Raw genomic sequence first — 509,905 nt, forward strand, 5'->3', positions numbered from 1 at the left:
CATTGAATTCCTGATTTTTTCTTCTCTTTCCCTTATTTTTTTATTATTGCTTTTCTTTCGAATATTTGAATTTTTTCCCCTTTCCTCATTTCTTGTACAAAAGATACAATTCAATTTTTTTTCTCTCTCTCTGCAGTAATATGTTTAAATATACATACCCAAACAGCTTTAGACTGTGGGAACCTGCCATTTATTGATAAAATGTTATGGGACTATGATTAATGTTTGTGTCTGATTCCAGGAAATGGGATAAAAACAAGGAGCACAGACTTTACCTGAATAGTGCCAAAAGAGCACACAGGAAATACTAATGTGGACTCGAGGTTGTGACGCTTGACATACGTTAAGTCGTAGGACTTCCTTGTATCTACACTCTTTATGAAGTACTCATACAAGTACAAAAATTTGACTATCATGCTGGCTCCCTACATCCTTGAGAATGAAAAAAGTCAGACCAGGGAATGACTCTTCCCTATCAAAATAAAATTCTAGTTCCTTTCCTTCTTATGACAACTTCCTGTAGTCTTGGCTGCAAATGGGTGAGTGAAATATTACTGCATTCTGTCCTACAGACTTGTGGGATAGAAATTCCTGTAAATTGGACCTTTACAAGGGCCCATTATGAAGTTATTCTGGTTTACTCAACATTTTATACATAGATTTTGGTATTTTGATTCTGATTTTGAATTTTTTTTTCTTCCCTTTCTCCCAAAAGTTTAACTTCCTTCCATATTTTTTCCCTTTTTGTTTTTTGTTTGTTTTGTTTTTATTGTTTTTGAATTCTTTTAATAACTGACTCATATACCCCCATAACTCAACAATGCATCCTGAGCTGAACTGGATTTTTTTAACACCCACTTCAGGGGGGATTGTATTTTAATAAAACTCCAAGATTTTGAAAAGTTTTTTTTTGTTTGTTTGAGAGACATCTTCAAGGAAGAAGCTTGCTAACTCCTAAATCCAGAGAATGAACTGTTGCAGAAAGATGCCAGAAAACCTACATTACATCAAGATCAAGAATGAACCTTGGGGTGTGGTTGCTTGAACTGAAGGTTGATTGAATTTATTTTGAATGTACACTCTTCTGCCAAAGGGAGCTGCCCCCTAATTGGCTTTTGTCAATGTGCTCAGCAAAACATTGGTTTTGCTGTCTTTCTCTATCTCTCCTATTTTTCCTTTATCTCTAACTATTGTAATTTCATAGCTAGTATGTTTACAAGACCCATTGGAGAGGTTAGCCTTCCTTGGGCCTCAGGGGGGACTGTGAATTTCAAAACTACTCAACCCTGTTCAAACCATTCTTTAGAGAATGGGATTTGGCTATTTCCTGATCAATAACAATAGAGATACTTGGAATGACAGAATAAGGTCTTGGAAACTACAATCTCCACCCTACTCAAGGTAACAGGATTTAGAAAGGGCTGCAGCAAAGCTCAAGATTTAATTATTTGAGAATATGACCTTCAACAGACATGTGCAAAGGGGACAGACCTCTGGGCGGTCCTGGGTGAAGCTAGAGCCACCATTGGCACAGGGGAGACACAGGAAGTGAGGTAGAGGACACCTGAGGAGTTTGGGGACTTCCTGTGTGGAGGAAAGGTTGTTGGTTGGAGCCTGGGTGCTTGGAGTGGAGGCCCTGAGACTGTTTCTCCATTTTGGTCACGTGAGTGATAGGGACTGATCTTTTTTTCTTTGCCTTGGCCATCCAAGGCCTTGGGCCTTTGGCCCAGCTTAAGCAGAGGGGGTATTAAGCCCTATTCCCTTCTCTCCCCTTTCTCTCTCTCCCCCCCCTCCTCTCTCTAATACCTTTCTTCCTCCTGTTAGTAATTAAAAACTCCATAAACGGTTGACTGCTGACTTGAGTTTTCATTTAGGAATTACATAGCTGAATTCCTTGGCGACTTTAAATTAATATATATAAGTCTTTTAATGTGATTTCCATCTCACAGATGGAAAGTAAAAAAATACAAAAAGAAAGAAAGATATGGAGAATTTAATGGTCAGAAAGCTCAATGTCAGCAGTTTAGTGTGATATGGCAGCTAAGAAAATTAATGAAATCTTAAGATGCATTATGAGGTGTACAGCATCTAGAAGGAGGGAAGTGTGGTACCACTGGACCTTATCCTGCTCAAATATATTCACAAAGTTCTGGGCACCATGATTTAGGAAGGGCATTGATAAGCTGAAATTTCCAAAGAAAGGCAACCAGGCTGGAGAAGGGTTTCATGCCACAGAAAGACCATTTGATGTAAGTGGAATATGAGGGCTCTTTTCAAGTATTTATTTGAAGGGCTGCCTCATGGAAGGATTATACTTCTTTAGTTTGGCCCTGAAAGCAGAACTGGGAACAATGGAAAAAAAGGCAAATTTAATCTTTAAACCAAGAAAAGGCTTCCAAACAAATTGAGTCATCCAAAAGGATAATGGCTAACTTAGGAGATAAACTAGACTGAAGGTCTTCAAGCAAAGGCTGAGTGATCACTTGTCAAACATGTTGTAAAGGAGATTATTGTGTGTGCATGGGCTGGACTAGATTGTGTTTGTCATCCCTTCCACCTGAGAAGCTAAGAGGCATAGTCTAAAGGCTGAGAACACACAGTCTGGATTTAGAATCTTGTTTTTTGACTACCTGTAGAACTTTGAACAAACCAACTTCCCTCTTTGGGGCTCAGTTTCTTCATGTATAAAAGGAGAGGGTTGGATTAGAGGACTTCTAATTTTCTTTCCTTCCAGAGCAGCTAGATGACACAGTGGAGATAGAGTGCCAGACTTAAAATCAGAAAGATTGAAGTTCAAATAGGGTCTTAGATATTTAAAAGTTGTGTGACCCTGGGAAAGTCACTCTACCTGTTTGCCTCATTTTCCTCATCTATAAAATGAGCTGAAGAAGGAAATGGTAAACCACTCTAATAGTTTTGCTGAGAAAATGCCAAATAGGGTCACAAAGAGTAAGACATAATATCAGTACTAAATATACATGCCCCAAATGGTAACTCCTTCGTATTTTTAAAGGAGACATTAACTGAGCTTGAGGAGGAAATAGACAGTAAAACTATACTAGTGGGGGACCTCAACTTCCTCCTTTCAGATCTAGATAAATTTATCTTCAGACTTGAAATATACTTCAGTAAAGATGAGATTGCAACACAAAAGAGATTTGCAAGAAAAAGCAAGAGAGTTGGAATTTTGGTGAACTGTCAATCAACCAGATGGAGACAAGGTTCCAATAGAATTTTGAAGAGGGCATTTGGGAAGCCCAGCAGCTTGAACTAACTTCCTTTTCTGTCTGTGGAAAGGAGTGTTGGAAAAACAAACTCTCTTTGGGCATTGCCTATTCAGGAGACTGAGTGCTGTGGAGATCCTTGGTTTCAATTCAGGAGAAATCTTGTCAGTCTCTTGCAATCAACATCTCTCTTTAGGGAAACTGACTGAGATTCTTAAATTCAAATTTATATCTCAATCTTCTAATCAACAGGGATAATTTATAAGATTAGGGAAATCTATTTTCCTCTCACCCCCTCCCATCTCCCTACTTCCTCTACTTTAAAGAATAAAATCATTTTAGTTAAAAGATCTAAATTGTGGGATTAGTTATTGGGGAAACCCTTCAAGCTTACCATTTCTGAGTGGTGTGGGAGGAGGAGTGCAAGATCCAACCTTTCCTTTAGCTGGCTTCCTGGTGTCTCTGTCCTATTACAATAAATCTCCTAATATTGGCATCTATTACACTTCTTTCACACAAGGTAATTGTTGCATGACAGAGATTTAAAAGGGCCTTAACAGAACAACTCAATAATAATAGAAATAGTGTGATTTGAAAGGGACACACCAGAATTTAGTAGAAAGAATGCTGGACCAAGGAATTAGGAGACCTGAATCCTATCAATAATTGAGCACGGTACATGGCCAAGTTACCAAAGCATCCCTTTCCTTCTCTATAAACACTGGGATAAATATTTACATGACCTGCCTTATAGGGGTGGATGCTGTGAGAAAATTGGTTTGTAAATGTTGAAATTATTATGTAAATGTAAGCTTTTGTAAATACCACCACCCAATGGCACCCTTACATCTTCCTTTCCAGTTTTTCATTTGACAGCCTTCAGATGTGGTTGTCCAATCATCCAAAGATCCATCTATCTAATTGCGCTTCAAATGTGGTCCACTGATGGAAAACAAGCTCCTTTAGTAGCTTAGAGGCTTTGCTGCAAAGTAGATTTCCAATGGGTAGGGAAGCCTTGCCATTAAAATAGGTCCGAATTATGATCAGTCCCGATTTGACCAGCACAAAGTAAAGAGGCCATCATAGAATAGGAGGAGAAACACTTGCTGGATCTGACTTGATTTCAAATCCTGGCTCTGGCACATGGTATCTCTATGACCTTCAGCAAAGTATTCCACTGCTCTGCTTCATCATCTAGAAAACAGGGAAAAGGAGAAAGTTATTAAATTCTTTATATCCAGCATTCACATAAATCCCATATTTCTATAGTGCTATAACATTTATAAAGCACTTTCTTCACCACATTGTGAAACAGATTATATATATATATATATATATATATATATATCATCACCTCCATTCAACATGTTTTTTATCAGAGTAGAATATAAACTCCTTGAGAGGCTATCTTCATTTCTGTCTTTGTAACCCCAGTACATGCTTAAGTGACTAGCACATAGTAGGAGACTTATAAAAGGTTGTTAAAACTGAATGAGAACAGAATTTTAGCCTCCAGAGGGAAAACAGTAATAGCTAGCATTCATCCTGTGCTTTATGGTCTGAAAAGTGATTTACATACATTATCTCATTTGAGAATGAAAGGTTGTAATTGAGTTCAAGAAATCTTAAACAAGAGAAGCTAGAAATAAGCCATCCTATGCAATGATCAGGCCACTTAATGAAGCTAAAGATCAGTGGCATGAGAGAAAGGGATAGGAGACAAAGGGGAAAACTGACTGAAGTCAGAGGGGTAGGATTCCTAAAATCATATTAGGGCCTTGAGGGAGAGAGAAATTATAAGGCATGCAAAAGGACAGAAGCAGTGGCTGAGTGATGACCTGATTGTCAATCTAATGAAGATTCTGATTTGGAATGTTACCGGGAAAGATATTTTGGAGCCAAACCAACTGTTGGCTGATTTTTCTGGTCTTGGCAGATGGTAGTTGCCTTTGAATCAGGGTCCTGACTGATTTCCTGATTGCCTTTGAATCAGGAAAAGAAGAAGCTGGGTTTATCTCTGGGATTTGGAATAATCAAGCTGGAGGTGGCCCGGTGACTTTGAAGGCAGAAGGAGGACAATAATTCATATATCTCTCTGACTTGCTCTGATGGTGATAGTGACTGAAATACTAGACCTATCAACCATTTTTCTCAATATACTCCAATCTAAGGCTAATTATAGAATTAGGGAAACCCCCAACCTTCTTACCTCCATCCTCCGTCTTTCTGTCTTCCCCAAATAAACCCTTACTTGAGATAAAGAGAAGTTATTTTCATTTGAGACATCATTAACTCACCCTGACTGATTTAGAAACCTGGAAGAAGAACAGGGGAAGGGGAAGCTGAAAGGAAGAAGAAGGGAGGAAGGAGGCTGAAGAAGAGGGAGGAAAAGGGAGGAAGGGAGGTATAGAGGGAGGAGGTTGGGCAAAACAACTCCCTGATTTATTAGTTATCATTTACCCATTAAATATACCCCCTCAATATTACCTATTACAGTGTGACTATAATCATGTAACTGCAAAGATCAGTCAAAGGAAATTGAGCTAAGTTACAGAAAAACCAAAGGTCGTCAAGAAGTTACAAATAATAAACCATAATTTCTTCCTCAGTGAGAGGTGGAAGATGACTAGGACAGAATACTGTATATTTTGTCAGATGCATCACGCAGCAGGATGCTTTGGCTTAATCATTTTTGTCACAAAGGAATATTCAGGTGTAGGAGGGATACTGGAATGACAGTGATATACAGACAAAAGGCATCCACACAAAGTATTTAAAGTTTTATTAAAGAAATAACACACATACACCATGAGGTCAGCCCATTATGTAGTATATTTCTATACAAGACCCAACTAGAATCTAGGCTCAGTTTCCCACAGTCAGTAGAGATGGGATGGACATTTCTTGGGAGTTTTTCATACATGAACTAAGAACTCTGGTGAATTGGAGAAGCAGGAAACGTGTTTGGCAGTCCTGCCATAAGCTGCCCTGAGCTTTGACCTGTTAAGATTAAAAATGGGGAGTCTGGCCATAGATTTTTAATGGTTGATTAACAGAAAAGAAAGGGTGAATGAGGAGAAAGGAAAGAGACCATTCTTTAAGAAAGACTACCCTGATCTAGCATCTCCATTTAGCAAAGTGGACCCCTTTATAGTTCCAAAACACAGAAATCCAAAGAGCTTTCCTTCCAGTGTTCCCCTTTTAAGTTCAACTCATTCCTTCCTCCCTCCATCACAACATTGCACATTGTTTAGGCTAATACCAGGGGACATGAGGGATGCTAGGCTGTTGTGGGTGTCATGGGGGAGAGGGGGATGTGGAGTTTTTTTCTCACGCAGACCACAAGAACAACATCTAAAGTAGCCATGCTTGTCTGATCAGCCTAAGACAAAGCTGGGAAAGGTCCATTTATGGAATGGCCTTTTCTCCCAAATGAGAAAAGTCAGGATGTCACTTTCCACAGTCCAAAGATCAAGTCACAGCACAGCAGGAGACAGTCCTCTGGCAAAGAAGGTCACACTTTTGTCTTGTATTTTGTATTGATAAATGAGGCTCCGAGTTTGCTCACTCTTGGGCTGAAGCAGTCCCCTCCGAAGGATTTTCAACTGTAGAAACAAGGAAGAGAATGAATGGAGTCACCAGGCTGGAGTGCCTGTTCTTCTGTCCTCCTTTCTACATTCCTCTAATAACCTTTCCCTTACCACTTCAACCAAAGGTAACTCATTCTCTAAACAAGCATAAGTTTGATCCACTACTAGGTGTGTTTTTCTCAGGACTCTATTACTCTAACAATGCCAACATAAAAGAAGCAGTGTGATATAGTACAAAGAGTAATGGGTTTGAATCCTGGCTCTCCAATGTAGTGCCAGAGTGGCCCTTCACAAGTCACCTAAGTTCTCCAGGCCTCCTTTTCCTCATCTGAACTAGACAATCTCCAAGATTCCTTCCTGCTCTGTCTCTGAGCCACACAATCATATCAGTCTCACTACTTTATAGTCACACCATGGAATTACCAGCTTGATCATGTAGTACTTTATTCAACAGACTTGACTGCAAATGACTTTTGGCCATTTCTAAAAGTGAAATCTATATCCTCATCTACCACTGAGGTTCTTCAGAAGAATATTCTAAAGGAAATTCCAATAACTGAATTTCTGAAATTCAGAAAAATAATTGAAATTCTGACAACACATTCTGAATTATAACAAATTATAGTTTCTTAAGGGGACTACTTTGAAAGTCAACACTCATATCATTAGTTGAGTGTCCTGACATGGCAATTCTACCTTTAGAGAATGATATTTGGTATATGTACCACCACACAAACACCCTGTAAAAGGAAACTTTATCAAAAGCCCTTAATGCCTACCATTACCCAGAGAATGCCCACATTACCTGCCCGTGAACATCCTTGCAGAATCCAGTGACCAATCCCTCAGCCCGGAGGATCAAGCTGCTTTGGTGACCAAGAGCATTCATGAGCATTGCATTCTCCTCATCCTCTGTCTGGTCACTGTCATGCACTAAAGCCACCACATTTCCCTAGATCAGAGGGACCCAAGTACTTTTTAGCCATTCAAAGGAAAACAGTTCTTAGTTATGAGAAAAGACTGGATTAGACTTAGGAGAATACAGAGGCTGGGAACAGCTTTTGTAAAGCTTTAAATACTAAACAGAGAGGTTAATCTTTTACCCTGAAGGTAAGAGGAAACCTCTGGACCTGGTAAAGTAGGGAAGTCATACAATCAGATCTGTACTGAAGGAAAATTGCTTTGGCAGCTATGTGTGAGATGGATCAGAGTGGTGAGAGATTTGAGACAGGAAGCCCATTTAGGAGGCTGTGGCTGCCACAGCTACTTTATCACTAAGCCTTCAAAATGTCTTTTTTATTCACCTTCTTTTCCATTGTTACTGCTATTACCCTATTTATGACCCTCATTAGCAGAAGCAACAACTGTTTCTGTACTTGATTACTATGCACTTTCCCAACCTCTGATATTTTCCCTCTAGAATTTATTCTGTTTCCAACCATCAGATTAATCTTCCTAAAACACTACTCTGACTATTTCTTTTTCCTGACCAAATCCCATCTCATAAACCCGAATCTTAGCCCAAGCTCAGAATCTCCCAAAGTCTGTTCTCAATCTCTTTTCCGGTCTTGTCTTCCATGACTTACCTCCTCCTCAAATATTCAAATCCATAATAACCTGCTTTACTCACTGTTCACTAAAAGAACTTTGTACTTTCTTGCTTCTAGGGTTTTGCCCCATGTAATTACCTCCATCCATACTGCCCTTTTTGTTGGGTTTTTTATTCTCTTAAAATTCCATCCTCTAAAACCCAACTCAAATTATACCTCTTAAAGTCTTCTCTAACAGCTGTAGCCTAAAGTGATCTCTCTCTCTCTTCAACTCCCAGAGCACTTATTGCCTTTATCAATTAATTATTTATTGGCTTGTGATAGCTCTTCTATTTTTAGCTTCAAGAATTACCAAAATATTATATTAGTTATTATATTTCACATTTATGTCTTATCTTTCCAACTTTAGAAAGCTCCTAAAAGGAAGAGGCTACCTATTTATACTTCTTTGTTATTTCCAAAAGTGCCTTGAACTTCATATGAAGGAGAACTAGGTGGTACAGTGGATAGAGTACCAGGCCTGGAGTCAGGAGGACCAAGGTCAAATCAAGACATATATGTGTGACTCCAGGCAAGTCTTCTTAATCCTGTTTGCCTCAATTTCCCCATCTATAAAATGAGCAGGAGAAGGAAATGGCAGATCATTCCAGTACCTTTGCTAAGAAAACTCCAAATGGGGTCATGAAGAGTTAGGCACAACTGAAATGACTGAGTAACAACAAAACAACACAATGTATGAAGAGACTCAATAAATTTTTATTTTTATTGATTTGACTTAAGTTTTCCTCAAAAAAAAAAACAAAAAAATATGAGACAGATCTTTAAGTTTCTTATGCTTTTTCCTGACCCTGATTTCAATGCTATGGAATTCTAGACTCTTACTATTGGAAGTACTCTTTGAGGGTATCTATTCTAAATTTGGCTTGAAGAGAGGAATCCTCTTTTCAATATCTTTAAGAAGAATCACCATCTCTTCTTGAAAATCCCCAGGGGAAAGGGGCTGTATTAGTAGTTGCTGAGAGCTGCCTGTCATCATGTTATCCTAAACTCTCCATACCCAACATGGCAAGGCATAAAAATATAAAACTCTCTGTGGCTCTGAATATTAACTTACACTTACAGAGAAGAGAAATTTCATTCCATGTGATATAGAAGAGATTGTAGTTAACCTCTCCCTCTTGAACAGACAAGTAAAGGAGTTGGCATAGTGGGTTTTATCATAGATTTAGCCTTAACAGTCTGATATTGCAAGCCTCATGATAAGAATATGCAAAAAGACTGTGCTGAAAATCACTAGCTATAAATAACTATAAGCTAACATGTAGTAGCATCTGCTTCAAAGAATAAGGAGATAAAGAAATCCCAAGAACTCAGGAAAAGCCTCCAAATTAAATCAACATCTTCTTCAATACTCTGTAACTTTAATGTAAAAATAGATTATAATGAATAAACAAGAGAGAAAGAGAATTATGGGATATAAAATGGATAATTTTGATTACATTAAATTTAAAAGGTTTTGTGCAAATATGATCAATGTAGCCAAGATTAGAAGGAAAGCAGAAAGTTAGGGAAACATTTTATAGTCAAGTTTCTCAGATTAAGGTCTCATATCTTAAATATATAGTTATTTATTTGACTGAGTCAAACTTATACGAATATGAATCATTCCCCAACTGATAAATGATCAAAGGAATTTTTGGAAGAAGAAATCAAAGTTATCTATAGTCATATGAAAAAATGTTCTAAATCAATAATATACTGCTGGTGGAATTGTGAACTAATCCAACTATTTTGGAGAGCAATTTGGAATTATGCTTTATATACCTTTTGACCCAGCAATACCACTATTAGATTTATTTCTCAAAGTGATCAGGAAAAAAGAAAAAAAACAATATGTCCTAAAATATTTATAACTGCTCTCTTTATGGTAGCAAAAAAAAACCTAGAAAGTGAGGGGATTCCCACCAACTGGGAGTTGGCTAAATAACTTGTGCTATGTAATTATGATAGAATACTATTGTGCTGTAAGAAAGGACAGGCAGGTTAGTTTTGGAAAAACAAAGAAAGACTTGTATGAAATAAAGCAGAATGAAACCAGTAGAACTAAAAGCACATTGTATACAGTAACAGCAATACTGTTAGAAAAGTAACTGTGAATGACTAAGGTATTCTGAGTAATCGTATCATTCAGATCAACTGTGAAGAATTCATGAAGGAAAATGCTATCCTTTTCCAGAGAAAAAAATTGCTATATGGAAGTATGTATTATATAGCTATATCATACATTGGCTTTCTTTAAAGTGGGCAAAAAGTCTCTGTAAAGGCATGGAGAAAGGCTATGGGATGCCAAATTTAGGGAACAAAAACTGTCCAATTTGGTTAGAATATGAAATATGTGAAGGGGAATACTGTGAAACAAGGCAGGAAAGTCCCAGACAACAAATAATTAAAAATACCTCTCCTATCATAGCAGAAGGAGGGGCCTACAGACGCTCAGATATCAATTCTGTATAAGATCTCTTTTTTAATTGTTTTTCTTTTCACAAGGTTGGACTTAATGGGTGAAGAAGAACTGAAAGAATTATGCTATAGAAACATTTAAAAGTGTCAATAAAATTTTCTCAGAAAGAAAAGAACTAAGGCATTTTTGAAAAGTAAGATGTTGCCAGACTATAGAGGTCTTTTTTTTTTTAACTCTTAATTTCTGTCCTAATAACAACTCTAAGACAGAAAGGCAAGGGCTAGGTAAATAGGGTGAAGTGACTTGCACAGGGTCACACAACAGCTAGAAAGTATCTGAGGTCAGATTTGAACCCAAGTCCTTCTGACTCCAGACCTGGCCCTCTATTCACAAAGCCACCTAGCTGCCCCCTTGTAAAGGACTTTCAATGCCAGATTGAGGAGTTTTCATATTATCCTAGATACACTGGGAGCCAAGGAATATTAGGGCAGAAGAGGGACTGTTCTGCCTGGGGAAGATGGCTTTGAGTCAAGACAGACTTGAAGCAAGGAGCTCAGTTCCCTGTAAGGCTACTGCAAGATTTCGGGTGAGAAGTGATAAGGACCTGAACTCTGAGTGGTGTCTCTAAGAATGAGGAAAAGAGAACAGAAGTTATAAAGAAGATGTGTCAGAGGCAAAATGGATAAGATCTGGCAACTGACAGGATGTAAGGGATGAGTGGGAGGGAAGAGTAAAAGGTGCCTCTTTGGTTGTGAACTTGGGTAATTACATGAAGAAACACCTCAACAGAAATTGGGAAATTTGGAGAAGGGGCAGGTTTTGAGCAAAGATGAGTTCCTAAAGGGTCTTTGGTCCTATCAAAACAGGTCAAAGGCTAAAAAAAATGACAAGCCACTGACCCAAAGAGGGGCCAGCTTCATCCCCTACTCTCAAGTCTTAAAGATCACAGATATGAATAAGGTAATTCAGTAAATAAAAGTAAAGGGGACCGAATGGTACCTTCAGCTGGCAGCAGACAGTGGCTCGACAATACTGGATGAAGTCCAGAACAGCCACTGCTTCAACACCCAAACTGAGCAGGACACTCAGGTCATCCACCAAAAGCACTGGGAACTTCCATGAAGTAGCACTGCCATCACCTGAGGGAGTAAGAGCTTTCTGAACAAACTCATATAACGACTTCAGGTCTGAGCTGGACTCCCTAGAAATGAGGAACAACAACAAAAAAGACAAAACCCTATAAATTAGTTAATTTATCTTTTCAACCAGGGTCCTTGAACACCTATTTTTGGCTAGACATACTAGGAGATTTAGAACTTCTTTCCTCAGAAGCCTGCAGTTATATTAGGTAGAAAATATATTGAAAAACAAAACAATAACACAAGAATTAACAACAGATGGTATCAAAGAGGTGCCCTGGGGCATAATACGGTTAAGTGCTAAGGGAGCATAAGGTCTGGGTTCCCTGGGAGTTGGAATAGTTGGGTGAGGTTTCCACTGGTGTTGGGCTGTAAATGTCAAATTATTATCCCCAAGCCTAATTTAAACACAATAAAAAATCATCCAAAAGCTATCCTAGAGGTCTGTATCATTCAACAGGGATAGACAAAGATCTGAAAAAGCACATGAGAGCTCAGGAACTTCAAATCCCAACTCACTGAGTGACTTTAGGCAAAAATCTGTGAGGAGCATGGGATTCAGAACCAAAGACACCACAGAGACTACCTCATTCAGCCATTTTCAAATTGAGGCAAAAGAGATCTAGAAAGGGGCTAGAGACTTGCCCAAAGCTACCCTCAGGTAGATAAAGAGTAGTCAGTACTGAAGTCCAAGTCCTACTCTAAAATCACTGCTCTTTCTACAGTACTGTTGTACCCAGGATATTTTCCTCAAATTACAAATGAGGAAACTGGGGCCCAGAGAGGTAAAAGGACTTACCCCAGGTCACACCGACTAAATTGGTGGAAGTAAGGTTCGATCCAATGCCAACTGACCCAAAATTCCGTGTTGCTTCAGTTACACACCAATGTTAGTGGGCACAAGAGACAAACACTTTCCCCCCTGCTACTTGGTTTTATTTAGTAAAATGAGAATGCTATCTTTGAAAGCCATGAAAGAAAAATCAAACTTTTAGAGGAGTTTGCAAAATTAAAAATGCCAGAGAATTAGCTAGCAGAAACTTTCATTTATTCAACAAAGGTTTCTAAAGAAAAAGCAAAATAACAATTGGTCCCCTTTTCATTGAGACACAAACATTTTGCAGGCAGCCTTAGAAAAGAATATAATTAACGAATTCAGAGACAAAAGAAACAAATCTCCCAATTCTCCCAGTGACTCTGATATTTAAGATAATAATCTTTAGGCCCAGTGGGTTCAATAGACAGATATAAAATGGAACCACTGGCTCAAAGAACAGTATTATTATCAGCATATTCTAGGTTTCAGAACATCTAGTGACTTCCCATGCCCTGAAACATCCCAGGAGGTTTTGGGGTGGAGCAGAAGAAACTACCCAAAGATAATAAAATGCAAATGACTGGTTAGGGGGTGCCTTGCCCAGTTTCTCCAGGATATGAGGGACAATGTGGTGCTGTTGTCTAGAAGGATCTATTCTTGTTCACATCCTTATCAAACTGAACCACTTATCATTTCTCAAACTAGTCTAGGACTCTTCCAGTCTTCCCTATCAGAAACTCTGGATACAGTGGTTTGACTACTTCACTATCCTGCTTACAGACTTCCAATGGATTCTCATTATCCACTTAAGAGAACAGAACTCCCACAGTCAGGTCCCTAACCTTGCCAACTTTTGTGGCACTCTTTTCTGCTTCACCTGCTATCCCTCTTTCATATATTTAAATTCCCTTGTATGTACCTATCGATGACCTCATCCACCAAAGTGTAGGTGCCTTGAGGACAGATGCTACACATCTTTAATTTTTAAAATTTTATTTGTGTTCTGAAATTAACAAACACCAAATAAAGCAAGCATTTTTGTATTCATTCATGAGAGTCAACAAGAGTTTAACTATAGATCTCTATGTACAGATTACTATTCTATTTGAATAAATAAATTCAATCTGAAATTTTCAAAGCTGCCCTCCCTCTCTTTGCTTCTTTCTGGCCTTCCTTCTGTTCACTCCTCTTTCAATTTTCTATGTATCTATCACCTTTAATAGCAAAGTAGCCCAGAGGAGCACTTAATAAAAACTTGACTAATACATTGTTGATTTAAGCACTCTATGATTCAGCCAAAATGAATGACTAGGGGGTAGGGGTAGAAGTTTTCCTAAAGGAAGTGACATTTCTAAGGAGTGGAAGGATGGGTCAAATCACAGCCATGTACACTTGTCACTCCCATCACAATTCCCATCAGGACAGGTTTATCAGGTTTCAGTGAACATTGAGTTGTTGATGTCACTTGAGCGGGGGAAGAAGGCAGCAGAGTAGTGACTGCAATAGCATTCAGATGGCAGGCAGTCCACACCCCAGGCAAAGAAGGTTCAGCAACAATCCACACCCAGATGATATGAATTTACATGTTAGGGTTAGGTGGAAGTTACTAACCTGATAAACTTGAGAGTGTTTGGCTGTTCCTTTGACCCAAAGAGGACTTCAACAGTGGACTTCAGGCCTTCAAAGAATACCAGCTGCCCGCGATCTCGGGCAGCAATTAGATTGACTCCCTATAATGAGAAAGAATAGGAAAAGAAATAGAATACTTAAAAAACAGGATGAGACAAGCCTTGGTCCCTGCACCTCAAGAAGGCTCCTCAAAGCCTCTCTCCATATCTGTAACCCTATAACACTGATGATTCTGATCTACATTCTTTGTATATTTTACCTTTATAACACTGATGAAGATGAAATGATTTCCCATCATTACAGCACCACAGGACAGGAATACTGATCATCCATACAAATGGTTCTGAAACTAATGATTTCTTCATTATTGATGATTTCATAATGATTTCTACCAGTCCACTAAAGCATTTGGGAAATAGAATTTTAGGAGAGCATCTAGCATGGGAAGAATGGGAAAGCTTATCCTGTAGCATAGCTGGACCCATATGCATATCTTATGTATTATTTTCTTGCTGATTTAAATATGTAAATGGAGGAACAGAAGTCAGTTTGGAAATGGGTATAGAAAGAAAAAGTACAAGAGAAGGTTGAAGCTGAATTGTTAAATATGCCAATAGGCAAATCATTCTGTGAGTCTATGTTGGGATTTTATACCAAACTTCATATAGAAACTGAATTTTTTCATCCTACACTCCCATTTCATAGTCATTTAGCATCGCTTCTCAGCCTTTTGGCTAAGATCAAATGCACAGTCATTTAGCATACTATCTGGCTCTCTATAATCATTAAGTCAATGTTCATGGATTGAGAATTAGAAAAGAATTGAGAGGTCATCTGAGTCCAGTTCCCTCCCATTTCCCAGAAGGGGAAACTGAGAGCCAGAGAGGGAAGTATCTAGTCCAAATTCCTACAAATTGGAAGAGATAGCTTGTCTCTCAGGGCTGTTTTATAAGTGCTCCTTATTCCTGTAGTGCCTTCCCTTCTGACTCCTACCCCAAGGCCTGGCTCATGGCCTCATCCTCCAAGAGATCTTTCCTGACTCTTCCATCTGACCAGCTCACATCTTTGTGTATGTCTCTGTCTCTTCCCCCCCTCCCCCCAAATTTATTTTTCTGTGAAGATATGCATCTCCCTAGGCAAATGTAAACTCCTAAAGGGCAGAGACTGGCTCACTCTGGAATTTGTATTCCCACACTCAGCCCTGGGCCTGGCACAGAGTAGGAACTTAGCAGAAGCTTGTGGAATGAAATTGCCAAGTCTATTTCTCAACCAGTAAGGCAAGCCCTGGCTCTTCATGCTATTCAACACTAAAAAAGCATTATCTATCATATTACAAAGGCCTTTCCACACCTACTGATTCACTACTTCTCTCCTCTCACCCTTTCTCTTCCTCACTGATCCTTATATGGGACACAGGGAGGGGGGGTAGCAATATCAAATGTTTAATTAGTTTTATTAGTTTAAATGGATTCCATATATTACTAGGCCTACTACATTACTTAAATAAAATTATGTAAAAGCCCTTGGAGTTTTTCTAGGGAAAGAACTAATGACCTTTTAGTGGCTCCCTACTACTTACTTAAAGTACAAATTCTCTAGCCCAGCATTCAGGCCATCCAATATTTTGAGCTTTCCTCAACTTTCTCTCCCATTGCTCCCTTACATGAACAAATTCATCACACACATGCCCATTTCTGGCCCTTTGCTCATGCCAGTTACTCAAAACAGAACATCCCACCCTTTCCTTAACATTATCTCAAACTAAACTTTTTCTCAAAGCTTAGCTTGAATCCACACCTCCTCTGGGAAGCCTCTTCCAACTGCCTCAACTACCAGTGCTCTTTCTCTCATAGCCTGACCCTTATGATGCTTCTAGGCTATTATACCATTTATGTAGTCTTTAATACAGGCTGTCATGCATATGTCCATTCTTTCTCATGAATAAATTACTCTATGAAGACCATGGAAAAAAACTGTATGGGATGAGTGTTTGAACTCTGTACCATCCATCAGAGGGAATATCCATATTCATGCAATTCCATGGCCACTGTAGCACATGCACACACACACACACACACACACACACACACACACACTTTCTCTCTCTCTCTCTCTCTCTCTCAAAGAAACTTACCAGTTTTTGACCTACGATGTTATAATGACTGAAGGACTGCAGAAGGGCCACAAAGCAAACTTTGCAATTAGCTGGAAAATAAGAAAAGTTAATTGTTAATGAGATTATAGCTCACATATGGCATTACACATTTTATTTGTATATTTGTAACACTGGAAATTACTTAAAATGACACAAGTGAATTAAGAGCATTCACTACCTACACTACCCTTTGACAGGAAATGTTATTTAGAAGTAATTGCTAATAAGGAGACCTATATTTTATTCTGAATTCCACCACAGACTCTATCGGCCACTAACTCATGTTCATTCCTCTGTCCTGCCATACTAATTTCACTTGCTGAACAGGAAAAAATATCTGGACTTGGGGTTGGGAAGATCAGGGTTCAAATCCCATCTTGTGTAATTATCAGCTATGTTAGCTTGGGTTTGTCATTTAACTTCCATGTGCCTCAGTTTCCTCTATTTTTCTAAAATGAAAGGTTTGGCCTTGATGGCCTCTAAAGCCCCCTTTAGCTCAAAATTTATGACTCACAGCTGGAAGTGACCTGATAATTAATCTTGTTCAGTGTTTTGTAGATGAAGAAACTGAAGCTCTGAGAAATGAAATGACTTATTCAGCATTCTGTAGGCAGTTCTTTCTCTTTCTCAATGAGTGTGAAGACCCTCTTCAACCTTGTGGACTCAAGGCTGCTCACACTAGGGGTCATTTCCCAGGCCTGAACTTTGTGCTTCAGGACTGTTTTAGGGAGGCGGTTTTGGAGATGGGATAGGATGAACTATATTAGGCCAGTATCAAGTTGTTAACTGTAGGTAGAAAGGCCAACAGAAACTCAAACCAGGGCAGAGCTTGGTCTGAGATCAACACACAGACCACTCAGTAATTGGGAAAGTATTTTAATTAAAGAAGGAAAGGTTGAAATGGAGATAGGATAACCCTGATACTAAGCTTCTCTAACTAAAGTCCCCAGGATCTAAATATCTCCTCAAGGAGACAGTTGGTCTACACTACTCCTCATCTCAATTACCTAAAATTCCCAGTCCCTGTTCTAGATAATTTTTCACTAAAAACCCCTCCCCCCTTGGTTAGTATTAAGGTACGTCTGTGGTAAGCTTGGCAGGCCCAGGGAAAGATCCCAAGTCCGGATGGACTTAAATCTCCCACTCACTGACAGTAGATAGTAGACATGATATTGAGTTAGGCTAGCTTCAGTTCAAGGATCTTCTCAGGAATCACAGGTCTTAACAGCAATGGTAAAGGTAATCCACCAGGTAGCTTGGCAGCAAAGCATCCTAGATTCTTGCAGTCAGCAAACCCCCAGAGAGACTCTAACTTCTTCTCATTTTTTCAGCTCAACCATCTTTTCAGCATTCCAGAATTCTTTCACCGTTTGTCTCCTGCCTCCATCCTCTGCATCCTGTAGACCCCTGTAGACCACCTCTCATGCTATAACCCTCTCTTACTTATAATAGGACCAAACTCATTCTGGAATGTGATGGCAGTGCCACTGCCTAGAGGATTTTGTCTTTTGCCTCTGAGCCTGTTTCCTTCTGGGTATAGTCAGAATAATAATAATAATGCCTGTACTACCTGCCAAGTCAGATTACAATTAGAAGTACTTTCCCAGGCACTCCAGAACTGTGTGCTGTTATTATGGAAAGTCAAATCCCAAACATGTCCTCACAGGGATATGAGGATAAATGAGAGTACATGTGAAGATTATTCTCTCTGTTAGAAAAATATTAGGTTAACTCAAGTTGGTCATTAAGACCTCATTAAACCAACATATCTTTCTAGGGCAAGAACTGACAATGGTTCTATTTGAAATCTTATTTTCCAAAGAAGGCATAGATACTGTCGAGATCTTAGCTCTCTCAGTATCTGCTGTGATAGAAATAGAGGGGGACCGGGGGCAGCTGGGTAGCTCAGTGGATTGAGAGCTAGGCCTAGAGAAGGGAGGTCCTAGGTTCAAATCTGGCCTCAGACATTTCCCAGCTGTGTGACCCTGGGCAAGTCACTTGACCCCCATTGCCTAGCCCTTACCACTCTTCTGCCTTGGAGCCAATACACAGTATTGACTCCAAGATGGAAGGTAAGGGTTTAAAAAAAAAAAAAGAAATAGAGGGGGATGTTTTGTTGCCATTGCTTTCTATTTGTCAAGGAAAATTAGTCCCTACTCTCTCAGTAATTCCTTTGGCCATTAGATTCAGATCCTTGAACTGAATCTTGGTCTGATCTCTAATAACTTTCTTTTGCCTCACCTATCTTGCCTATGTGTATGTCTGACCTTTATCATATCATCAGCTATGAATTCTAGCAGTGGAATAGCCCTTTGCTATTACCACGTGGCTTTGTGATACTAGTGGCCAAAAACCCTGGGAGTCAGGGAAAGAAAAGGCATTACCACTCCCATTTTACAGTTGAGTACTGGCAGCATAAAGGTTCAATGGCCAGTCAGAAGGTCAAATGCACAGTCAGGGACAGAGCAAGGCCTGAAGGCAGGATTTCTGACTCTTTAAGTCCCATGCTCTTTCTCCAGGTTCTCTTCCCTACCACCCAAGAACAATATTTACTACAGAAAAAAATGGTTGCCTACATAAATGGTCTCCAACTTTACAAACAAACAAACAAAAAAAGGCACTACAATATCCTTGTTTATCTGGACACTTCCCAAAAAGCTTTATTTCCCAAACAAGAACATCTAAGCCACAAAGAGTTCTTTGGGTTTGTGGGTCTCCATACCCAGTCTGTATGCTACCATACCTTTTAGGTAAAAAGAAAGAAAGTGGTGTACCAGGAAGCCTCCATCTGTCTTGGCATCACAGAGTAGAGTGAATTTCCCCTAAAAATACAAAAAAAAATTAACAAATCCGTGGGGGAGATAGAAAGGCAACAGATGGTGAAATTTATAGGGTCAATGAATAATTTCATTTTCTTTCTATAGCTAATGCTTATTTTAAAATATGTACATGATCCTCCAAATTATAAAGATACAGAAAATCAAAATGGACAGTATAATCAACCTTTCTACAAATCTCACAAACTGGACTACTCACTACCACTTTCTTTTCCATGTTTTTATTTATGGTCTTTTCTAATCCTACAATGCGCCTCCCTCCTCTCCCTTCTTCACTTAATAAATTGCTATTCTTTCTTAACCTAACCTAACTTCACCTAAGGGTACCTCTTTTGTGGGTGAGAGAAGAGAGGAAATTTCAAAGACATTCTCTCAACAAGGGGTACCTCTCTCCTTTTACCTCACCAGCAGCCATATTCCCTCTGTCCCTTCAACTCCTCCATTCTCTTTTACAAACCCTTACTTATCCCCCATATCTTCATCAATCCTCTTTAATACCTTCGTTATTACAACTTGTAAAGCACTCAGCATAATGCCTGGCATATCATATGCTCTATATAAATAAATGTTAGCTATTATTATTATATAAACATATATGAAATAAATATAGAGAATAAATACAAAGGAAGGAGGGAGGACACTAGTAGTTAGGGGATCAGGAAAGGCTTCATGCAGAAGGTGGTATTTGAACTGTTTTATAGGAAGAAAATGAGTCCCAGAAAAAGAGGTAAGGAGATTCTGGTCATGAGTAACAGCCAGTACAAAGACGGGGTGATAGAGACCAAGGACTATATATGAAGAAAAGAAACAGCTGGTTTGACTTTGTTGGAGGGTAAGGGAAGTAGAATACTACAAACAAGGTTCATAGAAACTTTCTTCCCTCAAGACATCTTTTCAAACATCACCTTCTACATGACACTAGAAAAGAGAAGACAGCAGGCAACATGCTAGGACTCATGGGGAGCTCTGCTGGTGAGTAATCAGGGTAGGCCGAGATCTGTCATTTCAGTGAGATGATGAGAGGTTAAGGGGGTACTTTTTGCTAGAAGCCAAAATAGGGTAGAACAAGTCTCTCTTGGGTTAAATCTACAGGGCCCAGGAAGCCTTCTCTGATCCCCTAGATGGTGACCACCTTTCCCTCTGAGTTCAGACAGGTACCACTTTAGCATTTTGTTCCTAACTCTCTAAGGCATTTGTCATCAATAATTCTATATTATAGTTAGATGGATGTGTCATTCACCTCTACCTGACTATAAATTCTGTGAGAGAAGTCAGTATCATAGCTAAACTTTGTATCTTTAAATGCCTAATTCAGTAAATAGCACAAAGAAGATACTTTATATTTCTTGACTGACAGTTATGAGAATCCTGAAAATGTGAGTTGGGACCATGTTGTAGCAGGTTTTTAATGCAAAGAGTTTCTTTTATTTGGTAAGGAATATGGAACTATGAAAGGTTTTTGAGCAGGATAGTTATATAGCTGGACCTGTTTGTTATTTAGGAAATCTTTCTGGTGGGTGTGGGAAAGAAAAAAAGGGAAGATTGTAGAAATAGAGATGCAGAATTTATTGAAACTGTCCAAGGGAGTGGGATTATGAACTACTATGAGGAAGTAGAACTAGTACAACTACTACTAGCTTTTATATATCACTTTAAGGTTTAAAGGACTTATTATATGCCAGCTCATTTGACTCTCATAACAACCTTGTCAGATTAGTGTTACCATTTTCCCCATTTTACATCTGAGGAAACAGGTCAGAAAAGGTTAATTGACTTGCCCAGAGGGACACTTAGTTTCAGAGACTAGATGGTACTAGTATCCATTTGTAGGATCAAGATTCAAAACTTAAAAAATCCGGTATGCTTTTCGCCATAAGAGAAATATCAAACAAGGTTTAGTCATTACTGCTTTTTCACCCTTCTAAGAGATGTCCTATAACTGTAGGAGTAATGAATAACTAACATATATTGTCCAGATTTTTACAGTTCATATTATATTAATAATGCATGCAGATATGTAACACTGAAATATGTTAATACATACTGCATATATTATGGCATATATTATATATGAAATTAATAATCACTCACATTTACATAAAGCACAACAGTATTGTGGGGCAGGTAGTACAATAATTATTCAAATCATTTTTTGCTAACATTAAATTCATATCTGTGCAGCTAGTGGCGAAGTAGAGTCAGGAAGACATCTTCCTGAGTTCAAATTTGCCCACTAGCAGTATGACCCTGGCTAAGTCACTTAATTCCATTTGCCTCTATTTCTTCATCTGTAAAATGAACTAGAGAAGGAAAAGGCAAACCTCTCCAGTATGTTTGCCAAGAAAACCCCAAATGGGGTTATTTGGAGTTGGACATGACTGAAAAACGACTGTATGAGTGCCTATCTACTTTGTGTGAGTCACTAGACTACGACAGTTGGGGTGAGCTTGGGGTCGGGAAGACAAAAACAAAACAGCACCGTGTCTTCAAGGAGCTTACATTCTACTAGAAACAATCAAACGATTCAAACCCACATCTCCTGACTCTTATGTCCACTAGTTTGAGGGTTTAAAAACACACGCACACAACAAAAAACTTTGCTATCTTATTAAACTAAGCTACATGGTTCTCATTCCCTCAATATAAGCTCTGTTCTGAAGAGAAAAATGCCGTCTCCCCCAAAACACACAAGAAACCTGCTTTCATTTTAATCAAAGTACCCAAGGTCCCCACGCAACCTCCCTGGAAACCAGAAGTCCCAGAGTGCCGTGCCAAACGCCTCTTTCCCTTCCGGCACTGGGCGCAAAGCTCCCTGGGAGATGGTGCTGGCGGCTCGGGGTGACTGCCCTGTCTTCCTTACCTGCTCTGGCTTGTCAGGGCTGACATTCAACAAGTTATTAAGCTCGGGGAACATCCCGAGCCTTGGCGACCGCAGACGGTGGGCTGCGAGTGTGTAAAGTAGAGGTATGAGAAGCAGAAGAGACTTCAAGAGACGCCCTGAAACGAGGCCTTAACACACACCCTCATTTCCCTTATTACTACGTGAGGAGACTGCGCATGCGTACGCACTTGCCTTCCCCGGAAATGCATGCCCTACTGACCCCTTGTAAAAATTGAGAAAAGATCTTTCTACCAGCCCTGTTTTTGAGACCGTGTAGCATTCAAATATTCAAGCCAGGAAAGGATAAATCAAAGACATCTGTAGAGACCAATCTTTAGTGGATGTTGATTCAAAAATTTTTAATTCTGGCAAAATATAGCTAGCCCCGATACCGCTCTGTAAAGCTGCATAGATTATCTTCCTTGATCCTCACGGCAACCATGTGAGGCAGATGCTATTATTATCCCCATTTTACAGATGAGAAAACAGGCTGTGGAGAAAGATGTGATTTCTCTAAGGTTCGCTGGAGTCTGAGACAGGATTCGTTCAATGCGAACCCTCTGCGCCACCTAGTGGCCTCAAGAAGACTAGCAATTTGTTCAAAATATAATCCACTACTGGTCAAATTGTATTTAAACCAGGAATAAAATAATTCAAATTAGAAGATAATAAAAAGTAGTTAATAAAATTACAATAATAATGCATTTTGATTACCCCCTACATTCACCTATTCACCTGTGTTGAATAAAGCTAAAAGAAAAACACCTTGAAATCACGATGATTAGGTCCAATACAAATTTGTATTACATAATTTCCCTTGGACCCTTACTGCATCAAGGCAATTTTTTTTTTAAGCAAGGCAATCTTTTACAACTTCCCACAATTGATTCATTGTCCCAGCCACCACATTGACTCTTGGAAACACTTTCAAATTTTCTCAAGTCTATTATGACACCCATCGTCCAACCTGAGGGCCTTCACTGAAAAAAGTAAAGCTGTTCACTGAGGGATCACCATTCTCCCCTCTTCCTCATATCACATTCCATAACATCTTCCCCAACTGTTTCCTCTTTTATCTATCTTTGTCTTACATGAAGAGGAGACTCTTTTCTCTGTAGAGGCAAAATCCTTCACCAGCACCCTTGATCCCATTCTGAACTGACTTCTCTAACACATTACCTCTCCACTATTATCCCTACTCTCTCAATAATCTTGAGGGGTTTTTTTAATCTATTGGTCCTTCTCTACTGCATAAAAGTATATTCATGATTCTTCTCATATTTAAAGAAACTTCATTTTATATAAACATTTGATAAACATCTTTGAAAGACTTTAAAACTCTGATGAATATAATGGCAAACCACAAGTCCAGAGAGCTCAAGATGAAACACACCACCTCCCTCCTGCCAGAGAAGTAAGTGATGGACTTAAAATGCAGAACAAGACATACATTTTTTGATGTGGTAAATGTGAATTTGTTTTGCTGGACTATGGATATGTGTGAGAAGGACTTGATTTTTTCGTTGTTCAGTAGGGGGAGGGAGAAGTAGGAGAGAGAAGTAATAAATGTTTATAAAACTAAATAAATTTAAAAGAATACAATATGCCCATCATTACCAGAAACAATCCTCCATAGTCAATAAAACTTTATTAAATGCCCATGTGTGAGACACTCTACTAAATGATGGGGATACAAACACAAATACAAAGTACAGACATTTCTTGCCTTTAAGGAACTTATGTTCTAGTGGAGGACACAGCATACAAAGGAGAATGGTGGTTAGGAAGGTGCACTTCAAGTGAGTTAAAGTGATGGGGCTATAGTGGAGTATACTGACACTACCCTACCTTTCCAGTCTTATATTAGTTCTCTCTCCACACTCTATACTTCAACAAGACTAGACTACTCTCTGTCCCTCCATTATCCCCTGTCCTGTCTCATTTCCACACCATTGTTCTTGCTATTCCCTATGCCTGGGATATTCTTTCTTTTTCTCTTTCCCTGCTGAATTACTATATTTTAAAACCCAAATCAAATTCAGCCTCCATGAAGTTTTCCTTGATCATTCCCATTAATAATAACTTTATCATTCATCTTTCATAAAACTTTGTTTTGCTTCTCTCTAATTTATTACATATTATTTTATATATTATCATATGTGTACATATATAAGATATATGTATATATTGGTGAGAAGAGGGGTAATGCCTTTCCTTGAGAGACCATTATATCAACTTCAATCTGTGCTAGCATGAGACAACTTCCACCTTTTGCTGGCAACCTGATCTCCCAAACAGGATGTGGAAAACCCCCAGTGCGAAGTGAAACAACTTCCCTTTAGGACTAAAGTCTTCCATATCCTTCTGGGCTTGTCCCTTGTGGAAGTGAGAAATTGAGAATGATTTTGTAGCAGGAATTCGGAGCAGCTGAGACTGATGACCTGTCATTCAAATGAGAGTATTCTATTTGGAATCTGACCAGGAGAAGCAGTTGGAGGCAGATCAACTGCTGTCTGAACCCCTTTCTGGCTTGAAAGAGGGAAGAAGGCTGTTTTCTCTAGATTTGGAGACTGAAGCCTGGAGAGGTCTTTGGCTTTGAAAGACAGAAGAAAGAAGGACAAAGTCCAGCTCTCTCTCTGATTTGCTCTGTTGTGATAGTGACTGAACTTCCAGACGTATCAGCCATTTCTCCCAATTGAAATATTCCATCATCCTCCAACCTGAGACTCATTGTAGTATTAGGGAAATCCCCAACCCTCTTACCTCCATCTTATCCTTCCCTATTTTCCCCAATAAATCCTTTACATAAGATAAAGAAAAGTATTTCATTTGAGACATCATAAAACTCACCCTGAGTTGATTTAGAGAAACCAGAAGAAGAATCAACAAGAAAAAGAAGGGAAGCTGAAGGGAGGGGGGAGGCTGAAAGGAGGGAAGAAGGGAGAAAGGGAGGAAGAAAGTAGATAACAGCCTGATCTATTAGTTATCAATTACCATTCAAAATAGTCCCTTATTATTCCCTTGATGGAAGAAATGGAAAGTATGTGGGAAATGGGACTTTCATCCTAGTTGTACAGTTTCCTGCCTTCTTTCTCTTCCACTTCTCTCCAACCTAATCTCAGCCTCTTCTAGGAAAAGAAGTGGCCCCTTTCATTCACTGATGAATATCCTCATACATGGTCATGACTTATACTCCTTTGGGTCATTATCCAAACTACATTCCCCTCACTCTACCACCCAGTTCCTTATTCCTATCCTTAGCAATGCTCCCATCCTAAAGTTCCAACCAAAACTCACTCATCCCTTCCACTTTGCCTTCTGGAATGCTTGTTCCATAGACAAAATACTTCCCTTCATCTTAAATCTTTTCCTCTTTCAGATAATACTGAAATCTGACTCCCTTCTCCTCACCCCAATGATGACACAGCCTTCCCTGGCTATCCTTTCCAATACTAGCTATACTCATTTCCTCCAGCTCACTGGTCAAGGCAGAGGAATTGGAATACTCCTTGCTCCTTATTGCCACTTCAAGGTTCTCTCCCTACCTCTTTTGTTGCAATTCATATCTACCTCACAATCAAAATCTTGAAAACTATTGTCTACAGAAATAGAGGTCACTAATGCATTTATTATATATTGTGAGTCTGGTACCCAACTCATAATTTTTCTCTTCTCCCAATCTTTTGCCCTCTTAATCCTCAATAATGATCATCCTATATTTCTTCTGTGCTTTGTATATAAATGTCTCCAAAAATGTCATCTAAAAATAGACTTCAACATACATATTGACTCTCCCTCATACATCCTAATCATTCTATTCCTCATCCTACTCACTTGCCATGAGCTCCTTCACCCCACCTCAGCCACACACAAAATGGTCATGCCATTGATCTTGTCATCACCAGCAAATGCACCACCTCCATGTTTAAGAATTCCATAATCTCCTTATCTAACCATAATCTATTAGCTTTTTGCCTCTTCCATCTTCTCTTACCAAACTCCACTCTTTATCCATACCCTGATCTTTAATCCCTCTAATCCTTAGTTCTCTCCTAAGCCATCACCCCAGCATTAGCCACTCTCTCCTCCCCCCACCATCATTTTTGCCCCTCAGTGAACCAGTTCAGCTCTACATTGTCTTCTTTCTTGAGTCCCTAGTCCCCTTTTCATAGCCTCAGAATGGTATCACTCCCACCACCTACCACCTTTGCTCCTATACATGTTGCCGAAAAAAAGGGAAGAAAATCACACAACTATTCTGATTCAGCCCACTGCAGATTTATGTTATAAAACCTCAACTGGGCCCTTACTGCTGCTAGACAAACCTATCATAGCTGCCTTATCAATTCACTATCCTACTCTCCACAGCAGGTCTTTCAAATTTTTTCAATCCTCTTAAACCTTACCATCGCTCTCTCTTCCCCCACTATCTCAGCTGAGAATCTTGCTTTATATTTTACAGAAAAAATTGAGGCCATTTGCTATAAGCTCCCTCTTCTTTGCTCTTCATCTCTCATCACTCAGATGCCTTCTATCATTATCTCTTTCACCCTTTCTCACATAAAGAGTTGGCCTTACTCCTTACAAAGGCTAGCCCCTCAATTTGTTCCAATGATCTATTCCATTCTGTCTCCTCCAAAAGATTGCTCTTTCTATCATATTCACTCATCACTTATTTTCAATCTCTCACTATCAATTGGCTCCTTCCCTATTGACTACAACCATAGTCATGTCTCTATCATCCTCAAAAAACCTTTACTTCACCCTTCCATCCCCAATAATGATCATCCTATATCTCTTCTGTGCTTTGTATATAAATGTCTCCAAAATGTCATCTAAAATTGGTACATCTAATTTCTGTCCTTTCACAGTTTAATTAACCCTTTATAATATGGCTACTGACTGTAGCATTCTGCTGAAACTGTTCTCTCCCAAATTATCAGTGATCTCAGTTGTCAAATCCAATGGTCTTTTCGCAATCCTCATTCTCCTCAGCCTCTCTGTAACCTTTGACACTGTTGATCACCTTCTTTTCTGTGTTACTCTCTTCTCTCTTAAGTTTTCAGGACACCACTCTTTCCTGGTCCTCCTATTGATCAGAATTTTCTTTCTCATTCTTCTTTACTGGACCCTCATCTAGATCATATAGGTGTCCCACAGGATCCCCAGAGGTTCTGGGTCCTCTTCTCTTCTCCCTCCATACTAATTCTCTTAGTATCAGCTTTCATGAACTTAATTACCATCTCTATATTAATGATTCTCAAATCTACATATCCTGCCCTAATCTCTGACCTCCATGTTTGCATCTCCACCTACTTTTCAGACATCTCAAATTGGATTCCAATGGACACCTTAAACTCAATATGTCTAAAACAGTACTCATTATCTTTCCCCCTAAATTCTCCCTATTTCTACTTTATTGCTGGTTTAAAAAAATATATCTTTATCTTCTGTCTTAAAGTCTATACTAAGTATTGGTCCCAAGGCAGAAGAGCAGAAAAGGCTAGGCCATAGGGGTTAAGTGACTTGCTCAGAGTCACATAGCTAGGATGTGTCTGAGGACAGATTTGAACCCAGGATCTCCTGTTTCTCCTGTTCCATTGAGCCAATTAGTTGTCCCCTTTCCTATTACTGTTAAGGGCATCACCCCCATCCAGTGGTCACTCAGACTTCCAACTGAGGTGTCATCCTAGACTCCTTACTGTCTCTCATCCCCCTTATCCAAGCTGTTGCCAAGACCTATTAATTTCACCATTGCAACATTTCTCAAATACACTCCATCTCTCTTCTGACACTACCACCAGGCTTGTGCAGGACCTCGTCATCTCATCTTGGACTACTGCAACAGCTTTCTGATGGGTTGGGTAGCCTTAAGTCTTTCCCTACTTCAATCCATCTAGAAGAGAAGATAAAAGACTAGTAGAATGTCTCTCCGGATCTAAAGAGCACAAGTAGAATTTTTCATGCCTGCTCCTCACAAACAACCACAATATTAATGACAGCTGACTATTTTATGGTGTTCAACATCTGGCTAGTGCTTTTTGCATGTCATCTCATTTGAACCTCACAGCTACTAGCAAAGGATAAAAAAGAAAAAAGAAAATTTGGAAAGACTGATTCGAAAGTTGGAGTCTTAGAAGAGAATTTAAATGGCCGGATCATGGGAGCAGCTGTGTAGCTCAGTGGATTGAGAGCTAGGCTTAGAGACAAGAGGTCCTGGGTTCAAATGTGGCCTCAGACACTTCCTAGCTGAGTGACCCTGGGCAAGTCACTTAACGCCCATTGCCTAACCACTCTTCTGCGAAGGCAGAAGGTAAGAGTTTAAAAAAGCAAACAAATCAATCAATAAATAGCTAGATGTGTTGAACCTAATGAGTTCTGGTCAGGATGGATTTGCCTAGAGTCTTGCAAATCTAGCCAAGAGGACTTTTAACTGAAAAGGGAAGGGTTGGAAGAAAATTGGCCATGATAGTAGTATGTCAGACAAGCTGGTGTGAAAATGGGTATGCTTTATGGTGGTCCTGATGGGATTAGAGACAGGAATGTATTATCTGCACAAACCACCAAGTAGTGCTCCAAGCTTGGACCAAGCTGACTTACTTCCACTGGGCAGTTGCCAAACACCCTTAGATTCCTGGTCCAGATTCTTATCAATTCTAAGAGTATAAATTAATTCCCTCAAAAATTGTAATTTATCAAGTGGCTCCAATTTGCCTCTCCCAACATCATTCCCACAGTATCTTACAAGATTTCCCACATCAGTGAGACCCCAAAAGGCTTACTTACCTGCAGTAATTCAATTAAATCTTGATTTCAGTGAAAACAATGGTAAAAGGAAGTACAGCTTTAAATGTGAGGCTGCAGCCACTTCTGATAGGATCTGAATTCTCCACTCTGTGCTCATTCCTTTGCTCTTCTGTGCCTGGTTTTCAAAGACATTCTAAAAGGCTATTTTTAGGGAAGTGCTTTCATGTCCTTGTTTCAAGGTCATGTGGTGGGGAGTGTAGGTTGGTGGGAAGTAAGGAGGAGGAAAATGTATCACTAAGTTATAGCTCTTTCTCTTGCAGCCAGGAGAAATTATCCTCCTAGCCACCAAGCTAGACAAACTATCTCCTCCTCCTGATCATCAATATAGAGGACTGGATGCCATCAGTGGCATTTCTGTTCATCATGTCTCTGAGAGGGCCAGGCAGGTCAAACCAACTCCATCATTCTTTCTCAGACCCTGATATAAATAACCTAAGAGCCCCAGGAATAGCATGTAACCCAGGCCACTGGCCCTGATGCTAGCCCAGTCCCCATTTCCACCAAACAGGGAAGCAAACCCTGTAGAAACACAATCTGGCAACTTTGCAGGTCCTGCAACCCTTTCTGCTTCAGTGGCCAAAAGTACTGAATGTCTGGACTAGATCTTTCTTGCCACCAAAGTCCTATTAAGTGATTGAGTGCCAGTGGAAATGACATTAAAGGAAATGAATTACTATCTGCTTTTGCCACTGCATCCTAAGGACCATGGGGTATCTTCATCTGGCTTGCATCTGATACCTCTTATATTTTATCTTCTTTTATTAGTCTGCGAACTTCTTTTTTTTTTTAATATATTTTATTTGATCATTTCCAAGCATTATTCGTTAAAGACATAGATCATTTTCTTTTCCTCCCCCAACCCCCCATAGTCGACGCATAAATCCACTGGGCATTACATGTTTTCTTGATTTGAAACCATTGCTTTGTTGTAGTCTGCGAACTTCTGGAGAGCAGGGACTAACTTGCTTCTCTGTATCTTAACACAATGCTTTATATATAGTAAGTCTTTAATAATTGCTATTTATTTCATTCATCAATCCCTGTAGGTAACTCTATTATGTTAAATAGAAGCTATGCAAGCCTTGGATTTCATGTTCTTTTTGGCACCTAAAATATCCAAGAAAGGGGGAAAAACTCGTGATGCTTACATCAAAGACTAGGCTAGATAGCACAGGTAGTTGTTAAAATATACAAAAAAGGATAGCGATATATACTCATAAGGCTACAGAAGGCAAAACCCAAGAAATGATAAAAACCCTAGTCTCAAATATCTATGCCAAAATTCATGAAGGATGGCAAAAAAACAAGATTAACTAGAGATCTTCAAGAACTAGTCAGAGAGAAAATTTGACTCTGTGGCTTTGTAGGCTGATAGATCTATATCTGGAATATGTCTCCAAAAGATATACTTTATTCAAAAGAAATAAAATAAGTAAAGTTGGTATGGCATCATATATTTATTAAGAAGATAAACTAAGATACTCTTTTTTTTTTAATAACCCTTACCTTCTACCTTAGAATCAATAATATGTATTGGTTCCAAGGCTAGAGTGGTAAGGGCTAGGCAATGGGGATTAAGTGACTTGCCCAGGGTCACACAGCTAGGAAGTGTCTGAGGCCAAATTTGAACCTAGGACCTCCCATCTCTAGGCCTGGTTCTCAATCCACTGAGCTACCCAGCTACCCCTACTAACAAAGATTTTTAAGAGAGAACTGTTGAAGCCAATTACAGTCATGCTTCTCCTGTACTTTGTCTTCTGCATGGGCAGACTGCAATCTTCTGTGCCGCTTCCTGCAGGGTAGTGATGGAAGGTGAGGAAGAGGACTATCCAGATTTCAGACACAATACTAAAGAACATAATTTCTAAAAAAAAAAAACATTTCTGCTGATAGAGAAGAAAGGATCTGAAAAGAACCCAAGAAGAAGCTAGCAAAGTTGTCAGCTATAATCCTAGCCCAGAGAAGTTGAACTTAAGCCAAAATGTATTGGGGAAAAAAAGGTAGCAAAAAAAGGATAAATTTGAGGCTTAAAAAGACTGGAAAAAGGAGAGAGAAAAGGAAAACAAGCAGAAGTGGCTAACCAGAAGAGAACAATATTATTCACTAAAGAAAGCATAACACAGATCACAATTTAGAGTCACACTCATCAATTTTAAGTGTCAAAATTTTAATTACCTATATTCTCTATCTATCTTGTTTTTTGGTAGAATTGTTCCCTAAATAAGCCACTCCCTGCTGTTGGATTTTCCTCCCAAAAGACATGAAGAGAAGCAAGGCTAGGTAAGAAGATAAATACAAAATCTTAGCATGGTTCTCTAAGAAAAGTGTCAGAGAGTGCTAAAGCTCAGAATGAGCTGTGGCTCCTGAGAAAAAGTTGCAGACAAACAGGTTGAGGTGCTTGAAGGGGAAAGAGAAGGAGAAGAGAAGGGGCAGGATCACCTCAAGGATGTGATGATAACTGACAAGAGGTAAAAGGCAGAGCTCCTCAGTTGTAAATTTTGTTCCTGTTTTCCTCATTAAGGAGAAAAAACTTTGGACTTGCAGACAGAACAAATAGGGAGTTGATACTCAAGACAAATAAGAAGATGATTAGACACTAACTGCCCTTGACAAGTTCAAGTCGCCTGGTTCAGATGAGCTAGAGTTTCGGGCACTGAAAGAATTGGTGAATGTGAGTAATTTCTCTTTACCAGGCAGCCTCCTGGAGAGTATCCTACTTGGGGAGTGGTAGGAAACCTTAGGTAGGATTGTTGCTCATCCTTTGTTTTCTGAAAAGGACCAAAGACATCATGGGGTGATGTCTGGAGTTACACGAAACCATAAACCTCACTCTGCTTCCAGAATCATTGAAGTCCAGTGGCAAGGCAAAAGTCAGGATGACTGACCGCTGGAACAAATTGCTTTCATCTGCCCATTCTAAAGGGGAAAGGTTCACATGCTTCGGGGAGACATTCCTGCTAACCCACCAATGAGTTTGAACCCATTCGTTACCCTCAACCTGGTTTGGCTCATCTACTGAGATGGTTTTACTAAGGTGTGACCAATTCAAATGCTTCAGCTTCCTGGAGTGGACCACAAAGGTGGATAAAGAGCCCTGAAAAGGGCCTGGCAAGCCCTCGCCACAGAAGTGCTAGTCTTCTCTGAACCCTCCACATAGTAATATCTTTGGAAGGACTGTATAAGAAAATGGGAAATGGGGGTGGGTTTCTTGGTTCTGGCAGTGCTGAGTGCTTTCCATCGTTAGGGAGCCTTAATTCCAGGGCGATGTAATTTGGGAAGAACCATGTAAGTGTCTTGCAGAGAGGAGGCCCTCTAGATAGGAAAGGAGAATAGTTTTAACTATTAATGACCTCCGGTGTGACCTTTGCATTTTTATGTTGGGTAAAAAACAAAGCTCTTCTGTCTCGGAGGGTCTGAGAGCCTGAACGCTTGCTTGGGGTCTGGAGGTCTTTTTCCTTTTCTTGTAAAAATGAACCAAATGACGATTGTTCCCTGAGGGAACTGTGACCCCATGGCAAAGAATCATTTGTGAAATGCCTCCAAGATAGAGCCAAGGCTATGAGTTAAACCCAAGGAGCCTATACTTCCTGCCCTTTTCCCAGCCGAGATGGAAGAAGATCTAGCTGAAAACCATGCCAAGGAGAGCGTGAGGGTAGGATGCAAGCAGCCATCATGAAATGCTAAACTTTGGAGGTGAGAAGGGATCAGGGGAACAAGTCAAGGCAGGCCAATGTAAACTTCAGATCCATATTGACCTCCCTGTCTGCTCCTGCCCCTCCAGCCCCCTAAGAACAAACCAAACAACAAACAAAAAATTCTGGTGCCTACTCTTTTGACTGAGCCTGATTTGGATCTTGCCCTTCTCCTCAGAAAGGGGAATACCTTTTTATTATTTTATTTTATTATTTTATTATATATATATACATATATGAATATATATGATATAATTATTAACATTTTCTCCATCACTTTCTTCAATCCAAACAAGCAACAAAACAATCAGTCAAGCCCTGTTTTGTAGCATTTGCCTCAGAGGTCATTTAGTCTGGTATTCTCAATGTTTTTTGAAATATAAACTCCTTTCAACCAAACACACGTATTGGGAATTTTCAAGTTAATTTCATATACTACTCATAACATTCTTTCAGCTTTGTTCATTAGGTGGGCCAAGGCCCAGGCTCAGTGCAACCACTTCTTGGCAGGGCAAGAAGATTGGTCTACCCAAGGATTCATAGCCTTCCTGGTTGTGTCCTTCCTCTGACAGGCTTTGCTTGCTTGCTTCTGCTCCCAGATACCTCATGCTAGGATTAAGCCTTTCTTGTGTATGTTAAAATGTACCAAAATAAAGGCTTATTGAATTAAACATTGCTACTGACCTGACTTTTTATGAACGTTTCCCTTATGTAAAAATGGAGATTTGAGCCCCGGACTTCAATTCCCAGGATGCCACTTCCCAAAATGTCTTGTAACCTCACCTGGGCCGGGAGCGAGATGGGGTATTTAAACTGACTATATCCGCCTCCTCTGCTTCAGCTTCCAAGCACACGCTTCTCTCAAGATGTAGTGTAAGTGAAACTGAATGGGCCTTTCGGCCCTCCTAGGCACATGCCTTCTTGTTTCGTATTTTCTTTTATTTCTTAATCTTTAATAAACCTCACAAAAATATAATACTTTTAGCAGAGAAACTAATTTTAACTGTTACACTTAAGAGCTTCAACCATGAGAATTGACTTGGGGACCACTGTTAGCTCCTCAAGAGCAGAGATTGGGATATTCTTGATCTCTGTAGTCTCCACATCTAGTACATTACTCTAACGATTTTAAGCTTATAAATGTTTGTTGAATTTAATGAAGGTCAGTAATAGATGCAATATTTATTCAATTGAGCAGATTGCCACAATATTTTTAAATTTTAAATTCTAAACTTAACAGTAAATACAAGCATCACCAATTATACAGTAGAAAAGAAAGAGAGGATTGCATATGAAACTGACTTTTATGTTTAGCTAGCTTTTCCTTTTATAACAAATTCAACATTTAACTTTCAAAGCTGTCTTGTTTCTCTGTTTCTTACTGGGCTTCCTTCTGTTCTTTCCTGTGTACTGTTTTTAAAATGCTTCAATGACCTTCTTTACTTTCTTTTCTTTTTTATGATAACCTTATTGCTAACCCCTCTCTTTTTACAAGAATCCTTGTAATACATATGCAGGCAAGGAAAATAACTTCCCAAATTGGTAGTGTCTAAAAATATCTAATTCTGATCCTTGAATTTATTACTTCTCTCTCAAGAGATAGGGAGCATGCTTCATCAATAGTCCTCTAGAATTATGGCTGGTCATTATTTTGGTCAGAATTCTTAAATGCTTCCAAGTTGTTTTCCTGTATAACGTTTTTCGTCATTGTATAAATTGTTCCCTGAGAAGATAGGTATCATAGTGGATAGAGTACCCAGTCTGAAGTCAGGAAGATCTATGTTCAAATCTGGCCTCAGACACTTACTAACTATGGGGCCCTGAGCAAGTCACTTTACCCTGTTTGCCTCAGTTTCTTCATATGTAAAATGAGCTGGAGAAGGAAATGGGAAACCATTCCACTGTCTTTGCTAAGAAAACCCCAAACAAGGACATGAAGAGTTAGAACAACTAAAAAACCACTGAACAACAATAAAAACAAATTATTCTTTTGGTCCTAATCACTTTACACTAATTCATACAATTCACCCCCAAGTTTCTCTGAAACTATGCCCTTCATCATTTCTTATAGTGTAATGGGGTTACAGATTCCATTTGTTTCCTAAGATAGTAGTATCCGTATGGAAGACACTCATAGCAATGATAATATTCCATTAATTCATATACCACAATTTGATCATCCTTCTAAAAAATTGCACTGTTATTAATAATCCCAAGCTTCTTCCTTATCAGTATTTACTCTTCTTTTAATATCATTGTCGTTCTGATGAGTTGCAAATCCTAGAATGCCATAGTTTTAAAGAATCAAGATCACTCAAAGGTCAATGGAATGATACATGGTAGGTGGGCATAAGAAGGCTTCAACATATAATCAATAAAAAAAATGTTGCAGAAGAAGCCACATAAAAGAGGCCATCAGAAATGTAGAACCAGAAATGAGGGTGCAATGATTATGGAACAGGAACAAAGAATAACTGTTGGACAGTCATTCCCATGTTCATTGATATCTACCCAATATCAAAGAGATCTGCCAGAAGGATCATAATATGTTGAACATGCTTATCATGAAAGGATGGGATTTTCAACAATAAGAATTCTATTATTTATTTATTTGTTTGATTTTATTTTAAACCCTCACCTTCCATCTTGGAATCAATACTGTGTATTGGCTCCCAGGCAGAAGAGTGGAATGGGCCAGGCAACGGGAGTTAAGTGACTTGTCCAGGGTTATACAGCTGAGAAGTGTCTGAAGTCATATTTGAACCTAGGACCTCCTGTCTCTAGGCCTGACTCTCAACCTACTGAGCCACCCAGCTGCCCCCAAGAATTCTATTACTATTATTATTATTCTCTTAGGGGCAGCTGGGTAGCAGAGCAGATAGAAGGCCAAGTCCAAAGTCAGGAGAACCTGGATTCAAATGTGACCTCAGAGATTTCCTAGCTATGGGACCCTGGGCAAGTCTCTTAACCCCCATTGCCTAGCCCTTACCACTCTTCTGCCTCAGAACCAATACGTAGTATTGATTCTAAGATGGAAGGTAAGAATTTAAAAAAAAAAGAATTCTGGGGGCAGCTGGGTAGCTCAGTGGATTGAGAACCAGGCCTAGAGACGGGAGGTCCTAGGTTCAAATCTGGCCTCAGCCACTTCCTAGCTGTGTGACCCTGGGCAAGTCACTTGACCCCCATTGCCTAGCCCTTACCACTCTTCTGCCTTGGAGCCAATACACAGTATTGACTCCAAGACGGAAGGTAAGGGTTTAAAAAAAAATTTAAAAAAAAAAAGAATTCTATTCCTGAGGTATTAGTAAAAAATGGAATAGTACCATTTGGCAGAACCATGGGGAATTTTGACCTGCTTCTATTATCAGTAGCATCTTTGAATGCAAAAATATCAAATTAAGTTTCCTGAATTCTCACTCCAAATAGCAACTCTTCCTGACTTCCTAATATTTATTAATAGCACCATACTTCTTCAAGAACCCATGCACCCCACCCTTTAATCCAGTAATACCATTACTAGGTCTATAACCCAAAGAAGTGAAAAAAAAGGGGGAAAGACCTACTTATTAAAAAAAATTATAGCAACTCTTTTTGTGGTGGCAAAGAATTGGAAATTAAGGGTATGTCCATTGATTGGAGAATGGCTGAACAAATTATGGTTTATGATGGTGATGGAATATTATCATTCTATAAGAAATGTCAAACAAGATTTCAGAAAGAAATGGAAAGACCCTACATGAACTGATGCAGAGTGAAATAAGCAGAACCAGGAAAACATTATACACAGCAACAGCAATATCATGGAATGATCAACTGTGAAAGACTTATCTACTCAGCAATGAAATAATCCAGGACAATTCTGAGGGATTTGTGACAAAGAATGCTATCCACCTCCAGAAAAAGAATTATTGGAGTTAGAATGCAGATCAAAGCATACTTATTATTCACTTTAGATTATTTGGGTTTTTATTTGGTGGGTTTGGTTTTATATGATTATTCTTTTACAAAAAATAAACAATATGGAATTACGATTTGCATGATAATATATGTATAACCCAGATCAAATTGCTTACCATCTCCAGGAAGGTGAAAGGAAGGAAGAGAGAGAGGGCGACAATTTGTAGCATATAACTTCAGAAAACTTATGTGGAAAATTGTTATTGCACATAATTGGTAAAACAAAACATCTTAAAAAAAAAAAAAGAATCCATGCACCCAAACCAAAGGAGGATCTGAGGATTTCTGGCCACAAAACCACACATACTTATTACACAAATAAAGAAATCATCTTCAAGTCATTACTTTATGGTTTATTCCCTCTCTTATGTACCCAGCAGAGGGGGCCACAAGCACAGGCACTAGAATAGATCTGACCCTTTAAAAAAAACACACACACACAAAAAATCTATTTAACTTAAGAACAACACTACTGTTGTGATCAAATAGTTTTTATTAAACATGTAGTATAATGAGCAAAGACAACAAAGTATTAAAAGTCAAGAGACCTAGGTTCTTCTCTTGGCTTGCCAGTTGTGTGACCGTGACAATTTGCCAAATTTCTCTGGCCACCTGAGATAGGCCAGATGGACTCAACATCCCTTCCAGCTTCCACATTCTATGATTACCTCTGATTAGTGTGGATATATAGTAATATATGTGTATGAGGATGTATAAACATGTCATATGAAACATGAAGAAATGATTCAACCATATGGAGCAGACTTATTAATTCAGGGAGGCAGGAGTAAGCTAAGAATGGATAGCTGAGAACTGGGATTTCAACCTTGGAAGTGAAGACTCACAATTGATCTAAAAATTATCCCCTTAAAGAGTTGCCTGAAGGTGAAAGAGTAACCTGAGAGTTTAAGCGCCTTGAACTCAGATGCTCCTGACTTCCTGGCTGCCCCTCTGGTAACCATGCTATCTCTGTACACTATTCATAATCAAATTTCAAAGTAATTATTCAAAATATTACTGTCAACTTTCTTCTTTGAAGTCATAGAAACCTTCCTAGAGGTTATGTGACTCAAAGGAGATGGTGAATAAGCAGAGGGTTGTCTAGCCTGGAGAGAAGCATATTTCATACATAGAGAAATTAAGGAGAAAAAAACAAATCATCTTGGAAAGAGTGATGGGAGTCAGGATTGAGTAAAAAGAACAATGAAGCTATGAGAAAGAATGACTTTGCTTCTGTCACTGGTGAAAATTCTCTGCAATCTTTGGGCTCTTGGTGGCATTGCTCTCTCTTGTTTCTCCATCAGCAGGGCCATGCCATCCTGTTTTCTGAGTGCCAGCCTCTGCCCATGACCTCACTGTGCATTAGGGGCTCTTGAGCAAGAAGACTTAACTTACATTCCCAAATTTGTCTTTGCCTTTTAAAGACATTCCCTTTCCATCAGCAGCGGTGCTGAAAACAGTTTTACAATCTTCAGCTCTTTCGCTGGGACTTCATCATGACTAGCCAAGCTTTCAGGTTCTTCTGGATAGTATCATTTATCCCTTTGTGAATCACCAGAAATAAGCAGGGATCATCAAGTTTGAGAAGCCTCAGAAAACTCTGCCTTGGCCTCCCTAGTCACATTAAGAAGACACATGAACTCCTCAGCAAACTCACTGGGAGCTGCCAACTACCACCACTTTTCTCTTCTACCAAAAACCAATACCGAATATTTTCTTTCCTACATCTTTCATTTAGGTGACATTCAGTCACCTAAGAAATTGCTTCTTTCTCAAAGGGTCAACCTCTACTCTCTGGAAATAAAACCTACTGAAGACTTTGCGAGTCAGAACTGTGGATTAGGAAGATTAACACATATAGCTAAGGGAAGGATGGATTGGATAGAGGAGAAACTATAGTCCAAAGGATTGGTTAGGAAGCCATTACCATGGTCTAGGTGAAAGAGGATGAGGACCTGAAATTGGGTGGGTGTCAGGAGGAGGAAAGATAAGAAGATGGGTTCAAAGAATCGTGTGCAGATAGCGAGAATGAAGCCTAATAATCAAGCAGATAAAGAGGGAAGGAAGAGGGAAGAGTCAAAGATGTTTCTGAAGTTTCAAGTCTGGTGGATTGGGAGAATGGTGGTGCCATCACCAGAAAAAAGGAATTTTACCAATTCACATTTACATAACGTTTATCATTTGCAAACAGTGATTTTCACAAGAGCATCTTTGTTGTAGATGCTCTTATTGGCATCTTTTTATAGAATAGGAAAGTAGGCTTTCAGAGATTGTGATGTGTCTCTCCTAAGGTCCCATAGCCAGTAAGTGTCTGAGAAAGGATTTGAAATCAAGGCTTTCTGACTTTTAAGACCAGGACTCTATCCATTATACCAAGCTACTTCTCGTTAAAAGAAAAGATTGGCTTTAGAGGGAAGAGGATTAATTTAGTTGGGCTGTACGCAGAGCCACTGTGGCCTATAACAGAGGGAGTCCCATGGTAGGAATTCGGGGTGGGGGGCAATTCGGTGGCAAAGTAGATAGAATTCTGGGCTTGGAGTTAGAAAGACTAGGGTTCAAATCTGGCTTTAGATACTAACTAGGTGACCCTGGGCAAGTCACTTAACCCCATTTGCCTCAGTTTTTTAATCTGTAAAATGAGATGGAGAAGGAAATGGCAAACCACTCCAGTATCTTTGCCAAGAAAACCCCAAAATGGGGTCAGAAAAAGTCAGACATGATTGAAAAAAAAAATGAATGAACACCATAGTTTGAACAATGGAGATGAGCTGTTGTGAGGATAGCAATTCATTAGCTTCTATACAGTCAAGAATTACAACTGCCAAGTGAACAAATTAAGATCAAAATCTAGGCAGACAAGAAAACTCCTTTCCTTTTTGAGCTCTACTCCTGACTTTTGGGACTTCTTTCTCCATTTTTCAGGAGCCTTCTCACCCTGGGACATCTCTCCACCTCTGTAGCCCCTTCCTCTGACTGGTAGTTCCTCCTATAATTTTGAAGAAGGGCTCAGACCAGTCATGTTCTTTTTTTTAAAAAAAACCTTTACCTTCTATCTTAGAATCAATACTGTGTATTGGTTCTAAGGCAGAAGAGCAGTAAGGATTAGGAAATGAAAATTAAGTGACTTGCCCAGGATCACACAGCTAGGAACTGTCTGAGGTCACATTTGAACCCAGAACCTCTTATTTCTAGGCCTGGATTTCAATTCACTGAGCCACATAGCTGCACCCAGTGCTGTTCCATCATTCTTCTCTGGCCCCTATACCTGAAACTCCACTTCTTTCTCCATTGTGAGCCTTTGCCCAGGAATGAGATGAAACTGGCTCTTGAGAGGTTGTTATTTCAATTTTCAGTGTATTTACACCTGGGAAATCAGCAAATGCTACAAATTAGGGCTTCATTTATTCTTTTGCTGATTATCTAGACTTAAGAATATAGTGGAGAAAATGGCAATAATACAGATTAAACTTAAAAGTCTGTTGTGTATACATTATTTTTCCTCTGGAGAGCTTTTGGTTAAGTATTCACCATCACACGTCTGCTTTCCCTGTCCCTGCCCTCCCTCCCACCCCTTTACTTTTCAGCATTTTTCTGTGTTGTCTTTTCCCAGTGGAATGTGAGATACTTGAGGTCAGGGCTTATCTTTATTTTTGCTTCTATTTGAATTTCTAGTGCTTAGCCCAATGCCTGTCACATAGAAAGCAATTAATAAGTCCTTTTTGACTTGATTAGGCTTGACGCCGCCACAGAATTGAAATGGCAACTAATTGGTTAGGGGGGTAAGAAGACTCAAGTATAACTCCAGAATGGAAAGCTGACTGGAAAAAATGGATTGAAGATTTAGACTTAGATGAAGGAAGAGTGAGGCAAAGGGAGAGATGATTGGAAAGAGAGAAACTTATTATCAGAGAAGGAAAATTTCAGATTCAGGTTCATGGAGACAGCATTATTGCATGTGATGGTTATATCTAATGCATGATTACCCCCATGGATGCCTGCAGGGGAATAAAGAAGTAGGTCACTGAGGAAACTGATGAATTGGGAAGCAGGGTGTTCCAAAGGACAATATTATCCATAAATATAAAGCCAGGTAAAGGGGCAGCTAGGTGGTGGCATAATGGATAAAAATCTGGGACTGAAGTCCCAAAGACTCATCTTTATACATTCAAATCAAGCCTCAGACACTTCCTACCCTTATGACTCGGGGCAAGTCATTTAATCCTGTTTGCCTCAGTTTCCTGCTTTGTAAAATAAAGTGGAGAAGGAAATGGCAAATTACTTCATTACCTTTGCCAAGAAAACCCCAAATGGGGTCACAAAGAATCAGATACAGCTGAAACAAATGAACAACAACATAGGAAAAGAGAGGAAGACTATGAGTCAGGTACTGAAATTCTTTAGACAGGAGTAGAGTGTCCTGAAGGCTGATAGATCATAGTGACAAATGTCTAGATGATGTAGTTGGGAATTTTTAAAATTTTCCTCTTTTATAACCCTAATTTCTACTGAATTAAAGCCATTATTCTCAGAGATCTCTCTACCTGAAGTCTACTAATCTCCACCACAACTAACATTAACTTTTTTTTTTTGCTTATATGGTCATCAAATTTTTTAGTTTTACTTCTGTCTTGAAAGTATGGTCTTTTTTTTTTTAACCTTTACCTTTTGCTTTAGAATCAATACTAAGTATTGGTTCCAAGGCAGAAGAGCAGTAAGGGCTAGACAATTGGAGTTAAGTGACTTGCCCAGGGTCACACAACTAGGAAGTGTCCAAGATCACATCTGAATCCAGAACCTCCTATCTCTAGGCCTGGCTCTCTAACCACTGAGCAACCTAGCTTCCTGGAAAGCATGGTCTTTAAAGATCAACAACTCATTCCATTCTGTCTCTAATTGCCTCATGCAAAAAGGCAATTTATTGTCACTTTCCCTCCTTGTATTGGCAACCCAGACTTTCCAGCACAGTAATAAGAACCAGGGGATATCTTTAATATCACATCCTTCTAAAATACAATATGCCAATCTCATGTGGTTAATAGGTACTTTTCTATATTCCATAAAAAGGGCTACCTTTCTTCCACAATACTCCTTCCCCACTTAAAAAGAATCAATTTAACCACGAGGCCATTGCAAAACAAAACAAAAAAAATCTCTTCCAACTTATGCCAAATATTATTGGCTACACTTAAATTAATTGGCCCCTTCCATAACTAGCTTTCCTAACTAACATATGGGAACTGAGTTTTTTGTTGTTGTTTGTTTGTTTTTTAAAATCCTTAACTTCCATCTTGGAATCAATACTATGTGTTGGTTCCAAGGCAGAAGAGTGGTAAGGGCTAAGCAATAGGGGTTAAGTGACTTGCCCAGGGTCACCCTGAGGCCAGATTTGAACCTAGGACCTCCCATCTCTAGGCCTGACTCTCAATGCACTGAGCCACCCAGCTGCCCCTGGGAACTGAGTTTTTGTTTGGCCTTCCTGAAGACAGATACCATCCTTATAACAAGCCATAGCCTCCATGATTCAGTTTCTGCATCTCACAGGGAACTGATCCTCCCTAAGTGAGGCACTTGGGAAACACAAAGCGTTGTGCAAAAGGAGAAGAGATAATCATAAGCCCCATCAGAAAACGGTCACAGCCTTTGAAGTTCAGTTCAGCAAAGCTTCAGAACACTGTATGAGAATTTGCTGCAGTTGGCAGCTGTCTCCAGACTGTCTTGCCCTGTGGCAGTCCCGGACTTCCTGCTTCCCCCCCTGGAGACAGAGTTCAATGGAAAGAACAGGGGTCTCTTGTCAAGGGGCTGAGAGCTCCACCCTGGCATCATGACCAAACATCCTAACAAAAGGCCATATCAAATTCAACGGAAGGGAGAGGTGGCCAACCAGCAGGATCTGCCCGAAATACTGCCTTAGTAGCTCCTATTCTGCATTCCATCTTTAGTCCAAAAATGGAATTTGAAGGATTTAGATGTTTATATTTTTATTTCCAAAAGTATATCTATCCAAAGTAGAGAAATAACACGAAGGATGATGGCACAGCAGCCTGCCCCATCCTGATGTTGGAGTTCGGGGGCAGTTTAGAGAGCAGGGTGGAAGGCAAATCTGGGCAATACCAGGAACCAAACACACAAAGCTCCAGATTAGAAGGAATAAATGCGATTATTTTAAGAACCAATTATTTCTTTTATGCTAATCCGACTGTCAGAAGGGGAAGAATGGTGTACACAGTTGCTTTTGTATGAAGGGGACCCAAGGACTTTAGCAGTATTAATCCTTCAGAGACCTTCATAAAAATTTAACATATTTTATCTTCTTGTGGCTCATAAGTAAAAGCAGGATGCTTACGTTGGGCCACGTGGCTCAGGTTTCACAAATACGTGTGTATTTAGACACATACATACATATACACATGTCTATGTGTGCATGTTTGTGCACACGTATATACACAATGTGTAAACCACACACAACATTGGTGACAGCTAGAGGAAAGAGCAGTGAATCTGGAATAAGGAGATCTACATCAATTCTGCCACTCACTGGGTATGTGACTAGGTGCCTCTGGGCCAACCACCTTACCTAGGAGATCCTTTGTTTCCTAAGATTCTAGGAAACAAGAGTCAGACTTGTATTTACTTGTCTCTCAGGGATGTGGTGAGTTTGTTGCTCTGTAAACTATAAAGAATTATATAGATGTCAGTGATTATGACAAGGCTAGAATGATCCAATCTTGGGAGATAGAAGGGATCTTCTAGATTGTCAGGGCTAACTTCCTCATTTTATAGGAGAGGAAACTGAGGTCAAGAGAAATTAAATGACTTGAGGTAGAAAGAGCACTGCTTTTAGAATCAGGGATCCGGGGTTCATATCCTGCCCCTTCCACTTCTTACCTGTGTGAAGTCACTTCAGCTCTTTGGGCTTCAGTTTGTTCATCTATAAAATGAGGGAACTGAATTAGATGGCTTCTATCCCTACATCTATGATCCTATGACTTGTCCTTCAGGCTACCGAGTTAAATAGTTAGCAGAGGCAGAAGCAGAAATCAAGTACTCCGCTTAGATTCTGTTCATTTCAATGAAAATTGCTCTTGATTGAGAGAGGAAATGTGGTATAATGGCTAGAGCTGAAATCAGGAAGTCAACGGTTCAAGTCCTGCCTCTGATACCTACTGGACAAAGTCACTTAAACTCTCAGGGCTCTCTAAGCAGCTCTATAAGACTTTAAATTATAGAGAGGGTGCAGAGCTGCTTTAGAGGAAAGTGTTTATCTACTTGGGAGTTAGTTCCCTGTACAGCTCTCTGTGACTTCGATGGTTCCTCTCCTCTTCCAAACCCTCAGAATAGCTATCTGGTTTTGAGATAACTCCTTTTTTTAAATATAAATTCCTTAGGGCATGACCAAGTCTCTCATAAGATGGCTTTGATTGATTCAAAACATACAAGCCCTATTCATATTTGGTTCAGATTGATTAATTCAATCAACAAATCTTATCTAATAAAGGTAATTAAATAGGTAAGACAATCAAGGGAGCCCTACCATTTTACTCATTTTCCCAGGTTCCTTTTAAACTCTTCTTTTTGCCGTGTTTAACAGTGAAATGATATTCTGTTCCATTCATACACCACAATTTGTCCAGCCATTCCTTAGTTGATGGATTCTCATTTTGTCTCTAGTTCTTTGCTACAACAAAAGGAGCTGCTATAAATGTGGATCAAGGTCTGAACAGTGAGAACCCCATTTTCAGGAACATATATAGTATGCTTGGCTGATGCAGTCCCCATGAGGACTTCAGAGAATACACAAGTGTCTTATGACCAATTCTGCTCCACTAACTGCATGATGAAGAAATGGACTTTTAATTGATTATTGTGTCAGAATTAAGGATATATTCAAAAGGCACTAACCAGACAAAGTGAGTCCATTTGTCTCTGTAAATAACAATAATGATAATATTTATATAGTACTTTAAGATTTGCAAAACACATTATATGTATCAACTCATTTTATTCTCAAAACAACCCCCGGCGGTAGATGTTATTATTATTCCAATCTTATAAATGCGAAAGCTGAGGGAAATAGAAGTTAAGTGACTTGCCCAGGATCATACAGCTATGTATGATCTGACCAAGGTCAGATTTAAATTCAGGTCTTCCTGATCCTAGATCCAGCACTCTATTCACTGTGCTCCCTAGCCTTCTGGGAATCTGTCCTTCTCTCTTTGTGAATCTATCTGTAAGTTTATCTCTTTTCTACCCAGCTATATTTGAGTGAGAAAGCAAAGACTGCCATCAGTCTCTGAAAGAGGAGGGAGAGCTAGTACCAGTCCACTTTCCACATTCCTCCCCCACCATCATGAAGCCATGAGCACATGGTCCTGCTGTTCTTTCTGTCCCTGTCATGTACCTATTCTTTCTTGCCTTAGCTGTAGGAGTCCTAGAGACAGAATAAATTAGATTGAGACCTTGGGAGCTTCAAAAGCACAGAAGAGAACCAGGATTCCAAGAGGGTTTGTGGGCAGCTGAGTTCCTTGTGGCCATGCTCTCTGAAATCAAAGCAAAGGAGTGTATCTGACACAGTTTTCCCAGGATATTTTAAACTCACATTTTCAGTAAAACCAGTCATCAGGAGGGAAGATAGAACTTCTGAAGTAACTTGGGGGTAGGGTAGGACTGGTTGCACTCAAAACTTAGCACAACCTGGAATGAATGAGGATTTGTTCTTTCCTCCATTCTTATCTGCTCATCTTTGGCTGGTGCATTTGACTATTTTGGACTGCAGCTCAGTCATCAATTGAGTAGTAGACTCAAGCCAAGTAAGTAGCTGCACCACCACTGCTGGCTCTCAACTTGACTCCCAAGGTGGCACCTCTCTGCTAAAGTTCATTTCTTCATGTCCTGTCAACACCCCTTAGCCAAGACTCCAAAGGAGCCCACAGAATGAGAGAGGCGCCCTGTCTTTAAGGGATACAAGGGACTTTTTGCTGTGGTGTCAGGAATGGACAACAGTGGTCAACACTACCTTTCCTTCCCATTCTAAATTACTTATTCCAATGCTTATCAAACTTTCAAAGGAATTTGCACAGCTTGGGATCTAGCTTCTAGGAATATAATGGAAGTTGAACAGATAAATAAATGGAAAGTGGTGTGTCTGTACCCAAATTGAGGAAAATTGTGTGGGAAGGTGGGAGTGGTGGTGAGGTGGGCTGGGCCTGGGCCCACAGACTATTCTCTTGGAAGAAGTGAGAGGAATTTATCCATTTTTAAGTAAAGGCTACTAAGCTTTCTGGGGGTTGAATGGGGAGGGGAAGACAAATAAGCAAGCTATCACTGCTACTATCAAGCAGGTAATAAAATTGCTAAAGATATGGTGACTTGGCCCTAGACATGTTGGCCTGGGTCAACCTTTCAAAAGAGCAATAATAACACTCCCAGAAGAAGACCCACAGCAGTAGGTAATAGTTTCAGCAGACTGAGGTAGTAGCAGTTCAACAGAGAAGCAGCAAATACAAAAAATAGCAGCAGAGGACGAAGATTTGGTGAGGGGAGAGCAGGAGGGATGCAACATTGCAAGGTGTGTTGGAGTAGAGAGCCTCTGAAATCCATTCCAACTCTGAGATTCTGAGTCAGGATGATACGAGTTTTTCTAAACCTGTTGGCAAATTAGGAGGACAAGGAGGAGGAATGGATTTAAAAAAAAGGAAAAAAAAGATAAATCTTGCTTAGGACGTGTTGTCTGAGAATTTGGTGAGACATCCAAATCTAATGTTCAGTTTACTGACTGTCAGAAACATTAGTCTGGCTTTCTAGTAGATGATTGTATGGAAGTAGACTGCCTGGTTCCCATATACTTGCTATAGCAAAAACCTGCAATTCACACCAGACCTAATAATAATTAATCAAATGAGAAGCTATAAGAAGTGATTTCTTCTATCCCAGAATTACACACACAAAAATTCATCCAGAAACTCATGAGCAATAGGAGAGGTCAACAGCAAAGTAGCTCCAGTGCAGATAGAAAAGTAACAGCCTTTCAATACCTCTAGAGATGAGTAAGAGAAATGGGTAGAATGCAAGACTGTGTCCAGAGGCAGCAAGAATGGAGGGCGTCTTCCAAGAAAGCTGCAGGGAGGTCAAGAAACCCCAGGGTGGTTAGATAATGATAGTGTAGAACTTAGATGTTTCCAGATGAAGAGTGAGATGCATCAGTGCTCAAAGCAGGAGGGCCCAGATGCCCAGGTCTCACTTGTGGTCCTAAAATGCCAGACAGAGCTCAGAAGATTCAGTGCTCTGACTCTCCAAGATTCAAGGAGGCCTAACCTCAGAAGGTAGAAATCAGCATAATAACTCAGGGGAATCAGGGCAAAACCAAGAAGGGTTAGCCACCCCACCAAAAAAGCTGAACTAGGGATAAAGCCTAGACCTGGCACACAATCCTAATTTAGGAATAAAAGCTGGAGATATGAGTCAAGCAAAGAAGACCCCAACCAGTATAAAAATTTCTTTTTAGTTCTAGAGGTCCTTCAAAGGAAAGAGTGACTCCATTACTACTACAAACAGAAAACTCAAAGGAAAAAATAGATTTCCACAAGGATGACATAAATACCTAAAAGAAATGAAGGATGAAGTTAAAAAATAAAATAAAAACTCAAGGAAATATTTGAAAAGAGTTTAAATAGTTTAGAAGAAATAGTATGGACTCTGAAAACTGGAAGTGGTCAACCAAAGGTTTCTTAAGACATGAAGAAATATTCAAACAAAACCAAATGATTGAAAAATAGAAGAATATTTAGGATATCCAATGTTTTTTAATTGACCTGAGAAAACTTGGCTAAAGAAAGATAATTTAAGAATCACTGTACTCTCCGAAAATCATTATTTTAAAAGCTTCAACACTATATTTCAAAAATAATCAATGAAAACTCTATTAGAACCAGAGAGCAAAGTGAAGATAGAAACATTTACCAGTAACTTCCTGAAAGGAAACCCAAAAGGAGAAATCCCAAGAATGTTATAGCCAAAATCCAGAGTTGCCACATCAAAGGTAAAAAACAACACTACAAGTATTTAGAAAGAAATAATCCAAGTACCACAGAGCTCCACAATCAGGATTATACAAAATTTGGAAGTTTCTGCTATAAATGAGAGGAGATCCTGAAATAATGTATTCCAAAAGGCAAAACATAAAGGCTTACAACCAAGAATTTATCCTGCAAAGCAGAGTAGAGAAAATGAACCTTTAATTAAATAAAGGATTTTCATATATTTCTGATAAGAAGAGCAAAGATAAATAAGAACTTTGAAATACATATACAGTGAGAAAAAGAAATTCCACTTAAAATAATTATAAAATACACATAGACCTTTGTAGTCTAATTACCAAGATAGACAGGAATTATATGAATGTAACTGTAAAAGCAATATTCATAAAAACATTTTTAAAAAGTAACATTGTATAAACAACAACAAACTCCTTTTATAAATAGCCATGTAATTGGAAAAAATTCATTGTCCAGGGATAGACTTAGCTAGAATTATAAAACTGACAATATCACCTAAACTTATTTACTTATTCAGGGCCATATCACTCAGTCTATCTAAAGATTACTTTTTTTTTTAAATATATTTTATTTGATCATTTCCAAGCATTATTCGTTAAAGACATAGATCATTTTCTTTTCCTCCCCCCCCACCCCCCATAGCCGACGTGTAAATCCACTGGGCATTACATGTTTTCTTGATTTGAACCCATTGCTTTGTTGATAATATTTGCATTAGAGTGTTCATTTAGAGTCTCTCCTCTGACATGTCCCCTCAACCGCTGTATTCTGGCAGTTGCTTTTCCTCGGTGCTTCCACTCCCATAGTTTATCCTTTGCTTATGAATAGTGTTTTTTTCTCCTGGATCCCTGCAAATTGTTCAGGGACATTACACCGCCACTAATGGAGAAGTCCATTACGTTCGATTATACCACAGTGTATCTGTCTCTGTGTACAATGTTCTCCTAGTTCTGCTCCTCTCGCTCTGCATCACTTCCTGGAGGTCGTTCCAGTCTCTATGGAATTCCTCCACTTTATTATTTCTTTTTGCACAATAGTATTCCATCACCAACATATACCACAATTTGCTCAGCCATTCCCCAATTGATGGGCATCCCCTCGTTTTCCAGTTTTTGGCCACCACAAAGAGCGCAGCTATGAATATTTTTGTACAAGTCTTTTTGTCCATTATCTCTTTGGGGTACAGACCCAGCAGTGCTATGGCTGGATCAAAGGGTAGATATTCTTTTGTTGCCCTTTGGGCATAGTTCCAAATTGCCCTCCAGAATGGTTGGATCAGTTCACAACTTCACCAGCAATGAATTAATGTCCCTACTTTGCCATATCCCCTCCAGCATTCATTACTTTCCTTTGCTGTTATGTTAGCCAATCTGCTAGGTGTGAGGTGATACCTCAGAGTTGTTTTAATTTGCATCTCTCTGATTATAAGAGATTTAGAACACTTCTTCATGTGCTTGTTAATAGTTTTGATTTCTTTATCTGAGAACTGCCTATCCATGTCCCTTGCCCATTTATCAATTGGAGAATGGCTTGATTTTTTGTACAATTGATTTAGCTCTTTATAAATATGAGTAATTAAACCTTTGTCAGAGGTTTCTATGAAGATTTTTTCCCAGTTTGTTGTTTCCCTTCTGATTTTAGTTACATTGGTTTTGTTTGTACAAAAGCTTTTTAGTTTGATGTAGTCAAAATTATTTATTTTACATTTTGTGATTCTTTCTATGTCTTGTTTGGTTTTAAAGCCTTTCCCCTCCCAAAGGTCTGACATGTATACTATTCTGTGTTTACCCAATTTACTTATGGTTTCCTTCTTTATGTTTAAGTCACTCACCCATTTTGAATTTATCTTGGTGTAGGGTGTGAGGTGTTGATCTATTCCTAGACTCTCCCACACTGTCTTCCAATTTTCCCAGTAGTTTTTATCGAATAGTGGATTTTTGTCCCAAAAGCTGGGATCTTTGGGTTTATCGTGTGCTGTCTTGCTGAGGTCGCTTTCCCCCAGTCTATTCCACTGATCTTCCTTTCTGTCTCTTAGCCAGTACCAAATTGTTTTGATGACTGCTGCTTTGTAATATAGTTTAAGGTCAGGGACTGCAAGGCCCCCATCATATGTGTTTTTTTTTTTTCATTATTTCCCTGGATATCCTTGATCTTTTGTTCTTCCAAATGAACTTTGTTATGGTTTTTTCTAAATCAGTGAAGAAGTCTAAAGATTACTTTTTAAAGCTAGAAAAAAAAAAGGAATACATTTGGAAGAATTTAAGGTAAATAAGCTTACTTCAAATCATGAAAAAAAAGTGGGAAGGAGCCATAACAGTAACATATTTAATTAAAACTGTTGATCATTTGTTTCTTAGAAAAATAAATTTAAATTTATGAAAGAAATGCAAACACCAAAATCAAGAGAAGCCCAGAAAGGTAAAATTACTTGAGCAGCTAGAAGCAGCCATATGATAATGTAATGCTAACATTGCCTGGAATTTTCTCCCTCCTCATTTCCACTTCATGGCTTTTCTAGTTTCCTTCCAATCCCAGTTAAATTCTCACCTTCTGCAAAAAACCTTTTCTGATTACTCTCAATGCTAATGCTTTCCTTTTGTCAATAATCTCCATTTTATTCTGTATATATCTTGTTTGTACAGAATTATTGTGAACTTTAGATTATTCCACCCTACTTAGTCTAACAAAATCAGGAATGTCTACACCCATATTTAAGGATTAAGTATCTAGGAGAATGGCCTATGATAGATATGTGCTAGCAAATGACAAATCAGAAACAGCTGACAGACCCCTGGGCTGTCCTAAGTCAAGCTTAAGCTACCATTGGTACAGGTGAGATGCAGAAAAGTGATGTAAAACCATCTATATATTTTGCCTCACTTCCTCTTTCCGGCCTCTTTGGGGACATGGCAGAGATATTGTCTGGGTTAGCAGTGAGTTTTCCTTGATACCATACTGGAAGAAGCCTAGTAACCTAGTTCAGATGAGGCGTCTTCTCTGAGCTCTCTCAGAGTTAAGGCGGATTCTTTCCTCCTTTACCTTCCAAACACCATTCTCTTAGAAAAAGCCTCTAATCTTCAAAGACCTCATGGTGGAGGAACTTCCTCCTGGCACAGGCCAGGTGGGAGAAATCCTATACCTCTCCCTCTCTCTTCTCCTTAATTCTTTCCCTCTATATTAATTAAACCACCATAAATTTCCAAGCTGACTTGGGTATTTTATTTGGGATATTCCCTAGCGACCAAAAATTAATTTAGATTAGGTCACAACCCTAAAATTATCCTTACGTTACATATATGTTTTCATATTGATTTCCCTTCTGAACTATGAGGTCCTTGAGAGCAAGGACTGTTTAAATTGGGGGAGGGGGTTGCCTTTCTTTTCTTAGAACACTGTCTGGCATACAGTCTAATCTTAATAAATGCTTGTTGGCTGATAATCTAATAAATAGAAAGAAAGAAGTGTCTTTTTTCTGAATCATAATGCTTTCAAAGAGTATTGAGGGAGATTAAAAGAAAAACAGATCTTGGTTTTATTCTAAGGTTTGAAAGAAAAGAAACAGAAGGGAAGAAATGTATTTGTGTAGAAAGAAGGAAAAAGAAGTAGAACTTGTAATGTCTCATAACTGGGTTGTATGAGAAAAAGAATATATACATTCAGAGTGGGAGTCAGATGAAGGTCATTCTTGTCTGAAAGGTTAAACATCTATACCAAGGATTCAGAATAGAAATACACCAAACACAGAAGGAAAACAAAGAGGGAAAGAGAGGGAAATGGTAAGGAGGGATGATAATATTGACAATACTGGGGAGGGAATAGATGGAAGCAAAACAAATTTTCTAATTCTGAAGGAGGGAGTAAAAGGAAGGCGACAGAGAAGAAAAGAGAAAAGTATGAACCTTGATCAATGGATTTAAGGCTGCAAAAGATATATTTGTTGGTTTTTTTCTAACATGGCCACTATGTCTGGATTTGTCTTCCTTGACTTGCAAATCATTTGATCTCAACAGGGATTTATTAAGTACCTACTGTATGTCAGACACCATTCAGCACTAGATACAAAAACAAAAATGAGGCAGTCCCTGCCCTCATAGAATGTACCTTCTCTACTTCTCTGCTCAGAGCTAATGATGACTACAAAATGTGACTAGGATAAACCACAAACTTTTCGGCCTAACATTTACAAACCTCTATTATTGCTCCTCCCCACACCACCCGTGATAGTGTAGAAATAAGAAAATAGAAAAGCCTACAACAGATGCAATAGCTGAAACTGCTGAGCTGTCACTCAAAAGGAGAACATTCTAATTGGAATGATGTCCAGAAAAGACGGTTGATAAAGGATCAGAACAAACTGAAACTGGCTCTCTTTGCCTGGGAGACCAAAGGAGGCCTTTGGCTTTGAAGACAGACAGAAGTCTGTTGTCTTTTTTTTTTGTCTTTAGCCTTGAAGACAGAAAGGGTCTCTTGGTTTTGGAGACAGAAGAAAGAAGGACAAAAGTCTAGTTCTCTCTGACTTGCTCTGTTTGTGATACAGTGATTGAACTTTCAGACCTGTCAACCCATTTTCCAGCAATTTTCCCGAATTGAACAATATTCCACCATCCTCCAACCTAAGTCGTATTCTAGTATTAGGGAAACCCCAAACCCTCTTTCCTTCCATTTCTTATCTTTCCTTTCTTCCCAATAAACCCCTTACTTAATTTAGAGAAGAGGAGTATTTTGAGACATCATAAAACTCACCCTGAGTTGATTTAAAGAAACCATTAGAAGAATCATCAAGAAGGGGGAGGGAAGCCTTAAGGACAGGTGAAGGGAGGAAGGGGAAGGAAGAAGGGAGGAAAGAAGATTAACAGCCTTGATCTTTAGTTATTTACCATTCAAATAATCCCTTATTACACCTCTCTGTATCTTTCTAGACAATTTAATATTAGTCCCCTTTACACAGTGTATGTTAAACCTGGACTCCTAAATTTTTCCTAGATTTATGCTTCATCTCCAACATCTGTGCTTTGCACTGACTGTGCCTTCTGCCTGGAAGCATTCTTTTCTCTCTCTTGCCACTTAGAATCCATAGATTCCAATCAAATGCTCTTGCCTCCAAATTGGCTTTCTTTTTTATTTATTTCTTTTTAAATTTATTTAGTCAATTTAGAACATTATTCCTTGGTTACAAGAATCATATTCTATCCCTCCCTCCCCTTCCCATAGCCGGTGCGCATTTCCACTGGGTATTACATGTGTCCTTGATCAGAACCTATTTCCATGTTGATGTTAGGGTCTATATCCCCAGCCATATTCCCCTCGGCCCATGTAGTCAAGCAGTTGTTTTTCTTCTGTGTTTCTGCTCCCACAGTTTTTCCTCTGAAAGTGGATAATATTCTTTCTCATAGATCCCTTGAGGTTGTTCAGGATCACTGCATTGACACTAATGGAGAAGTCCATTACGTTAGATTGTACCACAGTGTATCAGTCTCTGTGTATAGTATTCTTCTGGTTCTGCTCCTTTCACACTGCATCAATTCCTGGAGGTCATTCCAGTTCACATGGAATTCCTCCACTTTATTATTCCTTTGAGCACAATAGTATTCCATCACCAACATATGCCACAATTTGTTCAGCCATTCCCCAATCGAAGGGCATCCCCTCATTTTCCACTTTTTTGACACCACAAAGAGCGCAGCTGTTGTACAAGTATTTTTCCTTATTATCTCTTTGGTGTACAAGCCCAGCAGTGCTGTGGCTAGATCAAAGGGCAGACAGTCTTTTATCGCTCTTTGGGCATAGTTCCAAATTGCCCTCCAGAATGGTTGGATCAATTCACAACTCCACCAGCAATGCATTAATGTCCCTACTTTGCCACATCCCCTCCAGCATTCATTACTTTCCTTTGCTGTCATGTTAGCCAATCTGCTAGGTGTGAGGTGATACCTCAGAGTTGTTTTGATTTGCATCTCTCTGATTATAAGAGATGTAAAACACTTTTTCATGTGCTTATTAATAGTTTTTATTTCTTTAATTGAAAATTGCCTATCCATGTCCCCTGCCCATTTATCAATTGGAGAATGGCTTGACTTTTTGTACAATTGGTTTAGCTCTTTATAAATTTGAGTAATTAGACCTTTGTCAGAGGTTTTTGTTATGAAGATTGTTTCCTACAAATTGGCTTTCTTAATTGCCAATAGTTAAACATCCTCTCCTTCTTCAAAAATTACCTTAGTTTTTAGTTATCTGCATACTTACTATATCCCTACCAGTTAAATGTAAGCTCTTTGGTTTTTATTTTTTTACCAATTACTTATAATAACAAATTTCCACATAAGTTTGCCAATGTTCTATGATCCAAATTGTCTCCCTCCCTCCTTCCTTACCCTCTCCTAGAGCTGGCAAGCAATTCAATCTGGGTTATATATATATTATCACGCAAAACATATTTCCATATTATTATTCATTTTTGTAAGTGAAAATAATCTTCTAAAACCAAAACCTCAAATCATATACCCCCCCCAAAACAAGTGAAAAATCATGCGTTTTCATCTGCATTCCACTCCAGTGATTCTTTCTCTGGAGGTGGATAGCATTCTTTGTCATAAGTCCCTCAGAATTATCCAGGATCCAATAGTAGCTAAGTGTAAATGTAAGCTCTTTGAAGGCAGGAATTGTCCCATTTTTGTCTTTGTTCTTGTATTTCTAGAGTGTGGCATAGTATTTTATCCACAGCAGGTGCTGGGTATATATTTGTGGAATCAAATGCAACTATGACCTGAAGGCTGGGCCAGCACAGAGCCATTTCAAAACTGATATCAGGAGGAGGAGGACAACGAAAAAGAAAAGAGGAGTGATGAGGTAATGAAGTCCTCATTAAAATCATCCACACATGCCTATTCAAGATGCCAGGCCTGGCCCTTCCACTCAGAAAGGCTCCTTGTCCCAGGGACTTGGCTGTTTCCCACTGTGACTCTTTCATGTGAGCTGAGCTGGCCCCAGTGCTCTGCTGTGGCTGTTAGAATAGTGCTTTGCATTTCTATAGCCTTTCAGCCTAACACAAATGTGAACCCAGGAGGCCTTCCAGCATGCTGGGTGAGGCAGGTGAAGGCACTCCCATTGTTGCTGGCTGAATCTTCCAAGGGGACAGAAGAACCCCTCAATGTAGATTCTTGAAGAAGAGGGTCTTCCTAGAGCTTTTGATAAGCAGAATGAATCTCTAAACTGGCCCTATAGTGGCCATCTCCTTTTGGTTCTTGGAGTACAGAAAGCAAACAGGTCCAAAACAGGACCCTGGTGGCATGGAAGGCACCCTGGATTTTTAGAGAGAATCTGGATCTGCTACTTGCTACTTGTGGGGCCTTGGGACAGTCGAGGTACCTCTCTGAGGCTTCAGTTTCCTCATCTGTTAAATGGGGGGGGGGATATGGACTAGATGACATTTCAGTTTCTTTCTAGCTCTACATTCTAGGATGCTTAAATAAATGGAACTTGGATTTGAAGTTAGTGGCAAATTGTGGTGATGTCCTGAGTCAGGGAAAGGCGACAGGTTAAAGGCTGAGCAGTGTCTGAGCTGTCAGACTGGAGAGGAGGCTTTTCTAAGGCAAAACAAAAAAACAAAAAAATGAGTTTTCTGTGTGGGAGAAAACCCCATAAACGTCCACCCTCACAGAGGCAGCGTTCCCTCGTGTCTTGGGGTGTCCTTCCCCTTTAAGGTTGCCCTTGATACTGGCCTGCTTTTATCTGGATACCGAAGTTGATGGGAAAAGTCATACAGGATGCTCTGTCTTTGGCTCACCCTATAGGGCCTCTCCTGCTCACCAGCTTGAGTTCGGGTTACTTAGGGGACTCTGATTTTGACTAAGGGGTGACCTTAAAGAATTCTCCATCCTTTTCCCTGCAGCCCCTTGGGGTCCTCTGGAGGAGTCCGGGGAGATGGATGAGAAACCACCTTCTCAGAGTAGGAAATGTGTGACTGAATGAATTCTAAGATAAAGGAAAGAAGAGAAAAAGGACTGAAAAGAAAGCGAGAACCGCCCCTTCTCCCAAGAGGCTGCAGTTTTTCCTTGCACTTTTGGGCTCCGGAATGCTCGGTGACGGCCGCATCCAGCGTAGGGGCCGGAACTTGGGTGCTAGGAGCCGCTCTGTGCCTGGAGCTGAGGAGCCCGGAGGGAAGCACAGTGTGACCCCCAAAGTGCGGCGAGGGGAGGGGGGAGCTGGCAGCCTCAGCCTCGCCTTTTGTGCCCCCTCTCTCTGGGGCTTTGCTCGTGAATGAGAAGGCAGCCAGAGAAGAAAGGCCTCTTGTCCTGAAGCTCGAGGCCCTAATCCTCTTACGTGTCCGCAGCGGAAAAGCAGAAGCAGGATCGAGAAGGGCAACCCTGATTTGTATTCCGGCTCCCATTTTTCATTCCCGCACGCCAGCTCCAGCTTCTACCTCAGTACAAAGGACAGACTTCCCTGCCCCCACCCGCCACGTACACACCCTTCTCCACCCCCCTCCCCAAAGCCAAGCCGAATCTCCGCATTGAATGGCTATCCGGGTCATCTGGGTTTGAAAGCGATTCAACATCGAAGGGTGTAGACAGGCGGTCAAACGGCCCAGGAAAGTCTCTGCGATTGTAGTCTGCCGGAGGGTATCGTGCCTACTCACATCGTGAAACTACCCCGCCCGGCCCGACCCTCGGACAGCCCCAGATGCCTGGGGGGTTAGTTATTTACTTCTGAACTCAGTTTAGCCTCCTTCCCTCCTCCGGGAGAGGATGGTGACCTCCTTTGCTGCTGTAGACGATCAGAAGCGACGCTGCAGAATCTCAAACTTGTGCTTAGAAAAAGCTTGGCACACAAATCCCACATTGTTTCAGTTCTTCTAGCCCTAGAACCCTAAGCTCAGATCTGAATATACACCTGCAGGCAAAGAAACACAGCCTCGGGCAGCTCGTTACTGTACCGGGAGACACGCTGGCTGTCAGGGAAGAAGTCGGCTTTAGAAGCCTCCCCAAGAATTTTTCTGCTCTTAAAGACGAATACTGTGGCTCTGTGTTCTTTCTCCGCTATTCTCTTCTCCCACCTCCCCCTCAGGCACTGCCAAGTTTGGCAGACTGTCTAGTCCTTTCTCCATTTTAGATGAAGAAACTGAGGCCAAGAGAAAGGAAAGGATTTCTCCCGGGGCCAAAGACTCATGTGCAGAGCTGGGGGTAGAATTCAGGCCCCCCTTTCCCAGGTTACCAGTGAGACTTCTACACTGTAACTAACTCCCATAAAGCAATAAGCTTCGTATCTCTGCCTGGAGAGATGGATACAGTTGTATATAAAGGAAGGAGCTATGTATCTCTAGCTATTTGTCCTCCCATAAATATAGCTAAATATATAGATACACAGAGTATGGTGCCATGATATCTATAGGCTATATTTTAAGCAATAGAGTATATTTATACATATACGGGTAAATATTGCATAAATGCAACTTCATTTCCTTTCCTTCCCCATTCCCCCACCCCTCAGAGTCGTTTGGAAAGAAAGGTACTCCAGAAGAAGCATGGACCCCGCAGGGCAGCCTCTCTGTCTAACTGGAATGACAGGGTTGGAGTTTGCAGTGTAGACTGCTTGAATAGGGTCATCCTTCCCAAATGTTAAGCTATATATGTACATATGCACATGTGTGTATAACTCCTTGTTATATATGCGGTACAATTGATTTTGTTTTTTGTAGTTTTGTTTTAGTCCTTCCCCATCCTTTCGGTGACCAACAGACATTGAGAAGTGGTAAGATTTGCCTAACATCACAACAGAGAGGTTTAAACTAGGTTCTCCGACTCCAAATGCAATGCTCTTTCCACTGTGCTATTCCTTGCCCTCTATTTCTATTATATGATATATATATATCACAAGGTTTGGCCAGCCTGTCGAAGCCGTTGCCCGGGGTGTGGCTGCTGCCACATGCTAGCAGCTACTGGGAGCCACAAGTGAGAGCTGAGTGTCAGGTGGGGGTCAGAGGCTGGAGAGCTGCCCTAAGAGGGCACGACAAGCCCTCCATACCAGAGATATTGCCCCTCCCTGAGCACCCCATACAGGACCATGAAAGATGGAAAGGAGTGCTCGGCAAACACGGCGTGGGCAAAATGAACAACAACGGCCTACTGCTACTCAGCAAATGCTCAGAGTTCGAACTCACCATCACGAGCACTGTGTTCAGAATGGCAAACAAATATAAAACAACGTGGATGCACCCAAGATCAAAACAGTGGCATCTCATTGACTACATCATTGTATGCCGGCGAGACATCCAGGATGTAAAGATCACCAGAGCCATGAGAGGAACTGAATGCTGGACAGACCACTGATTGGTTAGAGCGACTCTTCAAAGCGCATTGCGCCTCGCCATCCAAAACGCGCCCAGACAGTTCGCGCATTTTACAAAGTGAGTCATCTTAGAGATCCATCTTATTTGCAAACATTCCAGTCCTGCCTGGACAACAAGCTGTCTGCCAAGGGACCACTCACTGGAAGCTCAACCGAGAAATGGAACCAGTTCAGAGATGCAGTGAAGGAAACATCAAAGGCAGTCCTAGGCCCAAAACAACTCAACCACCAGGACTGTTTCGACGAGAACAACACTGCTATTGAAGACCTATTGAGCAAGAAGAACAAAGCCTTTATGGAGTGGCAAAATAACCCAAAATCTGCTCCTAAAAGGACAGATTCAAGTCTTTCCAAGCCACGGCGCAGCGTGAGATCAGGAAGATGCAAGACCGATGGTGGGGAAAAAAGGCATAAGAAATCCAGCCGTTTGCTGATATGAAAAACTACAAACAATTTTTCAGTGCCCTCAAGACTATCTATGGGCCATTAAAACCTACCACCACTCCCTTGCTATCCTCTAACTGTGACACTCTCATAAAAGATAAAAAAGGCATCAGCAACAGGTGGAAAGAACACTTCAGTCAGCTTCTCAACCGACCCTCTTCCATTGACCAAAGCACCCTTGACCAGATCCCCCAAACCGCTCCATTGAACAACTTGACATCCCTCCTTCAATAGAGGAAGTCAAAAAATCCATTAAACAAATGAGTGCAGGCAAGGCACCCGGTAAAGACGGGATCCCAACTGAGGTGTACAAGGCCTTAAATGGAAAGGCTCTCCAGGCATTCCACATAGTGCTGACCAGCATATGGGAAGAGGAAGACATGCCCCCAGAATTCAGAGATGCCTCCATCGTAGCCGTATACAAGAACAAAGGCTCACGAGCAGCCTGTGACAACTACAGAGGCATCTCACTACTCTCCACTGCTGGAAAGATCCTCGCCCGTGTTATACTCAACAGACTCCTGTCATCTGTTTCAGCGCAGAACCTGCTTGAATCACAATGTGGCTTCCGACCAGATCGCAGCACCATTGACATGGTCTTCACAGTGAGGCAAATGCAAGAAAAATGTCTTGAGCAGAACCTGAGTCTCTACATTGTCTTCATAGACCTGACAAAGGCATTCGACACAGGGAACAGGGACTCATTGTGGGTGATCCTTAGCAAGCTCGGTTGCCTAGCAAAATTCGTCAAACTGATCCAGCTCTTTCATGTCAACATGACAGGGGAAGTCCTATCTGATGGAGAGACTTCCGATCACTTCAACATCTCCAATGGTGTGAAACAAGGCTGTGTCCTCGCTCCGGTACTATTCAACCTATTTTTCACCCACATATTACGACATGCTGTGATGGATCTAGACCTGGGCGTCTACATCAAATACTGACTGGATGGCTCACTATTTGACCTTCGCCGCCTGACTGCAAAAACAAAGACAACAGAGAGACTCATCCTGGAAGCTCTCTTTGCAGATGACTGTGCTCTCATGGCCCACCAAGAAAATCATCTCCAAACCATTGTGGACAGGTTCTCCACCACAACAAAACTGTTTGTCCTGACTATCAGCCTCAGCAAAACAGAGGTGCTGTTCCAACCTGCACCAGGGAGGCCAACGAACCAGCCGTGCATTACAATTGATGGCACGCAGCTTTCTAACGTCAACACTTTCAAGTACCTGGGCAGCACCATCGCCAACGACAGGTCCCTAGACCACAAGATTAATGCCAGGATCCAAAAGGCCAGCCAGACACTTGGGCGGCTGCGCTGCAAAGTCCTCCAACACAGCGGTGTAAGCACTGCGACGAAGCTCAAAGTGTATAACGCAGTGGTTCTCAGCTTGCTCCTGTACGGTTGTGAGACATGGACACTGTACCGGAAGCACATGAGACAGCTGGAGCAATTCCACCAACGCTCCCTCCGGTCAATCATGAGGATCCAATGGCAGGACCGAATCACCAATCAGGAAGTCCTCGACAGAGCCAACTCCACCAGCATCGAAGTCATGGTCCTCAAAACCCAGCTACGATGGTCTGGACATGTCTTCCGCATGGACCCACAGCGAATACCAAGACAGGTATTCTATGGTGAACTGTCAGCTGGACTCAGGAAACAAGGCCGACCAAAGAAAAGATTCAAGGATCAGCTAAAGTCCAACTTGAAGTGGGCTGGCATTACACCAAAGCAACTAGAACTCGCTGCCTCTGACAGAAGCAGCTGGCGAACCCACATTAACCATGCCGCCGCCACCTTTGAAGATGAACGATGTCGATGTCTTGCCGCTGCGCGTGAACGCCAACACCAGGTCACAACCGCACCTCCCGTAACAACTGGAGTCCCAGGCCCCATGTGCCACAAACTTTGCGCCTCAGCCTTTGGACTCCAAAGCCACATGAGGGTTCACTGTAGATGATACTGCACAAAGACAGCCGTCACTCTCGATCACCAAGAGACTACCAGAATATATATATAATTCTGCCCTACTCAGACACACACACACACACACACACAAGAGCTGCTATTACTATTTAGGCACATTATAGATTCTTTTTCCTTGGTCTCTGGAGTATCTAGGGGTTTTTCTTACACATACACACAGACACAGACACCCAGACATGAGCACGCACTTTCCTGCTCATTCCAATGAAACAGTCCATCTCCTGACTCCAGGCATTTTCTCTGGCTGTTTCTCATGCCTGGAAGGCTCTCCCTCCTCTCTGCCTCCTGACTTCCTTCAAATCCCAGCTAACATTTCACCTACAGGAAGCCTTTCCCATCCCTCTTCATTCTAGTGCTTTTCCTTGATTGATTACTTCCCATTTATCCCTCTTTAGATTGTGAGTTCCCAGAGGGCAAAGTTTGTAGCCTTTCTTTGTAAATTTGACACTTAGTACAGTTCCCAGAACATAACAGGTGCTTAATAAGTGGTTTTTGACTGACTGACGGACCTGAGAGTCCATTGGGTCTCAACTATGCCACTTCATAGCCATGTAACGACTATAAGCGAGTTGTAATTTCTTTGAAACTTAGTCAACTCTAAACGTAGACTAAGACATGTTTTTCAATACATGGATGGAGATCTATACCTCTTGAGGAGGGTTCTCACACTAACAAATTCACAGATCCTCAATGTATCTACATGCAGACATGCATGAATGCATCCATGTAATCATATGTATGTACATGATTATGGTACAGAAACAGGTTGTTTCATAGACATAGTTGTCTGCATCCACTTTGTAATTCCGTACCTAGATTTATCATGTTGGACAAATAACTTTCGTTTCCCTAGTCTCAGTTTCAACATGCAAAATAGGGGTTCTTAACCTAGGGGTGTGTAAAGCCCCAAGTGAGTCTATGCATAGATTTCAGGTGTTTTATTTACTTAGATGGGGAAAAAATTATATATATATATATATATATATATATATATATATATATATATATACATACACATGCAAATATGTCTTTAAAAAAAACAAACCTTATCTTCTACCTTAAAATCAGTACTGTATATTGGTTCCAAGAAAAGAGCAGTAAGGGCTAGGCAATGGGGGTTAAGTGACTTGCCCAGGGTCACACAGTTAGGAAGTATCTGACTCTAGATTTGAACCCAGGACCTCCCATCTCCATACTTACTCTCAATCCATTGAGTCACCTACTTAGCCCCCAAATATATCTTTATACACATATACTCACATATTTATGTATTTAGATAACTTAAACAAACACACATATCCTTAAGCACATATATTTTTTTATTCTTCTCTAACTAAAATTTAATATTTTCTTCATATTAAAAAATGTTATCCTGGAACAGCCAAGGAGCACAGTACATAGAGTGCCAGGCCTGGGGTCAGAAGGACCTGGATTCAAATTTGATCTCAGACATTTCCTAGCTCTGTGGCCCTGGGCAAGTTATTTAACCCCAATTGTCTAAAGCTTACCTTTCTTTGGCCTTAGAATTGATAATAAAACAGAAAATAAGGGTTAAATAAATTATTCTGAGAAGGGGATCCACAGGTTTCACCAAAAAACCAAAGGGGTCCATAACACCACAAAATCCATAAGAACCTTTGAACTATTAGATGGGAGGGTTAATATAATTTTATAGTATTGATGTCTAACAACCAAACTGAGGTTACTTACTATATGTAAACTGGAGAAATTAATTGTCAAATTCATTAATCTGATTCATGACTTGTTCAAATTGAGTTTTCTAAAATTATTATAGTTATTTCTACCTCTCATTCAAAAAGAGCACCTAGAAATTGGTAAGGATGTGTGGATTACAGTGGGTAGGGGGAAAGAGCTTTCTACATTATTATATTATTAACCTCAGGGAAGTTGAAGGGCCTAACTTCACTAATAAATTGTTCTACACAATAGAACTGAAGATTTGAAATGAAGGAATATTTAAATAAGGTCATAGCATTTAGAACTAGAAAGGACTTTAGTGATCCTATAGTTCAAATTCTTCATTTTACACAGTAGAAAACTGAAGTCATAAGGATTTTGCTAAGATTACATAAATAGTAATAAGTCCAGGATTCCAACTCAGGCTCACTGACTCAAATTCACTGTTTGTTCCAGTAAGAGATATGGTATGTCAGAGTAGTGGAAAGAATGTTGAACTTGGAGTCTTAGAGATTTGGATTGAAATCTTTCTGAGCTTCAGTTTCTTTATATGAAAAATGGAGTTAATAAATTAATCACCAAATATTTGTTAAAGACCTACTATTTTTCAAGCATTATGCGAGGTGCTTGGGATACAAGTACAAAAAATGAAATAATTCTTACTTGTAAAGAGTTTAAATTCTAATGGAGAACATCATTTTTAAAAATGACCAGTATTCCCTATTCAACCAATGAAGTTGGTTGCTTCGGGAAATCACATGATTAGATCTGAGTTTTGTGATATTGAAATCACTTTAAAAAGACTGATATATATTAATTTAAGGTCGCCAAGGAATTCACTTATGTAATTCCTACATGAAACACTCAATTCAGCTGTCAAATTTTTTTTATGGTGTTTTAATTACAAACAGGAGGAAGAAAGTGAGGAGAAAGCAGTCCTCGGGGCTCCTCCAACTCCAAGCACCAGCCTCCAACTCCCTCTTCCCTCCTCACAGGAAGTCCTGAGAACTCCAGAGGCTGTTCTCTACCTCACTTCCTGCATCTCACATGTGCCAATGGTGGCTCTAGCTTGACCTAGGACCGTCCAGAGGTCTGTCCTTTTTTTGTACATGTCTGTTGAAGGCCATATTCTCAAACAATTAAATCTTGAGTTTGCTGCAGCCCTTCCTAATCTTGTTACACTGAGTAGGGTGGAGATTGTAGTTTCCAAGACCTGATTCTGTTATTCCAAGTATCTCTATTGTTATTGATCAATAGATAACCAAGGATGATGATTGTCTTTGTGCATTTTCATCTATGGTAGGATAGATGAGTGTGCACAAAGACACTTGTGCATGAAAGAGATTTAAGTGGAAAAGTCAATGCACAGAGACAGTCCCACTCTCTCAGCGTTGGAAGCCTGGGTCCAATGGCACGAAAAGTCGTTACACCTGGAGACTTCCTCAACTGCATTGGATAGCCGTGTTGTCTTTCGTACTCCAACACGCCCTAAGCACTCCACAGTGCTTTGCTGCGTCGCCATCTCAGCCATTGAACCTTCTTGTTGGTTTCTTCCTTCTATTCGGCCGAAGCAGTCTTCACATGCTGGGTGAGCAAAGCCCTGGTTCACCAGGGGTCAGCGACGACCCGATGGCTACTCTCACAAGGTTTAGCCAGCCTGTCAAAGCCGTTGCCCAGGGTGTGGCCACTGCCGCATGCTAGCAGCTACTAGGAGCCACAAGTGAGAGCTATTATTGATCAGAGCTGTTACTGATCAGGAAATAGCTAAATCCCATCTTCTAAAGAATGGTCTGAATAAGGTGGAGTAGTTTTGAAATTCACAGTTTAAAGAAAATTACTTTGTTGGTGTAGTAGTGTTTAGAACAGACTGGAGTGGGGAGAAAATTGAAGCAAGGAGGTCAATTAATTAGGTGACTATTTCAGTGATCTAGGCAAAAGGTGATAGGGACCTAAACTAAGATGGTAGCCTAAGAGTGGAGAGAAGGGGTTGGAGGTAAGATATATTGTGATAGAAAGATTTGGCATCTGATTGGATATGTGGGATAAGGAAGAGTGATGAGTCCAGAAAAATGCTGAAGTTATGAAACTAAGAGATTGGAAGAAAGTTGATGTCTTTGATAGAAAGAGACCTTTGGAAGAAGAGAAGGTTTGCAGAGAGGAGGGAAGAATAAGTCCAATTTGGGATATATTGAGTTTGGGATGGTTCATAGCCATCCAGTTTAACATGTCCAATTAGCAATTGGTGATGTGGGATTGAAGCTTAGGGCAGAGGTTAGAGTTGGATAGATATTGATATTGATCTACATCTGTATCTATATCTCCCTATCTCTTAAAAACAAGAGAACTAATGAGGTTTCTTTCTTTTTTTTTAACCTTTGCCTTCCATATTAGAGTCAATACTATGTATTAGTTCTAAGTCAGAAGAGTGATAAGGGCTAGGCAATGGGTATCAAATGACTTGCCCAGGGTCTGTGACATTTAAAAGAGTGGATGCCATAAACTGTAAGAGTTAAAATGGTTGAGGTTGTAAACTGTAGTGAGTAAAATAGTGGAAGATATGAATTGTAGTAGATATAAGAGTGGATAAGTAAGTTGTGACCTCAGGAAATATGTTTTCACTACAATGTTTTGTTTTTAAATCAAATATAAGGTGGTTGCCAGGGAAATATTCCCAATTATTCAAATATACCCAAGTCAGCTGGGTTTTATAGAGATTTTAATGAACACAAATGAGGAATTAAAGAAAAGGAGAGAAAGAGAGAAAAAGGGGAATAATGAGAAAAGGATAGGCTAGCCCAGGGCAGCTCTGCTCAAACCAGGCCTAAGCCCTTAAGAGAAAGATCAGTCAGTCCTTAATCACTCACTACAAGATTTGCCCAAGCAAGGATTCTAGTGACACCAGGCCAGCATCATCTCAGCTGCCTCCACCAGCTCAATCCTCAATCTGAATGCCCCCGAGAGAATCTCGAGAGAGACCTTTTCAAGGCAGCCTTTCCCAGCTTACTGTTCTAGAGAGAGTTTTTCATCTCCTTTTAAAGGGCATTTTCTCCTTTGTCACCTCCCCTAAATTCTTACATCTACCAATCACAGTAGACATTTTTCAAAGGACAGACCATTCTTAGTTCACACCTAAGAAGGTGTGAACTTTTGAGTAATTCACACCAGGAAAGCTCTGAGTAAGTTTCTCAGCTCTTTGTTCCTTGTAAATTAACAAGTTGCTTGACCTTTATAGGTACTTAGCACCCCTTTGTGTTAGTTCTAAAAATAGGCATGGCTTAAGTATGGGTTTAAGTACTTTTCATTGTTCAGCAAGGAGTTTTCTCCCCTAAAGCAGGCTTAAGTACAGGTGGAGTAGAGGTCTCACATTTCTGATCTAAGTAGAGTTCACTGCCCAAATGGGGAATGGTCTTAATCCAATCTTATGAAGTAGGGTCGAGGAATTTTTAAGGTTCACAGGTCACACAGCTAGGAAGTGTCTGAGGTCAGATTTGAAGCCAGGACCTCCCATCTCTGGACATGGTTCTCAATCCACTGAGCCATCCAGCTGCCCCCAACTGATGAGGTTTTCAAGAGAGAGTATATGCTGAGAGAATAGAAGGCACAAAACTGAACCTTGAAGGTAATCTACAGTTAGGAAGTATACTATAGGTGTTGAACCAGAAAGGTCTGGGAAGAAGCAGTCCAACAGGTAAGAGGAGAACCAGGAGGAAATAGTGTCACCCAAATCCAGAGAGGAGAGAGAAGTCAGCAATACAGAATAGTCAACAGTATCAAATGCACAGAGAAATAACGAAGATGGAGAAAAGCCATTAGATTGGTGATCAAGAGAACTTTGGGGATGGCAGTTTGAAGTGGGTAATGAGGTTGGGAAGAAGTGAGTGAGAAGAGAAAAGTGACTATGAACAACCTTTACAAGGAGTTTGACTAAGAAATGGAGGGGAGAGAGAGAGAGAGAGGTTGATAGCTTGAGTGATGATGGAGTCTAGTAAATGTTTTTGCTTAATGACAAGGGAGACTCAGGCACATTGGAAAGCAATAGGGTAGGAAACAATGGACGGGAAAGGTTGAAGATCATAGTTTACAAAGTTAGATCTCCTTACCAAAGCCAACCCATCTATATATGGACCTGCTTCCTTCTCCTTTCAACTCTCCAGTAGGTTGCATCTTCCGCCATCCCCATTCTTGAATCTTCAATGTGTCCTTTCCCTCTAGCTCTTTCCCTACTGCCTTCAATCATGAAGAAGGTTCCCCTACAGGGTTGGATGATCAAATGAGATAATATATGTCAGGCTACTGAAAACCTTCAAGCCCCGCATAAATGTCAGCTCTTATTATTATTCTCACTACAACACACTGCCTAAAAGTAGGCCAAGTTTAAAAATGTGACATATGTTCAGGAATTGTATTAAATAGTCAGCATAAGTGCTCCTTTTTACCCTGGTGTATTTATGGAAGCTGTGCAGTAAAGTGGGAGAAAGAGTATTTTCTTTCACTTAGCAACAATGCTCTTAATGAGAGTTGTGTTACTAAGAACTTGGCACTGAGTTAATCAGAGTGACCAACAATAAGTCCTAAAAGCAAATGTACAATTATATGATTCTATTTAAAGTAGCAAAAGTCTTCTAAAACTCTATTAAATGCTCACAAAAGTACATATTTATGGCACAGGAGACCCAAAAGCACTTTACACTATACCCACAGCAGATTTTTAAAAATGCAACTTGATTGCATCATAAATTTAAACTAAAAATAAATTATTAGTTACTTCTTAATGCATATTCCCCTTTGATGCCTCATTTGATATTTATAGAAAAGTTATCTCTGTTGTTACATCTGGGCTTTTTTTTAACCCTTCCTTACCTTCTGTTTTAGAATGAATACTAAATATTAGTTTCAAGGCAGAAGAGCCATAAGGGCTAGGCAATGGGGGTTAAGTGTCTTGCCCAGGGTCACACAGTTAAGAAGTATATAAGGTCAAATTTGAACCCAGGATTTCCATCTCCAGTCTATCCACTGAACCACCTAGCTGTCCCCTCTGTTCTTATGTCTTTTATTATGAGCCTGACAAAGACATAGGTGACATCTTGGAGAAGAACTTTTAAGGTGACATTTTCTTTGCAGATTCAAATACTGTATGACCCTGGATAAATCTCTTGGCCTTTCTCAGCCTTAGTTTCTTCATCTATAAATGTAAACATTTATAAATATAATAATATATCATATTATAAAATATATAATATAATATAAATAATACATAAATAAAATCTAATATAGAAACATATTTAACATTTAAACAATTAAAGTTATAAAGTAAAAATGATAATTAAAACTATATACAAATTAAATAAATATAAACATCTATAAAATGGGGATAACAAGCCTGCCAGGGTCACTGTGAGTATCAAGTGATATATAATGAATATAAAGTATTTTACACACCTTTAAAGTGCTATATAAATGTTAGCTATTAGTTAATTAACTCTAAACACGATTGATTGTATTTTCTGCTCCTTTATGTCAATCCTGGCCCTCAAAGTGTGAAAATTTAACACTAGGCTATTAAGACAATTTTGGATTTTAAAGCAAAGGATTTTCCTTCTGAAGCCTTTGAACTGTATCTCTCTGAAATGATGGAAGAGTCCTCCCAACTGTCCTGGTGCTGGGCAGCTGTCCTAAGGACCATGTGGTGACTCCTGGCCTCTAGACCAGCCTCTGACCCAGACTGAATCACCAAATCAGAGGGGCTCAGAAAAGCAACATCACAAAGCTTAAATTTGATCTGGGAAAAGGAATTAGGTCTCTTTTGCCTTGGAACCACACAAAGAGAAGGTGGCTAGGATAGTGCTGTGTGCCCATGGTGGAGCCACATAGCTGGCTTAGGGGGGAAGAGCTGGTTAGAAGGGCTCCAGCCTGGGTAAGACCTGGTGCCCACACATTGTTGGGCTTGGGGCTGCCCTGGCATGCCCAGGAAGCCAGCTGGGGGACGAGGCTTGTAAAGGAAAAAGCTGGCCACATAGGGCGAGTGCTTTTGCTTTTTCTGGTCCACTTTTTATTATTTAATAAATCATTATAAAATGAGATACAGTTTCTAGATAATTCTAATCTTAACAAAAGATACAGTTCTCTATAGAGTACTGCTTACTTAAAAAGCTTGACCAATCCTTTCTTACAACTTCTTTAAGAACACACTGGGTAGAGGGCAGCAGCTAGGTACACAGTCGATAGAGCACCAGACCTGTCTGGAGTCAGGAGGTCCTAGTTTTAAATCCAGCCTCAGACACTTCCAGCTGTGTGATCTTGGGCAAGTCACTTAACCACTATTGCCTAGCCCTTGCCAATTGATACTAACACAGAAGGTAAAAGTTAAAAAAATATATATATGCTCAGCATGGGGACACTAATGCACTTTTGGTGGAATTGTGAACTGATCTAAACATTTTGGAGAGTAAATTATGCCCAGAGAGTTAAAAAACTATGCAAATCCTTTGATCTAGCAATACCAGTATTAGGTCTGTTTCCCAAAGTAATCAGGAAAAAAGGAAAAGAACTTAATATGTTCTGCTATAGCAGCCCTTTGTGGTGGCAAAAAAAAAATGGAAACTGAGAGGATGCCCATCACTAGGGGAACAGCTAAATAAGTTGTGGCATATGATTGTGATGTAATACTACTGCCCTATAAAAATTGACAAGCAGGCGAATTAAAAAACAAACAAACAAACATGAAGGGGGTAATTAGGTGGCTCAGTGGATACAGTATCAGAATTAGAGTTAGGAGGTCCTGGGTTTAAATTTGAACTCAGCCACTTCCTAGCCATGTGGCCATGGGCAAATCACTTAACTCTAATTGCCTAGCCCTTGCCACATTTCTATCTTTGAAATGATACTCGTATTGATTCTGAGGCAGAAGGTAAGAATTTTTAAAAAGGTGGAAAGACCAACATGAAATAATGAAGAGTGAAACAAGCAGAATTAAGAGAACTAAGAAGACATATAGCAACAAAAATATTCTCTGAAGAATATCTTTCGAAAGTTCTCCTCCAGAGAAAGAACTGATAAATAGAAACATGCAAGATATAGTTTTATACATATGTACATGTATATGTACACTCACCTATGCCAGATGATGTCTTCTCTAGTATGGGGAGGGGAGAGAGGAAGGTGCCTGGGAATTTTAATGTAATAAACAAATGAATTAATTTTTTAAAAGAATATGCTCAGTACGTGCATAGATAGACCATTCTCATAAAGGTTTTATAGAGATGGGAAAGTCGGGATTGGAATCAGTAATTTTTGGTTACTTATTTGCCCTTTATTTTAGAATAGTAAAAATGTCTATGATTTTCTTCCAAGTATTTTGGTATCTTCTTTTTCAGATAACTTGAGAATCAGGCCCTTAGTGATCTCAAAAAAAAAAAAAAAGTCTTATCTTCTCTGTGTAAATGTATTCAAATTCAGCTGTTTTCACCATCTTCCTTTTCCTTAGTGACATGTACTTTCTAAAGCAACCTAATGGAAGACTATAATGTAGACTACAGATGTGTTAGCTTCTTTTTTTTAATTAATTAATTTATTTATTTATTATTTTTTAGCTTTAAACTTGTTCTTTATTTAATTAAGTAATTTAGAATATTTTTCCATAGTTACGTGATTCATGTTCTTTCCCTCCCTTCCTCCTTCCCCCCTCCTGGAGCCAATGTAGCTCCTTTCTTATTGATGAAAAAAATAGTTTGCGTTATAATAATCTTGAAAGACCTTTCTCATTTTTTCATTTCTTTGTGGTTCTTTTTCCAGTGTCATACTTTCCAGTATCAAATGCTCTCGGGATAATCTAGCTTAATTCAGTCTTTTACCAAGCTTTCTATAAACTCCTCTTTCTCTGTTTCTTGATACTTAATGTGATTCTACTGCATAGAACCTTCCCTCTGTAAGCTTTTAGAAATGAGTTTATATTCTAAACTTGTGTTTGAACGCAAATAGGAAGAAAAAGGAATGGAATGTGTAAATGTAGTACCTCTTATATAGAACCTTCATCCCTACAAAGACTTATGACATCAATGGGGGAAATCCCAGGAGCCTGGGTATGCTCTATTTCATGTCTTGCCATGATCTTAGCTCTTCATCTTTGCCACTGTTTTTGAAAAGCCACTTGGTATTCACCATTGCTCTCTTTTCTATAGCCAGTTAGTTCTTAGGCACTTTTGGCCTCTGCTTCCTGTTTCCACTGGCTCATAGCTTCTCTTATTCCCTTCCTTGTAGTCTTCCTCTTAGCCAATCCCCATTTTGTGTCTCTGGGTCTCATACAATTGTGAAAAAGCATATCCTTTCCTGTTAGCACTTGCAGAATAAGCTCAGTCACTCAATACTGGTTCTAGCACATATACGCTCTACAAACATCTGAGATTTAATTGATGTGTTTATTATCACCAAAGAGTGAGATCACAGCTGCTCCGTACCTTAGTAGACTTTATGGGTTGCTGTGACCAAAGAGCATTCATTATTTGAATAGCAGCATATAACTGACCTTTGTTCAAAATCTTTCCAGCTTGGAAAAATCTTTCCAAAGTTGAAAGAACATTTAGGAGTCTAGGATCTCCTCAACCTCATAATGAAGACTTGGACTTTAAAGAAGAGTAAGGAGGTAGTTATGATATGCATTAAAACATTTAACTATAAACCCAAGAATTTATTTTAAGAAATGTCTAAGCCCTCTGATCCTTTAATATAGAAGATGCTAAATCTTATGTGATACTCACTGTGACTTCATGCTATTTGAATTATTTCTTTCTGTCTGCTTGCAATATTTTCTCCTTGACCAGGAGCTCTAGAATTTGGTTATAATATTCCTGGGAGTTTACATTTTGGAATCTCTTTTAGGAGATGAGTAGTGGATTCTTTCAATTTCTGTCTTACCATCTGGATCTAGGATATCAGAGAAGTTTTTCTTTCTTCTTCTTTTTTTAAATAAAAACGCTTACCTTCCATCTTGGAATCAATACTGTGTATTTGTTCCAAGGCAGAGGAGTGGTAAGGGCTAGGCAATGGGGGTTAAGTGACTTGCCCAGGGTCACACAGCTAGGAAGTATCTGAGGCCTGGTTTGAACCTAGAACCTCCCATCTCTAGGCCTAGCTCTCAATCCACTGAGCTACTCAGCTGTCCCCTCAGGGAAGTTTTTCTTAATAATTTCTTGAAACATACCTTCTAGGGTTTTTTTCCTATCATGACTTTCAGTTAGTCCAATAATTCTTAAATTATCTCCCTTGACCTATTCTCAGGTCAGTTATTTTTCCAATGAGTCATTTCATATTTTTTCTATTTTTTTTCATTCTTTTGATTTTGTTTTATTGTTTCTTGGTATCTCATGGAGTCATTAGGTTCTGCTTGCCCAATTCTATTGTGTAAGGAATTATTTTTCTTCTGTGAATATTTGTCTCTCTTTTTGCATTTGACCAATTCTACTACTTAAATCATTCTTCTTTCTGGTGGATTTTTGTGCCTCTTTGAACATTTGGCTTATTCTGTTTTTTAAGGTACTATTTTCTTTAAAAATTTTAGTGTCTCTTTTACCAATTTGTTGACACTTTTTAAATGATTTTCTAACATTACTTTCATTTGTTTCCCCAGTTTTTCCTTTACCTCTCTTATTTGACTTTTTAAATCCTTTTTTTTTTTAGCTTTTTAAGGAGTTCCTTTGGGGCTTGATTCTTTGAGGCTTTACCCTAGTAGCTACTTTGACATCATTGTCTTGTTCTGGGTTTATTTCTTGATCTTCTCTCTCACCACAGTAATTTTCTCTGGTCAGCTTCTTTTGTTGTTGTTTACTCATTTCCTCAGCCTGTTTCTTTACTATTAACTTTATGTTTAAGTTGGGCTCTGCTCCTGGGATATGGGTGGCACTATTCTAAGCTTTAGGATTTTCTTGTTACTATTTTCAGAGATGGCTCTGGGGATTTATAGGTTTTCAATGCTTCCAACATGGTATGATCTAGGTAAAGGTGTGTTCACTTCTCTTCCAGCCTTTGCTCTGGTCTTTATCTAGGAAGATACCTTGTTCTCCTATAGCCACCAGCACTAGCACTCTCCCTGGGCCTCCCATGAGTGATCATAAGTATTCCTTTCTACCTTGGAATTACTGCCAGGGCCCCTGCTCCACTGTCACTACAAGAGCTATTTTGATTCTTTTGGTCCTGGGACTGTGACCTGGAATTATGTATGAGCAATGCAATAGGGTCCTGAACCCAATGCTAGAAAAGGACCTGCAGTCTTCTTCCAATCATCTGTTTGATTCGTATCCCCAATATCCATGGGCTGAAAGGCCCAGAAGCTACTGACATCACCAATGCAGCTATCTCCAAAGCCTGCTGCTGGCTTGTTGAGATTTGGAGGGGATTCTTAACCTATGCTGTTTTCCCTGTGACTACCATGCCAGTGAGATAGACCTTTCTTGCTGATCTAAGTTTTCTTGGCCTAGAAAATAGCTTCATCCAAACTTTGGTTGGTTCTGTTGTTTCCAAATCTTATTTGAGGCATTGTTTTAGAGTTGTTTGGAAGGAAATTTGGGAGAGAATAATGTTGAATGGAATTTTAGAAGAGTTATATATGATTAATTTCTGGCAATTACTGAATGGGAATAAAAAGGAATATACATATTTCTTCACTTTGCATGGCACCTTTACAATAAAATGACCATGTTAGAGAATAAAAACCTGATAAACAAATATATAAAACAGAAATATAAAACACATCACTTATTAGAATGCTATTAAAATGACAATCAATTAGTGCCATTTCAAGAAAGGATTCAACTTAAAAGAAGACTAAATAATTTGATCACAAAGAATTGGTGGGTCAAAGAATATCATAGAAATCAGGTATAATTTCATCAAAGATAATATACCAAAAGTTTTGAATGCAGCCAGAATAGTAATTAGGAAGAAATTTTTTTATCTCTACAGATGATCATTAGCAAGAAGGAAAGAACAGATCAATGAATTGAGATTATAACTAATATCTTTAGAAAAGCAGCAATCAAAGTCTCAAGTAAATACAAAACCACTTCCTAGCTGTGTGACCCTGGGCAAGTCACTTGACCCCCATTGCCTAGCCCTTACCACTCTTCTGCCTTGGAGCCAATACACAGTATTGACTCCAAGACAGAAGGTAAGGGTTTAAAAAAAAAAAGTCCTGGAACTGACTTTCTTGGGAAAAAAAGGTATAAAAGAGGCAATTATAAGTTAATTTCATTGTAAGAAAAAGAGAAAGATTAAATTACCATGCCAAAAATTGAAAAGAAGAATTCACAATAGGTAAAAAAATAAAGGAAAATATTAGAAATGGTTTTACTTAATTACATTCCAGCAAGATTGATCACTTAAATCAGTGATGGTGAACCTTTTAGAGACTGAGTACCCAAACTGCAACCCTCACACCACATGTGATCCCCTTGCCTTATTCCAGATAGGGGAGGGAAGAAACGCTACCAATGGACTGCTAGGCAGATGGGCAGATGATGCGAGAAATGTCCTTGGGTGCACATGGAGAGGGGGAAGGGAGCATCCCCCTCTGGCATACTCTGGCACACATGTCATAGGTTCATCAACATGGATTTAATGAAATTTGTAAATATTTGTAAAAATAGAAAATATCTAGCTTAACAAAATAAAAAATTGAAAATGTAAATAATGTAATCTTAGGGAAAGAAATCCTTTAACCATAAAGGAATCCCCAAATGAAAACGTAAATAGCAACAGATGGATTTGCAAAGGAATTCTACAAAATATTTAAAGAAAAATTAACTCTCCCATGGCATAAATTGTTTGTGAAAACAGAGAAAGGAAACATCTTAGCAAACTCTTTTTATGAGTCAAATATGGTACAGATACTCAAATCAGGAAGGGATTAAGCAGAGAAAGAAAACAATATTTTAATGAATATCAATGCAAAAATATTTAATAAAAATTAGCAAAAAACCTAAATTAGTACATTATAAAAATCATATGCAACCACCAAGTTGAATATATATGAATAATATGAAATTGGTCCAATATTGGGAAAATTATAAACATATAGAGCATATTGATAACAGGAAAAAAACCCACCGAGTTTTATCAATAGATGTAGAAAAACAAGTTAACAAAATATAGCACTGATTTCTATTTAAAATATTAGAAAGCATAGGAATAAATGAATTTTTAAGAATGTCATAAATATTATTTATCAAAAACCAAGAGCTAGCATTATTTGTAATGGAGAAATTCTAGCACTTTTTCTATTAAGATTGAAGTAAAGTAAGATTGTTTGTTGTCACCATTACTATTTGATCTAGTTCTAGCTATTGTAATAAGACAAGAAAAAGAAATCAATTGAAAAAGAATGGACAAAGAAAAAATAAAATTATTGCTTTTTTCAAATTATACAATGTTCTACTTATAGAACCCTACATCATCAACAAACATTGAATTAAAACAACAAATAAATTCAATAAAGTATAAGACTATAAAATAAACCCACAAAAATCATTACCATTCTGAACAGTACCATCAAAGCTCAGAAATTAGAGCTGGAAAAGGAAATTTCATTCAAAATAACTGAATATAAAAACTCTGTAGGAATCTACCTACCAAGGCATTCAGGAAATATATGAATACTAATACAAAAACCTTGTTGCAAAAATAAAGGAAGATTTATGCAAGTAGAGAGATATCAATTATTCATGACTGGAGCAATCTAATTAGACATCATTAGACAATCTAATATGACAAAAATTAAAATGTTACCTAAACATTTTAATTTTTGTTATATTAGACTGCTATAAATCAAGATGCCAAACTTTATTTTAGAGAGCTAGAAAAAATAAAAATGAAATTCATATGGAGGAATAAAAGGTCAAGAATACCAAGGAAAGTAATTGGGGGGTGGGAGGGAGGTAGGAAGAAATGGAATCCAGTAGTTCCAATTTGGTACTGATTAAAAAACAGAAAAGTTGATTAATAGAACAGAAAAGATACTAATCAAGATAAAGTGTTCAGCAAATCAAAGTTCATCAACTACTGGGTTAAAGATTCATCATTCAACAAAACCTGCTACATGTATAACCCAGTGGAATTGCTTGTCAACTCCAGAAGGGGGGAGGGAAGAGTAGAGGAGGACATGATGAAATATAACCAAGGAAAAAAAATTAAAATAAATAATTTTTTAAAACACCTGCTGGGAAAACTGCAAAGTAGTCTGTCAGAGGTTAGGTTTAGATCAATATCTAACACAATATACTATAATAAGCTCCAATTAGACATATGAACAAAATATTAAAAGTCACATAATAAACATATGTGAATTTCAAAACTACTCAACCCTATTCAAACCATTCTTTAGAAGATGGGATTTAGCTATTTCCTGATTAATAACAATAGAGATACTTGGAATAACAGAATCAGGTCTTGGAAACTACAATCTCCACCCTACTCAGGGTAACAAGAATTAGGAAGGGCTGCAGCAAAACTCAAGATTTAATTGTTTGAGAATATGGCCTTCAACAGACATGTGCAAAAAGGACAGACCTCTGGACGGTCCTAGGTTAAGCTAGAGCCACCATTGGCACAGGTGAGACACAGGAAGTGAGGTAGAGGACAGCTCAGGAGTTCTGGGGACTTCCTGTATGGAGGGAGAGAGGTTGTTGGAGCCTGGTGCTTGGAGTGGAGGAGCCCACAGATTGTTTCTCCATTTTGGTCCTGTGAGTGATAGGGACTGATCTCTTTTCTTTGCCTCTGCTATCCAGGGCCTTGGGCCTTTGGCTCAGCCTAAGCAGAGTGGGTATTTAAGCCCTATTTCCTTCTCTCCCCTTTCCCTCTCTCTCTCTCTCCCTCTAATACTTTTCCTCCTCCTGTTTGTAATTAAAACACCATAAAAAGGTTGACTGCTGACTTGAGTTTTCATTTAGGAATTACATAGCTGAATTCCTTGGTGACCTTAAATTAATATATATCAGCCTTTTAAAGTGATTTCCATATCACACATATTAGAAGTGAACAGAAGGGGACACATTTTATAGCATGGGTAGAAAAAGGTTCTTGGCCAAAGAAGGGATGGAAATTACCATAAAAGATAAAAGATAACTTTAATAACATAAAATCAGAAGTTTTGCACAAATCAATTAGAATTAAAAGGGGGGAAAGCTAACAGGGAAAAGTCTATAGCAAATTTCTCTAATAAAGGTCTAGTAGTTACATAAAGATATAATAAGCCATTTCACAATAAATATAAGGGTTAAAGATACAAAAAAAAGGCAATTTTCAAAAGAAGCAATGCAAACTATTAGCAACTATATTAAAGATGCTTTAGATCAATAATATAAAAATGGACTGAGATTCTATCATGCATCTATAAGATTGGCAAAGATGACAAAAGAGAAAATTACAATTTGAAGATGGAGGTGGTTATGAATGGACAGATACACTATCACACTGTTGGAGATCTGCAAATTGGTCCAGCCATTCGAGTAAGCAATTAATTAACTATATTCCAAATGTAACCAAACTGTGCATGTCTTTGACCCTGAGATACTACTTACTAAACACACAACCCAAACAGGTAAAAAACAGAGGGTAAAGATCAAATGCTTAACAAAAGGTTATGTTGAAACAAAGAACTGGATACTAGATACATTCGATGATTGAGTGATGGTTGAACAAATTATAAATTCTAAACATAATGGAATATTGTGCTGTAAGAAATGACAAAAGGAACTGTCAGAGAAAACTGAGAGTTCTTATCAGAGCTGATCCAGAATGAATTGAGGAGAATTAGGAGAACAATTCTTTAATTACAACCATGTAAAAGAAGATGACTTTGAAAGACTTAAGAACTATGATCAAAGTAATGACCAATCAGGACTTTAGAAGACTGAATATAAAGTAAAAGTAAAGTAAAGAGGTGACGAATGACAGGTGCAGAATGAGATATAACTTTTCAAATGTGGGCAATGTGTGAAATATTTTTTGCCCAACTACATCTACTTGTTATAGTAAAGACTTCATTTCACGAAAGGGGAAAGTATTTGTAAGGATAGGAGGGAAACAAGAGAGAAGGAAGAAGAAGAAGAAGAAGAAGAAGAAGAAGAAGAAGAAGAAGAAGAAGAAGAAGAAGAAGAAGAAGAAGAAGAAGAAGAAGAAGAAGAAGAGAAGAAGAAGAAGAAGAAGAAGAAGAAGAAGAAGAAGAAGAAGAAGAAGAAGAAGAAGAAGAAGAAGAAGAGAAGAAGAAGAAGAAGAAGAAGAAGAAGAAGAAGAAGAAGAAGAAGAAGAAGAAGAAGAAAGAAGAAGAAGAAGAAGAAGAAGAAGAAGAAGAAGAAGAAGAAGAAGAAGAAGAAGAAGAAGAAGAAGAAGAAGAAGAGAAGAAGAAGAAGAAGAAGAGGAGGAGGAGGAGGAGGAGGAGGAGGTGGAGGAGGAGGAGGAGAGGAGGAGGAGGAGGAGGAGGAGGAAGAGGAGAAGGAGGAGGAGAAGAAATGAGAAGTTTGATGATTTTCTAGCCCATGGTAAATAGAAAGAACACCTGAGAAAGAAAGTCATTGATGTGTTTCTCACTACATGAGTGAATGCACACAATCTACCTAAGTGATTCCCAACTTTTTTCAAGAGTAATTTTCAAGAAAATTACCCTCTGAGAGACAGAAAACCTCTGGAACCATTTGAAGTAATTATTCATCAGTGGTATCAGGACAATCTCACATTTTGTCTGTCCTAATCCATAGTTATGATATGAAAAGAAACAGATTCATAAGGATGATCAAAATTTGAACAAGAGATTGTAAGGGATAGATCTGTACCCCCATGCCACAAATTTCCAGTATGTCTTTGATTATATAATAGGCAACAAATTGTTTCCAGATTGGACTTGTGCAATGGATGATCACATTTCCAGAATAAGGAAAAAAGGGCGGTAGAAGTCCACCAATTTGGGCATATTCCCCAATGAATTCTGAAGGATATGGAGCACTTTTCAATGACTTGTGTAAAAGGTGATTAGTGATATAAACTATCTAGATGTATTTGTGTATCTAAATGACTTCACTGTATTTAGAAAGATGTTGGAAGACCATGAAGAAAGGCTAACAAAAATAACCAATTGTCTAGAAGATGCAGACCCAATCCTGTAAACTGACAAGTGTCAGTTCTGTAGAATCAGTCACATGAAATTCTCTACAAAGAATGAGTACTGATCCCAAAAATATAAACTCTACATATCACCTAACCATCAATCAATCACTCCTACTCACCTGCTGCTCAAAGAGCTAGAGGAAATCACACAACTATGTTGACTGGGTACACTGTATAATCACATTATCCAACCATAATCCCAGGCCTTCACTGCAACAAGGCAATCCTTTGATTCCTTTCTGACTGATTCTCTATTTCATTTCTCTGGGAGGAACTAGTCCAATACTTCTTTTATTTCTTCAAATCTCCTATACCTCCTCCTCCTTTTTCTTCTTCAGCTGAGGACCTTAAGATCTTTTTTTTTTTAACCCTTACCTTATCAATTGTAAGATAAAAGAGTGACAAGGGCTAGGCAATGGGGGCTAAGTGACTTGTGTAAATGAAAATATTGGGCAAAGAAAAATGGATCTGCAAAAAGCAAAGGAGTTCAGAACTTTTGGAACATTTGGAACAGCCGGGGAGGAGAGGTTGTTCCAATGGAACCTTGAAGTTAGCAGTTAGGAAGCTCCAGCTGCCTGAGACTTCATATCCTGCTTGGCGGTTTCTGCCTGAAGGTGGAAGACAGAACCCTTCATCTCTCTGGCCATTGCTTTCTACCTATACTGTGAGCTGAAGAGAGATTTGGGTTTTGCCCAGAAGAGACTTGTCAGCAGTGCTGTTAATATCTACCCTTAGGGGAAGATAATGTTGTTTTCTGAATTGACTATATTTCAAAATCTTCAGTCAACAAGATAACTTAGAAATTAGGGAGACCCTTAATTTCCCTCTTTCCCTCACCCTCTTCTTATCCCCTCTCCCCAAAGAATAAAAGATCTTTTAGTTAAAGGACTAGTTGTGGGATTTGGTTATTAGTGGGAAAATCTTCAACTTACCATCTGTGAGAAGATTGTTCATCCAAGCAGTTAGGGAAAGAAACAAGAAGTAGTGTAGGGGAGGGGCTCAAGATTCAGTCTCTTCCTTGACTTACTTCCTGGTGCAACTTCTCTAAAATTCCCCACCACCATAATTCACCAAGTTTCATTATCTACTACACTTGCCCAGGATCTAGGAAGTGTCTGGGGCCAGATTTGGATCCAGGTCCAACCAACTCTAGGCCTGGCACTCTATCCTCTATGCTACCTAACTGTCCCTGAGAACCTTATCTCTTGCCCTACAGAGAAAAATGTGGCCATTTCCAATGAGTTCCCTCTTCTCCCTGTAATCTTATTATACTAATTAGCTCATTTTAGTCATGGGGGATCCATAATGGACCCTCAAGTCCATGTGCTGCCCTTCTCTGCGACCTTAGAGAATTCATTTTGGCTGAAAAGCTATGAGTTCAATCACAAATGCCCCAAGCTCCTAGTTAGAAAAACTCCTAGCATCTAGGCAGAGAGGTTGGGTTCTCTGTATTAATTTCTATTAATATCTCTAGTTAGCCCCTGGCTTTTTGAATAGCAAGGCAAAAGTCAGGTTACCGAATATATTTGGGTAAAGAAAGTACGGATTATATTAGTGTTTGTGGATAGACAGACACTGAGAATAGGGAAATTGGAGAAAGAGCAAGATTTTTCTTAGAAATTCCCTCAGGCCTTGAGTAAGTGGCATTTACTCATGGAGTCTTTTGTTCTGACAGAGCTGATAGTCTTCATATTTCCTTCTATGCCCAGTTATTGTGGGAGAGAGAATGCTGGTTCTTACCCAAAGAATTGCAATCCAGACCCCTTCATCTGCAGGTATGAAAGTGTTTAAGGATTGTCACAAATAGTGTGACTAGAGCAATGGAAATAGTCCATGGAGGTAGAATGGCATTGCAGGGACGGAATTGCAGCCCCTCCCCCCCATTCAACTTGCTAGATTTATTGAGGGTCTGGGCATTCCCTGGGCACATCCTTGGGAATTCCTCACCTTCCCTTGATTATTCCTTCCCAGGTATTCCAGGGGGCATTCCAGGAGAAGGGGCACGGAAGGGATTAAAAGATCCCCAGTGGGCCTGTGTGATGTTCCCTCCCATGTCCTCATTATCATCATCTGTCTGGCCCTTCAAAGTTGTTTGGCTCTTTGGGTGTCCTTTCTCAGCCTTGCAAGCTCTTATCAAAGGGGAAAAAAATCATAACATAGCTCAGGTGCCCCCACCGCATTGGGCTTGGAATGTCAGGCAAACTCAGCTGGGCAAAGGAAACAAGGTTGAAGTCTCCATTTTATTTGGCAATATCTGCTAACTAGTAAAAAGCATAAAATCCAAAAGTACCATGAAAGAAAAAGGATTTCAAAGCATTTCTAAGATTTTAAAACACCATTTCTCATCCATCCTCTGCACAACCCCATCACAATTCCAGTCCTACCTTCTCTTCTTCTTTCATTTTGTGCCTGGAGGCTGTTGGACCCCTCTCTTTCCTCTTCATTTCCAGCCCTTTTCCACGTGTTCACTATGTGATCTTGAATCCAGGACACATTTTTCTCCTCGTCTCTGTTGTATTTATTCTTCCTTGACATTAGGCAAATAAATATAAAAAGGTTGTGAATTTGAAAAATCAGAAGGTCTATTAGACGCCCATTGAAGGAAGTTTGCAGTAGAGCCTTCCATAGGTTCAACAACAGAGCGATAAGCAAGTTCAGCCTGAGGAGAACCTTCCTGAGCCAGTTCAGCATTGGATTGACCTGGCAGTGAGGATGCCAGGCAAGGGGATGGCTTTCTCTTTGGCTGTGCTGCACCCATTCATTGGGGGTGCTTCAACTTGGTGGGAGGAATGCTTTGTAGTTTGTGTCCACTCTCCTAGGGACAAAAACAGTAAAAGAGAACATGTCAAGAGGAATGTTTTGTAGCAACCACATTAAGTTCAAATACACTTTCTGTAGGGATCAAGGTTTAGAGGGGGAGAATTTGCTCTTATTCGGGAATGAGTATGTTTATGAACTTTAGTTCTTACTGTATCTTCTCCATAAATATCCCTTTATAATATTATTGATATTAATTGTTTTTTATATTGAGGACACTAATAGAGGCAACTGTTGGCATAGTGGATTGGGTGCTGAGCCTGGAATCAGTGAGTCCTGAATCCAAATCTGATCTCAGACACTAGCTGTATGATCCTGGGCAAATCACTTAATCTTTGTTTGCCTCGGTTTCCTCAACATTAAAATAATAGCACCTACCCCCCCCCAGGGTTGTGAGGATCAAATGAGATAATATTTGTGAAAAGTACTTAGCATAGCACCTGGCACAGAGTAGACAGTTTATAAATTTTGAGGATTTTGAGGAGATGTGGTAAAATTGATTAATTAATAATGGGGTGATATTCTGAGTGATGGAATTATAAAGATACCTTATTTTTCAGTGTGCCCTAGAACCTTGAAGGGAAATGTAACCAGTCTTGTTCTAGAGACCCAACCTAGGCGGGGTATGGAGTGGGAGAATACTCCCAGAGAATAAGTATTTCATATTATTGATAGTGGCTCAACAATCATTTATTCCAGGTCTTTTAGTGCCTGAGGAAGTAGTTCATTGGAGTCAGTTGACCTGAATTCTTTACAGGTGTCTAGGTGCCCTCTTATGCCATCATTAATTATCTTGGTTATCAACTTCTTGACAATTACTATTGTTCTACCATTTTGAAAAGATTGGTGCAGTGCTGGCTAGTGGAGAACCTCTGTTTTCTTGGTGTTGTTTATCTCTCTCTCAGTTACATCTTAGCCTCAAGTCTTCAATCATTTGTGAACAAAAAGTCGAGTACAAATTCTCCCTCCACTTTAATATTGGTTTGTAGCCTTTTCAAGTTAAATAATTTACCATCAGTACAGTAGCTGATCCTCAAGCTGTTTTCATTCTTTCTGAAGGTGTCTGGCAACATCAAGGAAAACATCATACTAAAAAGCATAAGAGCAAGCACACAGCCCTGCTTTACTCCACTGGTGACTGGGGAAGTATGAAAACATCCTCCTCCATTTGGAATCCATGCAAACATGCTCTCATGAAACTGGCATACAACACTGACAAACTTCTCCGGCAACCAAATTTTGCTATGATCTTCCACAAATCTGCACTACTGACAGTACAAAGGCTTTGGTCAGGTCAACAAACACTGTTTCCAGGCCTCTTTTCTGATCCTGGAATTTCTCCTGGAGTTACTGGTCAGCAAACACATTGTTGCTCATTCCCCAGTCTTTTCTGAATCCACACTGGCTCTTGGGTAGATGAACATCTTCCAGATGAAAGATCAGCCAATTAAGGAGGACTCTAGCAGGACAACTTTATTCCCTTTTCTTTATACAGATGGACAGTAAAGGCATCCTTGATCTTCTGCAGGATAAGCTAGAAGATTTCAATAGGTAACCTCCATACCTTAGAAGATCTCTGTAGGTATGGAATCAGCACTAGGCATTTTGCCATGCAAGAGGAGCCTAATTGCATTCATCTTTTTCAGTTAGGCAAGTTGACTTCAACCTGAGTTCTGCAGTCAATGATTTTAGCATTGGTTGTTGATGGTCTGTTGTAAACACTATGGAGGGAGAAGTTAGGCTTGGCTCAGAGGATTGAGGGCCACAACTAGAGATAAGAGGTCCTAGGATCAAACCCAGACTCAGATACTTTCTAGCTGGGTGACCCTGGACAAGTCACTTAACCCCCATTGCCTAGCCTTTACTGCTCATTTGCCTTGAAATCAATACACAGTACTGATTCTAAGACAGAAGGTAAGGATTTTTAAAAAATCACTATGCAAGTGTTTAGCCCATCTCTCCAGGACCATGTGCTTCACACTGATCCATGCGACTCCATTGGCATCAGAGGTCTTTGGCCCATCAATAGTCTTCAGGTCATTGTAGAAGTTCTGGAGATCATTGCTATAGACATAAAACTAAATATCATCTACCTTTTTACTGAGCCAAGAATCATTATCTCTAAGCTTGCACTTTACTTTTGATAGTTAAATGCTGCCTTCTTAGAGGTGGGCAAATTATCCTGCTGATAAACTCTACCATACATGGAACCCTTGACTATAGTAAATGGAGAAATTCTGAATGCTGTGGAAAAGTTCACTTACCTTTGCAATGTACCTTCCAAGGTATGGCCACATAGAAGATGGAGTTGATACTACATTGTACATTGTACATTACCTGAGCTAGCTCAGTGTTCGGGAAGCTCTGAAAGAGTGTGGGAGAGAAGTATTAGGCTGCCTATAAAACCAATGGTCTATAGAGCAGTTGTGCTGACTTCATTGTTGTATGCTCGTGAAACTTGGAAAATCCCATGCCAGTTGAACCACTTCCATTTAATTTGTTTTAGGAAGATTCTGAAGATTATCCAGCAAGATAAGGTAGCAGACATTGAGGTCCTCTCTCAAACTGAACTAACAAACATTCAGACTAATGCAGAGAATGAAACTCTGACAGAGTGGTCAAAAGCACATTTACCTCAAAATATATTTTATGGAGAACTTACATAAAGCAAGTGCTCACCTGGAGGTTAGAAGAAGCTGTACAAGGACTCTCCAGGTCTCTCTGAAGAAATTTAGTAACAATTGTGAGACATGGGAGATGCTGACACAGGACCACTAAGCATGGTGTGCCTACATCAAAGAAGGTACTCTGCTCCATGAGCAAAGCCAAATTGCAGTAGCACAAAGGAAATAAGAGATGTCCAAATCTAGAGACATTTCCATTCCAAATGTTTAAAAAGACTATTTGTTCCTGACCTGTGGTAGAGTCTTCCAAGATTATATTGGACTGATCAGCCATAGCTAAACACAGTGTACTCTGGTCCCAACATCATGATGTCATTGATTCTCTTCAAGTATGAAGGACAAATAACAAAAGCACTATTTCCAAGGCAAAGGCTATTCTTTCCAGAGAAAATAGAAGCAAAACAAGAATTGGACAGCTCTATCTCTTTTCTTTTTTAATAAATTATCATCATATCATCTACTTCAAAGACCAGATACTTTCCTTGGTCTTCTCTTTTCTCTCAAAAGAGTGAAAATATTTTACCTTCTCAGAAACTCAAGTCCAAAAGTCCTGCCTCTACTTTCTCCATCTGTTCTCTACCTTTACCAACAAAATAAGACCAAGGAAGATTGACTTCTGAATGCCAGTGCCTTCATTCCTCTCTGGGTTCTACTCCTGGCTCTCATTTTCTCTATCTTCCTCACTCCTTAGATATCTTCTTCCTACCCCTTTCAATTTCATTCTAAGATGTTATCTTCCACCATTAGAACATAAGCTCTTTGAGGACAGACACTGTCTGTCTGCTTGTGTTTGTATTCCCAGTACATTGTACAATTCCTGAAACAGAATAGTAAGTGCTTAATAAATGTTTATTGTCTTTTTAAAGGTTTTAAGGAGGAGCTTCAAACATAAACTACTTAAAGTTATCTTGGCTATGATAATGTTAAGTGCTATGGGTTCTTGGTTTTTTTTTTAATTTTCAAGAATTAATTTTTTTCATTTCTATTGCTCACACACACTGGGAAATAAAGAAGGAAATGAGGGAAGGAAAGGAAAGACCCACCTCTGAATACAGCAAGTGGAAAACCTGAAATTTGGTATGGTTATCCTTCACCCTGGGAGTTATAGATTTTAAAACTACTCCACCCTTCTCAGATCATACTTTAGAAGATCTGATTTAGCTATTTTCTGATTAGTAACAATGGAGATACTTGGTTTAACAGAATCAGGTCTTGAGAACTCTACATTACTCCACCCTACTTAGTTTAACAAGGTCAGGAATGTCTGCACCATACTCAAGGATTAAGTATCTGAGGAAATAGCGGACAGACCCCTGGGCTGTCCTAAGTCAAGCTAAGCTATCATTGGTACAGATGAGATGCAGGAAAGTGACGTAAAACCATCTATATAAGGCACGCCACTTCCTCTCTTCTCTTTTTTCCCAGAGAGGCATCTCTGACTGGCAGCGTGCTAAGCGTTCCGACATCTTGGCATGGTGGCAGCTATTTGTCTGGGTTTTGGTGGTGAGTTTTCCCTTGAGATAATTCATGTTCAGGCATCTTGGCTGAGCCCTCTTGGAGTTCAGGCTGATTCCTTACTCTTTCACACTCCAAACCCTTACTTTCTAGATCCCCTAATCTTCCCACCTAGTACAAGCCAGGTGGGAGAAAATCCAACACCATTTCCTTCTCCCTTCTTCTTAATTTCTTTCCACTATATTAATTAAATCACCATAAAAGTTCAGACTGACTTAGGTATTTTTATTTTATTATTTGGGATATCCATGGCAACCAATAATTAATATAATTTAGGTCACCATGCTAAAACTATCCTTTACAGAGTAGAACCCAACTTTAACATGAAGATAAAAGTCAATAAATATACTGAGAAAATGAGCAAATAACAAAAATAGAAACTGAGCATAGAAGGTACTATGGTAAGAGGGAAAATAAAAACACAATTTCAGAAAAAGACAGTAAAGTTTAAAAAAACTACATCCAAAGCCTCAAAGAAATATAAAAATTTCATACAAGCTCAACAGAAATTCCTGGAAGAGCTCAAAAAGGATTTTAAAAATCAAATAAAAGATGTAAAGAAAAAATTAGGAAAAGAAATGAGAGTGATGCAAGAAAATAATGAAAAAAGAGTTAAAAGCTTGGTAAAGAAGGCACAAAAATACTGAAGAAAATAACATCTTGAAAAATAGAAATGATCAAATGGCAAAAGAGGTACAAAAATCTACTGAAGAGAAGAATGTTTTAAAAAGTAGAATTGGTCAAATGAAAAAATACAAAAATTCACTAAAAAGAAGACCTTCTTAAAAATTAGAATTGGATGAGTAGAAGCTAAAGTCTCCATGAGACATCAAGAAGCAATAAAAGAAGGGCAGAGTGGATAGAGCACCAGGATTGGAGTTGGAAGGAGCTGGCCTCAGACATTTCTTAGCTATGTGACCCTGGACAAGTCATTTAACCCTGACTGCCTACCTTTTGTTACTCTTCTGTCTTAGAATTGCTGCTGAGACAGAAGATAAGGGTTTAAAGAAATAAAGAATAAAAATAAAATAAAAAAGAATAAAACATTAGAAAATATGAAATGTCTTATTGGAAAAACAACTGATCTGGAAAATAGATCAGGGCAAGCTGATTTAAGAATTATTGGACCACCTAAAAGCAATAATAATAATAATAATAAAGAACCCTGAAATCACATTCCAAGAAAATACAAAGGAAAACTGCCCTGGATCTTGAATCCAGAGAGTAAAATAGAAATGGAAAGATTCCATGGATCACCTTCTAAAAGAGATTCAAGAATTAAAATTCCCAGGAATATTATAGCCAAATTATAGAACTCTGAGGTCTAGGGGGAAATATTGCAAGGAACCATAAAGAAACAATTCAAATATTATCATGGAGCCACAGTTATGATTACATAAGATTTAGCAGCTTCTACATTAAAAGGCCAGAAGGATTAGAATATGATATCCTGGAAGGCAAAGGAGTTAAAATTACAATCAAGAATAACCTATGCAAAATTGAGTATAAACCTTCAGGGAAAAATGAATACTTAATGAAATAGAAGAGTTTCAAACATGCCTGATGAAAAGACCAGAGTTGAATAGAAAATTTGACTTCCAAACACAAGATTCAAGAAAACCATAAATAGGTAAATAGGAAAGAAAAATCACAAGGGTTTCAATAAGGTTAAACTGCTTACATTCTTACATGGGAAAAATGATAACTGTAACTAAGAACTTTATCATTATTAGGGCAGTTAGAAGGAATACATATAGACAAAGGACATGGATGTATATAGACTATGATGGGATGATATCCAAAAGTAAAATTAAGGTGTGCAAAAAAGGGATGCAATGGAAGAAAGGGGAAGAGGTAAAATGAGATAAATTATCTTGCATAAAAGAGGCTTAAAAGAGCTTTTACAGTGGAGAGGAAGATGGAGGTGTGACAGACAATTCTTAGGGACTAACCTACACACTCAATTGGTATAGAAATCTATCTTGCCTTACAGAGAATTAAGAGGGGAAGGGATAAGAGAATGGGACAGGGGGTGCTAATAGAAAAGAAGCCAGGTTTGGAGAGGTGGTGGGGTCAGAAGTAAAATACTTTTGAGGAGGGAGAGGGTGAAAGGAGAGAAAGAGAGAAGAATAAACAGAGGGAAATACAAGGTAATCATAAATGTGAAAAAATATATTGCAAGTTTCTCTAATAAAAGGCATAATATCTCAAATGTTTAGAGAACTAAGTCAAATTTATAAGAATACAAGTCATTTCCCAATTGATAAATGCTCAAAGGATATGAAGAGACAGTTTTTACATTGTCTAGTTTGAGTTTTAAATCAAGTCTCTAGCTCTTGCTGCTGAGTTTTGGTGGAAATATATAGGAATGCTGATTTTTTATGTGGATTTATTTTATATCTTGGAACTTTGCTAAAGTTATTAATTTTTTCAATTAGTTTTTTAGTTGATTTTCTAGGATTCTCTGAGTATACCATCATATCATCTGCAAAGAGTGATAGTTTAGTTTCCTCACTGCCTACTTTAATTCCTTTAATTTCTTTTTCTTCTCTAATTGCTAAAGCTAGCATTTCTAGTACAATACCAAACACTAGTGGTGATAATGGGCATCTTTGCTTCTCTCCTGACCTTATTGGAAAGTTTTTAACTTATCTGCATTGCAGATGATACTTGCTGATGGTTTTAAATAAATAGTACTTGTTTTAAGAAAAAGCCCTTTCACTCTTTTGCTTTTTGTGTCTTCAAAAGGAATTGTCAAAGTCTTTTTCTGCATCTATTGATATAATCATATGATTTTTGTTAGTTTGATTATTTATATGGTCAATTATATTGATGGTTTTCCTAATATTAAACCAGTCTTGCATTCCTGTTATAAATCCTCCCTGGTCATAGTGAATAATCCTTGGGATATGTTGCTGTAGTCTCTTTGTGAGTATTTTATTTAAGACTTTTTACATCTATGATCATTAAGGAGATTGTTCAGTAATTTTCTTTCTCTGTTTTTGGTCTTCCTAGCATAGGTTTCAGCAATATATTTGTGTCATAAAAAGAACTTGGTAGGACTCCTTTGCTTATTTTACCAAATAGTTTGTATAGTGTTGGGATTAATTGTTCTTTAAATATCTGATAGAATTCACCTGTGGATCCATTTGGTCCTGGGGATTTTTTTCTTGGGGAATTCATTGATGACTTGTTCAATTTCTTTATCTGAGATAGGATTAGTTAAGTATTCTATTTCCTCTTTTGTTAACCTAGGCAATTTATGTTTTTGTAAATATTCATCCATTTCACCTAGATTATGAGATTTATTGTCATATAATTGGGAAAAATAACTTCTAATAATTGTTTTAATTTCTTCTTCATTAAAGGTGAAACCAACCTTTTGATTTTGGATAGTGGTAATTTGATTCTCTTTTTGGAATCAAATTAACTAATACTCTATTTTATTTGGTTTTGGTTTTGTTTTTCATAGAACCAGTTCCTAGTATTTATTAATTCAATAGTTCTTTTATTTTCAATTTCATTAATTTCTCCTTTGATTTTTAGTATTTCCAAGTTAGTCTTTAACTGAGGATTTTTAACTTGTTCTTTTTCTAGTTTTTTTTATTTGCATACCCAGTTCATTGATATGTTATTTTCTCTATTTTATTGATATAAACACTTAGGGACATAAAATTTCCCCTGAGCACAGCTTTGGCTGTATCCCATAAATTTTGATATCTTGTCTCCTCACTGTCATTCCCTTCAATGTTATCAGTGATTGTTACTATGATTTGTTCTTTTACCCATCAGTTTTGAAGAATTCGATTATTTAGTTTCCAACTAATTTTTAATTTGACTCTCCATGAATCCTTATTGATCATAATTTTTATTGCATTATGATTTGAAAAAGTTGCATTTATTTTTTTCTGCATTTGATTATAATGTTTTTATGCCCTCGTGCATGGTCAGTCTTTGTATATGTACCTTGTGCTGCTGAAATGAAGACATCCTCCTTTTTGTCCCTATTCACTTTTCTCCAGATATCTGTTAACTCTAATTTTTCTAAACTTTCATTTATTTCCCTTACTTCTTTCTTCTTCATTTTTGGTTAGATTTATCTAGTTATGATATAGTGGAAGGTTGAGGTGCTTCACTACTTTTTTTACTGTCTATTTCTTCCCTAAGCTTCTTTAATTCCTCCTTTAAAAATCTGGATGTTAGCAGACTTCCGGTCAAAATGGCGGCATAGAGGCAGCAAAAGTTCAGACCTCTGAAAACCCTTCCTTACCGATCACAAACTGAATGCTCCCAGGGGATTTAAATTCAAACTTAACAACAGGACAGAGCTGGGGAACCCTCCTTCTGGACTCAGATCAAAAGGTACGCCCACCAAAAGCCAGAATCCTAGATCACACAGGTCTAAGGGGAAGGCAGAAGGAAGGACCCAGGACCCCTCCCCCCAACCCAGAGTGCTGAGCCCACAGCAGCAGCGGGAACCTCAAGGCCAGCTGTTCTGAAGGGTGCACCTTGAAAGCAACCTGAGCCAGTCTCGGGGGTGTCCAACACAGATGGCAGGAAAACAGAGAAAGACGGGGGGCTCCATCTGAGTCTCACCAGAGGTTTTTGCTTTGGGGCACATCCAGTTCAACCCAGCTGAACCTAATACCATCAGGAGCCCTCAGAGCTCAGGGAGGCCAAGACTCCTCCCCCCTTAGAGTGCAGGGTCTTCTGAAAGGACAGAAACCTCAGGGCCAGCAAAGGCACTGAGGTACCTTGCGGACAGTGCTGTGCCAGGCTCAGAGCTTGGAAGTAAGGCAGCGGAGAAGCTACTGGAGGGAACTGAGAGCAGTAACACCTGAAACACCAGCAGGCAGGGGAGGGCAGACCCTGGGCTTCCCCGGGAAGATAGCACAGCTGTGGAGAAGAGACAATTTGCCTGGGGCTAAAGCCTCGGACCATCAGACAGATACACTAAGAGCCAGTTCTCCTCACTCAGATAGAGATGGCAAACAGTACAGAAGTGCAAAAGCCTCCAAACACCAAGAAAAGCAAGAAGAAGGGGGCGACTTTGGACACATTTTATGGAGCAAAAATACAAAATACAGAGGAGATAGAAGAGGAAACACAAGCAAATGCTCCAAAACCTTCCAAAGGAAATGGAAATTCTCCACAAACTCTTGAAGAATTTAAATCTGAAATTATCAAAAAGATGGAAGCCTTCTGGCAGGAAAAATGGGAAACAGTGCAAAAGGAACTCAGCAATATGAGAGACCAAAATATGCAAATGCAAAAACAGCTCAAAGCCTCAAAAAAGAGGTCAGACCAAACTGAAAAGGAATACCAGTCTTGAAAGGTCAGAATCAGGCAACTGGAAGACAATAATCTTGCAAACGAGCAAGAATTAATAAAGCAAAGTCAAAAGACTAAAGAATTAGAAGACAACATAAAATATCTCACTGACAAGGTGACAGACCTGGAAAACAGAGGAAGGAGAGACAATCAGAAAAGCCAGAAATAAACAGTAATCTTGATATCATAATACATGATATCAAAGAAAAGTGCCCAGAGATTCTAGAAAAAGGGGACAAAATATGCATTGAAAGAGTTCCCAGAACACCCTCTACACTAAATCCCCAAAAGACAACTCCCAGGAATGTAATTGCCAAATTCCAAAGCTTCCAAGCAAAAGAAAAAATCTTACAAGAAGCCAGAAAAAGACAATTTAAATATAAAGGAACACCAATCAGGGTCACACAGGATCTAGCAATTTCCACTCTGAACAACCATAAGGCATGGAACATAATATTCAGAAAAGCAAGAGAGCTAGGTCTTCAACCAAGAATCAGCTATCCATCAAAATTGACTATATACTTCCAGGGGAAAGTATGGCCATTCAATAAAATACAAGATTTCCAAGCATTTGTAAAGAAAATACCAGAGCTCTGTGGAAAGTTTGATATCCAAACACAAAGAGCAAGAGAAACATGAAAAGGGAAATATGAAGGAAAGGGAAAAGGAGAAAAATGTTATCTTTTTCTTTTATTCAAACTCCCTTCTATAAGGACTACATTTATATCAATTTATATATATTAATATGTGGGGAAAATGTAATGTGTAACTCTCAAAAATTGTATGCATCATTAGAGTAGTAAGAAGAATCACGCATAAGGAAAGTTTGGGGCATCAAGATGATATGGAGAAAGGGGAGATAGAAAGAAAGAGGGGGTAATCGTTGATGGTACTAAGATATACTACAAGAAATAGGAAAAAAAACTAAATAGAATAATCTTTCTCACACAAAGATACACATGGGAAGGGGAGGGGAAGAATTCTCCTATAAGAAGGAGAGGAAGAGAGTTTTTACTTAAACCTTACTCTCAGTGAAATCAACTCTGAGAGGGAAGAGCATCCAGATCCATTGGGATCTTGAATTTTATCTTATCCAATGGGGTAAGGGAGAAGGGAAAACCAAGGGGGAGTAGGAGGAGAGGGAACACAAAAAGGGAGGGAAGGAGAGGGGGGAGGAGGAGGGAAGAAAAGGGAGGGGCTAGTAAGGGAAACATATCAAAGGAGGGGACTATGGGGACTGATTTAAAGTAAATCACTGGCTTAAAAGGTTATAGCTAAAGAAGAAAGGTCAGAATTAGGGGAGGATATCAAAATGCCAGGGAGACCACAAATGACAATCATAACTTTGAACATGAATGGGATGAACTCACCCATAAAACATAGATGAATAGCAGAATGGATTAGAATCCAAAACTCTACCATATGTTATCTTCAAGAAACCTTCTGGGCCTCAACTGATAGAAAGAAGGCGGGAGTTGCAATCATGATATTTGACAAAGCCAAAGCAAAAATAGACCTGATTAAAAGGGATAGGGAAGGTAAATATATTTTGTTAAAAGGGACTTTAGATAATGAGGAAATATCACTAATCAACATGTATGCACCAAATAATATAGCACCCAAATTTCTAATGAAGAAACTAAGAGAATTGAAGGTGGAAATAGACAGTAAAACCATATTAGTGGGAGATTTGAACCAACCACTATCAAATTTAGATAAATCAAATCAAAAAATAAATAAGAAAGAGGTAAAAGAAGTGAATGAAATCTTAGAAAAATTAGAGTTAATAGACATGTGGAGAAAAATAAATAGGGACAAAAAGGTATATACCTTTTTCTCAGCACCACGTGGCACATTCACAAAGACTGACCATACACTAGGTCACAGAAACATGGCATACAAATGAAGAAAAGCAGAAATAATAAATGCAGCCTTTTCAGATCATAAGGCAATAAAAATAATGATCAGTAAGAGTACATGGAGAACCAAATCAAAAATTAATTGGAAATTAAATAATATGATACTCCAAAATCGGTTAGTTAGAGAACAAATCATAGAAGCAATTAATAATTCCATTGAGGAAAATGACAATGGTGAGACATCCTTTCAAACAATATGGGATGCAGTCAAAGCAGTAATCAGAGGAAAATTCATATCCCCGAGTGCATATATTAACAAACGAGGGAGGGAAGAGATCAATGAATTGGAAATGCAAATAAAAAAACTTGAAAGTGAACAAATTAAAACCCCCCAGAAGAAAACCAAACTAGAGATCCTAAAAATTAAGGGAGAAATTAATAACATCGAAAGTGATAAAAGTATTAAACTAATAAATAAGACTAGAAGCTGGTACTTTGAAAAAACAAACAAAATAGACAAAGTACTGGTCAATCTAATTAAAAAAAGGAAAGAAGAAAAGCAAATTAACAGCTTCAAAGATGAAAAGGGGGACATCACCTCCAATGAAAAGGAAATTAAGGCAATCACTAAAAACTTCTTTGTCCAATTATATGGCAATAAATATGCCAATCTAGGCAATATGGATGAATATTTACAAAAATATAAACTGCCTAGACTAACAGAAAAAGAAATAGAATTCTTAAATAATCCCAAATCAGAAAATGAAATCCAACAGGCCATCAAAGGACTCCCTAAGAAAAAATCCCCAGTGCCTGATGGATTCACAAGTGAATTCTATCAAACATTCAAAGAACAACTAATCCCAATACTATACAAACTATTTGACATACTAAGCAAAGAGGGAGTTCTACCAAATTCCTTTTATGACAAAACATGGTACTGATTCCAAAACCAGGCAGGTCAAAAACAGAGAAAGAAAACTATAGACCAATCTTCCTAATGAATATAGATGCAAAAATCTTAAATAGGATACTAGCAAAAAGACTCCAGCAAGTCATCACAAGGGTCATTCACCATGATCAAGTAGGATTTATATCAGGGATGCAGGGCTGGTTCAATATTAGGAAAACCATCCACATAATTGACCATATCAACAAGCAAACCAACAAGAACCACATGATTATTTCAATAGACACAGAAAAAGCCTTTGATAAAATACAACACTCATTCCTATTAAAAACACTAGAAAATATAGGAATAGAAGGGTCATTCCTAAAAATAATAAACAGTATATATCTAAAACCATCAGCTAATATCATCTGCAATGGGGATAAACTAGATGCATTCCCAATAAGATCAGGAGTGAAACAAGGATGCCCATTATCACCTCTATTATTTGACATTGTACTAGAAACACTAGCAGTACCAATTAGAGAAGAAAAAGAAATTGAAGGCATTAAAACAAGCAAGGAGGAGACCAAATTATCGCTCTTTGTGGATGACATGATGGTCTACTTAAAGAATCCTAGAGATTCAACCAAAAAGCTAATTGAAATAATCAACAACTTTAGCAAAGTTGCAGGATACAAAATAAACCCGCATAAGTCATCAGCATTTCTATATATTTCCAACACAGGTCAGCAGCAAGAACTAGAAAGAGAAATCCCATTCAAAATCACCTTAGACAAAATAAAATACCTAGGAATCCATCTCCCGAGACAAACACAGGAACTATATGAACACAACTATAAAACACTCTCCACACAACTAAAACTAGACTTGAGCAATTGGAAAAACATTAACTGCTCATGGGTAGGTTGAGCCAATATAATAAAAATGAACATCCTACCCAAATTTATTTATCTATTTACTGCCATACCCATTGAACTTCAAAAAATTTCTTTACTGATTTAGAAAAAACCATAACAAAGTTCATTTGGAAAAACAAAGGATCCAGGGAAATAATGAAAAAAAATACAAATGAAGGGGGCCTTGCAGTCCCAGATCTCAAAATATATTACAAAGCAGCGGTCATCAAAACAATTTGGTACTGGCTAAGAGACAGAGGGGAGGATCAGTGGAATAGACTTGGGGCAAGTGACCTCAGCAAGACAGTCTATGACAAACCCCAAGATCCCAGCTTTTGGGACAAAAATCCAGTATTCCATAAAAACTGCTGGGAAAATTGGAAGACAGTGTGGGAGAGATTAGGTTTGGATCAACACCTCACACCCTACACCAAGATAAATTCAAAATGGGTGAATGCCTTGAACATAAAGAAGGAAACTATAAGTAAATTAGACAAACACAGTATATGTCAGACCTTTGGGAAGGGAAAGTCTTTAAAACCAAGCAAGACTTAGAAAGAGTCACAAAATGTAAAAGAAATAATTTTGACTACATCAAATTAAAAGGCTTTTGTACAAACAAACAAAACCAATGTAACTAAAATCAGAAGGGAAGCAACAAATTGGGAAACAATCTTCATAAAAACCTCTGACAAAGGTTTAATTACTCAAATTTACAAAGAGCTAAACCAATTGTACAAAAAATCAAGCCATTCTCCAATTGATAAATGGGCAAGGGACATGAATAGGCAGTTTTCAGATAAAGAAATCAAAACTATTAATAAACACATGAAAAAGTATTCTAAAGCTCTTATAATCAGAGAGATGCAAATCAAAACAACTCTGAGATATCACCTCACACCTAGCAGATTGGCTAACATAACAGCTATGGAAAATAATGAATGCTGGAGGGGATGTGGCAAAATAGGGACATTAATTCATTGCTGGTGGGGTTGTGAATTGATCCAACCATTCTGGAGAGCAGTTTGGAACTATGCCAAAGGGCGCTAAAAGACTTTCTGCCCTTTGATCCAGCCATAGCACTGCTGGGTTTGTACCCCAAAGAGATAATAAGGAAAAAGACTTGTACAAGAATATTCATAGCTGCGCTCTTTGGGGTGGCCAAAAATTGGGAAAATGAGGGGATTCCCTTCAGTTGTGGAATGGCTGAACAAATTATGGTATATGTTGGTGATGGAATACTATTGTGCTAAAAGGAATAATAAAGTAGAGGAATTCCATGGAGACTGGAACAACCTCCAGGAAGTGATGCAGAGCGAAAGGAACAGAACCAGGAAAACATTGTACACAGAGACACTGTGGTACAATCGAACATAATGTAATTCTCCATTAGTGTCAATGCAATGTCCCTGAACAATATGCAGGGATCTAGGAGAAAAAACACTATTCACAAGCAGAGGACAAACTGGGAGTAAAAACACCGAGGAAAAGCAACTGCTTGACTACAGGGTTTGAGGGAACATGTCTGAGGAGAGACTAAATGAGCACTCTAATGCAAATACCAACAACATGGAAATGGGTTCAAATCAAGAACACATGTGATACCCAATGGAATCACTCATTGGCTAGGGGAGAGGTGGGGGGGGGGAAATAAAATGATCTTTGTCTCCAATGAATAATACTTGACCAAATAAAATAATGTTTAAAAAAATCTGGATGCTATACCATTTGGTGCATACATGTTAAATACTAATATTTCTTCATTGTCTATTCTTCCTTTTATCAAGATGTAATTACCTTCTTTGTCTATTTTAATCAGATCTATTTTTGCTTTAGCTTTGTCTGAGATCATGATTGCTATTCCTGCCTTCTTTGTCTCAGTTGCAGCCCAATAGATTCTGCTCCAGCCTCTTACCTTTCCTTTGTGTGTGCTTACCTGCCTCAAATGTGTTTCTTGTAAACAACATATGGTAGGATTCTGGTTTTTAATCCACTCTGCTATCCACTACTGTTTTATGGGTGAGTTCATATCATTTACATTCACATTTGTGATTACCATCTGAGTATTCCCCTCCATCTTGATTTCCTCTTTTAATCTTAGCCCTTTCTCCTTTTACTCTTTCCCTCAACAGTAGTATTTTGCTTTTAATCATTTCCCCTCCTTCCCCTCCCTTATATTACTCCCCTTCCCACCACACCCTTTATCATTCCTCTTATACTTCCTCATAGGGTAATATAGGATTTATTCCCAATGAATCTGGCTGTTCTTCCTTTTCTGAGTCACTTCCAATGAGAGTAAGGCTTAAGTATTACCTGTCACAACCTTCATCCTCCCTTCCATTATAATAGTATTCCCCCTCACACACTTCTTTATGTGATAGAATTAACTCCATTTTTACTTCTCTCTTCCCATTTCTCTTAATACAATCCTCTTTTTTACTCCTAGTTTTTTTTACATATCTTCCTAAGCAGCTTACTACCACATCCTCTTTCTATGTATACTTCTAACTACTATGATAATGATAACAATTTTTTAAAGTTATAGGTATTATCTTTCCATATAGGAATATAAACAATTTGACCTTATTGAAGCTCTTGAATTTTTTCTCTTTCTTATTTTCCTTTTTATGCTTCTCTTGAATTTTGCATTTGAACATCAAATTTTCTGTTTAAGTTTGATATATTTCTTAAGAAATGCTTAGAAATCTTCTATTTTATTAAACAACCATAATTTGTCCTGGAAGAATATCATAAGTTTTGATGAGTAAGTGATTCTTGGTTGTAAACCCAGTTCTCTTGCCTTCCAGAATATCATATTCCAAACCTTCTGGTGCTTCAATGTGGACACTGCCAGATCCTATTTAATTTTGCCTAGGGCTCTATGATATTTAAATTGTTTCTTCCCAGCTGCTTGCAGTATTTCCTCCTTGACCTGGGAGCTCTTGAATTTGGCTGTAATATTCCTGGGATTTGCCATTTGGGGATTTATGGATCAGAAGGTGAAGTATGGATTCTTTCCATTTCTATTTTACCCTCTCATTCAAGAATATCAGTGCAGTTTTCTTAGAAATTTTCCTGTAATATGATTTCTAGGATTTTTTTTTTTTTGGTCTGACTTTCAGTTAGTCCAACAATTCTTAAATTGTCTCTCCTGGATCTATTTTCCAGGTCAGTTGTTTTTTTGAATGAGATATTTTATATTTTCTTTGATTTTTTCATTCTTTTGATTTTGTTTTATTGTTTCTAGATGTCCTGTAACATCATTAGCTTCTATTTTCCCAATTCTAATTTTTATTCCAGAGCTTGAGACAAAATCCCATTTTTAAAAGTTTTACATGTACTTGCTTAGAACTCACTATCCCCTGTTGGTTATGTTCTTTGCTCTTTGTCCCTGTATACATTTTTGAGTGTTAAGTGTTTCTTCTGCTTTTTGCTAATTTTTCCAGTGATGTATTTTTTCCCACTGTGGACTGGGAATTCTGAAAACTGCTGGCTGATTCTGTCTCCTCTGCTGGCTTGCAAGGTTAGACACTGTGAACTATTTTTGCCCTGGACCTAGGTCTTCACCTCAGCCACAGATGCTTGAAAGGACCCAGCTCTCTCACTGAGGGCTGGTGCAAGGACCTGGGACTTCCAGGGGTGAGTTTGAGGTGCTCTTTTGTTGGTGTACTGGGTCCCAAGATCCTGAAATTGTCCTATGCCCAGGTTTGGAATCTGGAACAGTGGAAGGTCTGAGATGGGATGGTGGCAGCACTCCTCTGTATGCAGTTTTGCTTCTGTTTTCCACTTATTCTATAAAAATCAATTTTCTCTACCTACCTTTCAAGTTGTGTTCAGCAGGAGAGCCCCCTCTCTCCATCTTGCCCTTGGATTTTGATCCCTGTCATTTTGAAGCACTGCTTAAAGATTGGTTTGGAAGGATAGTCAGAATGGTTTTGGCTTTTGTTGCCACTAAGCCACCATCCTGGTTCTGTCCCACCACCCTCTTGAATGAACAGGCAGTTTTAAAAAGAAGAAATCTGAGCTGTCTATAGTCATATGAAAAATAACTTCTAAATCAATTTATTTTTTAAAAATGTAAATCAAAACAACTGAGTTACCCTCTCATATCTATCAGATCGGGTAATATGACAGAAAAGGAAAATGTCAAATATTGGAGGGAATATAGGAAAACTGGGACACAAAGCACTGTTGGTGGAGTTGCGAACTGATCCAACTATTCTGGAGAGCAATTTGGAACTATGCCTAATGAGCTATAAAACTGTTGTATACCCTTTGATGCTGCAATACCACTAGTAGGTCTGTGTCCCAAAATGATTTTTAAAAAGATAGGGGAAGACCTATTTGTACAAAAATATATATAACGACTCTTTTTGTAAATTGAAATTGAAATTGAGGGGATGTCCATAAATTGAGGAATAGCTGACTGAGAATAGCTGACCATGTTGTAGTATATGATTGTGATTGAGTACTTTAAGTAATGACAGGCAGAATGCTTTCAGAAAATCTTGGAAAGACTTATCTGAAGTGATGCAAATGAAGTGAACAGAACCAGGAGAATGATTTACACAGTAATAGCAGTACTGTACAATGATCAACTGTTAATGACTTGGTAATTTTCAGTAATACAGTGAACCAAAACAATTCTGAAGGACTTATGATGAAAGATGTTATCTATCTACCTCTAGAGAAAGAACTGATGGAGTCTGAATGCAGATTGAAATATACTTTTTAAATTTTCTTTTCCTGGGTTTTTTTGGGTCTGTTTTCTTTCACAACATGACTAATATAGAAATATGTTTTGCATGACTGCATATGTATAACCTATATGAAATTGCTTGCCTTCTCAATAAGGGGGAAGGGATGAACGAAAGGAGAAAATTTGGAACTCAAATTTTTAAAAAAGAATGTTAAAAAGTTGTTTTTACATGTAACTGCAAAAAAATAAAATATTCAAAAGTCAGAATTGGGAGCAGAACCAAAACGGAAGATTTTTTAAGACAAGCCTGACTAGTATATGTATGAGGACAGAAAAGAAAATCCCAGTAGAAAGGAAGAGCTTGAAGATACCAGAGATAGGGTGAATAATTGAAAAAGAAACGTCCTAGAGAGACAGAGAAGGGATGGAATAGGTAAGGCGGTTAGTCCTAGAAATGGAGAGGGGACAGCTGGGTGACTCAGTGGATTGAGAGCCAGATCTAGAGATGGAAGGCTCTAGGATCAAATCTGGCCTCTGACACTTTCTAGCTGGGTGACCCTGGACAAGTCACTTAACCCCCATTGCCTAGCCCTTACCAGTCTTCTGCCTTGAAACCAATAACACAGTATTGATTCTAAGATGGAAGGTGAAGGCTTAAAAAAATAAAAGAAATGGAGAGGGGCATTCTTCTCTGAGGCAGGAGAAAAGAGAAAGAACAGGTGAAGCCCAATATGATGAAATAGAATGAAAAGAAGATGAAGATATTGGCCCCGGGGGATCTTGATTTTATCAGTGAAAGAAGAGGCCAGTACATTTCCTGAAAGTAAAGGGCAAGGAAAGATTAGAGGCTTGAAAAGGTTAGAGAAAATTTGAGATTGTCTTTGGGGGAACTAGATGCTGTGCCAAATGAATCATATGGATAATAAGGGATATAGGAATAACAATTGCTGAAACATTAAAATGTGAATCTTTTTTTCCTCCCTCAGGAAATACTGCCTAAGCAACATAATTGCATCTTTTTTTGATGACAAAATCTCAAGATCATAATAAACATCTAAAAATTATCATTTAGGAGGCCAAGTTGAACGATTAGTGACCCCAGAACATATCTTGAAAGTATTATTCATAATCAATCAAAAGAAATCCTCATATTTGCCATATCCTAAAAATGTATGTCTCATTCTTCACCTTAGGTCCGCTATCCCTCTCTCAGTAGTAGGTGGGTAGCATGTTTCTCTATTAGTACTCCAGGGTCACAATCAGGCATTATGGTGATCCAAGTTCTTTCCAAGTGTTTTTTTTTTTAATTTATAATGTTGCTACTGTATAAATTGATTTGCTAGTTTTTCTTATGTCACTCTAGAAATAAAATAAATAAGTGCCTAAAAGAATTTATTCCAAATAAATCCTTGATACCTACTTATTTTCTTGTCTTCAACATTTTCCTTCCAAAAACTGCTTGTAGAAAACTTCTGGTTATTTGAGGAGACTAGTTGGGTTTCAGTTAGCTGAAGTTTTTCTGTCTTTTGTATATAAGAATGTCACTATGGATTCCCAGCCTCCCAACTGTGAGGATGGATTTGTAATGATCCAACCATATTCCATTCCTCAATTGTCCTTTATAGGGTTTGCTACTTGTTCAGATGCAAGACAGCTGGATTAGGGGCACCATCTGTGGCTGTAAAACAAAGCCAGGCTACCTGGCACCCAAAAGGATCATACTAGGCAACTCTGACAATTACCAGCATGATTAGCACTGATAACCAGCACAGAGCTAAAACATAATATGTTACAGAACGGTAGACTTGCAGAATTCGAAGGAACCTCCGAGATCACCCAGCCCCATCTTCTCATTTGATAGACAATGAGGAAATTGAGTCCTGAGGGAATTAAGTGACTTTAGTTTGTGGCAGATTAGACTTTGGATCCAGTTAGATAATAATTATAGCTGACATTTATATAGCACTTTACGAGATGGAAGTCAAATATAGTACTTCCTAACTCCCTCACAGCTGAAGGTCTAAAACCCTTCTGAATCGGGGCTAATTCAAAAGCATCTACAGCATCGCCACGGCTTAGGCAGTACTTGAGTTTTTCAGAGAGGAAAATTGAGGCATAGAGAAGGGAAGGAAGTCCCCCTAGTTGGATTGTGATTGGGCAGAACAAGAAACAGCCCCCAATAACCCCAATTGCCGTTCTCCGTGGCAACTACCCCACTAAACTCACTTTCTATTATTAATGAACAATGTTTAAATCTATTATTTTGTAGTTTGGGCCAGGGGAAAACAGGAAAACGTGTCTCTTCCCCATTTTTTATGTACTTCAAAGGCATGAGTGATGGGTCTGCTTGTTGGCAGATCCCAAGTGGCTACAGAAACTAAGGTTAATTCTTTTTTTTTTTTCCTGTGGGAACTCGCTCCAGACGCCAAGGGGGTAAGGAGGGGGAGCTGTCATTTCCCTTAGCATTTGGGTACAATACCATATTCACTCCTTACAACACTGCTTGGCCTCATGATGGCTTCGGGCAAGTCACCAGCTGGCCTCGGGACCTCAGTTTCTCCCTCTGTAAAGTGGAGGCTGAACTTCTGCCTTCGCTGGCCAAAGAACAGGGCAGTGCTGGGAAGGAAGGCGGCCTTTTTTGGAGGAGAGTGGAGCAGCAGCCAGAGTAAAGAGAAGCAAATGATGGAGCCTGCTGCCCCCAGCCTCCCCTGCGAAGGTCAATTAGAGCGGCAAACAGTTCCCACCAGAAGCTCTGGCCATCCCTCAAAGCTGCGGCCCCGGAGGGTGCGCGGCAGCGGCATGCAGCATGATTAATGAAAGTAGATCCGGGCTGCCCACTGGGCCTAAACTTGAGGGGCCCAAAATAAATAAATAAAAAGCCAAGAGAGAAGAAAGGCTGCTTCCTTTTCTTCCAGGAGTTGGAAGGCAAGGGGGACTAATGGAGCCAACAGCAAAGGCCCCCGGCGATCCGGGGGAGTGCAGCAAAGCCCAGGACTGCCCTTTGGCTGCTGAGACGTTGTACATCCAGTTGCTCTCCCTTCCCTCTGGCCCTCTGAGCGGCCTCTCCTTCCTTCAGGTTGGTCCTCTGACTTAGCTTGCAGGAATCTCTATGCTCACGATGACTTTATCTGTTTCATGTGGCAGCTCTCCCTTGCCTTATTTCACTGCTATCTGGGTGACTGAGCAGACCAGACAGGATGCTGGCAGGCAGTCCATTCCCCCCCTCTCCACTCCCTCCCTCCCCCAGAGGCTGAGGGGCCAGAGAGAAGGACTGAGTTACAGTATTATCTAAGAAGGACCAGCATCCACTTTCACCTTGTCTTGGGTTACAGCACTCTGCATTAAAAAAAAAAAAATCACATTTAGCTGCCGCCTTTTTTCATCCAAGGGACTTACTCTGGCCCTGAGACCCCCAAAGATAACTGCCCCAGCTCCTCACCGGCTTTTCTCTGCCCTCTCCTGACTTCCCAGAACCCCTGGCTCCAATAATAATCCCGGTTTTTTTTCTCTACAATTTCATAAGTCAGTCAGGCTGAGGGAAGAGACCACATCTCTGCACAGTTGTGTCATCCTGCAAAAGGAGTAGAAGCAGCACACATCTTGTTTGGGGTCTGGGAAAAGGCTGTCTTTGCCCTAGCCTTGCTTAGGGGTTCTTAGTCTTTTTTGTGTCATGGACCTCTCTGGCAGTCTGGTGAAGGCTGTTCTGTTTTTAAATGCATAATATCAAATACTCAGAATTGCAAAGGAAATCAAAAGGTTAGTGAAAATAGAGATGTAATGATTTTCCCATCTATATTCCCAGACACACACACACACAAAAAAAAACCCTTACCTACCGTTTCAGAATCAATACTGTGTATTGGTTCTAAGGCAGAAGAGTGGTAAGGGCTAGGCAGTGGGGGTCGGTTGCACAGCTGGGAAGTGTCTGAGGTCAGATTTGAACCCAGGACCTCTGGTCTCCAGGCCTGGCTCTCAATCCACTGAGCTACCTAGCTGCCCCTGCCAGACACTCTTTAAAAAATTATTTTATATTTTTTTTACCAGAGGTGAATCTCAAGTTTAGGACCCCTGACCTAATTGGTCACAGTTTCTCCCTTGTTGTCAACACTTCTTCATTTTTCTCTGGTCTGTTATAAACAAAGCTTTAATAAAGAACTCTCTTCCTAACTAGTTATCAGGATACATTTTGTTAAATGTCCAACAGATCACTGGGTTATTGTGAATCACTCATTAAGATAACCATAAAGAGAAAGAGCAGGAGGCCAAAGGAGAGAGAGATATAGACACAGAGAACAGAGACACATGTAGAGAGACAGAGAAATAGAAGAAGTGCAGAAGGGGTACAAGAGATATTTTTGGGAGGGAGTTTTTGGCTTCGTGCAAACAAAATTCTAAAATAAATGACATACACTGAAAGTAAAATATTTAACAATGATCACAAGCATATAGAGGAATGCATTCAGAAAATAAGATGGAATTAAGTTTTGAATTAGTAGTTAACTGAGATCTTCGCTGACATTTCATACAAAGTTATTTGAACTTATAACCATGAACATAGAAAAGAGAGGCGAGAGAAGAAAAAATAGAGAAATGGAGATATAGCCAGTCAAATAGCCTGGCAGAAAGAATAAGATATGAAATGATGGTCTGGACAGGGGGAAGGTCAGATGTCCTGGGCTAGGCAAGAGGCCAGAGAAAAAGGAGCAGAGGTGCTGGAACCAGGGAGAAAAAGCCCTGTGTATCTCCAATCTACATCTTTCTCACTGTTTGTCTTTCTGGAGAATCTATTGCCTGCTCCCCATCTTCTCTTGAGAGTTGAAGGCAAAAAGCATACCTTTTCTGTTCCAAACTCTTTGATACCAGATTGAGGATTCCTGGGCATGCTGTCCCCTAAATCCTTTGCTAGAAGCTGACAACCATTAATGAGGCATATGTGATTTGAGGCATGCTGAAAGATAAACTTGGGTTAAATGGTAGTTAACAGTAAGATTAGCCTTTTAAGACAAAGCCATTCTGGCACAAACCAAAGTCAGGAGATGAGACAAATACAGAGGACCAATGTCAGGCTCTAAGAGTCACATTGGCAGGTTCCTTTTCACCTCTATGGTCTACATCCTGGGTCTCGCACATCTGGCAGCTCTATTATGACTGCCCCCTCCCCACTTTCTCTGTTGTCACCCCCTTCCTGATAAGACTTTTCCCTTTCCAGGCTCCTGGGAGAGTTCATCAGACTCAGATGTCATACAGTACTTTAATAAATCCCTAATATGGTGAATAAAATGGCCACAAAGCAGTGCAAGATACTGAAAATTAGAGTTCTCATGAATCATACTGGAGGGAAACTATTTGTGTTAATATTGGTCCCAAATTTGACTAGGTAGGGGATGGGGAGCACAAGCTTTCAGGTGTTTTAGTCCTCTAAACCACATACCTGGCTCCTCTTGTCATCCTAGGCTGTGGGAGAGGGGAGGCTGCATTCTAGGATGCTGCTGCCAGTCAGTATACTCTCTAGGTGCCCACTCCCCACCTCAGAGTGAGAATGCAGAATTTCAACCATTCGGAAACAGGTGAAACTAGAAGGTTGGGTGGGATGGGAGAGGAGTGGACAATGCTGACTGATCAACAGTAGTGATGTCTTCCCTTTTCACCAAGAAGAACAGATGGGCAGGGAAGAAAGACAACAGCCCCCAGAAAGCTGGGCAACTTTTAAAAAATGTTTTATTTCAAGAACTTTCTTTTTTTTGCTTTTACTTGTATTTCAAAAAAAGGTGGATCAAAGTACAAAAAAAGTCAGTTGAATAACAGCAAAGGTTTAGAAATCACAGCAGCAGAACTAACCCAAGCAATATACAGACAGCACAGATCAAACACCCCAATGCACGCAAGTCAGCTTAGGCTCTTCACATATTTTGTGGGTTTCCCCCCCCTCTGTACAAAATACATCAAAGCATGCCATGAAATCAGAAAAAGGAAAATTTTAACAAATGGTTACAAGAAATGGAGCTGTACAATAGATCAATTTTCTTTCCTTCCTCTTCTCCTCCTCCTCCTCCTATTCCTTTGCTTCATGTTAAATTATTCTGGAGACAGTTCACTTCCGAGTCATCTTGGTCACCTTTGTTACTCTCATTTTTGGGTGACATGGAATTCTGAATGTTAAATGACTCCTCCTCTTTTAGGCAGGACTTCAGAACATCCTGCATTTTATGGGATATGTTGGAGTCATCCTGGAAGAGGAAAAATTTGGGGAGGGGGAGAGGAGAAAGAATGAGAGAAAAAATCAGATAGAATAAGTTTCCAACATCAGATCTGTGATAGCAGACCTGAGAAAGGAAAAAAAAAGAGAGAACACTAAGATTGGCAGAAATTCTTGATGAGTTACCATTAGGAAACCAAAAGGTTTGATGGGATAAGATCCAAGTTAGATGGAAAAGGAATGGTAAGTTATACAAGTGTTCTTCTAGGACAGGGAACCACAAATTTTAGGTTTGCTCATGCTGCAATCTTCTAGCTAAGTGGTTTCCAAATGGCTTGAATTTAGTGGTAACTCTCAGATGTTTCATCATCACCATCATGGGAAGCAGTGTCATGAAGAGCCTTGGATACTCAAAAGCCTTCCCATTAGTCTTCAAGTAAGCTAAAGATCTTCCATATTAAGAGGTTTACTCAGGTCTGCCTACTTCCTGCTGACTTTACTGCTACCAGGGCTTTCTTACATACTGTTCTGTCCCTGGGAGGACACTTCTGTGGGCACAAGGGATATTTTCTACTTGCTAATCCTAATTAGATAGAGGGTAACTTTGGGAGCAACTAATCTGTACAGCAATGATTCCTTTTTTTTTTTAACAAAAGAATAAAAATATAAACTCTTTTTTAACCTATTAGTCTTTATCAGACCTGGACCGATTAAGAGATTGTAACTAAAATGACTTCCTTATGAAGGCAGTTCACAAGAATGATTTCTGTTGTCTGGATGGTCTCGAATTATCTGTGCTCGAGTCAAGTCCGCATTCCCCCCCTCACTCTAGGTAGGCACCACATTCCCCCCACAGATGTCCTCCAAAATAGGGCAATTGTCTTTTTGGTTATATCTTTGAAGGGACCCTATACTTGTACTAGATAACCTCTTATACATGTCTTTTAATACAACTGGTGTGCTTTCAAGAGACTTTTATTCACATCTTACATTCTACATCACTGAAACTCCAGGTGTTATTTCCTTCCTTGTTTCTTTTCTTCCTCTTCTTTCACAATCCTCTCACCTGCCTTTACCCACTTCTGAACCAATTTTGAAGTCAATGACCAACAAACTCACAAAATTGTGATTATTCTTCTAAATGGCCAGCAAGACTCTCAAAATCACTACAAACTATTCCTAAGAGTTCATTGAATCACCTGGGCATATGGCGACAAGTAACAACTAGCTGAAGTTATCCCCTCTTTCGAGCTGCCATTTCTTTTATAAGCATTTTAACTTTCAGTGCTCCCTTGACCCAAGCATATGCACCAGTTCCCATTGCTAAGGACACAAGTATTCATGCCATGCAATAAGTTTGGGAGTTTTGCTGTACTCTCTCTGCTGCCCATCCCCTTCTGTAGCACATCAGTGTGACTGAGTGAAGTTTGGGAAGTCTTCAGTTGAGGAGGAGGCTGAGAACATTCACGTTATGGGTTTCTCTCATATCACATTTCAGGTGTTGACCCAGTGTGTTTCCCTATCATCTCTATAAAGCAAGAAGCCACTGGGTTTAATGCCTTTAAGTTGTTGGGTTCCGTACAGACAGGAGTCAGGTTAAACTCAGCATCACTTTTCTGGTTATCTTAGCATATCACCTACTATAAAATTATTTGTTGACATCCAGCCAAGATGTGTTTGTAACATTTTATTTGGGCCCATTCATTCAAGTTTCATCTTGACTGACTCACTCCTTTACCCTGTGACCTAGTTTGACTTTTCATGCCTTAAGCCCTCACTGCTAGAGGGATACTGAAGACAAACCTTCCAAAACTGCCATGCCGTGCCAGATACTGAGATGTCTGAATAAGAGAAAAGCATATAAGAATAACCTGCGCCTGACATTTAACATGAGCCAGACCCTTACCAAAGGGCCAAAATCTAGCCCAGGGCCCTTCAGTTTGAGAGATACTGTAAACTTATAGAAAGTTCCAGGAAGGACAATGAAAAAGAGTCAGAAGGTTAAAAAAAAGGGACTAAGAAGAAATTTCAAATGAACGAGGGTTATTTAGTCTGGGACCAAAAATAGTTAAGCAGAAGTGAATAGATTTAACAGAGCTCTTCACACATGGGAGGAGTGTTCCTTTGTATCCACTTTAGTGATAATGAAGAAGAAGAAATGGACTTCGGATATTAATAAGCAAGACAGCTGACTGAGGCACGAAATAGCTGTGACATTTTCATTCGCTTTTTCATGGAGAATTTTGGAAACTTTCTTTTTCAGGGTTGTTGGGGGAAATACACCCAGGAGACTGACCTGCATTCTCCTCATTTTAAGCCTTTAGCAAAACTGGTTTCCAACCACAGCAAAAGTCCTTTGGTCTTTGGGGGCCTCCCAGCAAGGTACTATCTTTTCTACATTCCAGGGGTTTCCTTTGATACCTCTTCCCATTCTTTGGGATATACCAAAGCCACAGGTACATTGTTCTAATACAAAGAAATTTGGATTGATGAAGCCATGGTGTGGGAATCAAACTAAACTTAGCCCCTTTGAACCTTGCAGGAATAGAGATCAGAAAAAAAGTCCTAAATTTTGGGCTAAGTGGAATGGGAAACACATCCTGAGAAACGAACAATTGCTAAGCTGCCACTCAACATTTCTGCCTAAATAGCAGCAGTAGAAGCCATTTTATATTAGTACTACCCTAAAGAATGTGCTAAGCTCCCTTTTGAGAAGGAATTATTTCATTCTTCACCCGTATACCCTCAGTGCCTAGTAAAGTGCAGGGCATATAGGAGGTGCTTAATAAATAATTGGTGATTAATTGAAGGGCTTGGCAACCTATGTCTACATATAGAACATTCTACCTAAACCTTTCCCCAGGAGGTGATCCTAGGAGACTAGTTAGTTGAATAGTCAAATAACGGGAATCTTTAGAGCTCTATTCCCATGGTCTGCTCAGTTTTACAGCAAGAATGAAGACCCTTCATTTGGGAAAACAACAGACCAAATGATTCTCCCTGACTATGGGTACCCCAAGACTTATTTCGAGCATATCAGCACCCCATAGCTTAGAGATTATTGGGACCAAACTGGAGCTTGGGATCTTTTCTGATCCAGACTCACAACTCTAAGAATTATAGCATTCATTAATTTGCTTCTAGAATCCTGCATTTTGTTAGGCACGTGGGGGGAAAAAAGAGATGTCTGGCAAGCTAAAAATTTTAAAGAAGTCAAAGTGGAGGTAGCCAAGGGACAGATTTTGAAAAGACCTATCAACAAACAAAAGGTTGTAAGTATAAGGAATCGGGCAGCTGAGCGTCCGGTAAAAATCCCCTCCCTTCTGAGGGTCCTGAGTTCCATCTACAACTTTCTCCTTTATACCTCCCATGCCAGGAGGACCCACCGCAGCCAGAAGGGCAGGTGGCCTTCGCTTGTGTCCCATACACAGGAGAACTGCTGTTGCCCAGCCATTTTTCCAAATACTCACCATTCCACTTGGATAACCCACAAACCTCAGCAGGTAGGGGGAGGAAGGTTGCTGCTGAACAATGGACCCTTCCCTCTTCTCCTGATCCTCCCTTCCAGGTTTGCTGCTTAGCTACACAAGAGACTTACACACAGACTTCCATACGATGGCCCCCCAGCTACAGTTACCTCGCATCGGTCCAACAGGGCCAATGTGAGTGTCAGCACAAGGTGAGGTGAGCAACAGAGGACGGGGAGGGGAAGTGTTATTTGCACATAGGCGAGCAATATGTCCTTCCCACCTCCCCCCCGCTTTAGTCTTCAAAGCAGCAGGTTTTGTTGGGCAGAAGCTGTTTCAGAGTGTGCCTTTGAAAGGACAAGTACCTGGAGAGGAAACTGACCCATTACGTAATGCGGCAGACCCCAGAGTTCATTAGCGCGCTGACACCAAGCGCCTAACACCACCGCGTGCTCATAGCAGGTGCTGAATAAGCGTCTGTTGGTTGTAACTGAATTGGAAAGAATGATGGACTAGAAGACCTGAGTTTTAATCTCAGATGCACAATCGACTTGTAGGATGTCAAACAAATCGCCTCACGTCACCGTAAAATGAAGGGCTTGGGCTAAACGGTCCCCTCTTTGGTCCCTTTCAGTTCTTGAGAATTTAAAGAGGAACATGTCTGAGGATCATATGCTGTTTGGGGGGGGATGATTTTATAAGGATTTTTTTATGCCTAGATTATTAATCTGGACACAGAGATGAGTCAAGAACAAAATAAAACGTTTGAGAGTGTCAGAAATTATTACTAATTTGGAAAAAAAACCCAGCAAAACTTAATTTTCAATTAAGGACGGGTTTCCTGCCACCCAGGAGAAATTCAGGATTTCCATGGGGTACTGATGATGATGAGAGCAAGTGAGAAGAGGAGTGAAAATTAACTCGCCCCCTGCAGCAAAGATTTGGGGGTTCAGTGTTGGAAGCTCTTTCATCTCAAGGGTTTTTCTCTGCAAAGCTGAGTGTGTTGTGGATTTAGTATAAAATATCTTGCTTTTTATGGATCCCTTTTCACAAAGCAGGATCACATACTATCAAAGGGAAACATACAATCTTTGCCCCACGATGATCAGACTATGAAACTTTCAACAAGTGGGAGGTTACCTTTTCTTTCTCCAACAAGCAAGTGGTGATCTCACTTCGTGTTTAAATACTTAACTGGAAGTGCAAAAGATCCCTGGTATGCCTTTTTTGTCAGCATACAAATGAGTAATTGTGAAAAGTTCATCTTTGGATCCCAAGAACTGTCATTTTGCTCAAGGATCTTAGTCCAGCTGGGCCAGGACTAGCTGTTTGACAGTAACATGCCCCAAAGGATAGTTTGGAGAAGCCTTTAGGAAACTCAAACTTTGCCTTTGTGGCTCTCTGGAGTCAAATTCAAACTGAAATGACTGAATGGTAGGGCAATTAGGTGGCACAGTTGATAAAGTGCCAGGCCTGGAGTCAAGAAGATCTGAGTTCAAATCCAGCCTCAGACACTTACTAGCTGTGTGACCTTAGGCAAGTCACTTAACCCTTTTTACCTCAGTTTTCTCATCTGTAAAATAAGCTGGAGAAGGAAATGGCAAATTACTCCAATATCTTTGCTAAGAGAGCTCCAAAAGGGGTCACAAGAGTCAGACATGACTGAAACGACTGAACAAAACAGAGCAAACTCAAAGTTTAGTGATGTCCCCAAATATCCTTAGTTTTCCTTAATAATCTACTATAGGGCTATCATTTATGAATTTATCTAAACCCTTTCTTAACCCATGGACATTTTTAGCCATGTTTCTGATGGTTAGTGTCTGAACTATAACTAAATATTTCTTTTTATTTGTAGACAACCACTTTATCCCAAATCTGATAAGGATGTGGAGATTGGAGTGGATAAAAACTCAATATGAGATAGCAGTGTAACACAGCTAATATAATCTTAGGTTGCATTAAGAGAGGGAGAATTTAGAGGAATGAAGAAGCAATAGTCCCACCACAGTCTACCCTTGTCAGATCTCATCTGGAGTACTGTGTTCCTTTTGGAGAATCATGAGAGTCTAGTGAGGATATAGAAAAGAGCAATTAGTATGGCAAAGGGCCTTGGGTTCGTGTCATAGAAGGATTGGTTGAAGGACTACAGGTGTTTTGTTTGGAAAAGAGAAGACTCAGAGGAGACATGATACCTGTCTTAAAATATTTGAAGAGTTGTCATGTGAAGGAGGAATCAGACTCATTCTGTTTGGTCCTAGAGGATAGAAGCAAGAGTTGAATAGAAGATGCAAAAATGCAAATGTGGGCTTAATCTCAGGGAAAAAAAATTTGTAACGAACAGAGCTGGTATTACAAGACGTAACATGAATAATTTTGACTATATTAAATTTAAAAGTTTTGTACAAACAAAACCAATGTAACCAAGATTAAAAGAGAAACTGGAAAAATTATTTTACAAATTTCTCTCATAAAGGTTACATTCCTCAAATATATAAATAAGTAAATCAAATTTATAAGAATACAAGTCATTCACCAATTGACAAATGGTCAAAGGATATGAATAGGCAGTTTTCAAATAAAGGTGTCAAAGATATCAATAATCCTATGAAAAAATGTTCTAAATCCTTCTTGACTAGAGAAATGCAAATTAAAAGAACTCTGAGGAGGTATCCCCTCACACCCATCAGATGTGACAGTAAAGGAAAATGATAAATGTTGGAGGGGATGTGGCAAAATTGGGATACTAATGCATTGCTGGTGGAGCTGTGAACTGATCCAACCATTCTAAAAGGTAATTTGGAATTATGCCCAAAGGGCTATAAAAATGCAAACCTAATAACACCACTACTAGGTTTGTATGCCAAAGAAATAAAAAAATAAGGAGAAAGGACCCAATTGTACAAAAATATTTATAGCTGCTCTTTTTGTAGTGGCAAAGGATTGGAAATTAAAGGAATGCCCATCAGTTGGGGAATGACTGAACAAATTGTGGTATATGATGGTGATGGAATACTATTGTGCTGTAAGGAATGATTAATAGGATGATTTCAGAAAGAGCTAGGAAGACTTTCATGTACAGATGCAGAGTAAAATAAGCAGATCCAGGAAAACATTGTACACAGCAACAGTAAAATTGTGGAATATTATGATAGACTTAGCTACACTCAGCAATATAATTATCCAGTTCAGTTGTGAGGGACTTATGGCAAAGAATGCTATCCATCTCCACAGAAAGAACTATTGGAGTCAGAATGCAGATAAAAACATATGATTTATCAGTTGTTTATTTGGGTTTATATTTTGGGGTTTTGATTTTATAAGATTACTCACAAAAATTAACAATATGGAAATGTTTTGCTTAGTAATACATGTATAACCCAGATCAAACCACCTGCTAACACAGAAAGGGGAAGGGAAGGGAGGGAGGTAAGTTAGATTATCTAAGTTGGGAAAACGTATATGGAAATTTTTTATTACATGTGATTGGTAAAAAAATAAAAAAGGATGAAAATAGAATGGGTTGTTTAAAGAGGTTATGAGCGCTCTCCTTTTGAGAAGCTGAATGGGTTTGTTGAGTATATCATAGGGAGGATTCCTTTTAAGTATGGATGCTAACTAAATGAATGCTCAAGTTCCTTGAAACACAAAAATCCTGTGACTAGAATTTATCTTTTTGAGGTTCAAAGGTGATAAGTCAGTGCCGGTCTTACTTCCTTAGGGAAGCCCATTTACCTGAATTTCCTTCTCTGTAAAATGAGGGAATTGGACTAGATAACCTCGAAGGAAGGCCCTTTCTGAATCCAATATCTTGTAATTTGGTTTAGGTTTTGCATCATTTTAGAGACTTTGATCATATCTCCTCTCAGCTACTATCTTTTTAATCTGAAAATTTCTATTTTAGTTGGTATTCATATGGAAAAGAGCTAGGATACTATTTCCTCTCTCTCTTTCTTTTCCTTCCTTCCTTTTTCTTTCTTTCTTTCTTCCTTCCTTCCTTCCTTTGTCTTTCTTTCTTTCTTTCTTTCTTTCATTCTTTCTTTCTTTCTTTCTTTCTTTCTTTCTTTCTTTCTTTCTTTCTTTCTTTCTTTCTTTCTTTCTTTCTTTCTTTCTTTCTTTCTTTCCTCCTTCCTTTCCCTTCCCTTCTTTCCTGTTTTCTTTTTCTTTTTTCCTCTCTTTTTCAAGATGAGACCCATAAATTTCTTGGCTTCTATTGAATACCCACCTAGTCTTGACCTCTCTTACACTGAAGACTCCATGGAATTTGGGACCATGTTTTATGTAAATTTTTATCTCCACTCCTGACAATATTTAGCACAGTGCTTTGTACTATTAAGCAGATGCTTAATAGAAATTTATTAGACTAAACCAAGTTTCTAAAACAATCTATAAAAGTTCCTAAATCCTTTCCCCTGGGTTTCAACTGATAATGTACAAAACCATCAGCCTAAAATAGAATTTGGATGGATATTTCCTAAATTCATCACACCATAAGCCTGATTCCAGACTAGTGGCTGCTCAGGTATTTTTCAATGACATCAGACCCTAAACAGCTTTGTTTAAAACAAGCATGTCAATAAGCATGCCAGCAGGCCTGATTCTCTTCAATCTCTGCCTGAAAGTTGGATGCTCTATTTTTCACATTCCTGGGAGTGTAAGCTAGACTATCTACTACTTCACTGATCAGACTCCTCCATAGCAAGGGAAAAAAAAAAAGCTCTGGTGACATGAAAAGCAAAAAGGAAAAAAAACCTGTGTTTTCTACAAGCCCCAGATGAAGCTGTAAATCAGGCAAGATTGAATCCTCATGACTAAGAGCCCTTTCTCCAACTCTCCAAATCCCAGCAACATTGTGTCTCTGAATCTGGTACTCTAGGACCAGATGCCTTTTAGTTCTTGGGAGCATCAGTATCTTTGTGCTCCTGCCCTCAATTTCAGGAAGCCTAGCTGCCCCGCCCAAGCTGCTCTCCTTGGTGCTGAAGGATGCCTCTCAATGACACTCTGAAGTAGCCCAGGGGCACAGGTGAGGGGCTGGTGCATGCAGAAGAGGAAATGAGAAGAAGACAAGTTACCTGACAGATAACGTTATCATAGTAAGCCAAGGCACGGGCATGGGGGGAGGAGGTACGGGGAGTGTTGCAAAGTTTCCTTACATTTGGGTGAGATCCCTCGGCAATGGTGGAGAGGGAGAAGTTATCGTTGTGGAGTTCAGATGGTGTCCGGAATCTGCTGACCAGGACAGAAGGAAAGAGAAAGAACATCAGTGAAAGTCGCAAGTGCAAAAGATCTGTCGGAAGGGGGCATCCCTTCAGCCTCAAGGGCTAGTTCTAAGTCTCCTCAAGAATATATCTCTAAGGCCATTGCCCATAGAGAGAGTTTGCAGAGCTGGAGGAAAGACCTGGTTAAAAAGAAGGTGATGTGGAGGAGACATCAGCAAAGCTAGAGAATGGAGAGAATCCATTATGGATGTGCTGAACACTGCTGGAGAAAGCACCCAGAGCAAAGACAGAAGTAAGACACTTTCTTGGCTTCCGTCCCCTCACTCCTTTCTCCATTCTCCCTTCTGTTGGTCAATGGCTCTGAAAAGGAACCTGTTCTAAGAGTTTCTTTTCATTTTATCAGGTGCCCTTTTTATCCTACTTCTGTTGTTTCCAAATGGTCAGTGAGGACATCCCTTAGAATTCTCTCCTCCCTCCTCCTCCTAAGCAGCAGCTTGGGAATAGGGCACCACTACTCTCCCATCCCCTGTGTGTGTGTGTATTTGTCGTGGGGGAGGGGAGTGGTTGACTGAGCAGCCAGGGAAACAGTTCTGTGTCTTTCCAGGGAGATCACAAATACCGAGAAGGGCCTTGCCTCAATGCACAGGCATAATAAAGGGGCCCCTCTAACCCTCCTTTGGTCAGCTTCAGAACTACACAGAGCTGCCAGCAGCTGCACTTTGCAAAAGATGACCTAGCAGATGGCGTTTTGTCCTTTCCCTAGGGTGGGCCGAGGGAAAGTCCTCCAGTCACATTTCTTGGGGACCCTAGGTCAAGTGAGTGCACAGGTTGGGATTTCAGGGCAAATGAAATGGAGAGGCAGGCAGTATCAAGAGAAATTTCCACCTAAGACAGGTAGGAACTCAGTTAAATGAAAGCTAACTCTAGTTTCTTCTCAAATTTTAATATTTTTGCAGTGAGAATCTGCAAGCAGTCAAAAGAGTGTGTGTGTGTGGTAGGTCTATACGCAAAGGGAAACATGCATGTAAGAGTGTAGACAAGTATGTATTGGTAGGCACATTAGATGCCCATATTGTTGGCAGGCCTTTAAAAGGGATGTGTTGAGGTTTTGAGCTCTTTCTTTTTTGGCATCCTGAGAATCACCGCTGCCGGGAAGGTGGTTTTGAACTCTGGCTCCATTGTGCTGCCGTACATTCAGGAAGCATGTGCAGCTGACAGCAGCTCTTACTGTCCAGAGGAATGAATGGGGATGGCCATAGCAACTGGTCCAATCTCTGGCACCCATACCAGGGATTGGAGTTGCCTCAGCTGCCTCACTTCAAGCTAGGAAAGGGGTGTTGCTGACAAGGAGCAGCATCATTCCCACTAGGGGATATAGCACTGCTGCAGTACCTGGACAGTCCATATGCAGACAAACAGGCACTGCAGGCAATGTAGGACATAAATACACCCTGCCCTCCCAAGAGGCAGATACCTACAGAATATAGAGCAAAAACAGAGTGTGGTAGAGATAGAGGCTGTAGAATAAAGTGTCGTAATGTAACGAGGCTTGAGAATACATGCACCCCTAGAACCCAGCCTTCAAAGATATCCTCCAGTTTGAGCTGTCATACAAAATTCTAGACAGTTAGCTTTCTGTTCAAAACCATCTATAGAAATGAACTTGCCTGGAGAACAAGTCATCTCATCCCCTGCTGGTTTACAAAAACTCTCCTCAGAAAAATGGGTACTGCAACTATTATCTCCATTTTAAAGCTTTGGAAACTGAGGCTCACAGAGATGGGATGACTTGCCTTTGGGAGTGGGCCACCAATAAATACATGAGGCAGGTCTCCTGGATCCAAGTCCAGAACAATTTCCACTACATGACATTTATTTGGCATAGCTTCAGGACATCTGCTGAGGGACTGAGTGAACACCACTATGGAAGGAGACATAGAAGAAGGACTCACTTGGTCTTGCGCAGTTTGCTGTTCTCTGTCTTAAGCAAGTAGAGTTTCTTGGCGAAGAAAACTGTCATCATGAAAAGTAGGAGCAGCACAAGGGCAGCTGATCCTACAGCCACACACATCACCTGGAAATCAGTGATGATTGACTCACATCGCATACCCTTGTGCCAGATGTAGTCCTGTGTGTTACACCTGTGGGAAGTAGCAGGTGGGAAAAGGACAAGGAATGAGACACAGGTCCTGGCTCCTTTGGACTTCTAACATAAACCAATCCCCTTAAATTCCAAAGGCTTTTTCAAGATTGATAGAGTCCTATAACTGCCTGAGCAGAGGGACATCAAATATATTTCAGAGGATCTGGGAAGTTGGAGCAGAAAAAAAATATGCCTTTCTTTTCTCTAACCTCTACTTGGAACTTAACATGTCACTCAGTTCAAAAAAGTAACCTGAGAAGGGTTCATAGGCTTCATCAGACTGCCAAAGGGGTCCATAATACAAAAAAAATGGTTAAAATCCATAGCCTAAAGGGTTAATAATATAAAACCTTATGCGTCTATATAGCTCTTTCTAATCTACAGAGTATATTCACCTAAATTGTGATGTCTGAAAACCATAACTGCAAAGAATATCAAGTATATGATATTATTTTCATTTTCCAAAGAAGAAAGACAAGACTATGAGTGACAAGTTGAGTGACTTTTCCATATTCACATGCCTATTAAGTTGGAGAACCCAGGGCTTCTGGTTCCCAGTCCAGTGTTTCTCCCACTACGTCCACTTGCCTCTTGAGGAAGGCAGTCACAGGAATTTTCCTGGACATGATCTCTGATACCAAGAACCCCAGATGAAAAGGGGCTAAAAAAAGAGGCAAATATGATGAATGGCTTTAAAGGAATGACACAGATTTTTGTGTTTGACTTGTGGAACCAGTCTCTTTACTTTAGAGCTATATACCCTGTAACACATAGCTAGCTAGAAGCCAATATACATGAGGAAGCAAAAAAGACATAAGGATAAAAGCACAGACAGTCCCGCCCCATTTCCATGCCCCCCCCCCAGAATGTGACCCTTCAAGTTCTCTTCCTATTGCTATTTAAACTATTATACAAAATCCTTTAGACTTTCCTCTCTAAGCACCGTCCTAGCCTCTCTGTCGGGTGACTTTCTCCTGCCCTTGAGGACATTTCCAGGCTCCAGTTCTTCCAATGACACTGCTGTTTCCATGGGAACCAGACTGCTTCAAAGGGGAAAGATGTAGAGGGAGATGGGAAAAGGGGATGGAAGGAGGACATGAACCCCACTGAATGACAAGGGAATGGGGCCCTAGAAAGGGAATTTTGCAAGAAGAAATTTGCTACTGCAGTCTCAGGGGTACTGCTTGGAACCCAAGGGATTTCTTTCCAAATTGAACTATCAAAGACATCAGAGGACTTTTACTGTTTTAGACCCTAGAGAACTCAGATCGCTCTTACCAGAGAGTCCTTATCCTGTTGTTACAGAGAAATTAACCCCCCATTGCTTTATCTTCCAGAAAAAAGAAGGCAGTGGAGACAGAAACTGCTGCAGACAGCAACTGGGGGTTCAGTCATATGTGCCTGGAATGCACAAGAGCTTTCTAGCCATTGCTTATGGATGTACTGCCCGGGTTGGAGTCTTTAATTAGGGAAACATAGGAGTACAACTTGGATGAAAAATGGGAAAAGGGCAACTGGGATGAAATTGAGAGAGGCTTCTTCTGAGATCAGCACATGAACTGCTAGAGCTGTGTGAGTTGATCCAAAGCTCAACAGTTCAGCATGAAGGGCAATTTTACATTCCCATTTGGGGATGGTTTATGATTGTAAAAAGGTTTTAAGAGCCTTTACAGCCTTCAAGAAATTACTGAGGATCTTAATTTCAAATTTTTATTTTTGCTACATTCTCAAAGGGTAGAAAACTCAGTTTACTAGACTGGATGCCAAGGATATTATGATAAAGACTGTCATGTTGCACAGACTAGTATTTCCTCTATGGTTTCTTCACCTCACACTAAGGTTCTAGAAGCAGAACCTTAGGACACTAATCAGGTGATGGCACTGAAAGTAGCCATAATTTCCTGTTAGAAAATTACCAAATGAGACTCTTTGTTTTCCCTTGTGATAGTAATTGAATGGTCCCTTGTGGAGCTATCAGATGATCATGATAGACAACCTATAATGGAGACTCTACAGCTGACTCCAAGCAGTTCCAGATGATTTAAAACATTTGCAGAAAAGAACACAAGCTTTAGTCTCAGATCAAATAAACTCAGAATCTCTACACTAATTCCTATAGATTATCTTTCTATTTAGGATTTAAGTGGTTTGACTTCATTTCCTCCCCAAGAATTAAGTGAAAAGAACCTCAGGAATAAAATCTGTGGTTGAGTTACTGAAGATGAAGGAATTGTGCATTCAAGAAAAATGGTAGACATTCTTAAATTATATATCCCCTTGAGGTCCTATGAAACCATAGACAAGCTTTTCTAGTTTTGATCATTCTTATTTGAAAGTGAAGTTCCCCATTTTCAGTTTAAACATCAGATAAAAAGACCAGTGTCAAGACAGGTAGTGAATGGATGATCTCTAAGTTTTGATACAGGATTGGCTAACAGCCTGTCTATTCTAGATGTTCTATAGTAATGTTTCCAAAGCCATCAAACTACTCAGTTCCTTTATACTATGGACTGGGTTTCAAGGTAGTTAGGATGGAGGGCAGAAGAAAAAAGTAGAATCTTGAACATTAATCTAACAGGCTGGTTTACATTTCTGGCAATGGTGGGCATGGCAGGGGACTAGGAGACTCCAAAAAAGAAACTCATGACTCAGCTTGCTAATTTTGCCCATTTGAAGGGCTGATCTTTGAGTCCATTACCAAGGAAATCTCTTCTGAGTTTTCTCCATAGAAGATTAGCCTCTTCTGTCTATTGACATGCTTTATATATTACCAATGAGAAAGACAGCTCCATTTCCCACATCATAACAAGCCTAGTGCTTATCACATTGCCCATAGTGGTCAGAAGGAGAGGAAATGGTAGGTTTGGCAAAGGTACCAGTGGTAATAAGCTATTAAACCAATAGTGGTTTACAGATGTACTAGATAATTGTCTAGCCAAGAATGATCCCTGGAAAATACAGAGGGCCAAAGAGGAGTAAGAAAGGAAGGGGGTTGGTGATACTGAGCTCTGAGAACTTTTGAACATGGAATTTGGAGGTGGGATCTTTCAATTCAATTCAAAATCTATCCTCTTAAAAGAGGATGGATCCATCTCTTATCATCCCAGTGCTTCCCTTTAAGATTAGTTTTGCTCCTTTTGTATTAAGAATAAGAATTAAAAGAGGGTCCATTATTCTGTTCTACTCCAAAGTGCTTTGTCTCCTTTATTGCTATCTTGAGAGCCAATCCTCTTTTAGCTCTTGAAGCTGGAATTTTCCTTCATGGGTTTCTCAGCCCTTCAAGGATCTCATCCAAAATCTTCTCTTTATTCTTAAAGGAAATCTATCATTTCCATCTGCAGTGTGCAGATCTGACCAGGAAGACTGCTTCCAAAAAATCTGGGTAGCAAGACCCATTTTCTAAGATGTAAAAGTGGGAAAATGTATAGATCAGGATAAATTCTAGGGCAGAAACTCAAAATGGAAATCTTCCAATAGACACTATTGTGGATTGATTAGGTTCTATAATTCTAACCCTTGGGAATCTAGGGTGTTTAAGAAAGTTATCTTTTGTTTCCTGAAGACTCCACCATTCCTAGAAAGAGGTTACAATATTCCCAAGAATTGGGGGCTTGTTTGTTTTTTTGGACTTTGTTCATCCCGCTGTCCCACCCTTACCTGCAAAAGGCCCCTAAATTCTCCACCAGGTAGCACTGGCCCCCATTGTGGCAATAGCTGGGGAAGAGATCACACACTGACCGACAAGAGCCATTGTGTCTAACGAAGCCACTTCGGCACACAGTGCCATTCTCACTTGGTGCCAGCTCTTTGCCTGCTTCTCCTGGACGAGGCCTGAAGGTGATGCTGTTGTCCGGGATCACCCCCAGAGTCTGCTGGGGAGGAACTGCATGCCAATGACTGGTGGGCTGGGAAATTCCTGGACCCATGCTGGGTGTCAGGCCAGGTAGTCCTTGGTCATTTTCATCTTCCAGATCCTGAACAGCTGCTTCGTCCTCTTCCTCCTCCTCTTCTTCCAACTCATAAAAAGAAGTGGTGGGGTAGAAGTCAGACTCATCAAAAGGAGTGAAGTCATCATATATATCAGTCAGGCTCCAGGATGGTGCATCTTCACCCGGGTGAATGTGTTGGTGCGAAGAGTCAGGTGATCCTGGGAAGCTCCCCAAATCAGCACCACGGCTCTCTGAGTCTAAGCCATCATAGTAGTCAATGTCGATGATCTCTGAGGAAGGCTGAGGTTCTGGAGTACCCAGAGGCGGGGAGGCAGTAGCTGGCACATGAGGGTCGGGCAGGCTACTGCCCAGGCTAAGCCACAACTCCAAGGGGTTTTCCTTGTGGGACACATCAGGAAGCTTGGGCGCAGAGCCTGGCAGGGTAAGGCTAACGTGACCCCCTAGGGTAGGAGAAGGGGGCCCCTTGGCCCCTACGGGCTCTGAAGCTGGACCCCAACTTTCCTCAGAGGGTGGCACTTCTGTCTGCCTGGGTGCCTCTTCAAGGCCAGGGAGCGTGGCTCCGCCGGTCTGGGGATCTCCACTGCCAACCTCCTCTCGGTTCTCAGGAGCTAGCTCCATTGTCATGGCCTCGGGCCAGGCTGCCCCGGTCACTGCTGCGGAAGCCTCCAGGAGGGCTTCTTCAGACAGGGCTCCCACTCGGATAGTGGTCCCCGGGGGGCAGTCCCAACATGGGCTAGTTTCATCTCCACCCAGACCTGCAGGTCCCTCAGATATGGCCGCTGCCTCGTCCTCCCCTGCGCCTTCCTCCTGGCGCGTGTTGTTGGCCCGAAGCGTCCGCTCCCGAGTCTCAGGCCCTCCCCGCTCCCCGACGGCAGGCCGGACATCACCCGCGATGCTGAGCTCTGAGGCTGCGGTGGGACAGCAAGGAAGAGAAGGAAAAGAACGAGGGCGTTAGGGCGGCGCCCGGCCTGGAGAGAGCCCCGCTGTCTGGCGGGCAGCCTGCAGCCCCCTCCCCAGGTCCTCAGCCCGAGTGCCCTGGCCACCTGCAGCTGGCTGTGCTCCAGTCCCCCCTCCAACCCCCACACCCTACCCCAAGCTTAGCGGTCTCTCCCTGCTGTGGCTCCGCCCCGTCTCACCTCGAGTCCCTTCCCAGCCTGGGGTTAGGGGCGAAAATGTCACTGACAGGCAGTGGGGTGGGGTGGGGTGGGGTGGGGGGTTAGTAGTATAGCTCGGACGCAGCCAATTTGAGGAGCAGCTAGAAAGATTGGGGGGCGGGGAACACAATCTTTGTGAACCCCTTTCTCTTACCGGAGCCTCCCCTCACCCCGTCTCCAAAAGAGTGGGGGATTTTGACATGTGAGAGATTTTCGGAGCTTCACCCCCGCCCCGCATCACCCCCCCCCAACCCACTGATCTGGTTTTGGGGAGGGAGACACTCCCCTTCCCTCTGTTTCAGTCTCATCGGTCTGGGGGTGTCTGTCTGAGGGGTGCTCAGCACGACCGGGGTCCAAGGCCCGTGCCTCCCCACCTCCATCCCTTCACTACCTGCCTCCCCCCACTCCCACCCCCGCCTGGGCTGTGTAGGGAGGAGGGTCTCGTTCTGCACCTACCCGGCGCGGCCCCGACGAGGCGGGCGGCTGGGACCAGCACGACCCCCAGAAGCAGCAGCAACCACCGCCGGCGGACCGGCCCCTCGCCCCCCGCATGCCCCGTTCGGCCCATCCCGCTGCTGCCCGTTCAGCTCCGGCTTGACCAGGCTCAGCTCCTCTCTTGCCGCTGTCTTCCTCCTCCTCCTCTTCCTCCGGCTGCTGCTTCCCGCCGGTGCCGCCGGCGCCTCCCCAAGACTGCCGCTCGCGCTTCAGCCCGCAAAGGGCAGCAAGAGCCGCATGCCGCCCTGGTCCTTTCCCCGGCCCGGCGCCGGTGGCTCCGTCCTCTTCCTGGAGCCTCCGCCAGGCTCCCGCTCCCGCTCTCCCTCTGCTTCCCTTCTCAGGCACCCGCACCTCCCTCCCTCTCTCCGGGGTCTCCCTCCCAACCGCAGCTGCCGGCGCTCAGCACCGCCCCTCCAGCGCCCCGGCGGGCTGCATAGCCCCGGCTCCGGTGCCGCCTCCCTCCCAACTGCACCAGCCGCGGCTCCTCCGCACGTAATGCTGACGCCTGGCTCTGGGGGCCTCCTCCTTTCCTCCCCCTCCCCCCAACTATCTCCGCCCGCAGAGGAGGGGGACTAAAGGGGTGCCTCGGCCCTTCAGCCGCACCCCTTCCTGACCGACTGACCTACAGCTCTGTCCGGGAGAGAGGAGATAGACTGAACAGCCAGCGGGAGAATACACCCTCTCCGTCTCCCCTATGCCCTAGAGAAAGGGACAGAATAACTGACATTGCCCAGGACAGGGGAGACCCGGCAATGACCCACAGCCTCCGCCCCTGCAGGGGCCAGACTGGCAAGCATTGATTGTTTCCCCTCACATCTCCCCCGCCTCCCATTCAAGCGACTGGCCAACCGACTGCAGGGACGGAATGGTGGTGTCTGGGGAGATGTCTTCCCGCCTTCTCTCCCCGGAGCCTTAACGGGGCCTCGAGGGGCTGCTAAGACCACCTCCCTCACCCTGAACATGCACAGGCTGAGGGGATGTAATGACAGCTCTTTCCAGAAGGAGAGAATGTCAGAACCCACATCCCCAGGGGATGCAGTACCCCCACCTCCTCACAGCCGCGAAAGGACTGAGGATTCGGACACACGGAGAAAGGCTATGCAAAAACAGCTCCATGAGGACCGAGGGCAGCTGGGCACACACCAGCCTTGGACAACGGCCCTTTGCACATAGATTTGTGTGGGGTGTATTTGGGGGGTGAGGGAGAGGAAGCAAGCCCAAAGGGACGGGCCCGACTTCACTTTGTGCACAAAAAGGTTCAGGAATTGGGAGTGGTAGAGAGAACGTTTGAGATATCCACAAGCTGTAAGAGAGACTTTGACCTTAGACCATGTGGGGACACAGGAATTCAGACACTGGGCTGCAGGCACACATGCTCACACAGACAGACACCACGCAGACTCACCATAGCATAGACAATAATCTGTGCATTCCTACGGAGACTATTTGCGTACTGGGAAGACTTTCCCAGAATCTCAGAATCTAAGTTGAAAGGAACCTCATCGGCCAACTGAACAGTGAGGAGAGCACATCCTTGCTTCCCTAGAAGGCCTTCCAAAGTCCCCAAAACAGAAGACTTCTCTTCCTAGAGATGTTGTGCCATTTCCCCATCCCCCCCCTTCAAATTCCACGAGTTCCCCTCTTCCTCCCCTCTTCCAATTCCCAAGGTGCAGAGGAGAGGAGCTTCTGGAGGGGTGGAGGAGGAGCCTGAAAAGGCATGTTTATCTCTTGGGAGATCACAGGTCGCCCTACTCCACCCTCCCAAATGGGGCCCTGGCTCAGCCAGGAAAAGGGTTGGCAGCTGCCAAGCCAGAAGCAAATAGGTCTGGGCTTTAATCGGATCAAATCTAATCTAATCTGAGTGGTTAAACCTACCAGTCTAAACCAACCACAGCCTAGAAGGCTGTGAGGTGGACAAATAACTCTACTTTGGTTCATTTCATCAGGGTTGGTGGTCCAAGAAGCTATGGAGTCCCTTCATCTATTTGGGGCTGGAAGAGAACTGTAAGGAAGAAAACGTCTGGATTGGGACCACCACCCCTGATTGACAGTCTTCTAAGAGTGACTCCAATAGGGCAAACCTATAAGTAGCACTGTTCCATTTAACAGGGGGAGAGACAACCCAGGAAAAGGATTTCCTTGACATAAACACATGACTAAGTGGGGGGTGGGGGGTGGGGGAATTACCTCATTAGACCCTAGCTGCCAGCCTTGTATGTAGCCTGGTGATTTCTGGAGTATTCATCTCTGAAAAGATGACTATAGTCCTACTCCCTGGATCTTGTCTCCTGTACTAGTCTGAGAACTCTTCAAGGGCAAGGAATGTTATATGCGCCACTTCATAATGGGAAAAGTATAGGGAGGAAGAATAAGGAGAATTGTCTAATGATGTAAAGAACCCTGAAATTAGAATTAAGGATGCTTTGGGGTCAGGTTCCATCTCTGTCACTTGGAAGCTGTATGGCCTTGAGCAAATCACTGTCTCTCTGAGCCTCAGTTTCCACAAATGTAAAACGACGAAGCTGGATGAGATATGCAGCTTTACAGTCTTGTTCAACTGTTCTTTGCATGAACTCTGTCTTGTGTTGGTCTGCAAGTTGAACTGCCCACCTTTCTCTTTGGCACTTGTGCCTTAAAGGTCCCTTTCACTTCTCAATTAATCAGCCATTAAATAGCTTTGTGCCCTAAGGCAAAACATCAATCTAAGCACATCCTACAGGATTAATTTTCCTAAGTAGCTCTTTTTTACTCAGAAACCTTTAATGGTTCTCCATTAGCTACAAGGTGGAGGGGGAAGTCCTAAGCTTGTTAGCCTGGTATTCAAAGCCTTCCATAATTGGTCTTACCTTTATAGTTTTATTTCTCAGTCACTCTGTGCTCCAAACAAATTGGAGTGCCTACTGCCCATCTTTTTTCTCACCCAAATCCTTCAATTACTCCAGGTGGAAGAATGGTCTCTCCTAAATTCCATCAAACACTTCATATAACCTTAGAGAACTTATCTCATTCAGTACTACTTATTAATTATTGTGTCTTATCTTCCCTACTAGACCCCATGCTTCTTCAGGATTGGGACTTAATCATTTCTATAATCCTCATAGACCTAGTATGTAGTAATAGTGTTTTGCACTTAGAAAACATTTTATTCATTCACTCACAGATTTTCAGTAAATATTTTACTCAGAGATTCTGGTCTAGGAATGAGGGCAACAAAGATCAGGGGCAGTAAGTAAGCCTGGGTGACCAGAGGAGCACTAGAGATAGCAAATCCCTGTCCACTCTAATATTTCTGGCCGAGAAGCAGCAATGCTTATGGAGCATTTGGGGTTAAAGAGAGATATTCAGAAAGGTGAATGTAGAATAGGAAGAAATCACAGAATCTCAGCCTTGAAAGAAATGTCAGGCGAAATCAATCCACAACTGAAAAACAAAACAAAACAAAACAAATCAAATCAGCCGGCCTAGGATCAAAACCCTTAAGAATTCACTGTTTCACAAAGCAGCCCAAAGCTTTTGGACAGATCTGGTTGTTAGAAAGTTTTCCCTTTAAATACATACTTGAAGTCAGTCTCTTATCTGTCTTCCTAGCTGCCTCCCCTGGCATCTCTTCATCTCCAGAGTTCCTTAAAGTAATCCTCCTATGTATTCATCATCCTAGTTGTCTTCTGTACTTGGTTTATGAACAGCTTCCTAAACTATAAAGCATAGAACTAAACACATCAATCTAGGCATTAGCAGATCTGGGCAAATTTCAAGAGGAGTATCACTTCCTTACTCCCAGATGCTATTTCTCTTTTAATGCAGCCTAATGATAATAACAGCTCACATGTTTATGGTGCTTACACTGTACTAAGTGCTTTACAACGATTAGTTCTGCAACACTGCCCTTCAGCCCAGTTTGTTGACCCTAAATTTACTCATCTGTAACAACTTGCATTCTATCTACCTCACAGATTGATTGTATTTAGCACAGTGCCTGGCACACAGCAGGTGCTAATTCTCTCCTTCCACTGTTGTGCCTCTGTGAGGTAGTATATGTATGAAGTGCCACGGAACATCAAATTATTATCAGTTCCCAAAGAGGTGTCCTCATGGGAATCCCCCACTTCTCTCAAACCAGTAACCAGATGCAGGTACTGAAACACCCCTAGGTGCCTGCATTTGGTATGCACAGCTATATACCATCTGACTAGAAGTCCTGGATCAGATTTACATGCCAGGTTGTTAATCTCATCTGGGTCTTGAATTGGGATGGGGGAGGAAGGATGTATTGTTTTGGAGAATATTGAGAGGCCAACTAGCCTACTGTCATCGGAGCAACTGTGGGGAACCCGTGTGCTGCCCAGAGGCTTTGGGTGAGTGGATTGGGATAGGTGAGGGTGGGAGTTAGAGGAAGTTACAGAAGGTGCTGCAATAATATATCTGTGAAGAACAAAACTATCATACAAATGTACAGCATGATCCTTTATCTGCAAAAATGACAACTGACCCACAAACCAAAATCAGTACATCATGCTTCCCACCCCGCTTTTGACATAGTAAAAATAAGTCTGGGTCACGTTCCCATCTTAAAAAATCTACACATTCTTATGAAATCAGAAAACTTTAGTGTGGGGTTCATCTAAGGGAGGCCTTCCATTTTTAGAGAAATAGCCTGAGAGAGAAAATGCCTTACTCAAGAGTCACATCACCTAGTCAATGGTTAATTAATTTTCCCATTAAATCATCCTGCCTTAAGGCAAATTGGGCTGTGAGGTTTTTGGGGTGCAAGCTATAGTCAGGCATTTCCTCAAACAATGAAAGACAAGTCCTGGGTCCTTGGCCTACCACCTATTTGGGTGACTTGACTACCAAGATTAAATTCCATTACCTATGATTTTGATTTGCTCACCTTCCTGTGCTGGCATCTCTCCTAACTGGGAGGACCTAACCAGGATACTGGATGTCCTATTCTATTTTTTATTCCACAGTCGCTTCCATTTTTCTCCACAAATATTTCCTAAGCCCACTTTTTACTCTTATTGCATTATGCCATATAGTCCAGGAAAATTGGATTTTTGTTATGAGCAAGCTGGGTTCTAGTCCTGACTTGGCCATGTATTACTTGTGATCTTTAAACAAGCTCTACCCTCGCCTATAAAATTGGGGAGTTTGACTAGACCCGAGGGTCCTTTTCCAGTTCTCATTGTAGAACTTCCCTATATCAATACCTTCATTTCTAGTTCTATGTATGACATAGAAGACTATGGATTATAAGCTTTCACACATACAAACAGGCCCTATAAACGGTACAGAACTGTTTTTCTTAAATTGACCACTCCTATCTTATCCTAGTGCATTCTGTGCAAAACAGTCATTAAGGGTAAGAGAAAATCAGGAGAAATTATTTCTCTTTGAATGGAGAATACTAGCAATGGTTGCAGACTAAGTACCCTCCAAGACAGAATTAATGCATATGTGCATCTTTTGCTCCCTCCATCTTGTCTATATGCATGGCACATGCTCAAGGCTTCTTTCCCGTCTGTGTGCAGATCTTTCTTTGGTTCCCTCCTCTTTAGGGAATATCGGTCTGTTTTCCTGTCTTCCTCCCTGTCACCCCTTTCAGTTGCTGGGGTGGGACACTGCAGGGAGGGAAGAGAATAATAAGCCTGTCTCTCCCTCCTTTCAGGAGGGCGTATATTTTGTGTCACTTGTTTCTTCTGTTTTTGTTTGTAGACACAATGTCTAGCTCAGTGTGGGTGGTATTTGTAAGGCCATAGCCATAGTCTGGCTGATACCAGAAAGCAGGTCACACTGCTTATCCTTCTAGAATCCCGAGCAATAGCCACTTCACTTATCCATATTCCACCCATAAAAAGGCCATTGGACCAAGGGAAGGCCTGGCACCAACCTGGCACTTGAGATGCTGTTAATTTGGAGAGGACTGCTAGAGCAGCAAAGCTTGGGCTAGCACAGAGGAAGCCAAGCATCTTTTAGGGCCCCATGGCAAAGATAAGCAAGTACATAGAAGAGGTCAGAGTTGTCTTCAAGTTCCGATGCATGTTTTGTACCCTATCCAGGATACAAGAGCACAGGGAAAAACACGGGGATCTGATCTGTTGTAGAGGCAATAAATTTTTATTGATAATTTCCTCCTCTCCAAATCATCTAAAGAATTCAGTAAAATGGTCCAATACAATGAAGTGACATATGCAATGTTCTATACGTGTGTGTGTGTGTGTGTGTGTGTGTATACACCCACCTTTACAAAAGACAAGTGTCTCATTTCTTAGGTACTGCAATGAATAGAAAACTGCACCTGGAGTTAGTCAAATGTGGCCCAAAACAGCAATTGTGGGACTCTGGGTAAGTTATTTAATGTCGGCGGCAGTTTCCTCATCTGCAAAATCAGAATCGGAATAGCTACTACCTTATGGTTTTAATAGAGAGCAAATGATAAATTTGTAAAATGCTATAAAAATTCCATTTATTATCTTTGAGGTCAAGTATACATACTCTATACTTTCACAACCATTTGTTTTGTGGCAATTGTTTTTTCCCCATTTCCTACCTGTTCATTTCCAAGGTTCCAGTCATGGTGAATATTATTTTCAATGCTCTGCTTGATTTTTCATCATTTTGTAATGATTCAATTATTTTTACCATTGAAATAATTTAGTCTTTCCCTGAATGGAATCGATTGTCTCATTTTTTGCAACCACAAAAAGTGCTACTATAAGTGTTTTGGTATATATAGAGAGAGAGAGCCTTTATTTTTGCCAATGTTCTGGTGAGGGTATAAACCTAGCAGTGGCTTCTCTTGACAAAAAATTATGGATATTTGTTATTTGCATATTTCCAAACTGCTCTCTAGAACAAATGTACCAAAATTATCTTGTATATTTCCCTAACATTGATTGTTCCTGTTTTCTATCAACCTCACCAATTTAGTGATTGTGAACTGAAACTGGAGGTTTTGATTTGCATTAATTATTGGAGCATTTTTTTCTTACATGATAGTTTGCAACTCTTGTATAAACTGTTTCATATTCTTTGACCAGTGCTCTTTGGAGAGTACCTTTGGATCACATTATTTGTCAGTTTACTTATTCTTGACTATCAAACCTTTTGAGATATGACTCAGTTGACCACTTCTCATCTTGTCATATACATACATATATATATATAGTGCAAAAGCTCTTTAATTTCAGATTTTCAAAATAATCTACCTTATCCTTTGTAATTCATTCTCTTTAGTTAAAATCCATCCCCAATAGCAGTGAAAGGTGTATGGTAGGCTATTTTTTAAAAAATGGTGTCATGTACATATTTTGAATTTATTGTAAATAGATGTTTAAGATCAGATGTAGATATCTTTATCACTTTTCTCCAATTCACCTGGTCATTAAAAAAAAATTAATTTTATCAATATAGGAAAGGGAACTTTTGGCATGGACTACAAGCTCAGTAATGTTTTACAGAGGTAAAAAACTCAATACATGCTTTTTTTTTTTTTAAACCCTTACCTTCCCCATCTTGTAATCAATACTGTGTATTGGCTCCAAGGCAGAAGAGTGATTAGGGCTAGGCAATGGGGGTTAAGTGACTTGCCCAGGGTCACACAGCTGGTTAGTGTCTGAGGCCAGATTTGAACCCAAGACCTCCCATCTCTAGGCCTGGCTCTCAACCCACTGAGCTACCCAGCTGCCCTTCCTTCCATGCCTTTAAATATCTGTAGTACTCTCCCTCAGATAACCTTATTTGTTTCAAAGCACAATTAATGTAGCACCTCCTACCTATCAGCTCCTTCCTGACCCTCAGTTGTTAAGGGCTCTCTTACCTCTTAAAATTGTTACTATAAACGTATTACATGTATGTCTCATTCCACTAAACTACCCAGCTGGTTCCCCATACATGTTCTTAATCTCCATTAAGACATAGTATCAAGACAAGAGCTAACAATTTTATGTTTAGAATATATCTGGCTAAGGGTGTTCAATTTCCAGTGACACAACAGCCAGTAAGTGTGGGAGGCCACATTTGAACCCAGGACCTCCTTTCTCCAAGCCTGGTTCTGTATCCATTAGAGCTGCCCCTCCAGTGACATTTTATAAAGGGCATCAATAGGCTAAAAACTAGGATGATCTAGAAAAAGACTAAGATAAAAGAATAAAAAACCGTATCGTGTGAGGTCCCATATCAGCTTAAGTGGGGATAATTAACCTGCATAAGATTAGAAAATGTATATGTGAGGAAAGAGGGGGAACAAAAAATAGCTATCTTTTGAATATTTCATAATTTCATACATAAGTATTAGCCTAATTCTGTTTAGTTCCTTCCAGAGGAGAACTAAATACAATGGATGGAATTTGCAAAGGCAGATTTTTGGCCTGATGTAAGGAAAAATTATTTAAAATTCAAGCTGTCCAAAAGTGGAAAGTTGCCTCATAATAAGTCCCCAACTTCTGGAGATTTTGAAATAGAAGCTAGGATATAGAAGACAAGTTAAGATTAGATGGCTCAGGCAGCAGCTAAATGGCTTAATGGATTGAGAGCCAGGCTTTGAGACGGAGGTCCTGGGTTCAAACCTGACCTCAGGTACTTCCTAGCTGTGTGACCCTGGATAGGTCACTTAATCCCTACTTACCTAGCTCTTATCAAAACATAGTATTGAATCTAAGAAGGGTTTTTATTAAAAAAAAAAAATTATACAGCCCCCCCTATAATTTAGGTTTAAAAGTCGGCAAACTCTTTCTTGCCTGTACTATGAATAGATTTTGCTGTATTTAGTGGAGTTCTGTAAGGATGGAGGGGAAAAGGGACCTAAAAACTAAGAGGTTATTGTCCTGGTTCTTGTCTTCTCTCAGTATAAAAGAGCCTCATCTTACTATGCCTATGCTATTCTGTCCTGAATCCCTTGTTGAAGGCTCCTCCTTTGGCCATCCCTGGTCCTTCTACTAGGATTCTATATTTGATCCTGGATCAGATTCAATTTCAAAAAGGAATTCAAGTCCAGATGTTATCCTCAATGCAACGGCCAGAACTTATTCACATGGAAGCTGCTGAGACTTACCATGACAGCAGTACCTTTTAAGAAGTTGCTTCCAATCAAACTCTAGGAAAAGGTATGATGGCAAAGTGAAGACCATCTGCTTTCTTAGCATGACTGTTCTCAAAAAGCAAAATCTTTTTGGTAATCCTCCAGTGACTATACACAGTGTCATGCACACAAAAGACACTAAAAAAACTGCTTTAAATCCTGGTCTGTTACCTTGAACAAATTATTTTGGGCCTGTTTTCATATAGTTAAATGAAGGAGCTGGTTATAAAACTTTTAAAGTAATCTATATTTGACCCTGCTAGAGATTCATTTCAAAAAAGGAACCAAACCCCAGACTTCTAAGATTCCTTCAAGCTCCAGATCTACGATTTTAACATGTCTTAACTTGGAACTATTGGAATATTATGGGGAAAAGGTCTCAGAGTCCCACAGGCAATAAATTAGCACAGAGATAACTATCATGTGCCAAACATACATGCTATCTCACATTTTAGCCTCACAACCCTGAGAGGTAGGTATTATTATTCATTCTACTTTACAGGTGAGGAAACAAGCAAAAGGTTACAGCTACTCAGGTGGATAAAGAGCCATGCTGAGGGAGAAGAGGTCTTAGGTTCAAATCTGGATTTAGACAGTTCCTGGCTATGTGACCTTGGGCAAGTCACTTAACCCCAATTGCCTAGCCCTTACCATTCTTCTGCCTTGGTACTCACATTTAATATCAATTCTAAGAGAGAAGGTATGGGTTAAAAAAAGGTGTATCATCCATATCTTGACCAATTGAACTGATCCCACATAATTTCCAAAGGAGGGTCAGTACAGAGAAGCCATACATAGTAAACAGTGCTAAGGTACCCTATTCTCTGGCACCTTGACACTTACCTTCTTTCATTTTTACATGAAGACTTGGAGAATGGTTCACGGTGATAGGGAGTAAAGGGCTTCAGCTCACACCTTCTATTGGATCTTTTGTTTTCAGGAGAAAAGTCCCAGATACACATGAATTCACTGCATTTTTGCACATGATAGGGCAAAGTATCCTTGTACTATATAGCATAAGTGGAAATACAGGGTCCTATTTTAACACAGAGACAGGAGCAAGCAGCTTTCCTTCATCCTGACCCCAGTCCCATTCTTTATTTTTAGAAATAATCACACACAAAGACACAGACTTGTAAAAAACCGTATTTTGTTTTTCTCACAAAATTGGGTGGCTGTATTGCAGGAATAAAACTGGATCATATACACAGGATCAGATGAAAAAAAGTCACCACATGGTTATTTATACAGAAACACAGCAGTGTTAAGAATTCAGGTACTTGGTAGGACCATCACCAGTACAGTAAAAAATAAATCTACCTGGATCTTTGAAATTTGAAAGTATTCACCTGAACAACCTGAGGTTTACATGGGACTATAATTTGAAACAAAATTCCACATTCCTTCAAAAGTCCTGGATGAAAATGTAACATCTGGAATGAATTTTCCTTTAGTAGGGCAGGAGGATGGACATATGAGGAAAAAACCCTAGATGTTTTCACAAGGCACTGGAGGCTCTCTGTGGAGTTAACTGCATTAAAACTAAACTGCAGGAGAGGAAAGCTCAAATCCAGTGCTTTAAGAAATGGCCTTGAGATACTGAGAGCACATGTTTAGCTGAAGTCCACACCTGAAGCCTTGAAAAGGCAAATCTGGATGGTTTTTTGTTTGTCTTCCAGAGAATAAGGAAAAAAGAAAGAAAATATTCCATTATGTTCAGAATTTGTCTTGCTCTTTATATGTAAAGCTTTATAGATGAGACAAGAAAACAAAAGCAAAAATTTCCAACCCTATATTTGAACTTGATGGAAATGCAACATGAAAATTAAGGTAAGGAGGTCACAAGCTTTGAAAACAAAGTTTTATCAGAAAAAAAAAAAAACCCTCAAAAAACCTCTCTTTCCTAGGGAATTGGAATAAAGGAAAAATGAATGTTGAATGGTCACTAAGATCTATCAAGTAGCTAACCATTAGTATTAGGAACAGAGTGTGGTGGTCCAAATTGGGCTCATATTAAGGCATTTTCTGTCTTCCTATAGAGTGGACCCCATTCCTGTACCCCTACCCCTGAAAAACAACAACAAAAAACCTCCCCAAATAACAACCCATTTTCAAAAATAAAGATAAAACAGTAACCCATCTCCTAAAAAAAGAAAAGAGCTTATTGCTCTAGATGCTGAGCCCTTTCCCTGGCATCCCCTCAGAATTTCTTACCAGGTGTTTCCTATCAAAATCCTGATGAAGGATGGAATGTAAGAGATCAGAAAATAAAGTGGAAAGGTGTAAGAGTGGGTATAGCACTACTTCACCTCTCTAATAATCCTGTTTTAAATTCAAAGTACCGTTTCCACTGAATTCTGCTCACTCTGGCTGTCTGCAAGAGGTAGTTTGGGGCCTCACACCCCTAGCCATCCCAACCAAGTTCTATTAACTAGAACTTCAGAACTATTCTCCCCTCTCCTTTTTTTTCCCTTAAGCTTTTCATAAAGGGGAGGGCAAAGAGAAGAAAAATGCATCCAACAGTGACTATTAGGCTTGATTCCTCAGCTGGCTAGTGCCTTGGATTCCTGAAACTTTTCTGGGTGTCCTGGGGACCTGAGAATATGTTCCCCAGTTCCAAACCCATCCCTTACTCCCACCCCCACCCCCTAAGTTTCCCTATATCTCAAACCATCCCAACAATAACTATCTGCATAGAAAGCCAGAACCAGTGAACCTGGGGAAGAGAGTAATTTTATTCTAATTGTTGCACTCTCTGCCACCATGGATCAATGAAAAGAGTATGTTTTGTCAACAAGGCATGAGAGATGAGTCAGGTATTGAATGATGTATACCTTGGACTAATAAAGAGGCACATATATTCCTTATAGGGGGGTAGTATTAATGGCAGGGATGCTTCCCTTCACTGTTTTCCCTTATCTTTGAGCTTGTATGTGTGTGCCAAGCCTTTGTGTATCTTCTAAATATTTGCCCTCCACCCCATCCCATCATGAAGATAAAATGAATGTCCATCTCTCTGCTTGCGTCTTTTGGTTCCTATTAACTTAGGATTCTTTTCCTTAAAAAATACTAACAAAAAAACACCCATGGAAGCACCAAGACAAAGAAAGATTGCAAGAGTAAAGCTTGAGATGGGCTTACCCGTTATATTCCCTATTTGCCCCTTATTTAGCACAGGGAAGACACAAAGTGTCCTGTCTAATGTACACTGTTACCACCAGTCCCCCATGAGCCCTGGCAAAGGAGCACCACTAAAAGGAATACACCAGAGTAAGGAGGCACTCAGATGTAAAAGAGGAAAAATCCTGAAAGAAACAGAAGGAAACTGAGGAAAAGGAGTCTTGTCACCACTACGTGGGCTCATGGAATTGGATCTGGAAGTCCCTTGAATTGTTGCTTGTTAGGGAGCTGAGGAGGCTGGTGCTGCTGCAGGAGGAGGAGTGACGCCATCGGTGGGTGGAGGCGGTGGGGGCTGCTGCTGCGGAGGAGGGGGATCTGAAAATATATCCAAAAGCTAAACATCAATAACGGAAGCACAAGCAACTGGGAGCTAGATTAGAGGAAAGCACAAGGAGTTTAGTTCCTGAAAAGACTTTCCATCCAATACAAACCCTCTGCATCACGATCTTATTGCTCAACTTCTGGTGCTATGACTTGTTTGGAATACTCTGATTCGCTACATCAATTGTAAAGGTTAAATTTAGGGTTGAGACTGAATGTAAAAATTATTGGTCACCAAGGATTTAGTTTCTTAAATCCTAAATGAAACACTCAAGTCAGAATGGAATTTCATGGTGATTTAATTACAATAGGAGGAAGAAATTAAGAAAAGGAGAGAGAGGGGGCAGCTGGGTAGCTCAGTGGATTGAGAGCCAGGCCTAGAGATGGGAGGTCCTAGGTTCAAATCTGTCCTCAGACACTTCCCAGCTATGTGACCCTGGGCAAGTCACTTAACCCCCATTGCCTAGCCCTTACCACTCTTCTGCCTTGGAGCCAATACACAGTATTGACTCCAAGACAGAAGGTATGGGTTTAAGAAAAAAAAAAGAAAGAAAGAAAAGGAGAGAGGGAAAAGAGTTAATTTAAACTACTCCAGCTCAGACTGAGCCAGGCAGGAGTTCAAGGCTTTGGCCAAGGGGGCCTCCCCTAAGAGTCAAGGAAAAGGGAAGTCAGTCTTATAACTCACCACGTGACTGTCTCAAGGAAGCTGTCTGAGGAGCTCCTCCAGGCCTGAGTTCCAGGATCGAACTGCTACCCAGCCCTCCCCACAGGAAGTCACGAGAACTCCAAAGGCAGTTCTCTACATCACTTTCTGCACCTCACATGTGCCAATGGCGGCTCAAGCTTGGCTTAGGACAGCCCAGGGGACAGTCAGTTGTTTCTGATTTGTCATTTGCTAGCACATGCCAGTGTAGTGTGGGTGTATACATTCCTGGGTGCTAGACTAAGAAAGATGGGGAAAATCTAAAAATCACACTATTTACATCTTACTCATTCTTCAGAGTCCAGTTTAACTTCCATCATGACCAGGAAAGCTTTTGATAAGCCCTATAATCTCACATCTTTGTATCCCAAGGACCTCGAAGAGAGTCCTGGAACATAGTCAATGCTCAACAAATGCTTGTTGACTGTCAGCAGAGAAAAGGTGAAAATAAAGAGATCCCTGACCACCACCCCACCCCTAGATAAAGGTGCTCTTCTTCCTGGCTTTCATCAGAGTGTAATATCAACTTCCCAGAAGACAATAAATTTCTTAAGGGCAAGAATTGTGAAAATTTTAATTTTTGTATCCTTGGTGCCTAATAAACGGTACCTTAGAAAACTATCATTTAAATAGTCCCTGCTTGATGTTGATTAGAATGTATTTGGTGAATGTCATAATTATTTAAGAGAAAAATAAGCATCATGAAAGTTGAAATGGGTGAAATCAGTTGTGATTGGAGAGTTCATGAAAAGGTTTCGTGAAAGATTTAAAGAGAGGGAAGGTTGGGGGTATTCTAGGAATTGAAATGGCACTGAAGTCCTTAGTGGGCCTGCTCCAATTTTATTGTGAACCTCTAAAGATTGGTTTTACAGCTCCCAATTCTGCATAACCATTTTCCCTCAAAGCATTTGCATTTATACAGGGTGAGCTAGAGTCAAAATAGTATTAAAAACTGACGATTTTATTTCTGATGAGAGAGAAAGCAGATTAGTTAGTTGTAGGAGAGACTAGTATGTTTTTTTTTTTTATGCTTGTCTGGAGGGCAAATAGCAAACTGGTTCTCAAGAAATGGATACAGTGATCAAGGGGGCCTTTTCTCTATCACTGTGATTTTACCCATTCAGCTATTGCTCTATGAGTGTTCTTGGAACTCAACTCACCAATTGTCTTATATGGCCTAATTAGTAGTGAAGGGTCACTCAGGTAGCTTGCTGATACCTAGCAAATCATATATGAATCCATGGATGTATACATGTATAACACACACACACACACACACACACACATGTCTCCATATATTACATACCCATGCACATATTATACACACTTGACATCATACGAATGGATTCAGCCACTTGGGAGTTGGTTTTCTAAACTAATTACTTCATCTTACAGATAAGAACACAGAGGTCCAAAGAAATGAAATAGTTCAGACAGTACTATAAGTTGTTAATGTTGGGGATGAGACTAGAACTTGGTTGTCATGATTCATAAGTCCAGGGTCTTTTCCAATATAATACAATTATATGTCTTTCTGGGCCCTCCACCCCTTCAGTTTTTCTTGTATGTATTTAATTACATTAATTAGAGAAAATTCATAAAGGCAGAGATTGTATACTCTACAGTGTTGTCTGTAGTGCTTGGTACACAAAAGATGCTCAGTAGAAGATGCTAGTAAAAACTTATGTAATAGGACAAACTTCCAAAAACTTTTCTAGAAATCTGCCCCCAAAGCAAGTAATAGATACACCAATGATTCCCTAATGGTGAAAACAGTCCTGATATTGAAGCAAAAAAGGCAAGGTCACAGTTCTTCTAGGCCAAGTTCCTATAGAAAGCTGGTCCATGTTTCCTAATATGGTAAGTGACATAAGGGAGAAATATTCCTTCTTCCTTCATAAGACACTAAAAACTCAAAGAACAGATTGCTTACAAGGACTGTTATTTGGTCCTTTAAACATTTGATTGCTCTACAGTCTAAAAACTCCTAGATGTAAGCTTTACATTCATATCCATGAAGGACTGCTATACAAACAAGATATTCTACAGCTCCACCAAGGACTTAACTGGAAGACAGTAAAGAGGAAGAAGTTAGGTGAACAGCATCCTCTATTTCCTAAGCACTCAACTCATCAGAAGTGTAAATTTATTGAAGCCATGCTGGTTAATGAGTTTGAACAGAGAGAATTTTTATGTTAAATATTGGGATGAATCATTATGCTATCATAAATAAAATGCTCATCCAAAGCTGAATTGTTGATACACGTTTACCTTTTCCTCAGTTCTAGGTAATTCAAATGTGTCTGGACTTAGACCTTGGAAAAACCAAAGTACTTAACATCTATTCTCCCCTTTCCCTAGACCCAGGAGGCCAGGAGGGTAGTAGGCCAGCCCCAGAATTCTACTTACACATGCCATTGGGTGCTGCAAGGGGTACACGTGGTCCAATGATGTTCCCAGGCATTGGAGGCATGACAGGTTGGGGAGGACCACCCCCAGAAGGATGGATATTGGCTGCAACAGCTGGAATCATACGGCCTGGCATGGGCTGTCCAGGCATCATGGAACCAGGACCTGGCATCTGACCTGCAGAAGGGTATTTAAGGGTAATGTCATAAGTGTACTATGAATAGGTTGGCAAGGAAGGCTATAATGCAATACCAAGAATTCAAATTTAAAGCAACATATTCCCTGGAGAATGACTTTAGATACTTGCAAAAGACTGAGATGAAAGATATCCATTCCCAGTAGAAATTAATACACTGGGATTATTTCAGGAGGGGATTTGTGAACTAATGATTGCTCCAAAACTTCAATAGACAAGCAAAAGTGAGAAGTTATTAGCTCACTTTTGGTTAGAGGAGTTAGGGTAAAAAAGGAGGGATTGTCAGCTGTCTTCCTGAGGATATATGATACCAAGTATACAGAGAAGAAAGAAGAACACCAACTGTGGATTCAGTCTGTGGACTAATAGTTTAACTGGGACAAGGCCAGAGCTGCATTCATAAAATGGGGATGGAGGGAAAGGGAGAGTTTCAGGATATACAGGTAGCATTATTCTTCATCTTTACAGAGTGAATCCTGATCTAAATCTTCAAAACCTGTTGAAATAGTGCAAAGGGATAATCCAATCCAAATAGGATTATATGTTGTCTCTTAAGTGTTTGAAATTATAGAAAACTCTAGGAAAAGGAAGAATAACCAGAGGTTTTCTACTGCTTTACAAATGGCTTTAGTATATGATGGCTGATCTGATTAGCTAAGATTTTTGTTTTGGGAGCTATTGTTTCTTTTAAGTGGCTGCACCATGAAATGTATACATTTGGCAATTCTATTATACCTCCTGTATCAATTCACTAGCCCATTCCCAAACAGCAGTACTTTCAAACTTTTTCATGTCTCATCAAAGCTTTCAGAGCTTTTCCTCTCCCCACTCTCTCAACTGAGAACCTTGCCTCATATTTTACAGAAAAAATTGAGGTCATTCACCAGAAACTTTCTTTTCTCCTCTCTTCCTCATCTCCTATCACTTGGGTGCTTTTTGCTACTATTTCCTCCTTCACCGAGTCTCATATGATGATATGACCTTACTTCTTATTTAAACCTCTACTGTGTTCAAGTGATCTCCTTCCATCCTGCTTCCTCCAACAAAATTGTCTCCTCTGTTATACTCACTCTTTCATTTATTTTCAATCTTTCTTTCTATACCGGCTCATTTCCTACTGTCTACCCATGTCTCTCTTAATTCTAGTGCCCACTTCCTATTTATCCTATATATATATATATGGAGAGAGAGAGAGACAGAGAGAGAGAGAGAGATATCCTATATATATAAAGAGAATATATATATTCTCTTTCAATATATTTGTTTGCATATTATCTCCCTCATTGAACTGCACAATGGCTGGCACATATCAGATGCTTAAAAATGCCTTATTAACTTATTCCTCATCACCAATTATAGGGAGAGCAAAAGGATGGGAAAATACAAGTTTGGAATATACTTAAACAACTGGTGAAGGAGGCAGCACTGGTTAGCGGGCAGTAAAAGATAAAGGTGAGGATGAAATAAGAATGGCTGGCAAGTTTTTCTATTTGGGAAACTGTAGATATGGTGATGTTATTCACTGTGGTATTTAGATGTGAGAAATAAAAAACAATAATTATTGACATTTACAGAGAAAAAAGGTATATATATATATATATATATATATATATATATATGTTATCTCATTTAAACTTCATAACAATACAAAGTAGCTATTAAAGTCATTATCCACACTTAAAAGATGGAGAAACAAAGGCTTTGAGAAACGAAGTGATTTGTCCATGGCTAGTCAGTGTACATGGTAGGATTTGAAACCAGGTCTTTCTGATTCTAAGTTCAGCATTCTGTCATGTAAGCATAGGAAAAGCTCTGAAATGTTTGAGACCAATGTTATTACTGATCAAATGAAACAGAGACTACATTAACTACAAGTATATGATAAAATGCCAGGAAATAGTGGTATGTACAAAACTGGCTTCTTCAAAAACCTGACTTGATCATTAATAAGCAATTCCATTAAATTAAACTCTTCAATCATCAGTGAAGTCTCCTCTCCTGTCCTCAGAGGGGAGTGAGAGAGTAACAGATACAGAAAAGTAATCACAAAGTAATTCTGAGAGGGAACAGTAAGACTTGGGGCAATTAGGGAAGGCTTCCTGAGCTGAACCATAAAGAGAAAGGAGAGAGCCGAGTAGGGCATGCATCTGAATTGCAAGATATCACATGAACCTGTGTGATATGACTTCAGAATCATGGAACTGGAAGGGATTGCACAGGTCAACATTTATCATCCTTATGAAAATGAATGGCATATCTGTATCAAATCATACCATTGCTCTTCTTGTCCCCCATGAATTTTAAAGATATAGAAATAGGCGAACTCAAGAAGGAATCTGAAAAGTAATTATTAAGTGATACAAGAATAAAGTAATTTCACCCCCTAATTATTCACAATCACAGCTGGAATGTTTTCAGGTCATTGAGTCAAGAATTCAAGTGTCTTTGGCTGGCTACATAATCTCCTACATTGATGGCAGCAAGCCTTGCTGCTAGAAGTCTGCTTGCCTTGGCTAATCTGGCTTGTTCTCACAAAGTCAGAACAGAAATGTCAGTGGGCCAAGGTCAGACTTGCTCTCCACACCCTTAAGCTAAGGAAACATTTCCTATCTGCTACCAAAATCAGTCAATGAGCCATTTATTAAGTTCCTACTATGTTACATACTGTGTATAAGTGCTCAAGATGTAATGAAAGGCAAGAATCCAATTTAGAACTGAAGTTCCTTTATTCTACTGCTATAAAAAGAACCATGAATTTTAAGAATTAAATTAAAAAACAAAACAAAAAAACATGATAGGGTTCCCTGGGTGTTAGAAGAGCCAAAGATAGTAACAAAGCTCTTCACATTAGTGTTCTAGTTTGCTTCTCTTGTCAAAGGAAAAAGACAATGTCAACACTCAAGGAACTTGCCTACCTACAATTTATTGATCTTAAAATAAAGGCCACATTGAGGACATGTATGCATAACACCAAATGCCATCATTCATGAGTCTCAGCTTGTCCTGATCCTGGGGTATAACCATTACAGACATCAAACCAGTAACTAGCCAGATCTATTCAGTACTACAGATTAGTCATAAATGTTTTGTTCTCTGCCTCTTGTCCCACACCCCATTTCACTGGAAGAAGGAACTACCAGAGAGGAAACTCTCTTTACCAATGAATATCAGCATCTACTCTGCAACTTACAGTCTTAAAGAGTTACCTGAGTATAAAGAAATCAAGTTACATGCCCAAGATTACAAAATTAATGGGGGTCAGAGCCAGTCCTCTCTCTGCTATATTATGTTGCAACTCTGAGCTACTCAAGTATGCTTTACAAACACACTAATTAAGAAAATCTCAAGAACCCATGAATTCACCCATCAGAAGTAAATGAGATATGAATGTACTGCTGAATTCTATGAATGTATAGTTGAATTAGTATTATTTTCTTTGATTATATCTTGCTTATGCTAGTAATTTTAATTATTTCTAACAATATACTTGTCCCAATCAATCAAACCATTTCCTGAAGCATGGACAGGACAGGGATGACCAAAGCACATCACTCTACTTGTAGGATGTTGCCATCTATAAATACTTCTCAGGGAAACCGCAGACTTCCATTAAAAGAAATTGCATTGCCCTCTAGAGGCTAGAGCTGTCAGGTTATAGATGGATATGATAGCTTCATAAATGTCACCTCATGAAATTGATAGTATATACCCAAACATTTTGATAGTAGAACCTTACCTAGGAAAGGATAAGGACTTTAAATGAAGATATTATTTTCATATCACTAGGAGAGAAAACTGGTTCTATATTATGTAAGGGAAAAAGTCTTTTTAATCTTACAAATTTTGAAGTCACCTTATGTCTGTCAATGCTTGTGGGCTTCACCATCTTAAGAAAATCCTTACCTTCTGTCTTAGAATTGATACCAAATACCGGTTCCAAGGTAAGGGTTGAGTAATTAAAGAGTTAAATGAGTTGCCCAGAGCTACACAGCTATGAAGGCCACAGGTGAATCTAGGACCTCCTGCCTCTAAGGCCGGGTGCTCTATCCACTAAGCCATATAGAAACCCCATCTGACCCTCTTTTAAATAGAAGAGTAAAGGTATCTTCACAAATTATTAGTCTGCCTGCCTAGCATATAACAAACGGGATGAAGCACACACAAATATTAAATCATGATGAATAAACCATATCATCAAAATGAAATTGTTCTTGCATCTTCTTCTATCCTCAGGGGGGAAAATCAGATATCACTTTTAAGACAGGGGAAGAAGAACAAGGTCTTAGAATAGCAACACGAAGGCACAAAACATTGGCAATAATAGTTAACAGTAAACATGTATTATAAGAAATAGAAAGTTATGCTTAAAATTAGATTCAGGCTACTGAAAGACTGCTAATATACTCTCAAGTTTATTACTTCTTTTATTAAAGTGTTACTCTCATCACTCCATGGAAACAGAGATGAATGCCAACCAAGGATTCTTTCTTTGCTTTATGAGAGCAGAAAGAGCTAGAGTGAGGCTGAAAAGGACTTTCAGAATCGCAAATGCTTGGTGCAATTCATTATTTCATTTCTAAATCATTCACATGTAAAGTCCTTGGCTAAGGCCCCAGTAGAACAAAAATAATGGAATCCATCTTAAGTGAGAAGTCTAGACTCCTGAGTGACCTGCTTCCTCCAGAGTACTTTCCTGAGGATAACCACAACTGTTGCTTTAGGACAAAACTCTTATTGTTCTCTCTTTAAAGGTAACACTGGAAAATGATGTGAAAGTTTTGGTTACATAAAAAGACAAAGGTAATAGATAAAAATTTGGTTTACATGGAAGGCGAATCCTTATTTGATAATTATGACAACAATTTTGAACAATTGAATCAAAACAATTGCCCAATGCCATATGCAGTTAAGTGATTTGATTTTTGGCTTTAAAAAATTTTTAGTTTAAATTTCATGTAGCATATTTAAGGGTAAATTACTTACCAAGTCACTTATTTTAACTGCTATTAAGTGTCTGAGGTAGCATTTAAACTCAAGTCTTCCTGACTGCAAGGCCTAGTACTCTATCCACTGTACCATACAATTTGTATTCTTCCAGTCCTAGGAGTTATTAGATTCATAAATTAGTTACTCTAATCCCAGTGAGATCCCAGTTTCCAGAAGATAAGAACAGCTTTTCCCTACTACCCATAACCAGCAAAATCGCATCATTCCCCAGTCCTATCCCTCATAAGAGACACACTCAATTTTCCATCCTGTCTCTTCTCTTTACAAACTTTCTACCTGAAAAACATGTCTCTAGTTACACACTCCAATGTTGTTTGAACCTTCTCTCATGTTTCCTCATTTGGTTAGCATACTCCTTTCATTCTTGCTGCTAAGTCCAGACCTGTCTTCTACCATTATCACTCAGAAAATTAACTTTCTCTAAAATCTCTCTATTTACTCTTCTTACTCAGGAGTTTATTACCTAGTTCATGATCTGTATTGTCTTAGTCTTCAACATCCTCGTCTCCAAGCATATCAATATCAACTTAATAACCCTCAGCTAACCAAAGGAATGCTCATTCCCTTGTACCAATTGATTCCACTACAAACTCACCTCAACTAGATCCTTACTGTGCTATTACAAAACTTTTATTCTTCATATGCTGATTATCTCATTCCTTTCAGAAGCTGTTCTAAAATTTCTTCTATCTTCCAATATCCAATGCTGCCTCTTACCACATGGCATCTAAAGAAATCCTTATCTCCTATTTTCCTGAGGAAATTAAGGCCACCAAACATGATGAGCTCTATATCAGCTTCTCCAAACCTCTTCACATTTTCACCCATTATCTTTTATTTGACTGTTGTCTTTGAGAAAGGAGTAGCCTTTCTTTTCTTTTTAAACCCTTACCTTAGAATTAATATTAAACATTGGTTCCAAGGCAGAAGAGCATTAAGGGCTAGGAATCAGGATTAAGTGATTTGCCCAGGTTACAGTTAGGAAGTCTCTGAGGGTCAAAGTCAAGCCCAGGTCCTTGGATCTCTAGACCTAGATCTTTATCCACTGAACCTCCTTAAGTTTCTCTCCTTATTGGTCTTGATCTTACTCCATATTTTTCTATCTCCTCTATGAGAATTTTTTCACCAATAATTTTCTTTCATCTCTGATATTTCCCTGTTACCTGAAAATATGATTAAGATTACCCCAATTCTTTAAAACAAACAACAAAAACCTATCATAACCAAGTTATGACCCTTTTGTCTCTTCCTTTTCACAACAAATTTCAAGAGATCACTGGTCTTTGTTGCCTCCACTTCTTCACTGATCATTCCTTTCCTCTACCTTCTGTGTTCTGGCTTCCAATCCCACCACTCTACTGAACTGCTCTCAAGTTTTAACAAAATTCACAGTTAATAAACTTGATGTCTTTTTCAGTCTTTATTCTACTTAACTCCTCTGCAGTTTCTGATACTGTTGAATTAAACACTGATATATTAGGGAACGTTTGAATATAATGCAATTTCCAATTTTGCTTCTGCTTAATTTCTTCCTCCCAAAACAATCTGAATATAGGAAACTCGAGCACTCCTCTTGGATTTTTTTAATCTCTCTTTGCTTTTCTGATTCTCCTACTGTTCAAATAACCTCTCTTTCTCTGTCTCATTTATTTGATGGTCATCATTCATTCCCTCCGCTATCATGGAAGATTCCTTAAGGCTCTCTTTTGGGCCTTTTTTCTTCTCCCTTTCTTTAATCTCATTTAACTCCCTGGAGGTGAAGTGTCATTTCTTCTCAGGTGACTGTACAGTATTTCTCTATTATTGTGTCAGTAAACATATCTCTAATCTTTCTCCTGAATTCCAGGCTCATATCAACTGTCTATTGTAGTTCTCCACTTGGATATCCTGTAGCCACCTTAGACACAACATGGTCAAAGAGCACATATTTGGCCTTCCTTAAACTAAACTCTCCTTCAAATTCCACTTTCTATTCTCTGAGGTTTACAACCATGGAGTCATCTTTGGTTCTCTCCTAGTCCCTAGAAGAGAGAACTAGGAGAAGGGGATAGAAACTGCAGACAGATCTATACTAATCAGTGAATAAGCAGTTATTAAACATCTACTGTATACTAGGCTCTATACCGCCCCCCCCCCAAATCATCTTCCAATAATTAGAGCTATCTAAAATAGAATGAGAAGCCAGATAACAGCTTGTTGGGTATACTTTCAATATGATTATGTATTGGATAAGATGGCCACTGAGGTCTCTTCAAACTCTTAAAATTCTGTGATTTTCAACCTTCTCTTCCCCCCATAGCCCATTAAGTTGCTAAACTGTATCCATACTAACTCTGTAACGGTTCTGTAATAACACATTTCAACAACAGGAATTTGTCCCAACACATATATTAGGGAACATTTTGAGTATAATGTGTGTAATTAGAATCTGTTACCCTAAAAACTATGATCCCCAGGAAAACTATGATTCCTAGCACCCTACTCATTTCCTGTCTATGTGCTGACTTAGGATATAAATTGGGTGTAGCCCCACCTTTCAGTCTCTTTCCTTCCTGTCTTGGCTTTGGTAGAGTGGGGAATTTTGAGCAGGTAGAAGAACTTAGTCACGTGGTTCTATTTTGTCAGATAATAAACTTTAAAAAATAAAACTTGAAATAGTGGGCATTAATTTAAATCTCACAAATGCAAACTGCAATTTTGTTTCTGCCTAATTTCTTCCTCCAGAAACAAACTGAATATAGAAAACTGCAGTACTTTGCAATAATTCATGAACTTCAAGCCTTCTGATGTCCATTTCCAGAAGTGAACTTTAGACTTTTGTTGAGGTAGTATCATATTTATTGTTTATCTTCTGGCATAGCAGGTACTGTGAGCAGAGAAAGGTTTGTCTGAATCAATACTATTTGGCCTCCATGGTTTCTAGCCCCAAGATGCAGCTTGTCCAATCTCTTGCCAACCTAGCCCTAGGGGAAACAGGATTAAGGCTGATTGAGCAGCATCTCAAGGCTACAGATGATGCCACTATTTACTATAATATTTATGTATTTCTTAACCATTTAACACAAATAAAACTGTACTATCATTTTCTATTGGGTTCCTGTCATTTGGGGGGGGGGGGGGGTAATGTGTCATTGATAAAATTTGTTATTTCTTGATTTTTGCTAAGGATGGTGCTTTTTGGGGAACACATATATCTTGTTATAGCAGAACTGGTTGTCCTCTTTTAATGACCTCCTTCTTTCCATCAATGCAATCATCACCTTAGTCCAAACTTTCATTCACTTCTCAGATAGTTTACTAAATTGCCTTCTAAATCATCTCCCTGAATAAAATCTATTCTTTTGAAATGTATCCATATAACTATGAAATTAATATTTCTAATACACCGGTCTAATCCTGATCATGCTACTTCCCCAACCAAAAATATTTTGTACTTCTTTATTACATATGATAAAATCTTCAGCCTGGAATTTAAGATACCAAATTCTATTCTGCTGACTTTTTCAAGCTTTTATTCTTCTTAATAGGCTTGAGGTTTCATTGCTCATCTCAACACCTTTCTACTGGTTTGTCTTTCAGGTCTAGAAAATAAGCTCTCCTTCAAAAATCAAACAAAAAAATCATTATCTTTTCCTAGTAACAAGTTTAAGACAGAAGGGCAAGGGTTTGACAAATAGTTATGTGATTTGTCATGAGTTACAGTTAGGAAATGTCGGAGACTAGATTTTAACCCAGGTCCTCTCAAATTCAGGCCTGGTGCTCTATTCACTGTGCAATTTAGCTGTCATTCATTCTTCTTTAAATCCCCAGCTTCTTTCAAGATTCAGTGCAGGAAGTATCCCAGTTGTTAAAAGTTTTCTACCTTCTCAAATTATCTTCCATTTGCTTAATTACATGTGCACTGTATTCCCACTAGAATGTAAGCTTCTTCAAGGTAGGGATGATTGCAGAACCTTTCATCTTGTGCAATTTTTGTTTTGTGGTGTAATGTTGTTGACTATTCTCTAAACATATCAGATAATGAGGCTTCACCCTAATTTACCATTTTCTGTTTTGGACTGGTAGCCTCAACTCAATTCTAGGGGAGGATTTTATCCAATAGCACAAATGTGAGATTTTATTATTTCAAGTCTGAGAACAGATTTAAAAGTGATATTTCTTTCCAAAGGAATAAATGATTATCTAAATGAGCTTAAAAATCAAAGAGTATTCTAATAATGAAGCCACTGCACATAACATTTTACCTAAAAGTACTTTAGATCATAGATTTAGAACTGGATGGGCTAGCCAAATTTGGTGTCAAATTCCAATATAGGGGCAGCTAGGTGGCTAAGTGGATAGAGTCAGGTGTAAAGACAGGAAGTCTTGGGTTCAAATCTGGCCTCAAGACACACCGTACCTGGGTGACCCTGAGCAAGTCACTTAATCCCATACCAATTGGCTAGTCCTTAACACTCTACTGGTTTAAAATTGATATCTGGTAGTGATTCTAAGGCAGAAGGTGAGGGTTTTAAAAAAAATTATATGTATATGTTAAAAAAAATCCATGCAATAGAAATGGAGCCATAAAGACTTCTCTGGGCTACATACTAACTTAATTTTAAAATGATATCATGATTGTCTCAGTACAGACTGAGATATATTTTTTGGACATAGCAAATATGGGAATTTGTTTACTGGACAGGAGCCACAAGATTTTTTTTTTTTAATGGAAGGAGGGAAGAGATATAAGAAAATATTTTATTTTAAAAGAGGAAATTTAGAAATATTTTAACATTTAATTAATTATAATATACTTTAAAAAGCAAACCAATTACTGCCATTCTCCATAAGAAACAGGAACAAAACAACTAGTAGAAAGCTAGTTCTGTTTGCTCAGCCAAGTCAGGAAGCAGCACTAGAAGAAGTCGGGGAACAGGGCTCTTTTCATTAATACTCAACTCTAAACACTTAGATGGGAGGAAGAGGAGAGAAAGAAAGGACTGAAGAGAAAGAGAGTTGAGACAAAGAGCATCAGGTAATACCTTTTCTCATCAGCTACTTTGCTAACCTATACACATCAACTTCATTACTAAGTTATATAGGAGAACAAATAATGCTCTAATCTGGCATATCACAAAGGCTCATTTTCATGACATTTACTTACAGAGAATCACAATCAAGAAAGACGAAGTTGTTTCAAGTCAGGTAAAATACTCAAGCTGTTATCTTAGCCCTTACTGTGTAACTACTACATCTTTCTTGACCTCTAAACAATATTTTCTCCTTTTCACAAAGCATAAATTCTTTTCAAGTATTTAGAAGATAGACAGCTGACCTGAATAGATCACCTTTGCACTGATGTAAATTCCTGATATTTTCCAATGGATTGAGGGAACATTAGCTGTCAAGACTCATGATAGTTCCTAAATAACAACTACAGGGAATTAAGGAGATGCAGAACATTACTCATTGATGGACACTTACAAAAATTCCTCCCCTGCCCTGGTTTCTTAATTTCTACTTTGCTGACCTACAAAGTATGAAAGTGTTTTGTCTTTTAAATATTTTTCTTTAGTTCTGAGGATGGATTTTTGATACTACTTTTACTAAATACAGTTTAATTTGCTATTATCTTACTGTCACTTGCCTTCATTTTACACTTGAACCTTAAAGCAATTTCAATGACAAAAAGTAATATGTCTTTTTTAAGAGTAATTAAGTGTTCAGAATTTTCTCCCAGCTTTAAATATTTAGAAAACCCTATTATGTTTCTGTGTATGGGAAAAAAATGCTTGTTTTGTAAACATTTGCTTATAATTGCCCCCACATTTAAGGGAACAATTTTGCCTGTCCATTTTCTGAAGAAGGATGGCAAAATGGAGGACCACCTTTTTGTCCATCTTTTTACAGAAAATAAAGAAATGTCAACTACTTAGGAATCCATAAGATTTTCCCCTATTGACAATTATTTTAGGCCTTGAATTTTAACAACCAAACACCATTACCTAATACCACACTGACTAAAACTGAATGAAAGCATGAGCAATTTATTTAAAATCACAGAACCATCTAAAAATGTTAATGAACTTCATACCAAACCCAAATTTAATTCGGGAGGATGTATCAAGTATTAAATCTCAACAAACAACATAATCAACATATGATAGACACCTTTCCACAAAATATTTGATACAAAATATGTGAGATTTTGAACTTACCCAAATACTTTCCATATAACTTCTTTAATGGAGCCTATAATCTTTTGAAGGCTTAATGTATAATTTATGAAATCAAGGGAAAAAAATATGTCTTCATCAGGACTGGAAAGTGGTATAGGGAGATCAGTTTGCTTAGAGTCAAGGATGCCAAACATTTCAGAGAATATAAGAAATAAAATAGTTTAGATCAAAAGGAGGATGTTATGATGGCATATTACAGTTTATAATTTATAGGAATGCTCATGAAAATAAGTGTTCACAATTGAAAAAGAAATGTTTTGAGAGTAAAAAAATACTTCAATTTTCTTTTAACAAATCAAAAAATTAGCATCACCACTCTCTTTTTATAGATGAAGGAAGATTAGTGAGGTTAAACTGATTTATCCAAGATCTTAAGTGTAAAAGCAAGTCCTCAATTTTCCTCAACTTATTTTAGTCCTTTTCATCCTGAAATCCAATATTCTTAACATTATCTTATAATACCTTTCATTTCTGCTTCTAATTTTCTTTATGATAATAATAGCAAGTGTCATTTAGCCAATTCCAAAGTTTTAGCTATTTTACACTAGAGAATTATACAAATGGTTGTCTTGAGTATGCTTATTGCTAAGGTGATACTCAGTACACCCTATACCCATACCTGGTTGAGGTGGATGAGGAGGGGGCATCTGATGGTGCATCATGGGATAAGGAGGGGGTTGCTGATGAGTCAACATTCCTGGATGCCCTGGTGCTCCAATTGGGTTCATACCAGGCCCTCCAGAATGCTGGTGTGACTGCTGAGTGTTCTGCCCATGCTGCTGTTGTTCCATTTGCTGGCGAGCCCTTAATTCAGCATATTTTAGCTGCTCCATGTGGAAGTTCTGGCGTTCAGTGAGTAACTGCTGTCTTTGCTGTTCTAACTACAACGAGAAAAGGATAGGGAAGAAAAATTACAATGTTTTAAAAAGTTAAAAAGAAATGTTTTAATGTAAATTTTTCTAACCATTTTATTGCTAATAAAATGTGTTAAATTTTCTCCGGGTTTCTAAACATCCTGTAAAAGGAATCCAGTGTTATACTAAATGGCTTGTGCCCATGCTCCAATTTACTTTCCCTACATTCAAATCCTGCCTTCCTCTTCCAATTGTTTAGCTGTGTGTATACAGTAGCACTCAAGCGGAAACTGAATACAACAGACACTTTTCTATAGCAAGACCTCACTGAGACCTAACGCTGACACAGCTGCAAATGCAGCTGAAGTTCACACAAGGTTCCTCCCCAAATCTACATTTACAGAGAGTGGGAGGAGGGGTGGGAGAGAAAAAAGAAACAGCCAAACTCCAAATGCACTGCCAAGATTTGGAAAATCCACTCAAACTGGTAGCCTTTAACCTCTGGTGCTCAAAATTTTCAACAAATGATTAGGTCCTCCTTGAAAATGTTTGATGTCTCAAAAAAGGAATCCTCAGATAAATATGAAGCAGAAATAAAATTCCCTGCAAATCTATTACTAACCAAACCTGTTATAAAAATGTCTTTTTTTTTTTTTACAATATGTCTTTTGGGAGCAATACTCTACATATGAAAATCAGGCATTGTTCTTATTGCCATCTTTTTTTTCTGAATTGTTTCACATGACTGTGTTTCTCTTGCCTTTGGCCAACTTCACCTTTTACTGTGTATGACCTATTTGCATCACAGAAAAAAGTGCAACTGGTATAAATGGGGCATGTTTGAAAACAGATTTAATGAGTGGTTATGGACTACTGATTTCTGTACCTACGGATTGTCTCATTTGACCTAGTAGGAAGGGAGGAAGGCATCATTACTTGCATAGGTACAGGAAACACAAAAACCTATGTCTAAAGCAGAGAATTCAATTACTTTTTTGAACAAGGTTTAAAACAATTTCCTGTGGCACAACATGCCTTTCATCAATTCAATCTTTTTTCCTATTAGTCTAAAATGTTTGGACATTCAAAGGGACCTATACTCTGCAGCCTCACTTGATACTTCCAACTACACTATCTCCTTCTAAGTACCACACAAAAGCACTGCTCCAGCCACATCATCAGCATGCCATGTCCATAGCATTTATTTTTCATATCACCTACTTTATTGTAAGGTTTTAAAAAATATTGTCTACATATCTCCAAATAAATTGGAAGCTCCATTAGGGGACAAGAATGCTTTTGTAGTCTTCAATGAGTATTTCAAGGCCCTGTAGTTTTACAGGTAGGATGTTTACTTTTGAAGATTTTACCCAATTTAAATGATTGACGCTATAGCCAAAAAAAAAAAGAGGCTTCATGGTTTTTTATCATAAAAATTGTTAGAAAACAGAACTAGTCGAGACTAAACATGGTAAGTACAATACCATTTTAATACCATTTTTAAAAATCAAACACATTTTAGCAAATGTGAAAGGATTTATACTTGATATGGGAGTTCTCCCTGGTCAGTTGTCTAAAGATGTCTTTCCAGGCCTATGTGAATTCTTATATTACTTGTTTCATATGGTGAAAAATGCCATTATGTTAATGAATCACAATTTGTTTAACCATCCCCAAAGTGATGGGGCATCTAGTTTGCTTCTAATTCTCTTGTACCACAAAAAGTACTGTTAAGAATATTTTGGTATAACCTTTTTTTAAAAAATGTTTTTTTTTTAATTCTAAACTTAAAATTTAAAAATTCTAGCATACCCAAATATACAAAACACAAAAAGAGGGTTATATAAGGAACTATGTATTTTTTAAATATGATTTTCCTTTTTAGAAAGGTATAAAATAATTTCTATGTTACAAATAAAACTGAGTGGCTATTTCCTCCTTCTAGGCATTTAGGAAAATGTTTCAATGCTCCCCACCTCCTTTAATATTACAACTGCTAAATTTCCATTTCCCTTCCAAAAAACCTTACAATAAATAAGGATAGTCAAGTCAAATGAATCCATCCAATGACTATGCCCTAACATGTATATCTCTTGTCACACCTTGAGTCCATCCCCTCTCTTATGATAAGGTGGGTAACATGGTTCATCACAAGTCCTCAGGAGACAGAGTTGGCCACTGTACTGTGTACTGGTTCCAAGGCAGAAGAGTTGTAAGGGCTAGGCAATGGAGGTTAAATGACTTGCCCAGGGTCACACAGCTGGGAAGTGTCTGAGATCACATTTGAACCTAGGACCTCCAGTATTGAGGCCTGGCTTTCAATTCACTAGGCTATGTAGCTTCCCCTTTGCTTTGTTTTTTTGACATCTCAGTGTCAACAGCTTCCACTTGTGACTTTTTAGGTTATTCTTTTCTTCACTGAATTTTTGTACTTCTTTTTTTCTTTTAACCAATTCTGTTTTTTTTAGGCATTCTTCTCTTTTACCACTTGGTCAATTCTGTTTTTTAAGAAGTTATTTTCTTCAGGGTTTTTTGTGCCTTTTACCAAGCTGATTTCATAATTTTCTTACATTCTCAAGTCTCAAAGGAACATGCCAATTAGTATCAGGCATGGCCAGAATTCTGGAAGAGCTAAAAAGATTTTCTTGTTAAAGATTTTCTTTTGAGGTCTTTCAGAATTTTTTCTGGTCAGACCTGACATGAATTTGCATGCTCCTTTGAAACTTTGGATGTAGCAGGTCTGAATATGTCATCTTAGCTTCTAAGTTTATCCTGAACTTCCCAGCCACCATGGTAACTTTCTATGGTCAAATTCTTTTTGTTGTCGCTTTCTCCTAAATTTCAGGTTTTTGTGCTGCTATTATCAGTCAGTTTTGGTAGGCCATAAGCTTTTATTCTTCCCAGCTGGTATGATTTAAGGAGAAAGGAGTGCTCAACTGATCTCTTGCCTTGTGCTCTAACATAAGCACTCTTTTTTGTCCCAGACTTGTTACTAAGGTCCCTCATCCCCTGCAGCTGCAATTGCTAGTGTCCTTATGTCCCTGGAAATATGACTTGGGCCCCAATCTCCTTCAGCCCCAAGCACTAATGAGCTAGCTGCTCCTATTCCTCAGGGGACTGAGACCCAGAACATTGTATTGGCAATGCAACAGGAATCTGCATCCAATGCTGGCAAAAGATCCCTTGTAATCTCATTCTTACCACCTGTGGGCTGAAAACTATTAAAGCAACTGTGGCTGTAGCTACCTCCTGAAGCCTGCTACTGGCTTACAGGAATTTGGCTTGGGTTGCACTCTGCTCCAGGCCTGACCACCATCTAAATGAGATGGAAAAGTGTTTGACTATGACCTTTTGTTGGTTCTGCTACTCCAGATAATGATTTACAGCCATATTTTAAAACTTTTTGGAGGAGAATTAGAGGAAGTTCAGGTGATTCCCAGGCTTTACTCTGCCATTTTGGTTCTGACTAAAGGGGAGGTTCTTAACTGGGGTCTATGGAGAGTCTTAAAGGGATCCATGAATTTAAATTGACAGGAAAATAACAGAAATAGGGTGCCCTTATCTGTGGTTTCACTTATCAATGATTAGTTGGGAAGCACCAGAGATAGTTATTGTAAAAGCGAAGCAACCTAAGGTCTAACCATGGTTTCTGTTACCCTAGTCTCTTCTACTTTTCCCTATACGTTTTTGTTTTGTTTGCAGGAGATCAGGGTTCCACAAGTGCTGCATAGTGTGAGCTGCAGAGAGAAAGCACATATACACAGGGTTTAAGCAGGTCACCTATATATCAGTGGGTTCAGCCACTGATGATACGTTTTTGGAATACATCCACTGTGGGTATGGGGGCAGTACTGTAAATCAATTCAATACAATTGGTTTTATCTTTAGTTCTGGGTATTTAACAATATTATTTTGAATTCTAAAGGCACCAGGCTACCAAAGTGGTCCATAAAACACAAAAAATTAAGAACCTAGTTTTAGAAGTTGATCTAAATGACTTTTAAGGGTCTCTTACCTCTAAATATTTACAAAAAGACTGCCTTTCTCCTAGAATTGACTTACTGTCTTTAAGATCATCCCTTTGCTTTTGTTGCTTATATTTATCTTTTCATCTATAACTTTATAATAGCACTATGGAGTTTTATTAAAGACTGGGACAAAGGTCAGGTTTCAAAAATGAATAAATATTCAGCATTTCACATATGGAAAAATACAGAAAACAGATTCCTTTCACAAACATGTTTTCACAGAGCCAAAACAATACTAGCCATTAACCTAGCATTGAGCATATTGGAATAGAAACAATTCACGAAAATAGCTACTCTAAACTTTTAACACGTAAATCAGCTCTGTTCATTAGCAAAATCTTTGGATTCTACATCTCATCAGTATGCTTAACCCTGCAAGTGCTCTGGATTAGTAGTCATTTGTGATCTCTTGGTTTTCTTTGTTGGTTTCCATTTTCTGGGTCAGTTCTTCTGCCATGTTATCAAAGTTGTGGTTTTCTTCCAATTGCTTTCTGAAGCACCTTCTTCTTATGTTCCCATTTCTCAAATAGCTACATCAAGACCACAGCTTAATGAGGCTTGCATCTGTCCTATGCAGTTTCTAGTTTCTACTGAATTTCTTCCACAAGAATATTTTTTTTCTGTGGAGGGAGAAGAGAGAAATCTGAGGCTGCTTCTCTAGTTTTTTTCACCAGGATTTCAGAAGTTGTCATGATGAACAAATAAATGGCAAGAGATTTGGCCCTGCTTGCTAGAAAATTCATAGTGGAGAAAATGCTCTGTACTCAAGTGCCAGATTGTAGTGGAAAATATAGATCACATAATAGAAATTCATAAGTGTATTACAACTATTGCTTCTCAGGGTATGGAAGCAGCCAGGGGGCTGTCCAAATACCATGATAGCATAGTCATACCTCTGGTTTGTGGTTCTGTGAGTCCCATAGCTCTGAGAGCCCTAGCTAAGCTTTACTTGTTTCATTCATTGATACAAAAAAATGGACAAAGCTTCAAACAGTGCTCTGGCTGGGTTGTAGGCTTCCTCAACTGTAACTTTCTTCTATATAATTGGAATTTTGTACCATTGAACTACATTATACAGCATCCCTTTCCCTCTTTCATCTCCATGTTTCATCTTTATGCTGTCTTTATAAAGTTGTGTGTAACCCTCTTCTTTCCACAGACTGCACAACTCTTTCTTTGCTAAGGCTATCATTTTACTTTTTCTTCAAGTTATTATTAATAAATTCTTATAAAAATATAATATTTGAAGCATCTGGATATTAATTTTTAATCTTACACTTCCTAATTTTTGGTTCTGCTCTATTAAAATCATTCTTTTCCAGTTTGTAACTTCCTTTTTTAGCTCCCTTTAAAGACAACAGGAATAAGCATTTCTATATATTTCCAACACAACTCAGCAGCAAGATTTAGAAAGAGAAATTACATTTAAAATTACCCTAGACAAACACTTTCAACACAATTAAAACTAGATCTAAATAACTAGAAAAACATTAATTGCTCAAGGGTAGAATGAGCTAATATAATAAAAATGACAATCCTACCAAAATTAATTTACTTATTCAGTGTCATACCTAACAACCAAGATACTTTTTTATAGAATAAGGAAAAATTATAACAAAGTTCATTTGGAAAAACAAAAGATCAAGAATATCAAGGGAACTCATGGAAAAAGGATGGAGGCCTACCAGTATCAGATCTTAAACTGTACTAAAAAGTAGTGATCATCAAAACAATATGGTACTGGCTAAGAGACAGAAGGGTGGATCAATGGAATAGACTTGGGGTAAATGACTTCAGCAAAATAGTGTACAATAAACCCAAAGATCCTAGCTTTTGGGATGAGAACCCACTATTTGACAAAAACTGCAGGAAAAATTGGAAAACAACTTCAGAGATAATAGGGTTAGATAAACATCTCACCTATATACCAAGAAAAATTCAGAATGGGTAAATGACTTAAATATAAAGAGGGAAACTATAAGTAAACTAGGTGAACACAGAATGGCATACCTGTCAGATCTATGGGAAAGAATTTAAGACCAATTAAGAGATAGAATATTACAAAATGTAAAATGAATAATTTTTATTACACTAAACAAAACTAATGCAAACAAAATTAGAAGGGAAGCAACAAACTGGGAAAAATATTTATAACAAAAAACCTCTGACAAAGGTCTAATTTCTCAAACAGAGCTAAGTCAATTGTACAAAAAACCAAAACATTCCCCAACTAATAAATGGTCAAAGCACATGAATAGGTAAATTTCAAATAAAGAAATCAAAACTAAAAAATAAGCACAGAAAAGTGCTCCAAATCTCTCATAAGTAGAGAAATACAAATCAAAACAACTCTGAGGTACCTCCTCAAACCTAGCAGATTGGCCAATATGACAGTAAAGGAAAATAAATGCCGGAGGGCTTCTAGGAAAATTGGAACATAAACACTCTGCTGGTGGAGCTGTGAACTGATCCAATCATTTTGGAGGGCAGAACTATGCCCAAAGGCCTGCCCTTTGATCTAGCCATACCACTGCTGGGCTTGCACCCCAAAAAGACAATAAGGAAAAATACTTATACAAAAATATTTATAGCCGTGCTTTTTGTACTGTCAAAAAAATGGAAAATGAGAGGGTGGTCCATTGATTGGGGAATGGCTGAACAAAGTGGTATCTGATGGTGATGGAATACTATTGTGCTGAAAGGAATGATGGACTGGAGAAATTCTATGTGAACTGGAAAGGCCTCCAGGAATTGATGCAGAATGAAAGGAGTACAATCAGGAGAGCATTGTACAAAGAGACTGATACACTGTAGCATAATCGAATGTAATGAACTTTGCTACTAGCAACAATGCAATGATCCAGGACAGTTCTGAGGGACTTATGAGAAAGAACGCTATCCACATCCAAAGAAGGAACTGTGGGAGTAGAAATGCAGAAGAAAAACATGATCAATCATGTGGTTATATTGAGGATTTTGACTTTAAATTATTATTCTATTGCAAATAATAATATGGAAATAAGTTTTGACCAATGATACATGTATATAACCCAGTGGAATTGCTCGTTAGTTCAAGGAGGGGGGAAGGAAAGAACATGACTCATTAACATGGAAAAATATTCTAAATAAATAAATAAATTTTTTTAAAATGGGAATGTTTGTTCTACAATAGGTTCATGGCCTGCTCTATCAGTTTTGAGCACAAGGATGAGTAGGTTGGAAGGTTAGACAGTAAAAAGACAAGTGGAATATCAAAGAACTGGAAAATAAAATTTAAAATGAGTAATATTTCCTATTAGTCTAACTCAGAGACCAGCATCTTTACTTTTATAAGATACTTCTTGAAGAGGGTGAAAAAAAACTCCAAAAACTTAAGACAATCCTTGAATCACATTAGCTCTAGGATTTGGCAGGCCTAATTTTAATGCTAATGGAATTTCATTTCCACTCAACATGCTGGAAAATAAAAAACAACTCCAATGCTTAACCAGAATATATATATTGATAATTTGAAGCCTATGTGGATCTATTAAGAATGACCCGAGTACCAAAAAAAGCAAAAGAATTTGGGAATTTTGTAACTGATACTGGGTAACAAATATAGGTACGAGCTTACAAACTAACAAAAAAAGAAAAGATGGCAAACATTCCAAAAAAGAGAAGCATGTGGTTTTTAATTTCAACTCAACAAACAAGTTTGATATCCATAATTTAAAAGAAACTGACCCAAACATATAAGCCATTTCCCCAAAGACACATAGACAGATATATGAAAAGAACTGTTAATTTAATAACTGTATGAATAAATTAAAAGTTTAAATAACTCTGAAGTTTTGCCTGATAACCCATCAAATAAGAATGATAAAAAAGGAAAGAAATAGTCAAAGTTGGAGGAACTATATGAAGACACTCTAATATGTGTGATGAAATCAATTAGACCAAGCACTCTGAGAAACAACTTGATGTTAAAAAAAAAAAAGCGGCAAGATTGGAAGACATGTTAAGAGTTGATAGAGAATGACAACTAAAGAACTAGCAGAATCAAAACTATAATAATTTAAATGAAAAGGGAGCTGAATTTTGATTAGAGGCCATGGCAAATATGTACTAGACAGATGACAAAATATACTTCCTTCTTCCCTATACCTCTTTACTGAAAAGATCCATGATTCAATGATTCTTTTAGTAGTAAGGTAGGAAAACACAGGTTATCAGACTTAAAATATGGCTAGTTCTGCTTAAGGGCTTTATGTTGTTTTTTGTTTGTTTGTTTTTTTGATAACAAGCATTCTCTGGGGAAAGGTTTTATTAGGAAATATCTTTTGTTATTTAAAAGATGGCATCAACAAAAGAAATAGGAATCAAGGAATACTTTAAAAAGGGTAAAGGGGGCAGCTGGGTGGCTCAGTGGATTGAGAGCCAGGCTTAGAGATGGGAGGTCCTAGGTTCAAAATTGGCCTCAGACACTTCCCAGCAGTGTGACCCTGGGCAAGTCACTTGACCCCCATTGCCTAGCCCTTACCACTCTTCTGCCTTGGAGCCAATACACATCATTGACTCCGAAACGGAAGGTAAAGGCTTTAAAAATAAAAAAATAAACAAACAAACAAACAAATAAATAAATAAATGAGGGTAAAATTACATTCCTTTCAAGACTAAAAACAATCAGACTCTCATCTCACTTACAGCCTCCTTCTCCCTGTCCATGATGGTTTCCAGTTCCTCAAAATGACGGAGTTTTATCTCTAGCTTCTTCATTTGAGTCTCCACCAACAGGGCTACTAGAGACTTGATCTTTCTTTCTTCTACTGCAGCAAGATGCTAAAAAGTAAAAGAACCAGCAAGAGAGTCAAATATATGTTTCAAATGAAAATGAAATAAACTAAAAGAGAATGCAAAGCTCTGGTCAACAATTGTCTGTATTACTAATACAGATATGTAATAATTAAAGGACATATCTCTCCCTCCTTTCCAATAACAGATAATTCAACTATTTTGCAGGGGGCTTGTCTTTGTAAAGGTATTTTTGTGGTGGGAAGTTATCTGATTGGAAACATGATTTATAATTTTTTTTATCAAGACATTAAAAAAAGAAAAAAAAAACTATCCCAAAACAGGAGTGTCCCACTCTGGGTAAAGATTATCTAGCAAGGATAAATTTCTCCTTTTATCATTTTGACCAAATGTTTCATTCTTTTTCAGTGTTCAATTATATATAATCATTCTTCAAAGATTTGTGATGCTTTTGGTCAAATCCACTTTTTAAATGTACAAAACACCTAAAACATTATCATTCTAAAATATCCTCAACAAAACATTGCAATGACTATGCAATTTTACTGTGCCTAAGCCTTGCAGATTCTAGTATTCAATAATTTTTTTTTTTATTCTAAGAGATTATCTTCTAGGCTGGCCCACACCCGCATTTATACCACCTGTGAGTTAGGAATGGTTTTCTACTTAAAAATGCAAAATCTATTCTTAGGCCTGACAGAATGGCCTACTTTGCCAATCCCTATTCTAGGCTAAATCCCTAATTTTAAACATTATGGAAAAAATAAGGCTAAATGGTAGAAGTGGCAGAAGAACACAAGTCTCATGACTCAAAGTTTAATGGTCTTTCTATTCTATCACTAATATTTCTATCTCTACCACTGAATTGAATTCAGAATTCTTCAAACATCACAGTGTATTTCTCCCATTGTTGCAGAACAAAATTTCCTCACCCTCTAGTAACAATCTTCTCCACATTAGTGTTTTTAAGTTCCTTTCAAAGGAAATTTTACTAAATCTTTAATAGCTTGGCAAGATGCTCCAGAGCTTCATTTCTGTGGGCAAAGCCAAGAGGAATGAAGGTAACTTCCTGGCCATGATGAGGCTTCAGAGGAAGAATTAATTGGTGGAATATGAAATAAAAATTCTAAGGAAGTATCCATTAACAGACTGGAGGGTGATTCAGTGGAAGGTCTGCTCTTGTTTGAGATCTTTTCTAGAGGTGGGATGGTGGTGTTATTCAGAATCAGAGAAAGAATGTACTATTAGAAGATAGGAATCACAATGGCTAACTTCCAATGTGAAAAATGAGCCATGGATAAGAAAGAAAAATTATGGCCATTTAGGTCTAAAATTTTAGGACTCCCTGGAAGTTAAAAGGGTTTGGGGGTTCTTTTCGTTTGTTTTTTTAAACTCTTACTTTCCTTCTTATAGTCAATGCCGTGTATTGGTTCCAAAGCAAAATAGCTAGGCAAGTGGGGGTTAAAGGACTTGCTAAGGGACACACAGTTGTAAAGTGTCTAAATCCAGATTTGAATCTAGGACCTCATGTCTCTAGGTCTGGCTCTCAATCCATCGAATCTTTCTTTTTTCCCCAAAATTATATATTAAAGGTAGATCTGTCTTAATGGTCTTGGGCTGCAATGGGTATTTGGAAGTGATAAGAACCAGACTAAAAAAAAAGACTGTTTGGTCTCACTCCACAAATGTCTCCAAAGTTTCTGTTTATGGAAAGAAAAACAAGGAAGAGGAGCTTATCTGTACTTGGAAAGAAAGACTAGTTTGATTATTAGTGAACCCCCTCAATCTTTTTTCATAACAGAAGTTTGTCCTATTATAAGTTCATTTTCTCTGTCTCTGAAATTCATAGTCTCATCAATTGTCCAACGGGATTCATCTAGATGTTTTACTCAATATGGAATAAGAGGAAAGTGTGGGGGGGGGGGGGGGAGAAGAACTGTTTTAAAGGAGTTGAATCAAGGATTTTTGTTGTTTACTGTGTCAGGAATTTGAGTTACTAAAAATTAAAATATACATGACAATAAAAAACTTTTCATGCTTTCAAGGTTTCTATAGGAAAGCTTACTATGTTGCAAACTATAACCTAGGTGTGTGAGATAAAAATCTTACTAATTGTAATCATTTATTTGAACTACTGACAAAGCCAAATTATGAAATTATTCTCTGGGAAGTGTATAAATGGAATTTTGAACCCTAGACTTCATTCCCCAGAAGTCCTTGGTATTTCCCAGAATTCTCTATAATCTCTCCTGAGTCTCCATGTTGGTGAGATCACATTATTGGTATTTAACTGGCAGTAATGACTCCCACACTCTCTTTCTTTGCAATGATGTAACATATCAAGTATAGTGGTAAGCTAAGTGCGGGGATTTTAAATGGGCTAATCAGCCATGGGCACATGGTTTTTACTTTGTATCCTCTTTATTCCTTGATTTCTAATGATCCTTAATAAACCTCATAAAATATAATATTTTTATTATTATAGATATAATTTAATTTTTACAGAAGGTAGGTGGCAGAGTGGATAGAGTGCCTGGCCTGTAGGAAGACTGGGGTTCAAATCTGAGCTCAGACACTTACTAGCTATGTGACCTTTGGCAAGTCATTGCCTCAGTTCCTCATCTGTAAAGTGTGCTGGAAAAGGAAATAATAACCATTCAAGTATCTTTGCCAAGAAAAAGCCCAAATGGGGTCATGAGGAGTCAAACATAACAGAAAAGACAGACACAAAAAAAAAACAAAGAAGCATTCTTCATTCATTTGGGTCTTTCTTATGTGAAATGATAGAACTTTTTTTTTTTAAGTGCTTAATAATGTTTATTGCCTTTGAAATCCCATGTCTGGACTGAAAAAAAAAAGAACACCAAACAATATTACATAAACATCTAGGAAAATTCTAGTATAAAATTTTAATGAGTGATTTATGAGCTCTGATAAAGAAGAAAGCAGTGATCACCAGGATTCAGCATGTGCTTGGCCAGAAGGGAAATTAAAACTGTTAAGAGAGGCTGTTATTTTCTTTTCTAACTTATTTATTCTCCTTTCAAATCTTCCCTTCAGAGCTTGATATGATAGAACTTTTGAGTATTTTCCTCATTTAGGAAACTGCAAGACACCTGATATAATTGGCCCAACAATAGGATGCTTGGGGCAGTTTGAAAAGCTAATGCATATTATCTAAGGCCAGGGAGGTAAAATACACACACTTCTATTTCACCTTAGGCCATATGTAGAAATTTCTTGGGCTCCACATTTTTGGACTAGATAATTTAGAGCACGTTTTAAAAAAAGAATAGCCATGATGGAGAAAAACCATGAAATCATGTAATAAGAAGGTCTACTAAAGAAAATGCAGCTGCTTATTTAGCCATGAATATTAAGGTCTTGAAGATGGGGAACATGTTAGTTGTCTTTGTGTCTCTTTAGGGCTCTCATGTGAAAGAGGGAATATTTGTTATATTTAGGAGTAGGAGCAGTGTACAAAAGTTAGAAAGAAACAAATTTAGGTTAAAGCTAAGAAAAAGCTTTCTAACAATGAACAACTATATATACCTATATTAAATATGTCTGATTAGCGTTCTTAAGAAAGTTTGCTTGATTATATTAAAATTTTCCTATTTTCTTACTCAATTAAAAAATATGTCTATATGAGAGCAGAAGGACAGACTATATAGGGCAATAACTTTTTCAAACTAAAAATACATGAACAAATTTTAAGATTATGTAATTAGAAATTTAAAAAGTATAGTAAGAGGGAAAATCAGGTGATTTTAAGGGAAAAAATTAACTGAAAATCAATCTAAATATCTTGGTGGTACTACAGAGTAAATTAAAAAGAGTCTTACTAAAAAGTAGAACTTTAAAGAGCTGAGACACTAGAGTATTTCCCAAAACTGAGACAGCTCAGTGGCAGTGAGTATAACAAACATACATTATACCTGAAAGCACAAAAGAAGTTTGCATTATAAAACTATGGAATAAGAATATATTTACTTTGCCACATGTAGAAATTATAAAAGCTTCACTATTTTTACTCACATGCACACAAACATAGATGCAAACTATCATCTTCAAAATATTGTTTATTCCCTAGAGTATATTCCAGATTAAAAAAAAAAGAAGAAAAAAGGGCACCTACTCTACTTATATAATTACAGAGAGTAAATAATGAGGCCAGGATTTGAAACCAGGCATCCTGAATAATTCTAGAGATATGCCCTTCAAGTTTAGTTTAGAGGTTAGAAAGAGTGAAAAAACAGCAACATCATAAATATGGAAGACTCTAGAAAGAATTTTGGAAGAACTAACGTTTATTAGATAACACAAAATAATTAGTCCCTAAGTATTTATAGGTTACATATAACTCTCCAAGCAACTCATTTCATTTCTTAGGGTATCAATTTCTACTTCTGTAAAATGAAGAAGACAAAACAGATAATCCTGGAGGTCTCACATAGCTCTAAATTTTATGATCCTGTTAATTCTGTTCTTATAACCTCAGAATCTAGTACAATGCTTTGGGTTCCATGGGTATTCAATAGCCATTCTTAATTATCTAATTAAAAGCATAATAATAGTTAATTTCTTGGGAGGAAATTGGTGAGAAGACCATTGTACTGTTAGTGAACATACCAAACAACATTAAGGATATAGGCAGAACAAAAAAAAAAACACTGAATGTAGAGGCAGGGAACTAAAAGCCATAACTGAAAAGCTCCTTGATCTGAAGAAAGTTGTCTTGCCATCTAGGCTTTGATCACTTTATCTCTACAGTTATGGGGTATAGGTCACTTTTGGCTCTAATTATCCATTCTGATATTATCATGCTGATGAACTTTTGGACAACAGACCCAAAGAGATATGTCAAAGGAATCAGAAACAGCAGATGGCAAAGGAATCTACCCATAAGACTCAAGGAATTTGTAACAAAACTGCTAACAGATGAAATAGTTAAATGGCTTTTCACACATCAATTACCTAGCAAGTATTATTTCTAATTCTAACTGATTCAGAAAGAGAAATACTCTGGGTAGGACTGTATTAATTAACTATACAAATCAAGAAATACCTTGGGAAAAACTGACAAATGTTAACTGTAATATTTCAAACCATTTCAATAATCCTTGATAAAACCCAACTTGATAATAACTCTATTAAAGATAGAATGACAGAGACAATGATATTAATAAAAGGTGTTTGTAAATGGTGAGGCTAGAGAGGAAAAAGGTGGAGAGTATTGGACTTATAATTATTATTTTTTCTTTCTTTCAAATTTAAATTAATTTATTTAGTCAATTTAGAACATTATTCCTTGGTTACAAGAATCGTATTCTATCCCTCCCTCCCCTACCCCCACCCTTCTCATAGCCCACACACAATTCCACTAGGTATTACATGTGTCCTTGATCAGAACCTATTTCCATGTTGTTGGTGTTTGCATCAGGATGTTCATTTAGAGTCTACATCCCCAGCCATATCCCCTTGACCCATGTATTCAAGCAGTTGTTTTTCTACTGTATTTCTACTCCCAGTTTTTCCTCTGAATGTGGATAGTGTTTTTTCTCGTAGATCCCTCCAAGTTGTTCAGGATCACTGCATTGCCATTAATGGAGATGGACTAATAATTATAAGGCCTGAGCTTGAGTACCAAAATTTGCCATTTGCTGCTCAAAGAAATCTAAGACTATTTCCTCATAACTGGAAAACTGGCAATAATTGTGGATTACATACTGGACAATCTTTTTATCAGAATCAAATGAAGTAACCTCTGTAAAAAACATTTTCTAGCTATTGCATAAAGTACATATCAATGTCATCTATTATCACTATAATCAGAAATATTCAAACATTTTTGGTTGAAGGATAAAAAAATTACCCTTGCTTACAGAGTCTCTACTTACAGAGACTGTATTTTAAAGTACCTCTCTATTCATCCATGCTCTTTCCTAGATGTTTCACAGGTGCCAGAACTCATGAACATATGCTATACATTTCCTTCTTCTGCTTTCATTTCAGATGGAAAGTGTGCTGCCTGATATAAATCTTTGTTAATAGATTAAACATTGGATGAATGATTATTCAGCAGCTGCCAGTTTGGGTGAGAAGGCTATGAAGGTGCCATATTTACAAATAGAAAGAACAGAAGCCATTATGGGCACAAGCACAAGATATATTATTATAAACAGTCAATAATTTGCTTCTTGAAATGCTGAGAATTTTTAATGGAATAAATTATTTTGGGTGGTAGAATAGGAAAGGAGAAAGTAGACCAAGAAGAGAAATTAATTTTTGGAATGACTTAAAAGGCTATTTTAACAAAAATTAAGGAAAAAATAGGATTATTTCCTTTTAAAATCTGTAATATACACTACATGTACATGGCTGACACCACATGTTGTAGAGATGAAACCACCCACAGAGAAGCTGGCAATTCTATGTAGAAAAGCTATTTTAAGTGTCTTTCATTTGTTTTAAGTTAACAAAAACAGTATCAAAGTATTAAAAAAAAAGGAAAAGAAGATTAAATTAAATATAAAGTTTTGGATGAGCAATTATTGTTATAATAATATCATGACTTATCTAGCTAAACTAAGCTTAAATTATATGAACAAAATAAAGAAAACCAATATCATTCAGGTACATTATTTATACTGCTTACTCCATGTATATGGATTAAGGAATAAAAAACACCATTAAATGAAATCAATGAACCCTGAGTATGTATTATGCATTGGGTTTGTACTAAATATTTTTGTCAATTACTCAAAAGAGAACAGAACATAATTTGGAAAGAACTTGGAAAAACCACTGTAAAGAAAATTTAAAATTACCTTTGCTTTGGTGGCAGCTGAGGCAAGAGCAGCTGCTGCAGCTGTGGCTACATTTCCTTCAGAAATCTCATGTTCCACTTTCTTCTTTCCCGTATCATTCTCCCTCTCTTTACAGGGATCATTTTCCTTATTCTCCTCAGCATCCTTTTCTTCTGAAATGACCACAGATGCTTCAGTACTCTCGGCTTAAATAACAAACCCTATTACTAGTCTTCATGATACTACAACCAAAACCCACTATCTTGCGTCAAATCAACTTAGTCTCTAACAGGATCAAGTTTTTAAAAATGATACATTCTACCTTCTTACATTTCTATTTTCCCTTAAACTCTGCAGTTCCTGCTGACAGAAATAAAAATTCAGTACAAAGAGGGAGAACAATTGCTCTAGGGTAACAGGACATAAAGGATTCCAGTAGTGACAGTTCTTAAATTGTCTAATGTTATAGTAAATTCTAATGAGATATCAGATACCTTTTTTTAGAAAATGGAATTGTGGTCAGTACCTTTACCAAATACAAGTAGAAGATGAACTCAAATAAATATGAGGCAAGTATCAAATATAATAAATCACCACGATTTCATAAAAATAATATATTTTTTTTAACAAATGAGATTAACACATCTAGGATGGAAAGTAATCAACTGGCAAACTATTAAAATAACCCCAAATTTTTACCTCATACAAAGAAATTGACACCGATGTCAAAAGGCCAGAACAATTAATGTTGGAGGGGCTGTGAAAAGACAAGCACACTAATCCTTTGCTGGTGGAGTTGTGCACTGAACAACTGTTCTGGAAGTAATGCAAACTTGGTAAAGATTAAAATGTCCATATCCTTATACATAATAATTCCACTGATAACCACATAGTCCAACGAAGTCAATGACAAAAAAGAAAGGCTCCTTCAAAATATGCATAATATGTCACAGCAAAGAACTAGAAATAAGATGCTCATCAATAAACTGTTACATGAATGTAATGGAATGCTGAGTTATTACTTTACTGGTATACTGCTGGTAAGAAATGAAGAACACAATGAAATCAAATAAGAATAGAATGAATGATATGAATTAAATGAAAAGTAAAGCAAGTAGGACAAGAAAAAACAATAAATAACAATGAGAAAAACGCAAACAAAATGAACAATTACAAAACAACTGAAACAATGTTGAGAATGTATAAAGAACAAATTTGGTCCTAAGGAAGAGACAAGAAAAGATAGATAGCCTTCCTCCTTCAACTCCTTTGCATAGGAAAAGATTCATGAGTATGTAATATTACAAAAAATATCAATTTTTAAGGTATTGTTTGATTTTGTTGATTTTTTCTTATTTCTCTTTTTAAAAAAAGAATTTGTTATAAAGGATTCTTCTCTGAGAGGGGAGAGAAGTATGGAGGGAACTTTAAGATTTAAAAACAAATTATAAGTAACAATCTAAAATTTATTTTATTTTTGGTCATAAGAAAGCCTTCTAGGTTCACATTCTAATATAATGGTCAACAATATGAAAAGATTCACATTTTTTATTTTACTTAGATGATTCAGCTTGGTTTAATAATATATTACTTTAGAAGTAGCTAGGTGGAACAGTGAATATGCCTAGAGCTGAAAAGATCTCAGTTCAAGTTTAGTCACAGACACAGTCTAGCTGTGTGACCCTTGGAAAGTCACTTACTTTGCTTAACTATCCCTTGTACTACTGCCTTAAAAGTTGCGATTAAGACCGAAAGTAAAAGCTAAAAACCAAAAACAACATATTCATCCAAGTACTACTGAAGAAGATAGAAAGATATATTATTGAAGTCCTAAGAGAGATAGAAACAGTAGTGGAGCATTTGCAAAATAAAATGTGAATAATTACTGCTGGCTCGATGCATTATAAATAGAATTTCATTCACTTTGTTGTCTGAACCAATGATGTTTAATGACATTTTAAGAATGGTTTTCATTAATTACCTGATTTGGTATCTTCATTAATTTCACTATCTTGTTCTTTCTCAATACTTTTCTCATTTTCTCCATCTTGTGTTTTGTCACATTCGTCAGTTTCATTTTCTCCTTTGTTTTCAACCTAAAGAGAAGGCGAGGGAGAAGTAGATTAAAAAGAGGAAGATTCCTTATAGGGGTAACATAGTTTTATGACAATAAAGTAACCCAATTACTACTGGTTAGACATTTCAAAATGGACATCACAAAGACATCTTAAAAATTAAACATGTCCAAAGTAAAACTCCTAATAGATAACCTCAAACTCAATCTTCGTCCAAACTTCTCTATTCCTGTCAAAGGTATCACCATTCTTCTAGTTTTTCATGTTCCTCTTAGCTTTTAAACTTCATTTTAAAGTCTGGAGAATGGGAGATCTATTAATTGGTTTCACAGGAAAAGCAAGAACCACAACTCATAATTCAATTCTGACTATACAACAATTGCTTAAAAAATAAAACAAAACCATCACTTTTACTGCTAAAATACCATCGACTGTGAAAACTCCCAAGGTGACTGGTACCACAAAGCAGAATTAAATATTTAACAATGTAGTGCCTGTACTTTCAAGAAAATAAATGTTCTAAGATTAGATTTCAAAACAAGTATATGAGTAGAGTAAAAAATGATGTTCAAAAGAGCAAAACCTGTTTAGATTACAATTTTACAATTTAATCGATGTTCATTAAGTGCCTATGGAAAGGCATTACTGTACTTGGTGCTGTAATTGTAGTAATATCCCATTCTATCAAAATCAAAAAGAAAGGAAAACAAGCATAAACAAAGTAAGATAAGCTGGAGGCCATCTTAAAGGCAGAAAAAAAGTATACAACAATCTAGAAAGGAAACAGGGCAAGTGAGAGGGCCCACAACTTGGGTTTCTAATCTTACATCTGCTGCCAATTATATGACTATGGATAGTTCTTAATTTCTTCACCTAGAAAATAAAATTCGTTATAACTCTAATAATAAATGTTATTTAGTCAGTTCAGTCACGTCTAATTCTTTGTGGCCCATTCTGGGATTTTCCTGGCAACGATTCCAGAATGGTTTGTCATTTCCTTCTCCAGGTCATTTTTATAGATGAGAAACTAAAGCAAAGAGTGTTAAATAACTTGCCCATGGTCATACAATTAAGTGTCTAAGGTAGGACCTGAACTCAGTAAATGAATCTTCCTGACTCCAGGCCCAGGACTCTAAGCACCTAGCTGCCTTTCTATATTTAATACCCTGACTAAAAAGATACACACTTACTTTATGTTCTGGCTAATTTATATTTCTCTCATATTCCAGAGTTGGGACATAAATTGTTTATCTTAAACATAATCTTGTGACTGCTTAATTTTAATTCCATTAGCTATTTATAGTCAATAATTTCCCTTCTGTCCTGCCTACAAAAGTGAATCTGAAGTGCTTTATATGGAGGCTTTTCTGATTTAAGAAAATTCAATTTAACATACTTCACCTTTTCAGTCTGTTGTCCATCTGTGTCTGTTTCCATTTTTTCTTCTTCAGTACCATCTAGAAGGGAAAGAACATACGTAGCTCAATCAGATTATGTCAAAGACAAAGCTGTTGCTATGATAATGATATATGATAATATATAAACAGTGATGTCAGAACTAATGGCAGATTTTATTAATAAATTGATTTTTAGACAATCTAACATATTACACTGATTAAGAAATGAAAAAATTAAAGATCTATTGTTTTCAAATGAAAATAAAAATTAGAATGCTATCTAAGGGGCAGCCAAGTAGCACAGTAGATAGGGTGTCAGACCTGGAGTTAGGACCTGGATTCAAATTTTGCACTTCTTAGCTATGTGACCCAGGGCAAGTCGCTTAAAGCCAATTGACTAGTCCTTGCTACTCTTCTGTCTTAGAATTGATACTAAGACGGAGAGGGAGAAGAGAGCTATGCAATTAACATAGCTATAATAAATTTATTCATACACTGAAATCTAAGAACTACATTGTAATAACATAGTAAATTCATATGAAAACATTTATTTTTTTCAGAACTCTGGACTGAAATATTCAAAAGTCAAGACAAAATTTGTTTTTGCCAAATTTAATTTCTTAATAATAGTTGAACATTTACATAGCATTTTAATGTTTCAAAAGCATTCTATATAAACAAAACTGAGGTAGAACTATTCTTATTCCCATTTTACAAATGGAAAACTAAAGCTCAGAAAACTTGATTTACCTAGGAAGACACAAAAGATATTGAGTTTTTGAGGTAGAATTAAAGCTCAGAATTTTCCCACCACCAAAATCACTGCACTATCCACTGTAATAAAGCACCTCACTTAAAAACCACAATCTTCCCCACATCAATTCTTTCCTCCAAATTATTCTATTTAAAATGTGACAGTACCTCTACCTTTCTCATCCCTCAGAATCAAAACTGTGAAATTACCTGATTCTTCCTCTCCCCACCCCCATCAGGAAATTACTTGTAAAATCCAAAAAATGCTGCCTTTTTGGAGGGATGGGGGAGGGGGGGGTTGTGAGATTTAAAATGGTTGAGGTCTTAAACTGTAGTGAGTTAAAATGGTGGAAGATATAAATTGTGATAGATATGAGGGTGAGTAAATTTGACCGCAGAAAATATGTTTCACTACAGTGTCTTGAGTTTTAAATCAAATATAAGGTGGTCACCAGGGAAATATTCCCAATTATTCAAATATCCAAGTCAACTGGGTTTTATAGAGATTTTTTAATTAATAATATAATGAGGAATTAGAGAAAGAGTAGGAAAGGAATAATTATGAAGGGCCTCAAGCCAATATGGCCTAGACCTGAGTCTTAAGAGAGAGAATCAGTAAGTCAGTCTTTTAACACTCACAAGGTCTGCCTAAACAAGGATTCTAGTGACACCAGGCCAGCTCCACCTCAGCTGACTTCACCAGAGAGCCTTCCAGCCAAAGACTGTTCCAAAGGGCCTTTCTCCAGAGCCTCCAGAGGGACAGAGTCCCCTTAGAGGAGCTCCAGCGAGACCTCCTTAGAGATTGTCCTCCAAGAGCTTCCCTTCTCCAGAGCCTCTCTCAAGAGATTCTTCCCAAGCGATCCTCATCAGAGATCCTCCAAAAGGATATCTCTCAAGAGATTCTGCTTTTTCTTATATAGGGGTTTTTCTCCCATGTCACCTCCCCTAAGTCCCTACATCTACCAATCACTGTAGATGCTTTCCAAAGGACTGCCCATCTAAATTCCTGCTAAGTCAACCAATCTCCTCAGTAAGTCTGAACCAGTGAAAACACAGCCGAGTCAACTAATCTTATTAAGACAAAACTTGCCTGACCCTTTTAGGTACCTAGCATCTCATTGTATCAATTCTAAAAACAGGCCTGGCTCAAAGAACTCCTTGCCCCACCATAAGCATGGATCCAAGTACTTTCTTTTGTTTAGCAAGGAGTTTTCTCCCCCAAAGCAGTCCTCCCATTTCTGATCCTGGCAAGTTCTCACATCAAAATGGGGAATGTTTCTCAGTAGGGAATTTGTTCCAATTAAGAATTCCCCGATGGGGAAATTTTTAACATTCACAAGTCTGAGAGATTTCAAGATTTACAGGGGGGAGGGGTGACCAGGGAAAGACCTTTGTAACAATTCAGAGACATATGCCTATTCCTCATAGCTTTAATTAAAACAAAAGTTTCCAAAAGGTTACCCTACTTCTACTTTCTTACTGCTTTAATCTAATCTCCACCTGGATGCCAAAATAAATTTCCTAAGACATAGTTTAGAATGTGCCACCTTCCTCTCCAAAAACTTTCAGTGGCTCCCAATGGCCAGTATGATTAAGTAGAAATTCCTTGGCTTGTCTTTTGTGAGTACTAGTATTCTCCAGAATAAAATTCTTCCTCTCAACCCCACTAAAGTAAGGTTTCCCATGTAGTATTCTTCAAATTCTCTTGAATGAGTTATCAGTGAAAAACACATTAGGGTTTTTCTGTTGAATTCCCAATCCCTTTCCAATTTTAAGAAATACCAGAATTCTAATTTCCAATAATTGCAAGATAGCATACTAAAGAGTCCTTGGAAGGACAGCATATTTCTTATGTCAATCTTTTAATTAAATATGACTTCAAAACAAATGGATAGGAATATTGGTATTATTATGACAATGGTGCAAATAAAGAGAGACTTGTGAAAGAGGAAAATCCTTTAGACCAAATGCATGTTTCTAAGATTCTGCTTATGTCTTCACTTTCTCATGATGTTGTGCACTGGTAGCTTTGTGGATGAGTACCCAAAATAGATTTTATTATACAAAGCTGTTTAAAAATGACAGCCTTTATTTAAGATGGTCATCGTCACGGAAAAAGAGTAACAAGCTATCTTTGGATTAGACAATGATGATAAGTTTAACTCTACTCAGTGACACAATTACTAATTTACTGTTCTTAATAGATGAAAAATCCTTCTTTATTTTATTGAGGTTAAAGCTACCCAGCACTAAAGAGTGAACTAAAAAAGATGGGTAATGAATATGAATAAAAACACAACCCATAGAAAAATTAATCTGATAAAATCAAAGATTTAAAATTATAAGTCACCTCAGAAGTAACTTAGTACAGCTCCTTTAATTCTACCAATGAAGAAATTGTGGCCCAGAAAGTTTAGGTGACTTGCCTAAAGCTACACAAGTAGTTAATGACCAAGTTAATAAATGACAAAGTTAGAACACACATAAGAAATTCCCTCCATTAATGAAGATTAGCCATTTCTTATCTAAATTGGTCACAATTGAGTTTTAGAGAGAATTATCTAGAGTGTGAAAGTTTAAATGACTTGCCTTACTATCACAGATGATGATGAGTTAGAGGCAAAATTTAATTCAGGGGTTTCTTAGCTTTGGGCTGGTCCTTTAGCCACTGCACTGTAAAATATCACTAATGATACAGAACACCCTTGTAAGCTAAATGCTCTAGATATGCCAGTTTATTGGTTTGGCCCCATGAAAATTCTAGTCTATAAAGAAAGTTTTTTTTTTAAATTGGCCCCTTCCTGTCACTGTGAACTTTCCCCCACAACTGTCTTGTTCTCTTTAGCATCATTCCAATCATAATACTCTGTAACAGCATTCTATCATTGATACGATATTCACTCTCAGTAGGGCAACCCCTGAATATCTGCTCTCTCCATGCTTCTGATCATGTCTGGTTTTCTATTATTTCAAATCTGCATTCTGAACAGTTTCTGCTAGCTCTTCTGTTTTTTATGCTAACATATTGTGATCAATATTTTAATGAAACATGCAATTCAACAGGGATCTAGAGACAATGACTCATTTTTAAAAAGATTCTTTCAATTAAGGATGTCAAGTAACTTGGCAAACAGCAGCTATAATTAATTCAATACAATAAATATTTATTAATCACCTGTTCAGCAGCCTACTTACTATGAGTAGGTCTGGTTACAGCTTTACTCTAGGGTCCTAGAGAATAACATAAAAGTTAAAGGAAAAATTTGAACCTAGAGTAGACTTGTAATGATTATTATTTTATATTCTTGTTTATTTTTTTAATCTTTATTTTATTAATAACAAATTTCCACATAAGTTTTCTAAAATCATGATTCATGGTATCTCATTTCAATAAAACCCACACCCCCAGTTGACAAGCAATTTAATCTGAGTTATCCATATATTAGTATTATTTTTAAAAAATATTAAACTGATAGATGTTTACTGTTTTTTATAAAATCTCAACTGTGGAACTTTAAGGAATGTTATGAATAGTTGAAAATTATTTAATGAGAAAAACTGAATTTCATATTTCCCACTTTGTTTTGAAGGCTCAGGAAAACCATTTAATCCCCTCCGTCTCTTGATTTTACAAAAAAATATTATTCCAAGGGGGCAGCTGGGTAGCTCAGTGGATTGAAAGTAAGGCCTAGAGATGGGAGGTCCTGGGTTCAAATCTGACCTCAAACACTTCCCAGCTGTGTGACCCTGGTCAAGTCACTTGACCCCTATTGCCTAGCCCTAACCTCTCTTCTGCCTTGGAACCAATACACAGTATTGATTCCAAGATGGAAGGTAAGAGTTTTTATTGAAAAAAATAATTATTCCAAGAGTTATCTATCCCACCTTATTCTTCCCACTTATAGCCAAGCCACTCTCAAACCATCCTATTGTATCTTTCAAAATATCAAACTGTGGCTCTTCATTTTTTATCTCTGTAGGTAACATTCCTAATGAAGTACGAGACATTTTTTACCTTTTGTTGTAGTTGTTATTTCCATCTTCTTTAAGTTTATTTAAAGTGAGACTACCAAATAAGGATAGTACAAACACCCAAGTACATTATCATTATCACATGAGAAAGAGTTGAAGGGAATAGTAAAAATATTCCCAGGCAAATCATTGTTTTCTTTTCTGGAAAATGAGAAACTTTTAGTAGCAGTTCTCAAAATTTGTGGTTTCAGGATTCTTTTATACTCCTAAAATTTAGAATCCTGAAGAACTTTTGTTAATGTGGATTCTATCTATTGATATTTCCCATATTGTTCATTGAAGTGGAAGTGTTATTTTCAAAATAATTTTGACCTTTTAATTCCTATGATCCTATATTTATCCTGAAAGGAGGCCAAGAGGAAACAAAACATGTTTCTTTAAAAAGTTCTAACAAAAACGAAGGACAACTTTGTTTTGTGCTGTTACACGGAACAGAGCCAGTTGTATTACAAGAAAGAAGAAATGCAATTCAGTGCAAGAAAGAACTTCCTAACAATTATGCATAGGGAAGCATACTGAAATATGAATCACAGGACCTGGTTTCAAATTCCACTTTTGCCAATTTGTACCAATGGGCAAATAACTTGAATTCTCTGGGCCTCAATTCTCATCTATAAAATAAGGCATCTGAACTAAACAATATCTAAGTTCTTATCCTTTTTATTAGTCATTTAGAGCTGTGTCCAACTCTTTGTGATGTCACTTGACACAGAACTGGTTTGCCATTCCTTGTTCCAGCTAATTTTATAGACAAGAAAACTGAAGCAAACAGGGTAAAGTGACTTGCCTTGGGTGAAATCGTTATTAAGTATCCAAAGCCAGATTTGAACTCTGTAAGGAGAGTCTTCCTAACTCCAGGTCTGACACCCTATCCACTGAGGTACCTAGCTGCTCAAAGTCCCTTCCAGATAAGTCTAAATCTATTACACACTATTCCATACATGAATAACTCAACAGATATGTGATTGGCTTTTCAATGAAACAGAGGTTGAATCAAGATGGGACAATGAATAACTTCCAAGGTCCATTTTAACTTACACTAAAAGTGTTTTCTTTTATGCTCCTACTGAATATTAGTGGGGCTTAAAATTCAATCCCCTAGTAGAATAAGCAAATTAGAAGACTGATGGATAGGAGAAGAATTTATGAGTCAAGAGATGGAGAGCAATGCAACATGTAAAATCAATAATTCTGAGTACATTAAATTAAAAGGATTTGTACAAATAAAACATGTTAAAAAGAAAAAGGAAATCAGAAAATTAGGAAAAAAATATCAGTCTCTCAAATAGAGGTTTCCTATCAAAAACATGTAAAGAATTTTCTAAAAAATGAGCTATCTCATAATTGATAAAGTGGCTACCCTTAGTTCCAATAATATCATTACTAGTCTATTTTCCAAGAAGATCAAGGGAAAAACCCTATATGTTCCAAAATATTTATAGCAGTTTTATTTGTGATGCCAAAAAACTGGAAATTGAAGGGATGTCCATCAATTGGGGAATGGCTGAACAAATTCTGGTATATGACTGTGATGGAATCCTATTGAGCCATAAGAAGTGATGAGCAAATTAAAAAACTTAAGACACATCCTACATAGATAAAGCTGTTTGCTGAATGCCTTCAATGGTATGGGAAAGGAAGGGAAAGGTTGAGATACTCAGAAATTAAATAAATAAATAAAGTAGTAATATATAAATTACAGAAATAATCTTTTTGGATTGAGAGAAAAAAATTCAAGCCCGTAATTTAAAGAACATAATCTTGTAGAATGGCAGAATTTTCATCTGATACTAATGGTTTCTCAACAAAGTGATGCTTTACAATTTCCTGTTTTTTTAATATGAAAATTATAGTTAAAAAGTAACTTAGTACAAATCTGGCCTCTGACACTTCCTAGCTGTTTGACCCTGGTCAAATCACTTAACCCCCCCATTGCCTAGTTCTCATAATTCTGCAATACACAGAAGGTAAAGATTAAATTTAAAAAGTAATTAAGTTAAAGAGCATTTCCTATAGTTTATTAATGCCAATTTAAAAAATTGTGTCATACTATTATACTGCAAAACCCCAGTATGGTAAAACATTACATGTTCCATCATCATTTAAAAAATACCACATGGCTCAACTGTACCTTAATGATCAAATTACTATACTATTTTTCTCATTTTATTTAATAGTCAAATTCCTTCAAAAAGTCATAGTAATATGCATAGTATAGGGATTTTAAATAAGTTTGTTGAACTGTAAGAATGGTATATTAATTTTACTTTTGATTATTATAGTGAAGTCCTAAAGGGAATTTATAGAGAAGGAAACAAAGTTTTGAGTGATAGGAGCTCAGATGAGCTGGCTCCTACTCTCCTTCACCTCCATCGAGTGAGGCTATCAAGGAGAGTTGCACAGGTAACAGGGGATCCCCTGATGTGAGAGGATGATGAGGGGTGGGGGGGTTTAAGGAAGGTCTCCCCTATCAGGTAGACTAGGGGGAACCACCAGATTTTCTGGTACAAAGAGGACCCGAAGACAAACCTCCCCGGTGTCCTTGACTCAGCGAGGAAGGGGTCCTGGTTGCTCTCTGTTAAGGCTGATCTTAAGTCTCAGCAAGTTATCTTCCCAAAGCTCTAAGAATATATCACTTGAAATAAATCGGACTGCAATGTAAAAGGTTTAATAAACTATGGTTGTAAGGCAAGTAGGGGAGTTGGGGTCCCTGATTTGACCCTCTATACATGGTCTGTCACTCAAGTAGCCATCCAGCTGGCTTGAGCTTCTCCATCCCTTCCCACTAATTCTCCTAAACTATTTATAATGTAACAAGGCTAAGGAATGGCAGAACAGGGGCAAAGAGGGCCAAGGGGGAGAGCCAGGCTCTCTCTGACAGAGAGTCTACGACTCTCTCGCTCCGAGGAGTCTGATCCTCTATTGTGATGGTCCTTGAGGTATCAGATTTACAATATCACTTGGAAACAGAAACTTCTAGACAATATGAAGATGAATCTCTTTTATGGCTCTTGGCAAGGTCCTCAGCAAGGAAACTGCTTCCTCCTTGATCGAGGTCTCATCTCAAAAGCCCCGAATTCCCCACGGATCTTTGCCTAGTCTCTCTTCTTACCCAGCATCTTCTGCTTTCAACTGTTGTTGCTGTCACTCAACTTCTTCTTGCAAAATTCCATCTTTTCCTCTTGCAACCAATCCTTACAAACCTAATCTATGACTGCATAATCTATTATCTCTCAAAATCATATTCCATAATTCTAACTTCCAGTAGGATGCATCCATACATACACTCTTTGTCCACTAACATATCCAAACTCAAATTGACTATTTCCTCCCCTGAACTAGATCAGTATTCCTGCTTCCCTATTTCCATTATAACATAACCACTCTCTCTAGCCTGAATTAATAAAGGTTTTGGAAACAGCTTTGACTTTTTTCTCCTATTATCAGTATCTAATCAAATAACTAATTCTTGTTGATACAATTGTCTTCATAATGCCATTTGCATTTAACCCTTTCTTTCTATATACCCATAATCACTGAATCCCAATTGAGGTTCAATACTCTCTTAGTCTTTCCTATTTGGTCTATACTAACACCAAATCCATCCTTCACAGAGCTGTAGAATTAATTTTTCTAAAGACAAGCAAGAAAGCAATTACTATGTGCTAGGTATGATACGAAGTACTGGGGATATAAAGAAAAAATAAAACAAAAAACCTAACTTTAAAAAGTCCTTGGGGGGCAGCTGGGTAGCTCAGTGGATTGAGAGCCAGGCCTAGAGATGGGAAGTCCTAGGTTCAAATCTGGTCTCAGACACTTCCTAGCTGTGTGACCCTGGGCAAGTCACTTGACCCCCATTGCCTAGCCCTTACCACTCTTCTGCCTTGGAGCCAATATACAGTATTGACTCCAAGACAGAAGGTAAGGGTTTAAAAAAAAAAAAGTCCTTGTTCTCAAGAGGCTCACAGTCTAATAGAGGAATAATAAGGAGACCACATTATGCAAACAGCTAACTACAAAGAAAATTAGAATGAGAGAAAATGAAGATTTTTCAAGAAAGGGAGGGCATTAGTGTAAAGGGGGATTAGAAATACTTTTTTGCAGAAAGACTTTATCAGGGACATGAAGGAAGTCAAAGAAAAAAAGGACACAGATGAAAAAGAATAACAGGCAGGAGACAAAGCTCACGAAAATAAACAGATGTAATGAATGTTTTGACATTGACTAATGGGAAGGAATGGGGCAGCTTATAAAGGGATATAAAAAGTGAAAGAAATTTAAAATTTTGATCCTACAGGAGACAGGGAACTACTGAAAGTTATTGAATAGCGGATGACATGATTATGGCATTTTAGGAAGTTTTCACAGATGTTTGGAGAATGTTGAGTGGCAGAGATCTGAGGCAGGAAGGCCAATCAAAAGGCAATAATATTTTCACAGTCCAATAGTGATGGTCAAGGGATCCACTTTTGGGATATCAAAGTCTTTAGGATTACTGGCTCAATTTGAAATAAGCCATCCTTGACGAAATCGAGGACTGTACTTCGTGGTTGACCAAAACTTTACGTAAAAACAAGAGAAAACATTTTATTTTGTTAATCACAAATTCAAGTAATACTAAAAGAAGTCAGGAGACCACTCATAATGTGTGCTGATATTATTTATGGACAACTCTTAATTGGCTTTCTCCCTATTTGGCCTGGACTGAGATTTGCCTACTGTACATGAAAATTCCATATAAATAATCACAACCACACACACACACACACACACACACACACACACACACACACACACACACATTTATATAAGCTACATAATTATATATTGACATGGAAAATTGTGATTATATACTATTTAATTAAATGGATATTTACATATCTATTTCATTACTATGAAGGAATCTGCTTAAATCCAAACAGATCATAGCATAGAATTACATAATGACAGAATGTTCAATATTACTGAGAAGTGTCAGATCACAGGCTAGACAATGACTATATTAGCAGTGTTAAGGGGGGGGAGTTCCCAACTGCACTAGGGAAAGTGGAAAATATAATTTCTAAGGTCTCCTCCAAATCAAGACCCTCAGATTCAACTTTAACTCTCTCTCCATTTTATAGAACTTTGCAGAGAACTCTTAACTTTTTCTTACATGTAGCTATATTGTAAATAACCAAAGAAGATCTCAAATCATTAGATTTTATTCATAGCATTTTAACAGCTCATAGATATAAGGTGACATGACTTGGCATCAAAACTATTCATGATTTGGTTTGGTGGCTTAGTGTGTGTCACACATGAGCTTAATAAATGCTTGTTCCCTTCCCCAATCGTATGTATTGCTTACAGGTATTTGCAAATAGATTCATTTTCACTTCTTTTGTACAATCTCAAGTAGGTGAAAGAGTCTGGATCTATAGTCAACTTCAATTGTTCCCATAGGCATTTACCAGCATTGTAATCAAGGATGTCACTTAATCTATCTGAGATTTGGTGTCCTTATCTGAAACGTAAGAATAATAATATTTACACTAACTACCTCAGCTAGTAGTTGGAAGTACAATACGATAAAGATTTATCAGTCACATATGATACATACTGGAGATAATTTTTTTTCTTAAACCCTTACTTTCTGTTTTAATAACTACTCTAACACAGAAGGCAAACCAGATTAAGTGACTTGCTCAGGGTCAAAAAGCTAGAATAGTTTTGAATCAAGGCTAGACTCCAGACCTTGTGATCCACTGAGCCACCTAGCTGCCCCAACATACAAAAAATTTAAAAGGCAGTTCTTGTCCCCAAAGAGCTTACAATTTAAAAGGAGAAGAGATAGAATGTGAAGGGTATGAGGATGGTAGAGTCTAAACCAAGCCATGCAGCTGATGGGAAATAAGTTGACTGAGTTTCTGGGTACTCTTTAAAAAGATCCGTTGGAGGAGTTTCATGCTCTGGCCTCTAGTTCTCCAATCAGAAAGGCAGATACTGATAAGCCCTAAATACCAAAATGGAAGCAATAATTGTGAGGAAAGAGCTTTGCATATCTTACAAGTGCAGTATAAATTTGAGGCATAATAATAATTACAGATAACAATTTGCCACAGCTAACACCTTAAGACCTTCTTGATTAAATTCTGGCTATTATTCCAATTGCCATGTAACTGATTTCTCTGACTACAATCTAGAACCGTTAGATTTAACATTTCTACAATGGTACTTTTTATAAAGTCCCATTTCAGACTCACTATGTAGAGGGGAAAATTAAAAAACCATGGACTTGAGGGTCTATCCAAACTATTTCCATATTTCCATAGCCCTATTTCTCCATGATACTCCTACATGAGTCTTCTCCTACAGATCAAATGGTCTATTTGCTGCCACTTGAATATGTCTTGCACTTTCCTTCCACCATTCATTATTGCTTACCTTCTTGCCTAAGTGAGGAATATATTCGGTCACAGGTTTAGTTCTACTATCATTAGTTACATCAAATTCTTTTACTTTTCCAGTCTTTTCAGTTTCCTTATCTCTAAATTAGGAAGCCTAGACTAAATGACTTCTGAAGTTACTTCCAATCCTAGAATTTTGTGTTTCTAATAAAATTTTCAAGTCTATATAATTCACATAATCTATCCATTTTATCAAATGATGACTTGATATTGTGGGAAGGGGAGGGAGGGACTAAATAAAGATAAAGAACATATTAAAAAGATTATAATCTCGAGGTCAAAGACCATAAAATAATATCTTAAAATGTCTTTCCATTTATCATAACATGTAACATGGGGCCTTGCACAGAATAATCTCACTAATTGATTGACTAAATATATTTATAACTAAGTTTTATCACATAAATGGTAGTATTTAATAAGTATTTCAGGTGATAGCTACCCATTTGTTTAGGTACAAGCCTAATGGATGAGCATACCAAAAAATACACCTATTATCAGGCAACAGGGCTATAAAAAGAACATAAAAATAAATGTTACTAAAAATAGAAATCTTAGATAAATATGATGGTCATTACAGCAAACTATTAAATATTCCCTTTAGCCAAAGTTCTTGAAATGGAACTCAAATTGTAGGTATCTCAATCTTGGTTGCCAAAAGCTAGAAAGTTGGCTATGTATTTCAATACCTGAGGACCTAAAAGTCCTTTGTGTGCAACAGCAGGAAAGCAGGAAAGTCTTGTTCTATCTGTAAAAAAAAGTCTTAATAATTAAAACCACTTGACTTCCTTTACAAGTTTAACTGCCAAATTCTTCATTTGCATAGCTGTCTGACTTTGTTTTTGGCTCTGAATGGTGTTTTGAAAATTCTCATGGTGAGAAGCCCTCAGCTATTTATAAACTGTGAATTGTATTTGATGATATGGAATGTAATTAACACAGTCATTTCTGGGCCTCCTGTTCCTGAAAAGTGACATGTACAACAATATTATTATCAGGGTTGTCTTTCCCAACCACATGCTAGATTACACATCGGTTTCTGTTTTTCTCTAAAAGTATTTTTAAAACAAAAAAGAACATAAATAAATGGTTATTAAATGGAGTGACACAGCTCCTACTCTTTATAGAAAGCTGGCTATCAGCTCAGTATACAACTATTGGAGACACTGTAATCGAATAATTACTGGTTAGCTCCCCTATCCATCTAGTAAACATACCAAACTATTTCTTCGGCTTGCAACCCAATACCGTTAAAGTCCAACATGACTAATCCACACCATTTTTTGGTTAATTGCTTCTTGAATAAAAATAAAATCTGGTGAGCATGATCTCATTTTATAATAATTCAATTTTTCATTTGCCCTTTGGATCACTTGCAGTTTTGATTCTTTTAGACCTATAACAAATGCTATAGTACCCATACAAAAAACTGCAAAGAATATAGACTTTTGAAAGCCATGTTCTGGAGGAAGGATACAACTTAAGATGAATAAAAGCAGTTTATGAATGAAACTGCTGCACAGTCAAGTGACTGGGAAATTACTAACTTATTTCTGGTACACAAATATAATCTAATACTATTGCATTGCAAGAAACAATGAATATGATAAATTAAAAAAATCACAGGAAGACATCTAATACATAAACCGATGCAAAGTGAAGTATGCAGAACCAGGAAAACAACCTAGATTATGAAAACAATGCAAATGGAAATAACAAAATAACTGAGACAAAATGCGGTGAAATTAAAATGATTAAGTGTGATCCCCTAAAAAAAAGATGTGAGGCAGAATCTTCTTTCTTTCCTTTTAGAAGAGGTAAAGGACTACTTGTGTAGAACTCTACACATCAGACTTTTTCAATCCCTGGGTTAGTTTTGCTTAGCTCTTTATTTTTTCCTTGTTATAAAAGATGGCTGTTTAGGGAGGAGAGAAATCCATTCAGAAATAAATAGGTGATGTCAAAACAAAGGATACCAACAAGAGAGGAAGCACTATATAATTGTCCAAATGAATCTACCCGTTAATTTTCAAGCCAAATTACAGTCCAACTATAATGTCTATACCAGATATGTACACTGATGGATTCATTAATTATGGGATGTCTGTCTAACTGCATGAAACAATTTGAGAAACATGCTTTCTTTATCCACTTTTATTCCCCTGTATGAACAATTAGGTCTCTCAAGATGTCCTTGAAGGTTGTAGTTCTTTTACATTTTATTATGTCTTCTTTAAGTATTTGTTGAATGAATGAGAAGACTTATATCTAATGAAGGAGAGACTATAGTGATCTAAGCACTGAAACAATCAGCACAATGTTATTCAAAAAGAGGGAAAGCTAGAGAATATCTACATCTATGTGAAATCTCCCTTCTACTTGAAGTTTGCATAGGGTAAGTATTTTTTAGTATATATGTTTCTCATTTTATCTTTTCACAATAATCAAGCATTACTGAATAACATTATCTCTCTGGTTGCCAAGTATCAATAAACTTTGTATATATGCAATGAAAACATCATCTGGAAAAGAGCCTTGAAAGAAAAATTTTTGCTCATTTGGGGGGGGGGGGTCTCAAAAAAGTATATGCTGGGGGGAAGTTGGGTAGCTCAGTAGATTGAGAACCAGGCCTAGAGACAGGAGGTCCTAGGTTCAAATCTAACCTCTGAAACATCCTAGTTGTGACCCATGGCAAATCACTTAACCTCCATTGCCTAGCCATTACCACTCTTGCCATTGATTTCCAAGGGTTTAAAAAACAAAACAAATCTGTGTTAATGGTCAATTAGTTTTTCTTGGTTGACTTTTTAAGGATAATGCCATCTCTGATATATCTATAGAGGAATCTATTCACCATCACCACCACCTTGGATGATTATGAAAATGTTCTTAAAATTATATCACTTCCAAAACTTTTCTTCTGTGTATTTACTCTCGTTGGTTTCATTTAACTGAACACCATTTTCATACAAATTCATTAATGTATCTGGTACAGAAGCAGTAAAAGACTAAATGTAGTGATCAATGTTGGGAGGAAAAAATTGGTAGGGAAATGATGGCATATTTATATCATTTTACATATATTTGATGCTGTCCTCCCTTCCAGCTTCATTTATTAAAGAATTCAGAATGATTTGACATAATTAAAGCTTATGCCAAGCTTTCTGAAGGTTACTTTTCCCATTAAAGGAAATTTAATTTTTTGTGAGGCAATAATGCTACATGAATTTATATCTTCTTCCTCTATAATATACTGCCAATGAGCTTATATTCAAAATTGGTGCTTTCCTTGGCTGACACATCACTATATTTGACAAAAAAATAAGGTGATTTCTCAGCTCCCCCCCATTCCTGACTATGACAATGATATCAAATTAAATTCCTCTAAGAAATGGTAATAATCAGAGATAAAAAATACACCTATGTTTATCCATTTATTGTTTTTCAGAATCAACAATTGATACATAAATCAACATAGAGCCTGATTTACTATTAATGAAAGCAATTTATTCTTCCTATGATAAAATTAAGTGTATACATAGATATCTGATTCTAAAATGATTCCAATGTAGTCATTTATCATTTATTGTCTATTAAGGTAAAATTGATTTCCATTTAAATGGAAAGTCCGAGGTTCGATTCTGGTCTCCGACCCTTACTAGCTGTGTGACCATGGGCAAACCACTTAACCCCCATTGCCTAGTCCTTACCACTCTTCTGCTTTAGAACCAATACACAATATTGATTCTAAGACGGAGGGTGGGGGTTTAAAAAAATATATAAAAATAAAAAATTTTTGCACCCTTCAACAATTTGATGGTTTGTAAGGTTTGTGAATAATTTACAAACCTTTGGCCTCCTTCACTTTTTTAAAATTACAAAACATATAATACACCATCATATTTTCTGCTGTCTTTCCTTATATCCCACTTTAGAGCAACTTTTAACTGTCACTAAAAATTAATGAATAGGCTGAAAATTCTTTGTAAAATGAAATAGCTCTCTGTTGGGGGGAAAAGTATTAACTAATCATTTACACTAGTAAAGCATTAGATTAAGTTTAAATCTAGGTTCTCCTGCCTCTAAGCCTGAAGTTCTATTCAGTGTGTTATCCTATAGTTGCCACAACTACACAACTACACAACTACATGCTCAAAACAATAAGATTAACATGTCAATATAAAAACTACCTAAAAAGAGTGCATATGAAACTGTGAAATTCTATTAAATAATTTGCTCCTTAAAAATGAACACAATAGTAACATAACTCATATTATGACACATGACAATTGAAGCATAACACGTATGTGTGCGAGCCCTCTTTTGAACTTGATAACTCACATCCAAGGAATAAGAAATTTGGGAAGTAGATCAAAAAGTTCAGCAGAGAAGTAATAAAAGGCAATCTTTAGACCACAATACTAACCATGGGGAAATTAACTGAAACCAGAACAATAGTGCTAGAACCCAACTGTCATCAGACTTGCAATAAAGAAAGAACATACACAATTAAAAGAGTAAAAATTTTCTTGATATAAGAAACAAGAGGGAAGGGAATAGAATAGAATGAATAGAATAGAATAGAATAGAATAGAATAGAATAGAATAGAATAGAATAGAATAGAATAGAATAGAATAGAATAGAATAGAATAGAATAGGGATTGGCTTAAGATCTCCTTAGGGGGTCTGAGGTAATAAGAAGAGGTAATTAAGAGAAAGGAGGATATGGGGATAAGAAAAGGGAGAAAGGGGAGGAACACTTAAGAGGGGAATATATATCATGAGGTATGGGAGTAAGATGAAGGGATAAAAGAATCAAGAAGTAGGAGGACACAACTAGAGGAAAAGGAAAGTATTTTTTGAAAGGTAGATAGAGTAAGAATTAAAAGGGAAGGCAGAAGGGAAAAGAGATTGACCTTGGGGAAGCATGGCCAATTTGGAGGTAGGAGGGAAAGGGGAGATCTTTGGGAAGGGATGTGAATATAAGTATTGGTCAAACGAAATTGGACATATGAAAAGGGATACAGCAGAAAGAACGGAAGAAGGAAACAGTGAGGAGGATCAGAGAAGGAAATGCACACATAATAACTATGACATTGAGTATACTGGGATGAACTCATACATGGGAAGAAAATGGATATCAGAAAGGATCAAAAACCAGTACCCGGTAACGCGTTGTTTATAAGCTATACCCTGAAAATTAGAAGCAAACGTACAGTGAAGGAGAGGAGCTGTAGCAGAATATACTATGCATCAGATGACACAGAGAAGGCAAGAGAAATAGTCATGAATTCTGTCAGTGTTGTGGCTAAATGGGACATAATTGAAAGGGATAAACAAAATAACTATATTATGTTGTGGAGGAGGCTACTATGGATATCAATATTTGACCTGTATGCACTGTTAAAGCACCCAGAATTTTAATGGAAAAAATAAATGAGAGACAGATGGATATAGATTACAAAACAATAATAGTGATGAACATTAATTTTCCCCTCACAGAGCTAGGTAAATCTAACAAAAAAATAAACAAGAAAGAAATTAAAGAGACGAACAGAACCTTGGACAAGTTAAACAAGAGAAATCTGGAGAGTCCCCACACACCTGCATGAGCTTAGTAGTAGATCTAAAGCTGAGCATACACAATCCAAACACAGCTTCTGATGGGGCAACAATGACTTAGAGAGCATAAATATTCTGCAAAAATTTTACTTTGACACTCATCATTCTATAGAGGTAATAACTGCATCCCTGAGGGGTTGTGGCACTGGAACAAAAGTTCCATTGGCTATGATCAAGCTAGAAAGACTTATTTTGAAAGAGTACGATTCTGGCAACAGATTATGACTGCTACCTAAGGACCAATCTAGTGAAATATGGTCTTGGTAACAATATATGTTAACTGAGAACCAGATAGGCTAAAGTGATCAAATTAAATACTAATAGGAACATGGAGAAACAGGCCTGATAAGTACACTAAGAGCCATAAAGCTGGTTTGTGCTCATTGACTAGAAATACTATTAAAAGGGTTAGGTCCTAAGGACATTATTAGGAGGGTAAAAAGCTGGGTATGTACGAAAATATTCATGGAAGCTGTAACTGCAATGCCAGAATAACTGGAAATAATATAAATGCAATGAATGGGAGAATGAGCTAAAAAGAATGTTATATCTGAATGTAATGGATTGACAGCTTTCAAATTCTGGAAATACAAAGAAAATAAGGCAAATATAAGAAGAAAAGAAAGAACAACATACATCAGGATTACATTTTAAAAAATAACAGCCACAAGAGAAAAAAAGTATCCAAGTAAAAGAAATCCAAAGGGAACTCAAAAGCAGATGTTTATATTAGCATACATATATAATTTACATGTTTTCAAACAAATTGAATACAGCAAAGATTTTTTGGTTTTGTACATAATCTTTTTTCATACATTTCTTCAGTTAAATGTTTTTTGGTGGTAGTGATGGTTATTATATAAGAAATAATTATAAACAAACAAAAAGTAGTTTACTCCAGAGGTTGTATTCAAAGCTATTCCAGCTTATTACCTGTCATAGCTGACATTCAATACACCTCAATAACACAGAGTATCAGAATAATACTCACAAAATTTATACCTAAACTAAACTAAAAATTCCAAGAATATGGTATGCACTGTTTGCACATACATGAAATGCTTGTACTTTTAAAAGTAGACAAAATAATCACTTGAAGTGAAAATGAGTCGGACAGCTTTCTTTTAAAATATATATATAAGCTGCGCTCTTTGTGGTGTCCAAAAACTGGAAAACGAGGGGATGCCCATCAATTGGGGAATGGCTGAACAAATTGTGGTATATGTTGGTGATGGAATACTATTGTGCTCAAAGGAATAATAAAGTGGAGGAATTCCATGGAGACTGGAACAACCTCCAGGAAGTGATGCAGAGCGAAAGGAGCAGAACCAGGAAAACATTATACACAGAGACTGATACATTGTGGTACAATCGAAGGTGATGGACTTCTCCATTAGTATCAATGCAATTTCCCTGAACAATCTGCAGGGATCTAAAAAAAAATACTACCCACAAGCAGAGGATAAACTGTGGGAGTAAAAACACAGATGAAAAACAACTGCTTGACTACAGGGTTGGAGATAAGACTGAGGAGAGACTCTAAATGAACACTATAATGCAAATTCCAACAACAGGGAAATGGGTTCGAGTCAAGAACACATGTGATAACCAGTGGAATCGTGCATCGGCTATGGGAGAGGGAAAGGTGGGGGGGGGGGGGGAGGGGAGGAAAAGAAAATGATCTTTGTTTCCAATGAACAATGTATGAAAACGACCAAATAAAATAATGTTTAAATTAAAAAAAAATATATATATATATATATAAATATGGAAATTTCTAAACTAATAAAAATCACTTCCAATTTTCCTCTATTTGTTTTGTTACAGGTAAATAAACATCTAAATTACTACATTTCTAATATATCATTATCAAAAGATAACAACATAAATAAACTAAGAAAATAAAAGTTATAAATTATATTTCAAACCAGTATAACTCATGCAACAGGACAATAATTTGTCATATCAAGTTTAAGTGTAAACTTGATACCTCTCTTTCCTCTGTACACTCCAGTACAAATCAAATTTAAAGTACGAGTTACAGATTGCTTAGTGACCCAGTTCATTCCTACTGAGCAGATCCCCCAAGGAGAACCATCTGTTCTTCTCATAATTTATTCCATTAGTCAGAGCCCAATACATATCACATTAACTATAACTGCTTAGCATTTGAGAATTTTGCCTATATCTCATTCAAAAATAATTATACTATCTTGTTGTTGTTCTCTTTAGCTTTTAATAAAGAAAAAAAGGCTCCAATTTCTTACAGCTGTACATACATAGTAACAGGTGAAAAGCTTCATGCATAAGATGCTGCTTGAGATTTTTTCAACTAAAACTCGTCAATAATGATTTATTAAGCACACACTATTATCAAAAGACAACAAATTCAGATATTGATGACTTAGAGAATTAAAAACAGTTAATACTATTGTATTACTAGGCATCTTTTTGGTTGTTTTAATTAATCCTGAGGAGTTGAAAAGGGTTAACCAGTGAGGCAGAAGTATAAATATTATGGTTTTAACTAAACTTGCTATTAGTTCTAGAATAGTGGTTTTAACTCTTATCCTACTTGATACGTAAGTTTTTATATCAATATAAAGACGTTCCTAACAAAGCACAAATAACAAGGATTAAGACAAGTTCAATGAAAGACCTATAACAGATCAGAAGAAACTAATGAAACACGAAATCATGTAACTCTGAAAGAAGTAAGACAAGTAACTTAGCATGAGACCATCAAAATTGGTAGATTTATCACTTCTCAAAACTTTTTTGAAGCTCAAACCCACATTCAAAAGAATAAGATACCAAATGTAGAATATTTATAGCTAAATTCAAAAGACACAGATGCCCCTAAAGATAAAATGCTTTAAAAATTAACACTAAAGAGAACTCAGCACCAGTCCTGAATAGCAAAACATACACTAGGTGAAACCTTTCTAGAAAGTAAAGAAATTGAATATCACATACCATTTGAAACCAGAGACCTCAATGCTTGCTAGGCACATATTGTGAAGATTAAATTTTTTTTGGCAGACCACATCAGTTGTGATGAAATACCCTCAATCTTCTTAGCTTTTCTAAACTTTTCCTTTACTTTTGTGACTATCCCAAAGTCAGCGTTTGATAGCTTATTTTGAATCTACACAAATCAGCTGTGGGAGCTACACTGCCTTGTCTCTTAATTAGCTATGAGGGCAAAAACCTGTGAGGAAAAGTGTTCACTCTCTCTTAGGAAGGTGAAAATAGTCCTCCATCTGCCCCAACAGAAATTCTACTTTCTTGTTTCCAAACCCCATGTCTCTAGGATTAACTTAAGTGAGAAGTAAAACCTGGAGAGATCAGTGAGGAAGATTAAAGTAAAACAACAAAGACACTTTCACAGCCCAAATATGGTTAAAAAAAAAATTTATAAAACTTTTTTGCCCCTGGCCATTCTAAAAAGGGGGCCTGGAAGCATGTGATAAAAACACATGATTCTGGCAGTTTTACCCTAAGAGGAAAATCAGCTGCTTTCAGTTGCCTCTCCTCTACTTAGTCTGCAACAAAAGGAGTTAATCCTCTCCCACCCTCCAAACAAGGAGTTAATCAAATCAAGGTGTGACATCCTTAAAGGAACCACACCATTACCTTTAATTTTCACACCCTGATTTTAACCCCTAGCCAGTAGTGCCATCTACTGACTAAAACCAGAATTATAAACAATTTAACAAATAAAATGTACATAATGAATAAATAAATAAAAATGGATGCTACATTACATGACAGTTTTCTGGCTTTTACACAATTAGGAATCTTAAAGGTTTAAGAATAGGTAATTTTATTTTTCTAAGTAGTCTGACAAAAAAATGCTACCATGCGAAAAATTAAAGCTGAAAATAAAATAAAATAATAAAATAAAATAAAATAAAAAATAAATAAAAGCTGAAAAGCAGGCAGATACGCAAATCCAATTAGAGAATTTCATATACTTCTTATATAGTCAAATGGCAAAGACCAACCCCTCTCAAAACATGTCTTTTACAAGTCTGTTCCTGAACCTAAAAAGGAGAAAAATCCTTTCCCTGAACTAGAGATGGGAGACCCCTCTCCTGTAGCTCAGCTGCAGAACTATCAAGCTCGTGCTGTGCAACTCTTGGTTGACCTTACTTCCCAAGATCCTTTTACTGAAATCCCGTCTTCTCCCACCCCCCGACCAATCCCAGCCCCTCAGAAATCTTGCCCTTCTAACAAAACTGTTACTACCCAAACTGACTCACCATTACCAATTTAAAATAAATTCCTTTTCCCCTTAAGGGAAGTGCCTGAAATACAAAGAAATGGGGATGGAGTAACACTAAGACACCATATACCTTTTACTTCCAAAGACATAATGAATTGACACACAATGTACCCACTTTTGAAGAAGATTCCTTTGTGGTAATGAAAAAGACGGCTGACATATTTTTTCAGTATGATCTGTCTTACAAAGACATTGAAAATCTACTCAGGCTTTCCTAATGGAAAATGAGAAAAATAAAATAATTTCTCATGTTAATAAAATCCAGGGGTGCAGCACACTGGCCATCACAAGATCCCAGATGGGACTATAACATCTCAGAAGATTATGTACAACTATATCATTGTAGGGAGGCCATTCTAACTGCAATGAGAGTGTGCTCTGAAAACACAAATAAATGTACAGAATTTGAAAAACTTGAGCAAAATGATAATGAGATACCCTCCAGATTCATGGATAAGCTCATTGAGTTTGGGGGGTCAGTACCAAGATTTTGATCTTTCTAATGAAAATTGCATAAAACAAATTAGAAGACACTTTGTCAGTAACTCTTGCAAAGTGATAAGGGATTATTTTAGAACTCATTGCCCAAGGTGACCTGAAATGGATCTTGATGAATTGAGAAAAATTGCTGTATATGTTTCAAAAGGAAACAAAGAAAAAGAGGAAGAAACTAATGATTTCATGGAGACAATGAGAAAGAATTGAAATATTTAAGACATAGGATTGATAAACAGGAAAAAGGGTATGATACTCAACCAATGGTGCTTGCCTCTCTGAGAATCTTACTACCAATCCATTATCTGTCACTTCTGTGAGAAGGGCCACAAAATGATGGACTGTAGAAATTTATTCAAAGCAATCAGAAATAATAACTATAGAAATAACTATAATAATGATCATAGAAATCACAACTTTAGGACTGATAGAAATAATTATAATGACAACAGGAATTAAAATTTTAGAAATGAAAATTCTAGGTATAGAAATTGGGAAAAAGATAATTCAAACCAACAAACTCCTCAAGAGTACAACTTAAGTGGAGCTCATCCAAAAATTACTCAGGGTGCTACTGCCCCTCCAATTTTGTTTTATTTTTGATTTTGTTGATGTTAAATCTTTTCAGTTTTGTCTCCCCTCCAAATAGTGGCAAAGAAGAAATGAATTTTTTAACAAAGTACCTCTGGGATTATGAATTATACACATTTTTAACAATTTTGTTTTTCTTCCTACGTGAGCCATACAGTATTTTATTTATTCTCCTCTCATTTTTTTGCATTTGAAGCACATATCACCAGTATCGAGAAGATTTTCTTTTAAATATTTTTTATTTTTGCAATAGAATAAGCTAGATGCCCAATGCCTAGCATATAAATGCATACCCAAGAGCTTTAGACTATGGAAATCTGCCATTTATTGATAAATATTTTGGGATTGTGATGAATGTTTATGTCTGATTATATGAAATGGGATTAAAAAAAAGGAACACAGACTTCACATATACAGTGCAATAGAAGCCTAGACTTAACAGGAATAGTGCCCCCCAAAAAAGGCACACAGGACTAAAAAGAAATAAAGCAATGCAGGTGGGATTGATGAACTTCTATGCCAATATGAAAGGACTTGAACTTAGTGTGAGACTCAAGGTTGCAATGCTTGACATATGTTAAGACACAAGACTCCTAGAATCACATTTCTCATAATTTCTATGAAAGTACCGAACAATTAGCTGTTCTGGCTCCCAAATCCCTGAGAAATGATAAAAGATCACACCAGGGAATGGCACCTCCCTTTTACAAAAAATCTAGTCCTTTTCTCTGTTATAGTATGGCAACTTCCTGTACTCCTGACTTATAATGGGCAAATACAATATTACTGCATTCCCACCCCCACCCTCAGACTGGTAGGACAGAAATTTACTTTAATTGGACCCTAATAAAAAGACCTATTATGAATTGATTCTTTTTTTATTCAGAAATTTTATATATATAATTTTTTTATATTTTGATTCTGATTTGGACTTTTTTATTTCTCTCAAAAACTTAATTTTTTTCTTCTATTTATTTTTCTATTATGTTTTTGTTTTTTCTTTTGATAATTAACTTATACACCCTATAACTCAACCACTTTGAGTTGATCTTGGTGTTGGTGAACAACTTCTTCAGGGAGATTGTATTTTATTATATTTTCATAAAGAAATCCAAGATTTAAAATTTTGTTTGAAAAAAATTCCTGGAAAAAAAGTTTGCTAACTCCTTGAATCCAGAGAACGAACTGTTTGAAGAAAAATGCCTGCAGAAACCTACACTGCATCAAGAATATCCATAATGACCTTTTGGGGGCAATTGATTGAAGTAATGGAGGTTGAAAATTTATTGTAAATGTACCAAAGGGGATTGTCCCCAACTGACTTTTTATTAATGAGCCTAACAAACATTGGCTTTGCTTTTTCTCTCTCTTTTCTATTTCCCTCTTATCTCTAACTATTGTAGTTTCCTCTTAGAAGGTGAAATATTGTATATACCTGTAGCTAGAATTTTTTAGGGGTACAAGATGATTATCTTAAATGATCAATGGGGAGACTAGTCTCCTAATGATCATCAGAGGGGATTATGAAAATTAAATTTAACACTCTCCTGATTATAACAATGAAACAATGAAAATATTTCATTCTCCCCTGATTGTGAAGATTAAATTGTTACCCCTTTCTATTTTTAGAACACAGTACTTAAAAGTTAAGTATGGAGATCTACCCATCTTTAGATTTAATCAACAAAGGTGTATACCTTAGAAGATTTGGTTAAGTTTTCCCCCATTTTTAACAATGGAGGTACTTGGTCAGGAATGTATTGAGAACTTTTAAAATTACTCCACTCTACTCAGATAGTGCCTATGGGGAAGATAAAGTTGTAAACTCCTGATTGAACAATGAAAAGTCCCTAACTCATACTTATAGTGAAGCTAGAACCTTAAGCTAGGTCTATTTTTAGATCTAATACAAAAGGGTGTTAAGTACCTATAAAGGTTAAATTAATCACTAAAAGGTCAAGCAACTTACAAAAGGCAAGCTTAACAAAAGAGATGTGAAGTACTCCGTAGATTTTATGTAACCGAGGTGAGGACAAAAGAAGATGTGAACTAAGAATGGGCAGTCCTGGGAAAAAGTGTCTACGGTGATTGGTAGACGTGAAAATTTAGGGGAGGTGATACAAGAGAAAAATCTCTTTAAAAGGAAGTGAAGGAACAAGTTCAGGGCAATTGAATTCAGTTTGGAGGCTAATTTCAGTTCGGAGTGGAAGAACCCAGCTTGGAGACGATCTTGTGGTGAGTGATAAAGTCTGTGTCTGTCCCTGTCTCTCTCCTTCCCTTAATTCCTTCATTTGTATTAATTAAAATCGCCATAAAACCCAACTGACTTGGGTATTTTCATATTTGGGAATTTTTCCATGGCAACCAGTTAATTTCAGATTTTAAATCAAGACAATAAAAATTATCTTTACAGTTTGGCTGAAACCTTTACAATTTTGGCAATTCACAGTCTTAGCAAAACCACATTTTCTCGGTTACAGGTGCAAATACCCCATTTCACACAAGTGGAAGACCTGTGGCCCATGTGTGTGATAGTGGGTGATGACTCAGAATTGACTGACTGCCTCCTGTGCAGTCCTAAAAAAAAGTGTCAACTATGATTGGTGGATGTAAAATTAGGGGAAGACACAGGAAGTGACAAAAACAAGCTTCTTGAAAAAGAGCTCTTACTTCCTGAGAGATTCACTTCTTCATTTTTTGAAAGTGGAGACTGAAGGAATTCTTTATTTTTGATGTGCTGACTGGACCTGAGACCCTGTTCCTTTGAACTGACACATGTTGAGTGAAAAGCTGACCCATAACTGCTAGATTTTTCTGAAAAAAAGTATCCTCTGGAGAGACCTACTCGAGATACTTCCTGGGTCCTCTGCTTTACCGAGGCCGGCTGAAGCTAATTCTGCCTGCCCAGAGGGGACAGGAGTAAATTACATAGTGCTCAAGCTAGATATCTTACCTTATCCTCTCTCTGATTTCTTGCTTCACTCTTTCTACATTTTGTAAAAAAATTGTAATTAAAATCTCTTTGGAATTAATTAAATTCCTAAACAAGTCCAATGCTTTAAAAATTAATCCCTTTTCCACCTTACAATACCCCAATAAAGTTAAGGGAAAAAACCCCCATACATTCAAAAATATTCATAACTGAAAATTTCTGTAGTGGTAAAGAACTAAAAACAAGATAGATGCCAATAAATTAGGGAATATCTAAACAAGTAAACTGGCCTACAAGTAGACAGTAATGTGTGAATTTACAACAATTATTGTACTGTAAGAAACAATAACTATTAAGATAAATCATGGGAAAAAGCATATAAAAACTTTAGTGATGTAAAGAGAGTAAGACTAACAATATGAACAACAGCTATAATAATGTAAATAGAATAACACAACACACAAGAAATTATAATACCCAAGCTTGTTTCCAACGATAAGATTTGAAAAGGCATTTCCAATTTCTACTGTAGCAGTAGAGAATTATAACAGTGTATCACTGTATATGACATTGGATGTGATTGCAGTAATGATTCCCTGATTGAGGTTACTTTGTTTTCATCTTTTAAAAGAGAGCTTAAGATCTCTGCAAAGAGGCATGGTAAGTGTAGGTGATACAAAAAAGTAAAGATAGCAGGAATAAATCTTTAAGGAAAGAAAAAGGGTGAAATGCAGAATGCATCCTTATGAAATGCCTTAGAGATCACTGATTAGGATTGCAACATAGTTAACCCTAAGCATGACTGTGCATATTTATTATCCATTTTTATTCAGAGAATAATTCCTTCAAATTTTTCCATCCTGTTCTTAATCTTAAAAAAGATTTTACAGCTGTTAGATAAATTCAATCTTTGTAAATGAAAATTTTAAAAAAGGTGAAACATGTCTCTACTCAGCACTTGTTCTGTCTGAATTAAGCACCTTGATTTTAATAAACCTCAAAATATTTTTCTAAAGCTTTCAAAATTAAAATGTTATTGCCTGTGATATGTTTGCAACATACATGTGATATGTTTGTATTTGGAAAAATAAATCTCGTCCCAATATATCCACATCAATGGTGCTGGTGAATATTAGGAAAATATTAAATTAGAATATTTCAGTTCACTATATCTCAATATCAATACTATATGAATTGAATCTACAAGGTTTTAATGAGGAGCTTATATTGTATGATTTTAAAATCATACAATTTTAAAATTGGTAGAAATGGACAATAGGGGTCATCTCATTAAATTTCATTTTACAGATGCGTTCTTGAAAAATGTAGCAAAGAAGGGACAAGAACCCAAGAAACTCAAGAGTTCCTTAAAAAAAAAAATTAAGGACTAAATAGAAATGAATCCTAAATACTGATATTTACAGTCCTAGAAATAATTCTCAATAATTAAGATATTACAAACTTTACTTCATAATGACAATACATTAACTATCTTCAATATTATTTTCTAGTCCAAAAATCATGAAATATACAAAGTGATGGAGAAGAAATCATATTAATCTAACTGTGTTACTATCATTTTAGTATGATAATAAAAGGATAAAAATCAGTATAACATGTACATTGATGGAATATTGTGTTTTGTTAAAAATGTGGATAAAAATGATAACTCACCAAGTTTCTCTGGTTCATCAGGACCAGTCCCAGCAATACAGCTACTTTCTAGACCATATGTTGGATCTACTTTTCCAGAGGCTCTTGCTGCTTCCTGCACTTTCTTGACATGAGCTTCAACTAATTCCAATGGCACTTCTTCCCGGACACGGGAAAACTCCTCTATTTAACAGAATTAAAAAAAAATAAAAAAAACCAGAGTTCTTCATAAATTTTCAATTATTAAAAACCTATAGAAAAAATAAACCAAAGGTTCAAGATATAGGGTGCAGTTGAGAGAATCTTGGACATGACTAGAAGCAAGTTCTACTTCTCTTCTTAAAATTATTTTTTGTGTTTCCATAAGAATGTGATTTTCTGATATTTTAAAATGAGGTGTTGATCAAAAAGGGTTTTTCTGAAAAGCCTATACTAATCAATGGTCTGCAGTTTATCTTTCTAACATCTTATTATTCATACAAAATTTAATTTAGTGCATCCATAAACAGTTAACATGTTTCCGTCCACAATGCTACAAATATAAAGATTCTAACTTCTAACTACAACAAATATAAATAATTTTAAAATACACACTTCTCCTCTCTACTCTGCCTACTGACCTCACTAGTTCTCAACTAAAAGACCTTCTTTTACTGAAAGTCTTTTGCATTCCCTCTAAATTGTGGAGCCTATTATCTATTATTTCTTCTTTATCCTATATACCATAACTTGCTTTTCATGTTTGTTTGCATATGTCTTTTCCATCAGATTGCAAGCTCTTGGAAGGAAGAACTATCTTAATAAACATTTAATGATATGAACGACCATTGAATTTCCATAGATAAAATGTTCTGTGGAGGAATTGACAGGATAAAGGAAGAAAGAAGAGAATTTGAAAGCAAAAGTTTGAATAACCAAAACACAACTAACTAGAACTAAGCTCAACATTTAAGTGTTTTCTATGTAGAAAACACCACCTCCCTGCCTTAGGATATTTCAGGGAGAAATAGGAAGCAAATAAATCATAAGATGCTAAAAAAAAATTAAATGAATAAAAAATGACATAACTACAGATTCTAGAAAAATATGATTCTCAAAATATCACACTAAATTTATTTCTGAAGATACAGGATGTGTACAACTGACTGACTCCAAAACAATCTAAATTCTTATGTATCTCCAGTATTTGTTTATTAACATACTTTCAAAAAAATCTTAAAAGATTAGAATAAAATCAAAGTATATTTTCTATTTAAACCAAAAATTCCATAAAAATCATTAATAAGATCATTTATTTTCCAATCATTTTAGAGGATCATATACAAATGAATGTAATAGCTACTTTTAAAAGTAATTTGAAGTAATTCCAACAAAACATCATAAATTCTAGTTTTAGTTGGAAAAATAGATATACTCAAGAGAAATATTCAAAATAGACTTATACCTAAAGCAGCTTTAGCGGCTGCAGAAGCCACCCGTGGATCCACCACAGATGCTAAGAATGCAACTGTGCTCATAACAGGGTTTCCTGATTGACTGAAAGGGACAGGTTGGTAAGCTAGTGGTCCAAGGGAAGCATCTGAGTTCTCAAGATAAGGATCCTCAATAGGAAGTCTCAGAAAGTGGAGGATACACTCATCCTGAGTTCGACTGCCAACGTGTTCTGATACTTTATTCCAATCGTCTTTGTACATCTCAAGGGCCTGAAAGAAAAGAAAAAGAGCTGTATATAAATTCATCAGCACTCATACTCAAGGACAAGCTAGGCTAAACCAAATGTTTAAATGGTTAAACAGTGGTAAACAGGATTATCTCTATATTATGCTTCGCCCCCCATAAATGACAGGCTTTTCTTGTTTTCCTACAATGGCTAATACTGTTCTACTCACTGCTTCTACCCTCAATGCTAACAGATTTATATTTTCTTAGGTTTTCATTTTGGTAATTTCTTAATTTGTATCTCTAGTTTGTATATTTTTCCTAAATTATTCCCTACTTACTATATGGTATTGATTGTGCTGTTATTCACTAAATTCCCTCTAACCTGACAAGCATAGAATGAAGTGCTATATTCCCAAAACAGTGAAAGACTATGTAGTACAAAAGAAACAATCTTTCTGATAATTGTTGTCAAAACTTTTCCATTAATAGTTAACAATTAAAAAAAAATACGTCAGCATCTTTAACATCAATATGCTCCCTTCCCCATTCACCCAGGCCTAATAAGGAAAGACACAAGGTATATATATACTAGCATCCCCCTTTTGAAGACAGAGCTGGGCTTACGGACAAGATGGCGACTTAGAGGGAGCAAAAATTCAGGCCTCTGTAAATTCTTCCTCACCGATCAAAAACACAGCACTTCCAGGGGACTGAAAACCAAATCTAACAATAGGACAGAGCCAGGGAATCCTCCTCCTGGACCCAACGTAAAAGGCATGGGCCCCCAAAAAGCCTGAACTCTAGCACACGAGTTTAAGGGGAAGGAAGGTCCAGGACCTCTCCCACACCTACAGTGCTGAGCCTCCATCCGTGGCTGGAATCTCTGGGTGGAAAAGGGCACTAGTCCTGAGGGAGAACCTTACCAGTAAAGCTGTGCCAGGCTCAGGCCTTAGAACACAGGTGGCATAGAGACACCTAGAGGAGAAGCACAGAGTAGATAGACCAGGCTCAGGCAAAATGCTCCATCTTGCCACCCCTCCCTTTTCTGGAGCTTTTGGCCTCAGGGCACAGTCAGCATTGCAGATCAACTCCTCCCCACCTGGTTCAATCTCATGAATAAGGGAAGATAAGAAGCCATCAGAGGGCAGAGAAGCTCGAGAGCCTCCCTGACTGAGCTACAAGGGACAAAGGCAGCAATAAATTACAGGGCAGAAAGCCTAGCTCCTTCTCAGTTTCTGATGTCAGCCAGGGAAGATCAGACTACCTGACCAAACAGCAGAACAAAGAAGCCCCTTCAGGACAGAACATCCCAAACTCGCAGATCCAGCACAAAATGAGAGGAGCAAGACTACAAGTAACTAGGGTGGGGTGAGGTGGTGGTGGTAGAATGTGAGTAAGCAACAGAAAAAAAAAATTATGATTACAGCTTCTATCCAGGCAAACAACAAAATGCAAATAAAACAGAGGAGGATCAAGGAACACCAAACAAAAACACAGAAGCTCCAACAAATTGGAAACATGCTTTGGAAGAACTGAAAATACAATTAAAAAAACAATTGAGAGGCTGAAGAAAATTGGGAAAAGAACCTAAAAAGCAAAATAAATCATCTGGAAACAGTCTTGAAACCAAAATTAACCAACTTGAAAAAGAGGAAAAGGAGATGAAAGACAAGTTAAAGAAAATGAAAGATGACCTTCAAAGAAAATCAGACCAGAAGGAGATGAATGACCAAAAAGCCAGGGATGAAATTCAGTCTTTAAAATCTAGAATACAACTAGAAGAAAGTGACTTCACAAGGTAGCAGGAAACTATGAAACACCTCATGCACAAAACAGAAGATTTAGAAAACAGGTTCAGAAGAGACAACTTGAGAATCATTGGTCTACCAGAAGATCATGACAAAATAAAAAGCCTGAACATCATACTACAGGAAATTATGCAAGAAAACTAACCCAACATTCTAGAGCATGATGAAAAAGTGGAGATTGGAAGAATCCACGGATTACTTCCTGTACTTAATCCCCCAACTGACAACACCCAGAAAAGTTATAGTCAAATTCAAGAACTACGAGACAAAGGGCAAAATATTACAAGCTGCTAAGAAGACGTCATTCAGATATCGTGGAACTACAGTTAGGATAACACAGGATCTGGCTGCATCAACAATGAAGGATTGAAAGGCATGGAATGATAATCCAGAAAGCAAGAGAACAAACTGTAAAACCAAGAACCAACTACCTGGAAAAACTGACTGTATTGTTGCAGGGGAAAGTATGATCATTTAATAAAATAGAAGACCTTCAAGCATTCAAAAAGATGAGGCCTGAACAGAAAAGCAATATTTGGGGGGAAATTTATATCCTTGAGTTCATATATTAATAAATTAGGGAGTGCAGAGGTCAATTAATTGGGCATGCAAATTAAAAAGTTAGAAAGTGCACAAATTAAAAATACTCAGATGAAAACTAAATTAGAGATGCTAAAAATTAAAGGAGAAATTAATAAATCAAAAATAAAAGAACTATTGAGTTAATAAATAAGACTAGAAGCTGATATTTTGAAAAAACAAATAAAAGACAAAGTATTGGTTAATCTAATCAAAAAAAGGAAAGAAGAAAACAAAATTAACAGTATCCATAATGAAAAGGGAGACCTCACCTCTAATGAAGAGGAAATTAAGGCAATCATTAAAAACTATTATGCACAATTATATGGCAATAAATATGCCAATCTAGGTAATATGGATAAATATTTACAAAAAACATAAATTGCCTAGATTAACAGAAAAAAAAAATAGAGTACCTAAATAACCCCATATCAGGAAAAGAAATTGAACAAGATATCAAAGAACTTGCCATGAAAAAATGCCCAGGACAAGATGGATTCACAAATTAATTCTATCCAACATTCAAAGAACAGCTAACCAGAATACCATACAAACTATTTGACAGAATAACCAAAGAAGGAGTTCTACCAAATTCCTTTTATGACACAAATATGGTACAGATTCCAAAGCCAGGCAGGTCAAAAACTGAAAAAGAAAACTATAGACCAATCTCCTTAATGAACATAGACACAAAAATCTTAAAATAGGATACTAGCAAAAAGATTCCAGCAAGGGTTTGTACCCCAAAGAGATAATAAGGAAAAAGACTCGTACAAGAATATTCATAGCTGCGCTATTTGTGGTGGCAAAAAATTGGAAAACGAGGGGATGCCCTTCAATTGGAGAATGGCTGAACAAATTGTGGTATATGTTGGTGATGGAATACTATTGTGCTCAAAGGAATAATAAAGTGGAGGAATTCTATGGAGACTGGAACAACCTCCAGGAAGTGATGCAGAGCGAAAGGAACAGAACCAGGAAAACATTGTACACCGAGACTGACACATTGTGGTACAATCGAAGGTAATGGACTTCTCCATTAATGGCTATGCAGTGTCCCTGAACAATCTGCAGGGATCTAAAAAACACTATCCACAAGCAGAGGATAAACTGTGGGAGTAAAAACACCGATGAAAAACAATTGCTTGACTGCAGGGGTGGAGGGGATATGACTGAGGAGAGACTCTAAATGAACACTCTAATGCAGATACCAACAACATGGAAATAGGTTTGAATCAAGAACACATGTGATACCCAGTGAAATCGCACATCGGCTATGGGAGAGGTGGGGAGTGGGGGGGGGGGGGGAGGGGGAGAAAAGTATCTTTGTTTCCAATGAATAATATTTGGAAATGACCAAATAAAACAATGTTTAAAAAAAATAAAAAAGACTCCAGCAAGTGATCAGAAGGGTCATTCACCATGATCAAGTAGGATTTATACCAGGGATGCAGGGCTGTTTCAATATTAGGGAAACCATCCACATAATTGACCATATTAACAATCAAACAAAAACCACAGGATTATCGCAATAGACGCAGAAAAAACCTTTGACAAAATACAACATTTATTCCTATTGAAAACATTAGAAAGTATAGGAATAGAAGGGACTTTCCTAAAAATAATAAACAGTATTTATCTACAACCATTAGCAAACATCATCTGCAATGGGGATAAACTAGATGCATTTCCAATAAGATCAGGAGGGAAAACAAGAAAGCCCATTACCACCAATATTATTTAACATTGTACTAGAAACACTAGCAGTAGCAATTAGAGGAGAAAAAGAAATTGAAGGTATTAAAATGGGCAATGAAGAGACCAAGCTATCACTCTTTGTGGATAACATGATGGTCTACTTAAAGAATCCTAGAGAATCAACTAAAAAGCTAGTCGAAATAATCAACAACTTTAGCAAAGTTGCAGGATACAAAATAAACCCAAGTAAGTCATCAGCATTTCTATATATCTCCAACACATCTCAACAGCGAGAATTAGAAAGAGAAAGTCCATTTAAAATCACCCTAGACAATATAAAATACTTAGGAATCTTTCTGCCAAGACAAACACAGGAACTATATGAACACAACTACAAAACACTTCCCACACAAAACCACATCTAACCACCTTGAAAAACATTAACTTCTCATGGGTAGGATGAGCTAACATAATAAAAATGACTATCCTACCCAAACTTATCCATCTATTCAAGTGCCATACCCATTGAACTACCAAAAAACTTTTTAACTAAATTGGAAAAAAACCATAACAAAGTTCATTTGGAAGAACAAAAGATCAAGGATATCCAGGGAAATAATGAAAAAACAAATGCGAAGGAAGGTGGCCTTGCAGTACCAGATCTCAAACTATACTATAAAGCAGTGCTCATCAAAACAATATAGTACTGGCTAAGGGACAGAAAGGAGGATCAGTGGAATAGACATGGGTTAAGTGACCTCAGCAAGACAGTCTATGACAAACTCAAAGATCCCAGCTTTTGGGACAAAAATCCACTAAGTGATAAAAACTGCTGGGAAAAATGGAAGACAGTGTGGGAGAGATTAGGTTTGGATCAATATCTTACACCATACACTAATATAAACTCAGAATGGGTGAATGACTTGAACATGAAGAAGGAAACTATAATTAAACTATGTGAACAGAGAGTAGTATACATGTCAGACCTTTGGGAAAGGAAAGATTTTAAAAACAAACAAGACTTAGAAATAGTCAAAAAATTTAAAATAAATAATTTTGACTACATCAAATTAAAAAGTTTTTGTACAAACAAAACCAATGTAACCAAAATTAGAAGTGAAGCAACAAATTGGGAAACAATCTTCTTAACAAAAACCGCTGATTAAGGTCTAATAACTCAAATTTATAAAGAGTTAAATCAATTGTACAAAAAATCAAGCCATTCTCCAATTGATAAATGGGCAAGGGACATGAATAGGCAATTTTCAGCCAAAGAAATCAAAACTATTAATAAGCACATGAAAAAGTGTTCGAAATCTCTTATAATCAGAGAGAGACAAATCAAAACAACTCTGAGGTATCACCTCACACCTAGCAGATTGGCTAACATGACAGCAATGGAAAATAATGAATGCTGGAGGGGATGTGGCAAAGTCAGGACATTAATTCATTGCTGGAGGAGGTGTGAATTGATCCAACCATTTTGGAGGGCAATCTGGAACTATGCCCAAAGGGTGATAAAAGACTGCCTGCCCTTTGATCCACTCATAGCACTGCTGAGTTTGTACCCCAAAGAGTTAATAAAGAAAAATACATGTACAAGAATATTCATAGCTGTGCTCTTTGTGGTGGCAAAAAAAAATGGAAAATGAGGGGATGCCCTTCCATTGGGGAATGGTTGAACAAATTGTGGTATATTTTGGTGATAGAATACTATTGTGCTCAAAGGAATAAAGAACTGGAGGAATTCCATGGGAACTGGAACAACCTCCAGGAATTGATGCAAAGTGAGAAGGAGCAGAACCAGGAGAACATAGTACACAGAGATTGATACAATGGTATCAATGTGGTACAATGGAATGTAATGGTCTTCTCCATTAGTTGCAATGCAGTGTTCCTGAACAACCCGGAGGGATGAGAAAGAACACTATCTACATCCAAAGGAAAAACTGTGGGAGTAGAAACACCGAAGAAAAACAACTGCTTGACTACATGGGTCGAGGAGGATATGATTGGACATGTAGACTCTAAATGAAAATCCTAGTGCAAACACCAACAACATGGAAATGGATTCTGATCAAGGAAAAATAAAATAGGGACAAAAAAGGAATACACCTTTTCAGCAGTACATGGTACATTCACTAAGAAATAGGTCCTGATCAAGGACACAAGTAATACCCAATGAAATTGCGTGTGGACTGTGGGAAGGGTGGGTGGAGGGTAGGGAGGGAAATAATGTGATTATTGTAACCAAGGAATAATGTTCTAAATTGACTAAATAAACTAATTCAAATGGAAAACCAAAAAATAAATAAATAAATAAAACTCAGCTCCTTCTTTCTACTGATATCCAACCTGTTCCTGAGAGTAACTAGTCAGTTTCTGAATATCTTTCAAATCCTATACTCTGATACTACATCTGGAGAAATCTCAAGCAGGCATTTCAAGTGACAGGGAACTGAACTGTTCAGTTTGCCTTGTGGGGGTTTGGCCTCATCAAGGTGGACTAGTTTATACCTGGCTCTTGACTCAGTTATAATCTGCAAATTTCTCAAGAGACTATATTCTATGTGGGCTTAGTCTAGGTTAGTTCAGATTAGATGAGGAGAATTGAGATAGTGAGGTAGATAGTGTAGCCTCAGCTTTGCTAAGGACAGAAGCAACTTTATGCAAAGTCAAATGGTATGACAAAGATGGATTCAATCAGTATTAGGGAAATCCCTCAACCCATACTTACCCTATCCCAATCATCAATTTGTAATAAAACCTTGTCATCGTTTAAGTGGAGTCATAGTGGTTATCTACTGGCCTTGGACAGAGAGAAGCCATTTAACTCTCTGAGCCTGAGAAGAACATCCCTCCAGACTGGGTTAAATAAAATTTCAGTCACCCTCTAAATCACCTTTAACAGGTTTAAATAGTTTTAAATAAGTACCTAAAAATATAATTATAGAAAGACAAAGATGAATATATAACCAAGTACAACATTTCATTAAGAAGTAGAAATTATACTTGGTCATAACTTATTCTATTATTCTTCCTAATACTTTAGATTTCTAAGTAAAGTTTAAATAGTTGGTGGTAAATAATTACATTGTGAAACCTTTTTTTTTTTTGGTTTATGGAAAAGTTAACAGCTGTCAGAAAAATAACATATTTAAAAAGGAAATTAACAACTTCCCAGATTTCAGCTGCAGGTGAGGAAATATAATCACTGTAAAAGGCTAAAGAATTAATGCTGTAATTTTTTTCTACAGGTATAGATAAAACAAAAAAGTAGTTCTGTCATTCCATTCTCATAATCTCCATTTATTATCCTTTGACTCTAGAAGAATATTCAATTAGATTAAGAAAAACAAAGCTATTAATTTTACTAATCAGACAATGAATTATCAAATTATGTTATGCAAAAATAATATCTACAGAAAAGGCCTAAGTCAAACTGGTGGTATACTAGCACACAGTAATTCCAATACAATTACATGAAGTTTACTCTAATTTAATAGTCTACATGATAAACATTTTAAACTGTAATTATGATACGTAACAGTTACCATTTTACAATCAATGTTTCTTAAGAAATTAAAAGTAGTAAGACAAAAGAATAAGTCTTCAATTTTTTCAGAAGTGACTGTGCCAGAAATGATATTATGCCATATAGAATGTTTAGCTACTCATCTATTAGGCAAGGGAAGCTAATATTAACAGGAAAAATGGTGGTTATGAGATAAGAAAACCACAATTTCAGGTCCAAGAAAATCATAATTGCCCTGCTTCCTCATCTTTAAAATGAAGACTAAAGGTGTGGCCAGAAAGTGGCTTATAAATGGCAAATTACTATATAAATGTGAACTCTTCTTTTAGTTCAAGAGGAAATATATGAAGTTTAGAAATAACTCTAAGGGGAGCAGCAATTTCAATATTCCTCACACAAGTGGGCATTAAGGAAGAATCAAGAAAGCAGGGAAAGAAGAGGAAGAAGGAAGACAAAAAAACAGAAAGGCAAAGGAAAAAAGTCACAATAAAAATTATTTTAGTAACATTGGCTGCTAAAACTTAAAAAAAAAAAAACAAATCAAAACAACAACAAAAACAAAAAAAAACCCCTTACCTTCTGTCTTAGAATTGATACTATTAGTTCCAAGGGAGAACAATAATTGGGGGGGGGGGGGGGGGGGTTAAGTGATTTGTCCAGAGTTACACAGTTAAAAGTATCTGAGGCCAAATTTTAACTGAGGACCTCCCATCTTTAGGCCTGGCTCTCAATCAATTAAATCCCATATCTACATGTGCTACCAGTCTCTTAGAGATAAATGCTCCTATTTCAGAGCTTAAAGGCTCTTGATGAATGGAATATTCTTTTTTTCTTAACAATATCTATTGTATAGCCCTTTATTGGTTTTGTTTCAAGAATCTCCATACATGATGGAATACTACTGTGCTAAAAGGAATAATGAACTAGAAGACTTCCATGTGAACTGAAACGACCTCCAGGAATTGATGCAGAGTGAAAGGAGCAGGACCAGAAGAACATTATACAGACTAATACTTATACAATCAAACATAATGGAGGTCTCTATTAGCAGCAATACAAGACAATTCCAAGGTACTTATGAGAAAAACACTATCCACAGTCAAAGAAAGAATTGTAGGAGTAGAAACAGAAGAAAAATAACTGCTTGATCACATGGTCTGATGGGGATGCAGACTCTAAATGATCACTCTATTGCAAATAGTAATATAGAAATAAGTCTTGATAAATGATATATGCAAAACCCAATGGAATTGCTCATTGGCTACAGGGGGTGGGGTGGGGAATCATCTAATGAAGGAAAAATATTCTAAATTAATTTTTAAAAAAGAATCTCCATACATTTCCTAAAAACTATTTCTGCATTCAAAAGACCAAAATGTAGGTTTAGAATTGCTTCAGTAAAGAGGAAAAATGGTATGACTATTGTTCAATTTTAGTGCTACTGTCATGCTAAAGAATAGAGGCAGCTTAGCTGTATGATCTGAGTGCTCAAGTGCTCAGCCTTGGTATAACTGAAGCTAAATGCCAAAGGTCAATGAAACACATTCATGGCAAACCAGAATGAGAAATGTTTATATTAAAAAAAAAAAAAACAGTACTAAATTGTCATTCAAATAAATAACACTTATCAGATCTACTCAGAATACTCACCTCTAAAAGTAGCAGCGTCTCCTGTTCAGTCCATTCTCTTCCAGCACTGGCTCCTTTACTCTTTATATAGGGGAGAGGAAAAAAAGAAGTCAGGGAGGTTTTGACTTTTTCTTTTTAATACTCAAAGATAGTCTTTGAGAAGCAGAATTCAGAAAATCAAATATCACACTATATTTTGGCTCTGAATTTAAACATGTCAGCTTTAGAATTTCAAAAGAGCAAGGGGAAAAAAAAATCACACAAACACAAGATTAACCCCCAATCACTAAATTTTTATAGAGATAAAAGAAAAAAAATTTTGGATAAAGAGGCAACAAAGAATCAGATTCCCAAAGAATAAACAAAACAAAGACTTCAAACTACAAACAAATGAAATTTTGTAAAAAGAAGCTGTCAAATATTGTAAACTACTAATCCATGGAATATAATAACATTCACACTTATTGTTAGCTTTGGAAAAATATGTTTGTGAACTTCAGTAAGTATCTCATCTAATGTAAAATAGAAGGCCCTGGTATCTCAAAGTAATAACATGGAGAAATATTTAAATGAAAAGAGAGCCTTCAATTATGTAGTTCAGTGCCTTTACAAATGCAAATATTACATGTAAAATATCTCATAATTAGTGGTTACTGAATTTTATTATCTCCAATGAAGGGAACTAACTCAGAAGTATGACTTTACTATTTGGAAATGGAATGATTTAACTATAAGAAAATTCCTCCTTAAATTCTGTCATTCAAGAAACCAGTTTTTTTGTGCTAATGACTTTTTGAAAACCCTTATATTGTATTAAACCAAAAGTATGGACAGAATTTATCCTTCCCAACACTATTCTTACAGGATCCTCTCAAATGTTTGGTATTTGAGAGAAATTTTGTTCCCCCTTATCACTTTTAGACTGATGCCCTGATGGCACTAACGTACATGAGTCTACTGGTATACTACTTAGTATTCATTGGTGTCCAAAAACCAAGTTCATTAGCTTTTTATTTCCCCCCATTAAAATCATTTTTTATTCCACTTGAGCAATTTTCCCTCTTTGTCTCTCTCGTGTAATTAAAACTATTTTTACTCTAAACCTTATGAAAATGTTAAAAAATCACCCAATGTTCCTCTCATTAGCTTATAATATTCTCTAAGATAATGTATGCACTCACAAAAAAATCCATTTGTTCCTTCAGATCAATCAGGACCTTCTTATTGTCAGAATTAGGTCCAGAACAACAATTTATCTTGTAGCTTTCCGCCTGAAATATCAAACTATCAGCTAGGTAAGTCAAAACTTATACCTGCTCTATATTTGCCAGAGATGGAGCTCCAAAAAAATTTTAAGCAATAAAAATCTATTTATTACTCTCTCATGGCTCTATACTAGATAAAAGACATTTGCCAAATATCTCAACTATTTCTTCCTTCTAAACATATGATAATCTGTATTAAGTTCCTATCACAATGCTCATTTCTGCTTCTTCCCCTCTGAGGCAGGCAGGCAGGCAGGCAGACAGTAAGACCTGGGATGAAATGATGCCCCTGACACTTAACCAACTATATAACCAAAATAAGTCACAAAACTCAGAAAACAACCTACAATTTCTCTATTACGTCAGACCGATTGATCTTTATGAGTGAAGTTTGCATCTGAGATCTAAGAAAAATTAGAGACCCTTCATATATTCATATTTTCTAGTCTACTGATCCTCATCCAAATAGTTTACACTATGTTTATCGCCATTATAGTTTATGAATTTTTCAAATGTATATATCTGAATAGCATACAATACCACAAAACTACTTCACTATCCCTGTAATACTTTTGAATGAATTATATCACTTAACCATATTACAGTAATGAGTCACAGCCCACCAAATAGAAATACTTCTAAAGTTGAATTATTTCCTTCTATTCAGTTCTCCAGTTTGTTACATTTATTTGGTACTTTTGCACACAGATAACTGAGACCAGGAATCTCATTGCTATCCCTCTTCCTGAATATTGTTTCAAAAATAATACTGTCACTTTAGTCACATATGATTTTTTATGACAGTTGGAGTTTTCTTGGCAAAATTACTGAAATGGTTTACTATTTCCTTTTCCAGCTCATTTTACAGATTTGGTAACTGAGACAAACAAGGTTAAGTGACTTGACAAGGTCAGAAAGTTCATAAGCACTAGGCTCAGTACTATTATTCATTGTATCCACTGTTATTTTTCAAGTGCCATCTATGGTAGCTGGCATAGCAGATACGTAGCAAATTTTCTTCCTTTCCATCTGCTTTCAGTTCAAAATTCACAATGAAAACTCTAAGTCTCAAAGCTCTTATCAGATATACTTCATCTCTGCCAAGAATCTAACCTTACATTACACCTTAAGCTATAGTACAGAAATCATATTACATTTTCAGGTACTGAGGTATTAATTTCCAATACTTGGATTTTCAACTTTGAAATGTGTTTCTTCAATTAGCAGTAGTTACTCAAGACCTTCAGTTTTGGACCAGGATATTATAATCCCCACCAATGCTAGATTTAAAGGCAAGCAACAAGTGTAGAACAAAGAACAGCAGGCAAATCACAGTCTAAGTCTTGGATTCAATCACAACTCTTGTGAATCTTAAAATTTCTCAGACTTGTGAATGTTAAAAATTCTCAGACCCTACTTCATAAAGTTTGGTTAAGACCATTCCCCATTTAAACAATGAAGGTACTTGACCAGGAATGTGGGAATTCTACTCCACCCCTACTTAAGCATACTTTAGGGGAAGATAAAGTTGTAAACTCCTTGCTGAACAATGAAAAATACTTAAACCCATACTCATAGTAAGGCAAAAGTTCTTAAGCTGTACCTATTTTTTAGATCTAATACAAAAGGGTGCTAAGTACCTATAAAGGTCAGGCAACTTGTGAACTTGCAAAAAGCAAAGAGGTGAGAACTTACTCAGGTGTGAATTTCTCAAAAGTTTAGACTACATAAGTGTGAATTAAGAATGGTCTGTCCTTTGGAAAATGTCTACTGTGATTGGTAGATGTGAGAACTTAGGGGAGGTGACATAGGAGAAAATTCCCTTTAAAAGGAGGTCAGAAGCTGAGAGAAGGGGTCTCTCTCGGGACAGTCAGCTGGGAAAAGCTGAATTGGAGGAGGCAGCTGGTGTCTCTCTGAACACTAAAATCTAGCTTGGGACAAATCTTGTGGTGAGTGGATTGAAGACTGACTAATCTGTCTCCTTTAAGGCTGGCCTAAGCTGGCCTAGCCTTTTTTCTCATTATTCACTTTTCCCCCCTCTCTCTCTTTCTTTAATTCCTCATTTGTATTAATTAAAATCTCTATAAAAACCCAGCTAACTTGGGTATATTTAATATTTGGGAATTTTCCCCTGGCGACCACCTTATATTTGATTTAAAACAAGACACTGTCTTGAAACCATATTTTCTGCGGTCACAATTTAAGGCAACCACTCTTTTATCTGTACAGTTTATGTCTTCTACTATTTTAATTCATCACACTCTGCTACTACTCTGTCCTGTGTGACCTCGGAGAAATCATAAAACCATTTTAGACCTCACTATGATTATGCTTAAAAAGAAGGGAAAGATTTGACAAGTATTACTTTTTAGGACTCTTGTATTTTATTTCTATGATTCTGAAATAAAGGTAGTATAGAGAGGAATGGAGCCCAGGTAGCTCAGTGGAGCCAGGCCTGGTGTCAGAAGGACATGGGTTCAAATCTGGCCTCAGATATTTCCTAACTCTGTGGTTTTAGGCAAGTCACAACTCCAATTGCTTAGCTTTTTTTACCCTTCTACCTTGCAGTTGACATTGAATATGGATTAAGATGAAAGATATAGGTAGACTAAAAAGAGAAAATGAACACCAATGAAATGTTATTTTTTATTGATTTTCCCCCCCAAAATATTTCTTTTAAAAAGCTATGTATCCTCAGGCAACTTCTATCAGTTATTGAATCAATTCAAACACTTATTAACATAGTAAAAAATACTATGGCTAAATGATGTAAATAGAAAGTCAAAAATATAAGAATCTGCATCAAGTAGCTTTGATTCTAGGAGAAAAGCTTATTTTAGGAACCATAAAAAATTTTTCGATGGATCTAGAAATGTTCCTAATATCTCCCTTGGGCTTCAGTTCCACATCAACAAATGCCTACAATGGATACTTCAAACTGCAACTTTTAGAGGCATCCTAAATTAAATTTGTCTCTAACCAAACTTATCTTTATTTTTTTTAACGCTCTACTCTTTCAAGCTTCCCTCAAGAAGAAGGTATCACTATTTTCCTAATCTCCCAAATTCAAAATTTTGAAGGTCTCCTATACTCTTCCTTCTGCCTCATACCACTTTATCATACCTACTGAGATGCCAAATCTCAGCTGCCAAATTTTGGCATTCCCCCATTCACACCATCTTTTGCAACAACCTTTTCTCTCCACTCTCTTAGCTATTATGTCAATACAGACTCTGGTTTCCTCTACTGCACATCATTGCAACAGGTACCAAATTGTTCTCTTCCCAGTCCATTCTCCATTTTGCAACCAGTGTAATTTCCTGAACATTACTATGTAACCATAACAGTCTCCTTCACTCACTAATGTGGCTTTCTGGAACGTAACATATAGCTGCTGTCTAATCATGCTACATGCAGTTGCACTTTTTAGAAGATAATAAATGAATGTGTCCCCATGACTCTCTCAATTAACAGTCAGTGCTAATATAATGCTAAGCGTATTTCTTTCAAAATGTATCAAAAAAACCCCAACAATTTTAACTGTAGTACAAACTCTAGAATACTTAGGTTTGATTTGTGACTGAGGAAGAGATTAACATGTTACCCACATAGTTTATCTTTAAGATCCTCATTATTCTAGAAATCATTAAATTTATTCCACAGGCATACCAATGCCAAAGTTGATTGCCAGTTCCACAAGGAGGCTTAAAAGAATTCTCAATGATGGAAGGTCATATACAAAAAATATCTGAATTCTAAATAAATCTACAGTATAGCTGAGAACTGGTTTATTCAAGTTATTGGTTAAATGCAGTAAATGTTCCAAGTTTCATTGGTAATTCAAACAAATTAAGCATTATGTTAAATTATGTGAATTTCAAAACTACTCAACCCCTATTCAGGTCAACCTAGGTCAAGTTAGAGCCACCATTGGCACATGTGAGAGACAGGAAGTGAGGTAGAGGACAGCTCAGGAGTTCTGGGGACTTCCTGTGTGGAGGAAAAAAGGTTGTTGGAGCCTGGTGTTTGGAGTGGAGGAGCCCACAGACTGCTTCTCCATTTTGGTCACGTGAGTGATAGGGACTGATCTCTTTTCTTTGCCTCGGCTATCCAAGGCCTTGGGCCTTTGGCTCAGCCTAAGCAGAGTGGGTATTTAAGCCCTATTTCCTTTTTTTTTTCTCTCTCCCTCCCTCCCTCCCTCCCTCCCTCTCTCTCTCTCTCTCTCTCTCTCTCTCTCTCTCCCTCTAATACTTTTCTCCTCCTGTTTGTAATTAAAACACCATAAAAAGGTTGACCGCTGACTTGAGTTTTCATTTAGGAATTATATAGCTGAATTCCTTGGCGACCTTAAATTAATATTTATCAGTCTTTTAGTGATTTCCATATCACAATTGTTCATTTCTAGTGATATATATGGACTTAGAATATACGTCAAAGAAAAGTCTTTAAAAAAGCAGCTTGACATTTTTTAAATTTAAATATACACATTTTATCTATAAAATATTACATAATATAAGGAAATGGCATACCTTCTCACAACATAAGATAATTAGAACAAAGTAGGATAAAATAATAAAATTCTGAGAGCCTACACATTGTGAAACCATTATTAAACTCTTACTTTTGCTAAGGTTTTCTTGGAATAAATATCTGTGCGAAGGCCGAAGTTCTGTAAGTCAGTAGGTTTCTCCTTATTTTTCTCAGGAAAATTCAACATCTGCTGAGCAGCAGGGACCTTAAAAACAAAACAAATGCAAAATAGTTATCCCAAGCCTCCCTTAGTAAAAAGCATAAGCATGACAAAAGCATTATTTAATTTTAATAAATAACACAAGGACTGATTTTTTTAAATCCCCAACAACAAAAGGCACAAGGTGTTGAATATAATTAACATTTTCATTCCTTAAGGATTTGTTAACAAATCTTTAAAGTTCTATCTACCCCAAAAACTCTGTATATATTACTTTTATGAAATGGCAATGTTTCATTAATGTATCCTAAAACTATTCCAATGTCTCTATCAAGTTATGAATTTTGAAAATTTCTTTCCATAAAAGTTATGAATTTGTAATTTCATATGAATAGTAAGATGTTAATGAGAAGTTAACTTTTCATGAAATTAACTTTTCATTAGTTTGAAATGATTTTTAATGAATAGTGAACAAAATATCAATATATGCCAAAAGTGTAGAAGTGAAGCCTAGGAAGGAATGTTTTTTTCTCCAACATCTATAGGAGACAAAAGAGTAGGTCATCCATGAAGATAATGAATGCTGTTGTATTACATACAATGTTCCTCCCTTTCTCCATAAGTCTCTATGGGGTCTGTGTATAAAATACCTGAGGTGTTCTGAGATGGAGAGGCACTAGCCCGGAGGGGGTATCAGCCAGCACATTGAAGTGAGGAGTTGGAGGAGGTCCCATTGCCATTGGTCGACTTTCTGGATCAACCTGGTAATTAACAAGCCCCCACTGTTCCAAAAAAGCATGAACCCTGAAGAATAACAATGAGAGATTAAATAGTTAATGAAGTTTTAAAAATTTAACTAAGAAATCACTATATTTAAAAAAGAAACAAGCAGAAAGGAAGGTAAATTGTAATTCAACATTAATTATGAATAATAGGAAGATATTTTAAAAACACATTTATGTCTACTGTGGAGAAAAAAAAGCTCATGCCAAGACAAGGTCCAAAATATTGCTATTGTGTATTTTGTATAAGAAAGGGTTATTTTAGACAGTGTTTCTTTTTTTTCCTACAATGGTTTTTTTATGGCCTAACTCCAATTAAGAAAATAGAGTGGGCAAAACCATAAAGGAATCCCAAGCCATGCACCAAATAAGATTTAAAGAAAACATAATTTGATAAAGAGAAGACATTAAATACTAGACATCTGAAATATACATAGGTCAGACACAGATAATATACCTCATAACAGCACAGACATCTCCTGTCAAATTCCGTCTGCAAGCAGTGCTGGTTAAATACTCTTGGGGGTTTAAGCGGTATGTGTCAATCATGAAGTTACGGTATGCCAAGTATCTAGAGAGATAAGGCAAAATTAATATTCAAGAGAACAAGCATTCATGTGTGTGTGAAGAAAAAAACAGACTCAAAAGATCTCCAAGAAAAAATTGAGAGATTATATATCAGAGTAGTTCCTTAAATAAGGGTATTTGTTGCTCAAATTGATCCTGCTTTGCTTTATTTTATTATTCCTAAAGAAAGTCAAGAGCCTTTATTCTCTATGTTAGCAAAGTTACCAGGGAACAAATTACTTTAGGAAATGTTGAAGAGAAAAGTTAAACAAAAACAAGTACCATTTTGAACCCAAAGTAAATTTTCTTGATATAAAGACCTGGCTCAATATAAAGTAACATAAATAAATTTGGTTTCCAAATGGCTAAAGTTGTCTAATAAAATTCCTGTGTCACCCTAATAGCTATAGGCAAATTTTTCTGTAGCTGGGAGATCAACAGAATTATGAACTCAGGTGCAGGATGAATGAACTCCCAACTTGATATAACCCACAACTAACTGCAACATGGCTGCTAAGAAATATAGTTTAAGTTAGAGCATAAATACTCTCAGCTGCTAAATCTAGCAATTAATTTTAATGATTTCTATTATAATATGAAGTATGCAAATTTGGGTCTAAGTCATGTGTTTTGCAAAACATTAAATGCCTCGACTAGAAGAACAAGAAAAACAAGATTTAACCGAATTTAGTAATAGTTAGCCTTTATTTATTTACTTTAAGATTTTCAAAAATCTTTTTTGAAAAGTATTTCATAAATGTCATCTCATTTTATCTTCACCACAATCCTAAGATGTAGGCACTACCTGACATAACAAAACTAGGCTGATGAGCTCTTTGTGGTAGGAAAAAATTAGAAAATGAAGGGGATCCCTTCAATTGGGGAATGGCTAAATAAATTGTGGTATCCGATGGTAATGAAATACTATTGTGCTAAAAGGAATGATGAACTGGAGAAATTTCATGTGAACTCCAGGGATTGATGCAGAGTGAAAGGAGAACCAGGAGAACATTGTACATAGAGACAGATACATCGTGGCACAAATGAACATAATGTACTTCTCTACTAGCAACAATGCAATGATACAGGACAATTCTAAAGGACTTATGAGGAAGAACTCTATCCACATCCAGAGAAAGAACTGTGGGAGCAGAAACACAGAAGAAAAACACCTCCTTGATCACATGGTTAAATGGGGATAAGATTGGGGATGTAGACTCTAAATGATCACTCCAGTACAAATATCAATAATAGGGAAATGGGTCTTGATCAATGATACATGTAAAACTCAGTGGAATTACTCGTTGACTATAGGGGTAAGTGAAGGAATATGAATCATGTGTAAAAAGGAATTCTTTATTCTTTTTTTAAATTTAATGCAGGACCTGGAGATATGCATGGATTAACTAGCCCACAGTGACAGGAAGTAGGAACTAGGGAGCCTCCTGCTGATCCAGCTTCAGTTGGTCAAAGCTGTCAGTTGATGACTATTAGGTCTGTTAGTGGCTGACAGTTAGGGCTGGCAGTTGTAGGTAAGTTGGTTGTTGGGCATGAGTTGATTCTTGGGGGTTGGTTGCTGGTGGCGTACATTGGTTATGTTGATGGTTGGTTGCTGGAATATAAAGGCGAGACTGAGCTTACTAAGAGGGCTTTGGGTTTTAGCCGTTAGAGGGCTTTTTGCCTTTTTGGTTTGGGCTAGTTTCCCCCCCCCCCCTCCTTTAACTTTTTGGAAGGTGGCTGGTCTTAATTGATAGACCTAATTGGAGTTGGATTAAACACTGATTAGGTTGGTTTTGATTGGGCTGGATTGGGTTAGAACTGTGAGGGGTGGTTGTTATTAGTGGTAATTATAGGCAGTTATAGGATAGCTAATTAGGTATTAGGAAATTTTTATTTATTTCTAAACCTCTTTCTTATATTCTTTTACTATCTCTGTTTTAATTAAACGAAATTGTTAATTGCTAAAAGCTGCTGGAAGTTTTTGTTTCTGGGGCTTAAAGGCATAATATTCATTTACAACTCTACTATATTCTCATTAAAACTTGAATTATTAAAAGTTGCTCTCATATTTTGTCAAGACCCTTATTTTAAGGCTTACACATTTAAACATGGAAAATGTTCTTAATTAAATTTTTTAAAAATTAAAAAGTAATAATAAATCCAGCAATTAACTATAATTTCTATTATACTAGTATTCAAATTTGATTCTAAGCCATGTATTTCACAAATGTGTAAAGAAAAATGCACCCAATTTATATAGTGTATAATTGAAAATCTGTTAACCTAAAAAAGAACTACATTTCCTGGGAGCCCACTGACTTCCTGTCATTGCATACTTCCTATAGACAGGGGATATTAGGCAGGGACGTGGAGGGTCCCACGCCTTTGGCTTGATGACAGTGAGTTTGGTGGTGGTAAGCGAGGGTTTGAACTGGGTGATCAGCCATGGGCAGGTGGTCTTTATTTTGTATTCCTTTACTTCTAATGATCATTAATAAATCTCCAAAAATATAATATTCTTATTATTACAATTTAAATTTAATTTTTACATTTCTGGCAACTACTAGGCGAAGAACCTCTCAATTTTTTAAGATAGCCTAGATAAAAATTTTTAAGCCATGTTTCTCCTGCCAAGGCTTTTCCACCCCCACCCCCTCATTTAAATTTAATTTTCACAAAAGTCAAAATAGTGTTAAATCATATGCTTTCTTTGTCACCATAGGAAATTTGAAAATTTATACTTATGTCCATTTAAATAAATAAGATGGAACAGGTGACAAGTATTTGAATGCAGGAGGAAAAACTCATAATGTTAGCAAGTATTTCTTTTTGGATCCAAGAGCCCAATGATTCTTATTGCTTTGTCATGAGAAGGTTAAAAATTTATACTGACCAAGAACAAATTTTCATTGTTAAGCAATATTTATTCTGGATCTATGTTATGTATCACACTGCACAAAGAAAATTCGACAAGTTTATTTTGTACATTATATAAATATAAGAATGAAATACTAAGAATGAATTCTTGATAACTATATGCCATCCTTAAATTAGACTCACACACAGTCTGTGAAACATACAATGTGACAAATCCAAATCAAGTAAAAACTAATCAGAAAGACTAACAAAACATATCTGATGTTTAATAATCTATACGGTCAGGAGCTACAGAATCATATAGCTATGAGCCTCTATAAAAGGGTAAGGAAAGGAAGAGTTTACAAAGAGTCATAGGACTTCTTTGTTCATACCTACAGAAAATAAGATTAGAAATATTTTGACAAAATTTGAATAAAAGATAAAACTTTTAAGCCCAAACCACAAAACATTCAAATAAATATATTACAAAATAAAAAATATCACCAAACAAACAAAAAAATTCACTCACATTTCTGGAGTTTTAGACTTGTTTTTTCCATTGAAAAACTCGGGAAGAGCACGACGTTCTATCACATGAATACTAAAAGAAAATAAAAAATATGCTATCAGGATGGTTCAATGAGAACAGACTTAGAAATGAGAGTTCATGGACTTTAACTAGTCTTTGTTAAATTTTATTAAGTGAATCTACTAAATCGGGCAAGTTTAAATACTCCTTGTCAAAATTCAAGGTATTTTGCACAGGATTCATGAATGTATCTGAATTACACACAACCATTAAAGTGAGATCAAAGAAAGCTCCTCAACCCTAGGTCTTGCTGATGAGCTTACTTTCTGGTTCTATATGAAGTTACTTCCAAATTCTCTGAACAAAGAATCAGCCACAGGAAGCTAAGATCTTCCATTAGGAAGTTTCTGAGAAGTTAAATTTAATTTCATTATTTCATTATATTTATAGTATAACTCCTTTTTATTTTATTATTTCATTTATTATAATATAATAAAGTATAATATATATAATAAAGTATAGTATAGTATTCATAGTATAACTCCTTATTATTTTATTATTTCATTATATTTATAGTATAACTCCTTACTAATGTAAAATTGAGATTTGAACTCTGGACTTCAATCCCCACAAGTCCTTGCTCCACTTCCCCAAAATGCTTTGTAATCTCACGGAATTCTGAGGTGGGCGAGATCGAGAAAGTACTTAAGCTGATTGCAAAGGCTTTTGAGCTCTCTCTTTTGGATTTCTGTTTTGGGGCAGACATGGCTCTTTCCAGAATGTAAGTGAGGTCTTGTCTAGGCCTCTCTGGCCTAGGCACGTTTTCCTTATCCTGTATTTTCTTTTAATCCTTAATCTTCAATAAACCTCATAAATATAATACTCCTTGCAGAGAGAAACTAATTTCTACCTGCCTCAGTCTCCCCTAAATTTTAATCTTTACACTAATTAGGGGTGAGAGGGGTGAGAAGGGAAAATGATACAATGATTTTTCTCTCTCTCTCAGGACAGAAATGCAATTGCCGTTCACGGGCCAGAAACTGACTTTTCTTCTCAACTATGCCAGTGTTTTCCTTCTTAGGTAGAGGCAGCCTTCTGCTCCAAGGGCTAAATTTACTGTGAACCTTAAATTCACTCATATCTCCCCAATTAAAGTAATCCACCAGATTCAGTCTCTTCAGTGTCAGAAATTACAGGAAGATCAAAACAACCCTGAGGTATCACCTCACACCTAGCAGATTGGCTAACATGACAGCTATGGAAAGTAATGAATGCTGGAGGGGATGTGGCAAAGTAGGGACACTAATTCATTGCTGGTGGAGTTGTGAATTGATCCAACCATTCTGGAGGGCAATCTGGAACTATGCCCAAAGGGTGATAAAAGACTGCCTGCCCTTTGATCCAGCTATAGCACTGCTGGGTTTGTACCCCAAAGAGACAATAAGTAAAAAGACTTGTTCAAGAATACTCATAGCTGCACTCTTCGTGATGGCCAAAAATTGGAAAATGGGGGGATGCCCTTCCATTGGGGAATGGCTGAACAAATTGTGGTATATGTTGGTGATGGAATACTATTATGCTAAAAGAAATAATAAAGTAGAGGAATTCCATGGAGACTGGAATGACCTCCAAGAAGTGATGCAGAGCGAGAGGAGTAGAACTAGGAGAACATTATACACAGAGACTGATACACTGTGGTACAAACAATCTGCAGGGATCTAAAAAACACTATCCACAAGCAGAGGATAAACTATGGGAGTAAAAACACCGAGGAGAAGCAACTGCTTGACTACAGGGGGGAAGGGGTTACGACTGAGGAGAGACTCTAAATGAACACTCTAATGCAAATACCAACAACATGGAAATGGGTTCGAACCAGGAACACATGTGATACCCAGTGGAATTATGCGTCAGCTATGGGAGAGGTGGTGGGAAGGGGTGGGGTGGGGGGTGGGGAGGAAAAGAAAATGATCTTTGTTTCCAATGAATAATGTTTGGAAATGACCAAATAATGTTTAAAGTGGGGAAAAAAAAGAAATTACAGAAAGGCCTCACTGCCTAGCACTACATTTTTTTAATTCTCTAGATGGGCTTTTTAATAATCTATTTGTATCAAAAAGCTTTACAAAATGTAACTATATTGACATGCATAAAATTGGTAATATTTTAGATTCTATTCACATTATTCATACTTTAGATTATTTTATGATAAAAAATATTAAAATTTCATGTACTTTACTTTTAAATTTATTTTTAAAAACTTATTTTGAACAGCTCAATTTCATAAAAATACAAGGCGCACATTAACAGATTTTTAAAATCATCAATTCTAAGGTCTAATGGGAAAAGGGACAATAATGTCGGGCTTACACTCTTGAGATTAATTTTAGTTTACCCTAAACGTAGTTCATATGAATATGCCCCCACTCCCAATTAAAAAGTAAATAAAATGCCTCAGACATTGAAAGACTTTGCAAAGATTATCTTTGTATACCTAGAATTGAGCAAAATGGCTGGAGCATAGTAAGGACTTAATAAATGCTTGTTAACTTACTGAAAATAACTAAATAAATTAACTATTTTCACTGCAAAATTGAGTGCATAAAGCTAGGACTGAAGGAAGAGAAAAGGGAAGACCTCTCTGGATAGATGGGTAACTATGGATATAAAATACTGTATTTAATGTCATACTCTTCTACTATGTTGCTTAAGTTTACAGAATTTTGCTTTTCTTCCTCTTTTCAAAATGTTTAAATTTACTGTTTTGGCTAGAAAAGATGAGAAGATATTATGGATAATTTAAGCACTAAAAACAAAACATAAATAAAATAATTCTTAAAAATATTAAATCTTGGGGGCAGCTGGGTGGCTCAGTGGATTGAGAGCCAGGCCTAGAGATGGGAGGTCCTAGGTTCAAATCTGGCCTCAGACACTTCCCAGCTGTGTGACCCTAGGCAAGTCACTTGACCCCCATTGCCTAGCCCTTACCATTCTTTTGCCTTGGAGCCAATACACAGTATTGACTCCAAGACAGAAGGTAAGGGTTTAAAAAAAAAAATTAAATCTTCCTGTATAAATCATAACAAATTTATTTAACATAAGCAACACCCTAGCAGTTATTTTAAATATATTTTGATACCCTTCCACAAAATTTCTTATGATACTACCTATAAAAATTATATTTAAAATTATATTAGATATGACCTTATTCAGATTGTATATCTAAATGAGCTTATTATCATATATGGAAGATATTGGTTTAAATCCAATTTCTACCTAACTTGTCCTATTTTCCTATCACTTATCAAAATGAGTGTCGGCCTACAATAAAATATGTTTTGGGATACATCAAAAACTGAGGATACTGTTTACAATCCCTACTGTTTCTTGCATATTGAATCTGTTCAATGAGTTTGAAGAAAATATTTTTTCATTATGATGGCTATATAATGGATTACATATATTATAAAATGGACAATGCTGACTACATAAATTCAACAGCTATTGCAGAAATAAAATTAATGAAACACTGGAAGTGAATCAGAAGAAAACGAAAAAATACTTAAGATTCATCCATAAATGTATGATGTCCAAAATATAAGAAATTGACAAAAACATATAACATTATTCAAAAGTAGGGCTCAAATATCAAACTTCAAAAGAAAATATATAAAGGACAATATTGTTAAAAAATTAAAAGATGGTTGAGATTTTACCTCATAATACATTATAGAACAGCAATGATGAAATATGGGATGTCAGGTACAGTAATATGTTTTTTTGTGAAGTTAAGAACTATCCAACTATTCTTTAAAACAAATTGGAAATATGTTCCCCCTATAAAAGAGACTAAACATTTAAGTATTTTGTCATCATGACCTAAAATTGAGGATATATTTAAGGAAGTTAAAGATATAAAAGACCAAAACATTCATAATAGTACCTGTACTGATAGCAAAGAATTGGAAACAAAATGAGTATTCATAAACTGAGGAATGACAGAACAAATCACGGTATATGAATGTAAGGGAAAGTTATTTCCACTGATAAATTACAAATCAGAAATTAAAAAAAAATTTTATGTACAAATGAAAGGAAAATCAACAGAGCAAAAGAACAATATACAGGGGTAGTTAGATGGCTCAGTAGATAAAGAACTAGTTCTAGAAATGGGAGGCCCTGGGTTCAAATGTGGCCTCAGACACATGTTATATGACTCTGGGAAAGTCACTTAACCCCCAATGCATACCCCTTAATACTCTTTGGCCTTTGAAACGATGCTTAGCATCGATTCCAGGACAGGAGGTAAGAGTTTAAGATTTAAAAAAGAATATACATGATGTAAATAAAGAGATGACCAGAAAGAAGTGGAATTTTAAGTGAAAAAAATTTTAACAAAAAAATAGGGAGCAGTAACACAACATCCCAATTCAATAAAAGGCAAGGTAACTATTAAGAATCAGAATATAGTATAGAGTGTCAAATGAAGTCACTGTTAGCTATTTCTTCTTCTTATTTAGTCATTTGTCACAAAAAAAGGAATCAATCTGAAAGGTAGAAATGTGTTAAAATGACTATAAATACAAATTGCCAAAAAATGTATTTTTTAAAGGAATTAGAAAATAATTTCCAGCACTAAGAATCACTTTTAATTCATCACATTCCTACTATTTCAACTAATGCTTATACAGATTTGTAGAACAGAATAGGCTACAAAACAAATAACTAGCATTTATTAAAGGTTATCACATACTACAGAGACTCACCAATTATAATCAAACCACGATGCATAACTGGGAATGATAATGTGATTTGTCTGCTCGGTTACATTGTCTTCACCAGGATCAATTGATCGACTCTGATCACCTTTGCTAGGATCCTCATCCTCCTAGTTAAAAGGAAAAGTTGGGAGTCAAAGATAGTAGTAAGTACATAAAGGTTTTAGAAATAAACCCAAATGTTAATCTGATAATTAACACAAAAGGAGGGAAAACTTTGCTGCTAGAACTAATACTTTCAAAAGAAATATGATAGCAACAATTGTACTTTAAAACATTATTTCCCTTGAGCTTCCAAACTTTCAAAATGCAGATGAGCTTTTGCTATTAGTCTGGTTCTATAAAGTAAATACTTATTGGTCTAACTATTAATGAAATAAATTAGCAATCTTAGTTTATTTTTTTGTATTATTATATTGGCATAATTCATCCATAGGCAATAAATATCACCCATTATTTTGTTTAGTCATGTTATATAACTATATTGTATAAATCTTATGTGTTTTCGTAGCTTGATTACCAGATATTAATGATTAATTTAAAAGGGATTTCTTTTCAACATTTACTCTTGGGTTATTATTGCTAAGAGATGCTAATGAGATCAATAGATTTATTCTGTAATATTCTACTTTACTAAAGCAATTAATCATTCCAATTAGTTTCTATGTTGATTCATGGCAATTCTGTAAAGAAACCATATAATCTAAAAATGAAAAAATAATTTGGTCTGTTTTGCTAATACTTTCTGCTTCCTCTTACCATCACTAGCTTTTCTAGAAAGTTGGAAAGGCAGCCAACTTTGTAGTCCTTCAGTATTTATTAGGAAATAAGTCAAAATTTATATAAAGTAAACAATAAGTTTTGAAGGTGAATATTGTCAACCTAAAAAGCTAGAATAAATTAATTTTTGTCAAAGGCTTTTTATATATACAGTTACTGACATCATCAAGCATTTTCTTTTTTAAAGAGTAATTATGCTCTCCCGAATTTGAAATATCATTTTAATTCTAATACATATATAGAATAGCATATATGTTACTATAGTCTCTTTATTAGTATTTTTAGAACATTGCATTAATATTCAGTAATGATCCTGACCAATATTTCTCTCCTTTCCTTACTTGGGTTAACTATAAGGACTAATAAAAAATTGTCTCTGATGATTACTTTATACATAATTATTACTCTCAACTCACCATATCCATTTTTGGTTTTAATACTTAGAATTTTCATTACTTTTGGATCATGTTTGGTTAAAGTTTGATTTTTTAGAAACAGGTTTTATGATTTCTAGTCTTTTGCACTCAATTTTATATATTTCTTCTTCAATTTTCAAGATTTTTACCTATGCTTTCTAGGATTTGTTCATGTTTTTGATTTTGTAACTATGCTATCAGTTCATTAATCCTCCCTATTTTTTCAAGATATTGCTTCCTTTTCAAAGGAATATTTTTGCTTAATCTCAAAATATTGGTATATTTTCTCAATCTACTCCAGGTTTTCCTAATGAAGCATGAGAAAAATAAAATAATTTCTCATGTTAATTAAGTCTAAGGGTATAATGCAGCTTTATGGCCATCGCAAGATCCAGGATGGGACTAAAACATCTCTGAAGATTATTTACAACTTATCGTTGTAGGGAGGCCGTTCTAACTGCAATGAAAGAGTGCTCTGAAAACACAGATAGATGGACAGAATTTTAAAAACTTAAGCAAAATGATGATGAGACACCATCCAAATTCATGGATAGGCTCATTGAGTCTCATCTTGAGACTCTTTTCCCTTGGCAGGGACCTCAAAAGGATCTCTCTCTTTTCCCTCTATCTCTCCCTTAATATCTTTTCTCTTTATTGTAACATAAACTATCATAAGATCCATTCTGACTTTAGCAATTTATTTTAGATTTAGTAATTAAATCCTTTGCGACCAAACTCTTAAATAATCAAGTCCAACTCTTTAAAAATTAACCCCTTTCCCCATTTACAATGGTATCATTGTATTTTTACATAATTATTATTTATAGAACTTCTATTTCAAATCATTCTTTCATTATTCAGAGTGAAATAATTAATTCTCTACAAAAGAAAGAACTCTAGCCCCAAAAAAGAGATAAATAAACCTCATGCTTTACCTTGAGAAAGGAGAGGAAATGGGGTACAATAGTTTCTTATGTTCTCAAGATATAGTTGCTGTGTTAATTTTTTTTCCTGTTTTTGTTACATGGAAAACTAGGGGGATTTGCACAGGTGACTAAATACAGAAAAGATCCTGATAGAAAAATGAAATACATCAATGAAATAGAAATTTACATTTTAAAAGATATCTCAAAAGACATTGATACATGGGTCGGATTGGCACATTGAAAAGGTTGTTTTAGTCTCAAACATCACTGACCAAGAAAAGAAAAATGATGGGCATGATTAAAACAGAAAACCATATTCATAGCTAATCACATGAATAATATAAGTGTTTAATTTTCAAAGAAGACACCAAAGAAATACTGCAGGTATGCTGTCACCCCACCAAATCTACTTCATAACCTATCTTTATTAATCTGTAGTTAAGAGGTAGAAATTTTATTCACTCCTTAAAATTACTATATGATCAGGCAGCAGAAAGTTCATTGGTCTTATTATGAATGAATTATCTTCATAGATACACCAATGATAAAATCTCAGTTTTCTAAAATTATTTAATAAAGGAGACAATCAATTAATAATAGCAACTAAAAATTACAACTTGTTTATTATGGTTAAGAAACAATGCTAATAAGTTTTGGTGATCATACCTGAATTCAGGTTTTCATGATATAAGCCCAGTGCTCTACTTACTGCACCATCTAAACAATCAGCATTTATTTGGATTTCTACATATAATTTCCAAATAGTTCTTATCAAAATGATAAATAGAAAAGGAATTTAGAAAGGAGCCAATTTGTTGGTAAGACTAATCAAAGAAAACAAATTGCAAATCTGTTTTCTTTGATTATTTATAGACTTCATAGATACCAACATTTTTTCTCAAAAACAACACAAGGAAATTAATGGGAAACTAATAGTAGAAGGGGAAGAAAAACAAGGGGGGAAAGCAACAAACAGAAGGGTAGGAAACAAAATAGCCTTTTCTATTAATAATTTTTAGAAACGTTTAAATAAAAAAGCAAAAGAAAAAATAGTATTTTGTAAATTTAACTTATACAGTTCAGAATAAAAATAGCAAATCTTATTCTCTAAGTAAAATAAATGTGTAGAGCAGAGTTTTGTAACATGGCATCTACAGAGCCCTAAGGGCTTTGTGGACAGATTTCAGGGAGGGTTCATGAACATATATTTATAAAAAATATTATACCTTTACTTGCCTTAACATCCATCTGAAATTTAACATTCAATCACTTATGAATATAAACAAAAAGTATCATTCCAAGGAAAGCTTTACAGACTTTACCTGACTGGCAGTGTCTATGACACACAAAAAAGGTTAAAAACTCTACTGTAAAAAATATTGGAGGAAAAAATATTGCTTCTTAAGAAATGATATGCAGTATACTAAGCAAAAGACTTCTAGGGTTCATTAAAATTCTAAGAAAAGTCATATTCAATATACATTTGTCAAATTTCTACCATAACATTTGTGGCAATGGCCTAATTTTTAACATACTGCTTTTTTTGAAAGAGTGAAGTGAACTAAAAAATACTTTTAGGGATCTTTTTCAAACAAAGAAATAAAGAACTTCCATATTCTCACCAGGAAAACAGAATAACTTTTCAGAAGTGTCTTCTTAATGTACTGAAGAGTTTTAGATTTGACTATTTTAAAATTAAAATGCTGTTAAAAATATTACTATTACCTTTCCTCCTGTTGTCACTGTTTCTTCATCCTGCTCATCTGCAAGACCAAACCAATGTTAATTAAGTATTATGAATGCTATCTGAATCTCTAAAGTTTAAATTATAAGTACATTTGAATAGATACAATTTTAATAATTGCTTGCTAATGTAATTTGTGATAGTCAAAGAACAAATAATCTTTAATATCCATAGTAATCTATTTAATCAGACTTGCAGAAAGAAATGGTGGCAGCAAAAATAAGCAGAAGAGAAAGAATAATTTTAAAAGTGGAAAAAAGGATATTTATACTCAATTTCCACTTAAAATAGTGTCTCTGCCAAAGGCCTGCTAATAGTAGTACATGAAGAGACTTGTTGAAAATTGTTCTCTCAATGTAAAGCTCAATTAAAACTTTGATGAAATGGCTAAAAAAATGTTAAAGAAATAAGAGAAGACAGAACATATCAACTACAATGAACAAAATCTTTAAGAGTGCTAAATAAGGCCTTCTATGTATCCATATTTATGTAGGAATACATAAGAGTCAAATGCTGAATTTCTACATAGGATTTCCTAAACCTTTAAAGCACTTAAGTAATTTATAATTCAACACATAAATCATTCTGCAAGGAATTCAAGAAAAACATTGCCAAAAGACAACTAGAGTTACAAAGTCAACCTGACAACATAAATAAAACATCTAAAGAAGCTTCTATATAATGCTGGGCAAATCAGGATATTAAAATATTACAAGTATCTACTTACAAACAAAAAAGATACACTAGAAACTTCCAATTAGGAAAAGAAAAAGGAATATCAGCTTTCTGAACTATTTTTTTTTTTATAGAATGCACTAGCAATAAAATAGTAATAACTAATTATCTGGTGCAAAAGCTAAAAGAAATGCAGTAGCAATAAAAAAAGAAATAATCAAAAAGCTATGGGGGGAAACAAATACTATACACATTGGCTGACATGAAAGTTGACTCAGAAAATTCTAGGGAATAAGTAAAAAAACTCTTCAAGAATGTTGTAGACCTAAGTATATATCCTTTTACCTGAGCAACATCATTATAGGGTCTGTATCCCAAAGAGACTTTTTAAAAAAGATAGGGAAGGTGGGGACTCTCTGTATGTACAAATAGCACTTCTTTTGTGGTGTTAAAGGATTAGAAATTGAGGGAATACCCATCAATTGGGGAAAAGAATGAATAAGTTGAGGCATATGTTTGTGATAGAATACTATTGCACTAAAAGAAATAATGACCAAGACACTTTCAGAAAAACACGGAAATACATATGAATTGATATATTCTGAAGTGAGCAGAACCAGGAAATCATTATACATAGTAATAGCAATGCTATAATGATGATCAATAGTAAAAGTCTTAGCTACTTTGATCGAGGCAATGATCCAAGACAATTCCAAAGGATCCATGAAGAAAAATGCTACCCATCCATCACAGATAAAACTGATGGAGTCTGTATTTAGATTGAATCAAACTTTTTAAATCTTTATTTTAAATGGGGATTTTTTGAGGGTCTGTTTTCTTTCACTACTTTGGTTAATATGGAAATGTTTTCTATAAATGCACATGTAAACCTATATTGAATTGCTTGACTTCTCAAGGAAAGGGGGGAGAAGGAAGAGAAAGAATTTGGAATTCAAAAGTTTTTAAAAATGAATATTAAAAAATATTTTACATACAATTGAGAAAAAATATGAAAATTTTCACAAAGAAATTAATAGCATTTCATGGATTTTATAGCTGTTAATGGAATTTTTGTTATATTTTCTGAAGATTTGTTAGTAAAATATGGAAAGGTAAATAATTTCTTTAAATACTTGCTAAAGCCATTTATAAATGCTAGCCAACATGAATACCAAAATATCTTTCAGGTCCTAATTTTTAATGGGAATAAAGACAGCAAAAAAATTGTAGGGTGGGAGATAAGGAAGTGGAGGAAAGGAGAAAAGGAAAGAGAAGGAAAAGGAGGAGAGGGAAGAAGGAGGAAAAAAACAAATGACCAAAAAAATTATGCATGTTTATCACTCATGCTTGTTTTTTCTAATTCATTCAAAAAGGAAACTTTCCCACATTAAGGAAAATCTCTGATTAAATAAGTAATTTTCATATGACACATCTTTTGATGAAAATTTCATCTTGAGCTGCCAAAAGTAAACCAAAGAAAGTTTATCAATCCTTACATAAATACTTGATTTAGATCTTAATGAAGATCTCATTATAATGGAACTCATAGCATGAGAAAAATCTGAGGGGAAGAGACATATTAGCAATCTATAAAAATGCGAAGGACTAACATGTTAAAAGAAATCCATTTGTTCTGCGTTCCATGAGAAGGCAAAATTAGAACTAATGGATGGAACAAAATGTGTACTTCTTTTATAAATGTAGTCATTATGAGAATTCAGGTCTCAATAAGAGTATACAATTTCCCAAATTAGTGAAAACTCAAATTTCCATGAAGTTTTACACGTCCTTTGTAGATAAAATTCGGATTGTAATTAACTGAAAGGGTGAATCTATTTCACAAAACTCTAGAATTAAATTTTATGCTTTTCAAAAGTGACTGCTAACGGATTTTAACTATTATATTTATGAAAAGTCACTTAACAATTCAATGTCAAATATCTGAGCAACAGTTTAGTTGACTTTGAAAAAGGAATATATAACAAAAATGGTTAGCATTTATATAGTTTTTAAAATTCTCTAAGCACTTAACATATATACTTATCTGATCCTCAAAATAACTCTGAGATAGGTGCTATTATTATTACTATTTAATAATCTTTCTGCAGCCTCAGTTTCATCAAAGTAACTTGAGTATGGTTATACATCTAGTAAATGCCTGATGTTGTATTTGATCTTGGTCTTACTGACACTACTATCTAAATGTCTATGTACCAAAAGAATATATTAAAATATAATACAGAGAGAGAGGACAAAAGGTTAATTTAAAGAAGTATAAGAAGTGTTTATATTTTTACCTAGATCTGCAACAGTTCCTCCTTTAACTGGTGTATTTTCACTGTCTTTCTTTGGGTTAACTGTAAGACAAAAGGAAACATTACAATATATATTTAAGAAACATTATACTTTATTAATTACCATTTATCTATTTAAGTACATAAATGTTGTCTTGCCCGGGAGTATTTAGACTCCTTAAGGATATTTTCTTTTTAAGGACATATTTCTTCAAAACAAGCATCTAGCATTATGGAAGTAAATAATAAATATTTGCTGAGGAAATGATTTTCTCCTTTTTTATTATGTTTCATTATAACTTATTTCAATTTACTATAGAATAATTGACTAAATCTTTTATCTTTCTACTTTCAACATATATAATATGAAAAGCTATTTTATGCACTACATATTGAGTAAGTTATAGGGTATATGATCTTAACAGATCAATGTAACCTAATAAAGTTCCAAAATTTCCTTTAATTTTCCTAATGTTAACTACAAGCATATTTAAGATTTTAGTTTCTAATTCCTTTGGAGGAATGAAATCCCTTAGTAAAAAGAGAGACACTTAGTGTACATTTCTGAAACTGAAGGTATCCTTCAAAAACTATAACAGGACATCATTGAGCTATTAGAAACAAGCAGCTAAATAGCAATGTTTTTTCCCCTTTTTGTATAAGATTCATATTTTTCTTCTTTTGCCACTACCCTCAAAAAAATCTAATTTTGTCAAGTATCTTTAAAAAAGCACCTTTCTGTTTTAGTATTTTTATTACTTCTAAAAGACTGTCAGAACTTACTATTAATTAAGCTACATTACACTGAACACATTAGCATATAACCATTACCACGCTTCAAAAAATATGGCTTTGAATACCAAGCCTTGTAGAAATATTCACAACTTCTAACATATTATGCTATAGTGAACGACGTGACACAAATTATTCAAATGATTTCTGCTATTTATAAAATCAAAGCTAAAAGAAATAATACCATTTTTAGGAAGTACCACTTCCTCTATATTAGGTACAGGCGTTGGATCTTCCATATCCTTAGTGAGATCTTCTTGTTCATCCTCTTCTTTCTGACCTCTCCTCTTCCCATAAAGACTAGCTTGTCTAAAACAGATTAGATGCACACATAATTAAATATATTACTGCATATAGCAAATTACTTCTAATGTTATATCTAATAATTAAGAAATAAAAATAATTCACATAAAAATATATCTTAATAATCAGTCCATCAAGCAGCAAACCTAGAGAAAAACATCCAAAATATTACTGTTGCACAAAATTCCAAGCATCTGGATTTTCAGAGCCCTACAACAGTATTATAGAATAACAGTATAAACAGGCCTATAACAGTATTATAAAGTGAACATTATATTTTCTCTGACCTACATCCACATTGACACAGCAATACATTTATAAAACTGTTTCTAAATAAACATAGATCTTCTTCCCTCTTCACTGAAAAGTTGAGGCACTATGGATGTAGAATGTTATAGACACCATTGGCACAATCCAAACAAGGCATCGTTTTGATGAATGGCTTTTTACCTTCTTTATAAAAAAGTTGTTAAAAGATGGCTTACTAACGAGGGCAAGGGGGGCTATACTTGGAAATGAATGGGATATTAAAAAAAAAGAGTAATATAAAGATTAGCTTACTACATCTTGCTACTTATACATGCCATTACAAAAAATGATAGTACAAACATTTAGTATATTATGAGAGCAGATGACAATTTTGGTTGCTCAATAAATATTTTTAGGGGCAAGATACTTAATATTTCACTTTGTAGTTGTTCAGTTCTATTTGTAATTTAAAGTCCTTTGATCACATCAAAATGATAAATGCCAAATGAGTGGGACAGAAATTACATGGTATGAAGGTCAAGGAACAGGAAGATCACCTTGGGCTGTGGCAGTCAAGGAAGGCCTCATGAAGAAGGCAGGATTTGACCAGTGCCTATGAGAAACAGGGTGGTGGGTTAGCAAGAATACTGGAATATACATCAGCAGACCTGGTTTATGGATTTATCACTGCCACAAGATAGTTAGGTGACCCTGGGCAATTCACTACAATTCACTATCATCTCTGGGGTTCTTTCTGTCTCCTGCTGTCAAAAAAAAAAGGAGTTAGACTACATCACCATAAAGGATCTTTTCTAGCTGTAAAATTATGATCCTATTCAATAAGTGTAAAGAAAGCAAAACCCTCTGGAAAGAGCTGTTCTGGGGACAGTTAAAAGGATGGCTTGGTTATAGAGGAGACTATGTAGGTGAATGAAGACAACAGTGAAAAAAAGGATTTCAAACACTTGTTCAATTTTTAGTGATGAAACATTAATCTTTTACAAATGGAACAAAATTTTTAAAGTATTCTGTTGTTATTGAACATAACAGAAAAACATGGGAAAGATAAAGCACATGATAAACATTCTGCATTAAGGAAAACTTTCAAATATTAGTACAAAGGACAGAGTTTGCAATCACAGGCTTTCTTCTTCCTTAGGTTTGACTTCTCAAATATGTGACCATTTGGAAATCAAAGTATATAATCCAGTATGGTGAATCACAAGTAGTCATGTATTCTGTAGGTAAAATCTTAGTTACAGAAATGTGGCCTTTTTTAGGTAACTTTTCCAAACTGTTTAAGTATACAAACCAAAAGATTTCCAAACCTAGAATGTAAACTGATTTTGATACTCTATAACGAAAATTCTAAGAAAGATAAAGGCATCTACCAATTCTTTGTACTTTCTTATAATATGATTTTACCTGTCTACCAATTCTTACCCTTTCTTTCCAGTCTTTTTCCTTGATTCAACAGGAGTAGGAGGAGGAGGAGAAGGTGAATGTTTTCTCTTTCTTGTACTTGCAGCCGCTTTCCTATCTCTTCTCTCAGGACTACGGACTGGCTAAAAAAATAAAAGGGGGAAAATTTTTTCATAAATACTAGTAGCATCTGGGGAAAGGAAAGTGGAATACTGGGGAGAGAAGGCCTATTCACATCTGAATTCCTACCATTTTCAATAGCCTTCAATATATGAGATTACAATTGTAGCAACACTGCTGTGGGATCTGAATATCATTGATTAAACAAGTTTTTTATAAAGTAAATTTGGAGTTCATGAAACTTTCCAAGAATTAATAAAAAGAGAAAGAAATGCATAGTATTAACCAATACTTTTTAAGATAATAGCATGTCTGGATTATAAATGTCAAAAAGAATGTTCAAAAAACATAAAAGTATGGATTATGAAACATATACATGAAACAAGTAATCTAGCATAAATCCTATCACTAATTTAGCCCTGTATTCCCAGTCTCACATTTTCACTCATCAAGTTCTTTATGAAATGGATATATTATCAGTCACTAACATGACTTTATCAAAAATATAATTAGGATTCATGAATGGTATGTCTGTTAATAGAGGGATTAACTCAGATTCTAAGCTATTAACTGCTACCTATTATTAAATGAAGAAATTTTCCAGTGAAGATTATATAGCACTAAGATGAGTTTTAAGATACCTAGCCCTGAACTTTATTTTTATCTATACTATGTTAATATCCCAACCAATTTACACAAAGATTCTCTGAGTGGAAGAACATTTGAATTACATTATACCAAATGAAGCAACAATTTGAATTTTAAAATTTGGCATTAAAAAAATAAATTCTTCAAAAATAAGGCAATATCATGCAAGTTATGCTCAACATGAAGAAAAAAGAAAATATGGAACTCTTAGTGGTACCTCTTCATTCTTTGTTGAGATGCGCTGACGAAAACTAACTGGTTTCTTGTTCTCATCAACCTCATAATCTTCTTCATTCATCCATTCATTGAAAATATCAGTGTCTAAAATCCATTTTGCATTCACCTAAAAAACAAACCACCTAGTTGCCATCTACACAAATAATAAACAGGTCCAGCTTATTCTTGCACTACATTGGGAAACCCAACATGGACAGAAAGCTCTAGAGTCAAATAACTCAGTGTGCTGCCTTAGAAAGAGCTAGGAAGACTGGGAATTAAAAGACCTAGTTGAGCCCAGGTTTGCTTCTGACTAGATATGACTTCAGTCCTGTAACCTGAAAAAGTCCTTTTCCCTGCTAACTACAATAAGAAAGCACTTAGCAGGTCTCTGATAAGAAAAAATGTCTAGAAAAAATTGTAAATCTTGGAAATAAGGGCATGAGACACAAGTGAAAGAGAAATAACAATACATAACTGATGAGCAAAAAATAGGAAATAACATCAAAAACAATATATCAAGCAATATAAAAGTAACAAAATACATATGAAATTCTATTACCTTGTTCAAATTAAAAGCCAATAGAGATGTTGGCAAAGTAGCAACATGTTATGCATATGCCAATGTGAAAATCTATGCTCTTGAGGAGGAAAGAATAGCAGAAGTACAAAAGAAATTACACACACACAACTCAACAGGAGGATGGGAGGGGAAGAGACTTTTTATTTTACATTCTTTTTAATATTATTTTCATTTTTGAAACATTTAATGCAGCATATTTTGTGGTATGATCAAACCGGATGCTATCAATTAGGAAAAGGTTAAAAGTTTATGACATATAGGGACATCTAAGGGGTTAAGTGGTTGAGATCCAGGCCCAGAGAGAAGGGGTACTATGTTCAAATTTGACCTTAGACACTTTCTACTGTATGACTCTGGGCAAGTCATTTAATTCCAATTGCTCTTTTGCCTTGGAATCAATACTTAATATTGATTCTAAGATGGAACATAAAGACTTTAAAAAATATATTATGAATTGACTAATACTGTTATATAAAAAAGAACTGAATAAGATCAATTCCTATAGAGGATGGGATTTTACCATGGACTTAAGAGAAACCAGCAGGTAGAAAAAAGGAAGTAGACCAGCAGTTGTCAACCTCTCAATTTGTAGCAATGAGAATACATAATGCATAACAGGTATTTACATTCCGAATCATAACTGTAGCAAAATTACAGTTTGAAGTAGCCACCAAAATAATTTTTTGGTTTGGGGTCACTGCACATGAGGAACTGTATTGTGGGGTCACGGCATTAGAAAGGTTGAGAACCACTGAAGTAGACCATTCTAGCATGGATAACAGCCAGAGAAAATGTCTGGAGATTAAAGATATGACTGTCTTGTACATGGAACATCAAGGAGGCCAATGTTACCAGATCAAAGAGTATGTGTAAGAAGACTGAAAAAAATGGGGGAATGCTACCTTTGTTATAAATAGATTTGAACACCACATATAGGATTTTGTATTTAAACTTGGATGCAATAATACAAAGCCACTGGAATTTACTGATTGTTATACTGAGGAAACTGAAGCAAACACACTATAAATGAATCAATAGAATAATAGCTAGTGTGTTTAAAGTTCAAAGGAGTTCTTAATTCCAGATCAAGCAGTTTATACACACACATAGGCTGACTTGATTAATTTTATAATTACTTAAATTTAGTGAAGTTACTTTGTATATCTCTAAGTTGAACTCTGGGTAATCTGACTGGAATAGCCACACATTTTTATATTAGTTTAGGTTATATTATTACTATATAGATATGGCCTAATTTTGCAAAACAAAATTTCTTTAAATATTTTCTATTTTATGCTATTCTTTATTATATAAAAAATGTTATTTTGGTATTAGATAAATATAGAAATGTTTTATGAATTTAGTAATTACCTTGAACTGAATTTTTCTATCACTTCTTCCTGGGATTTTTAAGTTAATTCATGAAAAGAGTAATGACTTCTCCAGGTTTCTTTTTTATCTATTTCACTGATGCAATTAATTTAATTAAATTTCATTGAATTGCTAACCGTAATAACATTTAAAATTATGATCTTTCTGGTTTCATATCCAATACTTTCTCCACCTAGCACTTATGATATTGGATATTTTGTCCATACTAGTTTTTCTTACATTTTAGGAAAAGAACAAAGGAAACAATGGGCACTCTTGCTTTTGGGATGGCTGATTCCAGTATATTTCCATTAAAAACAATAGCTTTGAGGTTTTGATATATTACTAGACATACTGAGGGAAAAGCTTTTTATTTTTAAGACTGTTAGGAGTTTCTTTAATTTTTTTAATCATAAAAGGATTCCCTATATCTACTGTTATTATGAGGTTTATTATTGCTAATATCTTGTGATACTTTTAATAATACAATGGTATTATAATATTTTGCTATATTCCTGATGTCAAACTTGGTCTAAGTGAATTATTTTGTAAATATATATGTGTGTATATATTCTACAGTATCTTTGCTAGTACCTGTATAACATTTTTGAAAGCTATAATCATTAATGATACTAATAGTTTTCTTTTTCTGGATTCCCTCTATCTAATTTCATAGTCAATTCTCTTTCTCAATTACAAAAACAAACAGGAACATTCACCTGAGGATTGCTTTAGGTACACAGCACAAATTTTGTTATATAGTACACCTTTATTTATTTTTGGTTCAATTTATCTAGTTCTAATAAGGGAAGATTAAGGTCCCCCCACTAATATGGTTTTACTATTTCCTCCTTAAGGTCCTTTAGTTTCTCCTTTAAGAATCTGGATGCCATACCTTTTGGTGAATATATGCAGAGTACAGATATTTCTTCATTATTCATACTGGTTTTCATCAAGACGTAATTCTCTTCCTTATCTCAAATTTATTTTTACTTTAGCTTTGTCTAAGATCTTAATTTCTACTCTTTCCTTCTTTGGCTCAGTTGGAGCCCAGTAAATTCTGCTCTACTCTCTTACCTATGTATGTCTACTGCCTCAAGTGTGTTTCTTGTAGATAACATAAGGTAGAATTCTGGTTTTTAATCTATTCTGCTAACCACTTCCTTTTCATGGGTGAGTTCATCCCATTAATAGTTATGATTACTGTCTGTGTATTCCCCTTCATTTTGACACTCCTATCTTTTCTCTCTTTCAAAACAAAACAAAACAAAACAAAAAACCCCACTTACCTTCCATCTTAGAGTCAATACTGTGTATTGGTTCTAAGGCAGAAAAGTGTTGAGGGCTAAGCAATGAGGGTTAAAGTGTTATGGGTCACATACCTAGGAAGTGTCTGAGGTCAGATTTGAACCTAGGACCTTCCATCTCTAGGCCTGGCTCTCAATCCACTGAGTTACCCAGTTGCCCCGATAGTAACAATTTTTAAGAGTTACTGATATCATCTCATATAGGAATACAAGTCATTTGACCTCACTGAGTACCTTAAAATGTATTTTCTTTCTTAATTACATTTTTTGTGATTCTCTTAAAGTTCTGTATTTGGGAATCAAATTTTCTGGTTAAGTCTGGTATGCTGCTTCAGAAACTCAGATGTCCAAATTTCATCTATTTTATTAAATAAACACACTTTCCCCTGTAAGAATATAATCAATTTTGCTGGGTAGTTGATTCTTGGTTGTAGATCCAATTCCTTTGCTTTCCGGAATGTTATATTCCATGCCTTACGGACCTTCAGTATGGACACAGCCAGGTCCTATGTAATCCTGACTGTGACTCCATGATATCTGAATTCTTTCTTTCTAGCATTTTATAGTATCTTCTCCTTGGTCTGGAAGTTCTTGAACTTGGCTGTAACATTCCTGGGTATTATGATTTGGAGATTTAACACAGGAGGTGATATGTGGATTCTTTCAATCTCTACTTTACCCTCTTGTTAAAAAATAGCAGGGCAGTTTTCTTGGATAATTCCCTATAGAATGATGTCCAGGCTTTTTCTTTGGTAATGATTTTCAGATAGTCCAATAATTCTTAAATTGTCTCTCCTGGAACTATTTTCCAGGTCAGTTGCTTTATCAATGAGGTATTTAATATTTTTTTTTCAATTTATTCATTCTTTTGATTGTTTATAGATTCTTGCTGCCTTGTGAAGTCACTTTCTTCTAATTGTTCAATTCTAATTTTTAGACTAAATTTTATCACTGAATTTTTGATTCCCTTTTCCTCAATCTATTTTTCTTTATAAGTCATTGTTATTATCTTTTACTTTCTTTGCCTCATCTTCAAGCTGGTCAATTCTGGCTTTAAAGGTGCTATTTTCTTGTTTTGGTTCATGTGCCTCTGTTTCCAGATGACATACATTGTTTTTTAATTCCATTTCCTTTTTTCATTAACCTCTTTTTTTTTCTCTTTAACCTCTATTTGTTTTTTCAATTTTTTTTTTAGCTCTTCCAGAGCCTGAGTCAAATTCCCTGGAGTTTCTAAGGTTTTGCTTGCTGTTCTTTTGTTCTCCTCTGTTCCATTTGGTCTCATTCATTACCTTTTTTCTTTTTCTGCTTATTCATATTTTTTCCTTCTTTCTCCCTCCTTATGGGATGTATTCTTGCTTCTCTATTTGTTTGCTGGATATGCGAGGTTGAGCTTTTCTTTCATTAAGAGGCTTATTCTCTGCTCTGCTGGTAAACTGGGTTAGGCGAGTTGAGCTGATGTGTTGTATTAATGTGCCCTTAGGCCAAATCTTTCCCAGCTACTGGCAGAGGCAGAAAGCATGGAGGCTACACAAGGTCCTCCCCTCTGTGCCTCCCTGCCAATTGCCAAGTCAGAGCCCCAAGCTTCCAGTGGTGGTACCAAGGTACTCCAATGTGGTCACCACCTTCACCCTGGAATCCCAGTCAGCCTGGGTCCTACTGCTGGTCTCAGTGCAGTTCGGGAGGGGTGTTGGATCTTTCCCTTATACCTGAGAATTCAACTTTTTCTGCAAACCGAATTCAATAGAAGAGATCTGTGGTTCTGTCCTGTTGTTGAGTATATGGCCTTCTGTCTTTTTTCAAGAACTTATTTTTGCTATTAGTGTAGAATGAAAGTCATAGAGCATTTGACTTTTGCTGTTTCTAAGCCACCATCTTGACTCTACTATTTTCTTTAACATAATTATTTCTTTTGTTACTATGACCAGTTCTACAATATTATTTGGCCTCTGATTATCTAAATATTTGGCTGTTTTTCCTTATTTTTTAAATTTGCTCAATAGGAGAATTCTTTTAATTTTTATGCTTTTCTATATCTGCTTATTTAGTTATAATGAACTATCTCTTTAATTTTTGGAGGAAATGCAAAATACACACAGTTCCAAATACTGAGTTCTTTACTACATCTGTTTGTTACTTTTATCTACTTTACTGTCAGTTTCAAGTTCATTTGATGATTCTTGATTGAAAATGTAGTTATGTTTTGGTAAAGTTATGCCATGACCCCATGTACTTTATTTTTGAGACTTAATCCTGAAATTATAGAAGAGTTCTACAAATTATTTTACCTTTTTTAAACCAGTATCATCTGTCTTAGAATCTATACATAGTATTATCAGTTCAAAGGGAGAATAATAGTAAAGGCTAGGCAATTTAAGCTAAGTAATTTTCCCAGGGTCACACAGCTAGGAAGTGTCCAAGAACAGATTTTAACCTAGCTACTCCTAATTTATTATTATCTTTTAAAGTTGTATGAAGTCCTTCTTAGAAATTTAATTGGTTTAATGTGTTAAGTATACAAATTTATTGACATAGTACTTTTTAGCATATAATCTCAATCCAACAGAAGTATAGGATTCTACCTCCAGTTATTTGCATCTTTATTTCTGCTATGTCTCTTGTCTCAATGTCACTTATTACATAATACTCAATGAATTTTGGCAAGTCAACTTTCGAAAGTTTTATATGAACATCTTAATATTTCTTCCTGATATTGGTTAAAATTGTCTAGTAACACTGATGATTTCTGCGTATGTATTTTGCATCTACTACTTTACTGAAGCGATACTGCCTTAGTATCTTGGTTGATTATCTAGGATATTCTAAGTTTCCTCTATCATAACCTGACTTATTATATAGAACTGTCCCCTCTGTCAATGTTTATAAATTTAAATTTATTCTTCATTTTTCCCCTATAAGTAGAATTCTGGAACAATGTTAAACAATATTAAATATAGAAATCATTATTGCTTTATATTTTTAGTACAGAGAAAGTTTTTCCATTGCAATTTTGCCAGCTATTCCATGTCTATTATTTTGAGTGATTCTAACATGAGTACTACATTTTTGTTTTTTTCCTACAAACAATAAAATGATTAAGAGGTATTGGTTACTTTTCATTTCAAAAATGAATTACTGCTACATATTCACCATTTAGAGATTTCATTTAAAATTTGTCAATGTTCATTAATAAAATTTGAATAATTCTTTCTTTCTTTTTTAACTCTTACCTTCTGCCTTAGAATGGCAGATGAGTGCTAAGGGTTAGGCAATGTGTGTGAAGTGACTTGCCCAGGATCACACAGCTAAGAAATGTCAGAGGCCAATTTTGAACCTAGAAATTCCCATCTCTAGGTCAGGCTCTCAATCCAGTCAGCTACTCCTTTACAATTGTCTTTCTGACTGGCTCTCCATGGTTTAAACAAAAGATATTTTTTTTCCAAAAAGTAGGTTTGGGGGGAAGCTGGGTAGCTCAGTGGATTGAGGGCCAGGCCAAGAGATGGGAGGTCCTAGGTTCAAATCTGACCTCAGACACTTCCAGCTGTGCGACCCTGGGCAAGTCACTTAATCCCCATTGCATAGCCCTTACCATTTGGTTAAAAAAACAAGAAAAAGTAGGTTCGTAGAGTGCCTTCTATCTCTAACTTTTTACAATATTGATATTTTTGCTCATTAAATGTTTTATATAAAGTCATTAAATGTACTATATTAAGCTCTTCAGGCATAAGAAGTCTTTTTTTTTTTAAACATCATTCTTGACTTGCTCTATTCTTTTTCCTTAGATTGAGTTGTATAAGATCTCTATTTCCCATTTTGATTGGTTTGAATGTTTTATATTTTGGGAGATATTCATTCCCTTCCTTTGAATGCTCAGTTTTGCTGGCATGATTGTGTATAGTATGGTCCGGACAATTCTTTCCTCCTTCTTGCTCTTTCATCTTGTTCATTTATTTTGGCAATTTAAATTTCCTTCATTTTTTTCTTGATGAATTTACCTAACATTTTTGTTAATGATCAGTCTTTTCAAAATATTAGTTGTTTATTCTGTAATAGAATGGATTTTACTCCAACTGTTTCAAATTTGTCTATATTTTTCAGAATTTCTTCTTTGGTATATGTTTTTGGGTCACTGATTATTTTCATTTTCTAGTCTTTTCACAGGATGCTCATCTAACTGATCTTGTCTTTTATTATTTTATTAGTTAAATTTTCAAAGATGTAAATTTTCTTGTAAGGTTTGCTTTAGAAGCATTTCATCAGAGGTGGCATCCCATTTTATTACGTTTTTAAAAATATTATTATTCACATTATTAATCATTTGACCTATTCATTCAGGATTTCATTAGTTTCTATATAGATGTGTAATTCCTTTATTAATTACCCATGTAATTATAGACTAATTAAGCACATTATAGACTAGATTATCACTTTATATTTTTTCTGGTTCTTTTAAGCACATGATCTATTTATGAAAAGGTATCAGAGGATACGGAGAAATCTGTATATGTTGATTTTTCCAATCAAAAGCTACCAACATTTGGTCAAATCTTATTTTTCCATCTTTTCTTTCAGTAGGATTGATTTAGCTCTAATACAAAAATGTTAAAAGTTTTCTACTAATTTTCATGTCTTCTATAATACACCTTTATATTTTAAGTGATGCCACATGGTTGCAAATGAACTAAAAAAAAAATAGAATCCCAGAAGAATCAAATTTGTAGATATTCAAAAGGGCAATGGAAAGATTACAGATGCATGAAGGTTACACCATACTAATAATGACATTCAGTAAGTTGTGTAAAAAACCATCATTAAGGATTCCAATGAACAGAGAAGATGTGAATGGTATCAAAAATGAGATATAAAGGAAGGAAAATCCAAATGCTTTTGTAGCCCTAATAATGTTAAAAACAGAAATGCCTCTAGCAGGGTAAACAGTAATAGAACATTAATAGAAATTCATAAACAGAAATTATACAACATGAAATGGTATAGATATGCTTTAATATGTTCTGTGGAAGGGATCCATTATGACACTGAAGTAGTACAATTTATAAGATTATAAGAGAGAAGCAGGCAAATGAATTTGCTAAATACAGAAAGGACTTAATCTCAAGTGAATCCCAGATAGTAAGCTCTTTCCCTTAACCTCAAGGAATATGTTAATTAATTTGATTCTTGAATTTTTCGAACCTCTTTGGAAATGTTTCAAACCAAAAAATAAAGTTGTAACTTTGACAGAGAAAGCATAAAATGTCCACTCACTTTTAAAACTTCCCAAAAAACAGTTAGGAAGAACATTTGAATAACACTTCAGAACATTTTAAGAGTATGAGATATACTCACTTTCCATGGTTTTTCTGGAATGGGAGGATCCTCAATTTCAGCATCAATATCACTAGCATGGACCCAAGTATCATAGCTAAAGAAAAATTAAAAATATATATTATTCTACAGGTCCATCTAACTTTAAAATAACAACAATGAACACATACTGAAGAATCAAACTGACAGAAAATTGTAGCACAAACATAATTTTATTAAGTCAGATGTGATAAATATTATTTGTGGAACCTTTTATAAAACTAAACGTAGAAGAGAAAATAATTTGTCTTTTTTGCTAAATTATTTGAGATTTTAACCTATTCAGGTTATATAAAATGTCTCTCTCTTGAATTTTAATCAACTACTTCTTTCTCAAAGAGAAAGCAGTTAATAAGGATCAACTAAGAAGAAAATATAAAATTAACAGAATAGTCTAGGAACAAGGCTGTATGTTATGATTTTACTGTGAAGGGATTAGTGTTGATTACCAAGTCTTCATAGGTGGACAAATTAAGTCTAAGCAAGTAGGTTTAATTAAAAATGATGACTGAGGAGCAGTTTCCATTGGGCAATGGAGTTAATCCACAGGATATCTTTCACAACCAGAGATATTTAAATATATATCTGTTTATAAACATATCATTATCATGTAATTTTTTTGGAATGAAAGGTAATTTCCAATATTAAGAAGATGAAAAGGATTTAGGAATGCTTCCCCAAGCTCATAAGAGAATATGAATACCTACAAGAAATACAAGAAAAAATTTTAAAAAGAAAGTCAGAAAGTAAAGACTCTATAGAAGAAAAATGAAACCAATAGCAAAGGGTCAGCAAGGGGAAAAATATAGGAGAAGAAAATAATGTATAATCTTTCATAGTTACATAGCATTTATAAAGTGACATGATAAGATACATGTAATTTCTGAAGAAAAAGTCAGATTCCAAGCACAAGTAACATGCATAGGAGACAGCAAATTTAAAGAAAGTCATTATGAGTCCTACAAAATGAAGTTATGCAGAATGACTGGTATGACAGACCTAAAATAAGCCAGCTAAAGAGGAGTGTGATATTTGCTAGGAGATATAAGTAGAAAGACAGTAAGTTATTGTCTAAAGAATTTCAAAAACTTAGGATACTAAAAGGGATAAAATCCGTGAGATAACAGTGACTCTGACAAGATGTAACTAAAGTAGATTAAAAAAGGAAGTCAGTAGAGCTTAAGAGGAATTGTGTGATCTTATGTCAAAGCAGACATCAATGTATGAATGCTTTAGCACTCAAAAATTATCACAAAAAAGGGATAAAAGGGAAAAATCATGAGTAACATACTTAAATAACTAAAAATAGATGGGAGTGATTGAAGGTAAATGAATGAATTACAATAACAATGGGAAAAGGCTGGATTGAATGAACAAGGCACATATAAACACTTCCTTAATCTTTGTTTCAGAGAGTAACGGTGGCCTCAAAAAAGAGAAGGATGTGGTATCACTAAGAGAAAATTTGGTTAAAAATTAAAAAAAGAAATAGAGAGTATGTTGTTAGTTTGTATCAGCCTATTAAAAATGTTAAACTAGCATTGCAAAAGGTATAAATGAATGGGCTCCTAGAAAGTGAGATTAACCCACCTCCATTGGAAATGGCATAAAATTGGAAACTGAGGAGATGTCCATCAAATGAGGAATGGGTGAACAAGTTGTGGTTTATGATTGTGATGGAACAGTATTGTGCTATTATGAAATGATAAGTAGGGGCACCTGGATGGCTCAGTTAATAAAGTATGAGGCCCAGAGACAGAAGATTCTGAGTCAAAATGTGGCTTCAGACACTTCCTAGTTGTGATCCTGGGCAACTCAACTTATTCCCCATTGCCTAGTCCTTCTTATACATTATATATATATATATAAGATATATACATCTTATACATTAGAACCAACACATAGTATTGATTATAAGATGAAAGGTAAGGATTAAAAAAAAAAAGGTGAGATGATTCAGAATGTGACGAGAAGAAATAGAGTTGATCAGAATGGTCAAAAGGATTCAGCAAGAATTAGAAGAAATATACATATAGAGTTTATATCAAGAGCACTGATAAGGGGCAGCTGGGTAGCTCAGTGTATTGAGAGCTAGCCCTAGAGATGGGAGGTCCTAGGTTCAAATCTGGCCTCAGACACTTCCTAGCTGTGTGACCCTAGGCAAGTCACTTGACCCCCATTGCCTAGCCCTTACCACTCTTCTGCCTTGAAGCCAATACACAGTATTGACTCCAAGATGGAAGGTAAGGGTTTAAAAAAAAAAAGAGCACTGATAGCCTTGTAAACACTGGGAGAAGGCCAAGCAGAATAAAGAATTTCAAAATCACATTATTAGAGGACAAAGTAAAAGAAGCAGACTAAATGTTTCTATCTATGTGGTTCCTGAGAACATACTAACACCTGAAACATTAGACAAGATCATCAATTCAAATAAATATCAACAAAAGTTTAGATATACAATACCATTTTTCAAAAAGACTATAGTTTTCATGGAAAGACTACATGTAATTTTTCTTAAATCAAGCTTTATCAGTTTGCTTATTTATTGCTTTAAAAAGCATCTAATAAGAAAGTCAAACAAGTGCTACTGGTAGCAAATCAACACTTAGCTGAACTGGCACCAGCAATCAATTAAAATTCTTATCAACTTTAGTTTACTATGAATCTTGAGAAGCACAAAACTGTTGATATGTCAACTCTCAAAGTGAAATATGGCAACTAAAGTTGAAAGGAATAAAAAAAATACCAAAGTCACATTTCAGATTTAAAACCTGTCATTTCCACATACCACTTATTCTACAGATAACAGAATCACAAAGCTCCTTTTTACAAGTTTTTAATTCTAAAACACACATCTTCCTTTAACTTCTCATAATACCCAGTGTACCAAAAAGATATTGCTCAGGTTAACAGAAGGCAAATGCATTTCAAAAACCAATTTGCACCCATAAACAGTCTGCCTTGTATGCAATCTTTTAAAAATAACTTTAGTGTATTGTAGAAGGGAAAATTATGCCTTTTTCATTCATTAAAGAGAAGAAACAGCATGGGGGTAAGAGGAGAATAGGTGTAACAAAATTTCATGATTCTATATATTGAAAGAGTACTGCTGCAGGACACACGTGACTGAAATATCATTTTTATCAGGGAATTTTAATGTATGAATTAACTGTACTAAATCAAAACTATAAAAAACCAGTTTACTGTCAAAAGACAAAAATTCAAATCACATAAAATCATGGAAGTGGAAAAAATCTTAATGATCCTTTTTTGTTCCTTAGTCATGTTCAACTCTTTCATGACCCCATAAGACCATAGCTATCATGGGTTTTCTGGCAAGGATAATGAAATAATTTGCCATTTTCTTCTCCAGTGGATCCTTTTGTGAAGCAACAGAGGTTAAGTGACTTGCTTTATAGTCACACAGTGGGGCAGTGTCTGACTTAGGATTTCAATTCAGGTCTTCTTGACTCCAGGCCCAAAGCTATTGTAAAGCCACTGGCATCTCTATAAAGATCTTCTAGTCCAACTGTTATTTTAGAAACAAGGACATTGCCATCCAATTAAGTGAAGCAATTTGCCCAAGGCCACAGAGCTAGTGATAAAGCTAGATATGAATACAGGATTCTTATTTTAAAATCTAACACTATAATGTCCTCTAATGTCATCTATACAATATGAAAGTGAGACAATTTCCTACAACTGAAGTTTTAACTAAAATATTTAAGATAGCATTTTTTATGGCAGCAAAGAAAAGGATACAAGTCAGATGAGGAATAGTTTTTAAAAATGAGGTATATGAACATAATTAATATACTGAAATAATGAACATGACAAATGTAGGGAAGGATAGACAGATATAAAGACATGTAAAATGATACCAAGTTAAAAAAGCAGAAATAGCAGAATGTATATAAAGTCTATAACAACTGAAATCTAAAGAACACTACATCTAGTAGTAGGCTTCTAATACCTAATTTCACAGAATTTGCTTTTATTTCATTCTCTTTTAAAAAAAAACTTATTACAAGTGATATTTCCTTAGCAAAGGCTGGGGGGAGGGAGAGATGAAGTGGGAAAAATAGAAAATGGGAAATCAAAAGATAATTCTTTAAAATTATAATTATGTGAATGAATGACATAGCCTTAGCCTATGATCCAGAGATCCAAACACATTTCCTTCATAGGAAACTTGGGAGAAGAGTGGGACAGAGCATATATATTATTTTATACATTCTAACACAAAGATTCCACCACTGAATACATGCCTAAAGGAAATCTGGGACAGAAAGTTTTAATATATTTCGTTCTGACAATACCATATTGGGTGGCATCAAGAAACTAGAAAATACAGGGCTGAGAAAAGGTTGCGTATTGATTAGAAATGACTAAAACAAATTGTGGCACATGAAAAACATGCAAAATTATTATGAAGAATTTAGAGAATGATGGAAAATTTTGTATAAAATGATGTAGAGGTAAATAGAACTAATAGAAAAATAGATACTATAATGTTAAAAATGAAAGTAAGATGAAACTGAATACTGGGTAACTAATAACCAATCTTGGCCACAGAGAAGTGAAGAAGTAGAAAGAGGAAAGGGAAGGAAAAAGAACTATATATAGGAATGGAATACTGCATACATTTTCATATGCGGTCACTGATTAGTTTTCTTCTTTTTCTTTGTTAAGAGAGGGAGAATGGGGATACTATCCAATAATCGGGTTTAACAGATATAAAATCAAAATCACAATTGTGTCCTTAACACACATTACCTGTCTGGGTAAAATCCCCAGTGCACTAGCACTTGCTTGTCTTTTTTCATCACAGGTCTCAACCATTCTTCTAAAATAGAAAAGAAAAAAGCTCAAGTTAATATAGAAAATAATTGTTAATAGCCTTCATTCTGCTTTGCTGTACAGTTGTGGTTTTATCATCTCTATATCTGCATAGGAAAACCTCTATTTTTTTGTGTGTGTGTTGACAAATTACTTTATTTTCTTTCAAGGGTATTTTTTTTTGCATTTTTTTCCCCACTAGATGGAGATAACAATATAGTGGTACCTTGATATACAAGCACCTTTAAGACATGAGCAATCTGAGATCCAAACAGTCAGGATAAGGATTTTTGCTTTAAGTCACAGGAGTATATTTGAATCAATAGCTTTCACACAGGGGAGGAGGCCAGAGGTGGATGAGGTAATCAGTACAAATGAGATTAAAGAAATGTTGAGGATTTGGGAAAAAAATGAAAGTTTATTAAAAAAGACACACCCAGAAAAAGTTGTAACAGGTCATACATTGGAGCTGTATAAGACACTTGTTTCACACATTATCAAAACATTCTGAAAAGGGAGGAAGAAACAAACTTCCATGGAAAGGTTTTTGTTGAAATGGTCTCTAAGTAAAATAGAGGAAAGTGTGGCAAAACGGCCAAAATTCAATTAAGAAAATAATTAAGTAAAAAATATCAATTAAGGTTAGCAATAAAGTTAGATATCACATAATGTGTAAAGTCAATTTTACATTTAAATGTAGCATTATCTGTGTAGAGATTAAGTTATGTTAAGCAATTGTGCATGAAATGAAAACCTTCCACGCCTATGCTTTTGGATGGGAGAAATCAAAGACTAAAGCAGATAACTGAAAAAGGCTATGTTTGTGTTACCCAGACAAAAACCCAAACTCAAATTCAGTTTGTGAATTCTAGATTTATTCCACTCTGCTTAGTCTTTATGGAATTTTAGCAACCAGGAATGTATACACCCCCAATTAAGGATTAAGTGTGGGAGAGGATGGTCTGTGACCCACGTGTGCTAGCTAGTGAAAAATCAGAAACAATTGACTGACCCCCTGGACTGTCTTAAGCCATGTTTAAGCCACCATTGGTACACGTAAGACACAGAAAGTGATGTAAAGAACTGCCTTTATATTACATGTCACTTCCTGGGAGAGGTGGCTTTTTGCAGTGGTTCTTGACTTGGGGGACTGGAGCTTGGAGATCTGAGACTGCTTCCCTTAGGTGACCACATGATGAGTGTAAAGGCTAAATCCTCTTTCCCTGGTTTTCTGAAGGCACCAGTCTCCAAGGAGGCCCCTCATCTTGGAGGAGGCCTCATAGCTGGAAGCCAAGCTAGATTTAGTCTTCTGGGAAGGCCCCTTGGCTGAGGACTCTGAATTCCCCCTGACTCAGGCCAGGCTGGAGTAGATTTTCTACCTGTTTCCCTCTTTCTCAATTTCTTTCTTCTATTATAAATAAACCACAATAAAATTCTATTCTGACTTGAGTATTTCATTGAGATTTAGAATTTAAATTCCTGGAGACCATTAAATAATATATTCAGTCTCAACCCTAAAAATGTACCCTTAACAAGTCCAAGAACTTGTAACTATCAGAGCAGAAAGACAGTAAACAAACGTCAACATAAGCAAGCTGTATGCACTCCAAGGGCACATCTGAGATTTTCTAGAGATCCTTAAAAAGCAGAGAAGACAATTATCTTGACAAAAGGAACTTAATAATGCCCAAATACTCCTTAAGGAAGTTACCAGGCCCTTATAAAACAAAGTCTCAATTCAGAAAATAATACAATAACAATCAGTATACAAAAGAAGTCTCTCACTATAAAAAATGTCATTAAATTGATAGTTATTTTTTGGTTTAGGAGTTGTATTTGGGGGGATGGGAAGGGGTACTTAAAACACAAATTAAAGAGAAAGAGAATGACCTCAAAATATATGCTATGCCTCAAAGGAAAACATAACTTAGAAATAAGTTTAACTAGAATTTGGAGGAAAATAAAGCAAATACACTTAAGGAAATGAAAGACAAATTTAGAAATGAAATGAAAGCATTAGAGGAAATAAGGAAAGAGCTTTTAAGGAGACATTTGGAAAATGAATTAATACCTAGTACAACATTCAAAAACTTACTAAAGCAATATACTATTTTTTCAAGTTATTTTTCTTATGTACTGAGTAGCTACCACCAACAAAAAAAAAATTATGTTCAAAATTAAAACAAAAAAATGTCATCACTAAGCTAGATGGTGGCAAAATAAAAGACTAAAATCCAAAGCTGCTGATTTTCAATTCACAGCCTATCCAACAACTGTCTCCCTTTTAGAATAAAAGCATTTCAGAATGAGACCAATACCAATAAACATAATTCATTATTCCTCATAATGGGAATTTTCACATAGTGAGTTTTCTTTATGTAGGTTAAGAACTCCTTACCTGGCATTGAGGAAAGACTCCAGCCTAAATGTCTCTTCCTTTCTCCAAATGATGTACTATATATTCCAGCCAACATGAATTAGTACAATTGTGTCCTATGCCTATGATGCATTCCCTATAAATCTCTGTCTGCTGTCATCTCTAATACTATCATGCCCCTCTACCGGACCTTTTCAAGGTACTAAATAACAGCACTTTAGAAAATGGAATTCAGGTCTCTGATCTTTTCTCCATGAAAACAAATTTCTTGAGGACAGCAACTGTGTTATTTCCTTTTTTATTTTCTAAAAATAAGTACAGTTTTGCTTCCAGTAGCTATTTATAAATGTGTAAATCAGAAAGAAAAAGGCAGGAGGAAGAGCACACACAGAATTATGTCAAAACTACTTCATGACAGCTACATAAGTAAACAGAATGAGAACCTATTAATGGTTAGATATAGAAAATGAAAAGATATTGTGCTTCCAGTTCTAAGCAGATTTTCCATTTTCTGTTCTCTTCATATCAACCAACAAGTTTTAACCATTCAATTGCAATGGGAAAGGATAGAGATAGGGTAAGAAAGAGAAGTGGAAGGCTGTCTTTAAGGCACATAACAGGAACTCAAGAGAAAGGATATTAGCAGACGGAAGGCAGAGGAGGACAGTTTGGAAGTGACAATGGCTTCCTGTTGGAGGTTAGGAGCTTCCTGTCAGGGAATATTGAAGGAAAGGTGGGCTTGTCGTAGCTCATCTAACTCAATCTGACTGTGGAGGATTCATCATGTGAGGTACTCTATTTGATTTGGAAAGATCTAGAAAAGGATCTGACTATACCTGCTATGCTTTTCAGAAGATTTTATCTAAAAAATCCTGTCAAATCGGCTTTGAGCTTAAAAAAAAAACTTTAAATGACTATCCTTTAAATATATAAAGTTTTAGAATTAATTAATTCTAACCTCTGGTTAGTAAGAGTGAAAATGAATCACTTTTTCTCACGGGGCCAGTTCTGAAAATGCCTTGGAGACCACTGATATAAAAAAACAGTATCTCTTTTATTTTAAGAGGGGATACAAATTGAAGATCAGAACACCGGGTAGGTACGTAACTAAGGGATCAAGCTAATTCCCACAATCCTCTACATCCCTTGAAAGAGGGTGCCTTCGGGTCTTCCGGCTAACTTAATGGCTCCCTGTTTTCTATTTAGGTGTCTCCAAAACTGATTAAGTTAACTACCTATGACCCTCAGTAGTTGGTTAGATTGCTTCCCCAAAAGCTTTCTCAAAAAAGCATTATGAATTAACTACAACAGCTAAGTTCACCCTAGTGAGAGAAAGTGATTCAGTTTCACTCTCACTAACTGGAGGTTAGAATACCAAGCTGGGTATTCAGGGGGATCCCTGAGTGGATCTACCACTATCAGCACTGTGGGCCTTCCCCCATTTTTTTTTTTAACAATATAATGGTTATTCAGTGCCAAAACGGTTTTTGTCATTCTATACCTGAAAACTCTAAATCTCCAATAGTCTAAAATCTTTGAGGGATATCAAGATTAAAAAAAAAAAAGGCTACATGGCCTGTTCTTTATACTGTTTTAAAATCTTATAATGTCATGATTTCAAGATCAAATTGCTTTCTTATATAAGTTTATATTTAAATTTCTACTATCTAAATCTTTGTTTCTCTTCGAAAAGACTTATGAAATTAATCATATATTTATCTGAACAAAGGGCTATGTAATATGACTTGGGTTGGGATATTAAATATAAATAGTAAAGGATCCTTACAGGTCATACTCAGAATTATTAAATTATTAAAACCACAAATTAGCAACATCTCTGATAAACTGCATTTTTATTTAATTTCTTTAAATTGTCCAATTGAATTATAGTATGGATGGGCCTCAGGGAAGTTTGACATCTCCAAGTTAGATGAAGCTAGAGACAAATTTAAGCCAAATATAAAAAAAATTATCAGAGTTGTAGCAAAATATATATACATTCCCAAAGTGGGTTAGACATCATGATAAGTCTTCAAAGCTGAAAGATCGCTGCTAGCTATTTGGTATTAGGTATATTTTGAACTTAAGAGATGGACTAGATGGCTACTGAGGTGGCATTCTAATTCTGATATTTCATGAATCTTGTGTAGCATTGGCCAGAAAGCAGTGTGAGCTATTTGGTAAACTAGAGAAATGATCATTTGAAAATGACACAAGGAAGTCCTTGGGGAATAAAATAAGTTGAAAACAAGTTTATATGAATCCATATAAAATAGAAGGTATAATGCACTGAGAAATACCTGCCTCCATAAAGGATTTGTAGCAGGTCCTCAATTCTCGAGTATAACTATTCTTAGCTTCTGTCTTATGAGCATCTTGTACTAATTCACTGAGGCAAAACTTTCCAAAGAATCATATTTTGAAAAAAGAATTATACTTAACCATGGTATCTGATTTTGAAATCTTTTCTGTATGAGTTATCATAATGGTAAACAAACACTAACTTACCATCCTCTGGTGAGGTAGGATTAGGATAAATGTGATGAGAGGCTTTTGATTTTTCATCAGTGAATGTTCCCTGGAAAACATAAATGAACAAAGAGAAAGATGACACTTGGAAAATAATTTGTTTTCATCAAATTGTAAATAATTATAGTAATGTATTGAAGAAAGGAAAAGTAAACTATTAATGAAGAATATACTACATATGTAATAATGATATATTCTTGATAGTCAGAGAACGGAATGGAAAATAGGTAAGCCAAAATAACAGACAATTTGGATATTTAATATTTTAACAGAAACCAAGGGAAATAAAAAAAAAAACCAACAAGCAAAAGTCAACTCACAAAATTCAAGGAGGAAAAAGGAAAGGGTTTTCCAAGTTACAATGGAAGTCACAGAGACTATAATTTGTCCAAGATAACAGAAAAAATCAGGACTAGAATTTTCAGGATCTTAAAGCAGGGCTTTTTCTCCTATAGCAAGCTATCTGTGCTTAAGCTCTAAGATTTGATTGGGAGTAAAGCAAATGCAAATTTAAGGGTCAAAGAGAATTAAAGGACCTAAAGCTTTCCTTACAACTTACGAAAAACAAATTTATAAGTCTGCTTCTGAGTAAAACTTGGCTTACAACTATTTTATTTTTTGTCAGATCATATAGATCATTAAATATCTTGTTGATGCAAAGAGAACATCATGATTTCCATAACTCCAGGAAAAGTAACTTTGAGTCCATGAGAAAACACTATCCATGGCCAAAGAAGGAAATTGGATTTTGATTGCACACCATCCTTCACTTTATTTCCATCAAGAGTTTCTTATTGTACATCATATGATGCATCTTCAGTCACGACATGAGGAATATGGAAATATATACCACATCAAAGCACTGGTATAACCTATATCAGACTATTTATTGCCCTGGAGAGGGGAGAATCTGAATCATAAAATGTCAGAAAACAATTGTCAAAAATTGTTTCTACGCCTAATTGAAAAAAATAAAATTTAATAACAAAGACTAATTAGGTAAAGAAGAAGGTATCAATAAGGTACTGAGATAACCATCATAACGATTGAATATAAAAATGAATGGAAGAAACTCTGTTGGAACAGAAGACCCTGAGCACCAATTCATATTTTAATACAGACACCTGCAAAAGTTCTGAACCAGTGTTCTACCTGATGTCTTTTGACAATGTCCTTTAGTTTGTTAGCCAACTTCAGTTCAATGTCTGGAATGAGGTAGATGTTAGGTCTGCTCAAACAGTTGTTCTGAAAAAGAGAAAAAAGATTTAAATATTTTTTGTTTAATGTTAGAAAGCAACCTAGCAATGGACTGTCTCTCAAATTCCAAAATTAATACAAGGAGCATACCCAGGATATTCAGATAAAACAATGGTTTGCTAATCCCTCTCCCCAGAATCTTAAGGCTTACTCCAGTGTTCATAAATATAGGATAAGTTCATTCAGAGAAAACCTTTTATTAGAAAATGGACCTTGAGGAAAAGGGTTAATCCAAGTCTCTTATTATACTTCTAGTTGTAGGAAAAAAAACAGGAGTTTAAAAATTGTATTATCTCTAGTGTACAAATAAATATAAAACAAAAAACCAGTTGACTTCTCTTAAACAAAGAAAGCAGGAAATAAACAGAAACAAGGCAGTAGACTGAAATTACATGTCCTCAGTTGGGACCCTAATTTCCTTTGGTTTTGAGAATGATCTCCAGAAAGGCAAATTGAGAACTATTCTCCAGGTATAGCCTTAGAGTTACCTGGAGCATTGAGGGAGATAAAGTAATTTGCCTGAGGTCACAAAACCAATTTAAGGAGAACTAATAGAGTCCAGGTCTTTAAAAATCCAAGGCTGGCTCTCAATGTACTATGCCATGCGGCTTCTCCTACCAATGATACATTCTAATCTTCAGTTTGCTGACTCAAATATGACATTCCATTAAATAAAATTATAATTTATTTGTTAAACACTCAGCACAGTAGCTTAATCATGGCTGACTCATTAAGGAGAAAAATGATTAAGAAAATATGGTTATTAGCTGCATGGTATGTAAGTATGAATAAAATTCAAATAAGGAAAAGTTCATGTATAGCTAGTAAATATAAGTTTTATAATTATCCCATCATAACTTACCAATTATACTCTTTGCTTTCTATCCCACCATAATTTTAACACCTGTATTATCTGTTTACACATTTATAATAAAAAACATTCCACAAAAACAAAGTAAATTTCAGAAATACTTTCAATTTCTTCCCTGAATATCTAACTGGAAAAATCTAACAAAATAGGATATTTAGGAAACTTTTAGGCTATTATTTAAGTTGAAACAGTAATAAATATCTTGCCTGCACTAGTGTTTTTTCAATATTCATAAACATCTCCACATTTCGATCCATTCGGGAAGGATTCTGCAGGTCAAACCTTCTCCTAAAAGTGAAGAAAATAATTGAAATTAACAAACAGCAGTATTTATAGACTACTTTGTTCAATTTTGTCAAGAGACTGATCTAATAAGAAAATGACATTTAAAACAATGCATCCAAGAAAGTCCTCATGAATTATTTGCTCAACAAAGAAACTTTTACATGCATATTTTACCAATAAATATTCCATATTTTAAGGGAAAAGACATACTAAATGCCAAATTATAAAACCAGTGAAAATAAATGTTAACTGCATGAAATAATTCTAGTTTTTTGTTTTAACTAACTTCCTAAATCTGAAGGCACCTTAAAGATTCACAGAAAGATTACTAGCTGTTCAAAGAAAAATCTACTAAAAGTTAAATTTTTTTTTTTGCTTTATTCATGGGAATTTAAAATAATTTGAGAAAGTAAAAGTATTACAAGGAGTTGTATTTTCACAGTGAAACCATATTACATGCATGGGCATAAGCTTTAAAATCAGACTGAAAGAGGAAAACACAAATGTTTTTAAATTTTAGTACACTATCATCAAAAGACTGACAGCTATAAAAAGAAGATCTCTTTAAAAGAAAGTGGTGTATATCAGATAGGAAATGGAATTAGTATGTTTGCTCTAGAAATATTTTCATGTAAACTCTATGTTTCACCTAGCTTTTATCAGGAGATAGGCAGGAATTGAGTCTACCATTTTAAAAGGGGGAAATGAAAAGAAGTAAAGGCTCATTTAGTAGTGAGTTATAAAGTCAGGGACAAAAAAACTCGAGAAACAGTTTCACTTTAAAAAAAAGACTTATATTGAGGTCTTCAATAACATAACAGTATTGTTCCAGATTTACTATGTAACAAAAGAGACACAAGTGAACATTCCAAGGCCCTTATACTTGTCCAGGAGTGCAAGGAAAACCAACTAAGACTACCACTCTTATTAGCTCTATCTGGATAAGCAGAATGAATAGACTGAGTACAGTGAAATTATTCTAAACAGGGATAAACAGAAACAAACGGATTAGCATCTTCTGACTCACAGTTCAGCTGTTGTGAAATGGTACTAGAATATTTCAAATTATTTTCCTTTTTCTTTATTTGGGGAAGAGAGGAAGGAAATTGAACTTAATTCCTGGTATTCATTCCCTTACCTACATACACAAATTGGTTATCCGTATTTTTTAAGCTATATCACTAAAGAGAAATAGTATTTCTTTCTATATTGCTCCCTATATCTGTTGTTCTTGTTTAATTGTTCCCCTGTTCTGTTTACTTCATTCCATGTCAGTTCATACTACCAAACGTTCTGTGCATTTCTAATACATTGAGTCCATCTATCCCAATTTGAATTCTTAGCTTTTCCATTTGCCATAAAATGAACTTTCCATTATATTATGTCCCCAAAAATATAGGCTCTATGGGGGCAGGAAAGGTTTTTATTTTCATTTTAATTTATTTAGTTTATTAATTTAATTTTAATTTATTAATTTTAATCTCCAAAATATAGCATAGTGTGTGGCACATATCAAGCACTTAAGAAATCCTTTTCCATTCCATTCAACTTCCCTATACATAAGTTTCTTCATCTGTAATATAACACTGTTCCATCTACCTCAATGAAATACCACAACTGCAGCATTAGTAACTAATATGTGAGTGACTTTCATCCTTTATTTTTTTTATTAGAGTTTGATTTCTTTCATTTTTTAGTTTTTAAACATTATTTTATTTGGTCATTTTCATACATTATTCATTGGAAACAGATCATTTTCTTTAACTCCACAACCCCTCCACTAGCAGATGCACGATTCCACTAGGTATCACAGGTGTCCCTGCTCTGAACCCATTTCCTTATTGTTGGTATTTGAATTAGGATGCTCATTTAGCATCTCTCCTCAATCATATCCCCTCAACCCCTGTAGTCAAGCAGTTGCCTTTCCTCGGTGTTTTTACTCCCACAGTTTGTCCTCTGCTTAAGGATAGTGATTTTTAGATCCCTGCAGATTGTTCAGGGACATTCCATAGCCATTAATGGAGAAGTCCATTACGTTCGATTGTACCACAGTATATCAGTCTCTGTGTACAATGTTCTCCTGGTTCTGCTCCTTTCGCTCTGCATCACTTCCTGGAAGTTGTTCCAGTCTCCATGGAATTCCTCCATTTTATTATTCCTTTGAGCACAATAGTATTCCATCACCAACATATACCATAATTTGTTCAGCCATTCCCCAATTGAAGGGCAGCCCCTCATTTTGCAATTTTTTGCCAGCACAAAGAGCACAGCTATGAATATTCTTGTACAAGTCTTTTTCCTTATCATCGTTTTGGGTTACAAACCCAGCAGTGCTATGGCTGGATCAAAGGGCAGACAGTCTTTTATCGCCCTTTGGGCATAGTTCCAAATTGCCCTCTAGAATGGTTGGATCAATTCACAAATCCACCAGCAATGAATTAGTGTCCCCACTTTGCCATATCCCGTCCGGCATTCATTACTTCCCTTTCCTGTCATGTTGGACAATCTGGTAGGTGTGAGGTTTTGATTTGCATCTAATTATAAAAGATTTATAACACTTTTTCATGTGCTTATTAATACTTTTGATTTCTTTCATTGAAAATTGTCTACTCATGTCCCTTGCCCATTTTTCAATTGGAGAATGGCTTGATTTTTTTGTACAACTGGCTTAGCTCTTTATAAATTTGAGTAATTAGACCTTTGTCAGGTTTTACTTATGAAGATTGTTTCCCAATTTATTGCTTTCCTTCTAATTTTAGTTACATTGGTTTTGTTTGTACAAAAACTTTTTAATTTGATGTAGTCAAAATTATTTACATTTTGTGACTATTTCTAAGTCTTGCTTGGTTTTAAAATCTTTCCCTTCCCAAAGGTCTGACATGTATACTAGTCTGTGTTCACCTAATTTACTTATAGTTTCCTTCTTTATATTCAAGTCATTCACCCATTCTGAGTTTATGTTGATGTAGGGTGTGAGGTGTTGATCCAAGCTTAATCTCCCACACTGTCTTCCAATTTTCCCAGCAGTTTTTATGGAATACTGGATTTTTGTCCCAAAAGCTGGGGTCTTTGGGTTTGTCATAGGCTGTCTTGTTGAGGTCATTTACCCCAAGTCTGTTCCACTGATCCTCCTTTCTGTCTTGTAACCAGTACCAAATTGTTTTGATGACCACTGCTCTGTAATATAGTTTGAGATCTGGGACTGAAAAGCTCCTTCCTTTGTATTTTTTTTTCATTATTTCCCTGGATATCCTTGATCCTTTGTTCTTCCAAATGAACTTTGTTATGGTTTTCTCTAATTCAGTAAAAAAGTTTTTTGGAAGTTCAATGGGTATGGCACTAAATAGATAGATAAGTTTGGGTAGGATGGTCATTTTTATTATGTTAGCTCATCCCACCCATGCGTACTCAATGTTTTTCCAATTGTTTAGATCTAGTTTTAATTGTGTGGAGTGTTTTATAGTTGTGTTCATATAGTTCCTGTGTTTGTCTCAGCAGATAGATTCCTAAGTATTTTATATTGTCTCGGGTGACTTTAAATGGAATTTCTCTTTCTGATTCTTGCTGCTGGGCTGGGTTGGAGATATATAGAAATGCTGATGACTTATGTGGGTTTATTTTGTATCCTGCAACTTTGCTAAAGTTGTTGATTATTTCGATTAGCTTTTTGGTTGAATCTCTAGGATTCTTTAAGTAGATCATCATGTCATCTGCAAAGAGTGATAACTTGGTCTCCTCCTTGCCTATTTTGATGCCTTCAATTTCTTTTTCTTCTCTAATTGCTACTGCTAGTGTTTCTAGTACAATACTAAATAATAAAGGTGATAATGGGCATCCTTGTTTGACTCCTGATTTTATTGGAAAGGCTTCGAGTTTATCCCCATTGAAGATGATGTTAGCTCATGGTTTTAGATATATACTGTTTATTATTTTTAGGAAAGGCCCTTCTATTCCTATACTTTCTAGTGTTTTCAATAGGAATGGGTGTTGTATTTTATCAAAGGCTTTTTCTGCATCTATTGAGATAACCATGTGCTTTTTGTCAATTTGCTTGTTAATATGGTCAATTATGTGGATGGTTTTCCTAATATTGAACCATCCTTGCATTCCTGGTATGAATCCTGCCTGGTTATAGTGGATGACCCTTGTGATCACTTGCTGGAGTCTTTTTGCTAGTATCCTATTTAAGATTTTTGCATCTATATTCATTAGGGAGATTGGTCTATAATTTTCTTTCTCTGTTTTTGACCTGCCTGGCTTTGGGATCAGCACCATGTTTGTTTTGTAAAATGAATTTGGTAGAACTCCTTCTTGGCTTATTCTGTTAAATAGTTTGTTTAATATTGGGATTAGTTGTTCTTTGAATGTTTAATAGAATTCATTTGTGAAGCCATCTGGACCTGGGGATTTTTTCTTAGGGAGTTCTTTGATGGCTTGTTCAATTTCTTTTTCTGATATGGGGTTGTTTAGGTAATTTATTTCTTCTTTTTTTAGTCTAGGCAATTTATATTTTTGTAAGTATTCATCCATATCACCTATATTGCCATTTTTGTTGCCATATAATTGGGCATAGTAGTTTTTAATGATTGCCTTAATTTCCTCTTCATTAGAGGTGAGGTCTTCCTTTTCTTCTTGGATACTGTCAATTTTGGTCTTTTTCTTTCCTTTTTTTAATTAGACTGACTAGTACTTTATTTTTTTGTTTGTTTTTCCAAAGTACCACCTTCTAGTCTTATTTATTAAATCAACAGTTCTTTGAATTTCAGTTTTATTGATTTCTCCTTTGATTTTTAGGATCTCTAATTTAGACTTCATCTGAGGATTTTTAATTTGTTCACTTTCTAGTTTTTTAATTTCCATGCACAATTCATTAACCTCTGCCCTTCTTAATTTGTTTATATATGAACTCAAGGATATAAATTTCCCCCTGAGTACTGCTTTGGCTGCATCCCATAGTTTTTGAAAGGATGTCTCACCATTGTCATTTTCTTCAATGAAGTTATTGTTTCTATGATTTGTTCTTTAACTAGCCGGTTTTGGAGAATCATATTATTTAATTTCCAATTAATTTTTGATTTATCTCTCCATGTACCCTTACTAATTATTATTTTCATTGCATTGTGGTTTGAGAAGGTTGCATTTATTATTTCTGCCCTTTTGCACTTGTTTGCAATATTTTTGTGCCCTAATACATGGTCAATTTTTGTGAATGTGCCATGTGCTACTGAAAAGGTGTAGTCCTTTTTGTCCCTATTTATTTTTCTCCACATGTCTACTAACTCTAATATTCCCCAAGATTTCATTCTCTTCTCTCACCTTTCTTATTTATTTTTTGGTTTGATTTATCTAGTTCAGATAGAGGAAGATTCAGATCTCCCACTAGTATAGTTTTTCTATCTATTTCATCCTTGAGCTCCTCTAGTTTCTCCTTTAGAAATTTGGATGGTATGCCATTTGGTGCATACATATTAAGTACAGATATTTCCTCATTGTCTATACCGTCTTTTATCAGGATGTAATTACATTCCCTATCTCTTTTAACTAGATTTATTTTTACTTTCGCTTTGTCAGATATCATTATTGCGACTCCTGCCTTCTTTTTATCAGTTGATGCCCAATAGATTTGGCTCGATCCTCTTTCTTTCACCCAATGCATATCTACCTTCCTCATCTGTGTTTCTTGCAGACAGCATATATGGTAGGGTTTTAGATTCTAATCCACTCTGCTATTCGCTTGCATTTTATGGGTGAGTTAATTCCATTCACATTCAGAGTTATGATTACTAGCTGTGTATTTCCCAGCACTTTGATTTCTACTACTGGTCCTGCCTTTTCTTCTTTCACTATTTCCTTCTACACCAATGTTTGTTTATAATCAGTCCCCCTAGTTCCCATGCTTATTTTACTTCCCTTTCTACTCCCCTGCCTTCTTATTCCCCCCTTATTTCCCCCTGTAGTCTTTTTAAACCACCCCCCACTCTCTCCCTCCCTTGTACTGCTTCCCCCTCCCCACCAGTCTATTTTTTTACCCTTCTACTCCCCTAAAGGGCGCAAATCTATTCTCTGCCCCAATGGATTGAATTGGTCTTCCCTCTTTGGGTCAGTTTCAAAGCCCTTAAGAGTTGAGTATTTCCTATCTCCAACCTCTTTATCCTTCAAGTGTATCGATGTTCTCCCCCCTCCCGCCATGAGCTTCTTTGTGACGTATTAATTTACCCCCATTTGTTTCTTTTCCCATTTCTTTTAGCATTAACCTCTTTTTTAAGCTCTGGTTATATATATGTGTGTGTGTATACACACACACACACACACACACACACATACACGCACATGTATTTATGCATACAGATATCTATATACCTATTTATGTCTTGTCCTTTCATCCGATACAGTTTGTCACTGTTCTCTCTAAGTGTAATTCTTCCAGGTGCCCAGGTGATAGCAAAAGTTTTTAAGAGTTACCAATGACCTCTTTTCTTTTCTTTTCTTTTCTTTTCTTTTCTTTTCTTTTCTTTTCTTTTCTTTTCTTTTCTTTTCCTTTCCTTTCCAAAAGACCAGCCAGGTCCTCGGGCGACTGCGCTCCAAAGTCCTCCAACACAGAGGTGTAAGCACTGCGATGAAGCTCAAAGTGTATAACGCAGTGGTTCTCAGCTCGTTCCTGTACAATTGCGAGACATGGACACTGTACCGGAAGCACATGAAGAAGTTGGAGCAATTCCACCAACTCTCCCTCCAGTCAATGATGAGGATCCGATGGCAGGACCGAATCACCAACCAGGAAGTCCTTGACAGCCAACTCCACAAACATCGAAGTAATGGGCCTCAAAACCCAGCTACGATGGTCTGGACATGTCTTCCGCATGGACCCACAGAGAATACCAAGACAGGTATTCTATGGTGAACTGTCAGCTGGACTCAGGAAACAAGGCCGACCAAAGAAAAGATTCAAGGATCAGCTAAAGTCCAACTTGAAGTGGGCTGGCATTACACCAAAGCAACTAGAACTCGCTGCCTCTGTCAGAAGCAGCTGGAGAACCCACATTAACCATGCCACCACCACCTTTGAAGATGAACAACGTCGACGTCTTGATGCTGCGCGTGAACGCCGACACCAGGCCACAACTTCACCTCCCATAACAACTGGCGTCCCATGCCCCATGTGCCACAAACTCTGCGCCTCAGCTTTTGGACTTCAAAGCCACATAAGGGTACATCAATAGATGATAATGCACAAAGACAACAGTCATTCTCGGTCACCAAGAGACTACCACTATACTATACTATACATATCATTTTAACTTATTGAGTCTCTTAAAAAACTTTTTTTGTTGTTTTGTTTTGTTTTTTTCTTTTCCCCCTCTTTTTTAATTACTTTTTGATGATTCTGTTGAGTTCTGTGCTTGGACAAATTTTCTGTTCAGGTCTAGTCTTTTCTTTACAAATGCTTGGAATTCTTCTATTGTGTTGAATGACCATATTTTCCCCTATAAGAATATAGTCAGTTTTGATGGGTATTTGATTCTTGGTTGTATACCTAGTTCCCTTGCCTTCTGGAATATCATATTCCATGCCTTTCGGTCCTTCAGTGTGGATGCAGCCAGGTCCTGTGGTTATCCTCACTGTGTTTCCGTGGTATCTGAATGGCTTCTTCTTGGCAGCTTGTAATATCTTTTCTTTGGTCTGATGGTTTTTGAATTTGGCTATAACATTCCTGGGTGTTGTCAGTTGGGGATTAAATACAGGAGGTGATCTGTGGATTCTTTCAATCTGCACTTTCCCCTCTTGTTCTAGGATATCGGGACAGTTTTCCTGAATAATTTCCTGTAGTATTATGTCCAGGCTTTTTCTTAAATTGTCTCTTCTCAAACGATTTTCTAAATCTTCTGTTTTGTGAACGAGATGCTTCATATTTTCCTCAATTTTTTATAGTGTTCAACTGCCTTGTGAGGTCACTTAATTCCAGTTGTATTCTGGTTCTTAAAGACTGGATTTCATCCCTAGCTTTTTGGTCATCCTTTTCCTTCTGGTCTGATTTTCTTTGAAGGTCGTCTTTCATCCTCTTTACCTCGTCTTTCATCTCCCTTGCCTCATTTTCCAGCTGGTTGATTTTGGCTTTCAAGACAATATTTTCTTGTTTTAGTTCAAGTGCCCCTGTTTCCAGATGACTTATCTTAATTTTTAAGTTCTTTTCCCAATTGTCTTCGGCCTCTCTTAATTGTGTTTTGAGTTCTTCCTCAGCATGTATCCAATTCGCTGGGATTTCTAATTTATTGTTTGCTGATCTCTCCCCCTCTGTTCCGTTCCGCTGAGTAGAAGCTGTCTATTGTAGTTTCTTCTTTTTCTGTTGTTTGCTCAAATTCACCCCTTCTTTACTCCCCGTATTTGTCTGTGCTCTTGCTCCTCTCATTTTTTTGGTTTTGGGGGCTTCTGTCTCCCCTCTTGGAGCTTCAACAGGAGATCTCTCGGTGTAGTCTCTGGTGGGGGGGTGGGGGGGGGGGTTGAGGTTTGAGCTTCCCTGTCCTCTGTAGACTTTTGATTGGATTAAAATCCAGCAGTCAATGAGGATGGGTGTGGAGCCTGGGATTCCCTGAGTTCTGGAGACTTTTGATGGGATTAAGTACAGCTTACTTGGGCTGGGTATGCTCTGAGTCCAAAACTTCCTGGAAGGCTGGAGCAAATATGGAGGATCTCCACAGCTCTGGTCAGGCTGCCCGGTCTATGCTCCCTCTCTACCTCCTTTCCCGCCGTCTGTGTTGGACGCTCTGAACTTGGCACAGCCCTGCTCCCAAGGTATGCCCTTCAGACAAGCACCTTTGCCTGCCCAGAAGTTCCCGTTGTGGCTGGAATCTCAGCACTCTGGGTGGGAGGGGGGATAGGTCCTGGAACTTTCCTTCTGTCTTCCCCGTAAACCCGAGTGTTCTCGGATTCCGGCTTTTTGGGGGACATATCTTTTGAATTAAGTCCAGCAGGAGGATTCCTTGGCTCTGTCTTATTGTTGAGTTTGATTTTTAGTCCCCCAGGAGCATTAAGTTTGTGATCGGTTAGGAAGGGTGTTCAGAGATCTGAACTTCTGCTCCTTCTAGGCCACCATCTTGACTCTGCCTCCGACTTTCATCCTTTAGCTGGCACAACAACTCTTCTCCTGGTTCTCTTCATAACTGCACACCAAATACCTACTCAAAGTCTCCAACTTTCTTCCATTGGTACCTTCTCCAAACCTCCTTATTTCTATTGAGAGTATCACCATTCTTCTAATCACAGAGCTTCACAACCTTGGACCCACCCTAGATTTTCTCCTCTTTTTTACTACCCTCCACATTCAATTACTGCCATATTTTTAATTTTATATTGATAACATCACTCACATCTTGTCCCTTTGCATGGCTACCTAATTCTGTTTCAGGCCCTCATCACCTCTTGTAGGGATTCCTTTTAATTGATTTCCTTGCTACTTCTAAACTCTGAGGTGTATAATGAATTATTCACAAAGGGGTCAAAATAATTTTCCTACAGAATGGCTTAAGCTATAGCATTCAAAAGTATTTTGGCAGCTCTTTATTCTCCCTAGCATAAAATACAGAAATTTTAACCTATTATTTAAATCTCTACAAAATCAGTCTCCGACATATATTTACCGTTTTACCTTACTTCTGTTCATTCATTTTGAGGCAAACTGTACTGCTAGTAGTTTCCTGGATTAAAAATTCCTTTTCTGCTTCTGTGCATTCCCTTCAAGACGACCAAAAAACTAACTTATTTATCTTCTTTACCTCTCAAAATCTTTATTTCATCCAATCTCTGTATAAGTGGTATTCTTACCAGCACCTTAAGGACAAACTTTTTTTTTTTTAAAGTCATTCCACTACGTGGCACAGTACTTTGCATGTAATAGGCACTCAATAAATGTCTGCTGAACTGAGCTGCCTAAACAAAAGTCACAATGTAGAATTACAGCAAACATAAAAGAACAATTCCCCAATCCCTAGGTCTATTCAGGCAAAACTGGAAATATATAATTCAGAATATCCACTAACTAATGTGAAAGTTCAGGACTCCAATGATCAATATAATTCTATCTGTCCATCTAACTTTAGCCCTTAGGTGTTCCTTGTTTCCTTTCCCTATGATTCGAAACCCTGAGTTGTTCTCAGCTCTCTCTCTCCTACCTTAAATTGTTCCTTCTCACAAGACAAAAGAGTATCTTCTCATAAGCCCAGGGTATCTTTATGAATTCTAATAGAAAAGTGAAGGCAATTTTGAGTACTACCAGCAGAAACCATGTAAAGATTTAAATTTCACATTATTTTAATATATATTCTAATTAGAAATGGAGAACCAAGTAGGGAAAATTAAAAACCATGCCTTTCTCGGCTCTCTCCTCATATAACTTGGAACCAAACCTCATTCTGGTTTTTCCTTTATTATTTTCTCAGTAAAATGGGAACATCAACTAAATTTTTTTTTAAGTAAATGAATACGCATTCTAATATAATCTGAATAGAATTCATAAAGGTGATGAGCTTTTAATAGAATTTTTGGAAATTGACTTAAAAGATTTTCAAAAATAAGAAAAAATTAATTGCATCTTTTGGTTATAGCACTACAGGTATTTAGTCTATTGTGCCTATTGCTTTTACTGAACTCAGAAGGACAGCATACCATATTTATAAAGTATATGCTGTTATACTAGTATAGCAGGATGTATTATATTTTAAAATAGTATAATTTATACATATTAATAATTTTCAGAAATATGCATATATAATAATACCATTTTCTCTGTTGAAAAGGAAGGTTTGCTGAGTGATAGGAAAGGGAACATTCAGAAACTAATGTGAAAGAAAAGCAAAACCTTCAATAAAACTTAAAAAGTCAAAAGAAATAAATATGACAGAACAAGCTCTAACGACAACATTCTTGAAGTGCTAGCAGTGGTAGCTGAGGGATAAGCTTCATTCATGAGGGATAAACTAAGGGATAACATTCATTCAAGCATCTATTTAGGACTACTGGGTGTAATGCAATGTGGTAGTACTTTTACATAGATTACAATACCTCTGAGTATCCTTTGAATTACTATAAACCAATCTGAATGACTAAAGTATAATTTATGTCTCAAGGAGGATTATTTAGCTAGTTCCTTCCAATATGAATTAGCAACACAACAATGCATTAGGGCTCCAAAAGGAACACATGCCATGACTAGGAACAGGAGACCATTTGTTCTTTTGATCTACACCTCTAAACCCCAAAGAAGGGGTGAGGGTCTATAATTTATTTTGAAGGGGTTGAAGGACAGTGTGTACTGGATTTTATGCTGAAGGGTATACCCTTAAGTTGTCACTGTTTATGCAAAATTCAAGAAAAGGCCCCCCATAGTTTGCTCAGATAGGCAGGCCTGGAGTTTAGACACAAAAGAACAAGAAGAAATATTAAATTAGTGAAAAATTCAAGCCAGAGGTAAATATTCTGAAATAAAACTGACTCCTATGTATGTATGTGTGTGTGTATATATATGTATATATAAATAGAGGATCCTCAGGCAAATTTAACTATGCATATACTACTGCTCATAAATCTCCACTCTGCTACTAAACTCATATGTAACTTTATAATATTAGACTTAATATAATTTTATTTCTGGAATTACTGCAATTACAAACTATCACAAGATATTAGTAAGATAATGTTCCATCAACAATGTAGGATCATTTTAGTTGTTAAAAATTAGAAAACTACACAATCCATTAAACAAAAGAATTTTAAAAGTTTAATAATAGTTATTTCATTTAATATAAATATAGCTACATGCCATAACTAATTCCTCAAATTAGAAATAAATACCTCTCTAAAGTTAGATATGAAGTAAATTTAATATCTCAAGATAGACTTCATACTATATCAAAATTTATTCATCTTATTTCCTATGAAAAGTTTCAAACTGAAGCAGATGGGATGTAACCTTTGTAACTTCAATATTCTCTTCAAATTTGCAAATGATGACAAAAGCTTACCATCCTTGTTCATTTTTATACTTGTATGCAGCCCCAAGAATGTGACACAAGGTACCTCCAGCTTTGAAATCCATGAAGCACTTTGCCTGAAAACATACATAATGAGTTATACAAGTGAAAAGTTTTATAATAGTTCACTTCTAATTTACAAAAACCGAGGTGGATTCATGACTAAAATTATTTATTCATCTTTTCAGAAACATAACAAATAATTTTTAAACACTTATCTTCTATATTAAAATCCGTACTACATAGTGGTTCGAAGGCAGAAGAGTGGTAAGGGATAGGCAATGGGGAGTTAAATGACTTGCACTAGGTCACACTGCTAGAAAGTGTCTGAGGCCTGGCTCTCTATCCACTGAACCTAGTGGCCTCCCTATATAACTCTTGAAAACAATTCTATTCTTTAATGAAAACTAAAAAATCACAATCTGTATTTACAAAATATAAATCAGAGATAAAGATAGAAACAACTGACTTCACTATCAAGCAATGAGCATTTATTATATGTCTGCTATGTGAAAGGTAGAAAAGACTTGGAAAACCAAAACAAATATAAAACAATCTTTCTCCATAAGGCGTTTTTTTTATTCATTTTGTTTTGGGAGGGTACTTAAATAATTATATATATCGCATATGCAAAATGAATACCAGGTATATTTCAGGATAAGCACACATAAGACTATTAGTGCCAAGAGATTCCCCAATGCTTTTATTTACAAAAATTCCATTTATAGAAAACTACTTCAAAACTATTTTGACTAAAGATAGCAGAGTACAGGCCATTATTCCCTCCTAAAAACTTTAAAATAAGTCATCAGATCAAATTTTGGAACGGCAGAACCACTAAAAGGTCAGAGAGAGATATTTTGCCAGCCTAAAACACCTTAGAGAGGTCTACAACACTGGAGCAGCCACAGATCTGGAGCACTAGCTATGGGCCTTGGGGACAGCAGGCCTTGGAGGTAGCAGCAGCAGCAGCTTTAGGAACTCTCAGCCAAAAGACAGCTATAGGGGTTGGACAACCAATCAGAAAAGATTACAGGGAACTCTCTGCTGGCACTGGATGCTACTAATACAGATTGGCAAACCTATTACCCATAAGCAGTCCTGGGTCTCAGTCCCAGGGCAGAAAGGCACACTAGCACTTGTAACTGGCAGGAGAGAAGGGAATCTTCCTGGATAAAGACCAGAGTACAGACCAGGAAACCAGTGACAACACCTCTACCAAGATAACACTACCTTGGAAGCACTGAAAACCTGCAGACTCTCAGAACTAGCTCTGAAAACAGTAGCACTGAAAAAGTCTGAAACTTAGAACACTGTGTTCTCACTTCCAGGTTAGCAGAGCCCAACTTTAACATGAAGGTCAAAGTGAAGAAACAGGCTGTGAAAATAAGCAAACACACACACACACACACACACACACACAATTAAATAGCAACTGAAAAAAGCTACATTTGTGGCAAGGAAGAGCAAGACATAAACTTAGAAAAGGCAACAATATGAAGAGCTAAGAAGCAAAGTCTCAAAAAAAAAAAAAGTGCTAATTGGACCTAAGGCCAGGAAGAATTCCAAGAGTTAAAAGTATAAACAGGGCAAAGAAAAAAACTGGGGAAAGAAATGAGTGATGCAAGAAAAACAAGAAAAGAGAATTAACAGTACTCCCTGACCCATCCTACCCCACACAGGGGAGGGAAGAAGTATTCCCATTGGGGCAATAAGCAGAAGGATGTGTGACATGAAAAAATGTACTCAGGTACAGGGGAGAAGGGGAAGTCCCTCTGTCTTTCTAATAACAAAGCAGGTGCAGTGGCCACAATTGCAACCCCACAGAGTATTGTGTGCCATCTTTGGCACCTGTACCATAGGTTTGCCATCACTGGCTTTGTGAAGATAGGATTAACTCTCCCCTTGCCTATTTTTAGCTAACCAAATCAAGAACTTAAAAGTACCCCTACCTGACACTAAGTAAGAGTTCACAAGTCACTTGCTAAAGTAGGTGACAACTCCAGAAGCCACTGCCCCACCCCTGAGCATTGCTAGGCAAACTGAAAGACAGCAATTGGTTCCTGTAAAGTGGGGAAGGGACAGAAAATGACATGGAAAAAGTACTATTAAAAAGTCCTGCCCAAGACTTCTCCTTTGAACTTCTTCTCCTTTGGAGTTCGTCTTTGGTCTCAGCATTGGTGAGCCAGACGGGAGGAGAAGACTCTTTCCTTGGATCCTGTGGTGGTGAGTGGAGTGATTCCTTCCTTGGTTAGGAGACCCTCTTGCTCATTGGTGTTTCAGTGGGATACTCCCTTCAGAGTGAGTTCCGGTGATATTCTTGGTGGATTTAGCCTCTTGTGCACTGAAGATTCTCAGCGGATTCTTCAGCATCTCCCGGCTCTTCGGATTTTGGCTTCCTAATTAGGATTTTGGATTCTGGCGAGATTCGCTTTCAGATTCACATTTACAGTCTGAAGACATTAGGATTAAACTCAGGGTATTGGTAGCTAGGCAGTACTTTCTGTCTCTTTATCTACATTTCCACTTTCACTCTTTCCATCTCTTTATATATAAAACTGCTAAAAGTCATTTTGACATAAGCTGTAATAATTTTTAAATTGGCAACCACCATATTACTTTAGAATTCTCATATTTAGCATAAAACCTAAATTTTAAATTCTTATAGCTTTAAAGTGTCCATTTTATAAGACTTGGCTAAATAGGAAAAATGTTTATCTAGACTATGATATGCAAAATAAAAACCTACAGTGCTGATCCTGGTTTACAAATATTATGAATAGAAAATAAATGAGGCTAGAATTGAAGAGGAGAAAAACGAGTAAGAGAAGGGATTGTAATGAATGTCTTTGGAAAATTTCATAGTACTTTTAATTGAATCCAAAACTACTTCCTGAAAGAAAAGGCTCATTTTCTTTAACATCAATACTTTTGTGGTGATGCTGCATGACTACGAATCATAGAATATCAGTTTTTAAATAATTAAAATAGTGGGTCACCCATAGGGCAAATGAGATTGGTGGTAGGAGTAGACTACATATGACCAAAGAACGGAGCAGAAGAAAACATGTAAGACATCAATCAGAGAAATCTTGCCCAAAAAATGAGGTATGGCAGTAGTACAAGAGGGAAATAATCCATATGCTACATAGGCATCCAAACAGTATCAAGAAGAAGAAATTTAGAAGGGGGCATTTAGGTGGCCCAGTGGATTGAGTGACAGGCCTTCACATGGGAGGTACTAGATTCAAATATGACAGACACTTATTAGCTGTGTGACACTGGGCAAGTTACTTAACCCCCCACTTGCCACTCTTGTCTTGGAACAAATACACAGTTCTGATTCTAAAACAGAAGATAAAGTTTCAAAAAAAAAGAAAAAAGAAAAAACTAAATGAAGCCCCTTGTACATTTAAAAGGAAAATATATAAAGGATAAGAAGTGAATAGGTTACAAAGTGCACAATTAAAGAAATACATCAAGGCATCTAGGTGGCAAAGCAGATTTCCCCCCCCCATGGTTACATGATTCTCCCCTCCACTCTTCCATCCCCCCCTCCCTGAACTGATAAGCAATTCCATTGGGATATACATGTATCATTATTCAAAACCAATTTCCATGTTATTCATATTTTCAGTAGAGTGCTCTTTTAACATCAAAACCCCAATCATATCCCTTCAAACCATGTGATTGAGCTTATGTTTTTTCTTTTGCATTTCTACTCCCAAAGTTCTTTCTCTGGATGTGGATAGTGTTCGTTCTCCTAAGTTCCTCTGGACTGTCCTGGGTCACTGCATTGCTGCTAGTAGAGAAGTCCATTACATCAGTTCCTGGAGGCCTTTCCATTTCACATGGAATTCCTTCAGTTCATTATTCTTTTCAGCACAATATTATTCTGTCACCATCAGATACCACAATTTGTCCAGTCATTCCCCAATTGACGGACACCCTCTCATTTTCCAGCTTTTTGCCACTACAAAGAGCATGGCTATGAATATTTTTGTACAAGTCTTTTTCCTTATTATCTCTTTGGGGTACTAACGCAGCAGAGATATGGTAGGATCAAAGGGTAAGCAGTCTTTTAAAGCCCTTTGGGCACAATTCCAAATTGCCCTTCAGAATGGTTGGATTAATTCACAATTCCACCAACTGTGTATTAGTGTCCCAAATATGCCACACCCCCTCCAACATTTATCACTTTCCTTTGCTGCTATATTGGCCAGTCTGCTAGGTGTGACATGGTACCTCAAGAATTGTTTTAATTTGCATTTCTTTAATCAGGAGGAATTTAGAACACTTATATGTGCTTAGTGATAGTTTTGATTTCTTCATGTGAATACTCCTATTCATTTCTCTCGACCATTTGTCAATTGGGGAATGGCATGACTTTTTGTAAATTTGACTTCGTTTCTTATATATTTGAGAAATTAAGCCTGTCAGAGTTTTGTTCTAAAATTTTTTCCCCTGGTCCTGAAGTCAGGAATACTTGAATTCAAATCTAGTCTCAGACACCTAACTAGTTATATGACCTGAGGCAACTCACTTAACTGTTGTCTGTCTTAGTTCCTTCAATTGTAAAGTGGCAATCATAACAGAACAGAACAGAAGTGCTTTATAAAGCACTTAATAAAGTGCTGTGGACAGGAAAACTGAATCATTCTCATCTGCTAAAGTTTGTTACCAGGACAGTAAAAAACTCCTCCTAGAGCTATATAAGAAAGGCCACAAAGTTTGCAAATCAAAATTACAATGGGTCATGCCTAAATTTGAATACCTAGGATTTATCTTGGAAAAAGGGATAAGAAAGATTTCCAAGAAAAGAATTCAAAACTCACTGTGCCAAAGACTAAGAAACAACTTAGTCTTTTTAGGAGTAACACGTTTCTGTAGACAATGGATCCCAGGCTATAGCCAAATAAAGTGCCTGACAGACAACCAAAAAACCAGTCACAGAACCATTGAAACTTACAAAAGAACATCTCCAAGCCTTGAAACAGATCAAAGAAGAAATCATAACAGCTCCAGCCTTAGGTATTCCAGACTACAACAAATAATTTCATCTCTTTGTACATGAAGCAAGAAGCATAGCTTCTGGAGTGTTAGTCCAAAGTTTAGGATCCAAGTTTAGGCCAATGGCATATTATAGTACACACCTGGATATAACTGAGAAAGGAATGATTCCCTGTTTGAGAGCAATCGCAGCCATAGCAACCATGATTCAAAGTCATCTGTTTTGATACTAGGATCAAAACTTAATGTCTACTCTTCACACCAACTAGAGTCCATTTTGAAGAAATATCATTTACAGGCTTACACACAGCAAAGTTTCTCAATATGAAATTGTGTTACTAAGCAACGAAAACAACATTTTAAAATGTTGGCAACCATTGAATCCAGCAACTTAGATTCCAGATCTGCCATTTGAAGGGGAAATCATACATAATTGCCAGGAAACAATATCATTCGTAAAAAAACCAAGATATGATTTAAAAGACACTGCCCTGAAAAAACCTGACATCGAAATGTATACAGATGGTTTGAGCATGATAGTTACAGGGAAATGTAGACCCAATCAGCAGTAGTTACACTAACAGAGACATTATGGTATGCATGTGAGCTCTCAAGGGGCAGAGCTAGTTGCTTTATTAAAAACTTTGCAAATTGGGAAAGATAAACAGGTCAATATTTACAGATTCCAGGTACACATTCTCAGTAATTCATGCCACAGCAGAAATTTGGAAACAGAGAATTTTCTTTCTTTCTTTTTTTTCTTTTAAACCCTTACCTTCCATCTTGGAGTCAATTCTGTGTATTGGCTCCAAGGCAGAAAAGTGGTAAGGGCTAGGCAACAGGGGTTAAGTGACTTGTGCAGAGTCACACAGCTACAAAGTGTCTAAAGATTTTATAAAAATTTAGGAATACAAGCAACATACTACACACAGTATCATCCCTAAAGTACAGGGCAAGTGGAGAGATTAAATAAAGACATCAAAACATTAATAGGTCAATTTTGTGCAGAAACACACCTAAAATGGACAGACATTCTACCATTAGTTCTGTTCCTCTTAGAACAAGACCCAGTGAAGATCTGCACACCTCTCCATTTGAGATGCTATTTGTCAAAGAAGGACTTGTAAACCAGCTTACATTGCAATGATCGGAGGAGACTACAATTAGCAAAACATACAAGCTTTAGAAACAAGAATAGTAGAGTTGCACTAAATGGGCTTGATACAACAAGCAGTACCCCTGGATTACAATTTATACAACATCAAACCAGGAGACAAAGTACACATAAAAAATTTCAATAGAAAATTGGCTACGGACATAAAATGGACTGGACCACACGAAATATTGCTTACTACCCCTACAGCTATAAAAATTGCAGGGAAAGACTCATGGTTTCACTGTTCACACATAAAACCAGAAAAATCCAACACCACTATAACAGCCATAGAAGACGACAGTTACACAAAATAGTGCTGAGAAAAGAAAACAAAAACTGATTAACATCCAAAAGTACACCACAAAGAAAGAATAGTGCCACATAATGTTTGAGACAATGAGATCCCAGCAGTCAAGCAAGTCACAGCAAGAAGACAACTTTCCAGCCCAAAGGAAAAGATTTTAAAGCATCCCAGAGGAAAAGCATCAAGAAAAGGCATCAAGAAAAGCTGCTAGAGAGAAGAAACAAGGAGAAAAAAATGAAATGGATAGCTAAGACTTTGAGCTTTGTACATTTGTTTATACAAGAAGAGGACAGATGGAAAACGGGACTTATATGTAAGACTGAGTACAACAAAAGCATAAAACTAAATTAATTTCACATATTAGGGAAATAGCATGCAACACTACATAACTTGGAAGAAAGAAGAGAGCCATCAGTCAATGTGAGAAGTGAAAATCTGAAGAAACTTGTTAAGTATTTATTCAACACAACACTACTAGACACAAAACACAAAATCACAATCTGACATATATTAGGAGAGCTTGTGTAAATTAATGAGTGTCTGAAATTGCATTTATGCAATATGTAAATATGCACATAGTTAGTTTCATAAGGTCTTGGGCAAATAGAAAGACCAATTGATATTTCTATTTGACCAACATCAGGATATGGAAATAATGTATATTATTATATTATATGCAAATAATCTCTGAAAATAATATATATATATTATAATTAGGTTAATAACATAGTGAGAGGGTCTATAAATAAGTAGCATAGCATGTATTGAAGTTATACATTAAGATTAGGTTATAGATTAGACTAGGGATTTAGAGAATAGTTATAAGTAGGGAATAGATAAGGAGTAAGTTAAGATAAACAGCGTACAGTTAGTTATACTTAGGAAAAGACTTAAGCTGCATTTCCAGATAGTAAACTCTTAATTGTTTATTGTAAAGCTGATGCTGAAATTGTGTTTAATGGAAATTATATATAGAGAGAAAATAGTTTGCAAATAATTATATAGATTATATTATTAGATAACATAATATATAAATAATTAGATATATTGTACTATATATGGATTAATTATATAGATAAATAAAATAGGAAAAATGTTTGTATTAGTTTAACTTAGCAAGAGTAAGTAGTATTAGTATTAAAATTCAAATTTCTTTGTAATGGTTTTGTTCATGTATTGTACTGAATTATTATTCTAAAACCCCAAAACTACCCTTACCCAAACTTTCCTGCACAGAATTCCTTGGATGAGAAAAGATTAGCATAGAATAGAGATAGAGTAATTGAGGGAAGTTTATTATTTTGGGAGGAATAGTTAGAAAGTAGATTTAGTAGCTTGATAAGTATAATAAATATAAGCGACCTTGGGAAAGTCACAACAAGAAAAAAAAAGGACAATTGTGGAAAGGAAAACTGAATCAAATTTTGGGTCTTTCTGCCACTCAGGTGGTACAGACAAGCAGTTGGAATGTTAAGAGTGAAGATTGATGGACAATGATGACAGTTGATGGGGGAAGGGACAACTGGGAGAGTGACAGTTGCTGTTAATGACACTCATTCCTGGCCCTCGAACTGGTCCCTGTCTCTGAATAGAAGCTCCTTTATTCCTGATTTTTACCAACTGTTTGCTCTACCTGGATTCCTGTGATCAAGTCTTCGAACAAAAGGATTTAAGGGGAGTGGTTTGAACTGTAAGGCCAGTCTTTAGGGGCATCAGCCCAAAGAGACAGGCCCAAACAGCTCTAAAGGTCAGAACCTTTTCTTTCTCTTGTTGTCTGCTGCTAAAGACTTTAAACTTAAGAAAGCTAGCATAGATTAGCATAGACAGGAATAAAAGAAACCCTCCACCAGCCTGCGAGGCCTGGCCTCAGCTCAAAAGCTGAGATTCAAACCCAATCTGGGAAAAAAGTATAGGGAACCCCTCTTCCCTCTACCCTGATCAAAACATTTTATTAAATTCACCTTTATTTAAATAACCCGCAATCAGATAAGAGGAGAACTATCATTTCAGGGAGACAAAAAAAGAGGGAGCAGAGCCTAAGGACATTCATTCAACCATTATCAGTCCTTATCAGACCCCTGCTGGGCAACCTTGGGGTGGAGGGGGCTTGTCCCTCAGGAAGGTCCTTGCCTACCTGCCCTGGGGTATCTTCAACATCAATCAATAGAGAAGACAGTCCCTCAAGCATTGCTGCTAGTATAGAAGTCCATTACATTCAATTATATCACAGTGTATCCATCTCTGTGTATAATGTTCTCCTGGTTCTGTTCCTTTCACTCTGTATCAATTCCTAGAGGTCATTCCAGTTCACATGGAATTCCTACAGTTCATTATTCCTTTGAGCACAATAGTATTCCATCACCAACAGATACCACAATTTGTTCAGCCATTCCCCATTTGGAGGGCATCCCCTCATTTCCCAATTTTTTGCTACCACAAAGAGCGCACATGCCCAACTCAGAATTCAAATTTTTTCTGGCAAAGATATTGAAATGGTTTGCCATTTCTTTCTCTGGCTCATTTTATAGATGAGGAAACAAGAGTTAAGGGACTTGCCCAGGGCCACATAGCTAATTGGTGTCTGAAGCCAAATTTGAACTCAGGAAGGAGTCCTCATGTCTTTAAGTCCAGGACTCTATCCACCACACCACACTCCTGCAATAACAAAAATCTAGGAAATTGCTATATTTTTTCACATTACGAATATAAATCCTATGTTAAGAAGTGGGTAAATAAAATTGATACAGCAATATGCTCAATGTACTACTTACAGGAAGTTTGGTGAAGGCAGGATTGGTGACATGTTTCCCAAAGGCATCTTCTTGAAACTGTAGTAGCTGTACTACCAGTCCGGCCAAAGTTTTATTGGTAGGTGCATCTGCTTGAACATACTGCAAAATACAAATAAAACCTTAATCTTAGGGAAATCTCTTCCTAGGAAAGTGTTCACAAGAACAAGATAGTACACTTAAGCACAGTAAAAATAACAGGAGAAACCCTGAACCTAAAGCAAATAGAGCCATTATCTACTGAAAAAAAAAGATTAAAAAAAAAGGAATGGTTATGCTTATACAATGTATTAAACTACAGTGATATTCTTTCAAATTAATCTCTGATGCAGAAAAGCCTTTGACAAAATACAACACCCATTCCTATTAAAAACACTAGAAAGGACAGGAATAAAAGGACTTTTCCTTAAAATAATTAGTATTTATCTTAAAACATCAGCAAGCATCATCTTCAATGGGGATAAGTTAGAAGCCTTCCCTATAATAAGGAGCGAAACAAGGATGCTCATTATCATCACTATTATTTAACATTGTACTAGAATGCTAGCTTTGGCAATTAAAGAAAAGAAATTAGAGGAATTAAAGTAGACAATAAGATAACTAAACTATCACTCTTTTTAGATGATATGATGGTATAGGGAATCCTAGAAAATCAACTAAAAAATTTGATGAAATAATAACTTTAGCAAAGTTGCATGATACAAAAAAACTCCACATAAATCATCAACATTTCTATATATTTCCAAGAAAGCTCAGCAGCAAGAGTTAGAAAAAGAAAATCCATTTAAAATCACTATAGACAATATAAAATACTTACGAATCCATTTGCCAAGACAAATGCAGGAATTACACGAACACAGTGACAAACCACTTTTCACAAAAAAAAAAAAAGTTTATCTAAATGACTGGAAAAATGTCAATTGCTCATGGTTAGGCTGAGCTAATATAATGAAAATGACAATCCTACCTAATTTACTATTTACTAATTACCTAATTAATTTACTTATTCAATGCCATACCAATCAAACTATCAGAAAGCTATTTTATAGTACTTGAAAAATACCAAAACACAATGTCAAGAATATTAAGGGAACTAATGAAAAAAATGTGAAGAATGGTAGCTTAGTGGTACCAGCTCTTAACTTGTACTATTAAAGCATTAATTATCCAAACAATCTGGTACTGGCTAAGAAATAGAAGAAAGGATCAATAGATTAAGGATAAATTACCTCAGCAAGCTAGTGTTTGATAAACCCAAAGATCCCAGCTTTTGGGGTAAGAACTCACTATATGACAAAAACTGCTGGGAAAACTGGAGAACGGCATGGCAAAAATTAGGGTTAAATCAGTCTTGCACCCTATACCAAGATATGGTCAAAATGGGTATATGATTTAAACATAAAGATTGATATAAGTAAAGTAGGGGAATATAGACTAGTTTACCTGTCAGATCTATGGAGAAAGGAAGAATTTATAACCAAACAAGAGAACATTACAAGATATAAAATGAATACTTTTAATTACATTAAATTTAAATGTTTTTCTATAAACAAAACCAAGATTAGAAGGGAAACAAACTGAAGAAAGATTTATAATGTGGAGAAGAGAGAAATATCATTTATTACAGATTGGCACCCCTAAAAGACTGAACTTTACAATGCCTAAGAAACAGCAGGAAAAATGTTTAATCAAGAGCTCTGTGGAGCTGTTGTGCTGGCAGCCATTATGGCTTACTGGATATATAACATCCTATATAGTAAAATGACCACCATGATAGTAGATTCGGTGGAATACCTGGGCAACACCACGATGCTCATACTACAATGGCCATTCCAAAAAAAAAAAAAAACTGTCCTTTGGCACATTATGGCTCAAGTTTAATTTCTATGGCAGCTTTACAGACACTGACCTATTTGAAAAATATCTATAGATCTGTGATCCACAAAAAAGGCAGCACAGATAATGATGGTAGATAATAACTTGGAAAATGTTATTAAGAACATGTTTGAGGAATTTATCAAGGCTAAAGGGTAGACCAGATTAAGGACAATAACAATGGTCAGACAGATAGTGCACCCAAAGAGAAAGAAAGGCAAAGAACACACAGGTTAATGTAAAGGGAAACGACAGTGACAAGGATACCAAGTCTGATTGTGAACCTGAAAAAAGTTTTCCACTAAAGGAGGTAACTAAATTATCAAGTACAGCTGGTGTGTTACAATCAAAAGTGCACAGACAGTTTACATCCCAGGAACTTGATTCCCTGAAAAAATGGGTTCCAAAATTTATCTCTCAACCCTTTTAAGATGCAGAAAGAACTCAAATGTGCTTTCAGGATCTTTGATCCAGATTTCCAACATGTAGAATTTCTCTTGTCTGAACTGTTAGTCCCCATGGGCATTGCCAATTCATTGAAAAGACCAGGTCAGAAAACAACCAGACTAGTTGGCCCACTGAGGAGCAAAGGGAAGACCTTGATTTTGCAAATCCCACAAGCATGACCTACTTAAGGAAATGTAGGGAAGACTTGCTCCAAGCTATTAAGCTCTATATTATTAGGCTTGAAGCCTAATGCATGGGCAAGATTTGATAAACTCATGCAAAATACAGGGGAACATCCAGCTTCATTCATAGATCATCTCTCTGAAATGTCTGAATCAATTATGGGTTTAGAGGCAAATAGTGAGGAATCTACTAGTCACACGAGAAGACAGTTTTTGAAGGGATGCACACCTCACTTAAAGAATTTTTTTAAACATTACTTCCCAAAATATGATACTGTCAGTCTGATCAAATTACATGAAACCTCAAAAGTTATTCAGAACATAAACAGATGCAAGATTTAAAAGAAAAATTAGAGATAACAGAGAAAATTTTAAGAGAAAAGGAGATTGAGGAAATCAAGAAACTAAATACTATTAGGACATACATAAAACCTACTTACAAACCAAAAACAGTACAGAGAGAAACTAGGCAATGCTTTTTCTGTCATTTATAAAGGACACTTGATCAAAGACTGTTTTCTGAAAAAGAAACATGAAGTAAATATTAACAAAACCACACAAGCTAGATACAGAAAGCAAAATTCCACTTGCTGTTGTCATTGTAAGCTAAAATCCACAAAATAGGCAACTGATTTAGAGGAAATGCAACAGGCTATTAAATCAGGAGCCAAACATAAATATTCTGATATGGTTAGGAGAGAATTATAAAGACAGGTCTATAATGTATGTAGTTTGGTACATGGAGATAGAAAAAATGGTGTAAAAGAGACTAATGTTAAAAGAAATGGTGAAAATTCAATACAAGACAGTGAATCTGTGAGTGATAGTAAATTCAATAAATCAAGAGAAAGGTAGAGACAAGTAGAACTGCTAGATGCAAAAGTTAAAGACATCATATCTCAAATAGCAATAGAGATAAGAGACTTAGAGAAAGGCTGTATAGTAACCACACAAGAAAAAAGTGCAAATCAAATCAAAACATTCTTGGAGAACTTTTTTCAGAGCAGAGAGAGCATGGGGATTGAATTGTGTAAAAGAAAAAGACAAAGTCTTTTGTGACAAAGTCACAAACTCAAGCAAGAGTTACAGAGATACAGAAAAACAAAATTTCAATTCCCTACAGGTTACTGTTACTAAAGATGAAAATACTTTGAAATCATTCACAGAATTGCATGACATCCCACCAAACGCAGTTCATTCTTCCAATAGCTATATGGCACAGATATCCTTAGAAAAAACATCTCATTTGAATCCTGAAGCTGAAACTTTCCATTCAGCAATGACTGATTTAAAGAATATAAAATTTACTGAAAATGAAACTGACATTACATTTGAAAATAATAATCCTATTCAAAGTAATGGAAGTGACATGACAGTTGAATTTGAAAAGAGTAATGGAATGGAAGTCTTAGTAACTGAAAGAACAACCAAGGATTCAAATGGCAAACTTGAAGCCAACATTCTAAAGGGCAGAGGGGAATCTGGCCAAATAAACTTATGTGAGATAAGCAACAGCTATAATTCCAATGTAGTAGAGAATATAGTACAATCAACCTCATATGAATACTTCATAGGAAATAGATCAAAAAGAGTTAACTGATCCAAACATACAGCTGGCAGAGGGTAGCAAAGAAATGAACAGTGACTTAGTAACTATACACACCTTAGCTGCACAGCCAGAAACATATGTATGTAGTACTGTGGGAAAGAATGAAGGCACACATCCTACTGATGCAGGGGAGCATGCAGATGTACTACACTTATTCCCAGAACAGCACACTAGAGAGGGACAGATTCCTATAGAGTGATGATGAACATAAACTTCAGACTGATGATAGAATAGAATTTATAAATAGTAGTAACAGCATTGAATATCTGCAAGAAGAAACTAACCCCATACAATCAAGTTTACCAACTCAAAACAAAAATCTGAAGCTTAGCAATGAGAAACAACCAGAAACTGATTTGGGAAATATAAAAGCTGGTGACATAGGATTATATCAACACACAAAGCCAAGTTAGTAACAATACCTGACACAAGTTTACATGGCACTGAACAAAATCCAAAGAATAACATAAGGATTGCTGATTTCAGTGAGTCAGACTCAGATACAGTCAGAAGACATACCAGAGGGTGTAATAATAATGGACAAGATGATTTAGAACAGATGCCTTATCAATTCTATAAGCTTTATGAAGAGGTAGACAAAGAAGGGGATGTGTGGGACACAAGTGAGAAAATTGAATACCTGAAACCAGTACAATCAAAATCTTACCAAGATTATGATGATGAGATGTTCTTTGGGCACAGAAGAAGTTGTATACCATTGAAGGGACTTTATGCAAGATTAGGGGTTGATAATGAAGATGATTTTATTGAGAAGTTGAATTACATGGCTTGTACAGATACAGATTTTGAATGGGATATCAAGAAATATATTAGAGAACTGGAGGAGAGATAGATATACAATTTCACATCTATTCTCTAACTTTAAGAACATGACAAATACCATTCCATGCAGTAAGAGTGAAACCAAGATTAGTTGAAGTTCCATAGGGTAACTATACTACACAAAACCTTATCAGAATGAATACTAGTTTTAGGTAGAAAAGAAAATATTCCAGCAAAACAACAACTAAGTAATTCAATAAGAACACTCCTAAGCTTGTAACAGAAAACTCCATCTTTATAACTATGACAGACACAAACACCTAGAATGCTATGGAAGCATAGATTCACATTGGATGAATTTGTTATCAAAGACTTTAATATCAAGTTATAGTTGAGAACTGAAACAGGTTATCCATATCTCTCAACCTTAAACCTAAACAATCTCTACTAGGGGAAGGAAGAGAGGGAGGGTATACCATGAAGATATTACATCATAGTTTCAGATACCTCACAAGAAACAACAATGTGATCATGTCATCAATGAAGATACATACAAATGGCATCTGATAAAAAGGGAAAAAATCCCTGGTCATAAGAAGCAACACGAATAGCCCTAGTCCTTATGGATAACAAAGGAAAGCACACACAAGACTACTTATCAACAGATAGTACAGACAAGAGAGCATTGCACATGTTAAAATGATAACAGAAAAGCACCCCTGAAACAAATACAGTCCAGAAAGAAATACAGTCAGCAACACAAACAGAAAACATGCAGCTAAAATTTAATTCCAAAGAATAGCTTCTATATTTTATACAAAGTCTCTGCCTACAATAACAGAAAAGAAACAATGTTATCTCAAATGAATACATAACTCCATGACCAAATGAATTACATTATATCTAAATTCTATTTCCAAGACATAACTAAAGACAACATACAATAAATCTTGTGAAAATTCAAACATCAAAAAGATAAGAAAACTTCAAATTCAAAACAAAATTCTAAGAAACTATACTATACTGCTTACACCCACCCATGAAGATGAACACAAGTAAAGCTTTCTTCCACTTATGAAGATGAACACATGTAATGCTTACTTCCACACATGAAGAATAACTAATGAATTCTGACAAGCACTCATGAAGAACTCATAGCTTACTTCCATGCACAATGAAAATTTCAATCTTACATACATACACATGTAAAAACCTTACACACATGCATGTTCCTGATTATTCCAGAATGTTCCTGAATTGAAGAACACAGGTCTACAGTCAAGAGTGACAGCAGACAACAGTAGTATGCTGACCAGATGACAAGAGACTTAGACACACAGAGTTTCTACAATCAACATCAAGGGACATGGAAAGACTTTGAAAGTTTGGACTTTTGATGAGGTTATGTAAGAATGTGCCATACATGTTAACATCACATATATGTACACATTCTACATTAAAATATAATGATATCTCATGGAATGGGTAAGTATACAACATATGCATAGTTGCAAAATACAAAAGTCACACTGATATATAAATTTCTGTGGAAAATTCAGACAGACAAAGATATTTCTTTGAGATTACACAGAAATCAAGAACAATGTATTATGGATGTACATATGTAAATCTGTATAAATACAACCTAGGTACATATATGAATAACTAATGTACTAACAAATTAACTATATTAGAAAAATTTATTAATGTACTAATGACTAAACTACAGGGTCAGCTTAAATTTGTTCTAAGTCCTAGGGAAGTAGGGATAGACATAAAACTACTAAAGTATAGAAGTTAGATTGCATTATAATTGTAGGTTAGCAATTGTCAGTAATAGAAAATTTTACTTGGTTGAATTTATAGACATTAAGAGATAAGACAGCTACATATTCAAAATGCTGTTGGAATTGTTTAAAATTGTTCCATGATTTGTTATTATGTCAAAACTATATTTCATGTACAATCTATTACCTAAACCATTTTCCTATACCCAAATTTAGCATAGAACTAGATAGACAGAATAGCTTAAGATTAGGATTTGTTATTTTGGGAGGGTAAAGGAATATTTAAGATAGCACAGGGTTAAGAATTAGATAGTTTGCAATATAACAATATATATCCAAAAGGTAATAAGTATCATTAAAAAGTGCGGGGTGCAATTTTTTTAAGACAAAAAGGGAGGAATGTGGAGAAAAGAGAAATTATAAGAAAATGCATGCAAAGGACAGAAGCTGGAGATGGGTCAGCTGTCAGTCAAATGAAGACTCCGTTTGGAATGTTACCGGGAAAAGGAGTTTGGAGCCATGCCAAGGGTGACTTTTTAGGGAACTTAGTCTTTGCCATGATGGTGACCTTGAAGGAGGAAACTGGGTTTATCTCTATGTGACTTGAGATAATCAAGTTGGAGGTGACCTAGCTGATTTGAAGGCAGAAGAAGGACAAAAGTTCATTTATCTCTCTCTGACTGGCTCTGTTTCATGCTAGTGACTGAATAGCCATTTCTCTCAATATCCTCCAACCTAACACTCACTGTAGATAATAGGAATATCCCACCCCTCTTACCTCCATCCTCCACCCTTGTCCTGTCTTCCCCAAATAAACCCCTTGTTTGACAAAGAAGATTAAGAACTATTTCATTGAAACCTCGCAGCTCACACTGAGTGACTTGAGGGAGACTGAAGAAGGGAGGAGGGGAGGCTGAAAGGCTTCTGAAGAGTGAAGAAAACAGGAGGTATAGAGAGAGGAGGGTAAGCAAAAGAAAGATAACTACCTGATCCATTAGTTATCTAGTATCCATCAAAATCCTTCAAATATCATCTATTACAATAACAAATTTCTCTAATAAAGATGTGATTTCTCAAATATATAAATATATATTTTTATAATATATATAAATTACTAAGACAAATTTATAAGAATCCCAAGTCATTTTCCAATTGATAAAAAAACATTATAATCAGTAAGAGCAATATTGTGGAACAATCAAATGTGATAGACTTTGCTACTAATAGCAATATGATGATCTAGAACAATTCTAAGGGGCTTATGAAAAAAAGTGCTATCTATCTACCTCCAGAGAAAGAACTGTTTGAGTAAGAATGCAGATGAAAGCATATGATAAATCAATTGTTTATTTGGGTGTATGTTGGGGGGGATTTGTTTTATAAGATTATTCACTTACAAAAATGGGAATGTTTTACATGATAATACATGTATAACCCAGATTGAATTGCTTGTCAGGTCCAGGAGAGGGGTGAGAAAAAGGGAAGACTTTGGAAAACTTTGGTGGAAATTTGTTATTAAAATTAAAAACAAATTAAATTTCTAAAAAATTAAATCTCTGGAGATATTTCATTGATACAATTATTTAAGCTACCTCCTTCCATTCCAAAGCAGGGGAAATTAACTAAGGGACAAATACTGAATAAATCATGATCCCTACTTCTGAGGTTTTTATAGTACATTAGGGTATATGGGGTGTTCCAGGAGGATTAGCATGTGTGAGGGTTCACCAAGCAGTGTCCATCTTTTTACCCAACTCTCACCTACAGCTCCAAAAAGCTATAGAATTAAGAGGTCACATCTCAGACAAGATTAACCAGCCTGAGGGGAACTGACAGACTTCAAATCCATTGGTGACTTAGGGGTGGGGGGAGTCTACCTCAAGCACCTGAAGATTCCCCCAGCAGGAGTGGAAGAGAACAATCTGTTCCACAAAGGTGGGTGAAACAAGCTCTGTGGAACACTTAGACATGGTCAGACATGGAAGATGCCGCGGTCAATCTGCATCCCAGGTTACCAGAGCTGCCCTGACTTTTGTCTTGCTGCTGGGCTTCAAAGAAGAATGAGACCAACAACTCTACAACTCAGCCTCACCTCACTTAAATCCAATTTAAAGTCAAGACATCCTCCTGTGATGTCATTGGTCCTCTTCAAAAACAAAAAAGAAACAAAATACACAAATGGAGACCTAAACAATAATATCCCATAAGGTAGTTAGTTATTGATAAGCACTAAATACAGGAGATAAGAAATGCTTCAGGTTTTAGTAGAGATTATACTTGAAATGCTCAAGGGAATGCTCTTAGCAAGTCTAATTTGGCTAGGAGGTACAAATATGCCTATATTCCCCAACTCCAAGCCCTAAGAAAAAAGTAATTAAGTAACTGACTTTACATTTCCTTCCCTCTCAGGAAAAGTTTTGCAAAAGCCATTCCTCTTCATTTCCTATCTTCCTAAAGTAAAGCAAGCCAATATGCCAGTCACCATTCAACATTTCAATCTCAGTGTGTTTGTTTCCTTTACACTAAATGATTTTAAAAGTCAGGCTGATGTGTGCAACAAGATAATGACAGATGCACAGTGTGCCATTACTGGAAAGCCACATGTTCATTAGACTAGAGAGAACTAATTTTTCTGCTGTAATCAATCACATATGTAACCTGAAATAAAAAGACAAACTATTTTAAAAGCTTACAAAATTTTAAGAAGTTTTGATTTGCTTAAATGCATTTGTTTCCCAATGTAGAAAAGGAAAAGTCAGGCTATAATTAACTGCTGACAACTAGTATTTATAGTTGAAATGCTTTATTTTCCCCAAGCAATCTTCTCTCACTTTCTAACAAGATTCTCTTTATCCTAACAATTTCTTATAAAAACGCAAATCAAAAAGCCAAATAAGTGTACAGTTACCTCCAAATAAGAAAACTGATACAACTATCAATTTTATTAAGTCCTTGGTTATCAGAACTTTAAATGCAATCATAAGTTGCGTAAGTTTCAAATACTAACTAAAATTAAAAAATATTCTTCAAAAAGAAAATATTTACTATTACTTGTAAAGGAACAGGCAACCAAATTGAAACTGCAACACAATGTTTGAAAAGTGTTTAAGGAGAATGGACAATTTTCTTTTTCTTCAGTTATTTTCCATTCTCAACATAAGCTCAATGAATGTCTAGGAGCCTAAACTAAGAACTGGAAGGGATCATTAGGCAAAAAGTTTTTTAAATATATTATTGATTCAAGTGATTGCTAATATTACAAATTGCATATAATAGGTTCTTGGTTATCACTTGTCAGTCCATAAAATCTACATGCCAAACCTTATGGATATACTTTTCAAAGCTAGAAAAAGGAACATGACATCTCTTATAACTGAGCTTTAAAGACAACAAGACTTTTCCCTCTCAGGCGGCTCATTAAAAACATCTCCTAGGCTATTATCAATAAGTTGATTGTCTAGATTGTTAAATATCTGAATTGAGTCAGACTGTTTTATTTAACTACCCAATGACAAAGAAATGAAAATTCATCTGACAGAGCATATTCATCTATGAAAACTAGCATGTACCTCATTCCCAACTTACACAATGAAAAATTTAAAATGGAAAGGCAGACAATGGACAGTATTTTTTGTCTGCATGTTATAAAGATTTTAACAGTTGTACTGATATTTATAATTAAACTAATAAAGTTTGTTTCATTTATCTTACCAAAATCAAAATCTCAGGAAGAGGGGCACAGCTAGGTATCTGGTCTCAAAACTCCCTATGTGACCTTGGCCAAATCACTTAACCCCAACAAATGCCAACCCTGACCACTCTTCTATCTCAGAATCAATCCTTAGTATTCTAAGATGGAAGGTACAGGTTTGGAAAAAAAAAAGTCTCAGGTATAATTTAATAACACTACCTGACTTTAGCAAGTACTTTCATTATTTCATTTCATGATGTCCATCAAAAATACTAATTAAAATTATAAAAATTAACAATTATTTTAGATTTAGACAACATTTTCAACCAACCAGATCATGAAAAATATTGCCAATTATGTATACAGTTACCAAACAGACTGACACATTCCATCCTTTTCAAGCACTGCTCTGTGACATATTAACTCTCCACTTGTAGGTATCTTGTTTCTCCAAACTACACTATTAAATCCTTAGAAGAGGGAACTTAGGTACAGACTTGGGTGACTTAGTCTTTGTTCCTCCATTAGCATGATTTTCACTGTGTTTGAATAGAAGGTGCTCAAATATCATTTGTTGTCCAAATAAAAATATCAACAGACTATTCTTTTTAATAGAATGTCACTGAATCTAGTTTAATAAACAAAATACTTGATTAATCCAGTCCTCATTATAGAATATAGTCAAACGTACATTTTCAAAGCAGTTCTTAACCCTAGTGAAAATGAAATAAAGTATCAGTACTTACTTTAAAACAAATTAAGACATTAAAAATATCTTTTCTATAACTAGTCACTCTTTTTTGTCCATTACATATAACCTATTTCTAAAACATTTTAATTTTGATACCATTTGTTTTTACAGCATATATTTCCAAATATATCCCTTGTTCTTCTCTACTTAGCCCTTATAACAAGGATTAAAAAAAAAAAGTTAACAATGTCAGACCGGATACACAATACTCCACAGGCACAGATTTCCACCTTTACAAAGGTATAGGAGTTGAATTTTCTTGACTCTTCTTGGAACCAAGCTTAAACTTTAATTTCAGGCCACAGGATACACACTTGGATATCTAGCTGCTTAGAATAATGAGATCTGGCACACAACTTCCTCCCTAGAAAGGTAGATCTGGGATCTGCTCTACAACAGAGTGACCCCTAAGCCACCTGAACAAAAACAAAAGTTCTTCCAAGAGCACCAAAGTAGATTGTTCTGCTGCATCAGAACTCTCTCATGCCTCAAGTTCATCTTTAAGGGCTGTAATCCTAGCAGGTAGGTCAAAAGGATGGGGGAAATAATAGAAAAACGCAGAATAGTGAAATGAAATAATAGCCTGTTCAAAGACTCCTTTCTATGTTTAACTCTGTGGTCTGAGAAACTCAAAGTTTCAAGACTCTTTCAAAGATTCCATGAAGTCAGTTATTTTTATAAAGATACTAAGATATTTTCATTTATAATACTACAAATATTGATATATAACCTATGTAAACAAAAGCATTAAATAATTCTTAAGAATGTAAAGGAATCCAGACACAAAAATTCTGGGTACCAATGATAGAGACTCAAATGCACACACTAAATTACACTAGACTCTTATTGACTTTAACAAAAGTTCATTTCAACTTGGTAAAGTTAGCAAATTATTTTCTCACACATATTATTAGACTCATAAGATCATAAATCTAGAGATGGATGGGATGTTAAGAAGTGGCCTATTCAAGTCCAATGATTTTAAAGATGAGGAAACTGACACCAAGAAGTTAAGTGACTGTCCCAAAATCACATATACAAAGTGGTATTCAAATTCGGGTCCTGTAATTCCAAATTCAGGGCTCTTTCCACTGCAAATCTGCTGCAGTGAATAATGAAGTTTAACAATAAACATTTACAAAAGCACCAACTCCAAACCCATTTCCATCTGTGTACACTGTGATTACCAGGAGCTTCAGAGCTGCCACATTACTAAGTGAAATGAAATTAATATATACTTGACAACAAGCATTTAAGCTCTTAACTTCATAGTTATTAACTTTCTCCTAGGTATTGGATGCTTTTCACAGAACAGAAGGAAGTTCAAAAAGAACAAACAAGCAGAGTTATGTATGAAAATAAATTCAGTTTCTACTTTTTAAAAAAGCAAGTAGTATGAAATGAAAATTTATGATTATTATATAGAATCCTCTTTTTGTAGATGGATGGAATGCCTGAAGAGAGAGGTCAGGGGCATTTAAGTTCAAAATGTAAAACAAATTTTAAAAAATATCTAACTGAAAAAATATTCTGTGCCTTTAAATTGAGTTTACATACTCCAAACAAAAATTTCTGACCAGTTTTACCCAACTTGTCCCCAATGACATACTTTCTACACCAAATGACTTTTAAAAAATAAGGGCTCAAAAAATAGACAAAAGGTATAGTAAGTGCTAAACTTGGAAATCAGAAAAATCCTAATTTCAAATCCTGCCTTAAGTGTCTCCTAGCTTCCTGACTCAAGATAAGCTAATTAAGTTCTCAGACTCAGTTTCCCTATTGGTAAAATGGAAATAATAGAAGCTATCTCACGGGGTTATTGTGAGGTGTTGATAGAGAAGTACTTTGCACTTATAGTTAAAAAGAAAAGGTTTCAATCAGTCTATACGCCTAGCCAGACCATATGTACAATAGTTCCCCATGTTCTGTGGATGGTCGAATGTCTTTTTTTTTTTTAAGCTTAAGTATGAAGTTACTCCTTTGTTAGGATGTTTGAGAGAAAAAAGGCAGTCATGTGTTCCAGCCCTTTGGCAAGGAACTGGGGTCCCCCAATTTAAGGGTTGCCCCAAGGACACTCCCCAAGCCACCAACTAAATAATAATCCCTCCTCAGACCCTAAACCCGTCAGAGGAAGGGGATGCAAAGGTTAGATAAGGGCCGGCTCATGCCCTCATTAGGAAAGTGCAACAGGAGGCACTGGGGGGAGGGTGGCTACCCTAGCAGGGGTGGGGGAGAAGGGAGGCACATCTGGGAAGACTTCCTGGAGGCGACGCTCGCGGCTTTCCCTTCACGCGTGGGTTGTGCCCCAGGCAAAGCTTGGTCCACGGAGAAAACCACCACACATCTGAGGAAGGGAATGTTCCACAGGGGAGGCGTAGAGGGGAAGCCCCGCGGCCTCGGGCGGCCCTTTGTTGTCCCTCATGGCGGGGAGTGGGGGGGGGAGGGCTGCGGGAGGAGGAGGGCCCGGTACTGCAGCTCCCGGCTCCCACCAACCCCCAGTGGGCGCCCCAACCCCCACCCTGGTCTCTAGGCCACCCCCCGCGCGGACCCACCTTCTTATAGTGCTTGCCCAGCCAGACCCGCACCGAGTCCAGCTGGGAAACCGTCTCCGGGCTCTCCCAAAACTTGCCCGCTGGGCCCCCGTCCTTCCGCCGACACAGGGCCAGACCCACGGCCGTCGCCGCCGTGCCTCCCGGTCCCGCGCCGCCCGCCGCCGCCCCTGGGGCGCCGCCGCCCCCGCCGCCCGCCGCCGCGGCCATTGTCGCCGTTTGCTGTGCCCGCCGCCGCCGCCTGCTTGGGGACTCGCTGCCTGCGCGCGCACCTCCCAACTCCAGCGGGGCGGCCTCGCGCTAACCCCAGCACCTCCCTCTCCTCCTCCTACTTCCTGCTCCTCAGATCCAGGCTGGGCCCACCCCTGATCGCACTACAGCTCCTCTAGCATTGGGACGTCGAGCGCACGTGGTACGCATGCGTTGAGCTGACTCCTTACCCTCGGGAGTTCCGGCGGTTCATTTTTTTTCCCTCCTCCACGCTACTGTGGGTGCGCGCGCCGCCAGCATCCAGTCTTTAACCAATATGCTCTGTTGTGTCTATTGGAGTCGTTTTTTATTCCCCTTAAGTATGGCAACGTTCTTCTGTTCATTGTTTACAATTTATCCTGTTTATAGCTTGTTTGTACTTAATTGTTCAACTGTGAACCTCTTGAGACCCGGTGCTGGGGTTTATATCTCTTGGGAAGGGGCCTGACACAAAGTAGTTGCTTAATAAATGTTACTGACTGACTCAGAAGAGAGCTCCAGCCTTCTGCCTACTGGCATCTTTCCTCACCTACATTCCTTGCCTTGAGACATTCTTCTGACTCCAGAACTTTCCCATTCATTCAGCAAAGATATATGGAGCAATTTACTCTAAGACAGAGGCATCCTAGCAACCAAGATGAAGGCACAACTTTGGTGTCAGAAAGATCTGAGATCAAATTCTGCCACTGACCCCCATTGTGACCCTGAGCAAGTCATTCTCATCTTATTGCCCACAGGCTACTCACTAATACAAACGACACGGGGCAGCTATGTGGTGTTGACTGAAAAAAACACAGAACTATTAAAGAGTCAAAATCACTCTTTAATCAAGGGAAAGGGGTTCAGTGCAATAGTAGGCCTTGACAGAGCTGTCCACCACATGACTGCTCAGAGTACAAGGATTGAACTCTGGCCACTCTGGACACTGACCCTTAGGAAAGTCAAACATTCTAGATTGGACAATTCCAAGGAATAAAAGAATTTGGGGAACCTATATACCATTTGGGGGTAATCCAGGGGCAGAGAAAGATGATTGATATTGCTATAGCTATAAAGGAAATAGGAGTGTTCAAACCACACAGACAGGATACAATCAAGCTAGGGAAAGGAATCATACCTAGAGGCTACTTACAATGAATACTACTAGATGGGTGGTCCCTAACCAGGTGTGGGTCTTCTTGGCAAAAGGTCTCCGATATAATAGAGGACACTACCTAAAACAAAGAGGGTCCACTCGATTAGGATCTCATTCACTTGAGGATCCACCACTAAGTCTGAAACTGCTACCCTGGGATTCCATTCAGGGTGGATTCCCACGGGAACAGGAAATGAGTACAAACTTTGGGGTCTCCAACCTACACGCTAGTCCTGAAACCTGGGGTTCACCAGATCCCACTAGGCCACAAGTTTGGGGTTTCTAGATTCCACGTTGACAGTGGCAAGGTAGATAGAGAGCCAAGCCTGGAGGCCAGGACCTGGGGAATCAAATTTGTCCTCAGACACTTCCTAGTTGCATCTCCCCCTCAAGTCATCTAACTGCAAATGCCTAGCTCTTGCCTCCTTTCTGTTTTATTTGATTTGTGAATAAGACTGAAAGCAAGGGTATTAAAGTAATAATAAATTACAGAAGAGGTTATCTGCTCTGTCAGTCCAAGCAGTTTCTGGAGTTTCCCTTGGGCCATAGTAATACTACTATCCCCACAACTCTATGGAAGAGGTTGTCAAGAGGTCATGGAATGAATGGAATGAATGATTATTAGAGATATCCAATCCAACCTTCTTTAAAGGGGAAAGTTACTAGCTCTTGGGCACAAAAGTGAGTTTTACTGACCTAAGAGTTGGATACCGATATTATTTTTTTCCCCCTTAAGCCCTTACCTTCCATCTTAGATTCAATACAATATATTGGTTCCAAGGCAGAAGAGTGGTAAGGGTCCAAGCTCGCACAGCTAGGAAGTATCTGAAGTCTCTGGGATTTGTACCCAGGACCTCCTGTCTCTAGGCCTACTCAATCCATGGAGCCATCCAGTAGCCTCTAGAAATATTCCTAATACACTTTTCAGTTCATGAGGTTACCACCTCCAATCTCAGCTAACCACTTACCTGCCTGTAACAGCATAGTACTCAAGCCATTCTCAATATTTAATGCTTTTTGATTAGTTGATTAAAGAAAAGAGCCTTGAATCCCTCACAATCTCATACTTGCACAATCCAGCAACCCCTTTTGCTAGCTGTTGATATCCCATCCTCATTAAAAGTTCTGATCTTCCTTAAAACCAGGCTTCTCCGATGTTCTGTGAGCTTTCTTGGAGAAGCTCTTAAGGCAGTTTGTTGCTGATCTACAACAGAACTAAATGGGGTATAGAGTATAAATAAGTATCTTCAAGGAGCTCACTCACCTAAGAGATAAAATTTGGCAAAGAGACTGGAATAAGCATATTGTCTAGCCAGCAAGTATATGGCATTTTAAGTAACTTTACATATATCATCTCTAAAATGGCTTGAGTGAATGTGTTTGATTATCCTCATCATTGGGATATGAACTCGGATCTTCATGACTCCAAAAGGTCTATCCACTGTCACGATCTCCCATAAAAACTCCTGACAATTAATTTCTAAGAAGTTGAGAGGAGAGTGAGATTAGGCAGAGTTGGATTTGTCCTAAATGATCTCAGGCAACAAAATTAAGCCTTAAGCTCTCAGATCTATAAAACAGGGCTGGAACAGCTAAGCCCAGCAGTCTCTTAACACTTGTAAATTCTATGAAGCAGAGAACCACCTTCAAAGGCATAGCTTATCCACCTTGGGCCTCCCAGGTCTCCACAGCATCAGAGTCCCTATTCTTTTTTTTTTTTTAACCCTTACCTTCTGTCTTAGAATCAATATTGTGCATTGGTTCTAAGGAAGACGAGCAGTAAGGGCTAGGCAATGGGAGTCAAGTGACTTGTCCAGGGTCACACAGCTGGGAAGTGTCTGAGGCCAGATTTGAACTTAGGGCCTCCCATCTCTAGGTCTGACTCTCAATTCACTGAGCTACTCAGCTGCCCCCCAGAGGCTCTATTCTTGAGGGGGACCCTAAAGTATCATAAATCTCAAAACTCAGCCTACCAAAGGTACTGAGGGGCAGGAGGACTCAAAGCCGAAGGGCAAAATACTCGTGTCACATGATGGATCATCTCACCTTATTGTCCATCATCTTGGGATGAAGCTCCAGTACCTCAAAGTATGGAAAATGAGTTCATTTCAGGAACCTAATTGTCACTTTATGCTTCCTTTGCCACCAGTGTCTGGGGACTATAAGAGGGTCTAACTTGTGAGAACTTGGGGAAAACAAGAACCCACTCTAAAACATCTCATTCCCAATGAGAGAGCTCATTCATTTTGTAAATGGTCAAGCATATATTCTCCTCCCTATGCTTTATCTGATTTTCATTTGCTATCTGTATGGATAAATGGATTTATTTGCTTTTCAATACATGTATTGCTCACACCAAGCAGGAGAAACTGTGGGTCACCATTTGCTTTCACAAAATTAGCATTGAGGTCAAGTGGGCACAAAATCAGAGGCAACCTATGAAAAACCAAGACAAATTTTCCACAGAAAAAATCAATGAAAACCTAAACCAATGATAACTGATGTCAGCAAAAACGGAGATATTACCATATATGAAAAACCATGGATTAGAGAATTTAAGTGCCTTTTCCACAGTCAACTAATCATTTAACTAGCCCTTATTTCTGGCCATCCATATTTCAGGCACCATGGTGGGTGGAGATCACCCATAACTTATCCTATATATAAGTTGTTTGTACAGGTCACCTTCCCCTTTAGTCTCTAAACTCCTTAACCAGGAGGACTATTTTTTTGCATTTCTTTATACCCCCATCCCTTTTGCACAGTGCCCCTTACAAGGAAGGCACTTAAAAAGTATTCATTTATACAGGAAGATACATTACTTGATAACTACAAAGAAGATAAATACAAGATGGTTAGAGAAGAAGGGCACTTGGAAGGTTAGGTGAGAGTCATCTCCTCCATCTTCTATTCATAAATCTGATTTTTTTTAAATGCAAAGATTTTTCATTTATCCCTATTAAATTTAACTTTATTAGATTAGACCTAGATTTGTAATTTGTCAAGATTCTTTTGGATCTTGACTTTGTCCATTGTGTTAGCTATTCCTTCCAGTTCTGGATCATCTGCAAGCTTGATAAAGAAGACCTCAATGACTTGATGATATGCAATTGATCAAAATGTTAAACAAAACAAACTATATATTTTAGATAACTCTACTTTAGGAGTATTTTCAAGATGATATCAAATGATTAATCACTATTTTTTTAGGTCTAAGAATTCAACCAGTTCTTTCTAGTCATATTATTATCTACCACATAGCCCTATCTTTTCCACTTAAAGGGTATGAGACCATAACAGGTGCTTTGTTAAAATCTAGCTAAAACTCTGCCTGCAATATTCCCAACCTACTAGTATACTAAATTTGTCATGAAAGGAAATAAAGTTCTAAGACAGAGGCATCCTAGCAATAAAGTTCAATAAATAATAAAGTTTATTTAACATGACCTATACTTGATATAGGCATGCTGACTTTTAGGATCATTGTTTGTTTTGAAATGTTCATTAACTATTCTGTTACTACTTGTTAGAATTTTGCCCAAAATCAAGTACTTATATATGTATCCACTCATTAATTAATTTTATTTTTTTAATTTGAAAATGTTAAAATAATTTTTTAAATTTAAATTAATTTTATTTATATATATAAAATATAAATTATAAAAATATAAAATTAATTTTAAATTAATTTTAAATTTAAAAATTATTAATTAAATTAAATTTTAAAAATTAAAATAATGTTAACATTTATTTTGTTAAAAACATGATTTCCAAACTTTCTCTCCCTCTCTTTCCTCTGAAAAGTCAAGCAATTTTATATAGATAATACATGTACAATCATGTAAAACACATTTCTATATTTAGCCAGCTTCAGAAAAAAAAAACACTAACCAAAATTTAGCAAATAGACAAGATAAAGAAAAGTACGAAGTATACTTCTATCTCTATTGAGACTCCAATTCTTTGTCTGGAGGTGAATAGCATTTTTCATCACAAGTCCTTCTGAATTGTCTTGGATTGTTGTATTGCTGAAACTAGCTAAGACTTTCATTGTACAATATTACTGGTTACTGTTTACAGTGTTCTGGTTCTGCTCACTTCATCTTGCATCTGTCTATTCTTTTTAAAACAATATTTTATTTTTCTCAAATTACACATAATTTTTTTAACATAACATTTAAAAATATTTTGAATTCCAAATTTTCTTTCTCTCTCCCCAAGATGGTAAGCAATCTGATATAGATAGATATAGAAGAGATCTCAAACAACAACAAAAAGAAGAAAGTGAAATTTGGTATGTTTTGGTTGTAGTCAGACTCCCTCAGTTCTTTCATTGGAAGCAGATGGCATTTTTCATCTTGAGTCTTTGATTTTATCTTTGATTGCTGAGAATAGCTGTTATTCCCAATTCACAATAAAGTATTGCTGCCATTGTGTACAATTTTTTTTATCTTCCTAATTTAGGTATCAGTACCATATTTATGTAATAAAAGGAATTTGGTAAGACCCTCCCCCCCCCCAGTAGTTTATATAGTACTAGGATTAATTGTTCTTTAAACGTTTGCTAAATTTACTTATAAATCCATCTGGCCCTGGGGACTTTTTCTTGGGAAGTTCTTGGATGGCTTGTTCAATTTCTTTTTCTATTTCCTCTTCTATTACTCTGGGCAGTGTACATTTTTGCAAAAACTCATCAGTTCACTTATTGGCATACACTTGAGTAAAACAATACCTAACAATTGCTTTGATTTCCTCATTAGTGGCAAATTCACCCTTTTCATTTCTGATACTGGCAATTTGATTTTTTAAATACAGTGGTTTATGTATTTTTTTCATAAAACCAGCTTTTAGTTTTATTTATCAGTTCAATGGTTTTCTTGCTTTCAATTTTATTAATCTCACCTTTTATTTTATATCTGCCTATTCTTGGAAAAAACCTATTAATTCTATTTTGATACTACTTACATTTCCATTTAAGTCATTCTCTCATCCCTTGCCTTGAGTTATTCTTTGTAATCAGTATGTTGGTAATAATATAGGCATAAGTGCATCCCTTATTTCCATCATCCTGAACAATACATATATAAAACTTTGATTGTACACTTCATTACCCACCAATCAAGACTGGGTTAAGTAGGCATCTAGGAAGCTCAGTGGATAGAGTTCCAGGCTTGGAGTCAAGAGGGTCTGGGTTCAAATATAACCTCATTTTTAAGCTGTGTGACTCTGGGCAAATCACTGAATCTCAGTTGCCTAGCCTTTAGTCCTCTTCTGCCTTAGAATTGATACTTAATATTGATTAATTCTAAGACAGAAGGTAAGGGTTAAAAAAGATTGTATTAAGATAATTTATGTGAGGCATAATAACTAAACTGATGGACACTTTGATGACCTTACACCTTTTTTCTTTGTACAGCACATGGCACATACCACTACTGTTGCATATTATCGAACTATCTATATCCTTACACATCTTTGGGTCTAGATTATAAATTTACTGAAGGCAAGGACTATGTCTTATTCATCTTTCTGTCCTCACAGCAAGCATCTAGTACAGGACTATACTATCAAGTCACATAACTTGTCAGTGGCAGAGTTTTTCCTGATACCAAGTGTGGGGATAAAAATTACAGAGGTATTATTTGCAAGTACTACTAAATGATAAAATTCCAGGAATTGTAAGGATTATAAAAGCATGGTACCAACAGGAAAAAAACTGCCTTTCTCAGACATGTAATTATTTTGATGACCACTGGATGTCATCATCACTCTACATAACCTTGAATTTTTGAACATTTAAGGGGGAGGAAGGGAGGGAGGGAAAAAAGGACGGAGGAGAGAGAGAGAGAGAGAGAGAGAGAGAGAGAGAGAGAGAGAGAGAGAGAGAGAGAGAGAGAGAGAGAGAGAGAGAGAGAGAGAGAGAGAGAGAGAGATTTTCACTTTGCTCTCCTGCTATTGTAAAATACAACTTCTAACTTCTAAGTGTTGAAAGAGAAAAATCAGACACAATTGAATTATTAAATCAATTACAAAACTTTTTATTAAGAACATATTAGTGCTAGATATTGTCCTTGGTACTGTGGATACAAAGACAAAAATGAAAGTCCCTGGTTTCAGAGATCTTACAGGATTTTAGCAGGGCAGAAAACTTTCATATGTGATGAGAAGAAATATTCAAAATAAATACAGATGTCCCATAAGACTGGGTGTAGTTGTAAGCTTAACAACTTTTGGGACATCTTTTACAAAGTAAAAGCATTTGAAGTGGTAGCCTTTTGATGTGTGTGTGTGTTACGAATTAATATTTTATAAAGAAATGTCACTTGAATTGAGTTCAAGGAAACAAGGGAATCCAAGAAACAGAGATGAGACGGAGGGTTAGGGGTGCCTTCTAAGAATGGGGGACATACAGTGAAAAGGTGATAGGCGATTTACCAGGAAGACAGGACTGTAGAGTTAGAGGAAGGGAAAATAATGTATAATAAGGTTGGAAATGAAAGTTGGGGTCAATTTGCAAGAGTTGATAGTTGACCCTAGGGGGCAGCTGGGTCAGTAGATTGAGAGCCAGGTCTAGAGATTGGAGGTCCTGGGTTCAAATTTGACCTCAGATATGTTCAAGTTGTGTGACCCTGGGCAAGTTAATTAACCTTCACTGCCTAGCCCACTCTTTTGCCTTGGAACCAATACATAGTAGTGATTCTAAGACAGAAGGTGACCCTAAAGAAGGTAGAGAACCAAATAGAGTATGTCAAGTAGTGACCTAAGATCATAGATATAGAGACCTTAGATGGGAAAAAGGGTTCCCAGTGGAGAGAAAATGAAAAGGAAAGAAGATAATGTGGGAAAATTGGGTAGAGAAGAGAATGTTGGCAATAGCTTTTGGGGATAGTGGGTTAGAGGATGTTAGGTGGGAAAAACGCACTATATTTAGAGTCAGATGGTCCAAATTTGAGTCCTGACTCTGCTACTACCTGGGTAACTGGATAAGTCACTGTATTTCTCTACCCATCTGTAAAATGAAAGGGTTGGATCAGATGGTCTATAAGGAACTCCCCTTCTAATTGTAAAACTCTGATCTCAAATAGTTGTACTGAGGCAATGGACAAATTGTAACAAATGTGTAGTGAACCTAGACGGCTCATCTGCATGAATTTACTCTAGTTCTATTCTGCAGCATTTGAGACTTGGGTAGAAGTTGGGGGAAAAGGATTTGAGAACATAAGGCAATGTAGATGTGAATTGATTAAATGTGGAACTGAGGTTGGGCACAGAGGAAACATCAGAACTAGAGCATTTTAGGTGTTGTTTGAGATGAGTGTTCTACCACTTAACTAAAGGAGCTGTTCCTTTCATATGGAAATGTTTTTCAGAGCAAGATATAGTGGTTCACATGGCTTTGGTATATCCACCAAATCTCAAGGATCCCAGTTCCAGATAGACAGGCCTTTTTATGCCCTTAGATGACCAGGAAGACACACCAATCTAGACAAAGGACATCAGGAAAGTGGCATCAAGAGAGGCACAACTTGAACTTGAGCCCCTTGGGCCAATCAAATCCAGGGAAGCTTTGTTGCCTTTCAAGGAAAAAAAAAAACCAGCCTAATTCATGTTGTTGACCCTGGTAGATAGTAGTCTTATCACATACCATCCCTCAGTGGTAATGTGAAAAATAGACTCGAATACAGGACTACAATCCCCATGAGCCTTTGCTCCACTTCCCCAGAATGCCTTGTAATCTCACCTGGGCCGAGATCGAGAAGGAATTTTAACTGAGGAAAAGGCTTTTGAGGGGCTTTTGGGACTTCCGTTTTGGAGCAGAGGCGTCTCTTCCATGATGTGAGGTTATTTTGTCTAGGCCTCTGGCCTAGGCACATGTTTCTTACTTGTATATTCTTAATCTTTAACCTTTAATAAACCTCTAAAAAATATAATACTCCTTGCAGAGAGAAACTAATTTCTACCTGCCTCAGTCTCCCCATCTCCCCTAAATTTTAATCTTTACAGTTGGCGACCTAATGGAAAAAAGAACTTTCAGTCTTCTGATTTCTTTTCTGATCTTAAATTCAGTTTTAATATCTAGTACCTAGAAAAAAAAATTTTTTTTTTTGAGCCATATCTCTCTGGCCAAGGTTTTCTACCCTCACAAAGCTGCTACAGGCTCCGGACCTGCCCCGCCGCTTCCTGCCTCAGCCTGCAGCCCTGATCGTCCTCACCTGGTACCTGGTCCCAGCCTTGCCCACCCCCGCAGCCGCTCCAGCTCCTGGCCTCTCACCGGCCCGCTGCCTGCCTATTTCTGCGCCCCAGACCCATGAGCGTGGCCCCAGCCGGCTCATCACCCAGATCCTTGGAGCAGATCGCTGAGGACTCATGCGACCAGCTGGTAACAGTATTGGCCACGTGGGTGGAGGGGAGAGAAGAGAGGGAAAGGAGACCGGGCAATTTTCCCTTAGGCTAAGCCTCCACGTGGCTGGGGGTATTGGCCGCAGGGGTATCAGAGAGGGGAAAGACAGAAAAGACTAGAGAGAAGAAACAGACTTTTCAAACAGAAACTTAATAGCAATGGGCTGTTTAAAAGGATTTTTGACTCTTCTGGCAATTTTATTGATTTTGCCTGCCTATCTGGGAGCAGACTCAGCCCAAAGATTCAACTTTAACTTTGGGGAGGAAAATGGGTGGCCTAGCGAACTGGAAGCCAGGCCCAGAGACGGGAGGTCTCTAGTTAAAATCTGGTATGGGGCCCTGGAAGGATCCCTTGAACCCCTTAGCCTAGCCTTTACTACTCTACCTTCGGACAATAGACATTTAAATGGATAATTAAAAACAAACAAACAAACAAAAAAACCCCAAGGAACTTTGAAGAGACTAAAGGCTACATTCTAAGGCATTTCAGACTCCAATGGTTTATAAACATCTCTGTATTCTATTGCATTTTTTGTTTAAGGTTTAACTTTGTGATTTTAAGTTCATATATTACTGGATTGAATATTATTCTGTGAACTGAAGGTTGATTGGATTTATTTTGAATGTACTGAGTTTTGAAATTCTGTTGTTTTCCCCCTATAACTGTGTTGAACAAATAGTGTTGTGAATAAGCCCATATATGAAAAAACAGCTTTTTTCTATTTTGCTGAGGATAGATGGACTTCAGAACTGGTTATAATTGTATTAACAACCTTTGGAAAATTTAATGTGCTAAATACCTCAAATGATTTGATTTTAAGGGTTTTTTAAATATGATTTTTGGAATTTTTTTTAACAGTCTGGTTATTTTTGCCTGCCCCTACCACGAGGTAAGGCCCATTCTAGTAGCTGAAGTGAAATGTATTTTATAAACCCCAACCTTCCCACATGTGAATGGAAGTTGGGCAGTTAATTTCAGGGCATTTGTACCCTTAAAAAGCCTCCAAAAGGAGCACCCCTTTATTTATACTCTTCAGCTCACTACTTTATTTGCACCAGAATGATATCTAGATTTCTTGATTATGTTCTTAACCCTAGATGAGTTTTACTTTGTTTAAAAAAATATATATGTTTATTACCAAGGTTGAAAGATTGCTACATTTGTAAAAATTGTGACAAATGTCCAGCAATTCATAGGTTTTAAAAATGTCATATAGCAACTTATGTGAAATATGAAAGTGTGTTTGTTTGCTATTGTAATTAATTGGGCTATTGAGAATTTTGGGGATATTGATACCTACATATTTGTACTACTGTATTTTTAAGGATGAAAAAAAATTGTTAACCTTGTTCAATTCATTTGCCTTCTACTCACAGTGATCATGGCCAGATACAAAGAGGAAATGGATCTCATTTTTGGTGAGAAAGCCTTGCATTTTATATTTTCTTAGCTGACACAGAGTGTCAATGATTATAAGCTATATTTTTGAATTTTTAAAGCTCTTTTATTATTATATTTTTCTTGCATGTGCAATATACTTTTTCAGTTTTTTAATTATTTTTTCTCTCCTTTTTATATTTGAAGCACATGTCACCAGTATTAAGATTTTCTTTAACCTTTTGATTTTTAAGTTTAAGATACATTTGCTAATACATGCCCTAAAAAGCTTGTGACTATGAAAATGATTCCACTAATTATTTAAATAAATTATGGGACTTTGCTTAATGATTTTGTCTGATTCCAGGACAAGAGCTACACACAAGAGCCATTTCATAGGGCCAAAGAAAGGCCAATCTAGGATGAATTGATGCACTTCTAAGCCAATACAAAGGTCTTGAACCTAGTGTGAAGACTCAAGGTTACTATGTTTAACATGTGTTAAGACATAGGCTTTCCTTGTATCTACACTCACTCTGAAGATACTCAAAGATGAGTATCCCCAAAACCTTGGCTCCTACTTGGCTTCTATAATCTGGTCCCCTTTTCTGCCTCTCATAGTGTGGTACCTTTCTGTAGTCCTGGCAATGACTGGGTAAATGCACCATTACTTAGATCATTTTGATTGGGCCCTGATTGAAGGACCTGTTATAGATTTATTTTTCTTCTACTTGGAATTTTTACACATAAGACTTTGATAGTCTATATTTTCATCTAGAAATTTTTCTTTTCTTTTGGATTTTCTGATGTCTTTTTAATATCTCTTGCCAATTGATTCATATACCTCATACCTCAGCCATGCATCCCTAACTGATTCTGAATCTTTCAATCACCCACAACACGGGGGAATGTAAAAAAAATATCATTATTTAAATTGCAAAGTTTAAATTCCTTTTGAGAAGAATTTTAGGTAAAGAAGATGCTACCTCTCTGAATCCAGAACTGAACTGTTGGAGAAGCCACCATGAAGAAGCCTCCAGACCACAAGTTGCACAAAATTGAACTTTGGGTGTGGTTGATTGAACATTTATTTGTATGTATACTTTTATGCCAAAGGGGACTGCCCCCTAACGGCTTTTTGTCAATGTGTTCAGAAATTATTGGTTTTATTCTTTTTTCTCTTATCCTCACACTATTGTAATCTTTTAAGTTGATTTTGTTTTCATGATCCTTTGGAAAAAAATTAATTTTTTTGCAAATGATCACACGGGGGAATGTGAAAAATAGACTCGAATACAGGACTACAATCCCCATGAGCCTTTGCTCCACTTCCCCAGAATGCTTTGTAATCTCACCTGGGCCGAGATCGAGAAGGGATTTTAACTGAGGAAAAGGCTTTTGAGGGGCTTTTGGGACTTCCATTTTGGAGCAGAGGCGTCTCTTCCATGATGTGAGGTTATTTTGTCTAGGCCTCTGGTCTAGGCACATGTTTCTTACTTGTATATTCTTAATCTTTAACCTTTAATAAACCTCTAAAAAATATAATACTCCTTGCAGAGAGAAACTAATTTCTACCTGCCTCAGTCTCCCCATCTCCCCTAAATTTTAATCTTTACAGTAAGGTTCCAAATCTCTTTCAGTGGACCTATTATTTAAATCTTTAGGGCTTTTACTTGACAATCCTAATCTTTTAGATATGAGGAGCACTATATAAGTGATACTGGGGATAAAAACAGGGGCAGGGGTGGGGTGGTGGTGTCTAAAAAGTCTTGCAAGAAGAATTGCTCCTTTAGAGGCCTCTATGGAGGGGCTGGCCTCTTCTTGCTTGAGAGCTAAATTAGGATTTTCACCTTCATTCAGGGACTCAGGATGACTCCTGCATCAACAAGGGGATCTCTTATATTTTAGGGATATATATTTTGCCATATTTCTATAAGTTTTACCTTCCCTATGCTGTTAGAAAACAAGGCATCTCCCAACAATAACCACCCATTGGTCCCCCAAGCCTTTTCCGGGAAGTTGTTCGAATCATATCAGAGAAAAGGAAGCTTGCCAATTGATGACAATTTATTATTTAAGGATGCATGGTGCCCTCTGAGAAGTCAAGGTCCTTAAGGCCCAAGCAACTCTACACCACAGAAGGAATAAGGAAGGGCCAGAGAGGGTCAGCAATAACTATGTACATTCTAATTGGGTAAGCCTTCTTGGACATTGAATCCAAGAATCCACTGGCCCATAAAACTATTGTCCTTTCTAGGTTGGTATTGATTCATGATAGATATGTCTTCTGGAACTTGATATAAGGCAGGAGCATAATGATGCAGCTGATGACTAGCAGGCGTAAACATCTCTTGTGTTGCAATAGGGTAAAAAGAGTCAGTTTATCAGTCATGAACAGGTTAAGGATTGCGTGGGTTAAGTGGATGCTCCAACTGAATATTGCATTGAAAAAATCTAATATTTTTCAATGAATAAAAATCAACCAATAAGCAGTGCCAGGTTCTGTGCTAAGCACTGGGGATATAGAAGGAAGGAAAAGACAATCCTTGCTCTCAAGAATCTCACAAGCTAATGCTGTTTATGCAATATGTAAACAAATATATACAAATAATGCATATGTGTGCATATATATGTGGTAGAATGGAGAGGGCTTAGTAAGAAAGATAACAAATAAGATTTAAAAATTATTTTTATTTAAAAATAGTTTTCCATGGTTACATGATTTATTTTCTTTCCTTTTCCTTTTCCCTTTCCCCTCCTGGAGCTGACAAGCAATTCCATTGGGTTATACATGTGTTATCTCTTGATACCTATTTCCATATTATTCAAACAAATATGATTTTTGTCAGCTTATTAATAAAAACAAATGAAATATATGCTTTTTTCTACTCACTATTAAAAAAAGGAAAAAACCAAACCAAACCATTATAATAAATATACATGGTTAAACAACATAAATTCCTGCCTTGGCCATATAAATATAATTTTAAAAGCCTATATCCAAAATGAGAGTCCAACACCTACCTGCTAAGAGGTGAGGGGCCTACTTCATCATAGGTCTTCTAGATTCACGATTGGTCATTGCATAGATCAGTTCTTAAGTCTCCCTGTGTTGTTTTTATAATATTATTGCATACATTGTTTTTAGTTTTGCATCAGTTCATACAAGTGTTCCCAGGTTTCTCTGAAGTCATCTCCTTTGACCTTTCTTACAGCAAAATAGCATTTTATTGCATTTGTATGTCATTATTTGTTCAGCCATTTTCCACCTTGATGGGTATTCCCTTAGTTTCCACTTCTTTGACACCACCAAAAAAGGAACTACATTTTTGTACCTCTTTAATTTCTTTGGGGTATATTTCTAGTAGTGGTATGACAGGGTCAAAGGGTCTGCACAGTTTAATAACTTTTTTCAAGGGGAGAATGGGGAGTATAGTCCCAAATTGCTTTTGGAAAATGGCTGGAGCAGTCCACAACTTTAACAATGACATTAATATGCCTATTTTCCTGAAACCCCAGTAACATTTGCCATTTTCCTGTTTTGTCATCTTTACCAGTATGTTTGGAAAGTGAAACTTTGTCGCTTTAATCCAGCTGGCACAAGGAGCCCAGTTAGACAGTAATAGGTGCTTTGTTCTTAATTAGGGGGATTCTAGAGTTCTTTGTCCAGTCCAATATGGCACTATAGTTCCCATGGCTGGATTGGCAATGGACCCATTCTCCAGCTTCTCTATTGTTTTAGTGATAGTTCCAACTTGGCTGCTTAGTTTAGAAGAGCATATTATGTCTTTGATGAAGTGGACACACCCCACAAACAACTATAAGGGAGGCATTGGCAAAATTCCTCCATTAGTTCTGGCTCCAAAGGTTTAAACTTTCAATTGGGACCTCTAGTTCTTTCCCAGTCCCAGACCACATGGCCAGGTTGACAGACCCCACAAGGTATCAGTGTAGAGGAAGAACTTTTTGGTTCCATTTTTTCAGTCTGTTAAGGCTTGCCAGGACCCCCATTCCTGAGGGTAGTGATGGTGAACCTTTTAGAGCTATCTCCTTACCCTAGACAAGGGAAGGAGAAAGTGCTCCATTGGGCTGCTTGGCAGAGGGGCAGAATGACCTCAGGTGCCTGTGGAGAGCAGGAAAGGTGCAGTCCCCTCGGACAGGCTTGCCATAGGGTCACTAACAGGGCCCTAGGGCATACCCTGTTTTACAAGGCTGCATTCCTGGGGAGTTAGGGTGGGGGGCCATTGGGCTAACAAAGGAGATTAAAGTTCTAGGACCTGGGGCTGGGAGCCTAGATCTGTTGGGAGTCACCAGGGCTTTGTGAAGGGCTTTAACATCTGAGGGACCTAGAAAGATCAATTTTGAATGTACTATTCCATTTAGTGAGAAGCCACCTGTGCCCTATCCATCTTGCAAAAGCAAAATTGTAATAGACAGTTCTAGATAGTGATTGACTGACCTTCAACCTCACGATATCCCTTCTCTCTACAGACTCCCCCCCCCCCCCCCAACTCCTGAGTTTGACCAAAATGGGACAGGGGCAATAGGTGATGCCCTAGTCTTGAGTGGGGTTGAAGGGTCTTAGTTCCAGGGTACCAGATTTAGTGGTCATGGAATTCCCATAGACTGGAAATCTACTGTTTTATCAATTGTACCATATAGAAGCCACACTCAAAGCTCCCTTTGCCCATCTACCTAGGAAGGTGTTTATACTGCCAATATATTTGCCGAGGTCCGGTTGTCCCGATTTCATGCTTAAATTTCACTAATTAATCAACAGGTACCTGAATGTGTGAGCAGTAAGGCCTATAGCTAAAACCTGAAGCCATTTGGCTGGGGTTCTGCCCAGGGAGTAGGACATATAGATCTAATATAGCAAATCTATTTCATTTAGAATATCAACCCCTTCTCTTGCAAATCTGCTGGAGATGCCAATGGGAACTTACTTTTTGGAATCAGGTATGTGTAAATTTCCTACCTCAGCCACTTGAAGAGCCAAACACGAAGGCCTCCATGCAGACTGATTCTATTGGCTCTGCAAAAGCAAGACCTGGAAGATCTACTTTGCCCAAGTCACTTCCAATGTTGAAAAATCATACCCCACACACTCTTCCACTCAATCTTGAAACTGCTATCCTGACTTCTCAGGTTGATGTTTGAACTTTCTTTGGTCATAAGGACCCTGTCTTGCTCTATCTATGCCTCAGTGGAAATTACCTTCTAGGGAGAAATAAGAAGATAAAAATTTAGAATTTCTAACCACTGGTTTCCAAAATTCCCTTACTCCTATTCTCAATTTCATGTCTTGTGGTTGGCTCTGAGCAATGAAATGAAACCTTTGGGTTGGAGGCAATACTTCCAAAGCTTCTCAGTTTCTGTTTGTGGCCTGTGTTCCATAAGCATTGACCTTTTTAAATTGTGCTGTCACTTCATCCATTCATTGCTTTCATTAAAGTTCTTAAGAATTGAGAGCATGTCTTTATTTGCTGATTGCTGATATAGGCTAATTGACTCATAGTTGTTTTATATTGGCAGTTCTACTTTTACAGGCTGGTTCACAAAAGGAATTTTGACCTGGTGCTCTCCACCCTCCCTAGTAGGCTCTTCTAATACCCATTGATCAGGAGTAATCTGCTCTCTGTTCCAACTGAGAACTGTCTCCATACAATTCAATCCACTAAACAATGTGATTATTCACTATGTGCTAGATAGGAATGCCCTTAACCAGGAAGCCATGATATGTCAATATTTCAACATGACCACGAACCACCAGGAAGCTGCAAGAAGGAAATGTTACCTTTAGCTCCCCAGGCCAATCAAGTTTCAGGGAGAGCTTTTTAAATTTATAAGTATTGCTCCTTCTAGCTTTGTTGTCTTTCAGGGAAAAACTAGTATAATCTTCATGATGGGGAACTCTGGTATATAGTGGTACTAATTACATATATTTGTGTCACAGCTTATTTAAATAGGTTGGCTAGATTTGGAAGTCCTATTGAGATCAAAGGATGGGGTTAGAAACCATAAAGGTATTAGTGACAGGAGAGATAGTATGTCAGTTTCTTATCATTTAAATAGGAGATTCCCTTTCTGATGATGTACTTGTCCTACACTTTTGAGTTACCTTATTATAAGCGGCTTATTATTGTTTTTACTATTATACAGGTAACTTTGATGTAATGTATAGAATGTGGCCCATGGAATCCTGTTCCTAACATGCACTAGTTACCTGACCCTGAATAAGTCACTTAAATCTCTTGATATCCTAGGCAACTCTCTCAAACTTGGTTATAGATAAAGTTCCCATCTAAACTGGTACAAGTTTCTGTAACAAAAATTCATACTCATACTGATGAAGTAACACTCCCCCAAACACTCCATTACATCTCCATGTTGTACATTTCTAGAGGGTAAGAACTATGTCATCCTGATTCCCTTCTCCCCCACAATGATACAGAAATATACATGTAGCATGTGTCCAATGCATTAAACTAAACAGGAGTTGTACAGGGGAATCAAGGATGGTTTTCCAGAATTGCCTAGAGATACACCTAGAAAGTAAATAAAAGGTTTGTAGCTAAGAAATAATGTGATCAACCTGATTCAGGGTAAGGGAAGTAATGCTTAAAAATATATTGCTATCTTTTATTTTTAATATCACCTTCATTTCCAAATTGTCTTTCCTCCCCTCCCCCCTCTAATCCCTTTCTCTAGTTGGATTCTTTGAAATGGAAAACAAAAGAAAAAGCAGTTTAGGGGAAAAAACCCTATCAGCCTAGTCTGACAGCATACCATACCTCTCTGGGAGGGGAGAGGAAACTCCTTTCAGGAGTCAAACTTTGATTATAATTACTGTAATTACATAGCATTTGGCTTTCTGGGGGCTTTTGGTTCTTTTTATTTAAGGTATTGTGGTCATCTACATAGTTTTTTTCTGGAGCTATTCTCTTTGAATGCTATTATCTTTCTACACTACTGTTCTTGTTTGTATCTTATCATCCAGTGACATTCCATTCCACTTCTTTATCACAGTCTACCCATATATCACTAATGGGCTTCTTGCTTTGTTTCTAGTTCTCTGCTCCAGCAGAAAAAGGATGGAGGGATTTTCAAAAGAATTTTTGTACTCAGCACTAGAATCCTCACTCCTCATTTTAAATAAAGATTAAAGAAGATGGGGATGTTTACCCTGAAGAAAGGACAGGCAAGAAGTGGTTGGATGCAAATTAATTGAGAAGTTAGCATGCCTCAGATACTAACAGATTATGCACGAAAACCCAAAGATCAAGAAACCAGGACAAGTCCTCTAGCACTAACTTAGCTGTGCAACTGAGAGAAAATCAGATCCTTTTGGGTTGTGTATCCTTTACAAAATGAGAGGTTTGGACTGGACCTCAGAGTTCCCTTCCAACTCCAACAATCTATGAATCAATACATTATAAGTGAAGTGCTAGAGAGCAAAGCACCTGTGAGCAGAAAGGAAATGCAAAGATCCCCTATCTGTTTTGTACTTCTTAATATACATGTGTTTATGCATAACTTATATTTATGTCTTATCCTGGTGAAAAAGAATTCTTTATTCTATTGTTTTTCCTGAGTTAACACTAACTTAAATACCTCACTAGATTGTGAAGACAGGATTAACTCTCCTTTGTCTACCTTTTGATTGAATCAACCCAAGATTGAACTAGGTAGAGGAGCTCACAAACCACTTAGTGAATTCACACCCTACTTAGTGCTAGGTGAGAAGCCAGCAAGATATTTGGAAGAGCTCCACCCTTTTTTAAAGCTCAATTAGTCAGAAACTTGTAAGAGTTCACACCCTCAGAAGAGAGCAATCAGGAAACTGTGAACCCCAGGGCAGTGCTAGACAATTTGGAAGCTGTGATTGGCCCCTGTGAAGAGGAGAGGAGAAAAGAAGCCTCAATAAAAAGGCACTGAATTTCTGAGGAAAGAAGTCAATTCTGAGAGGGAAATGAGCTTCAAGAAGGAGTTGGACTTCAAGAAGGAAGTCAGCTTAAGGAAGGTCAGTTCAAGGGAAATAGTTGGCCTTAGGAATCACCTTCAGTTCCAGTCATTGTCTTGACCTGCCTCTTGGAGGGAACTTGGGTGAGCTTTCTCTTTCTGTCTTCTAGAGAGTTTAATTCCCTTGAAGGTTAATAAGTCCTGGCTAAGCCAATCACTGGAACAATACTTAGTTAGATAGGTTAATGTCTTCTCTACTCTTTTGTATTTCTCTTGCTTTCACTCTTTCCACCTTTTTTGTAAATAAAAGCTATTAAAGGTCACTTCACCTTTGAGCAAGAATACTTTTGAATCATATATTTTAGTCAAACCCTTAATTTTAACCCTTACATCCTCTATTATCCTATAAATTCCATGAGGCAGAGGATTATAAACTTTAAATAGGCAGAAAAGATGCAGAAACACTTGGATTGTTCTTTGACCATTTGTATTTGAGTGACATATATTGGAACTTTTCAAACAGGCTTTACTTTTGCACTGTGAGAAAAGTCTGACATACAACTGAAAAATTTTATTGTTAAAAAACAAAGACACAGGGATCTTGTTTTATGAATAGCACATGGCAGGCTTTTATAAATGCTTGTTTAATTTCTTTACATGCATTTTTTAAACTCCCCAAGTGCCTGCTCAAGAGTTTTTGCACATGGTAGGCACTTAAATGTTTGCTAAATGGAACTGAACAAAACCTAGGGCTCTGTTATTAACTTTTTGTAATGCTCTTAGGAAATCAAACTTTTGGTTTCAATCTGTCTACCTGCAGAATAGAGGTAAAGACCAAATAGCTCTACTTGCCCTGAAGGAATACTGTAAAGATAAAAATGACAGCAATGTGCATGAATGAAAAAAACATTAATTGCTTACTAAGCACTGTGTTAAGAACTGGGGATGCAGAAATATGTAAAAATCTACAGTCCATCCCTCCATCCCTCAAGGATCTTACATTCTAATGGGGGAAACAGCACACGTAGAGTAGTAGTGGGTATGTAGGGGCACTTTGGTTAAGCAAGTTGCCAGGACATTGAGAGCAACCTACCCCATTTAAGAAAAATGGCAGAAATGACTTGCTCATTGTTCATGTTTCCATATCTGTGAGCTAGGTTGTAGAAGACATAGCAGGAAAATACAGAGTAAAGAATGGTTGGGTTTTATTGAAAGTGTGATAATGTATACAGAGTCTGACACACTGTGGCACAATTGAATGTAATAGACTTTTCTACTAGCTGCAATACAATGACCCAGGACAATCCAGAGGAACTTATGAGAAAGAACTATGGGAACAGAAATGCAGAAGAAAAATGTGATGGATCATGTAGTGTGATAGGAATATGATTAGGATTTTGATGTTGAAGGATTGCTCTACTGCAAATATGAATAACATGGAAATAGGTTTTGAACAACGATACATGGACAACCCAGTGGAACTACTTGTCAGCTTCGGGAGTGGGGAGGAAATAGGGGAGGTGAAAATCATGAATAATGTAACCATGGAAAAACACTCTAAATTAAAAAAGGAAAAAAAAATGAAGTGTGACAAAGTGGCAGTTACCAATCATTTTGCAGCAAAGTCACAGAAGTCCTGGTCTCTGGTATAGGTATTGACTATGAGAAATAAGAGGCTGGGAATAGGGTGGTTGGAGAGTTAGAAGAGTATGAATAGACTTGGAAAATTATAATACCTAAATACTATATATCGATGCATAAGAATTTAGTGAACTGATCAGGAAAGTAAGATGTTTAAAAAGCCATCACAGCAAATTTCCAATATCACTCACATTTTACAAGCATTTTAAAATATGAAAAGAACTTTCCTGTAAGGCAAGTGGTATTAGTATTATTACTTTTAGAAAACAAAAATTTTTTGGCCTTTTGGTTTTATATCACTTCTTTTTCCTAATACCTCTTTTCCAGAGATCTGGTCCTTATTAAAAAAAAAAAGTAAAAACAGATGAGCAAAACTAGCCAACATATCATACATATGACATTTCTTGCAATATTTAACATCTATTCCTTTGGGCCAGGACAAGCTTGCTCATTATAATTTGATAGTATCTGGTTGCAATTGTTCAGTTATTGCATTCATTCACTTTTGTAGCAATTGTGTACATTTCCCTGGTTCTGCCTACGATATCAGTTCTATAAATCTTCACATCCTTCTCAGTAGACACCATATCCACTTTTTAAAAAAATAACAGTAAATGTTTCATATACAGCATCTTATTGGGGGCATTACCTAATCAGTACAAAATTATTTTTTCATTGTTGATAATGCTATAATTCATTTTGGTGTACAAGGGTTCTTGTCAGTGACCTCCTTACAGGTATCTGTCTAGCAGTAGTATCTCTAGGTCAAGGAATATGGATATTTTATTTGCATAATTCCATATTACTTTCCAGAAGTTTGATCAATTCAGAGCTCCAATAAATAACTGCATTAATGTTTGTCTTTTCCAAATATTTCCAACATTGGCTATTCCTATTTTTTCTCATCTTTGCCAATTTGGGGGTTAGAAAGTGAAAACTCAAGTCATTTTGGTTTATATTTTATTACTAGTAATTTGCAGCACTTATATTTTTGTTAAAAGTTTACAATTGTTTTGAAAACTTCCTAGCTTTTGAATATTTATCCATTAGGGAATTACTTTCTTCTTTATTTGTTACTTATCAATCTTCAATCAGACTTTATCAGCAGTTTAAATATTTTTCTGTCAACTGCTTGTTTATTTTGTTTATGAAAGTTACTTATCTTTTGTAATTGCCTCAATCCCTTGTTTGGTTAACAATCCAGCCCCTGGGGGCTGCTGAGTGGTTCAGAGGTCTGAGAGGCAGGACTAAAGACAGGAGGTTCTATGTTCAAACACTACCTAGTTGCGTGACCTTGGACAAGTCACTTGACTCCCCATTACCTAGGCCTTACTTACAAGGCTCTTATGCCTTGAAACAATACAAGTGTTAATTCTAAGGTGGAAGGTATAGATTAAAAAAAGAATTCAGCCATAGATGCAAAGGTGAAAAGTATCTGATTTCTCTTAATTTTAAAAAAATATTATAATCTGTAATATTCAGGTTGTATCTATTTTGAATTTACTATGATATATGGTATAAGATGTTGATAAAACTATTAGTATAGTCTTAATTTATGCCAGATGCTTTCTATTTTATCCTTTAATTCTTATTAAATAAGAAGACTTACCTATGTAACTTAGGAAAGCAAGTATTACTGTATTAGTCTGAATACAATACAACCCTGAATATAGTGCAATCCCAAGTATTTTGAAGGGTAACTCAGAAAGAGGAAACATTTATTTTATTTTCTCCTTTTAAATTACAACTTTCTCTTAACTCACGAATAATGTTGGCACTTTATATCTGAAGTTTTTTCAAGGTCCTGAAAACAAGTTAAAGAAGTTTTAATGCCAACACTTTTATGAAATATGTATTACTTTGATAGATACTTGTGAGAAACTACCGTCCAATATTTAATCGCATTCTCCTTCCTCCTCTATTTCCTCATCTCCTGAAGAGGGAACATAGAACAGTTATTGCTGTCATCCTCTTCTTCCCACAAAACACCGTCTTCACTACCATCACACTATTTTTTTAGATTTTTTTAAATTAAAAAAATTTTTTTATATTATAAATATATTTATATATTTATATATATAAATAAAAATATAAATAAAAATATTATTTATATATTTTAAAAATCCAAACACAATGGACTCGGTGGAGATTTTTTTCCCAAGCAGTTTTGATCCAGTTCCCTAATAATACAGTGATGGATGGTTTATTTTTTCCTGATAGAATAAATTAATGGTTTCCAGCCAACATCCACTTGTTACTTCCTCAAATGATCTTTGAATAGCTTATTAATTACTACATCTAACACTTGTAATTGTGACATCATTGCTCCCAGAATAACACTAGGACCTTGCACATTTCAGCAATTCCCTTCACATTTTCAGTCAGGTGACCCTTGACCTCATGAAGTAAGAGAATTTCTCTCTGACAGTTAACATACCCAGCTGCCTAACCCAGACCACATTCAGCCAACCTAACACAAGTTTTTCATTCATCCATTCCTTGTCCTGAACACAAAAGATGATGCCTGAAGGTAACTTTTCCTTAGGTAAAGTTTTATGCCTTAAAATTACATAAGGAGTCAGTTTTCACTTGTCAGCTGTGACTATAAGCATCATGGTCATTCTAGTGTTCTCATTTCCAGTAGTAGATTTGGCTGACGTGTTCAGTATTAACAGTGACATTTGACATAATATCAAAACAAATAGGCATTTGATAGGCATTTCCCATCTGACTCAGGAGATAGCCATGCCACATAATATATAACTTATTACACAACTTATGGTTTCAAAGCTGGAAGTGCCTGAATATAGGGTGAAAGCAACTTTCAAAGGTACATATTGGGGGAAAAAATTCATGCTATATTCGGGCTGATATGGTATTATCACCTTTTGACAAATTAGTCAACTGAGATTCTAAGGAGTTAAATGGTTACATAGTTAAAAAGTGTCTCATAGAGGATTCAGACCTGAATCTCCTCACTTAATGCCCAACACTTAGAGAATTTCAGAGTTTGGAGGTGCCCCAGAGATTATCTATTCCAGTTCTGGCTAATCCCTAAAGTTTTTACCAGTTAATAGTTTTTTCATTATGTTACACTCACAATAATTCTGAGAAGTTTGTTAGAAGATAGGGCTATCTGGAGAAGTATTCTGAAATGTTCATAAAAAATTGAGATTTGTTACAAGGTGCCCCTCCCTCTTAAGGCTTTGGCAAATTTATAGGTGGTAAAGGGTACACTGCAGAGATAAAAGAATCCCATTCAGGAAAAGTGGATGAATTTGAACCTTGTAAAAGACCCCTAGTTAAGAATGTGAGGCTTTCAGAAGCTTATTTGCAAATTAAAAAAAAAAAAAAGAGGGGGGGGGCTAGACAGGCAGTGGAGGCAATAAACTCATCTCTAAGGTATAGTTTATCCCAGTATCTTTTCTCAAACCACTCATTTAAAGCAGACAGATAATCTTAGAATAAGAAACAAAACAAAATTGGGGAAATCTGAACCCAAGGCTTTTTGGAGACTAAAGTCTGATTATGATCTAGCATGTTGAGATGAAGATTTAAGAAACGTATTAGTTGATCACTATAAGTTAGGATGAGATCTAGCAGTAAGGGTATCTAGTCTTGAACCAGAAGACCTGTTTGAAGGCTAAAAATCTTTGACTCTTCTGCCCGAAACATGGCATGCCTCATGGCAAGTACAGGCCACAAATGGAACTGGGAAGGCTTCTGCCAATTCTAGGCTTAAGGATTCTGCTCTTCAGCAGAAGAGCTCCTGAGCACCAAGGATTTCAGGCAAGCTTGAAGTTAATAATACTTGAGATTACATCTGCCCTTCAGGAAGCAAACCTACTCTACTATAGGAAGACTAATACCCAATATTGAACTTCATGAGGACTTTCTTAAGAGACAAAAGGTCTTGAAGGCCCCAAAGTTACTAGGAGAGGTGAGAGTGCTACTTGCAAGAATGCCTTAGCTGTACTTTTAAGTTTGTGCCCTCTCTCCCCAGACACATGTGCAGTACAGACCACAGAAGGATTTTTTTTATTTACTGCTCTTGCTATACCATTTGAATTCATGCTCCTGCTAAGAGGTCATTAAGTAGACTGGCCAGGTTTTTTTTTAAGCCCTTACTTCTATCTCAGAACAAAGTATTGGTTCAAAGGCTTTTATAAAAGCAGTAAGGGCAAGACAATTGGGGTTAAGTGACTTGCCCACTGTCACACAGCTAGGATATGTCTGAATCTCAAACATCCTAATTCCAGCTTGGTTCTCTATCCACTGAGCGAACTAGCTGCCCCACAGCTAAATGCTAATGGGAAGCACAACACTGAATGTTTATGAGCACCCACAGGGTACTCCTAGAACTTTGAGAGTCCTTACTCTTCTGGGGACCCAACCCACAAAAGATCCCATATCCTGGAAGGATATCTCAGAAGGGGTATTACAGTACAATGATTCTTTTCTTTAAAAAAAAAAAATTTTTTTTTAATCCTTACCTTCTGTCTGAGTCAATACTGTGTACTGGCTCCAAGGCAGAAGAGTGGTAAGGGCTAGGCAATGGGGGTCAAGTGACTTGCCCAGGGTCACACAGCTAGGAAGTGTCTGAGGTCAAATTTGAACCCAGGACCTCCCGTCTCTAGACCTAGCTCTCAATGCACTGAGATGCCCCCATAAAGATTCTTAAAAAATATTTCATTGTATTTAGAAAAAACTAATAATGTAACTTGACTACTGGTTCTCAAATTTGTTTTTATTCATAGTACTCTGCCATGAGGATTCTTGAACACTACAGTAATGCTGGGAGATATAGTCCTCCAATTGCAAGAGTATGTTTCATACATTCTTGGGATATCTAGCAAGAATTCAATGTCTAAACATATCCTCTGAGAACAAATAATTTTCCAAAACTGTTCATAAAATTAGCTTCTTTATACCTTATAGATGTTATATATGTATCTATGACAAAAAAGAGGCTAGGCAGACCTTGGCAGATGTACACAAAATTACCAGTATTAGGCATTCAAATCTGGCCTCAGACATTTACTAGTGGTATGACCTTGGACAAGTCACTTAACCCCAATTGCCTAGCCCCTACTGCAAGAGAGACAGTAAGAGTTATTTAAAACAATTATTCAACTTTCCCACCTATAAAGATGAAGTAAACAGTGGAGCAAAGACAGAGCAAAGACTGAGCAAATTCAAACATTACTAAAGATAGAAAAAAAAAAGAATACAATCCTAGGATGTGTCTAAAAAACAAAACAAAAAACCAAACCTGATGTAAATGAAAATTCATGGCTGCTTGATGAAACTTGATTTCAAGATCTTCCCAAATAATGAAAAGACAACCCTTTGGAAATACAAGTAGTTTCCCTGGTGGGCTAATCAGCCAGAGAGTATCTTATGTGAAATTTCTCAGTAATATAACCAAATGAAAAAAAGAAAATTCTCATGCTGACATTACACAAAATATCTTTAAAGTAAAATAAAAAAATAGCCTGTCTCTTTCGTATCTCTGCCTTAAAAAAAGATCTTTATGAATGAAGTTTAGGGGAATAGTTTGAAAATCATGGTTCTTTCATGAAGAAATGATGCAGAATATATCTCCTAACAACTATGTCACTCAAGTTTTTTTAATTCAACTAACACTGTTATAATGCTCTAAATTTGGTGAGGGAGAGGGACTTTGATTTCTTTGTGTTAACATTGAAAAGATGGATTTTACTTTACTGAGGCAAATCACACTGTATGGACAAAGGATGTTCTATCTAAAAATTGTTTTTATGTTATGAAGGTAAAATCTGATTTTAATCATTAGAATCAGCTTGTCAATGAAACCAAGTATAAATATCAGGAAAGACAATCAAAAGGTAGAGATGTTACAGGGAGATTTAAGAGGTAAGGAGAAGAAAGCTGAAATGGATACTATAAAGTCTCAAAGGGTTATCATGGAAAAAGAAGAACCCTGTTACCAACTCCAGAAAGGGAATTAATTTGGTGGATTTGGAAGGGGAGCAGTGCCTTTGTTTTCATTTTGTTTGTGTATGAATGAGTTAGTTTTCTTTCGCTTTTCTTTTGACCTTATATCAATTGATGTTGCTGCTCCTTTCAAGTCAATTGCCCAAATTTGAGTACATAAAAGATGATCTCATGTAGATTGTCCCTAGTTGCAATACACTAGGGCTGGCAGTCTGTTCAAATCCTCCTGTGAATTAATTTCCCTTTCATCAGGTCTCCTTTTTGGAAATTAGCTCAGCAGCTATCACAGACACAGATCTCTTATGGCTCCTCTTTTGGACGCTTGGCTCCCAATACTCAAAAGGCCATTGTCTCTAGGTTATGTATCTTTGTGCTCATTTTTCTTCCATCATAATGAAGCATAACCTTTTCAGAGGCCTATATTTTTCTTCCAGCTATCTCCTTATTCTCTCTAGGTACCATCTTTCTTGGCTTTGCATCAGTTGTTATTCCCAAAACACTTCTTACTCTTTCTGACTTACTCTCTGACTATACTGTGAAAACTTTAGAAATGTAAAGGAATAATGTTATAGGATGAAGAAGGTTGGGAAGTCCTGGCCTGGAATTGCTTTCAGAAGATACTCATTACTCCAATGGGGCCAAGAGAGGGTAAAATGTTACAATATATCATCAGATTTGTAATACACAGGCATGAAAGTCATTCCAACAAGTCCAATGCCTTGACTTATCCACTATGTTATGCTCTTCATCTAGAAGTATCACATATAGTGGATTGGTGAATAATACTGGGAAATATAGCCCAAACATAAAATACTCTTGAAAGGCTGCTGGATAGGGAGAAAAACAGGTTTTTTCCCCCTAAATCTTGCCTACAAAGACCCACTTGCCTTGCTTAAGAAAAAAAACAAAAACAAAAACAAAACAAACCTGAAGTCTCTTCCCCTGCCCTTCCATCAGTCTAAAAAATAAACAAAGGGTTTCCTTCACTCAAGTCAAGCATTCTTTAAAGAGTTAGTAGCTCTTTACCTTTCTGATCACACACTTCACTCACTACCTTTTCAGTGGACTCATTCCATTATGACTCAGTAAAGGAGAACATTAGCTTTATATCCCTTTACCTCTTAAAACATATTTCTAAGTTTGCTTAAGATTAATTTTACCTACCTTAAACAAAAAAGCCTGCTAATAATAAGATATAAAAATTTCAAAGAAAAAAGATTCATTTGGAACACTTTGATAAATTTCAAGTTTATTTTTTTCTCCTTAGCTTTAGTGTTGAGCACAAAGCGCTTTGAAGTAGTTATTGTGAAACAAGTTCTGTTGCTATTGAAATGCATTTTGCTTCCTTCAGACATTCCAGCAGCTAACAGTTCCCATGTTTCATCTGCAGTTCATCAATTCTCACCCATCAAAAGGAACACAAAATAAAAAATCATAAGGATATAAAGTATGTACAAATCAGTTACACCAAAAGTGACAAATGTATACAGTAGGTGAGGGTGAAAGGAATTGAAATGTAACATTAATTATCTGTCAATTGTTTGAAATAATCAGGGTAGCTTAGACTGAGATTTCCTGAATGTTATGATTAAAAATAGCCTGAAAATGGCCAGAAATTTGAAGAACCAGAGCTATTGTGCCATGCAAAGTCTAATAAAATGTGACTTTAGCCCATGGGAATTTCAAGACATTTTCTCTTTTAACAACTACTAATAGGGGTAACCTAGGGTACTTGTAGCCTGAGTGCTTGGAGATATGAAACAAAAGTAGAAAGTTCTGCAATGTTGAAAAGCAGGTGAAGGGAAACCATTTCTATTACAAGAGAGAGATCATTAAGTTACAGGGCAAAGGAAACACTGACCTATATCTGCTAGTAAGTATTCTAGCATTTTTAATGAAGAATCCATGGCTTTCTTAGAATACAACTCTATACTTCTTAGGTGGGCCTCACATACCAAAATCATAATTGATATGGCAGATCTTAACAAATAATACAGAGGCATCTGGAACCCAATAGTTATAAATCATAGAGGGGCCAAGACACGGACAAGTCATCTATTATCAAATTAGTGTTTTTAATTTCCAAAAAACCCCCACGAACTAGTAGTAATATGAAATCAGAAAGGGATATAGTAATATTGTACCTTTCCAGGTCTGTCATGAAAATAGAGAGTTCAGAAGGACTTTGTAAGGTTTAAGGGATGCCATTGCCTTTGGGCAGGCCCACATCTAATCCATGCTATTAAAGAACCACAGATCAGTCACATGGTTAAGAAAGGAAAAGTATATTTGTGATGTCTTTGGCAAGTGAAAGGTTCTTTTTATGAAGTGGAATAGTTATCACCATCATCATCTATAATAGTCAACAGAAGAAACAGAAGGAATTTTCTGAAGCCCTCCTTGACCTAGTTCTATCACATATATTGTGAGAGTTTCATTTGGGATAGTTGTGAGAAACATGTGCTGTAAAGACACTCCTCAGATGGCTAAATAACCTTCCTATTTCCCTGTAGGAAGTTGAAGAAAGCATGTTAATTCTAGCATCTAGCAAGAAATATGCAACTTGTTTAAGTTTGCTGGTCTTTTCAACCTAACTTGTATCCTCAATACTGATGATGCCCTCCTTTCCAAAAAGGATGGCTCAAAGAGAGACTGTGGATATGAAACCCCAGCCACCCAAATCATTATATGATTGGGAGAAATTATTATCAATACAAGAGCATTGCAAATAATGGAACTATTAAGAAATTGGGATTACCTATCTAAGTAACTCAATAAAACTCAAGCCATGTGCATTTGAAGACCCTGATCTTCATCTGCTCTAAGGAGCCATAAAGCCATGTTTATGCTGGACAGACAACAAAGAGACAAGCCACAGAACCTAAGGGAATGGAATAGTCAGTGGAATTCTGTATCTCCTCTACATAAACCTGTATCTGCACTGTAATCAGGTTCCTGATACTTCCTGGTAATATGTTGGGGGGCTGAAATAATCTTTGTCTGTCCCTGCAAAGTGGCTCTTTTTCTTACTTAATATGCAAGAGCACAGAACTAAATGCCCTGAGAGCTGCCTGAATGTTCTTGGGCACACTCACCAACCCTGAGATGTCCAAGAATCAGAAATGTACTAATATGCATACCTACTCTTTCCAATCTGGTTCTTCCCATTTCCCCTGCCATCTTTAAAATGGGCCACAAACCACATTTAGCTTGAAACCTCATGGTTTTCAAAGCCAGCTAGACCTTTTCTCCTTCTCTTCAGACTCTTGAAGTGGGATGCATTTCTTCCAAACTACACGAGTCCTTCCTGGCACATCAGTGGCTCAAAGAAAGTGCCTCCACACGGTACCTATCCTGAAGCCCACCTACCTGTGGGGAAGCCCAAGTCCACCTATGACTCTGGTCTCCTGACCAGCAGTGACCACTCTTGGGGTCCCTTCTGCTGGGCTAGCTCACCTGCCAAGCTCTGGATACTGAACAGAAGTAGATGAGCCTGCATGTGATTCAGCACCTATCATGGAAACCCAAGGCATCATCTGTTCTTTAGAAGCCTAGCTGAGCATTCGTGGCTTGTGAATTCCTCAATGCAGCTGCTGCTGTTAGCCTGAAAGTGCCCATCAGGCAAACTGCTGGGAATGGGGCGAGATTCTGGGGGGCTGTTGTGAGTCCTGGGGCTGGGTTTTCTGCTTGAACACCATGGCTTTGGGACAGGAGGCAGTAGCTTATTAGGTTGATCCAAGAGAGCTTGACAAGATGTGTCTGAAAGAGGAAATGTACGGCGCTCCCAGGGCTGGATTATCTATTAGATAGGAAGATAAAAAGCATTAAGGGCATAAGCTCCGACTATGTTAAAAGAAAAAAAAAATCTCAACTTCTAGTCAAGAACCCATAGTAAAATAGTCAAGTCATATAGTTTATAAAGCAACTAACCAACCATTTAAAAAGAACAGGCAATTAAACAACTACAAGACAAATTTAACAAATAAAAAATCTTCTACAGTAAAATGTGGACAGTCAGAGAAAAGGGAAAAATTCAGAATGAGAGGAATACAGAAGCACATAAAAGAGACAGTTAAGATGAAAAAAAAAGGCAGCAGGGTGAAACACAAAATAGAACTGGAGGAAAAACAATTGAAACCAGAGAAAGACTTTCAACATCTTTATCCTGAAATCTTTATATTGCCAGAAGACATCTAAAGCTTCTATACTCTGTATCTTTGGATATGAATGGAAACAATCAAATTACTTTTTTAGTCATTTGTCAGAAGGGATACATAAAATTTAGGTGGGTAAGATAAATCACAGCAATACTAAATAAGCATGGGACAATATAAATTATTGCATCAAGATTAAAATGATTAAGCCTCTGTCCTTAGAGATCTTATATTCTACACTATGGGAATTAAGCTTCTAGGCATCTAGTAGCAGTATATAATTTAAACTGGCTATGGCTTTGCCATCTTTTCCATTCTGCAGAGTTTATCCTTATTTGGATTTGGCTTTGGAAAAAGTAAAATTGGGATCAAGTCAACTACTTATATTGGAAGATCCTGAATACATTTTTGCTGCAGTATATACAATTATATAGTATTGAACTTGTAATGCTTGTAAAAGCAACAAAAGATCGTTTCCTCATGAGGTAATGACCATAAGCAGAAGATACTGAGGTAGTTATGGTATCCTCTAATTTACTTATCTACCTAGGTTTTTCCTTTTTGAAACACTGCAACTTCAGAAAAGAAATAAAAATACTCACCTGTGCTGCATCATCAACAATATCAGTAGTAGAAGAACAGGTGTCTTCACTGCAAGAGGATGGCACTCGAGTCCTGTCTTTGATGGAAAGAGACTGCAACAAGCTGCAAGGTTCAGGGCTAGAGGTTCCAGTAGAAGAGTGGGCCAGATCATTAAAATTATGATATGCTGTATCTGGAGATACTGGCTGGGATATTCCTAGGCTTGAAGTAGGAATAGGCTGAGTTCCTCGGCCATCACCTTTATTGGAAGACCTGCTATAAATTATAATATAGCAATCACCATCAAGTTATTCCTTGGTTTTGTTTTAAAACCCTTGCCCTCCATCTTAGAATCAATATTGATTCTAAGGTAGAAGAGTGGTATGGGCTAGGCAATGGGGGTTGTGACTTTCCCATTGTTACACAGCTAGGAAGTGTCTGAGGCCATATCTGAACCTAGGACCTCCCATCTCTGGGTCTGGCTCTCATTCTATTGAGCCACCCAGCTGCCTCCCATCAAGTTATTCCTAACCAAGTTCCATAATTATTTGCTCAGGTAACTCAACTTTATTATCAATATAAGAAAAAAATCTTCTCAAACAAATTGAAAATCCAGTTAGATCTAGAATTATGGATAATAACTTATATATCATTTAATCAAACACCTTAGTGTTTTTTATTTTAATTAGTTTTTATTTATAGAGGTATATCTGATAGCTTTAGGCCCCTTTAAGCTTCATGTTTTTCCTGAAGTGATGTATTGCAGAAGTTTGAGATTTTAATTTTAATGATGCAGAAACTGAAGACCAGAGAAATTAAGTGACTATTATAATTAGTCAGTGACAGAACCCAAAGTAGAACTTAGGTCTACTAACTCCTAGGGTCTCATTTTCCCCCCACTAAAACATACCTGTTCCCTCGCCTATGGGAAATAGCAGCTGCTGTCCAGGAATCCCAGCGGGCTCTCTCAAGTTCCTCATACTTAGTGTGACGATTCCGATAAGCATCATCAGATGTATCTTCTAACTAAGAATAAGGGAAAAAAATCAGACCCATTTATATTGATAACATATATAATATCAAAATTCTCTGAATCATAAAGTATAAATATGATCTTACATCAGGAAAACTAACATACATTAGTGAGCAGAGTGCTACCAGCGACAATATATTCTCAAAGATCTGTGGATAGGTCAGTGATAATTCAAGAAAAGCAGTTACTACAAGAGTCCTACCAGCCCAAAGGAGATGAAAAATTGTCAAGTAAAATACATACCAGTGAACAACTATGAAAGAGGAGTAAACACTTCAGAACAGTGGCAGGCAGTCAAAGAATACTTCTGCTCATGTCATTCCTTTAATCTATGACTCGTGAGCATCATACTAATACATAAAATGTCACAGTATGTTTCTATTGGACATTAAATTGTTACTTATAATATCCTACTTATGTCCTTTCCTCACTGTGTTGTAGAGGTGACCTTGGATTTTTGAAGGTTTTACATAGAAGTGAAATGAAAATAAGAGCAATATTCTTCTTTGCTGGAAAGGCTTTGAGAAGGGGTCTGATACATGCCTGTTGCCTCAGAACCAGTCTTGTTCAAAGAGGCTCATCAAAACATTGGCTGGGGACAGGAATTTTTTTGGCTACAGCAACTTCACAGGCCTAAATTACAAAGGGGTTGTTATATTTATTAGTGGAAGGGAGGGGCTACCCACACCAATGAGTTTATTATATTCTTAAATTAGTAATTTATAAGCAAAGGCAGACATATTAATTTCTCCAATTAAGAGATTATGTGGTACTACAGCTGAGGAAGGAATAAAGTTTTTGGAAGGGGGTAGGAAAAATCTGACCATTAGTATGAAAAACTATACTACTATTTTAAATTCAGGCATCTCTAATACATTTTCTCTTTGTTTGGATAATTCATAAGAGCCCAAGTAAAGGTCTGGTTCATATTAAAGCTCCTCGTTTAGAGCACTGTTAGTGATTAGAGAAGTAGAATTTCCTTTACATTTTAAACAATTTAGGTGAATGTACAAGATTGTAGGGTTTTATATAGATTAAGATTAAGTGCTCTTGTACTGCAAGATCAACAAAATACTTTCTTTAACATTTTATAGAGAACACAGGCAGAACTTCAGAGAGCCAAGGAAAATGAAAGCAATCAATAAGCTGAAAGGACTATTTCTCTGATCAACTGCCAACTGCTTTCTTATATTCTCACAAAAACACAATTCTGAACATGTTTCTCTTATTTGCCACCAGAGATCTACTGTATGAGCACTCAGGTCAGTGTTAGTATGCTAAGAAATTGGCATTGGCCAGAAAGGTGAAGAGGGTACATGCAGTTAATTATAATTAGGAAATAGGGTGGCACAGGGGAGTTGGGAAGACGAGTTCAAATTCAGTCTTGGATATGCACTGTGTAACCTTGGGCAAGTCACCTGCATAAATTTGCTCAATTGTAAAATGGGGATAGTAATAGCAATTTCCTCCCTTCCCCAGGGCTATTCTGAGGGCCAAAGGAGAAAATAGCACTGGTACAAAATAAGCAAATGTTATTTCCTTTCTACCTATTAATACAACAATTCAGCTGCAAGGCCTTCTGTGTTTCAAACCCATATAACAATGTACGTACTGAAAAATGCAAGAAACAAATTAGTGTATGTCAGCAATCTTTGCCAATACACTACATTTATTTAAAATATCCCTGAGTTTAATAAAGAAATGAGCAGAGATGAAGAATATAAATATTTCTGTACTTGCTATAATTATTGCCACCTTGCTACTATTATCCCACCTGGAGAGAGAATAGCATTTAACCCCCCAACCCCCCAAAAAAACCTAAAAATAAAACAAATGACAAACAGAGCAGTCTTTGACCTTCATTCATGTTCTAACTACTTACTGAACTTTCAAAATGTGACAGGGCTGACTGAATTGCTTTTGTTTGGCAAAGCTTGTTTCTCAAGGCCTCCATTCAATTTTCATTCATTGGCTAAAAGTATCATTGATTTAGAGCTGTGACAGGTCCTTAATAGTCCCCTAATTCAATAATCTAATTTTATAGATGATGAAAATCAGAATCAGGAAGGTTAACAGCAACTCACCTGATGTCATACAGATAGTAAGTAGCAGATCTAGGTAGGAACTGAAGCTCTCTGGTTCCACAATACATCTTTGTTAGGAAGAACTAGCAAGAAAAACCTTCTAAGCTACCAATACTAAATTTTAAAAATCCTGTTATTCTTACCTCTGAATCCATCTGATTTAATATCTTTTGTTCTTTTGATTCTACCAAACGCCAGCTAAAGAGAAAAGAACATAAAATGAGTTAAGATAACAAATGAACATCAGCTTAGTGTCCTCACAACTATCTTTTCTTTTTCCCAGGAGGAATGAGATGAAAGGAAGTCTAAGTGAGGAATGAAAGGCCTTATGGAAAACTGTTAAATACTCAGTCCATTGAATCATCTAAACAATACACAGAATTCCTTAGGGCTACAGATTTCCCATGGAATCCCCCAGCCATGGCCTTCCCCAGTCAAACCCTGAACCAATTTGCCAGCAGCTGATTCAATTCAGTTTAGATAAGACTTAAACTACCTTTTAGCACAATAAGTTTTGCTAAGAAAAGGCTTATATAACCTTCATCAACAAGTTCACAGTCTGTGATTAGAGATCAAATGTTTAAGTTTGTGTCAGTGCTACAGTGATAATACAAAGTAACAAAATGATTTTCATTCCCTTTATGATTAGGAACAAGAATGATAAATATAATTAAAGATAATTTAAAAAGTCTTTATAACTAACTTTCAGTTGTCAACTGATAGAATATTTTTAGTCATTTTTGAATCCCCAATAAATACAAGTAGCAAAATGAGTGGTTAAGGTGATTACAAGGGGAAAAAATAAAGAAAACAAGATGCTAAAAATAATTTTTAAAAATGGCCCCAAAAAGTGGTAACAAAATGGAGAAAACAAGGTAATGACAATCTATATTCTGTTACAAGGGAATAATTCTCCCGTGATAATTCTGGGTTAAGTAGAAATGGTTTTAGTTAAAACGGTGGATTTGTCATTTCATAGATAAAGAAATGTCAATCCCATTATTACACAATCTAGTTTGGCAATTTCTAAATTCCCACTGAATGACAGTGATAGCATTACTCTTAGAAATGGTATCTTTTTTCCATTATCAAAAGCCTCCCCCCCATAAATCAACGGTTATACCTTGGAGTCAGAATCTCTTTGTACTGCAATTTCTCAACTCGAGCAGCAGTTGCCATGGACATAGGAATCACAATGTTATCGATATCATAGGAGTTTTCTGATCTCTTCTTCTTTGAGGTTTGCTTCAGTATGAGCCAACATAGCAGAAAAGTAAAAGTTATATATCATGACATTAGCACCAAATAAAGAAATTAGAAGTGAGAACCAGGAGAATGATTTAGGATTTTTATCATTTGTGTTTTAATTTAAGCTCACCTTTTCAATTCATAATTGTATAATAATAAAAGCGACAGCATAATACCTTGAATATTCTTAAACAGTTCAATATAAGTAATAGATTCTTTAAACAAAAACAGAAAACTATTAGGATTAAAATTCAAACCAATTGTGTTCAATAACCCTGGCATCTACCCAAAATGCTGGAAAGAAAAAATGAGGAAACAAATTCTAAGAGAACCAAAGGGAAGCTTGGACAGAAGTTTGTGAGCAAACATCAGGCTGGTTTACCAATTTCAAGAGAGCCTAAATCATAGCTTAAATGTTCATGAATATACCTCTATAGAACTGAAAAAAGACTAGCCGCTTCTACTAGTATCTAGAGTCGCGAAATAGCTGGTTGTGTAATAACTATATAGACCTTTGTTTATGTTTAAAATACACTATTAGTCTTAAAAATTATTTGAATTGATCAATTACAAGACGACCTATAGACAGATACTGGTTGGCCCAGTTTTCTTACATTTGTAAATATTTATTTGGCCCAGTCATAAGATTACTAAGTGCAGTAACTTTATAAAGACTCAAATATATGTTTATGGAGCTTTTTCATAGATTTCCATAATTTTTTTTATTGATTAAATTTTTATTTTTGTATCATGTTTATTCCTTTAACCCCTGGGCCCTGCCTATTCTACCCACTCCTCCATTAAAATTCTTCTATACAACAAAGAAAAACCTCAGTCAAAATAATCAATATACTGACCTCATCTGACAGTATCTAATATTGTTCTCCCACACTGATGCACTATTTGCACTAAGGGGAGGAAGGTATATTTCACTGTTGCTTCTCCAGGACTAAGATTGGTAATTATAGTTGCTTAGAATTCAGCTTTCTTTCAATCCCCCTCCCCAATTTAAATGATGCAGTCATTATGTATGTTCTCCTGGTTTTGCATTAGTTCACACAGGTCTCCCCATGTTTTTTCTCAATTGCATAATAATGTTCCACTATATTTTTAAGATACAAAGCTAAGATGGATAGCTAACATACTTTAAGACAAGATGTAAAGAGATTCTGACAGGCTAGAACAGTGGGCTGAATCTATTAAAATTAAATTTAATAAGGCTAAATATGAAGTTTTATAGGTGGATTAAAAAAATACAATTCCCAAGATAAGATGGGGAAGGCATGGGTAGACAATAGCTTATATGGAAAAGATATAGGGATTACAGGCTCATTATCAAAACAAGTCAATATCAAATCAAAAGTATAGTAAAACAGATTAAAGAAGCTAATGTAATCTTATACTAGATTAAGAAAAATAGCTCCTAAAGATAAAGTGGGGGAGGTCTCACTATATACTGCCATGGGCAGACATGGTGAATATTGTGTTCAGATCTGGCCACCACAGTTCAACAAAGATATTGAGAACCTAGAGGACTTCAACTACAGCAGTGAAAAGTCTTGATACATATTTGATTTGATCCATATTAGGATCAAATGAAAGAAATGTTAAACTGAGTTAAGAAAACTTAGGGAGCCTTTGATAACTATGTTTGAGTATTTGAAGGACTGAAAAGTGGCGAAGAGATCAGACATTTCTATTTGGTACAAGACAGCAGAATCAGGAGTAATATGTGGGAATCACAGAGAGGCAAATGTAGTCTGGATTACAGGAAAAACCTCTCCTAATAATTAAAGCTACCCATAAGTGATGGATGCACTATCTCAAGAGATAGTGGATTTTCCCTTTATAGGAGGTCTCTTGCAGAGGCTAGATGAACTTTTGTTTCCTATGTTGTCGTGAGAATTTTTTTTTTGGAATAAGCAGTTTATTAGATCTCTTTCAACCTTGAAATATTATCTCTTTAGTAATTTCCCAATAAAAGAACTTTTGCTGTGTTTTTAGTTCTGTGCTATTGTAAAAATTCTACTATTAACATTTTGGCAGATGTCAGGCCTTTTTGTGTGTGTTTTTGATCTCTTTGGGGAATAGGTCTAACATCAGGATCAGTGGGCTAAAAGATACAAATAGCTTAGTGACTTGTCTTGCATAATTCCAAATGCATGTTTTCCAAAATAATCTCAAGTCACATTTGAACCAATGCAAGTATCTATCTTCACAAAGGTCCCATAACATTCAGGTTTCTTTGGGGATGGGTGGGGGTATAGGGGATTGTCATCTTTGCCAATATGTTAGATGTGAACTAAAATGTTGCTTTACATTTCCTTTCTCCTACTCTTGGTGATTTGTAACATTTAAAAAAGATGTATTTACTAATAATTTGCAATGCTTCTTTTGAAAACTCTTTATATCTCTCGACCATTTATCTCCATTACACAACTGCTCATGTTAAAAGACAAAATAGCATAAGGGGAAGAGTGTTAAACTTAAAGTCACCAGAGACAAAGATTGGGATTCTGTCACTAATCCCTTCTAGTTGTTGGGACAGGGATAAAGCAATTAACCTCTCTGAGACTCAATTCTCTCTACTTTGTAAGCAGGGGAATAATAATATATATGTGACAACTCACAGGGTTATTGTTATGAGGATCAAATAAAATTAAGATATTTATTTTACAAATATTAAAGTAACACATAAATGTCAATTATGATTTGGGATACCAAGTCACGGTGAATGGACAGGACACATTTAGATGTTAATTAAAAATAGACCTAGCAGTTTGTTGCAGGTTGTATACACTCCAATTTTGATACAAATGAAAATGTTTTATTAGTGGGGAAGAACAAAGCAGGGGAGAAAAACACATCTCCATCCTTACTATTACACTGTATCTTTCATCACAAGTGAGAAATTAAAGGAATAGTCATGGATTCTTAAATGTGAGGTATGTAGTTACTTAGTTTTCTAAAATGGAGATACAAATTTCTTGGTTTTCTGTAGACAAAAGAAGCAAAATGGCAGAGTGGATGAATGGCTGGCTCCTCAGTTAGGAAAGTTTGCCCTGATGCATACCAACCATATGACCATGAACCCCTTGATTTCTCAGGACCCTAGGCAACTCTCTAAGATTGGAATCTGCAGATGGGATAACATAACTCCCCACAATGATGAAATCACAGGTCAGGACAAAAAATCATGTGCCTTTGAGGGCTTTAATTTATGTATTCATACCAAGGCATCAACAACTTTTATATACAATGTAAAGATTATATGGATATCCCCAGAAGCCCTGTGACTCTTTCCTTTTTATGATTTGAAAGTGATTATAGATGGATTATAATTGCATCTACTTATGGGTCATTTTTAATTTTAATCATGACTCACCAAGGCAGAACTGGTTGAGGGCTGGCTGGAGGTTGGTGCTGCAGAACTATCAACAAGATAAGGTGACAGACTGTGCTCCAAAGGACTGGGTTTCAGTGTCTGGGGGCTGGAGGCAAATATGCTAGGGCTGGCTGCTGATCCTTTAAGGTGCCTTCCCTCTTTAAGAGGTGAATCTGTATGAGAGTGGAGAACATCTATAAATCCTGGAGGCATTTATCAAATTTTCTTCAATAAACAAAAATGCAAAGCAAATGGATCAGAAAAAGATGATGGCTAAAGTAGTTAAAACCCTATCTTTGATTTATTAATACTTTCAACAAATGCTCAACACCAACTTTTTTTTGTGACGCACTGTATGAGACAAAGCTGAAACAAAAACAAAAATCAAAGAGCCCACGCCCACAAAAAGTTTATAGTCTATAGGGGAAAACAATATGTACACAGTTAAGTAAATCCAAAAGATATACAAAATAATAGCAAGTGAGCTTTGAGGAACTAGGGATTCTAAGATCTGGAAAAAAGGAAGAAGAAGGGCATTGAAAGCCTCTGCAAAAGCACAAAGACAGGAGAAAGAACATGCCATATAGAGAACAACAAATACGTCAGTTTGAGTGGGTAATGTACAGTATGCAGGTAAAGTAATATGCAACAGGTAAAGTAATATGCAACAAAGTCTAAAAAGATAGTCTGAAAGGAGATAGTGATGAGATTTAAATGCTAAGCAGGAGACTATATTTCATCAAACAGGAAGTGGAAACTATTGAAGCTTTTTTTAGAAGATGAGTGATATGATTGTGCCTATATTTAGGAAGAACAATTTGGCAGCTATGTGAAGAGAAGACAGTGACAAGATTTGAGAAGAATGCCAGTTAGAAAGTTCAGGTGAAAGGTGAAGAGGGACTGAACTAAGATGGTAGTTATTTAAATGAAAGCAAAAGATTTGAGAAATGTAGAGGTAGAATTGCTAAAAGTTGGCTTCTGATTAGATATGAGAGGTAAAGGAGAAGAAAGTGTTAAGGATGGTTCAAAGGATGGGGATGCTCTCAACAGAAATACAGAGGCTAGGAAGAGGAGAAAGATTCAAGGGAGAAAAATAACAAGCTCTTTTTTTGGCATGCACCGATTTTTAGACACTTATGGGAGATATCATCCTGGATTTCCAATGTATAAAATGTATAAATCCAATGTATAAATGTTAATACAAAATTGTAGCACAAGAGAATAAGGTTGGGTATAAACATACAGGAGTAATCTGTATAGAGGTATTAATTGAAAATATGGATATCACTGAGACAGAGAAAAGGGCCCATGGGGGAGATCTAGGGCATATTCAAATGTAGATGATGACCAAGAGAAGATTTAGAAAAGGAATGGTCAGACAAAGTGCAGGAGAACAAGTATAGAGTAATGTTACAAAAGGGAGGAACACATTGAAAAACAGTAAAGGTCAATTAGAATGAGGAGAGAAGAAAGTCAAACTCTATCTAGCAATTAAATGATCCCATTGAAAACCATACCACAAAAAAGTTATCAAGACAATTTAGTACTGGTAAAAAAAGAAGTTTATTGACAGCTTATGTATATAACACACAAAAGCAAATGAACTTCTTAAAGCAAAAATTTTGATAATTCCAAAGATCTGAGATAGTATATAAGTAAGGACTCACAATTTGATCAAATCTTTTGGGAGAACTGTTAGAAGTCTGATAGAAAAGTAGGTTTGGACCAACATTTATACCAAATATTGATAAACTTGAAATGGATGTGTGATCTAGAAATAAAAAAGCATATCAGGGGCAGGGAGGTAGTAGCTCTCTGGATTGAGAATCAGGTCTCAAGACAAGAGGCCTTGGGTTCAAATCTAACCTCTGAAACTTCCCAGCTGTGTGTGACCCTGGGCAAGTTATATAACCTCTATTTCCTAGACCTTCCTACTTTTCTGCCTTGGAACCAATACATAGTGTTGCTTCTAAGAAGCATTTTTAAAAAAGGTCACATCAGAAACAAATTGGAGGAATAAGGAAGAAATTATCTTTTGAATCTATAGATAGGGGTAGTTTATGATCAAATTGGGGAAAAAGAGGATCCAAAAAGATAAAACAGATAATCCTGATCACATAAAATTAAAGCTTTTCCAGAAAAACAAACAAAACACTTTAATATAGTAAAAATTAGAAGGAAACAAATAACTGGAAAAAATTGCAGCATGTTTCTTTGATAAGAGACTCCTGGGGGCAGCTGGGTAGCTCAGTGGATTGAGAGCTAGCCCTAGAGATGGGAGGTCCTAGGTTCAAATCTGGCCTCAGACATTTCCCAGCTGTGTGACCCTGGGCAAGTCACTTGACCCCCATTGCCTAGCCCTTACCACTCTTCTGCCTTGGAGCCAATACAATACAATACATAGTATTGGCTCCAAGACAGAAGGTAAGAGTTAAAAAAAAAAAGAGAGATTCCTTTTAAAGACAGGAGTAAATGATTTAAATATGTAAGAATAAGAGCCATTTTTAAACTCAGAAATGGTCAAAGAATATGAACAGAGAAGAAATCTAAGATCTCTATACTCGTATGAAAAAAATCCTCTTTTTTTATAATGTTCTTCTTGAACTTACCTAGACATTTTCTGCCCAAATCAATTGGTTAGAATCATAAGTGTTAAATTATTTCTTACGTTCATGCTTGAAATGGACTAATTCGTTTTATAATAATAACTTCATAACCTCAATGTTCATCTGAGCCCAAACTTCCTCACAGTACCTGGTATCATAAGACCCTCCAAATCTTCCCTTGTGGTTAATCTTGATTAAAATAGAAAAAAATCCCTCAATAACTCAATTTTAATATTGAATATCTGTTCTCATACACCATTCATTGAGAAGGCAAGGAAAATATCACGTTTTACACCTATATGGCCATATGAAATTAATTCTTGCATTAGTCATTCGAAAAATAGAAAAAGAAGAAAATAGGTTTCAATCTGTAATCTGACTATCTGGTAGAAACTATTTTGCATCATGAATCCTTTGGAATTCTAGTTGGTCATTGCTTTAATCAGTGTTATGGAGTAATTTTTTCTTTTAAAACTCTTACTTTCTGCCTTAGTATTGATTCTAAGGCACATATATGGTAAGGGCTAGGCAACTGGGATTAAAAGTGACTTGCCTAGGTTCACACAGCTGGGAAGTGTTTGAGGCCAAATTTGAACTCAGGTTCTCCTCAGTCCTGGCCTGGCATGATGTCAACTGGGTTACCCAGCTGCCTCTTATGAAATATTTCAAGGTTGATTATCTTTATAAAGAACTGTTACTTATAAATTGTTTTCCCTGGTTCTGCTCATTTTACCTTGCATAAGTCTTAGTTTTTTCTAAAATCATCTCCTTCATCCTGTCTTTTTTATAATCCTTGCCTACTGTCTTAGAATTGATACAAAGTATTGATCCCAAGGCAGAAGAGTAGTAAAAAAAATAAGCAACTGGGGTTGTGACTTGCCCTGGGTCACACAATCGGGAAGTGTTTGAGGCTGCATTTAAGCCCAGGACCTACCATCTCTAAGCCTGGCTCTCTATCCAATGAGCAAGTTAGCTGTCCTCCTCCCTGTAGGTAATATAAGATGTGATAAATTCATTCATATGCCGTAACTTGTTTAGCTCATCCCAAACTGATGAGTATACCTTTAAGTTAGTAATTCTTTGCCACAACAAAAAGAGCTGCTATATTTTTGTAATTCAGACCTTTTCTCTTTTCTTTGATTTCTTTGGGATACAGACCTAGTTTTGCTGTGTCAAAGAGTATACAGACAGCCGTTAGGCATAATTCCAAACTACCTTCTGAATCCACAGATCCAACAATAGTGCATCAGATTACCTGTTTTCCCACATCCCTGACAACATTTGTCAGATTCCATTTTTGTTATCTTAGCCAATCTGATAGGTGCGAGGTGGTACCTCAAAATTGTTGTAATTTGCATTTCTGTAATTACTAGTGTCAAAGCATATTTTCCCCCTTTTGACTATTTATAGCTTAGATTTCTTTTTCTGAAACTTACTGTTCATGTTCTTTAATCATTCATCAATTAAGGGATGGCTTTTATTCTCATAAATTTGATTCCATTTCCTATATATCTTAGAAATGATACATTTAGGGGGAAACTGGGTGGATCAGTGGATTGAGAGCCAGGCCTAGATATGGGAAGTCCTAGGTTCAAATCTGGCCTCAGACACTTCCCAGCTGTGTGACCCTGGGCAAGCCACTTAACCCCCATTGTTCAGCCCTGTAAAAAAAAAATCATTATTTAAATTGCAAAGTTTAAATTCCTTTTGAGAAGAATTTTAGGTAAAGAAGATGCTATCTCTCTGAATCCAGAACTGAACTGTTGGAGAAGCCACCATGAAGAAGCCTCCAGACCACAAGTTGCACAAAATTGAACTTTGGGTGTGGTTGATTGAACATTTATTTGTATGTATACTTTTATGCCAAAGGGGACTGCCTCCTAACGGCTTTTTGTCAATGTGTTCAGAAATTATTGGTTTTATTCTTTTTTCTCTTATCCTCACACTATTGTAATCTTTTAAGTTTATTATGTTTTTATGATCCTTTTGGGGAAAAATTAATTTTTCCAAAATGATCACACGGGGAATGTAAAAAATAAGACTCGAATACAGGACTACAATCCCCACGAGCCTTTGCTCCACTTCCCCAGAATGCCTTGTAATCTCACCTGGGCCGAGATCGAGAAGGTATTTAAGCTGATTCAAAGGCTTTTGAGGCTTGGCTTTTTTTCGACTTCCGTTTCGCAGCAGGCGGTCTCTTGCGTGATGTGAGATTTTTTTGTCTAGGCCTCTGGCCTAGGCACATGTTTCTTACTTGTATATTCTTTAATCTTTAACCTTTAATAAACCTCTAAAAAATATAATACTCCTTGCAGAGAGAAACTAATTTCTACCTGCCTCAGTCTCCCCATCTCCCCTAAATTTTAATCTTTACAGCCCTTACCACTCTTCTTCCTTGTAACCAATACACAGTATTATTTCTAGGATGGAAGGTAAGGGCTTTAAAAAAAGAAAAGAAATGATATCTTTATCAGAGAAACTCACTGCAAAGTCAGTTAGAAAAGTTCCAGGCTCACAGTTTAATTCCTATCAGCTAATATTGTTCTCAAAGAACCCAATGTGTAGATATAGAAGCAGAGGATTCTAATAATACTTTGTTTGGTAACACTAATTAGCATCTTGGAACTTCTAAAAAAGAGAAAAAAAGAAAAAAAGAAAAAGGGACCATTTCTAAAAACATCAGAGATAGCATTCTTCCTGTATAAAAAAACATGGAGAAGGAAAAACGTTGCAGCTATTTTTTGAAGTTGTATCATAATAACATTAACTCAATCTGGACATATTTCAACTCCCTCCCCTTTGTGTTCAAAGCTAGAATCATAGACCTGGTGGTGGTCAATTGTGCTGATTGGCTGTTGTCCCTTTTACTTGAAGTGGACCAAAATGACATCACTGGGTGAAGTTTTTTGATTTGCACCCAAACTGGATTTAAATGAGGCTGAGTTGCACAAAATTGTCAGCCTCATTCTCTCTTCTAGAATCAGTGAAGTCCAGTGGCAAGACAGAAGTCAAGACTGATAACTCAGAATGCAGAAGTAGTATTCTTCCCTGAACACCTCATAGGCCCTACTGTGATATCTGTAAAAATGTATGGATGCAAGTAAGATATACATGGGAAGAGAATGTACAGGAGAAAAGGAAGGCCAACAACATTAGAACTGAAGTATTCAGGAGAAAAACCAGTATCTTAGAAGCAAGGAAATAAAGTATTTAGGAGGGAAGAGCAAAAAGCTGTAAGGGGAGAGGGAGGAAGCAGGATGAAGACTGAGAAAAAGTCATTAGATATTATTACTGAGACAGTTTATAACTTTCGAGATATCAGTTTCAGTACAATAGTGAAACTGTAAACCAAAATGCAAGGGGCTGAACAAAAGTGAAGAGCCTAGAAGTAGGATAGCAAGAATAGATTCTTCTGTTTAGAGAAATGGCAATCAAAGTAAGAAGAGAATTAATAGCTTAAAGGAATGGCAGATTTAAAGGGAGGTTTTTCAAGGACATAGGACAGTGATGGTGAATCTATGGCATGGGTACCCAAAGATAGCATGCAGAATGCTCTTTGTGGTCACTCAGCCACCCTCACCTCCCCACCCCTCAACCCTTAAGTTGGTTACTAGAAAGGCAGAGGGAATTTGGGTGGAACTTCTTCCCTCCTCCTCTCCATCGTGCCTGATGACATTTTTTCACCTCCCCTGCCCCTCTGTCCAGTAGTCCAATGGGAGTGCACAGGGGGCAAAGTTGGCAATTTGGAGGTGATAGATTTGGAGGGAAGTGGAGCACTTGGGCCACTCCCCTCTCCCTCTTTATACTTGCTGAGGACATTCCTCAAATTACCTGCCCCTCCACCTAGTAGTCCAATGGGAATGCTTTCTCCTTTCTCTGTGTGGGGTAAGGGGTGGGGTGTGTATATGTGGTGGGGAGAGGGGTATGGCACATGGTCTCTTGGAGGGGAGGCACAAAACTTGGTCTTGGGGGGGGGGGGTCCAGGACTCCATCTCTAAAAGGTTTGCCATCATTGACATAGGACAACTGGGCATATTTGTAGCCAGTAGAGAAAAACCCAATAAAAAAGAAGAGATTGAAAAAGGGAGAGGAAAGAGAATTGGAAGATCGGGGGGGGGGGGGGAGTATGGGTTAATATCTATAAACATTACTCTTCCAATGGTAGAAATCTGAAGGATGTTTTTCAAATTATTTTTACGGTCTGTAGAGGAAGTCATCAGAACAAGGTGAAGCATGAAGAAGGGGACACATACCATGAGAAGCCAACAATAACTCCAGAAGAAACTGAATAATATATCAGGGATGAAAAAAAGGGAAGAAAGATATAGATTTTTATGGTCAAGGGTCAATTGTTCTTGCTTGAAATGTTGTCATGACATTTAGATAAGTTTACTTCTGGAATAAAGAAGACTAAAAACCAACCATTAGTGTCAAGCAGTTTTGCTTAGGAAAAAACCCCCAACAAAACTATTATTCTGAAGTTATTAGAAGGTAGAACTTACTGGTTGGGCTGAGAGATGATGGTGTTAGCACTGGATATGTAGCTGTGAGAACCCGGGAACCTTTTATAAGTGGAGACATCTTCAAAGCTTCATAGGTTAGTCGATCCTCTTTCAGAAGGGCTTCAAAGTGCAAGTGAAGAGGGCTACCTAGATATAAGAGAAAAGATTAGATAATTTTATGTACATGAAAATTGCCTGTTCCCACAGTCTGCAAGATTATTCATTGCAATTATTATCTATGATCAAATTTTCTTTCATTAGCTACTGTACAGTAAAAGACCATTACAAAAACTTTGACATTCCAATTCCTTTCTGAAAGCAAAACTACTATAATGTATTTTTCCTTGGGTGATCAGATCCCTAGCACTCAAAAAGCCAAGCAGGAAAAGTTATACACACACAAATATTTTATGCCAAGATTTTTCCCAGTTCATCTTTTATTCTTATTTTATTTTCATAAAAATCTTATCTTTACATAAAATTGCTTCATTACACAAAAATGAAACGCTTTTGCACAAATAAAATAAAGACAATGGGCTGGTCATGTAGTTAGGACAATGGATAACCAACAGACACTATGCATGATCCACTGGCATACTCCTAACATTCAAAGAACTATAGAAAGTATCCCATGTGGTTAACTTAGGAAGGACATTTATAAAATAGAGATTAACAAGGATGGATTATAATCACATCTCTAGAGGAATAAAGTTCTATGTTAACAAGATAACATATCCATTAGAATATTTCCGTAAAATGAAAGCAATCTTTTTTCAGAGATTGGATCTTCCTATCTCACCTAGCCTGGAAGTGTGATAGGCACTCATGGGATCTCAATATTGAATGGCATAGGATCTTTGACCTGTTCTGTTTCTGATCTGGGCTGTTTCTCTTTTACCTTGGGTAGGTTAGTGGCCTCTTGTTCCCAGGGGCTCATCACACTGGTGGTCAGATACTGTGGACAACTCAGTTGGCTTAGTGCACTACAACCCTGAATTCCCAAAGGAATCCACCAGTCTTAGTGTCTCCAGTAGCAGAGACTTGAGGAATGTGCAGGCCTGGTAGAAAATACCTTTTAATAATAAAATATGTTTTCTGTATCACAAATAATTATAAATTCATTATCTATCCACAATTGTGATATAACCAACCACTTATTTACATTTTTGTTTATTTGCTTTATCAATGTGGAATGGAAATAATATGCTTTTCTTAATTTTTCCATCAGATTTCTATCTAGTTTTCATTCCTCCTGAATATTTTTCTTTGTATTCCAAAACTAAAGATTAGTTGCTTTATAAAAATTTCATTTTATCGCAGTCATTCACCTCCCCCCCAACTATTTCCCACACCCCTCCTTCTTACTAATATGATGAGCCCTTTCTTGTAATAAGACAAACAGTGATGCAGTAAAATTTCTCCTGAGTGGGAATAGCACATTAACTAGGGCCAATATTAATCATTATGATTACTCAGATTTCAGTTTGCTTTTAGTATTCTTTTTATTTATATTACTGTGATAATGGTATATGCTGTTCTGGTTCTGATTACTTTACTTGGCCTTTGTTTATAAAAATCTTTCCTTATTTCTCTGAAGCCCTTCTATTTGTCATTTCTTATAGATTTATAATATTGCATTACATTTGGCAAGGTCCTGATTAATGGACACTGCCCATCCTGCTACTTTATTATTTATTTAGTTCTTCCTGGGATAAAATTTATGCTATGAGTTTTTTCTATATTTGATATTCTTAGTCAATGTGGCCAATATATGCTCAGTAGGCTCACTGACCTACTCTTCTTGTGTGCATCCAGATTATTTTCTAGAAAAAGGACCAATCAATGGTTCCAACAAGTGTATTAGTGCGTCAATAATCCCCTCAAATCTCCAACATAGACCACTTCAACCTTTTATCATCTATACATATTTGTCTTTTCCCTTTTTATACTTCTCTTGAATTTTGTATTTGTGGATCAAATTTTCTGTTCATGTCTGATCTTTCTTCAGGAATGCTTGGAAATCATCTATTTTATTAAATGACAATACTTTCCCCTGAAAGAATACAGTCAGTTTTGTTGGGTAGTTGATTCTTGGTTGTAATCCCAGTTCCCTTGACTTCCAAGCCTTGCAGTCCTTCAGTGTGGAAGCTTCCAGATCCTTGTGTGTCCTTGACTGGGGCTCAATGATATCTGAATTATTTCTTTCAAGCTGCTTATAGTATTTTCCCCTTGGCCTGTGTGCTCTTGAACTTGGCTAACATTCCTGGGAGTTGTCATTTGGGGATTTAATGTAGGAGTGATCTGTGGATTCTTTTAAACTCTGTTTTACTCTCTCTTTCAAGAATATAAGGGAAGTTTTCTTATTCTTATTTCTTATTCAAGTTCCTGTAGTATGATGTCTAGGATTTTTTGGTCATGACTTTCAGTAGTCCAATAATTCTTAAATTGTCTCTCTTTGATATTTGATATTGTCCACGTCAATTGTTTTTTCAATAAGGTATGTCATATTTGTTCTATTTTTTTCCTCTTTTGACTTTGTTTTATTGTTTCTTGATGTCTTCAAGTTATTAGCTTCTAAATGCCCAATTCTAATTTTTAAAGACCTAATTTCTTCTATAACCTTTTGATCCTCGTTTTCCAATTGGTCCATTCTTTTCAAGTCATTCTTTTCATCCTTTGACTTTTTTGCCGCATTTTCTAATTGGTCAATTCTGGACTTTAAAAATACTATTTTCTTGTTTTAATTCATGTGCCTCTGTTCCCAGATGACCAATTTTGCTTTTTTTAAGCTTTTGTTTTCCTTTTCCCATTTTTTTCAACTTGTCTTATTTGATTTTTGAATTTCTTTTTGAACTCTTTCAGAGCCTGAGTCTAATTCTCTGGATATTTTTGAGGTTTTGCTTGAAGTTCCTTGGATCCCATTGACCTGTGTTGGTTCTGTTCTTTGGTTTTTATCTCTGCAGAAACTTTCAATCACTGTCTCCATAAAACACAAACACACACACACACACACACACACACTCATTCCCTCTCCCCTCACCACCATGGACTGTAAACTCTCTCCTTTGTCTTTCTAGAGCAGGGCATTTGTGCTTCTCTGCCCTGGAGAGAATCTTTAGTTTCCTCTCTCCTCTGCTGGTATATTGGATCAGACCAGGTGAGCTAACCTGCTTCTGTGCTGTGGCCTGCTGCCACAGAGGCCAAGGGTGTCCAACGGATGGCCCTCCGAAATTCTTCCCTGGCAGCCACTGTCAGAGCCTTGGACCTCATGTGGTGGATCTGAGGTGTTCCATTGCCATTGCAGCCCCATCCTGTGAATCCTACAGTTAGCCTGTATCTGATCACAGGTCTCAGTGCAGTAAGTGGGGGGAAGGGTGTCTGGTCTCTCCCTTATCCCATGGAAATCAATTTTCTCCATCTACCTTTCAAACTATGTTCAGCAATGCCTTGTTGGGTTTGGATTTTTGTTTTGGATTAAAAAAAAAATAGGAAAACTTTTCTTTTTTTGGTAGATAAGGAAACTATGGATCAAAATGAATTGCTTACAATTGTAAAAAATGGGACTTAAACTTCAGGGTCAGGGCTCTCTCTCTTAACTTGATTCTACATCACTTCATGCCATTCCTACTATATCTGTCCTTAAATAATAACAACATATCATTACTTACGTACTTATATAGATGAATATGTCATGATATTGAAGTGTTTTTTAAAGATTGGTATGGAAGGATAGTCAAGAGAGGTTCTGGCTTTTACTGCTTCTAAGTTGTCATCTTGACTTGGCACCCCCCCAACCCCCCCCATTCTATACATATTTTGCATGGGATTCATGCAAAACTGAAAAAATGTTTTAACTTATATTTCTCTCTTACTAGTCTTTTAGAAAATTCTTTTGTGTATTTAATTTCCAATTTTTCTTTCGAAAACTGTGGATCTCCATTGACCACTTATTTATTTGGTAGAATATCTTTTGGTCTTATTACTTATCAACTCCTCATGTATCTTGCATATCACAAACTTTGCACTTATGCAAACTTTTCTCCCATTCAGCCGCATCTTTTCTTATGCTAGCTGAATTTTGTTCCTGCAAAAGTTTTAAATTTTATATCACCAAAATTGTCTACTTTAATCTCTATTGATTGCCTCTTTCCCTTATATGTATTTAGAACTTTGCTCGGTAGTACCCATCAATTGGGCATGGTTGACCTTCAATTGGGGCATGGTTGAACAAGTTATGGCATATGAATAGTGAATGAATGTGATAAAGGAATAATGTGCAGAAAGAAAAGATTAAAGGAAGAGCTGGAGATAAAGATGGGAAGACGTGTTTGGACATTATAGAATAAAGTGAGCAGATCCAGGAGAACAATTTATACAACAATAATAATACTGTATAAAATGAACAATTCTGAAAGACTTGGGAACTCTAATTAGTACAGTGACTCAGCAAAACTCAAGAGCATTTAGAATGAAATATATTAACCAGCTCCTGGCAGAGAACACATAGATACAGATGGAGATTGAGGCACATTTTTTTTGGACATGGAGATGGCTATATATATGAATTTGTTTGTTTTAGAATAAATCTAACACTGGCTTTGTTTTTCTTACTTTCTTAGTGGCAGTGGGGAGAAATGTGAACCTGAAAATAAAATGAAATATACAAAAAAAAAAAAAGAGAAGAATTTCTCCCTTATCCTTTTGTTTAACTTTTTATCTTTAGGTTACATATTCATTATGGTATATAAATAGCAAGTCCAAAATAAAAATCTTTATTCCAAAAATGAACAATGTGGAATTGCTTATCAACTATATGAGTGAGGAGGGAGAAAACATGAATCATATAACTAACCTTAGAAGACTTATGTGTAGATTAGTTACTGGAATTAAAATAAAGAAATTTTAAAATAAAATAAAATGAAATCTTGCAAAATTACTTTCCATTTCTTTCAGTAATTCTTTTTGAATTATGGCACCCCTCTAGTGGCAATTCAAATTAAAAAAATATTTTTAAATAAATACCAAAGAGTGCAGATGATTATTTTTATAATATAGCTTTTTTTTAAAATATAACATTTTTTCCCTAGCTCTTAACACACACACACACACACACACACACACACACACACACACACACACACACACACACATGATTCCCATAAGACAATTAACATTTAATCATTATCAAGAGAGGGGCATGATTAGCTCTACCTGGATGCCAACCACTCCCCCAACCCCTTCCTGTGAGTAAATAGAGGACCCCTCTTCCCCCTTTACTGAGGTCAATGGCCTTCCTAGGGTGGCCAATATATATACACACACATATAACCCTTACTTTCTGTCTTAGAATTAATAGGAAGGGATAAGCAATTGGGGTTAAGTGATCTGCCCAGGATCACATAGCTAGGAAGTGTCTGAAACTACACTTGAACCCGGGACCTCCAGTCTCTAGACCTGGCTCTCAATCCACCAAGACACCTAACTGCTCCCTGTTTTCTAACATATTTTACTGATCAACTTTAAAAAATTCTAGTAACTTAAAATTTGGAAAATCATTATACTATTATATAATTTGGAATAATGTATGGTTAACACCTGTCTTTTTAATTTACTTTTAAATTTTCTTCAAAAAATTTTTATCTTTTGTTTCTCCACGAGAATTGCTATTTTGTCTAATTTTATAAAGTATCCTTTACTTCTATGTCTAAAACATACCTCCTCCTCACCTCCAATTCCCAGATCCCCAATGTAAATGATATTTCCTAATTTGCAACTTTGTACCCATCACTTCACTGTCAGGAGGTAGGTAGCAGGTTTTTTCACAAGTATTCCAGAATGGTGGTTGGTCATTGTGCTGATCAGGAGTTCTTAAAGCTTTTAAAGTTATTGGTCTTTACTATTTTACTTTACTTTACTATTTACTTTACTATTACTAAACATAAATTTCTCTCCTGGACCTGCTCTGAATCACTTCATACAAGTCTTTCAGGTTTTGTTTTGTTTCTCTTCTTCCCCCCCCCCAACTGTCCCCATTGTCATTTCTTATTGCACAAAAGCATTCCATCATATTTGATTAATGTACTCAATCCTTTCCAATAGAAGGGCATCTCCCCCCACTTTAGCCAACATCAAAGAGAAAGTTTATTTACTTTGTAAAAACTCAATCAAAACAACTTCTCTTTCACTAATGCCAAATACAAAACACTTTATACACACTCAACACACACACAAATATAGCGCTCTATCTTTCTATATATTTTAAAAGTTCTTATATCATCCCATATCTCTCAAGTGACTTAAAAATCCTTATTATATTCCCCAAACTACTTATTTAACTTTATACATTAAAAATCATGAGATTTCCCCCCCCACTTCTTTCTACTATCTTAAGCATCCTTTACACACTATTTCAATTTACTTTTACATTACTTTTATATGCCTGGTCAATCTATATTTCAAAGACTTTGTTTAGTTTTGGATTTCTCATCAGAAAAGGATCGTATATTTTTTTGATGATAAATTAAAATGCTCATGATTTCTGGAGAAGTAATCTTTCAGTTTAGGACAATTTGCCTTGATTTTCAATATTGTGAATTCCAGCCTTCTTTTACTTTGCACATATTAATTGGTAGTTTCTTATTTGCAATTTGTTTTCTCCTGGTAGCTGACAAGATTATGTTTTATTTTAAGACCAGGAACTTGACAACTACCTTTCTAATGGAATTAAGTTCAAGGTCATTACTGTTGTCTTGTGAAAACTACTAATTTACACTCTGGAACCTATTTTTATAATTTCAAAGCAATTTTCTTTTATGATTTCTGGAATATGTGCTACTTGTGTTTTTCAAGGAGACAAATAATTCTCTTCCTCACTAAGATCAACTGCTCTTGTTTATAGAGACTTGAAATCTGTTTCTATTTTTGCCATTTTCCCCTCTGTTGTCTGTCATTTCAACTTTAGGGTTTTGGTTTTTCTTTTTATTGTTTTGCCCATTTAATATGATCCTTAATGTCTATTTCATTTAGTTTTTCCATTTAAACATTTTAAGTTTTTATGTTCATGTTTAGAAATTACTCAAAGAAAAATTGCTAACTTTTAAATACCTGTTATAAATACATTTCATTCTATCTCTAAATCACTGGAGGTTCTTGATATTGTATTCATTTTTTTGTAGCATAAGGGTAGCAGTTATACTAGTTAACTTTTTTTCTTTTTGGAAATAAAGTTTTGCTTCACTTTAAAACTTAACCCCATTTTATTCCTTTTTGTCTTCTGATTTCTTTACTTTTTTGTTCTTTTCCTAAAAGTTTTTTTCCTTCTCCCTCTTTTTATTTTCTTTCATTTTTGCATTTGTCTTTGTTTTTAGATAGTTCAGGAAAAACTAAGCTTTGACATCACTCCTGAAAGTTATCATCTTGCTAGAACACTCTCAAGACTCTATATAAGGAAAGGATCCTAAAGGGGAAAAAAAGGAGAAAGTGCCTTTTTCCAGTATCTAAGTTAGAAGAAACCTACTCACCATGAGGAAGTGAGAGAATAGGATGGAAGCCAGAGTCCAACATTGCAATTCGTTCCTTTAATGTCATAGTATTGACATCTATAGGCTTGACAGATGTCTTAAATTCACACAAAATACAAGTATGAGGCCATTCACAGCTGCACTTCATGGTAAGGGGTTTCTGTGGCTGAAAAAGGAGAAATAATACACTAGGGGAAAAAGTTAACCAGTCTAATATTTTGGCTTAGAAATTCTGAAGAGAACTTTATTGTGTGACTTTTGAGGGAGGAAGAAATTTACACATTCTTCAATAATGTTCTCTGCTAAGAAAAAACTATTTACATGCTGAAATGAAAGAGACAAGATGAGAATGCTATGTTTCTATTAGGTCTAAAGAAAGTTAATGAAAGGTACATAGCAACATTATTATATTATAAAGACCTGTTACACAACTGTTTCTCCCTAAATAAGCCAGGAAAGAGATATAAAATTTTAAATAATAATTCCTAATCAATATTTTTTCTATAGTTTTGAATTAAGAATTCTCCCTTTGTAGTGAAAAACATGAGCTATTAATTAAGCTAATAAACATTCTAAATAAGATTTCACTATGCTTTTCTTTAAATAACCAAAATGTGTATTCAATTCAGTAAACATTTATTAAGCACCTTTCATGTCCCAGGCACTGTGCTATGGGCTGTATAGTTATGTTAAAATTCTGTCATTGTTAATATTGTCACCAGAATGTCATTTAAAATACTATTTTAAGATAAAAAAAAATTCCACCCTCAAAGCTCTAACAGACACTTATGGCTTAAGTGACTTAAGCATTTTAGAAATTCTTGCTTTTGATCTCAAAAAGATTTAGTCAGGAGGTATTCCAAGATATGCTCACAATCAGAGATTCCTGGCTCCCCTAAAGTTATAGCACATAGATGCCACTGATCTATTAGAGTCAATTAGGTGGGGGCAGGATGCTAGGCCTGGAGTTAAATGTTAACCTCAAATTCATGCATCATTAACAGTTATAGCCAGATAGATAATGTGACACTGGACTTGTATCTACCTTTCTACTGAGGTATGAGACTGCATTGGTCCGGAGCAGCTTACGTTTCCTGTATCTGCACAGAGGGCGGATTCGGGCAGCAATACAACTGCTGTCATATGGTGAGAGGGAGGTGGCTGGAGAATCCATTCGCTTCCTTTTACTGAGTATCTCTTCAGTATGAGAGTTGTTATCCAAGGAATTTGATCGAGAACTGCAAATCAAAGAGGAACAAAACATATTTCTTCTCAATTTCTTCTGAAAATGAGGACACTGGTTAATAGGAACCTATTAGAATCAGGGTTCAAGAAAACTGCCTCTGATTCTTGAGTTTTTCTATGTTTGTAATATTTTTGCCTCTGACAATTTCTCCCATTTTGAAGTCTTTCAAGGAAAGATTTAGCACAAAGAAATGGCAAAATAGTCTAAAAATGCCATTTAATGAATGGCATTGCCTGATATTTGTTAGAGACAAAAAAATAGCTGAATGTGAAAAGTACAAATTTTATACAAAATAGGATTAGTGAAAACATGCCTAACTCCTCCAGTCTAAGATGACCTTGAAATAAAAGTAAATTTATTTTGAAACTTTTTTGGTTAACAAAAACTATTATACAGAACTTTTTCTGGCAGACACCCATACCCACACACTCCTGCCCTAAGTGCTTGAGAACACACTCAGTAAGAGCATTCATTTAATAACGTGAAGAATTAGAAGACCCTTTTAGGAATACTATAGAATTGAAGACAATGTTTCTAATATTATATAAAAAGGAAAAATTATAAGAATGTCATTTCTGTTTTGATTACAATGCAACACACTCAATTAGCTTATTTTTGTTGAACATTTCACTACTTGATACTTCAACCGAAGCATTACGAAAATAGAATGCTGCCTGTCAATAGCTATTTGTCTTCTAAGCTAGATAAAGACTGTCTATTTTTATTGGGTGCAAGTCAGAGGTTAGGAGTCTTGAGAAGCCTCAAGTAATTTCTGGTATCAAGGATATTGGGAAGACTGCATTATAAATTAGTTATATGGCAAGCCTGTTCCTTCACAGGTAATTAGGTTGCTCTACAGAATATTTGAGTCAGACCCCTCCACCCCCCAGGTTCTCCCAGACTATTCCCTACTTCTTGAGTGAGAGAAGAAAGAGGGGTGTGAGGTGGGGTAAGAAAGCCAATCTCTTATTCCTGGTGGTGGTTCAAAGTCTCTGGAGCCCCTTGCATTGAGAAAAGACATTTTATAAGTCTAAAAACAAATCTCTATAACCAGTCAAAACTAGAATAATTTCCAATAAAGATTATTGTTGAAAGTATTACTTTCATCTATTTAATGTGTGTTTTTATATTCCTTGCCCATAAAATGTGATTTCCTTAAATTCAACTATGCTACTTCCTCTGGATAGAATTCATAGTAGCAAAAGCCCTGGTTCTTGCTTGGAAGGATCTTAAAGTGAGAAGCATACATATTATTAACTGAGACAAATGATTAAATTTTATGCCAATTAACTGAGACAAATGATTAAATTTTATGCCAATTGGTTTTTAAATTTATCTGCTGGAGAGTAGGACAGGACATGTTTAATGAATCAGTATATAGACTGCCCTGGTCAAAGAAGGGTTTAGTTTGTGTAAGGAAAGAATGAGAGATCCAGGTACGTAGAAAACGGAGTGAGATGGTTAAAGGCCTTGAAATTGAAATGGATTTCCAAATGTTTTCTTCCTTTATGGTTCAAGTTCCTTAAAGCATATAGTTTGAAAACTGCTATCCTGAGGAATTTTTTTTTCAAAAGACAAGTTTATTAGAAGAGTAGAGAGACATGAATTTATTTATTCTAGCACTGGTATAAATACACTGTAGCCTTGTGATATGATGTCCGAAGGCAGAACTACTTATACTCCATACTCCCCGACCCTCCAATAAACCTACACACTATGAAAGGATATTGAAAGAATTTAAAATGCTTTCTGTAAATTAAGAAATAACTAGAACCAACAATATTGCTCAAGGTATGGCATACCTTCCAGAAGGCAAAAAAACTTCAGTCACTGTACCAGAACAAGTGGAAACATTTCTTAAAAACTACCTCCTAGGTGTGGAAGGTCCAAAGGAAATAGTATTGTAAGCCATATCTCATGGTAGTCTTGTATTTGCTATAATACACTCCTATGGCATATCCTTTGGGGACTGAGGAGTAGGGTTCAGAATTCAGTCCCAACGTGAAGAACTCCTATGAGGGGAAACCAGCTATCTCATGAAACTGCCCATCCTACTTCTGGACAACTTTAATTGTTAAGAACACTTTTCTCATCTGAAAACTAAATCTCCATTTTTATAAGTTGCTTCAGATTCTCCCCTGTGGGATCAAAGAGATTTATCCTGTGGTAGAGGCTGGCACAAGAGAAAAAGTGCCAGACTGAAGAGTATATGAAATTGATCACCTCGATGGGGGAGGGGCCCCAGGAGTGAATTTCCTGAGGAGAGAAGACTCTGGATGGAGAGCAGTGAGGGTCTCTTGGTCTTGAGACATCGAAGACAGAAGGTGGACAAAGACTTTCTCCTGAGGGTTTACCCACTTTTCCTGCTGGTGACTTTCCCCCCAACACTTCTCTTCAGAAGGTCCCTTCAATTTTGGCATTCTTTCTCTCTTCAAGAGCATCCCTAACCTGTAATGCTCAGATCTGAATACAATATTTTATTAAAAAATATTTTTTCCATGTTTACATAATTCATTTTCTTTCTCTCCCCTCTTTCCTTACCCCTCCTGGATCCCATACATGCTTCCACTGGGTCTTACAAATGCCATCACATACCCATTTCCACATTATTCATTTTTACAACAGAGTAATCTTTTAAAACCAAACTCCCCAAACATATATTCATATAAACAAATGATGAGTCATTTCTTTTTCTTCTGTGTTTCTATTCCTACAGTTCTTTCTACTGATGTGGATAGCATTCTTTCTCATAGGACCCTAGGGATTGTCTTGTAGTAGCAAAGTCCATTACATTGGATTGTTCCACAATATTTCACTTTCTATGTATAATCTTATTTTGGTTCTGCTCATTTCACTCTGCATCAGTTCCTGGAGGTTCTTGTAGTTCAAATAGAAATTGTCCAGTTCATCATTCCTTAAGAGACAGTAATATTCCATCACCATCAGATACCATGATTTGTTGAGCCATTCTTTAATCTAAGGATACCTCCCCATTTTCCATTTTTTTTTTGCCACCACAAAAAGGGCAGATATGAATATTTTTGTAGAAACATTTTTCAATATTATTTCTTTAGGGTACAAACCTAGTAGTGGTACTGCTGGATCAAAAGGTATACATTTCTTTTAAAGCACTTTGAGCACAGTTCCAAATTGCCTTCCAGAATATTTGGATCAATTCACAGCTCCACCAGCCATGTCTGAAAACAATACCTTAGATGTGCTCAGACCCTCACCACTTTATTTATGGAAGCTAGGCTTAAGGAAACTTACGGTAACTCAGAATCCAATCAGCTTTCTAGCTACTATAGCATACTTGTAACTTTGAATGACTTTGCAATCTATTAAAGCCTCCAGATCTTTTTTAAATAAATTGCTGCCAAATTATATCCTGCCAATTTAACATTCTCTTGTCTCTACTTCTCATTTTACTCATACTTTAACCCTTTGCAATCTGGCTTCCAATCTTACTAATGTGAAACTGCTCTCTCCAAAGTTACTAATGATCTTTTAAGTTGCCTCTCCGTCTATATGCTAAATTTTACAGCTAAACATACTTTCCTCTTGCACACTTTCTCCTCTGGGTTTTCATAACAGTGCTCTTTCCTGGTTTTCATCATACCTGGTGAGTTGTTCCTTTTAAAGGAAGTATAGTAATAAATATTGATAAAAAGTTTTTTTTTTAATTTAAGTGTGAGGATTTGGTCCTATTTTAGAGCGTTTTTAAAATAAGATCATGGAGGGCACTTTTAACTCAAAAGAAAAGCTCAGATATAATCTGAAATAAATGGAGATTTGTCTTACTGAAGACATTTACCCCAAGTCTATTTCACTGATCCTCCCCTTCTGTCTCTTAGCTAGCACCTTATTGTTTTGATGATCAGTTTTATAGTACAGTTTAAGATCTGGTACTGCTAGGTCCCCATCCTTCACATTTTTTTTTCATTATTTCCCTTGATATTCGTGATCTTTTGTTCTTTCAAATGAACTTTGTTATAATTTTTTCTAACTCCATAAAAAAGTTTCTTGGTAGTTTGATAGGTATGGCACTGAATAAGTGAATTTATTTGGGTAGGATTGTCAATTTTTATTATGTCAGCTTGTCCTACCCATGAGCAATTATGTTTTTCCAATTATTTAGATCTAGTTTTAATTGTGTGGAAAGTGTTTTGTAGTTGTGTTCATATAATTCCTGTGTTTGTCTTTGCAAATAGATTCCTAAATATTTTATATTGGCTAGACTGATTTTAAATGGAATTTCTCTAACTCTTGCTGCTGAGTTGTGTTGGAAATATACAGAAATGCTGATGATGTATGGTGGTTTATTTTTTATCTGGCAATTTTGCTTAAGTTGTTGATTATTTCCACTAGTTTTTTGGTTGATCTTCGAGGATTCTTTAAGTAGACCATCATATCATCTGCAAAGAGTGAGTTAAGTCTTCTCAGTGCCCATTTTAATATCTTCAATTTCTTTTTCTTCTCTAATTGCTACTTTTAGTGTTTCTAGTACAATGTTAAATAACAGTAGTGATAATGGACATCCTTGTTTCACTCCTGATCTTATTGGGAAAGCTTCTAATTTATTTCCATTGAAGATGATGCTTGCTGATGGTTTGAAATATATACTGTTTATTATTTTTAGGAAAGGCCCTTCTATTTCTATACTTTCTAGTGTTTTCAATAGGAACAAGTTGTATTTTGTCAATGGTTTTTTCTGCATCTATTGAGATAATCATGTAATTTCTGTTGGTTTGCTTGTTGATATGAATCAATTATGTGGATGGTTTTCCTAATATTAAACCATCTTAGCATTCATAATATAAATCCCACCTGATCACAGTGAATAATCCTCTGGATCACTTGCTGGAGTCTTTTTGCTAGTATTCTCTTTAAGATTTTTGCATCTATGTTCATTAAGGAGGTTGGTCTGTAGTTTTCTTTCTCTGAATCTACTACTTGACAAAAACTGCTGGGAAAACTGGAAAATAGTATGGTATGGATTAGGTCTGGATTAACATCTCACACCCTATACCAATATAAATTCAGAATGCGTAAATAACTTAAATATAAAGAAGGAAACTATAAATAAATTAGGTGAACATGGAATAGTATACTTGTCAGATCTATGGGAAAGAAAATAATTTAAGACCAAGCTAGAAATAGAGAATATCACAAAATGTAAAATGAATAATTTTGATTATTAGTAGTAGTAGTCTCTTGGTAACCGAGGATGACGATTATCTTTTTGCATTTTTGTGCACAAAGACACTTTTGCGTGAAGATTTAAGTGGAAAAGTTGATGCACAGAGACAGTCCCACTCTCTCGGCATTGGGAGCCTGGGTCCAGTGGCACGAAAATTCATTACACCTGGAGACTTCCTTAGCTGCATTGGATGGCTGTGTTGTCTTTTGTGCTCCCAACACGCCCTAAGCACTCCACAGTGCCTTGCTGTATCACCATCTCAGCCGTTGAACCTTCTTGTTGGTTTCTTCCGCCTGTTCCGCCAAAACAGTCTTCACATGCTGGGTAAGCAAAGCCCTAGTTCACCAGGGGTCAACGACGACCCGATGGCTACCCTCACAAGGTTTAGCCGGCCTGTCGAAGCCGTTACCCAGGGTGTGGCCGCTGCCGAATGCTAGCAGCTACTGGGAGCCACAAGTGAGAGCTGGGTGTCAGGTGAGGGTCAGAGGCTGGAGAGCTGCGCTAGGAGGGCACGACAAGCCCTCCATACCAAAGATATTACTCCTCCCTGAGCATCCCATACACAATTTAATTTTGATTACATTAAATTAAAAAGGTTTCGTACAAACAAAACCAATGTATCCAAAATTAGAATGGAAGCAAAAAATTGGAGGGAAATCTTTATAACAAAAACCTCCAACAAAGGTCTAAATCAATTGTACAAAAAATCAAGCCATTCCCCAATTGATAAATGGGCAAGGGACATGAATAGGCAGTTTTCAGATAAAGAAATCAAAATTATCAGTAAGCACATGAAAAAGTATTCTAAATCCCTCCTGATATAGAGAAATGCAAATCAAAATGACCATGTCACACCTAGCAGACTGGCTAATATGATAGCTAAGAAAAGTACTAAATGTTGGAGGGGATGTGGCAAAATTGGGACACTAATGCACTGCTGGTGGAGTTGTGAATTGATCCAACTATTTTGGAAAGCAATTTGGAACTATGCCAAAGGGCTTTAAATGACTACCTGCCCTTTGACTCAGCCATACCACTGCTGGGTCTGTACCCAAGAGATAATAGGGAAAAAATATATTCACAAAAATATTTATAGCCACGCTCTTTGTGGTGGCAAAAAATTGAAAAATGAGGGGATGCCCTTTGAATGGGGAACGGCTGAACAAATTGTGGTATCTGTTGGTGATGGAATACTATTGTGCTCAAAGGAATAATGAACTGGAGGAATTCTATGTAAACTGTTACCAACTCCAGGAATTGATGCAGAGCAAAAGGAGCTGTAATATAGGCCAATAAGAGAGGTTACAACTCCATGCTTTGGTGAATTGGGAAGAAGTAGAGAAGGGGTTGAGAGAATGAGAGGGGAGAAGAGGTTGATCTTTCCCTCTCTTCCCCTTGGTGAAGACAATCTGAGTTTGTTTCCCTGAGGGACAGAGTGTGTCTCCCCAGAGATTTGGTTTGGGAGGTAAAGGTTAAGGACTAGAGGAGAGGGCTTTGGAGAAATGACTCACTGCCTCCTTTCTTTGTCTTAGTTGTTGTTGAGAGGCAGGATAGATTTTCCTGGTCTTGATCTAATCCTTCTCCTTGGGGAGAGGTATGAGTCTACCCAAATCTTCAGACCCCTTCTTTGGTGTCAGAAAGTAGGCAGACCTGATCTAGATATTAGCACTTTAATAGAGAATCATTCAGGGAAAGGATAGTAAGAGGGTTGGATAAGGAAAGTGGGTAGCAGGAATCCCTGAGGACTGGCAGACTGACCCCCCCCCCAATTTTGGGGTCCAAGCTCTAAGCCTTAGCCCCTTTTCTGGTCAGCTGCTGGTTGTCCCTATTCTTGAGCTAATGTGGTTATTGCTAGAGGTCAGGACAATTGTGGAGAGAGAGGTGGAGAAAATCCTTAGAGAGAATTTCCTCAGTAGATGGCTTTTTCAAAGTCCAATCTACTAAGTTGAGTTGAGTTGAGCAGAGAACTTCCAGGGATCACTAGGAAGCCGTTGGTGTCCAAAGTGAAACTTCCGGTCTTTTTGAGATCCTCCTGTCAGGTTCTCAGTTGAAGGAATCCAGTTGATGTGGTCATTTCTGAGTTCCCCCCAGCCTCTGTTCTTTCCCTGGAATTCTGGGTTACTTCCTTTCTGCCCTTCCTCTGCATGGTCTGTTTCTTGCTTCATTGGATCATATTTCCTTCTTTTTCAAATTCCTCTCTCTTACAGAGCAGAACCAGGAGAACATTGTATACAGAGACTGATACACTGTGGCACAGTCAAATGTAATGGACTTCTCTACTAGCAGCCATGCAATGATACAGGACAATTCTGAGGGTCTTATGAGAAAGAATGCTATTCACGTCTAGAAAAAGAACTGTGGGAGTAGAAACATAGAAGAAAAAAATTTCCTTGATCACATAGTTCTATGGGGATATGATTGGGGATGTAGACTCTAAATGACCACTCTACTGCAAATATTAATAATATGGAAATAGGTCTTGATCAGTGATATATATAAAACCCAGTGTAATTGCTTACTGGCTATGGGGGGGGGGGAGGTAGGGGAAGAATATGAATCATGTAACCACGGGAAAATATTCTAAGTTAATTAATTAAATTTTTAAAAACCGAGATTTGCTACCATTTATTTCCTATAGGAAAACCAAGGTTGGAACCAATTCTCTCTTAATGAACCGGATGTAATTGTTCTATGATGTTTCCCTTCTCATTATGGTTCATAGGAAATTTTCTCTTGTGAGACATAGCAAATGGGGGTTTGTAATTCTCTTAATGCAGAAAATTTGGGGGTGGGAAAAGTTATGAATTATTTGAGTAATTAAATTTATTAACAGATTTACTGAACATAAGAAGTAGAAGGCATGGTCATTACTGTATAGAAACAGAATTATAGCGGCATCAAAATACAATGGAAAAGAACAAAGAACCAGAACATCACCTCTGGGTCTTAATTTCCAAATCTGTAAAATGGACATGATGATAACTACCCAATCCAGTTCACCAAGGAAACTGGAACTGGATAGGACAACCAGTTTAAGCAGGGCTGAGCTATTAAAGCAATTACTTATCTAGATAATGATACAGATTATTGGTCTAGAGCATCAGTTCTCCCAGTGTGGTCTACAGATTACCTATGAGTCCTCAAGATCCTTTCAAGATGTCCACAATTTCAAAATTTCTTCCATGATAATGATACTATTTATCTATTAAAATAGTCTTCCCTTTCCCAACTACAATATCTTTGGAAGGCCAAATTTTCTTCATATCCTTCAACCAAAATAACAGGGCAACAGATTAAATGCAGAAGTAGGAAATCTAGCTGACTTCTATTAACCCAGACATTTATATGAAATTTTAAAGAATGTAAAATAATGTCACTTTTCTGAGTAACCTTTTTTAAAAGTTATTTTCCTTTCAAAGTAATTCAAGTCGACATTCAATAGATTTATTTAATTTAAATGAATTAATACATATTTTTAAAATTATCCATTCTAATTTCTAATACAGTAAAATTTGATCCAAACCACATTAACAAAAGCTCTTTGGGGTCTTCAATAATTTTTAAGAGTGTAAAGGTCTCATGAGATGAAAAAGTTTAAAATCAGCTGATCCAGAGTTTAAGGGGACATTAGAAGCTTCCATTACCTAGGAGAAAACCCTGCCTCTGGAAATGGCAAAAACGCTTCTGTGTACCTAGATGGGCAGCACTGTCTACATCCAATGTTTCCTTTTTTCCTCAATAGTTAAACCTGGATTGGTGCTTATGACCATGAAAATTCAACCCATATACAATTCTTGAATTAAGTTTATTTCTGAAGTTAATTTGGAAAGTGGTGGCAGAAGGGATGTGCCAGTTTGACTCCCCTGAGGATTAAGGTCTTAGCAATATTATTAAATTATTTGAAGAATAACAGTTGAGTTCCATTGTGACATCTATAACTTGAGTGATAAAAGGAGACACAATTTTAAATTAAAATTAAAATCAAAACATACTTTAGTCCCCAATAGCTAGAATAGTGGTTCTCAACCTTCCTAATACCGTGACCCTGCAATACAATTCCTCATGTTGCAGTGACCCCAAACCAAAAAATTATTTTGGTGGCTACTTCAAAACTGTAATTTTGCTACAGTTATGATTCGGAATGTAAATATCTGATATGCATTATGTATTCTCATTGCTACAAATCGAGAGGTTGAGAACCGCTGATCTAGAACATAGTATGTGCTTGGCAAATGCTTTAATACCAAAGAAAAGTAGGCTAAAGAGATTTCACTATCAGATATTTTTAGTGGCATAGATGTGTGTATTATGAAAACATCAAGACTAGTGGCCAGGTTGGCCTACATTGCTGAACAATCTGGTGAACTCTATGTATTCCAAAGTTTGAAGGCCGGTGGTTAAATCGCTATACCAGCAATACTATTCATTGAGTTATTCATTAGTATAACATACAATGGACAGTGACGGACTTGTAACTAAAGTGTTTAGGTTTCATTCCTTCCTCTCATTTATCCCAAATCCGTTTCCTTATCAACAAAACCGCAATAACAATGAATCCCTCCCTGTAGTCCTCTCTCTGATCCCTTACACCTGGTGTTCAAGGAAGTTTGCTAAGACCTTTAATTAGTAAGGAAGTTGCCAATCTGTAATGGGAAGTTGCATTTTTCTCACTAGCTAGTTCTCAAAGGTGATGGAATGAAAGGTCTGAATCAAAAAATCAATAATCAAGATTATGAAGGTTAAATTAAATTAAAGTATAAAATTCCCAATTAGTCTGGCTAGCTCTTTTGACTTCTCTGCCTCCTCTTTCCATTCTTTAGAACTGAACGATCATTCTCTGCCTTTGAAATCATATCTACCATTACAGATAGTTATCAATTCGACACTTAATATCCACCCAGATTTAGATCTTCATCTTTTACCTCCCTCTGAACTTTTTCAACCCTTACTTTTTGTCTTAGAATCGATACCAAGTATCTTTTCCAAGGCCCAATTGCAGTAAGGGCTAGTTAATTGAGGATAAATGACTTATCCAAAGTCATGCTGTTACTGTCTGCAGTCACATTTGAACCCAGACCCTCTCATCTCTAGGCCTGGATCTCTATCCACTGAGCCCCTTAGTTGCTCTACCTCATCTTCTAACTCATAAAGCTACATTTCCAGCTGCTCATGCCTGTCCTACCTCAAGCTCAAAATGTAGAAAACTGAACTCATTTCTCTAGTCCAATTCAAACCATAATATGCTTTTTTAAAAATATCTCATCTCTTGCCCCCAAAATTAAGGAGTCATTTTTACTTCTTCGTTTCCCATATCTGAAAATTCACTCACAGACAGCAATAAGAGGGACCTTGGGGGTTACCTTGTCTAAACACCTTATTTTATATGAGGGAACTGAGGTCCAGGAAGCTCAAGTAAAATGGCCCAAATTATATAGGTGGTATCAAAGGTGGAATGTGAATCCAGTTTCTCTGACTCTTAAGGCCAAAGGTCTTTCTACCACACCATGCTGACTGTTTCATGTTAATTCTTTGAAGCATCACATGCCAATGGTCTTTCCACCACTATCCAAACTGTTATATATTCTTTCTTTGAAGAATTACTTATATGTGTGCCTTCCTTTTAATTCATACTACCACCTTCTTATGCAAGTCCTTATAACTTCTTCCTTATACTCTTTTCAGCTTCCAAGTCATCTGGTAAATTGTAACAATATTTAATTATGTGAAGAATCTGTGATTTCATTGGCATGAGACCTTTACAGATCTCAATCCACCTAAATTTTAGGATATAAGATCTAGGGAGATTTTTGAGGGGGGAAAAGAGCTAAAGTGGCTTATCTAGTCACAAAGCTAGTAAAAAGGCAGAGGCAAAATCTGAATTCAGGTCTTACTGATTCTCAATACCACATACTATCTACACTACTAAGCTACTAATAATCAAAACACTAATAACTAAAGCAATCATGATTATGCCAAGAGTTATATATATATATATTCTCTTGGTAAGTCTCCTAAGAAGTCTGTCCAAGGGTATATTTTTCAATTATACTCCACCTCAACCCTCCTGATAATTCACTGGGAGTAGTGGGAGAGTTAGATTACTTGAATCCCATTCCAGGCTCTTCCTCTACAATCATTACCCAGTAAAATCTTTTCCTTGAGATTCATTCAATCCATATTTATTAACCAATCAAGATTCTGGTGGCGATTGCCTACCAACCTCTATGATTCTAAAAAAATCAAAACATATAAAATGTTATATAAATGTAAGGCATGATTTGTCTTGGCTAGGAAAAGGGAAGATTACATGTTTCAAATGAGAGTTTTGGAGCTAGGAGGGTCCTTAGAGCTCATTTCATCTCATTTTACGTAGGAGAAAACCGAGGCTCTGGGAGATTAACTGACTTGATCAATGTCAGTGGCCAAGATGGATTTGAGCCTTTGTGATGAGGCCAGGACAGAACTAAGCCACTGAGCACAGCTCAGAATAATACTTCTGGATCCTTAGTACCCTAAGAAATAAACCATTTCTTTCATCTTGCCTTTCTATTTCTTTAATTGAGAACTGTAATTGCTATTTCCGTAGGAAAAGGCATGTAAATGGACTGCCCTACAGTTTATCTTATCATATCTTTGATTGGGGGGTGGGGGTGGGGGAGGGAAAGGGAGTAGAAAGGGTCTTTTCCCTGGCCACTAATACTGAATATTTGTTGTCTCTTCCCAATTAGAGTGCAAGGTCTCTGAAGGCAAGATAATCCCATTTTCACATTTATACTCTCAGCTTTTAGCTAAGTGCTTGGCATATAATAAATGACTAATAAATGTTCTTGCATTCAGACTTTAAATCCAGCCTTCTTTTTATTGCACTACTTGGTAATTGTGCAAATACAAATTTGCTACACCTGCATTTACTACATTTTACCCAGCATCCTTTTATGTCTTCATTTTACATACTGAGGCTTGGAATTTGGCTGAGACCCATGCTGGGGGGTGGCTCTTTTTGAGCTTGGGTTTTTGGTAAAGCATGACAGGTATGGGTTTCTCTGGCTCTGTGCTCTGCTCAATTAGCTGAATTAACCCCTTTCTTACTCACATTATTATTAAGTCCTATATAATAAATACTTTGAGTATTAATTTTTAATTTCACAGTAATAGAAGAAATATGCTTGGTAAGAAGGGAAATTGCTAAAAAAGAAAGCTAATTAATAAATATTCATTAGGTGCTCATTTGATTTTCCTCACCAATCCTAGACTTGAGTCTAACAGGGTCACCAAATAAAGGCCATCTCTTTAAGGGACGAATAAATCTAGGATGGAAAGTGGAAGAAACAGGATTCATTTATAACCGTTATCATGATGCTTACTTTAGTAAATGCCTTCGGGATTAAAATTGTATATCTAGTATTTCATAGTCTTTGGGGCCACCTCAGTCTATTCTCCTTAAATAAAACATAAAAAAAAAAATAGAAAAAACTGGGCCTCCCTCCTACTTGCAAAAATTGTTTCTCCACTCTAATAAGATTTGGGCTTTGTCCAACACAAGAAAAGCACATGGGCTATAAGGTGAATTATAGGTGCAATTCCTGGGAACAAAATCTAAGTATATCCAAGTAGTTTTGAATGTAACTAAGGGAAAAAAAATATTTAAAGCTAAAAATTGCATTCCAGACCGACAGAACGTCAAGCTTAAATATAACTATGAAGACCATTCCAGTAGTGGAAAAAAAAAAACCCAAAACTTGAAGGCACATACAAAATGCTTGAGCAATAAAATTATATAAACCACCTGAAACACTTGTTTCCAGCTAATTTTGCAATCCTTTTCCTTTAGTTAAGTAGGTTTTTTACTCAAGTGGTTGTGGTACACGGCCAAAAAAAAAAAGGAATTATAAATAATTTAGTAACAACTGAGCTCCAAATCTACAAGTCAAAAGTATTTTTCTTAAAAGAAAATACATGTAACCATATCAAAAAGACCAGTAAATTTATGATGTAATTTTAGAAAACATTTTGCTTTAGGAAAGATTCTCTGTAATGTTATTTTATGCAAGAAAATCTTTCTTCCTCTACGTTTTCCATACCTAAAATAGAATTTAGATAAAATAGAGCAACAAAAAGATTCAGGCTTCAGGTTTTATGTAGTGACATAGACATTAACATAAAGGAAAAAAAAAAACCCTATATTATTGTTGTTTCATAGCAAGTTGTTTTTTCAGGCATATCTTCCCAGATGTGGGAATTTAAATTTAAATTAAAAAATGGGCTCTGCATTTTTAAAAAGGGCTCTGGGAAGATATGTCTGATAAAAACACCTTACTATGAAACAACAATAATATAAAATATCTTTTAGGAATCTAGGCCAGGGTAACTGAGGGCTCAGCCTGGAGAGGGATAATCTAAGTTCAAAAAGTTTTGTGACCCTGGGTAAGTCATTTAACCCCAAATGACTAGCCCTTGCCACTCTTCTTAGATTTGATATTAAGTCAGAAAATAAGGGTTATTTTTTTGGGGGAGGAGGGAGGAAGGAATATAGGCCCATAGTATTATAAGGAAACACTGTGAAGAATAAAAGTATAATAAAGCATACAGTTGGGGGAAATTTTCATTTAAAGCCAGAAACCAGAAAAGGAGACACTAAGAACAGAGAAATATTAAAGAATAAAAATTACTTGCATGATCTGACATGTCATTATTTCACTTATTATTTATCTCTTCATAAGTAATCTCTTAATCCTTTGAATTATTTTGTATTTTCCATACATCTAAAAAATATCAAATGTTTACTGATAACCTGCTACTTTCAAGGTAGTATTTCTGTGGGAAAGTCTTCAGGCATGGTACTACCACTTCAAATAATGTGGTAGGGGAGGGTTTCACAAGATTTTATTAAAAATTTAACATTAATTATCAATACAAAAAAGGAAATTGTTCAGTAATTATATTCACTTAAATTAATAATTAAATAATAAAACATACCAAGTTTTTCAATTAGAATTCTTTGTCATTTTTCCTCATATGAGAGTGTATATACTCTATTCTTTGGGTGATCTTAGTTTCCACTTTGTTTCAAAACCTTAAATTGTTTTGATACCCATTCTTTTCTAGATGACTAAAAGTTTTGGCGATGATTTGTATTTATTTTGTTTCATCCGGGAGAATGTAAGCAGGGATTATTTAATTTTTTTCCCTAGAATTCAAAGTACCTACCACAGTGATGTATACATAGTACATGATTAATACTTAATTCATTTATTTTCTTACTAAAAAAAATTAACATTAAGTTAAGTGCATCAAAATGTGCCAATATTATTATAATATGTCCATGGTGGCAAACCTATGGCACACATGTTAGAAAGGGCATGCAGAGCCCTCTCTATGGGCATGTCTACATTTGCCCACTAGAATTCCTTATTAGAAAGCTAGAGCTACTTGGAGTGGAGCTGTTCCCCTCCCCTCTTCCTGCACCTGAGGACATTCCTCACTTGACCCACCCCTCTCTGCCCAGCAGCCCAATGGAAGCTCTTCCTCTCCTACCTCTGTCTGGGGTAAGGTGGGGGGGCTCACATGCTGTATGAGGGTGCAATGCAGATGGCAGCTTTGAGTCCATGAGAAAGTGATCCCCTGGGTGGGGTTGGGAAGGAAGTAGGTTTGAGGGGAGCATAGCTCACTGCATGGCACATAGCTAGAGGGGGGAAGAGTGCTGAGTTCAATCTCCTCCTCCTCTCCACAAGTGCCTTTCATCACTCTTTCCTCTGCCCAGCAGTCAATGGAAACCCTTCCTTCTCCTCCCCTGACTGGGGTAAAGGGGAAGGCCAGGAAGGTGAGGTGGGGCACGGCAAGGGGGTGGAGGGAAAAAGGGGGAGGCGTGGAGCATAGCACTCTGTCTTTAAAAGGTTCGCCATAACGGCCATATGGGATTTTATTATGATTCTAGTTAAACCCAGGATAAGAGCTAGTGAGTCTTCAGTATCAATTTTCTGCATTTATAATGGTCCTAGGAATAGTAAAGAATGAAATTCACATAAAATATCAATGGCAAATTTAGCCAATGACAAACTCTATTATATCTATAAAACCAAAGCAACTAAAAAGCAGCAAAAATTATGAGTTCCACTTGTTCTCCTCCATTTACATACCCCCTGTTGCTACAAATGGATGACTTTAGCTCCTAAAGAATGATGACACTTCTGCTGAAAGGGGACAGAAGATTCATTTTGAAATTTGAAAAGTTTTTGAATACAAGATAGGACCATGGAATTTTAGGTCTGGAAGAGATCTTAGGTTTAGTTTAATACCATTTAATAGATCAGGAGTTGAAGTATGCTCTAGGAAAGTTGGAGATACAACAAAGTCAAATTATTTTCATTATAATACTAAGATAATCTAACAACTAATATGGAAGATATCAATAATTATAATCTTTTAAAATAAAAGCTCTTTGGGGGGGGTGTCTTCAATAATTTTTAAAAGTAAAAAGGAGTTCCAAGACCAGAAGATTGAAAATAACTGTTATAGATGAACGGAGGCATAAAGAGGTTAAATAATTCAGTAGAGCTGGAGCTTAATCTAAATTTGACTTTTATCTGTCTGGATTTTTCCTAACAATGGTTACTGATGCTAAACATGGTGGTTCAGTATAAAGAATAGAATTTGTAGGTCCCCTCCAATTTAAAAATAAAAGTCAAATGATAACCCTCTTATTTTCCTCAGTATCCAAGAGGTGGCATGGCAGAAGAGATAAGAGTGCTAGATGAGAGGTTAAGCTGATTTGGATTTCACTTCATATAGCATTACTAACTTTTAGGTGCCTCAGACAACTTTTTAGGACTTAGCCATAGCCATGTTTGAAAATTTGGAGTTAGGTATCTATACTAAAGAAATCTCAGCTGCTTCACATTGTTATATGTGTAATCTTCAGCCAAGCCTTCACTACTATACTTAATCTAATTCCTAGGTCCCTAAATTTAGACGAATATGGAGAAATAGTAAAAAAAAAAATTTTTTTGTGCTATGATTAAACAAAGTAACAATGTTTTTTTGTTTAGAGTCACAAATGTAATGTTAAGTATGAATATCTGCTTCAATTACAAACTGATATGTAATTCACTATGCCACCGGTTTATTTTAAATAATCCATGCTTAGCCTTTTCCTAATTGGAGATGTCATAACTTGGAACTGGTTTCATAATGGAGAAAATTTGAATAACGTAAAAGCTCAACAATCAACCCTAAAGCTTGAATGGAAGCATCACTGAAAGAAAGCTGAAATTATTAGTTTAGCCTTTTAGATCAACTACCTTATTCTGTCATCCTTAATATACCAGAGAAGGGTGGTACAACATTCATTTTAAATATTAAAAAAAAAAACACCCAAAGAACAAAAAAATATATTATACAACTAATTCATGGATTCCAATTCTCACACACACACACACACACACACACACACACACACACACACACACACACACATGGCATAATAGAAATGGATCCAAGTCAGGGCAAACTGGGATGAAATCCTCACTGAACACATGACTGGATCAAAATAGTCGGTTAAACTTAATATTCCAAGTAATTTTTTTTAATTGTAAACTGCAGAGGAGTTGTCAATAAATATTGGCAGAGTGAGTCTGCACTAGATAGTACCTATAAGAGGAAAATCATAGCTCCAGCTGCTTCTGTCTGGCCCTGTCTCCCTGCCCAAAAGCATAATGAAGAAATGCTAAGTTCTGGAAAAGATACAAAAACAACAAGACATGATTCCTATCAGCAAAAAATGGAAGCATCACATAATCTAAAATGGAGAGAAACTGAAAGTCTACTTCTCATTTGGTTTTGAAACATATTTCTATATAACTGATAACTCACTTTAATGAAGCTACATGCCAATCCCCCTCTCCCCCAATTTTGCCTCAAGTTCTAAGAAACTTTCACGTTATGTTATGAGTTTTCTAAATGGCAAGAGAAAAGGGGAGAAGTCAGCTGTCAAAGTAAATAAAATAAATTCTGATTATAGCATATGAAGGCTTATATGCAAGAAGTAGGCAAGAAATAATAAAGGAAATGTATGACTAAAAGATTTGGTGGGGCAGTCATCTACCAAGACAGGTGAAAATTGACTATTTTATTGATGCCCAAAGAAAATTAAAGAGCTAGAGAAGGTCCCCAAGGTTTTCGGTTGCTTTTCTAAAGACAAGAATCACAAAATATAAGACATGGATATCTAGTAATCAGCACTAATTGTGAAAATCCCCTCAATGATGAAATGAGATCTACTAAATATAAGAAACATTAACTACCAACATGGAGAATACATCAGATGTCAACAAAACATACAGTGTTGCAAAGGGTTAGGGATGAGTATAAAGAAAAAACCTGTAATTTCCCTAGCAAGAAACTTCTCTATCACTACTGGATAACATCTTCCCTAGAGGTCTCACTTCAACTCAGATCTTCCCAACTTGGGGAGATAAGTTCTCTATCTCCTAAAGCCATTCTCACTCTTAATATGTTTTAAAAAATAAACAACCCACTTACCTTTTGTCTTAGTATTGATTCTAAGATAGAAAAGCTAAGTCACTGGGGCTAAGTGGCTTGTACAGGGTCACATAGCTAGGAAATGTCTTAGACCAAGTTTGAACCCAGGTCCTCCTGATTCCAGGCTTGGCTCTCTACTATGCTACCTAGTTGCCCCTTAATATGCTTAAAACAAAACAAAACAAAAAAACAAAACCCTTACCTTCCATCTTAGAATTAATAATGTGTATTGGTTTTTAAGGAAGAAGAGCTGTAAAAGATTAGGCAATGGGGGTTAGTGACTGAACCAACCGTCTCTAGGCCTGGTTCACAATCCATTGAACTACCTAGCTGCCCCCTTACTATAATAAAATAGAAACCAATTACATAATATTAATAGATTCAAAAGCAAAATTTGGACCAAAAGTTGGAAAATAATAAAATGATTTTCTCATTGATATTATTATCTATTCGTTAATTATATATATATATATATATATATATATATATATATATATATATATATATATATATATATATATATATATATATATATATATATATATATATATATATATATAATGACAAAATATCTGAATCCTATCCAATGGTCTGCTTTTATGTTGAACAATATTTAACATAATAAAATGATATGATTATTTGCCCCTGTAATCAAAATGGCTCAGTAATGGTTGATGTACTACTACATGGGTCATGGCTGAATAAAGGGATGATTACTGTAATTTAATGGCAAGAAGTGGGGCTATGGGAAAGGTGGTTGAGGCAATAGAAGTGTTAGTCTTGTTCCAAAAGGGAGGGACATGGGACCACTAAAGAACAATTTCATGGGGAAGGTGATGTGAATCTATGGTGGGAGCCCAAACTAGGCTTTCACAATGGAAGAATTTGCACATCAGAAAACAGTCTTCTCTAAGATTTCGTTTTGCCATCAGAGGAAATTTTCTGCCATAGGAGGGATATGTGATTTCCCAAGGGCAGCAAATACCCAGAGTGAGAGGAAAAGAGTACCAGAAGAGGCCTTGAGGAAGGAGACTGGTCACAAAGAGTAAAGAGTAAAGGCCCAGGTAGCATAATCTGGGGTCAGGTTCAACTTCTTTTATGCTGCAATTTTTTCTGGACCCTTTCCTTATAATAATAGCCAGAATTTAATGACATTAAAACTTTTTAATTGTATGATATTTCTAACAGTAAAGCCCAGAAGAAATTGCCTAGACAGGCAATCACACAAAACCTGAATAAAAGGAGAAGCTGAAATCTTATACTTCAGAAGCTTCAATTATAAGATAGATGCTGGAAGAATAAAGAAGGGAAAAAATATGGTTTTAGACCAGCGGTTCTCAACCTCTCAATTTGTAGCAATGAGAATACATAATGCATATCAGGTATTTACATTCTGAATCATAACTGTAGCAAAATTACAGTTTTGAAGTAGCCACCAAAATAATTTTTTGGTTTGGGGGTCACTGCAACATGAGGACTTATATTGCGTGGTCACGGCATTAGAAAGGTTGAGAACCACTGTTTTAGACCATCAATGAGAAGATAAATTTTAGATTTGAAAGGGAGGAGAAACAATGAAGACAACTAAGCTCAGGACAATGAAAAAAAGTACAATTTTTAAAAAGGTACAGGAATTCTTCTTTTAATAACTTTATCTTTTTAAATTTCACCCTTTAGAAACACTTGTATAAATGGGCTGGGAAGAGAAGCTAGAAAAGAGGGGGAAGAGAAAGTCAATTGTGAATTACCTGAAATTATATCTCTATATAAGAATGTTTAACATGAAGCATAACAAAAATAATTTCAAAATCCTTAGCAGTTTTGGATGGAAATCTAATATTTTGAAGAATGTCACTTGCTTCTACATATTCCAGCAAAACATTATCAAGACCTGCATGATGAAAGGATAAATTTGGAAAAAGCACCTCAAGGGCTTTCATGGTTGAATTGTAGGCTGCTAGCCTGGGATGACTCTGCTAACAAGTTTTAAAAGTAAAAACTGCCCAAGTTCATGGATAATACTGAAACATTTAACCTTTCCTACCATTGGATAAAAATAATGAGGTCTTTGTTGTTCAGTGGTTTGCCATTTCCTTCCCTAGCTCATTTTATAGATGAGGAAATGGAGACAAACAGGGTTAAGAGACTTGTCCAAGGTCATGCAGTTTTTGAGGTCAGATGTGAACTCAAGAAAATGAGTCTTCCTGATTCCAGATTTGGCACTCTATCAACTGTGTCATGTCATCCTAATGAGTGCTAAAGCCTTCTGACTTACATTATGCGATCTCCCTCAATAAATGAACAAGGACAGAGAAAATGTGCTGGCTAGAAATGAATAACAATGAACACAAAATAGGTGAAATTAGTTATTCTAAAGATCATTTATTTTAAGTGACAGCTTGAGAATATGACTTGGCTAAGATTTGATTGTTTCTCCAAAAGGAAAGCATAAATCCAAATATCTAGGATAATAATAATAAATAAAACAAGCAGTAATTTAAAAATTATAACTTCATAATCATTGAGTAGTATCAGGGTGCCCTTGAAAAGTCTATTCCAGTTTAAGCAAAGTAAACCTAGCAATGACTTTGGGAACATCCTGTATAAGGTCAGAAGTTTTTAGTGAATAACAAGGAAAATGGACAAAAGGTCAGAGTTCCTCTAGGATTATCCAAGGGTGGGTATTACTTAATTCTAACGAATTTATAAATTAGACAGTCTCTTCGGAGAGGCTACTGGTTGCTAGCTTGTGATATCCCTTCCCCTAAATTATATTTAAATTGCTCTTTGAAGTTTATGTAATGCTTTACACGTTGGTCCTCTACAATTTTCAAATGTGCTGTGTGTTCTTGTTATACAATTTTGTATTTCTTCTGGATAAAACTAGCAGTTCTTTTTTTCCTTTATTAAGACTTTGTTATGTAACTTTCAGTTTGGAATTCTTAAAAACATGCTATACTCTTTTCATTATTATAGTCCTTTAATGTTCAGAGAACACATTCCCCCAAACAACCATATGAAACTAATTCAAGAATTATTATTCCCATTTTACAGATAAGGAAACTGTATACTCTTCTTTTTAAAAAAAAGTTTGTGTTCTTTTTGTCCTTATATCATTATTATTTACCTCCTTCCCTCCAACATGGATCCTCTCTTATAATAAAGAAAAATACCTATGTGTTCCATATTATCAACTTTTTAAAGGATCACGTGTACTTTCAAATGAAACAGTTGACTCTTGTCATTTCCAATTTTAAAGTTTACAAAAGGATATTCAAATTACATAAAAAAGTCTATTCCTAATCTATTTTTAACCATTATCTTAACTTTTATTTCTCTTTAAAAGAGTAACTTGATTATATATTCTTTCAAACAAAAGTAAAAGATCTGCATAAAAAGATCTGGGGGATAATCATTGCTGAGGTTGGAGAACACCATTCTAAAATAATATTATCAAGCCTTCTTTTTATTACAATTATCTGTATTATAGTATTACTAGCATAAAACAGGAACTGCTGGTTTTAGGTGAAGAGAACAGCTGTAACGTGGGATAACCATCATGAAATTTAACATGGCAAAAATATTTATAAAAAGGAACACAAATATTGCAATTAAAAGTAGTTAATTTATAACATAGGTATTTAGAAATGCTAGCAAAAAAGCTATCAGTCAAATGTTTTATAATCTCAGTATTTATATGAGTATTAATTCCCCTACTTACATTATTCTTCAAATGAAACATTATCTCCAACAAATTTCAATGAATCTAAAACCTCACAAATGTGGTTAATGCCTCTATTGTTGCAGATTACCCATCCATCTCTGCTCACATTCATAGGTTAAACAACTCCTCATACACTGTTTTGATATGGGATATATCTCTGGCATGGAAGTCAGATATCTGTGCTCATTAAATAAACTTCTGATTTGTAATTTGATGCTTTCATGGGACCAACTCATCAGAAGCCAAATATTTTGCCAGATATACCATTATCTTGTATTTGATTAGAGTAAAAGAATTCTCAGAGCTTGATTAACCTTTTGTATGGTGCTTTAAGGTTTAAAGAATGGTACCACTACATCACCATAAAAAGTAAACAAATTCTGAAATCATGTGAGCTGAGACAAATTCCCTGTAAAGCTTGGCCTGAAAAGGGAAGTCTCACTTTTCCATTACTTGAAATGCAACAATATTTAAGATAACCAAGTCATAATTAGAAACTTCAGTAAAGTACTTCTTTAAAAAAGACAAGAGAAATAATGTAAACATAAAAAAACCAACCAGTTGATCATTCCATTGATATGGCGTGCTGCCGTGTGGTCTTTTGGAAGGCTAGAAGTTCCATTGATGGGCTGAAGGGAAGGAGTTGGGTATATAGGACTTCCCAATGATTGCATGAGTTGAGGACTCTGTAAGAGAAAAAGTAAAATGTGACAAAGATTTGTAGTCACTTTCTGCCTTTTCACCAGATTTGCCCTTACCTTACCCCTTCCCAACCTGGACTGGCACGAAGTCTTGTTCATCTTTCTCCACTAATAGCTATTTTGGTTGTTACTAAAGAATTATTAATTAGGGGCAGCTGGTGGTTCAATGGATAGATAGGAGGTCCTAGGTTCAAATCTGAAATCAAGACACTTCCTAGCTGTGTGACCCTGATAAGTAACTACAATTGCCTACACCTTACCATTCTTCTGCCTTAAAACCGATACTTAGTATTAATTCTAACACAAAGAACAAGGTTATAAAAAATAGTAATTTGTTAGTGCACCAACCATAACTTACATTTATATAGCACTTGCTATGTGCCAAATACTGTGCTAAGTGCTTTATAAGTATTATTTCATTTGACCACAATAATAACCCTGAGAGGTAGGTACTATTATCATTCCCATTTTACAGATGAGGAAATCTAGGCAAAAATAGGATGAATGACTTGCCCAGGGTCACAAGGCTTCCTGAAGTCTAAGAGTGGAGTTGAACTTAGGTCTTTCTGACTCCAGGCCCAGGGAACTAGAACAAAATATTATATAGTTGTCCCACAGCACATGTTGGCTAATAAGTAAAAATTAATCAAAATTCAACTGCTGTTGGTTTCTTGACTCCTGGGATATAGTCATCTAGATGTATGTTATTATGATCACTAAGCTGTTTATCCAACGCAGGAAGTATTTATTCAATGCTTACTAAGTGTAAGGCACTATACTAGATGCTATGTATATACAAAGTCAAAAGAAGAAACGGTCCCTAATCTCCAGAAACTTGTATTCCAATTTGGGGGAGAATGGCTAGACAGGACATGCAAGGAATCAGAGAAATATATTACATGTAATAATTTGAGAAGGCTAGACAAAGCGAACAGAAAAAGCTTCTAAAAAGGAGGGGAAGTTTAAAAAAAAAGAAAGAAAAGTTTCTAATCATTTTGCAAAAACAAAACAAAACAAAAAACTGCAGAGAGAAATAATTAACCAAGCAAGATAATTTAAAGTTACAATTTAAAAAGAAAAACTGAGTGTACTGTTTTTGTAGTTTCATGTACAAACTTCTTTTTCGATTCTATTATATACTGAAATGCCTATTTAATTGGACTTAAAGTTTAGAATAAGATTTTTTTAAAAAAGGAAATGTATTCTGCACATATCCTAGATAGATCTCTATTAAGAGAACTTTTCTGTCAAAAATTTTCCCCAGTTAACTGTTGCCCTCCAAATTCCACTTGTATTTATTTGTATATTTGGGTATGCATGCAAAAGCTTTCCAGTTTTGCTTTGTTTTTTTTTGCATCAAGTGTTCATTTTTTCCTTTATAACTTATATCCCTTGTTTAGTCAAGAACATTCCCCCATCCATTTATTTGCTTGTTTTTTATATTTTAATCTTCAGTTATAAACTCTCTTCTGTCATCTACTCACTTTCCCACTCACCAGAAAGGCAAGAAATGCATCTATTTTACACAAGAAGTTACAAAAAACATATTTTCACATTAAGCATGTTACAAAATTTTTTTTAAGCAAGTAAAAGTGAAAAAAAATACATAGGCTTAATTTGCACTTAGGATTCATCAGTTCTCCTAGGAGGTGGCTTACTTTTCCCTTTCTTTTTTTAATTCATTAATGACAAATTTACATTTATGTCATTTATTGCTTCAGAGTGTAAGAGTATATCATATAAGCTAAAGATGTTAGTCTAAGGGTAATTTATCTGATTTATTTCAAGTTTAACTATCAGTCTCCATCTCATCAGTCTGAAATATCCTATAGGCAACTAGTGAAGGGGAATGAGTAGTAGAGAGATTGGGGCTGGCTATTTAGATTTGGGGGAAATTGATTCTATTAAAAACTAACCCTTACCTGCCACCTTAAAATCAATGGTATATTAATTCCAAGGGAGAAGAGTGGTAAGGACTAGGCGACTGGGGTTAAGTGACACCCAGAGTCACACAGTTAGGCAGTGTGTGAGTCCACATTTGAACCCAGGACCTTGGCTCTCAATCCACTGAGCCATCTAGGTGCTCCCCACAGTAATGATTCTAAGATGGAAATTAAGGTTTATTTTTTTTAATAGTTTTTAGAGAGACTAAAGATTGGACACATATGGGAAATATGATATAGTGATGTTCCAATTATTGAGTGAATTAAGGACTGTATTCAAAGGGACTTTTAAAAAAGAGGAATATATAGCAAAGATGTAGAAAAATAATGTGAATTTTATATATACCAATAATTTAAAAGCCTTAGGACCAAAAAGAATAGCAGTAAAACTGATAGTAAAGATTAATTTCTGTAAAAATCATTCCTGACTCAGATGAGTACATTCAGATCATCAATTTACATATTCAATGTGAAAATTGATTAATGTTTTTGTTTTAGAAAATATTTCTCCTTTTCTAGAAAAGCCATCAAAGCACAAGATATAATTAGCATTTCATATTTGACATTAATGTGAATGCTTCAAGCAATGGAAAAAAAAACATGATAAATAAGAACGGGAAAAGATTATTTTGATTCAGTGAATGAAGTTGGAAAGGAATTTCACATTAACAGGTGGGCCTACAAGCAAACATAAATAGGAAAAAACCATACAAAAATGTGCTGTTTTTCAGAGAAAATCGATTTATAATCAGGGATGTGAAAAAAACCCATTGTGTTTTATAGAGAAAGCAAGTTGTATTATTTAAGTTCAGAGTTAAGACAAGTTAGGTAGGAAATAGCTTTGAGTAATCGTTCTTCCTTTTGCTTTAGCTATGCTTTACTTATTTTTTTTTCCAGTTGGCAAAACACAACTAAGTAAAGCCAAAGCAAGACAATTTAGGAATAAAAATGGAAAAGATGCAGAAAAGGTGCAAAGGTATTTTTACATCAAACTTTTTATTACCATCAAAGAGAACAGAGTAAGTATACTTAGACTTTAGCATCACAGTCCTATAGGGAATTTAAAAAGTCCTTAAAGAGAACAAGAATGGAAAAAGCTGGATTGGACCAGGTGCAGATATATAAGAAGTACGAACTGTAATACATTTTTAAGTCTCATGAGATTTACATCATTCATGGGCTCTGCTGTCTTTGGATTAATTAATAGGTTAATATAAATTGAAAGAGACACCCTAAAAAAGTTATCTACCAAGTCATTTAGAGGAAATAAGTATGGAAGCAATATTGTAAAAGTCTAAGTGAGAAGTATTAAAGGAACAGACTAGGATGGTATTCTCATTGGATAGCCAATTTTTTTAAAGCTCTTGATCAAGAAATATGGTTTTACAGTTATTGTTTTTTAAAGTACAATCCCAAGAAGGAAAGAAAGAAAGAAAGAAAGAAAGAAGCAAGAAAGCAAGAAAAAAAGCAAGAAAGCAAGCAAGAAAGCAAGAAAAAAAGCAAGAAAGCAAGCAAGAAAGAAATCTAGAGTTAAGGTGGTGGTGTGCTACAGTAGCCTTCAACTAGGACTATAAATTAAAATAAAAAGCTTTTTATTTGGGACTCCCAACCTAGGTTAATGAGAAAGCTAGTACAATCTTATCAGTTAACCTTATATTTTCTGTAAAAAAATCTACTTATAGGAACATATTTATAGACAACTACCCGCAAGATTATTATTATTATATGATTATATATATATATAAGTTATATATATAATTATTATTAATTATGAGTATATTAAGGGGCTGGTATAGTTGAGAAGCAAAACAATTATATTAAGCATTCATGAGTCCAGCATTCAACTCACTCTACTTCTGACAACATTGAGGAGAACCCTACTAAGGCATATTATAAATTCTACTAGACTGCTAGAATTTCAATATAGTTAATCCCTACAGTATCTTCAGTCTACTCAGGCAGTTCCATATTCATAAGTAGAAAAATGCCAAGAAGGCACAAAAGCATTATTTTATTGCTCTGGATAAACTCATTCTCAGAGAGAGTACAGTACAGCAGGGGAAAAGCACATGAAAGCAAAGACTATTCATTTTTCATTCAAATGAACATCAAAAAGATCTCATTGTTAATTAGTATCTGAGTTTTATATACCTAAGTTCTTTAAGAACAGAACTTCTAATATATCATTTAAATTTGGAAAGGGTTAAGGGAAAAGGTAGAGAATTAGAGGGAGAAGGCATTTGCTTAACTCATTTCTGGTTTAATCAATCACAAATAATATTTAAATTGTATTTTGCTTTTTCTTTTAATATGATTTTTTCCATAACTAAATAGCAGTTAGTTTCTCTCCTTTTCCCATCTTCCTGCCCCAAATGAACAACAAAAGAAAATCAAATGCATAGCAAAACAAAGCAAATTCCCTCAATGACTAGGTCCAAAAATGTGTCTTATTCTGAATTAAGTCCATTGCAGGAAAAGATGGCTTCATCTTCAGTTCTATGGAATTAGTTTGTCATATTGATCAGTTCCGACGACTTTCATCATTACTTTTTACTACAATATTTTTGTTATGGTATGAATTGATCTACTTCACTTTGAATACGTTTATAGAGATCTTCAGTTATCTCTGAAAATTATCATTTTAGCACTTTTTATAGTGCAATAACATTCTATTACATTCATATGACACAATTTGTTTAGTTATTTTCCAAAAGAATGTACCACTTGAAACCCATTTTTTTTTTTGCTACTACAAAAAGAATTGATATAAACATTTATCAATGAGGATTTAAGTGTTTTCTATTATATATGAAGCCCTGGGGATACCAAGACAAAAGCTAAAACTCCTCTATAAACATTAATCTACTTCAACATTATCCCCACTTTCTCTCTTATCTACTTTCCTAATGTTTCTTATCCTTTACAGGTGAAGACCTGACTTCACTATATATACACATCAGCTCTTCATACACACACATATGTATGTATATGTATATTTTGACCCTGCTAGCTTCCATCCTATCATCCACATTTCTGCTAATTTTTTTCCTCTCCCCTCATTATTGTATAAACTCTGTGCAATCCAGCTTATTATCCCACAAACCTCATATTCTCAGCCTCTCTGCAACCTTTTGCCACTTATACCCAATACAACTGTAATTTGACTCATCAAACATTTATTATGGGACATAACTCTTTTAACTCTACTTTTTAGAATCTGTATCCTTCCAGTCTCCTACGCTTGTTCTTTTCCCAGGTCATACACACTAACTGTGGGTTATTTCTCAAGGCACTGTCCAGGACCCTTTTCTATTTTTGCTCTATACAAAGAGTTTCACAAACTACAATTCTTTCACCAAATCCTGCCTATTGTCAGTTTTAAAGCAGCGTCATAGAGGCAAGGCTTCATGTCAAAATAATTTTGCCTTATAGAAAGATACTTAGCTCTTGGGCCATACAAAAACAAATTGGAGCTGATTTTATAAAAAGAATAATGAGTTTCAAATTCTCTCCTTCCTTCAACCCACCCCCCAAGCCCCTTGAGATGGAAAGTAATCTCATATTGACTATCATGTAAAACATTTTCCCAATTCTTTTTTTCTGGAAGGAAACTCAGAAAAAAAAATTAGGAAAGTGAAAAAAATTTGCTTTGGTCTGGATTCAGATTCCATTTTTTTTTCCTCTGGAAGTAGATGGCAATTCTGATCATGAGTCCTTTGGATAGCTTTGGATTATTTTATTATTAAGAGTAGCTGTTGCTCATTGTAAAATATTCCTGCCACTGTAAAATGTTCACCTGTTTTTGCTTATTTCACTCTGCTTCAGTTGATGTAATAAGTCTTCCTGAGTTTTTTGTGAGCTCCTCTTGCTTATCATTTCTTACAGCACAACTATATATTTACTACAAGTATATACTATAACTTACTCAGCCATTCCCAATTGATGGGTATCTTCTCACTTTCCAAACCTTTGCCCCACCAAAAAGAGTTGCTTTAAATATATATATTTTAAACCCTTACCTTCCGTCTTAGAGTCAATACTGTGTATTGGTTCCAAGGCAGAAGAGTGGTAAGGGCTGAACAATGAGGGTTAAGTGACTTGCCCAGGGTCACACAGCTGGGAAATGTCTGAGGTCAAATTTGAACCCAGGACCTCCTGTCTCCCGGGCCTGGCTCTCAATCCACTTATCCATCCAGCTGCTTGCTTTAAATATTTTTTGTACATATAAGTCCTTTGCTTTTTTGTTTTCCCCCCTTTGGAATACAAACCTAGTAATGGTATTCCTGGGTCAAAGGGTATGAGGTACTGTTTTAAAGCCCTCTGGGCATAGGTCCAAATTGCTCTCCTGAATGATTCTATCAGTTCATACCTCCCCTAACAAAGCATTTATGTTCCAGCTTTTCCATATCTCCTCTAAGTTTTGTCATTTTCCTTGGGGCTGAATTTTTCCTGAGGGTTATGGTTTGCCACTCCTGCTCTAATTTTCTAGTGATTTCATCAGTTCCAACTGGGTTCTGTTACCATCTCTCTGGAGATGATTCTTAAATCTATGTATCCAGTCTTAGTATCTCTCCTGAACTTCAGTACTGTCTCCCCTTCCCTTCTCTGAACATATCTTCTAGAGAAATAAACAGGATAATCCTTTGAAATATATTTCAGAAGATCCTCCTTAAAAATGCAAGAACTTATTTTGTGAAACATCACTTACCACAAAGATAAAAGTGTGGAAAAAGATATCCTGTCTAACAGGATACTATACATAAACACACAGTGGCTGGCCTGAGAATAGGATGGAAAACTTGCTTGCTATTTGCTGAAACATGACATCTGCTTCATAGCAAATTGACAACCTTTTAAGAATATAAACCCAAGTAATAAGCTGGTGGTCTTTGCTAATCATGAAGCCAACAAAGTGATCACATGAAATGGGAGAGTAAAAGCACTGGAAGAGGTGCTTACTGGACATGTCAAAGAAGATGTGTGCTAGGCACCACAGATTCAAAGCAGAACTCACTGTTTACTCCTCTAAGTCATTTCTATACCTTCTGAACTTTATTTATTATTCCTGTAGGAAGTCATCATCATTCTCCTAATCATACAAATTTAGATTCTTGGCAGTATTTTATTTACTTCATTTATCTAAATTAGTCAACAAATCTTGTTTCCATATTCACAATATGCCCTGAATACACTACTTTTTCTCCATTTACACTACTCTACTTTAGTTTCTCATCTTCGGCCTAGACTACGGAAGTTTATTTCCATAGGTTTTCCTGCCTTAAGTCTCAACCCAATTCCAATCTATCTTCCTTTCAGTTCTCAAATTGATTTTCCTGAAGAAAAGGTTTAATCACACCAAATCTTCTACTTAATCAACATTACCCGAGTTGTTGTGAGGATCAAATGAATTATTTGTAAAATGCATAGGGCATGAGTATGAAGGCATAGAACTAGAAAGATCTCACGGAAAATGGGAGAAATGATCACAGGAAGAGCAAAATTATACTGAACAAATGATTTAATACAAAGGGAAAATTCTAACATGGACAAAGCTTCTATCCATAATGCAATGAAAGAAATTGTTTAGAGAACAATTCAATTTGTTACTTTGGAAGTTTACAAAAAATTCCAAAGAAAGCATAAATAAGTAAAGATCAGGAATGAAAAACTAAAAGTTGAGACTAGGAAGATATTAATGAGAAGTGGTAGAGTCATTTCTTATCAAAAATAAAAAGGATGTAAAGGGGAAAAATGACAAAAGAAGCTAAAGGGAAGGAAAGGAGAGATTTTAAATTAACAAGTAAACTGGGAGTGGAAAAAGGTGAATAACTAGATATAGCACAAATTTTTAGACTCTGATAGAATGGTATTTTGCTGTTTCTTGTGGTCCCTTCTTTGTCTTTTCTTTTTAACCTTTCCCTTTTGTCTTGGAACTAATTCTAAGACAGAAGAGTGGCAAGGGCTAGTGTGAAGATGAGATTAACTCTTTCCTGCCCACTTTTAAAATTTAATCACCAGAAGCTTATACACCCCACTTTTCACTTGATTGGGAGGAGGTCTATAACCCAAATGTGCTAAAAGAAACAACTGACTGCCCCCTGGGCAGTCTTAAGAATATTCTAAGACTGTGAATGTTAAATGCAAAGTGGAGGAAGGCACAGGAAGTGACAGAAAGAATCATCTTTAAAAGCAGTTGTAACTTCCTGTGTGAGGGTGTTTTTCAGAGTTGGGAGTTGGAGTTTGAGCTGGAAGCTGGTAAAGGATTTGCTTCATGGACCTGAGACTCTGACATTAGGTAGCTATTGGACTTTCCCCTAGGACAACCACATGGGTGAATGAAAAGGCTAACTCCTGTTCCTGGTTTTCTGAAGGGTCTAGATTCCAGAGAGGTCCCTCCCACCCTCTTTTCCCCCTGTCTTGAAAGTGGCTTCATGGCTGGAGCCCTTGCTTTATTTATTCATCATTGGCCCCAGCCTGAAGGATGAAGGCCCTCCAGCTAAGGACTAATTAGCCCTGCCTGGGTTGAGTCAGGGACTGGAGTAAAAAACATAGTGTGTTGTGAGATACCTTACTCTATCATCTTTCATGTTTCCCTTACATTCACTCTTTCTTTTTGTAAATAAACTACCATAAAAAGTCATTCTGACTCGAGTAATTCATTTCAGCGACCACATTTCTCATAAATTTAGTCCAACTTTTAATATTTAACTCTTATACTAGGTAATCAGAGTTAAGTGACTTGTCCAGGTTCACACAGATAGGAAGAATGTGAGACCAAATTTGAACCCCAGTTCTTCCGATATTAAGCCTGGTGCTCTATCCACTGTATTACTTAGCTGTCCCTGCCTTTTAAATAAAGAAATTAAAAGAAATGATTTAAATAAATAAAAAAAATTATTTATTGTAGAAAATAATCCTTGGGGATGGGTACTGGGGGGAAATTATGTTAATGTAAAAAACAAAAGACATCAATAAAAAGTTATTTTTAAGTTGGAGGAATTTAAGGGGGCAGCTCTTCTGCATTATTCTTTTCTTAGCAAAAGTCAATTCTGCGGGTGCCAGTTTGTATTTCCTAGTTTTGTTTCTCCCCAGTCTCTGACCTGGGGATGCCCTTCAGGTTCATAATCATGCTTAATCCTACCTGGCTTTGTTGATTCTTTACTAAGCCTGCCAAGCCAGTTTCTTGAATGTTGGCATGTGTCCCAGCTTTAGTCTTGTTCATGCTGCTGATTCTAGCTCTTCATTTATCTCATTTTACCCTCTTTCTGCTGCATCTATTTTTATGGATATTGGACTAAACTATCCCTACTGGTATTGCTTATGTTGTACTTTGTAGTAATTGAGGTCTGCCCTTGGTGCTAAAGATTTAGCAAAGGTCAGGAAAAATTCTAGCTTTTTAAGTCAATTATAGGGCAACTTAATACCTCTATCACTCTTTGACAACGAAGTTTGGCTGCCCATCTCAAACTCATTACATCTTTATTGAAATTTAGCAATTTGAAGAAAATTCAAGGCGGGGGTATCATGGTTACTTTTTTAAAATTAAAAATATTAGTGAAGTTTTAAAAGACTGTATTATTTTCTCTTTAAATCATTTGCTTAAGTGGTGCTAAACTTGATAGCTAAACTTTGCAGACATCTTGAAGAATACATAATTACATCAATTTGGATGTTCCTGGTATAGTTTCGCTTCATCATCCAGCACAATTCTGGCCCAGGTCCTTGCATAAATCATCTATAGAGGCTCTATCCCAAAGATAGTAGGTTTTTCTCAAAGTTTCTTATGCCATTGATACCAACACTAACCTCTGCTTTGATTACTATCTTACCACAGGAATATGCCAAAACTAAAACCAATCTGAGACACAACTTTCTCTAATTTAGAGAAGTTCTAACTCTGCCTAGCCCTGTCATTTGAACCCTCTATTTTCTGTGCCAATGCATAGGTTGTCCCTTATGCCTGAAAGTCTTTCTGTCCTAGAAAGCGATCTGTCCAATTTTCATCTCCTGGCATTCCCAATTCCCTTCAAAGATCAATTCCAAAGTCACTTTCTCAGGAGCAGTTGGGTGGCTCAGTGGATTGAGAGTCAGGCCTAGAGACAGGAGGTCCTAGGTTCAAATCTGACATCAGACACTTCCTAGCTGTGTGACCCTGGGCAAGTCACTTAACCCCCATTGTTCAGCCCTTACCACTCTTCTGCCTTGGAACCAATACACAGTATTCATTCTAAGAAAGAAGATCAGGGTTTAGAAAAAAAGAAAGTCATTTTCTTCTAGAAGCCTTTCCTGATTACCCAGTTGTTAGTGCTTCCCTCAATTTTATATTTTTTTATTTTTAATTCTGCATTTAATCTCTGTGAACATGGCATATCCCCTTAGAAGCATTTTATTTTTGTTTTTGTACCACTACACAAAATAGGTTTTTAAAATTTATTGACTGACTTATTGAAAGACACACAAAACTAATAAATGTAGGAGGTATCTGAAAAATAGAACTTCCTGATAAGACGCTAACTGATTCTGCCTAGCTGATACCTTTATAATGATGGGCTTTTTTTTTGGAGGGGTGGGGGAGGGTTGATTTTAATTTTTTACAAACTATGAAGATGGAAGCTTACAAGTACCAAAATGACCCAATATATCATTTAAAGTGTACAAGAAGGAATCATGGTGAAGAAAACCAAAGAGAATCAGCCATAAACTTCTCTATACACTCTAGGACTTCACAAAACAGCAGAATCTTGTTGAAGCAATGAGTACAGATGAACTAGCCCAAGTGGAAGTCAAAGAAAGTTTGAGCAACTAGGTAAGCCTGGAGATGCTTGTATAACAGAAGAAATAGCCAGATCAGCATCTTAGGAAACTACACGCAATTCAGATGATAGTTAACCACAGGCCAACCCAAAACTGCGGTGATAATGGCTTGAAACACAGCAGGTGACAAGGCCAGACAACTTCTGAAGAAGATAGGGATTACTCTTCACCACCACCCTCAGGAATAAGCAGGGTAGGCCTGAATAATTCAAGACAATAGAAGGGAATAGAGACTAACCCAAACACAAACACCTCATCCACAAATTGAGGCTGGAGATATGTGAAAACAGAAGAAAATGTTGAACATAATGAAAAAACACTCTGGCCTGGGAGAAGTCCAAAGGTTACCATCTGGAAGAAGAGAATAATTGTACAACCAGCCCAAGTAGTGTCTAAAAGAAAAGAACATTTCTAAGTAGCTGGAAGAAATGAAAAAAAAAAGATACATGTTATGTGAATGGAAACTATAGCAAAAGAGCAAATATTGGATGAAGAATTAATAGCCAGGAACCGACTGTGGTAAACCTTGCCCCAAAATTGGGCTGCTTAAAAATCATAATGGGCCAAAGTAATGATACAATAAACAAGAAATATGAAAATAAATAAAAATTACACTATTTTAAAAAATTCACCTAGAGGGGGCAGCAAGGTGACTCAGTGGATTGAGAGTCAGGCCTAGAAATGGGAGGTCCTAGGTTCAAATATGACCTAGGATACTTCCTTTTTTTTTTTTAAAGAGTTCATAGTCTAATGGAGAGAAGACATGCAAAAAACTATGAACAAATAAATTATACAGAGAATAAATTGGGGGTAATCTCAGAAGTCACTAAAATTAATAACTGGGGAACACATCTTGCAGAAAAGTGGAGTTTAGCTTACTACTTCTTGCTCAAAACACATTCCATTATCCCATTAGTAATTTGGTTGAATTCCCTCTCAAGTTCCCAAATGTGTATCATGTTCACATCAAACCACCTCTGTAACAATGCATATGACTACAAATTGGGATTTAAGGAATAAACTCCTTGTCATCCAATACAGAATTATCCGTATTCCATTTGTTTTCCTCAGCTATACGTTTGATCCCTTTCTACTTCCCATGAACTTCTAAATCTTTTTTTTTTTTAAACCCTTACCTTCTGACTTGGAGTGACACCAAGGCAGAAGAGTGGTAAAGGCTAGGCAATGGGGGTCAAGTGACTTGCCCAGGGTCACACAGTTGGGAAGTGTCTGAGGCCACATTTGAACCTAGGACCTCCCATCTCTAGGCCTGGCTCTCAATTCACTGAGCTACCCAGCTGCCCCCTTGAACTTCTCAATCTTACAGGAGACCTAAGAATTGAAACTCCAAGAATTCAGATTTTGGTTTACTTCTCACAGTTTGAACTTGACCCTAAACACAATTGGAACTCTACTACATTACCCTGGGCAAATCACTTAACCCTCATTGCCTAGCTCTTTTGTGTCTTAAAACCAATACGCAGTATTGTTTCGAAGAAAGAAAGTATGGGTTTAAAAATAAATTTCCCCCAGAAAACATAGCAAGGAGAGGCATTTAAGAACTACCAGATTAAATAAAAGGAAAAAACATAGATACCATACTATAAGAAATTATGTGTGAAAACTGCAAATCTCTCAGAACCAAAGGGCAAAATACAAATTTTTTTTTATGCAGTTTTCTTTTATTAGTAGAATTTATCCACAAGTGTCCCCTATTTCCCTCTAGGTCCCCCCCCACTCCCAACCCTCCCCGAATCACTTAAGGGATCATCTAGGAGCCAGACATGTTTACATAAATTATGTCTTTCATGTTTCCTCCTTTCCTTTCACTCTCTGAAGGTAATATTCACAATTTATTCTTCAAGAATTAAATCTGTAGTTGTGTATGATGTTCTTTTGGCTCTACTCATTTCACTGTTCATTATCCTTCCTTCCAAGTTTCATTAAAATTATCTTTCTCATCATATCTTGTGGCATGGTAGTATTCCATTTCAATCATTTGCCACAATTTGTTTAGCCATTCCCCAATTGCTGGGCATCCTCTCAATTTCTTTTTTTTTTAACATTATTTTATTTGGTTGTTTTCATACATTATTCACTGAAAACAAAGATCATTTTCTTTTCCTCCCCCCCGCCTTTCCCTCTCCCATAGCCGACGCATGATTCCACTGGTTATCACATGTGTTCTTGACTCGAACCCATTTCCCTATTGTTGGAATTTGCATTATAGTGTTCATTTAGAGTCTCTCCTCAGTCTTATCTCCTCCAACCCTGTAGTCAAGCAGTTGCTTTTCATCGGTGTTTTTACTCCCACAGTTTATCCTCTGCTTGTGGGTAGTATTTTTTTTAGATCCCTGCAGATTGTTCAGGGAAATTGCATTGATACTAATGGAGAAGTCCATCACTTTCGATTGTACCACAATGTATCAGTCTCTGTGTATAATGTTTTCCTGGTTCTGCTACTCTCACTCTGCATCACTTCCTGGAGGTTGTTCCAGTCTCCATGGAATTCCTCCACTTTATTATTCCTTTTAGCACAATAGTATTCCATCACCAACATATACCACAATTTGTTCAGCCATTCCCCAATTGAGGGGCATCCCCTCATTTTCCAATTTTTGGCCACCACAAAGAGCGCAGCTATGAATATTTTTGTACAAGTCTTTTTGTCCATTATCTCTTTGGGGTACAAGCCCAGCAGTGCTATGGCTGGATCAAAGGGCAGACATTCTTTTATCGCCCTTTGGGCATAGTTCCAAATTGCCCTCCAGAATGGCTGGATCAGTTCACAACTCCACCAGCAATGAATCAATGTCCCCACTTTGCCACATCCCCTCCAGCATTCATTACTTTCCATAGCTGTCATGTTAGCCAGTCTGCTTGGTGTGAGGTGATACCTCAGAGTTGTTTTGATTTGCATCTCTCTGATTATAAGAGATGTAGAGCACTTTTTCATGTGCTTATTAATAGTTTTGATTTCTTTGGCTGAGAACTGCCTGTTCATGTCCCTTGCCCATTTGTCAATTGGAGAATAGCTTGATTTTTTTGTACAATTGATTTAGTTCTTTATAAATTTGAGTAATTAAACCTTTGTCAGAGGTTTTTATGAAGATTGTTTCCCAATTTGTTGCTACCCTTCTGATTTTGGTTACATTGGTTTTGTTTGTACAAAACCTTTTTAATTTGATGTAATCCAGATTATTTATTTTGCATTTTGTAACTCTTTCTAATTCTTGCTTGGTTTTGAAGTATTTCCCTTCCAAAAAGGTCTGACATGTATACTATTCTGTGTTCGCCTAATTTTCTTATAGTTTCCTTCTTTATGTTCAAGTCATTCACCCATTTTGAATTTATCTTGGTGTAGGGTGTGAGGTGTTGATCTAAAACTAATCTTTCCCACACTGTCCTCCAATTTTCCCAGCAGTTTTTATGAAATAGTGGATTTTTGTCCCAAAAGCTTGGATCTTTGGGTTTGTCATATACTGTCTTGCTGAGGTTGCTTGCCCCCAGTTTATTCCAATGATCCTCCTTTCTGTCTCTTAGCCAGTACCAAATTGTTTTCATGACCGCTGCTTTGTAATATACTCTGAGATCTGGGACTGCAATACCCCCTTCCTTTGTATTTTTTTTTCATTATTTCCCTGGATATCCTTGATCTTTTGTTCTTCCAAATGAACTTTGTTATGATTTTTTTCTAAATCAGTAAAAAATTTTTTTGGAAGTTCCATGGGTATGGCACTAAATAGATAGATGAGTTTGGGTAGGATGGTCATTTTTATCATATTGGCTCGTCCTACCCATGAGCAGTTAATGTTCTTCCAATTGTTCAAGTTTAGTTTTAGTTGTGTGGAAAGTGTTTTGTAGTTGTGTTCATATAGATCCTGTGTTTGTCTCGGGAGATAGATTCCTAAGTATTTTATTTTGTCTAGGGTAATTTTGAATGGGATTTCTCTTTCTAATTCTTGCTGCTGAGCTGTGTTGGAATGATATAGAAAAGCTGATGATTTATGTGGGTTTATTGTGTATCCTGCAACTTTGCTAAAGTTGTTGATTATTTCGATTAGCTTTTTGGTTGAATCTCTAGGATTCTTTAAGTAGACCATCATGTCATCTGCAAAGAGCGATAATTTGGTCTCCTCCTTGCCTATTTTAATGCCTTCAATTTCTTTTTCTTCTCTAATTACTACTGCTAGTGTTTCTAATACAATGTCAAATAATAGAGGTGATAATGGGCATCCTTGTTTCACTCCTGATCTTAATGGGAATGGATTTAGTTTATCCCCATTGCAGATGATATTAGCTGATGGTTTTAGATATATACTGTTTATTAGTTTTAGGAATGACCCTTCTATTCCTATGCTTTCTAGTGTTTTTAGTAGGAATGGGTGTTGTATTTTATCAAAGGCTTTTTCTGCATCTATTGAGATAATCATGTGGTTCTTGTTGGTTTGCTAGTTGATGTGGTCAATTATGTGGATAGTTTTCCTAATGTTGAACCAGCCCTGCATCCCTGGTATAAATCCTACTTGATCATGGTGGATGACGCTTCTAATCACTTGCTGGAGTCTTTTTGCTAGTATCCTATTTAAGATTTTTGTATCTATATTCATTAGGGAGATTGGTCTATAATTTTCTTTCTCTGTTTTTGGCCTGCCTGGTTTTGGAATCAGTACCATGCTTGTGTCATAAAAGGAGTTTGGTAGAACTCCCTCTTTGCTTATTATGTCAAATACTTTGTATAGTATTGGGATTAACTGTTCTCTGAATGTTTGATAGAATTCACTGGTGAATCCATCAGGCCCTGGGGATTTTTTCTTAGGAAGTTCTTTGATGGCCTGTTGGATTTCTTTTTCTGATATGGGATTATTTAAGAAAACTATTTCTTCTTCTGTTAGTCTAGGCAATTTATATTTTTGTAAATATTCATCCATATCACCTAGGTTGGTATATTTATTGCCATATAGTTGGGCAAAGTAGTTTTTAATGATTGCCTTAATTTTCTCTTCATTGGAGGTGAGATCCCCCTTTTCATCCTTGATGCTGTTAATTTGCCTTTCTTCTTTCCTTTTTTTAATTAGATTAACCAGTACTTTGTCTATTTTGTCTGTTTTTTCAAAGTACCAGCTTCTAGTCTTGTTTATTAGCTTAATAGTTCTGTCACGTTCTATTTTATTAATTTCTCCCTTAATTTTTAGGATCTCTAGTATGGTTTTCTTCTGGGGGTTTTTAATTTGTTCATTCTCAAGTTTTTTGATTTGCATTTCCAATTCCTTGGTCTCTGTCCTCCCTAATTTGTTAATATATGCACTCAGGGATATGAATTTTCCTCTAAGTACTGCCTTGGCTGCATCCCATAAGGTTTGAAAGGATGTTTCGCCGTTGTCATTTTCTTCAATGAAATTGTTAATTGTTTCTATGATTTCTTCTCTAACTATCCGATTTTGGAGTATCATGTTATTTAATTTCCAATTAATTTTTGATTTGGCTCTCCATGTACCCTTGCCGATCAATATTTTAATTGCCTTGTGATCTGAAAAGGCGGCAGTTATTATTTCTGCTTTTCTGCATTTGAGTGCCATGTTTCTATGACCTAGTGTATGATCTATTTTTGTGAATGTGCCATGTGGTGCTGAAAAGAAGGTGTATTCTTTTTTGTCCCTATTTATTTTTCTCCATATGTCTATTAACTCTAATTTTTCTAAGATTTCATTCACCTCTTTCTTGTTTAGTTTTTGGTTTGATTTATCTAAATTTGATAGTGGTTGGTTCAAGTCTCCCACTAATATGGTTTTACTGTCTATTTCCTCCTTCAATTCTCCTAGTTTCTCTATTAAAAATTTGGATGCTATACCATTTGGTGCATACATGTTGATTAGTGATATTTCCTCATTGTCTATACTCCCTTTTAGCAGAATATATTTACCTTCCCTATCCCTTTTGATCAGGTCTATTTGTGCTTTGGCTTTGTCAGATATCATGATTGCAACTCCTGCCTTCTTTCTATCAGTTAAGGCCCCAAAGGTCTTACTCCAACCTTTAATTCTAACCTTGTGAGTGTCAACCCGTCTCATGTGTGTTTCTTGGAGACAACATATGGTAGGGTTTTGGGTTCTAATCCAATCTGCTATTTGTCTACATTTTATGGGTGAGTTCATCCCATTCACGTTCAAAGTTATGATTGTCATTTGTGGATTCGCTGGCATTTTAATATCTTCCCCTAGTTCTGACCTTTCTTCTTTAGCTTTCTCCTTTTGAACCAGTGATTTACTTTAGGTCAGTCCCCCTAGTCCCCTCCCTTGAGATGCTTCCCTTTCTAGCCCCTCCCTTTTTATGCTCCCTTCCCCTCCCCCCTCTCCTTCCCTCCCTTTTTGTACTCCCTCCCCCCTCCCCCTCCTTAATTTTCCTTTCTTTCTTGCACTAATGGATAAGATAGAATTCAGGATCCCACTGGATCTAGATTTTCTTCCCTCTCAGGTTTGATTTCACTGAGAGTAAGGTTTAAGTAATTCCACTTCACGCTCTCTTCCTCTCCTTCTCATATGAGAGTTCTTCCCTTCCCCTTCCCATGTGTATCTTTATATGGGAAAGATTATTCTATTGATCCCCCCCCCCATTTCTTGAAGTTAATCTTAGTATTATCGACGGTTCCCCCCTCCCTTTTCCTTTCTTTGCCCCCACTTTCCCCAAATCTTCTTAATGCCCCAATCTTTCCCTATGCAAGTTTCTTCTAACTACTCTTATGATGATACAATTTATGAGAGTTACTCAAAACATTTTCCCCACATATTAATATATATAATTTGATGTAAATGTAGTCCTTATAGAAGAGAGTTTGACTTAAAGAAAAAGATAAGATTTATCTCCTTTTCCCTTTCTTTCATACTTACCTTTTCATGTTTCTCTTGCTTTCTGTGCTTGGATATCGAACTTTCCACAGAGCTCTGGTCTTTTCTTAGCAAATGCTTGGAAATCTTCTATTTTGTTGAATGCCCATACTTTCCCCTGGAAGTATATAGTCAGTTTTGCTGGGTAGTTGATTCTTGGTTGGAGACCCAGCTCTCTTGCCTTTCTAAATATCGTGTTCCATGCTTTGCGGTCTCTTAGTGTGTTAGCCGCTAAGTCGTGTGTGATCCTTATGGGAGCCCCCTTATATCTGAAGCTCTTCTTCTTGGCTTCTTGTAGGATTTTCTCCTTTACTTGGAAGCTCTTGAATTTGGCAATTACATTCCTAGGGGTTGTCTTTTGGGGATTTAATATAGAAGGTGTTCTATGAATCCTTTCTATTTCTATTTTGCCCCCTTGCTCCAGAATGTGAGGGCAATTTTCTTTTATAATCTCCTGTAGAATAATATCGAGTTTATTGTTTATTTCTGGTTTTTCTGGGAGACCGATAATTTGGAGATTTTCTCTTCTCCCTCTGTTTTCCAGATCTGTGACCTTCTCAGTGAGATATTTTATGTTTTCTTCTAATTCATTAATTTTTTTGGGTTTGCTTTATTGATTCTTGCTGTTTTATCATCTCGCTTTCTTCGAGGTGCTTAATTCTGGTCGTTAGGGACTGGTTTTGCTTTTCAGCCTTGTCTGCCCTTCTATTGGATGCTTCGAGTTCTTTTTCCAATTGAGCATTCTTATCTGTCAGACAGCTGATCTCTTTCTCCCATTTTTCTTTCCAGGTTTCCATCTTTTGGATAAGTTCCAGTTTGAGATCTTCCAGAGCTTGTTGATAGTTTCCATTTTGGGAGGCGTGTTCTGAATTTTTTTGGATTTCCTCCTCATTCTCCTCTTTTCCTTGGGTACTTCCACCATAAAAGTTTTCAATAGTCACTTTTTCCCCTTTCTTCCTGGAGGCTTGATTTTGGGCCATGTGAGCCCTCCCTTTGGTGGTTTTATTCCCTTTTCCTTTTTGGTCTGGGATCTGGGTTATATGGGTGGTTTTTCTGTGAATTTAGGTTGCTTCAGACTAGTTCTTCCCAGCCTCCGAGGTTTCTTAGAGCGCTGGGTCCCTGATCACAGCCACACTGCCCAGGTATTCAGCTCCGCCCAGATAATCAACGCGTGGTCAGCCCCTGGTGTTTAGCTCTGCAGAGATGTTCAGCGTAGCCGCCCCAAGTACAGCTCCACTGAAGAGCTGGATTCTCCAGTAAAACCGCCCTGAGAGGTTTTTTCCTGGCAGTCCCCAGATCCCAAGGACCCTGGAGTTCCCCCCCCCCCCCAGACAGAGATGTTCCCCACTCACTCGCTGTCCCAGTGAGCACTCAGGTAGCTCACTCTGGTTTAGTGGGGGAGGTGGGGTGGGGGGAGGGAGGCTCAGTTCACTTTTTCTGTGCAAGCTTTTCCTCCTTATTATAGTGTGGAAATGTTCAAACCCCACGTACCTTCGCCTCTGTGGAGTACTGGGAGTACTGGGGTGTCCTTCTGTTCCTCCAAAGGTGATTTTTATGCACCTTTGATGTAGTCTATTTCGTTTGGTGCCAGGGAGAGGAAGCGTGTGGCGTCTAGATTGCAGCCATGATTACCCGGAAGTCCAAAATGCAAATTTTTTAAAAATTAACTGCTTCTTTTTGTTACCTCCTCTCAGAAATTCCAAATTAAAGTTCCAAGGAACAATTAAGCTCAAATTTTGAGATCTTTGGATAAAGTGCAAATGTACAATGTAGCCAAAAATGCTGGAGTCAGGATCACAAATGATATAGTAGTCACTACTAAATAGAAGAGAGCTAAGAAAAGACAATCAAAAATGAAAGAGTTTGTCATAACCAAGACAAACCTATGTAGAAAAACACAAAATTTGATTGAGGGGTGAAAGGGGTGGATGAACTTTTCAATGAGATTAAAATTTTTGAAACATTCTTTTAAATTTAAAGTTTTGATTTATATGTATTTATATAATCTACCACCCTGACTGATACACTGAATAAAAAAGAAAAATGATAAAATTCTAAACATGTACAGTTAATTCAAACAAATTTCCATATTGGCCATACTTGAAAATGTCTCATGCTTTAACATTTGAACAGAATTAGAAAATCTTTCAAAGTTGATTTTTTGCATCATAATCCCAAGAATTTTCCATAGTTCTGCTTACTACGATTTTCCTAGTTTCTCATCCATTTTTTCATTTCTTATAGAAAAAAATATTCTATTATGATCATATATCATAATTTGTTCATTTGAAAATTGATGGGAATTTGCTTAGTTTCTAATCCTTTGCTACTCCAAAAGAGTTGCTACAAAACATTTTTCTACTCATTGGTCCATTTTCTTTTTCTTTATCTCTTTGGAGAAATAAGTCTAATAGTGGAACTGAGAAGCAAAAGAATATGCAACTTTTTGGGTTTAGATTCAAATTATATACCAGAATGGCTGGACCAATTTGCAGTTCTACCAACAATGCATTATTGTGTCTTCCCAAATCCTCTCCAAGGTGGGGCAGAGCCAAGATGTAGGTTTAGTAGCAGCAAAAACTGAAATCGCTCGGATAATTCTTCTAAAACAATCTTTAAAAACAGGAGTAAAAAAACAACAATAGTAAGATGGAGGGGGCTCTCTGACTGTATACAACTTGAAACACAAACAGAGAGAATAGATTTTCACAGATTATAGTGTCAAGGTTCTGAGCCCAGGCACAGGAAAACTCTTGGATCCCAGGACCTAGGCTATGACCAAAACAGAGCACCCCAGACCTACCCCTTGAAGTCCCAGGTCCTGGCACCAGCCCTCCCTCACTGAGGCTTGGAAGTCTATAGTGCAGGGTCCTTTCAAGCCTGTGTTGTGGTGAATACCTAGCCCTGTGGCAAAATAGCTCACAGTGCCAAACCCTGCTAAGCCAGCAGCAGAGGAGTCAAAAATCAATAGCTTTCAGAAATCCCAGTCCACAGGCAAAAAAAGAACTCAAAAAAGGAATTTAAAAAAATCAAATTAAATAGGTCAAAGAAAATGGGGAAAATATATGAAAGTAATGCAAAAACCCCCACAAAAAAACACAACAACTTAAAAAGCAAAATGGATCAACTGGAAAAGAGGCACAAAATCCAATGAAGAAAAGAGTTTCTCAAAAAGTAGAATAGGACAAATGGAAAAGGAGGATTGAAAGGTCACAATAGAAATTCATTTTTTAAAAACCAGAACTGGGCAAACAAAAGTTAATGACTTCATCAGATATCAAGAAACAATAAAACAAAATCAGAAGAATATAGAAGAAAATATGAGAAAAAAAAACAGACTTGGAAAATAGGTTCAGGAAGTGACAATTTAAAAATTACTGGACTACTTGAAAGTCATGACCAAAAAAAAAAAAAAGCCTATATATCATATGACTAGAAATTATCAGAGCAGCTGAATGGCTCAGTGGATTGAGAGTCAGGCCTACAGACAGGAGGTCCTAGGTTCAAATATGGCCTCAGACACTTCCCAGTTGTGTGCCCGGGGGTGGGGCGGGGCTGTGGGAGGGGGGTGCGGAGTCAAGATGGTGGCTTAGCAAGCAGCAAAAGTTCAGACCTCGTGGAAGACCCTTACCAATACAGACTGAATGCTCCTAGGGCACCGAAATTCAAGCTGAACAACAGGACAGAAGCGGGGAACCCTCCTTCTGGACTCAAATCAAAAGGTACGCCCCCCCCAAAAGCCGGAATCCGAGAATACTCAGGGCTAAAGGGAAGGCAGAGCGAAGGTCCCAGGACCCCTCCCCCACAACCCAGAGGACTGAGCCCCCAGCAGCAGCTGGAACCTCTGAGCAGGCAAAGGTGCTGGTTTGCAGGATCTACCTTGGGAGCAGCGGGGTGCCTGGCTGTGGCTGGGTCCCTCCATCAGGCTCCAGTCTCACCGTTGCCTCGGGGCACATCCAGACCAATCCAGTTGAACATAATTCCATCAGAACCCCTCAGAGTTGAGGGAGGTGGGCAAAGGCACTTGCAGACAGCAGAGAAGCAGCTGGAGAGAACTGGAGAGAGCCTGGGTGGCCCAGCCTTCCAGGAGTCTTCAGAGCCTCAGAGCTTCATACCAGATACAGCCCGACCCAGTTGAACTCAATCCAATCAAAAGCCTCCAGGACAGGAAAGCTAACATTCCTCCCCTAGAGACTGTACCAAGAGATCTGACAAAGCTCCAAGAGGGGAGACTGACAGCCCCAAAACAAAATGAGAGGATCAAGAGCACAGCCAAATACGGGGAGCAAAGAAGGGGTAAACTCGAGCAAAGAAGAAAGAAATTACAATAGACAGCTTCTGCACAGGTAATGAGCAAAGAGTGAATGAAACAGAGGGGGAGGACCCAGCAAAGAAAAAAATCAGAAATCCCAGCGAATTGGATACAGGCTTTGGAAGAACTCAAAATGCAATTCAAAACACAATTAAGAGAGGCTGAAGACAATTGGGAAAAGAACTTAAAAACTAAGATAAGTCATCTGGAAACAGAAAATAGTGTCTTGAAAGCCAAAATCAACCAGCTGGAAAATGAGGCAAAGGAGATGAAAGATGAGGCAAAGAAGATGAAAGTTGAGGTGAAGAAGATAAAAGATGACCTCCAAAGAAAATCCAACCAAAAGGAAAAGGACGACCAAAAAACTAAGGATGAAATCCCGTCTTTAAGAACCAGAATACAACAACTTGAATCAAGGGACCTCACAAGGCAGCAAGATACTATAAAACAAAACCAAAAGAATGAAAAAATTGAGGAAAATATGAAGCATCTCATTCACAAAACAGAGGATTTAGAAAATCATTCAAGGAGAGACAATTTAAGAATTATTGGCCTACCAGAAGACCATGACAAAAGAAAAAGCCTGGACTTTATATTACAGGAAATTATTAAAGAAAATTGCCCCGAAATTCTTGAACAAGAGGGAAAAGTGGAGATTGATAGAATCCACAGATCACCTCCTGTACTTAATCCCCAGTTGTGTGACCCTGGTCACTTAACTAACCCCCATTGCTTAAGCCCTTACCACTCTTTTGCCTTGGAGTCAATACACAGTATTGAATCCAAGAAGGAAGGAAAGGGTTAAAAAAAAATTATCAAAGAAAACAGCCCTGATATTCTTGAACAAGAGGGCATAAAAGAATTGAAAAAAAATCCACAGATCATCTGCAATAAATCAACAAATGACAAGTCCCAGGAACATTATAGTCAAGTTGAAAAGCTCTCAGGTCAAGAAGAAAACACTGCAAGAAGCTAGAAAGAAGACAATTCAAATATCATGCAGCCCCAGTCATGATTACACAGCAACTAGAAACTTCCACATTGAAGGACCAGAAGGCAAGGAATACAATATTCCAGAGGGCAATGGAACTGAGTTTACAACTAAGAATCACCTACTGTGACAGATGCTGGCACTAGAGAAATAGTGCCAGACTGTAAAGTATTTGAAATTGATCACTGCAATGGGGGAGGGGCCCCAGGAGTGGAATCCTGAGGAGGAATAGACTCTGGCTGGGAGAATAGTGAAGGTCTCTCAGTCTTGAGAAGCCAAAGAGAAAAGGTGGTAAAAAGACTTTTTCCTGAGGGTTACCCATTTTTCCTGCTGGTGACTGGAAATCTTTCCCCCAACACTTCCCAATTGAAGGGACTTTCTGAAGAGAAACCTGAGCAGACTTTACCTCAGTTCCTGTTGCCCAGGGGTGAGTCAACCTGACTTTCTCTCAGGGGGCTCAGGCTGCCAAGGCCTGAGTTCCCCCCAAACTTGAGGAGGGACGAAAGGGGTTTAGATAGAGTCAGGGACCCCCTTTTCCCACTTTACTTTTCCCATTCTTCCCTGCCCTTTATTCCTTTAGTATTACCTGATTGACTTAACATTAAGTTATCTGTTCCCCAAGCTGAGTATGAGTGAACAGATCAAGGGGAGATCTTTAGGTCTCGAGTAGTAGTGGTGGTGGTGGGGGGATGACAAGAGGGACAAGATGGAATTGGTGAGAGCAGCTTTAGCTAAGGAGGGAAGGCAGAAAATCTTCAGACCCCCTCTCCTCTCTCTGAGCCAACCCTAAATAGCTATCTCCACTGTACCCCACTTTGTGGAAGGGGGTTCTCCTCTCTTTTCCCCTCTCCATACCAGAAGTCCAAGCTTCCCTCAAAGTGCAAGCTTCCCTCTTTTATCTTTTTTTAAGACACTACTCATCAAAACTGACTATATTCTTTTGGGGGAAATTATGGAGATTTAATAAAATAGAAAATTTCCAAGCATTCCTGAAGAAAAGACTAGACTTAATTAGAAAATCTTTTGTCCAAATACAAAATTCAAGAGAAGCATGAAAAAGGTAAATAACAGAAAGAATTTAAGGTCTTCAATAAGATCAACTTGTTACCTTTCTAATTTTAACAGGATTATATTTGTTAGTGCAAAACATTTTTAATATTACGTAATCAAAACTGCCCTTTTATATTTATGAACATCTCTAGTGTTTAAAGTCTTCTCCTTTCCCCAGATCTAAAAGGCGTTAAAAAAAATCTGTTACATTAAAGTTCTCAAATATTCCCCTTTCTTCCTCTCCATTCCTCACTACTACTTTTGTGATTTGGCCCCCTCCCCCCCCCCCCCCCCAGAAAAGTATATGTGAAACTATGTCAGTTCTTTCTCTGGAGGTAGACAATGACAGATAATTCATCAAACAACAATATTTATGTTGCTTTATTACTCTTCATATTTCAATCTTTATAAATTCATGCAAGTCTTTCTATGGGTTTTTTTTAACTCAAACCTTCCATCTTAGAATCAATACTATATATTGGTTCTATAAGGATATTAGAAATTAAATCTTGTTATATATTCTTATATTAGTTTTAGATGGCTTAAGAAAGAATTGGAGTTTCAAAGAGTTGTGACAGTGTCAGTTTCAAGTCAAATGGTTTTTCTGTGACAGTTTCTCTCTGGGTGTGGCAGTTGGTCTCTGGCAGTTGACAAAGTTAGAGACTCAATGAGGACTTGGATGAGATGACATCTTTTCAGACTCTCACTCTCAGAGCTTGGAGGAGGTAACTTCTCCCTCTCCCCCCCATCCTCTCTCTCACTGTCTGAGGTAGAAGGAAAGGAGAAAACGACCTGAAGGAGCTAAGCGTTTTCCTTTCCCAATTTAGGAAACACTAGTGACTATCAATTCCTGTTTTTATAGATTTTTTTAACTCTGAGACGACCAAAGAAGGACCTGGTCTTTGGTTTAGACTCTGAACCTGCTCAGAGTCCTAACTTGGTTCTTGTTGAGACTCAGCCAGCTAGCCTTTGTTATTTTTATAACTTGGAGACAAAGTTAAGAATTATGAGGACAATAGTGTTAATTTATCTTGAATAGTAAAAATTTGGGCTAGTCAGATCAGGAAGGATCAGAGTAGCCTGTGGAGAAGAGTTCCTTGCATAACCAGGGAGTTTTATTTGGGTGGAGTTAAGAATCCCCTAAAGAGTTAGAATTTCTTTTTATCCTTATATTTTAAATGAATATTTTATTTTTTATTAGAGTCTCTTTAAAATTCTTGTGCCCGGCCCTGAAGAAGTTCACTTATGAGCTTCACTTCACTGATATAAACTGAAGATACTTTGTAATGTGGAAGAGGCATGAAGGAAGAGAGAATTTCATGCATGCAAGACAGAGAGTAAAGGACCTCACATGTCAATCAAGAAAGAATGTTCCAAATATAATGTTCCCAGGAAAGTCAGTTGGAGAGTCAAGCCAGGCTGAAGAGGGAAGAAGCTGAGAACAGGTCCCCTGTTAGCTTCTGTCCTAGGCTGAAGGCTCTTGGCTTTGGAGAGGGGAGGCAAGAATGTTTTCTGTGGCTGATGGTGGTAGTTGAACCAGAAGAACGGATTGTATATTTGAGATTTAAGTTTGAAGGAAGAAGAAAGAAGATTAAACAGTTGTCTTCCATCTCCCTGACAGACTTTGTGTCACAGTTGTGACAAGACTGACATTTCCCAAAATCCTTCTAACCCTCCTTATAGACTAGGGACAACCCTATCCCTCTCACTTCATCCTACCTCAGTCCTCCATCCTGTTGTTCCCAATAAATGCCCTTACTTGAGAAAGGAAGAGACAAGAGTGTTTCCTCATAAACCTCAGAGTCCACTCAGGGGAGAGGGGTGAAGCCAAAGACTTCAGAAGAGGATGGTGAAGGAATTGAAGGAGGAGGAGGGTAGGACAAATATTAATCAATTAGCCATCAGTAGTGATCAATAGGCAACCCCAGAATATCTCTCTCTAATAGTATCTCTCAGAAATATCTCTATCTCCATTTACAACTAGGCACCCTGAGATTTCCCTACTATCCCTCTAGCAATAGCCAGAGTATCCCAATTATTACAACCAGAAATATATCCACAGATTATATTTCTAATACAGTAAGCAGAGTATCTAAATCAGTTTATAATCAATAATCAATTCACTGCTCTATTAGTTTTACAGTCTGTTCCAAGGCAGAAGAGTGATTAAGGTCTGGCAATGGGGGTTAAGTGACTTGGCCAGGGTTGCAGAGCTAAAAAGTGTCTGAGTATAGATTTGAACCTAGGACCTCCCATCTCTACACCTGACACTCAATCCTCCCCAGTTGCCCCCTGCTCTTTCCATGTTTTTAAAAAAAATAATTGCTTAGCCCATAGTAGTCAATCAAAAGCCACAACTTCTTTAGTCATTCCCCAAATGATGGGTATTCCTTCAGTTTCTAGTTCTTTTCGAACCACAAAGGAAGTTGCTACAAATATTTTAAAACATATAGGTGCTTTTCCCTTTTCCCCGATCACCTTGGAAAATAGATCTAATAGCTTTGCAGTTTTATGACTCTTTGAGCATAATTCCAGATTGCTTTCCAAAATAGTTGGATCAATTCAAAGTTCTACCACAGTGTATCAATGTCCTGATTTTTCCGTATCTCCTCCAATATTTGTCATTTTCCTCTTCTGTTATTTTAACCAATCTCATAAGTGTGAGTTGATAGCTCACAATTTTTAAAATGTGCATTTCTTTAATAAAGATTTAGAGCATTTTTAATATGGCCACACATGGCCTTGATTTCTCCATCATCTAAAAACTGTATGTTTATATCCTTTGACCATTATAATTTGGTAGATGGCTTATATTCTTATAATCTTCACATTCTCTAATATTTGAGAACTGAGAAACTATCTATATAACCCCTTGCCCCCGTTTTTTTTCTGCTTTCTTTCTAATCTTGGCTATATAAGCTTTATTTGTACAAAATGTTTTTAATTTAATGTAATGATACATTTTTACTTCTCAATGCTTTATTCTCTTGCTAATTCATTAATTCTTCTCCCATTCATGAATCTGATAAGTAATATATCCCATATGCTTCTAATTTGCTTATAATATATCTTTATGTCTATAATAATCTTTATGTCTGGTTCATATATCCATTTTGACCTTATATTTGGAAAATGGTTTAAGAAATATTGGTCCACACCTAGTTCTATGGCAGAAGATTGATATAGGCTAGTCAAAGGGAGTTAAATGACTAAGCCAGGGTCACAAAGCTAAAAAGTATCTGAGGTCAAAGTTGAACCCAGGACCTCCAATCATTTTATTATTTCAATTATATGTAGAAACAATTTTTTCAACAATTGCTTTCTGATCTTTTGCAATTCAAATTCTCTACCTCCTTTCTTCCCCTCCCCCAAGACAGTAAAAAATCTGATCTAAGTAATTACAGTATTGTCTGTCATACAATACAAATTTCCCTGTTATGAAAGAAGACATATACTGTACACATAAGAAAAAATTCACGAAGGAAATAAGGCAAGAAATGGCATGGTTTGCTCTGCATTCATACTTTTGACCCTTCTTTGCCTGTCAATAATACTTTTCATCATGAGTGTTTTGGGATTGTCTTGGGTTCTTGCATATTCTTTCACAATTGATCATTATACAATATTTCCATTACTGTATACAATCTGGTTCTACTCACTTAACTTTACACCAGTTTCAAGTCTTTCTAAGTTTTTCTTAAATCACCCCATTTGTTGTTTTTCATGGCACAATAGTATTCTGTTACAGTGATCCCTCACCTATCACGGGAGTTATGTTCCAGAGATTCCCGTGATAGGTAAAAATCCATGAAGTAGAGGAGTTATATTTATTTTATTATTTATATATATGTTTTAAGGCTTTATAAACCCATCTCCTATAAACCTTTTCCACACTCTAACCCTTTCCACACTCTCATAAACACTGAGCCAATCAGAGTCTGGGATACAGAACACAGAACTGTGGTTGGCCGCCTTTCATTCCAGCCAATACTGTGTCATGTACAATCTCACATTGGCAAAGCTGTGCAAGCAGTAGTGGCATACTGCATTTCCATTGTGTACAGTATAGTATTCTTCTGTAAAATCCCACAACATAGTGAAAAGTCTGCATCACAAAATTATATATATATATAAAACCCACAAGACCGTGAAGCCATGATAAGTGAACGACAATATAGAGAGAGACAACTGTATAATCATATATACCACAACTTGTTGAACTGTTCCCCAATTGACGGATATTTTTCAGTTTCTAATTTTTTTTTTTTTGCTGCCACAGAGAGAGCTATATAAGTATTTTTGTAAATGAAGGTCTTTCCCCCTTCTTTTATTCCCAGTACAGACCTACCAATTTCTGGGTCAAATGGTATTGCACAGTTTTATTAACCTTTTGGGTATAGCTTCCAAATGTTCTACATAATTGGTTATATCAGTTTACATCTTCAACAATGTATTAGCATTTCAATTTTCCCACATCTTTTGCAGTATTTATTTTCCTTTTTTGTCACTCCTAAGACAACATGAGAGGTCTGAGGTGACATCTCAGTTTAGTTTTAATTTGCATTTCTCTAATTAATTGAGATTTGACCATTTTGAATTGGGGGATGACTTGTCTTCTTATAAATTTGGGTCAGTTCTCTATATATTTAAGAAATGAGGCCTTTGTCAGAGATACTTGCTATTACTGCCCCTCCCCCTTATTTGGTTCCCTATTACTCTTAGTTACATTGCTTTTGTTGGTATTAGACCTTTTTAAATTTAATGTAAGAAAAATTATTGAAGGTAATTTTCCTCATTTTATAATTTATGATGCAACCTTTTATCTTTGTCCTATAATGTGTGGCTTATGTGAAGTGTGTAACTGGTATTAGTCTGTGTCTAAATTCTGCCAAACTAATTGTCCAGTTTTTCTATCAATTTTTGTCAAAAAAAAAAAAAAAGAATCTTTTTCTGAATCGTGAGTTCTTTGGATTTATCAAACTATGCTTCAATGATTGCTAGCTTTTGTATGTTATATACCCATCTTACTGCACTGACATTTTTTTTTTGAGCAATACACAACTGTTCAATGATTACTGCTTTATAGTATAGATGGATTTTTTTTGTTATTATTACTCTTGAGATTCTTGATTTTTTTGTTTCTCAATATAATATTTAGCCCATTTACATGTTATTTCATTTGATTCTCAAAATCCTTTTGTGATAGCTGCTCTAATCCCAATTTTATGAGGAAAACTGGGACTAGGAAAGGTTAAATGACTTGTCCAAGGTCACAGACCTAATTAAGTTTCTGAGGCAGGATCTAAAATTGGTCTTCCTAAGTCCAAATTCAGTACTCTTAACCATTATATCACTTAAATGCCATATGAATTGCATTTTTTCAAACTCTATAAAATACCTTTGGTAGTTTGATATAGCACTGGATAAGCAAATTAATTTAGCCAGTGTCATTTATTTTAGCTCAATTTACTCAAGAACAAGTAATGTTTCTCCAATTATTTATGTGTCACTATTTCTGCCAAGTTAGAGTTGTAGTCATCTATTTCCTATGTGTATTTATACTTCTGTAGTTCCCATGAACAGATTTCTCTTTCTACCTCTTCTGCTGGATTTTATTAGTAGCATGCATTAATGCTAATGATTTATGTGGGTTTGTTTTACAACATGCAACTTGTTGATTTGATTTTGAAATGATTTTTTGGTTGTTTATTTTTTTTGATGGTTGTGACTAAGTAAATCACAATATTTACAAAAAGTATTAATTTTGTTCCCTCTTTACCTAAACTTTTTTTCATATTGAAATATTCCTGAAGAAAAAGCCAGAAATGAGTAGAAATTGCAAAAGGGAAAGAAACACAGAAAAGTGAATAAATGTAATCACCAGGAAGGGATTATGTGATAAATTGTTTACATACTAATGGACGAGAAGAAATAATATCCTATAAAAATTCTAATAATTTTGAAGTGACTTTGAGAAAGTCAAATAAGCCACATAAAAGACCTGGGATTGAATTCATTTTGTTTTGACAGTCATGGGGAAAACTGGCATGGAATGAACCTTAGACACATTTGAAGAGGACAAAAGAAGGTTGAATGCATAAATGTACATATTTATACATAAAGATTATTTTTTTAAAACCCTTACCTTCATTTTGGAATCATTACTATGTATTGGTTTCAAGGCAGAAGAGTGGTAAGGGCTAGGCAATGAGGGTCAAGTGACATGCCTAGGGTCACAGAGTTAGGAAGTGTCTGAGTCCAGACTTGAACCCAGTATCTCCCATCTCTGGGCCTGGCTCCCAATCCACTGAGTAATCACCCCCCACACAGTATTTTGTAAAAAATAAAGAGTAAATAAAAATAATAAATTAAATAAAAGTAAAGAGTATTTTGTAAAAATCCATGAAATGATAGGGAAATGCACAGGCACAGGGAATTAGGAGGGTAAAATAAATGAGGAGGTATTCATAAAGAAAATAAAGGATGGCTTCAGAGAAACCTGGGAAGACATCTGAAGATATATGTAAAATGCTGTAGTGTGAAGTAAGCAGAAATAGAAAAGTAAAAACATTATGAAGAAAAAATAATTTTAGAAATATTTAAGAACTCTAATTAAATGCAATGCCCAAACTAAATTCCAAAAAATCTGAAAATGTAGTATACTTTTTAGTCTGGGAACAGACAAGTTGATGGATACAAGATGTAGTAAGACCTGGCCAATGTTGCAATTTGTTATAAGGCCTTTATTTTTATTTTTTTCCCAAAGAGGGGTTGGGGTATGGAAACAGTAAAGAGCAATAGGGAGGAGGTAGCAAAACAATAAAGAAGGAAAAACAAAAGAGAAAAAAGTCAATTTTTTTTTTATGCAGAAAAGTCAGAAACAATAATACCCAAGTAAGAAAGTTTTGAAAGTTAGAAAATGAATGCATTATATTTTAAAATAAAAATCAAAGCAAGAGCTAATATGGCAGCAAAAAGACAGGGAGTCATCTGAGGTCTCCCAAAGTCACCTTTTAATTTTAAAATAATGGTTCCAAATGAAATCTTGAATGGAAGAACCCATAAAAGGAAGGGCTGAAACAATTTTCTATTCCAAGATGACACAGAAAGTCAGAAGCAAAGTCTTCCCCAGAAGGTAAAAGTAGAACAGAATTCAATGCATGTATTGAGGAGCAAGCTAATAGCAGGCCTTGAGCACAGCTGAATCATCACCATCATCAGTAGTAGTAGTAGTAGTAGCAGCAGCAGCAGCAGCTTCTGGAACCCTCAACATCCAGATAGCAAGGGGGTCAGACAACTGTCAGATGAAGATGACAGGATTCTTTTGCTGGCACTAGAATCAAGACTCAGTTGCACTGCCTATATCCACATATGGATTGCAGTCCTAAGTCACAGTCCCAGGGTGAGAAGGAGCAATAGAATACCACAGGTTGCTATTGCAGCAGAGCAGGGGTTTATAGATCCCATTGTGGTAAAGACTGCTTGTGGTAAATCATGAACCAGAGCACAGGCAAGGAGAATCACAAACACCTATCTTTACATTTTATCACCTTGGAAGAAATGTAAACTTAAAGAGTCCTCCAGAACCAGTGCTGAAAACAGCTGCACAAAAAACTTGAAGGATGGGACATTGCCCCTTCCATTCCAGGAGCAGAATCCAATATTAACATGAAGTTGAGAAATAGGCTAGAAATGAGCAAACAATGCAAAGTAACTCAACCATAAAAAGTTACTTCAGTGACAGGAAGATAAAAACAAACTCAGAAGACAAAGCCAAAACTGTTACATCCAAAGCTTCAAAGAAAAATATTAATTGATCTCAGGCCCAAAAATTCTTCTTGGAAGAGCTCAAAAAAGATTTTAAAAATCAAATTGGGAAGAAGGAAAATCTAATTGTTAAGATGAAATGTCAGGCAGGTAGGTAGGAAGTGGGTAAGAACATTAGACCTGAAGACAGAAGATCAAAATTAAAAAATTTCCTGAGACACTTATTAGATTTATGCCACTGGACAAATCACTTAATCTCTTCTCAGCCTCAGTTTCTCCATCTACAAAATGAGGATAACAATAGCACCTACCTTATGAATTTTTTGAGGATCCAATAAGATAATATCTGTGTAGCACTTTGCAAATCTTTAAGTGCTTTGCAAGTTAGCTAATATAATAATAATAATGATAATTCACCCAAAATACTAGTCCAGACTGCCACAAGTACACTATGCTTGGAATAATTAACTTCTTTTTATACTTTAGATTTCACTTTCTTTGGGGATATCTGGCTAACACTTAAAATGGATTACTCAATATAAATATAATATGAAGTATATCGTTAATTTCAAATGCATTAATATCAATGCCTTCTAAAATACTATGAGACTGATATATTCATATGAAATCATATACCACAGAGAAGCAAGAGGTCAAAAGGCTCTAAACAAGCATTCGTAGTAAAATGGAAGTGGGGGAGGGGGTTCCTCAATCTTTGAACAGGTTATATACTCCTATATAAGGAATGATTCAGTCTTAAGGTTCTGTACATACCATAGTGCCCTAAGACCTAGCATGAAACTTTATCTTTGGTAAAGGCTAAATAAATATTAGTGAAACAAAAAGAGTAGAATAAAAGTGACTTCACCTTCAAATCTAAAATAAAATATGCATTATGACTCAAGAAGAACTGAAACCAAAAGGCTTATCCAATGAATAGGACATGGAATCTTCTCTTTCCACAGTAATATAAAGTAAGAAAAAAAAATCTCAGGATTACTATTGCCTTAGCAATACAACTTCCTTGGTGTAAAACTAATCAATATAACATACTGGAAAATTAAGCCTGTGATTTGGGCATTTACACAGAATTTTTCTAGAACATAGCACCTTGGCTTGATATAATGGAAGTTTTCAGCCTGACCTGTATTTTTTTTGACGACCTGTACTGTTTATTTATAGAAACCAAATAAGGTTTAACTTTTTTTTTTGCCAAGTTTCATTTTCTAAATCTCAGAGAAATTAGTAAAGTATAAATTATCACCAGAGAATGTTAAGGGAATAAAGATAATGTTTAAAGAGCTCCTCCATTAATTCCTTATCTTGCTTTATATAAATTTCCATCCCACGATCAACTATTTAAAAATATCTATTCTCTTTTTGAAGATGAAGAAAATCTCTGATTGTAAAAAGATAATTTCTTCCCTTGTAACTAACCTGTTTATCCACATTAGGAAGTTCAAGAGAATGACTACATGGAGCAGAATCAAGTCTCCAATTCTCCTTGGAGTTTTCCACCTTCAAGGAACCAGTCATTTTGCACTGCTGTTTTAATAAATCTTCAGGTTGTTGGGCTTCACCAAGAACAACTGGACCCTGGGAAAGAGAGTTATCACAGATTTTCAGAATAAACTAAAGTTTACAAAATAACGGGATAAATAGCCACAGAAGAAAACACCATCAAGTCACATTTATGGAACATTTAATTTTTAAGTCTCTCTCACAAATGGGAAATTCCATTGGTCAATTTATCACTCAGTCTGCTATTTAGATAGAAGTTTTTTCAAATGTACAAGAAAGTGATTTTCAAATATATGAAACCAGAAAAATAAAACTTAATAAATTATCATTCAAAAGAGGGAAAAAAGCAAGCCAGACATATATATATATATATATTTTTTTGGATGCTACTATCTGGTTTTCTCCTTCTAGAGTTACTCAGAGGGCTTACACACATATGCCTATCTTTCAAAATTATTTGAAGACCAAATGCAAATTAAATAATTTTGATTACATTAAATTAAAAAGTTTTTGTACAAACAAAACCAATGCAATTAAAATTGAAGGGAAGTAAAAAATTGGGAAAAAATATTTATAACTAAAACCTCTGACAAAGGTCTAATCACTCAAATTTATAAGGCACTAAATCAATTGTACAAAAAAGCAAGCCATTCCCCAGTTGATAAATGGGCAAGGGACATGAATAGGCAATTTTCATATAAAGAAATCAAAACTATTAATAAGCACACGAAAAATGTTCTAAATATTTCATAATCAGAGAAATGCAAATCAAAACAACTCTGAGGTATCACCTCAGTCCTAGGAGATTGGCTAATATGACAGGAAAGGAGAGTAATGAATTTTGGAGGGGATGTAGCAAAATTGGGACATTAATGCATTGCTGGTGGAGTTGTGAATTGATTCAACCATTCAGGAATGCAATTTGAAACTATGCTCAAAGGGAGCTAAAAGACTGCTTGCTCTGCCCTTTGATCCAGCCACACCACTACTGGGTTTGTACACCAAAGAGATAATAAAGAAAAAGACTTGTACAAGAATATTCATAGCCGAGTTTTTTGTGGTGGAAAAAAACTGGAAAATTAGGGGATGCCCTCCAATTCGGGAATGGCTGAACAAATTGTGGTATCTACTGGTGATAGAATACTATTGTGCTCAAAGGAATAATAAAATGGAGGAATTCCATGTGGATTGGAATGACCTCCAGGAATTGATGCAGAGTGAAAGGAGCAGAACCAGAACACTGTACACAGAGACGGATACACTGTGGTAAAATCAAATGTAATGGACTTCTCTACTAGTAGCAATGCAATGACCCAGAACAATTTGGAGGGACATATGAGAAAGAATGCTATCCATATCTAGAGGAAGAACTGTGGGAAAAGAAACACAGAAGAAAAACAACCGCTTTGTCACATTGGTTGATGGGGCTGTGACTGGGAAAGTAGACTCTAAACGATCACCCTGGTGCAAATAATAATATGGAAATGGGTCTTGATCAATGACACATGTTAAACCCAGTGGAATTGTGTGTCAGATACAGGAAGGGGGTGGGTAGAGGGGAGGGAAACAACATGAGTCTTGTAACCATGGAAAAATATTCTAAACCATTTAAATTTTAAAAAATTATTTGAAGACCAACAAGACTGTCCTTTCCATGAGACCTACCACCTCAACTTTTTTAATTTCATGAAATGAGTTTTGAGTCTTGCCATCATAGTTGCCCAAAATATGCTCTTAAAATGTGGCACCAACAATGGAATACTCCAGATACCTGCCATTAGCCCTATTAATTCCTCTTTTCTGCATATTATGTTTCTTAATTTTTAACCAATCAAAATATATTTTTCATTATACAAGTATCTCAGCATGTAAAAAATATATTTTGTATAAAAAAAGACCTTTGATTTTTTTTCAATCTAAATGTAAGACTGCATATAATAAATTTCTTGTTAGTTGTGAATCGGACTGTAATCAAGAAGTTTATTCATTCCAGAGTGTGAAGGTGTTCTTAAATCTTGATCCTGCCACCCTTTAATTATCTTTACCAGTTTTGTGTCAGTTAAAAAAATTTTAAAGGTACTTTAAAGGCAAATTTTTAAAAAGGTAACTGAACAAGACAAAGGAAAGGATAGACCTCTTAGAGACTTTCCAGGGCAAGGGCCCTTTACAATCCCACAGATATCCAAAGTTAACAGTTTGTCTATCATAATTCAAGAATATTGAATCAGATACTAATTCCACCTGAAAAAATTTTATAATTTCTATCCTATCTTATCTTATTCGTCTGACTCCATTGCCTACTCATTGGTACTTGGGCCCTTATTTGTTCTGACATTTTTTTTTACTAGTTTTCTCTAATTCTGCATTGAAATCTACTCTAACAGCATCATCAGAAGTTATTTGACTTCAGAAATCATTTTAGAATGGGACATTCATAAGTGGTTTCCCACCAAGTCCTCTTGCTGTTCAGTTTCTCCCTCCTGAAGAAAACTATCCTATAGCTGTGCCTATATAATGTTCATATATTCTCAGTTTTTATAATTTGTTATTGATGAAGCTTCAATAACTTTATTAAAAAAGGAATACTATAGTGACATGGGAACCATCATAATAGAAATTCTATCTTAGCAGAACATTAATTCCAGAATAACTTGTGATTGTAAAGATATAATTATATAAAATATATATTACTATTTTACACACATAAAGTTAATTTACTTTTAAAGTAAAAGGAATGATACCAACCTACTACAATGTTGCCCAAAGGGTTCTGCAAAAATAGGAAAATGAAGCAACTACAGGTATTCCGAGTCTCTCCTCTTAAAAAACCATAAACATTATAAATGAATTTTGTTGTTTGCTCCTTTATTAATTATGAAACCTCATCAATGACCTCTTATAAGATTAATTATGAAACCTCATCAATGACCTCTTATAAGAAGCCAAATAAAGAGACAGGACAATTTAAAACTTCTCTTCTTTCCATTATGGTACATGCTTATGAAAAAAGGTTCTTTTAATTTTGGATGTAATTTTATTTTATTTTACTTTTTTACATTTAATGATCATTGTTTCCTCTAGGCAACTAGGTGCTTCATTAGTTAGAATGCTGGATCTGGAGTCAGAAGACCAGAGTTCAAATTTTGTATCAGAAACTTACTAGCTATGTAATCCAAGACAAGTTCATTAAGTTTGGTTTGCCTCAGGTTTCACATTTATAAAATGGGAATAACAATAACACCTACCTCCCAGGGTTACTGTGAGGAAGGAATGAGATAAGTGTAAAGAGTTTAGCACAGTTCTTAGAATATAAAAGGTACTATATAAATGTTAGTTATTATTATTGGTATCATTATCTCCTTCCCCCAGGAAAAGTAAAAAGAAAAAAATTTCTTCACACAAATTTTCTGGAAACAAAGGCAAAAGAAATCTTGATACTGGCCTTGTCTAAAAAATGTTAAATCTGATTCTTAATCTTTAATACCTCTCTGTCATGGGAAGTGAGTATCAATAGTTGAAGTTAGTCACAGTATTGATCAGAATTTTTAAGTCTTTTCAGTCACTTTATGATTATAATTTTATTTTATATCTTACAATATACTATAATATTAAAATTTTAATATGATTGTTAGCATATAAACTGTTCTCCTGGTTCTGTTCATTTCATTTTTAATCTGTTCATTTGAGTTTTCCAAGTTTCTCTGAAACTCTCAATTTCTTGCAATACATTAGGATTTCCTTAATCCACATGCCATAATTTGTTGAGTCATTCTCTTAATTAATGGGTTTTACAGTTTTCTTTTGCTTTCTATTTCTCTGCCAACTCAAAAAGTGGTGGCAGAAATATTTTTGTACTTGTAGGACGTTCTCTTTGATTTCTTTAGGGTCTCAGCTATTAATAATTGGCTTAGAGTACATATAGATTAATAACTTCCAGGTAACATAGTTCCAAATTGCTTTCCAGAATAGCTGGACCACGGGCAGCTAGATGTTACAGTGGACAAAATAGCTAGATCAACTCACAGTTTTATTACTAGTGCATTCACATGTTTTATTTCCTGTACCTATAATTGTAATTTTTTTTATCATTTTGCCCACCTGATGTGTATGAAATATCAGTTGCGCAAATTTGAATTTCTTAATGATTTGGATCATTTTTACATGGGTCTTGATAGTTTAGATTTCTTCCTCTGCATAGTGCCTATTAATATTTTTAGAATACTTATTAAATGGGGAATGGTTCCTAGAAAATTCTTAGTGCTGAGTTTTTGGCTCTTCTACAAGGCAGGTTGGAGACAAGGCTTAGGCTGGCCCTTTGGTAATATTGTATAAAAGGCTCTGTTCCCAGCACAAAGCCTGAGGGTTAAATAGCTCCATACTTCCTCCTAAGCCAGGCCAGCAGAATCAAGCATTGTTATTTTTTAGGGTTGTGACTTCCCCTATCAGATGCTCTCATGGTCAGTCAGATGTTTAGCACACAAATCTTGTGCTTTTCTTTTTAAATCAAACAGGTTATAAATGAATTTGAGGTTATTCTAGCTACTTTGTTTCTTTGTGCTTTACTGGCAAATCAAGGAATAGTTAAAAATGCAACTCAATAATTGGCTGGCAAATAAGTAGAGTGAATCCTGTTTTCCTGTTTAACAAGATTGTTATTAATAAAGAGTTAGTCTCAGTTATTGAGTGCCTCAACTGTAAAACACTGGTGGGTACTGAGATATGAGGTAAACAAAAAAGAAAGACAAAACCTGTGTCCTAAATTGGAGAGGCTCACAGGCACTCTCTCATTCTCTCTCATACAAATTTGACCTCTTTTGTGCCTGGTAACAGGTAGTTTTTAGATTCACACCTATGCCCTCAACCTCCAATGAGATACAGACTCCTGGAAGTCAAGCCTGTTTCCATTATAGTAAAGAGAATGAAAAATGAAAAAAAGATCCCTGAAAAGGAGGATAAATGTGCACACACAAACAAAAGCATCTGCTGAACTGGGAGGCAGGGAGAGAAAGATGGCCACACCAAAGTTGGAAGAAAATCACTAGAAAAGTTTAGAAAACTCCATCTATTGCCAGAATCTTGTTGTAAAAGTTCCACAAAACCTGCAAGGTCAACAAAATAACCAATGATTACAGCATATAACTTGGTGACTTTAATAACTATGATCACTTAGTGATTTTTTTGAGCAGAGAAATTATCAATTAATGAGTTATAGCTATGAATTTGAAGTTCAACCCTGGGCTTTGTTATAACTGAAACATCAAGACTGGTATAAAGAAATAAAATATCATAAAACTTTAGTAGGTAAGAGAAATCTTGAAAGTATTTGGAAGACTATGATTAATAAATTTGCAGGATAAAGAGTAGTTGTAAAGATGTTAAAAAGCAAAATTTTCCAGAAGTCTCTATTCAAATTATCATTTAAAATGCATTACCATTATTGCTGCAAACATAAGACAGTAAGGAGAAAAATATCTTTTTTTATTAAAATCAACTCAATTGTCACTTTCTATAGTCAGGAAAGGTAGGAGCAATCTTTCACTAAAATACCACAACACTTAAAACATTATAGATACAAGCTAAGATAGCTGCCTAAAGAGGAGATAGACAACTCAATTCTCCACTACCTAACCTTTAGCAAAAATCTGAAAGTGACACCAGAATTAATTTCAGGAAATCCAATGAAAAATTACACTAAAGCAAATCCTTACATACATGTTGTTTTTTAAAAAGTTAATTGGTCTTATTTGATTTTTTTTATGTTACAAAAATTGGTCTCTGATTATATTTGAGATCTAGTGCCAAAGCTAAGGAAGGCTTCTGGTCCCAATTTGTTGAACAATCGCCATGTTCTACTTAATAAACTGATATGCTAAGAAATTTGAATCTTCGTTTCTTCCATCATTTCATCTTTCACCCACCAGATCTAGAACCACATAAAAAAGAAGTATGAAATAGGATAGGGGCTGATAGCAAAGGCAGGGTCAGAACCAGAATAGACACAGGGAAATTGTTAGCCTCCTAGCACCAGGAGCACACTAAGAAATATCTGTAGTTTACAAGGTTTGTGTAAACAAGATCAGAGGGACCCCTTGGAGAATATTAAAAGTCCTAAAGAATCAATATAATCAGTGTGGTATGGAAGCACTCAAATCAGGGAGGTCCCTAAAATTCTGTCCTAAGAGGATCCTAAAGATGTAGGTTTAATATGACTGCAATGTGGCAAAATTGGGACACTAATACACTGCTGGTGGAGTTATGAATTTGTTCCAACCATTCTGGAAGGCAATTTGGAACTATGTTCAAAGGGCGCTAAAAGACTGCTCTGCCCTTTGATCCAGCCATACCACTACTGGGTTTGTACACCAAAGAGATAATAAGGAAAAAGACTTGTACAAGAATATTCATAGCTGCACTCTTTGTGGTGGCCAAAAACCGGAAAATGAGGGGAGGCCCTTCAATTGGGGAATGGCTGAACAAATTGTGATATATGCTGGTGATGGAATACTATTGTGCTCAAAGGAATAATAAACTGGAGGAATTCCATGTGAATTGGAATGACCTCCAAGAACTGATGCAGAGTGAAAGGAGCAGAACCAGGAGAACATTGCACACATAGACGGACACACTGGTAAAATCAAATGTAATGGATTTCTCTACTAGCAGCAATGCATGACCCAGGACAATTCTGAGGGACTTATAAGAAAGAATGCTATCCACATTCAGAGAAAGAACTGTGGAAACAGAAACAGAAGAAAAACATGTGATTTGATGAGAATATGATTGAGGATGCTGACTTTAATTGATCACTCTATTGCACACATTAATAACATAGAAATAGGTTTTGAACAATGATCCATGTAAAAACCAGAGGAATTTGCTCATCAGCTCCAAGGGTGGAAGGTGGAGGGAAGGGAAAGAACATGAATCATGTAATGGAAAAATACTCTAAATTAATTAATTAAAGAAATTTTAAAGAATGAGTTAATCAAGCACAGTATCAGTTACATGGGGAAAAAAGCGGGATAATGATAATAGAGGGCAATACTAGGATATTTGTGGTAATAAGGACAGGGATACAGGAAGTCAGCTAGGGGGCAAGACTGGATTTTACACTCCTTTCCCATACTACTTCCTGTCTCCTCCCCAACTGAATCTAAAGGCTTTTCTCAAGAATGGTAAGCTTCAAGGGTTTCCCCAATAATCACAATTAAGATATTTTAACTACAGGGGTTTATTCTTTAAGGTAAAAGAAGTGGGGAGATGGGAGGGGCATGAGAAGGAAATAGGTTTTCCTAATCTCCTATGATTTCCTGTTGATTGAAGATTTTCACAAGGTATTCATATTCAACTCAGGAAACAAAGTTAATTTCACTAAAGGAGGATATTGATAGGAAAAAAGGTTTGACTAAGTTCCTTTTGAACTAGGCTTCAAAAGTCCTCTCAGTACTCATTCAGGTGAACAATCAATGACCAAGAGAGAAACTGGCTATCCCCTTTCCTTCCAGCAGTGAGAGGAAAGCAGAAGTGAAAACAAGCTGCAGGGCTTCCCAACTGCCCCAGGTCTAGATTCTATTGGAATCTTATCTTGCTCTGGTTGATTGGCAGTTCACCAAAATTCCAATCTCTTGCTTTTTCTTGCATATCTATCTTGTGTTGCAATATCTTCCTTACAGTGAGCAAGCAAGTGCTAATTCAAAGAGGCAGAGAGGTAAAAAACCCAAGAACTTGGAGAAGACCAAACAAGATCAACCATTCCATCAAAAAGTGAAGCAGGAGGGAGAATTTAGCTCTCATATAAATCCCCAATTCAAAAACTAAAGCTAGAGAGTGGAGTAAACCAAAGAATAACTAGTATTAAGAAAAACAAAAACAAAAAAATAAACCTGTGGAGCAAGAGATTCTTCTCAAAGGAGAGAATAACTGAAAAATAACTTGGCTCAAAGGAAAAAATAGATTTCCGAAAAAGATTGGATACTTAGAAGAAACGAAGCAAGATGTATATGCGTGTGCACACATGAAGAGCAGCTTTGGAAAAAAGAATTTGAAGGAAAATAATTTGGAAGAAAAAGTGGTAAAATTTATCCAATTAAAGGATTCCTTGAAAATGAGAACAGACCAGAGAGAAATTCATGACTCCAGGAGATGACAAGAAATACAACAATAAAAACACCAACATAAAACAGGAGAAAACTGAATTTATCTGAGTAAAAATATGTGGCTTAGGAAACAGATCAAGGAGAGCTAATTTAAGACTCATTGAGTTCCATTAGTTAAAAAAAAAAGTCTAGACATTTTATTTCAATAAATCTTAAAAGAAACTACCTAAACCTACTGGAACCAGTAAGTAATCACTTCCTAAAGGAACCCCAAAAGGAAAAGTGTTGGGCATGCCCAGGTTAAAATGCAAAGTTTTTATGTAAAAGAAAAACTACAAGCATCTAGTCAACTGAAGTCAATGAACATTTATTAGGTACATGCAATGTTCTAGGTTCTATGCTAAGTGCTGGGAACACAAATATTAAAAAAGAAAACCAGAACCTGCTTTCAAGGAGCTTATAATCTAATAAGTGAATACAATATATAAAAGGAAGTTGAAAAACGAGTGGAGAGGAGAAGATATGATACAGAAGTTCAGAGGACTAAAGCTGAGTGAAAAATGAAGAGATTATTCAATTAATGGAGGTTCTCAGAAGAGGGCTCTAACCTACAGCCATGAACTAACCATTGAAGATTATCTCTTATTACATATTCCTCCTTTATTTTAGATTCTGACAAAAAGGAAGTCTATCTCCTTGCCTAAGCCAACTGCTCTACATCATGCCATCCCCTCTCACCTTTTCCAGCAGCCTGACCTCCAGTATAATTCCTTCTTTATGCAATCTTCAATCTTTCCCACTTTGCTAATTTCTTTCTTGTTACCTACAAATATCCTTAACCTGGAAAAAAATCCACTCTAAATCCTATATTTCCTCAATTTATTGTCCTATAGTAATAATATGTAATGTGTCACATTTGGATTTAGTAACAGCTGAGTTCAAATATTGCTTTAGACACTGACTAGCTGTGTAACTCTAGGGCTTGTTTTCTCATTTCTAAAATGTGAAGGTAGGATTCTATGGTCCCCTTTAGCTCCAAACCTATGATCCTATATATCTGGATTTCAGTATATAATGTTAGCAAGCATGTATTAAGTGCTTACTATGTCCCTGACAACATGCTAAGTACTTGGTATACAAAGAAAGACAAGAATACCATCTCTGTCTTCTATTTTACATTTCAAAAAGGAGAAAAACTTGTAAATAACTACATACAAACAAAATGCATGCATTTGAAATGGAAGGTGATCTGAGAAGAAAGGCAATATAGTAGCTGGGAGACCTAGAAAAGGTCTTCAGCAGAGGGTGGGATTTAAGCTGAGGAGTGAATGAAGCTACAGGAGCTAAAGAAGTAACTGGGAAAACAATGCAGTCATGGGGTGCAATATGCATCAAGGTATGGACCATGAGACAGAAAATTGGATGCAAGTAATAGCAGAAAGGCTAGTATGACTAGGCTGTAAAGTTTGTGGAGGGGAGTAAAGAATAAGAATATTGAAAAGGCAGTAAGGGGCCAGATTATGAAAGGCTTTAAATGTCAGAGGATTTTATATATGATCCTGGAGTTCATAGGGAGCCACTGTTGTTGGAGAGAGAGTATGATGTAATCAGATCCAGGCTTTTGGAAAATTACCTTGCCATTGGTTTAGAGGATAGATTGGAATGGGGAGAAAACTGAGGAAGGGAGAAGAGTTACAAAGCTAGCATAATGGTCCAGGTAACAGAAAAGAAAATGAATACAAAAAATGTGAGGGGAAATGACAAGATCTAATAACAGCCTACATATATATATTTATGGGGTAAGTGTGAGCAAATAATTGAGGATGAAAGCAAGGTTGCAGGCCTGAGTACTGACTGAGAGAATGGGGGCGTCCTTGAAAGTGATACAGAAGGTCAGAAATGAGGGGAATTTAGGGGAGTAAGATGATGTCTGGTTTGCATATGATATACAAAAGGTGGGTGATATGGTACTGGAGCTAGGCTAGAAACTAGGGCTAGATACACAGACCTGGGAATCACTTATATAGAGAGGACAAATGGATTTGAGGAAGCTGTTGAAATTACTAAATGAGATAGAAGGAAAAGAGAAATGGGTCCAAGAAAGAACCTTGAGGGATTCCATTAGTCAATACGAAGATGTAGTAAAGGAAATTAACAAGTGGTCAGATAGGTACAAGAAGAATCCAGAGAGAACAGGGTAGTGAAAAATCTACATAAGAGATACTATCTAGGAGTTTATGATCAGTAATGTGAAAGGTTGCAGAGATCAAGAAAGTAAAGACTGACAAAGGGCCAATAGATTTAGAAATTAAGAGCCAATGCCAATCTTAATCTAGCCAATGTAGTAGGTGCTTGCTTCATTTTCTTATAATACAAAGATTTCAAGTAACAGTAGAGATGTCCACCTGCTATCCATTGCTCTCAACACCTGACCAGATTATTTTCACTCATAAATTTTCTTTAAGCCAGTCTTTACTCCATTAGCCAAAGAGAATCTGATGATGCTGATGTGAGGATCTGATGTGAGATTTTTTTAAAGGAACCAATGAATAACAGAATTAATTCAATTTCAATGAAAATATGAATACATCTTTAGAAATAGCAACACATATCCTTGATTTTCTACGGTACTGATCTATAACTCTAGAATAAGAATAGAGAATGTGGTCAATGAAGATGAAGCATGAAAGGGAATTTCATGGTTTTTCATGAATTTCAAAATTAAGAAGCTAAGGTAGAAAGGGAATCAAATATAACCACTCCTGACATTTTCATAGCACTTTAGAATTTGAAAAGCACTTTACATATATTATCTCATTTAATTCAGGATGAAACAAATGAAGAGTAAATTGGAAGGACTAAACTAATAGTGGGAAGCTGATACGGTGGGTTTGTAGCAAATGAACAATCTGGAAATTAAAATGGTTGTTCTTGGTCTGATAGGGCTAGCTTCAATTTTAACCTTTAAAAAGGGGAGAAAGTCTGAAAGATTTGAGGTCCAAAGTACTACAATACTGGTATATGGTTGCTATGAACAGGACATCCATGTCTATGCTGTAGTAATGTGGATAGGACAATAGATTAGGGACTTCAGATTTTGTTGGGGTGACAATACCTTTTCCATTAAACATTGTAGAACAAAATCCATTTCTAACATCGAGTCTTAAAACCCTGCTTAAAGCATTATTAATTGCCTTGTTTCTGGTCACAGTTTGTATGTGATAGAGGAAGGATTAAAAACAGAATTTCTTGACTCCTAAGACTAACACCTTATACAACAGAATCTCTTGAGTACAGTTGATATAATTTTGATTCTAGTTAATCTAACCAAATAGATTTCTTCCACATTCACTTTGAGGTTCCAGTCAAACTGGCCAATTATTCAACTCTATTCCAATGATTCTAATATTCCTATCTCACCAATATTATGATCCAATCTTCCCATACTCCAATTATTCTGCCATATTCACTTTTAGGTTCTAGTGAAACTGATCTATTTGATGTTTTTGTATGCAACATTCCATTGCCTATTTCTTAGCCTTTTCAAAAGCTTTTTCCTTCTGCCTGCATTACATTCCCTCCTCATATAGTAGAATCTTTGTTATCAAGGCCTGATTTGAAGAGCAATCTCTTATAACAGTTCTTTCCTGACCACCCTTTGACAATTTCCAATCTCTCTCCTGTCCGCAAATGTCTCTGTATTGACTTATCTGTGTATGAGTTTTCCCCTTGAATATTGTGAGTCTTTGTTTCCCCAGTACTTGACAGTGTCTTAAATATAGAAAATACTTAATAAATGTTTCCTGAAAGAATAGAAACCCAAATCTTCAGGAGCAAGTGGAGCATGGTTGTTTAACTAGACCAGAAGGACTGGAATAGAGAGAATTTGAATTGGGTCTAGGGATGTAGTAGATAATATGAGTGATTTGAAGAGAAGCTATCTAAATAGTATAAACTTTTAAGATAAGCATTAAATATCTCAGTGATCTGGAGAGAATTCAAAAAGAAGGGCCATTCATTTTTCCCCTTGCTAGCCCAACTCCCCTGGACCTAAAGAAAATTATGAGAGAAAGTGAAGTTTTCATGAAATGAGTATAAGGAAAGAATTATCTTCCTAGTAAGGAATTCTTTAGAGACAGATGGAGGAGTAAATAAGGAATAAATAGGCACTTGGCTATAATCAAATTGAAATCAATGTAAAACAGCTGAAGAAGAGAACAGAAAAAAGCAGGAGTGAAATAGAGATAAGTGAGATAGGTACCAATATTCAGACGAAGTTATCAGCAAGGGTAAGAGATATGTTTCTTACCTGCTTGATGGTATGAAAAATAGGTATGATAAAAGCATGTGATAAGTTTAAGAGAAAAGAAGAAAAGTAGTGAAAGCACAATAATTAGCAGAGTAGGAAAAATAAACCAAGGGAAGACTATATTTATTAAATAGAGGAGAAAAACATAAAAACACAAACACTTCATTCATGGCTAAAACCTAAAATCATTGTGGTAGATTATCATACAAAGGCAAAGTTTTATTAATAATAACAGACAAGGTTGGAATTTAGTCAAACCAAATAAAAATGCATCATCCATTGCCGTGATTAGCAATTCAAAAATAGACTTGATTTCTTGCTATAAGTAAGGTGCTGTCAGGAATCATAAGACTATGTTGCCATCTTTGGTGACACAATTTACAGTTTAGGAGAATAGATAAGACAAAGAAATAATTATAAGACAAGGTAGCATGTGAAAGTGTAGTAAGAGAGTTAATGCTTGGTTAAGGTAGTACAAAGCAGGGATGTATTACATATCGTCAAGTCTCAGAGGAGGAATTGGAAAGGCACATATAAGAAAATACACATGCACTAATATAGAGATACCCACTGTTAGTCCAGGCCAGAGTTTTCTGAGACTCTTGTATAATGAAGCCTCAGCAAACCTCAACCATAGTTGGGTTCCCAAGTAGTCTGGCCCCTGTAGAGGCAGGGTGGGGGAGGGGGGAGAAGGAAGAAGAAGGGAAATGAGAAGATGTCAGCAAATCTCTTTACAATTATTCACTTTTCAAAAGAACTCCCTATGTAGTTCTTTTAACTAGCAAGGAACTTTTCTTTAAAAACGGATCTGGCATGTAAATCCTTTGAAGAATACAATTATAATAAACAAAAACACTTATAATTAATCTAACCCTTTAAGGTTTGTGAAATCTTCTAACAGGCACCACCTCAGCTTGACCCTCACAGTATTCCTTTGAGGTAAAAAGCACTCCATTTTAAAGATGAGAAAAATTAGGTTAAACAAGGTTTTTGACTTGCCTATGGTAATACAGTACGTAAGTATCAGAGACCATAATATCTCTGAAGTCTCAATTGACATAAAGACCATCATTCCTTCCAATAGATTATACTGCATCTCAGTTAAATCCTAAGAGAAAAGAGTGCCATGGGTATTCCAAAGAGTAGATGATCCTCTCATCATTCTTTCTTAAAGTTTTAACATATTTCTTAGGTTGCACACCAAAGATGAACTCAGTGGTAAAAAACTGTTTTGCTTTCTCTTCTTATAAAACATTAAATGAGCAGAGATGGCAAAATGAGATTTTTCTCTATATCTAAACAAGGGTTGACTATGCCAGAAATATTACCAAAAAAAGAAAATTATAATCACAAAAACCACATAGAATTTTTCTTGCAGACTTGTACAAGGACAAATTTTTAGTAGTTATAGAAGGCACTGTGGCTAGAGTCAGTTATCAAAAAAACACAATCATTTTAAGAATGCTAACTTCATATTTATAAACAACAGAATAAGACAAGCAATAGAAGATTCTAATATAATTGCTTTATAGATACACATATTTGGGAGTATATACATTAGTAATTACAAAACTGGAAGCTACCCTCCTGAAGTGACATACTAATATTAGCTAGACCATCCTTTTCTCTATAAGTAGGATAATAATAACAACAGAGAGCAATTATGGAGAACTTTACAGTTTGCAATGTGCTTTACAAATATTATCTCATTCATCTAAAAGTAACCTTGTGAAGAATTATTAGAATTCTCATTTAACAGATAAAGTGGAAAAGTGAACTGAGGACTAGACCCAGAGCCAGGAAAACCTGAGTTCAAAAGTGACCTCAGACACTTAACTAGTCGTGTGATCCTGGGATACCGTGAATTAGTCTAATATAAGTCAAGCTTGCAAGGTAAGTATTTAAATGCAAAGTATGGCATTTAAGTTGAGAGAATTTATAGATTTTTCAAAAATTTAATGCAACAAAAAGCTCAAAGTTAGAAGACTCATGGGAAAACTTTGGGAGAGGAGTGGAATTTTGTCATGGCCCAAACTGGAGAATTGTTTGCCCTTTTGAAATTCTTACCTTATTGGCTCTGAGCTGCTTGTAGATGTCTGTCTGTTGCCTTATTCGATATTCCAGGTCAGAGACCTGAGCCTGAAGCCATGTCCATCGACATATAATTGCTGCTCTTTCTAGTGCCCACTGCCATTCTGCTTTTGGATACCTGGAAAAAAAGATCACAAAACAATTGAAAACTGAGTGCTAAATAACTTTAATTTCTTGATCTTTTGTTTTTATGTCACTTTCCCACTGTATTTTCCAATAAGTCCATCCTTTCTAAAGCACAATTAAAAAAAATCCATCCAAAAAAAGCAACAAAACAACATTATATGCAGTGTTCCAGACTCATGGGCCTCATCTTTTACAAAGAAGGGATGGGAGAAGTGGTATATTTTTACATCTTTTCTTCAGGTCACACTTGTTCATTATTATATATTGCTCATTAAAAAAAAATTCCCCTTTGCTGCTGTATTTAGTCTTTTGTTTTCTTAGTTTTGCTTACTTTACTTGGCAGCAGTGCACAAAAGTTTACCTATCTTTTTTCTGTATTTATCATATTTATTATTTCTTACAGCACATTAATATCCCAATAGTAATAATACACAACTAAGCCATTTACTAACAAATGGGCATCTAATTTCCAGTTCTTTGATTCAACAAAAAGTTCTGCTGTAACTCAATGATGTGGAGATTTTTTGGTAGTCATTAATTTTCTTGAGTCATAATGACTAACAGTAGCATCTCTGAATAATGCCCAGCTACTTTCCAGAATAGTTGGACCAATTCACAGCTTTACCAAAAGTGCATTAATGTGCCTTCTTTCAACAACCTTCTCATATTGATTATTTTCATCTTCTGTCATGTTTTGCCAATTTGCTGAGTATAAGGTGAAACCTCATTTTTTCTGATCTATAATTTTCTTTCATATGGTTAATAGTTTGCAATTCTTTTAAGAGTTGTTTGTTTAGATCTTTTTTTTTTAATTTTTAAAATTTTATTTTTATTGTTATGCAAAGCACACTTCCATATTTGTCATTACTATAAGAGCACACTCATACATAACCAAAACAAAACCATAAAAACATTGATGTGAAAGACAACTCCAACTGTTCTTTCTGTGGAGGTAGATAGTATTCCCTGTTACAAGCATAATGTTAAAGAGAAAGTAATATCAATTTTAGCAGATGACATAATGGCAAACTTAAAGATCCCTAGAGAGTCAACCAAAAATTAATTGATACAATAATCAGCAAGATTTCTGATTATAAAATTGATGTATATTATTGGCATTTCAATGTAATGTCAATAAAACAACAAGAAGAGATTGCAAAATAAATTCTATGTAAGGTAACTACAAAATCTACAGAATATATAAAATATTTGGGAGTCTACCTACCAAAATAGATATAAGAACCATGTAAAAACAACTATAAACCATAGTGCCATAAATATTCTGATGTACATGGTAACTTTCTTATCAATATTGTCCTTGGAGTATAAATCTAATAGTGGAGTTTCTGGGTCTATGACTATTTTAGTCACTTTATTTGAATAATTCCAAATTATTTTCCAAAGTGGTTGTTCTGTTTCCCCAATAATATGCGAATGCCCTTATCTTCTCATTGTTTTCCAGTACTGCGTATTTTAGCTATTGTTGGTTTTTACAATATGCAGAGTATGAAGTGATCTCAGGGGTATTTTGATTTACTTCTTTTTTGTTGATTATGTGGCCAGGAAATTGGGTTCTAGAGTGTTCCAATTCTGTTTGTCTTTGCAATTTTGCTATCATCTAGTATTTTCCTGGTTCTGCTCATTTCACTCTGTATCAGTTGAGATAAGCCTTCTCAGGCATTACTGAAAGCATCTCTTTTATCATTTCTTACAGTAAAGTTACCTAATCTCTAAGTCCCCCAGGCCACCACCCTTTGAGATTGAAAAGTTTTAGATAAATTGTTATCTCCATCAGTATGAATCTTCACTCCAGAAGTTCCCTATACTGATGGAATCACTTCTGGATACCACCTTAACCTTCCTCCCAAATATAGAGGATTTTAAAGTATGAGATCACTTGAAAAAAGACTCATTTTGCTTTCTCTGACATAAATTTCTCTGACAAAAATTCTCTGACATACGTTTGTTTACTGGAGTCACAAATAGACCTATCCTCTGGGGTGGGAAAGGATTAAATAAGAAGAGTTCTCTTGTAGGGGTTAGACTTGTCTCATTTGTAAAAGGCAACAAGTCCAGTAAAAAGAACACTTCTGAGGGCCCTTCCATATCTGAATTTATGATCCTCTAATTCAATAGTGATAAATACCATGATGACTGGGACCTTTAGAAGGCCATGTTTCTTTGTCTCTGCCTTTGCCTCTATTTATGCTTCTCTGACTGTCTCTATCTCTTTCTCTGCATATATGTGTGTATGTGTGTGTGTGTGTGTGTGTGTGTGTATACACACATATATATTTCTCCATTTATCTATCTTTTTATGTATACATCTATCTCCATCTATCTCTCTTTGTTGTTTAGTCATTTAGTCCTATCTGATTCTTCATGATCCCATTTGAGGGTTTCTTTGAAAAAAATATCAGAGTGGTTTATCATTTGTTTCTCCATCCCATTTTACAGATAAAGAAACTGAGACAGAAGTAAGCAACTTGCCTGGAGTCACACAGTCTCATAAGTGCCTAAAATAAAAAACCCAGGTCCTCCTGACTCTAAAGCCAAAAACTCTATCTACTGCACATGCACATATTTTTAAGCATCATATATGTATATTATATATGTATATATACATATTTCAACATAATTGATTTAGCCATTCTTCCGCTGATGGGAACCTCCTTAGTGTCCATTTATTTGCCTTTACAAAAAAACAAAAAGATGCTAAATATATATATATACATATATATATGTATATATATATATATATTTTTTTTTTTTACATAAAAGTCATTTTCTAGAAGGAGATCATGTTAATCCCTTTTAGGGAAGACCCTTGATATGAGCCATACCTAAGCTTTTAAAATAATTTTCCCCAGAATTCTGAGATGGAAGCTTGAGCCAAATAGTATGAGAAAAACTTGATCCCCTCTCTCTAGGGTTAGGTCACCCCATGTATGAATCTAAGCCTGTTTGAGTACAGAAAAAAAGCCCTTTTATGGTATGAATCACCTCCATTCTCTCCAACATCTCTAACATTTAGTTACACCTCCATTTGACTACCATTATCATTCTCTCCTAGATATTCTTTTTTTCCTTTTTTTAAAAGTTTATTTATTTAATTTAGAATATTTTCCCATGGTTACATGAATAATGTTCTTTCCCTCTCCTCTACCCACCCCCTTTCCATAACCAATGAGCAATTCCACTGGATTTTACATGTGTCATTGATCAAGACCTATTTCCATATTATTAATATTTGCACTAAGGTGATTGTTTAGAGTCTACATCCCTGATCATAACCCCATCAACTCATGTGATCAAGTAGTTGTTTTTCTTTTGCGTTTCTGCTCCCACAGTTCTTCTGAATGTGGTTAGCTTTCTTTCTCATAAGGCCCTTAGAATTGTCCTGGATCATTGCATTGCTGCTAGTAGAGAAAAGAGTCTATTATATTTGATTGTACCACAGGGTATCTGTCTGTGTACAATGTTCTCCTGGTTCTGCTCCTCTCACTCTGTATCAGTTCCTGGAGGTTGTTCCAATCCCCATGGAATTCTTCCACTTTATTATTCCTTTGAGCACAATAGTATTCCATCACCAACATATACCACAATTTGTTCAGCCATTCCCCAATTGAAGGACTTCCCCTCATTTTCCAATTTTTTGCCACCACAAAGAGCGCAGCTATGAATATTTTTGTGGTATGGCTGGATGAAAGGGCAGACAGTCTTTTAGTGCCCTTTGGGCATAGTTCCAGATTGCCCTCCAGAATGACTGGATCAATTTCTAGATATTCTTAAAGAGTCAACTGTATATCTCATTCAATCCTAAGTCTCTTCCCAATGGATTTGGCTTGGTCAAATGAAATGCATCTCAGTTCTTGTATATTCCATTCTTCCCTTTCCTCCACCCTCCCCCCCCCAAAATCTGTTTCCTTCATCTCATTACCTCTGGGTACAGAAGTCCCTGATCTTCACAGAATTTCAACTTTTCTATTCCCTAACCATCCTCTACCCTAGAAGGATTGATAAATATGTGAGCAAGCATGGCAGAGAAAAGACCCCAAATTTAGAGTTGGATCTGTATTTTAAACCTAGTCTTGATGCTTGTTATCTCAATGATCTTAGCAAATCACTTAATTTCTTTAGACATCTTTCCCCCCTATTTTTAAAATGATGGGGCTGGATAAGAATGTCTCTAAAGTCCCTCCTAATTCTAGATTTAGAAATCATCTACTGTGGCTCATTTTTATAGCTCACTATCAGATTGTTTTTATTTTTTTTACCACACATTTTTTTTTACCATCTGAAGTCTACATCCTTGGGTGGCCCTTTGTCCCATCAGGTTCCTGTTTCCAGTCTTTCCTGATTCTAACTTAGAGGTAGTTTGACAACAACAGGCACACCTTCATTCCATTCAATAACGGCCACTTTGTTTTGACCCTTTGAGCAACATCTATGGCTTTGTCTTTTCCTCTTTTCAGGTATTCCTTGCTCTTTGATTTTCGGTATCAAACTTTCCACAGAGCTCTGGTCTTTTCTTTGCAAAAAGTTGGAAGTCTTCTATTTTGTTGAATGCCCATACTTTCCCTTGGAAGTATATAGTCAGTTTTGCTGGGTAGCTGATTCTTGGTTGGAGACCCAGCTCTCTTGCCTTTCTGAAGATCATGTTCCATGCCTTACGATCATTCAGAGTAGAACTTGCAAGGTCTTGGGTGACCCTGATTGGCATTCCTTTATATCTAAATTGTCTTTTTCTGGCTTCCTGTAGGATTTTTTCTTTTGTTTGATAGCTTTGGAATTTGGCAATTACATTCCTGGGAGTTGTCTTTTGGGGGTTTAGTGTAGAAGGTGTTCTGTGAGCTCTGTCAGTGGCTGTATTGCCCCCTTGTTCTAGAATCTCTGGGCAATTTTCTTTGATTATATCTTGTATCACCATGTCCAGTTTGGTGTTTATTTCTGGCTTTTCTGGGAGTCCAATTATTCTTAAATTATCCCTTCTCCCCCTATTTTCCAGATCTATCACCTTGTCGGTGAGATATTTTATGTTCTCTTCTAATTTCTTGGTATTTTGGCTTTGCTTTATTGATTCTTGCTCTTTTACACGATCGTTGTCTTCCAGCTGCCTGATTCTGGCCTTTAAAGCCTGGTTTTCTTTTACAGTTTGGTCAAACTGGTTTTGTAGATGCGTGAATTTCTTTTGCATTATTTCCAACTTTCCCTCCCAGAAGGCTTCCATCTTTTTGGTCATCTCTGATTCAAATTCTTCATGTGTTTGTGGAGAGTTTCCATTTCCTTTGGAAGGTTTTGGAGCATTTTCTTGTGCATCGTCTTCTATCTCCTCTGTATTTTGTATTTTGGCTCCATAGAATGTGTCCAAAGTCACCCCTTTCTTCTTATTTTTCTTGGTATTTTGGGGCTTCTGTGGTTCTGTGGAGTTTGCCATTTCTGAATGTGGAGGATTAGTTTTTCTTGTCTCTGTCTGGTGTTCAGAGGCTTTAGTCCTGGGCAGATGGTTCTATGAGCTTTCCCTGGGTTAAACTGAATATGCCTCACTGGAACTGGAATGGAAGGGTCGGACCACGAGGCCACACTCTCCCCCCGGCTCGCTTTCCGGAAGTTGCATTCAGAATCGCTGGCCGTGAGGCTGTTTCGTCGGCCTGCGGGGGGATGGGCTGCAGCTAGCCCAAGCTCCGAGGGCGAGGACTTTCACTACGACTTGGATAGCAGGATCCAGCCCGTGAGGCTGTCTTGCCCGCCCTGAGGGTTGCTGTTGTTTCGACCAGCTCTCTGCAGCGGAAGCCCCAGGCAGTAACTTTCACCGGGACTGTAGAAGGCCCTGAGGGTTCTGCTCTCTGAGCCCGGCCGGGCTGCGGCTTCCGGGAGCCTTGGACTCTGCGCTCCTACCCCTGAGGCCCGAGGGATCTCGGGTTCTGGCTTTTAAGGGGAGCCGTACCTTTTGATCCGGGTCCAGGTCCAGGAGGAGGGTTCCCAGGGTCTGTGCTGTTGATCGTTTTGAATTTCGGTGCCTTAGGAGCTTCTAGTTTGAGATCGGTCGGGAAGGGTTTTCAGGAGATCTGAGCTTTAGCTTTCTCTAAGCCGCCATCTTAACCGGAAGTCCCCCTAGATCTTTTTTTAAAACCCATACCTTCCATCTTAGAATCAATATTGATTCCAAGGCAGAAAAGTGGTAAGAGCTACACAATGGGGGTTAAGTGACTTGCCCAGGGTCACATAGCTAGGAAGTGTCTGAGGCCAAATTTGAACCTAGGACCTCCCATCTCTCCCATCTCAGGGCCTGGCTCTCAATCTACTGAGCCACCCAGCTGCCCCCTATTTATATATTGTCTAGGCCTATCAAAAACAAATTACATTTTGCCAAGTCACTTAAGCTTTCTTTGGTCTCTCTGACAGGTGCTTTGGGGGATAAAATTTTTTTCAAATAAAACAGTCTTTGATCCCAATAAATTTCTAGCATGAAAACTGTAGAAAGTCTTAGTTGAGGAAATATACTCTGTTGAACAAATCTTTGTTATTATTTTCAAGTATTTTTCCTCATACGAAAGTAGGAAGTTTTTTTTTAATTTGTAAAAAAAATCTGTAATGGTTTTTATCTGTTATGATAAAATTCTGAAGGTATAAAATAGGATAAAAGTAATTTTAAAACCAGCATTTCCTAGCTATGTGACCCTGGACAAGTCCCTTAACCCCCCTCCCTTACCTAGCCCTTATCACTCTTCTGCCTTAGAATCAATAAGATGGAAGGTAAGGATTTAAAAAAGAAAAAAACCCCAAACCAGTTGAAGTGGTTTGTTTCTTAATCTGAGTTTGTATAATAATAATGATAATGGAAGCAGCTAGATAGAACAGTAGGAAAGAGCACCAGGCCTTAATCAGAAGGACTTGGCCTTAAATCTGATCTCAGATACTTCCTTTTAGTAGTATGACCTTGGGCAAGTCACTTAACCATCCCTACCCACCCACCCCCACCCCCACCCCCACCCACTATCTAGACAAATTTAGCACTTCTCTGTCTTGGAATTGATACTAAGACAGAAAGTAGGGGTTTTCAAAATAATAATGATGATGATGCAAATATTATACTGATTGGAACCAAAGAATTAAGAACTATCAGATATACCTATAAAAAGAAAAAAGATAAATATTTTCGTTGGAAGTCTATGAATTTAGTGTTTCTAAGGAACATTATAAATAATGTAGCAAAACCTCTTTATTTTACAGATGAAGTGGTGAGGTCTAGGAGTGTTAAGCTGACCATAACAATTATAAGTACCAAAAGCAAGGTTGAATATGTTCAGTCTAGGGATCTCTCCACTGTATAACATTGTCAAACAACTGACACATAATAACTGCTACAGAAGGCATTCAAAGTAATATATAAATGGTAATAGTGAGATAGGTAAGGAAGATTTCACAGAAGTGGTGGGAAATGAACTAGATCTTAAAAAAAAATAAATTGAAAGACAGCGCATGAAGGGGAAGCTGACAAGCATAAGGCTAGAAGGAAAAATGTACTTTAGGATTCAAAAGACAAATGAATTTAGGAGATTTTATGTATGGAAGTAGTAGTTAAGTTTTAGGCTGAAGTCAGTCTGTGGAGGGTTCTGAATGCCAGGCTCAGAAATCAAGGATTATTACATATAATCCCTACACAGATGAGTAATTTACACAAAGATTAATCTTCCATGTAGTATTAGGAAGATTGGGAAAAAGAATATGTTGGAAAGGTAAAGACGGAGTATCAACTTAAAGACTTCCTGCCAACTAACAGAATGAAATTTCCACAGCCAAAAAAGTGGAAAACAGATTTGGATTTTGAATTAGAGGGGGCAGCTGGGTGGCTCAGTGGATTGAGAGCCACGCCTAAAGATGGAAGGTCCTGGGTTCAAATATAATCTCAGACACTTCCTAGCTGTGGGACCCTGGGCAAGTCACTTAACCCCCATTGCCTAGCCCTTACCACTCTTCAGCCTTAAAACCAATACACAGTAATGATTCTAAGACAGAAGGTAAGGGTTAAAAAAAAAAAAGATATGCTGAATGAAATTACAGGAGGCTATGTAAGTGGAGATGCCCAACTGAGAACTAGAGGTAGAGCAAAAGCTTGCTATTGAACATACACCTAAAGCGGTAGATCAGTGGTATAGTCACATATGTATATGGGGATACTGAATGATATGATCAATGAACCTGTAATCTTTATCAATATGATCTTTCACTATGTATTTTATTATTTTATTTTTTGTTATTTTAAAAAAATTAATAGTTTGGGACAGCTGGGTGGCTCAGTGGATTGAGAGCCAGGCCTAGAGATGGGAGGTCCTAGGTTCAAATCTGGCCTCAGACGCTTCCTAGCTGTGTGACCCTGGGCAAGTCACTTAACCCCATTGCCTAGCCCTCACCACTCTTCTGCCTTGGAACCAATACAGTATTGATTCCAAGACGGAAGGTAAGGGTTTAAAAAAAAATTCATGGGCATCAGTATAGTAATCAGGCTATCTACTTGTCCTTACTCACATCATAAAACCATCCATTTCTACCTAATTATACATATTTTAAAAAATCCAAATGGTAATATGTAATTTTTTCAGATAGAATTATAAACCAAAGAATCTTAGGAGTCATGAATTCCTATATTTTCATCATTTGTATTAAAAATTTTAGCCCTATATATTGAAAATATAGAAGGTGATATTGGAATTAATTCAAAATGAAAATGCTATAAAGATATTGTTCACTTAAAACAGTAGTCATGATTGAGCTAAATGTGGAAGTTGGGATAAAATGCACTATTTCCAAGAGTTTTAAAGAAGAGGCAATTTTGAGAAAATCTTTTCAGCATGGCAGCCTTTATTATGATAAAAAGAGAAATAAAGGGGAGATGGGAAGAAGAAAGAGTAAAATACTGGATAAAGACCTTGCCCTGAAGTCAGGACCATACATTAGTTGTTTGTTTTTTTTTAAACCCTTACCTTCTGTCTTGGAATCAATTTGATTCCAAGGCAGAAGAGTGGTAAGGGCTAAGCAATGGGGGTTAAATGACTTGCCCAGGAACACACAGCTAGGAAATGTTAGAGGCCAATTTTGAACCTAGAAACTCCCATCGTTAGGTCTTAAATCACTTAAATTGTCAGCATTCTTGACAACTCTGTAAGACTTTAAGCTATAGACTGGCAGATTTGCACTAGTCAAGGGAATTTCCACAACTGTAGATCCTAAAACCAATGAAATCATATGTGTAGATTAGACTAAAAGGGAAGTAGAACTATAGTAACAAAATCCTAGGTGGTAAAAATCAGCCAGAAGTTTTATATAAAAAAATAGAGGGAAAATAAACATGAAAGAGATTGTGGGAACTTGAGTTAGAAAAAAAATAAGACAAGAAATGTGAACTGTGGCAAAAATTAGGGTCTACTTATGCATGGTATGTCTATTTACTTAGCAAACCCTGCAGAATCAACTGAAAAAAAAAAAGAATATGAATAGCTTCAGTAAAGTAGCAAAATGCAATATAAAGCAAGAACCACCTCAAGTATTTCTGTATATCATAAATATGAGGAAGAAATGAAAGAGAAATATTTAAATTTTTAAAAAAGCATTCAGTATTTAGAGTTTACCTATTAAGGTATATAGGACTCATATGACTAATAACTATAAAACAAAATTTAAGGAGGAATGAAAGGGATCTAGAATTACTCAAATTATACTATAGGCAATTAAAAGAAAAAAAGAAAAAAGGTGTGTGTGGGGGGAGAGTTTATCAATGTATTAAGCAAATCTTCAAAAGAATCACACAGCATAGAACATTTTTATTCTTTATATTATTTTTAAAAGATGGAGGAATCAAAAATATTTGGTATTAGATATGAAAAAGCAAAGTTGCTTAGAACACTAAGACCACTAAACAGAAGCATATAGTAGGTATTCTATAAACTCTAAAAACACAAACTGATCATCTTACCCAAATTAATTTACTTATTCAATGCCATACATATCAAACTACCAAGAAACTTTTTTATATAATTAGAAAAAAATCATAAAGTTCATCTGGAAGAACAAAAGATCAAAAACATCAAGCAAAATAATAATTTAAAAAATGTGAAGGATGGGGGCCTAGCAGTATCAAATCTCAAACTGTACTATAAAGCAGTGGTCATCAAAATAATATGATCCTGGCTAAGAGAGAGAAGGGTGAACCAATGGAATAGGCCAAGTGAAAAAACACTTTTGTATCAAATACTAGGGGTAAATGACCTCAGCAAGGTAGTTTGATAAACCCAAAGATCCCAGCTTTTGGGACAAGAACTCACAATTTGACAAAAACTTCAGGGAAAATTGGAAAACAATGTGGGAAAAATCAGATTAAGATCAACATCTCACAACCTATACCAAAATAAATTCAAAATGGGTAAATGACTTTTAAATATAGAGTGAAATAATAAATAAATTAGGTGAACATATTATAGTATACCTGTCAGACCTGTGGGAAAGGAAGGGATATAGATCAAGCAAAAGATACAGAACATTACAAAATGTAAAATGAATGATTTTGATTAAATTAAAAAGATTTTGTACAAACAAAATCAATACAAACAAAATTAGAAGGAAAGCAACAAACTGGGGGAAAAATCTTATAGCAAAACTCTGGCAGAGGTTTAATTTCCCAAATATATATGGAATGAAGTCAAATTTACAAAAAAGTCAAGCCGTTCTCCAATTGACAAATGGTCAAGGGATATGAATAGGCAATTTTCAGATGAAGATATCAAAACCATCGATAATCACATGAAAAAGTGTTCTAAAAACACAAACTGCTGTGTAAAGAACTCACTATTGAAAATTGTTGGTTAACTAGAAAACAAGTTGGAAGAAATTAGGTGAGATCACACCTTTTTGTTTTGATACTGGGTCTCACTATGTTATCTAGGCTGGAAATAGGTTTTTGTGTAGACGCTCAAATCAGCTTAGATGACATGTCTATTTACGTACTATTTATTGAATGCTCCCTGCAGAACTCCAGAGTCAAGTTAGCCACCAGCCTCAACATACCACACACCCCAGAAGGGATTATAGACATACATCATTAATCCCACTTAGACCACATTTTATATTATATACCACAATAAATTCCAAAAGAGGCTCATTAAACTTACAGAGGTCATTAAGCCAAATCTTTCAATTATAGAGGAAGAAACTGAGATCCAGACAAGTGAAGTGATTTGTTTTGGGTCACAAAGTCAGTTTTGTATGTGTCTGTGGTGGGAATCAAACTCAGTTCTTCCAAAGTCCAAATACAGCATTTTCACTATACATCATTGCTACACTTCATAATTTAAAAAAAAAAAGTAAATAGTGAGACCTTTCACAACTATTGATGGGGATAAAATTTTTAATCAAAGAAAGATATAGCTGAGCATGAAAGTTTAGAAAGTTTTGAAGTGATAAAATTAAAAAGCTTTTGCAGAACAAAATCGATGCAATTAAAGTTTTTTTAAAAGGCCAAGTGAAAAAGCATTTTTGTATCAAATATCTCTAGCAAAAGCCAGACATCTAATACACACAGGAAATAGACCTTATATCTAAGACCAAGAGCCATACTTCAATACATAAGTAGTTTTCTTAAAATATGCCAACTATCAGACTATATATATATGACTGTCCAAAAAAAAATCATGTAAAAGAACTACAAATTAAAACAGCTCTGAAGTTTTTAACTTACACTCAAATTATAAAAGATAATACAAGACAGAAAGAAAAATTATTGGATAGACTATAGGAGGTGGGTAAATTGATTTACTCCTTGCTCTTCTTGTCCCTTCCAGGTTCTTCCCCCTACCTCCATCAGTCAAACTCTTACCCCTTTGAAGGTGATACTATTCATTCCAATCACATAATTGAAATCATGGTAGCTGTTGTCTAGAGAACCCCAGAGATTGCTCCCCTTCCTTCCTCAATAAGTTTGGAACCTGACTCACAATTTCTCTCTCCTCTTCAACTCCTGCCTTCAAACTTTGGAGACAGCTAAGTGCACAGCGGATAAAAGTCAGGAAGACTTAAATTCAAATCCAACTTACCAGTTGTGTGACCTCAGGCAAGTCATTTAAGCCATTGGCCTCAGCTTCTTCTGCAAAATGGGGATAATAGCACCTATTTTCCGAGGTAATTGTGAGGATCAGATGAGATAATAATTTGTATAGTGCTAGTAAGTATAATATACATTTTAGTCATTAAGAGCTGTTAGGGGATTTTACCAAACATAATGACCCTCCCATTCCAATAATACCCTATCCACTTAGTTCCTTAATCTGTTCATCATTTCCTATTGGGCAGGATGATTTCAGAAGAAGTTGGAAAGACCTACATAAAGTAACAAGTGGAACCAGAATATTTTACACAGTTAACAATAATATCGTACAATAATCAATTGTGAAAAAGTTGCTCTCAGAAAAACAATGATCAAGGACAATTCTGATGGACTTATCACAGAGAATGATACCTACCTCTAGAGAAAGAACTGTTGGGAGTGAGAACGCAGATTTCATTTTAGTATATTTGAGAGGTTGGGTTTTAAGTGAGTATTCTTTTACAACAATGACCAATACAGAATTAAGTTTTGCATTTTAATACATGCATAATTCAAATCAAATTGCTTATCATTTCTGAGAAGGGAGAGGAAGACAATTTGGATCTTATAGTTTTGGAAAATGTATGTTGAAAATTGTAGTTACAAGTAATTTGGAAAAATATATACATATTTTAAAAAAACTATCCCTTTTCTATGACCAAACATGGTTATATCATTAATCTTGCCAAATTTCCAAGGCAACTTTTGCCATCGGCTTTCTTGGGAAGGTTAAATCAGGAAAATTTTGTTCAAGACAGAACATACCAGGGACAGCTGGGTGACTCAGTGGATTGAGTGTCAGACCCAGAGATGGGAGGTCCTGGGTTAAAATATTACCTTGGACACTTCTTAGCTGTGTGACCCTGGGCAACTCACTTAACCCCTTATTGCCTAGTCCTTACCACTCTTCTGTCTTAGAATCAATATCCAGTATTGATTCTAAGACAGAAGAATACCCAGTACTGATTCTAAGACAGAAGGTAAGGGTTGTATTTAAAAACAAAAAAGAATATATTGTAACTATCATCTAGTATTTTTATTTCTATTGATTTTCATAAAAGGTTCCAAAGCACTTTCTGAGAGATCTGTGAGAATGTTTCAATAACTACCAGATGCTACAGCTCATGTATAGCTGGTTTTAAAAACCCAGCATGTAGCAAGCACATCATTTCAAACTACAGGCAGCCTTCCTTACTTTCAGGGATTAAATTTCCAGTAATTAGCATTTATGTTGCTCAATTAATTATAGTCCCATTAACTTCTGAATAATCTAGCTGAGAGGCAGGACATAAGGTAATTGTAGTTAACCAGTCTCCATCCAAAAGTGGATGGAGAATGTTTCTTCATAGTTTTATTGTGGCACAGCTCCATTCTCATGGTCTTTTTGCCTCCTGGATAGCACTAATTCAGTGGGCCCCTCTTGGGCTTCCTCATGCTGCTTGATTAATGAACAGAGCTGGTAAAATGATGAGAGTAGGAGGAAAGGGGGGAAAAGGTAACTAATAACTCTTGTCTATAAAATTGCAATGCATTTGTGTATGCTTGGCAATCTGTCTGAAGGAAATTTTCAAAAAGGAATTCTAAAAAATATCAAAAGTAGTGGTAGTATCATTAAAAACAGCCTCCTGAGAAGACTATTTTGAAGAATAAAAGGAGCAAAAGTTAAACATTAATATGGTTAAGAAAATCAGACAAATCTCCAAGATTATAATACACATGCTCATTGTGATGATATTGTTATACACAAACTTACTTAGGCCACATCTGGAAACCGGTGTTATTTGCTTCTAGAGTGCATAATTTATAAAGAACAGCAATAAAATGAAAAAATAGTTAATGACAACCAATTAGTCAACCTGAAACTGGAAGTTTTAGTAAAAAGAAAAAGTTCCTCCCATTACTTTATCTACAGAGATCAGGTTTTATGTGAGTAGATAAAATGCACACAACCTCATTGTTTTTCATTGTTGGTTGGTTTCCCCCTTTTTCTTCTCTTGGAGGGAGAGGAGAAAGAAATATACATGGAAATGTAGGTAATTAAAAAAAAAACCAATAAAAATGTATCTAAAGAAAATTTAAGAGATGTGTGGCTAGTAAAAGTGAAGTTATTCCAGGCCCCCTCCCCCCAAAGGGTATTGAAATTGTCTTCAAATTCTAACTGGTTTGGGGGATGAAGGTTCAGATCATTGATGTGGCTTCCTGGTCAGTGGAATTTTTTTTTTTTTAAAGCTAGGTTATTTATAATTTCCTTATGCTTGACCAGCAGACTACCAAAAACAACAGACAGGAGAGTTTCACTCAGCTGATTCAATTCAGTGTTCTCACTAAATATATTCATTGTTTAGCCCTTCTCAAACTAATAGGTCCATCTTCTTTGCTTACAGTTCTTTTGCTACCACAAATACCACTGCTTGTAAATATTTTGGTGCACATGGAAGCTTTGTCAGAGAGATTTTTAAAAAACCAAACAGAACTCAATGTCTTTGGATTCTGCTCCCCTTCTGTATTTATTTATTTAAAAATATATTATTGGAGACTTGGATTTTATTTTTTTTTTACCAATTATATGTAACCAAATTTCCACATAAGTTTTCTGAAGTTATATGATCAAAATTGTCTCCCTCCCTTCTTCCCTCTGCTCTCCTGGAACTGGCAAGCAAGTCGATCTGAGTTACACATGTACTATCATGCAAAACATATTTCCATATTGTTTATTTTTGTAAAGTTATAATCTTATAAAACCAACACTCCACAACATAATAAACAAATGAAAAATCATATCCTTTCATCTGCATTCCTACTCCAACAGTTCTTTCTATTGGAGGTGATAGGATTCTTTTTCACAAATCCCTCAGAATTTTGTCCTGGGTCATTGTATTGCTAAGAGTAAGCTAATTTGATCATTTCACAATATTGCTGTTACTATGAACAATGTTTTCCTGGTTCTCCTTATTTCACTCTCCATTAGTTCATGTAGGTCTTTCCAGCTCTTTCTGAAATCTTCCTCTTCATTATTCCTTATACCACAATAGTATTCCACCAACATTAAATACCACAATTTGTTCATCCATTACCTAATTGATGGTTATAATAAATATATAATATACATAAATACATGTTTATACATATAATATATAAATATGTATTTATATCTATGAAAAGACCAGCTGTAAATATTTTTGTATAAGTAGGTACCTTTCCCATTTTTTTAAATCCCTTTGGGATACACACCTAGTAGTGGTATTACTAGGTTAGCTCACAATTCCACCAGTGATGCATTAGTCTCCCAATTTTGCTCCATCCTCTAACATTCATCAGTTTCCTTTACTGTCATATTGGTCAATCTGATAGGTGTGAGGTGATTCCTCAGAGTTGTTTTAATTTGCATTTCTCTAATCAAGAGAAAATTTTTAATATTTTTCATAATTACTGATAGCCCTAGTTTGGCTTTTTTAAAGCCAGGAATTCTTAACTGGGGGGCAGAGGGAAGCCTGTGAAATAATTTCTTTTTTTTTTTAATATTAATAACTTTCAATATAATTTGTTTCCTTTGTAATCTTATTTTATTCATTTAAAAATTACTCTTTTTCTTTCTTTCTTTTTTATTAAGGAAAACCCCAACTGTTACTTTGTCTTAGAATCAACACTATGTATGGATTCCAAAACAGGACAGAAAGGGCTAGCCCATTGGGATTAAATGAATTGCCCCTGCTCACACAGTAGGAAGTGTTTGAGGCCATATTTGAAACCAGGATCTCCCATGCCCAGGTCTGCAGAAATGCTTAGAATTTTTAAGTAAATATCTTTGGCAGATTATGAACACAGAATGCAAACTTTTTCTTTAGTTAATACAAAGATAATAAGGGCAACATTATCATATAATTTACACAAAACTGAAGAAATCTAAGCTAAAGGTTACTGCTAAATAATTGATGGCAAATTAATTCAGGTAAATACAATGCATGAAGAATTTCTAAAAATTTATTTTTAAATTAAATTTTATTTTTTATTTTTTCTTATGAACAAAATTCTATTTTGTCCCATTCTAAATGGGGGGGGGGGGTTGATGGTGATGGAAAAAAACAAAATCTTTGTCAATAAGTATGCATTCCCATAATGATCAAGATTAAAAAAAAAATGAATGTTGTCCTAAAAGCAAGTGAAGCTTAAAACTGCACCAAGACTATTGAGACATCTTGTATATGTGTATCTTAATCTGTATGCTATACATAATTGTCAGAAGATATCTAGTATACTTCATTATCAGTCCCCTGAAATCATAGTTGATCATTAGTTAAGGCTTCTGCTCATTTCACTCTAAATTAGATCTTACAAGTCTTTCCAAATTCTTCAGGAATCATTTCTTTTTTACATTTCTTATGACACAATAGATACTCTTAAACTGATGTATCAGTTTGCTCAGCCATTCTCCAATTGATTGGTGCCCTTCCTTCATTTGCACCACCACAAAAAGGACTGAAGATGGTTTTGTTCATATGGGTCCTTTTCTTCTTTCTTTGAACTCTCAGGGATAGACCTAGTAAATGTCATTGGTGGCTCAAAAGATAAGCACAGTTTTATGACTTTGGAGCAAAGTTTCAATTTGTTTTCCGAAATAGACAAACCAGTTCACAAATTGCACATTGTGTGTGTATCAACCTTCAGAGCCCTTTAAGAAAAAGGCAAATGGTGATTAAAGAAATTTCCATTTTATACACTTAAAAAAAAAAAGGTGTTTTTTAAACCCTTAGCTTCTGTCTTAAAATCCATACTACTATGTGTGAGTTCTAAGGCAGAAGATCAGGGTTAGGAAACAGAGATTAAGTGATTTGTCTCAGGTCACAGAGCTAGGAAGTGTCTGGGGCCACATTTGAACCCAGGACCTCCCTCTTTATCCAATGAAGCCACCTACCTATCTCCATAAACTCAATTTTTAATATCAAATTACTTCTCTGTTTTTTTATCTATCACATAATTTCTACAAATAATGTCAAAAATGTATATTCCCAAAATCTAATAGTTAGTGTTCATTTTACTTTATGATAAATCATCTTAAGAAAATAGTTTCCAGGAACAAATTGCATTTTTAAAAAAGAGACTGCCTATCTTAAGAACAAGTTCACTCCTTTCTCAATCTTTTGTCTAAAAGTTAGCACGTTGCTTTCTTGATCCCCACAATCCTAGAAATTCTCTTACCTATAATGTACTTTATCTGCAGCCTTTTATTCATTCTACTTATCCTCAAAAATTTAAATGTTGTTGTGAAGTTCTTGCCATTTTTGAGGTTTGTGGTCAGCTATCAAACAATTTATTGGATCCTCTTCAGACTGTTCTTTGCAGTCTCTGGAGGTGAACGGGACTGCTTGTTAGTGTGATGCCTGAGGCACAATGATTTTAGGCTTGGACAATTCAAACTAAGCAGTGCTATTACATTGAAGATATATGCACAAATTATGCAGGTATATGTAAGTTACATACACACTTAAGAAAGAATTTATATATACTCCAATCATTAACACTGAATCTTTCCTCCCGAGTTTTAAAAAAAATTTAGTATAAGTATCTTAAGCTAAAGCCCAGATATTTTATAGATTCTGTAGTTGTCTTTAAAAAACTGTTTTTTTCTTGTTCTATGCTTTCTTCCAACTGTTTGTAAATAATTTTTCACAATTACTAATTATTTTCCTTAGGTTTACTTTATTTCTTGCTATGTGAAAACTATTTGTGATTAGTTTTTTTATAAATTGATTCTCTAGGATTTCCTAACTTCCATATCATCTTTAAATGGGGTAAAATTATCTAAGCTAAAGTACAGTTTCTAAGTTCATATTTGTTTTATTATGCTCTATAGTATTTTTAAAGTAATATAGTAATGTTTTAAATAATGATGTTGGCTCTTGGTCTTACTATCATTTGCCTTATGAATGGAATATGGAGAATGTTTTTGTTTTCTTCTATTTTTAGTTCATTTTAATGTAAGGATTAACTGTTGTTTAAATGCTTGATGGAATTTACTTAAAAATTCAATTAATCTATAAGATTTTTTGCTGTGGGAAAGCTTCTGGTTGGTTCAATTTCCCTGAGATTCTGTCAGGACCACTTATTTCCTATTTATTCATATACCGTAAATTTCAAGTGACTAGAAAGTCAATGTTCATAGCTAGGCCATGCCAATATAATAAAAAAAGATACTCTAAAATAAAGTCAAAGGTTATATCAAAGTATTTTAGGAGAATATAGAATTAAGGCAAAATAAACTTAATAACATGGTACAAAAAAAATTAAAATATTAAGTCAAAATAAAGGAGAAGAAAAAAATGAAGGGGAAAACTAGATATACCAAAACACATAAAACAGTTTAATCCAATCTACTGACTTGTGAAACTATGAACTTGTGAACCTGTGGTGAGAAAAAATACAGAAATGTAAGAAAAATTACTCATGTTTTTCTATCCTTTTAATCAGTAATCCCACTCATGGGTTGACACCCCAAAGTGGTTAAAGGTTCCATATAGATTAGAGGATAATAGTGCCGCTTTTCAGAAATGTTATTTTGTTGATTTCTTTACATCACTTATCTAACACTCCTCATTGTATCCTTTTCACTCTCCCAGAATGTCTTATAACAAAAAAAAAATTTTTTTAAGGAGAAAACAGTTCAGCAAAACTAATCAACATATTGAAAAAAGTATGATATATACTGCTCCACACAGGTATTCCATGGACTCTGATGGAAGGCAAGGGAAGGTAGGTGTCTTCTCAAATGGGAGGCAATGGTCATTATACTTTTATGGCATTTAACTCCTCTTTGTTCTGCTTATTTTGAAATTAGTTCATCTAAGTCTTTTCATCCATCTCAGTTTCATAATCAAAATAATAATCCATTGCATTCATGTATTGCAATTGGTTAAACTATTCTTAATAGGAATCTACTTTGATTCCAGTTAATGGCTACTACAAAAACTTAATACTTTAAATTTGGGGGGGGGGGAGTGGAGGAAGGCAATACGAGACCTCTTAGTTATAAACTTACTTGGGTCATATATTTAGCATAAAAAAATTTCTAGGTCAAAATATATGGTTATTTTAATCTCTTTCTCCAATACTCTTCCTATCTGGCCTGTCTAAAGGCCAGCAACAATAAGCCCAACAATGCTAGGAGTAGTATTACTCTACAATGATTCTCCTCCTAGTATATTTCTTGGGATCATAATCTCCAGAACTGAAGCCCAGTCCTCTGCGTTCTCCACAACCAAAGCTACTGAAAACCTGGGGGAAGGAGGCATGTAATAAGTTCTCAACATCCAAATCCTTTGCTTTTTCAAATGGTTCAACATCACAAATGTATGTAACTTTATCAGGGAAAATTACATTAAAGAAGTTGCATTACCCTTTGCTTTCCCACTGCACACTAAAGATAATGAGACCTTTCTATCTGATTTGAAGCTCTTAAATGTATTTTTCCCCCTCTTTAGATTAGTGTTCTCAACCTCTGAAATGAGGAGACATGAGGAGCTTTAACATCAAAACAATAAACCAGAAAAAGAACCAAGGTGACTCCAAAGTGAGATGAAGCAGGGAAAACCCCTCCACCATTAAGTATAGAAAATCATGGACAAGGCACAAAACCTCAACTTAAGAACTAAGGATGGAGAGATGAGTAAACTGAAGACAACACAGACCATTATAAAGAATTATTGTGAATACAGACACACTCAAAACTCCTAACTAAAAGGAGAGCACCCCTATAAACAAATGCAATATTGCATGAACACCTAAAAGAAAAAACAAAGATTAAAAAAAATTACGTTCTGGAGGGAAGAAATGGAAGTTGAATAAATAGTTTACAATAGGACTTCTTGAATAGGAAATAGTACTCCCTGAAAATCAAAACATATCAAATAGGAACTGATGACTTCTGGAAGCAGTAACAAATAGTTGAACTGATTTCATGAATTAAACAACCTGGTCCCTTGAAGTTAAATCAATTATTATTTTATGGGAAGAAGTAATAGAGTGTAGTAAAGGCTGAGATCTCAATCTTTTAACCAACACATTACTAGCTTCAGAACCAGAGGCAACTAATTTTTCCTTTGACTTTTCAGTTTCCACATTTAATTCACAGAGTTGTTGTGAAAATAAAATAAATACCTGGGTGAAGCACTTTACAAACTTTAAAGAACTATACAAATGTTAGCTATAATCATCACTGAAATAGAAATTTAAGAGCTAGAAGGGTACTTTGGAACCTTTCTGTCCCATTTTCTTTTCTTTTTTTACTGGTAAGGAAGCTAAGGTTCAGGAAAATTTAGCACCTTGTCCACCATAAAAAAGGGAACAAATGGTAGAGCTGAAATTCAGCTCTAAGGTCCCCCATTTCCAAATCTGGTAGTCTTTCAATTATACTAAACTGCCTTCTTATTAATATTAGATAGTGAATAACCTTGATGATGGTAGCATCACATATATTTGTACTACCATGCATGTAGTATGCCACTTTGTTGAGTTAAATACAAGTACTTACAACTACACTGTACGCGAAGTTTACAACTACATTAAGAAGTTATTTATGTGGGATAGAAGGGAATGTGGTGTAGAACAAGAAGCATTGAAAGTTGTTTTTTTGAGCCAAGAGGCATGGATTTAAATCATATCTCTTCTATTTACAATCTGTGTAACTATGGTCATGTTATTTAAGTTCCTTCTTTGAAAAATAAGCATACTGGGAGGCAAAGTCAAGATGGCAAAGTAGAAGCATGGAAATCTCAAATCATCATGAGAATCCTCTCTAACCTTAAAATATTACCTCAAAAAAAAATAATGGAGTGAAAAGAACCAACAAGGAGATGGAGTGAAGTAATTTTCAAGAAAAGAACAACTTGAAAGGTAGGCAGAATGTCTGGTTCACTGGGATGAGAAAAGATCACAGCTAGCAGGAAGGCCACACCACGAAGTACAGTGCAAGCCAACAATGACACCCCCCTGCCATTCCCACTGTGGGTTTTTAAATTAATAATCAATAACTAAAGTATTATATTTTTTAAAGTTTTATTAATAACTAAAGCAAAAGAACTGCTTGAACTCATCCCAGTTACAGGTCAGAGAGAGAGAGAGGGAGGGAAGAGTTACAGCCACTTAAATACAATAATGCAAAACTCAAGAATGCAGGAAAAAGGAATTTTGGGAAATGCTAGGGAATTCTGGGGGATGAAGTCCAAAGGTATAAAATCTCTGGGCCTAAGCCAACATCCAGACCTGAAACCCTGCCTAAGCAAAAAGCAGCATAATCCTATGCACACCCCATGAAGTTTGAAGAAGGAGCCCAAGGCTGCAATAGGATTTGGGAATTCCAGTGTGAGACAGTATGTGATGCACATCTGATCTGCTTACGCCTGAAGTAAGGCCAGGAGTCCCAACCCAAGCTTGTAGTGAGGACTTGAATCCCAGCTTCAGATAGTTTGTATGGTACTTCTGATAGGTGTAAGATCAGACCTAGGCCCCATTCCCAGCACAAGATAGGACCCAGAAGCTCAGAACTAGTTAGCCCATAACAAAGCTGAAAGTGAAGTTATAAGCCCCAGGGCAAAGCAGTCTTCAGTGTGCTGCACCTGATCAAAAACAGAGTGAGACCAAAAATATCCATCCAAATCTGAGGATAGACTCTGGAGCTCTGTAAGACTTCAACATTCTCAGGGGGTTACTGAATCAGCAGTGGGAGGTAGCTTTCAGTCTACTCACCATCATACCACCTTGAAAGAACTGAAACTTACAGGAAAACTCAGAAATAGAGCTGAGGGTAGCATCAAGGGAGAATTGAAGGTTAGGAGAGTGCTCTCTCTATTCTGAGAAAAAAATGAAAGTCAAGAAAAATGAGATAACATTAGAAAAAAAAAACACCTAACCATTATGGAGACAGAGCAAGCCACAGACACAGAAGAGACTGAAAAATAAAGCAAATGCATGCAAAACTTGAAAGAAATTGACTTCAGATTCTAGAAGAAGTAAAAAAAGATTTGAAAAATAAAGACAGGAAAAATGGGGAAGAGAAATGAAAGCAATGCAACAACAAATGGGCCAAATGAAAAAGGAGGTTCAAAAATCTCACAGAAGAAATCATTCCAAAAAAATTGTAACTGGGCAACTAGAAATAAGACATCAAAAAACAATGAAAGAATATAAAAAGGATGAAAAAAACAACAACAGAAGAAAATATGAAACCTCACTGAAAAAAACAACTGACCTGGAAATTTTAACCAGGAGAAACAATTTAAGAATTATTGGACTACCTGAAAGCTATGATTAAAAAAAAAACCAAACAAACAAACCAAAACACCTAGACACCATGATACAGGAAATTATCAATGAAAACTTCCCTGATATTCTTGAACAAGAGAGTAAAATAGAAATTTAAAGAATCCATAGATCACCTCTGTAAAGAAATTCCCAAACGACAACTCCAAGAAATATTATAGCTAAATTCACTAGCCCCCAAACCAAGGAGAAAATATATTGCAGGCAGCCAGAAAGAAATAATTGAAATACCATGGAGATTCATTAGGATTACACAGGATTTAGCAGCCTCTACATTAAGGATTAGAAGGTGTTGAATGATACTCAGGAAGGCAAAAGATCTAGGTTTATAACCCAGAATCACCTACCTTAACAAAACTGAGTATATCCTCTTTCAGTGAAAAAAATGGTCATTTAATAAAGTAGAAGTTTTCCAAGCATTCCTGATGAAAAGAGAAGACCTAAACAGAAAATCTGATGTCCAAACACAAGACCTAAGAGAAGGCTAAAAAGGTAAATAAGAGAAAATCTATGGGGCTCAATAAGGTCAAACTGTATGTATTCCTACACGGAAAGAGAATATCTGTAATTCTTAAAAAAAATTTTTTTAACCAGTATTAAATAGAGCAGTTAGAAGGATTATATGCAGAAAGAGGAATAAGCTAATAAGGATGACATGACACACACACAAAAAAGCAGTGGTTAAAAAAAGGATGGCATGAGAGAAAAGGGAAGGGAGAGATGGAATAGGGTAAATTATCTCACCTAAAGAGGTGTGACAAACTATTACAGTGGAGAGGAGGATAAAGGTGGTGATAGGCAATGCTTTAAACCTTACTCTCATTGTAACTGACTGAGAGAGGGAATAATAACCATACTCATTTGGGATACAGAATTCTATCTTACCCTATAGTGAAGAAAGGTGAATAAGACAAGGGGAGTGGGAATAAACGGGATGGGAAAGTAGGAGAGCTGTTTAAGAGCAAAACACTTGTGAGGAGGGGCAGTGAAAGGAAAAAGATCTGGATCAAAAGGGGAAAATAAGATGGAGAGGAATACACAGTTGATAATCAAAATTGTGAATGTGAATAGGATGAACTCACCCATAAAAGAGAAGCAGAAAGCAGAGTGGATTAAAAAACAGAAACTTAATATAGCGATCCCTCACCTATTGGGGAAGTCACATTCCAGAGACCCCTGCGATGGGTGAAAATCCATGAAGTAACAGCATTGTATTTATTTTATTATTTATATCTATTTTAAGGCTTTATAAATCCTTCCAAACTCTCCTATAACCCTTTCCCACATTATTATTAACCTATAGCCACTGAGCCAATCAGCACCCAGGATATAGAACACAGCACTGTGGTTGGTTGCCTATAGTGTGCCATGATAAGTGTAACTCTGTAATACAGAATTAGACATATATATTTTTTTAAACCTGCAATTGAGTAAAGCTGGGATAAGTGAACTACAATATAGCAAGGGACAACTGTATATGTTGGTTACAAGAAACAGATTTGAGGAACGGAGACAGAGTAAAGGTAAGGGGCTGAAGAATAATCTATTGTGCTTCAAGGGAAGTAAAAAAAGCAAGAGTAGCAAACATGACCTCAGACAAAGCTAAAGCAAAAGCATATCTGATTAAAAGATATAAAGAAGTAAATTACATCTTGCTAAAAAGTACTATAAATAATGAAGTAACAGTATATGCACCAAATGGTATAGCTTCCAAATTTTTAACAGAGAAATGAAATAAGATTCAGAAGGAAACAGACAGTAAAACTATACTAGTGGAGGACATCAACTCTCCCTTTCATATCTAGATAGATTAAACCAAAAAATAAACCAGAAAAGTAAAGGAAATAAATGAAATTTTAGAAAAGTTAGAATTAGCAGATATCTGGAGAAAACAGAATGGAATTAGAAAGGAATGTATCTTCTTTTCAGATGTACCTGGCTCCTACGTGAAAATTGACCATGTAGTAGGGCATAAAAATTTCACAAGTAATGCAGAAAAGCATAAATAACAAATGCATCCTTTTTAGATCATAATGCAATGAAAATTATAATCAATAAGGCTCCATGGAAAGACAAATAAAAAATTAATTGGAAGCTAAATAATCTCATACTAAAAAAAGGGGTGGGTCAAAGAACATATTATAGAAAAAATAATTTCATTAATGAAAATGACAATGAGGAGAAAACATATCAAAATTTATGGGATATAGCCAAAATAGTACTTAAGACTAAATTGGAAATGCTAAAATTTAAAAAAATTGAAAGAGAAATATTGAACTAATAATAAGACTAAGTGTTGGTTTTATGAAAAAATAGACAAAGCATTGGTTAATTTGATTTGAAAATAAAATAACCAGTATCAAAAATTAAAAGGGTGAATTCATCACCAATGAAGAAGAAATTAAAGCAATCATTAGGAGCTATTTTGCCCAATTATATGACAATAAATCTGACAAATCTACACAAAATAGATGAATGCCCACAAAAATACAAATTGTCCAGATTAACAAAAGAGGAAATAGAATACTGAAATACCATCTCAGAAAAACAAATTGAACAAACCATCAATGAACTCTCTAAAAAAAACCATAAAGGATCAGATGTATTCACAATTGAATTCTATCAAAATCTAAAGAGCAATTAATCCCAATACTATACAAATTGGCAAAAAAAAAAAAGGCAGAGAAGGAATTCTACCAAATTCTTTTCATGAAACAAACATGGTGCTGTTAACTAAGCTGGGAAGGACAAAAACAGAGAAATAAAATCATAGGTCAATTTCATTAATGAATATAGATGCAAAAATTTTAAATAAGATTCCAGTAAGAAGATGATAGCAATATGATGAGGGGGGATTTAATATTAGGAAAACTATTAACACCATTGACCATATTGATAACAAACTAATAGAAATCACATGATTATCTCAATAGATGCAGATTCAGCAAAACACAACAGCCATTTCTATTAAAATGTTAGAAAACATCAGAGTAAATGGATCATTTCTTAAAATAAGTAGTATCTACCTAAAATCATCAGTATCATCTGCAATGATTAAGTCCTTCTCAATTAAATTAGGAGGGAAGCAAGGATGCCCATTATCACCACTAGTATTTAATATTGCATTAGAAATGCTAGCATTAGCAGTAAGAAAAAGAAACTGAAGGAATAAAAGTAGGCAATGAGGAAACTAACTTATCCTCACTCTTTGTAGATATGATGGTACACTTACAGAACCCTAGAAAATTAACTAAAAATCTAAGTGAAATAATTTTAACTTTAGTATAGTTACAGGATACAAAATAAATCCACACAAATCATCAACATTTCTATATTATCACCAACAAAGGTCAGCATCAAGAGACAGAAAAAGAAACATCCTTAAAAATAACTCTTGACTATAGAAAATACCTGGAAATTTACTTGCCAAGACAAACCCAGGAATACTTTTCACACAAATATTCAGATCTAAACAACTGGAGAAATTAATTGCTCGTGGGTAGACTAAAGTAATATAATAAAAATGACAAATCTAATCAAATTAATTTACTTATTAAGGGCCATATCAAACTACCAAATGATTATTTTATAGAACTAGAAAAAATAATCACCAAATTCATATGGAAGAATAAAAGGTCAAGAATATCAAAGGAACTAATAAAAAAATGTGAAGGAAAGTGGCTTACAGATCTCAAAATAAAGCAGCAATCACATCAAAACAATCTGATACTGGCTAAGAAATAGAAGGGTAGATAAATGGAGTAGATTAGATACATAATATGCGGGGGTAAATGACCTTAGCAACATAGTGTTTGATAAATGGAAAGATTTTAGCTTTTGGAATAAGAACTCACTATTTAACAAAAACTGCTAGGAAATTTTAAAACAGTATGGAAGAAACTAGGTATAGACCAATTTCTCACACCCTATACTAATATAAGGTCAAAATGGGTATATAATTTAGATATAAAGAGTGATACCATTACTAAATTAGGGGAACACAGAATAGGTTACCTGGCAGATGTTTGGAGAAGGGAAGAATTTATGGCCAAACAAGAAATAGAGAATATTATAATATTATTTAAAATTAATAACTTTGATTATATTGAATTAAAAAGGTTTTGTACAAACAAATCTAATATAACCAAGATTAGAAGATGGGAAACAACAAACTGGGGAAAATATTTTATAACAAATTTCACTGATAAAGGTCTCATTTCTCAAACTTCTAAAGAACTAAGTCAAATTTACAAAAATATAATCCATTCTTCAATTGATAAATGGTCAAAGTATATGAACAAGCAATTTTCAAAAGAGGTAATGAAAATCATCAATAATCATATGAAAAAATGTTTCTAAATCACTCTTGACTAGAGAAATACAAATTAAAACAACGCTGAGATATCACCTCACACCCATTAGCATATTGGCTATTATATCAGTAAAAGATGGTGATAAATGTTGGAAGTGATGTGACAAAATTGGGATATTAATGGATGGCTGGTGGAGTTGTAAACTGATAGAACCATTCTAAAGGGCAATTTGTAACTATGCTATAAAACTGTGCAGACACTATGATCCAATAATACCACTAGGTTCAAATTTGGACTCAGACATAGCTGTGTGACCCTGGGCACTTAGTCCCCATTAATTAGCCCTTACCATTCTTATACCTTGGAACCAATTTACTGATTCCAAGATGGAGGTAAAAGGTAATAAAAGAAATAAAAAGGGAGCAATATAACTGAGCTGTCATTTGCAACTCCTCAAAACAAATCTATATAATGCACCAGATCAAATTCTTATGGAGAAAAAGTAACACTAAGTCTTTGGTCGAGTCAAGAATGGCATAGGGAGACAAAAAAATCTGTAAGACACTGGGGGAGAGGGTTGAGTTAGCAACATATGGTGCACACAGCACTCCAGTCTCTCAAGGAACAGAGGGTCCCAGGACAAAAGGAGGTCCCAAGATCTATATTAGGGCAATCCCAAACATGGGAAGATATGCCAAACAGCAAATTTTTTGTCCATCATTGAAACCTAGGTTGCAAGTCCCCAGTTAAGTGGGTAAGGGACCTAAACACTGGGAGCTCTCCTGGCTTTGTTTTTCACATTTAGGTTGGCCCTGGGCAGTACACTTCAAAAGGAGGAAGTTTGGAATCCAGTAAGAGTGGTGATGTGGATCAGATCCCAAGCTCAGAGCAGGGTGTTTCTCTCAGCATCCAGCCCGAAAAAGCAAGGCATTAAAAACCCAGATAGAGGAGAGAGCTTTCCAGCTGGCAGAGCCTAACAAAACTATTCTTGTACAGACCCAAACCCAGGTTAGGAACCTGCAAGGTTAAGATACAGGGATAGTAATTTCCCCTTGAACAGACCTCTTCAGAAGTGCTGAAAGCTAGTTCCCAACCAGTCTTTTTTAGATTCAGGAATAACAAAACATTCAATAGTCAAAGAAAATGCAAGGAGGACTGTCCTAGATATTTTCTCCAAAAGGGTGGCAGAACTTCAAATTTGAAGACAGTTAATAGATAAGATAATGTGAATGCTTGAGGAAAAAAACTGGAAAATAAAAGGGAACTTTGGAAATAAGAACAGGAAAAAATTAACTGCTTGGTCCTAAAGATATTAAACCTTGCCCTAGCAACAAAGTGAAAATTTAAACAGAACAAAAAGAAGACAAGGATTACATGAGACACAAAGAAATATTAAAATGCAAAGTCTGAAAAAAGGGAAGAAAATATAAAGTATATCATAACAAAAACAGATGTTTGGAAACTAGATCAAAGAGACAAATTTTAAGAATCAGGATTAACCCCATGACCAAAGAATCTAGACATTCTATATTTCAAGAAATTAAGAGGCGGAGTCAAAATGGCAGCTTACAGGCAGCAAAAGTCAAGACCTTCGAAAACCCTTCCTCACCAATCAAAAACTAAATGCTTCAAGGGGACAAAAACCAAATCTAACAATAGGACAGTGCAAGGGAACCTTCCTGCTGGACTCAACTAAAAGGTATGACCCCCCCCAAAAGCTTGAATTATTGAACACTCAGGTTTAAGGGAAAGGAAGAAGAAAGGTCTTAGGACCCCACCCCCACCTACAATATTGAGCGCCTCCAGTGGTGGCTGGACTCTCTGGACGGGTAAATACTCTAGTTGAGAGGGAGTACATTGTTGGGACAGATGTGCCAGGCTCAGGGTGTTGAACACAGGTATGGGGAGGCAGCTGGAGAAGTTCGGAACAGGCAGTCTAGTCGAAGCCAAAACACTGCATCTTGCCCCTCCCACCCTTCTCAAGGTATTGGCATCAGGGCAAATCCAGCTCTGCAGATCAACTATCCCCAGGCTTAATCTTATCAATAGGGCAGATAAGAAGTCTTCAGAAGGCAGGGAAGCTCAAGCTCCAACACCACTCACCCATAGACTGCTCTGAGAGCCTTGCTGACTAAGTTCCAAGGGCTAAGGTTGCAACCTCTACAGGCTACAACCTTGATAACAGGGTAGGATGCCTAGCTCCTTTTCAGCTTCTGCTGTAAGCTGGGGAAGATCTGATCTCAGGGCTCATCAATACCATCAGCCTAACCTGGTCAATCAGCAGAGCAGAGAAGAAGCCCCATGAGGATAGAATAATCGAACCCCACAGATTGAGCAAATAATCAAAGGAGCAAGATTACAGGCAATTACAGGGGGGAAAGGAGAAAATATGCGTAAACAACAGAAAAAGAAAAAAGAAATTACACTTGACAACTTCTATCCAGGTAATGAACAAAAAGCAAATGGAACCAAGGAGGACAAGCAAAAACACAGAAAACTCCAGCAAATTGGACATAGGCTTTGGAATAACTCAAAATACAACTTAAAAAACAATTAAGAGAGGTTGAAGACAACTGGGAAAAGAACTTAAAAAGCAAAATAAATCAACTGGAAACAGAAAATAGTGTCTTGAAAGCCAAAATTAACTAGCCTGAAAATGAGGCAAAGGAGATGAAAGCTGAGGCAAAGAAAATGAAAGATAACCTACAAGGAAAATCAGACCAGGATAAGGATGACCGAAAAGCCAGGGATGAAATTCAGTCTTTAAAAATTAGAACCCCAAAACTAGAAGCAAATGACTTCACAAGGCAGCAAGAATATATGAAACAAAATCAAAAGAATGAAAAATTTGAGGAAAATATAAAATACTTCATTGACAAAACTGAAGACCTGGAAAATAGATCAGGAGAGACAATATAAGAATTATCAGACTATCGGAAGATATGACAAAAGAAAAAAGAAACCTGGACATCATTCTACAGGAAATTATCCAAGAAAACTACCCTGACATTCTACAGCAAAAGGGAAAACTGGAGATTGAAAGAATCCACAGATCACCTCCTGCACTTAATACTCAATTGATAACACCCAGGAATGTTATAGCCAAATTCAAGAACTACCAGACCAAGGAAAAAATATTATAAGCTGCTAAGAAGTCATTCAGATACCATGGAACCACATTTATGATAACACAGGATCTGGATGAATCTATACACTGAAGGACCAAAAGGCATGGAATATGATATTCTGGAAAGCAAGGTAACTAGGTTAACAACCAAGAATCAACTACCCAGCAAAACCAACTATATTCTTACAGGGAAAAGTATGGTTATTTAATAAAATAGAAGACTTCCACGCATTCATAAAGAAAAGACTGGACTTGAACAGCAAATTTGATGCCCAAACACAGAACTCAAGAGAAACACTGAAGGTAGTTAAGAAAAGGGGAAAAAACCAAAAACAAAATATAACAACAACATTTTTTTAAGGGACCCAATAAGTTAAAATGATTTGTATTCCTATAAGAAGAGAGGATTTTGTAACTCTTAAAACCTATTATCGGGGGGCAGCTGGGTAGCTCAGTGGATTGAGAGCCGGACCTAGAGACAGGAGGTCCTAGGTTCAAATCTGACCTCAGACACTTCCCAGCTCTGTGACCCTGGGCAAGTCACTTGACCCCCATTGCCTAGTCCTTACCACTCTTCTGCCTTGGAGCCAATACACAGTATTGACTCTAAGACGGAAGGTAAGGGTTTAAAAAAAAAACAACACAAAAACCTATTATCATCTGGGTATCTAGAAGAACTATACTTAAGAGGGAACAGTGACAAACTGTATAGGACAAAATGCATACACACACACACACGTATGTATGTATATATGTATGCATGCATGTATGTATATATGTATAAACATGTATGGGACAGAGAATTGATTTGCATCCTATAGGGAAGTAGAAGGGTAACAAATGGACTGGTGGGGAGGGAAGCAAATCAAGGGAAGAAGAGTTTGGGGGGTAGTTTAAAAAACTCTAAGAAAAAATAAGATGGGAATAAAAAAGGGGAGAAGGGAAGCAAAATAAGGATGAGAATTAGGGGGACTGATTAAAAACAAAACACTGGTGGAGGAGAAAATAGTGAAAGAAGCAAGGGCAGAAATAGGAGTGGAAATCAAAATGTTGGGAAATACACAGCTGGTAATCATAAACTCTGAATGTGAATGGAATGAACTTACCCATAAAACGGAAACAAATAGAGTAGATTAGAAACCCAAATCCTGCCATATGTTGTCTACAAGAAACAAACATGAGACAGGTAGCGGATGGAGCAAAAATCTATTGGCCATCAACTGAGAAAAAGAAGGCAGGAGTCAAAATCATGATATTTGACAAATCCAGAGTAAAAATAGATCCTAGTCAAAAGAGATAGGGAAAGTAATTACATCCTTATAAAGGCAGTATAGAAAATGAGAAATTATCAGTACTCAACATGTATGCACCAATTGTATAGCATCCAAATTTCTAAAGGAGAAAATAGTGGAGCTCAAGGATGAAATAGATAATAAAATTATACTAGCAGGAGATAAATCAAGCCAAAAAACAAAAAAGAAAGAGATAAGAGATGTGAATGAAATCTTGGAAGAATTAGAGCTAATAGATATGTAGAGAAAAATAAATAGGGACAAAAAGGGTTAAATCTTTTTAGCAGCACATGGTACATTCAAAAAGACTGACCATGTACTAGGGCATGAAAACAAGTGCAAAAGAGGAGAAATAATAAATGCAACCTTTTCATATCATAATGCAATAAAAATAATTATTAGCAAGGGTACATGAAGAGGCACATCAAAAGTTAATTGAAAATAAAATAAATGTTTCTCCAAAATAGGTTAAAGAACAAATCATAGAAACAATTAATTGAAGCAAATGACAAGGATGAGAAATCCTTTCAAAATCTATGCAGTACTCGGGAAATTTATATCCTTGAGTGCAAATATTAACAAATTAGGGAGGGCAGAGGTCAATGAATTATGCATGCAAATTAAAAAACTAGAAAATGAACAAATTAAAAATCCTGAAAAAACTAGAGATCCTAAAAATTAAAGAAGAAATTAGAAACTATTGAGTTAATAAATTAGACTAGAAGCTGGTACTCAAAAAAATAATTAAAATAGACAAAGTACTGGTCAATCTAATAAAAAAAAGAAAGAAGAAAACCAAATCAACAGCATCCAAAATGAAAAGGGAGACCACCTTTAATGAAGAGGAAATTAAGGCAATCATTAAAAACTACTATACCCAATTATATAGCAATTAATATGGTAATCTAGGTGATATGAATATTTACAAAAAATATAAATTGTCTAGATTAACAGAAGAAGAAATAGAATACCTAAATAACCCCATATCAGAAAAAGAAATTGAACAAGTAAGTCATCAAAAGAACTCCCTAAGAAAAAATCCGCAGGACCAGATGAATTCACAAATGAATTCTATCAAATATTCAAAGAACAACTAATCCAAATACAATACAGACTATCTGACTGAATAAGCAAAGGAGAAGTTCTATCAGGTTCCTTTTATGACACAAATATGATATCAATTCCAAAGGCAGGCAGGTCAAAGACAGAGAAAGAAAACTATAGACCAACCTCCCTAATGAACATAGATGCAAAAATCTTAAATAGAATACTAGCAAAAAGACTCCAGCAAGTGATCATGAGAGTTATTATGTTCAGGTGGGATTTCTACCAGGAATGCAAGGATGGTTCAGTATTAGGAAAACCATCCACATAATTGACCATATGAACTAGAAAACCAACAAAAACCACATGATTATCTCAACAAATGCCTTTGACAAAATACAACACTCATTCCTTTTGAAAACACTAGAAATTATAGGCATAGAAGGGCCTTTCCTAAAAATAATAAACAATATATATCTAAAACCATCAGCAAGCATTATCTGCAGTGGGGATAAACTAGAAGCATTCCCAATAACATCACGAGTGAAACAAGGATGCCCATTATCACCTTTATTATTTAACATTGTACTAGAAACACTAGCAGTAGCAATTAAAGAAAAAAAAGAAATTGAAGGTATTAAAATAGGCAATGAGGAGACTAAGCTACCACTCTTTACAGAGGATATGATGGTCTACTTAAAGAATCTTAGAGAATCCACTAAAAAGCTAGTAGGAATAATCAACAACTTTAGCAAAATTGCAGGATACAAAATAAACCCATATAAGTCATCAGCATTTCTATATATTTCCAATACATCTCAGCAGCAAGAGTAATAAAGATAAATTCCATTTAAAATCACCCTAGACAATATAAAATACTTAGGAATATATCTGCCAAGACAAACACATGAACTATATGAACACAACTACAAAACACATTCCACACAATAAAACTAGTTCTAAAATAATTGGAAAAACATTAATTGCTCATGGGTAGGATGCACTAACATAATAAAAATGACAATTCTAGGCATCAAACTACCAAAAAACTTTCTTACTTTATTAGAAAAAACCATAACAAAGTTCCTTTGAAAGAACAAAAGATCAAGGATATCAAGGGAAATAATGGGAAAAAAATGTGAAGGAAAGTGGCCTAGCAGTACCAGATCTTATACTTTACTATAAAGCAGTGGTCATCAAAACAATATGGTACTGGTTAAGAGACAGGAGGGAGGATCAGTGGGGTAAGTGACCTTAGTAAGACAGTCTATGATAAATCCAAAGATCCCAGCTTTTGGGACAAAAATCCACTATTTGACAAAAACTTCTGGGAAAATTGGAAAACAATATGGGAGAGATTAGGTTTAGATCAACATCTCATACCCAACACCAAGATAAACTCAGAATGGATGAATTACTTGAATATAAAGAAGGAAACTATTACTAAACTAGGTAAACAAAGAATAATATACTTGTCAGATATTTGGGAAAGGAAAGATTTTTAAAACTAAAGAAGAGTTAGAAAAAAATCACAAAATGTAAAATGAATAATTTTGTTAAATTAAAAAAATTTTGTACAAACAGAACCAATGTAACCAAAATTAGAAGGGAAACAACAAATTGGGGGAAAAATCTTTATAACAAAAACCTCTGACAAAGGACTAAGTACTCAAATTTATAAGGAGTTAAGTCAATTGTACAAAAAATCAAGCCATTCTGCAATTGATAAATGGGCAAGGGACATGAATAGGCAATTTTCAGATAAAGAAATCAAAAGTGTAAATAATGTAATGGTGGGATAGAGAGAGGGGTCCTTCCCAACACTAGGAACAGGAAGCCAGGTGCTAGAAGAGCTGGTATAGCACTTCCTCCTTCACGGAGCTTAAAGGAGTCTGTATCTGACCCAGAGTGAGTGAAACCCCTTTCAACTCTGCTTCTAGATGATTTTGAACTCTCATCTCCTATTACAAACTTCAGAGACAGTATTGGTTTACTTGACTGGCTAATTTGTTTCTATGGTAAAGAGATAAAAAGGGGAAAAGGTAGGACAGAGGGATTGGGTAGACCCTACCCCTATATTTTCTATAGCTATATTTGATGAGAGACCAAAACGTCTTTGATGGTATAAGATGATCTTCAAAACAAAGCAGTAACACTTCTTCAGCACAAGCCAGGTAAGAAAAGGTATATGGAAACCCAACTATGCTCCCTAGCTCTGGACAGAGTCTCTGATGAGAGAATCAGAAGAGAAGTAAGAGAGTGCCCAGACCTTCTTTTGGCCAACAGTTTTCTCCTTCTGAATCTTCTTTGGAATGCCATGGAGTTCTCTTCCCCTGCTGGTTCATGACTGCTCCATCTGCTTCTCTTGGGTCCATTTTCATTACCTTTCATATTTTACTCTGCTTTTTTCATTCTTCCTTGATTACAATAAGCACATGAAAAAGTGCTCTAAATCTCTTATAATTAGAGAAATGCAAATCAAAACAACTCTGAGGTACCACCTCACACCTAGCAAATTCGCTAACAGGAAAGCAAAGCAATAAATGTTGGAGTGGATGAGGCAAAATTGGGACATTAATGCATTGCTGCTAGAGTTGTGAATTGATCCAACAATTCTGGAAAGCAACTGGGAACTATGTCCAAAGGGCACTAAAAGCCCTTTGATTCAGCCATAGCACTGCTGGGTTTATACCCCAAAGAGATAATAAGGAAAAAGACTTGTACAAAAATAATTATAGCTGCTCTCTTTGTAGTGGCAAAAAACTGGAAAATGAGGTGACGCCCTCCAATTGGGAAATGGCTGAACAAATTGTGGTACAAGTTGGTGATGGAATACTATTGTGCTCAAAGGAATAATGAACTAGAGGAATTTCATGTGAACTAGAAAGACCTCCAGGAATTGATGCAGAATAAAAGGAGCAGGACCAGGAGAGCATTGTACACAGACGTATACACTGTGGTACAATGGAATGGAATGAACTTCTCTACTAGCAGCAATGCAATGATCCAGAACAATTTGGAAGCACATATGAGAAAGAATGCTATCCATATCCAGAGGAAGAACTCTGGGAAAAGAAACACAGAAGAAAAATAATTGCTTTATCACGTTGGTTTATGGGGCTATGATTGGGAAAGTAGACTAAATGATCACTCTGGTGCAAATATTAATAATATGGAAATGGGTCTTGATCAATGACACATGTTAAACCCAGTGGAATTGTGCGTCAGATACAGGAAGGGAGTGGGGGGATGGGAGGGAAAGAACATGATTCTTGTAACCAAGGAAAAATATTCTAAATTAGCTATTTAAATAAAATTTAAAAAAAATTTTTTTAAGAAAACTACCAGATGTCTTGGAATCAGAGAGCAATATGGAAAGATTCACCAGTAACCTCCCAAAATCCCAACATGGAAATTACCAGGAACATCACATCCAAAATCAAGAGGTTCCAGGTCAAATGAAAAGTATGGCAAGTAGAGAGAAGGAAAGTACTGAGGTGAAAGGCGGAATGGGTTTTTCCCCTTCTGTTCATTCTTAATGAGTAGAGCGGGGACAATTTAGGATGGGAGAATGAGAAGTCATATGTTGGCTTTAAAAAACATAAAATGCTATGAAAAAGAGTCATAATAGATGATTTGGCAGGTAGTGGAGAATTTTGAATACAATATTAAAGAAGACAAATGTTGTGGGCTTTCAGCCTAAAATAACTTACCAAATTTTAATAGGTATTACGCGGAAAAGAATGGATCATTATTTTGAAATTATTGAAATAGAAGGCTTTCAAGCACTGAAAAGACTAGTGCTGAAAAGAAACTCTTGAAGTTCAACACAGAAGTGAAATATATATAAAAAAAATTAAGTTAAGCTGAATGAAATAAATAAGTAAACAAGGACAATTTGCTTATATTCAAATTTGGAGAGCTGTCCCTTCTGAACATCCTTATCATTGTCTTGATCTTTAAAAAAACTTTTTTTTAAATCTTTACCTTTCATCTTAGAATCAATACTGTATATTGGTTCTAAGGCAAAGAGTGGTAAGGGATGGGCAATGGGGATTAAGTAATTTATTTGCCCAGGGTCTTAGACCACATTTGAACCCAAGACCTCCTATCTCTAGGCCTGGCTCTCAATCCACTGAGTCACCTTGATGTTCCCTCTTGATGATCTTAAGAAAAGAGCAGAAAATGTTAATATGGAGGAAGAGAGAGGGGGAAAGAAGCTCAGAGAATATTATTTCACATAATAAGAGTATACAAGTTTAGCATCCCAAGCATATTCTCATGTTGAAAGTATTATTGATGTATTAATATTGTAACCTATGTGCTCGTGTACCAGACTCACGCTCATATTATTTCTTGATCATTGTATTTAATTGGTACTCTACTTATTCTAACCACTCTCCAAACCTAAAATCCAAAGTTCAAGAGAGCTCCTGGGCAGAATATTAGCTGCCACAGGGTCCTAATTACCTCCTTGTCAGATCACATTCCTTACCAAGTCACATGTTTGATTAACCTCCTCCTCTATGATTATGTGATTGTCAATTGAACCCATGTTAAATCCTATGCCATGTCACATGTTCATTAGCTACCTCCCACGATTCTTCAATAAAAGTTTAGGAACATGTGCAGCACCCTCCCTCTCAATACCATCAGAGGAGCAAGCATAATGGAGCCCATGTTTTTTAACTACTTGTCTCTGAGTCTTTATTCCTTTCTCACTCTCTGTCTCTCTCTCTCCCCTTTACCCATTTCCCCAGAGTTTCCAATCTCCTTCTCAGGTGTCCACCCACGAATATATTAATTTGTGGCTGCAGGTAGTTTTATATATACATATAACAAGGAGACAGTTATACAAACGAGAAGAGGGTGCTAAAGAATGGCTGACATTTGAACTTTACTCTCATCTGAATTTGTCAAAAGGATAAATATATACATAGAGTAAGAAAATCTACTTAAAAGGGAAATGGGCAGGGGTAGATTAGAGGGAGCTGGTGAGTTCTAAGACAAATTCAGGATAAAAAAGTTTTTATAACTTTGAGAAGGCAAAGGATGGGAATCTGAGGAAGTGCACATAAACTAGGAAATGGCCGAATAAGCTATAGTATATAAATGTGATGGAATACCATTGTGCTGAATTTCTTATCAGTTCATTGAGCAACAAGCATTCTAGAGGTCTAATGATAAAACATTATCCACTTCATAACAGAAAGGTGGACTCAGAATTCAGACTGAAATAAATCTTATTGGGGAGGTGGCATTTGGCCAATATGGACATTTATTTCACTATACAAGTTTGGAATGGGTTTTTCCCCTTCTGTTCGTTCTTAATGAGTAGAGAGGGGTCAATTTAGGATAGGAGAATGAGAAGTCATATCTTGGCTTTAAAAGACATAAAATGCTATGAAAAAGATTTAAAAAAAAATTTTTAACTGACAAGCAGAGCCAAGGACAGATCCCAGTGGCACCAGCAAGAGCAGGAAACTTGAGTCTCCAGAGATATGGTTTTTAATCCTCAGAGATGATTAGCAATGGGATAAGGGGTAAATCACTGAAACTCTTAGAACCTTAGCTTCCTCATCTATAAAATAAGAATAATCATATCTGTAATACCTACCTCTCAAAGTGGGTGGAAGGATCAAAGTACTTTGCAGACTTTAAAAAGAATTACACAAATATCAATTATTATCATTAAAGTGAATATCAATCTATTAACTATTGGTTATTTAACTATAACTATTATTTATTGTCATTCTCGGTCACCGAGAGACTACCACTATTTAACTAGTTAAGAATTACATAGCCTACACATGTATTTTTTCCACAGAGTATCTAAGAAAACAACTGTTAAATCCAGCTATAGTGTGTCAACAGCATTCCCATAAATTCCTAGCTTAAAGTGTCTATTGTAAAAAAATGAGGTTAGTAAGGCATGACTTAGAGCCAAGATGGAAGAGAAGGTACAGATCCTCATCTGATCTCTACCAAATTACTATTCAAAAAACTACAAGATGATGCCACAGTACAAATTCTGGAGCAGCATAACCCAAAGAAAGACAACATGAAGTAATTTTTTCAGAACAAAATAACTTAGAAGATATTTCTATTTGACTGACATCAAGATTAGGGAACTATGTATATTATTATATTACATATAATGTAAAGACTATAATTAGATTATTAACATAGTGACAGTCTGTAAATATTTAGCATAGCATGTATATATGTTGTACATAAGATTAGGGACTTAAGAGAATAGTTATTAAATTAAGTTAATCATAGCATAGACAGTTATATTTAGGAATAGACAAACTGCATTTGCAGATAGTAAACTTTTAGTTGTTTATTGTAAAGCTGATGCTGAAATTGTGTTTAATGGAAATATATATGAATAATTTGCAAATAATTATAGATCTATAAAATAGGAAAAGTATATTTAATTTAGCAAGAGTAAGTAGTATTAGCATTAAGATTTAAATTTCTTTGTAATGGTTTTGTTCAAACATTTATTGTACTGAATTTATTGTAAAACCCCAAACTACCTTTACCCAAATTTCCTGCATAGAATTCCTCAAGAGTAGATAAAGTTAGCATAGAATAGTGACAGAGTAATTGAGGGAAGTTTATTATTTTGCGGGGTAAAGCTTCCTCAGAGGGGAGAGAAGCTTTAAAGTAGGAAGATAGAGATAGGATAGAAGTTTTAAATACCACGAGGGGGATGACGGAGTCAAATTAGAGATATGAGGTGGCAGGAATGAGTCTTTATTAATTTTCCATAAGCCACACCCAAGCTTTGATCAAAGGACCACTTCGAAGGCTTTTACCAGTCCAGAGATCCACATTTAATACCACACAGGTCGGAGAGATAAAAGAGAGATAGAGAAGGTTTAAAGATGGAGAGCTTGGCCAGAGGCCAAGCTCCTGCCAGGCCAACCATCAGCTAACCTGAAAGAGAGAGAGAGAGAGAGAGACAGAGAGAGCTAGAGGTGGAGCTTGCTGGGCTACATATACCCTTTGATATGCAAATATACACAGTACATAGGGATGATCCTCATTGGTTAATGACAAGGTATAGGTGTGGTTTCTCTTAACCAGGTGAGCACAAAGAAACCTGTGTTCCCGCCTAACCTGGGAGAAGCTGGGGTCAAGGGTCAGAGGCCTTCCCAGCCATGTGCAAGACTGAGCATGCTCAAGACTGAGCATGCTCTCTTCTAAGGCAATCTGTACATACCAACTGTTCCCCTTGCCCATAGCTAGGGGTGGACTGCTACAGGGGGAGTAGTTAGAAATTAGATTTAGTAGACTGGTAAGTATAATAAAAAATAAGTGACCTTGGGAAGGTCACAACAAAAAAAGGGGACGATTGTGGAAAGGAAAAATGAACCAAGTTTTGGACTTTCTGCCACTGAGTTGGAGAAAACAGTAGTTGGAAGGTTAGAGTGAAATTGATGGACAGTAATGACAGTTGGTGTGGGGAAGGGCAAATTAGATTGACAGTTGGCCTCCTGAGGCTCTCTCTCCTGGCCCCCGGACTGGAAGGAGTGCTCTCTCCCTGTCTCGGGATAGAAGTACCTCTTTTCCTGTACTCTTCCCAACTGTGTGCTCTACCTGGATTCCTGTGATTGAATCACTGAATTAAAGGATTTAAGAGAAGTGGTTTGAATTGTAAGGCCGGTCTTAAGAGGCATCAGCCCAAAGAGATAGGCCCAACCAGCTCTGAAGGTCAGAACCTTTTCTTTCTCTTGTCTACTGCTAAAGACTTTGAACTTAAGAAAACTAGCATAGACAGAAATAAAAGAAACCCTCCACCAGCCTTCAAGGCTTGGCCTCAGCTCAAAAGCTGAGAGAGACTCAAATCCAATCTAGGGAAATCCCTCTTCCCTGATAATTCCCCAATCCAACTTATTAAAATTTATCTTTATTTAAATAACCCACAGCCAGGTTAAGAGGACTATCATTTTCAGGGGGACATAGAGGGAGCTGAACCTAAGGACAGCCATTCAACCATAAAACGTCCTTATTGGACCCCAGCTGGGCGACCTTGGTGGTGGTGGTGGTGGTGGTGGTGGTAGGAGGCTTGTCCCTCAGGAGAGTCCATGCTTACCTGCCCTAGGATATCTTCAACATCAATCAATAGAGAAGACATCTCCTCAGGCTATCACAGTTGACTCATTTCTAGGGAACTCCATTTTTCAGAGATAGCCTCTCAGCAGGGGGTATTCCTCTCCTTTTACCACACCAGCAGCCATATTCCCTCTTATCCCTGCAATTCCCTGTACCTCTTTAATGCTCTACAATCCCTTAAAAATCACAGCAATCATGTCAAATGGTTTGGAAAGAGGGAAAAACTGGAGACAGGTTCACCAATTAGAAACTGTATTGATCTAGGCCATAGGTTGTCTTAGGGTGGCTGTGCCGAGTGGAAAAATAGGATTCTGCAACTGGCAGGCTATCAGGAGGGTAAATGAAAAATGAGTGTTAAGGATGACTCCTATGAAGGTAGTGAACCTTCATGCCTGTAAGAAAATTGTCAATTACACAGTTTGAAAGAGGGGTGGTTTAAAGGGAACAATAATAATAGGCAAACAAAATATAACACAAGGGTCCAAAAAACCCAAGAAGATATATTCCTAGATTAATGATTCTATGACAAAAATGATATGAAAACTAGAAAAGAGTTTGGAAGACATAAGGCTTGGACCAACATTATATATCATACTCTACTATAAACTACTCTAAAGGCACTTAACATTTACATATAAAAACTCATACCATTAAAAAAAAGTGAATAGTTACTTTATACAACTATGGCCATAAAATTTAAAGCTATATTAAAAATTCATATGCACATTCAAGAACTGGAGATAAAGGGTATCAATAAGCAATTTTCAAGAGAAAAGCAAGTTTTCAACATAAAAAATTTCATATTAATAAAAAATAAAGTTAAGCCATGTAAAGTTTTAACAGGTGGATAAAGGAAAAACAATGGTTAATGAAGAAAATGCAGACAGGCAACAATAATGAATTGATGGTAAAGTTAGGAATTGTTCCAATCATAAAGGAAAAGAATGGAATTATACAAGAAAAACCATTAAAACACTCTTTGAGTCAGGAATTTCACCAATAGACATTATGAGTAAACATTATGGAATAGGAATATAGTAAAATATTACTGAGATGATGAATATGAAGAATTCAGGAAGGGAGGCAGAGCCAAGATGACAAAGTACAACATCCCTCTTCCTCCAAAGAGATCTTGAAAATGCAGCTGATCAAATTTAAAAAAAAAAAAAGGACCAAAATTCATTTTTCAGGGTAGGTCAGCATATAGGAAGAATAGAGAGGTCAAAGTGACACTGGAGGGTCTGGTCAAGAAGGGATCACTGAACATTCTAGCCCAAGGAAACACTGTTAACCAAGGCAAGACGGTTGGATTCAGTACAGAAGTGCCTAAATTTGTGTAGGGTGCCAGAACAAGTGCCAATTGACAGCTCTGTTACTTAGTACCTGCTTCTATCTAATAGAATAAGGGGAACAGTGCCTATAGTGTTATAGAATGACTACAAGCTCCAGGCTCTAGGTTGTATACAGAGCAAAGTTCAAGTTCAGAAGCAAAAGAGAAGCTATGTGATGAACTACAGAAGTGGAGCAAGGTCTCATTTAACATTTCTAGTCCAGTTTGAGGCTTATAAAGGAATAATCAGGGTAAGAAATATAGTCCAAGAAGAAGCTGACAGTTTTTTAACTCTAAACTATTAGAGTTGTTAAGCCCAGTACAGAACTCCAAAGAGGACAAGGCTATAGGAGTGGTACATACTTAAGAGTGTTGTGGGGACAGGAGGTCAGGGCAGTAGGGTGGGCACCAATCAGACTCTGACCGAATCAAACTATTTTAGGAAAACTGGAAGATTGCAGGTTTCCAACCTAAGTAATCTCTGAAATCTTGGAATTAATCTTACATTCAACACCTCTCCACCCCAAAAAGCAGCAGCAGAACCAGTCTAATATTTTCCTCCAGAAGTGCATGGAGTCTGACCCTACCAAAATCCCATGTCAAACAATAGGCTGGTAGACTGAACAAACAAAAAGAGAACTGTACCATAAAATTATATCGAACAGAGATATATACTCAAGGTACAAACCATAGAAGAGAATAATTCCAAAACATCTGCCACAGTCAAGGATCATGTTATTATAAAGGAGTAGAGAGCTTATTAGATATATTCCAGAAGGTACAAACAAAAAGTTACCCCAGCAAAATTGTGTAAAATCCTACAGGAGGAAAACCAAAGACCATTAATGAAACATTATACTTCCAAGCATTCCTGTTGAAAATGTTAGTTATAGAAATTCTCAAGTGCAAAGGTAAGAGTAAAGAAAAACATAAAAAGATAAACATAAGTGGGCAGTCATAGGGCCTAGGGCAAGGATAAACTGTTATATTCTAGTATGGGGAGATGTTACTTATGTCCCCTCAGAACACTAATCAATGGTCATAGAGGCAGTCCTGTTAGCTGGAGAGCCTGGGAGTGGTTCTACATTTTAAGAACTTAGAAGAGAAAGGGAAAAAGAAATACAGGAGGGAGGAAAATGGGAAAGGAAAATTATCTCAAGTCAATAAATATCTGCAGAAACAGGGAGAAAGAAAAGGAGTGGGTGACATTTGAACCTCATTCTCATTAGAACTGGTCAAAGGAGAGAAGAATACATACACCCACCATAAGGACTCAAGAATGTAGAATGAGTCTTTTTTTTGGAGGCAATAGTAAATTTGGAAATTTGTTTTACTGGATTACGCAAAAGTCTGAAACAAAGATTTTGTTTTTGTTTCTCAATTGCGCAATGGGGTGAGTGGAAGGGTAGGATGGAAAGAAGGCAAATTTTTGCTCACTGAAAAAATTTAAGAAAAAAAAGAAAAAAGAATTTACTAGGTATTGAACTATGACACTATGAATAGTAAAACAAGTAGAACCAGAAAACAATCTATTCAATGGTCATGATAATGGAAAGCAAAATGCTGAAATGGCTTCAGAACTATGATCAATGAAATAATCAGTTGTGACTAATTTTGACACCAGAGAATGGACAATGAAGCATATCCCTGAATATTCAGCAGGGAAGATGTGAATTTTAGAAGTAATGCAATAGGACATATATGACAAGACAATAGGTTTATTTGTTCCATTTAAATAATATTTCTTATATAATCGCTAAAAAAAAAATCAACATTTTAAAATTTATTTTTTCAGTTATATGTAGAAATGATTCTTGACATTGTTTTTTTTGTCATTTTAGGATTCAGATTCTCTCTCCTCTGAGGTAGCAAATAGATTATATCAATGCTCTTATGCAATACATATTTCCATACTGTTAATGCCACAAAAGGAAATATTTATCATACATAAAACACTCATGAAGGAAATAAAGTAGAAGATAGCATACTTTGATCTGCAATCAAGACTACCAACATATTCCTTCTTTGGCTATGGATAGCATTTTTCATCATGGGTCCCTTGGGCTATGTTGGGGACTTGCTTGGCTGGGAGCAGTTTAGTCCTTCACAGTTGATCATTGTATATTTCTGTTACCAAATATATTTTTCTCCTGGTTCTGCTCACTTCACTTTTCATAAGATCATAAGTCTTTCCAGGTTTTCTAAACTCATTCTGTTTGTCATTTCTTATGGTGCAATAGTATTCCATTACAACCATATACCACAAGTTCTTCAGCCATTCTCCAAATGGACAATCTTTCAGTTTCCAATTCTTTGCCACTACAAAAAAGACTGTTAAGTATAGTGTATTTTTTTAATGTAGTTCTAAAAACCTTAAATATTTCCCCTTCCTTATTAGCAACACTTTTAAGACAACCACAGATACTACTCTATTCAACAGATCTTCATAATTACATATTTCAAATTGCTCATTATATAAGCATTTTCATTTGTTTCAAAATTATAAGAAAAGCATTGTTAGAAGTAAAATATAAAAATAAATATGATCAATTTTAAGTTCTTGCTAAAAAAGGGGAAGCTTGAATAGCAAAGTTTTGAAATGTATTTTTTAAAGTTGTCTTATGAGACTCTAAATAAAAGGTAAATATAACTTATTATTTACATAACTGGAAACCCATCTATCTCAACAGTCCACAAAATAGTAAAGAATCATTGAGGCATATGAATTGCAGGAGCAGACATCAAAATCCATCCATAAAGCTTATGCATTTATATAACATTAGGTCTTAATTCAAAGCCTGCTTACTCATTTTAGAAACAACTAATAATTTTGGCAATCTATCTTTGAGGACTCACAATTTGACAAAAACCCCTGGAAAAATTTGACAGTGATCTGATTGAAACTGGTTTAGAACAACACATCACCTAGCACCTCAAGATAAGCTCCAAATAGATAAATCAAAAATATACAAACACTCTCATATAAACAAATTAGAATAGTGAATAGGGAAAGAGTTCATAACTAAATAACAGAATCACAACATAAAATGTATAATTTTAATAACATAAATTTAAGGTTTTGTACAAAAAAATCTAATCTACTAAAAATAGAACAAGAGAGACAAAAGTGCAGTTCATAGACCTGGAGAAGATGGCACTTCATTTTATTCATGCTCAAAGTTACTTAATCATCAAAAAACTCAGACCTTAAATCTCTCTGCCTCTCAGGGATTTCTCACTATTCTTCCTCCTTTGACTTAATTTCCTCCCTTTCTAATCTTGAATGTTAGAAGGGCTATAAGAAAACTAGCTCCACTGTTGATGGAGAGCTATGAACTGGTCCAGACATTATAGAACATAATCTGGAATTATGCAAAAACATTACTAAATTATGCATATCCTTTAACCCAGTTATATGTCACTGCTATGCTTATTTCCAAAGAGTTATAAAGAAAGAGGGGAAAAGACCTACATCTACAAAAATATTTACAGTAGTTCTTTTTGTGATAGCAAAAAACTGGAAACCAAGAGCATGTTTTCTTGTTGGGGAATGACTAAACAAATTGTGCTACAGCTATTTCAATTCTACACTCTCTGTTCTCAAATTCCTTGATTCTGATCCTTCTGCTCATCATTTGCTAAGCCTCAGTTCTATTATAGATCTACTATCATCCAAAGACACCTTCTCTACTCCTACACTCAATCTGCTAAACAGAGCTGAAGGAAATCTCATAAACAAACTGGGTATTACGAATTCATGCCATCCAAACTCAACTGGAACCCCCCCCCCACTTTCATCTCAAGTGAGCCCTTTTATTTTCTGATTTGATTTCCTAATTCACTCTAAGAAAGATTTGCCAAAGCTTGTCTTCTTTTCTCAAGCCTCCTTCCCATCCTCCAAATCCACCTTCTTCCACCAGCAAGACTGGGTCTCTTATTTTACTGGGAAAACATACCATATAATGTGAGGTCCCTCTCTTCTCCCAGTATCTAAGTAGAGAACACCCTTTCTCCTTACTAAGGCCAACCCTTCTTCTCATCTTCAACTTCTCCCTATCTACTAATTTCTTCCCTATTGTTTAAAAAATGGTCAGGCCTTTCTTTTCCTTAAAAACAACAACAAAGAAAAAAGGATCTTCAATAGATTGTAATATCCCCTCAAGCTAACATCTACTATTTCTTGCTCCTTTCTTAGAAAATTCCTTGGAAAAGCTATCTTCTTGCTTCTATTTCCTCTACTATTCCTCCAGCTTCTGACCTTATAACTCAATGGAAACTATTTTCTTCAGGGTTACCAGTGATTTCGCAGTTTCCAAATCTGATCTTTTCCCCCTTAATCCTCATCCTTCTCAATCTGTTAACATTTTTTATCTTACCTATTTGACTGTTCTTTGGTCTTCTTTACACTTTACAGAGTGGTTTTGCCCAAGCTCTCTTTTAGCAACCTCATTAGCTTACATGGTGTTAAAACTATCATCTTTATGCAGATGAGACTTCCAGGCAGAGACATATATGCTCATAGTATTTGCCTTGAGTATCAAGCCCATATCACTAACTACTAAACATTTCAAAGTGGACAACCTAGAGACATTTCAAATTCAACACAGCCAAAACAGAACTTACTATCATTTTTTCCCATTCCTCATCCACAAACTTCCCCGTTTCTGTTGAAGGCACCACTGCCCTTGTAGTCAGTCAACAAATATTAAAAATGTACTACATACCAAGCACTTTGCTAAGGGTTACAGATATAAAGAAAGATGAAAATACTGCTTGCACTTAAAAAGCTCACATCTAAATGGAGTCAGCATGCAAAAAGTAGAAATAAGTATGACTATACAATATGGGGGGGGGGGGGAAGAGTATAAAATAAGACTGACAAGGAAGCAATGAACCTTAATAAAAGACACCTGCACTTTCCCAACTAGCAGGCAACATGAAGACATTCAAAGAACACATGCATAAAGGAGAGAAGTCTAACAGTGGCAAGAAAGGCATTTTGGAGTGAAGAGTCTTGGTAAGAATGGTTATAACTGTGTATGGTAACTTCCCAAGTAGGTGGTAGTAAAAGCTATTTACTAAAGCAATTGGGGGGGGGGGGGGGAGAAGGGAGAGGGGTATATTTGAGAAGAGTAACTTTAACATCTTTATGCACATAGAAGAATTGTCTATCAGCAGTATTAAAGATGATTTGGAGATGGGAGACAAGAGAAAAATTGGAAGAGCAAGGGGCGTATGTATGTACAAGTTTTTTAAAGGGAAAACAGAGGAAGAGAAGAGACAAGGGACAAAAGACAGAAAGAATAAGAACGATCACTGAAGCAAAGACCCAGAAGAAAAAAGATAAAGGACACACAAAGGGTCATTAGATAATAATAATAGGTAATATTTATTTAGTGTACAAAGAACACTTCATCCTTGGGGAAAATGGGAGAAATCACAAAATTTAAAGTCTGATAGAAGGAATTTTATTGAATAACATCAATTTTCTCAGTAAAGTAGGAGGTTTAGGCTCCTGTGGTTAAGGAGATGGATAAATTATTATTTTCTCAGTAAAGCTGGAGGTTGAGCAAAGATTTGGAATAATCCTTTGGGAATATGACAGGAAGCCTAAGGATGAATGAAAGCTTTGCTAAGGATCTGAGATAGCAGAAAATGTAGCTGACACACTCTACCAGTGCAAAATTATTCAATGTTTATCAAATATTGTGGCTAAAAAAAGGTAATCTCTGGTCACTATCTCGCCAGTGATGAACCTCCTCTCCTTGCATTTGGTTAACTGGGTGCTAAGACCAAAACTTTTCAAGCTTGACAGACCAGGACAAAGCTCACATTGCTATATAAAGTGTCCTTAGAACACTTTATCATTTCTATGTCATGATAAGATAGGTATCCAAGTAGGCTTTTATTAATGAATAGTTGATTGTTGTCTTTCATACTTGAAAAGGACCAAAATGGCATCACTGATAAAAGTCGTTTGACTCACTCATAATGTGAAGATGGGATTAACTCTCCCCTCCCCATTTTTAGATTTAATTACCAAAAGCATATACACCCCACTTGTCCTTAAGTGGGGGAGGCCTGTGACCCACGTGTGTGAAAGTGGGTGATGAATCAAAACCCACTGACTGCCCCTTAGGCAGTCCTAAGCAAAGTTTTAGCTGTAATTGGTTCACGTAAAATGGAAGGAAGGCACAGGAAGTGACAAACAGGTATGGTCTTTAAAAATGCCAAGAACTTCCTGTGACTGAGGTCTTTCACCTTCAACTTGACCTTGAAGGAGCTCTGGCTGAGGACTGCTTCTATTAGGACTATCATGTGGGTGAGTGAGGAAGGCTGACTCCTTTCCCTGGCTTGTTCTGGAGATATTAGCCTCCAGAGAGGCCCCTTGTCTTGGAGAAGGCCTCATTACCAAAACCCTTGTTTAATTTACCTCTGGGCCCTCTTTGCTAGAGCCTCTTAAGCCCTGCCTGGTTCTGACCAGGCTGGAGTAAATATCTACTCTCTCTGATTTTCGCTCTTTCTCCTTTTATAAATAAATTACCATAAAAAAAATCATTTGGAATTGAGTAATAATTCCTGGCTCTTAAAATAATTTAGTACAACCCATTAATTTTAACCCCTTATATTCTAGCCTTTACAATAAATTAGTTTTAAGTGAGACAGAATTGAGCAAAGTCACCAGCCTCACTCTTTCAGTCATTTAATTCCAGTGGCAAGACAGAAGTCAAGATGACTGGTAACTGGCTCAGATGTAGATGACCATGGTATCTTTGATGTCTGACCAAGTTCTAAGCATTCCACAGTGCCTGCTTCTACCACCTTTATGGCTTTGGGAACAATCTACCTCTTCCAAAGTAGACACCCCCCTAATTCACCAAAGGATTTTAAGGCTGGTTAGTTACCCTCAACCTAGTTTAGCCTGCCTTTGGAGAAAGTTTACTGAGATTCAGTTACTACTAATACTACAGTTTCTTGGAGCTAGGTGGCAGGTGGACACCAAAAGGGGAAAGTTGTCATTAGGGAGCTCACAAGAGAGGTACTAGTCTTCCCTGAATTGTTGATATATATCTAAATGGTAAATGAGGGGAAGGTACCAGGGAAGTAAACATAAGACACAGGGACACTCACAAAATCCATTTACCACTATAAATAGCAACATTAAACTTGGTGAATTCATTTTGCTCTTTTTAAAAACTTCAGCCTAAATGTGAAACGAACTGAAAAAAGTAACAACCTATATAGCTGCCGGCTACATAAGAATACAAAACTAGTTCTGAGAGAGGTGGAAAACAATGGAGAAAAATGAATTTTATTTGTTGCTAGCCAAATTGTTAACTAAGGCCTAAAAAATTCAATACTATATCCTTAACACTGAAGGGTAGTTTTGTTTGCTTTCTAAATCTATAGTTGGCAACGAGCTTTGATTATATAATTAAAAATAAGCTGAGAGAAAAGAAATGAAACTTTTGATTGTAGAAGTAGGACCTCTCCAAAAATTATAAGGAAAAAAAATCCCCAAGCAAAGATCGAAGTAATTTATGGCTAGGGTTAGACATTACATCCCCTCATAATTAAGCTCAAGAGTCCTGAGAATCATATCACTCCCCAGATCACTGGTTCTCCTTCCAGCCTGACCCCTGCAATCATAACCCAGAGGAGCAACCCTTGTGGAGAAATAATCTGGCAACTTTCTCTGCTGGTACTGTACACCTTGCCTCTGCTTGGCAGACAACAGCTTTCTTGGCAACCTTAGTAATCATAGCTTCTGAATACCCAAAAAATAAAAGTTCCCTGAAACAAAAATCCTTGGCACTGCCAAATAGAAAAGGGTATGATCTTACTCATGGAAATAACTGAAGATACATTACTATCTGATTTGCAACTGTACCCTACGAACCATGAGGACTTTCTATTTGACTTGTGATGGAAATCCCTTATAAATTCTCAAGTCCCTTTTTGAATGTGAGCTCCTTGAGAGCAGGGACTGTATTTTCTATATTTGTATCTCCAATGCTTAACATAGTACTTTAAATTTAGTTAAGAACTTAATGCTTCTTTCAGTTCTTCCTATATATGTATGACAAGCAAGGAAAAATTTACACTGGAAATTAGAAATATAGCATATCAGCATCATTTACTGTTACAACCTATTACAAAAGGAGATCCTATGGTTTACTGTGGGGACATGCCTACAATATGACATCTATATTATTAACAAACACCAACCACCACCATTAAACTTTATACTTTACAGTGAAAAAAAATATATCTTTACTGGCCTTGTATAATCCTTAGGGTAACTCCCATCAGGGATTCTAAATTTCCAAATCCAAATAACCTTTTCTTAATCCTCATCCTTCTTGACTTTTTTGCAGCATGTAACATTGCTGATGTAATCTTTCCTCCTTTGAGGCTCAATCTATCCAATTTTTTATCCAATCCAGCTGCTGGCAGCTATTACCTACTGGTTTCCAGAACATGTTCCTTCCTCTCTCAGTTAGTCAGTTCAGTGTCTGACACTAAATCCTGCCCTAAGGCTTGGAGACTTCTACATGATGCTCCTTCCAATACTATAAGCTTCCAATTCCTCATTCTTACCAAGCCTTACTCTTCCCCAACTACATACAAGTCTTTCTAATCTTCCTCTACAAATGTTCAGTAGTTTAATTAGGAACTCAAATTCCATTATCCAAACATAATCTACCATTCTATCACTTTCTATTCTCTTTTTACTCCTTTTCTAAAGCTATTTCTTCCTTCTCACCCCATTGTATTTTCTCAGGCCATTATCTCTGTTCTGGTTACACTACCATGTGTACTCCCATGCAATCTCAATCCTTTAGCTGGCTAGTTCAACTGGAGACATTTCTTGCTTACCATAAGGGCCATTTAAGAGATCTTCCCCAGGAATGGAGGTTCGATATTGGCAGGGGAGTTGAATTTAAGTAATGTGAAAACCACCTATACTTATCTTCTATTCCTGAATCTCTTGCTTTCTTGTCCTGGCTAAATCCTGGCTCTGATTACTTTTACTTGTTATCTCTATTATTAACCATTTGAAGTAGAAAAGAACTAGAGTAATATATGACACTGTGTTTACTTTATCCACTAGAAATTTGTTATTTATTCTTATACTACATATTAAGGCAATCCGATTATTACTCCAAAACTGATTATCATACTCCTGAGGCATTTAGGTAGTATAGCACATAGAACACAGAATCTGGAGTTAGAATACTTGAGTTCAAATTCAATCTCAGACATTTCTTGGCAAGACACTTGACCCTAGGCAAATCCCTTAACCTCTATTTGCCTCAGTTTCCTCAAATATAAAATGGGATATTAACCTACCTCTCAGGAATGTTGTGAGGAACCAATGAGATAATCTTATAAAGTGCTTAGCATACTGCCTGGCACACAGTAGGTACTCTATAAATGCTTATTCCTTTCTTCCCCTATATAATCCAATATTTCCTCCTTTCTAAACTGAGGACCTTGCCTCAAAAAGTAGAAGCCATTTGCTGTCAGCTCTATTTTCTTCTTTTCTCATCTCATAACCCACTGATAGCATCCCCTACTACTTCCTACTTCATTTCATTTTCTCTTTTCTCTTCATCAAGGCATCTACATTGTACACTTGAACTGCCAATTCCTTTTCTCCTTCTTAAAACACATCTTTCCCATCCTAAAAAAAAAACAACTCAGTAGAACAATACCATTTTTACTATCATTATATATGTATTATTTCTTCCTTTTCTCTATAAAATTATTTTAAAAAGCTATTCTCAATGCTTCTACTTCCTCTCCTCAATTATCTGAAAGATGACTTAGAGCTCATCATACAATTCAAACTATTTTCCCAAAATTACTAATAATCATTTAACTGCTAAATTGAATAGTCTCTTCCCAATCTTTATCCTTCTCAGTCCCTATGCAACATGACACTATAAGGACCACTCTTTTTAGGATGTTCATTTCTCTCCTCTGGATTTTACTTGTACTGAACTTTGTTGGCTTTCTTTTCCTCCTAACTTGTCTGACCAATTCTCAGTCCTCTGTTGCATCTTCATTTATATCACACCTATCTACAGTCTTGGAATTTCTTCACTTTCTACTATTGACTTTCTCACTTAGTGATTTTGTTAGCACTTTGGAGATCTATTTATGCAGGTCTAGTCTCTCCTGAATATCAGTCTCACATGTCAACTGCCTATAAGGCATTTCAAACTAAGTATCTCATAGACATCTTAATTCAATGTTAAAAACCAAACTCACCATCTTTTCCCCCAAATCTCCCTTTATTCCACATCTTGATATTTGCTTCTAGTCATCTATATTAGAAACCCAGAAATTATCTTCAGATCCTACTCTCCCTTACCCCATATAGCCAATCAGTTGACAAATCTTGTTCTCTCTGCCCCAATACCATCTCTTCTCTCCACAAATACGGGTACCACTCTAATTGAGGCCTTTATCACAACTCAAATAGGCTATTGTAATAGCCTCCTCATTAATCTGTTTCTCTACTAAACTATCCTACCCCCCCCCAAAAAAATTATATATAAGCTCCTGGGTAGGTGCCAAGTTCACTTTTGCCTTTATATTTCAACTGTCTAGAAGAACTCCTAACATGTAGCAGGTATTTAATAAATATTTGATTAACCGAGATTTTTAAGATTCAAGAAAAGAGAGAGGTTTACAGAGGATATAAGGGAAGAAAAATTGTTTCAATCTCCTTGGCAAAATAGGTAAAATCCAGGAAGAAGGTAGGGATTTTAATGATTACTATCTAGAAGCTTAGATCACAAAACTGAATTTCAACTATCTTAAAACAATTACAAAACTATGACATCTATGGTTTTTGCTATACTTTCAGATTGTTTACATCCTATATCCCCCTCTAAGGTAGATTATAAGTTCACAGAATTCAAGAACTATCTTTAATTTTGTCAGTCCACAAGCTAAAATTTAGTAAGTGCCTACTACATATGTGCCAGGCACTACCCTAAGCAGCGGGCATACAAAAAGAAAAAAAGGCAGTTTCTGTCCTCAAGTAGCTTGTGATCTAATAAGGGTGACTTTAATATTTACAAACAAGATATATAAAGGGTATATAAAGGGATATATAAAGGGAAATAATTTAACAGAAGGCACTAGAATTAAATGTAACTATTTTGTCTGTGTATCCCCAGTATTTAGTCCAATGTTTTGCACACAATAGATGAATAATGAATTCTTGTAGAGTGGAATTTGAGGGATTATCTAATTTTTCTACAGAATTCTTCAAAAGTTCAATCATTCAATAAACATAAACCACCTACTATGCTAAGTAAAAGGCTTACAAAAAGAGGGACCCTATCCCTTAAGGAGCTGAGAATTCAGTGGGGAAAGCAACAAACAAATGTGTACAGATGATAAACAGGAAAGAAAAGGAAACCACTAAAAGAGGGGTTGAAAAGTGCTTCCTCTAGAAGATTAAATTTTAGTTGGGTCTTAAAAGACGTAAGAGAAGCCAGTAGGTTGAGCTGAGGATAGAGAATACTCTAGGCATAAGTACAACTAATGAAAAGGATGGAGTGTCTTATTCATGAAACATATGATTTCTTTAGAGAAGTAAAGAAACCTACATCTAATATATTTAATAAGTATTTAGCACCTGATAATACTCTCAGCACTATGGAGGCTACAAAAGATAGATAATTATTTTTTTCTTCTTCCAGGGAACAAGTAAATGTGGCATTTATTTTCAAGCCCAGTTATAAGAAAGCTTTTCCTTCCAACTAGAATGAATTACACAGTATCAATAATTTCTCTGTTTTTTTTTATAGTCACAAAGCATATAGTTCTTTCAAACTTCCACAAAAGGAAGTGAATATTTTTTTTGTTGGATAGTTGAATTTTCAAGTTAAATAGACATTTCCAAATAGCTAACTTTTTTTTTGCCAATGTAAAACTAAGTCACAATAGCAATAACTTTGCCACTACCCTGTTATTTAAGATAGATGTCATACCTGACTACTATTTTAGGGAATACATTAAACAGTGAGATATAGGTTGGGGGGAAAAGAGGCACCAAATTTCTTCTTTATTTTTCATTTTAAAAGTAGCTAGAAATGGAATCTTCATGGGCCACAGTAGTCTAGGTATAACTCAAGTGTCCAAAAAAATGAATTGACCTGCTTCAGGCCACATAAGCAGCAGAATGAGCTGACCTAGCCTGGGGCAAGAGTTCTTCGCATATAAGGATATTGGAACCACTATTACTGATGATCTCTACTCTTCTATATCCTAAAATATACATGTATGGAATTAAAAATAAATTTTTATTCTAACAAATACTTCTGGAGCAAGGACCTATATGGGCAAGGGGGTCTAGCTGGAAGCCAGACCTGTAATTGTATTGGTTACCATAAGTAGTTTCTGATGAGGACACTTCCCTCTTCCAAAGAGACTGGCAAAAGTTCTGTTAATTCAGGAAATTAAGTGATTTACCAAGGGATCATACCTCTCTTAGTGTGTGCCACAAGACAATTCTCAAAGTTTTCCTGATTTTACATATGCTTCTATTACACTAAGTCAAGATACTTCTGAGGCACTAGGGATTAAAAATCAAATCAATTTATTCTACTCATATTTCACAATAAAATCTCTCACTTCCAACAAAGGATCAAGGATATCCAGGGAAATCATGAAAAAAATGCAAAGGAAGAAGGACTTGCAGTCCCAGATCTCAAACTATACTATAAAGCAGTGGTCATCAAAACAATTTGGGTACTGGCTAAGAGACAGAAAGGAGGATCAGTGGAACAGATTTGATGCAAATGACCTCAGCAAGTCAGTCTAAAAAATCCACTATTTGATAAAAACTGCTGGGAAAATTGGAAGACAGTGTGGGAGAGATTAGGTTTGGATCAATACCTCACACCCTACACCAAGATAAACTCAGAATGGGTAAATGACTTGAAGATAAAGAAGGAAACTATAAGTAAATTAGGCGAACACAGAATAGTATACATGTCAGACCTTTGGGAAGGGAAAAATTTTAAAACCAAGCACGACTTAGAAAGAGTCACAAAATGAAAAATAAATAATTTTGACTACATCAAATTAAAAAGTTTTTGTACAAACAAAACCAATGTAACTAAAATCAGAAGGGAAGCAACAAATTGGGAAACAATCTTCATAAAAACCTCTGACAGGTTTAATTACTCAAATTTACAAAGAGCTAAATCAATTGTACAAAAAATCAAGAGAATGCTCCAATTGATAAATGGGCAAGGGACATGAATAGGCAGTCTTCAGATAAAGAAATCAAAACTATTAATAAGCACATGAAAAAGTGTTCTAAATCTCTTATAATGAGAGAGATGCAAATCAAAACAACTCTGAGGTTATCACCTCACACCTAGCAGATTGGCTAATATGACAGCAAAGGAAAGTAATGAATGCTGGAGGGGATGTGGCAAAGTAGGGACATTAATTCATGGTTGGTGGGGTTGTGAATTGATCCAACCATTCTGGAGGGCAATTTGGAACTATGCCCAAAGGGCAATAAAAGACTGTCTGCCCTTTGATCCAGCCATAGCACTTGCTGGGTTTGTACCCAAAAGACATAATAAGGAAAAAGACTTGTACAAGAATATTCATAGCAGCACTCTTTGTGGAGGCAAAAAATTGGAAAATGAGGGGATGCCCTTCAATTGGGGAATGGCTGAACAAATTGTGGTATATGTTGGTGATGGAATACTATTGTGCTAAAAGGAATAATAAAATGGAGGAATTCCATGGAGACTGGAACGACCTCCAGGAAGTAATGCAGAGCGAAAGGAGCAGAACCAGGAAAACATTGTAAACATAGACTGATACACTGTGGTACAATCGAATGTAATGGACTTCTCCATTAGTGTCAATGCAATGTCCCTGAACAATCTGCAGGGATCTATGAGAAAAAACACTATCCACAAGCAGAGAACAAACTGTGGGAGTAAAAACACCGAGGAAAAGCAACTGCTTGACTATAGGGGTTCAGAGGATATGACTGAGAAGAGATTCTAAATGAACACTAATGCAAATACCAATAACATGGAAATGGGTTCGAATCAAGGACACATGTGATACCCAGTAGAATCGCATGTCGGCTATGGGAGAGGTGGGGGTTGGGGGGGAGGGAGGAAAAGAAAATGATCTTTGTTTCCAATGAATAATGTTAAAAAAAAAATCTCTCACTTCCTACAATTACAAGATGATAATACAGGTGTTTAAAGGGGATAACCAGAAACACTGAAGGTTTCAGGACCTAGGTGTACCACCTTGAGTGGTAACAATAAATGACATTTATAGCACTTTAGGACTGTCAAAGCACCTAACCCCCAAAATTTCCTTGATCCTCATACCAATCTACCAATAAGTAGATTCAGAAGGTATTATTTTCATTTCATATATACAAAAGGAAACTAAGGTTCAGAGGTCAATATTCTTCCCTGTAATATCAAAGGATTTAACTGTTGGAGAAAAGATTTCAAACCAATTATTTTAACTCTAGTTCAAAGTCAATCTCTTCTCCCATTCATATGTATTAGCTATATGTGACTGGGTGAACAAACAAATGAACTAAAAAAGTAAGGAGTAAAAGCTAGAGAAGGTATTAGACAATTCAACACAGGCACATAAATGAGCGTTGAGGAAAATCTTAGTTCAAATCCAATCTGATACTTAGTAGCAATGGGCAAACCACTCTCTCAGCTTCCTCATAAGAAAAATAGGGTTAATAATAGTACTTATCTTCCAGAGTTATTGTGAGAAGAAAATGAGATATTATTTATAAAGCACTTTCCAAATCTTAAAGAGTTAGATCATCACTAACCAACCTTAGTTTTCTTATTAACTTTTATTCATAATCTTATTCACCGTGTTTAATTGTTGTTCTCTCTCTGCTGAAATTACTTCCAATAATTTTTGTATTATAAACTGTGCAAGTACATGTTTGCTGTACTTGGGGTCTTTGTGGCTCCAAGACACAGTGCCTTGTACACAACACAGTAGGAGCGTAATAAATGTTTTTTGGATTGAATACCACAATCTCCAAAGAATTAAAACTTTGAGTCACCTAAAGAACACTGAAGAGACATGGTGATGTGTTTAGATTATATAGCACACTATCAACAGTAAATTTAATAGAAAAAGTGACATAAAATATCAGATACATATGACCAAAAAAGCAGGCAGGTTAGTCATGCAGCAAAAAGAGAGATAAACAGATGGTGCCCACATGTTGCACTGGTACACTATGACATCTTTAGTAAAATCCTGACCCTCAAAGCATTTGAGGCTGACACGGTGGATGATTTATGGGAGAACATGCACAGGAATTACTCAAAATGAGTTTGAAGGGGTTTCAACCTTTCTAGTAGGAGGCAGAACCCATATGGAGAAAATCCAGATCCACTGAAACATCCTATTACCTTGGAATACCAACTCAACCAACTTTTAATTGCATCATGGAAAGTTTTTGAGTGAGTTCAAATAATGCATGTGTTAAGATTCTCAATTATAATTTCAAGATCAACAACAGGCAGTCAGCACTGCTGTGGTTCTATGTTGTCTCTTCTTAGGTACTGAGGGTTCTCTGATCTAACAGGCAAGACACATATCAGAAAAGGAGCAGTGACTATTCCCTGCAATAAAGCTAATACCTACTGTGGCCTAGGGGTGCAAGATTCTGGGCAAGCTAAGAAGGATGAAAGTATAATTGGTTACTTAACCACTTAAGGGGCTCAGTTTCCTCATCTGTAAAATAGGGAAACTAGTCTAGATAACCTCCAGGGAGCCTTCCAGCTCTAAATTTGTGATTCTATCACCTTCTGAGCTCTCTCCTGGAGAATATTTGCCTATGTAAGTTTTGAGAAAACTCATCTATAGACTACTGTTTATGAGGTGATGATTCTTTTCACCCACAGCAACTCATGAATATAATTTACACACAAAAGTCATGATATGAACTGGTGAAATCAATACTCATTTCAATGAGCTCAGAGATTTTTGAAATATTCAGTCAAGAAATTCTTTCAACTATTTCTTTGTAATGTTTCCTTATGTATCTTTCCAGTTTCCCTTCCCTCCCAAAATACTCTTAATAAATGTAGGGCATCATCACTTTATGTCTGGACTACAGTAAAGTCTCTTCAAAATAGTAAGCTATAGAATAAAGAGCACTGGATCTAAAGCTAAAAAAAGCCTGTGTAGGGGGCAGCTAGTGGCTCAGGAGATTGAATGCAAGGCCTAGAGACAGGAGGTCCTAGGTTCAAATATGACCTCAGACACTTCCCAGCTAAATGACCCTGGACAAGTCACTTAACCCCCTTGTCTAGCCTTTACTGCTCTCTTCTGCCTTAGAACCAATACACAGTATTGAAGGTATGGGTTAAAAAAAAAAAAGCTTGCATAGCCTCTTTTCAACTCAATTTCCTCCTCTGTAAAACAAGAGGGAAGGGGGCTAGACAACTTCTAAAATCCATTTTGTCTCCACTTTCCTGATTCTATAGAAATCAACCAATTTAATCTAAAACACTTGCAACATAACTCTTCTACTCAGGGAATTATGTTTCACTATAGCCCAGAAGATGAAGCCCTCCTAAACCTATCACTTAAAACCCTACACCAATTACATCTTCCTTATCTATTCCATTTTATCTCCTACTATTTCCAAGAGAAAATTGCCATTCCAATTGGGTGCTGCACCAGTTCATTCTTTGGATGCTTTCTTCGAAGCTCACCTTAGAGAATTCAAATAACATATTTCCTTCCAGGGCCATTTCAAGTTTAATTTCCTCTATCAGGGTCTTCTTGATAATTCTAATTTGTACAAGTTGATTTTTCTACTCTATGAATTCCTATGACACTTATGTGTAGCACAATCTCATTTACTAGTGTGCAATATTATATATTTCTCCAATCATCTCCAATACAAGATTCTTTTCTTAAGTAAAAGTCAAGTTCTGTTTACCTAAGGGGGAGTTTGGGATAGTGGGAAGAAATATTACCTTTTTAGGCTTGGACAAATCACAACCTCCCTGAGAGTCTGTTTTTTTCATAAAATAATGCTTTAAAAACAGAATTAAATGAGAATCTCAGTTCTCCTAGTACACACCCCATAATCCTAGAAAAGGAGATAGTAGGTATGAACCTAACCTCTGCACTTACTTATCACAGTGGCTTGAATATAAGTGTTTAACAAATGCTTGCCTATTTGTACCCACAGTAGTAAAGTTTTAAAAAATGGAGCTGAGTGAAGTATAATGAACTCCACAAAGGCTATATTTTGTGTATGACAATGATCTTTATCAGCAGGGTGCATTCTAAGTTATTCTCCTAATTGTGATGATAGATTTGCAATCAAACCATAGTATAGATCCTGTAGTGATAGATAACGCATAGCTTAAAAACCACTAACTGTTAAGGTGGAGGGATATAGTTTCTGTGCATGAAAAATGGAGATCTGTTTAAAACCATAAACAAGCTAACCCACTTTAAAGCACTTGGTTCATAAAATTCACTTTAGCTAAATTCACAGTAGTCAGTAATCTCTCTGCCTTATATAAGAAAATATTGAAATTAAATTTGCCTGTTAATATAAATTGGAAATGTAGTGTGCTAACCTTATATTTTTCCTTCCACTTTGTTATTATCTCCTTTACTATAAAGTTCTATTCTAATGCCTCAGGTGACCCTGAATTCTCAAAGGTTTTGTGAGGAGAGTCCAAGTTCTGGCAAGCTCTTCAGAAGCAAGAAAGCTAAGTCTGGGGATGGACAACCTATGAATTAGTCTGCCTGGCTAAGTTCAAAGGGGCCTAACTCAAGACTGCCCAGCAGGTCATGTATTTAGCCACAGCAACTTATTAAGCTGTAAGTGTGGGGACAATGCAATCTGAGAACCTTTACAGAAAAAAATGTTGTTTTTTTAAGTATGTTATCTAAAACTTTAACTTCTAAGAAGAAACTGAAAGAATAGATGTGCATCAATAATGAAAATTTAGGTATAATCCTATTGAAAACTATCTAGACTAACTTAAGATAATTGGCTTCTCAGGACCTAAGTATAGTATGTCCAAATCTATGAAGCTTCATGTTAAAGTATACCAGTGGTTTCCAATTTTTGTTTTGTTTGGCATCATACTGAATTGTAGCATATTGTTAAAAACAACAGTATTTTCATAGCTTTATGGTTGACAGCCAATTTATATTTTAAACTAAACCTTTCAACCTATTTTCCCCTTCTTAACCCCAAATAACTTCTCTCCTATTCAGCTACCACTCATTGCTCTCTCCTAAGAAAATTCTTTTCAAACCTTTATTATATTCTTGCCTTCCAGGACATCACCAATTTCTATTTTCTGGAAACATCTGAACCCTTGAATGACACATTAAATATTCATGGCTTACATAGACTTCTCTTTCAGAAATAATATTTAAATTATTAAGGATGGGGACTTATACTGGAAACAAAATCTACATTTCTAAGCAAAACTTACTCTTGAAAGGATGGCTACCTCTCTAAATTAAACCTAATAGAACATGAGGAAATTAGTATATTTATGAGTGGTAGTTTCAATGAAAGGATGGTCTATTACTTGCAGAGTTGTCTCAGTAGAAGCTTTCTGTAAGCTACCAAAAATTACAAAAAACCTTTAGGTTGCCAATAGACTTCCTAGAAAAAGGTGAAAAGCCTGCAGGCAGTAAAATTTCAAAAGGGCAATCTCTAAATTGCAGCTAAAAACCAGTGATTAATTATGAACGCTTTAAAGATATAGGCCTATATAAAAATTTTCTAATCTAAAAAATTCATTGCTAAAAATTTTGGCTACTTATTGGATAAAAAGAATGGTCAAATTTAATACTGTCCCGTGTCCAGCAGGTTTAGATACTTACCAAGGAAGAGTATTTCTTTATGCCTAATTACAGAAGGGAGAGGGAATGGGAAGAAGGTGGAACTTTCCTGTTAGCCATGGGCTAGAGATTATTTTCCAGTACTTGTTTAGAGAACAGAACAATTAAGCCAGTCAGAAAATTCCAGGCTCGAGTTACAGTGAGACGTCAGGAAGGCCGGCTAGCATTGGGAAAACCAGACTGTTTTTGTTTAACACGTTCAATAAATTAAGCAGAAGGTTAGGCTGAATTTGCTATGGGACTACCTAGGCAAACACACCCAACTGACTACAGACGCCTACGGAGAGGAAAAGGTAGGCAAAACATTAAGCAAGAAAGCCCACGAAGTTATGGAGCTTGATGACGAGTGTCTCGGAAAGTGCCCTACGCCACACACCCGCCAGCCCCAGGGGCCGAGGAGAAAGGGCGGTGACCGGCCCCGGCACAGGGCGAGGCAGGGGAAGCAAAAGGCCCTCTCCCAGATCCGCCGAGCCAAGCAGCAGTCCTCACACCTCCACCGCGGCGGCCCCGCGACCCCGCCCTAGCCGCCGAGCCCAGCACCTCACCACTGGTTAGCACAAGGGACTCTGAGGCGGCGGTCCGGAGAAGGGTATAGCTGCTTCTCCGGACGCCTCCTTCTCGCTTCGGCACTCACCCTGCGGGTGCAGGCGTCGGTGGGGGCGAGCGCGGAGGCTGCCCCGGTCCTATCTGCCGCTGGAGCGCCGGCTCTTCCTCCTCTTCCTCCCCTCCGGAGGAACAGCTGCTACTGCTACTGCTACTGCTGCTGCTACAGCTGCTGCTACTGCTGCTGCCGATACTGCTGCTGCTACTGCTGCAGCAGCTGCTGCCACTGCCCGTATCCGTCGCGTCCGAGTCGCAGTCCCGCTGCACAGCCCGGAGCAGGGCGGTGGCGCTGCCCACCAAACGCTGCAGCTCCGCAGCCCTGGCAGCGGGCGGGGGGGCCGGTAGCGGCGGTGAAGACTGCTCGGCTCCAGGGGCTAGGTGCCGCCAGAGGCCGGCCAGCTGCTGTCGGACATGCCGCTCCACCTGCCGAGCCCGAACCACCTGCAACCGGCGGCACAGCCTCCGCGCCCGGCCCCACAGCGCTGCCTGCCGACCCCGCAGCGCAGCCGCCTCCCCCTCCAGAGACGACTCCTGCTCGGGCCCAGAATCTCGGAGATGGCCTCCTGCCTCCGGTCTCCACAGCAAGTCGCGGGCGCGGGGCCCGGCCGCCGCTGGGGCTGCGGTGGCTTCAGTCAGAGCCGGAGCCATGGCCGAGGAGGTGGCCGCCATGCGAGTCTTCGGAGAAGTAGAGAGGATTGTCTTTTCCTTCCTCTCGAGCCAGGCGCTTTAGTGCCGGCGGCACCGAGCCGGCCGCCCCATCTGGCCGCGGCGCTGAGGCGGCGCGCCGGATCCGTCTCCGCTCCTTCCCCTCAGCCACATAAGCAACCTCAGCAGCAGGGGCGGCGGTGGGTGGGGGCAGCAAAGGCTAGAAGCCGCCTACTGCCTCCCCCCCCCCCCCAATGGGCGGGTGCCCGGGGGGGGGGGGGAAGAGGAGGGAGGGAAACACGGGGAGGGGGGAAGGGGAAGAAGAGGAGGAGGAGGAGGAGGAGGAGGAGGAGGAAGAGGAGGAACAATAATATTCCATTCACTCCCCACCCACCCCGTCACTAATCCTCCCCTCTAGCGCGCTTCAGGCTCCGGTCACACGCGCCACTCATGCGCGTCCCCGCGCCAGACCTCGGCTCAAATACCAGCCCGCCCCGGCGCGCCCCTGGAACTTGATTGGACGCTCATTTCCCTCGGGTTCAGGAAATAAGGGCTATTCAGAGGGCGGAGAGAGGCCCTCATTAGACTGGGATGGAGCGCGGGAACCAATCCAAAGCGGCCTCGGTCTGCCTCCACCTCTTACAGATCTGCAGAGGCCTGGGGCAAAAGGTAGAACCCTCCGTGGCTAGGACCTCAAAGGGCAGTGGTCTCTAGCCCACAAATGTTTATTTCTAGGATGAGGATGAGGGTGATATATAATTCTCTGGGTGTTCAAACCCTACGAGAGAGCACTTTCTACTGGGATTACTAAAGGACTCACTCCTTTAGTCACACACACGTCAGACTCCCTGGCACCACCAACACAACAGGATATTGCGTAAAGCCAAGTTTTGTGTGATAACGTACTACTCACCCTACAGATAAAATGACAGTAAAATAGTTGTGCTTTCTGAGAGTCTTGCCCTGGTAAGGTTGGAATCTAAGATGCAATCAAAGACTTTGAGCTGCAAAAGAATTTGCTTTCAAATGGTAGCTAAAAGGAATTACTAGACTTTCACATTCCTTTCTTTATGAAAGACAGACATCTAGTCAAAATAGTTTGGATTTCATATAAAGTTAGAGCAGACAAAAGTCCTGGTTTGGAGGAAAAGATGACCTCTCATCAGAAAAGCTAAGACACTAAAATTTAAAGATCCCAAAGTGGAAGACTGATGTTAAAGTATCATTTTAAAATTCTGACTCCAATTTTTAAGTTAATATAGGTAAATCAATTTTAATAAATTTCTCTAAAAAGGAAAACATTAGCATGCTACTAAAAATTACAACAGCTACCCAATGCTCTTTTACAACCAGTTTGAAAATCTTATACTGTGTCATGAAAACCACTCTCATGCTTTTAGATTTTTTCACCACAAATGATAGCACTTAATCTTACTATCTTAGATTAAAACAATCAGGTTCAAATGCGTGGTCTAAAAATATTCTTAATAATATTCACTAAAAAGAACAGATTTAGGAGTACCCTCTAATCAGAAAGATCAAAGTCTAAATTACCTGGGACCAAACTCAGAACAGTGCCTTAGCCAGAGGCAGATGATTCCTGAATCAAATGTAGGTTACAGATAACTTAAAGATGGATGACTGAGTTTCCATTGTACTAAGATTTCCTTTTTCATGGCAAATAAAAACAGAAACAAAATTCATAGTCCAAGTGGCATTTGATAGTATTACTTTCCATTCATCAGTGCCACCATTGTATACAAAGAATATAGAGTAATAAACTTTTAAAATGCATGGAACATCACAAAAGTCAGTTTTTTATTAATTTCATTTTAAAACCAGAAAGTTTGAAATGACAAAAAGAAGTTTGGGGAGGAAGGAAGAAAAGAGGTCTGCACCTGTGATTTCATTGCTAAAGGAAGCTCCATGTGGGCTCAGTAATCAACACTTGAACCTTGGTTTTGCCTCTGAAGCCAACTCTCCACTACAAGAGGTCCCTTCCACTTTAAATACAAATATGATCTACTATAAAAAGAAAATTACACAGATATCTATCTATCTATAGATATACATGGAAGCAAAGAAGTGACAAACTAGCAAGCAGCATAATTTTCTTATAACAAATGCCACTAACTCTGAAGATTTAGAGCTTGGCAACTAATGATCAAGGATGCAGAGAAGAGGAAATACAGACAGTGCCAGGATGATGGCCTAGAAAAGAACTCAGAGGAATTAAAGGTAACAGTGAGGATACAGGTCATAAGACATAAAGAAAGATAGTATGAAAAAAGATTATGATCAAAAGAAGTTCAGAATTCATGAACATGGAAATGGAATTCTTGTTGATAATGGTAAGATCAAAGGTATGACTATTTTGGGGATAGGTAACAAGGAGTGGAAGGCTAAAAGATAGGAAATGAGTAAACTGAGGAACTGGCAAGTTAGGATATTTGAGTATTGATCAATGTTAAGTGTCCTACTTTGAAGGCAGGAGTTGAGGAGGAATGACTGATTGTGAACTAGACACTTAGTCCTTATAACTACTTTTGCATAAATGTTTGACTATTCCCACTGACTCTCTTCATTGCCCTACTCACTATTTCCTATCCCAAGTTTCAGGATTTTACTTTAAATTTATGGTTTCTTTTATCTAGTTATCTACTTCTTCCCTTCTTAATTATCTTCTTTTTTCTCCCTCAGTAATAAGATTAGGTCAAAATCTCCTCCCCCACCCTCTGAACCCCCCCTACACACACACACACACACACACACACACACACACACACACACACACACACACACACACACTCAAGTTTCTTTTGTCAGTTATTTTTTTCTGTGCCTTTTTCTAAAAACTGCTTTGCTTTGGTCTGTTGATTCTCTTTAAAACACTGTCTATTTTAAAATTTTTTCTCTGATTTGTGGTCCAATCTTTATTTAATTTATTGAGTTAAAACTTCTATAGTACCAAGTTTGAGCTTCTATGCTAAACCAGTTTTTATGTTATAATTTCATAGATTATGATATTTTAAAAAAGGACATAGCTGTCTTTTTTTATATACTGGTTCTTACTCTTCTTAGTGTAAATTTATTAAGAAAGTAATATGTATAGAAGCAGTACCTTATGGCAGAAATTACTCAATATCCAAATCTTGTGGTCCAGTTTTCCCCTATCATGATTACTCTCCTTCCCTCTTTGGCTATGTCATGTCATCTTTATGTCTATGCCCTTCTCCCTCCACTTAATCCACCTTTTTGGATTCTAGCTTCCCCACCCTATGCTTAAAGACAGACAAAGGAGAATTATACTTATTTACTGAGATGACATGATGGTTTATTTAGACATCCTTAGGAATCAGCAAAGAAACAGAGATAACAAATAGTTTAAGTAGAGTTTCAAGTTTCAAAATAAACCCATAAAAATCAATATAGCATTTTTATGCAATAATAACAGTCATATAAAAGTAAGGTTACATTCAAAATAACAAAATAAATAAAATACCTTGTAGTTAATCTACCCAAGCATCTTAAAAATTTGTATTGATGTAGTTTTTAAATAACTCCTTTGTTGCCCTATCTGTGAAATGAAGCTATTATTCAAGTAAATGTAAATATGCAGGAGTTGAATTAATAATATAATGAAATGACTGATTAAGGAAGATTTCAATTCATACTCTCAGTTATATTTGCAGTTTTTACAGATCAAGCTAGAATTAAAGTTGATTGTGTTTGCTTTTCTATACTTCCTTTGGTCAAAGCGTATGACCTCCAATAAAATGTTTCAGGACTTACTGTAGGCCAATAGCAAAATTTAACTAATAATAACTAATAAATGATATTTTACCATTTGAAAAGGAAACCTAATTTAGGTAGGAAAGAGGTCTATATAATTTGCCTTTATCCTTGGTGAAGGAAAAAAAATATTTTTCACAATGCTTCTGAAACCAAGACTCCCAAAAAGCTCTCTTGGATTTTTTTTTTTTTGGTTTAAAGACCAGACTATGAATAATTCACAATCCAAACAGACCTAAATAATTAAAAGGCCCCCTAAAACAATGTATATAATCATATAAATTCTAGAGAATAGAGCTGCCAATTAAACTGATTTAGCTACTTCAATTTTATAATTCTACCCAGTCTAATATTTTGCTGAAAAAAACCTTACCTTTAAAGGTTGAGAAATTTTATTTTAACTTGAAATGAGCATTTTCCCAGATCAAGATCCTTTGTTTAGGGAAAAGAATATTTGTAAGGCTCTAGCTGGGGAAGCTTCAGTCAGGAAGAGTGGGGGGTGGAGGGGAGTAATATGAAAAAAGGGGGGGGGGAGTACTTCCTTCCCTAACAGCCTTTAAAGTATGAGTCTGATTGGTGTGCATGATAAAAGCTACCCCAGATTACAGAACATCCCCCTCAAATGATGAATTAGCTTTCTCTGTTCACCTTTTGGAGAAAAAGCTTTTTTAGGTTCATTGCTGTTCTGAAAGTTCATCTAGAAAAAGAGTTGATTTTTCTATAGCATTTTAAAGTTTATGAATTTCTTTACAATATATTTTGTCATTTGACTTTCTATGTTTCTTCTATAAAATATTTTTAAGATAAATACTTCCATTAGTATAGATTCTAAAACATAGGTTATTTTTACCACAAAGTTCTGTCCTACTTTTAAGTTGAAAAGTATTTTACTATATCTTCTCAACATTTCTACTATCTTTTCTTATTCTGTTAGATGAAAATGAAAAAAGCTATATCTCTATATTATACTTCTCCAGACCAATTCTTTATAATACATAGATAACATATATTGTTCTTGGATGGTCACCAATATTTGTTTTCAGAGTTGGGCAGGATAAATCAACTAAGGAATAAAAATTGACTCAAAGCAAAGAAAAAGGGAGGGTGGGGAATTTGCTGATAAAAAGGAATCCTTGAATGATAGATATCCTTAAAAAATGTACACTTGAAATGTAAACTATATCTTGGGAACTTTTAGTTTTTATGTTGCCTTTAAAAAATAAATCAAATACATCATTAAAAATATTGGATAAAATGACATTCAACATCCTACTCAGGGATACAAATACTAAAAAAGCAGCACAGAAAAAAATCCACATAGTTGTACAAACCAGAAATCAATAGAATAAGATGAATTAAATGTTAAAATTGGCTGCACTGTATATGCATTTATTAAGTATCTAGTATATTGAAGGTTTATACTAAACATCCTGCTAGGTATTTAGAATGAAGGAGAAACACTAGAGTCTAAGGTCAGGAAAATCAGAGAGGAGAGCATATTCAGGAGAAGAGTTTGAAAGGTCAAGAAGGAAGTTGAAATGAGAATCAAGACCACAGACAACAATTTAGAAAGAGTTCACTAGTCATCCTAAAATAAAGGTAATAGGCAAATTTAGTATAAGAAGGAAGCACTTGTGGCTTTCTTCCATTAATGAAGGGGAGAGAAAACTTGTGTGCCCAAGAATGCTAATGTATTAATTACTACCATATTATTATAAAAGTACTCAACTGTACACATGTCAAAGCTTTGAATCAAACTAAGAAGTAGAGAATGTTTATTTTTACTCTTGGTCAGTCAACCAGCACTTATTACATCTCTAACATTCTTCTAATTAATGAATATATTTAAAAAGACCAAAACAATCTTGACTTGCGGAGTTTCCATTCTAATGAGTATCACAACATATTAATAATTTTATTAATACCAGATATATCTAAAGTAGATCAAAGGCAATTTCAATATGGCAAGACATTAGTAGCTGAGGAGACTAGGCATGGGTACTATACATGGTAGTATTTGAGCTAAACTTTGAAATAAGCCAGGGAAACTAATGAGTAAGTCAGAGTATTTTAGGAGTGGGAGAAACCAGTTAAATTATTTGAAGAGATTGAGTATGAGGAGCTACAAATAAACCAGGATTTTTGGATTATAGAGTTTGTGGGGGAGAATAGTGTAAGAAGATTGGAAAGGTAAGTATGGGTAAAATTATGCAGAGCTTTAAAAGCCAAATACAGGCATTTATATTTCATCCTAGAGATAACAGGGGGTCGCTGAACCTCACTGAAGATAGGGGTGATATAATCAAATCTATTACTTAGAAAAAAATCACTTTGGCATCTCAGTGAAGAGTAGAGACCAAGCAGAAAGCTATTCCTATAGTCTAGGTGAAAACTAATGAAGGACTAAACTATAGTTGTGGTTGTGTGAATGAAGAAAAGGGGTCATAGAAGAGATGTTGTAAAGTAGAAACTAGATTTGGCAAGAGATTAGATATATAGGTGACAGTAAAGAATTGAGGATGTCTTGGGTTGCAGGTTGGGATGACAGGGAAATGGTGTCTTAAACAGGAAAATTTGGAAGAAGAAAGGTTTGAGGAGAAAGATAATGAGTTCTATTTTGGACATGTTGAGTTTAAATAGCTGATAGATCATCAGGTTCAAGATGTCCCAAAAGCAATTAGTTCTGGAGATCTATTGTCAGGAAAGAGAGGCTAGATCTGGATATATAAATCTGACAATCATCTGCATAAAGATGATAACTGAATCCATATGAGGTGATGAGATTATCAAGTGAGATATCATGAAGGAAAAAAAGTAGAGATCCAAGACAGAGACATGAGGGTTATTTATGGTTAATGGGCACAACCTAGACAAAGAATCAGCAAAGGCAACTGAGGAGTGCTCTGATAAATAATGCCACCCTTTATCCTCCCATCTGGCACTCTACTGCTAAGGTACAGGTACATCCCAGTGTACTTATTCAGTCCTTTTATATCAGGGCCAGGTTTCTGAAGCAAGGATATGCTCTTCATTTTCACCGATTACCTTACAGCTAAACTTCTCTTATATTTCCTCAACTCAGATCCCTATTTTTTGCAAAGTCTAAACTGATAAACTAAGTTTTGTCATGTGCAATGTAGTGTTAATGACTACTTTTTCCAGGAAAATTTGTATTATAATAAATGAGTCATGAAGAGAGGACAACTTCACTCAAAGCAATAATGGGAATTTCAAGCCCTATAAAAAGCTAATAAAGAAGAAACTTTAGGCTAGGCAAAACTTTTACTAGCTTTCAAATCATATCACAAGAGTCTACTTAACCTGCTCTAAAATCTATGATTCTGGGGTTCTGGATCATATGAAAACTAGAAATATTTCTGTTTCCCTTGGCAGTGGAAGAGAACAACCTGAAAACAATACCTGAGAGTGTTGATAGTTACAAAGAATATAGAGGTATAAATATATAGTAAATTTCTGAATTCTAACAAAACATTTTTGAGATGGTTCAATTAAAAAAAATTAAGAAGCATTTGGGCTAAGTATTTTTGTCAATACTTAGCACATATATAGGTTATAACTAAAGTAAACACTAGTGACGAAAGAACATTCAATATTTTCATAAACTTGAATAATTAATTTCTTAACTACTGTTCTATGCTGAGGACAAGTTAATTCTGTCCTTAGTTGTAATAGGAATATAGTAAAACTATAGTCAACTGTAGAAGTCACTTGCTCAGTTTTATAATTTATAAATATAAATATGAATATGCATCAAGAAAAAGAGTCGCCTTTAGCAGTATTTCCTCAAAGTTGGCAGTATATGACTGCCTCATGAAAGCAGACCTTTTAAATCTCACACATATCTCCAAATTAGGCTTTCTCTTTTCCTCAATTGGAACTATATATACGTAATTTAAAACTACCTTTGTTTAAAATATAAAGATAGTTTTTTTGACACACTTCATATAATTTCTGTCAATATTTAGTAATTACTTTTTATCTAGATGTATGTTTTCTAGTGTCACAAGATTTGTCTCATAAAATGCCTAAATAACATCCCTATCTAGATATCTCAATAGTGTCCTTGGCTCTATATATCTAGATATGTCTAGAAGTGAAATAATCTTTCTATAAAACATGTTCTTCTTGACTTCTGTGAAGATTAAATTTAACTCTCCCGATTGTGAAAATGAAATTAACTCTCCCTTGACTGTGAAGATTAAATTATAACTCCTGCCCATTTTTAGATTTAATCACCAAAGGTGTAAACACCTCATTCACACTTGAATGGGGGAGGTCTGTGACCCACATGATCAGAATTGACTGACTACCTCATGGGTATTCCTAAGCAAGGCTTTAGACTATGATTTGTCCATGTAAAAAGTGGAAGAAAACACAGGAAGTGATGCAAAAGAAAATGTCTTTAAAAGGAAGTGACAACTTCCTGAGTGGAGTTTAACTTGGACTTTGGCTTCTTCTGGAGTTTTGAGTTTGAGTTGGAGGCTGGTGAAGAATCTGCTAACTGGACCTGAAACCCTGTTCCTGGTGAGACTGTAAATAAATCTCTTCCTTTGGACTGACACATGGTGAGTAAAAAGCTAACTCTTAACTGCTGGATTTTTCTGAAGAGACTAACCTCAGGAGAGACTTATTCTCTTGAGAGTGACTTCCCCAGATCCTCCCCAAGGCCGGCTAAAAGTAACTCTCCCTGCCTGGGTGGAGCCAGGGGCCAGGAGTAAATTACTTAGTGCTTAGGCTAGATATCTTACCCTATCCTCTCTCTGATTTCCTACTTCATTCTTTCTATATTTTGTAAATTAATCTCTTTGGAATAAATTAAATTCCTGGTGACCCTATTTTAAATAAAATCCAGTCCAACCTTTTTATTAAATCAACCCCTCTTTCCCCCTGTGAATTTCAAAACTACTCAACCCTGTTCAAACCATTCTTTAGAGGATGGGATTTGGCTATTTCCTGATCAATAACAATAGAGATACTTGGAATGACAGAATCAGGTCTTAGAAACTACAATCTCCACCCTACTCAGGGTAACAGGATTTAGGAAGGGCTGCAGCAAAGCTCAAGATTTAATTATTTGAGAATATGACCTTCAACAGACATGTGCAAAGGGGACAGACCTATGGGTGGTCCTGGGTGAAGCTAGAGCCACCATTGGCACAGGGGAGACACAGGAAGTGAGGTAGAGGACAGCTGAGGAGGCTGGGGACTTCCTGTGTGGAGGAAAGGAGGTTGTTGGAGCCTGGTGCTTGAGCTGGAGGCCCTGAGACTGTTTCTCCATTTTGGTCACGTGAGTGATAGGGACTGATCTCTTTTCTTTGCCTCGGCTATCCAAGGCCTTGGGCCTTTGGCCCAGCCTAAGCAGAGTGGGTATTTAAGCCTTATTCCCTTCTCTCCCCTTTCTCTCTCTCTCTCTCTCTCTCTCTCTCTCTCTCTCTCTCTCTCTCTCTCTCTCTCTCTCTCTCTCATACCTTTCTTCCTCCTGTTTGTAATTAAAAACTCCATAAAAGGTTGACTGCTGACTTGAGTTTTCATTTAGGAATTACATAGCTGAATTCCTTGGCGACCTTAAATTAATATATATCAGTCTTTTAAAGTGATTTCCATATCACACCCCTTACACTTCTTTATCTCCATTAATGATAACATTTTCCAAATTACACATGATCAAGCCATTGGAGTCAACTTTTATTTATCCCTAGTACCCCAAATCCAATCAGTTATCAAGCCTCATCTAGTCTCTCTTCAAATTCTTCATATCCATTTTACCTATTACCATTTACCTATTACCTATTACCTATGCTACTAAACTCAGATCCTCATGTCTTTTCACTTGTATTACTGCAATAGCCTTCCCTAACATTTGTTCAAGGCTTCACTTCCAAACCATCTTATAGCAACATGCTGCCAGTTTAATCATTCTAATGCATAGCTCTCATCATGTCATTCCATCAGAAGAAAATTTTCAGTGCCTCTGTATTGCCATATAAATTTCCAATTTCCGGCATTCAAAGTACTTGACAATTTGTTTCTAATTAACTTCTTTTCATTTCCTTACACTTAATTTTGTGTTTTATGTTCCAAACCAATTGAAGTGTTTGGTATTTTCCAAGCATAGGGCTGGATTTATTATTAATCTTCCTAGCTTTGCTCATATTCTATCTAATGCTAAGAATGCCCTTCTCTATCTTTGCCAGTTTTTTGGTACTACAGAGAATTGTTATGAAAATGTTGGTATACACAAGTCCTTTTTTTCTCTTACTTACCACCTTGGGATACCTGACTTTTGTCAGATATGTAGGATGCAAAGATTTTTTTGACCCACCTGACAACTTTTCTCATTCTAGCAGCACTGGTTTTATTCATGAATATTTTTTAAAATTTACCTAATAAAATTTTGCGTATTTATTTGTATTATTTATTAAGGACAAACATTTGACTGGATAAAATAAAATGTCACTTTACATACAATATATTGTCTACAATCCATATATTAAGATCACTTAAGATTTCTTAAACCCTTGTAGAAGCATATGAAAAATGTTTTAAGTTTTTCTAGAAATGCAAAGAAATATTTCTCTAGACTAAATAATCTTTCCATATTTCCCAGTTTGAAGCTAAGTTATGTTAAAGATAAAAGACCTTTTTATGAAAGTGGATTAAGGGTGATAATAAACCAACTCTAATCTAATTAAGTTCATAACTTTTCTATCCACTAGAAGTGAATGGAACCATGACCATATGGAACTATGGACTCTTTTGCAATCAGTTAATAAAAATGTATTAATATGCCAGGCACTATGCTAAGCTCAAGAATAAGATGCTTATCACAGGGAAGAAACTCTTTTTAATCCTTGAAGGTCTGGAAAGTAACTGAGTAGTGACTTTTTTGGCAAGTTAACTACAAACCATATTTTAACAAATCTTTTTTTCTGTTCAAGACTCCTATAAATGTTAATGCAAATCCTCATAGAGTAAAAAGACATGCCAGAGAACATGGGAGAACTGTGCTAATCTGGCTAGCTCTCTCTAGGCTATAAATCCTTAGATTAAGTAAAATTGTTTCTGGCAGATTTGGGCCTAAATAGAGTAAAGTTTTAATATTTTTTCTTTGACAAGATGTCAAAGAAATATCAACAGAAAAAACTCTGCTGCATGAACTCTTGATAATTAACATAAGGACAAGCATAAAACAGGGATATATATATATATATATATATATATATATATATATATATATATAATTATTTTTTTTTTTACCCAAAGTACTTGCCACTGGAATGAAGGAGAAATTCAGGCTGAGAACAGATTTCCCATGGATGGTGAGATTCTCCAGATGTTCCTATTTGTGAATGGCACTATATTAATTATATCAAGCTCTAAGATATTGTATAGCCGCCTGAAAAAGATCTGTAATCAATCAAAGGCAACTGGGCTATCTGGTCTCACAGGAAAGAGCAAATGGTTAAAAAATCCCTATGGACTAAATTCAAAAGACATCTGGATGGATACCCTAAAGAGCTTGTCCAATAGTATATCTGGAATGGATAAGTACAGATAGATAATGACTTAGATCCAGAGCTGAAAAGAGGAGAATGGGCTGGATGGACTGTTTTCAGGAAATGGCATAAAGACTTTTATTGACGCATAGCTTCATAAAACAACAAAGGCTTATATTTTAAGTACAAATATTTTACTGGTGTTGCTATATGACACTAGGATCTTCCTCTAAAGCACTAAAGATTAATACCATATAAAGAGCAATGGAAAGGTGTATGGAAGGCAGTAGAAGCCTCTAATATATAATCAGCAAGGATCAATATCATTGGAGGGAACTTCTAAATCAATAAGCTCACAGATGATTTCAAGAGAGAATATAATAAAACTTGTCTATTTTGTCTTCTTTTATATCTCTTGCTTGGCTATGAATTTTTTTCATAATCAAACATCTAACCCTGGTTTGATGCTTTTTGCAGGTTCATTATTTGGTGAGTTTTGAATTGAGTTGTTCATGTGTATAGGTTTCATTTTCACTATGACTATTCCACCTCCCTTTTTAGACTAACATTAGTTTGTATTAGAATCTTAACTTTCTAAAGTTAGGCAGCTAGATGGCGCAGTAGACCTGGCCAAGAGTCATGAAAATTGATTTTTCTAAGTTCAAATTTGGTTTTAGACACTAACTAGCTATGTGACCCCTGGGCAAGTCACTTAAACCTGTTTACTTCAGTTTCTTTATCTGTAAAATGAGCTAGAGAAGGAAATGGCAAACCATTTCAGTAGCTTTACCAAGAAAACCCCAAATGAGGTCACAAAGAGTTGGGCACAGCTGAAACTCAACAACATCAAATTGCTCTAGACTTCTTAGTTATGGCTGTAAAAATGTGTTCTGCTAGAGAAAACTGTCTACAGGGGCTAGCTTGTTTCCTTATCATTTTCACAAAGAAAATTACCTTTTTTTGTCTAAAAAAGAAACATGTATACTTGGATTGTTCTCATAAAAATAATTATAGTATTGAGAAAGTAATCCAGGGGTAGGTATTTGCTTGTATCTGCTTGGTTACTGATACCTACGATTTTTTAAAAATCTTTCTAATTTTTAAGTATTTAAGTGCCATTGAAATTATGTTGCTTCCATAAAGGATGTCTTTTTGTCTTCTGTACCTATCTAGTTTGGTCCTGTCACTCTAGCCAATTTTGTTCTCCTAAAATGCCTGATTGCTTCTTCCTCACAGAGTATAATTGGTATTATGGAGACAGAGCTCAAGTGTGGTGGTTCTACAATAATCACCAATAAGAATAGGTGTAAAAGAAGAGAAGAGAAATTCTACATTGAAGAGAGACCAGTCTCTGGGAGAGACCAGATGAAGAGAGAGTGGAGCAGGGACAAGGGGAAAAAAAGCTGAGAATTCTAAGGAAGAATCAGAAGTTTGAAGATCCAACTGGCAACTCACTCCCACCAGCTGAGAGCCAGAGGAGAGACTTGGATTCCCGGAAGCTGAGAAGAAGCCTATTTTTCTTTGGAGATCAACTATCCCTTCTGAAACCCTGAGTACCTCCACTAAGACATTCAGTTATGTCAGTCTAAAATCCTCAAGTGGGACTGTGGATTTGGACTTTTGAACAGAGCCATTCCCTGACCCTTGTCTTAAGATTTCTCTCTTTCTTTCTCTCCCTTACCTGTCCCTGGACTCATATATTCAAGATCTAGCTAGCTGAGAGTACAGAAAGGAAAGCAGTTGTTAAAAGAGAGAGGTCAGGGTTGAGAAGCCTGTGACCTCCAGACTCGGGGGGGGAAGGGGGAGAGGCAACCTGCAAGAGGGGGAAATCTTCCTTTTTTACCCACTTTCCTGCTTACCTCCCCTACTTGAACCTCAATAAATTATTTGACATTTAGGATTTGGGTTTGGGCCTGTCTCTAAACAACATAATTAAAGGGATTGAAGATTTGGGAAGGTCACACCTCTCCCCAAGAGAGGGTTGACTTCCAGACCCCAATGATTCAAGGTTGTCTGACCAAAGGAACTGACATCTTTCCTTGGCAGTTGACCAGTCCTAAGTCGTTGAAAGGGCTGACAGGTAATGTCCCTGGAGGAAGCAGAGGCATAAGAGATCATCTTGCCTCTCAAAGACAGATTGGACCCCAAGAGCCCTGGGCTCCTCTGAGGAAGGCATCTTGCCATCTCACTGAGGCAATCCCAGTCTAGTCTCCTGTCCTCCATCTCCAAGAAAATATCTTTGTGGAGACATACTCCTTTCTTCAAGGCAACAGGATCTGGCTTATATCCCCCCAGAAGTAAGGGAGGAGAAGAATGAATAGAATGATCCTTTTACTCTCTCTCTCTCACCCCTATTCCCTCTTTCCACCATCTCTTCTTCATTACAATTGGCACCCCAGTGATAAGAACCACCATTGACAGTTACTGACAGAAGTGAAGGGGGGAGGGGTACCCATATTGAGACACAGAGTCCTGTCAACAGTACTCCTGGGGAGGGGGAGAGTTTAGAGGGCCAATTCAAACAAACAACTTTTTTTCTGTGGGAGGTTTTTACAATAAAACAAGGTAAAGTTGGGGTACACTGACACACAAGATGTATCAAAAATTACTGGGGACCTACATTGTGGTACTTATGCTGGCACATGTTTACTACTCACTTTTTGGGATGATAACATCATTTCTGATGTTATAGGGACAGTACTTAACATGACTAAATATTGGAAGCAGATAACATTTGTGATAAAGAACCAGTGGCCAATGTTTCCTGCCATTTATGGATCTGTAATGATGGCATGGCAATTCTACAGTACTATGAAAAGGGGATTTAGAGTGATCATGGGCAAGAATGACAACTCAGACAATAAACTAGAAAGGGTTCTCTCTCAAAAGGCCACCATGACTGAAATGGACCAAGACTTTATGACCAAGATGGACAAGTTAGGGATGGGAAAGGACACTATGGCAAACAAAGATAATGACAAAGAAAATGATAATGGGGAAATAACATCAACCACTTTAACTGTAGGGCTCTGCAAAGAAAAAACCATGGCAGACAAACAAACCAACACAAAATCCATACAAACAGAGAGGGCTGCAGGGGCACAAAAGATCATGCCTTTGCAAGATTTTGCAAAACTAACACCAGATTCAGGCATTATCCATATGAAAGTCCATAACCCTTTTTCAGCCATGGACTTGGAGGCACTTCATAAAAGAATGCCCTGTTTTTGCACAGAACCTTTCAAATGTGTAAAGGAGCTGAAATGGTCCTTTAAATTATGTGAGCCAAATTTTGAGGATACTGAACTTTTATTACAGGAATTTACTCCCCAAGAACAAGCCCAATTCATTAGAAAACCAGAGAGGATCCAAATCTCACCAGGTGGCCAGGATATTATGGAGACGTTGAATTTTCTAGACCCCAGAACCTAACTTACCTCAAAAAAGCTAGAGATGATTTATTACAGGCAATCAATTCATTCTGTGTGCGCCCTAATGCATGGGGTAAATTTGAGAGAATCAGACAAGATCCCAAAGAACAGCCCTCCATCTTTTTAGAAAGGTTGTTAGAAAAAATGGAGGCCACCTTAGGACTTCCCCAAGATACTGAGCAAGGTAAAAGGCAGTCACTCTAAACAATTTTGTTCTAAAATGCCTGATTGCTTCTTCCTCACAGAGTATAATTGGTATTATGGAGACAGAGCTCAAGTGTGGTGGTTCTACAATAATCAACAATAAGAATAGGCCATTAGAAATATGAGAATATTTCTTAAATTTTATAACTATCTGCTGTCAAATCTACACCCACCCTAAGAAAAAACTGGTTTTACCTGTATATCACACGAAGTCCTGTGAACTTTAGATTACTCCACTAGGAAAATAACTACAAAAAAAAAAAATATATATATATATATAAATGAATACTACATTCTCCAACATTTGTATGGCAGTTGAAGAATTAGGGACATTAAAGATTTCAGAATACCTCCAATTTCTTATGTTATTAGATAATTTAATTTTTATACTCCTAAATACTGTAATGAGAAATGCTAACTTAAAAAAAATTTGAAGCTAAAATGAAGGGAATCATGCAAAAATATGAAACTAAAATACAGGAAATTATGCAAAAATCCAAAGCTAAAATACAGAAAAACATGCAAAAATCTGAAGCTAAAATACAGGAAAACATAAAAAAAAGTGAAGCTAAAATACAGGAGAACATGCAAAACCAATTGGATAATTTAAAATCTTTTTACAGGATCAATTGGCAAATATTAACCCAGCCAAAAACAAGTCTGAACCTGACAAACCAGTTTCTAAACCTCTAAATGAGGAAATTCCCTCCCCCAAAATGGAGACGGAAAACACCTTTCCTATAGCTCAGCTAACAGACTTGTTCTCTCATGGTCTGCAAATCTTGGCTGAACTTAATTTCCAAGACCCTTCAACTGAAACCCAAACTTCTGAAATCCTAGTTTCTTCTGTTCCTTCTCCTACCCAAAAACCAATCCCAGCCCCAAGGAAACGTCCTCCTACCCCAAAACCAATTCCAGCCCCAAGGAAATCTCATCTTTCTAAAGAAACTCATTCTAGTCAAACTGACCCACAGGTACCAAATTCAACTAGAGGTCTTTTACCTCTAAGAGAAGTACCTGAAATAGTACGCAATGGGGATGTGGTGATTCTAAGGCACAATATACCGTTTACTCCCCAAGAAATAAATGAATTCACATGAAATATTCCCACATATAACAAGATCCCTTTCTGGTAACGAAAAAGATGACAGACATATTTTTCAGTATAATCCGCATTACAACTTGCTACAGGCTCTTTTAACTGAATGAGAGAAAAATAAAATAATTGCATGTTAATAAAACCTGGGGACGCAATGCAGCACACTGGCCATCTCAGGATCCTGAATGGGACTATGACAACTCTGAGGATTATTTACAACTATACCATTGTAGGGAGGCCATCTTAGCCCTGAGAGAGTGTGCAGACAGTACAGATAAGTGGACAGAATTTGAAAGAATTAAGCAAAATGAGAAAGAGATTCATAGACAGAATAACTGAGTTTGGGGCTCGATACCTGGATTTTGACCTTTCTAAAGAAAATTGCATAAGACAAATTAGAAGGGACTTTGTCACTAACTCTTGCAAAGTGATAAGGGATTATTTTAGAACATATTGCCCAAGATGGCCGCAGATGGACCTTGAAGAATTGAGAAAAAGGGTTCTATATGTTTCAAAGGGAAATAAAATAAAGAAAAGGAGGAAGAGAATAATGATTTCATGTAAGAAATTGGGAAACAATTGACATATTTAAAAGATAAGATTGCCAAACTAGAAAGAGGGCATGATACTCAACCAATGGCACTTGTCCCTCTCCAGGAATCTAATTATCGATCCATTACCTGCCAATTCTGTGAGAAGGGCCACAGAATGATAGAGTGTAGAACTTTAAGGCAATCAGAAGGAATATGCAGTTTAATAACAACTACAGAAATGATAATTATAGAAATAATTATAATAATGATAATAGAAGCCACAACTTTAGGAATAATAACTATAGGAATAGATATTGGGAAAATGATAACTCAAACCAAATGACTCCACAACAATGTAACTTAAGTGGTGCTCGTCAAAAAAATACTTGGGGTGCTAATGCCCCTCAGGGGGATGCCCTTCGTGGGGGTGCCCAAGGAACTTTGAAATATTATGAAGGTGTCCAGGGGAGGGGGAGCTGGGGCACAGGAATCAGAGGATACAACCTTTGATTTTCCAGACCCTGATGTCCTACTACCCGTTGTCCTATCCATTGCCCCCCTATACTGATGAGCCCCATGTTACCTTAAAGGTGGGTAACACCTATTATGATTGTCTTTTGGACACTGGAGCTTCCAGGTCTGTATTAAAGAGTGCACCTGGTCTCAGTTGCAGTCCTGCCTGTGGCAGGGCATCCCGGCCAGGTGCTTGAGCCTCAGAGGACGCAATAAAGTCCCCTGCCCCTTCCCCCCAGTGCCCACAGAACCTGACTCTAACGCAGTGGGGCCCAGAGGCAGTGTATCCACCATAGCAATGGCAGTGGTATTTGGGTCCTGCCCTCTGCCCTCCTGGGGACCCCAGAGCCCAGAAGAAGCAGGAAATGGCAGATGAGGCACTTTTCTTTGCTTCTTCACAACGAGATGGTAACTGACATCTACAAGCCCACGGAGCAGGGGTAGATGGAAAATGGAAGGTGCATTACTAAGCTGGAGAACATGGGTTTTAGAGTGGGACAAGGATTGATAGAAAGGTTTAGAAAGGAAACTGCAAGGTTCAAGGATGAGTTAGATATCATGAAGTTCATTTGCAAAGATTTTGGACCACTGTTTTCAAGAAAAAAATTGATAACCTAAGGACAAATCATCATGGTATCTATGTGTTTCAAGATAACAAATTTTGACTCTTGACTCATATGTCTTTAGGAAAACAGTATTTAGATCATGCACCTAAGTATTTAGCATTTACATGTGGCTTAATCAGAGGTGGCTTATCAAATTTGGGAATAAAAAGTATTGTGATGGCTGAAATGTAAGCAATGCCAGCATGTAAATTTCAAGTGATGATACAGAAGATGTAGCATGTTCTCAAATGCTTCTATGAGGTAAAGAGATTAAGTTATTCATGTATAAAGATCTTTGAGTCGTAACTTTTGACATACTGGCATTGTCACAAGTTTCTATAGTACATTGATTCATGTAAGCTATATGTTAATTTATTAGATGATGTAATATTCACTCTCAAATAAAATCACCATAGAATAGTTTATATATTATCTGATAGAATGGGAGAGTTTCAAATAAAATTTACTGAGACACTACACTGTACCTATAATACAGTATGCCACATGCAACTTTTATTTCATGAAAAAATTATTAAATAAGCACACAACCAAGAAAAAAAAAGAGTACACCTGATTTACATTGCTATTCCATTGGCTCAGAGAATGTAATAGGAATGTCAGGGATACCCCAAAGAGTTAAAAAGCTTTCCCCTAGAATGTTTGTAGGACCCCTAGAAGTACAACACTCCTTCCTTTTGATGCCTGACTCCTGGACCTTCTATACAAACTCAGAGCCACAATAACTTGTTCCACAGATGGTTCCTTATCATTGGAAGTACCTGAGGAATCTTTAAATTTACTCCCTGTACTTCTCTCAGAGAGTTAGGAGGGGAATGAGTATCCCACCTTTGTAATACCTGCAAATATACTGGAGTCTCTTTGGGCCACATCTTCCGATGTAGGCTTACTTAAGTTGGCTGTTCCTGTGCAGATAAAAAATAAATATAGCCCACCTACTTCCATTCCTCAGTATCCCCTCTCAAAAGAAGCAATTGAGGGTATTACCCCAGTAATAAACTCATTGATTGACCAGGGAATAATAATCCCTTGTAAATATGAATACAATTCACCCATCCTGCCCATTAAAAAACCAAAAATAGGGCCCGATGGCAAGCACCCCTATAGATTCATACAGGATTTGAGGGCTGTGAACAATTACGTTATAAAGAGACATTCTGTAATTTCCAACATACATACGATTGTTTCTTCTATTACTAGCACAACTACATACTTTACAGTAGTGGACTTGTGCTCAGCCTTTTTTTCCATACCCATACATGAGAACTCCAGACATATCTTTGCTTTCACCTGGAAGAGGTCTCAAGTTACATGGAGTCGTCTGCCACAAGGGTTCGTAGAAAGCCTGAATTTATTTGCACAAATTTTGAGCCAAGACAGATAATATAATATTTAAAAGCATAAAATTAATCAAATATGTAGATGATTTACTCTTGGCTTCAACAGACACAGAAGCATGTCAGGAAGATAGTAAACACCTTCTTTTGGAACTACACAAAAGAGGGCATAAAATGTAGAAGTATAAAGTTCAGTGGTATCTCCCTAAAGTAGAATATTTGGGGTTCATTCCTGACTGCGGGCGCCCACTCTATTTCTCCCAAACAAATTGAAAATATTCAAAATTTAAGCTCTCCTACCACTAAGAAACAGTTGAGGGCAATTTTAGGAGCAACAGGGTTTTGTAGACAATGGATTCCTTGCTATGGGGAAATTACTAAATCCCTTTAAGCACTTACAAGGGATTTGGTCACAGAACCACTTAAATTAGAGCCAGAACACCTGTCAGCTCTATCAGATCTAAAACAGGCTATCCTGTCTGCCCCTTTCTCTAGGAATCCCAGATTACAACAAGCCATTTACTTTGTATGTACATGAGTGAAGAGGGGTAGCTTCAGGTGTTTTAACTCGGACTTTGGGACCTTCTCGGTGCCCAATTGCTTATTATTCTTCCCAACTGGACCCAGTAGCATCAGGAGCACCACCATGTCTTAGAGGAGTAGCTGCTACAGCCCTAGGAGTGACAAAAACTGTTGATCTAGTATTGGGATGCCCATTAACAAGTATGTGCCCACATGAGGTAGAAGCATTGTTGTTAAGGCATAGAACACAGGCATTCTCGTATCAGCAAATTACAAGGTATGAAATAACCTTGTTAAATAGTGAAAACATTACCTTGAAAAGCTGTACAAATCTTAACCCTGCCACCTTGCTTCCAGATTTACCAAGTTCAGGAGAACCATTACACAGTTATGAAATACTAGTGGCGATGGCAGAAAAGCCTCAAGATAATCTCTTGGACACTTCCTTAGACAATCCACATATAGTATTATTTACTAATGGTTCCTCTTTTATGAGGGATGGCATATGATACATTGGAGTTGCTGTAGTCACAGAATTTGCCATTGAGTGGTCAGCATCACTGCCCTCTAATATTAGCATGCAAGGTGCAGAACAAATAGCTCTGAAACATGCCTGTATAATTTCTGAGGATAAAAAGGCAACAATTTATACAGATTCTAGACATGCTTTTGACATTTGTCGCTCAGTTGGGATGCTATGGCTCCAGAGATGATTTTTAACATCAGGTGGAAAATCAATAGCTTATGCAAAAATTATTAATGAAGCTCTTTCTGCTCTCCAGCTGCCTGAAGCCCTAGTTGTAGTTCATTGCTCTGCCCATACAGGTGACACTGACCTTGTCTCTAGGGAAAATGATTGAGCAGATGCCACTGCAAAGCTAGCAGCCATAGAAGGGCCTGAATTAATTTTAACATAAACAACCACTGATAACTTAAATTTATCACGTTCCTAAAATGAAAAGGAAGTGGAAAAATGGAAACAAAAATTCAAAGCAAAACAGATTAATGGAATATGGGTGTCATCTGAAGGAAAACCCCTACTCCCTATAAGTTTCTATCACCAAATTTGCCAATCTTTTCATAAAAATGGTCACCTTGGTATCCAGGGCATCAAGAACTCTGTCAAGAGAGTATGGATAGCCCCTGGTGTAACTACTATAGTCTCTAAAGTGTGTACAGCCTGCTCTCCTGTCAAGCATATAACCAACATGCATTTCATGGCAAAGCCTTTGGTGGGCATCCTCTGGCTTACACACCTTTTGAGCACCTACAGATAGATTTCAAAACAGTACCAAATGCTGGACATTATAAATTTTGTCTTTCATAGTAGATCACCTGACCAGATGGCCAAAAGCATTTCCTGCAGCCCATGTCACAGTGGCTTTTGTTGCTAAGGTTCTTTTAAAAGAGATTATTCCTCGCTTTGGCCTACCAGCATGTATTGATTCTGATAAAGGAAGTCACTTTACTGATTCTGTCCTAAATCAAATATATTATTGCTTGGGGATAACTCCCAAATTTCAAACCATATCATCCCCAGAGGTCAGGCCAAGTTGAAAGAATGAACAGAGAACTTAAAACTATGATTGGCAAATTATGCACTGAGACACATTTAAAATGGCCTGAAATTCTCCCTCTGGCCCTATTTTATCTTAGAAGTAGGTCTAGAGGAGACCTACACATTTCACCATTTGAGATGCTTTTTGGACATTCGCCTATACAGGCTAAGCCTTTATCCCCTGCATATACATCACTATTAGGGGAAGATACTACTATTGCTTCCTATATACAGGACTTATAGCACAAACTGCATGAACTACATGAATCCTGAGTTACAGTACATGCTGGACCACTAGACTTTTCACTTCATGACATGAACCCATGTAAAATGGAGATTTGAACACCAGACTTCAATCCCCAGAAGTACTTGGTACTTCCCAGAATTCCCTATAATTTCACCTGAGTCCCTACCTGGGCGAGATCACAATTTGTATTTAAACTGGTTGTAACACCTACTTCGGCCTCTCTCTTCCTCAACGCAGAGATGGCAAAATGTAGTAAGTAAGATGTGAATGGGCTAATCAGTCCTAGACACATGGTTTATTATTTTGTATCCTTGATTTCTAATAATCTTTAATAAACCTCAAAAAATATAATACTTTTATTACTAGAGACTATTTTAATTTTTATAGTTAATGGCGACCACTAGATTGGATGAGAACTTCTCAATTTTTTTTTTTAAGATAGCCTAGATAACTTCTCTTTTAAGCCACATTCCTCCTGCCAAGGCTTTTCAGCAAAGCTGATTCTTGAGCTCCTCCTGACCTTATTGACCAATATCACTCACCTCCCAGCACTGCCAGCCCACCTGGTTCCTGCTGCCTTCTTCTGCTCTCCTGCAATCCGGACCAGCTTGACCCAGATTGCTCTCCCAGTCCTGACCCTCCCCATCCCAGCCCCAGGACCCAGGCTGATGGTAGCTGCACAAATTTCTTCAGAACTCACAAACTAGCTGGTAAAAATGGGGGTGTTCTTCCTTAGGCTACAGGGACCACAGGAGGGGACGAGGGAAAGAAAGAGACTTTTCCAAACAGGAAGTTATAAGCATGGCTTATTACAAAGAATATCTTTTGAGTGCACTGATTCTTTTACTTATCTCACCTGAGATTCAGGGGAAAAATTCAGCTCCCTACAACTCATTGGCCTAATTTGAGATTCCAAAAACCCACCTTCACTATGGGGGAGCAGCTCAGTGGCTCAGTGGATTGAGAGCCAGGCCTAGATATGGGAGGTCCCGGGTTAAAATCTGGCCTCAGACACTTCCTAGCTGTGTGGCTCTGGGCAGGTCACTTGACCCCCATTGCCTACCCCTTACCAATCTTCTGCCTTCTGACAATAGACATCTAAATGGATAATTAATTTTTTAAAAAATGAACTCTAAGGATACTGGAGGTTATATTTTTAAGACTTTTCAGACTCCAATGTTTTATAAAAAATCTATTTTATTGGATTTTCTTGATTGTTTTGTTTAAGATTTAATTTTGTTGGTTTTAAGTTCATATATTAATGCATTCAATACTATTTTGTTACACTGAATCATTTTAATGTACTGGGTTTTAACTACTGTTATATTCTGTTGCTTTTCCCCTATAACTATATTGAACAAATATTATTGAATAAGCCCAAATATAAAAACAGCCTTTTCTATTTTTGACTTTGTAAATTTTCACAAAGAAGATAGATGGACTTCATCAAACTGGTTACAATTATATAACAACCTTTGGAAAATTTAATGAGCTAAATATCTCAAATTGATTTTAAGGTTTCTTTAGGCATGATTTTTAGAATTTTTTTCCAACAACTCTGGTCATTTTCCCTGTTTCTAACATGAGATAAGATCCATTTTAGTAGCTGAAGTGAAATATAATTATAATCCCCACATCCTACATTTATAAAAATGTGAATGGATGGGACATCACAGTCTCATACCAAAGGAGCTGGGAAGTTAATCCCAGGGCATAATACCCCTCTGGATGACTCCAAAAAGAGGAGCATCTCTCATTTATAACTCTTCAGATCACTTTACTTCCACCAGAATGATATCTAGATTTCTTGATGTTCTAGACCCAAAATAAGTTTTACTTTGTTTAAAAATATGTTTGCCAAGGTTGAAAGATTTGCTATGTTTGTAAAAATTGTGACAAATATCCATCAGTTAGTTCATAGGCTATTAAAAATGCCATACAGCAACTTATGTGAAATATGATAGTGGGTTTGTTTGCTTTTGTAATTAATTGGGCTATTAAGAATTTTGGGGATATTGATACCTACATATTTGTACTACTGTCCTTTATAAAAAAAACTGTTACCTTGTAAAATTCATTTGCTTGTACTCACAGTAGATCATGGCCAGAAATGAAGAGGAAATGAATCTCATTTTTGAAGAGAAATCCTTATATTCTATATTTTCTTAGCTGACACAGCATGTGAATGATTATAAGCTACATTTTGAATTTTTAAAACTCTTTTATTGTTATATTTTTCTTGCATGTGCAATATACTATTTCAGTATTTTATTTTTTTGCTCCCTTTTATATTTGAAGCACATGTCACCAGTATTACGAAGATTTGAACTTTTGTTGATTTTGCAGTAATATGTTTAAAATACATTTGCTATAATGTCAATGCATGTCCCAAAAGCTTGAGACTGTAAAAATGATGCCAGTAATTGTTTAAAATTATGGGACTTTGCTTAATGATTCTGTCTGATTCCAGGACAAGATAAACAAAAGGAGACAAGGTGTATGTTAAGAATTTCCAGCATACTGGAGCAACTCAGCCTTCCTGGGAGGGCCTACTCCAACATCTATAAATATTGGAGAGAAGGATTCTCGGATTCATTGCTCACATGTAAAGAGAGCATCTTCTGTTGAAATTGATTAACTGTATCCCATCACATGCATTGGAGATAATAATCCATTGACAAGTGGATGCTGTTTTTAGAGAACACATTGAATTCCTAAATTTTTTTTCTTTTACCCTTATTTTTACTTTTCTTTTGATTAGAATATTTGATTTTTTTCCTTTTTTCTCATTTATTGTACTAAACGTACATACAATTAATATTATTTTTCTGTAGTAATATAAGTTTTATGAGAGTGGCCATCGGGTCTTCGACCCCTGGTGAACCAGGGCTTTGCTCACCCAGCATGTGAAGACTGCTTCGGCGGAACAGGCAGAAGAAACCAATAAGAAGGTTCCACGGCTGATATGGCGACGCAGCAAAGCACTGTGGAGTGCTTAAGGCGTGTTGGAGCACAAAAGACAACACGGCCATCCAATGCAGCTGAAGAAGTCTCCAGGTGTAACGACTTTTCATGCCACTGGACCCAGGCTTCCAATGCCGAGAGAGTGGGACTGTCTCTGTGCATTGACTTTTCCACTTAAATCTCCTTCACGTACAAGTATCTTTGTGCACGCTCATCTATCCTAACCCCGTCCACCCTCTTCAATACCTGCGGCGATGGGGGAGTGGCGACGCAACAGGTGGAGGTGACCACTGGCAGCTGTAGTCACGATCCTGCACGTAGGCGGCCCATGGACCAATGGTCTCTCGGCCCTGTGGGCAGCAGGGTCTTTCGGCAGCATCCTGGGCGACTGAGCAGCCCTTTCTAGGACAGCACTGCTCACCCTAATCAAGGAAGGGGACTAGAAAAGGTGTCCTAAACATTGCCTGCCCTACAAACACCCAGTCAGCACACCGTGGCTGGCGGGTCATCCCCTTAAAAGGTCGAAAAATAATACAAAGAAACTCCTAGGACTTCTGGTCAAGATGGCGGCTTAGAGAAAGCTAAAGTTCAGATCTCCGAAAAACCCTTCCCGACCGATCTCAAACTATAAGCTCCTAAGGCGCCAAAATTCAAAACGATCAACAGCATAGACCCTGGGAATCCTCCTCCTGGACCTGGACCTGGATCAAAAGGTACGGCCCCCGTCAAAAGCCAGAACCTGAGATCACTCAGACCTAAGGGATAGGACCTCAGAGTCCAAGGCTCCGAGAAGCCACTGCCCATCCCCCCACAGAGAGCAGGGTCATCTGAAACAACAGCAACCCTCAGGGCGGGCAAGACAGCCTCACCAGCTGGATCCTTCTATCGGAGTCTCAGTGAAAGTCACTGCCCTCGGAGCTCCACGGCCCCTTCCTCCACAGAGGGCAGGGTCCTCTGAAACAACAGCAACCCTCAGGGCCAACAAAACAGCCTCACGGCCAGCTATTCTGAAGGCAACTTCCGGAAAGCAACCCGACCCAGTCGAGGGAGCACCTTAGCAGCAGGGAAGCAGATAGAGCCGGGGGAGAGTGTGGCCCCCTGGTCCGACCCTTCCATTCCAGTTCCAGTGAAAGTCATTGCCTTAAGGCACACTCAATTTAACCCAGGGAAAGCTCATAGAACCAACAATCTGCCCAGGACTAAAGCCTCTGAACACCAGACAGAGATAAGAAAAGCTAATCCTCCCCATTCAGAGATGGCAAACTCCACAGAAGCACAGAAGCCCCAAAATCCCAAGAAAAATAAGAAGAAAGGGGTGACTTTGGACACATTCTATGGAGCCAAAATACAAAATACAGAGGAGATAGAAGACGATGCACAAGAAAATGCTCCAAAACCTTCCAAAGGAAATGGAAACTCTCCACAAACACATGAAGAATTTGAATCAGAGATGACCAAAAAGATGGAAGCCTTCTGGGAGGAAAAGTGGGAAATAATGCAAAAGAAATTCATGCATCTACAAAACCAGTATGACCAAAGTGAAAAGGAAAACCAGGCTTTAAAGGCCAGAATCAGGCAGCTGGAAGACAACGATCGTGTAAAAGAGCAAGAATTAATAAAGCAAAGCCAAAATACCAAGAAATTAGAAGAGAACATAAAATATCTCATCGACAAGGTGACAGATCTGGAAAATAGAGGGAGAAGGGATAATTTAAGAATAATTGGACTTCCAGAAAAGCCAGAAATAAACACCAAACTTGACATCGTGATACAAGATATAATCAAAGAAAATTGCCCAGAGATTCTAGAACAAGGGGGCAATACAGCCACTGACAGAGCTCACAGAACACCTTCTACACTAAACCCCCAAAAGACAACTCCCAGGAATGTAATTGCCAAATTCCAAAGCTCTCAAACAAAAGAAAAAATCCTACAGGAAGCCAGAAAAAGACCATTTAGATATAAAGGAATGCCAATCAGGATCACACAAGACCTTGCAAGTTCTACTCTGAATGATCGTAAGGCATGGAACATGATCTTCAGAAAGGCAAGAGAGCTGGGTCTTCAACCAAGAATCAGCTACCCAGCAAAACTGACTATATACTTCCAAGGGAAAGTATGGGCATTCAACAAAATAGAAGACTTCCAACTTTTTGCAAAGAAAAGACCAGAGCTCTGTGGAAAGTTTGATACTGAAAAACAAAGAGCAAGGAATACCTGAAAAGGTAAATATTAAGGAAAGGGGAAAAATGTTATCTTCTTCTTTTACTCAAACTCTCTTCTATAAGGACTACACTTATATCAATCTATGTATAATAACATGTGGGGAAAATGTAATGTATAAATAGGGGGTAAAGAAAGACCAAATAGAATAATCTTTCTCACACAAAGATTCACATGGGAAGGGGAGGGGAAGAAAACTCCTATAAGGAGGAGAGGAAGAGAGGGTTTTTTACTTAAACCTTAATCTCAGGGAAATCAACTCTGAGAGGGAAAAACATCCAGATCCATTGGGATCTTGAATTCTATCTTACCCAACAAGGGTAGGGAGAAGGGAAAACCAAGGGGGGGGGAGGGGGGAGGGAAAATAAAAAGGGAGGGAAAGAGAGTGGGGAGGGGAAGGGAACAAAAAGGGAGGGACTAAAAAGGAAAACATCAAGGGAGGGGACAAGGGGGACTGATTCAAAGTAAATCACTGGACTAAAAGGTAGAGCCGAAGAAGAAAAGGTTAGAATTAGGGAAGGCTATCAAAATGCCAGGGAGTCCACAAATGACAATCATAACTTTGAACGTGAATGGGATGAACTCACCCATAAAACGTAGATGAAAAGCAGAATGGATTAAAATCCAAAACCCTACCATATGTTGTCTTCAAGAAACACACATGAGGCGGGTTGACACCCACAAGGTCAGAATTAAAGGATGGAGTAAGACCTTCTGGGCCTCAACTGACAGAAAGAAGGCAGGAGTGGTAATCATGATATCTGATAAAGCCAAAGCAAAAATAGACCTGATCAAAAGGGATAGGGAAGGTAATTATATTTTGTTAAAAGGGACTTTAGACAATGAGGAAATACCATTAATCAACATGTATGCACCAAATAATATAGCACCCAAATTTCTAATGGAGAAACTAGGAGAATTGAAGGAAGAAACAGACAGTAAAACCATATTAGTGGGAGACTTAAACCAACCATTATCAAATTTAGATAAATCAAATAAAAAAATAAAAAAGAGGTAAAAGAAGTGAATGAAATCTTAGAAAAATTAGAATTAATAGACATATGGAGAAAAATAAATAGGGATAAAAAGGAATACACCTTCTTCTCAGCACCACATGGCACATTCACAAAGATTGACCATACATTAGGTCACAGAAACATAGCACACAAATGCAGAAAAGCAGAAATAATGAATGCAGCCTTCTCAGATCACAAGGCAATAAAAATAATGATTAGTAATGGTACATGGAAAACCGAATCTAAAACCAATTGGAAATTAAACAATATGATACTCCAAAACCGTTTAGTTAAAGAAGAAATCATAGAAACAATTAATAATTTCATCGAGGAAAATGACAATGGCGAGACATCCTTTCAAACCTTTTGGGATGCAGCCAAAGCGGTAATCAGAGGTAAATTCATATCCCTGAATGCTTATATTAACAAACAAGGGAGAGCAGAGATCAATCAATTGGAAATGCAAATGAAAAAACTCGAAAGCGATCAAATTAAAACCCCCCAGCAGAAAACCAAACTAGAAATCCTAAAAATTAAGGGAGAAATTAATAAAATTGAAAGTGATAGAACTATTGATTTAATAAATAAGACAAGAAGCTGGTACTTTGAAAAAACAAACAAAATAGACTAAGTACTGGTCAATCTAATTAAAAAAAGGAAGGAAGAAAAGCAAATGAACAGCATTAAAGATGAAAAGGGGGACAGCACCTCCAATGAAGAGGAAATTAAGGCAATCATTAGAAATTACTTTGCCCAATTATATGGCAATAAATACACCAATTTAGGAGAAATGGATGAATATACAAAAATACAAACTGCCTAGTCTAACAGAAGAGGAAATAGAATTCTTAAATATTCCCATATCAGAAAATGAAATCCAACAAGCCATCAAAGAACTTCTAGGAAAAGTTCCCAGGGCCTGATGGATTCACCAGTGAATTCTATAAAACATTCAGAGAACAGTTAATCCCAATACTATACAAACTATTTGACATAATGAGCAAAGAGGGAGTACTACCAAACTCCTTTTACGCCACAAACATGGTACTGATTCCAAAACCAGGCAGGTCAAAAACAGAGAAAGAAAACTATAGACCAATCTCCCTAATGAATATAGATGCAAAAATCTTAAATAGGATACTAGCAAAAAGACTCCAGCAAGTGATCAGAAGGATCATTCACCATGATCAAGTAGGATTTATACCAGGGATGCAGGGCTGGTTCAACATTAGGAAAACCATCCACATAATTGACCACATCAACAAGCAAACAAGCAAGAACCACATGATTATCTCAATAGACGCAGAAAAAGCATTTGATAAAATACAACACCCATTCCTACTAAAAACACTAGAAAGCATAGGAATAGAAGGGTCATTCCTAAAAATAATAAACAGTATATATCTAAAACCATCAGCTAATATCATCTGCAATGGGGATAAACTAGATGCATTCCCAATAAGATCAGGAGTGAAACAAGGATGCCCATTATCACCTCTACTATTTGACATTGTACTAGAAACACTAGCAGTAGCAATTAGAGAAGAAAAAGAAATTGAAGGCATCAAAATAGGCAAAGAGGAGACCAAGTTATCACTCTTTGCAGATGACATGATGGTCTACTTAAAGAATCCTAGAGATTCAACCAAAAAGCTAATTGAAATAATCAACAACTTTAGCAAAGTTGCAGGATACACAATAAACCCACATAAATCATCAGCTTTTCTATATATCTCCAACACAGCTCAGCAGCAAGAACTAGAAAGAGAAATCCCATTCAAAATCACCTTAGACAAAATAAAATACCTAGGAATCTACCTCCCGAGACAAACACAGGAACTATATGAACACAACTACAAAATACTCGCCACACAACTAAAACTAGACTTGAGCAATTAGAAAAACATTAACTGCTCATGGATAGGACAAGCCAATATAATAAAAATGACCATCCTACCCAAACTTATTTATCTATTTAGTGCCATACCCAATGAACTACCAAAATACTTCTTCACTGATTTAGAAAAAACCATAACAAAGTTCATTTGGAAGAACAAAAGATCAAGGATATCCAGGGAAATTATGAAAAAAAACACATATGATGGGGGCCTTGCAGTCCCTGACCTTAAACTATATTACAAAGCAGCAGTCATCAAAACAATTTGGTACTGGCTAAGAAACAGAAAGGAAGATCAGTGGAATAGACTGGGGGAAAGCGACCTCAGCAAGACAGTACACGATAAACCCAAAGATCCCAGCTTTTGGGACAAAAATCCACTATTCGATAAAAACTGCTGGGAAAATTGGAAGACAGTGTGGGAGAGACTAGGAATAGATCAACACCTCACACCCTACACCAAGATAAATTCAAAATGGGTGAGTGACTTAAACATAAAGAAGGAAACCATAAGTAAATTGGGTAAACACAGAATAGTATACATGGCAGACCTTTGGGAGGGGAAAGGCTTTAAAACCAAGCAAAACATAGAAAGAATCACAAAATGTAAAATAAATAATTTTGACTACATCAAACTAAAAAGCTTTTGCACAAACAAAACCAATGTAACTAAAATCAGAAGGGAAACAACAAATTGGGAAAAAAATCTTCATAGAAACCTCTGACAAAGGTTTAATTACTCAAATTTACAAAGAGCTAAATCAATTGTACAAAAAAATCAAGCCATTCTCCAATTGATAAATGGGCAAGGGACATGGATAGGCAGTTCTCAGATAAAGAAATCAAAACTATTAATAAGCACATGAAGAAGTGTTCTAAATCTCTTATAATCAGAGAGATGCAAATAAAAACAACTCTGAGGTATCACCTCACACCTAGCAGATTGGCTAACATAACAGCAAAGGAAAGTAATGAATGCTGGAGGGGATGTGGCAAAGTAGGGACATTAATTCATTACTGGTGGAGTTGTGAACTGATCCAACCATTCTGGAGGGCAATTTGGAACTATGCCCAAAGGGCGACAAAAGAATGCCTACCCTTTGATCCAGCCATAGCACTGCTGGGTCTGTACCCCAAAGAGATAATGGACAAAAAGACTTGTACAAAAATATTCATAGCTGCGCTCTTTGTGGTGGCCAAAAACTGGAAAACGAGGGGATGCCCATCAATTGGGGAATGGCTGAGCAAATTGTGGTATATGTTGGTGATGGAATACTATTGTGCTGAAAGGAATAATAAAGTGGAGGAGTTCCATGGAGACTGGAACAACCTCCAGGAAGTGATGCAGAGCAAGAGGAGCAGAACCAGGAGAACATTGTACACAGAGACTAATACACTGTGGTATAATCGAACGTAATGGACTTCTCCATTAGTGGCGGTGTAATGTCCCTGAATAATTTGCAGGGATCTAGGAGAAAAAAAACTATTCATAAGCAAAGGATAAACTATGGGAGTGGAAACACCGAGGAAAAGCAACTGCCTGAATACAGCGGTTGAGGGGACATGACAGAGGAGAGACTCTAAATGAACACTCTAATGCAAATATTATCAACATAGCAATAGGTTCAAATCAAGAAAACATGTAAATCCCAGTGGATTTACACGTCGGCTATGGGGGGTGGGGGAGAGGAAAAGAAAATGATCTTTGTTTTTAATGAATAATGTTTGGAAATGATCAAATAAAATATAATTTAAAAAAAAAAGAAACTCCTACTAGGAGCATGGAACATCAGGACATTACTTGACAGAGAGAATACCCCAAGACCCGAGAGAAGAACAGCTCTAATCAGTAAAGAACTGGTGCGATATAACATCGACATCGCAGCCTTAAGCGAAACACACTTACCAAAATAGGGATCACTCAGCGAACCCACCACTGGATACACCTTCTTCTGGAAAGGTAGAGCCTCAAATGAAGACAGAATCCACGGTGTTGGCCTGGCTATCAAGACCAGCTTGCTCAAACAGCTGCTAGACTTGCCTGTGGGCATCAGCGAGAGGCTCATGAAGATCCTTTTCCCTCCCAGCAAAGGCTGGTATGCCACAATCATCAGCGCATATGCCCTGTAGCATCCCAAGCATATTCACATCTATGAAATATAAATGACTGTATGGCGACTGTGTCTCCAAGCATAAGGTTATACCAATGAGGCTTGTGAATGTAACCTTGAACTGGCCATGCGGCCCTTGGCTAAGACAAACTCATTAACATGCTCGGACTCAATTCCGCGGGAAAGTGCGGTTTGCAATCTACACGCCCAAAGGTGTTCCCTCTACCTTGCCACCCAATCTTAAGTGTCTATACTTTGTGATGCGGTTACTACGTGCTTGGGAGTACCGCCCAAGCAGGACAGGATTTCATTCAGAGGCAAAACCATGAACTTCCTCTTGGCTCTTGGCCTTTCCCTTTCATGGAGCTCCACTGGGCTCCTCAATGACTATGTATCTCTTTCCTCTTGACCTTCTCCTTCCCCGAGGCTGTAAGCATCTTGGCCTGCATTTCCTACCTTAATCTCCTCCTCCACCTCGTGTTCCTTTGTACTCATACTTTCCTATCAAAGGGAGTATCATAGGGATTGCCTGCCCTATCCAACCACTGACTTGTCCGTGTCTTTCATTTCCACCCTGGTTCTCGGTTCCTACCTCTCCTCGAGTCCCATCACAAAGGTGAGCCCCTTCCCTTGTGGTACCCTGCTCGTCAGGGAAGTCCATTAAGGAAAACCCCACATGCCCCAACACTGACCAGCACAAAGGAGACCATCAAGCAGTTCTACTCTGACCTGAGTGCCTTCCTGCACTCAGTGCCCACAAATGACAAGCTGATACTACTAGGAGACTTCAACGCCCACGTTGGCCAGGACCGTGAAAGATGGAAAGGAGTGCTCGGCAAACACGGCGTGGGCAAAATGAACAACAATGGCCTACTGCTACTCAGCAAATGCTCAGAGTTCAACCTCACCATCACGAACACGGTGTTCAGAATGGCGAACAAATATAAAACAACATGGATGCACCCACGATCAAAACAGTGGCATCTCCTTGACTACATCATTGTATGCCGGCGAGACATCTAGGATGTAAAGATCACCAGAGCCATGAGAGGAGCTGAATGCTGGACAGACCAATGATTGGTTAGAGTGACTCTTCAAATGCACATTGTGCCTCGCCATCCAAAACGCGCCCAGACAGTTCGCGCATTTTACAACATGAGTCATCTTAGAGATCCATCTTATTTGCAAACATTCCAGTCCTGCCTGGACGACAAGCTGTCTGCCAAGGGACCACTCACTAGAAGCTCAACCGAGAAGTGGAACCAGTTCAGAGACACAGTGAAGGAAACATCAAAGGCAGTCCTAGGCCCCAAACAATGCAACCCATCAGTACTGGTTTGACAAGAACAACACTGCTATTGAAGACCTATTGAGCAAGAAGAACAAAGCCTTTATGGAGTGGCAAAATAACCCAAACTCTGCTCCTAAAAAGGACAGATTCAAGTCTCTCCAAGCCACGGCACAATGTGAGATCAGGAAGATGCAAGACCAATGGTGGGAAAAAAAGGCAGAAGAAATCCAGTGTTTTGCTGATATGAAAAACTACAAACAATTTTTCAGTGCCCTCAAGACTGTCTATGGGCCATTAAAACCCACCACCACACCCTTGCTATCCTCTGACGGTGACACTCTCATAAAAGACAAAAAGGCATCAGTAACAGGTGGAAAGAACACTTCAGTCAGCTTCTCAACCAACCTTCAATCGTCCAAACCAGATCCCCCAAAACCACACCACTGAACAACTTGACGTCCCTCCTTCAATAGAGGAAGTCCAAAAATCCATTAAACAAATGAGTGCAGGCAAGGCACCAGGTAAAAATGGGATCCCAACCGAGGTGTAACAAGGCCTTAAATGGAAAGGAGCTCCAAGCATTCCACATAGTACTGACCAGCATATGGGAAGAGGAAGACATGCCCCCAGAACTCAGAGATGCCTCCATCGTAGCCCTATACAAGAACAAAGGCTCATGAGCAGCCTGTGACAACCACAAAGGCATCTCACTACTCTACACTGCTGGAAAGATCCTTGCCCGTGTTATACTCAACAGACTCCTGTCATCTGTTTCAGAGCAGAACCTGCCTGAATCACAATGTGGCTTCCGACCAGATCGCAGCACCATCGACATGGTCTTCACGGTGAGGCAAATGCAGGATAAATGCCTTGAGCAGAACCTGAGTCTCTACATTGTCTTCATAGACCTGACAAAGGCGTTGGACACAGTGAACAGGGACGCATTGTGGGTGATCCTCAGCAAGCTCGGCTGCCCAGAAAAATTCGTCAAACTGATCCAGCTCTTTCATGTCGACATGACAGGGGAAGTCCTATCTGGTGGAGAGACTTCCAATCGCTTCAACATCTCCAATGGCGTGAAACAAGGCTGTGTCCTCGCTCTGGTACTATTCAACCTATTTTTCACCCAAGTATTACGACATGCTGTGATGAATCTAAATCTGGGCGTCTACATCAAATACCGACTGGATGGCTCACTATTCGACCTTTGCCGCCTGACTGCAAAAACAAAGACAACAGAGAGACTCATCCTGGAAGCTCTCTTTGCAGATGACTGTGCTCTCATGGCCCAGCAAGAAAATCATCTCCAAACCATTGTGGACAGGTTCTCTACCGCAACAAAACTGTTTGGCCTGACTATCAGCCTCAGTAAAATAGAGGTGCTGTTCCAACCCGCACCAGGGAGGCCATCTAACCAGCCGTGCATTACAATCAACGGCACGCAGCTTTTTAATGTCAACACTTTCAAGTACCTGGGCAACACCATCGCCAACAACGGGTCCCTAGACCACGAGATTAATGCCAGGATCCAAAAGACCAGCCAGGCACTCAGGTGGCTGCGCTGCAAAGTCCTCCAACACAGAGGTGTAAGCACTGCGAAGAAGCTCAAAGTGTATAACGCAGTGGTCCTCAGCTTGCTCCTGTAT

At 36.9% G+C, this 509,905-nt stretch overlaps 4 protein-coding genes and 1 pseudogene across 11 annotated transcripts; 1 reads left to right on the forward strand and 4 right to left on the reverse strand.

Moving 5' to 3' along the window:
• Positions 1 to 5,991: 5,991 nt before the first annotated feature.
• Positions 5,992 to 22,837, reverse strand: ELP6 (elongator acetyltransferase complex subunit 6). The gene is made up of 7 exons (XM_001366928.4): positions 22,263 to 22,837; positions 19,309 to 19,387; positions 16,545 to 16,615; positions 14,393 to 14,511; positions 11,825 to 12,026; positions 7,620 to 7,766; positions 5,992 to 6,829 (listed from the first exon to the last, which is right to left on the reverse strand). The coding sequence occupies exons 1-7, from the start codon at positions 22,314 to 22,316 to the stop codon at positions 6,701 to 6,703; spliced, it is 801 nt and encodes a 266-aa protein (XP_001366965.1). The 5' UTR covers positions 22,317 to 22,837; the 3' UTR covers positions 5,992 to 6,700.
• An 81,993-nt stretch (positions 22,838 to 104,830) lies between these two features.
• CSPG5 (chondroitin sulfate proteoglycan 5) lies at positions 104,831 to 122,885 on the reverse strand. 4 transcript variants are annotated; one of them, XM_007499709.3, is made up of 5 exons: positions 121,715 to 122,885; positions 119,812 to 121,012; positions 115,964 to 116,152; positions 113,946 to 114,018; positions 104,831 to 105,356 (listed from the first exon to the last, which is right to left on the reverse strand). In XM_007499709.3, the coding sequence occupies exons 1-5, from the start codon at positions 121,824 to 121,826 to the stop codon at positions 105,195 to 105,197; spliced, it is 1,737 nt and encodes a 578-aa protein (XP_007499771.1). In that variant the 5' UTR covers positions 121,827 to 122,885; the 3' UTR covers positions 104,831 to 105,194. The 4 variants fall into 4 exon arrangements, with proteins under 4 accessions (XP_007499771.1, XP_001375693.2, XP_007499769.1 ...); XM_001375656.5 differs by having other exon boundaries at positions 113,865 to 114,021; positions 121,715 to 122,669; XM_007499707.3 differs by having other exon boundaries at positions 113,865 to 114,018; positions 121,715 to 122,663.
• Positions 122,886 to 131,965: 9,080 nt separating this feature from the next.
• Positions 131,966 to 288,596, reverse strand: SMARCC1 (SWI/SNF related, matrix associated, actin dependent regulator of chromatin subfamily c member 1). Its single transcript, XM_001366884.5, has 28 exons — positions 288,348 to 288,596; positions 274,653 to 274,772; positions 265,403 to 265,488; positions 253,310 to 253,391; positions 252,128 to 252,220; positions 250,955 to 251,024; positions 246,007 to 246,076; positions 241,213 to 241,288; positions 232,610 to 232,735; positions 231,646 to 231,767; positions 229,835 to 229,959; positions 228,862 to 228,921; positions 225,871 to 225,908; positions 222,012 to 222,133; positions 217,246 to 217,317; positions 213,748 to 213,861; positions 213,159 to 213,312; positions 212,440 to 212,553; positions 206,575 to 206,634; positions 197,087 to 197,345; positions 195,664 to 195,825; positions 168,831 to 168,886; positions 167,336 to 167,450; positions 165,376 to 165,527; positions 158,438 to 158,572; positions 149,489 to 149,750; positions 137,446 to 137,622; positions 131,966 to 134,327 (listed from the first exon to the last, which is right to left on the reverse strand). The coding sequence occupies exons 1-28, from the start codon at positions 288,552 to 288,554 to the stop codon at positions 134,233 to 134,235; spliced, it is 3,324 nt and encodes a 1,107-aa protein (XP_001366921.1). The 5' UTR covers positions 288,555 to 288,596; the 3' UTR covers positions 131,966 to 134,232.
• A 27,721-nt stretch (positions 288,597 to 316,317) lies between these two features.
• LOC103092583 (KAT8 regulatory NSL complex subunit 1-like) lies at positions 316,318 to 476,628 on the reverse strand. Of its 5 annotated transcripts, none has more exons than XM_056805256.1 (14): positions 474,768 to 476,628; positions 413,362 to 413,503; positions 411,866 to 411,955; positions 398,806 to 398,964; positions 365,465 to 365,592; positions 343,245 to 343,437; positions 342,200 to 342,365; positions 334,680 to 334,826; positions 327,572 to 327,744; positions 324,062 to 324,183; positions 323,082 to 323,136; positions 320,732 to 320,847; positions 319,842 to 320,094; positions 316,318 to 318,884 (listed from the first exon to the last, which is right to left on the reverse strand). In XM_056805256.1, the coding sequence occupies exons 1-14, from the start codon at positions 475,403 to 475,405 to the stop codon at positions 318,618 to 318,620; spliced, it is 2,649 nt and encodes an 882-aa protein (XP_056661234.1). In that variant the 5' UTR covers positions 475,406 to 476,628; the 3' UTR covers positions 316,318 to 318,617. The 5 variants fall into 5 exon arrangements, with proteins under 5 accessions (XP_056661234.1, XP_056661233.1, XP_007499768.2 ...); XM_056805255.1 differs by having other exon boundaries at positions 319,842 to 320,097; positions 474,768 to 476,593; XM_007499706.2 differs by lacking the exon at positions 411,866 to 411,955 and having other exon boundaries at positions 319,842 to 320,097; positions 474,768 to 475,838.
• A 16,207-nt stretch (positions 476,629 to 492,835) lies between these two features.
• Positions 492,836 to 493,312, forward strand: LOC100619717 (trafficking protein particle complex subunit 6B-like; annotated as a pseudogene).
• The last annotated feature ends 16,593 nt before the right edge of the window (positions 493,313 to 509,905 follow it).

The sequence above is a fragment of the Monodelphis domestica genome, chromosome 7, assembly GCF_027887165.1.
Source record: "Monodelphis domestica isolate mMonDom1 chromosome 7, mMonDom1.pri, whole genome shotgun sequence".
In the NCBI taxonomy this organism is placed as follows: Eukaryota; Metazoa; Chordata; class Mammalia; order Didelphimorphia; family Didelphidae; genus Monodelphis; species Monodelphis domestica.

Excerpts from the sequence above, each read along its gene's own strand:
- ELP6 (XM_001366928.4), bottom strand. The coding sequence starts at position 22,316 with ATGTTCCCCGAGCTTAATAACTTGTTGAATGTCAGCCCTGACAAGCCA. Across the intron at positions 19,388-22,262 it reads GCCCTGACAAGCCAGAGCAG|GGGAAATTCACTCTACTCTG; the intron begins GTAAGGAAGACA and ends TTGTATTTTTAG. Across the intron at positions 7,767-11,824 it reads CTGTCTGCTGCCAGCTGAAG|GGAAATGTGGTGGCTTTAGT; the intron begins GTACCATTCGGT and ends CCTCTGATCTAG.
- CSPG5 (XM_001375656.5), bottom strand. The coding sequence starts at position 121,826 with ATGGGCCGAACGGGGCATGCGGGGGGCGAGGGGCCGGTCCGCCGGCGG. Across the intron at positions 116,153-119,811 it reads AATTTAGGGGCCTTTTGCAG|GTGTAACACACAGGACTACA; the intron begins GTAAGGGTGGGA and ends TACTTCCCACAG. Across the intron at positions 114,022-115,963 it reads AGCAAACTGCGCAAGACCAA|CAGATTCCGGACACCATCTG; the intron begins GTGAGTCCTTCT and ends TGTCCTGGTCAG.
- SMARCC1 (XM_001366884.5), bottom strand. The coding sequence starts at position 288,554 with ATGGCCGCGGCGGCGGGCGGCGGGGGCGGCGGCGCCCCAGGGGCGGCG. Across the intron at positions 251,025-252,127 it reads ACATTGTCAAAAGACATCAG|GGAACATTCACTGATGAAAA; the intron begins GTAGAACACTGG and ends TATGTTTTCCAG. Across the intron at positions 168,887-195,663 it reads TGATGAACCAGAGAAACTTG|ATGGTACTGAAGAAGAAAAA; the intron begins GTGAGTTATCAT and ends TTTCCCTTCTAG.
- LOC103092583 (XM_056805255.1), bottom strand. The coding sequence starts at position 475,405 with ATGGCGGCCACCTCCTCGGCCATGGCTCCGGCTCTGACTGAAGCCACC. Across the intron at positions 413,504-474,767 it reads CCGACGCCTGCACCCGCAGG|GTATCCAAAAGCAGAATGGC; the intron begins GTGAGTGCCGAA and ends CTTTTTTTCCAG. Across the intron at positions 334,827-342,199 it reads TATTCTCTCACTTCCTCATG|GTAGCCCTCTTCACTTGCAC; the intron begins GTGAGTAGGTTT and ends TCTTATATCTAG.